The 571,400-nt window shown below is 45.0% G+C and overlaps 4 protein-coding genes and 1 long non-coding RNA gene across 6 annotated transcripts; 3 read left to right on the forward strand and 2 right to left on the reverse strand.

Annotated features, from left to right (window-relative positions):
- The first annotated feature begins 9,448 nt into the window (after positions 1-9,448).
- Positions 9,449-293,567, forward strand: LOC140201937 (bone morphogenetic protein 1-like). Its single transcript, XM_072266778.1, has 21 exons — positions 9,449-10,036; positions 96,626-96,736; positions 164,635-164,718; positions 166,929-167,090; positions 168,496-168,613; positions 188,852-189,030; positions 191,390-191,495; positions 222,457-222,581; positions 246,468-246,583; positions 249,996-250,098; positions 250,991-251,107; positions 258,930-259,075; positions 261,044-261,239; positions 265,051-265,176; positions 267,277-267,437; positions 269,108-269,288; positions 272,306-272,431; positions 276,106-276,233; positions 285,886-286,099; positions 289,907-290,157; positions 292,391-293,567. The coding sequence occupies exons 1-21, from the start codon at positions 9,895-9,897 to the stop codon at positions 292,523-292,525; spliced, it is 3,027 nt and encodes a 1,008-aa protein (XP_072122879.1). The 5' UTR covers positions 9,449-9,894; the 3' UTR covers positions 292,526-293,567.
- A 30,557-nt stretch (positions 293,568-324,124) lies between these two features.
- LOC140202103 (pyroglutamylated RF-amide peptide receptor-like) lies at positions 324,125-383,884 on the forward strand. Its single transcript, XM_072266961.1, has 6 exons — positions 324,125-324,465; positions 346,857-347,015; positions 354,415-354,476; positions 356,670-356,902; positions 380,035-380,228; positions 383,529-383,884. The coding sequence occupies exons 1-6, from the start codon at positions 324,138-324,140 to the stop codon at positions 383,882-383,884; spliced, it is 1,332 nt and encodes a 443-aa protein (XP_072123062.1). The 5' UTR covers positions 324,125-324,137.
- A 27,048-nt stretch (positions 383,885-410,932) lies between these two features.
- On the reverse strand, positions 410,933-424,839 carry LOC140202354 (phytanoyl-CoA hydroxylase-interacting protein-like). The gene is made up of 4 exons (XM_072267265.1): positions 424,675-424,839; positions 417,127-417,301; positions 413,623-413,740; positions 410,933-411,470 (listed from the first exon to the last, which is right to left on the reverse strand). Exons 1-4 carry the CDS (start codon positions 424,837-424,839, stop codon positions 410,933-410,935), a joined length of 996 nt encoding a protein of 331 aa, XP_072123366.1.
- Positions 424,840-508,107: 83,268 nt separating this feature from the next.
- Positions 508,108-525,391, reverse strand: LOC140201940 (uncharacterized). Of its 2 annotated transcripts, none has more exons than XR_011886995.1 (3): positions 525,247-525,391; positions 514,773-514,882; positions 508,108-508,604 (listed from the first exon to the last, which is right to left on the reverse strand). It is a non-coding gene; the product is annotated as an uncharacterized lncRNA (long non-coding RNA). The 2 variants fall into 2 exon arrangements; XR_011886994.1 differs by lacking the exon at positions 525,247-525,391 and adding an exon at positions 521,567-521,688.
- On the forward strand, positions 516,020-552,272 carry polr3d (polymerase (RNA) III (DNA directed) polypeptide D). The gene is made up of 9 exons (XM_072266779.1): positions 516,020-516,186; positions 520,563-520,741; positions 530,040-530,083; positions 531,934-532,088; positions 535,708-535,832; positions 537,274-537,439; positions 539,417-539,682; positions 541,489-541,641; positions 545,612-552,272. Exons 2-9 carry the CDS (start codon positions 520,577-520,579, stop codon positions 545,729-545,731), a joined length of 1,194 nt encoding a protein of 397 aa, XP_072122880.1. The 5' UTR covers positions 516,020-516,186; positions 520,563-520,576; the 3' UTR covers positions 545,732-552,272.
- The last annotated feature ends 19,128 nt before the right edge of the window (positions 552,273-571,400 follow it).

The raw sequence follows: 571,400 nt of genomic DNA on the forward strand, positions 1-571,400 counted from the left end.
ACAAAGGCAGACATATTGTGCAAGTACTAAAAGAAACAAGTAATAATAATATTAAATAAATAATACTGAGAACAAGTGTTGTAGAACCCTTGAAAATGAGTCGAGAGGTTTGGAGATTTTTCAATGATCATTTCAGTGTTGTGGTGAGTGAAGTTATCCATGCTGGTTTAGGAGGCTTACAGTCAAACGGTGACAACTGTTCCCTCCTGTCTACTTTGAATAGTTCTCCTAGACCCTTTAAAATCTACTTGGATCTTATTAACCTGTTTAAAGAAAACTAACTGAAGGAATGGATTGGATGTATGAGAGTTCAGACTTTTGTGATACAGAATGATCTGTTTATAGAACATTAGAACACTACAGTACAGTTTTCTCAAAAGTTTAAGTTTTTTGAAAAGGTGATAAAGAAGATTGATGAGGGCGGGACAGTACAGCACAGTACAGGCCCTTCGGCCCATGATGTTGTGCTGACTTTTTAACCTAGTCTAAGATCAATCTAACCCTTCCCTCCCACATAGCTCTCAATTTTTCTATCTAAGAGTCTCTTCAATGTCCTTAATGTATCTGCCTCTACCATCATCCCTAATCAGAATCAGGTTTAAATTAAATAAGTAGTGCAAAATAGAAATAAAAATGTATTAAGGTAGTGTTCATGGGTTCAAGGTCCATTCAGAAATCTGACGGCAAAAGGGAAGGAGCTGTTCCTGAATCATTGTGTGTGTGCCTTGAGGCTCCTGTACCTCCTCCCTGGTGGTAGCAATGAGAAGATGGCATGTCCTGGGTGACGGGGCCTTTAATGATAGATACCGCCTTTCTGAGGCAACGCTCCCTGAAGATGTCCGAGACTCCATGGAGACCAGTGCCCATGATGGAGCTGAGTAAGTTTACAATCCTCTGCAGCTTATTTCGATCCTGTGCAGTGACCCCAACCCCAGACCAGATAGTGATGGATCCAGTCAGAATACTCTCCACCGTACATCAGTAGAAATTTGTGAGTGTTTTTGGTGACATACCAAATCTTCTCAAACTCCTGAGGAAATCTAGCTGCTGTTGTGCCTTCTTTGTAGCTGCATCAATATGTTGGGTCCAGGATAGATCCTCAGAGATATTGATGTCCAGGAACTTGAAATTGCTCACTCTGCGTGGCTTCTATGCACCCACTACTCTCTGTATAAAAAACTTACCTTTGACATCTCCCCTAAACTTTCTTCCAATCACCTTAAAATGATGACCCCCTCATATTAGCTCTTTCTGCCCCGGCACGAAGTTGCTGAACTCTTACCTTTAAATTAGTGATCAAACACAGTATGGTGTTAATGGGTTGCTGCTTTTTTAAGGAAAAATGTGCCAAAGGCTGTGTGTTTAAGGCTTTGACTTAAACAATAACAGATCCATAGCTGTATTCAAGCAAGGCACAGAGAGTAAACGTACCAATTAGAGTTGGCTACACATGAATATGATCCTCTAATCCACTGTCCTCCATTTCCTTGTCTAGTTCAGCCAGTTTCCTGTTACTACTTAGGTGTGCCTGAGGGGTCTTGGCACTTCAGTAATGATGGATCATACGCATTAAAATTTCAGCTGGACAGAGAAACATGGTTTGTGATGAATCAGGACATTCAGACAATAACAAACACTAAAAACTTTAATTAAATGTCATTGAGTTTTAGGCAGTCTTACTCAATTCCATTTTTGACACAATGCTTACTTTCTAATAAACGATTGCTGGATAGAATCACAAGTGAAAATCTAGATGAAAATTTTCCTCAACTTAAAATTATTATGTATTTTTGAAATCTGCTGACAGTGTTGCTTCTATAACAATCTTCATAAGACCATAACTCATCCAGACTGCTTTGCCATTCCATTATGGCTGGTTTCAATACTCAAGATTCAAAGATTCAAATTACATTTATTATCAAAGAATGTATAAATTATACAAAACTTGAGATTTGTCTGCTTACAGGCAACCATAAAACAAGAAACCCGAAAGAACCCTGTTAAAAAAAAACCCACCAACTCCCAATGTGCAGAGAGAGAGAGAGAAGAAAAAACACAGATAATGTGAACAATAAAAGCAAGCAACAGCCCTCAGAACCAGATTGAGTCCGTAGACCTGGAGCCGGGAGCAGGCCCATCACCTCGGTCTCAGGTCATCACACAACCGGGACAGATCACTGCGGAACCCGCTGACCCGAAGTGCTCAGCAGCTGGAGCAATCTCACAGCCCCAGCGCCGTGGACAGAGGAATAAACATTGTGGAAGAGCAAGTGGAAAGTGCTGGACCCTCACCTCCAGTCCCGGAACCCCGCCTTTTCAGCCTATCTAGGCCAGTGTTTATACCGTCCCCCGCACTACACACGGCAATACACACTGGGCCTGTACCCCGCCAACCCCATTATCCCTCTCATCCCCATTCTTCTGTCATCTCCCCACAACCTTTGGTGCCCTGACTAATATAGAACCTATCCTCAGCTTTAAATGACTTGGCCTCCATAGCCATCTGTGGCAATAAATTGCAGAGATTCACCAAAGATTCAATGATTCAAAGTGCATTTATTATCAAAGAATGTATACATACACAACCCTCAGATTCGTCTTCCCGCAGACAGCCACAAAACCAAGAAACACCATGGAATCTGTTCAAAAAAAAGTCAAACGTCCAACGTGCAAAAAAAAACAATCATGCAAACAGCAAAAACCAAGTGACTAACACAAAGTAGATTAAATTTCAAACCACAGAGTCCTTCAGATGGTCTAGGAGTATTCAGTTTAGTTCAGTTCAGTTCAATTCATCACCCCCTGGCTAAAGAAATTCCTCCTCACCTCTGTACCAAAGGGGCGGCTTTCTATTCTGAGGCTATGCCCTCTGGTCTCAGACTCCTTACTACAGAATACCTCAATCAGGGTAGAAGTAGGAATAATAAGATTTACTTGGAGAGAGAGTCAGCTGTTGACTCACCTGGAAAGACCCTTCACACTGAGTGGTGATGCGGAAGGAGGTTTTGGGGCAGGTGTGGCCCTTGTCTCACTTGCATGGGTCAGTGCCATGAGGGAGGTTAGTGGGGAGGGATGAATGGAGAAAGGAGTCACATAGAGACGATCCTTGTGGAAATCAGTGGTGGGAGGGAAGGTGGGAAAAATATGCTAGTGCTAGGATTCTTGCAATCTGATTTATTTATTTATTGAGATATGGCATGGAGTAGGGCCTTCTGGACCTTTGAGCACGTCACCCAACAATCCCTGATTTAACCTTATCCTAATCACGGGCCAATTTACAATGACCAATTAACCTACCAACCGGTACGCCTTTGGAGTGTGGGAGGAAACTGGAGCACCTGGAGGAAACCCACATGATCACGGGGAGAATGTACAAAGTCCTTACAGGCAGTGGCAGGCATACTGGATAAATCCATAATAAAAACAATGAAAGACCGCACCAAATGGGGTGTTTAACCAGTGTGTAACACCATGACACAGTCAGGGACCCAGGTTCAATTCTCACTGCTGTCTGTCAGGAGTATGTCTGTGCTCCCCATGACTGGGTTTCTTCCAGAAGCTCCAGTTTGCAACCTCAGATGGTTATGAGGTTAATTGGGCACAATGGTGTAACTGGCAGTGAGGGCACATTGGGCAGGAAGGTCCTGTTACTGAGATGTATCTCCAAAAATCAATGTAACACAGACTCAATGGGCCAACGTGGTCTCCTTCCACCCCATCGAGGTTCCGTGATCCCACTGTCCTCTGCAACGTGCACACAGTCATCTCTGACTTGTCTGTGGTGCCACAAAGTGTGAAAATACAATCAGAAAACAGAAGTGCCTTGGGGCAGAGCCAAGGCTCGGAGCTGTAGACTGCCAGCTCTCAATCTGACACACACCAGCATCTTGACAGTCTCCCCAGAACATTTCCAAGTATCTCAGAGGCGTCATGTTCACTGTGCCATAACAATCCAACAGAGCAAACCTACAGTATTGATTGAGATACGATGCAGGCCCTGCTGACCCTTTGAACCGCACTGCCCAGCAACCTCCGACTTAATCCTACAATGACCATTAACCTACCAACAGGTACATCTTTGGAATGTGGGAGGACACCAGGACACCCAGAGAAGCCCAAGGAAAACGTACAAACTCCTTACAGACTCTGCCATAGTTGGATGCCTCAACAAGGGAGATGAGGCTGAGTACAGGGCTACTGTAGGAACCTTTGTCACATGGTGTGAGCAGAATTATCTGCAGCTTAATGTGAAAAAGACTAAGGAGCTGGTGGTAGACCTGAGGGGAGCTAAGGTACCGGTGACCCCTGTTTCCATCCAGGGGGTCAGTGTGGACATGGTGGAGGATTACAAATACCTGGGGATACGAATTGACAATAAACTGGACTGGTCAAAGAACACTGAGGCTGTCTACAAGAGGGGTCAGAGCCGTCTCTATTTCCTGAGGAGACTGAGGTCCTTTAACATCTGCCGGACGATGCTGAGGATGTTCTACGAGACTGTGGTGGCCAGTGCTATCATGTTTGCTGTCATGTGCTGGGGCAGCAGGCTGAGGGTGGCAGACACCACAGAATCAACAAACTCATTTGTAAGGCCAGTGATGTTGTGGGGATGGAACTGGACTCTCTGTCGGTGGTGTCTGAAAAGAGGATGCTGTCCAAGTTGCATGCCATCTTGGTCAATGTCTCCCGTCCACTACATAATGTACTGGTTGGGCACAGGAGTACATTCAGCCAGAGACTCATTCCACCGAGATGCAACACAGAGCGTCATTGAAGTCATTCCTGCCTGTGGCCATTAAACTTTACAACTCCTCCCTTGGAGTGTCAGACACCCTGAGCCAATAGGCTAGTCCTGGACCAATTTCCTGGCATAATTTACATATTACTATTTAATTATTTATGGTTTTATTACTATTTAATTATTTATGGTGCAACTGTAACGAAAACCAATTTCCCCCGGGATCAATAAAGTATGACTATGACTATGACAGAATATGCAGAGGAACTCACCCAGAGGAAAACATGCAAGCTCCTTACAGACAACAATGGGAATCGAACCTGGGTCGCTGGTATTGTAATGCCATTGTGCTAACCACTACGCTACCGTGCCACCCATGTCCCAACTCCTTCCAGGCAGTGGTGGGAATCGAACTCAGGTCACTGGTGCTGATTGCTCTTCTCATCATCTCTGCTCAGATTCTAACACTCAGCCGCACACAAAGACTCATTTATAGTTGCTGATTAACCTGCCAGTCCGCTTGGACTTTGATTGTGGGAGGGACGAGTGGACAAGGAAGTCACTTAGAGAAGTCCTTACAGAAAGTGGAGGGGGAAAGGAGGGAAAGATGTTCTCTTCTCCTTTGTCCCTTAACTCCCAGTGGAGCATAGGCCATCGATTTGTTATTGAATGTGGGAGGAAACGCAAGCATCTAAAAAAAGCCCATACTGTCATGCAAACTCCACACAGACAGCAACATGGGCTGGGAATAGGACCCAGGTCCCTGGAGTTGGCGGCTCTACTTGCTGCACCATAATAATGTGCTGAAGAAGTCTGTAGTTGATAAAACACTTTTGAAATGTCACCGTGCACTAGAGTCTCCCAAATACGCCAAACCCACAATATCTGTTTTAGTGATGATTTGAAGGCTAAGAAACACACAGCAGATGGACTGTAAATCATTTGGGGTAATGACAATGTAATTTTTCTGACCTTTAACATTGAAACGTTCTCACCAAGAAACAATTAAACACAGTGCTAGATGACACTCCAAACAACATCCAACAGGGTACTTCCTTTGACTTCTATTGTGGACGTTTAGTGAGTAAGTTATGTGACGCTACTCTGTCTAATGATGTTAGAGTTTATATTTTATGCAAGCTTCCATGGTTGAATGTGTTTAGTAAACAGTGGAATGATTTAATGCAAACTTCCCCTCTGGGACTAAAAGTTGGGAAAGCTGGAGATTTTCTATGTTTCAAAGCACACCAGATGGTTTGTGGAAGCAACTGCTGATGAGAAGGAATCCTTTCACCCCCCCTCTCTCACTTGATCCCAATCCCCCTTTTCACTCCTCTTTCTCTCACCCTGCTCCCAATCCCCCTCTCTCTCTGTCTCTTCTCCTTTCTCTTCCCCTCTTTCACCCTGCTCTCTCCTCCTCTCTCTCCCACCACTCTCTCCCCCCTGAGTGGATGATGTTCCTTTAGCGGGGGAGTCTAGGACCAGAGGGCACAACCTCAGAACAGAGAGACGTCCATTTATAACCGAGATGAGAGGAATATCTCTAGCGAGAGGGTGGTGAATCTGTGGAATTCATTGCCACAGGCGGCTGTGGAGGCCGGGTCACTGGGTGTATTTAAAGTGGAGGTTGATAGGTTGTTGATTAGGAAGGGTGTCAAAGGTTACGAGGGGAGAAGGCAGGAGAATGGGGTTGAGAGGGATAGTAAATCAGCCACGCTGGAATGGCTGAACAGACTCAATGTGCTGAATCTAATTCTGCTCCTGTATCTTATGGTCTCCCCCCTCCCTATATATTTACAAATCTCTTCCACCTCTCAATCTTCATGTCACTGAAATGTCCACTATAGTTCATCTCCTATCACTTGCCTTCTGAGTATAACCAAGAAAAATATATTCTGCCTTGTTACCGACAACTATGGCATTGCATGGATTTATAAATGAGATTTGATCTTTCCCGTTGGAAGGATAAGCCTTATAAATCTGTCACATCTTGAGAATGAAGGTCGTTTTATTGTATGAAAAGCTCCTTTGAGCACAAAATCCGATTTGATTTAAGCACTCATGGAAAGATTCCTCTGTGCCGGGCTGTTCTCCAGGTAAGCTCCCCCACTTCATTACTGTACAAAACAATATTTCTCCCGCGCCAAAGATGAGCACTCTGCTCACAGTGATTACTCCTGCTGAATACTGGAGAGTATTGAAGAACCACCCTGTAAATCTTGTCTCCTTCAAAACAAAGCCTTCTGATGTTAGTGATGTTACAGTCATAGAGCACTACCGCACAGGAACAGGCCCTTTGGCTCATTTAGTCCATGCCAAACCCTAGCTCACTCCTGAACCTTAGCCCTTCCATCCATGTGCCTATCCAAACTCCTCTTAAATGTTTGCAATCAAACCCACATCCATCACTTCCTCTGGCAGCTCATTCCACACTTGCACCCCGCCCCCCATGTTCTCCTTAAATATTTAACCTTTTACCCTTAACCTATGACCTCTAGTTCTAGTCTCACTCAACCTCAGTGGAAAAAGCCTTCTTGTATTTACCCTGTCTATATCCCTCATAATTTTGTATAACCCTATCAAATCTCCTCTCAATCTTCTACCCTTCAGGGAATAGAATGTCCCAACTATACATCCTTTCACGATAACTCAAATCCTGGTTACATCCTTGTAAATGTTCTCTGTACTCTTTCAATCTTATTTACATCTTTCCTGTAAGAAGGTGACCAGAACTACACACAGTACTCCAAATTAGTCCTCATAATGTCTTATACAACTTCAATATAACCTGCACTCCATACTCTGATTTATGAAGGCCAATGTGCCTTATCTACCTGAGATGCCACTTTCAAGGTGTTATGGAATTGTATTCCCAGATCGTTTTGTTACACTGCACTCCTCAATGCCCTTCCATTCTCTGTGTAAATCTTACCCTGATTGTCTTCCCAAAGTGCATACCTCTCACTTGTCTGCATTAATTTCCATCAGCCAGCTTTCAGCCCATTTTTCCAGTTGGTCCAGATCCTACTGTAAGTCTTCCTCACTTTCCACTAGACTCCTAGTCTTGGTGTCTTCCGCAAATTTGCTGATGCAGTTAATCACATCATTATCCAGATCATTAATATAGATGACAGACAACAATGGACTCTGCACTAATCCCTGTGGCACATCACTCATCACATTCCTCTAACTGGAGAGGCAACTATCTACTATCTCTCTCTGGCTTCTTCCTCTAAACCAGGGGTTCCCAACCTTTTTTATACCGTGGACCCTTACCATTAACTGACATGTCCGTGGACCTCAGGTTGGAAACCCCTGCTCCACGCCAAAGTTGAATCCAATTTACTACCTCATCTGAATGCCAAACAAATGAACCTTCTTGACCAACCTCCTGTGCTGGCCTTTGCTAATGTTAGCGCAAACTTTGTCAAGGGTCTTGCGGGTGTCGGTGAAGCCAGCTAAAGGACAGTTGGACAGCTACATGGTTCAGAAAGATTTAGAAGGATAAGGACCAAACATTGGCAAATGGGATTAGCTTGGTTAGTATGGACCAGCTGGGCCACAGAGCTTGTCTCTGTGCCGTACGTCTTTCTGACTTCGTGAGCACACGGCAGTCCAGTTGAACACGCAGCCTATCTCCATTTTGGCTGTGATTAGACCACGTTGGGCCGAAAGGCATTAATTATGGTGAAAGGCAGATGGGGACATGACTGCTACCAGAGGTAAGGTCTGGTTAGAGTCAAATTATCTCATTGTTTTGAGTTCCTGACATGTAGTCACACGTCTGATTCTACCCACAGTCTCCTGCACATATATAACTTATCCCATGGCCATTCCCAACACCATTGTTCTGCCCTCTTCAAACTTGCTTCTCAGTCGCTATCTGTCTCCTCCTTCTCTCCCCCTTCCTCTCTGACACCCATCCCCCCCCCCCAGCCTATCTCTGGCTCAGCAATCCTCACCTGCTCTGTTCCACCCACCTCTCCCTACACTCTATTCTCCCTCGCCCTGCTGTCCTCTTCCCATTCCCCCTTCTCCCTCTCACAGCCTCCCCCTCTCCTCTTCCTCCCCCTTGCCCCTCTCCTCTTCCTCCCCTACTCACTCCCTCTTTTCCACCCCTCCTCCTTGGTCCCTCCTCAGACTTCTCCCTCACCACTCCCCTCCATCTCTCCCTTCCCCTCCATTGCACCCACCTGCACTCCTCTCCCTAAGCCCCAAATTCTGTTCCCCATATCCTGGTCGTCTTCACCCCATCCCTCTTCTTCCCCCACCTCCCCTATCCCCTTCCACCTCCCCTTCCCTCTTTCCCACCCCTACCGCACCCGTCTTTTCTAGCCCCCTCTCACCCTTCCCTCCAACTCCCTAAGCCCCGTTTCCCTCTCTCGCCCCATTCCCAATTCATCTCTCCCTCTTCCACCAACTCCCTCCTACTGTCCAAGTCCCCTCTTCTCCCCAGCCGGCACAGGGGTCTACACAGTGCGGGAGAGATCGAGCCAGCTCCGAGGCTTCGGGACTGACCTCGGTCTTTGCCGCGAAACAATTTGAGTCGCGCCATCTTATTTATTTGCCAAATAGCCAGGATTTTGTAAAAAAGGACATGCAGCTCTAAGGAATGTTTGAACTTGAGCACGGGAGACGAGCTTGCTAAACTAATCACCCCGTGGAAGAGCAGGAAATGATGCCATCTGCAAATATATTCTTCTTTCGGGTGGACTGAGGATTGATTTACTCGGTGCTGAGGTTCCCTCAGCCGGGTTGTATAAGCAGCGGTTTACGGGTTACAGAGATCCTCTCCCTCCCCCCCCAGCACCACCTCCACAGGAGGAGGGATTGTCCCGTGTGTAAAATATCTGCTTATCGGCAGCCCCGAGGTTCTCGGCGTCTGGAGCGACACGTTTACGGCTGCCCAGTTGGACTTTTCGCTGTGAATTGGCCGGCAGCCCAGCCGCCCAGCCGCCCGCTCGCCGCTGATTGATGGCAGCCGGCCTCTGAGCCTCGGGAAAAGGGGGCTGAGCTTCTACTGACCCACCTCCTGGACTTTAACCTCCTCCCTCCATCAATCTCAGGGTCCTTCCTACCCCCTTCCCTCCTATTGCCCCGTTATTCTTGGACGGCAGCCCCCCTCTCGCTCCATTTCGCTCCCTCCTCCGGTGCTGATGGCTCTCCGCCGCCTCGCTTTCCTGCTCCTGGCTCTCCAGCGCCCGGTGCTCGGCTTCGATTACGGAGACAACCTCTACGAGTATTTCCCGGACCAAGAGGACCCGGCAGAAGTGGACTATAAAGACCCCTGCAAAGCCGGTGAGCTAAAAGCGGGGACGGGAGATGGAAACAGATTGCGGGTTAGAAGAAAGTGAGATTCGCCAACTGGATGTGGGTCGCCGGGGAGTTGGGGGAGGCGGTGGGCGGTTGTAGCTGGATGCAAACTTGAGGAAAGTTTTTAAAAAAAACTGGACGGGGAGCCGAGGGCGGCGGGGGGAAATGTTCCTGACTGTTTGGACATGGATGTTCCGTCCCGATTTGAAGTGCGAGCGATAAGCCGGGAGGATCACCGACCCGCCGGGCTCGGGGTTCCCCGCGGAAGTGTCACTTTCCTCCGGAGCGCGCAAACTTTCCGCCGCACTTGGGACTGGTTGTGTTCGCGGGGAGTGGAGGCAGAAGACGCGGGAATTGGGAGCGGGGAGCGGAGGGAGAGAGACAGGCAGCCGGATAGAAGGGAAAGGCGGCGGGCTGGACAGGAAATAAAGGGCTCCAGGGAGGAGAGAGAGAGAGTGACAGGAGTGAGGGGAATAGGGTGGGCGAGTGAGGAGGGAGGACAGGGGTGGGGAAGGGAGTGACAGGAAGAAGGGGGAGTCACAGGGGAGAGGAGTGAACAGAGGGCGAGTGAGGAGGGGGGTGCCGGAGAGAAGGGACGAGAAGAGAGTGGGTAGAGAGAGAGAGAAAGGAGAGTGACAGGAGAAAGAGAGTGAGGAGAGGGGGCAGATTGTGAGGGAATGAGGAGAGAAGGGGCAGAGAGGGAGAGACGGGAGAAAGTGAAACCCACAGAGGAGGGGAAAGCGGATGGAGAGTATGACAAGAGGGAGGGAGGGGACACGGGAACTGGAAAAGAGGGAGAGAAGGCAGGGTTAGAAAGAGAATGGAGAATGTGAAGGGTGGGAGAAATGGGAGTTAAGTGGAAGGGGTTGATGGTGATAGAAACATAGAAGACATGGAATGCAAGAGGGGGAATAGAGAGAGAACGGGAGGGAGGGTGGGGACTACAAACCTGAGATGGACAGAAGCAACAGCAAGGAAGAAGACACTGGAGATGGAAACAGAAGGAGGAGAGAGATAATTCGTGGGAAAGTGTGACAAGGGAGAGAGAGAAAATGACAGGAGAGGGAAAGATGTGCCAAATCTACACAAACTTCCAAGAAAGTGACAGTGAAGAAGCAACATGTTGGCAGGGCATATTAAGTATTGTTGGAGCTGGACTGATTTGCATCGAACACATCTCTGACTTGTGCCCTCTCCATCGATAGGCTTGAGTTGTACTGAGTTTGAGCAAGCTGCCTCACCTTTGCTTTGTTGTTGTGGCTACCGTGTTCATGTCCTGAGCTCCTTGAGTTTGTGTTGGGGGAAGGTAAAGATATTTAAGGTCAGTGTTTCCAGTTTCTGGTGTTGGAAATGTTCCTGTCTCATGCTTGTGCAGTCCACTAGTATTTCTCATGATGGCAGTGTAGATCACAACACGATGGAAGGTGCTGTCAGTGTCACCCCATTGTAGGAGAGACGGGAACACGGGAGAGGCAGGGGGACAGGGTCAGGTAAGATGGAAATGGAGAGAGGGAGAATGTTCCTGTCCTCCCCATCTCTCTCCCTTTCTCTGTTCCTGTCTCTCCTCTCTCCCTCTCTATGTTCCTATCTCACCTCTCTCTGTCCCTCTCTCTGTTCCTGTCTACCCCGTGCTCTCTCCCTTTCTCTGATCCCATCTCCCTGTCTCGCTTCCTCTCCATTTCTATCTCTCCTGTCACTTTCCCCAAATCTGTTCCCGTTCTCATCTCCACTGTCACTCTCCTCTCTCCATTCCCTTCTCCCCTGTCTCACTTTCACTCTCCATTACCATCTCCCCGTCACTCTCCCTCTGTCCATTCCCAACCCCCCGTCACTCTCCCTCTGTCCGTTCCCATCCCCCCGTCACTCTCCCTCTGTCCGTTCCCTTCCCCGTCACTCTCCCTCTGTCCGTTCCCTCCCCCCCGTCGCTCTCCCTCTGTCCGTTCCCTCCCCCCCGTCGCTCTCCCTCTGTCCGTTCCCGTCCCCCCCGTCGCTCTCCCTCTGTCCGTTCCCGTCCCCCCCGTCGCTCCCCCTCTGTCCGTTCCCGTCCCCCCCGTCGCTCCCCCTCTGTCCGTTCCCGTCCCCCCCGTCGCTCTCCCTCTGTCCGTTCCCGTCCCCCCCGTCGCTCTCCCTCTGTCCGTTCCCGTCCCCCCCGTCGCTCTCCCTCTGTCCGTTCCCGTCCCCCCGTCGCTCTCCCTCTGTCCGTTCCCGTCCCTCCGTCACTCTCCCTCTGTCCGTTCCCGACCCCCGTCACTCTCCCTCTGTCTGTTCCCGTCCCCCCGTCACTCTCCCTCTGTCCATTCCCTGTCAGAGTTAGTGAGTGATGGGGAGATGGGAATGGAGAGAAGGAGGAGAATGAGAATTGAAAGAATGAAGGAATAAAGAGAGAGAGTATGAAGGTATAAATAGGGAGACAGGGCAGCCAAGGGTAGTTGGATGACAGAAAATTAAGAAATTGTAAATATACCCGGGAATAGAAGAAGTTGGACAAATAAATGGATGTGACAAAAAGCGAGTGATTTGCGGAGTGGGAAGATAGGAATGGAGGTCAAAACAGTTTGCTCGTGATGGAGTCCGCAGGCTCCAAAAGTGTCAACAGTAATCTGCACACTGAGTCAACTACATCTGCCAGTGGAAAACAGGACAGCAGTCAGCATCTGTCTGCGTGCATCCCTTCTCGCCCCAGCCAAGTATTTTATGTGCACCATTTCTGATCTTGCTTTAGGGTTCTATTATTTAGTCATAAAATTACCAAGCAACTATTAAAATGTTTTTTCTGAGTGCTAGGTTGTAAGGAAAAGGGTGAGGAATGCGTTCTAGATCTGTTTAGTGCCCTGAAACAGTTCTCTGCTCAGAATAGTGATATTCCTATCATCTCATAAGTTACTAAGTGCAGTAGTTCTATAGGTGTTAGATTGATTTTAGTTGCTGCTCATTATGCCACTGGCGTTTAGGGTAGCAATGAAGGTCCTCCATTTCTCTCTGTCCTTGACCATATACTGTCACACGTAGATATAGAAGTATTCTTCATTGCTGTATCTGTAACAATTTTATTCGACCAGTCAGGATTGTTAGTTCTGAGCTGAACACCCAAACCAGGAGCTCCATCGGACGGCGCTTAGTCTGGCCTCTAACCTCTGTCTTGTTTGGCATGGGTGCCCTGACCAATAGTCAGAGCGTAAAGCCCTGATTCCAGCCAACATCGCTCTCCGGGTCATTGAGGCACGCAAGCCTCCAAACCCGATGACAAGGTTGTGGTTCTTTTGGAGGTAGATTGATCTTGCAGCACTCGGCACAACATAGTGGAACCTTGGTCCCAAGCCCAGCGGCAAAAGGAGGAGAGTTGGACATGGGGCTAGCAACCCCATCACATAAAAACCCAGAGCTACAGAAGCTCCAAAGACCTCGTCCTTGGGAGAGGAAGGACCTTCAATTAGAAGGCATATAGATAGGCTACACTTGGATTTGGAAGACTGTCTGAGGTCAGAGGACTCCGGAATGCTGCTGTTGGTGGCCTATGTCCCAGTAGTGGATACGAATTTGAGGGGAAGAAGAACGTAGTGGGATAAGGGCCAGTACTGTTCTGTGGTGTTCCATGTAACCGACAATGAATGAGAATACTGGACAACCAATGTTTTTTTCAAAAGTGTTGCTTCCTCGGACTTTTTTTTGTTAATGATAGACCGCTTGAAGCTGAACACAAATATAAATTCAGACTACTTGAATCACGTAGGAATTTGGAGAAACAAGAAATTAACTGTTATTGAGTATAGATTATGAGGACACGCAGTCCTCTTTTATTGTCATTTAGTAATGCATGCATTAAGAAATGATACAATGTTTTTCCAGAATGATATCACAGAAACACAAGACAAACCAAGACTAAAAAAACTGACAAAAACCACATAATTATAACATTATAGTTACAACAGTGCAAAGCAATACCGTAATTGATAAGAACAGATCATGGGCACGGTAAAAGTCTCAAAGTCTCTCGAAAGTCCCATCATCTCACGCAGACGGTGAACCTCCAGCGCCGCAAACTTGCCGATGCAGCATCCTGGAAGCATCCGACCACAGTCCAACTCCGAGTCCGTCCGAAAACTCCGAGCCTCTGACCAGCTCTCCGACACCGAGCACCGAGCATCATCTCTGCCGAGCACTTCGACCCCAGCCCCGGCAACAGGCAATAGGCAAAGCCGAGGATTTGGGGCCTTCCCCTCCGGAGATTCTCAATCACACAGTAGCAGCGGCCGCGAAGCGGGCATTTCAGAAGTTACTCCAGATGTTCCTCTGCACTTCTCACGGCTGTCTCCATCAAATCAGGATTGTGCACGGCCTCTAGTTAACACATACGATATTCATTCGGAATGGCCGCACGCACTGCAATATAATACATTTAATTGCATAATGATGCTGATGCTTTGCGATAGTTCAACTAAAAATGTTTCTTTTGTATTCAGTGTCTAAGGCCCCTCGCCTAAGTGTCCAACAATAACCAGCCAGATTTGATAGATTCCAGTTGACTTTCGCCATGACTGCAATGTCCTGGTGAAACCTTTCACTGGGTTCGTTGCTGACGCGCCAAGATTTGCAGGGAAATGGGAGTGCTGAAAATGAATCTTTAGTGACATGTTGCACTTCATGGTTTTGTATGCTTGAAGCATGGGCTAAACTAGGTGAGGGTAGCTGGAGGGTCTCACACCCCCGTGAGACAGGGACCTGCCTGTCCTAGCATGCAGTCAGCTTCGACGGACTGGGCGAACGAGATCTACAGGGAGATCCACGGCCTGCAAGGCTCGGTGGAAAGGGAAGGAGATGACAAGGCACAGAAGATGTCATGGTCATCCAGTACAACCAAGGAAGACCCCAGTTTGTGACGCTCGTTCATATCACTACTGGACCGGGACTTCCGAGGTTAAGAGAGTGGAACTGCCCAGAGTAACGGCTTTTCCACTTTAAGAACTCTGCCGCACAGGTTTCCAGTCATCGTTGGATACAATGGGGTAGAAACTGTTTTTCAAAAGTAAAGTGTGTGTCTTCAGGTTCCTGGAGCCCCTCCTTGATGGTAGTAATAAGAGAGCACATCCTGGTTGATAGGGGGTTGGGTGTCCTTAATGAGAGATGCTGCTTTTTTGACGCATTGCCTTTGAAGATGTCCTTGATGGTGCGGAGGCTGGTGCCCAAGATGGAGTGGCTGAGTTTGCAAGTCTCTGCAGCTTTTTCCAATCCCATGAGTTGGCCTCTCCATACCAGACAGTGATGCAACCAGGTAGAATGCATTCCAAGGTACATCTGTAGAAACTTGCAGGTCTTTGGTGACATAAGATTGGAATATGTAGAATTCATGGTGGGAAGAGTTAAGAAACTGCAAGGGGTAAAAAGACCCTGGTGGGAGTTGTATATGGGCCTTTTAACAGTAGTCAGCAAGTGGGATATAAATTTCTGCAGGTAATAGAAAAAGAATATAGTAAGAGCAATGTTACGATAGTCATGGGGGGTTTCAATATGCAGGTCAATTGGGGAAAATCAGGTTGGTGCTGGATCCCAAGAGAGGGGATTGTAGAATGCCTATGAGATGGCATTTTAGAGCAGCTTTTGGTTGAGCCCGTTCGGGAAAGGCAGTCCTGGATTGGGTGTTGTGTAATGAACTGGATTTGATTAGAGAGCTATCAAATCGCTGGCAGGTGGTAAGTGTGGGCTCCCTCACCTCTGCCTCTCTGCCCCTCAACACAGGGCTGTGTCCTAAGCCCCCTCCTTTACTCTCTGTATACCCATGACTATGTTGCCACCCACAGCTCCAATTTGCTGATCAAATTTGCCTACACTGATTGGCCTTATCTCAAATAATAATGAGGCAGCCTACAGAGAAGTCATCACCCTGACACAGTGATGTCAAGAAAATAACCTTTCTCTCAATGTCACAAAAACAAAAGAGCTGGTTGTGGACTACAGGAGGGATCGAGACAGGATAACCCCTATTGACATCAACGGATCTGGGGTTGAGACGGTAAACAGCTTTAAGTTCCTCGGCATAAACATCACCAAGTATCTCACGTGGGCGGTACATTCCAGCTGTGTGGTGGAAAAAGCACGATAGTGCCTCTTTCACCTCAGACAGTTGAAGAAGTTTGGTATGGGCCCCCAAATCCTAAGGACTTTCTACAGGGGCACAATTGAGAGCATCTTGCCTGGCTGTATCACTGCCTGGTATGGGAACTGTACCTCCCTCAATTGCAGGACTCTGCAGAGAGTGGTGCGGACAGCCCAGTACATCTGTAGATGTGAACTTCCCACTATTCAGGACATTTACAGAGACAGGTGTGTAAAAAGGGCCTGAAGGATCATTGGGGACCCAAGTCACCACAAACTATTCCAGCTGCTACCATCTGGGAAAAGGTACAGCAGCATAAAAGCCAGGACCAACAGGCTCCAGGACAGCTTCTTCCACCAGGCCATCAGACTGATTAATTCATGCTGACACAAATGTATTTCTATGTTATATTGACTGTCCTGTTGTACATACTATTTATTATAAATTACTATAAATTGCAAATTGCACATTTAGACGGAGATGTAACATAAAAACTTTTACTCATGTATATGAAGGATGTAAGTAACAAAGTCGAATTCAATTAAATTAAGGTAAAGGAACCCTTGGGAGGCTGTGATACAATAGAATTCACGCTGCAGTTTGAAAGGGAGAAGTTATAATCAGATGTATCAGTATTACAGTGGAGTAAATCTGGGCCGTACCCTCCAAATATCCGGACCTGCCTCTCGGTTTTTTTGCACTACCTTACTTTCCCTTTTCTATTTTCTATTTATGATTTATAATTTAAGTTTTTAATATTTACTATCGATTTGTACTCCAGGGAGCGCGAAGCACAGAATAAAATATCGTTGTGATGATTGTACGCTCTAGTACCAATTGTTTGGCGACAATAAAGTAAAGTAAGTAAATGGAATGACAGAGCATGAGAGAGGAGCTGGCCAGAGCTGAGTGGGAAGGAACACCAGCAGGGATGACGACAGAACACCAATGGCTGAAGTTTCTGTGGCAATACAGAAGGTGCAGAATAGATACATCCCAAAGATGAAGAAGTCGCCAAAAGGGAGGATGAGGCAACTGTGGCTGGCAAGGGAAGTCAAAGGCAGCATAAAGGGAAATGAGGGGGGATATAATAGAGTTAGGGGATTGGAAGCTTTTAAGAACCAACAGAAGACAACTTTTTAAAAAAAAAGAGAGAGAAGAAATATGAAGGTGGGGCACTGACCCACTAAGTTCATCCAGCACTTTGTGTGCATTGCTCTGAATTTTCCAGCATCTGCAGAATCGCTTGTGTTTAAAGTTTAATGGAGAACTGTTGACTGTAAATACTAATTTGTTATTTGTTTTGATATTATGTCTACCTGAAAATCGACACTATCTAATCGTTTAAGTGTACGATTCTGACGTTGGTATGTCTGCAAGATACTTTGTCTACAGAAAATATAAAGTTCTTTTCCTGAGGGAGTTAACATACAGTCGACATGCAAGACATCTGGCCTATTCTTGCTCTGTCTTGTTCTTTGATTCTGAAGGCAATACCTTGAAGTACATTTGTGTGTGAATGTGAATGGCTGAATCATCGGTCTTCTGCGTCTGGGTACAAGTGGGGGGAGGGAAGCTTTAAGAACAGAAGGGAGCTTTTATTTTCATTGCATGGGATAAATTATTTTAAAATTAGCTAAGGTTTGTTCTGAATCTTGGATTTTAAGTGGTTTGGTATAGTATGAGCATTAGGAATAGCTTCCAAATCCATCTCTTGAGAATCTTGCCTGATGGCATCAATTACTCGAACTTCTGGTCATCTCCTCCCTCTCCCTTCTCTCTTTTCCCATTCTGGTTCCCCACTCACCCTTTCTCTTCTCACCCATCCTTCACCTCCCTCTGGTTCCCCTTCTCCGTCCCTTTCGCCCATGGTCCACAGACCTCTCCTATCAGATCGCTCGTCCTTCAGCCTCCCTTCCTGTACTCCCTCCCTTCCGGCCCTTAGAGAATCCACCAGCTTAGCCCCTAGCCAGGATTACTTACAATGTCCAATGAACCTACCAACTGGTACATCTTGGACTGTGGGAGGAAACTGGGGCACCCGGAGGAGACCCACACTGTCATGGGGAGAATGTACAAATTCTTTTCAAGGCAGCGGTGTGAATTGAACCTGGTTCGCTGGTAGCGTAAAGCGTTGTGATAACCAGTATGCTACCATGCTGCATTGTGACTTGTAGTTTAGAGAGGGAAGTGTTACAGTGCACCCAGCACAAGATTGTATAGTATTAAATATGTAGTAGGGTAATTTTAGATAACACCTGTTCTAGACTGAAGGGTCATTCTTAGACTAATAATACTGTGGCATTGAGGGAATGAGTGAGTGAAGCAGAGGAGAGTCAGTTTTGGGGTCTGTGCACCTAAACCGCGAGTGGGGTTTGATCAACCCAAGCGCTGGGCTGATTTGGAAAGGTTGGGTACGGGCTGAGCCATGGCTGTGGTGTCCAGGCCCAGAGCGTATCGATGCGATGGGGCTCGGGTCCTAGTGTGAGCAACGATCTGACGATTTAAACGCCAGACCAGATGAAAAGGCCAGGTGCTGGGACTGGAGGTGGTATACTCAATAAATCTATAGAACAATAACCATACCAGAGTCAATGAATAATCATAGTCATAGTCATACTTTATTGATCCCAGGGGAATTTGGTTTTCGTTACAGTTGCACCATAAATAATTAAATAGTAATAAAATCATAAATATTTAAATAGTAATACGTAAATTATGTCAGGAAATAAGTCCAGGACCAGCCTATTGGCTCAGGGTGTCTGACCCTCCAAGGGAGGAGTCGTAAAGTTTGATGGCCACAGGCAGGAATGACTTCCTATGATGCTCTGTGTTGCATCTCGGTAGAATGAGTCTCTGACTGAGTGTACTCCTGTGTCCACCATTATGTAGTGGATGGGAGACATTGACCAAGATGGCATGCAACTTGGACAACATCCTCTTTTCAGACACCTCCGTCAGAGAGTCCAGTTCCATCCCCACAACATCACTGGCCTTACAAATGAGTTTGTTGCTTCTGTTGGTGTCTGCTACCCTCAGCCTGCTGCCCCAGCGCACAACAGCAAACATGATCGCACTGGCCACCACAGACTCGTAGAACATCCTCAGTATTATCCGGCAGATGTTAAAGGACCTCAGTCTCCTCAGGAAATAGAGACAGCTCTGACCCTTCTTGTAGAGAGCCTCAGTGTTCTTTGACCAGTCCAGTTTATTGTCAATTCGTATCCCCAGGTATTTGTAATCCTCCACCATGTCCACACTATGACTGCCCAACTAGTACATTCAACATGAGTACAGAAGACAATAAACTGCAAATACAATAAAAAAGAAAGAAAATAATAAATAAATAAATAAATAGATAAGCAATAGTGAAGTTGAGTGAAGTTATCCCCTTTGGTTCAAGGGGCCTAATGGTTGTAGGGTAATAACTGTTCCTGAACCTGGTGCTGTGGGACCTGATGGTTGAGGGGTAATAACTGTTCCTGAACCTGGTGGTGTGGGACCTGATGGTTGAGGGGTAATAACTGTTCCTGAACCTGGTGGTGTGGGACCTGATGGTTGAGAGGTAATAACTGTTCCTGAACCTGGTGGTGTGGGACCTGATGGTTGTATGGTAATAACTGTTCCTGAACCTGGTGGTGTGGGACCTGATGGTTGAGGGGTAATAGCTGTTCCTGAACCTGGTGGTGTGGGACCTGATGGTTGAGGGGTAATAACTGTTCCTGAGCCTGGTGATGTGGGACCTGATGGTTGAAGGGTAATAACTGTTCCTGAACCTGGTGGTGTGGGACCTGATGGTTGAGGGGTAATAACTGTTCCTGAACCTGGTGGTGTGGGACCTGATGGTTGAGGGGTAATAACTGTTCCTGAACCTGGTGGTGTGGGACCTGATGGTTGAGGGGTAATAACTGTTCCTGAACCTGGTGGTGTGGGACCTGATGGTTGTATGGTAATAACTGTTCCTGAACCTGGTGGTGGGGGACCTGATGGTTGAGGGGTAATAACTGTTCCTGAACCTGGTGGTGTGGGACCTGATGGTTGATGAGTAATAACTGTTCCTGAACCTGGTGGTGGAGGTCCTGAGGCTCCTGTACCACCTTCTTCCAGAGGACAGCAGCAAGAAGAATTTCTATGCAACTGGGAATAAGCATGTCAATCTGATTTGCAAAGCTGTCAAATACCTTCATCGATGACACCTTGTGTTCACTGTTAACATCATCAACTTCCTGTAATCTTTCCTCATGAGTGCTTGAGGCATCCTTCCTCTCTGCTGGTTGTCAAACACCTCTCATCTTTGATTCAATTTCCAATTCAGAAACCTTGTCATATATTGAAGATTGACGTTCAATGTGGCAATCTCTCACCGTCACAGGTTAGATGTCTCAGTTAGATGTCTCAGGGTAGATCTAAAAGATGTTCTGGTGCTGTTCCAAAGTTCAAAAGGTTCAAAGTACATTGATTATCAAAGTATGTATACATTATACAACCTTGAGATTTGTCTGCTTACAGGCAGCCACAAAACAAAGAAACCCAAAAAAAATTTAAAAAAAGACTGTCAAACACCCAATGTGCAGAGAGAAAGAAAAGCAATTTCTGCAAAAAATAAAAGTAAGCAATTAACATTCAGAACTGAAGTGAGTCCGCGGACACGAAGCCTGGAGTAGGCTACAGTCTTGGCCTCAGTTCGGTGCAGAGCCGAGTAAATATCGCCGAGTAAACATCGCCGAGCCCTCAGACGTGGAGCCTAGAGCAGGCTACAGACTCGGTCTCAGTTGAGCACAGAGTGAAGTAAACATTGTGGAACAATGAGTAGAAATTGCCTCTGGTCCTGACACTCTGTCTATTTGGGGGAAGACCAAGATGAATCCTTCTAATTCGTCAGGTGAGTCAGCATCTATAGAGAGGAATATACAAGCAATGTTTTGGGTCATCATCGTTTATCCTTCTCTGTAGATGCTGCCTGACTGCTGAGTGTTCTGTGCATGTGTTGCTCTGGATTTCCAGCATCTGCAGAAGCAAGTGCCTGTAGCATTTTGCTGTAGTCTGTGGGAATGATTTACAAGCCGGGTGAAACCAGCCATTATAAATACTCTTCAGAGATTGTCTGCCTGGCGTCACTGGTCACATAACCAGGACGTGATATGCACCAGCTGCTCATACGACCATCCACCACCTGCTCCCATGGCTTTGGGGGGGCTAAGCAGATGCTACACCTTGCCCAAGGGTGACCGGCTAGCTAGTAGAGGGAAGGAGAGCCTTACACCTCCTTTGGTAGAAACACATCTCCACCCTGCCACCCCAAATTAAATCATTACCACTGTGAGTTTCAGCGGCATTGGATTAATTCTGGTTCACTGAGTGATTTGTATCCCAGTCTTGTCTGCTTTTACTTAAGTATGGGGTGGGGAAGGTACATTGAATACCTTGGTGAAAACAAAAGTTGAGAACAAAGTTCTGAATTTCGGTATTCGTCATAAAACAAATTTGTAAAGGATTGGATGCAAGTCTGTGTGGTCCCCATCTGGAAGAGAAACAGTAGATTTCCAAACCCACAGGAGTGGATAACATAAGACATGGGAGCAGAGCCAGGCCATTCAGCCCATTGACTGCTTGCCCATTCCATCATGGCTGATTTATTTTCCCTCTCAACCCCATTCTCCTGCCTTTTTCCCCGTAACCTTTGACGTTTTCACTAATAATCTATCGACCTCACTTTGAATATACCCAATGACTTAGCCTCTGCAGCTGTCTGTGGCGATGAACTCGACTGATTTACCACCCTCTGACTAAAGAAATTCCTCCTCATCCCCGTTCTAATGAGGCATCCTTTGATTATGAGCCCTGTGACTTTTCAGAGCCTCCGTTTCTGCACGACTGCTCAACCACAGTATCATCACCACCTGTTGGCACCTCCGGCTTTCGGCACACTGGCCTTCATCAGTGAGGGCATGGAGCGTAACGGGAGATCATGATACAATCGTTCAGGACTGCACGTGGAATAGTGTGTTCAGTTTTCCTCATCCTGCCATTAGAAAGATGTTATTAAACTAGAAAAAGTGCAGAAAAGATGTACAAGAATACGGCCAGGCCTTGAGGGACTGAGTTATAGGGAGAGGTTGGGCAGGCTAGGACTTTACTCCTTGCAGTGTAGGAGACTGAGATCTGTGGGATCTTGCTGTGTCTGCCATGCCTTCAAGACCATAATAGCAGAATTAGGCCATTTGGCCCACTAAGTCTGCTGCACCATTCAATCATCACTGATGTATTTTCCCTCTCAAATGGGTTATAGAGTCATAGAGTACAGCACAGAAACAGGCCTTTTGGCCCATCTAGTCCATGCTGAACGTATTTAAACCTCCTCCTCCCATCCACCTGCACCAGGACCATAGCTCCCCATGCTCCTACTATCCAAGTACCTACTCCTTTCTTAAGAAGGGTTCTTCTGCCTCCTCCCCGTGAACTTTGATCCCCTTCCTACCTACCTCCTTTTTAAAACTGGCCAGTCGGATGGATCACACCTGAAAACGTTGCCGTTGACATCAGAGGACATGGGGAATTGTGTGCTTGATAGCGTTATACCGGCCACTACGCTTTACTCCAATGACCGTAGGTGGGTGTTTAATTCCTGACGTTGTCTGTAGGGACTTTGTACATTCTTACTGTGACCATATGGATTTCCTCTTCCCTCCCACGTTCCAGACGCGGACAGGCTGCAGCAAGAGAATCGTTGATGTGCTTTGTTGGCAGCAGAAGCTTGGCGACACTTCTGGGCTGCCTAGCGGATTTAATTTGACGCAGGCTACACATTTCACCGTATGTTTCTATGTGACGAGGCTAATCTGTCGATAGATCTAAATTCAGGCTTAGATGAAAATCCTCTTGTGTCTGCACAGGACAGAAGTGCTGACACAATCCCAAACACACTCCAGATGAGACTTTTACCCCAGCTGCATTCGAACCAAGTTCCAGACATTACTGACCCCCATGCCACGCAGGCTCAGTGCACAGCAGTGTGTTTTAAACCCGGTTTCTCCTTTAAGTTATTGTGTGCAGTTTAGGTCAGCTACTTACAGGAAAGATGTAAATAAGTTTGAAGGAGTACAGAGAAAATTTACAAGGATGTTGCTGGGTGTAGAGTATCTGAGTTATAAGGAAATATTGATTAGGTTTGGACTTTATTCCTTGGAACATCGAAGATTGAGGAGAGATTTGACAGAGGTATACAAAATTATGAGGGGATGGATAGAGTAAATGCAAGCAGGCTTTTTCCCACTGAGGTTGGGTGAGACTACAACCAGAGGTCATGTGTTAAGTGTGAAAGGTGAAAAGTTTAAAAAGGGAACAGGAGGGGAAACTTCTTCACTCAGAGGGTGGTGAGAGGGTGGAATTTGCCAGTGCAAGTGGTGCATCTGAGCTGGATTTCAACATTTAAGAGAAGCTTGGATAAGTACATGGATGATAGGGGTGTGGAGGGCTATGGTCCTGGTGCAGGTCAATGGGAGTAGGCAGTTTAAGTGGCTCAGTTTGAACTAGATGGGCTGAAGGGCCTGGTTCTGTACTGTACTTCTCTATGACTCTATAAGTTTTTAAATTTGAAACAAAGCTCAGATAGTGGTAACATTACAGACCAAAAGTGCTGCCCCTTCTTTTAACCACACCTGTTCGATGGGTATCATCTTCAGTTTATATCACAATCAGGTTTAATATCACGGTGTATTTCGTGTGTGGATGGCAGGGTGGATTATGTCTCTACCAAAGGAGGTGTAAGGTGCTCCTCCCTCCGCTAGCCTGCAATGTACCATTTTCCCCACCCCCACCCCATACTTATGTAAAGGCAGACAAGGCTGGGATACCAAATCACTCAGTGAACCAAAATTAATCCAATGCAGCTCAAAATCAGAATGATAATGATTTAATTTGGGGTGGCGGGGTGGAGATGCGTTTCTACCAAAGGAGGTGTAAGTCTCTCCTTCCCTCCACTAGCCTGCAGGTGACCCTTGGGGAAGGTGTAGCACCTGCTTAGCCCCCGATCAGGGTCATGTGAAGCCATGGGAGCAGGTGGTGGATGGTCGTATGAGCAGCTGGTGCAGATCACAAGTCCTGGTTATGTGACCACTGACGCCAGGCAGACAATCTCTGAGCAACACACATCAAAGTTGCTGGTGAACGCAGCAGGCCAGGCAGCATCTCTAGGAAGAGGTGCAGTCGACGTTTCAGGCCGAGACCCTTCGTCAGGACTAACTGAAGGAAGAGTATTGATAATGGCTGGGGTCACCCGTCTTGTAAAGACACTACAATGGGAAACCACTTCTGTAGAAAAACGTCAAAAACAGTCATGGTGGTGGATAGATCATGATCACCCACGTCATATGACACGGCGCATGATGATGTATGTCAGGAAATCTGTTATGTAGCAACAGTACAGTGTAATCCATACAAAGGTACTGTAAATTTCAATAAGAAATATATACAGGTATGCTATATATTAAAATTAAATAGTGCAATAAGAGCAAAAAATAGTGAGGTAGCATTCATCATCTCAAACATGAGAAAATCCGCAGGAGCTGGAAATCCAAAGCACCACACACAACACACAAGAGGAACTCTGCAGGTCAGGCAGCACCCATGGAAAAGATGAAACGGTTGACATTTTGGGCTAGATGCTGCCTGGCCTGCTGAGCTCCTCCAGCATTTCGTGTGTGTTGCTTGAGGTTCGTGGTCTGTTCAGAAGCCTGATGACAGAGGGGATGGCTATTCCTAAAACGTGTGTGTGTGTGTGTGTTGTTGTTCTCAGGCTCCCGTCCCTCCTCCCTGATGTTCACAGTAAGAGCAGGGTATAACGATGGATGCCACATTTTTTTTGAAGCGTCGTCTTTTGAGGATATCCCCGATGGTGGGGAAGACGGTGGCTGTGTAGCACCAGCGTCCTGGAGGAACGTTGTTTCGTTTTTACTGTGAACTGTACCAGCAGCTTATGGTCGAAATGACAATAAACTTGACGACTTGACAGAGCTGGACCAGTTTGCAACCCTGTGCTGCTTTTTTCCCCCTGATCCTGTGCGTTAATAACACCATTGTCGCCTGCTTTTGGCAAGCTGATGGATGGAGGTGAAGACTGAATGGTGTTTACACTTCCTCATTTGCTGTTGCCACATTAAGTAGCTTATTGATGAGCCTATTGAAGAGGATTTGAATTCACCAGCAGGGAATCTCATTGTCTGTGCCACAGGTTTGGTAAATATTGACTGAACTTGATTTTAGTCAGTTCACTGGTAGGTGTTTACCTTTACAGAACAGTTAATGATTGTCAGCTTTGTGGAAAATCTGGGACAATTGAATTGGCATCATTAGAAGCAAACTCTTTTGTTAAATTTTCTTTGTCTCAGAAGGTACTTTGAACCCCTTCATCTGCTTCATTTATTTTGAATGAATAAATCGTATGGTCTGACACCAGTAGAGAAGTGGTTATTGGTGAACTCACAGTCCCCTGGGAAGACACATCGATGAAGCCCGTGAGCACGTTAACCAAGTATGCAGAATTAAGATCAGAGTGCAGAGACAGAGGGTGGAAGGTCTCATGCTATCCATTCCAAGTAGGCTGCCGTGGGTTTATTGTGTTCACTTTCCAGAAGTGGCTGCGTGACCTTGGCTTTGCTAGAAGAGAGATCAAGTCAACCAGCAGGGCTGTAGCTGAGGCAGCAGAGACAGGATCAGCGTGGGTGTGGACCAAGTATGTCCAGAGGGGCAGATCGTCAGACAGTGTATACACATCTTGCAAACCATTCAGTAGTTGCATAGGCACCTGAAGAACAGACTATCTGTTGGATAGAAGTGACCAACAACTCTGATAGAGGCAGATGCCAAATTTTTAAGCTCACCAGTGGGAGGTGGTGCTTTAGCACTGCTGGCCCACCACCTCGAGGGAGTCTTGATCATAAGTGGGCCGAAACTCCTGAAGACAGGTGGCAGATCAACCGATGATCCCACTGATGATAGCACAGGACAGTTAACATCTTAGTCCACGTGTATTTTTTTTAACTCTTTGGCACCACCTTCTGCACTTCATCCCCTGCACACAGCATCTGATATTTTCAGGAGCTTCCATACCATTGTACAAGCACCAGAGGACACAATGTGCATCTGCCATGTCCCATTCCGACACGTTGGTCCATGGCCACCTCTACTGCTACGAAAAGGCAACGCTCAGGTCGGACGAGCAACAACTTGTATATCTGATGGCATTAACATCGATTTGTCAAACTTCCACTAACTGCCCCCCCTTCACCATTCCCTATTCCTTTTCCCTCTCTTACTGTAGCTCGTTACTTGCCCATCATCTCCCTCTGGCGCTCCTCACCCTTCCTTTCCCTTCAATGGCTTTCTGTCCCATCTTGTACGACTTCCTCCCTCCCCCCATCCCAACCTTCTTACTCTGAATCCTGTGCTTCCTTTCTAGTCCTGAAGAAGAGTCTCGGCCCGAAACATCGAACGTTCACTCTTTTCCATAGATGCTGCCTGCCCTGCTGAGTTCCTCCAGCACTTTGTGCGTGTTGCTTTGGAATTCTAGTATCTGCGGGCTTTCTCGTGTTTGTGATAGGTTCGATAGCCGCCAGAGTTTCTCCAGATGCTGGGAACCTTGAGCAACAGACTCAAAATGCTGGAGAAACTCAGCAGGTTGGGCAGCATCGATGGAATAAACAGGGAATAAACAGGGACTGAGTCCCTACTGGAAGGGAAGGGCATAACAAGAAATTTGACAACATACAGGTGTGTCGAAGATACTAAACAGGATTCTGATTCTGAAAGGAAGCCACAATGAGTAGTGGGGGGAGGGCCGTACGAGCTGGGTGAAACCAGGTGAGGGGGGAAAGTCGGTGAGGGATGAAATGTGAAGCGAGGAGGTGACAGGCTGAAGAAGTAGGAATCTGATCAGAGAGGAGATTGAACTATGGGTGAAAGGGAAGGAGGAGGGGCACCAGCTTCTTAATGGATTGTGGGATCAGAGCAATGCACACAAAGTGCTGGAGCCAGCTGGATGGCAGTGTGAAATGTGAGGAGAATGTTATGAGAATGCAGGGTGACTTGGACAGGCTGGGTGAGTGGGCAGATGCATGGCAGATGCAGTTTAGTGTGGATAAATGTGAGGTTATCCACTTTGGCGATAAGAACGGGGAAGGCAGATTATTATCTAAATGGAGTCAAGTTAGGAAAAGGGGAAGCACAACGAGATCTAGGTGTTCTTGTACATCAGTCACTGAAAGCAAGCATACAAGTACAGCAGGCAGTGAAGGAAGCTAATGGCATGCTGGCCTTCATAACAAGGGGAATTGAGTATAAGAGCAAAGAGGTCCTTCTGCAGCTGTACGGGGTCCTGGTGAGACCACACCTGGAGTATTGTGTGCAGTTTTGGTCTCCAAATTTGAGGAAGGACATTCTTGCTATTGAGGGAGTGCAGCGTAGGTTCACAAGGTTAATTCCGGGGATGGTGGGACTGTCATATGTTGAAGATTGGAGCGACTGGGCTTGTATACTCTGGAATTTAAAGGCTGAGAGGGGATGTTATTGAAACATATAAGATTATTAAGGGATTGGACACGCTGCAGGCAGGAAGCATGTTCCCGCTGATGGGTGAGTCCAGAACCAGATGCCACAGTTTAAGAATAAGGGGTAGGCCATTTAGAACGGAGTTGAGGAAAAACTTTCACCCAGAGAGTGGTGGATATATGGAATGCTCTGCCCCAGAAGGCTGTGGAGGCCAAGTCTGGATGCTTTCAAGAAAGAGATGGATAGAGCTCTTAAAGATAGCGGAATCGAAGGTTATGGGGATAAGGCAGGAACTGGATACTGATAGTGGATGATCAGCCATGATCACAGTGAATAGCGGTGCTGGCTCGAAGGGTCGAATGGCCTACTCCTGCACCTATTGTCTATTGTCTAACTCAGCAGGTCAGGCAGCATCCATGGAGAGGAGATCAGCATGGTGAAGTGTCTCGGCCTGAATCGCTGACTATTTATTTCCCTCCATAGATGCTGTCTCCTTTAACCGTTGGCTTGTCATATTTCATGTAGAATCGTTTAACATTTCTAACTTGTTGGTGAACTACCCACACCTTCCCTGTCACGCTCTATATTTTTTCCATCGACAGCAGGATCTCTGTTTATTTTCAGCTGCCGTAGAAATGTTCCCACTCTCACCAGTTTCAGCACATTGTGATGGTTAAAGAATCGTGCTGCACAGTATCAGGCCCTTCAGCCCATCTTGTACATACTGGCTCTCAAACAGCCGTCTGTACTAATCCCTCTCGTCTGAAATCTGCTCTGCCCCGGTAATCAAATTAAATGTTGCAAAACAAAATGCAAATGTTGCAAAACAACAAATTTCATGACGTATGTACGCAGCCCACAGAACATCACCGTGTTCACCAGCGCCATCTTAGAAAACTCAACTCAACTTCACTCATCCCATCACTGAACTGTTCCCTCAACCGATGAACTCTTCATCTCCTGTTCTTGATATTTATTGCTTTGCTTTTATTACTATTTCTTTTTTCTTTTGTATTTGCACAGTTTTGTATCTGCCAGCTTGTCGGGCGCGGTCTTCCATTGATTCTATTGTGTTTCTTGTGTGTCCGCAAGAAAATGAATCTTGGGGTTGTCTCTGGTGACATATATGTTCTTTGATGATGAATTTACTTTGAACTTTTGAACTTTGCTACGTCCGTGATAATAAACCTGATTCTGATTGTGATTCTGACCAGTGTCTCGGCAGTGTTTTCTAGACTTCAATCAAGCTCTGGGTGAAAAGAAGTCTTCCTCAGACCCCCTCTAAGCCTCTTAATCCTCATCTTAAACCTATCCCCTTTGGGGTTAGATGCCTCTGCCATCGGGAGAAGTGTTTCCTATCGAGCTTGAAGATGCCTCTCATGATTTTATATATATACAGTTTATATAGCTAAACTGTATGAGATAAAAACTCTTGCCTTTTCAGTCCCACAACTTTCACATCTACCATCTAATAAGACCATCCACTACAGGAGCAGAATTAAGCCATTGGGCGCATTGGGTTTGTTCTGCCATTCCATCATGGCTGATTTATTATCCCACTCAACCTCATTCTCCTGCCTCCTCCCCGTAACCTTTGATGTCCTGTCTAATTAAGAACCTTTCAAACTCCAGTTTAAATATCCTCAATGACTTGGCCTCCCCAGCTGCCTGTAGCAATAAATTCCACAGGGTCACCGCCCCCGGCTGAAGAAATTCCTCTCTGCTGTAAAGGTACATCCTTCTGTTATGAAGCTGTGGCCTCTGTCTTAGACTCCCCCACTAAAGGAAACATGCTCCCTATGTTCACTCTATCCAGGCTGTACAATATTCAGAATCAGGTTTAAAATCACTGGCATATGTCAGACCTTTTTTCCATGGTCTTCTATCAACTGTCAGATACCCCTTTTCCAAACCTTTATCTCTTTCACCAAACAACTTCACAGCTCTTTATCAAAGTTGCTGGTGAACGCAGCAGGCCAGGCAGCATCTCTAGGAAGAGGTACAGTCGACGTTTCGGGCCGAGACCCTTCGTCAGGACTAACTGAAGGAAGAGCTAGTAAGAGATTTGAAAGTGGGAGGGGGAGGGCGAGATCCAAAATGATAGGAGAAGACAGGAGGGGGAGGGATGGAGCCAAGAGCTGGACAGACATATCAGAATTGGAATGGTACGTGGAATTAAAATGTGTGGCCACTGGGAGATCCTGCTTTCTCTGGCGGTCAGAGCGCAGGGGTTCAGCGAAATGATCTCCCAGTCTGCGTTGGGTCTCGCCAATATGTAGAAGGCCACATCAGGAGCACCGGACGCAGTATATCATCCCAGCCAACTCACAGGTGAAGTGCCCCCTCACCTGCAAGGCCCGTCTGGGGCCCTGAATGGTGGTAAGGGAGGAAGTGTAAGGGCATGTGTAGCACTTGTTCCGCTTACAAGGATAAGTGCCAGGAGGGAGACACATTTTAATTCCACGTCCCATTCCCATTCTGATATGTCTATCCATGGCCTCCTCTACTGTAAAGATGAAGCCACACTCAGGTTGGAGGAACAACTTCTATTCCATCTGGGTAGCCTCCAACTTGATGGCATGAACATTGACTTCTCAAACTTCTGCTAATGCCCCACCTCCCCCTCGTACCCCATCCGTTATTTATTTATATACACACATTCTTTCTCTCTCCTTCTTGTCCCTCTGTCCCTCTGACTATACCCCTTGCCCATCCTCTGGGGTTTCCCCCCCTCCCCCTTTCTCCCTCAGCCTCCTGTCCCATGATCCTCTCATATCCCTTTTGCCAATCACCTGTCCAGCTCTTGGCTCCATTCCTCCCCCTCCTGTCTTCTCCTATCATTTTGGATCTCCCCCTCCTCCTCCACCTTCAAATCTCTTACTAGCTCTTCTTTCAGTTAGTCCTGACAAAGGGTCTCGGCCCGAAACGTCGACTGTACCTCTTCCTAGAGATGCTGCCTGGCCTGCTGCATTCACCAGCAACTTCAATGTGTGTTGCTTGAATTTCCAGCATCTGCAGAATTCCTCGTGTTCACAGCTCTTTACTTCATCCCTCTGCCTTCCCACTTCCACCTGTCACCTACCAGCTGTAATCTTCCACCCCTGTCCCCACCTTCTTACTGTGACTTCTCTTAATTTCCAGTTCTGAAGAAGTGTCTCGGCCCGAAACGTCGTCTGTCCTCTTTTCCATAGATGCTGCCTGGCCTGCTGAGTTCCTCCAGCATTTTGTGTGTGTTGCCTTGGACCTCCAGCATCTGCGAGCTTTCTCTTGCCTGTGTTGAAGCGGTGCTGGGTTGTTATCTCGTTCTTGGGTATGCCTGATGTTGCTCCCAACATGCCTTTTCAAACAACACGCATAAAAGTTGCTGGTGAACGCAGCAGGCCAGGCAGCATCTATAGGAAGAGGTACAGTCGACGTTTCAGGCAGGACTGACGAAGGGTCTTGGCCCGAAACGTCGACAGTACCTCTTCCTATAGATGCTGCCTGGCCTGCTGCGTTCACCAGCAACTTTTATGTTTGTTGCTTGAAATTCCAGCATCTGCAGATTTCCTCGTGTTTGCCTTTTCAAACTCCTGCCTGAGCCAGAGTTTATTCCTGCCTTGTTGAATGACAGACTGAGGGATGTGTTGGGCCGGGAGGTTACTGATTACTGCGGTGTACTGTCGATAGTTAATACTGGCACCCAAAAACCTCACACAACATTTTAGTGTTCCAAGGCCTTTTAACTTCCCAAGATCAATCTTTCCCTATTGAAAAGTTTGAAATTAAGCATCTTATTCAGACAGAAATTTGAAAGAAATCTATTTCAACAATGTGAATCTTTTGCACTTCACACACAGTGAGTGAAAGAGCAGAGACTGATCATCCTCCTGCTTCAGAATGTAATTTTCAAATGGCACAGCACAGCCCCATTTATTCCCCAGTACCGTGCTTTGTGTATCTACCATTATCTGCAACTAGAGACAATGTAAATCAGATTGTATCTTTTAGCTGTTAGATGCCATGTTCAGATTGGATCGCTGCTACACAGATTATTCCAGCTTTGATTTATATCTTGGGTTGCAACTTCTGTTCAGCTTTGAACTACCAGTCTGCAAGTAAAGGTCAGTTTGGTTCACATTGACTATGACATTGCAAGATCAAACTAACTTTCCAGTACTAGTAAACACAAATCCATGAAGTGCACCTAGTTGTACGTTAAGTGCTTACTTCCTGACTCAGTCTTTTAAGACCATAAGACATAGGAGCAGAATTAGGCCATTCAGTCCATCGAGTCTGCTCCATCATTCCATCATGGCTAATTTATTATCCCTCTCAGCCTCATTCTGCTTTCAGTGGTGTGTGGCAATGAATTCAAAGGTTATGTGGAGAATAGAATTGAGAGGGATAATAAATCAGCATTGTTGGAATGTTGGGGTAGACTCGATGGGCCATGGTGGCCTGATTCTGCTCCTGTGTCTTATGGTCTTATCAGTGTCATTGATTAATGGTCCAGTGAGGAACTTCTTTACTGATGAATCTCAGAATCCAAGGGCGCCCCTTTAGAGCAGAAATGAGAGGAATTTCTTTAGCCAGGAGGTGGTGAATCCGAGGAATTCATTGTTACGGACGACCGTGGAGGCCAAGTCATTGGGTAAGTTTAAAGTGGAGGTTGATAGGCTGATGATTAGTAAGTGTCAGAGGCAGAAGAATGGGGTTGAGGGAGAGAACAGATTGGTGGAGCATACTTGATGGGCCGAATGGCCTAACTATTGTCTTCTGGATAAAGTGGTGGTGGTGGGGGGGGTGGTGGATTAACAGGTGGAGGTGTGACGGCTTGGGGAAGTAAACATTTTTTGATAACTACTCATCTATTGAGATGTTCCCACAACCAATGATCTCACTTTAAGGACTCTTTATATCAATATCTCATGTTCTTGTTATTTATTGCTATTTATTTATATTTGCATTTGCACAGTTTGGTCTCTTCTGCACTCTGGTTGATCTTTCAATGATCCTGTTATAGTTACTATTCTATAGATTTGCTGAGTACGTCCACAGGAAAATGGATCTCAGGGTTGTTTATGGTGACGTAAACGTACTTTGATAATAAAATTAACTTTGTCTAAGTGTAACGATGGGTCAGGGATGATTAAGCAGGTTCTGCTTTTTGAAAGGTTGAAATTTATGCTGTTGTGTTCACATCATCAAGATTTATTGTTTGAACAGCTGAGAAAACTCCCTTGGAATACCTTGTCCAAAGGGAGCTTGGGGTGTAACATGCTGGTGTCAGTTACAGCCCTGAGCAGTACATTGGATGGGAGAGGCAGCTTCTTTTTAAGTGGATTTCTCTATTTTTGCGTGACTGGAGCTGGGACATAATTGGGTGTTATTTTTGCCTGTGAGAAGTCTCGAAAGCAGAGGAGAGAGTAAAGGCCACCCCATCTGGCTGAACACAGTGTTGCACTGTGAAGGACATTTGTTGAATCTGTGTGCTCTCCACCCTAATTGCCAGAGTGTTTTTGGCTGAATTAACACCCTGTGGCTGAGGTGCTGATACTTGTAATGTCTGACTGGAAGTACTTGTCACAGTGGAACAGACAAATGGCAGAGACTCGCCTGGCTGAAGGAACAGGCTTGTGTTGAGGTCTGCTCAGGAAAGAAACGTGTTTTGCCTTTGAGCCAAAAGAGGGAAAAAAAATTCTTGAGTTCAAGTTTAAACAGGCATCAGGCGTAGTTTTGTAATTTGCATCAATGTCATCTGTCACTTTTCTTGAGGAGGCATCATTCCTGGGATTACTAGCAGAATATAAAGACAAGAGTTGACAGTGTAAGGGATAGAAACCCAGGTGTATAGACCTTGGTGAGAAATAAAATGGTATTGTGTTAAATAGAACATAGAACGTAGATCATTACAGCACAGTGTACGCCCTTTGGTGTACAGTTACTGCCGACCTTATAACCTACTATAAGATCAATCTCATTCTTCCCTCCCTCCATCTCTCTATCACCCATCTGCCTATCTAAGAGTATCTTAAATGTCCCTAATGTAGCTGCCTCTAGCACCAACCCTGGCAGGATGTTCCACGCACCCACCACGTTCTGTACCCCACCCCCTATACTTCCCACCATTTCAGATTTCCTTAAAATTATTTTAATCATTCATTCATCATGTTCTGCGTCGTATGACGTGGACGATCGTCGTCTTATGACCATGATTGTTCTTGGCAAATTTTCCTACAGAAGTGGTTTGCCATTGTCTTCTTCTGGGCAGTGTCTTTACAAGACGGGTGACCCCAGCCATTATCAATACTCTACAGAGATCATCTGCCTGGCGTCAGTGGTCACATAACCAGGACTCGTGATCTGCACCAGCTGCTCGTACGACCATCCACCATCCGCTCCCATGGCTTCAGGTGACCCTGGTCGGGGGCTAAGCAGGTGTTACTCCTTACCCAAGGGTGACCTGCAGGCTAGCGGAGGGAAGGAGCACCTTACAAGTAGCAACTTATCTCCACCTTGCCACCCTACTTAAAATTATGTCCTCTCGTGTTAACCATTTCCACCCTGGGGGAAGAAGTCTCTGGCTATCCACGCGATCTATGCCTCTTATCCCCTGGCATACCTCTATGAAGTCACCTCTCATCCTCCTTCATGACGGATGCCACCTGTTTGTAACCTGGGCTTTTGAAGATGCCGTGGAAGCTAGTGCCCGTGATGGAGCTGGAGATTGCGACCCTCTGCAGCTTTTTCCGATCCTGTGCAGGGGCCCCTTCACGCCAGACCGCAGCGTAACCAGTCAGAATGTCCTCAAGTGTACATCTGTAGAAACTTGCTGGTGTCTTCGGTGGCTCAACAGCTTGTGTCGCATCTGTGGAGGGGGCAGGTGTGTAGACATTTTTAATGTCTCAGTTTGAAAACCCGTCAGGAGAACCAGTCACCAGTCCGATGAAGGGCCTTTCACCGGCTGCAATCTGACCCAAAGAGTGTTTTCCGCCTTTTTGGTTTCCATTTCAGATTTCCTATGTCTGCAGTTGTCTGAATTTCAATGATTTTGTAGGTGAACCATGAAAGACATGAATTTCTGCAATCCCATTAACAACCTGGGGATATTAGAAGAAGAGCATCATCTAGGACCAATGTGATCATCCTTAGGAAGGAGAACCATTGTAATGTTGAAACATCGTAGTTAGTTTGTACAAAAGACCATAAAACATAGGAGCAGAACTGGCCCATTTGGCCCATCGAGTCTGCTCCACAGTTCCATCCGATTTATTTTCCCTCTCAATCCCGTTCTCCTTTTTGCTGGTTGAGATGGCACTGAGCTGTAGTTTCTGCCAAGATCCTGGCTCACAGCGAGCTGTTCTCTGAAATTCATTAGGATGGTTTTGGGGACAGAGAGCGAGTTGAGGGCTGGGCCAGGTTTAGATTAGATTAGATTATGAGGACACGCAGTCCTCTTTTATTGTCATTTAGTAATGCATGCATTAAGAAATGATACAATGTTTCTCCAGAATGATATCACAGAAACACAAGACAAACCAAGACTAAAAAAACTGACAAAAACCACATAATTATAACATATAGTTACAACAGTGCAAAGCAATACCATAATTTGATAAGGAACAGACCATGGGCATGGTTTAAAAAAAGTCTCAAAGTCTCTTGAAAGTCCCATCATCTCACGCAGACGGTAGAAGGAAGAGAAACTCTCTTCCTGCCATGAACCTCCAGCGCCGCAAACTTGCCGATGCAGCACCCTGGAAGCACCCGACCACAACCGACTCTTGAGTCCGTCTGAAAACTTCGAGCCTCTGACCAGCCCTCCGACACTGAGCACCGAGCACCATCTCTGCCAAGCGCTTCGACCCCGACCACGGCAACGGGCAATAGGCAAAGCCGAGGATTTGGGGCCTCCCCCTCCCGAGATTCTCGATCGCACAGTAGCAGCAGCAGTGAAGCAGGCATTTCAGAAGTTTCTCCAGATGTTCCTCTGTACTTCTCACGTCTGTCTCCATCAAATCAGGATTGTGCACGGTACCTACTTAACAAATACGATATCATTTCGGAAGATGCCGCGTCGCCATCTTCTCCTCCCCCACCGAATTTAGAAGTGAGAGGGATTTAGCCGATATCAGAGGTTAGGTTACAGTTTCGAGATCGTGATGTGGAGGAGTTAAAGGTCAGGTCGGAGTCTAAGTCTCTCCTCTGTGTTCGATGACATTTAAAGTGCTGCTCAGTTTTCAGGTCGTGTAAAAATTTCCTGTTCAGAGTGATCGTTGGTCTGCGCGGCTGTGTATAAATCAATAAATAAATAGAGGGAGCAATGTGATGGCCTCTACTGTATTGTGTCACCTCTACTGGTACTTGCTGCTAGGACTGCTAGTAAGTGCTAAAACTTCACACACACTCCTGAGATCTCATTGTCTCTTGTCCTTGCTGGATATGATTCTGTGACGAGCCCGGTGTTAATGAGCAGTTAGTCTCCGAAGAAGATTGTGGGTTTTTTCTGCTGACATGATGACAAGTGTATCTTTGCACCTTTCCACAATTAAACATGATTCTGTCACCCCTGTCTCTTCGCCGGTGAAGGTAAATAAACCCAAGTATCAGACGTGGGCAGTCTGTCCATCAGTTCCTGATAGGAGAAAAGCATTTGGACGTGGGAATTGAGGCCTTGTCAGATCGCTTTTTGACATGTATATGATTCTTAAAAACTAACAGCTGCTTTAAGAGAAAATTAAAATAAAAAGTATTTGCCCAATGATAAAAATATAAACTATTTTATAAATATAGTGGATTCCAGTTAATTGGGACACATCGGGACCAGTACATTTTGGCCCAATTATGCAGCTGTCCCAAATAGCTGAAGTTTCATGGAAATAATTAAAAAGATATTAAAAAAAAAGACAAACTACTGTTTAACTGAGTAATAAATTATGTATTTAGATGAAATACAGAACATTTAGAACACTACCAATACTAAACAAGCCCACCATTATGTTTCATGTTGTATGACGTGGGTGATCACGGCCCATGGACATGATTGTCCTTGTCAAATTTATAGAAGTGGTTTGCCTTCGCCGCCAGCTTCATCCACCACCTGCTCACTCCCTTGGCTTCATGTGGCCCTGATCAGGGGATTTAAACAAGTGCTACACCTTGCCCGAGGGTCATGTGCAGCCTAGCAGAGGGAAGGAGGGCCTTACACCTCCTTTGCTGGAGATGCATCTCCGCTCCACCACCCTGACATGTATGTACTTTGATAATAAATTTACTTTGAAAATTGAACCTGGTGGAGTGGGACCTAAGGCTCAACTTGCAACCTTGCTGCGTCAGATTTAGTTCTGAAAAAACATTTGTAAGGATCACAATCAGGAAATATTTAGGGAAACAGTTAAAACATGACCAAGTTTGCAGAGTGAAATTTGGGTTCAAAAGAGTGTAGAGAATTAAGGCATTACTTAAGCCAGGAAGTTGTTAGAATTAATTGGACACTACAACTTGTATATACAGTACTGTGCAAAAGTCTTACGTACATACCTATATCTAGGGTGCCTAAGACTTTTGCACAGTACTGTAGTAATTTTATGTATTGCACTGTACTGCTGCCTCAAAAAATGTCAAATTTCATGACGTGTGAGTGATGATAAACCTGATTCTGATATGGGTTTTTATTGTGGACTGAGAGGGGGACGGGGGTGGGGGGAGGGGGAAGCACGGAAGCAAGACATTCTGTAAAGATCTCTGAAGAGTATTGATAATTATGCTAGTTAGAATCTATGTGGCAACAGTCTCTTGTCCCAATTAAGTGGCACAGCGTCACAAATAAATGAGTGGAATCCCAGCTATTTTCTTAATTAGTTTTTATTCTTTAAATGTTGTCCCAAATAAACAGCTGCCCTGATTAACTGATGGACCAATTAACCAGCATCCACTGTATTATGTATTATAGTGCAAAAACAGGAATAATAAAAGTGAGATAGTATTCATGGGCTCAGTGTCCTTTCGGGAATCGGATGGCAGAGGGGAAGAAGCTGTTCCTGAATCACTGAGTGAGTGCCTTCAGACTTCTGTATCTCCTTCCTGATGATAGCACTGAGAAGAGGGCATGTCCTGGGTGGTGGGGGGTGGGGTCCTTAATAATAGACGTCGACTTTCTGAGACACCGCTCCTTGAAGATGTCTTGGATACTAGAGAGGCTGGTACCCAAGATGGAGATGACTAATTTTACAACTTTCTGTAGCTTCTTTTGGTTCTGTATGTTATTTATTACAATATATTAGTCTAAAAATATGTGCCCAAATGTGACCAATTTGCTAATTAACTCATGCGTCTTTGGAATGTGGGAGGAAGCATACATAGTCACAGGGACAATACAAACTCCTAGGACAGCAGTAATTGAACGCGGGTCACTGGTGCTGTTGAACATTACACTTACTGCTATGCTACTGTTTTGAGATTTTGGGAATCTGAAATAAAAACAGAAAATGTTGTAAAAACACTACAGTTCAGGCAACTTCTTTGGATAAATAATCCATTGCTATTTTGTCCTGTGCTCTTCATTAGGTCCCCTGCTTGATTCAACATTCGATAGGTTTTAGAAACATAGAAAACCTTCAGCACAATACAGGCCCTTCAGCCCACAAATCTGTGCTGAACATGTCCGTACCTATAGCCCTCTACTTTTCTGAGAATTATTCCAGGACTGAAACGGTTAATATATGAGGAGGGTTTGATGGCTCTGGGCCTGTACTCACTGGAGTTTAGAAGAATGAAGGAAGATCTCTTTAATTAACCATTTTATTCCTGGAATAATTCTCCTGAACCTCCTCTGGACCCTCTCCAGTGCCGGTACATCCTTTCTTCGATCAGGGGCCCATAACTGCTCACGAGTGCGGTCTGACCAGGCAAAGGTCTGAGCTCACATCCCACCGTAGCAGCTGAAGATTTAAATTCAATTAATATACTTGAATTTAAAAATAATTACTGATAACAAATGTAAAACCAGCAAATTGTGGTTTAGGAACACCGTTTGGTTAAATCTGTCAAGAGTGAAGATTCTTGAATGTTGAACTGTAAATGTCAGTGGTAGATGAACCAACTCTCTCTCCTGTCAGCACCTGACAATTTTGTTGCACAAGACTTGCATGCACAAACCTTTTTCCTTAAGCCTTGCTATTGTCAATTCCTTGTCACCAACATCCTGAGGCCACCAGTGTTCAGAAACTCGACTGAACCAGCTGTGTAACTCCTCCCATTGTACAGCTGTTCTCTAACCAACAGCAGGGAGATGGAACCTTGACAGATCCATTAGTTGACCATGATTGCATAAGAGCAATTCTTATACATTTATATTTTAAATTATGGGTTCTTGGAATCCTTGCTGAATTAGAGCCATCGTCTATGAATTTATCCACCTTCCTGTGAAAACTGAAAGCCCAATAACCTTGGACAATAAGGTTTCTTTTTGACGAAGACTGAGGATTTTAATAATGGCTCCATTTACACAACGACACTTGAGATGCTGGGTACAATCCAGGACAAAGCACTGCAATTCATTGGAAAGGCTTCCATTGCTCTAAACTTTCACTCCCTGTAATACTGGCATACAGTGGCTGCATTGTGTGACATCTAAAGCACTTACTTGCCCATGGTTCCAACAGTAACGTTCCTCCTTAGTCCAGAAGAGGGACAGGGCAGTTGGCACAGGAGCCCATGACCCTTTGCATTTGCCTCTTGCAGATCCTGACGTGGAAAAATGCCATTCCTATTCTGATGTTTTGGAGTCATGTCAGGTCATGTCAGGTTGGAGAAGCAACACTTCATATTCCATCTAGGTAGCCTCCAACCTGATGGCTTGAACATCGATTTATCTAACTTCTGGTAATTGACCCCCTCCCCCTTCTCTCTTTTTCCATTGCCCATTCTGGCTCTTTGAAGAAACCTGAAAATAATAAAACATAAATACAACAAATATACAAAGAATTTTAGTTTAAAATATACATAAAACATTAAATAAGTTCAAAGTACATTTATAATCAAAGTACGTATGTATACATTATACACCCTTGAGATCCACCTTCTTACAGGCAGCCACAAAATAAAGAAACCCAATAGACCCATTAAAAAAACAAGACCATCAAACACCCAACATGCAGAAAAAACAAATCGTGCAAACAATGGCCAGGGCTCAGTCTTCACTTCCACTGTCATCTGTGTGGAACTTTCAATTAACCCAGCAAACTGTTGGACCTTCCATAAATCAAGCAATTGCTAGTTTAATTGGATACTACAATTTGTGTATATATAGTACTGTGCAAAGATCTCGGGCACATCTCAGGTCTGGGTGTGTCTGCATCCGTGCCACCCCTCCCTCCCCTGCCCCTGGCACACCTTCTCTGCCACCTGTCCCACACCCCTCCAATATCCTTGGAGGGGTCCACCTTCGCCACTCCCCTCCCCCGCCCCGACACTCCTTCTCTGCCACCTGTCCCACACCCCTCCCGCAGCGCTCCACCCTCGCCATCCCCAACATCCTTTGCTCCTGCTAGATGTACAAACTGGCTCTGCTTCACGTTGACAAATAACAGTACTGTACATAAGTGGAAGAACCTGTGTGCTGTGTGGAAATTAAAGTGGGACTATTGCTGGATGAGTGGGAAGGGGAGTTTGATGCTTGGCACAGACAAGGTACCTTCCACTGTGTCAATCTGTTGTTATACAGTTGTATGTGTGATGTGGGGAGGAAGGCTTTGGGGATTCATTGTTTCTATCATTCTGTAGGGTTTCTTTGTTTTGTGGATGTCTATGCTGAGGACAAATTTCAAGTTGTATACTGTATAAATACTCTGATAATAAATGTACTTTGAAACTTGTATGCTCGAATGCCTTACTGCCAAGGAATTACAATTGAACTGTAGTCAGTCTTGCAGTAGCAATGCAAACATTCGCTCGTCGTGTACCGTGATGTTGGTGATCACGGTCCTTCCATGACCATCATTGTTTTTGGCAAATTTTTCTACAGAAGTGGTTTGCCATTGCCACCTTCTGGGTAGTGGCTTTACAAGACGGGTGAACCCAACCGTTAGCAATACTCCTCAGAGATTGTCTGCCTGGTGTCAGTGGTCACATAACCAGGTCTTGTGATATGCACCAGCTGCTCATATGACTGTCCACCACCAGCTCCCATGGCTTCACATGACCCTGATCAGGGGGCTAAGCAGGTGCCACACTTTGCCTAAGGGTGACCTGCAGGCTGTCGGACAGATGGAACACCTTGCATCACCTTTGGTAGAGATGACATCCCTCAAAATGACTCTTCTATCTCATCTATGTTTCTGTCTGATTCCTGCACACCTTCTCTTTGATGGTTCCCAAACTAGTATTAATTAAAGCTTTAATTATTCAGTACCTCTTTGTGGAAGATTCCAAAGGTTCGTAAGCACAAGAAATTCTGCAGATGCTGGAAATCCAGAGTAGCACACACAAAATGCTGGCGGAGCTCAGACCGGGCAGTATCTATGGCAAGGAACAAAGAGCCAATGTTTTGGGTTGAGACCCTTCATCAGGGTGAATTGATAATGGGTCTCGGCCCGAAATTGTTGTTGGGCTGTTAGCTCCCAATAGAGCGTAGGCCATCAATGACGTCTCGTGTCCATCATCCTCTTTTCTGAGCCCGTTTCTCTAGGGTGTCTCTATCATCTCACTCAATGATCTCACAAAGTCGATGGTGTGGATGGATTTAATCAATGTTTCTGTAATCCATTTTATCCACCATACAGGCGATTGGCCTATTCAGCTTCACCAGTGCCCTGTTGGCTGACCATTCCCATTTCCATCTCTCACCAAGGGGATGTAGGGTTGAACTTTGTGAAGTCTTAGCCCAAATTGTTGGCTCTTTATTCCTCTATAGATGCTGCTTGACCTCCAGCATTTCGAGTATGTTACTCGAAAGATTTATGACCTCTGTGTCCTAAATACAAAAGTTTGGACACCCTGGTCAAAATTTCTGTTACTGTGAATAGCTAAGCGAGTAAAAGATGACCTGATTTCCAAAAGGCATAATGTTAAAGATGACTCATTTCTTTAATATTTTAAGCAAGATTTTTTTATTTCCATCTTTTACAGTTTCAAAATAACAAAAAAGGAAAAGGGCCCAAAGCAAAAGTTTGGGCACCCTGCATGGTCAGTATCCCCTTTGGGCAAGTATCACAGCTTGTAAATGCTTTCTGTAGCCAGCTAAGAGTCTTTCAATTCTTATTTGGGGGATTTTCACCCATTCTTCCTTGCAAAAGGCTTCTAGTTCTGTGAGATTCTTGGGCCGTCTTGCATGCACTGCTCTTTTGAGGTCTATCCACAGATTTTCGATGATGTTTAGGTAGGGGTCTGTGAGGGCCAAGGCAAAACCTTCAGCTTGGACCTCTTGACGTAGCCCATTGTGGATTTTGAAGTGTGTTTAGGGTCATTATCCTGTTGTAGAAGCCATCCTCTTTTCATCTTCAGCTTTTTTTTTACAGACGGTGTGATATTTGCTTCCAGAATTTGCTGGTATTTAATTGAATTCATTCTTCCCTCTACCAGTGAAATGTTCCCCGTGCCACTGGCTGCAACACAAGCCCAAAGCATGTTCGATCCACCCCCGTGCTTAACAGTTGGAGAAGTGTTCTTTTCATGAAATACTGTACCCTCTTTTCTCCAAACATACCTTTGCTCATCGTGGCCAAAAAGTTCTATTTAAACTTCATCAGTCCACAGAACTTGTTTCCAAAATGCATCAGGCTTGTTTGGATGTTCCTTTGCAAACTTCTGACGCTGAGTTTTGTGGTGAGGACGCAGGAAAGGTTTTCTTCTGATGACTCTTCCATGAAGGTCATATTTGTGCAGGTGTCGCTGCACAGTAGAACAGTGCACCACCACTCCAGAGTCTGTTAAATCTTCCTGAAGGTTTTTTGCAGTCAAACGGGGGTTTTGATTTGCCTTTCTAGCGATCCTATGAGCAGTTCTCTTGGAAAATTTTCTTGGTCTTCCAGACCTCAACTTGACTTCCACCATTTCCGTTAACTGCCATTTCTTAACTACATTACGAGCTGAGGAAACAGCTACCTGAAATCGCTTTGCTATCTTCTTATAGCTTTCTCTGCTTTGTGGGCATCATTTATTTTAATTTTCAGAGTCCTAGGCAGCTGCTTAGAGGAGCCCATGGCTGCTGATTGTTGGGACAAGGTTTGAGGAGTCAGGGTATTTATAAAGCTTTGAAATTTGCATCACCTGGCCTTTCCTAACGATGACTGTGAACAATCCATAGCCCTAACAAGCTAATTAGGGTCTGAGACCTCGGTAAAAGTTATCTGAGAACTCAAAGCTCTTGGGGTACCTAAACTTCTGCATGGTGCTCCTTTCCTTTTCTTCCACTCTAAAATTGTACAAAACAAAAATAATACTCTAATCTTGCTTAAAATGTCGAAAAGAATGTTTCATCTTTAACTTTATGACTTTCGGAGATCAGTTCATCTTCTACTCACTTAACTATTCTTAGTAACAGAAATTTTGACTGGGTGTGCTCAAACTTTTGCATGCCACTGTATATGATCCTTTTCATTGAGTAATCTAGTTCTGAGAGTTGGCGATCATTATAGAAAAATGTTGTCCAAAATACGAATTTACAAAATACTGAATTTTGTGAAAGAAAATTGAAATTTTGTTGGCACAGATCTGAACAATCCTAATTGAATCTTCAAGGCTGATAGGTTTTCAGTTTTGACAGGAAGATAGATGGCCTGAATTCAGCAAGAAAGAATCCAAGAATCCAAATCTTGTTTGAAAATAAGAATTTCTCTTTATGCAATCACTGACAAGTATTAAATCTGCCAAGTTTCCATCTTCTTGTTGCTGGTTAGAGGACTGCTCCAGAGTTCCAGGAGATTTTCCTGGGTGGGAGTTAGGGTTGCAAATGTTGCATCACCAGTATTGGGGAAGAGTGTGAGTTTACGTGCAGTAATCCCAGATTCACTGAAATACACACACAAAATGCTGGAGGAACTCAGCAGGTCAGCAGCATCTATGGAGAGGAATAAACTTTAACATTTCAGGCTGAGACCCTTTATTGAGATTAAAGGAAGAGGGAAGAAGCCAGATAACTGATGCATGGAAAGTTTTTTTTTAAATTTTTCTAAAAAAAGGCAGGTTGTATTTATACAGAAATAACAGCATCTCACTCCAAGTATGAAAGTCTGGATGGATTTTGGGTCACCAAAAAAAGTTTCCTTTCGATGGGGAATCTGTGTCACTGTTTGTTTTGTGGTTCACAGAGTACTGAGATTAAAACCAAGATTAAACCACTTGGTTCCTGTGGAGGCAACACTGCGTGCTTGTCCTGAGCTAACAGGTCATTTGATGTTGTACCTTGATACTTGTTGTATCTCTTCATTCACCACTCTTCCTTGTACAGCTGCTGATTCTTAATGGCTTCCACAGACGTTTTAATGGAATAAGTAGGTCTCTTGGAGAACTTCCCTACACACCACCCAGCCTGTGATTTATCTTTGTTTCACCCTGCTTAAAGTAACTCGATCTGAGCATTTCAAGATACTGTGACTATGAATAGTTCAGACTGAAGCCCCCAGCTTTATCCTCATCCTAAAATGCCCCATTTACTAAAATCTGGTGATCCCACTTTTCCCCCAGCAGTGACAGTTTGTGAGGACTCTGTCAGGTGTGGAGAAAACTTAAGGCATCCTAGAGATCTGAGTAAGACATCCTAGAACTCTGAGTAAGACGTCCTAGGGATCTGAGTAAGACATCCTAGAACTCAGTAAAGTTTTGGTCTCCATTCCAATCTGGAGAATGTACAAGGTGGCTTGCTGCACAAGACATCCTAGAGATGTGCTTGGAACTCTGAGTAAAGTTTTTATGATGCCAGAACTGAGAATGTTAACCATCGGTCTGAGACTTTCTTTAAAAAAAGGAGTGATGAGATCGATATTTTTAGTCATAGTCATAGTCATACTTTATTGATCCCGAGGGAAAATGGTTTTCATTACAGTTGCAACAACCGAGAATAGACTATAAATAAAGCAATATAAAACCATAAATAATTAAATTGTAATATGTAAATGCCAGGAAATAAGTCCAGGACCAGCCTATTGGCTCAGGGTGTCTGACCCTCCAAGGGAGGAGTTGTAAAGTTTGATGGCCACAGGCAGGAAGATTTTAAAGATTAAAGAAGGATTAACTTTGGGTTGAGTTGATCTCTGATCTTGGCAGTTTACTCGCAAATGTTTCGTCACCACGCGAGGATTCATCATCAGTGCGCTGTTGATTGTGTGTCCTCCGAAAGCTTGACCTTTATTTACTTATCAACCAGCTGATTGGTCATCATTACAGAAACTCATTTGCGATGTGGGGTGGAAGTCTTATCGCCGATTGACTGTGTGGCCAACATCATGCATTGTCATCTGGAATTTTGCCCTTTTTGGCTTGTAGATAGGATCATTAACTGGCTGTCGAACTGCATGAGCAGCTGTCCAAGGTCTGTACCAATGGAGGTCGAGAGGGACACAAATTCGACCGGGCTTCAGTGTAAGTGAACACGTGGCACGCAAGAGAATTCCTAGAAGCGTGGTTTTCCGCGAACAATTCTGTAAACAGACACATAGACCTTGATCCTATTTATGAGCTGAAGCTGGCAAAATTCCAGACCACATCACACAAAGTTCACCACACAACCAATCAGCGACAAAACTTCCTCCCCACATCACAGCTGAGTTTTCGAAACGATGTCCAATCAGCTGATTGAGAAGTATGTAAAAGCCAAGCATTCGGAGGACTCGTCACAATCAACAGCGCACTGGCAACGTCTCTTCGCATGGTGACAACGTTTGCAAGTAAACTGCCAAGATCGGAGAACAACTCAACCCAACCATTGACCACCCAAGTTACAGAACTTCTGAATTGTTTCCAAAGACGAGCATTATTTGTTTAATTTGCATTAAAACATACAGTGAAATATATTGATGATGTTTAGAGGACTGTCTACAAGTTTTGTCGTGCTTCCAGTGCCACGTAGCATGTCTGCAACACTCCAACTCCGAACCATTTATCTCTGGATTGTGGGGGGTGGGGATCTAGAGCATCTGGAGAAAGTCCACACCGAAACAGGGAGAACATACAAAGTCTTTTTCGACAGCTGTAGGATTAACCCCCGATCAATTGGCACTGTAGAGTGTCATGCTAACCACTGTACTACCATACTTAGAGGTACGGCCAGATCTACCAATGGGGAGGTCCCGGGCAGAATGTTATAAACCAGCCAATCACGTGTAAGGAATTCCGGACACATAGCAACTCTTCACCCAGAACGGTTGGATTGTGGAACTCACTATCAGAAGGGGAGTTGTGATAAAGGGAAGTAGCGTTATTTCAGTGAGAATAATACACAACATAGGTGGAACCAAAAAGAAGAGAAAAGACTTTCTGGTGAGGGGACAATAGTGAGACAGAGAGAGAGGTGTGAACTGAATTGTGGATGGTGGATTGTTAAAGTTCAAAGTACATTTGTAATAAATGTAATTTGAACTTTAACACTAATTGTCAAAATATGAATACTCTAGATCTGTCTCCTTATTGGCAGCCACAAAACAATCAACCCTTACAGGCAACCCAAAAGAACCCATTTAAAAACAAAAGTGGACCATCAAACACCCAATGTGTAGGGGAAAAAAAACAAATTGTGCAAATCACAAAAACAAACTAACACCTGAAATTCACGGAATGAGTTCACAGCCGTAAAGCCAGTCATCGTGCATTGTGAAGATTACGTGTCTGGAATACCAGTTATCATGGATTGTGAAGATTACGTGACTGGAATACTTCATTGCTCTATTCTGAAGAGTTATTGTAGCGTTTATGGGGAGAGATTTACTTGTGTTTATGGGTTAGATCGGGGGTTCCCAAACTGGGGTCCACAGACCCCTTGCATAATGGTGTTGGTCCATGGCATAAAAAGGTTTGGGAACCCCTGGATTAGATGATTACAAATGATAAAAACATCAGAGACATGAGCAATGGAAGATTGTATGGTCCATTGAATATTATTTGCTATTCAATAATACCATCGCAGGACTTCTATATGAACTCTTCCTTGTAACAGGCTGAAGCCTGGGTGCTGGAGTTGGAGGACTGTCTGTATGTGTATGTGTGTGTGTGGGTGGGTGGGTGGGAGGGAGGAAAGGAGCTTGTTTTGCTGTTGTTTTGTTGTGTTCTGAGCATTGTGGGCAGACTATGTTGACACCAGAATGTGTGGCAACACTTGTGGGCTGCCTCCAGCACATCCTGGGTTGTGCTGGTTGTTAACCCAAACAATGCATTTCACTTTGTTTTGATGTACACGTGTCGTGGTTTGTGGACTGGATTCTGTAGTTCATGTGTTTCTGGTTTCTGATTACTCCTTTTTTGTTGTTGCTACTTTGTGTGATTTTGATCGGGGCGAACTGACCCTGCGGCCTGCAGTCACTAATGAGCGACACAGCGCTAAACTGTACCGAGCTGAACATTCCCGGACTGTCCCAATGACTTTGTGGTTTGTTGTTTGATATTCAGTGTTTTTCACTCAGTTGTGTCATTTGTTCCTCATTTTTGCTCATTGGGTGTTTGATGTTTATCTTTGAACAGGTTCCATGCCGTTTCTTTGTTTCGTGGCTGTCTGTAGGACAACAAGTCTTAGGCTTGTACACACACACATGCTTTGATAATAAATTTACTTCTGAATCTTTGAATAAATCTGAATCGAATTCTGAAGATAAGTGGAAGCATAGCCATCATTAAAAACCTGTGGGGGGGGGAACAATCTGATTTTAGACTGTAAATTCTCTGTACAGAGATGTAGTTCTGTTTACTTAAGTTTCCCTGTTTGCTCACGGCGCTCTTAAATATTTCTTCCTCCATTTCCTGTTTATTTACCCATTTTTTTCACCCTAACTCTCCTGCTACCCTTCACAGCAATTACTGGAATTAGAATCCCAATAATCTTGCAGTATTATGTTCAGTTTGTTATAGGAAGGACGTGGAAGCAGAGGAGATTTACCAGAATACTGTCTGGACAAAAGAGCATGTCTTATGAAGAAAGATTGAGCAAACTAGTGCTTTTCTCTTTGGAGCAAAGGAGGATGAGAGGTGTACAAGATGATAAGAGGCACAGATAGAATGGCCAGCCAAAGACTTTTTTTTCCCTAGGGCGGAAATAGCGATTACGAGAGAGAATAACTTTAAGGTGATTGGAGGAAAGTACAGGGGGGAATGTCAGAGATTTTTTTTTATACAGAGAGTGGAGAGTGCAAGGAACGTGATGCCGAGGTGGTGGGAAAGCAGATGGATTAGGGACATTTAAGAGACTTAGGTGGGTACAGGGATGATAAAAAAAAAATGGAGGGCCATGTGGAAGGGAAGGGTTAGACTGTTCAAAGGTTCATATATTTCTTGGAATAGATTCAAGGTCCTCAGAACATCATAGGTCAAAGGGCCTGTACCATGCTGTAATAATCTGTGATCTCTGCACACAAACCTACTGAGACTCAAAATAAATTCAAATGCTTTTCAAGAACCCGAGTGCACGTTGGAGAATCAGAACCAGGTTTAATATCGCTGACATAAGTTGTGAAATTTGTTATGTGACATTCCAATACATAACAAAAACTGTAAATTACAGTAAGAAATATGTATTTAAGTAGGGCAAAAAGGAAAAAAAGCAACTAGTGAGGTAGTGTTCATGGGTTCGATGTCCATTCAGAAATCGGATGGCAGAGGGGAAGAAGCTGTTCGAGAATCGTTGTCATAGAATCATTGAGAAGTACTGGAACAAAACAGGCCCTTCGGCCCATCTAGCCCATACAGAAACAATTTAATCTGCTTACTCCCATTCATTCCCTACTCCATATGTGAGTGCCTCCAGACTTCTGTACCTCCTTCCTGATGGTAGTGATGAGGAGAGTGCTTGTCCTGGGTGATGGGGGACCTAAATGCTGGATTACACCTTGTTGAGGCATCACTAGTCATGGTCATAGTCATACTTTATTGATCCCGGGGGAAATTGGCTTCCGTTACAGTTGCACCAATAATAATTAAATAGTAATAAAACCATAACTAGTTAAATAGTAATATGTAAATTATGCCAGGAAATAAGTCCAGGACCAGCCTATTGGCTCAGGTGTCTGACCCTCCAAGGGAGGAGTTGTAAAGTTTGATGGCCACAGGCAGGAATGACTTCCTATGACCCTCTGTGTTGCATCTCGGTGGAATGAGTCTCTGGCTGAATGTAATCCTGTGTCCACCCAGTACATTATATAGTGGATGGGAGACATTGTCCAAGATGGCATGCAACTTGGACAGCATCCTCTTTTCAGACACCACAGTCAGAGAGTCCAGTTCCATCCCCACAACATCACTGGCCTTGCGAATGAGTTTGTTGATTCTGTTGGTGTCTGCTACCCTCAGCCTGCTGCCCCAGCACACAACAGCAAACATGATAGCACTGGCCACCACAGACTCGTAGAACATCCTCAGCATCGTCCGGCAGATGTTAAAGGACCTTAGTCTGTTTGAAGATGTCCTGGATACTACAGAGACTAGTGCCCACGATGGAGCTGACTGAGTTCACAACTTTTCTGCAGCTTATTTTGATTCTGTGCAGTAGTGCCCCCCACCCCCACCCCCATCCCATAGCAGACGGTGATGCAACCAGTTACAATGCTCTCCACAGTGCATCTGTAGAAATCTGTGAGTGGTTTTGGTGACTGCTTCAAATTATCCACCATTGTTCCCCTAGCCAAAAAGTCCAAGGAAACACATCTGAAAGACTGGCATCCTGTTACACTCACCTCAACAATAGCAAAAGCTTTGAGAGGCTGGTCAAGGGCTACATCTGCAACATGCTACCACCCAAACTGGACCCCCTACGATTCACCTACTGACACAATTGATCAACAGATGACGCAATAGCCACTGCTCTACGCACCGTCCTTACACACCTGAAGAAGAAGGAGGCTTATGTGAGAATGCTGTTCTTGGACTACAGTTCAGCATTCAACACCACAAGTCCCTCCAGACTTGACAAGAAGCATAAACACTTTGGCCTTCACCCTGCCTTTTGTAGTTGGATCCTGGACTTCCTGTCAGATTGCCGGCAGGTGGTAAGAGTGGGCTCCTTCACCTCCATCCCTCTGACTCTCAACACAGGAGCCCCTCAGGGCTGTGTACTGAGTCCCCTCCTTTACTCTCTGTATACCCATGACTATGTCGCCACTCACAGCTCCAATCTGCTAATTAAATCTGCTGACGGCACCACACTGATTGGCCCAATCTCAAATAATAATGAGGCAGCCTACAGAGAAGAAGTCATCACCCTGACATAGTGGTGTCAAGAAAACAACCCCTCCCTCAGTGTCGCAAAACAAAAGAGCTGGTTGTGGACTACAGGAATAATGGAGACAGGCTAACCCCTATTGACATCAATGGATCTGGGGTTGAGAGGGTGAAACAGCTTTAAGTTCCTCAGCAAAAAATCACAAAGGATCTCACGTGGTCTGTACATACCGGCTGAGTGGTGAAAAAGGGCACAACAGCGCCTCCTTCATCTCAGATGGCTGAGGAAGTTTGGTATTGACCCCCAAATCCCAAGAACTTTCTACAGGGGCACAATTGAGAGCATCCTGACTGGCTACATCACTGCCTGGTATGGGAACTGTACTTCCCTCAATCGCAGGACCCTGCAGAGAGTGGTGCAGACAGCCCAGCACATCTGTAGATATGAACTTCCCACTATTCAGGACATTGACAAAGACAGGTGTGTAAAAAGGGCCCGAAGGATCATTGGGGACCCGAGCTGCCGCAAACTGTTGCAGCTGCTACCATCCGGGAAATGGTACTACAGCATAAAAGCCAGGACCAACAGGCTCTGGGACAGCATCTTCCACCAGGCCATCAGACTGATTAACTCATGCTGACGCAACTGTATTTCTATGTTATATTGACTATCCTGTTGTTCATAATAACTGTTATAAATTACTATGATTGGACATTTAGACGGAAATGTAACGTAAAGATTTTTACTCCTCATGTATATGAATAAAGTCAATTCAATACATACCAAATGTGGAGGCAGCGTTTCAAAGCAGAAAGGAAAAACAGTTGGCACGGAAAGGTTTGAAGGGGATAGGAGAGAAAATGATAGGTAACCGTTATAACCAGTCAGCACAAGCTGAGGGGCCAACTGGCTAACTTCTCTTCTCTATCACTTCATGAGCGCCTCTCCGTGTTCTCAACAGGAATGGAGACAGAATAATTGGCTGGATAGGGAGGCCAGGAACAATAAAACCTCAGCTAACCTCTGATGCCAATTATTCAGGGTGATATTTGCAAGAAGGTGAATAAGCCCAGCGTTTTGTCTGAAAGGATTCTGTGTAACAGCTGCCAACTCAGAACGGTGAATCTCAATTGCTTTTGCAGAGAGAAGGTGCGAGAAGGGGGAAAGTTGGCAGGAGAAGGGAAAAGCTTGCTTATAGCTGATCCAAACAGCGTCAGAGTGACAGATCAGATCAGAATCAGGTACAACTGTACAGAATATATAAAATGTTTAATTAAACCACAGCAGAATGTTCTGAACCCACAGTGCAGAGAGGATGGTTTCAAAATCAAATCAGGTTTATTACCACTGACATACTGTACATTGTGAAATTTGTTGCTTTGTGACATCAGTACAGTGTGATACTCAAGATTATACTAAGAAATGCAGTAGACTCCGGTTAATTGGGACACATCGGGACCAGTACATTTTAGCCCAGTGAAACTGCAGCCCCAATTGGCAGAAATTTCATGCAAATTGTTAAAAAGGAATAAAAAAAGAGAAACTACCATTGAACTGAGTAACAAATTATGTATTTAGATAAACCACAACCAATTAGAACGCTGCCAATACTACTTCATTCATTATGTGCTGTTCTCATGATGTAGGCGATCATGACCATGATTGTTCTTGGCATATTTTTCTACCACAGTGATTTGCCATTGTTACCTTCTGGGCAGTGACTTTACTAGACAGGTGAACCCCAGCCATAATCAATACTCTTCAGAGATTGTCTGCCTGGTGTCAGTGGTCACATAACCAGGACTTGTGATCTGCACCAGCTGCTTGTACGACCATCCACCACCTGGTCCCGTGGCTTCACATGACCCTGATCGGGGGCTAAGCAGGTGCTACACCTTGCCCAAGGGTGACCTGCAGGCTAGCGGAGGGAAGGAGCAACTTACACCTCCTTTGGTAGAGACATACCCCACTCCACCACCCAACCAATGCTAGTAAAGAACTATAAAACTGTACCAATTACCTAATAGTTACCGACAAAAGAATTCGTCCGGTGTGTGCTGCCGTGTATGGGGTGTCCAGGGAGGAGCAGGCATTCTGGTGAAGGGGCTTTTCATGCCCATTCTGGGGTAGCTCTCTCAGTGTTGGTCCTCTCCCAAAACTCAGCTCTCAACTGTGGCTCCAAGTAGCTGTTTGCATGTGACAACCTGGCACACCGCTTCGACGGGTGGGCTAAACCAGGTGAGGGTAGCTGGTGGGCCTCATACCCCTAAGACAGGGACATGCCTGTCCTACCACGTGAAGTCAGCTCTGGCCGACTGGGTGGATGAGATCAACACTGAGATCCAATGGCTAAGAAGAATGTTGTGCGACAGTTTATGGCGAGCGAAGGGCGTGATGAGGCACAGAAGTCATCAGGGTCACCCACTGTGACCAAGGAAGACCAAGTTTTGTGGCAACTACTCGTGCTACTGGTCGAGAGAGTGGGACTGCTCCAGTGCAATGGGTTTTCCACTTTAAAAACTCTCCCGCACGGGTTTCTCTATATTAATTATCATGTATTTCATTGTACAGTTTGCAAATTTCATGACCTAATGCTGGTGATATTAATTCTGATCTGAGGATGTGCTGGGGCCAGCCTGCAAGTGTGGCCATGCTTTCTAGTACCAACAATGCATGCCCACGAAGTTCAGCAGAACACCACAAGCAACACCAACAAAACAACAACCCCTTTGCCATCCCAAACGGGGAGGTTCCACAGATGCTGGAAATCCGAGCAACGCGCACAAGATGCTGGAGGAGCTGAGAGCAGGGGAGGCAGCGTCTGTGGAAGAAAGTACAGTCGACGTTTCGGGCTGAAGCCCTCCTCCCACCTGCTCGCACCTACGGAGAGGCCTCCAACCCCAGGAGAAGCTGCATCCAGCCTGGGGTTGTCTATTGTACCTGGCGCCTCCAGTGAGGCCTCTTCGACACTGCTGAGATGCGTTGTAAGTCGTGGGACTGCTCTGTTGAGTACCTTCGCTCCATCCGCCAAAAGCAGGATTTCCTCGCAGATGAACGTTTTGATTACAGTTCTCGTTCCAGTTCTGACATGTTGATCCATGGCCTCCTTTTTTTTTTCTAAGATGAGGCTACCCTCAGGGTGGAGGAGCAACACCTCATATTCCGTTTGGGTAGCCTCCAATCTGATGGCATGAACATCGATTTCTCCTTGCTCAGATTTCTCCTTTTGGTATTTTTTCCTTCTCCCTTTCCTCTCCTCTATTCTTCACTCTGGCCTTTAACCTCATCTGCTTATCAACACCTCCTGGTGCCTCCCTCCTCCTTCCTTCCACCCCCACCCATGCTCAACTCTTCTCCCCCGTCAGATTCCTCCTTCTCCAGTCCTTTATCTTTTCTACCCACCTGGTTGCACCTTTCCTGTTGTGGCTGTCCTCCTTTCCCTCTCCCCACCATTTTATTGTGATGTCTTCCCCCTTCCTTTCCTGCCCTGAATTGTCAACTGTTTATTCCTCTCCATAGATGCTGCCTGACCTGCTGAGTTCCTCCGGCATGTTGTGTGTGTTGCTCTGGACTTCCAGCATCTGCAGAAATTCTTGAGTTTAGGCCGTTACCTCAATGCTGTATTTTTAGGCCTTAGAGTCACTGAGAAGTACAGCACAGAAACAGGCCACTCGGCCCATCTTGTCCATGCTAAACTGGTATTCTGCCTGCTCCCATCAGCTCTCACCTGGACCATGGCCCTCTGTACTCTCCAATCCATGTACTTATGCAAACCTCTTGCGTAAATATTGAAAGCAAACTTGCATCTACCTCTGCTGCTGGCAGCTTGTTCTGCACTCACATCACATGATCATACTGAATGGCGGCGCAGGCTCGAAGGGCCGAATGGCCTACTCCTGCACCTATTTTCTATGTTTCTGTTTCTATTATCCTCTGAGTGAAGAAGTTTCCACTCAGGTTCCTCTTTAATATTTCACCTTTTACCTTTAACGCATGACGTTTAGTTCCAGTCTCACCCAACCTTAGGAGAAAAAGCCTGCTTGGATTTACCCTATCTGTACCCCTCCATAATTTTGTATGCCTCTATCACCACAAATAAGTCGATGAAATATAATTCAAAATGCTTGTGAAATGTGCAGCACAGGGAAACAGCCCGCTGTCGTAGTGATGAGACCTCTCTGGTGGCAGGGTATTCATTAGTCTCTCAGCCCGAGGGAAGAGCCATCACCCAGTCTGGCAGCCCTAGTCCTGATGATCCTGTTCCTCCTTCCTGATGGTAGTGGGCGAAAGAGATCGTGGGATGCGTGGTGGGAATCCTCCAGCCCTTCGGATTTAACGCTCCCGGTGAATGTCACAAATAGGGGCGAGGGGGACCCCACTGATCCTCCTGGCGGTTTTTATTAACCTCCGTAGGGTCTTGCAGCTTCCGTATCTCGCAATGATGGCAGCCAGACAGGACACTCTTGATGGCGCTCCGGCAGGAAGTTGTTAGAATGGGGGCAGGGAGCAGGGAGCCTTGCACTCCTCAACCTGCTCAGAAGGTGCAGACGCTGCTGTGCCTTCTCCATTAACGAGGAGGTGTTGTGGGTCCATGTTGGATCGTTTGTTGCTTGAGGAACTTAGTGCTCTTCACCCTCTCCATGGCAGAGCCATTGATGTGGAATGGAGTGTCATCGAACTGCACCTTCCTGGAGTTCACCATCATCGTTTTGTTTTGTCTACATTGAGACTTAGAAAGTCCTAACTTATTGAATCAGGTCCTCGAGCCTTGGCAACATCCTTGCAGATTTTCTCTGCTCTCTTTCAATCTTATTGATATCTCTTCTACAGGTGGGTGACCAGAACTGCACATAACATTTGCCCTCACCAACGTCTTATAAACTTGAACATACCATCACAACTCCTGTACTCAGTGCTTTGGTTTATGAAGGCCAATGGTCCTAAAGCTTTCATTATGACCCTGTCTACCTGTGACGCCACTTTCAAAATATTATGGATCTGTATTCCCAGATCCCTCTGTTCTACCACAGTCCTCAGTGCCCAACTGTTCACTGTGTAGGTCTTGCCCTGGTTTGTCCTCCTAAAGTGCAGCTCCTCACACTTCTCTGTAATAAATTCTTGTCAATAGCAGTGGCACGGGAGTGCAGTGACTAGTGTAACAGATTACAGCACCAGTGACCCGGGTTCATTTCCCACCGCTGTCTGTCAGAGGTTTCCTCTGGGCGCTCTGATCTTCCGCCACGTTCCAAAGATGTCTGGGGTAGAGTTGCTGAGTTGTGGGCATGCTATGTTGGTGCCTGAAGCAAGGCGACACTTGCAGGCTGCCCCCCAGTACGTACTCAGACTGTGTTGGTCTTTGCATTTCACTGTATGTTCCAACGTACATGTGACAAGTAAAGCTAATGTAAGGGGTTTCTTCTTTTATGTTACTGCGTATGTTAATCAAAATGGCTTCTTCGTTACATTAATCTTTTATGTTACTGCGTATGTTAATCAAAATGGCTTCTTCGTTACATTAATCTTTTATGTTACTGCGTATGTTAATTAAAATGGCTTCTTTGTTATGTTAAGTGCTGATAAATTCACTAGCTAGCCCTTTGCTTGGGCTATATTATTGATAATAGGGCAAATGAACCAATGGGTGTCCATGTGATTCTTTCTTGGAGTGATATGCTGTCTCATATGGCTGGGAACCAGGGGGTTTTGGCGTGGAGTTGGGGGAGAGACAGTGAGGACGACGGACGTACTGGGAGTGCTGTGGTCAATCACTTCGGGTGGTTCTGGGCTGCGAGTTGAAGGGGTCAGAGTGGATTGCAGAGGGAAAGGTGGTCTCGAGCTCCAATGTGTGCACGAAGAAATTGAACCTTGATAAGTCTGGCGCCTTTTCCGTTCCTTTTTGTATTGCACCTCTATTAATCTCATAGACTTAGTAATATCTATAAAGTGTAATTGGTAAAACGTACATTGTGCGCTGGCTGATGATTGATGTTTGAAGCCGAATCAGGTGGCATTTGTACAGCAACCGACGTAACCCGGAGACAGGGTGGGCGGCAGATGGGGTTTCCCCGAGATAAATATGAGCCAATATAGCTGAGCGTTACACTAATCTTCATCTTTATTTAAAAAAAATTATTGAGATACGGTGCAGTTAGGCCCTTCCAGCCCTTTGAGACGCGCTGCCCAACAATCCTCTGATTTAACCCTAGCCTAACCACAGGACAATTCACAATGACTAATTAACCTACCAACAGGTACACCTTTGGACTGGAACACCCAGACGAAACCCATGCAGTCTCAGGGAGAACTACTGTGGGAATTGAACCTGGGTTGCCTGTACTGTAAAGCGTTGTGCTAACCACTATGCTACAGGACTGCTTCAATCTTCCAGCCAGTTTTCCGTTGTTCTGCCGAGGCAGGTAACCAAGTGTCTCGCAACAATCAGGGCTTTCTTGCAGCTCTCAGTGAATGAAGGCTTGGCGGCAGTACAAGGCTCAACATCGTGCTTTCTCCTTGCTCGATGTGATGGGAATTGAAGCAATTCTGTGGCCTCGCGTTTCGACCATTGAATGCGGAACCGTAATTGAAAGCAGCTGATCTTTTTGCTGTGAATGCTGTGTTACTTGGCAAGGTGAGGAGCCAGTGCTGATTCTGTGGCTGCAGTTACTCAGAATAACGAGCTGACGTTCGGCAGAAACTGATATGGCGCTGAGGTCTGCGCCCAAGCATTCCTCACGGGGGTGGGGGGAGGGGTCAGTTCAAAGTGGAATATTCTGCAAAAACCATCAATAAAAAAAAATTGCACATCTGAATAGTGTTAGAGAGGTTCAGTCCTTTACTAGGGATAGTAGTTGACGTGGATACGTTAGGGACATTCAAGAGACTCTTGGGTGCTTTTTCCCAAGGCAGAAATGGAAAATACGAGGGGGCATAATTTTAAGGTGATTGAAGGGGGATGTTAGGGGTAGGTTTTTTACACAAAGTGAGGACTGTGTGAAACACCCTGCCAGGGGGTGGTGGATGTGTGCATACATTAGGGATAATTGAGAAACTCTTAGATAGGAACATGGGTGAAGGCAAAATGGAGGGCTATAGAGGAGGGTTTAGGTTGACCCTGGGGTAGGTTAAAGGGTCAGCACAACATTGTGGGCCGAAGGGCCTGCACTGTGCTGTATTTCTATTTTCTTTGTTCTCTCAAACCTTATTTAAAATATCAGATGCTGTCTCTGGAATAAAACTGCTTTCCATTACAGGCACCTTTTTTTTTTGGCCGGGACAAACGTGCCATGGGTAGTTTTCTGTGCTGAGTTCTTTCCCTGCAGTGGGTTGGATACTAAGAATATTCCTCCAACGCTGTTTCATTAAAATATGACAAAGAAGGCATAGCAAGGTTTAGATGCAGAGCAAAGCACCTCCTGCAGCGACCCAACGAAGAATTCTAAAGGGGGTATATATGGCAAGGCTTGTTATTTTGGAGTAAGTTCTGCACTATATTGCTCTGCCCCTCACCTCCTCTCTCACTACCACTCAGGGGCCCCAAGCAGTCCTTCCAGGTGAGGCAACACCTTCACCTGCAAATCTGTTGGGGTCATCCGCTGTATCCAGTGCTCCCAGGGTGGCCTCCGGTATATTGGTGAGACCCGGCGTAGATTGGGAGACCGCTTCACCATGCACCTTTGCTCCGTCCACTACTTCCCGTTCCCATTCCGACATGTCAGTCCATAGCCTCCTCTACTGGTGGCCACACTCAGATTGGAGGAGCAACACCTTATATTCCACCTGGGTAGCCTCCAACCTGATGGCATGAACATTGATTTTTTTGAACTTCCGGTAATTCCACACCCCTCCCCCCCTTCAGCATTCATGTCATGGAAAGGCAAACATGAGGAATTCTGCAGATGCTGGAATTTCAAGCAACACACATCAAAGTTGCTGGTGAACACAGCAGGCCAGGCAGCATCTCTAGAAAGAGGTACAGTCGACGTTTCGGGCTGAGACCCTTCGTCAGGACTAACTGAAGGAAGAGCTAGTAAGAGATTTGAAAGTGGGAGGGGGAGGGGGAGATCCGAAATGATAGGAGAAGACAGGAGGGGGAGGGATGGAGCCAAGAACTGGACAGGTGATTGGCAAAAGGGATATGAGAGGATCAAGGGACAGGAGGTCCGGGGAGAAAGATGGGGGGGAGGGGGAGAAACAGAGGATGGGCAAGGGGTATAGTCAGAGGGACAGAGGGAGAAAAAGGAGAGAGAGAAAAAGAATGTGTGTATATAAATAAATAATGGATGGGGTACGAGGGGGAGGTGGGGTATAAATAAATAACGGATAGGAAGCCACACTCAGGTTGGAGGAACAACACCTTATATTCTGTCTGGGTAGCCTCCAATCTGATGGCATGAACGCTGACTTGTCTAACTTCCGCTAATGCCCCTCTGAACCACCCACCCTCCCTTTTTCCTTATCTGATTCCCCTCCCATTATTCCATGGCCCACTGCCCTCTCCTATCAAATCCACCTTCTAATCTTTGTCCCTTGCAGCTACCTCCTTACACCTTCTCACTTTATTCCCACTCCTCTCCTTCCCTCACTTGCCATCAACCACCTCCATCACTTGGATTCATTAACCTGTTGTCCTCCTGTTCTAGCTCCACCCTTTCCCCCTTCCCAACCATCACCCGTCTTTCTTTCCAGTCCTGATGAAAGGTCTGGACCTGAAACATTGATAGTCCATCCCCCCTCTCCTCCCCCCACAGGTGCTGCCTGACCTGCTGAGTTCCTCCAGCTCCTGTGTGTATTGCTCTGAATTTCCAGCATCTGCAGAATCTCGTGTATCTTAAAAGTTATTTTCCCGACTGTTTTGTTTCACCTTGTGTTTTACGTTTGTAACTCCAGATTGGAGCCTCAGCCCTTGATCTTGCTCCAGGTATTCCATTCTATACCAGGAGCCTGGCTGATACACATTTTTCCTCATTAAACTTGCTCTTGATGCCCCAAGGCCTGGCCCATGGTGGAGTTCTGGATCTCCCGAATCCCTCCCCATCATCAGACTGCGAATGCTCAGTTTCTCTGGCCCAATTTAACCCCATCCATCACGTGGTCTTGGGTGCCGCTGAAATGCAGATACAGTGGACTGTAAGGTCATTTTTGGCAGCTTACAGTTCTAGTCCCGTTTTTCCATCAGTCTGTCGATAGCAAGAGGAATTGGTGACTTCATCGCTGAGCCTCAAGGTTCAAAGTAAATTTACTATCATAATACAAATTTTACCATATACTACCTTGACATTCATTTTCTTGCAGGCATTTACAGGAAAAATGGAAATACAATAGAATTTTGATAGATAGATAGATAGACATACTCTATTGATCCAGAGGAAAATTAGGTTTCGTTACAGTTGCACCAACCAAGAACAGAGTACAAACATAGCAATACAAAACCACAAACAATCAAATAATAATATGTAAACCATGCCAGACGGAAATAAGTCCAGGACCAGCCCATTGGCCCAGGGTGTCCGACCCTCCAAGGGAGGAGCTGCAAAGTTTGATGGCCACAGGCAGGAATGACTTCCCATGACGCTCAGTGCTGCATCTCGGTGGAATGAGTCTCTGGCTGAATGTACTCCTGTGCCCAGTGGTGTAAATGATGTTACATGCCGACGTTGGGTTGGCAGAGGGAGGGATGTACACAACAACCACAAATGCATATGAGGTTTCCCTTGGCAAATAATATGGCCGGAGTCCAACAGCAAAAAGTTCAATATCCGGGCTACAAACACGTTCCTTCCAGAAATAAACTGTACAATAACAGACAAAGCCAAGCAACCAATGTGCAAAAGAAGTCAAAAATAACTCTGAGGACATGAGTTCTGGAAAGTGAGGCTGTACGTCGTAGAATGAGTTTAGAGTGGTATTGAATGAAGTTACTCCACTGGATCAGGAGCCTGATCGTTGCTGGGTAAATGACTGCTCCTGAATCTGGCTGTGTGGGACTTCAGGGTTTTTGTACTTACAGCCCAATGGTAGTAGTGAGAAGGGAGCATGGCCCGGATGGTGGGGGTCTTTAATGATGGACGCTGCTTTCTTGGGGTCAAAGCAACACTCACAACACGCCAGAGGAACTCAGCGGGTCGGGCAGCATCCGTGGAAACGATCAGTCAGCGTCGTTTCCACGGATGCTGCCCGACCTGCTGAGTTCCTCCAGCGCGTCATGGGTGTTGCTTTGACCCCAGCACCTGCAGAGTATTTTGTGTTTTTTTTCTTGGGGTGTGCTCCTTGTAGATGTGTTCAATGGTTGAGAGGTCCTTGCCTGGGTGGTATCCACCACCTAGTTTCTGTAGCCTTTTCCGTTCACGGGCATTGACATTTCCACACCACAGCCTGACACCAGCCTCACCAGCCGCCTGTACGAGATTGGCCTATTATTGTTACATCTTTATCATTGTTAATGCTTGCATACTGTTCATACAGATCAGATCATTGAGATAGAACAAGGTATCGCCGTAACAGAATGCAGAATAAAGTGTAACAGCTACAGAGAACATGCAGTAGAACTTAGTGTAAGTTGCCTAAGAAATTAATTGTGGACTTCAGGAAGGGGAGTTGAGAGAACATGCAGTAGTCTTCATGGAAAAGGTGAGCACTTTCAAATTCCTGGCTATCAGGATCTCCGAAGATCTACCCTGAGCAAAATTAATTGATGCAAGTACAAAGCAGGCACAGCAGTGGCTATATTCCATTAGGAGTTGGAAGAGATTTGGTATGTCACCAAAGGCTAGCAAATTTCTACAGCTGTACCGCGGACAGCATCCTGGTTGGTTGCATCACTGTTTGCTGAAGAGGGGCCACTGCGAAGGATCGGAATAAGCTGCAGGGGGGCTGTAGATTTGGCCGGCTCCTTCGTGGGCACCAGCCTCCCTAGCAACAAGGACAGCTTCAAAAGGCGACTCCTCGAGAAGGGGCCATGCATCAGGAAGGACACTTGCCATCCAGCACATGCCCTCTACTCATTGCTACCATGAGGGAGAGGTACAGGAGCCTGAACACATGCCCTCAATAGTTTAGGAACAGTTTCTTCCCCTCCTCCATAATTTTCTTGAGCAGACCATGAACCGATGACTCCTGCTGCTGTCTGACCCATGAACAGTTCCTCAATGGTTTTGCTCTCTTTGTGCACTACTTAATTACATTTTTAATGTTTTTATTGTGATTTATATATTTTTTTGTATTGCACTGTACTGCTGATGCAAAACAAGGAAAAACTTCATGACATCAGTGATATTAAACCTGATTCTGACCCTGAAGGAGTTTGTACAATCTCGCAGTGACCGCGTGGGTTTCCTCTGGGTGCTGTGATTTCCTCCCATGTTCCAACGACGTATCAGTTAGGGTTAAGTAAGTTGTGGGTATGCTATGTTGGCGATGGAAGTGTGGCGAATCTTACGGGCTTCCCAGCACAATCTTCACTCGTCTGATTTGGCGGATTTATCTGTATGTTTTGAAGCACACAGGCCAAATGAGGCTAATCTTTATTAGCTAGTTATTTAGTTTTCAACATTTCTTATTGTAACTTATAGTAATTATTTTATGCGCTGTGATGTACTGAATAACAAATTTCACGGCATGTCAGCCAGAATAAAGCTGATACTGTCCAGGAGAGTGCTGGTCAGGAATGGGTTAAGTATCAACATTACTCATCCTAAGTCCTGAGTTGCTGTGGTCAGTGAACCAGTAAGTGACCCTGATGTATGTGATTCCCTTTGATTTATGCCTTTGGGTGGTGAAGGACTGAAATGCACAAAGGACTCAGATAGATGGCACTGCCAAGTTCACTCGCCGGAGAATTCTGTGCTGGCCGAGTCTTGGATCAATCTTGCCAGTGTAACTGCTGCTGAATTAGTTCTCCCTATTCTTCTCCCCGTGCGCTGAGCATTGGCACAAAACCTCTGCCCCCCATCCACAGCCACGTTCTGTGTTTCCTTTCTCCGCCGAGCAGCTGACATTTAAGTTGGCAGACAATCCTTCCATTCTCTGCCCCGAGATCCACTCGCATCGCCAGGCAACCATGGATGCTGGTTGACGCGGGATGTGTGCTCAGCTGCCCCTCCCCCCCCGGACCAAAGAATGAGCTGTCGAGGTGGCGGAGAGCGCTGGCTTCGCCCTGCACCGCCTCCGCGGAGTGTTTGCTCTCAGACCCCTGCGGAGACACCAGTTAAAAACTCAGATGGACTATTACTGGAAGCTACGGAGCATCGGTGATTTTCCCGTGGCCCGTGACGATCACCCAGTTGAAGTATTCGTCAATTTTACAGCTGTCCGAGGATTTTTGTGTTTTTCGCATCTTTTAATTCCCTTTGAGGTGACTGCACTAGCTTGGAACTAATGCAACAGATGCTCAGCAGTCTAAAGTAACGTGACTGAAATATGGGACGAGAGGCGCAAGGGACAATCATTTTCCTGCCAGCACTTTCTATCACTGTATTAAGTTCAAAGTAAATTTATTATCAAAGTACATTCAGTATCTAGGTACCTCCTTTACGCGATAAAGTGGCCACTTTGAGTATGTTTGTGGTCTTCTGCTGCCGTAACCCATCCACTTCAGGGTCCGATGTGTTGTGCGTCTAGATGTTCTTTTTTCACACCACTGTTGTAACACGTTCATTATTCGATTCTCCTGTCAGCTGGCCATTCTCCTCTGACCTCTTTCATTAACAAGATGTTTTCACCCACAGAACTGCAGCTCACTGGATGTTTTTTGCTTTTGGCAACACTCTCTGTAAACTCTGTAGAGACTATTGTGCATGGAAATCCGAGGAGGTTTGAGATATTCAAACCACCCTGTCTGGCACCAACAATCATTCCACGGTCAAAGTCACTTAGATCACATTTCTTCCCCATTCTGATGTTTGGCCTGAACAACACCTGATCCTTGTAACCATGTCTGCATGTTTCGCTTCAGGGTACTTTCAACAGAACGTTTGTAGAAGTTTGTTAGGGTGTTCAATGGCGAACTGAACATCCTAAGAAAGTAAAGACACTGACGTGCTTTCCTCATGATTGTGTCTATGTGCTGGACCAAGGACAGGTCATCCCTGTCTGAGTTTTAAGCATGTCAATATCTCTGAAGTCCTATCCTGGGCCCAATGTATGGCTGCAGTTACAAAGGAGGCATGCCAGCACCTATATTTCATGAGGAGTTTTGAGGAGATTCGGTTTCCCATCAAAAACTCTATCAAATTTCTGCAGGTGTACCATGGAGAGCATTCTGATTGGTTGCTTCACCGTTTGGTATGGGGGGTGGGGTGGCTGCTGCACAGAATTGGAAAAAGCTGCAGGAAGTTGTGAACACAGCACTAGCCTCCCCGTCATCAAGGGCGCAGTTTCAGAAGGTGGTGATTCAATGAGGCAGCATTGATCATGAGCAATCCTCACTGCTCAGGACTTGCCCTTTTTCTCATTGCGACCATCAGGAAGGAGGTACAGAAGCCTGAACATGCAGACTTAATGTTTCAGGGACAGTTTCTTCCTCTGTGAAACATTTTGTTAAATGTCGCAACAGCAGAAAACCAACAAGACAGAGGAGCTGAGAGAACAAGGAAAAGAAAGCTCAAAGAAAGTTTATTATCAAAGTAAATATCTGTCACCATGCACTACCTAGAGATTCGTTTTCTTGCAGGCGTTCACAGTAGAACAAAGAAGTACAGTAGAATCGATGAAAAACCACACGCAAGACTGACAAGCAACCAGTGTGCAAAAGGAGTCAAATTGTGCAATTACATTAAAAATAAATAATACTGAGAACATGAGTGGTAGAAACATAGAAAACCTACAGCACAATACAGGCCCTTCGGCCCACAAATTTGAGCCCAACATGTCCCTGCCTTAGAAATTACTAGGCTTACCCATAGCCCTCTATTTTTCTAAGCTCCATGTACCTATCTAAAAGTCTCTTAAAAGACCCTGTCATATCCGCCTCCACCACCATTGCTGGCAGCCCATTCCACGCACTCACCACTCTCTGAGTAAAAACACTTACCCCTGACATCTCCTCTGTACCTACTCCCAAGCACCTTAAACCTGTGCCCTCTTGGGGCAGCCATTTCAGCCCTGGGAAAAAGCCTCTGACTATCCACATGATTAATGCCTCTCATCATCTTATACACCTCTATCAGGTCACCTCTCAACCTCCGTCGCTCCAAGGAGAAAAGGCCAAGTTCACTCAACCTGTTCTCATAAGGCATACTCCCCAATCCAGGCAACATCCTTGTAAATCTCCTCTGCACCCTTTCTATGGCTTCCACATCCTTCCTGTAGTGAGGCGACCAGAACTGAGCACAGTACTCCAAGTGGGGTCTGACCAGGGTCCTATATAGCTACAACATTACCTCTCGGCTCCTAAACTCAATCCCACGGTTGATGAAGGTCAATACACCGTACGCCTTCTTAACCACAGAGTTAACCTGTGCAGCTGCTTTGAGCATCCTATGGACTCGGACCCCAAGATCCCACTGATCCTCCATACTGCCAAGAGTCTCACCATTAGTACTATATTCTGCCATAATATTTGACCTACCAAACTGAGCCACTTCACACTTTTCTGGGTTGAACTCCATCTGCCACTTCTCAGCCCAGTTTTGCATCCGATCAATGTCCCAAATCCTTGAATGTGAGTCTATATTGTCGATAATGTTTCGTGAGCAGATAGTTGGGTAGTTCTGCTTCCATCTACTCCTGAACTTTCAATTATGGTTGCATCAAATTCCAAAACTGAAACTTTGTGTGGGCAGTTATCTACTTGGGCTTGAAGGATAGCCATGTGGAAAAGTTTCCCAAAGATCCAGAGAACAGCTGACGCTGGATATCTGGGATGAAGGGGAAATGCAGGTCAGGCAGCATCCAAGGGGAGGGAAGCGGTGTTCCTTCCCATGAGCTTGTGTGTTTGCTGAAAATACCGTGCTGCCGCGCTACCCTGCTGGTCAGAGAAGCAGAGAGGATGATTGGAGGAAAGTATAGGGGGATGTCAGAGGTAGTTTTTTACACAGAGTGGTGGGTGCTGCCGAGGTGGTGGTAGAGGCAGATACATTAGGAGCATTGAAGAGACTCTTAGAAAGGCACATGATGATGGGAAACTGGAAGGAAGGGATAGATTGATCTTAGAGTAGGTTAAAGGGTCAACACAGCATCGTGGGCTGAAGGGCCTGTACTGTGCTGCTATGTTCTATATTCTATGAAATTTCAAGACCAGAAGACCAATGTTGGTGAGTGTCCAAATGAGTTTCCAGCATTCCCGCCGTTGTCTGTATGTTCTCCCCGTGACTGCTTGGGTTTCCCCCAGGTGCTCCAGTTTTCTTTCACAGTCCAAAGATGTACCAGTTGCTAGGTTACTTGCCGGTACCTTGTAGATTGTCTCTTTGATTAAACTATGGTTAAATTGGGGGTTGCCGGCCAGCGTGGCTGGAAGGGTTGTAAGGGCCAGTCCTGCACTGTATCTCAATAAATAACATAAGTTTCCTCCATTAGATTGTTTTTGCACAATGAACATAACACCTGAGACACTTGGAAACATTGCAAGGTTGCAAACTTTGTTCCCTTGTTCAAGAAAGGGAGCAGAAATAACCCAGGAAGTTATAGACCAGTGAGTCTTACTTCAGTGGTGGACAAGTTGTTGGAGAAGATCCTGAGAGGCAGGATTTATGAGCATTTGGAGAGACATAATCTGATTAGGGATAGTCAGCATGGCCTTGCCAAGGGCAGATCATGCCTTACGAGCCTGATTGAATTCTTTGAGAATGTAACAAAACACATTGATCAAGGTAGAGCAGTGGATGTAGTGTATATGGATTTCAGTAAGGCATTTGACAAGGTTCCCCAATGCGAGGCTCATTCAGAAAGTAATGAGGCTTGGGATCCAAAGAGACAATAGACAATAGGTGCAGGAGTAGGCCATTTGGCCCTTCAAGCCAGCACCGCCATTCACTGTGATCATGGCTGATCATCCACAATCAGTACCCCATTCCTGCCTTCTCCCCATATCCCTTGACTCCGCTATCTTTAAGAGCTCTATCTAACTCGTTCTTGAAAGAATCCAGAGAATTGGCCTCCACTGCCTTCTGAGGCAGAGCATTCCACAGAACCACAACTCTCTGTGTGAAAAAGTTTTTCCTCAACCCCGTTCTAAATGGCCTACCCCTTATTCTTAAACTGTGGCCTCTGGTTCTGGACTCCCCCAACATCGGGAACATGTTTCCTGCCTCTAGCGTGTCCAATCCCTTAATAATCTTATATGTTTCAATCAGATTCCCTTTCATCCTTCTAAATCCCAGTGTATACAAGCCCAGTCGCTCCAATCTTTCAACATATGACAGTCCTGCCATCCTGGGAATTAACCTTGTGAACATACGCTGCACTCCCTCGATAGCAAGAATGTGCTTCCTCAAATTTGGAGACCAAAACTGTACACAATACCCCAGGTGTGATCTCACCAGGGCTCTGTACAAGTGTAGAAGGACCTCTTTGCTCCTATACTCAACTCCCTTTGTTATGAAGACTTTCTTCACTGCCTGCTGTATCTGCATGCTTACTTTCAGTGACTGATGAACAAGGACACCTAGATCTCGTTGTACTTCCCCTTTTCCTAACCTGACACCATTCAGATAGTAATCTGCCTTCCTGTTCTTGCCACCAAGGTGGATAACCTCACATTTATCCTTGCATGGTGGATCCAGAACTGGCTTGACCACAGAAGGCAAAGGGTGGTTATGGATGGTTCGTATTCTGCATGGAGGTCGGTGACCAGTGGTGTTCTGCAGGGATCTGTTCTGGGACCCCTCCTCTTTGTGATTTTTATAAATAACCTGGATGAGGAAGTAGAAGTGTGGGTTAGTAAGTTTGCTGATGATACAAAAGTTGGGGGTGTTGTGAATAGTCTGGAGGGTTGTCAGAAGTTACAGTGGGACATCGATAGGATGCAGAACTGGGCGGAGAAGTGGCAGATGGAGTTCAACACAGATAAGTGTGAAGTGGTTCATTGTGGTAGGTCAAGTTTGAAGGCACAATATAATATTAATGGTAAGACTCTTGGCCGTGTGGAGGATCAGAGAGATCTTGAGGTCCATGTCCATAGGACACTCAAAGCTGCAGAGCAGTTTGACAGTTGTTAAGAAGGTGTATGGTGTGCTGGCCTTCATCAACCATAGGATTGAGTTCAAGAGCTGTGAAGTAATGTTACAGCTACATAAGACCTTAGTTAGACCCCACTTGGAGTACTGTGTTCAGTTCTGATCACCTCACTACAGGAAGGATGTGGATACTATAGAGAGAGTGCAGAGGAGATTTACAAGGATGTTGACTGGATTGGAGAGCATGTCTTATGAGAATAGGTTGAGTAATCTTGGCCTTTTCTCCTTGGAGCAACGGAGGATGAGAGGTGACCTGATAGAGGTGTACCTGATAAAGGAAAACCAATTTCCCCCAGGATCAATGAAGTGTGACTAAGATGATAAGAGGCTTTTACCCCGGGCTGAAATGATTAACAGGAGGAGCATAGTTTTAAGATGCTTGGAACTAGGGTCAAGGGGATGTCAGAGGTAAGTTTTTCACACAGAGTGGTGGGTGTGTGGAATGCACTGCCAGTAGCAGTGATAGAGGTGGATACAACAGGGTCTTTTAAGAGACTCTTAGATAGGTACATGGAGCTTAGAAAAATAGAGGGCTATGCGGTAGGGAAATTCTAGGCAGTTTCAGAGTAGGTTACATGGTCGGCATAACATTGTGGGCCGAAGGGCCTGTGATGTGCTGTAAATTTCTATGCTCGATGCTTCTATGAAATGCTCTGGGGAGACTGTCAAGATGCTGGTGTGTGTCAGATTGAGAGCTGGCAGTCTACAGCTCCGAGCCTTGGCTCTGCCCCAAGGCACTTCTGTTTTCTGATTGTATTTTCACACTTTGTGGCACCACAGACAAGTCAGAGATGACTGTGTGCACATTGCAGAGGACAGTGGGATCACGGAAGCTCGATGGGGTGGAAGGAGACCACGTTGACCCATTGAGTCTGTGTTACATTGATTTTTGGAGATACATCTCAGTAACAGGACCTTCCTGCCCAATGTGCCCTCACTGCCAGTTACACCATTGTGCCCAATTAACCTCATAACCATCTGAGGTTGCAAACTGGAGCATCTGGAAGAAACCCAGTCATGGGGAGCACGGACATACTCCTGACAGACAGCAGTGAGAATTGAACCTGGGTCCCTGACTATGTCATGTTGTTACACTATCTGCCGTACTACTGTGCTGCCCACAGAGGAGAGTAACACAGGAGCAGGACGTTTTGATGTTTATGCTTCCCTCGACCTGCTAGAAAGTCTTTGACTACAAGTACCTTGGGTCAAGAATGATGAGTTCGGAGAAGGACATAAAGATACAGAAGGTGCTGGCGTGGAGGGCTATGAACAACATGAAGGAAATCTGGAAGTCGAACCTGACCAGAGGGCTTAAAAAGAGGATTTTCATAACAGTCGTAGAGTCCATTCTCATGTATGGATGCAAGACGTGGACACTCACCAAGACTATGCGAAAGTCTCTAGACGGTTGCTATACACGAATGCTCCGGATGGCTCTTGACGTGAGTTGGCAACAGCACATGATGAATGTCAAGCTCTATAACAACCTACCGATGCTCACCACTAAAATCGAGGCGAGAAGACTGCAACTAGCGGGGCACTGTCTACGCCACCCCGAGCTACCTGCCAGCCCAGTCACCATATGGGAGCCCAAGCACGGGAGGATGAACCTTGGCGCCCTCCCAAGACTATGGTCAACACGCTCCTAGAAGACAGCGGCGCGGCTAATGTAGATGAACTGAACACACTGATGAGGGAGAGGGAGAAGTGGAGGGTCCGTCATCGTGCCCGACGCCGGCCCCCTAGGCCTGAGTCGTAGTCGTAGTAGTAGACCTGCTAACATCTTTTCTCACATGAGTCCGTCTGTGTAATTTTCAGATTGCATGAATCGCTGCTATTCATTTAGACCATTTCCTATGGTACGGATATCAAAGATCAAAGTAAATTTATTATCAAAGTATGCTACTTATATACATCCGTATATACTATGGTGAGATTCATGTGCTTCCCAGTGTTCACCGCACAACAAAGAGATAACATAGAATCAATGCAAAACTGCAGAGACAGACGGACAGACAACCGATGTGCAAAAAAAGGCAAACTGCAAATACAAAAAACCCACATAATACACAGTATCATTAGTATCAGAGTCAGATTCAGGTTTATTATCACCGGCATGTGACGTGAAATTTGTTAACTTAGCAGCAGCAGTTCAATGCAATACATAATCTAGCAGAGAGAGAGAGAGAGAAAAACAATAATAAATAAACTTGTAAATCAATTATGTATATTGAATAGGTTTTAAAAAATGTGCAAAAACAGAAATACTGTATATTAAAAAAGTGAGGTAGTGTCCAAAGCTTCAACGTTCATTCAGGAATTGGGTGGCAGAGGGGAAGAAGTTGTTCCTGAATCGCTGAGTGTGTGCCTTCGGGCTTCTGTATCTCCTACTCAATGTTAACAGTGAGAAAAGGACATGCCCTGGGTGCTGGAGGTCCTTAATAATGTACGCTGCCTTTCTGAGACACCGCTCCTTGAAGATGTCCTGGGTACTTTGTAGGCTAATACCCAAGAAGGAGCTGACTAGATTTACAACGTTCTGCAGCTTCTTTCAGTCCTGTGCAGTAGCTCCTCCATACCAGACAGTGATGCAGCCTGTCAGAATACTCTCCATGGTACAACTATAGATGTTTTTGAGTGTATTTGCTGACATGCTAAATCTCTTAAAGCTTCTATAAAGTATAACCACTGCCTTGCCTTCTTTATAACTACATCAATATGTTGGGACCAGGTAAGATCCTCAGAGATCTTGACACTGAGGAACTTGACGCTGCTCACTCTCTCCACTTCTGATCCCTCTATGAGGATTGGTATGTGCTCCTTCGTCTTACCCTTCCTGAAGTCCACAATCAGCTCTTTCGTCTGACTGACGTTGAGTGCCAGGTTGTTGCTGTGGCACCACTCCACTAGTTGGCATATCTCACTCCTGTACACCCTCTCGTCACCATCTGAGATTCTCCCAACGATGGTTGTATCATCAGCAAATTTATAGATGGTGTTTGAGCTATACCTAGCCACACAGTCACGTGTACACAGAGAGCAGAGCAGTGGGCTAAGCACACACCCCTGAGGTGCACCAGTGTTGATAGTCAGCAAGGAGGAGATGTTATCACCAATCCGCATAGACTGTGGTCTTCCGGTTAAGAAGTCGAGGATCCAATTGTAGGCAGAGATACAGAGGCCCAGTTTCTGCAACTTCTCAATCAGAATTGTGTGAATGATGCTGTTAAATGCTGAGCTACAGTCGATGAGCAGCATCCCTGATGTCGGTGTTTGTGTTGTCTAGGTGGTATGTGAAAGTGTTGTGATCGGAGACGATGATCAGTGTGACATACAGTATCATTGGAATGTCACAATCTGGTAATTGGAGACGGTGATCAGTGTGACTTACAGTATCGGTGGTTTGTGCCAATGTGGTTATTGGAGACAGTGATCCGTGTGGTGTACATTGTCAGTTGTATGTGAAAATGAGGTGACATATCGTAGCAGTGGAATGTGACGATGTGGTTATCGGAGCCAGTGATCAGTGTCATGTACATTATCAGTGGTACGTGACGATATGGCGATCGGAGACGGTGGTCGGTGTGGTGTACAGTATATGGGATATGTGACACAGTACAGTATCAGTGGTTTCTGAGAATGTGGTAATTAGAGACAATGATCGGAGACGGTGATCAGTATGACATATCAGTGGTATGTGACAATGTGGAGATAGAGGTCAGTGATTGGTGTGATGTACAGTATCAGTTCTATGTGAAAACGAGGTGATCAGTGTCACATACTGTGGCAGTGGTTTGTGACAATGTGGTTATTGGAGATGGTGTTCAGTGTGGTGTACACTGTGGGATGTACATTCCACCGCAGGCTGATACTGACCTGGCTCTCAAGGAACTGTACGAGACCATCAACACGCTGGAGACTGCACACCCAGAGGCCACCTTCATCGTCGCCGGTGACTTTAATCGAGCGTTGCTGACGGAAGTCTGTCCGAAGTTTTGTCAACACGTCCAGCTGAGCACTGGTGAAGATAAGACACCTGACCAATGTTACACTCCCTTCCGCAATGCTTACAAAGCTCTCCCTTGCCCAGCTTTTAGAAAATCAGATCACTCTTCGATCCTGCTTTTGCCGACATACAGGCAGAAGCTGAAACAAGAGGCAGTCATAGTTAAAACCGTCCACTGTTGGTCCGACCAATCGGCCTCCATGCTGCAGGACTGCTTTGATGACGTCGACTGGATTGTCTTCCAGGATGAGAATGTCTCCAAGTTCATGGATGGAGTCATGTGTTTCATCTAGAAGTGCATCAATGATGTTGCCCCCCAGAAGCCAGTCAGGGTCTTCCTGAACCAGAAACCCTGGATCAATAGTTCTGTGTGAACAGCACTTACTGTGCGACATCGAGCTTACATTGCTGGCAATCAGCAGGAGCTCATGAAAAGCAGCTATGAACTGCGCAAAGCTATCAAGACTGCGAAACAACAATACAGGGACAAGATTGAGTCAAGATTCACAACAAATAGCATGCATGACTTGTCGCGAAGGTTGCATACCATGGCAGACTTCAAAGCCAACATCGTGGCCTCTGTCCCAGATGAGCTCCATTGCTTTTACGCTCGGTTCAGTGTCGCTAACTCCGAGCCTCCGAGGAAAGCCACTGTTACAACCTGCAACCTGGTCATCTCTGAGGCTGAGGTATGCAGATGTTTCCAACGAGTGGACAGTCGCAAGGCTGCGGAACCGGACGGCATCCCAGGGCGAGTACTCAGGATGTGCACAGCACAACTGGCAGGTGTGTTTACAGACATTTTTAATCTCTCCCTCTCCCAGTCTAGAGTGTCCTCCTGCTTCAAAACATCTGCCATTGTCCCTGTACCAAAAAAGACCAAGGTAACGTGCCTGAACAACTGGCATCCTGTTGCACTCACCTCAACAATACGCAAATGCTTTGAGAAGCTGGTCAAGGATTACATCTGCAGCTTGCTACCACCCAAACTGGACCCCTACAATTCACCTACCGACACAACCAATCGACAGGTGATGCAATAGCCACAGCTCTACACACTGTCCTTACACATCTGGAGAAGAAGGATGCTTGTGTGAGAATGCCGTTCCTGGACTACAGTTCAGCATTTAACACCATAATTCCATCCAGTCTCAACAAGAAGCTCAGAGACCTTGGCCTTGACCCTGCCTTGTGCAGCTGGATCCTGGACTTCCTGTCAGATCGCTGGCAGGTGGTAAGAGTGGGCTCCTTCACCTCCATCCCTCTGACTCTCAACACAGGAGCCCCTCAGGACTGTGTACTGAGTCCCCTCCTTTACTCCCTGTATACCCATGACTGTATCGCCACCCACAGCTCTAATCTGCTAATTAAATTTGCTGATGACACTACATTGATTGGCCTTATCTCAAACAGTACCAAGGTGGCCTACAGGAAAGAAATCATCTCTCTGACAGAAATCACCTCTCTGACACAGTGGTGTCGAGAAAACAACCTCTCCCTCAATGTCGCAAAAACAAAGGAGCTGGTTGTGGATTACAGGAGGAATGGAGACAGGCTAACCCCTATTGACATCAATGGATCTGGGGTTGAGAGGGTAAACAGCTTCAAGTTCCTCAGCATCCACATCACTGAGGACCCCGCGTGGTCTGTACACACCAGCTGTGTGGTGAAAAAGGCACGACAACGCCTCTTTCACCTCAGACAGTTGAAGAAGCCTGGTATGGGCCCCCAGATCCTAAGAACTTTCTACAGGGGCACAATTGAGAGCATCCTGACTGGCTTCTTCACTGCCTGGTATGGGAACTGTACTTCCCTCAATCGCAGGACTCTGCAGAGAGTGGTGCAGACAGCCCAGCGCATCTGTAGATGTGAACTTTCCATGATTCAGGACGTTTACAAAGACAGGTCTGAAAAAAGGGCCTGAAGGATCATTGGGGACCCGAGTTTCCCCAAAACCATGGTCCATTCCAGCTGCTGTCATCCAGGAAACGGTACCGCAACATGAAAAGCAGGAGCACCAGCCCATCAGACGGATTAACCCATGAGCTGCTGCCATCCAGGAAACAGTACCGCAGCATAAAAACCAGGAGCACTAGCCCATCAGACGGATTAACCCACGCTGATTTGAGTGTATTTCTATGTTACACTGACTGTTCTATTTCTTATAAATTATTATAAATTACTATGATTGCACATTTAGACAGAGATGTAATGTAAAGATTTTTACTCCTCATGTAAGAAATAAATTCAATTCAATGTGTCAATGCAGTGATCGGTGACAGTGATCAGCATGACGTACACTATCAGTGGTACGTGACAATATGGCGATCAGAGACGGTGATCTGTGTGATGTGCACTATCAGTGGAATGTGAGAACCTGTTGATTAGAAACTGATCAATGTGATGTACAGTATCAGTGGAATGTGACAATTATTATTACTTTATTGTTGCCAAACAATTAATACTAAAGCATACAATCATCACAGCGATATTTGATTCTGCTCTTTGTGCTCCCTGGAGTACAAATCGATAGTAAATATAATAAAAATTTAAATTATAAATCATAAATAGAAAATAGAAAAGGGAAAGTAAGGTAGTGCAAAAAAACCGAGAGGCAGGTCCGGATATTTGGAGGGTTACGGCCCAGATCCGGGTCAGGATCCATTCAGCAGTCTTATCACAGTTGGAAAGAAGCTGTCCCAAATCTGGCCCTACGAGTCTTCAAGCTCCTGAACCTTCTCCCGGAGGGAAGAGGGATGAAAAGTGTGTTGGCTGGGTGGGTCGTGTCCTTGATTATCCTGGCAGCACTGCTCCGACAGCGTGCGGTGTAAGGTGAGTCCAAGGACGGAAGATTGGTTTGTGTGATGTGCTGGGCTGTGTTCACGATCTTCTGCAGCTTCTTCCGGTCTTCCATACCAGGTTGTGATACCAATGTGGTGATCAGAGACAGTGATCAGTGTGGCATACATTATCAGTTGTATGTGAAAATGAAGTGATCGGATACAGGGACCAGAGTCACATATGGTATCAGTGGTTTGTGGTTATAGAATAGTTTCAGTGAATTTGGCCTTTTCTCCTTGGAGAGATGGAGGATGACAGGTGACCTGATAGAGGTGTATAAGATTATGAAGAGCATTGATTGTGTGGATAACCAGAGGCTTGTTCCCAGGGCTGAAATGGCTAATACAAAGGGGTAAATAGGTACCGAGGAGGTGTGAGGGGTAAGTTTCTCACACAGAGAGTGGTGGGTGCATGGAATGCACTGCTGGCGGTGGTGATGGAAGCGGATACAAAAAGGCTTTTAAGAGCCTCTTAGATAGGTACATGGAGCTTAGAAAGATAGAGAGTTATGCGCTAGGGAAATTCTAGGCATTCTCTAGAGTAGGTTACATGGTCGGCACAACATTGCGGGCCGAGTGGTCTGTAATATGCTGTAAATTTCTACGTTCATACATTGGAAATATGGAGATGTCCTTTTGATGTTTGGCACATTAAATATCAAGTCCCATGCTGGGCCAGCAGACCTTTTGACCAAAAGCATCTCCATATGATGCCTGCCGTACCTTGTTTTGTTGAATAAAGAAGCAGCTTTGTAGCTACCACTAATTTTCTCCAGTGACTTCACTCACATAACAACATTTGGTGTCAGGAGTGGGATACCTTCGTGACCCATCGTGTGGCCGGCGATCTTAACAGTCTAAGTGAGTGAGTATTTTCTAAAATCGCGCCCACACTTGGATCTGTTCGGGTTGGTGATACACGGGGACACGAGGTATCACGAACGTGGGAGCTGAACTGGGAGACATAAAGGTAGTGTGTGCATGTGTGTTTATGTAAGCGAGGAAACTATTGCTAATTTGCTGGGACAGAGCCACCAGTTGTGAAGGGTGGTTACCGACGTTTCGGAATGCCAGAGTGGGGTGTGTATACTTGTTCGGGAAGCTGCATTTCAGCGTGATGCAAAGGAATAGAGCAGGCATCATGAGTTCAGATGCTCAAAACTGACAGATCGCAGAGTACATGCTCTGTGGTTTTAAGTATGTGCTGTTTAACTAGTACCCATCATTTACATTTCACGTAGTGTGGGGATTAGTGTGGAGATATTTCACAGAGAGGCTTTACTCAGATATATCTGTTGGATGGCACCTATTGAGGTCAGGCCACGTCAGGTCAAGAAACCAGATGATCCAAGCCAGCCTGTGACTCTGATTACGACCATTCATAAGCCCCGGGGAGAAACAGGGCGTTTTGTCAGAGTTGCCCTCACTTAAAGTCGCATGTAGGAATTCAGAATTCTGGCACAAGCTCGAGGAAATGGTTGAAATTCACCAGATGCATCCGAAAGATATACACATGTTGGTAAAAGTGAAGTGCCCAAGGAATATGTGGGAGAGTATGGCCCAGGGGGTGCGGGATGGTACATGGACAACTACCGGGAGCGCCGGTAATGAAGAAAGATATTGCTCTTTTAAAGGGGAAGTGAGACAACGACTGGGGGGAGGCGAGAGTAACTGGGGAGCAATAATGGCAGTGATTCAAAAAGCTGATGAGACAGCCATGGATTATGCATAACGTAAATATCGAGCATATGAGGAGTATTCCGGGTTGGATAATCCAGGGAGGGATGACCAAGTCTTCCTGGTAATGATGAAGGAAGGCCTGACCTCAGCCCACCAGGAAGTTTTAGATTTAGGCATAATGGTGGGGTTGACCTACTCTGCGATAGTTTCGTGGGACAGTGAGATAGACCAAAGCAAGTGCAAGAGAGATCGTAAAGTGGCTATAATGGATGCAGCTGCTGTGATGTCCCAGAGAGTTTGTTCTGTATGCCGGTAGCCAGGGCTCGAAGCAAAGAATTGCTGGAATAGATGTGGGAAGGTAAAGGAGTTGATATGCTGCAGGTGCGGCCTGATGGGACATGGTTGGAGGCGGTGTCCAAAAAAAAGGAAAGAAATACAGGTGAGCGTCACAGCAGACACATGATCTCCCATCCCATCGATGCCCAGTCTGGCCAATCTGACTGTCAATCAGATCAAAGAGCGAGTAAAGACGGCTCCTAGGTCAGGAAAAGATGTGGCGGCGGGTCCCACTGCCAGTGCTGGTGACCCGCGGATGTACACAACAGCATTGTAGGGGTCGGCAATGCAACCTGTTAGTGGACACAGGGGCATCGGTATCGATAACAGACCTACCGTTGCCAATAACTGGACAGGTTATTTATATTCGGGGTGTAGGAGGGAAAGCAGTGAAAGCAGAAAGAAGCGAGTCGCAAAAACTCAAAATCGGGGGAGTGCAGCTTCCAGTGTATTTCTGGGGTCTGTCCAAATAATGAGGGCACGATCCTTGGAATAGACATCCTAAGGGAAGCAGAGGCCGTTATTGACTCAGGAAAGGGAGAAGTAATATGGACAAGTCAGGGGCAGTGAACATAAACAGCCAATAGAATACACAACCTGACTAGTATAGTTGCAGCTGCCTCGATCATTAGAGACTAGAACCAGCAGTTCCCAGCAGAGTTGGGTAGACACAGGCAAGATTGTGGTCGAGTAAAGATAAACCCAGTTTAGATAGAGGAGGATCGGTATAAACCTCATAAACAGTCCCCTTTAAAAACTGACGCACTGACCACTGTTCAGGGTAAAGTGAAGGAACTAAATCACCTGGGGCTACTCAGAGAGACTACAGCAACTACTAACTCGGTTATATGGCCAGTAAAGAAGCCCAGTGGATCATATCCATTAACAACAGGCGATACCGCCCGTGAGAACATGCCGAGGTTGCATCCCATAGTGGCGAGCCCTGCAGCAAACCTGAATGGCCTGTCTCCAGAACGTAAAGTTTTTCCAGTCCTGGATATCATTAATGGATTTTGGGGGCTCCCCTTAGCACCTGAGTCCATGATTGATTCGCCTTCACCTTGGGTGGGCAGAAAAATACATGGGCCTGATCTCCCCAGGGATTCCACAATGCCCAGTCATTATTCATAAAGTCGTGGCGCAGACTTTGGAAAGGCTGAATCGAACAGTCGACATGCTTACAATATGCAGATGATCTACTAATCGTCTCAGAAGATGAAGTAGGTAATTTATGGGCGATAGCCAGTGTTTTTCGAGACACTGCGAGACGAGGTGGCAGTAAGCAAACTAAAAGTTCACCCAGGAAGTGGAGAGTAAGGATCAGAAAGGCAATGAGTGGGCAGACATCACTGTGAAGAAAACAGCAGAGGAACAAGAGGCAATTGAAATTGCAAGTGCGCAGGAAGAAATGACTGAAGCCAGTTTAGTAAAATTATATGAAGGGGTGGAGGCAGAAGAGAAGGAGAAATGGTGAAGGAAGGAGGGACCAGATGGGAGCTGGACACATGGGGAGCAGGAAGTCGTGGCACCACCATGTATTAGGCAGGTACTGCTGAAGTGATATCATGGGGCAATTCATCAGGGGAGGCAGAATATATTCATGACCCTCCAGCAGGACTGGTAGTGGCCAGGGATGGGCTAGGAAGTTTTGAGAAATTCTGCCGCTGTTGTACCATTCGTGCCCAGCATAACCCTGGTAAGGACAGAAAGCTACAGCTGGCAGATCACCCACAGCCAAGGGGGCCCTGGGAAAATATCCAGATGGACTTCGCGGGGCTCCTACCCAAAATCAGGGGGGGAATGCTCCTGTCAAATAATTATAGATCACTTCACTGGATGGGTAGAGGCTTTCCCAACAAGGGACCACACCACCAGCACCACTGAACAGATTCTAGTTCAGAAAATCCTCCCAAGTCAGGGAACTGCAGTCTCAGGTGGACTCGGATCAGGGAGCACATTTCACAGGGAAGGTGATGAAGCAAATGTACCAACTGTTAGAAATTGGACGATGGTTCCAAGTACCCTACCACCCTCAGAGTTCAGGAATGGTAGAAAGGAGCAGCTGAACGATCAAGATTGCCTTCGCCAAAGCTATAGCTGAGACAGGAAAGATGAGGGTTGATGTATTACTAGGAACTCTGAGGAGATTACGAGTAACCCTAAATTGCACAGTGTCTCAGTCCCTACGAATTATTGATGGAGCGAGCAATGTGGCTCCCTTATGGGGTAACTACAAGTTGTGGGGAGCCTGGGGCTTATAGGGTGAGAATTGCAGAGTGTGTGAAAGGCCCTTGTAACTCATTTAAAGTGTTCAGGGACTGAGCAAAACAACATCAGTGCATTGCTGATCAGAGAGAGCTGGAGGAAAAGGAGTTAATTCTGCCACACCTGGGCATCCAGGTCACGGAGAGGGTGCTGCCTGAAAGGGCAGGGTTCACTCCCAGACGGACAGGGCCACGGATGGTACTTTTAACAAGTGACACACGTCTGTGTGCAGACTCGGCGAGGCAGCCAGTGGAAATTAAAACATACAACTCACTCTCTTGTTGCTCCCACAGACAGAGCGGGGGATCAAGTGTACCCAGTAACCATGTAATTACAGAGAACCTAAGAGACAAACACCAGCCGGCCGTACCAGACCTGACCACAGCTGACGAAAACGCACCCACAGGAAACGCGAAGGCAGAAGACACTGCGACAGTGTCAGAAACCCGTGAATAGCGTGCTGAAGTGTGTTGATGATGATGCTCTGTAATGAAGGCTGGTTGCTGAAGGTAGATGATTAGTTTAATAGCATGGAATAGAAAAGATATTGGCAAATAGACGGGAAGGGATTTAAGTTAAAGCAGAGACATCAAGCAAGTTCCACAACTTTAATGGCATTTCAGACTGAGAAACATTGTACGTGGCATTCTGAAGGCAGTTCCCCCAGTCTGAATGAGGAGTGAATACAAATGTGCTGGGCCATTTCAGCAGTCGGGCCAGTGATTGACTGGAGGTGCCACTGGGAAGAGGTCCTTGCAGTCATTCAAATAGAGACACCCCGACCCCCTCCTGTGCATTGATGAGAGGGCCTGTGAGCCTCATGCACCTACCTTTCCGGGACCCCTGGAAAGAGAGAGATAGCGACCAAAGAATAAAGGGGTGAAGACAAGAAACGTGATTAAGCTGTAATCGGCCAGCAGGGATATGAACAAACGAAGCTGCATTTCTAAGACTGTTGTTCAAATTTCTGGAGCAATCTCTTTACTTAGCATTTTGTAGGAAGCAATTAGAGATGATAAGGTAGATGTAGAGGCAACACAATAATTGGGGGGGGTGGAGAATTTTGAGGCAGGGCATTTTTGCTGTCCTATTTGAGTAGATCCTCCTAGGTTGGCCTTTCCTGGTACAAATTTATTTTTGTCCAGGAGGGCCAAGAGGAGTGACTGTTGAGCGATTTTTGGGTTTTGGACATATACATTCAGCAATTTGCTTTGGCTACCAGTCTTCACACCTGAAAAAGTATTGTGCATTTAATTTGGAGTGCAGCTTTGAACAATGGATTCCTAAAACCTGTGAATCCCAGAGCAGGCAATGCTGACTAAAATTCATTTGGGCTTTACTCTTTGGAGAGAAGGAAGGATGAGAGGAGACATGATAGAGGTGTACAAGATAATAAGAGGAATAGATGGAGTGGATAGCCAGTGCCTCTTCCCCAGGGCACCACTGCTCAATACAAGAGGACATGGCTTTAAGGTAAGGGGTGGGAAGTTCAAGGGGGATATTAGAGGAAGGTTTTTTACTCAAAGAGTGGTTGGTGCGTGGAATGCACTGCCTGAGTCAGTGGTGGAGGCAGATACACTTGTGAAGTTTAAGAGACTACTAAACAGGTATATGGAGGAATCTAAGGTGGGGGCTTATATGGGAGGCAGGGTTTGAGGGTCGGCACAACATTGTGGGCCGAAGGGCCTGTACTGTGCTGTACTATTCTATGTTCTATGTTCTATGTCCGTGGCGTGGATGTGAATCAGGAGGTGAGAAAGTTGTAAAGAAAGCATTGTCCATACTTTGTAAATTGGAGTTGTCCTTTGATGTTTGGCACATAAAATATTGAGCCCCACGTTGGGCCAGCAGACCTTTCCACCGAAAGCGTCTCCATATGACGCCTGCTGTACCTTGTTTTGGTGAATAAAGAAGCTGCTTTGTATCTACCAGTAATTTTCTCCAATGACTTCATTCATGCAACAACAATATGTGATAATGTTGTGACAGGAGACGGTGATCAGTGAGATGTACAGTGTTGGTAATATGTGACAATGTGGTGATCGGAGACAGTGATTGATGTGGCATACCTTTTCAGTTGTATCTGAAAATGAGGTGATTGGATACAGGGATCAGACTCACATATTGTATCAGTGTTTTGTGACAGTGTGGTGATCAGAGACGGTGATCAGTGTGACGTACAGTATCAGTGGTTTGCGACAATGTGATCGGAGGCAGTGATTTGTATGATGTACGATCTCAGTGGTGTGTGATAATGGTGTGATTGGAGACTATAATCAGAGACAGTGATCGGTGTGGTGTACAGTATCAGTTGAATGTGAAAATGTGGTGATCAGTGATAGGGATCAGCGTCACATATTATAAGTGGCATAATTTACATATTTTGAAAAATTATTTATGGTTTTATAATCACTATATTTATACTCTATTCTTGGTTGGTGCAACTGTAACAAAACCCAATTTTCCTCGGGATCAATAAAGTATGTCTATCTATCTACCTGTCAGGGATTTGTGACAATGTGGTGATTGGAGACAATGATCAGTGTGGTGTACAGTATCAATAATATGTGTCAATATGGTGATCGGAGACAGTTATCAGAGACGGTAACCAGTGTGTCTTACAGTATCACTGGTATGTGACAATCAGAATCAGGTTTATTATCACTGGCATGTGATGTGAAATTTGTTAACTTAGCAACAGCAGTTCAATGTAATACATAATATAGAAGAGAAAAAAATAATAGTAATAAAATTTAAAGAATAAATCAATTACATTGAATAGATTAAAAAACATACAAAAACAGAAATACTGTATATTTTTTAAAAAGTGAGGTAGTGTTCAAAGATTCAATGTCCATTTAGGAATTGGATGGCAGAGGAGAAGGAGTTGTTCCTGAATCGCTGAGCGTGTGCCTTCAGGATTCTGTACCTCCTACCTGATGGTAACAGTGAGAAAGGGGCATGCCCTGGGTGCTGGACGTCCTTAACAATGGATGCTGCCTTTCTGAGACACTGCTCCCTAAAGGTGTCCTGGGTACTTTGTAGGCTAGTGCCCAAGATGGAGCTGACTAGATTTACAACCTTCTGCAGCTTCTTTCGGTCCTGTGCAGTAGCCCCCCCCGCCCCCCACTCCATACCAGACAGTGATGCAGCCTGTCAGAATGCTCTCCATGGTACATCTATAGAAGTTTTTGAGTGTGATTGGTGATTTCTAATCTCCTTGCTTTTACCCAATGCACCATCAAATAGATTGATGGTGTACGTGTAAAAGGAGATTGTTTTAATTTCATGCCGGTGTTCATGAGACACTGGCAGGCAAGTAGACTAGGTGCACTTTATTCATCATACGTACATCGAAACATCGCTATTTGTAACATGCCCACAATTTTCTAATCCTCAGAAGCTCCCTCGAAAGGTACTTGTAAATCAGATTCAAAGTGTGAAAGTTCAAAGTAAATTCTACTATCAAAATACATACACGTCACCACATACAATTCTTAAGATTAATTTTCCTGTTGGCTTACTCAGCAAATCTATAGAATAGTAACTATAACAGGATCAATGAAAGGTCAACCAGAGTGCAGAAGACAGCAAGTTGTGCAAATGAAAACATAAATAAAAATCAATAAATAACGAGAACATGAGATAATGAGATAGAGTCCTTAAAGTTAGATCATTGGTTGTGGGATTATCCTAATAATGGGGCAAGTGAGTATATTTGTCCCCTTTCATTTAAGAGTCTGATGGTTGAGGGATAGTAACTGCTCTTGAACCCAGTGGTATGAGTCCTGAGGCTCTTGTAACTTCTACCTGATGGCAGCAGCTAGAAAAGAGCATGGACTGAGTAACGGGGATCTCTGATGGATGTTTCTTTCCTATGACAGCGTTTCAAGTAGATGTGCTCAGTGGTTGCGAGGGCTTTACCTGTGAAGTACTGGGCCGAATTTACTACCTTTGGTAGGATTTTCCTTTCAAGGGCATTGGCTGTGCTGCAGCCAGTTAATATACTCTTCATCACACATCTGCAGAAGTTTGTCAAATTTTTAGACATCTTGCCAAATCAGATGTGTTTTTGTAACAATCCATTTGTTTTGTGGTCCCAGCTCCGATTGGAGCCGTCTTGATTCTAGGTTTATTTGATTTGTAGATTTAAACACTGAATTTAATTCCCTGAGCTGGTGACCTCACGTCTGCTGGATCAACGGTCTTGATCTCCTCTAACCTAACCATGACCGCCACCCTACCCTCTGCAGGTCTGTTGTATCAGACGGTTGAGAATGGTGCCGGATTTCTGGCTGCTGGTTCCTGCCAAAAATAAAAATTGGCTTGTGACGTGCCTTCTCTCTTTTGAGTCATAATCATCTGGAAGGCTGTCAAGAAAAAATAAAGAACAGATTGGTAGCAGCAATCCTTCAAGTAGAGGCCCTACAATCCCTTTCACAGCAGGATGCTGTGTAATTAAAAAATGTTGAACTGCCAAGGGATTTTAAGAGAGAGAAAAAAGAAAAGGCAAAATTGTTCTTCTGAATAAGACCATCTCTTCATAATGAATTAACTCTGAACTGATTCCACAGCCCATGACTCACTCACTTTCAAAGACACTCATGTTCTCTGTGTTATTTATTTATCTACAGTACTATGCAAAAGTCCTAGGCTCCTATATATTGCTAGGGTTCCTAAGGCTTGTACACAGTACTGTATATGTCAATGTGGAGCGGAGACCGAGTTTGTAAATCTGGCGGGATCAGACGATGTTGGGAATGGCGAGGGTGGAGTGTCACTGGAGGGGTCTAGAGCAGGTGGCAGAGAAGGACTGACAGGTGATTTGAATCGAAGGTAATTTGAATCAAAGCAACTGGTTTATTGATCATTACAGAATGTCTCTCTGGTGCTTCCCACTCCCTCCCGCTCATCCCTTCCCCTTTTCCTAACCATGATTCCCCTCTCCCTGCCCTCTTCCCACTCTCAGTCCACAACAGAGACCCACATCAGAATCAGGATTATCATCACTCACATATGGCATGAAATTTTAATTTGCAGCAGTACAGTGCAATACATAAAATTACTACAGTGCTGTGCAAACATTTTGGATAAATATAGTACTGTATCTGTCAATTACACTTAGTGGTCATCTGCACACCACTGTGGTAACACGTGAGTTCCTGTTGTCTTCCTGTCAGCTTGAGCCAGATTGGCCATTCTCCTCTGACCTCTGTCATTTACAAGGCATTTTCACCCATAGAAATTCCACTCGCTCGTCAGAGCATCTCAGAAATGGCTCATCTCCTGTGATTTTCACACACACTTGTCTCTAGAGTTTGGCAGTTCTGTGGGCGAAAACAGCCTGTTAATGGGAGAGGTCAGAAGAGAATGGCCAGACTGGTTCAGGCTGACAGGAAAGCTGAACCTCAGGCAACCATATTACAACAGTGGGGTGCAGAATAGTTTCTATGAACCCACTGCTCGTCAAACCTTGAAGTGGATAGGTTACAGCAGCAGGTCACCACAAACATACAGTCAGTGGCCCCTTTATTAGGTAGAAGAATTACCAAATAAGATGGCTACTCTGTGTAGAAGTGTATGGACCAGGTGCTGGGAGATGGGAATAGCGCTTGAAGGGTCAGTATGAATGAGATGGGCCAAATGGCTTGCTTCCAAGCTGTACAGTTCCAGGATTCTATCAGTCTGTTATTTACTTTCCTTTATGTTATCTCAGTACTGAATGTCCTGATCTGTTTGCCAAGCCTTTGGAATCAGAATCAGGTTTATCTGTGACATACTGTATGCCATGAAATTTGTTGTATTGTGGCAGCAGTACAGTGCAACACATCAAAATCTATTTTTATTTCCAATTAGACATAAAAACAACCCAAGTATGCAAAAAGTGAGGTTATGTTCATGGGTCCGTTCAGAAATGTGATGGGGGGGAACGGAAGAAGGTTTTGGGAGTGTTGTCGGGCCCCTGGTACCCCCTTCCTGATGGTAGCAATGAGAAGAGGGCATGTGCTGGATTAGATGCTGAGAACCTTCAATGGCGGCTGTTGCTTTCGGGAGGCATCACCTTTTGCGCGTGTCCTCGGTGGTGAGGAGGCTGGTGTCCATGATGGAGCTGGTTGGGTTTACTACCCTCTGCAGCTTTTTCCGATCCTGTGCAGTGGCCCCTCCGTACTGGACAGTGATTTAGCCAGTCAGAATGTTCTCCACCGTGCATTTATAAACGTTTACCAGCGTCTTTGGTGACATACCAAATCTCCAACTCCTTCTCCACAATTGCTTCAATATTTTGATCCCAGGGTAGATCTTCAGAGATATTTATTTACCTTCAGAGATACAGTGTGGAACAGTCTCTTCCAGATCTTTGAGCCATGCTGCCCAGCAATCCCTCAATTTAATCCTAGCTTAATCACAGGACGATTTACAACGACCAGTTAACCTGCCAACTGGTACTGTACGTCTTTGGACTGTGGGAGGAAACCAGAGCACCCGGAGGAAGCCCATGTGGTCACGGGGAGAACGTACAAACCCCTTACAGACAGCAGTGGGAACTGAACTGGGCTGTGCAAAACGTTGTACTAACCACCACTCTACCACAGACAGCTAGGAACGTGAAGCTGCTCACCCCTCCCGCTGCTGACTTCTCCACTGGGACTGGTGCCTGTTCTCCTGGCTTCCCCATCAATCAGTTCCTTGGTCTTACCGGCACTGAGTACAAGGCAGTTGTTATGGCACCACTCAACCCGCTGATCTATTCCGTTTCTTTCTTCTTCCTAAAAATATAAATGGCCGCAGCAATTGTAAGCTTGAAGCTGCCAACATTTTTAATTTACTAATTTATTGTGGGGTGCTTCCACAGTTTTCTTGGGTAGGGAGCTCCAAGATGTAAGCCCCATGGCTACGTAGATTTATGATTCGCTTTATTTGTCACGAGTACGTACATCAAACATCGAAGCATACAATGAAATGTGTCGTTTGCTTCAGCGGCCAACGCAGTTCGACCTTGTGCTGGGGACAGCCGGCAACAGTGGCCACACTCTGCGGCCAGCGTAGCACGCAGATGGCTTGCGAACCTGTACGTCCCCAGAACGTGGGAAGAAACCCACGGGACCATGGCGAAGGGTGTACAAACTCCTCGCAGACAACAGGCAGGAACTGAACCAGGACTGCTGGTGCAGTAACCACTACCGTGCTGTCAGGATGGCGGCAAGTCTGCAGGCAGTGGAGTTTGCACACCCTGCCCCTGTCGGAAGAGGCTGCAGGGTTTGTGAGTTGCCCTGTGAGTAATTACACTGCATCTTGTAGATGGGATGAACTGCAGATGTGGTGTGAGGAGAGAATATTGAGGCTGATGTTTAGAACATCTGTCACATGTTGCTTCATTTGGGGTGTCGTCAACCTCAATGTCGGAATTCCCTCATCCTGGAAAGTGAAGGGTTATCACCTAAACTCCTGATCTGTGCCTTGAACTTTGAACATAGAACATAGAACACTATAGCGCTCTCCAGGCCCTTCAGTTCACAATGTTCTGCCACCCTTTTAACCTGCTCAAAGATCAATCTAACCCTTCCCTCCCACAGAACCCTCTATTTTTCTATCATCCATGTGTCTATCTAAGAGTCTCTTAAATGCCCCTAATGCATTTGCCTCTGCCACCACCCCTGGCAGGGCGTTCCACACACCCACCTGTCTCTAAAAAAAACCTACCTCGGACATCCCCTTGGGCTTCCCTCAAATTACCTTAAAATTATGCCCTTTTATATTAGCCATTTCCACCCTGGATGTCCACGCGATCTCTGCCTCTTATCATCTTGTACATCTCTGTCGAGTTACCTCTCATCCTCCTCCACTCCAAAGGGAAAAGCCCTGGCTCGCTCAGCCTTTCCTTATAAGACATGCTCTCTAATCCAGGGAGCATCCTGGTAAATCTCCTCTGCACCCTCTCTAAAGCTTCCACATCCTTCCTATCTTATGGTCTTATAATGAGGCAGCCAGAACACTCTACTCCAAGTGTGGTCTAACCAGGGTTTTATAGAGCTAAAAAATTACCTTGTGGCCCTTGAATTCAATCGCTCAACTAATGACGGTCGACACACCATATGCCATCTTAACAACCGTATCAACTTGCCCAGCTACTGTGAGGGGTCTATAGACATGGTCCCCAAGTTCCCTCTGTTCCTCCACACTTCTAAGAAGTACTCTGCCTTCAAATTCGACTTGCAAGGTTGCCCACTCCCCTACCCCAGAGGAGACGAGGGTGCCTCCAGGCCTTGTAGGGAGAAAGTAGATCAACGTATTTCAGGAATCAGGGTTACAATCTCCATTGACTTTGCTGAAAATCTACAATTGAGCCATTTGTAAGTTGTGTTAATATATGAATGCAAATGAGGACATACACACAGTGGTGACTTTATTAGGAACTTACTGTGCCTAATAAAGTGGCCACTGAGTGTATGTTCATGGTCTTCTGCTGCTGTAGCCCGTCCACTTCAAGGTTCGACATATTGCACATGCAGAGATGCTCTTCTATGTGCAACTGTTGAGACGTGGTTGTCTGAGTTACTGTCGCCTTCCTGTCAGTTTGAACCAGTCTGGTCATTCTCCTCTGTCCTCTCTCATTAACAAGGTGTTTTTGCCCACAGAACTATCGCTCACTGGATGTTTACATTTTTTACACCATTCTCTGTAAACTCTAGAGACAGTTGTGTGTGAAAATCCCAGGAGATCAGCAGTTTCTGAGATACTCAAACCACCCCGTCTGGCACCAACAATCATTCCACATTCAAAGTCACTTAGATCACATTTCTTCCCCATTCTGGTGTTTGGTCTGAACAACAACTGAATCTCTTGACCATGTCTGTATGCTTTTATGCATTGAGTTGCTGCCATATGATTGGCTGATTAGATATTTGCATTAACAAGCAGGTGTACAGATGTACCTAATGAAGTGGCCACTGAGTACAGTTCACACAGAGAGTATCTCCCTACCCCTTCTGTGACAAAATACAGAATTCTTGCTAAAAAGCACATGAAAAGTTCGATATAGTTTTTAATGGCCAGTACATTCTGTTTAATCCACAGTGCAGATTTGTGCTGGAGACCACAGCATGTACTCCCCTTTGATAAAGATCTTGGGTTCCTTTTGTATTTGCAGTATTACAGAGGAACAATTTAACAGTCTGCGGTATAGAGGTTTGAAAAGTATTCATTTTTTGTTGTTGCCTGCAGCAATCTGCAATGCACAGTCTCTGTTACATGGCCAAGTGATTATATGTTCTGATTTAATTTTCTTCATTTTCCTTAAAATGTGAGACTGAGTACATAAAGATTTAAAAAGTTAAACTCGTTCCACCTTGTGCAGGCTGAAGACTTCATCGAGTCTATTTTGCACACTGCAGTGGGTGTGACTGTTCGATATTTAGGCGCTGTCCTTGTGGGAGTTTGTCTTCCATAGATGCTGTGTCTGCAGTTGGTAAATGTCTTTGTCCTTGCTCCTTTTGTCATTTGTTCAGTGCTCAATGGTTCCATTTCATATCAGAGAATGTATACAGTATACAACCTGAAATCCTTCCGCTCCGCAGACATCCACCAAACAGAAGTAAAACCGCAAAGAATGAAAGGCAGATAGACGTTAGGGCCCCAGTGCCCCCCTCCCCCTCCCATGCGCAAGTAGCAGCAGTAGAATCAACCCTCCCCTCCCCCTCCCTCACCGGCATTCAGCCCCCCACCACCCGTTACGTAAAGAATGGCAAGCCCCTCAAAGACACCATGAACGAGTGTCCATCACAGGCCTCTGTTCACCCCAACAGTTTGAGGTGCCAGAGGCGGTCTTGCTCCCGAACGAGCCAGAGAGAGCTTTCGCTCCTGCCATGTGTATGGACACACATGCAGGTCTCTTCCCCTCTTCCCCCCTCTCCCCCTCTCCCCCTCTCCCCTACCCCCCATCCCCCCGTATGTAATTCTGATTTCTGATTCTGTATATGTGTGCTTTCCTCTGCAGATAGAAAATAGAACATTACAACAGAGTACAGGCCCTTCAGACCATGATGTAATGTCAACATTTTAGCCTACCCGATCTCCATTTTTCTATCATCCGTGTGCCTAAGAGTTTCTTAAACTCACCAGTGCAGGTGGAGAATGCCAGCTCGATTTCATCATTTGGATCATTACATGGATAGTGGGGGTATGGAGGGCTATGGTCCCAGTGCAGGTCGATGGGAGTAGGCAGTTTAAAAGGCTCAGTATGGACTAGATGGGCTGAAGGGCCTGTTTCTGTGCCATACTTTTCTGTGACTCTAAATGTCCTTAATACATCAGCCTCAATAGGGTTAAAGGAACACAAGCTTGATTTTGTATCACACACAAAATGCTGGAGGAACTCTGCAGGTCCGACAGCATCTATGGAGAGGAATAAACAGTCTTGCTTTTGTATTGTGTATAGGGAGCAGAGAAAGCTGTAAAAATACAAAAAAAGAGGCTGTTAGTTAAATCAGGCTTGGGTCATGTGAAACCTGTAACAGCGGCTTCCGAAGGTCTCCATATATCAAATGAACTGAAACCTTACTCTGTGGGAAAGGTGGGACAAGTTCCACACACCGACAACAATAATTCAGAGACCTAACAAGGGAAGAGAGCCCACTGTTTGTAGAGTTACTATCTGAGCTGTCCCTACAGAATCCACTGCTTGTTCTGTCCCAATGCAAAGAAGGGTACTGTCTCCCATCACTTTAGCCAAAGTAATCATTCCAGGTTGCCAGGATTTAACACTCTTCCCTCTTCTGCTACTGGATTAAAAAAAGATTACTGTCCATTACGCCGATGGCATTTAGGACAGCAATGAAGGTCCTCCAACTCTGGTGGCAGCTTCCTCTCGGAGCTACTGGGAAACAAAGAGTATAATTAGACATGGTGGCAATGCAAATATAAATTTTTCAAGGTAAATTACTTTCATAATAAACACTATTCCAGTCTCCGGCGAGTACTCAACCACATTATAGAACATAACAGCACTGTACGGGTCTTTCAGCCCCCAATGTTATGCGAACTTTTAACCTGCTCTGAGATCAATATAACATTTCCCTCCCAAATAGCTCACCATTTTTCATCAACCATGTGCATATCAGGAGTTCCTTAAGTGTCCCTAATGTATTACCGCTACAACCATCCACCCACCGCTCTTCTTCAAATTTTACCTCTGACATCCCCTCTCCCCCCATACTTCTCTCCAATCATCTTAAAATTATGCCCCCTCATATTAGTCATCTCTGACCTGGTAAAGGGTCTCTGGCTGCCCGTTTGATCATCTTGTACACCTCTGTCAAGTTACCTCTCATCCTCCTCCGCTCCAAAGGGAAAAGCCCGAGCAACACACACAAAACGCTGGAGGAACTCAGCAGGCCAGGCAGCATCTATGGAAAAAAGTACAGTCGATGTTTCAGCCTGCTGAGTTCCTCGGATTTCTGACATCCGCAGTTTTTCTCTTGTTTGTGGGAAGAGCCTGAGCTCGTTCAAACTATCCTTCCAAAACTTGCTCTCTAATCTCGGCAGCATCCTGGTAAATCTCCTCTGCACCACATTCTTCCTATAATGAGGCGACCAGATCTGAACACAATATTCCACGCGTGGTCTGACTAGAGCTTTAAAGAGCTGCAACATTATCTCGCGGCTCTTGAACTCAATCCCCCAACTAATGATGGCCAACACACCATACGCCTTCTGAAGAGCCCTATCAACTTGTGTGGATGCAAAACAACACATTTTGCTGTATGTTTCGAGGTTTTGATGTACAAGCGTACATGCAACAAACAAAACTAATCTTTAACTGGACATCCAGCGACAAACAGCCACTAATTATGATTTCTAAAGCACATCATAATGCCGAACTGAAGAGAAGACCATCTCTGTAACAATTTCCCGCTTCCTACTAAGTCCCATTGTTTCTTTGTGAGATTTAAATTATTCTGGAATTAGAATAGTTGATCTTGCACATTGGGCATTAGTTTCAGCTGCCTCCAATTCACTGCACACTTTTGTTCAGCAGTTTCATTCTATCTGGTCTGTTAATTGCACCACTTGCTCATGTATAACTTTTTCTCTCGAGTGGCCAGGAAGCTTCTATTGGTTTTTTGGGAGCACCTTGCCCGTTTCTCACCATCCGTCATGGCACTGTCTCAAAGATAAGCGATCAATTTTATTCACCATGTTCAGTACTGTGCAAAAATCCTAAGGCACGTGTATAGAGCTCGGGTGCCTAAGACTTTGCACAGTACTGTAGTAATCTTACTGTACTGCTGCAGCAAAAATAAACAAATTTCATGACATATGAGGGACGATAAGCCTGATTCTGATGTGGATCTCTGTTGTGGACTGAGAGTGGGAAGGGGGCAGGGAGAGGGGAACTTGTTGTTGAGCCTACTAGGGGATCGGCTGTACTGGATTGGGTATTGTGTAATGAACCGGAGGTGATTGGAGAGATTGAGGTGAAGGAACCCTTAGGAGACAGTGATCATAACATGATTGAGTTCACTGTGAAATTAGAAAAAGAGAAGCCGAAATCTGATGTGTCGGTATTTCAGTGGAGTAAAGGAAATTACAGTGGCATGAGAGAGGAACTGGCCAAAGTTGACTGGAAAGAGACACTGGCGGGAAAGACGGCAGAGCAGCAGTGGCTGGAGTTTATGTGAGAAATGAGGAATGTGCAAGACAGGTATATTCCAAAAAAGAAGAAATTTTCGAGTGGAAAAAGGATGCAACTGTGGTTGACAAGAGAAGTCAAAGCCAAAGTTAAAGCAAAGGAGAGGGCATACAAGGAAGCAAAAATTAGTGGGAAGAGAGAGGATTGGGAAGTTTTTAAAACCTTACAAAAGGAAACCAAGAAGGTTATTAAGAGAGAAAAGATTAACTATGAAAGGGAGTTAGCAAATAATATCGAAGAGGATACTAAAAACTTTTTCAAGTATATAAAGAGTAAAAGACAGGTGAGAGTAGATATAGGACCGATAGAAAATGATGCTGGAGAAATTGTTATGGGAGATGAGGAGATGGCAGAGGAACTGAACAAGTATTTTGCATCAGTCTTCACTGAGGAAGACAGCAGTATACCGGACACTCAAGGGTGGCAGGGAAGAGAAGTGTGCGCAGTCACAATTACAACAGAGAAAGTACTCAGGGAGCTGAATAGGCTAAAAGTAGATAAATCTCCTGGACCAGATGGAATGCACCCTCGTGTTCTGAAGGAAGTAGCTGTGGAGATTGCGGAGGCATTAGCGATGATCTTTCAAAAGTCGATAGATTCTGGCATGGTTCCGGAGGATTGGAAGATTGCAAATGTCACTCCGCTATTTAAGAAGGGGGCAAGGAAGCAAAAAGGAAATTATAGACCTGTTAGCTTGACATCCGTGGTTGGGAAGTTGTTGGAGTCGATTGTCAAGGATGAGGTTACAGAGTACCTGGAGGCATATGATAAGATAGGCAGAACTCAGCATGGATTCCTTAAAGGAAGATCCTGCCTGACAAACCTATTACAAATTTTTGAGGAAACTACCAGTAGGCTAGACAAGGGAGATGTAGTGGATGTTGTATATTTGGATTTTCAGAAGGTCTTTGACAAGGTGCCACACATGAGGCTACTTAGCAAGATAAGAGCCCATGGAATTACAGGAAAGTTATATACGTGGATAGAGCATTGGCTGATTGGCAGGAAACAGAGAGTGGGAATAAAGGGATCCTATTCTGGTTGGCTGCCGGTTACCAGTGGTGTTCCGCAGGGATCAGTGTTGGGGCCACTTCTTTTTACATTGTACATCAACGATTTAGATTATGGAATAGATGGCTTTGTGGCTAAGTTTGCTGACGATATGAAGATAGGTGGAGGGGCCAGTAGTGCTGAGGAAACGGAGAGTCTGCAGAGAGACTTGGATAGATTGGAAGAATGGGCAGAGAAGTGGCAAATGAAGTACAATGTTGGAAAGTGTATGGTTATGCACTTTGGCAGAAAAAATAAATGGGCAGACTATTATTTAAATGGGGAAAGAATTCAAAGTTCTGAGATGCAACGGGACTTGGGAGTCCTCGTACGGGATACCCTTAAAGTTAACCTCCAGGTTGAGTCAGTAGTGAAGAAGGCGAATGCAATGTTGGCATTCATTTCTAGAGGAATAGAGTATAGGAGCAGGGATGTGATGTTGAGGCTCTATAAGGCGCTGGTGAGACCTCACTTGGAGTACTGTGGGCAGTTTTGGTCTCCTTATTTAAGAAAAGATGTGCTGATGTTGGAGAGGGTACAGAGAAGATTCACTAGAATGATTCCGGGAATGAGAGGGTTAACATATGAGGAACGTTTGTCCGCTCTTGGACTGTATTCCTTGGAGTTTAGAAGAATGAGGGGAGACCTCATAGAAACATTTCGAATGTTAAAAGGCATGGACAGAGTGGATGTGGCAAAGTTGTTTCCCATGATGGGGGAGTCTAGTACGAGAGGGCATGACTTAAGGATTGAAGGGCGCCCTTTCAGAACAGAAATGCGAAGAAATTTTTTTAGTCAGAGGGTGGTGAATCTATGGAATTTGTTGCCATGGGCAGCAGTGGAGGCCAAGTCATTGGGTGTATTTAAGGCAGAGATTGATAGGAATCTGAGTAGCCAGGGCATCAAAGGTGAGAAGGTGGGGGAGTGGGACTAAATAGGAGAAAATGGATCAGCTCATGATAAAATGGTGGAGCAGACTCGATGGGCCGAATGGCCGACTTCTGCTCCTTTGTCTTATGGTCTTATGGAAACATTTGGGAAAAGGGGAGGGAGAGGGGAATGCCAGAGAGACATTCTGTAATGATCAATAAACCAATTGTTTGGAATGAAATGACCTTGCCTGGTGACTCAGGACTGGGTGTGTCTGCACCTACGCCACCCTCCACCTCTGGCACTCCTTCTCTGCCACGTGTCCACACCCCTCCCGCGGTGCTCCACCCTCACCATTCCCAACACCTTTGCTCCTGCAAGATTTACAAACTTGCTTTCTGCTCCATGTTGACAGCTACAGTACTGTGCAAAAGTCTCAGCCACCCACCTATATCTGTGCGTCAGAGAGTTTTGCACAGTACTCTGCCAGTGATATTAAACGTGACTCGGATTCTCATTCGAATTTCTTCATCTCAGACTGTGCAAAAATAAAAACACAGCACCAGTGCTCCAGTATTTACCCTTAATCAGAATTGTTGAACGTGGCTAAGAAATGTTGTCTCTGAAATAACTGGCAGCCTAAAGGGATCAGTCAAATAAAATTAGAGAAACTAGATGTTAAACTCTCCAGCATCTGTAAAATATTAGTAGTGGTTGGGGTAATACAAAACTTAAAGCTTTTCCAAACTTGTGAAGTGAGGTCCTGTGGTGGGAGTCAGAATTACAGCCACTAGCTCTTATCCACGCTTCAGAGTCCGGACGTGGCCATTCGGCCCCTTGGTCTTTCCTATCTCATTGGATCATGGTTGATCCGATCCACGACGGTTATCTTCCCGACTCCGCCTCGCTCTGATTAATCTATCATTCACAAGTTTTTCCCGGGACAAGGAGTTGTGAAGGGATATGGGAATTCCCGGTACTGCCTGTAAAGAATTTGTGCGTTCTCCCACATCGATAGAAGCTTGTCGAAGTTTTAGGTGTCATGCCGAACCTCTGCACCCTCCTGAAGAAGTAGAGGTGCTGCGGTGCTTCGTCTGCATTGCACTTACGTGCTGAGTCCAGGACAGGGTGTCTGAAATAGTAACTTCGAGGAATTTAAAGTTGCTAACCCCCTCCACTTTTGATCCTTTGATGAAGAATGGCTCATGGATCTCTGGTCTCTCTGTACTGAAGTTTGCAATCAGTTCCTTGGTTGTTCCTAATAGAACTAATGTAATATTGTAACATTATTTTCTTTCTCGTATTCCTACTGTTTATTCTGACTGTCAGTACTTTGCTTGCAGAGTGTATTGATTCTAAACTCACCTTGCTGACTTCCTCACATAACTGTATTTTCTGTCTCCAATAATCATTCTGCTAAATCCTGAACGTAGCCAATTCAATTATTGCTTCCAGATTGAGCTCTGCCTTCCTACAAAATTTCCACTCTTAACCTACAAAAAAAGACAGAGGCCCATCTTTGCAACTGGAAGTGAGTCAGGTTCGTGCAGGAGGTTCAGAGTAAATTTATTATCAAAGTACATACAGTCATCACACACAACCTTGAGGTTCATTTGCTTGTGGGTAAACTCATTAAAGCTATAGAATAATAACCATAACAGAATCAATGAAAGACCACCCAAGCAGGTCGTTCAACCAGTGTGCAAAAGATTACAAGCTGTGAGGTGGTCATTATGAGAACTTCTGAGAGAGAATTCCAAACCATAGGATTATGGTACACGGAGAGCATTCTAACTGGCTGAATCTCTGTCTAGTGTGGGGGTGGGCTACTGCACAGGATCGAAGAAAGCTGCTGAGAGTTGTAAACTTAGTCAGCTCCATCATGAGCACTCCTCTGTAGTATCCAGGACATCTTCAAGGAGAGTTGCCTCAGAAAGGATTGTGTCCATCATTAAAGACCCCCAGTACCCAGGATGTGCCCCCTTCTCATTGCTGCCATCAGGAAACGAGGTACAGGAGCCTGAAGGCACACCCTCAATAATTCAGAAACAGCTTCTTCCCATCTGCCATCTGATTTGTAAATGGACATTGAACCTGACTACGCAAACACGAGGAAATCTGCAGATGCTGGAAATTCAAGCAACACACATCAAATTTGCTGGTGAACACAGCAGGCCAGGCAGCATCTCTAGGAAGAGGTACAGTCGACATTTCAGGCCGAGACCCTTCGTCCTGACGAAGGGTCTCAGCCCGAAACGTGGACTGTGCCTCTTCCTAGAGATTGAACCTGCCTACTTTTTAAATTTAAAAACGCATCCTAGAGATGCTGCCTGGCCTGCTGCGTTCACCAGCAACTTTGATGTGTGTTACTTTTTTAATTTTTAGTTTTGCATTATTTATTTATTTTATCTATTTAGTATATATACTTACTGTAATTAAGTTTTTTTCTCTATTATTATGTATTGCACTGTACTGCTGCCACAAAACAACAAATTTCATGACATATGCTGGTGGAATTAAACCTGATTCTGATAATGATGGCGTATGGACAAGAGGTTCTTCCAGTTGATAAAACTCGGCAGAGAGTTTGACACAAGCTGCAAAGCTGAAAGGCATTGTGAAGTTTCAGAGTGAAAAAGTGATTTATAAGTAAGAATGAGGACCTGATTTGACCTCTGTTCACCTTCTACATTAATTGTACCTGAGCTGAGTGAAAGATGGCTGATACAATTACTGTATAGAGAATGTATTGGTTTATCATTGTCATATGTACCGAGGTACAACCACTCAGGACATGCTCTCTTCTCACGGCCTCAGGACCCACAAGAACCAGGTTCAGAAACAGTTACTACCCCCTCAGCCGCCAGGCTCTTGAACCAAGGGGGATAAACTTCACTTGCCTCATCATTGAAATGTTCCCACAACCTTGTTTTTTTCGAGGAGTATTCATCTCATGTTTTTGATATTTATCACTTATTTATTATTATTATTATTATTTTCTCCTTTCGTACTTGCAGTTTCTTGCCTTCTGCACTGTGAACGCCCTCGCTGGGTGGTCTTTTATTGATCCTGTTCAGGTTATTGTTCTCTAGATTTATTGAGTATGCCCACAAGAAAATGAGTCTCAGGGTTGTATATGTACTTTGAAACTACAGTGAACTGTATCTGTTCATACAGATCAAATAATTCAGGCAGCATGGTAACATAGAGGTCAACATGACATTAATACAGCACCTGTGACACCGGGTCATTTCCCGCCGCTGTAACGAGATCATACGCTCTTCCTGGGACACCAGGTCATTTCCCGCCGCCGTAGTGAGATCATATGCTCTTCCTGTGACACCGGGTCATTTCCTGCCGCTGTAACGAGATCATATGCTCTTCCTGTGACACTGGGTGCTGCAGAATTGGAGAAACAATGAACTCGCTCACTGAGTGTTGGGTCTGAAGGTTGTGACTGTATGGGTGGTGCGTGGCCCGCTGTTGGCTCAGCTTATGGTTGTACATGAGTAGATGATGCCAGGATCTGATGTAAGTACAAACTGAACATTTAGTTTGGCAAATGAATGTTAATGGCCTTGATCTTGTGATTTTTTTCCCCTCCAATGTGACTGTAAATGCAGTCCAACAGTCACACTAACTGTTGCCAGAGCCTTGCCTGCTCTAATGTAGTTTCCATTGTCCTTTCTCTTTGCAGCTGCCTTTCTTGGGGATATTGCACTGGATGAAGATGATCTGAAATCATTCAAGATCGACAGGATTGTAGATTTAAACAATCATAAAATCCAAACGCTTGGTCATTCCTCAGGTACCTTCCCCTCCATTTGAACTGTTGAAACCATTGGATGCTTGATTTTAATGTCAATACATGTACATGTCAATATCCAAAAAACACATGTGGTGTTGGTTTGCTGCTATTAAAAAGTGCATTCAGAGTTCAAATAAAATCTACACTCAATCACAGCTTTATTACGTACCTTCTGAAACTAGTAAAGTAACCACTGAGTATATGTTCATGGCAGTTTACTGCTGTAGCCCGACTCCTTCAAGGTTCGATGTGTTGTGTGTTCAGAGATGCTCTTCTGCACAGAGCTGTTGTAACGTGTGGTCATTTGAGTTACTGTCGTCCTCCTGTCAGCTTGAACCAGTCTGGCCATTCTCCTCTGACCTCTCTCATTAACAAGGTGTTTTCACCCATAGAAGTGTCACTCACTGGATTTTGTTTTGTCGTCGTTCACACCATTCTCTGTAAATTCTAGAGCAGGGGTTCCCAACCTTTTTTATGCCAATGAGCCTGACCATTAACTGAGGGGTCCGTGGACCCCGGGTTGGAAGCCAACTGCTCTAGAGGCTGTTGTGTGTGAAAACTCCAGGAGATCAGCAATTTCTGAGATGCGGAAACCACTCTATCTGACACCAACAATTATTCCAGAGTCAAAGTCACTTAGATCATATTTCTTCCCCATTCTGACATTTGGTTTGAACAGCAACTGAACCTCTTGACCCATGTCTGCATCCTTTTATTCTTTGAGTTGCTGCCATGTGATTGGCTGATTAGCTACTTGTATTAATGAGCAGGCATACAGGTGTGGCCACTGTTTGAACAAAATCCCTGTGTTGTTGGTTTGTCGCTGGTTGAAAATGCACTGAAAAAGTGTTAACCCTTTCATGCTTGGTAGGGTGAACGTAAGCTGCATGTACGTGCGTGTATGTGATGGTGATTTTCCTTCCTGCAGGTTTTTATGACTCAATGAAAGTCCAAGTCAAAGTAAATTTCTTTTCAAACTACATACAGGACTGTACAAAGGTCTAAGGTACACATGTATGGCTAGGGTGTCTAACACTTTTGCACATTCTTGTGTCGTCAACGTGTGTTTGTAAATTTGGTAGGAGCAAAGGATGCTGGGAATAGTGAGGGTGGTGTGCTGGGGGAGGGGTTTGGGACAGCTGAAAGAGAAGGAGTGCCAGGAGTGGGGGTTGGCATGGGTGCAGATACCCAGCCCTGGGACACCTAGCAAGGTCATTTGATTCCAAACAATTGGTTTATTAATCATTATAGAATGTCTCTCTGGTGTTTCCTGCTCCCTCCCCTCTTCCCAACCATGACTTCCCTCTCCCTGCCCCCTTCCCACTCTCAGTCCACAATAGAGACCCATATCAGAATCAGGTTTATCATCACTCACACGTCATGATTTTCTTTTGCAGCAGCTGTAGAATGCAATACATAAAATTATAGTACAGTGCAAAAGTCTTGGGCACCCTAGGTATAGATATGTGTGTGAGACTTTGCACAGTACTGTCTATGTCAGCATACTCTACCTTGAGATTCATTTTCTTGCAGGCTTCACAGGAAAATAAAGAAACTCAATAGAATTTATATAAACACTATACATAAACTAACAGACTGAGAAATAACCAATCTGCAAAAGATGACGCACAAATTTTGGAAATAAAGGGATTCCAAAATAACCCTGAGAACTTGAGTTGTCGAGTCCTTGAAAGTGAGTCTGTAGGTTGTGGACAACACACATCAAAGTTGCTGGTAAACGCAGCAGGCCAGGCAGCATCTATTGGAAGAGTTTCAGTCGACGTTTCAGGCTGAGACCCTTCGTCAGGACTAACTGAAGGAAGAGTTAGTAAGAGATTTGAAAGTTGGAGGGGGAGGGGGAGGGGGAGATCCAGAATGATAGGAGAAGACAGGAGGGGGAGGGATGGAGCCAAGAGCTGGACAGGTGATTGGCAAAGGGGATACGAGAGGATCATGGGACAGGAGGTCTGGGGAGAAAGATGGGGGGAAGAGGAGAAACAGAGGATGGGCAAGGGGTATAGTCAGAGGGACAGAGGGAGAAAAAGGAGAGTGAGAAAAAGAATGTGTGTATAAAAATAAATAACGGATGAGGTACTAGGGGGAGGTGGGGCACTAGCGGAAGTTAGAGAAGTCGATGTTCATGCCATCAGGTTGGAGGCTACCCAGACGGAATAGAAGGTGTTGTTCCTCCAACCTGAGTGTGGCTTCATCTTTACAGTAGAGGAGGCCGTGGATAGACACGTCAGAATCGGAATGGGATGTGGAATTAAAATGTGTGGCCACTGGGAGATCCTGCTTTCTCTGGCGGACAGAGCGTAGATGTTCAGCAAAGCGGTCTCCCAGTCTGCGTCGGGTCTCACCAATATATAGAAGGCCACATCGGGAGCACCGGACGCAGTATATCACCCCAGCCAACTCACAGGTGAAGTGTCGCCTCACCTAGAAGGACTGTTTGGGGCCCTGAATGGTGGTAAGGGAGGAAGTGTAAGGGCATGTGTAGCACTTGTTCCGCTTACAAGGATAAGTGCCAGGAGGGAGATCAGTGGGGAGGGATGGGGGGGACGAATGGACAAGGGAGTCGCGTAGGGAGCGATCCCTGCGGAATGCAGAGGGGGGGGGAGGGAAAGATGTGCTTAGTGGTGGGATCCCGTTGGAGGTGGCGGAAGTTGCGGAGAATAATATGTTGGTTGTGGAGTCAGTTCATCGTTGAGGTGGGTGAAGTTGTCCACACTGGTTCAGGAGCCTGATGGTTGAAGGTTAGTTAATGTCCTTGAGCCTCGTGGTGTGGGATGTAAGGTTCCTGTACCTTGTTCCCGATGGCAGTAGCGAGAGAAGAGCATGGCCTGGATGGGGGGTGTCATCCAGGTTGAGCGACAACCCTTCCATGCTTGGTTAGGTAAGCTCAATGGATGTGACACTGGTGCAAGTGATTTTCTTCTATAGCTTAGTGAACCACTTCAGGTTGCTGGATCTTTGGTGTACAAAGTGGACTTGTTACTGCGCAATAATCCATTCCATCTCCTCCCTCCCATTCTCATATACGGGCAGATGGTCGGGAGCAGAAACCCACGTTAATTTTTCTTGTCTCTTTTCCATGTTTGCAGCTCTGTGTGTTAGAGAATGAAGGATGACTTGTTTCTATCAGGGTTCAGTGGCTGTACCTTAATTGGTAAAGGGGTTAAGGGGGGTTGAGCCATAATTGAATGCAGGAGTAGACACCATGGGTTGAATGATTGAATTCCACTCTGATATTTATTATGTGATATATTAGGAACATTTAAGAGGCTATTAGATAGGCACATGAATGATAACAAAATAGAGGACTATGTAGGAGGGAAGGGTTATTGGATTGATCTTTGTTCGTTGGTTATGTGCCGTGTTGTATAACGTGGGCAATCACGGTCTTTCTGTGACCTCGATTGTTCTTGGCAAATGTTTCCACAGAAATGGTTTGCCATTGCCTTCTTCTGGGCAGTGTCTTTACAAGACGGGTGACCCCAGCCGTTATCAATACTCTGCAGAGATTGTCTGCTTGGCGTCAGTGGTCACATAACCAGGACTTGTGATCTGCACCGGCTGCTCATACGACCATCCACCACCTGCTCCCATGGCTTCACGTGACCCTGATCGGGGGGGGCTAAGCAGGTGCTACACCTTGCCCGAGGGTGACCTGCAGGCTTGCGGAGGTTCTACATTCCAAGTTCAGGGCACAAATCAGGAGTTTTGAGTACCCTGAACTTTCCAGGATAAGGGAATTCCAACAATGAGGTTGACAACACCCTGAATGAAGCAGCGCACGTGATGGATGTTCCAGATACCAGCCTAAACATTCTCTCCTCAGTACCAATACACCATAGCCACAGTTCATCCCATCTACAGAATACTCTTTGAATAGGATAGAGTAGAACTTTACTGTCATTGCTCAAGGCAACAAGATTGCGGTGTTACTCTAGTCTGTGCTAAACAGACATTTACAATGCATGAGGTACGGCTTAATTTAAAAAGAACGCATGGATGATAGAAAAGTGGAGGGCTATGTGGGAAAGAAGTGTTGGATTGATCTTAGAGTAGGCTAAAAGTTCGGCACAACATTGTGGGCCTGTACTGTACTGTTCCATGTTCTTTGTTGTTCTGTTGCTTACGTGGGACTTCTGTGTCCTCCTGATGCAGGAACTTGATGTTATTACCCTACAACTATTAGGCTCATGAACCAGTGTGGATAACTTCCACAAAGTACAGACTCACTTTCAAAACCTTTGCTCCTCTCAATAATACGAAAGATGTTTAATATGTTTTGGATGATTCCAGTATTGAGAGCACGAGACATTAACTCTTTGCTTCAACCATTCCAGGTAAATTTATTATCAAATAGAAATAGGTATATGTCACCATATACTACCTTGGGATTTGTTTCCTTGCAGGCATTTAAGGTGAAGACAGTAAACTGCAATTAGTTTACTTACATCGAAACATACAGTGAAATGTGTCATTTGCGTCAAATCAAATTGGAGAGTATCATGCTGTGGGCAGCCCGCAATGCCTCTGGTACCGACTGACTAATCCTAACCTGTACGACTTTGAAATGTGGGAAAAAACCAGAGCACCCAGAGGAAACCCACTCGGCGATGGGGAGAACGTACAAACTCTTTTCAGAAGGGGCAGGAATAGAACCTCATTCGCTGATTGCTGGGGTTGTAAGGAAATTGAGCTAACCTCCACGATACCATACCACCCCATACAGGGAAAAATACTGTAGAATTTATGAAAAACTATTCATAAACAAAGACTGACAAACAACCAATGGGCAAAAGACAAACAAAATAGAAACAATGCTGAGAATAGGAGTCATGAATATGAGACGTGAGGGGAATATGTGTCTGTAAGTAGTGGAATCAGTTCAGTGTTGAGGTGAGTGAAGTTACCCACACTGGTTCAGGAGCCTGATGATTCAGGGGTAATAACTGTTCGTGAAACTGGTGGTGTGGGACCTGATGGTTGAGGGGTAATAACTGTTCCTGAACCTGGTGGTGTGGGACCTGATGGTTGTAGGGTAATAACTGTTCCTGAACCTGGTGGTGTGGGACCTGATGGTTGAGGGGTAATAACTGTTCCTGAACCTGATGGTGTGGGACCTGATGGTTGAGGGGTAATAACTGTTCCTGAACCTGGTGGTGTGGGACCTGATGGTTGAGGGGTAATAACTGTTCTGAAACTGGTGGTGTGGGACCTGATGGTTGAGGGGTAATAACTGTTCCTGAACCTGGTGGTGTGGGACCTGATGGTTGTAGGGTAATAACTGTTCCTGAACCTGGTGGCGTGGGACCTAAGAGTCCTGCACCTTTTTCCCAATGGCAGTAGTAAAAAGAGGGCATAGTAATAGACCGGGGGGTTGGTAGTTTCTTTAACCTCTCCACATAAATGAAATCCCTCATCCCATCATGGGTGACATCTCTAACAAAGGAGGTGTAAGGTGCTCCTTCCCTCCGATAGCCTGCAGTTCACCCTTGGGCAAGGTGTAGCACCTGCTTACCCCCTCCCACCCCGATCAGGGTCACGTGAAGCCATGAGAGCAGGTGGTGGATGGTCGTACGAGCAGCTGGTGCAGATCACAAGTCCTGGTTATGCGACCACTGACACCAGGCAGACAATCTCTGAAGAGTATTGATAATGGGTGGGATCATTTGCCGAGAACAATCACAGTCATAGAAAGAGCATGATCGCCCATGTCATATGACATGGCACAAAATGAGCGAACATCCCTGCTAATGTTCTGGTAAACTCCTCTGCAACACCCCTCCCCCCCACCGCCCGTCTCACATCGAAGCTTTCAACTAACCAACAATAGTCAGTGTGGTGTTTTCATTGCAGCTGTGTGGATTTTAATTTAAATAAAATAAAAAGTATTTTTTGGCACATCAGAGGGTCGTCTGCTCTCAGAAAAGTTAGTTCTCTTATTTGCAAGGTTTACCCCAAGGATACAGATGTTATAAAAATTGATGACATACGTGAAGAATATTAAGTGCCCAGATAATGAGGGTTGACACATTGATTCCTCACCACAGTTGTATTACATATCTAGGGAAATCGGAGCATGAGCAAATTGGCACTTAGGGTAATTGGGATGCTAGTTCCCACCTGTTTTGGTAATTCTCCAAGTCTTTGAAATTTACAAAATTCTTCTGGAGTTTTGATAGGTTAAAGATTTAAGGATTAGATGCTAAACCTAAAAGATTAGATTTAAAGGTTAGGAGATGGTGTTTGAGAAGCTGAAATGTCTGAAGGTAAATAAGACAACTGGACCAGAGAGACTATACTCTGAGGTTCTGAAAGAGGTGGCTGAAGAGATTGTGGGTGCATTAGTAATGATCTCTCAAGAATCACTGGATTCTGGAATGGTTGCAGAGGACTGGAAAATCACAGATGTCACTCCACTCTTAAAGAAGGGAGGCAGAGACAGGAAAGGGAGGTAAAAGACAGGAAATTAGAGGCCAGGTAACCTGACCTCAGTGGTTGGGAAGGTGTTGGAGTCCACTATTAAGGATGAAGTTTTGGGAGATTTGGAGACACATGATAAAGTAGGAAATTAAAGGGAAAGGATATCCTGCCTGACAAACCTGTTGGAATTCTTTGAGGAAATAACAGGCAAACTAGACAAACGAGAAATGGACATTGTGTGCCTGGATTTTCAGAAGGTCTTTGACAAGATCCCATACATAAAGCTGTGTAGTAAGACAACAGGAAATATACTAGCATAGATATATTAGCTAACTGGCAGGAGGCAAAGAGAGGAAGTAAAGGGGGCTTTTCGGATTGGCTGCTGATGACTAGTGGTGTGCTGCAGGGGTTGTATTGGGAATGCATTTTATGTTATATGTCAATGATTTGGATGATGGAATTGATGGCTTTGTGGCCAAGTTTGCTGTTGAGGCAAAGATAGGTGGAGGGATAGATAGTCCTCGATGCTAAAGAAATTTGGCTTGTTGCTGTTGCCCATTATTGATTTTTATCGATGCACCATAGGAAACATTTTGTGCGGATGCATAATGGCTTGGTATGGCAACTGCTCGGCACACGACCACAAAATCCTGTCACAGAGAGTCACGGACACTGTTCCTCACATCACAGGAACAAGTCTCTGCCCCTCATCAATGGCCTCTGTCTATACTTTGTACTGCCTCAGTGAACAAGCCAGCTTAGTCAAAGACCCCACCCACCTCAGACATTCTCTCTTCTCCCCTCTCCCATCATGTTCTTTCATATGACATGACCATGATTGTCTCTGGCAAATTTTTCCACAGAAGTGGTTTGCCATTGCCTTCTTCTGGGCAGTGTCTTTACAAGACGGGTGACCCCAGCCATTATCAATACTCTTCAGAGATTGTCTGCCTGGTGTCAGAGGTCGCATAACCAGGACTTGTGATCTGCACCGGCTGCTCATACGACCATCCACCACCTGCTCCTGTGGCTTTACATGACCCTGATCGGGGGGCTAAGCAGGTGCTACACCTTGCCCAAGGGTGACCTGCAGGCTAGTGGAGGGAAGGAGCACCTTACACCTCCTTTGTTGTTGTTTGTTTCCTCACCTTGTGGCGCATCGGGCAGCAACCTTGCCTTTTTCTGTAGCATTTGTCCTTTTTAATGAGTCGAGTTGTTAGACTGGTACTCAACCCAGCACGGACGGAAAGTGTGGAAGGAACAGACTGGATTCGAATGCAGGACCACTGCCTCGAAGTCCGATGTGGATGCCACTACAGCACCAACCGGCATTTATGATTATGAAGACATGCAGTCCTCTTTTATTGTCATGTAGTAATGCATGCATTAAGAAATGATACATTATTTCCTCCAGTGTGGTATCACGAAACACAGGACAAACCAAGACTGAAAAAACTGATGAAACTACATAATTATAACATATAGTTGCAACAGTGCAACAATACCATAACTTGATGAAGAACTCCGTGAGCACAGTAAAGTTCAAAGTTTCTCAAATGTCCCACATCTCACTCAGATGGGAGAAGGAAGAAAAACTCTCCCTGCCATGCCGACCACAATCCGGCTCTGAGTCATCCGAAAACTTCGAGCTCTGATCAGCTCTCCGACACCGAGTACTGAGCGCCATCTCTGTACGAACGATTCGACATCCTTCTTGGTCGCCAAAAGCAGGCAAGGCCAGGGATTTTGAGGCCTACCCTCTGAAAGATTCCCGACCACACAGTAACGACAGCAGCGAACGGGCGTTTCAGAAATTTCTCCAGATGTTCCTCTGTGCTTTCACGTCCATTCTCCATCAAATCAGAATTGTCCACGGCCCCTATTTAACAGATACGATATCATTTTTCACCAGAGAGCTGCGCACACGCAGGCGCGCCGCCATCTTCTCCTCCTGTTTACACCTGCTTCGGTAGAGTCTTATAGCCACTCCGCCACCTTATCAGGCCGGAGATACAAAAACATGAAAGTACACACCACTAGACTCGAGGGCAGCTTCCACCCCACTCCCATTGCGTTGTCAGACTTGAATATACCTCTTGTATGATGAGATGGATGCTTGGCCTCACAATCTACCTTGTTGTGGTCTTGCACTTTCTTAATTACCTGCACTGCACTTTTTCGGTAGCTGTTACACTTTGTTCTGTGTTGTTATTGTTTTACCTTGTTCTAGCTCAATGCACTGTGTAATGATTTAATCTGTAGGAACTGTATGCAAGGCAAGCTTTTCACTGTGTCTCGGTAAACGTGACGATAATAAACCAATTCCTATACCAATACATTGAGCATTGAAATTGGTTGCATGTGGTCGTCGGAGTCCAGCCCATGTGGCTTTGAGGGAAAGGAAGTGACTGTGCAGCTTGTGTGATTTCTGTTACTAATGGAGATGCCATTGCTTCAGAGTGTCTTTCACTTCACAATAGGTCATAGAAAATTAAAGCACAGAAACAGCTCTTTGGCCCATCTAGTCTGTGCTGAACCATTTAAAATGCCTACTCCCATTGACCTGCACTGGGACTGTGGCCCTAAGTACCCCTACCATCCATATACCCTTTGAATCTTCTGTTAAACATTGAAATGGAGCTCACATGCATCACTTGCAGTGGCAGATCATGCCACACTCTCACAAACCTGAGAGTGAAGGAGTTCCTCCTCAGGTTCCCTTAAACCTTTCACCTTGCACCCTTAACACATGACCTCTAGCTATAGTCCCACCTAGTCTCAGTAGAAAAAGCCTGCTTGCACTTACCCTATCTATACTCCTCATAATTTTGTACACCTATCAGTTCTCCCCTCAATCTTCTACATTCTAAGGAAAAAAAAGTCCTAACCTATTCAGTATTTTCTTATAATTCAGATCCTCCAGTCCTGGCAACATCCTTGTAAGTTTTTTCTGTACACTTTCAAACTTACTTACTGCTTTCCTGTAGGTAGGTGACCAAAACTGCACCCAATACTCCAAATTCAGCCTCACCAACATCTTATACAACCTCAGCATAATATCCCATTGCCTATATTCAGTACTTTGATTTATGAAGGCCAATGTGCCAAAAGCTTTCTTTATGATTCTATCTACCTGTGACGCCACTCTCAATGAATTATTGACCTGTATTCCCAGATCCCTTTGTTCCACCACACTCCTCGGTGCCCTGCCGTTCACTGTGTAAGACCTACCTTGGTTGGTCCTACCAAAGTGCAATACCTCACACTTGTCTGCATTAGATGCTATCTGCCATTTTTCAGCCTATTTTCCCATCTGGTCCAGACCCCACTGCAAGCTTAAACAATCTTTCTTCCTGTCCACCCCCAATCTTGGTGTCATCTGCAAATTTGCTGACCCAGTTAGTCATATTATGATCCAGATCGTTGTTATAGCTGACAAGTAACAATGGACGCAGCACCGAATTCCAATTGCTTTGCAATCAAGTATATAGAGCGAAGCAGTTAGCACGATGCTATTGGAGCACAGGGTGTTCCTGTGTTCAGAGTTCAATTCCAGCGCAGTCTGTAAGCAGCTTGTACGTTCTTCCACACTGTTTACAGGGTTTCCTCCCACGTTCCAAAGATGTACGGATTAGCTGGTTAACTGGTCACTGTAAATTGTCCTGTGATATGGCTAGGGTGCAGCCCAAGGCCTGTTATGCGCTGTGTCTCTAAATAATAATTTAGTTTCTGCTGTAATGCAGAGAGTTTGTGCGCACAAATGTTATAGACGCATTCCATGTACATGACTCTACGACAAAGAGTACTGAGCCAGACTTTTCAGTGACGTTATTTTTGGCAAAGTTATCATTTAAGACACTGGGCAAATTCCTCTGCAAGTGGTGCTGAGAGATATTTTAAGCAGATCTGATGAGACGGATGGTATCTTGGTTTAACATCTCACATTTCAAGTATTTGAAATGTTTTGCGGCAAACTGCTGGTGCTACATCAGCCTAGATTACCCACTCGCTGGAGTAATGATTGAGAGAGGGGTTGAGTGTTAGTGCTGGGTCAGGGGAAATGCTGAGAATATAGAACATTACAGCACAGAACATACCCTTCGGCCCACAACTTTGTGCCAACCTTTTAATCAACTCCATCTTTGCCCTCGCTGGCTGGTGGCGTAGTGGCATCAGCGCCAGACTTCAGAGCAAAGGCTCCCGCGTTCGAATCCAGCCGGCTCCCTTGTACGCTTTCCATCCGTGCTGGGTTGAGCGTCGAGCTAGCAACTCGGCCTCGTAAAAATAAGAAAGCCTTCTAAAAAGACGCCATCATGGTGGCGTTCCGATGACTCCACTCGGAGTTAAGAGCTTTCTTCTTCTTCTATCTTTGCCCTCACCTGTTCACATCATCTGGTATGTAGGGGCCAAAGCACAGGATTGGAAAAAGCTGCAGAGATTTAGTCATAGTCGTAGTCATAATCATAGTCATACTTTATTGATCCCGGGGGAAATTGGTTTTCGTTACAGTTGCACCATAAATAATAAATAGTAATAAAACCATAAATAGTTAAATAATAATATGTAAATTATGCCAGGAAATAAGTCCAGGACCAGCCTATTGGCTCAGAGTGTCTGAACCTCCAAGGGAGGAGTTGTAAAGTTTGATGGCCACAGGCAAGAATGACTTCCTATGACGCTCTGTGTTGCATCTCGGTGGAATGAGTCTCTGGCTGAATGTACTCCTGTGCCCAGCCAGTACATTATGTAGTGGATGGGAGACATTGTCCAAGATGGCATGCGACTTGGACAGCATCCTCTTTTCAGACACCACAGTCAGAGAGTCCAGTTCCATCCCCACAACATCACTGGCCTTACGAATGAGTTTGTTGATTCTGTTGGTGTCTGCTACCCTCAGCCTGCTGCCCCAACACACAACAGCAAACATGATAGCACTGGCCACCACAGACTCATAGAACATCCTCAGCATCGTCCGGCAGATGTTAAAGGACCTAAGTCTCCTCAGGAAATAGAGACGGCTCTGACCCTTCTTGTAGACAGCCTCAGCAGCCTCAGTACAGCCATGTAGACTCACCCAGCTCCATCATGGGCACGAGACTCCCACCATGAGTACATCTTCAAAAGGCGATGCCTCGAGAAGGTGGCATCCTTCATGAAGGACCCTCAGCACCCAGGACATGCCCTTTTCAATTGCTGCCATCGGGGAGCAGGTCCAGGAGCCTGAAGGCACACACTCAACATTTTAGGAATAGTTCTTCCCTTCTGCCACTAGATTTGTGAATGGACAATGAGTCCATGAACAGATGGACGCTACCTTTGCTCTCTTTCTGCACTACTTACTTAATTATATCGTGATTTATATCGGTGGTGGATCAGAGATGCATCCCTACTAAAAGAGGTGCAAGGTGCTCCTTCTCTCCACTAGCCTGCAGGTCACCCTTGGACAAGGTGTAGCACCTGCTTAGCCCCCGATCAGGGTCATGTGAACCCATGGGAGCAGGTGGTGGATGGTCGTATGAGCAGCCGGTGTAGATCACAAGTCCTGGTTATGCGACCACTGACGCCAGGCAGACAATCTCTGAAGAGTATTGATAATGGCTGGGGTCACCCGTCTTGTAAAGACACTGCCCCAGAAGAAGGCAATGGCAAACCACTTTGCCAAGAACAATCATGGTCGTGGAAAGAACGTGATTGCCTACATCAGATGTTACAGCACATATTGATGATGAAGTTTGTAATTTAAAGTATATTTTATGTATTGCATTGTACCTCTGCTGCGAAACATCAAATTTCACGATACATGTCAATGATAATAAACCTGATTCTGATTCCCTTCCCTCCCACAAATCCTCCGGTTTTCAATCATCTGTGCACCTATCTTAAATATCCCTAATGTATCTGCCTCTGTCACCACCCCTTACAGTACATTCCTTGCACTTAACACTCTCCATGTTTTTCAAAAAAAAAAACACTACCTCTGATATACTGGAGCAACACACACAAAATGGTGGAGGAACTCAGCAGGTCAGTCAGCATCTGTGGAGGGGAATAAACAATTGACGTTTCAGTTTGAGACCCTTCATCAGGACTGGAAAGAAAGGGGACAGAAGGCAGACATTTTCCCCATAATCTTTGACATTCCCCCACCCCACAGACACACATTCCCCCAATTACCTTAAAAGTGTGTTTTTTGTATTAGCCATTTCTGCCCTGAGGAAGGACCTGTCTGTGCCTCTTATCATCTTTTACATCTCTGTCAAGTCACCTCTCATCCTCCTTCACAGATGGTGGGAGAATGGGAGACAGCCCAAATAAAATCCCTACATTACATACCTTAACCTTAAAGATTATTGAGAGTATTCAAGATCTTGAAGATTAACGACATGGTGTTTCTTTGTTGCTGTGGCTGCCTGTGGGAGGACGAATTTCAGAGTTGTATTCTGTATACATACTTTGATAATAAATGTACTTTGAATTTGTTACATATACATTGAAATATCAGAAAATACAGTGAAATGCATCCTTTGTGTCAAAGACCAACACAGTCTGAATATGTGTTTGGGGGGGGGCAGCCTGCGAGTTTCACCATGCTTCTGGTGACAACGTAGCATGCCCACAGCTTACTGCATGTCTTTGAAATGTAGGAGGAAACCAGAGGACCCGGAGGAAACCCACATGGTTGTGGGAAGAACTTACCAACTCCTCACAGACAATGGTGGGAATTGAACCCCAATCACTGGCGCAGTAAAGTTTCATGGTAGCCACTACACTACTGTGCTGCCCCAGCTGTTAGCTCCTCTAGCGCACGTTCCAGTGCCTGGCTGCACATTTTTCCCCTTTGATTCTTGAAGAAAAGCTGCAGCTTGCCTGATTCCACCTATCAGTGGAAGTGCCGCGAATTTGACAGTCACAGAATACTGGACAGCAACCCTCCCAATCTCAGCTTTCAGTTATTTTTATGTTTATTTAGAGATAAAATTATTTAGTGGGTTCAAAGAAGATTTGTGAAAATGATTCCAGGATTGAACAGCTTGTCATATAAGGAGCATTTGATGGCTGTAGAATTGTTGAAACTTATGGAATGTTGAAAGGTCTCGATAGAGCGGTCGTGGACAGGATGTTTCCTATGGTGGGAGAGTCTAGGACCAGAATAGAGAGACAACATTTAGAATGGAGATGAGGAGGAATTGCTTTAGCCAGAGAGTGGCAAATCTGTAGAATTCGTTGCCACGGGCCGCTGTGGAGGCAAAGTCATTCTCATCTGCCATCCGATTCCTGAATGGACATTGAACCGATGAGCACTACCTCACTATTTTTAAAATTTCTGTTTCTGCACTATTGCACTACTTATTTAATTAAACTTTTATTTATATATAGATAGATCTTACTGTAATTCATAATTTTTTCTCGATTATTATTTATTGCATTGTACTGCTGCCACAAAGGCAAGTTTCACGATGTGATATTAAACCTGATTCTGATTCTGACGTTGGTGGGTAATGAACTCGGATTGATGCCACTGTAATAGCAATTGCTAATCGCTATGCTACCACGCCATCCCAACCTGATTAACCCAGCAGCATAAGTAATTGAATGCAACACACACACACACACACACACACACACACAGAAAATTACTGGTTATTCTAACAGCAAATTTTAATCTCAATTTTTCAACACCGACCTATACTGCAGAGTGTCACCTTTATCTCACAGGCACTGAGCTGCCAGACTACAGATCCCTTAGGATATTTAAGCACAGGTCAGATTATTAAATTCTGACTCAGCTGAAAATTGTCCCAGCGTGGTAGTAAGGTTTTTGCGAGGAATGTGTCGGCTACAAACAACTGTAGCATTGTATCGGGTAATCTGTTTACAATGTGTCACGCAACTTGGAGAATCCAAAACAGAGGCAAGAAGAATAGTTCCTGCTTCCCTGCCAGAACAGAGGCGTGGAGAATAGCTCTCAGTGCTCTTTCTTCTCTGCTCTACAAATGTATATGGGGGCTGGCAGCCCTCCAGTCCCCCAACCAGATGGTCAGTCTTTCTTGTGCGAACCTTGACAGACGTTTCAATAGGCTCTTCAGCACCAGACATCATGGTTCATTTACCACGTCAGCAGAATACTAGAGGCCTATGGAGCGTAGAACAGGCCATTCAGCCCACGATATTGTGCTGACCTCTAACCTATCCAAGATCAATCTAAAACTTCCACCCACCCAACACTCCTAGTGTAGTTAACATGCCTCTGACATACCTGCTATATTTTCCAAAAATCACCTTGAAATTATAGGACGTAGAACAGTTCAAAATTCAAAGAAAATTTCATTATCAGAGTACATATATGACACCATATACAACCCTAAGGTTCACCTTCCTGTGGGCATTCTGAGCAGATCTATAGAATAGTAAGTGTAGCAGGATCTATGGAAGATCAACCAGAGCGTGGAAGACGACAAGCTGTACAAATGCCAGTATAAATAAAAAGCAATAAACAACGAGAGCATGAAATAACAAGGTAAAGAGTCCTTAAAGTGAGATCATTGGTTGTGGGAACATTTTAATGATGGGTCAAGAGAGTGTATATCCCCTTTTGTTCAGGAGTCTGATGGTTGAGGGGTAGTAACTGCTCTTGAACCTGGTGGTGCGAGTCCTGAGGCTCTTGTACCTTCTACTGATGGCAGCAGCGAGAAGAGAGCATGACCTGGGTGGTGGGGATCTCTGATGATGGATGCTGTTTTCAGCCGACCTTTCAACCTACTCGAAGGTCAATCTAACCCTTTTCTCCCACACAGCCCTGCATTTTTCGATCATCCATGTTCTTATTTCTCAGAAATACCCTAGTGTTTCTGCATCTTACCACCACCCCGGTAGCATGTTCCATATGCCCTTACCCCCACCACCATCATCGTCTTTTTGTACGTGTTGTATGACGTGGGCAATCATAGTCTTTCCAACCATGAAGGTTCTTGGCAAATTTTTCTGGCAAAGTGGTTTGCCATTGTCTTCTTCTGGGCAGTGTCTTTACAAGACGGGTGACCCCAGCCATTGTGAATACTCTTCAGAGATTGTCTGCCTGGGGTCATTGGTTGCATAACCAGGACTTGTGATTTGCACCGGCTGCTCATACGACCATCCACCACCTGCTCCAGTGACTTCATGTGACCTTGATCGAGGGGCTAAGCAGGTGCTACACCTTGCCCAAGGGTGACCTGCAGACTAGCGGAGGGAAGGAGTGCCTTACACCTCCTACGCTAGAGACATATGTCCACCCCACCTCCCTACTTACCACCAGTCTTTAAAAAAAACTACCTCTGACATCCCCCATCCCTTACACTTTCCTCCAATCACCTTATAGTTATGCCCTCTTGTGTTAGCCATTTCCACCCTGGAGAAAAGTCTGTCTGTCAACTCTATCTAACCACCTCTTATCATCTTATACGTCTCTGTCAAGTCACCTGTCATCCTTCTTCACACCAAAGAGAAAGCTCCCAGCTCACTCAACCTATCTTCATATTACATGCGGTCTAATCTGGGTAGCACCCTGGTAAATCTCCTCAGCACCCTCTCTAATCAAGGTGAAAGAGTACGGAGAAAATTTACAAGGATGTTGCTGGGTCTGGAGGATTCAGACCCAGGGAAGATTGAATTGGTTAGGACTTTATTTCTTGAATCATAGAAAATTAAGAGGAAATTTGAAAAAGGTATACAAAATTATGAGGGGTATAGATAGGGTAAATGCAAGTAGGCTTTTTCCACTGAGGTTAGGTGGGGCTACAACCAGAGGTCATGTGCTAAGGGTGAAATGAGGAACATGAGGTGGTGAGAGTGTGGAACGAGCTGGTGCGAGCTTGATTCCAATGTTTAAGCGAAGCTTGGATAAGTACATGGATAGGAGGGGTATGGAGAGCGATGGTCCCGGTGCAGGTTGATGTGAATGAGAAATTTAAATGGTTTGGCATTGACTAGATGGACAGAAGGGCCTGTATCTGTGCTGTAGTTTTCTAGGACCGTGACTCTAAGTGATCTGATGATCTGCAGGTCTGACTTTAAGTTGGCCGAGAACATCTGTAATAAACAATGCTGGCTTCGGTAACAGTGACCGTGAATTTATCGGTTTGTTTTTGAAGAAAGCCTATCTGCTTCATTGTGTCCTTTAGGGAAGGATATTTGCTGTCTTTCCGTGAGTCTGGCTGATACGTGGTTGCAGACACAGCACTCTTCCCTTCACCGTTGGTTTTCTGGAATCGAAGATGATTTTCCAGTTCAGTCAGTTCTGAGTTGGCCAATGAAACCAGTGTGAGGGAAAAGACCCCTTCATAAGACCATAAGACATAGGCATAGAATTAGACTATTCGGCCCATCGAGTCTGCTCCGTCATTCAATCATAGCTGATTTATTTTGGTGAATTCCACAGATTCACCACCCTCTGGCTAAAAGAAAAATCCTTCTCATCTCTGATCAGGCACACTCCTCTATTCTGAGGCCATGCCCTCTGATCCTCTATTCCCTCACTAGAGGAAACATACTTTCCCCCTCCACACTATCTGAGCCTCTCCATATTTCTAATGAAGGAGCTTGACCCGAAACTTCGACTGTTTACTCTCTTCCATAGATGCCGCCTGGTCTGCTGAGTTGCTCTGGATTTCCAGCATCTGCAGATTTCCTCATGGCTCCCTTTCTGTATTTGATAGGTTTCATTTGAGATCCCCCCCTCATTCTTCAAAACTCTGGTGAGTACAGGCACAGAGCCATCAAATGCTCCTCATATAGCTAAGGTATCGGTGACCCCTGTTCCCATCCAGAGGGTCAGTGTGCACATGGTGGAGGATTACAAATACCTGGGGATACAAATTGACAATAAACTGGACTGGTCAAAGAACACTGAGGCTGTCTCTATTTCCTGAGGAGACTGAGGTCCTTTAACATCTGCCGGACGATGCTGAGGATGTTCTACGAGTCTGTGGTGGCCAGTGCTACCATGTTTGCTGTTGTGTGCTGGGGCAGCAGGCTGAGGGTAGCAGACACCAACGGAATCAACAAACTCATTCGTAAGGCCAGTGATGTTGTGGGGATGGAACTGGTCTCTCTGACGGTGGTGTCTGAAAAGAGAATGCTGTCTAAGTTGCATGCCATCTTGGACAATGTCTCCCATCCACTACATAATGTACTGGCTGGGCACAGGAGTACATTCAGCCAGAGACTCATTCCACCGAGATGCAACACAGAGCATCATAGGAAGTCATTCCTGCCTGTGGCCATCAAACTTTACAACTCCTCCCTTGGAGGGTCGGACACCCTGCGCCAATACGCTGGTCCTGGACTTATTTCCTGGCATAATTTACATATTTACATATTACTATTTAACTATTTATGGCTTTATTACTATTTATTATTTATGGTGCAACTGTAATGAAAACCAATTTCCCCCGGGATCAATAAAGTATGACTATGACTATGACTATGTTAAGTTAACCCCTTCATCGACAGGATCATTGTTGGGAACCTCCTGGACGTTCTTCAATGCCAGTACATCCTTTCTTAGAAAAGGGTCCTGAAGCTGCTCACGGTGTTGCAAGTGCTGAGTAGACTGATAGAGGACTACAGCACAGAAACAGCCCCTTTCACCCATGTAGTCCATGCTGAGGTTGGAGAGAACGTACATCTGGTGTGACTGAACTGGTTAAGATAGGGTTAGGAACTATGTTCCCTTTAAGCTTTGCACGTGGGTGCGCGCACACACGTTTTTCAACCAGCGCACAAAGAAAATTAACATGCGCACAAAAGGTTAGTTACCCAAAATAATGTAGTAATTAATAATTATACTTATTGAAAATAATCTTTTAGCTAAATGTTTCTGTTAACTAGTTAGTCAGTTTTTCAAATATCACAATGCACGTCACTAATTTACGTCACCTCACCTTTCCTGTTCTGGTTTGTACAGCTGCATCACGGCGGCAGCCATCTTTGGCGGACAGTGTTCATATCGTAAAGTTTACAAAGATCTGTTTCAAATCCCGTAGATAGCTTACCAAGTTTTTATTGAAAAAGATCAGTCAAATGACCCTGCGGCTAAATATTGTCACAAGAAATTGATAAATATCTCATACAAAGTAGCTTTACAGGTTTGAAGTGATGTCTTTGATGAACTGGCTGCACTGTGCAAGATTCTGCAAAAGAGTGGCCTGACACCAATTGATTCATTTTGCGCGAGGCAAAATTAACAAGATAAGAAAGCAGTATCTGGGAGACAATGTTTCATGGAGTGACAAAGTTAAAGTTTTGCTAAGCCAACAACGTGAAGAAAACGTCACAGTAGATACAAGTTCGCTGTTGACTTTTATAAATAGTCTTTGTGTTCATTTAGAAGGAAGGTTTCCTGAAGATGAGGTACAAGAATGGTCAGCTTTTGATTTCTCTGCAATTGCAGATTGTGACTTCACATTTGACGATGAACAAGTTAATGCCTTATGTCTAAAATATCATGATTTTCTAGCTGAAAATACTGTAATAGTTAGACAGTTTAATGATCTCAAATTTTCCGTGCAAGAAAAAAATTAAATCCAAACTGATTTCAAACTTTGCTCAAATGGTGGCATTTGTACTTCAAAATGAACAGTTTTGCGACCTTGCACAGTTGGTGGACATTGGGGGAACCTTTCTTGTATCTAGTGCGGACTGTGAGCGAGGTTTTAGCCTAATGAATCAACTCAAAGACAAGCTGAGAAACCGTTTAGGTGAATGTCATTGGGTTATGTTAATGAGAATCAAAAGCTATCAATTAGATGGAAGTTCTATTGGTCTAGATAGAGTTTACAAAGAATAAGTAAATGCCAAAGACAGGAGAGAGAAAAAATAACTGAGTGACTTAAATATGTATGTTATTTTGCTGTTTTTCTGTGCAGTTTTATGTCAAGTATTTTATAAACCTACATAAACTGTGCCATGTGTGAATTCATTTTTCCTTTTGTCACAGGAAAAAAATTTGCACAGCGTAAGATTTTTGCACACACTGACTAAAAATTAGAGGGAACATTGGTTGGGAATGGATATATTTGAAACTTATGGAGTTAGCACACAGATTAGCCATGATCTCATTGAATGGTGGAATGGGCTTTGTGGGATGTAAGTGTCGTGGTGTAGGTGATGTATGTGAATCCTGTCAATTGGTCTTGTTGGAGTCGGAGGTGCTTTTAACGCCCAGGTAGCTGAGAGAGCATAGGATTGCAATATGGAGATGCAAGAGGCTGCAGACCCTAGAATCTAGATGCTGGAGGAACTCAGTGGGGTAGGCAACAGCTGTGAGACAGAAGAATTGTCAACATTCTGAATGGACTTCAAACCCATTACTACCTCACTACTTTTTTATTTCTATTTTTGTGCTGGTTGGAATCAGACCAGACACAAAGGAAGATGGTTGTGATGGTTGGAGTTAATTCATCTCATCCTCAGGACCTCACTGCAGGAGTTCTTCAGGGAAGTGTCCTAGGACCAACCATCCAGGACAATATCCAGGCTTGGGCTGACAAGTGGCAAGTAACATTCAAGCCACACAAGTGCCAGGCAATGATCATCTCCAACAAGAGAGGCTCTAACCATCATCCCTTGACATTCAGTGGCATCACCATCATTGGATCCCCTACTTTCAACATCCTGGGGGTTACCATTGACAGGAAACTGAACTGGTCTCGCCATATAACACTGTGCCTACCAGAGCAGGTCAAAGGCTAGAAATCGTGTGGCATGTAACTCAACTCCTGACTTCCCAAAGTCTGTCCACCATCTACAAGGCTCAGGTCAGGAGCGTTGTATACTTGGATTTCCAGAAGGCGTTCGATAAGGTGCCGCACAAGAGACTTATAAATAAGACATGGATGCATGGAGTTGGAGGAAGCGTATTGGTATGGATAGTGGATTGGTTAATTAATAGAAGGCAGAGAGTTGGTATAAATGGGTGTTTCTCCGGTTGGCAGTCAGTGGTGAGTGGGGTGCCGCAGGGGTTGGTGCTGGGCCCACAGCTGTTTACCATTTACATTGATGATTTGGAAGGGGGGACTGAGTGTAGCGTAGCAAAATTTGCTGATGACACTAAACTGAGTGGAAAAGCAAATTGTACAGAGGATGTGGAGAGTCCGCAGAGGGATATAGATAGGTTAAGTGAGTGGGCCAAGAACTTGCAGATGGAATACAACGTTGGTAAATGCGAGATCATCCACTTTGAAAGGAATAATAGAAGAGCAGATTATTATTTAAATGGTGAAAGATTGCAGCATGCTGTTGTGCAGAGGGACTTGGGCAGCATCTGTGGAAAGAAGAGTTCTGATGAATGGTCTCAGCCCAAAATGTTGGCTCTTTATTCCTCTCCACAGAAGCCGCCTGACCTGCTGAGTTCCTCTGCCATTTTGCGTCTGTTGCCATGGTTTATGATCATCTGCTGTACTCTGTACTCAATAGCTTTGGTGGGACCTGGATTGTGGCAGGAACAGGGAGTTAAGCCTTGTGGGACCAGGACAGGTCTGGGAATCATCAATACTTTCAAGGATTCTGGTGAAGAAATGTGGGTTGGAGATGGGGAGGTAATTTACAGAAATGGAGGGACTGAGTTTTTAATGAAAGGCTTGGTGGCTGATTTGAAGGAGAGAGGGGAAAAAGTCTGAAGTGGGAGGATCATTAATGTGTGAATTAGAGCGTTAAGTCGAGCAGGTCGTATTTTCATTACATTGTAGAGATTTTGATACAGACTAAGGCTATTCGGCCCATTTAATCCACGCTGGTTAAGAAATTAAGGTGTGCTACCCAAGCCATTTTGTCTACCTGTCCTACTACCTTTGGGGAACATTGAACAACTAGTAAATGTTCAACACCAAATGAAGCCATTTCCCAACTCCTGGCCCACAGTTCTACAGGTGATGGTTCATCCCATGTTCATCTGGACCCTGTTTAAATGAGGCCATTTGTCAGCTCTTGGTCCATGGCTCTACAAATGATGGTTTTTCCAATGTTCATCCTAGACTCTGTTCCAATGTGGTCATGGTTTCTTGCTCCACTAACTAGAGGTTTAGATTATAACCAATGCTGAGTATTGCTGTTTTTTCAATGCTCCTCAAATCCATCCATCACATACCATCTGTCCCTAGTGAGGAAAATAGGTACTTTCTCTTTAACATTATCTCTTCATCATCACCGTTATGCGCCACGTTATATTACATGAGCGATCACGGTCTTCCATCTGTCTTTAATCTGCTTATTCTTTTCTCTATCCATGACCATGATTGTTCTTGGCAAATTTTTCTAGAGAACTGGTTTGCCATTGTCTTCTTCTGGGCAGTGTCTTTACAAGGTGGGTGACCCCAGCCATTATCAATTGTCTTCAGCGATTGTCTGCCTGGCGTCAGTGGTCACATAACCAGGACTTGTGATCTGCACCGGCTGCTCGTACGACCATCCACCACCTGCTCCCGTGGCTTCACCTGACCCTGATTTGGTGGGGGGGGGGGGTTAAGCAGGTGCGACACCTTGCCCAAGGGTGACCTGCAGGCTAGCAGAGGGAAGGAGTGCTTTACATCTTCTTTGGTAGAGATATATCTCCACCCCACCACCTCTAACGTTATCTAGGCTTCTCATTATGATACGTATCTTAATTAATACTGGCTGCAGACTATTACTTCAAAGGAAATTACCCCAGCTGAGTTGCCCTTTGTTTATAATTATTATTTTCCAGCTCTGTAGAAACCATTTAATATATATCACCTGACAAAAATGCATCATTGGAATTGCAACCTCTTGCCTCCACAGATGATGCTTAACCTGCCGATTTCTTCCAGCATTCTGCATTTCTTTCAGAATTCCAGGCTCTCTTGTCTTCAGCATCTTCCCTCATACTCTCACGCCCCAGTGGATGTGGAGAGGATGCTTCCTATAGTGGGAGAGTCCATGACCAGAGGGCACAGCCTCAGAATACGAGGACGTCCATTTAGAACAGAGAGATGGGAAGAATTTCTTTAGCCAGAGAGGGGTGAATCTGTGGAATTCATTGCCATAAGCAGCTGTGGAGGCCAAGTCATTGGGTATGTTTAAAGCAGAGGTTGATAGGTTCTTGGTTAGTCAGGGCATCAAAGGTTATCAAAGGGAGGAGAGTGGGGTTGAGAAAGAATGGTGTCATGATGGAATGGCAGAATAGAATTGATGGGCCAAATGGCTCAATTCTGCTCCTATGTCTCATGGGCTTATGGTCCTTCCTGTTACGTGCTTTCCAGAACATTCTGTTTATGGCGTAACTAATGTTTTATACACTCAGTGGCCACTTTGTTAGGAACACCTGTACACTGGCTCATTAATGTAAATATCCAATCAGCCAATCGTGTGGCAGCAACCCTGTCCTTAAAAACACGCAGGCATCGTCGAGAAGCTCAGTTGTTGTTCAGACCAAACATCAGAATGAGGGAAGAAATGTGATCCAAGTGACTTTGACCGTGGAATGATTGTTGGTGCCAGACAGCGTGGTTTAAATATCTCAGAAATTGCTGATCATCTGGGATTTTCACACAGAACAGTCTGTAAAGTTTACAGGGAATGGAGCAAAAATCACAACAAAAATCCAGTGAGTGACAGTTCTGTGAGCGAAAACACCTTGTTAATGAGAGAGGTCAGAGGAGAATGGCCAGACTGGTTCAAGCTGACAGGAAGGTGACAGTAACTCAAATAACCATATGTCACAACGGTGGTGTGCAGAAGAGCATCTCTGAATGCAAGGCAGGTCAAAATTTTAAGTGGATGGGCTACAGCAGCAGAAGATCATGAACACACACTAACTGGGACATTATTAGATACTGGAGGTTCCTAATAAAGTGGCCATTGTGTGTTTATAGAGAGATTTCTGTCTCTCCAGCTATCTCAAATACCGTAGTTTCTTCCTGTTCTTGAGTGTATGTCCACAGAACGCTGGCATGACATATTGGCCTAGTTTCTAAGATTACACTATCCAATGCAGCACTTATTGGACAGAGTTTACATAGGCAGGGGCACTGGGTGTAGGCCAGGAAGGTGATTGGGGTCAGGATTTTACACATTCCTCAATGATGCATTCATCACACACTGAGAAATGTTTTGGGTCATTCATGAGGCCTCGTACAAACAGTGCAACAGCTAGACCATGCCTGAACTGGTCTAGAATGTTGTTGCTGAGTTCCAATCTCACTAGTGATGAAGGTATTGGATCTGTTGGGGTTTTCTATTGTATCCAGTGTTCCCGGTGTGGCCTTGTCTACATCGGTGAGAACTGACATAGATCGTGGGACCACTTCATCGAGCACCTTCGCTCCCTCCGCGGCAAAAGGCATTTCAATTTGATTTCCCATTCCCATTCTGACATGTCCACTGTGGCCTCTTCTACTGCTGTGATGAGGCCAAACTCAGGTTGGGAGAGTGACACCTCATATTCTGTCTGGGTAGAGTCCAACCTGATGGCATGAACATTAATTTGTCAAACATCTTGTAATTTCTCCCCCATTCCCCTTATCTCCTTTTTCTATTCCCTATTCTGGTTCCCCTCTCACCCCTTCTCTTCTCTTTGCCTGCCATCACCTCCCGCTAGTGTTGCTACTCCTTCCCTTTCTCCCATGGTCCATTCTCCTCTCCTGTCAGATTCCTTGCTCTTCATCCCTTTCTCTCTCCCACCTATCACCTTCACCTTCCACCTATCACCTTCCAGTTTCTCAGTTCTTGTCCCCTCCCCACCCTTCTTCCCCCTCACCCACTCACCTTCCCCCTCACCCACCCTCCTTCCCCCTCACCCACTCACCTCCCCCCTCACCCACCCTCCTTCCCCCTCACCCACTCACCTTCCCCCTCACCCACCCTCCTTCCCCCTCACCAACTCATCTTTCCCCTCACCCACCCTCTTTCCCCCTCACTCACCCACCCTCCTTCCCCCTCACTCACCCTCCTTCCCCCTCGCCCACTCACCCCCCTCACCCACTCACCTTGCCCCTCACCCACCCTCCTTCCCCCTCACCCACTCACCTTCCCCCTCACCCACTCACCTTGCCCCTCACCCACCCTCCTTCCCCCTCACCCACTCACCTTCCCCCTCACCCACCCTCCTTCCCCCTCACCCACTCACCTTCCCCCTCACCCACTCACCTTCGCCCTCACCCACCCTCCTTCCCCCTCACTCACTCACTCACTCACCTTCCCCCTCACTCACCCATCCTCCTTCCCCCTCACCCACCCTCTTTCCCCCTCACCCACCCTCCTTCCCCCTCACTCACCCACCCTCCTTCCCCCTCACTCATTCACCTTCCTCCCTCACCCACCCTCCTTCCCCCTCACTCACCCACCCTCCTTCCCCCTCACCCACTCACCTTCCCCCTTACCCACCCTCTTTCCCCCTCACCCACCCTCCTTCCCCTCACTCACTCACCTTCCCCCCTCACCCACCCTCCTTCCTCCTCACCCACTCTCCTTCCCCCTCACCCACCCTCCTTCCCCCTCACTCATTCACCTTCCCCCTCACCCACCCTCCTTCCCCCTCACTCACCACCAGCCAGCTTATTTTCCATCCTCTCTCCCCCTCTTCTTATTCAGGCTTCGCCCCTGCCCCCCTCCTTTTCAGTCTCAGGGTGTCACTGGCTAATACGAGAAAACACGCTTTGAGAGTAATTGGAGGAAAGTAGAAGGGCGTGTCAGAGTTTCAAAGGGGGATGTTAGGCTTCTGCAGCTTTCTTTCCAATCGTGGTCAAGGCTCATGGCATGAAATGTCTATTCGCCTTCATGGATGCTGCCTGACTTGTTGAGTTCCTCCAGCATTTCAAAGTTCAAAATAAATTTTGTTCTAAAAGTACTTATATGCCTCCATGTATAGCTCTGAGGTTTGTTTTCCTGCGGGCATGCTCAGTAAATCTATAGATAACAGGATCAATGAAAGATCGAGTAGAGCAGAGAAGACAACAAACTGTGCAAATGAAAATATAAGGAAACAGCAATAAATAACAAGAGCATGAAATAACAAGACAAAAAGTCCATAAAGGTAGATCATTGGTTGTGGGATCATCTCAATAGATGAGCACAGTTATCCCCTTTTGTTCGAGAGCCTAATGGTTGAGGGTTAGTAGCTGTTCTTGAACCTGGTGGTGTGAGGCCTGAGTCACTTCTACCTTCTACCTGATGGCAGCGGTGAGAAAAGAGCCTGGCCTGGGTGGTGACGATCTGTGACGATGGATGCTGCTTTCCTATGGCAGTGTTTCATGTAGATGTGCTCAATGGTTGGGAGGGCTTTACCCATGATGTACTGGGCCAAATCCATTACTTTTTTTAGGATTTTCCGCTCAAAGGCATCAGTGTTCCCATACCAGGATGTGAAGCAGCCAGTCAGCACACTCTCCACTACACATCTATTGAAGTTTTTAGCCCATAAGACCATAAGATAAAGGAGCAGAAGTCAGCCATTCGGCCCATCGAGTCTGCTCCGCCATTTTATCATGAGCTGATCCATTCTCCCATTTAGACCCACTCCCCCACCTTCTCACCATAACCTTTGATGCCCTAGCTACTCAGATACCTATCAATCTCAGCCTTAAATACACCCAATGACTTGGCCTCCACTGCTGCCCGTGGCAACAAATTCCATAGATTCACCACCCTCTGACTAAAAAAATTTCTTCGCATCTCTGTTCTGAATGGGCGCCCTTCAATCCTTAAGTCATGCCCTCTCGTACTAGACTCCCCCATCATGGGAAACAACTTTGCCACATCCACTCTGTCCATGCCTTTCAACATTCGAAATGTTTCTATGAGGTCTCCACTCATTCTTCTAAACTCCAAAGAATACAGTCCAAGAGCAGACAAACATTCCACATATGTTAACCCTCTCATTCCTGGAATCATTCTAGTGAATCTTCTCTGTACCCTCTCCAACGTCAACACATCCTTTCTTGAATAAGGAGACCAAAACTGCCCACAGTACTCCAAGTGAGGTCTCACCAGCGCCTTATAGAGCCTCAACATCACATCCCTGCTCCTATACTCTATTCCTCTAGAAATGAATGCCAACATTGCATTTGCCTTCTTCACTACTGACTCAACCTGGAGGTTAACCTTAAGGGTATCCTGTACGAGGACTCCCAAGTCCCGTTGCATCTCAGAACTTTGAATTCTTTCCCCATTTAAAGAATAGTCTGCCCATTTACTTCTTCTGCCAAAGTGCAGAACCATACACTTTCCGATATTGTATTTCATTTTTGATGTTATTCTGAATCTCCTAAGGAGGTAGAGGTGCATATTGTGCTTTTCTCACAATTACATTACATGATGGGTCCAGGACAGGTCTTCTGAATTAGTGACACCCAAGAATTTAAAGTTACTGACGCTCTCCACCTCTGATCCTACAATGAGGATGGGTTCATGTGTGCATTGCTCAAGATTTTCAGTGTCTGCAGAATTTTTTGTGTTTCTGATGTGCTGTGCTCGGTTTTGAAAGGCAGCCTGGTGGGAGTCGTTAGGGATAACATCACGTAGCACAGCCTGAGAACAAAACACAACGTCTCTTCAGTTTGTTATTCTGGTGGGCGATACGGTAATGTTAAGATGGCTGACTCGTCACGGCAGAGAGAGTGAGGTTTGCAGGATTCACCTGTTAAAGGGAACGGCGGCTGAAGGATAGAATGACATTATCTCATATCGCGAATGGAAAGGAGACGAGTGAGTTAAGGGCCGTTGCGGAGGAATGGTTGCAAAGCGCTGGCACCCAGGGTTCAATTCCCATCACTGTTGAAAGTCAACATCAAAGTAAAATGATATTCAAAGTACATTGTGATTTATTTTCTTCCAGGCTTTTACATGAACAATAAAGAAACAATATCAAATTTATGGAAAAACTATGCATAAAAACCTACAAAGAACCAAGTTGCAAAAGTAGACAATCTGTGCAGATACAAATAAATAAATAAATAATGCTGAGAACGTGAATTGTAGAGTCCTTGAAAGAGATCCCAGTGGTTGTGGGGTCAGTTCAGGGTTGAGGTGAGTGAAGTTATCCACACCGGTTCAGGAGCCTGATGGTTGTAGGGTGGGACCTGAGGCTCGGGTACCTCCTGCCCAATGGCAGCAATGAGAAGAGAGCATGGCCGGATGATGGGAGCCCTTGAGGATGGATGCTGCTTTCTTGTGGTGGTGTTCCTCGTGGATGTGCTCAGTGTTGGCGAGGACTTCGCCTGCGATGAACCGGGCTCTCCACCATCTTCTGCGGACTTTTCTGCTCCTGGGTATTGGTATTTCCTTACCCAGAATCAAAAGAAAGTCTAGAGAGAGTGGTGGATACCCTGTTCGTGAGAAGTTTGTGCATCCTCCCTCTGACTGCATGGGTCTCCTCCCATATTCCAAGGGTGTACAGGTTGATAAATTAATTGGTCCAGATGGATGTAATTGGGCTCATTTGCCCAGAAGGGTCTGTTACCGTAACTCTCTCTCAATAAATGTTCTGTGGCGTTCTCGGAGGGAACTTGACATTACGTATAATAATTCTGTCAAATTCCATCAAAGAGTCTTTAGGTATCAGAACGTAATGTAGATTGAGAAGAAAGAGACGGTTTTAGTAGCTCAGGTTGGCTGCCTGTTTGTAGGGTTGTTTGTTGAGCCTGGAGGTTAAGTAGCAAACCTCCGAGTGCTCGGCAGGAGCAACACTCAACTACGCACTGAAGATGTCACCTTGACTGGTGATGAAACATTTGCAACCTCGCCCCCAGGCTCGGCAAACAACCCTACAAACAAGTAACGTAGCCTAAAGTCCAGCTAATAACTAGTTCATGCTTTGTTGGAATCAGTGAAATAGGCCGAACTGTTCGTGGCCTCCAGCAAGATTAAGCTTCTTAAGTCGGATCGTTAGAAGAGCTTCATGCTGAGCTGTAGATTCTTTTCCATCCCTTGAACTTTTAATATTTGCTCAAACCTTGTGTTGATTAGAATGAGATAAAATCCCTCTAGTAAGGCTCCAGAGAGGAGTCCACACCCCCCAACCCCCACCACCATTGTAAAATCTCTAAGTTAAACGTGTGAGCTGAAGCTTTCTCCTCTGGGAGCAAAACAAGAAATACTCAGCTGCAGCTTGAGTGCAATGTCGTAGTTCGTGCTCCATTGATGAGAAGAATTCTCAGGATTCTCAGGATTCTTAGAGGTTTTCGTTGATTTGGCATGTAACCCGCAATTTTGTCAAACCTCTATGGATGCATAATACAGAGTATCCTAACTGATTGCATCTCGGCTTGGTATTAGAAACACCAACGCCCAAGAACAGAAAAATCTGCATCGTGGTGGATACAGCCAGTGTTCCCTCTAATTTGTAATGACCACTGTGCCAAAAATCTTGTGCTGTGCAACTTTTTGCCCAGTGACAACATGTGCGCACTGAATAATTTCTTCAATAAAAACAGTATAAGTAAATCAGTTCTAAAATCTGCAGACAAATCATCAGAAGATCCAAGTTGTCAACACCGTTTGCATCAGAAATTGGAAAAGGAAGTGTGATTGTGCACAATGGTGAAATATACTTAACATGCCAACGAGGTAGTGGTTGACAACCTCTTATGCGAAGTTTAAATTCCTTTGTGCGTTAGTAACAAAAGATGTGAGCGTGCATACCTTAGAGGGATCATTGGATATGGCACAGTCCATCACAGACAATGCCCTCCCCAGCATTGAGCACATTTGCAAGGAGCACTGCCATGAAAAAGCAGCATCAAGGAACCTTACCATCCATCCCACGCTCTCTTCTCACTACCACCTTCGGTCTCACACCACCAAGTTCAGGAACAGTACAACCATCGGGTCTCACACCACCAGGTTCAGGAACAGTTGTTATCCTACAAAAATCAGGTCCCACACCACCAGGTTCAGGAATAGTTATTACCCCTCGACCATCAGGTCCCACGCCACCAGGTTCAGGAACAGTTATTACCCTACAACCATCAGGTCCCACACCACCAGGTGTAGGAACGGTTATTACCCCTCAACCATCAGGTCCCACACCACCAGGTTCAGGAACAGTTATTACTCCTCAACCATCAGGTCCCACACCACCAGGTTCAGGAACAGTTATTACCCCTCAACCATCAGGTCCCACACCACCAGGTTCAGGAACAGTTGTTATCCTTCAACCATCAGGTTCCACACCATCGGGTTCAGGAACAGTTATTACTCCTCAACCATCAGGTCCCACACCACCGGGTTCAGGAACAGTTATTACCCCTCAACCATCAGGTCCCACACCATCGGATTCAGGAACAGTTATTACCCCTCAACCATCAGGTCCCACACCACCAGGTTCAGGAACAGTTATTACCCCTCGACCATCAGGTCCCACGCCACCAGGTTCAGGAACAGTTATTACCCTACAACCATCAGGTCCCACACCACCAGGTTCAGGAACAGTTATTACCCCTCAACCATCAGGTCCCACACCACCAGGTTCAGGAACAGTTATTACCCCTCAACCATCAGGTCCCACACCACCAGGTTCAGGAACAGTTATTACCCCTCAACCATCAGGTCCCACACCACCAGGTTCAGGAACAGTTATTACCTCTCAACCATCAGGTCCCACGCCACCAGGTTCAGGAACAGTTATTACCCCTCAACCATCAGATCCCACGCCACCAGGTTCAGGAACAGTTATTACCCTACAACCATCAGGTCCCACACCACCAGGTTCAGGAACAGTTATTACCCTACAACCATCAGGTCCCACACCACCAGTTTCAGAACAGTTATTACCCCTCAACCATCAGGTCCCACACCACCAGGTTCAGGAACAGCTATTACCCATCAACCACCAGGTCCCACACCACCAGGTTCAGGAACAGTTATTACCCCTCAACCATCAGGTCCCACACCACCAGGTTCAGGAACAGTTATTACCCCTCAACCATCAGGTCCCACACCACCAGGTTCAGGAACAGTTATTACCCCTCAACCATCAGGTCCCACACCACCAGGTTCAGGAACAGTTATTACCTCTCAACCATCAGGTCCCACGCCACCAGGTTCAGGAACAGTTATTACCCCTCAACCATCAGATCCCACGCCACCAGGTTCAGGAACAGTTATTACCCTACAACCATCAGGTCCCACACCACCAGGTTCAGGAACAGTTATTACCCTACAACCATCAGGTCCCACACCACCAGTTTCAGAACAGTTATTACCCCTCAACCATCAGGTCCCACACCACCAGGTTCAGGAACAGCTATTACCCATCAACCACCAGGTCCCACACCACCAGGTTCAGGAACAGTTATTACCCCTCAACCATCACGTCCCACACCACCAGGTTCAGGAACAGTTATTACCCCTCAACCATCAGGTCCCATACCATCGGGTTCAGGAACAGTTATTACCCCTCAATCATCAGGTCCCACACCACCAGGTTTAGGAACAGTTATTATCCTACAACCATCAGGTCCCACACCACCAGGTTCAGGAACAGTTATTACCCTACAACCATCAGGTCCCACACCACCAAGTTCAGGAACAGTTATTACCCCTCAACCATCAGGTCCCACACCAGCAGGTTCAGGAACAGTTATTACCCCTCAATCATCAGGTCCCACACCACCAGGTTCAGGAACAGTTATTACCCTACAACCATCAGGTCCCACACCACCAAGTTCAGGAACAGTTATTACCCCTCAACCATCAGGGTCCACACCACCAGGTTCAGGAACAGTTATTACCCTACAACCATCAGGTCCCACACCACCAAGTTCAGGAACAGTTATTACCCTACAACCATCAGGTCCCACACCACCAGGTTCAGGAACAGTTATTACCTCTCAACCATCAGGTCCCACACCACCAGGATCAGGAACAGTTATTACCCTTCAATTATTAGGCTTTTGAATCGGCGTGGATAGCTTCACTCACCTCAGCACTGAACTGATTCCACAACCTACAGACTCACTTTCGAGGGTGCCGCAACTCACATTTCCAGTTTTGTTCATTTATTTTATGAACACTGTTTGTCTTCTTTTGCACATTAGGTTTTGTTGATCTTTGGTTATGTATAGAAATGTATTGTTATTATATTTATTTTCTTGTAGATGCCTGTAAGAAAATTAATCTCAAAGTACATATCGTGACATATCACTTGACTCAATTTCACTTGCCTCATCATTGAAATCTTCTCACAACCAATGGACTCGCTTTTAAGGACTCTTCATCTCATGTTCCTGATACTTACTTCTTATTAATTTATTATTATTATTTTTTTTGTATTTGCAGTGTTTGTTGTCTTCTGCACTTTGGATGAATGCCCAAGTTGGGCGGTCTTTCATCGATTCTATCATGGTTATTATTCTATGGATTTATTGAGTTTGACCACAAGAAAATCAATCTCAGGGTTGTATCTGGCAACATCTAGGTATTTTGATAATAAATTTATTTTGTCTCTGATATGTTCATGGAGTTCTTGGAGGTCACATTCATGGATTACAGAGAAGGTGATGGGGAATCATGGCAAAGAATGTGAGGGTGATGGACGGGTTGTGAGGCGGGGAGAGGGGAAAGGAAAGGGGTAACAGGGCCACAGGGAAAAGAGAAAACGTTCACGCTTTATAGAGAGGTGGAGCTGCATCGTTGGAAAGGCTGAAGAACTGATAGCAATGAGGGTCTTGATGTAGTGTTTTCACCCACATTGTGGACAATATCTTCCTCTCCCTATCCCAGCCCCAACACGTACACAGATTTTGTTCGGCTCACTGAGTTCCTCCAGTAGGCGGATCGCTATTCTGAATTCCAGCACCTGAGGTCTTTTGTGTCTCTGGTACAGAGAGGGAGTGATACCGGTGAATGGTTGGCACTGAGGGAGTGCCGCGGGTGAGGAAGGTGGAGTGAGGATCAGACTCAGGTTCTGACCCTGGGTCACTGACATACTGTATGTCATGAAATATGTTGTTTTTGGGCAGCGGTACCGTGCAGGCAGAACAATAAAAATATAACAATCTACAATAAATATTGTAGAGTGCAAATGAGGAGTTATGAGGTGAGGTTCATGCACTGGTGGTCTATTCAGAAATCTGATGGTAGAGGGGAAGACGCTGTTCCTGAAACATTGGTTATGTTTGATGTTGTGGTGTTTGCTGAGCTTGGCAATATGCCGGCAGACGTTTCGTTACCAGTCGAGGTGATGTCCTCTGTGTCGGTGTTTCTCTCTGGGAGTGCTCGTGCTTATATAGCTCACCTTTGAACTCTATTGGCTCGCATTTCTTTGGCTGTTAGGGGTTCATATTTGGCATCTATTTCGATATGTTTGTTTACAGAGTTATCAGAAGAGAACCACACTTCTAAAGATTCTCATGCATGTCTTCAGGCTCCTGTACCTGTTCTCTGATGGTAGCAATGAGAAGAGGGCATGTTCTGGGTGATGGGGGTCCTTAATGATGGATGCTGCCTCTTTGAGGCATTGCCTTTTGAACTGGAGAAATGCACACTCACACTCACACTCACACTCTCACACTCTCACATACACAGTGCCAGAGGGATACAACAGGTCAGGTAGCATCTGTGGAGGGAAATGGACGACTGATGTTTTCGGCCAAGATCCTTTATCAGGACACCAGGTGCCCCAATGAAGAGTCTCACACCTGAAAGGTCAGCTGTTCATTCCCCACCACAGATTCTGCCTGACCTGCTGAGCTCTTCCAGCATTTTGTGTGTGTGTTCCTCTATTTGAGGAACAGGTTTGATTACTCAGTTCTCCTACACGGTCATTCAAACGTCGGAGGCTATGTAAATAAGCCACCTGCAGAATATACATAATCATGAGTATGCAAATTACAAATGAGTAGAACCCTTGGCCCCTCAAGCTTCTTCGACCAGTAGACCTCCATGGATCAAAGTCAACCATGAGTGTTGCATCCTGGCTGTCTAGATATGCCAAGCCTGCCAGTACAATATGGAGAGCAACCTCCCTCTCTCCATGCAGCTGATGAACTCAAAGGAACGGCAGACACTGGCACAATTTGGTACCTGCAGCATTGCAGGAGCTGCCAGTCACATTGAACTTAACGTAGGACTGCCTGAGGGATTCCAGCTCCAGATTTTTCCTCGTGGTTTATCCAGAAGCCTTCCCCATGAGTGGGTTTAGCTGCAAGGCAGCAGCGGTTTAAGATCAGAGTTTTTTTCTCCTAGATGAGCTGCCAACCATGGCTGATGAACTCCATTTGCCTGAAGTAACTGGTTTTAAGGTGCCAGCAACCCGCTTTTGCCCTCTCTCCTGTCAGCAGGAACATTTCCGTCGGGTTTAGTAGCTAAGCCGGATGTGAAGGCCAGGAGCTGAACTTGGTTGTCAGAGGCTATTTGATGCTTACACCATTGGAAGCATTTAATAGATGGTGGGAGCTTATCCCTATACCAACCCCCGGTGTAACAACCTTAAGGAAGCAAGTTAACAAATTGACAAATTTCCTAATTCACGTTTAGATTAGCTAGATAATAATCTTTTAAGTTAATTTTAATTAAAGTAATTAAGGTTTCTACAGCAATCTTCATCCATCTATGAACCAAGAGTCTGTCTATCTCTGCCGTTAAAGTCCATTTCCTTTCAGAGTAAGACCATGAAACTTAGGAGCAGAATTAGACCATTCAGCCCATCAAGTCTAAGGGAGTGCCACACTGCCAGCGGGTGAGGACGGTGTCGTGAGGATCAGAATCAGGTTTATTGTAATTCCATTGTGGCTGATTTATTATTCTTCTTAACCCTATGATCCTGCCCCTGATCATAGAACATAGAATATAGAATAGTACAGCACAGTACAGGCCCTTCGGCCCACAATGTTGTGCCGACCTGCAAACCCTGCCTCCCATATAAGCCCCCACCTTAGATTCCTCCATATACCTGTCTAGTAGTCTCTTAAACTTCACTAGTGTATCTGCCTCCACCACTGACTCAGGCAGTGCATTCCACGCACCAACCACTCTCTGAGTAAAAAACCTTCCTCTAATATCCCCCTTGAACTTCCCACCCCTTACCTTAAAGCTATGTCCTCTTGTATTGAGCAGTGGTGCCCTGGGGAAGAGGCGCTGGCTATCCACTCTATCTATTCCTCTTAATATCTTGTACACCTCTATCATGTCTCCTCTCACCCTCCTTTTCTCCAAAGAGTAAAGCCCTAGCTCCCTTAATCTCTGATCATAATCCATACTTTCTAAACCAGGCAGCATCCTGGTAAATCTCCCCTGTACCCTTTCCAATGCTTCCACGTCCTTCCTATAGTGAGGTGACCAGAAATGGACACAATACTCCAAGTGTGGCCTAACCAGAGATTTATAGAGCTGCATCATTACATCGCGACTCTTAAACTCTATCCCTCGACTTATGAAAGCTAACACCCCATAAACTTTCTTAACTACCCTATCCACCTGTGAGGCAACTTTCAGGGATCTGTGGACATGTACCCTGAGATCCCTCTGCTCCTCCACACTACCAAGTATCCTGCCATTTACTTTGTACTCTGCCTTGGAGTTTGTCCTTCCAAAGTGTACCACCTCACACTTCTCCGGGTTGAACTCCATCTGCCACTTCTCAGCCCACTTCTGCATCCTATCAATGTCTCTCTGCAATCTTTGACAATCCTCTACACTATCTACACCACCACCAACCTTTGTGTCGTCTGCAAACTTGCCAACCCACCCTTCTACCCCCACATCCAGGTCGTTAATAAAAATCACGAAAAGTAGAGGTCCCAGAACAGATCCTTGTGAGACACCACTAGTCACAATCCTCCAATCTGAATGTACTCCCTCCACCACCACCCTCTGCCTTCTGCAGGCAAGCCAATTCTGAATCCACCTGGCCAAACCTCCCTGGATCCCATGCCTTCTAACTTTCTGAATAAGCCTACTGTGTGGAACCTTGTCAAATGCCTTACTAAAATCCATATAGATCACATCCACTGCACTACCCTCATCTACATGCCTGATCACCTCCTCAAAGAACTCTATCAGGCTTGTTAGACACGATCTGCCCTTCACAAAGCCATGCTGACTGTCCCTGATCAGACCATAGATCCTATCTCTAAGAATCTTTTCCAACAGCTTTCCCACCACAGATGTAAGGCTCACTGGTCTATAATTACCTGGACTATCCCTACTACCTTTTTTGAACAAGGAGACAACATTCGCCTCCCTCTAATCCTCCGGTACCATTCCCGTGGACAACGAGGACATAAAGATCCTAGCCAGAGGCTCAGCAATCTCTTCTCTCGCCTCGTGGAGCAGCCTGGGGAATATTCCGTCACGCCCCGGGGACTTATCTGTCCTAATGTATTTTAACAACTCCAACACCTCCTCTCCCTTAATATCAGCATGCTCCAGAACATCAACCTCACTCATATTGTCCTCACCATCATCAAGTTCCCTCTCATTGGTGAATACCGAAGAGAAGCATTAATTGAGGACCTCGCTCACTTCCACAGCCTCCAGGCACATCTTCCCACCTTTATCTCTAATCGGTCCTACCTTCACTCCTGTCATCCTTTTTTTCTTCACATAATTGAAGAATGCCTTGGGGTTTTCCTTTACCTACTCGCCAAGGCCTTCTCATGCCCCCTTCTTGCTCTTCTCAGCCCCTTCTTAAGCTCCTTTCTTGCTTCCCTATATTCCTCAATAGACCCATCTGATCCTTGCTTCCTAAACCTCATGTATGCTGCCTTCTTCCTACTGACTAGATTTTCCACCTCACTTGTCACCCATGGTTCCTTCACCCTACCATTCTTTATCTTCCTCACCGGGACAAAGTTATCCCTTACATCCCGCAAGAGATCTCTAAACATCGACCACATGTCCATAGTACATTTCCCTGCAAAAACATCATCCCAATTCACACCCGCAAGTTCTAGCCTTATAGCCTCATAATTTGCCTTTCCCCAATTAAAAATCTGTTATCCCATGACCCCAGCTCTAGACTCTACCACAGGGGAAACAGGCTCTCTATGTCCAAGCAGACCAATTCCCCTCTGCATCATGGCTGTTTCAGTCAGATCGAGAAAAGAATAAACAGTTGACCTTTTGGGCTGAGACCCTTCATCAGGAAGGCAAGGGGGAGAAAGCAGGATTCTGGAGCTTCCCCCATCTTTTCCTGAAGGAGGGTCTCGGCCTGGAATGTTGACTATTTATTCCCCTCCATAGATGCTGCCTGACCTGCTGAGTTTCTCAAGCAATTTCTGTGTGTGTTACTCCAGATTTCCAGTATCTGCAGAAACTCTTGTGGTTATTAAATTGTTAGATCTTCTCTGAAATGCCAGCAGATGAATACTGTACACATGCACTGGCTGTGAACTCGCCAAGGTCCTTCATGTCTAAAGCATTATGTCCTTTCTTCTTGTATTCAGTCCTCCAACAATAAATGAGAACAGTCTGTTGTTGTTTTCCAAATCGATCACTGTACTGTCATACACATAGTTTGTCAACCATGCATTAGAGTCTGAATCACAATCAGGTTTAATATCACCGGCATATGCCATGAAATTTGATGTCTTTGTGACAGCAGTACAATGCAGTATACAATCATATTAAAAAGAACTGTAAGTATATATCTATTAAGTAGTGTAAAAAAGGTAGTGAGATAGTGTTCATAGGCTCAATGTCCATTCAGAAATCTCATGGCAGAGGGGAAGAAGCTGTTCCGGAACAGTTGAGTGCGTGCCTTCAGGCTTTTGTACCTCCTCCCTGATGGTAACAATGAGAACAAATCATGACCTGGGTGGTGGGATGCCACATTTTTAAGGCATTGCTCTGTGAAGATGCCCTGGATACTACGGAGGCTAGTGCCCATGATGGGACTGACTGAGTTTACAAGTCTCTGCAGGTTATTTCGACTCTGTGCAGTAGTGACCCCCACCCCCACCAATCCATATCAGATGGTGATGCAGCCAGTTAGAGTGCTCTGCACCATACATCTGTAGAAATTTGCAAGTCTCTTTGGTAACGTACCAGATCTCCTCAAACTCCTCGTGAGATGTAGCCGCTGTCAGCAAATTGATAGATGGCATTTGGCATTAGGATCTGTGCACTGGCTTCATCACTGCAACAAGCACAAAATACTGGAGGAACTCAGCAGGTCAGCCTGCATCTGTGGAGAGGAATAAACAGTCAACGCTTCATCAAGACTGGAAGGGAAGGATGTAGAAGCCAGAATAAGGATGTGTGGGTGGGGGTGATGAGGAAGGGGTGCAAGCTAGCAGGTGATTGGTGAGACCAGGTGAAGGGGAGGGTGGGTGGGTGGGGGGTATGAAGTAAGTCTTTCCTTTGGTAGAGACATCTATCCACTCCGTCACCACGAACATTAGAAGCGATAAAGGGCTGTAGAGAAAGAGTCCGATAGGAGAGGACAGTGGATCATGGAAGAAAGAGGTGGAGGAGGGGAACCAGAGAATGCCGCCTTCTTATTCACACTACTGTCCCCTCCCTTTCCAGTCCTGATGAAGGGTCTCGGCCCAAAATGTCGACTGTTTACTCTTCTCTATAGATGCTGCCTGACCCGCTGAGCTCCTCCAGCATTTTGTGTGTGTGTGTGTTGCTCCGGATTTCCAGCGTCTGCAAAAGCTTTTGCACTTATTATTGTAGCAGAGAACTGTTCAATAGTCTGGTAGCAGCAGATCTGAGGCTGTGCTTGAGCCTGGTGGTACATGCTGCCAGACTTGTGTGTCCTCTGCTGGATGGGTGGGAGGAGGATGTCTGGGGTAGGTGGGTCTTTGATTGTTCTGGCTGTGTTACCAAGGCAGTGAGAAAAATAGGCAGACTCCATCGAGGGGAGTCTTATGGACATTTAAAAAAGTGGTTTCAGAAATAAATGCAAGCAATGCATACTGATGGAGAAGGATCTTATAGTATACTTTTTCACTCCACTATAGGAAGGGCATTGAGGCTTTGGGGAGGGTGCAAGAGAGATTTACCAGGATGCTGCCTGATTTAGAGGGCGTGTGCTACCATGAGAGGCAGAATAAATTTGGGTTGTTTTCTCTGGGGCAGTGGAGGCTGAGGGAAGATCTGACAGAGGTTTATAAGATTATGAGAAGCACAGCTGGAGTGGACAGGGAATATCTGTTTCCCAGGTTTGAAATGTCTAATGCCAAAGGGGTTGCATTGAGGGTGAGGGGGGGTAGGTTCAAGGGGGATGTGAGGGGTAAGTTTTTTTACTCAGAGAGTGGTGGATTCCTGGGATGTGTTTCCTGGTATGGTGGTAGAGGCAAATAAATTAAAGGCTTTTAAGAGGTGTTTGAGTAGGCTCATGGATGTGAGGAAGGTGGAAGGATATGAACATGGTGTAGGTAGGAGAGATTAGAGTTTGGGTGTTTTTGATTTGCTGTTTTGCTGGGTCAGCACAACATTGTGGGCCGAATGGCCTGTTCCTGTGCCGTACTGTTCGATGTTTTTAATCTGGTTAAACATTGTAAGATGAGATTTAATTTTGCAAAGCATTCAGTGAACTAAACGTTGAAGAATTTTTGGTTTGAGTCAGCAAATCAAATGTAAATTTTGCACTTTTGCCAAGAAGTATTTCACACAAAATTTGGGTCAAGCCCTGGAAGCGAATGAGTTAAGGATCAGTTGGGCAGGCTGTCAGGTGGCCTTCGACGATGGGCCAATGACCTCCCATGCACGAGTTTAACTTCTGAACACTTGCTTGAAGAATGGCTTCGTGGGAAAAATACTGTGGGAGCCATAGAAACACACCGCGGATGAGTTATTGCCTCCGGCACTGGAAGGCAGCAAGCTTGCCAAAAAAACAAAAGATCTCTTTCTGATATCTAGAAGAAATGCTGGGACACAAGCAGGCGGCTTTTAATAGTTTTCCCATTGTCATCTGTCCACTGTTTGTCTGTTTGAGTTTGCTACAGGGGACAGGAAGTAGAACCAGAGTCAGTTGTGGGCTGCATTCGGATCTTCGGTCGTCTCTATCATCTGATCCCATTAATCGCACGTTGGGGGTTCCATTCTCTTCCACTCCACAGGGTCCTGTTGTTCCCTAGTGGGGGCCTGTTTCCCTCCTTACACTGACATTCAAGCAGTCTGTGTAATGCACAGCAGGCCTGCAATTATTCAACAAGCCAACAGTTCTGCAATTAGACTCTTATCCAAATAAGAAAAGAACGCACTAGCCCCCTTGGAGAAAGGCTTGCCTGTGTGATTGATATTACATATAACGTGCACGTGTATTTGATTAAAACCAGCATGGATGTTACTTGAGTGAAGGAATTGGCAACCAGTTATTACCACAGAGATGCAGTGCTATAAAGTTCTTTTCGCATTCCTGTTCTCTAATCCATGCAACTTCCTGGACATCTATAGAAATGTTTGCGGGGTCGTTTGGCGAGCCTGAAGGTTAGGTCTCAATGACCTCAACACCAGTCGAGGTGGTATCATCAGTGTGCAATTGAGTGCTGTTTCTGCTGAGTGCTCGTGTAAGTATTGGTCTGACTCGTTCTGATTGGTTGGCTGTCGCACTGGCTGCTGGTCTCTGCTGGGTCCCGGCCAACTGGACAGCTGACTTGCAGCCAGTGTGACAGCCAACCAACCAGAACAATGAGTTGGCCAATATAAACGCAAACATTCAGTTGCGCACTCATGAAGTCATCTTGTCTGGTGACGAAACCCCTCAAACAAGCAGCCAACCCGAGCTACCAATTCTCCCTTTCATTTCAAATCTATAGAAACCTTCAATGTCTTTGGTGACATCCTCAAGAGAAGTAGAGCTGGAGATGTGACTTCCTGGTGCCTGCATCAATGTATTGATTCCAGGGATAGACCCCCTGAGATGTGGACAATTACAATCCCATTCAGAACACCGGATTGCATCTGAGCAAGCTGAACTATGGGCGTGTGTTACATTCACTGGGTTTGCATCTTTGGATATTGAAGAGGAGGAGATGGTCAACAGGCCTGAGTAGATTCAGGGTCATATCAGAAACCGTTTAGGGTATAAAAGTATTGACCACATTGATGGGTGAGGAGTCACGTGTAGGGCAAAAGATGGTCAATTTCTCACCGGTAAGCCTCTGGGGATTTTTTATGACATTCTGGTAGTCTTCCGGTAAGACTTTCTTTGGTCATCATTATACTTCCGATTGAATATTACAATCGGATGGTGTTCAGCACCGTCTACCAGCCTCTCACTCACTGTTGCCAGAGGAAGGTGCCTGTACATGATGGTCTCTCTCTCGCTCGTTGCTGTCAGAGGATGGTGCCAGAGCTCTGAGTCTTGGGCAAGGTTTAATCGCCGTGGTTTGTGGTTGGACTCTGTAGTTCATGTTACGATGTGTTTCTGGTTTCTGGCCGCTCCTTTTTTTGTTGCTAGTTTGGGTGATTTTGAATCGGGACGCCCTGTGGATAGTGAACACTGAGCTGAACTGAATACGCCCGGAGTCTTTCAATTTTGTGCTTTACATTCTGTGTTTTTTCCAACTCTTTTTTTGTTGTTGTTTGTGCAATTTTTCTTTATGTGTCGAAGGGTTGGCGGAGGGAGGTGATTTTCCTTGAACAGGTTTCACGTTGTTTCTTTGTTTCGTGGCTGTCTGTGGGAGATGGATCTCAGGGTTGTGTACTGCACACGTACCTTGTTAATAAATATACATTGAAACTTGGTAATCTTTGAGATCTTCGACCATTGGACATAGAACAGTGCAGCTCACGGACAGGCCCTTCGGTCCACAAAGTTGTGCTGAACCAAATATATTTATAATCAAATAGCCAACCAAACTAAACTAGTCCTTATACCTTACACAGTCCTAAGGTCTAAAAACCACATCTTCACACGATAGCAGTCGATATCTGGACATCTTTACCTGCATCTCCACCTTCCTACCAGAGCAGCAAGTGAAAATGACAATATTGAGAGTGTTGGGTATTCATTAAGGGGGGGGGGTTGGTGATAAGGGGTTTGAAAGTAAGGTCATGGGGGAGGTGGAGATGTTGATCGGCTATGAAGTAAGTAAATGTCAGAATAGATTCTAAAGGCCAACAGCCTTTCTCCTGATCCAATGCCTGGCGTCACAGCAGTAGGCATATTGTTGCGGGAATAATCTCTGGCGGATCAGTGGGGAGTTGCCTTTTGCTGCGGTTCTGCTGCTGGTCTGTCATTGCACAACTGAAATGCATACTTCATGCAGTTCAGCTCCACGCATTTCACCCAAAGCAGCCTGGTCTTGTCATCGAACCAGGATCAGCCACAAGGGCCAGTGGAGTTATCATCATCATCGTTGTGTGCCGTGTCGTATGACGTGGGCAATCATGGTCTCACGAGCATGATTGTTCTTGGCAAATTTTTCAGCAGATGTGGTTTGTCATTGCCTTCTTCTGGGCAGTGTCTTTACAAGACAGGTGAGCCCAGCCATTATCAATACTCGTCAGAGGTTGTCTGCCTGGCGTCAGTGGTCACATAACCAGGACTTGTGATCTGCACCAGCAGCTCGTACGACCATCCACCACCTGCTCCCATGGCTTCACTTGACCCTAATGGGGGTGGTGGGGGCGAAGCTAGGCAGGGGCTACACCCTGCCCATGGGTGACCTGTAGACTAGTAGAGGGGAGGAGTGCCTCACACCTCCTTTGGTAGAGACGTATCTCCACCCTGCCACCCACAGTGGAGTTAGCAACACCTGAAACAAGAAAAGGTGTTTACTGTAGTGATGTTCTGAAACTCCAGCCCATTCTTTCTCCTCTCCAGGGATGCACTGACCTTCCATACATTTCTGCTGCATTGCGTCCTGTGCAGAAATGTGGTCCTTTGCCATTCTTTTCCTGTGTTTCCAATCCAAAGCCTTCCGTAGTCGGGGTTGACCATGGTGTTGCGTGCCAGCTGTCAATGTGACACATCGGCGAGCCAGAGCAGTATGATATGGAGAACAAGCCATGCCCATGAAGCAACTGACGAATCCAAAGGAACGGCAGAGACCGCTACAGTTTGGCACCAGCCGCATCGCACGAGTTGCAGTCGACATTGAACTCAACCTTGGGGACTCCAGCCCTGAATTTTTCCCTCACGGTTTACTCATGAAGCCTTCCCCATGAGTGTGTATAGCTGCAAGGCAGCGGAGGTTTGAGATCAGAACTTCCCTTCTCGATGAGCTGCCAACCCCCATCTGCCCAAAGTGAGCGGTTTTGCGGCCCCGGTTACCCAACTTTGCCCCTTCTCCTGTCAGTAGAAGTGGCCCTGCCAGGCTCAGTAGCTAAGTTGCGTGAAGGCCGGGAGTCGAACTTGGTTGTCAGGGACTATTTGAAGTGCATGCCCTTGGTAGCATTTAATAGATAGTGGGAGCTTAACCCCACTACCTCCTCCATCTACAACAGCCTCGAGGAACCATATTGCTAATCAGGGCTGCTTTAACTGTAGGGATGAAACGTGGCAGTGGCTGATTTTGGGCATGCTGAGCAGTTAAATCATGCTAATGGCAGAGAGTTTTTTTCCCTCTCTGGGCCAGGACAGTTATGAGTGAGTGAGATATAATCTCACATATTGCTTGATTAACACTGCAAAGAGTTTACTGGAGTTGGACTTGATAGATGTGACTTTGTGATGACTTGTGGCTCTCTCCCCACTCTATCAGACATCTGACCAACGGTTTACTTCCACAAGTTGGGATTAGACAAATTGCTAATATTTGGATGACCCCTGCATGAAATCTCTTTGAAGTCTAGAATCCATTCCTAAAGTTTTTCCACTTGCTATGTTAGCCAATAGTCCAGATCCCACTGGGAACTGTGAGCGAATGACATTTGATGCTTTGTAGCTACTGACAGTAGAATCTCGACAGAGCAGAGCCATTATTTCAAGGATTTAAGGATCAACTTTATTCACCATATGCATTTACATAAGTTAGGAATTTGCTGTGATGTTTTGGTCAGGGAACGGCATGCAACAAAAAATGCTGAACAATTCTAAGAATGAAGAATTATATAAAAATAGACTTAGATGTTAAAGGACAGATATGGGATGAAATGTGCATACATGCACAGCACTGGCATGTATTTACACTGTAAAGAGCATTATAATAGAGGGGTACGGGAGGACTAACTGGATTGGTTGATCAGATTAACTGCCTGGGGGAAGAAACTTTTAAGATGTTGTGAAGGTTCCGTTTTAATAGCCCAACAGCACTTTCCAGAAGGGATCTTCTAGAAATGTATGTATCTATGTATTGATTGATTGAGATACAGCACAGAATAGACCCTCCCAGCCCTTTGAGCCATGCTGCCCAGTAATACCCTAGCCTTAAAATGGGACAATTTACAATGATCAATTAGCCTACTAACCAGCATGTCTTTGGACTGTGGGAGGAAACCAGAGCAGCCAGAGGAAATCCACGCAGTCACGGGGAGAACTCCTTACAGGCAGGGGCGGGAATTGAACCCAGGTTGCTGGTACTGTTAAGAATTGTACTAACCACTAGGTTACCGTGCGGCCCCAGTATCTTGTAAAATTCTGCATATCACAGACAATTATTAATATGTGTAAATGTGTGTAGCAAATGAAGTTGATCCTTGATTCTTATTTCATCGAAAAATTGTTACATGATGCTTATTGGAATGATTCAACAAGGCACTAGATGGACTGCACGTACTACAATAACAACCATATTAACTTATGACCTTATAACCCGATGACCTAGGTTCAGTCCTGACCGGTAATGCCTGGGTGGAGTAAGAATGTTCTCTTTGTGACTTCATGGGTTCTCACTGTGTGCTCCTGTTTTCTCCCACATCCCATTGGTTGGGTGACTGGGATACTGTAAATCACCCCCCTAGGTCAGGGGTTCCCACCCCTTTTTATACCATGGACCCACGTCATTACCTTAGGGGGTCTGTGGATGCCAGGTAGGGGACCGCTGCCCTGGGTGGATGTTGAAAGAATTTGGACTGGGTTTGATGGGCACATGGGGCAGAATGGGTTACAGGGAAAAGAGCGGGATTGATGGGATTGCTCAGAGGGCTGTCATTGACTTGATGGGTTGAATAGCCTAATATATTGTAAGGAAATACTCCAATATAAGATGGCACCAGTGAACTGTGCTGACGTTCTGAGGTCTACGTACACAATATTTTTAAATATACCTCTTCTAAGTGACTCGCATTGCAATTTGCAGCATGTAATTTCCCTCCAAGCAGTGTTCTCTTAAATCAACCTAATGATCTGCAGATTTCACAATCATCTGAAGGATCCCTCACTTCATCTTTGAACTGTTCCCACAACTTATGGATTCACTTTCAAGGACTCTTCATCTCATGTTCTCGATATTTATTGCTTATTTATTATGATTCTCATTTCTTTCTTTTTTGTTTGCACAGTTTGAGTCTTTTGCACACTGGTTCAAGGCCCAAGTTGGTGTAATCTTTCATTATCATCATTGTGTGTTGTGTCGTATGACGTGGGCGATCACGGTCTCATGATCATTATTGTTTGGGCAGATTTTTCGACCGAAGTGGTTTGCCATTGCCTTCTTCTGGGCAGTGTCTTTACAAGATGGGTGACCCCAGCCATTATCAATACTCTTCAGAGATTGACTGCCTGGCGTCAGTGGTCACGTAACCAGGACTTGTGATCTACACTGGCTGCTCATACGACCATCCACCACCTGCTCCCATGGCTTCACGTGACCCTGATTGGGGCTAAGCAGATGCTACATGTTGCCCAAGAGTGACCTGCAGGCTAGCGGAGAGAAAGTGCCTTACACCTCCTTGGGGTAGAGACGTATCTCAACTCTGCTACCCATGGTCTTACAATGATTCTGTTATGGTTATAATTCTATTACTGATTTACTGATAATGCCTGCAAGAAAATGAATCTCAGGGTTGTATATGGCGACGGCACAGTAGCATATTGGTTAGCACCACGCTTTACAGTCCCAACGACCCCGGGTTCAATTCCCGCCACTGCCTGTAAGGAGTTTGTACCCTGTGACTTCGTGGGTTTCTCCAGGTGCTCTGGTTTCCTCCCACAGTCCAAAGGTGCACTGGTTGGTAGGTTAATTGGTCATTGTAAATTGCCTCATGATTGGGCTAGGGTTAAATCGGGGGTCGCTGGGCAGTGTGGCTCGAAGGGCTGGAAGGGCCAGTTCCACACTATGTTTCAATAAATAAATTATCAGCAAATAATAAACATATATGTACTTTGATAATAAATTTACTTACAACTTTGAATGCACTCTCTTACCTATTCAATGCAGCGTGGCTTTGTTACCCTGGGCCAGAAACTGCACGGATCAATCACCTCACTGACGCCACCTTCTCCCCTCATTCCAACTCGATCTTCCCCTTTTCCAGGTGAAGCATCTTAACTGGTGCCTGATCCCCCACTATTTGCTTCCTTCTTGCATTGTATTTTCCTCTCCCCTGTGCAGAAAATAAGCCAGAATTATGTGCATACCACTAATATCTATAATTGCCACTTATCAATGCATGAGAAAGACCATGCACGAGGGAAGGAACATCTCCATCCATTTGGGGAGTAAATTATTGATCAATGGACATTCAACCAATTTCAAGGATAAAGGAGAACTGAGTGGTCAAATTAGACCCATTAAAATCATTTTACAAGAAGGTTGATGGCTGTTGAAGTGAAATATAGCATTAAACAGCCTGATTCGGGTTTGTATAACATTAACCTATCATCATATCTTAATGACGATTGCAGAATTACAGGCTGCAGTAAGGTCTGTTCTATATAATTTGTACTGTAAAGTTTCCATTTTTAGCTGGCAGGGATTGTAGTTGTAAGTGCATTGTAAATTTTTACTGCTTGACTCAGGGTTCCAGTCCACCTCTGAAATTCTCCTTGCAGACTCTGCTTAGCTTTGACTAATCTCCATACAAGTAGAGCGGGTTCCTCAAATTGCCCATCGTTTAAGGAGGCTCCTCTGGTGGTAGGTGTCTTTGGGACCAGGGCCCTGTGCTAATACAGAGCTGGGAGGGATTTGCTCCAAATGTGAGCTGCATTGTGGCCAGTCTGAGAATGTGTCACGTTATAACCATATAACAAGATAACAATTCCAGCACGGAAACAGGCCATCTCGGCCCTTCTATTCCGTGCCGAACTCTTACTCTCACCTAGTCCCACCATAACCCTCCATTCCTTTCCTGTCCATATATCTATCCAATTTCACTTTAAATGACAACATAGAACCTGCCTCAACCACTTCTGCTGGAAGCTCGTTCCACACAGCTACCACTCTCTGAGTAAAGAAGTTCCCCCTCATGTTACCCCTAAACTTTTGCCCTTTAACTCTCAACTCATGTCCTCTTGTTTGAATCTTCCCCACTCTCAATGGAAAAAGCCTATCCACATCAATTCTATCAATCTCCTTCATAATTTTAAACACCTCTGTCAAGTCCCCCCTCAACCTTCTACGCTCCAAAGAATAAAGACCCAACTTGTTCAACCTTTCTCTGTAACTTAGGAGATGAAACCCAGGCAACATTTTAGTAAACCTCCTCTGAACTCTCTCAATTTTATTGACATCTTTCCTATAATTCGGTGACCAGAACTGTACACAATCCAATTGTAGCCCCCCTGGCCAGCCTCAGGGTCGCTCGGCTCGCTGTCGTCTAGGGAAACAGCCTTCGGCCCTGCCAAACTGGGTAATTAGTTTGTATGGATGCTGTGTGATGTACCCCACCCCGCCCAAATAACAGACAATGCACTGGATACTATTAAATGATTTACAGTTTATAGATATTACTGGAACTATATAATTAATAGAGAATAAAATATAAAAGGAAAACAAAAGGCGCCACACTTATCAAAGTTCAATCTCTTCGTGCACAAACAGTTGGAGATCTAGATCCTTCTTCTTCACCCTGCGACCCCTCGGACCACCTCGACCAGCCGCCTGGAACCAACAATGGTTGTTGACCAGACGCTCCACACGAGTCCGTCCCCGTCTCCTCTCCTCGCCGAATGCCCTCCTCGGGGTCCGACCCAGTTAGCGGACTCACAGCACCTGGTCCATCCTCTGTCCCTCTCTCCCGCCTTCTGCCTCAAAACCCCACGCATACAAATCTTCCAGATACACCAAAGTCATAACAACTATCCCACTTGGTTCGTAACATCCTCTTATCACCCCCTAACCCACAACAAGCTGCTAGCGCAAAGCTTTCCCAGCGTTTAACATAACAAAGAAGCATTCCCGATTATAACATAACAAAGAAGCCATTTTAATTAGCCTCCGCAGTAACATAAAAGACGAAACCCCCTTACACTTTCCCCCCACCAAATAAAGTCATGCCCTCATGACTTCTAAATAACTTGCCAACCGGTCCTGCAGGCACACAACACACACACATACACAGATACACACAGTGACAGTTCTCCCCAAACAGTGGACCTTACACCCGTCCCACGGGCGCTACATAGGGCAACCTACCTGGGAGCTTCCTAATCCTCCGAGACCTCCGTACCCCTCACCTAAACCCTAAAGGCTCAGACACTACTAGGGATACCTTGGAGGATTAGGAAGCTCCCCCTTACACAATGTTGATATCAAGAAAAAAAGTGGAGTGTCTTCATTAGACTCAGACTCAATCAGGTTTATTATCATTGACATATTGTAAAATCTGTTGTTGATTAGTCAGTGCATGAAGGGATATGGGGAGAAGGCAGGAGATTAGGACTGAGCAGGAAAATGGATCAGCCACGGTGAAGTGGCAGAGTAGACCTGATGGTCCAAATATAGGCAAGATGCAGGCAGGGGCAGCACACACTGAACAGCACATCAAGTTGCAGGAATTGTGTACAGGAACATCTGCGCTGAGTATGGATTGGACACATCCAAGTCCTAATGGGAAACACCCAAGAAGGTAGTGGAGAACGACAGAGCTAAGATCCTGTGGGATTTCCCAATACAGACTGATAAGCAGGTACTGGCCAACCAATCAGAAATAGTAATACTGGACAACGAATAGAAGAAAGCGATAGAAATAAATGTGGCAATCCCAAATGACAGTAACATCAGGAAGAAAGAATATGAGAAGCTGGAGAAATACCAGGGCTTGAAAGAGCAGATAGAAAGGATGTGGAAGGTTAAAGCTGGAGTAATCCCGGTGGTGATAGGAGCATTTGGAGCTGTGACACCTGGATTGGGAGAGTGGCTCCAACAAATCCCGGGAACGATACCTGAGATCTTGGTCCAGAAGAGTGCACTACTAGGAACAGCAAGGATACTTCACCGAACCTCAGGCTCCTAGGCCTCTGGTAGAGGACCCGAGATGGAGAGAGATAAGGGGTGAGAAAAAGAGTTATATAGTGTACTCTTAGTAATTACCCTTTGGTTAATTGGTGGCACCCTCTTATTTCGAACTCAGCCGGCTGGTAGTGTAGTGGCATCAGCGCCAGACTTTGGAGCGAAGGCTCCCGAGTTCGAATCCAGCTGGCTCCCTTGCACGCTTTCCATCCATGCTGGGTTGAGCATCGAGCTAGCAACTTGGCTTCTTAAAAATAAGAAAGCCTGCTAAAAAAACGCCGTCATGACGGTGTCCCGATGACTCCACCCAGAGTTAAGGGCTTTCTTCTTCTTCTTCTTCTTATTTGGAACAGCTTTTAAAGAACAACAAATTGAAGAAATAGCTGGGATTCACTTTGTTGATTTGGGACACTGTGCTGCTTAATTGGGGAAGGGGACTGTTGCTGAACATTCTCTAGCCAATGTCAGTCGGGCGCATATTGTATGACCCGTTAGAAGCTACAGAATGCTTTTTGCGAACTGTTTCTAAAAAGGATCATTTGCGGGTTTGTGTTCAAAAAGCAGTGATTTTTGTCACTGATAGTTGACGAATAATAAACAGCAAGACAATTCAGAAACTGATTTGCTCATTCTGTTTTCCAGCGTTCAGGCTTGGAGATGCCAGAAATGGCTGGGAGTGAAAATGAAACAATTTCACTACCTTAACAAGTTAGGAACTATGAAGAATTTGAAGGTATTGACAATCATTTTGAATGTGATAAAGAAAATCAAGATTTGGAGGATGTAATTTTCGAAAGCACTGTATGAAGGCAGTCCGTGAGCTGCACTAGGTGTCTGTGCTGATTTTGTTTTGTCTCGTTTTTACTGTGTACTGTACCAGCAGTTATGGTTGAAATGACAGTAAAAAGTGACTTGACTTGACTTGACTTGAAGAACACATCAGCGTGCACTGAATAAATTCTTCAGTCAATAACTATTTTATATCACTGTAGTAGTTTCATAGTGTTCTAATTTGTTCTGTATTTCATTTAAACACCTAATTTGTTACTCAGTTAAACAGCAATTTGTCTTCTTTATACTTTTTTTTAACTATTTCCATGAAACTTCGGCTAATTGGGACATCCGGTGAATTGTACTAAAATGTACTGGTCCTGATGTGTCTCTGTTAACAGGAATCAGCTGTATTTCTCATTGTAATCTCCTGTATTACACTGTACCGCTGCCACAGAACAATAAATTTCACAACATAGTCAATGATAATAAACCTGATTCTAATTCTGAAACCTCCTCTCTGTACTGTGGGTTTCAGAACATTCTGCTGTGGTTTAATGAACTATCTTATACCGTTCTAACAGATTCTGATGTGATGCATACATACAGTACTATGCAAAAATGTCAAGCACATACAGCAAGTGTGCCTAAGATTTCTGCACAGTACTGTATTTGTCAATGTGGAGCGCAGAGGAAGTTTATAGATCTGGCAGGAGCAAAGGATGTTGGGAATGGTGAGGTGGGACGCCGCGGGAGGGGTGTGGGACAACTGGCAGAGAAGGAGTGCCAGGCATGGGTGCAGACACACCCAGCCCTGAGACACTGGGCAAGGTCATTTGGTTCCAAACAATTGGTTTATTGATCATTACAGAATGTCTCTCTGGTGCTTCCCACTTCCTCTCCTCTCCCTTCCCCTTTTCCCAACCATGACTCCCCTCTCCCTGCCCCCTTCCCACTCTCAGTCCACAGCCGAGACCCATATCAGAATCAGGTTTATCATCACTCACATATACCAAGAAATTTGTTTTTTTCTTATTGCAGCATGAGTACAGTGCAAACATAAAATTACTATAGTACTGTGCAAAAGTCTTAGGCTCCCCAGCTGTATATATGTGCCTAAGGCTTTTGCACAATACTGAATGTGGTCCGTTCAGAAATCTGATGGTGGAGGGGAAGAAGCTGTTTCCTGAAAGATTGAGTGTGTGTCTTCAGTCTCCTGTATCTTCTCCCTAGCGGTAGCAATGAGAAGCGGGCATATCCTGGGGGTTATGGTTATTTGCACAAGTACGTCATTTCTTGGCCCTCTGATTGTAAATGATCGGGAAGAGGGGCAGAGTTTCCAAGTTTGCCAATGACACAAAAATAGGTGTGAGGTCATGCTGTGATAAGAGCATTTGCACTCTTTAGCAGACTACAGATGAAGCAAGCGAGTGGGCGAAGACTTGGCAACATTAACTGGCAGGTTGTTGCATGCAGTTTGGAAGGTAAATGGTGCATTAGCCCGTATGATAAAGAGTTTGGAGTTTAGAAGAATAAAGATCAGGAAATATTATTGTAGCTACTATATGCAAGGTACTGTTGAGACTACATATGGAGCAGTGTTCAGGGTTGTTGCCCCTCATAGTTCAAAGTAAATTTATTATCAAAGTACATACATATCTGTCACCATCTACAACACTGGCATTCATTTTCATGCGGGCATACTCAACAAATCTACAGAATAGTAACTATAACAAGATCGTTGAAAGATCAGACAGAATGCAGAAGACGACAAACTGTGCAAATACAAATATAAATAAATAGCAATAAACAATAAGAACATGAAATAACAAGATAATGAGTCTTAAAAGTGAGATCATTGGTTGTGGGAACATCTCAATGGATGGGCAAGTGAGTGTGGTTATCCCCATCAAGAGCCTGATGGTTGAGGTGTAGTAACTGATCTTGAACCTGGTGATGTGAGTCCTAATGTTCTTGTACCTTTTACCTGATGGCAGCAATGAGAAGAGAGCATGGCCTGGATGGTGGGGATCTTTGATGATGGATGCTGCTTTCCTACGACAGCATTTTATGTAGATATGCTCAATGACTAGGAGGGGTTTACCCATGATGTACTGAGCCAAATTCATTACCTTTTGTAGGATTTTCCATTCAAAGGCATTGGTGTTTCCATACCAGGCTGTACTGCAGCCAGTCAATACACTCTCCACTACACATCGTTAGAAGTTTCTCAAAGTTTTACATGTCACGCTGAATCTCTGCAGACTCCTGAGGAAGTAGAGGCCATGTTGTGCCGTGCATAGTTCATAGTTTAAATTTAATTGTCACTAAACCATACATGAAAACCCATAAATACAGCCAGATGAAACAGCGTTACTGCAGGGCCAAGGTGCAAAGCACAGTAGCAACAGTCACACACAGCACAAAGCACGTATAGCCCAGCTAAGATAGCAAGTACGTATCACTGGGGGGGTTGTCCATCGTGTCCAATGATGACAGGAAACCTGTGTGGAAGAGTTTTTAAAGTGGAAAAGCCATTGTACTGGGGCAGTTCCACTCTTTGTTTTTGGTGTGTGCCTGCGTGCGTGTAAGTCTGTGCATGTGCGTCTGCGTGTCCGTGCGTGCATCTGTGATGATGTCTTTTTCATGGCTTTTTATGGCTGAGTGAGAGAGAGACTGTGTGGTCAGCCACTCCTCATACAGACGTTTTCGCAGTATTTTCCCTTTATTTTTAAGAAGTCGAGTTGCGATCTCGACACTCAACCCGGCACGGATGGAAAGCGTACTCGGGAGCGGACCCAACTGGGTTTGAACCTGGGAAGCTCCGCTCCCGGGTCCGGCGCCGATGTCGTTGCGCCACCAGCCGGCCCTCAAGTTCCACTCTCTCAACCTCAGAGGTCCGGGTCCAGTGGTACAAAGAAGTATCACAAACTGGAGTCTTCCCTGGTTGCAGTGGATGACTCTGACATCGTCTGTGCCTTGTTCTGCTCTTCACTCTCCACGCAGCATTGCAAAGCTGCCTTCCTAGCTGTTGGACCTCACTGCAGGTATCATTCCCCCAGTCCGCCAGAACTGACTTTGCTTACTGGGACGGGCGTGTCCTTATGTCAATGGGGTACGAGGCTGGAGGCTACTCTCAACTGGTTTAGCCCACCTGTTGCTGCGGTGTACTGCGGTGTGGCCACTGTCACATGCAAACAGCTACTTGGAGCCGCAGGTGAGAGCTGAGTGTCTGGTGGAGACCAAACATGAGTGAACCGCCCCAAAATGGTCATGACAAGCCCCTTCACCAAAGGTGCTAGCCCTCCCTGGACACCCCATACACCTTTGAAATACATATAAGATATCACATACAAAAAAAGCCCTTATTTAAGAAAGTATAGCTTTGTATCGATAATGGATGAGGTCATCTGTCTTGTAAAGATACTGCCCAGAAGATGGCAGTGGCAAACCTCTTCTCTAGAAAATATTGCCAAGAACAATCATGCACATTTAGATGGAGACGTAACGTTAAGAATTTTACTTCTCATGTATATGAAGGATGTAAGTAATACAGTCAATTCAGTTCAATGGTGGCTCTCCAGAAGAGGTTCACCAAACTAATTCTTGGATGAAGGAGTTATCTTTATCACCAGTGGCTAAAGAGGTCAGATCTGTGCTCTTTGGAGCTTGGAAGAGATGAAGGGTTCATGGCTCAGACTTAGATTTTCAGGTTTGTAGGGATAGTTATTGGGGACAGTGAGGGAAGTTGGGGGTTATGTTCAGTGCGGACAAGGGGTTAGTGGAGGTCAGGGCAGTAAATGAAGAGATCGTTGAAAGATGGGTGGTGGGGTGGAGATATGCATCTAGCAAAGGAGCTGTAACTCGCTCCTTCACTCCGCTAGCCTGCAGGTCACCCTCGGGCGAGGTGTATCAGCTAGTTGGGCCCCGCCCCCCCCCCCCCCCACCAATCAGGTCATGTGAAGCCATGGGAGCAGGTGGTGGATGGTCGTATGAGCAACTGGTGCATGTCACAAGTCCTGGTTATGTGACCACTAACGCCAGGCAGACAATCTCTGAAGAGTAACGATAATGGCTAGGTCACCCATCCTATAAAGGCACTGCCCAGAAGAGGGCAATGGTAAGCCAGCCTGGCAGAAAAATTTACCAATATCAGTGACGGAGGCTGTGATCGTCTGCATCATATGGTACGGCACATCGCAAATGAGCGAGTGGAAAGAGCTGAAGATCAGAGTTCAAGTTGGAGCTCTTCAAGTCAGAGTTCAGCAGTCCTGGAGGGAGCAGACTGAAGGTCAAGGCCCCGGGTTCAGTGAGTTCGCGGGTCAGAAGCCCAGTGTCCCAGAGTCTGGCAAGAAAGGGTTTTGTAGATCACTCCCTACTCTGTACACAGTTTCCTTCTTTCGATTGTTCTGTCTTTCCTCTCCTTTCTGTAAGTGTATACCTCAGATAAATATTATGTGGCGATTAGTGACAAATATGATTATATGATATATATGTACAGTATCTGAAATACATCTTATGGAAATATTTGTTTGATGATGAAATTCAATAAAAATAAATTACAAAAAAAAGAGAAAAGGTTTTGTTTTGTTGTTGCTTGTTGCATGTCGGCTGCATGTTGTTCTGCTGAACAGAGTGGACATGCGATCGTGGTGCTGGAATGTGTGGAAACACTTGCGGGCTGCTCCCAGCACATCCGTAGAGTAGGTTAAAAGATTAAAAGGACTCCATTACATTGCGGGCCAAAAGGCCTGCATTGCGTAGTAATTCTCCAAGTTTCTGACCAGGTGTATCAAGTCTTCACATAGAACAGGGGTTCCCAGTCGTTTTTATGCCATGGACCTCTTGCCATTAACGGAGAGTCCGTGGGCCCCAGGTTGGGAACCTCTGACATTGAGGTCTAGATTGTGCTAGGGAGGAAGTGGGAAGATGTTGCATTTTTCGGAAGTATTAAAGACAGCGGAGTGAAGAGTGCTTGATGACCAGGGAGTGTACAGAGCGTTGAGAAAGCAGCAGCCCCTTTCTAATACTAGAAGGTGCTGGTTGGTGGGGGAGGAATCTAATGTGATATCAGAGGAAGATCTGCGCAGGAGATGAGGGTAATTCTAAACTGCAGCCTAATAATTAGCTAGTGTCGAGTCATGCTCCGCAGTTCCAGGGTTGGAACATCAGTCTCTGCAAGGTAGGGCCTGATTTATTGAGCAGGAACACAGGTCAGAGGTTAATGAGGTGGATCATGCCTGCCACCCACACACATCCACCCCCAGTGCTTTGCTCATGGGATCAGCCAACCTACAAGCATCAATATGACAACCATCTCACAATGGGCTATCTGTGATCACTAAGCCTCAGCTGGCCCAGGCATGTATAAAAACGTTCAAGTAGATTTGTCACCAAAAACACTTACAAATTTCTGCAGGGGTACCGTGGAGAGCATTCTGACTGTCTGTATCAGCTTCTGGTATCGGGGTGGGGGGGAGCGGGGGGCTCCTACAAAGGATTGAAGTAAGCTGCAGAGCGTTGTAAACTCAGTCAGTTTCAACACGGGCATTAGCCTCCATCGTATCCAGGACATCTTCAAGGAGTGGTACTTCAAAAAGTCTGTGTCCATCATTAAGAGCCTCTATCAACCAGGACATGCCCTTTTCTCATTGCTACCATCTGGAAGGTAGGACAGAAGCCTGAAGGCACACACTCAATGATTAACGAACAGTTTCTTCCCCTCTGCCATCCGGTTTCTGAATGGACATTGAAATCATGAACACTTCCTCACTAATAAACTCTTTTTAGGCTTCCAGCCAGGTGCAGGTATTGATTTTAACTGATGTCTCAATGTCAGACTCTGCCATCTTCATCAGGGATGATGCCTGGGCATGCCTAGTCCAGTGGTATTTATTCTCTCGTTGTTCATCCCTCCTGATTGATTAGTCCTCATCCAGTCAGGTTTCCAATGTCCTACCATTGGATCCAGAAAGGATTGTCATTAATCAAACTGGGCAGTGAGGTGACTAGATCAGTCCTCACCAAGGGGTTAAAGTTCACTCCAATCACCAGAACAATACCTTGTTGGGACTACAATGGTGAAGTAGAGCAAGCAGTCCAAAAACTACCACCAGATACCATGGAGGAGGTAGGATAGGGGTCTGCATAGTCACTAAAACGGCTGTTTTGCCAAAAACGAACATTACAAAAGGAGAACAAGTGGCCCTCCAGGCACGACGGCAAAACCCAGCCATCATGATTTTACCAGTGACAAAGGAAATGTAACGGTCTTGATGTCCTTGGAGGAATACCATAGGAAAATCCAACAGATCCTGCCTACAGATTTCTACAGCAGGATACCACAGATTCGATTGTGATGATGACCTGTGCTTTACTGAAGAAATCCGGACTGCCAGCAGTCATATGCAAGAGACTCCTGCCTCAGATGCTGATACCACTAAGACTTTACAGGCTCTCTAAGGTACTCAAGGAGGTCTATCATCAGAGGAATAGACTCTCCATCTTACTACCTTGCTAAGCATTTAACGACCATGCTGTCTTCCTTTGTTGTGGGCTGTGAGCATCACATTACGAATTTGACTGACTTTGTAAAAACGATGACCACCATCCAGCTGAACCTGGAGGGAGATAATGGTCGGTTTCAACCTGGTGTCCCTGTTCTCTTGAACAGGGTTTGAGTTCCCATCAAGGACAGCTTGGTCCTCCTGCGGTCGGGGTTTGATAAGGGTACCATTGACCTTTTTGAACACACTCTTAGATCAATGTACTTCCTCTATAAGGGGAACTACTGTGAACAAACAGACAAGTGGCCATGTGTTCAACCTTGTTGCTGCCTACTGGTAATTTCTACATGGAGGACTTTGAGGAGAGGGCTCTGAGTTCGTTGCTCATACGCCCCAAGTGCTTTTTCAGATATGTCAATGACACCTTGGCAGTGTGGCCTCATGGACTCCAGGCACTCCAACAGTTCCACGACCATCTGAATAGTATACATGCAAACATTCAATTTATGTGGCAGATGGAGGAAAATGGTTGCTTCCTGTTCCTGAATATTCTAATACGACAGAAACCGGACGTAAACCTCGGACATGGCATCTGTCAGAAACAACACGTACACAACCTTGAACCTTAATAATAACAGTCACCACTATCAAGCCTCCCAATGTAGAGTGGTTCTTTTTTATTTTGATTAACCATGTGAAATCTATTTCAAACCCAGAGACTCCCCATGAGGAAATAAGACGATTATGCATGCTGTTCCTACAGAATGTCTACAAGGTGAAGGAAATCAATCGGGCCCTTAAAAGGGCCGACAGGAAAACCAGGAAACTGAACACCGAAGAGGAACCTGTTGCTACCTGTCTTCCCTATATTTCCATGGTTTCTGGAAAGATCACCAGGATTCTGAAGAAATACCAGATTAATACCATCCGCAAACCCGTAAGGAAGCTCAAATCACAGCTTATACGGGTCAAAGATGACCTGGGATTCAGGAGGGCTGGTGTTTACAGGATTTCCTGTGAACGCCGAGCAGCGTATATCAGCTAGATGGGATGCACGGTGGAAACCTACATCAAGGAGCACAGGAGGTGTATCTGTTTAGGTTACCCGTAGAAATCAGTGGTAGCAGAACATTGCATTTGCAATGGCCATAGGATTGTCTTCGATGCCTCAAAACTACTATCCCATGCCAATGGCTTTTGGGACCGCTTGGTAGAGGAAGCTATTGAAATAAAACTAGAGGAAAATAATTTTAAGAAATATGAAGACTTGCTCTAAGCAAGAACTGGAATTCGATTGCAAACAAGGTGGGAGAGCGGAAACCTGATTGGATGAGGACTAACCAATCAGGAGGGATGGATGACAGGGGTATGAACACCACCGGACTAGACATGCCCAGGCACCGTCCCTGAAGAAGATGGCAGAGTTTGTCATCGAAATGTCAGTTAAAATCGATACCTGCATCTAGCTGGAAGCCCGAGAAGAGTTTGTTCATCACATACAGCGGGAAAGGCCTAGATCCTGTGGCATGACAATAATCAGTCCAGAATATAGTGGTAGAGTTACAGAGAAAGTACAGTGCATGCAGATAAGGGGATAAATACCTTTAAAGATTAAAGTTTAGCTTTATTTGTCACCTGTATGTTGAAACATAGAAAAAAAACAGTGAAATCTGTTGTTTTCTTCAATGACCAAACAAGGATGTGCTGGGGGCAACCTGCAAGTGTCACCATGCTTCTGGCGCCAGTGTACCATGCCCTCGACTTACTAACCCAAAGCCTGTGCCACTGGAATGTGGGAGGAAACCGGAGCACCCAGAGAAAACCCTTGTGAACGTACAACTCCTTATGTAAGTGGCGGGAATCGAACCTGGATCACTGGTACTAGTAGTAAGCTGCAAGAGCTGTGACAAGGTAGACAGAGAGATTAAGCGCACATCTTTATTGTAGAAGAGCTTTGTTCAAGAGCCTGATAACATTGGCATAGAAACTGTCCTTGAGCAAGGTGGTACGTGCTTTCAGGCATTTGTATCTTCTGCCTATTGGCACTCGGAAGAAGAGAGTACGCCCAGAAAGGGATAATGTTGATAACATTGGCTGCTTTCTGAAGCAGGAAGTGTAAATGGTGTGATGGGGAGCACTCAGTAAATGCACTTCCAACACACACACGCGCACACACACACACACACACACACACACACACACACACACACACACACACACACACACACACAGTCATTCTGCTGTCACTGTGCTTAGTGTATACACTTCAATGTCTTCCCCGGTATATTTTCTCATAACGGGTCCTATGGGTTTATGGTGCCTTTCCCGCCACACGCAGTGAAATATTCCTTTTCTTTAGTAATAGGATGTGTAAATATTGTCTGTATACTGTATTTTTGTTTATTTTGTAATATGATTGTAACTACATTGTGGGGGGCATCATACTCCAATTCATGTACAGTCTAAGTTAACTTTACTGGCGATTTAAGATGGTACTTCCTGGTGCCTAAACAAAAGGGAGCTCTTTGGCCTCAGTAGGAGAGAGAGATCGGGGCTATCAGGAGTTCACACTGGACAAAAATAGTACTGAGCCACTATTGTGTTTTCTGGTAGATTTCTTTTTGTAAATATGGGAGTCTCGTTACGCGATTTTTGTTTATTTTTTGTAAGTATGATTTTTGATGCACCTAATAAACTCCTTCACTAAGGTGCTAAGCAACTCCACCCATATTTTTCTTTGGTCATAACCCACGTCTCTGACACATGGAGTATGTGGAGGGGAGGCTGTTTTGTGTGATGGACGAGGCAATGGTCACAACTCTCTGCAATTCCTTGCCACCTCCGGCAGAGCGCCTGCCATGCCGAGCTGTGATGAATTGGGATGGGATGCTACCTGAAGAAAACATCCAGATAAATTGAAACCAGGAATTTTGCACTCCATTCAAGGATCACCTTTATTCACCATATACATTCAGTTGTATCAGGAACTTGCTGTGGTGTGTTGGTCAGGTGCAACATGCAAAAGAAAACAACATACAGCAATTATAAAGCGTAAAGGATTATAAAAAGTAAGTTAGAAATATGGACATTGATAAATATGTAAATGCAAACACGTATTTATATTCTAAACAGCATTATAAATGGTGCGTTTACAATGGAGTGTAGTGACTGAGGTAATGGGGGGTGGTGTGGGGGCGAACTAGAATGCTTGATCAGATTAACTGCCTGGGGAAGAAACTTTTAAGATGGCATGAAGTTTTTGTTTTAATACCTCCAATAGAGAACATTTGGAAAAGACAGTTTGCTAGGTGGGTAATGTCCATAATGGCTTTTTTCCTGCTGGCTTCTTTGTCCTGGACACAAACACGGCTGACCTGACAGTTCGCTGTAGTCTCTGTGTATTGTGTATTGAGGATGCTGCACCAAACCAGGCAGTAATGGCTGAGGTGAGGATGCTCTCTATGAAAGATACACTATTTTAAAAGCACCCTGTTCCCTTTTTGTGTGGGCAGCTCACGACTATAATGAATAGAATAGAATAGAATTTTATTGTCTTTGCTCAAGATTGCAGTGTTACTCCAGTCCGTGCAAAACAGATATTTCACCACGAGAGAGAGAGAGAGAGAGAGAGAGAGAGAGAGAGAGAAAGCGGGAGAGAGAGAGCGTGCGTGCGCACGAGAGAGAGAGCATGAGAGAGAATGAGAGAGAGCAAGCAAGCGAGAGCGTGTGAGAGAGAGAGAGCGTGTGTGTGCGAGAGAGAGAGAGAGAGAGAGTGTGTGTGTGTGTGTGTGTGTGTGTGAGAGGGAGAGAGAGAGAGAGAGAAAGAACACGCCATGGCAGAGTGTTCCAAAAAAAGGAAATATAAAACGTACGTCTCCCCAGACTACCCTAAAGTGTACCCCTGCCTAATAGGGGTCAAAAATAATGACTGTGTTGCTCGCTGCACTGTTTGCAACAGTGACTTTTCTATTGTCCATGGTGGGTTAAGACTGTAAAAGGCATGTTGAGGTGAGTTTAACAGGTGTCATTCGTTCATTAGCATAGCTAACGTTATTTAAACTAGCTGGCCAGCTGCTAAGGAGCTACTCTATTGCAGACATCCCACCTCTCTCGGAAGTTCCGGGAGTCTCCCGCAAATTGATGGTGCTACCTCCCTGAAATGAGTTTTTGCAGGGTGGGATGTCTGACATGCATGCGGTACGGCTTAATTAAAGAACACAATTCCCATATTTACATGCAACAAGTGACTTTGATAGTCCATAACACTGAATGGTCATCGGCAAGCCGAGGTGTAGCGTTACTCAGCCGCACAACAGCCCTCGGGAGGAAGCTGTTGTTCAATCTCACTGCCTTGGCTAAGATGTTTCTGAATCTCGTACCAGATGGCAGGAAGTTGAACAGACAGTACTGGATGGGATTGGTTAGTGATATTACAAGTGTGCTGCAGGCATAGAGGATTATAGATTGTCTCCAGGTCTGGTAGTTGAGTACCAACAATGTGCTGAGCCATCCAAAACACCCGTTGATGTGCTAGAATACAACACTGTCTTTTCGTATGTCAGTGTGCTTTCTATTACACAATGATAAACGTTGGCAGATTAGCTCTCCAGAAACATCTCAGGTAGGATAGTCACTATCGTGCCTCCCCTACTACCAAAGTTATGTTTTTATTATGTAAAAATGAGGGGTTTTATTATGTTTCAGGACACTCCAGGCTGTTTCCAATGTACATACATCAGGACGCTGTCATGATGGCATTTTTTAGTAGGCTTTCTTATTTTTACGAGGCTGAGTTGCTAGCTTGATGCTCAACCCAGCACAGAGTGTGCAAGGGAGCTGGCTGGATTCGAACTCGGGAGCCTTCACTCGGAAGTCCAGTGCTGATGCCACTACGCCACCAGCAAGCTTATATACCAGTAGTGAAAAGGGTGTTTGCTTACCCTGGACATGGCCCTAATCTCATTTGAATATAGATCCAGGTTTCCTCTTCCAGGTTAATGGAAACTTGCTTTTGAAAATAAATGGAAAATGCTGCAGAACCCAAATTAGATCTGTCTTCTTCTCTTCATTCTCTGCAATTTTTTAAACCCAAATTTCACGCTCCAAACTTGATGATATTTTAACCTTTTCCTTAAATATTTTCTGATTGTGGTCCTTACAATCAAAAGTTTTTCAGAACTAAATCTGATGCGGCAAGGTTGCAAGTTGAGCCTTAGATCCCGTGCCCAAATTCAAAGAACAAAGTAAATTTATTATCAAAGTACTTACAGTACATGTCTGGGTGGCTGGGAGGAGATATGTCCCTAGCAAAGGAGATGTAAGGTTCTCCTCCCTGGCTAACCTGCAGGTCACCCTTGGGGAAGGTGTAGCACCTGCTTAGCCCCCGATCAGGGTCACGTGAACCATGGGAGCAGATGGTGGATGGTCGTATGAGCAGTTGGTGCATATCACAAGCAGTGGAGCAGTGCTAGCTGGAGCGCGTCGGGCACATCTTTAAGAAAAAAGCTGAAATAAACAAGCTAATTAATTTAGGTGCCGCCCTGGGTGATTTGAGTATCTCAGAAACTGCTGATCCCCCGGGATTTTTAAGCACAACAGACTCTGGGGTTTACAGAGAATGGTGCCAAAAACAAAAAAAAAATCCAGCGAGTGGATTTAACAAGATGTTTTTGCTCACAGAACAGTCGTGTGACTATACATAGATGATGTATATGTCAGCATATGCAGATTGAGATTCATTTTCTTGCAGATATTCACAATAGAACACAGAAATACAATAGCATCAACTAAAAACTAAGCACACATACTGACAGGCAACCTGAAGAAGGGTCTTGGTCTGAAACTTTAACTGTTTATTCATTTCCATAGATGCTGCCTGACCTGCCGAGTTCCTCCAGCACTTTGTGTGTGTTATTCTGGACTTCCAGCATCTGCAGAATCTTTTATGTTTCTGACAAAAGGTGAATGTGCAAAAGAAGACAAACTGTGGAAATAAACTAAAATAAGTATGTAAATAAATAATACTGAGAACATGAGTTGTAGAGTTCTTTGGTTGAACCTGGTGAATCAAGGACTTCCCCCATATAGGCCATACTCTCTTCTCACTACTGCCATCATGCAGGAGGTACAGAAACCTTAGGTCCCACACCACCAGGTTCAGGAACAGTTATTACCCTACAACCATCAGGTCCCACACCACCAGGTTCAGGAATGGTTATTACCCTACAACCATCAGGTCCCACACCACCAGGTTCAGGAACGGTTATTACCCCTCAACCATCAGGTACCACACCACCAGGTTCAGGAACAGTTATTACCCCTCAACCATCAGGTCCCACACCACCAGGTTCAGGAACAGTTATTACCCCTCAAACATCAGGTCCCACACCACCAGGTTCAGGAACAGTTATTACCCCTCAAACATCAGGTCCCACACCACCAGGTTCAGGAACAGTTATTACCCCTCAACCATCAGGTCCCACACCACCAGGTTCAGAAACAGTTATTACCCCTCAAACATCAGGTCCCACACCACCAGATTCAGGAACAGTTATTACCCCTCAACCATCAGGTCCCACACCACCAGGTTCAGGAACAGTTATTACCCCTCAACCATCAGGTCCCACACCACCAGGTTCAGGAACAGTTATTACCCCTCAACCATCAGGTCCCACACCACCAGGTTCAGGAACAGTTATTACCCCTCAACCATCAGGTCCCACACCACCAGGTTCAGAAACAGTTATTACCCCTCAAACATCAGGTCCCACACCACCAGGTTCAGGAACACTTATTACCCCTCAACCATCAGGTCCCACACCACCAGGTTCAGGAACAGTTATTACCCCTCAACCATCAGGTCCCACACCACCAGGTTCAGGAACAGTTATTACCCCTCAACTATCAGGCTACTGAACCGGAGTGGATAACTTCACTCTCTTCAACCCTGAACTGATTGCACAACCTATGGACTCACTTTCTAGGACTCAACAACTCATGTTCTCAGTGTTATGTATTTACTTATTTTAATTCTTTTCCTTGCACAATGTTTCTTCTTTTGCTCATTAGTAGTTTATTTGTCTTTGTTATTTATAGATTTTCATAAACCTGCAAGAAAATGAAGCTCTTATATAGTGACGTACACATGCTTAAATGATAAATTTACTTTGAACTTAGATCTCTTATTTAACTGGGCCCTGTCACAAACAGCAGTAAGAACAGATTAGTAACTTTGTGATGGAGTGGTATCTCAGTCGAGGGCAAGTATCCCTACACCTCCGAGGTTACTGTGATAACCCAAACGTCATTAACAGATTGAACGTGCTGCCAGTGTTTACAGTGATTCCTTTCTGAAAAGTTCTGCTGTAAAGTTAAAACATCAAGCCATCTTTGCATAGTCTATAATTTGTGCTTTATGATTTAAGCTGTGGTCTGGTGTACCGCATCTTTCTGGCTTTCCGCATTTCCCCTTCCTGCCGTTTGGAAGGTACTGTAATCATCATTAGGCATAGCTTCAAAAGTCCCACTTTCTCTTGCATTCTTCATCTGAGACCCTCGGTGGTGAGTGAAATTCAAAATACTGCAGCCACAGGAAATCTGACACATAAACAGACAATGAATGAAGCGCTTAGCAGGTCAGGCAACATCTATGGAGAGAGAAAGAGAATTTATTATTTCAGGTTGACAAACTAGGAAAGAGAAAAGAAGATAAAGTTGTTGGATGGGTGGAGGAGGATTTCGGTTGTTGATTGTTGAGTTCTGCCAAGCACTGTGGGAATGCTATATTGATGCCACAGTTGTAATGACACTTGCGGGTTCCTGTACGTAATAAAGTGGTCACTGAGTGTATGCTCGTGGTCTTCCACCGTAGTCCATTCACCTCATGGGTTGACATGTGTGTTCAGGGTGTTCTTCTGCATGCCACTGCTTTAATGCATGGTAATCTGAGTTCCGTGCATCTTGGCTGAAAAGTTGACTGTTTAATCGTTTCCATAGATGCTGCCTGACCTGCTGAGCTCCTCCAGCATATTGTGTGTGTTATCTGAGTTACCGTTGCCTTCTTGTCAGCTTGAACCAGTCTGGCTTTTCTCCTCTGACCTCCCTCATTAACAAGACATTTTCAGCCCCAGAACTACTGCTCACTACATGTTTTTTTTTGTTTCTCGCACCATTCTCTGTGAACTCTAGAGAACGTTGTGTGTGAAAATCCCACCCTGTCTGGCACCAACAAACATTCCACAGTCAAAATCACTTAGACCACAAAGCTTCCCCATTCTGATATTTGGGCCGAACAACAAGTGAGCCTCTGCATGCTTTTATGTATTAAGTTGCTGCCACACGACTGGCTGATAATATATTTGCATTAGCGAGCAGGAGTATCAGTGTACAGTTGTGCAGGTGTGCCTAATAATGTGGCCACTGGGTGCATATCGAACCATACAGTGAAATCAAATCAGCAAGGATTCAGCTGGGCCGACTGCAAGTGTCGGAATGCTTCTGGCGTCAACAGAGCAAGCCCACAACTCACTAACCCGAATCTGTGTGTTTTTGGAAGGTGGGAGGAAACCCACGCAGTCACGGGGAGGACATACAAACTCCTTACAAGGAGCAGAGGCAATTGAAGCTCAATTTTACGGCAGGCGTGGTAATAGCATTATGCCAAGTGCTACCGTATGCCCATTCAGACATCATGGCCAGTTCTGACACAAACTGAAAGTATAAGGGGGAGCACAGGGGTAGGATGTTTACACAGAGAGTGGTGATTGTGTGGGATGCACCACCAGCACCACCAGCACTACACATTATCTCCAAAGCTTCTTTCCTGTAGCTGTCTAGCTTCTCAACAAAACTCACTGGGGTGTAATACCCTGACTGTCCCTGCACAACACCATTAAATGGTCTTTCCTGCTCTCCTTGTTCTGTTGATAGTTATTGAGTCTGTTCATTTATTTAAGTTTGATTATTGACGTTCGCGCATGTGACCATTCTGCTAAATGCTGATTGCTCATGGCTGGTTGCACTGTTGTCTTGTAACTTGTTGTCTATTGCCCTGTGTTTTATGCTTGGCACCAAACCATTATCAATCCTGGCATGTTTTACATACTGGCAATAGAGTGATTCTGAGTGGTAGTGGTAGAGGTAGAGGCAGATGCATTAGGGGCATTTAAGAAACTCTTAGATACCTCATCAATGAGTTGCTCATAGGCAGAAAAGCTGAAGGAGCCAGACTTGGTGCAGATCAACCTGTCGCTTGCGTCAGAGAAGCTTTGGAGGAATTGGTGTGTGAAGGCGGTGTGCAGTCGAACAGTGAGTGATTGGCTTAGTCACTTTTCTTGTGTTTGCAAGACCCTTTTGGACATTAGCAATGTGGAATGCTACAAGTCTGATTCACTGATTTATTGGCGGACGGCGAGGGAGCTGCATAGCCTCAGTCCCAGTGTGGACTAAGCTTCAAGCCGAGGTGTGGTCTGTTTCCAACCACCAGGAGAGAGGCATTGAAGTTGTTGCACTCCACTGGAGACAGTGTGGTGTGGCGTCCAGGCTGGATTCAGTGCTGCTCCCTCAGCAAAAGACAAGCTATAATGTGGTTGACTGCAGATTTCTGAACCATCCATGGACACAGGGTCTGGACTGTATTTTTTTGTGTGACTGTTTTTTGCTGCTATCATGTTTGTGCTATATGGGCTTTGTGCTGTGTATGACTGTTGGTTCTGTGTTTTGCACCTTGGCCCTGGAGTAACACTGTCTCGTTTGGCTGCATTCATGGGTATTCATGTATGGTTGAACGATGGCACCTGCATACAACACTCCTCTGGTCAACAACTTCTGGATAGATCATGAAACCATATATTTCACTTCTTTTATGTCCTTTACATTTGTTTTTCTTCTTGGATGTGATTCTGTGTGTGCTAGAGTCTATGATTTGCTGTTTGGAGACTGTTTGGGTATTCCAGTGTTCTACAGTCTCCAAGAGGATTCCGGGAGATAGAGGCACCGTGTGTGAACCTCGTGGCGGGCAGGCTGTGAGCCGGCGTTCGACTCCGTTTTGCCCATTAAAAGCTTCCATTGTTTGCCAGTTAAAGTGACGAGGGAAATTGAAGCATTGAGGTGAATGCAGAAGCTTGGAGATCATTTGGGGGCTTGAGCACTCTGTAGTCTCCGAGGGAATTCTGGGAGACAGAGGCAAATCTCATGGCGAGAAGGTTGTGGCACAGTTGTGTGGTGCAAGCCAATGTTCGACCCCTTTTTTCCCACCAAAGCTTCCACTGTTTGCCGAGGGAGATTGGAGTATTAAGGCAAGTGTGGAGGGTGAGTGCTGGCTGCCTGTCTTTTGACTGAACTGCTACAGAGAGGGAAAGGCTTGCTCTGCCACTGTGCCTGGAGAATGTTACCCAGGTTTTCTGCGTTTTGGATATGGACTTGGACTGTAGACTTCTTGTTGTTGTTTTTTTTTCACCCAACCTTTCTTGGCTTTTTTTTTGGTGCAGGGATGGGGATTTGGGTGTCGATGTGCTTGTTCATTTTGTTTGCTTTTTTGTGCGTGAGGAGGGGTTTGGGGGTCAATGTGCCTGTTTGTTTTGTTCATTTTTTCTGTGCGGGGAGGGGCAGGGGGTTTCTGAAGATTGTGCCGTTTTTCCTTCTTGGTTTCATGGCTACACGGAGAAGAAGAATTTCACGTTGTTCACTTTGATAATAAATGAACCTTCGAATTGAATTAAATTGAACTGAGATAGGCTGATGGATGATAGAAAAGTGGACGACTATTTAGGAGGGAAGGGTTAGATTGATCTTATAGTAGGTTAAAAGGTCAGCAGAACATCATGGGCCGAAGGGCCTGTACTGTGCTTTATTGTCCAGAATCTATGTATGTTCATTTCACAAAATATATGAAGCATTCTAAGGTAGATAGAGATAGCAACCCAGAATCTGAATCAGGTTTGATATTACAGACAAGCAAAGGCATCCGTTAGTCTTGCGAGACCATGGATCTGCGCCTGGAAAGTCTTCACTCTCCAGGGCGCAGGCCTGGGCAAGGTTGTATGGAAGACCAGCAGTTGCCCATGCTGCAAGTCTCCCCTCTCCATGACACCAATGTTGTCCAAGGAAAGGGCATTAGGACCCATACAGCTTGGCAGCAGTGTCGTCGCAGATATTACTGACACTTGTGAAATTTGTTGTTTTGTGGCAGCAGTATAGTGCAATATGTAATGGTAAAAAGTGAAGGTAAAGTTCCTTACCGCACCTTGTTTGGTACATCTGTGGCAACCTTGCTGTTTCTTTTAGCGCTTGTCTGTTTCCTGAGGCTGGGTTGCCAGCTGAACGCTCAAACCAGCACGGATGGAAAGCGCACAAGGAGCCGTCCGGATTCGAAGCCGGGACGTCTTGTTCTGAAGTCTGGGTGCGGATACCACCGTACCACTGGCACAGACAAATACATAAAACATACTATAAATTACAATAATAAATATACAGTATGTATTAAAATTAAATTAAATAAGCAATGCAAAGAGAGTAAAAAATAGTGAGGTAGTGTTCATGAGTTGGTTCATTGTCTGTTCAGAAATCTGATGGCAGAGGGGGAAGAAGCTGTTCCTAAAACATTGAGCGTGTGTCTTTAGGCTCCTGTAGCTCCTCCCTGATGGTGGCAATGAGAGGTGGGCATGTCTGGGTGACGGGCTCCTTAATGGTGGATACTACCTTTTAGTGGCATTGTGCTGTGAAGATGCCCTCGATGCTGGGGAGGTTGGTACCCATGGTGGAACAGGCTGAGTTTGCAACCCTCTGCCGCTTTTTCCAATCCTGTGCACTGGTCCTTCCATACCAGACAGTGATGCAGCCAGTTAAAATGCTCTCCACGGCACACCCGTACAAATTTGCTAGAGTCTTTGGTGACATACCAAATCTTCCCAAACTCCTAAATCTCCTTAGAGCTAAAGTATCACATAAACTGTGTCCTCTTTATCCGCAGGTCGAGAAACTGGTCTGCACTGGAATGGAACAAACTTCCCGAAAAATGGACAAGCTGGCTCTTCAGGTGGCAGCCCCTGGAGAGGTACGACATCCATTTCATTTAAAGGCCTGGGAGAAGGAAATCACTGTTACCTCTGACAAAGGGCTGGAGGAACTCAACAGGACTATGGATAGGGATAAACAGTTTCAGGCTGAGACCCTTCTCATCTCTAGATGCTGGGTGATATGTTGAATTCCTCAGCACTTTGTGTGCGTTCCTCAAGATTTCCAGCATCTGCAGAATCTCTTGCCTCTTCCCTGTTACAGTCCTGTGCAAAAGTTTTAGGCCCATACTGTATACACAGCTAGGGTGGCCAAGATCTTTGAACAGTACTGTATTTGTCAACGTGGAGTGGAGAGCGAGTTTGCAAATCTGGTGGGAGCAAGAGGATGTTGGGAATGGCGAGAGTGGGGTGCCGTGGGGGAGGTCTGGGATGGGTGGCAGAGAAGGAGTACCAGGTGCAGGGGATGGCGTGTGGGTGCAGACATACCCAGCCCTGTGCAAAAATCTTAGGCACCTGAGCTACATGTACTGTATATGTGTGTAAGACTTTTGCACAGTACTGTACCTCTTGTCTCTTGTCCGATTTCTTCTAAGGAAAAGTCACACTTTTGCCACACACCCCTCTCTATTAATACACACACCCTCTCTGTTAATACACACACCCTCTCCGTTAATACACACGCCCTCTCCGTTAATACACATCCCTCTCTATCAATACGCACATCCTCTCCGTTAATACACACATCCTCTCCGTTAATACACACCCCTCTATTAATACACACACCTCTCTATTAATACACACACCCTCTCCATTAATACACACACTCTTTCCATTAATACACACATCCTCTCTGTTAATACACACGCTCTTTCCATTAATACACACACCCTCTCCGTTAATGCACACACTCTTTCCGTTAATACACACGTCCTCTCCGTTAATACACACACCCTCTCCGTTAATACACACACCCTCTCCGTTAATACACACGCCCTCTCTGTTAATACACGCACCCTCTCCATTATTACACACACCCTCTCCGTTAATACACACGTCCTCTCTGTTAATACACGCACCCTCTCCGTTATTACACACGCCCTCTCTGTTAATACACACGCCCTCTCCGTTAATACACACACTCTTTCCATTAATACACACACCCTCTCCGTTAATGCACACACTCTTTCCGTTAATACACACGTCCTCTCCGTTAATACACACACCCTCTCCGTTAATACACACACCCTCTCCGTTAATACACGCACCCTCTCCGTTAATGCACACACTCTTTCCGTCAATACACGTGCCCTCTCCGTTGACTGTAGAGCCTGTGCTGAGTTAGCTGAGTGGGAGGAAAGAGACGGATGTTCACTTCTCATCACTGTCTTGAGACTCCTTTGGAAAGTGAGTGCTACAGCAGGAAAGGGGAGATGGTGGGAACTGAAACTTTTATGCAAAGTTTATTTTATTGAAAAGGCTCCCATATCCTCTCAAAAGTCTAGTGTTGCATTGACATCAGGAAAAAAAAATCTTAATGAATCAGTTTAGGGTCTGGGAACATAGTTATTATGTTACAGGGACAATTAAGCCAGAGGCCTGAACTAATGACTTGAATCCAAATTCCACTGTAGCAGCTGGACTGTTTAAGCACAGTTAATAAAATATACTTTATATTAAATTGCTGGTTATGGTTAATGATAACTATGAAATTACCATATTGTTGTTGAAAATCCATCTGGTTGGGAAAGGATCTCTCATCCTTAACTAACCTAAAAGTGACTTTAAATGCACAGTTTGTCTTCTTTTGCACATTGGTTGTTTGTTAGCCTTTGTTTATAGACTCATAGAGCACTACAGCACAAGCCATTCGGCCCGTCTAGGTCCATGCAGAACCACTATTCTACCTAACTCCCATCGACCTGCACCCGGACCATAGCCCTCCCATCCATGTACTTATCCAAACTTCTCTTAAATGGGGCAACTAAATCTCATCCACCACTTCCACATGGAGCTCGTTCCACTTTCACACCACCCACTGCGTGAAGACGTTTCCCCCTCAGGTTCCCCTTAGATAATTCACCTTTCACCCTTGACCCATGACCTCTAGCTGTAGTCTCACCCAACCTCAGTGTATAATGCCTGCTTGCATCTACCCTCTCTATACCCAAAACTATTTCCTGCACGGATTACTTATGACGGAAGAATTGAGCAGGTGGAAGATTGGAGACCCTTCTCTCCTTGTGTACAGGTAACCGAGCCCGGAAGGGCAACAGGAAGGGTCTTCGGCGGAGGGGCAGGAAGTCCCGGAAGAATGAAACTCGGAGTCGAGTACGACGAGCCTCCACTTCCCGGCCTGAGCGAGTCTGGCCGGAAGGGGTGATTCCTTACGTGATTGGTGGAAACTTTACTGGTGAGTTACATTTCTGACTCAGTCAGTCAGTTCTTCACAGAGTCAAGGTCATAATGTTGTATATTTAATATTTCAGTTATATTTGAGTAATCTTATATATATATATTGGTCAATTAAGCATTTTTGCTCATTTAAATAACCCATTACGGGTTTAAATATGTGAACTGCATATGTCATCACGCTACCACGTGATACGTGCGTACCTCGCTTACAGTAAACACGAAGATAGACCTGCATTCCTGGAATTTGTTTAATATTTTAACGATACAAAACATAACACGTAGGTAATTTCACAATTAAAGATTAGCTTTATTTGTCACATATACATTGAAACTTTCAGTGAAATGCGTTGTTTTGTGTCAACGACCAGCTCTGAGGATTTGCTGAGGGCTGCCCGCTAGTGCCGCCGTGCGTCTGGCGCCAACATGGTATGCCCACGACGTACTAATCTTAAACCTAGCCGTACGCCTTTGGACTGTGGGAGGAAAGCCGAGCACCCGGAGGAAACCCACACAATCACAGGGAGAACATACAAACTCCTCACATGTAGCGGGGTGAACTGAACGCTGACTGCAGTTGCTGTAAGGTGTTGCACTAACTGCTACATTACTGTGCTGCCCAGTTGCACATGTATCCACCAAACTTATGCTCCCAAGCTTTAGAAAAGGTGCATATTCCCCGGGACTGACAGCTGAAATGAGAGAGAGTGTCATTAAGCAGAGACTGACTGGGTTATTTTTCTCTAGGACAGAAGGATAGCCAAGACCCTCAGCACTGCCAGGGAGTCTGAACCTTGGGGGCTATAAATGTGAGGTTGTTGCTGACTGTTCCAAAAGGGAATCCATTGGGAACCTTTCCATTCAGTCCAAACAGAGAATGGGGACTGCTGTTCCTCAGGGTGTAGTGGAGATGAGTTACACGTGTATATTAATCCAGTGTATGTAAGTATATGCTTGCTATTAAGCATATATTCATATTCAGATTCATTTATTTATCACATGCACATTGAAACATACAGTGAAACGTATTAACAAGCAACACAACCAAAGGATGTGCTGGGGGCAGCTCGCAAGTGTGTCCACACAATCTGGCGCCCACAACAGAACAATACAAGCAACAACAACAACAACAAAACAAAAGCAGCAACAAAACAACAACAGCAGCAAAACATGCCCACTTCCTCCCTCCCACTCACCCACATGGACAGGCCACACACACACACACACACACACACACACAGTGACCCTTACATCCTTTGGTTGTGTTGGTTGTTAACGCAGATGAGGTATTTCATCGTATAAATGATACCGAGATTAATCTGGATCTGTATAATAACTCGGTGCCCACAGCAACAGCTCTGCTTTCTCTGGTTGAAGTAGTGAGTTGCACTGGTACTCTTTTTCAGGAAGTCAAAGAGCTATCTTCAGGCAAGCAATGAGGCATTGGGAGAAGCATACCTGTGTCACTTTCCTGGAGCGCACAGATGAGGAGAGCTACATTGTTTTTACTTACAGGCCCTGTGGGTAAGTAACCGTGATTGTTGAAGTCCTGATGAAGGACCTCGGACTGACTTATTCCTCCTGACTTGCTGAGTTCCTCCAGCATTACGTGTGTGTTTTAGGTACATGGGTTATGACCAAAGAAAAAGATGGCTGGGGTCGCTTAGCATTTTAACACAAGGCTATTTATTAGGTGCATCAAAAATCAAACTGACAAAAATGAGTGAAAATAGCAGAAAGAAAGCTGCCAATATTTAGAAAAACATATCGACCAGGAAACACAATAATAGCACTGTACTATTTTTAATCATGAGAAAGTCTGCTTGTGCTGGAAATCCAAAGCAACACATCTCTTTCCCCTTCCTTCTCAGTCCTGAAGAAGGTTTTTGTCTGGAAACATGAGCTGCTGAGTCCCTGCAGCATCTTGTGTGTGTTACCTTACTATTTTTGTTGAGTGTGAATTCCTGGCAGCCCACGTCTCTCTTTCATTGAGGGTGATGAACTTCTGTCATTCAGCACCAGAACATATCTTCTTTAATTACCAACAAAGCTAACTTAAGACCACACATGAATCAGAATAGGATGTACCCCACAATGTACTTACAATTAATTTACAAAATAAACAGAAGCATCAACTTTAAATACAATATAGAAACAACATACAGTATACACATTTACACACCCCCATTACTAAAGACAAGTAATGTTTCAATGTGTATGGTGGGGAGGGCACCATAAAACCGAGCCGAGCACACCAGTTCAGTTTAGCACCCATCACCGGGGAAGGCATTGACGTTCGTACATTCAGCACAACAGCAGTAGAATGACAAGGCAGTGTTTGTGTGTGTGTAACTGCGCACGTGTGAGGAGTGTGTTTACTGAGTGCTTCCGTCACAGTGTGGTACCGTGGATTTTCAGTATCTGCAGTTTATGACGCCAAACAGCTTGTCTTGTTTTGCACGTTGGTTGTTCGTCAGTCTTTGTGTAACCCCCCCCCCCCCCACCGAACTCGTATGGCAGCTTGGCTTGTTAGCCGGCTCTGCTAGCAGCCATGTGACCCGGCAGTGCGAAGGGCACCCTTCATAAACGATGTACATCTGAGGTTGGTATGAACTGGGGTTCAGCCAAACAGGAAAGTTGGGATGTTTTGATTAACTGACCTTGATTTGAGTGAATGCTGTGTAAATACTGCCCGTACACAATTATCAGTCGGCAAGAAATAACAGATTGCACACCGCATAAAATTATAAAGCAAGTGTATTTACTGATTTCAGCTTTATCGAACAGTTATTAAGAGAAAGAAGAATGAAGAGAAAAAATTAAAAGGGCCCATTATAGTTAAGCCAATCTAAATGTGCACATGGCATTGGAGCTCGTATTGTCCAAAAGCTGGGTATGACCGTTACTCACAGCGCTGAATTCTCATCACTAATCGCTGGTAGAGCTTCCCATCTTGAACTCCTTCGTCTCACGAAGGACTCCTTGCAAATGCATCTTCCCGTCGAATCTGACCCTCTGACCGTCTCTCCTGATCTTCTCTTCTCTGCATGTCCCACCAAAAGACCACGAACCCTACTAGTGTCCTTCACAAATCTCTCTCCACCCAGCTCTCTTTAGAACCTTCTCCCAATTCCACCATCCTGACAACATTCCTAAATTGAACATCATAGCCCCTTTAGCGAAACCAAAAGATATTCTACCAGCAGGTCACACTGCTTTTACAGAGAGCTACTGAATGAAAAACCCTGCAGCATGAGGAGTAAAAATCTTAACCAGGGTATTACATAAGTTTATTATATTTCTATTTTTCTTGCTGTAAATGCCTGCAAGAAAATAAATCTCAAGGTGACGTATACGTACTTTGATAATACACTTACTTGGAACTGGGCACATGGCCAAGTGGTTAAGGCATTGGACTAGCGACCTGAAGGTCCTGAGTTCGAGCCCCAACCGAGGCAGCGTGTTGTGTAATTGAGCAAGGAACTTAACCACACATTGCTCTGCGACAACACTGGTGCCAAGCTGTATGGGTCCTAATGCCCTTCCCTTGGACAACATTGGTGTCATGGAGAGGGGAGGCTTGCAGCATGGGCAACTGCAACCAAGGTTCCATACAACCTTGCCCAGGTCTGTGTCCTGGAGAGTGAAGACCAACGGATGCCTTCACTGAACATGACAATACAACCAGGAGGTCTTCAAGACAGTCATGGGACTTTCTAATGCTATGGTGTGAGATTGTGGAGGAAGACACAACCACAGAAACCTGTATTGGGAAATAGAGCAGGAATGAGAGTTGAAAATTAGAGAAGTGATTTTGTGCAGATTAAGAAGGGAGTCAGACCGACGTATTCAACAGGGAAAATTCTAAGAGAAATTAGCAGTACTCCAGGCATGATAATTGGTGGATACAATTTGAACAACCTACGATACACGGACAACACAGTGCTGATAGCTACTTCTAAAGAGAAGCTCCAAGAAATACTCGATAAAGTCATCGAAGAAAGTGCAAGGAGAGGACTGACCACAACTGCAAGAGGACCCAGTAAAGATTAAATTGTTCTAAGGGAAAACTAATCCAATCATGGAACATCAATGTCTCTAACTTCTGGTAATTTCTCCTGCTGCCCCCTTCCTTCTTTTTCCGGTCCTCAATCTGTCTCCCCTCTTACCCCATCTCTTTTTCTCACCTGTCCATCACCTCCCTTTGGTCCTCTCCTCCTTCCATTTCTCCCATTGTCCACTCTCCTCTCCCATCAGATTCTCCTAGAACACCTTTCCCTCTTCAGCCTGTCCCCTCCCAGCTTTTCAAAGATTCAAAGTACTGTCCGCTTATTAACAAGGCATGTGTACAGAACAGAACTCTGAGATTCGTCTTCTTGCAGGCAGCCACGAAACAGAGAAACATCATGGAACCCCGTTCAAGAAAGCATCGATCACCCAACATGCAAACAAAGTACAAATTGTGCACTTCATTCCCTCCACCTCCATCCCTCTTCTAACACCTTCCCCCAACCTGTCACCTACCAGCTCATACTTCTCCTCTCCCCCACCTCCTTATCCTAGCCTTCCCTCCCTTCTTTTCCAGCCCTGGAATATTCTTAGCCCAAAACATGGGCAGTTCATTCCCCTCCATAGATGCAGCCCTACCAGCTGAGTTCCTCCAGCATTTTGCGCCTGCGTTCACAGTGCCGCACCCATGTTTGGAATCGCACTTCTGCAAATCCTTCACGTCATTATCCATCTCTATGTTCCTGGGTGTAAAACAATCTGTTGCAGCTGCTCGCTGCCTTGGTCACAATGGTGGGTCCAGAATGCTAAAGCTGATTCAAGTGTCATGACATTGCATGAGTCATGTTGTATCCCAGGGGTGCAGCTCAAATGCTGCTGGCTATAAGCCAGGAGTAAATCAACTGGGGTCTATCAGGTTAACACGTTCTTCCTGCTGCCGGTGTGAAAGAATCTGGGGCTCTCACTTGACATTGGTAAACTAGTGAGGAGGGGGCTGTAGTAATGTGTCACCGTTAGTGCCCTACCTGCCTCCACTGGGGGTAACAGTGCCTGTAAGATGCCAGCCTAAAGGTGTCAAACGATGTCATGCCATACTTGGTCAAAGTCAAAGTTCAAAGTACCTTTATTGTCAATGTTTGTACCTGATATACGACCTTGAGATTCGTCTCCTTACAGGCAGCCACGAAACAAAGAAACCCAACAGAGCCCATTAAAAAGAGACCGTCAGACAACAAATGTGCAAAAAAGTCATGCAAACAATAAAAGTAGCAAGTAGCATTAAGAACTGAAGTTCACAAAAGTGAGTCCACAGCCGATTCAGGAGCCCATTAGTTGCAGGCCAGAGCCTCAGTTCTACGCAGAGATGAGTAAACGTCTCGGAGCAGCGAGCTGAACACCTGTCTGTCCCTCGCCCCCAGCTCCAACACCCTGACATTTTCAATCCAGCCTGTGCTTCAATCATCCAAGCCTCAAGTCATTTCTTGCTATCAGACCGGGCCCTACTCCCAGGCCCAGACCCTGCCTCCTCAATCATAAACACAAAATGGTTTCCCCAAAGGATTCGGCTGTGAGATAAATGCCTTTTCATAAGCAGTAGATGTGGCCTGTCGTGTGGAAGTCAGCAGTGCTTCATGGTTTGTCATCGTTCCCCAAGACGAAGAGTTAATACACTCCCTCCTTCCCTCTGCTAGCCTGCAGGTCACCCTTGGGCAAGGTGTAGCACCTGCTTAGCCTCCGATCAGGGTCACATGAACCCATGGGAGCAGGTGGTGGATGATCGTACGAGCAGCTGGTGCAGATCACAAGTCCTGGTTATGTGACCACTGACGCCAGACAGACAATCTCTGAAGGGTATTGATAATGGCTGGGGTCACCCATCTTGTAAAGACACTGCCCAGAAGAAGGCAATGGCAAACCACTTGTGTAGAAAAACATCAAGAACAATCATGGTCACGGAAAACCATGACTGCCATTGTCATACAACACAGCACATACGGATGAAAGAACATTGTAAAATCTTAGGGATCTCTGCAAGACTTGCTTGTTAACTCATCCCTCCGCACTGATCTCCGTTTTGGCACTTATTCCTGCAAGTGTGACAAGTACTACCCCTGTACCTCCCCCTCACCACCATTCAGGGCCCCAAATAGTCCATCCGCGGCAGATGGCACTTCAGCTGCTAGTCTGTCGGGGTCATTGGGATCATCTGCATTCCAGTGGTGTCCTCCACTACATTGGTGAGACCTAACACAGATTGGGAACCACTTCGTTGAGCACCTTTGCTCTGTTCACTTCAGAAGGCAGGCTTTCCATAAGACCATAAGACATAGGAGCAGAATTAGGCCATCTGGCCCATCGAGTCTGCTCCGCCATTCAGTCATGGCTGATCCATTTTTTAAAATCTCCTCCTCAACCCCAGTTCCCGTCTTTTCCCCGAAACCTTTGATACCATGTCCAATCAAGAACCTATCAATCTCTGCCTTAAATATGCCCAACGACCTGGTCTCTCCAGCTGCATGTGGCAACAAATTCCACAAATTCACCACCCTTTGGCTAAAGAAATTTCTCTGTATCTCTGTTTTGAAAAAGCACCCTATCCTGAGGCTGTGCCCTCTTGTCCTAGACTCTCCCACCATGGGAAACATCCTTTCCACATCTACTCTGTCTAGGTCTTTCAACGTTTGAAAGGTTTCAGTGAGATCCCCTCTCATCCTTCTGAATTCCAGCAAGTACGGATCCAGAGCCATCAAATGTTCCTCGTATGATAACCCTTTCATTCCTGGGATCATCCTTGTGAAGCTCCTCTGGACTCTCTCCAATGCCAGCACATCTTTTCTAAGATGAGGGGCCCAAAACAGTTCACAGTACTCAAGGTGAGGCCTCACCAGTGCCTTATAAAGCTTCAGCATCACATCCCTGCTCTTGTATTCTCAACCTTTTGAAATGAATGCTAACATGGCATTTGTCTTCCTCACCACTGACTTGACCTGCAAATTCACCTTCAGGGTGTCCTGCACAAAGACTCCCAGGTCCCTCTGCATCTCAGATTCCTGGATTTTCTCCGTGTTTAGAAAATAGTCCGAGTATTTATTTCTACTACCAAAGTGCATGACCATGCGCTTTCAAGCATTGTATTTCATTTGCCACATTCTTGCCCGTTCTCCTAATCTGTCTTAAGTCCTTCTGCATCCTACCTGTTTCCTCAACACTACCTGCCCTTCCACCAATCTTCACATCATCTGCAACTTGGCAATAAAACCATCTGTACAATCATCTAAATCATCAATCATCAAGAGGGAGGAGAAGATGGTGATGCGACGCAGCACGCGTGGCCGTTCCGAATGATATCGTATGTGTTAACTAGGGGGCTGTGCACAATCCGGATTTGATGGGGACAGCCGTGAGAAGCATGGAGGAACACCTGGAGAAACTTCTGAAATGCCCGCTTCACTGCCGCTGCTACTGTGTGATCCAGAATCTCCGGAGGGGAAGACCCCAAATCCTCGGCTTTGCCTATTGCCTGTTGCCAGGGCCGGGGTCGAAGTGCTCGGCAGAGATGGTGCTTGGTGCTCGGTGTCGGAGAGCTGGTCGGAGGCTTGGAGTTTTCAGACGGACTCGGAGTCGGACTCTGGTCGGATGCTTCCAGGATGCTGCATTGGCAAGTTTGCAGCGCTGGAGGTTCACCGTCTGCGTGAGATGATGGGACTTTCGAGAGACTTTGAGACTTTTACCGTGCCCATGGTCTGTTCTTATCAAATTATGGTATTGCTTTGCACTGTTGTAACTATATGTTATAATTATGTGGTTTTTGTTAGTTTTTAAGTCGGTTTGTCATGTGTTTCTGTGATATTATTCTGGAAAAACATTGTATCATTTCTTAGTGTATGCATTACTAAATGACAATAAAAGAGGACTGTGTGTCCTCATAATCTAAAAGAAACGTTTATATTCACGATAAAAAGAAGTGGTCCGAACACCAACCCCCGTGGAACACCACTAGTCACTGGCAGCCAACCAGAAAAGAATATTTTTATTCCCACTCACTGCCTCCTACCAATCAGCCAGTGCTCTAACCATGTTAGTAGCTTTCCTGTAATAGCATTGGCTCTTAACTTGGTAAGCAGCCTCATGTGTGGCACCTTGTCAAAAGCCTTCTGAAAGTCCAAATATACAACATCCACTACATCCTTTTTATCTATCCTATTTGTAGTCTCCTCAAAGAATTCCAACAGGGAAACCATGCTGACCTTGCACTATCTTGTCCTGTGTCACCAAGTACTCCATCACCTCATCCCTAACAACTGACTCTACCATCTTCCCAACCACTGAGGTCAGGCTAACTGGTCTATAATTTCCTTCCTGCTACCTTTCTTCTTTATGTAAGAGTGGAGTGACATTTGAAATTTTCCAGTCCTCTGGCATCATGCCAGAGTCCAATGATGTTTGAAAGATCATTTCTCATTAAACCACAATCTCTTACGCTACCTCTTTCAGAACCCTAGAGTGCAGTTCCTCTGGTCCGGGTGACTTAAATACCTTTAGGACTTTCAGCTTTTTGAGCACCTTCTCTCTTGTAACAGTAACTGCACCCACTTCTCTCCCTTCACACACTATAACATCAGGCGTACTGCTCGTGTCTTCCACAGTGAAGCCTGATGCAAAATACTCATTTAGTTCATCTGCCATCTCCTTGTTCCCTGTTATTATTGTTCCTGCCTCATTTTCTGCTTGTCCTATATCCACTCTTATTTCTCTTTTACTTTTAACATACTTGAAAAACTTTTACTATCCACTTTGATATTATTTATAATTTACTTTCATATTTCTTGTGATATTTTTAGTTTCTCTCTGTAGGTTTTTAAAAACTTCCCAATCCTCTGATTTTTGCTTTGTTGTATGGCTTTTCTTTTGCTTTTACAGTAGCTTTGACTTCCCTTGTCAGCCACAGTTGTACTATTTTACCATTTGAATATTTCTTTATTTTTGGAATAGACATGACCTGCACCTTCCTCGTTTTTCCCAGAAATGCACGCTTTTGCTGCTCTGCTGACATCCCTGCCAGCATCTCCTTCCAATTTACTTTGGCCAACTCCTCTCTCATTCCACTGTAATTTCCCTTACTGCACTGAAATACTGCTATATCAGACTTTACTTTCTCCCTATCAAATTTCAGATTGAACACAATCAGGTTGAACCAGTGATCACTGATCCCTAAGAGTTCTTTTACCTTAAGCTCCCTAATTGCCTCCCTAACACCCAATCCCAGTATAGCTGATCCCCTAGTAGGCTCAACGATAAACTGCTTAAAAAGCTATCTCTTAGGCATTCAACCAACTCACTCTGTTGAGATCCATTACCAACCTGATTTTCCTGGTGACCACCCATTTAAATTTCTACTTCTTATTCCCATTCTGACATTTCGATCCGTTGCCTCCTGTAGCAACACCTCATACTGTGTCTGTCCTCAGATTTGAAGGCACGGATATTAACTTCTCTAACTTCTGGTAATTTATATCCCCCCCACTTCGCTCTATTTCCATTCCTCATGCTAGCTCCCTTCACACCTCACCTGCCCACCACCGCCCTCTGGTGCCCCTCCTTCCCCTTCCCCTTCTCCCACGGTCCACTGTCCTCTCCTATCTGATTCTTTCTTCTTCAGCTCTTTACCTTGTCCACCTATCACCTCTCAGCTTCTTATTTCAGCCCCTCCCCCAGCCACCCAGCTTCCCCTCACCTGTCAGCTTGTATTACTTCGCCTTCCTCCACCTTCTCATTCTGGCCTCTTCCCTTTTCCTTTCCAGTTCTGATGAGGGGCCTTGGCCTGAGATATCAACTGGTTATTCTCTTCTCACCTTGGCCATGTCACATGAATAGAAGACATTCAACCATTTGGCCTGTTGGGTTCAACTCAGATAACACAGACAACACCTTAACTCAACCACCGGCTGGTGGCGCAGTGAGATCAGCGCCGGGCTCGAGAACGGAGGTTCCCGAGTTCGATCCAGTGACAGACCGCTCCCGGGCGCGCTCTCCATCCGTGCCGGGTTGATGTCGAGCTCGCAACTCGACCTCGTGAAAAAAAAACACTGCCACCTCCAGTCTAAATTCCCACGCGGAATATTGTGGAGGATCAAATGCCCAAATACCCAAACTGTTCCTTATTTCAACAGAGTCATAGAGCAATGAAACAGGCCCTTCAGCCCAATCAGTCCATGCTGACCAAGAGTCCTGTTTGGCCCACATCCCTCTGAACCAGGAGTATGGAGAGGATGGCGCCAGTGGACAACGCAACCAACGGCAACGTCTTTCAGACAGTTCATGAAACTAATTCTTTTACTACTTCTTCTTCTTCTTCTTTCAAAAATGATTCTGCTACTGTTGGAGCTTGTGATTTACATTTCGATGGTGTGTTAGCCATCTGGTGCTTTGCTATCTCCGAGAGAGTTCGGTGAGGTTTGGAGTAGAGTGTGCAGCCTGGAGGCCAGGAGACAAGCGCAAGCCCACGATCGACTCCAGTTTTAGCCAATCTCGCTGATTAAAGTGTCGAGTAAGATTGAAATCAGTGAGGGAGAAGTAGCGGGCAAGCAGGGGTTCTGCGTCTGACTGGTCTCTCTCTCTCTCTCTCTCAGGGCTGCTGGAGAAAAGTGCCCGCATTTGATAATTCTCTCTCTCTTCCTCTCGCTCTGCTGCCAGCCGATGATTCCAGAGCCTTGGGTCTTGGGCAAGATTTAATAGACACGTGTGTAGATTGGGCTCTGTAGTTCATGTTGTGACGTGTTTCTGGATTCTGGTTGCTCCTTTTTTCGTTGTTATTTTGTACGATTTTCATCGGGTCAGATTGGCTCTGTGGTCTGCAGTCAACAAACGACATGGTGCTAGATTAGACTGATCTAAACTAAGTTAAACATTCTCTGCCCAGGGAAGCAGTTGAGGCTTCCTCACTAAATATATTTAAGAAACAGTTAGACAGGTTTTTACATAGTAAGGGAATTAAGGGTTATGGGGAAAAGGCAGGTAGGTGGAGCTGAGTTTACGGACAGATCAGCCATGATCTTATTGAATGGCGGGTCAGGCTCGATGGACTGGATGGCCTACTCCTGCTCCCATTTCTTATGTTCTTATGTAGTTTTAATGACTCATTTTTTTTGCCACTTGTACTATTTGTTTTTGCGTGTTGAATGTTTGATGTTTTCTTTGAATGGGTTCCATGGTGTTTTTTTATTTCATGGTGGTCTGTGGGAAGATTGTATACTGTACCCTCTGGGTGGAAAAAGTTGTCTCCTAGGTTACTAAATCTCTCCCTTCTCACCAGTCGGGCTTTAGTTCCCGCCATTGCTTATAATGAATTTTTACATTCTCTCCAAGACTGCATGGTTTCCTCTGGGTGCAGCCATTTCGTCCCACATTAAAAAGACGTACAGGTTAGGGTTACTAAGCTGTGGGCATGTGATGTTAGTGCTGGAAGCGTGGTGACACTTGCGGTCTGTCTCCAGTACATAGAACAGCCCACAATATTATAAGACCATAAGACCATAAGCAGAAGTAGGCCATTCAGCCCATCGAGTCTACTCCGTCATTCAATCATAGCTGATCCAATTCTTCCAGTCATTTCTACTCCCCTGCCTTCTCCCCATACCCTTTGATGCCCTGGCTAATCAAGAATCTATCTATCTCTGCCTTACTCACAACACGCTGGAGGAATTCAGCAGGCCAGGCAGCATCTGTGGAAAAGATCGGTTGACATTTTGGGCCGGAACCCTTCGTCAGGACTGTAGGGAGATGGGGCAGAGGCCCTATAAAGAAGGAGGGGGGAGGGTGGAAAGGAGAAGGCTGGTAGGTACCAGGTGAAAAACCAGTAACGGGAAAGATCAAGGGGTGGGGGAGGGGAAGCAGGGAGGTGATAGGCAGGAAAGGTGAAGAAGGAATAGGGGAAAACACAATGGGTAGTAGAAGGAGGCGGAACCATGAGGGAGGTGATAGGCAGCTGGGGGAGGGGTAGAGTGACATAGGGATAGGGGAAGGGAGAGGGAGGGAATTACTGGAAGTTGGAGAATTCTATGTTCATACCAAGGGGCTGGAGACTACCTAGATGGTATATGAGGTGTTGCTCCTCCAACCTGAGTTTAGCCTCATCATGGCAGTAGAGGAGGCCATGTATGGACATACTTGAATGGGAGTGGGAAGCAGGGTTGAAGTGGGTGGCTACTGGGAGATCCTGTCTGTTTTGGCGGACGGAGCAGAGGTGCTCGACAAAGCTGTCCCCCAATCTGCGTTGGGTTTCACCAATGTAGAGGAGGCCGCACCAGGAGCACCGAATGCAATAGATGACCCCAACAGACTCACAAGTGAAGTGTTGCCTCACCTGGAAGTACTGTTTGGGGCCCTGAATGATGACAAGAGAGGAGGTGTAGGGACAGGTGTAGCACTTACGCTTACAGGGATAAGTGCCGGGTGGGAGATCCGTGGGGAGGGACGTGTGGACCTGGAGTCGCGGAGGAACCGATCCCTGCGGAAGGCGGAGAGGGAAAGATGTGCTTAGTGGTGGGGTCCTGTTGAAGGTGGCGGAAGCTGCTGAGGATAATGTGCTGGATCCGGAGGCTGGTGGGGTGGTAGGTGAGGACAAGGGGGAACTCTGTCCCTGTTGTGGTGGCGGGAGGATTGGGTGAGAGCCGAAGTGCGGGAAATGGAGGAGATGCAGGTGAGGGCATCATTGATGACAGCCAGATGATCTCTGCCTTAAATGCACCCAATGACTTGGCCTCTACAGCCTCTCGTGTCAACAAATTCCACAGATTTACCACCCTCCCACTAAAGTAATTTCTCCTTATCTCTGTTCTAAATGGACGTCCTTCAATCCTGAAGTCGTGCCCTCTTGTCATAGACTCCCCCACCATGGGAAATAAGGAGACCAAAACTGCTCACAATACTCCAAGTGCGGTCTCACGAGTGCTTTATAGAGCCTCAACATCACATCCCTGCTCTTATATTCTACACCTCTAGAAATGAATGCCAACATTGCATTCGACTTCTTCACCACCGACTCAACCTGGAGGTTAACCTTTAGGGTATCCTGCACAAGGACTCCCAAGTCCCTTTGCAACGCTGCATTTTGAATTCTCTCTCCGTCTAAATGATAGTCTGCCCATTTATTTCTTTCACCAAGGTGCATGACCATACACTTTCCAAAATTGTATTTCATTTTCTACTTCTCTGCCCATTCCTCTAAACTATCTAAGTCTCTCTGCAGGCTCTCTGTTTCCTCAACACTCTTCCACCTATTTTTGTATCATCGGCAAATTTAGCCACAAATCCATTAATCCCATAGTTTAAATCATTGACATACATCATAAAAAGCAGCGGTCCCAACACTGACCCCTGTGGAACTCCAGTGGTAACCGGCAGCCAGCCAGAATAGGGTTCCTTTATTCCCACTCTCTGCTTTCTGCTGATCAGTCGATGCTCCACCCATGCTAGTAACTTCCCTGTAATTCCATGGGCTCTTATCTTGCTAAGCAGCCTCATGTGCAGCACGTTGTCAAAGGCCTTCTGAAAATCCAAGTACACCACATCCACTGCATCTCCTTTGTCTACCCTGCAGTAGGTTAGTCAGGCAGGATTTTCCTTTCAGAAAATTGCAGTAGGTTAGTCAGGCAGGATTTTCCTTTCAGGAAACCATGCTGACTTTGGCCTATCTTGTCATGTGCCTCCAGGTACTCTGTAATATCATCCCTAACAATCGATTCCAACAACTTCCCAACCACTGATGTCAAGCTAACAGGTCTATAGTTTCCTTTCTGCTGCCTCCCACCCTTCTTAAATAGCGGAGTAACATTTGCAATTTTCCAGTCATTCGGTACAATGCCAGGATCTATTGATTCTTGAAAGATCATTGTTAATGCCTCTGCAATCTCTCCAGCTACTTCCTTCAGAACCTAAGGTTGTATTCCATCACATCCAGGAGATTTATCCACCGTCAGACCATTAAGCTTCTTGAGCACCTTCTCAGTTGTAATTTTCACTGCACATTCTTCACTTTGCTAACACTCTCGAATGTCCGGTATACTGTAGATGTCTTCCACTGTGAAGACTGATGCAAAATATGCATTCAGTTCCTCTGCCATCTCTGTGTCTCTCATTACAATATCTCCGGCGTCATTTTCTATTAGTCTTATATCTACCCTCAACTCCCTTTTACTCTTTACGTACTTGAAAAAGCTTTTGGTATCTTCTTTGATATTAGTTGCTAGCTTCCTTTTATAATTCATCTTTTCCTTCCTAATGACCTTCTTAGTTTCCTTCTGCAAGTTTTTCAAAGCTCCCCACTATCTTCTCACTAGCTCTGGCTTCATTGTATGCCCTCTCTTTTGCTTTTACTTTGGCTCTGACTTGTCAGCCACGGTAGTGTCCTTCTTCCATTCGAAAATTTCTTCTTATTTGGAATATATCTGTCTTGCACTTCCCTCATTTTTCACAGAATCTCCAGCCATTACTGCTCTGCTGTCCTTCCTGATCATCTCCCTTCCCAGTCAATCTAGCTAGTTCCCCTCTCATACCATCGTAATTTCCTTTATTCCACCAAAATACCGGCACATTGGAATTATAGTTTAGTTTATTGCACCTTTCCTAAGATCAATCTAACCCTCCCCTCCAGCATTGCCCTCCATTTTCCTCTCATCCATGTCCCTATCTAAGAATTTCTTAAATGCCCCAATGCATCTGCCTCTACCACCACCCTTAGCAGGACATACCGCCAGCCCAGCACTCTCTGCGTAACTACCCCATTTCTAACTCCCGTGCCCCTGACATGCTTTCCTCAAATCTGCTTAAAATTATGGCCAGTTGTATTTCTGACCTGGAAAAAAGTGTCTGACTACACATTCAATCTATGTCTCTTATCATCTTGTTGTTATTGTTTGCATGATTTGCATTTTTATTCCTCTTTCTCTGCTCATTGGTCTTTCTTGTTTGATTGGGCTGCCTGTAAGCAAGGTTGTATAATTTATACATACTTTGATGATAAATGAACTGTGAGCTATAAATGTTATACACTTCTATCCAGTCGCCTCTCATCCTTCGCTCCAAAGAAAGAAGTATTAGCTTGCTCAACCTGTCCTCATAAGACGTGCTCTCTAATCCAGGCAGCATCCTGGTAAATCTCCTCTGTGCCCTCTCTAAAGCTTTCATACCTTTCCTATAATGAGCAACCAGAACTGAATGCAATGTAGTCCAGCTAGAGTTTTATAGAGCTGCAACATTACCTTGCAGCACTTGAACTTAATTTTTATCACTAAGGAAGGCCAATGGACCAAAAGCCTTCTTAACTACTCTTTAACCTGCACAAGACATTTTCCTTTTTCTTGATCGTTAGCTCGCAGTGGAGCATAGGCCATTGATGACCTCCCATCTCCATTGTCCTCTGTCCTGAGCCAGTTTCTCGAGGGTGGACCAGGAGTGCCCCATTGTTTGATTTCGGCCTCGACGTTTCTCCTCCATGTGTTCTTTGGGCATCCCTTTTTCCCTCTTTCCTTGGAGATTCCACTTTAAGGCCTGCCTGCTGATGGTATTGGTTGGCTTCCTCAAGGTGTGGCCAGTCCTGCTCCATTTCCATTTGCGTATTGGATCTCTGTGGACTCCTGGTTGGTGTTTTCCCCACAGTGTCTGTTTGATTACTCTGTCTGCCCATCTGATGTTTAGGATCCTTCTCAGGCACTGGTTGATGGAAACCTGCAGTTTTTATAGTGTAATCTTTGTTCTCCAGGTTTCTAAATGGAGAGAAACTTCAAAAAAGTGAGGTGCAAAGGGACTTAGGAGTCCTTGTGCAGGATTCCCTGAAACTTCATTTGCAGGTTGAATGAATTAGCACTCATTTCAGCGGACTAGAATATAAAAGCAAGGATGTAATGCTGAGACTTCACAAAGCACTGGAGAGGCCTCACTTGGAGTATTGCGAGCAGGTTTGGGTCCCTTATCTTAGAAAAGATATGCTGAAACTGGAGAGGGTTCAAAGGAGGTTCACAAAAATGATTCCAGGTTTGAATGCCTTGTCATATGAAGAGCATTTGATGGTTCTAGGCAACACTCACAACATGCTGGATGGTTCTAGGCCTGTGTGCACCAGAATTCAGAAGAATGAGAGGTGATCTAATTGAAGCCTATCAAATGATGAAAGGCTTGATAGTGGATGTGGAGAGGATGTTTCCTATGGTGGGAGAGTCTAGGACCCGAGGACGCAGCCTCGGAATAGAGGGGTGACCTTGTAGAATGGGGATGAGGTGGAATTTCTTTAGCCAGAGAATGCTAAATCTGTGAAATTTGTTTCTATAAGTGGCGGAGTTTGATCGATTCTTGATTGGTAATGGCATTACGGGATACGAGGAGAAGGCAGGAGATTAGGGTTGAGAGGAAAATTGGATCCGCCATGATGAAAGGGTGGAGCAGACTCGATGGGCCAAATGGCCTAATTCTGCTCCTATATCCTATGGTCCTATAGTTCCAGAGCCTGCAGTTTACACAGAATTGCAGAGAGCTAAATGTTGGCCTGAATCCTCTCACTTTGTGATTTAACCCAGTAGAGTTGTGGGATCTGCAGCAGTAGTTGTTATACTGGGCTAATGATCAGAGATATCTTCTGATATCTAGAAATGGTCATATCTCAGTGCAGCAGCTGTGGAAATCAGTTAATTACCAAATCCAAATAAATGCAACTGTTCGCATGAGGACCATGACATTTTGGGATTATCAGTGGAAAACAGCTGCTTTAGTACGAGATCCATTGGGGAAGGGAATGAACTGGCTGCATCGCCATCTGCTATGGAGGGGCCACTGCTCAGGATCGGAAAAAGCTGCAGAGGGTTTTAGATTCTGGCCAGCTCCGTCATGGGAATGAGACTCCCCACCATCGAGGGGGTTTTCAAAAAGTGATGCCTCAAGAAAGTGCCACCCATCATTGAGGACCCCCACCCCCCAGGACAGGCCCCCTTCTCATTGCTACCATCAGGGAGAGGCACAGGAGCCTGAAGTGAAGGCACACACTCAGTAATTCAGGAACAGCTTCTTCTCTTCCGTGTAACAAGCTCTATGGAAAGGAATAAACAGTCAGCGTTTATACCAAATGCCTCAGCCCAAAATGTCGACTGTTTATTTAGTTCCATAGATGGTGCCTGACCATCTGAGTTCCTCCAGCATTTGGTGTGTGTTGCTCTGGATTTCCAGCATCGGCAGAATCTCTTGTGTTTATCCTTCTCTCTGCCACCACACACACTCACACGCACAGACACACACACACAACACACACACACAACACACACACGCACACATGCACGCGCACACACACACGCACACATACACGCGCGCACACACACGCACACACACACACAACACACACACGCACAGACACACACACACACAGACACACACACGCGCACACACACACAGACACACACACATGCACGCACACACGCACACACAGACGCGCACACACACACACACGCACACACACACATGCGCGCACACACGCACACACACACGCGCGCACACACACACAACACACACACGCACGCGCACACACACACGCACAGACACACACACATGCGCGCACACACACACATGCACACACACACGCGCACACACACGCACACACACACACAACACACACACACACACAACACACACACGTGCGCGCAAACACACGCGCACACACACATGCATGCGCGCGCACACACACACACACACGCACAGACAGACACACACACACGCACACACACACAGACAGACAGACACACACACGCACACACAGACACACACGCGCGTACGCACACACACGCGCACACACACACACACAGACACACACACACACGCATGTGCACACACACACGCGTGCACACACAGACAGACAGACACACACATGCACACACACACACACACACACACACACACACACACACACACACACACACGATTTGGCCGATATGTGGCTCCAGACCCACAGTGATGAGAGTAACTCTCCACCGCAAGTTCCTTCGTTCAAAGGGATGAAGGGATGGTCAAAATGAGTAAAATATATCATTCCATTTCATATTCTGATAAATAGTGAATTTTCTGATGCCTTTTCTGTTGTATGATATAGTTGAACAAGATATTGATAAGGTATGAGATTAAGTTGGACAGGGTGGTTCAAATACAGTCTGAGTAACTGCACTGAGCAGCCGGGTCAATTGCTTCTCTGCTGTAAATTCCATGTGATAATTGTAATAGGATCATCTCTCTCTCTTTCCCTCTTTCCTCTCCCTCTCACACAGTTATCTCCCCTCCTCCTCTCACTCACCTTTCCCTCTCCCTCTGTCCCCCCTTGCTCACCTCTCCACTCTTGCTCCACTCTCCCTGTCTCACTCCCCTTGTCCCCTATATTCCTCTCCCCTCCCCTCCCTCACTCCCCTCTATCCCCTCTTGTTCCCCTCTCCTCCACAACTTTTCCCCTCCCCTATTGCTCACCTCTCTCCTCTCTCCCCTCCCCTCTTCCCCCTCTCCCCTTTCCCCCTCTCCCCTCTCCCCTCTTGCTCACCTCTCCCTCTCCTCTCCCCTTCCCCTCTCCCTCTCCTCTCCTCCCCTCCTCTCTCCCACCCCCTTTCTCCAACCCCCTTTCCCTTACCCCCTCTCCCTTTACCTCTCCTCTCTCGCTAAACTCTCTCTCTTTTTCTCCCCCACTTTCTCTGTCTCTCTCATGCTTTCTCCTCCCCCTCTCCCTCCCTCTCTCTCTTCCACCTACTTAAGCCAGAAACTATCCTAATTTAAAAATAACAAAATATTAGTTGACTCTTTATGGCAGGGACTTTGTTCTATGTAATCATGTTTGGAGTTTGTACATTTTGAAGATACTAAAGAGGTAAAGGACTGGGGAGGAAGGTATCTGATATGAGGTAACAGGGGAGGAGAAGGGGTGAGAGGGTAACCAGAATGGGGAATGGAAAAAGACAGAAGGGAGGAGAGATTCCCCTCCCCTGCCATCACTTCCCTTTAGTGCCACTCCTCCTTCCCTTTCTCCCATGGACTACTGTCCTCTCCTATCAGATTCCTTCTTCTTCAGTCCTTTATCTCTTCCACCTATCACTCCCCAGCTTCTTAAAACATCCCCCCATCTCTGACCCATCCATCTTTCCCCTCTCCTGATCTCACCTATCACCTGCCAACTTGTACCCTTCCTTCTCCTCACCTTCTTAATCTGGCTTCTTCCCCCTTCCTTTCCAGTCCTAATGAAGGGTCTCAGCCTGAAATGTTGACTGTTTATTCCTCTGCATAGGTACCACCTGACCTGCTGAGTTCCTCTAGCATTTCGTGTGTGCATGGGTCAGGATTTTCAATATCTGCAGATTCTCTCGTGATGGAGTCTCTTCTGAAATGTTACCAGGGAGACAGAGAGTAAATTGGATGAAGGAGAAAATTGGAGGAATTTTTATGATGCTGTTCTTTGAACTAAATAATTGCAAAAATTGGGCAAAATTGATCAGGCCGCCTGCTGTTTTCCTTCTCTATTGTTACTGCAGTCAGTTGATGAGGGAAGATATGTCACAAGTGGCTGCATCAACCATAGACACGAGATTCTGCTGAGGCTAGAAATCCAGAGCAACACACCCAAAATGCTGGAGAAACTCAGCAGGTCAGGCAGCATCTATAGAGGGGAATAATCAGTCAATATTTTGGGTTAATACCCTCCATCAGGATATACAGTACTGTGCAAAAGTCTTAGACACATAAATATGTAATACTCAGGTTCGGTGGGCTGCGCAGGTCTGGGGAAGACAATCTCTAGCCCTGCCAAATAGTGAGATTGAGGTGTAAACTCACCCGAAACCCCCTGTTTGTATGGATGCTGCGTGATTTGTACCCCTTGTTGGGGAGGGGAGCAGGGTTAACGGCATTAATGGTCTTATCTGAGGTATCATAATAGCCCATTCTTCTTTTTTTTCTTAGTTTTGTTTAGTTTTCTTTTAGCTGGGTTAGATTTTTTTTTTGGAGTATAATTTTTTTTCATGATATTTTTATATTTTCACTTTATATTTTCCTATATTATATTTGTACTTCCTGAGATTTTGGGAGGCTCATTATGTGTCAATTGAGCTCATACTTGTATAAACTGTTTATAATAATGTAATCCCAATTTCTCTGTATCTATTTTCTGTAATGTTTATGATGCTGAAATTAATAAAAAGATTGAAAAAGAAAAAGATTTGTTACCCTGTTACAACTCAGTACCACAAAATAACAGATAGTACACCATATACAATTAAACGATTTAGCTTTATAATTCTTAATTTGACTGAAGGGTTAGCAAAGGAAAAGCAAAAAAAGGGCCCATTTTAATGAAACAATCTAATGTGCACAAATTGGAGCTCATGGTTTCCCCTTCGCCGATCCGCCTTCAATCTCCCTGGTCTTCGTCGGATCATGGCTCCGTTCCGGGTCGAGTCCTACGACCGCTTTTCTCTCCATCTCCCGCCGAACAAAAGACCCAGATCACCCCGGTGTCAGGCACACGGTACGAAAACACACTCCCGTCATTGGATGGCTCACATTCCAAAGCACCCGTTATCTCTAAACATAACCCAAACACTGCTTCTACAGAAGGACCTTTCTCCACTGAAACCTTTCCCAGGGTGTTACAAATATAACCAGGGCACCTAAGACTTTTGCACAGTCCTGTATATTGGTTAAAATAGGAAGGTGGTTGGGAAACAGAAATAAGTATTTAGCTTTGTATTCGCTCAGTGGTATTCAGTGTTAAATGATAACTGAAAAGATATAATATACAGTATTGTGCAAAAGTTTTATCTAGATATATGTGCCTAAGCTTTTTCTGCAGTATTGTGTATAGGACGCGGTCCAGGTGAAGGGTCTCAGCCCGAAACATTGACTATTTGTTCCTCTCCATAGGTACTGACTGACTTGCTGAGTTCCTCCAGTACATTGTGTGTTGTTCTGGATCAATCATCCATTTTACTCTCTCTTGGTAGATAAGTGACTCACTTGTACACCCCTATCGGTCACTTCTAATCCTCCTCCTCTCTGAAGTGAAAAGCACTGTCTCACTCAACCTATTCTTGTAAGACGTGCTCTTTAATCCAGGCAGGATCCTGGTAAATTTGCTGCGGACACAATGCTTCAAGTTCAAAGTACATTTATTATCGAAGTATGTATATGCTATATAACCTTGAGATTCATTTGCTTCCAGGATGCCACAAGACAAAGAAAGTGAGTCATTCATCACTGCGGCCAATTCAGCAGCCTATTAGATAGAGGCTACAGCCTCAGTTCAGTGGACAGATGAGTAAACCTCGAGGAGCAGTGAACTGAACCATCCCATCCCTTGCCTCTAGCCCTTGACACCCTGATCTTTTCAGTCTGGCCCAGCGTTTAAGTTGTCCAAGCCTCGGTTGTTCTTTGCTCTCTGTTGAAATCTTTGATATGATCTCGGGCCTGAACCCCACCTCCTCGATGTGGCCCGCAGAGCCCCGCTGCCTAGATTCAGCTCGTATTTCCAATTCATCTTGGTGCCTAAACTGATAAAACCTTGGGTCCTTCCTCACTCTCAGGTCCAGGCTCTGCCTCAACTGACTTTGCCTTGGTTCTGCTACAACGAATTGCCTTCAAGTCCGCTCCAGCAGTCTCCATACATTGGCTCACCAGGGTCTAGGCAGAGTTTTATAGAGCTGCAACATTACCTCGCTTTAATGAAAACCCTTCCATTCCTTCTGTGTCCAGCTGTTGCTCATATGTTGGCCGAAGAGGAGGAGGACCACAGGCTATCTCCATTGGTAAGAACTGCGATAAATTTGGGATTGTCGTCCATGAACTGGGCCACGTCATTGGATTCTGGCACGAGCACACACGGCCTGACCGAGATGATCATGTCACCATTGTGAGGGAGAACATACAGCCAGGTGAGATTGGCCGGTGTTAGCGAAACCTTCCCACCATTAACTTTCTGTAACTAATTTTCAAGGACTCTATAGCTTATGTTTTCAGTATTCTTTCTCTTCAGTCTTTTACACGTTGTTGTTTGTCAGTCTTTTTTTACGTGCTGTTTTCCACAACTCTGTTGTATTTCTTTATTTTCCCAGTAAATGTCTACAAGAAAATGGATCGCAAGGTAGTATATTGTGACATATACATACCTTGATAATAAATTACTTTGAACTGTGAACTTTAACTAAAGTTTGGCTTTTGTGTTCAACAAAATCATTGACCATCTCCGCTCCTTTGTTGTAATAATTCCTTTCTCTGGGTCTCTGAGGTCAGAACTAAAAGCATGTTTGAGCTTGTTTTATGAAATAATTTAGCTGCTGAGTAAACTTGTGGCACTTAAGTTATTGATATTTTAGAGCTGTGGGTCCCAACCTGCCCCTTCAGTTAATGGTAGGGGGTCTATGGAATAAAAAGCATTGGAAACCCCTGTTTTAGATTCTCTCTCTCTCACTTTCATTCATTTGCTTGTTGGAAGCATTTGTTAAACTCGATCATTGCAAGCCGTTGGAAGTTTCAACTTCAAACTATTTTTTTTTGGATGAATAAAATACAAAGTCATCTCTTCATGAAATATAGGAATCACCAGTTGTAAGCAAGCCACGTCCCGTCTAGTTTGCCACCTCACTTCCTGATGGGGTTGCATTAGTCAATTATCATGGAGATGCCTCAGTAATGATAGCAATAAGTCAGCCTAAAAACAACGTGAGAAAATCTCCTTGGGAAATCTCCCTGCTGTCTCAGTGGTTAGAGAGCGACACAGTCTGGTTTTGTTAATATTCCCGTTATGTGTAATCACTGATATGTCATAACCTCACCTTAGTCTTAAGCATATTAAAAAAGTTAGAAACACAAAGAGCTTCTCTCTTTGCTTCATGGTTGGCCTATATACCCACACTTACACACACCTGGCTCTTCCAGGTATTAATCAGCCCTTGGGGCCAAAGAATTAATACGTCTTGGGAACAGCTCTTCGGCCAGCCAAAGTAAATTTATGATCAAATAATATATTTACTTTGAGTAAATTTTATTAGTATTTGATAATTCACTAGCTAGACCTATTTGTCAGCAATTTGGCTCATATCCCTCTAAACCAGAGGCCCCAAACTTTTTTATGCCATGGACCCACAACCATTAACTGAGGGGTCTGTGGACCCCAAGTTGGGAACCCGTGTCCTAAACCCTTCCTTTCCATGTAGTTGCTGTCCGTGCATCACTGGCATTTAGGGCACCATGTAGGCCTGTCTGTCCTTGGCCATCTTGGTCTTGGTCTTAGTGGTGTTCAGGGTTTCCTTCATCGCATGAGAAGTTTTCTCTTGGTTTTCACTACTTTCACTCATACAAGTCTTAGATAGAGCCTCAGGAATACCATCACACTCAGATGTAAAAAGATACTTCACTGATGTTTCCATAACAGCTTTGTTTGACCAGTCAGGATTGTTAGTCCTGAGCTGAATCCCTGAACCCGGAGGACCGGTGATCCACTCTTAGTCTACCCTCTAACCTCTGACTTGTTTGGGATGGGTGACCCTACCAAGAGCCAAGGCCCAAAGCCCTGACTCCAGCCAACATAGCTGTCTGGGTCACTGAGGCACGCAAGCCTCCAATCCCTTCCACAAGGTTGTGGTCCTCTTGGAGGCTTCCTTCCATGCACTTATCTAGTTGTCTTCTGAGTGATGTTATTGTGCCTGCCTCACCCACTTTCTCTGTCAGCTTATTCCATCTTTGCACCACAAAGCTGCCCCTCAAGTTCTTTTTTAATCTTCCACCTCTCACCGTAAACCTATACTGTCTAGTTTATAGCCCCCCTCTCTGGGAAAATGACTGTGTGCGTTCACCCTCTCCGTATCCATCATGACTTTATACACCTCTGTAGGTCGTCCCTCATTCTCTTATGTCCTGATGAGTAAAGTCCTAGCCTATCCAACCTCTCCCAATAATTCAGTCCCTTGAATTCTGGCAGCATCCTTGTAAATCTTCTCTTCACTCTTTCCTGTTTAGTGATGCCTTTCCTATAACAGAGTGACCAAGACTATACACAATATTCCAAAGTGTAGTTGCACCAGTGTCTTGTAGACAACATAATGTCCCAAATCCTGTACTCGGCACCCTGAATGAGGAAGGCCCACATGTCGACTGTTCAAACTGCCATCACACAGCCTCCACCGCCGTATGAACAATCTTCTTTGAAAGCCTAGTCTCAAGTGTTTCCCACTGTATAACACCTGTGTTTTTTTTCCCTCTCTCTATTGGGGCACTCACCAAAACGCTTTGCAGGGCAAGAGTACAACTTTCTAAAGATGGAACCGGAAGAAGTGGACTCACTCGGTGAAACATACGACTTTGACAGCATCATGCACTATGCCAGGAACACGTTCTCAAGGTTTGAAACAAGTCTCTGACCCTCCTGTTACCCTTGTATTAACCAGCAAGTCTTTGTCTTCCTTGCATTCGTGTTTTCCTTTTGTGACAGGCTCTAAGATCTGATATGACTTTATTCTTTAGCCAGTGATAGTTCAACATTGAGGTCTGTGAAGAGGGTCACACTGACTTTGCTTCTGACTGGCTTGTAGCTGTAATGGTGGCTGGAGGCATTAGTACAAGGTGTGACAATTTACAATGACCAGTTAATCTACTAACTGGTGTGCCTTTGGACTCTGGGAGGAAACGTGTGGTAGGATCATGAGGAGAATGTACAAACTCCTTACAGACAGCGGTGGGAATTGAACCTGGGTCGCTGGTACTGTAAAGAGTTGTGCTAACCACTATGCTAACGTACTGCCCTGACTGCGAGCTGCCCCCAGGTTGTGTTGGATATTAATGCAAACGATGTATTTCACTGTACGTTTCCATGCACATGTGATAAATAAATCTGAATCTAACTCCCTGGACAAGATAGCAAAGGTCAGGGTGTCGGGGCTGGAGGCGAGGGGCGAGTGATAGGCTGGTTCAGCTCACTGCTCTGTGCGGTTTATTCGTCTCTGTGCTGAACTGAGGCTGTGGCCTGCAACCAACGGGCTCCTGGATCGGCCGCAGTGATGACTGGCTTTGTGGCTGTGGACTGACTTTCGGGAACTTCGGTTCTGAATGTTGTTCACTTACTTTTATTGTTTGCATGGTTTTGTTTTTTTTCTGCACATTGGGTGCTGAATGGTCTCCTTTTTAATGGGCTCTATTGGGTTTCTTTTGTTTTGTAAAGAGACGAATCTCAAGGTTGTATATCGTATAAATACTTCGGTGACGTCCTTTGGGCTTTGAATTAACATAAGGTTGGTGTAAATGGAGGGCTGAAGGTTGGCATGGATTCGATGGTCAGCAGAGCCTGTCTTTCTCTATAACTCTCCTAAGGTTGGCTGAGTTCCATGATGTTGCCATTAATCGCAATCATAAGATCTATTCAGTACACTGAGTGGGATGCTTTTGTTCTCTGCCTACTGTGTTACTTAGCTCCTCTGCTGGCTCCCAACGTGCATCAGGTTGGACAATCGATTCTGAGCTCGCAGTAACAAGGGAGGTGACTCGGAAAACAATCGAAGCAACCTTACTGTGGATTCTAATGAAGCGAGCATCTTGAGAGCCAGGCAGTTTATTAGCGCCTGGAAATTTATTACCTTGTTGAATTCACACAGGGATGTTGACCAACACTTACGAAGCAATGGGGTCACATCGATTACCCCTCATCAGTCGTGAATGATTACTCAAGCATTGCAGGTGTGGGATTTTTTTTGTGTGTGTGTGCACTTTTGGCTGTAAGTGCCAAAACGCAATTGAACAGCATCTCTGATAACATCGAAAGGGGAACAAAGCATACCCCAGAGAACTGTAAACACTTTTCACATCCCTGCTGTACCCTCCCATGGAGACCATTTGTCAGTACGTGGCTCTGCTCAAGCCTGGCACCTAATACACTCCCAGAGATTTAGGTGAATTCATGATCCATAGTGCAAGCACATTGTAGTTTGTTGGCAGGCACCCTATGTTATCATTTTATGACCATCTTTGACTGATTAAAGAGTATTGAACGATTGTTTGTGTGCTGATAGCAATTATTGAATGCTGTTATCAAAACGTCTCTCACCATCTTTTCATCTTCCTCTGTTAACTGGCTGGGGTCAGTTTCATCTTGAATTTGCTGACGATACAACCATTGTTGGCAGAATTTTAGATGACGATGAGAGGATGTACAGGTGTGAAATATGTCAGCTAGTTTAGAGGTGAGAGCAAAGAACTGATTGTGGACTTCAGCAAGGGGAAGACGTGGGAACATAGACTAGTCCTCATAGAGGGATCCAAAGTGGAAAGATTGACCAATTTCAAATTCCTCGGTGCCAGTATATCTGATGATCAAACTCGAATCCAACATATTGATGCAGCTACAAAGAAGGCACTTCAGGGGCAAAGGCAGCATTTCATTAGGAATTTGAGGAGAATTGGTGTGTCATTTAAAACACTCACAAATTTCTACAGATATATTGTGGAGAGCATTCTGACTGGCTGCATCATTGTTTGGTATGGGGGTGTGTGGCTACTGCACAGGATCAAAATAAATTGCACAAAACTGTAAAATAACTCAGCTTCATTCTGGACAGTGGTCTCCATAATAACCAGGAAATCTTCAAGGAATGATGCCTCAAAAAGGCAGCATCCATCAATAAGGACCCTCATCTCCCAGGACAGGCTGGCTGGTGGTGTAGTGGCATCAGCACTGGACTTTGGGGCAGAAAGTCCGGAGTTCAAATCCAGCCGGCTCCCCCGGCACGCTTTCCATCCGTGCTGGGTTGAGTGTCGAGCTAGGAACTCGACCTCATAAAAAAGAAATTGCCTGCTACAGAAACATCAACAGCAAAAAGTTGATGGCCTATGCTCTCTCGTGAGTTGAAAGGCAATTTCTCATCTCCCAGTCATTGAAAGTGGGCATGCAGGTACAGCAGGCAGTATGCTGGTATTCATAGCAAGAGGATTTGAGTGCAGTTTTGGTCCCCTGATCTGAAGGAAGACATCCTTGCCATAGAGGGAGTACAAAGAAGGTTCACCAGATTGATTCCTGGGATGGCAGGACTTTCATATGATGAAAGACTGGATCGGCTAGGCTTATACTCATTGGAATTTAGAAGATTGAGGGGGGATCTGATTGAAACGTATAAAATCCTAAAGGGATTGGACAGGCTAGATGCAGGAAGATTGTTCCCGATGTTGGGGAAGTCCAGAACGAGGGGTCACAGTTTGAGGATAAAGGGGAAGCCTTTTAGGACCGTGATTAGGAAAAACTTCTTCACACAGAGAGTGGTGAATCTGTGGAATTCTCTGCCACAGGAAACAGTTGAGGCCAGTTCATTGGCTATATTTAAGAGGGAGTTAGATATGGCCCTTGTGGCTAAAGGGATCGGGGGTATGGAGAGAAGGCAGGTACAGAGGTCTGAGTTGGATGATCAGCCATGATCATACTGTCATAAGGTGGTGGCTTGGAACGGACCCAAGTGCAAGACACAGACACTCAAGTACTAGGGACAAGACTAGAATACAGTGTGAGGGCAAGGACATGGACACGAAAACTGGGAACCCGGAACAGGACTGGACAAGAGCGCTAGGAGCCCGGGCTTGGACTCCGAGCCAGAGACTGGACAAGGACCCAGTACCTGGGTCTTGCCTCTGGCTCAGACCCCAGAACTAGGCAAGGACAAGGCTTGGCTGGCAGGCAGGATGAGGCTGGAGTCTTAAGGCTTGAGGCTAGAGGCCAGAGGCAAGGCTTGGTGGGAGGCAGGAGGCTAGAGGCTTGGCTTCAGACAAGGCAAGGCAGGGCTTGGTACTCCTGGGCAGGGTGCAGATCACCACCCAACAGAGGCAAGGGACAGGAAGGGACAGAACCAACCAGAGGTAATGGCAAGACGGCCTGGCTTACCTGGGCGGAGGCAAGGGACAGGAAGGGAGCTAGGTACAGGGTGGCTCCAGGACAAGACTGCAGGCGAGAGTTACCAGCAAGATAAGGCAAGGTTTCAGGCAAGGAAACAGAATGCAGAGGAAGGGATACAAGGAGTAAGGACAAGAACAATCCAGCACCCATGCCCTGCATCTGAAGGTATTTATGCAGCCAGCCCCAATGAGCATCAGCTGCCTTAATTAGAGCTCAACAAGAACAGAAACAGGGTAGATAGGAAAACACGGAGCAAGGGTCGATGGACCGGACCGTGAACCAGAATACGGACTTCACGGACTGGACCATGACACATACTGAATGGCAGTGCAGGCTCAAAGGGCCGAATGGCCTACTCCTGCACCTATTTTCTATTTTTCTATGTTTCTATGTTTCGAGGACGTGCTCTCTTTTCATTGCTACCATCAGGGAGAAAATACAGAAGCCTGAAGACACACACTCAATGATTCAGGAACAGCTTCTTCCCCTCTGCCCTCTGATTGAACCTATAAACACTTTCTCACTACTTTTTTAATTTCTGTTTTTGCACTACATGTTCAATTTAACTATTTTATATATGCTGCGGAGGCCTCAGTCGGTCAGAATTGACGATGGATATTTCATCCTAGCTGTCTAGATACAGAAGCCTGGGCAGTACGATATGGAGAGCGAGCTGTTGCCCATGTGGCAAGCTCCCCTTCTCCACACAACTAGTGAACCCAGAGGAATGGCAGAGACCAATACAATTTGGTACCAGCAGCGTTGTAGGAGTTGCCTAGGACTCCCTTAGGGACTCCAGATCCAGATTTTCCCTTGTGGTTTACTCCCGAAGCCTTCCCCATGAGTGGGCAGCAGAGATTCCAGATCAGAGTTTTTCTTCCCCTAGATGAGCTGCCAAGCACAGCTGACGAGCCCCATCTGCCTGGAGTGACTGGTGTTAAGGTGTCAGTAACCTGCCTTTACCCCTCCTTCTGTCAGTAGAAACTGTTCTGCTGGGCTTAGCAGCTAAGACACATGTGAAGGCCAGGAGCTGGACTTGGTTATCAGAGGCTAATTGAGGAGCACGCCTTTGGGAGCATTTGGTAGGTAGTGGGAGCTTGTCCCCATTATCACCCTTAAGGTGATAATGGTACCTTAAGGAACCATTTTATATATTTATATATGTAATTCACAATTTTTTCCTATAATTATTATGTATTGCATTGTACTGCTGTCACTAATCTAACAAATTTCATGACATATGCTGGTGATATTAAACCTGATTCTAATTCTGATTGCTTGCGTGCTGATGGCCGATATTGAATGCTGTTATTGAAATCTCTCTCACCATCTATTCATTTTTTACTACTTACTGGCTGACGCCAGAGTAATTCTTTTACATCGAAAAGAGGGTTTATTGTCATGCGCACAAGTCCATTTGTGCACAGGTGCAATGAAAAATTCACTTGTAGCAGCATCACAGGCTCAGAGCATCAGATAAACAGCATTCACAAGAAAAACATCAGTTTATTGTAAATCAGGCTATTTTTACAAGAAAACACAATTAGAACAAAAGAAGAGCCCAGTCTCACTCAAGCTGAGGGGGAGAAAACCTGCAAGTATTTACTTGATCTGTACTCAGCTCTGACAATCAGAGCTATATTCAACATTGCAAGTGCAGTCTGACCAACGTCCAACTGGAACATGACACCATAAGTTTATGCTTAATGCCTTGGCCCATGAGAGCAAGCATGCCAAATGCACTTTTACTATCTAATCCACTCTCTCTTAAATTCATCTGTTTCTCTGCATGGGGAATAATTACTGCAGATGACAGATACTCTGGATTAGCATTGGGTCTAGGTCAGGGTCTTCTGACACTGAGATGATGAACGACTTTCAGATCAGAATCAGGTTTGTTTTGACTGGTTGTGTCGTGAAATTTGTTGTTTTGCCCCAACAGTACAGAGCAAAACATAAAACTTACTCTAAAGACTATATAAGACTTAAATTACCATAAGAATATATAAAAGTAAATAAATAATGCAAAAAAGACCAAAATAGTGAGGTAGTTGTCATAGTCAGTTCAGAAATCTGATGGCGGAGGGAAGGAAACTGTTGCTAAAATGTTGAGTGTGTCTTCAGGCTCCTGTACCTCCTCCCTGATGGTAGCAGTGAGAAGAGGGCATGTCCTGGATGCGGCGGGGGGGGGGGGGGGGTGTAGGAATCCTTAACAATGGACATTTCCTTGTTGAGGCATTGCCGTTTCAAAATATCCTCGATGGTGGGCAGGCTAGTGCCCATGATGGGGTTGGCTGAGTTTACAACTTCCTGCAGCTTTTTCCGACCCCTGTGCAGGGCCCCTCGGCACCAGATGGAGATGGAACTGTACATCTGTAGAAATTTGTGAGTGTTTGGTGACATACCACATCTCCTCAAACTCCTGATGAAATGCTGGGACCAGGATAGATCCTCAGACAAGCTGGCACCCAGGAACTTGAAGCTGCTTATGCTTTCTACTGCTGATCCCTCGATGAAGGATGACTGTCTTCAGATTCACATTCACATTCATTTATTTGACACATGTACATTGAAACACACAGTGAAGTGCATCGTTTGCGTTAACAACCAACACACTCGAGGATGTTCTGGGGGCACCACACATTCCGGTGCCAACATAGCATGCCCGCATTGTTCTACAGAACAACACAGAACACAACAAGCACCAAAACAACAGTAAAACAAGTCCCATTCCTCCCTCCCACCCATCCGTGCACACGTACTGTCCTCCAAGCCCATGTCAGGCCTCTTCATTCTCCAGCTTCCGGTGGATTGTGGATTTGCAGACACTAGGCTGTGACTCCCCCAGTGACTCACATAGATTCACCATTGGGCTTTGACTCCTGGATCTCCGATTGACCCTCCAGTTTCAACCTGATCGACCTAGGGTTTTCATCTCTGACCTCTCCTCATTTCCCTTTCGCAATCCAGATCAGGGGACACATTTAGAAGAATCCTAACCATCAGCCAAACCTGGGCTGAGATCCAGTCCATCTGCCTCATGCTCCTGGGATGTTTCTATGTTATAGCAGTTGTCATTAGAGAAATATAATGACAACTGCTATAACATTATATCCTTCCAATATAATGATCATTATGTGCCGTGTCATATGACATCATCATTATGTGCCGTGTCATATGATGTGGCGGACAAGATCCCATGGCCATGACTGTTCTTAAAAATTTTTTCTACAGAAGAGGTTTGCCATTGCCTTCTTCCTTGCAGTGTCTTTATTCCTTCCCTCTGCTAGCCTGCAGGTCACCCTTGGGCAAGGAGTAGCACTTGCTTAGCCCCCAGTCAGGGTCACCTGAAGCCACAGGAGCAAGTGGTGAATGGTCGTACGAGCAGCCGGTGCAGATCACAAGTCCTGGTTATGTGACCACTGACACCAGGCAGACAATCTCTGAAGTATTGATAATGGCTGGGGTCACCCGTCTTGTAAAGACACTGTCCAGAAGAAGACAATGACAAACCAGTTCTCTAGAAAAATTTGCTAAGAACAATCACAGTCATGGAAAGAGCATGATTGCCCACGTCATTCGACACAGCACTAATTAATGAATGAATACTAAATTATGAGGGGTATAGATAGGATTAATGCTTTTTCCACTGAGGTTGTGTGAGACTAAAGCTAGAAGTCATAGGTTAAGTTTGAAAAGTGAAAATTTAGGGGGAACTTCAGAGGGAACTTCTTCACTCGAGGGTGGAAGTGGTGAATGGGGTTCAATTTCAACTTTTAAGAGGTTTGGGTAAGTACATGGATGGGAGGGATATGGAGGACGAAGGTCAGGTGCAGGTCGATGGACTAGTAGAATAACAATTCAGCATGAACTAAATGGGCTGAAGGGTCTGGTTCTGTGTTGCAGTGCACTGTGACTTTATCAATTGATGTCTTATATTCCTTGTTTCTTGCTTGTTTTTACGGTTTGCCGATTTGTCACGTTGGGAGATTGTGTGGAACGGGTTCCATAGTTTTCTTTGTATTGTTGTTGTCTGTGGGAAGACAAATCTCAGGGTTGTACACTGCATACATACTTTGAGAATAAATGTACCTTAAATCTTTACTCTGCTTCTTCCCTCTTGACTATGTTGAAATAGTCATTCATCCTCTGGATTTTTTTAAATCGAGGAATTCGCCTTCCTTTGCAGATTTCTATTTCCACACCAGTAAACTTTTGATCACCTTAACCATTTTCTTCAGACAGCAGTGAGGCTGGCCCACACTCTGGGCCTTGGGACTTTGCTGACATTTTTACCACACTGACATTTGAACAAACAAACACTGGGGCTCCTTTGTAGAACACTTTGAGTCTGTATTTACATACACAATCCCTCCCCTGGGCTCAATTCTCACCTCTCTGCCATTTTGCCTCTGCAGTTAAATAGTACGTATCAACACATATTATGCACAGTTTTGGAAAGGCATATTGAACATAAAATAGATGAAGCAATTTGATGAAGAACATGATATCTCCAAGGAGCTTTTGGTTAACGTTCTTTCTTAAGGGGTGTGGGAACCATGTATCTATTTTCTGTCCGTATTGTATTTTGTGTTGCATGTTTATTATGGGTTACGCTAATTTGTCAAGCAGGTTGGGGTGTGGTAGATGCAAATGAATACAATCACGTGTTCGCCCTTTGTGCCATGATGTTCCCTTGAATCTACTGCAAGATCAGTTTAACCCTTCCCTCCCACATTGTCCTCCAGTTTTCTATCATCCATAAGCCTATCTAACAATCTCTTAAATGTCCCTAATGAACCTGCCTCTGCCAGCACCCCAGCAACGTGGTTTCATGCACCCACCACTCTCTGTATAAAATGCCTTCCACTGATAACCACCCCCATTTTTTCCTCCAAACACCTTAAATTAGGTGAGATTAGTTTAATTTGATCAGATGGCCTGGGCTGTACTGCCCCATGTTCTGTGTTTGGACTGTAAGTGACGATTAGATTGTGTCTGGGCAAATTTCCATATTGTGCCTGTAGCAATTTGGCCACAGTGAAATAAATGTACCCGATAGTCGGTTCTGGATGTTGAGCCTTTGGTACTACTGTTGGATTGTTGTTGGGTCCCGGAGCCTCATTTTTATCTACATTTTGGTGGTGCGTTTTTGGGCTGATTGAGCGATCTGGCGCTGTTGCGATGGGAAGTTAACAGGGTTATGCACTAAGCATGCGGCCTCGAGGCCAAGAAGTCTGGAGACGGGGTTCAAGCCCATTTCTTGCCAATCTTGCCGATTAAAGCATTGTGGAAGATTGAAAATGATCGAGGACGAGGGTGGAAGGGTGGAAGGCTTGCAGGTGTTCAGTGCCGTCTACCTGCACATGTGTCCAGTCTCTTGTCTCTCGCCTGCTGGTCCCTGCATCAAATGGTCTCTCTCTCTCTCCCTCTCACTCAGCGTTGCCAGAGTACTGGATCTTGGGCAAGATTTAATTGATAAGGTTTGTGGATTGGACTCTGTAGGTCATGTTGTATTGGTCTCTAGTTGCTCCTTTTTTTGTTGCTATTTTTGGGCGTTTTTGATTGGGGTGGACTGACCCAGCAGCGTAAAGTTACTTACGACACAGCACTAGATTGAAGTGAACTGAGCCAAACTGAATATGCCTGGGCCCTTTCAAAAACTTTGTAGGTTAACATTCTGTATTCTGTATTTTTCACTCATTTCTTAGCCGTTTGTGCGATTTGTTTACTTTCTTGTTGGGGGTTCGAACTTCGTCTTTGAACAGGCCCCGTGGTTTTCTTTGTTTTGTGGCTGTCTGTGGGAAGATGAATCAGAGTGTTGTATACTGCATAAATACTTCGATAATAAATGTACTTTGAATCTTGATTTTTTTGCCGTCAGCTGCTTGATGGCACGTAGTGTGAATGAAGCTGGCTGAAGACTGGCTTCTGTGAGAGTGGGAATTTCCGGAGGGAGTCGAGATGGATCTTCCCCTTAGGAGTTATGGCTGAATGTTGTTGCAAATGTTTCAGCCTTGCATTCTGCTTTCTGGCAGAGCTGCAGAGGGATGCAACCTCATCCAGCTCTATCACGAGTACAAGCCACCTCACCAGCTTCAAAAGCCAATGCCTTAAGAGGATGGCATCCATCATTAAGGACCCTCCTGTCTAACTGCCTCTTAAAAGATGCTCTGGTACCTGTATCCAGCACCCCGTCAGCAAGTTCTGGGCACCCACCTCTCCCGGTGCATAACACTAGACAACAAAAATTTTGCTTCCTGAATACTTTTGGGAATGCTTTTTCCGATGGCCCAGTCAACGGCAGGAGCAGGCCACAGCCACGAGGTTTCTCGCAGGTCGGGGACGCTTGTTTAAAAGTACAGAAGGGGCAGGCGGGGCAGCCGTGGTTGGGAGTAGGCCCGTGGTGAGAGTTGGAGTGTCAGGCTTCAGCTCGAAAGAGGCGTGGGCTCTGGGTAAGCTTCTGTTAAGGTTCCATTTATTTTTCTCTCTTACTGTATCTGGTGTAGTAAGTGGTTGTTGTGTGTTCTTCATGATGGACGTTGGGGTCCTTGGAGACCCAGAGTCTCAGGGAACTACATCTGCGTGAAGTGCATCTGGCTGCAGCTCCTTGAAGACCGTGTTAAGGATCTGGAGCAGCAGCTGGATGACCGTTGGCTTGTACGGGAGAGTGAGGAGATAATCGGTCAGGGTTACAGGGAAGTAGTCGCCCCGAAGTTGCAGGAGGCGAGTAGCTGAGTGACTGTCAGGGGAAATGGAAATGGGAAAGGGCAGTTAGCACAGAGCACCCCTGTGGTCATTCTCCTCAATAATATGTATACCGCTTTGGATACTGTTGTGGAAGATGAGATCCTAAGGGAATGCCACTGAGACTGGGTTACTGGCATTGAGCATGGGTCCATTGAGAAGGGAAGCAGGGAGAAATAGTAACAGGGGACTCAATAGTCAGGGGAACAGACAGGACATTCTGTGGATGTGAATGGGACACCCGAATGCTATGTTGTCTCCCTGGTGCCAGGGTCAGGGATGTCTCAGATCATGTTCTTAGCATTTTGGAGAGGGAGGGAGAGCAGCCAGATGTCTTGGTACATATTGGTACCAATGACACAGGAAGGAAAAGCAAAGAGGTCCGGCAAAGAGAATTTGGAGATCTGGGTAGAAGGCTGAGAAAGAGGACCTCAGGGTGTAGTAATTTCTGGATTGTTGCCTGTGCCACACACCAGTGAGGATAGAAACAGGATGATTTGGCAGATTAACATGTGACTGAGAAGCTGGTGCAGGGGGCAAGGTTCTTGGGTCATTGGGATCTCTTCTGGGGGAGGTAGGACTGGTTCAAAGTGATGGGTTGTACCTGAACCTGAGGGGGACCAATATTCTCGTGGGCAGGTTTGTTAGAGCTGTTGGGGAGGGTTTAAGCTAATTTGGCAAGGGGGTTGAGAACTAGAGTGAAGGGACTCAGGATAGGACAGATTGTAAAAGAGCAAAGATAGCGTGCATTCAGACTGAGAGGAAGGGCAGCAAATGATTAGGACAAAATTGCATCCAGCAGGGTGAGTATCAGTGCATTGGGGATGCAGAATCAAAAACGGTAGCAAATACAGTACTCAAAGTGTTATATCTCAATATACGGTGTATAAGAAATAAGGTGGGTGATCTAGTAGCACTATTACAGATTGTCAGGTATGAAGTTGTGCTCATCACTGAATTGTGGCTGAAGGGTGGTTGTAGTTGGGAGCTGAATGTCCAAGGTCACAGTTGTTTTATCGGAGGGATAGGAGGGGGTAGGAAGGTAGGAAGGTGGCGTGGCTCTGCTGGTAAAGAATGGCATCAGATCAGTAGAAAGTTGTGACTTGGGATCAAAAGATGTTGAATCCTTGTGGCTTTAGTTAAGAAACTGCAAAGGTAAAAGGACATGCAGGTTGATTGGAAGTGAGGCCAGAAAAATAATAACAGGGGCCAAAGAGATGGCAGATGAACTAAATGAGTATTTTGTATCAGTATTCACTGTGGAAGACACTAGCGGTGTGCCAGATGTTGAAGGGTGTGAGGGAAGAGAAGTGGGTGCAGTTACTGTTACAAGGGAGAAGGTGCTCAAAAAGCTGAAAGACCTAAGGCTACATAAGTAACCCGGGCCAGATAAATTGCACCCTTGGGTTCTGAAAGAGGTAGCGGTAGAGATTGTGGAGGCATTTGTAATGATCTTCCAAAAATTATTGGACTCTGACATGGTGCCAGAGGACTAGAAAATTGCAAATGTCACTCCAGTCTTTAAAAAAGGAGGAAGGCAGCAGAAAGGAAATTATAGACCAGTTAGCCTGACCTCTGTGGTTGGGAAGATGTTGGAGTCAATTTTTAAGGTTGAGGTTATGGAGTACTTGGTGACACAGGACAAGATAGTTCAAAGTCAGCATGGTTTCCTTAAGTGAATATCTTGCCTGACAAATCTGTTGGAATTCTTTGAGGAGATTACAAGTAGGATAGATAAAGAGGATGTAGTGAATGTTGTATATTTGGACTTTCAGAAGGCCTTTGACAAGGTGCCACACGTGAGGCTGCTTAACAAGTTAAGAGCCCATGGTATTACAGGAAAGTACTAACATGGTTAGAGCATTGTCTGATTGGTAGGAGGCAGTGAGTGGGAATAAAAGGATCCTTTTTTGGTTGCCTGCCAGTGATGAGTGGTGTTCCGCAGGGGTTGGTGTTGGGACCACTTCTTTTTATGCTGTATATAAGTGATTTAGATGACGGAATAGATGGCTTTGTTGCCAAGTTTGCAGATGATACGAAGATTGGTGGAGGGGCAGGTAGAGTTGAGGAAGCAGGTAGGTTGCAGAAGGACTTAGACAGATTAGGAGAATGGGCAAGAAATTGGCAAATGAAATACAATGTTGGAAATGCATGGTCATGCATTTTGGTAGAAGTAATAAATGTGCAGACTATTTTGTAAATGGGGAGAAAATCCAAAAATCTGAGATGCAAAGGGGCTTGGGAGTTTTTGTGTAGAACACTCTAAAGGTTAACTTGCAGGTAGAGTCGTTGGGGGGAAGGCAAATGCAATGTTAGCATTCATTTCAAGAGTTCTAGAATACAAGAACAGGAATGTGATGCTGAGGCTTTATAAGGCACTGGTGAGACATCACCTTGAGTATTGTGAACAGTTTTGGGCTCCTTTTCTTAGAAAAGATGTGCTGACATTGGAGAGGGTTCAGAGGAGGTTCACAAGGATGATTCCAGGAATGAAAGGGTTATCATACGAGGAACATTTGATGGCTCTGGGTCTGTACTTGCTGGAATTTAGAAGGATAAGGGAGGATCTCATTGGAACCTTCCGAAAGTTGATAGACCTGGTAGATGTCGTAAGGATGTTTCCATGGTGGGGGAGTCTAGGAGAAATTTCTTTAGCCAGAGGGTGGTGAACTTGTGGAATTTATTACCATAGACAGCTGTGGAGGCCAGGTCGTTGTTGTGTATTTATGGCAGGGCTTGATAGGTTCTTGATTGGACGCGGCATCAAAGGTTACTGGGAGAAGGCCGGAGAGTGGGGCTGAGGGGGGAGAAAAGGATCATCTACAATTGAATGGCGGAGCAGACCCGATGGGCCAAATGGTCTAATTTTGCTCCTATGTCTTATGTTCTTATGGATGTACCTTTTGGATTTTAGGCTGCTGATCATGAAAGTCACCATGAAATTTCCCCAGCACACACCTTTTTTTAAAAAAATTGCCAATATTTATTATTTCAATTCATAATTCAAGTCAGAATAACCGATGTCAAGATTAAAGAAGGCAGTTTTGTTGGTCCACAAATCAAACAGGTCATCAATGACAGGCAATTAGAACTTCTAATGGGACCGGAGAAAATCACATGGAAGATATTCAAGGATGTCGTAATTTTTTTTGCAACTACAGAGCACAGAACTACGTGCGGCTGGTTGACAACATGCTTCAAGCATACAAAACCATGAAGTGCAGCATGCATTCACTTAGACATCTTCCCTGCAAATCTTGGTGCTGTCAATCACGAGTATGCTGAAAGGTTTCACCAGGACATTGTGGTCATGGAGAAACGGTATCAGGGCAAGTAGGATCCATCAATGCCGGCAGATTATTGTTGGACACTTAAATGAGAAGCCTCAGACACAGAGTACAAATGAAAATCATCAACAAAGCATTTTTAGCTTAGTTGTGCTATTACAAAGCATCGGCACGGTAACGCATTATATTCAATAAAAATTAATTTCTTGTTTCTCCAAATTCCTACATGATGCAAGTAGTCTGAAATTATATTTGTAATCAGCTTCAAGCGGTCTATCATAAACAAAAGGAATTTCTGAGGAAGCAACATTTTCGAAAAAATTAGTTGTCCAGTGTAATTGAGATCATTAAAGCAGCCAAAGAGTCTCAAACTTGAATCAATAACTGTTTCTCTTTCTACTAATGCTGCCCAACATGCTGACTCTTTTATTTTCTGAACTTACTTCATTTAAGCAGTTAAATTTTTCTTTATCATCTTCTGTGATGTGCAGAAATTGCCTGCCACATTTCATACATTATCATTGGCATCACACTGGTGTTTAAGTGGTTATGCACCGAGATTATGAACTGTGCTCTCTAAGAGATCAATCCTGGGCCCAACATATTGATGCAATTGCTGAGAAGGCATGCCAGTGTCTATGCTACAAAGATTCGAAGATTCAAGATTCAAAGTACATTTATTATTGAAGTATGTATGCAGTCTACAATTCATCTTCTCACAGACAGCCACGAAACAAGGAAAACCATGGAACTCGTTCAAAGAAAAACCCCCAAAGCAAAAAAAAAGAGAAAATCATGCAAACGACAAAAAAGAGCAAAAAGTATTCAACATAAGACATCAACTATAAAGTCAATGAAACAATCCGGGAATGCTCAGTTTCAGCTCAGTTCAATCAAGTGCTGTGTTGTTTGTTGACTGCATGAGGAGATTTTGAGTGAGCCTCCCCACAAGCAAAATGCAGTGTCTCAAGGAGCAGGCATCCACCACTAAGAGTCCTCACCATCCAAGACATGCCTCTTCTCATTGGTACCATCAAGGAGGAGGTACAGGAGCCTTAAGACACACACTCAACATTTTAGGAACAGCTACTTCCCCATAGCCATCAGATTTCTGAGCAGACTTTGAAAACTACCTCGCTCTGTTTTGAGCAACACACATCAAAGTTGCTGGTGAACGCAGCAGGCCAGGCAGCATCTCTAGGAAGAGGTACAGTTGACGTTTCGGGCTGAGACCCTTCGTCAGGGCTTGGCCCGAAACGTCGACTGTACCTCTTCCTAGAGATGCTGCCTGGCCTGCTGCGTTCACCAGCAACTTTGATGTGTGTTGCTTGAATTTCCAGCATCTGTAGAATTCCTCGTGTTTTCACTCTGTTTTGCTGTCTTTTGCATTATATATTTATTTTTATATCTTCTTATTGTACTTTAAGTCTTATATTTCTTATGGTCTTTATGGTAAGTTTTACGTTTTGCACTGTAGAGACAAAACAACAAACAAATTTCACAAAACAATCAGTCATAATAGAGCTGATTCTGATTGTGAAAGTCATTCATCGTCCCAGTGTGAGAATGACCCTGAGCTAGACCCAGCGCTAGATTCGGCGTTAGGACAGTGCTGATGCAGAGTATTTGTCATCTGCAAGAATTATTCTCCAAGCTATGCCAGTCACATGTAGACCATGAACACTAACTCACTTTTTGCTCTGTTTTTGAACTAATTATTTATTTCTTATACATTTTTCTTTTTGTAACTTATAGTAATTTTCTGTGTACTGCACTGTACCACAAAACTCCAATTTTCATGGTATACGTCAGTGATAATATACCTGATTTGTGATTTTGATTCAATGTTACCAGGTCTGGCAGATGAGAGATTGCTGATCTACAAGGGTGTAGCTAGCTCCCCACCGCAAACCCTTCAGTCTAAAAGGGACCTACTAATCTCAACGTGTTTTGGAGGGAGAGAGAGTGTTAAAATAAATGCAGCGAAACGACAGATTTCCTGACATGTGTCAGTGCTACTAAACCTGATTCTGCGGAGTCAGAAGATGAGAATGTGGAGTATCAGAAAGACCTGGAAGAAGGTCGGTCAGTCTTTCCTCTGTCATGAGATCAACACAGAACTTGGCCCTTTCAGTCAACCTCTGCTGACCCCTGATGCCTGTCGACATTAATTCTACTTTTCTGCATTAGGCCCATAGTAATAATAAACCTGATTTTGAGCCTTAGGTCCCACGCCACCAGGTTCAGAATTACCCTCCAACCCTCAGTCTCTTGAACCAGTGTGGATAACTTCACTCAGCGCAACACTGAACTGATTCCACAACCTACAGACTCAATTTCAAGGACTCCACAACTCATAATCTCAGTATTATTTATCTATTATTATTAATGCCTTCTTCTCATCGTTACCATTGGGAAGGAGTACAGAAGCCTGAAGACACACACTCAGCTTCTTCCTCTCTGCCAACTGATTCCTAAATGGCCATTGAACCCATAAACACTACCTCACTACTTTTTTTATTTCTATTTTTTTTGTAACTACTTATTTTAACTTTTTAATAGACCTATATATGCTGACTGTAATTCAGTTTTTTTCCTTTACTTATTTATCACATATTGCATTGTACTGGTGCCGCAATGTTAACAAATTTCACGACATATGCCGACGATATTAAACCTGACTCTGATATTTAAAGTTTTTGTATTTGCACATTTTATCTTCTTTTTCCCATTGGCTGTCCATCTGCCTTTGTTTGTGTGTAATTTTTCATTGATGCTATTGTGTTTCTTTGTACCTACTGTGAAAACGAAAAGTATCGGATCTCAGTGATTTCCTGATGCCCGGGTTCTTTTAGGAGCCCAGGACTGGGAGGGAACTTATTCTTCAACCATCGTTTATTTTAAAAGTTTAAACAAAGGAACAGATATGAACATGTGAACTAAAGGAACAGACAGAAAACGAAGAAAAAAGGGGCCATGAGAAGGCCTTGGCAAGCAGGATTAAGGAAAACCTCAAGGCATTCTATAAGTGTGTGAAGAGCAAGAGGGTAAGACGTGAGAGAATAGGACCAATCAAGTGTGACAGTGGAAAAGTGTGTAAGGAATAGGAGGAGGTAGCAGAGGTACTTAATGAATACTTTGCTTCGGTATTCACTACAGAAAAGGACCTGGGTGATTGTAGGGATGACTTTCAGCGGACTGAAAAACTTGAGCATATCATCATCATCTTCATCATCAGGTGCCACGTCCAGTTTGAGCTTTGACTGCCATGGCCCACATGCTCCTGCTTCGGGTCAAGTGGATCAATTCATTGGTATTCATTTCCAGTTCTCTGGCTGCTGTCTCCATCATCATTTGTCTTTGCCTTCCTCTTGCTTTCTTCCCTTCAATCTTTCCCATAATTAACGTGCATTCTAACTCCTCTTTCCTAATCACATGTCCAATGAAGTTACGTTGCCTTTTCATGATCTCATACATTATTTCTCTTTTTGTGTTTGCTCTGTTCATGACATCCTTGTTAGATATTCGTTTCATCCATGTTATTCTTTGCATCCTCCTCAAAAACCACATCTCTGCTGCTTCAATTTGTTTCCTCATGTTACTAGATATTGTCCAACATTTTGAGCCATATAACATAACTGGATAAATGTAACATTTCAGTACTCTGAGACGGGTTGTCATGCCTAGTTTATTATTGGTCAGTATACTCTTCGTTCTCATAAAGGTGTCTTTTGCCATCCCTGTTCTTCTTTCGCTGTCCATGTCACACCTGCCATCTGGTGTCACCCAGCTTCCTAAGTAGCAAAAGTTCTGTACTTGTTTTATGTCTTCCCCGTTTATTCTCAGCCTGCAGATAGGATCCTCCTCCTTTTTGGAAATCACCATACATTCTGTCTTTTAGCAGTTGATAGATAGACCCATTTTTGCACTTTCTTCAACAATTACATCAACAAAGTTTTGTAGTTCTTCCTCCGTACTTGCAATTAACACAGTGTCATCTGCATATCTGAAATTATTGATGCTTTCACCGCCAACTTTGATTCCCAAGATGTCTCTTATTTTTTGTAATATTATTTCACTGTACACATTAAATAAATCAGGGGAGAAAACATCAATAACTAAGAGGAATAGATAGAATGGATAGCCAGCGCCTCTTCCCCAGGGTACCACTGCTCAATACAAGAGGACATGGCTTTAAGGTAAGGGGTGGGAAGTTCAAGGGGGATATTAGAGGAAGGTTTTTTACTCAGAGAGTGGTTGGTGCGTGGAATGCACTGCCTGAGTCAGTAGTGGAGGCAGATACACTAGTGAAGTTTAAGAGACTACTAGACAGGTATATGGAGGAATTTAAGGTAGGGGGTTATATTGGAGGTAGGGTTTAAGGGCCGAAGGGCCTGTACTTTGCTGTACTATTCTCTGTTCTATGTTCTATGAAAACACGCCCTTGTCTAACGCCTCTCTTGATTTTCGTAAACTGACTCACTTCTCCATCAATTCTTACAGCGGCAGTTTTTTCCCAGTGCAGATTTCTGATTAGGTGGAGGTCTTTCGAATCTAGATCTAGAGTTTTCTATAATATTTCAAATAACTTACTGTGCTTCACTTTATCAAATGCTTTTGTGTAGTTGACAGAACAAACAAACAAATCTTTTTGCACTTGAATAGCTCATTCTGATAGTATCCTTAACATCAATATTGTGTTTCTTGTACCTTTGTCTTTCACAAAACCACAGTGTTCTTTAGCTATTTCAGCTTGTATCTTACTTTTAGCTCTTGTCATCAAAATTCTTAGAAGTATCTTGGTGATATGACTCATTCAACTTATGGTCCGATGTAATTCACATTCTATTGCTCCAGGTTTCTTAGGAGGAGTGATAAATACTGATTTTTTCATCTCTTCTGGTATTATTCCAGTCTCATAAATGTCATTGATTAAATCCAGTAAGTTTTTCAATTCCATAATCTTCAAGGGCGATAATTTGTTCTATTACTAATTCATCAGAACCTGCTGCCTTTCCTTTTTTCATTTTATTTATTGCATTACGAACTTCAGATTTTAAAATACTTGGACCTTCAATGTTTTTCTTAATTTCTGGTTTTTTGCCTCGATCATCTTCAAACAATTCCTGAATATACTCAGTCCATCTGTTCATAATCTCATCTTTTTCATGATAATGGTACTGTCCTTTGCTTTCAAACATCCACCTGAAGAACAGAGGAGCTTTTTACCGATGATATTCTTGATATGTTGATGTAACCTTTTTGGATCAGTAATAGGGATTATTTCTATTTGCCCACATTCCTGGTTTAACCATTCTTCTTTGGCTTTTTGACATAAGCTTTTAACTTTTTTATCTGAGGACTTATATTCTATAGGATGTGCTTTCTTCTGTCTCCTTTCTTCCATTAGATTTTTGATTTCATCTGTCATCCATTTATTCTTTGAGCTTTTTTGTTTTTTTAGGAATCACTGACTTTGCTGATTCTACCAAGGCATCCTTCAGAGAGTTAAACTTCATTTCTACATGATTGCTATCATCTTCAACAGATTCTATTTCTAGACTTTGAAATCTATTCCTTAATTCAATTGTAAATTTTTGTCTTAAGTTTTCTTCTTTAATTAATTGCAAGTAGTCAAGGGATTGTTCAGGTTTTTGCATCTTTAGTTTTTTAAGTTTTACTTTTACATGACATACGACTGGGTTATGGTCTCTATTACAGTCTGCACCTGGATATATTTTGCATTAAGTCACTGAGTTTCTAAATCTTTGGTTTATAGTAATAAAGTCAATTTGATTTCTAGTGTTATCACCTGGACTTTTCCAGGTCCACAAGCGCCTTGGATGGTTTTTAAAGTAGGTACTGAGCATATAGACGTGAAGAAAGAGAATGTGCTGGAGCTTTTGGAAAGCATCAATTTGGATTGGTCACTGGGGCCAGACAAGATATACCCCAGGCTACTGCGGGAAGCGAGGGAGGAGATTGCTGAGCTTCTGGCAATGATATTTGCATCATCAATGAGGATGGGAGAGGTTCCAGAGGATTGGAATGTTGCAATTATTCAAGAAAGGGAGTAGAGAGAGCCCAGGAAATTATAGACCAGTGAGTCTTACTTCAGTGGTTGGTAAGTTGATGGAGAAGATCCTGACTTATGAATATTCCTAATATTATTAGGAATAGTCAACATGGCTTTGTCAAAGGCAGGTAGTCCCTTACGAGCCTGATTGAATTTTTTGAGGATGTGATTAACACATTGATGATGATAGAGCAGTAGCTGTAGTGTATATGGATGTCAGCAAGGCATTTGATAAGGTACCCCATGCAAGGCTTATTGAGAAAGTAAGGAGGCATGGGATCTAAGGGGACCTTGTTTTGTGGATCCAGAACTGGCTTGCCCACAGAAGGCAAAGAGTGGGTGTAGATGGGTCATATTCTGCATGGAGGCCGGTGACTAGTGGTGTGCCTCAGGGATCTGTTCTGAGATCCTTTCTCTTCGTGATTTTTGAAAATGACCTGGATGAGGAAGTGGAGGGATGGGTTAGTAAATTTGCTGATGACACAAAGGTTGGGGGTGTTGTGGGTAGTGTGGAGGGCTATCAGAGGTTACAGCGGGACATTGATAGGATGCAAAGCTGGGCAGAGAAGTGGCAGATGGAGTTCAACCCAGATAAGTGTGAGGTGGTTCATTTTGGTAGGTCACATATGATGGCAGAATATAGTATTAATGGTAAGACTGTTGGGAGTGTGGAGGATCAGAGGGATCTTGGAGTCCGAGTCCATAGGACACTCAAAGCTGCTGCGCAGGTTGACTGTATGGCTAAGAAGGCATATCAACCATGGGGTTGAGTTTAAGAGCCGAGAAGTAATATTGCAGCTATATAGGACCCTGATCAGATCCCACTTGGAGTACTGTGCTCAATTCTGATCTCCTCACTACAGGAAGGATGTGGAAACTATAGAAAGGGTGCAGGGGAGATTTACAAGGATGTTGCCTGGATTAGAGAGTGTGCCTTAAGAGAATAGGTTGAGTGAACTCGGCCTTTCCTCCTTGGAGCGACGGAGGATGAGTGGTGACCTGATAGAGGTGTATAAGATGATGAGAGGCATTGATCGTGTGGATAGTCAGAGGCTTTTTCCCAGGGCTGAAATGATTAACACGAGAGGGTGCAGTTTTAAGGTGCTTGGAAGTAGGTGCAGAGGAGATGTCAGGGGTAAGTTTTTTATGCAGAGAGTGGTGAGTGCGTGGAATGGGCTGCTGGCAATGGTGGTGGAGGCAGATATGATAGGGTCTTTTAAGAGACTCCTGGATGGGTACATGGAGCTTAGAAAATTAGGGGGCTATGGGTAACCTGAGACAATTTCTAAAGTAAGTACATGTTCGGCTCAGCATTGTGGGCTGAAAGGCCTGTATTGTGCTGTAGGCTTTCTATGTTTCTATAGTTTAGATAAGACAAGTGCCTTAGATAAGGAAAAACAATCACGGTTACACAATGACAGCTCGTGTATAATCTGCTAACACTTAGCCAATTAAAAATAAAAAAGTGGCAAACTGTTATGTAACTGTTATACCACGTTTCAGCCTGTAAGTGGGGGAAAATGTCAGATATTGTGACTGAGAGGTACTTTGATAATACATTTATTTTGAACTTAGAGCTTTGGAACTTTCATTCCACTCCCCGCCTTGTGCCTGTGCAAGGAGTTGTACCTGGACCCAATATTTAAATAATGTGCCAAACGCTGCAGTTTCTTTGCAGTCGGAGGTGAGTTTATGTTTAAGCGATTTGAAGGATAATACATATTCCCCAGGACCTGCCTCCTACCATCTGTGACACACGTCACTTCGCTGCCTAGCACACACACTGCATCTGGCTGATGAAGTCTCTCTCATTTATTTACTTATACCAAACAAACTCTATCATCTCAGTAATTGGTCTTTCTCTTTCAGTAATCTAACTCTGGATTCAAGATTCAAGGTACACGTATTGACAAAGTATGTATGCGGTACACAATCCTGAAATCCATCTTCCCTGCAGGGAGCTACAAAACAAAGAAAAGCTATGAAATCCATTCAAAGAAAAACATCACCCCCACCCCCACATGTGCAAAAAAAAAGGAGAAATTGCGCAAATGGCAAAAAATGAGTGAAAAACGCAGAATATGAAACATCAAACCACCAAGTCATCAAAACATTCCAGGAATGTTCAGTTCAGTTCAGTCCAGTTTAGCGCTGTGCCATTCATTGGCTCAGGCCGCACAGCCAGTGAGCCCGATCAAAGTCGCACAAAATAGCAATAAAAAAAGGAGTATTGTAACCAGAAACTGGAATCCCATCATCACATGAACTACAGAGTCCAATCCACACACTACTTTGATTAAAACTCGCCCAAGACCAAGAGTCTGGCGGTACTGAGCGAGAGACTGATCAGACGTAGGCACCTCCTTCCACCAGCGGTGAGCAAGAATGAGAGAGAGACACCCCGTCACACAGGAAGATGGCGCTAAACACCTGCCTGCCTTCCGCTCTCGTCCTCTTTGACTTCAATTTTCCTCGAGACTTTAATTGACGGGACCGGCAAGAAATGGAGTCAATCACGGGCTCACGCTCTGTCTCCAGGCCACACTCTTCACTCCAAACCTCACCGAACTCCATCAGAGGCAGCAAAGCACCAGGTCGCTCAGTTGGCCGGAAAGCACGCCATCGAACAGGCTCCAACGGTAGCAGAATCATTTTTGAAAGGAGTAGAAGTAAAAGAAGTAGTTCTGAAGGACGTCACCATTGGTTCCATTGTTCACTGGCACCACCGTCCAAGATTAGCTTTATTTTAAACATGAGATTCTGCAGATGCTGGAAATCCAGAGCAACGCACACAAAATGCCGGAGGAACTCAGCAGGTCAGGCAGCATCTATGGAGGGGAATAAACAGTTGATGTTTAGGGCTGAGACACTTCATCAGGATTTACAGGAACCATCCTGATGAAGGGTCTTGGCCTGAAAAGTCAGCTTCTTATTCCTCAAAGTTGCTGGTGAACGCAGCAGGCCAGGCCTGCAAAGTTGCACTAGCAACTTTGATGTGCGTTGCTTGAATTTCCAGCATCTGCAGAATTCCTGTTGTTTGAGTTCTTTATTCTTTTCCATTGATACTGCCTGACCTGCTGAGTTCCTCCAACATTTTGTGTGCGTTGCTCTGGATTTCCAGCGCCTGCAGAGTCTCTTGTGCTTATGAAACGCCATGCTCACAGTACTGATTGAAATGAAACATTGTAGTTCATTCCAGGAGGCTGTAATTAAACCCAAAGGGTTGTGGTTGAATTATAATTTTTATATGAGATTTGTTACCTATGTGAATGAGAGTCATCATTCGTAGACTGGGGAGGATAAGCAGTTCTTATTGCCCACATGAAATAATTTGGATGACTTGAGTTACTAACACAGCAAACAACTCTGTGCAGTGTTTTCATGTGCCAAGACTTTAACCATCTTCAGGAAGAATCTGGATCAGAATCAGGTTTAATATCACCGGCACGTCATGAAATTTGTTAACTTTGTGGCAGCAGTACAATGCAATACATAATGATAGAAAGAGAAAAAGCTGAACTACAGTAAATATAGATGCATATTAAATAGGTAGTGCATTAGAAAAAGTATTTTTCACGGGTTCAATGTCCATTCAGAAACCGGATGGCAGAGGGGCAGAAGCTGTTCCTGAATCATTGTGTGTGTCTCTTCAGGATTCTGTATCTCCTTCCTGCTGGTAGCAATGAGAAGAGGGCATGTCCTGGGTGTTGGGGTCCTTAATGATGGACGCTGCCTTCTTGAGGCATCGCTCCTTGAAGATGTCCTGGATACTATGGAGGCTGGTGCCCAGGATGGAGCTGACCGAGTTTACAACTCTCTGCAGCTTACCTCAATGCTGTGCGGTATCTCACCCACCCCCACCCTCTGTCGTACCAGACAGTGATGCAGCCAGTTAGCATGCTCTCCACCGTAGCTCTGTAGAGAAATGCAGTCTGTGGAGTAAGTGTTTTAGGTGACTTACGAAATCTCCTTAAAACACTTACCGAACTATAGCTGCTGTTGTGCCTTCTTTGTAGCTTCTCTGAGATGTTAATAAGGATGATAATAAGTATGAATTTACATTTATAGGTCACATTTCAGAGCATTGAAAAGCCAGCGTGATCACGTTCATAAAGTAGAAAATGTGGAACATGAAATATTAGGTTAGCTTTTTTTGATACATATACATTCAAACATGGAGTGAAGTGCGTTGTATGTGCCAGCTACCAGCACGGTTCGAGGATCTGCTGGGGTCAGCCTGCAAGTGGCACCATGCTTCAGGCGCCAACATAACATGCCCACAGCTTTAAACCGAACCCGTACATCTTTGGAAATTAGGAGGAAACTAGAGCACCCGAAGGAAACCCACGCAGTCATGGGGAGAACGTACAAGTACCTTACAGAGAGTTGTGGGAATTCAGCCCCTGTTGCAAGCGCTGTAAAGCACTTCCGCGAACTGCTACGCTACTGTGTCTCCCTTATAAATAAAAGGAAAGGTGATCACCCGAGGACGTGGATGGCAGGTTGATCAAGAGCACATGCAAGGCTTTCATCTGGGTGGCGGGGTAGTGAAGTGACTAACGTAACTCTATTACAGCGCCCCTGAAAAATCGAGGTTGGACTCCCACCAATGTGTGTATGTTGTCCCCGTGATTGCTCAGGTTTCCTCTGGGTATTCCGGTTTCCTCCCATAGTTCAAAGACGTAGGATTAGGGTTAGTGTGCTGTGGGTATACTATATTGGAAACATTTGTCCAGCACAATTCTTGCTGATGCAGACAACACATTTCTCCATATGTTTCAAGTACGTTTGATGAATAAATTGAATCCTTGATCCTTGGATGGTCACCAACATCCATCCTTAATACTGTGGAATGAACTGTGTGCGTCTGCTGATCTGACATCTAACGTCTCTCCTTTCGATGGTTATTGTGGGAAGGCTGGTGTGGCCCCTGCTCTAACTTGCTGCCAGCTGCAGATGCCCCTGTGAGGACCTAGTCTTCTCAAACATAGCCCCCTTCCAATAGTTACAGTGAAGAGTTTCTCAAGGTGGGAGGCACCACGTTGTTTGTAAAGAGTACATTGATGGGTAAGGGTGGCACTATGGTGCAGCGGGTAGTGCCACTGTCTCACTGCTCTGGAGACATGAGTTCAGTCCTGACCTCGGGCGCTGTCTGTGTGGAGTTTGTACGTTCCCCCTGTGTGTCATGGTGTGGGCTCACAGGACTGGACCAAGGCACAGAGGAAAGGTGGACTGTCTCTGTCACGGTGGTCACTGGCACCAGCTCAGCCCAGGAGTGGCAGACAGCAGGCTCACAACTCAGTACAGGGGCAGAAGCACAGCAGAATCTCCATGAAGAGATGGAAACAAGAGGTTCAGCGTAGGAATACCAACAGAGCGTCAGAGAGACGACACCGTGAGAACAATCATTATCTACAACACAGTAGCACTCCGCTAAAGAGCTAATCAGAGACCCTTTTAAAGAATCATAAGAATGCGGCCAACACATGCCAGTCACCATTAACTTGACACAAATAAACTGAAAACACAAGGGCTTAATTGCTGTAGTTAATATAACAGTTAGTAAATACCAATGCTTGAGAAATCTAGATGATCAACACTCTATGGCAAACAAAGCTGCAGAGGCCCACAGGGCTCATGACACTGTGACTGTCTGGGCTTTCTCAAGCACCTCTAGTTTCCTCCCAAATCCCGAACAAAGACTAGCGATTAACGCCTCCCTTTCGGAATGGCAGGCGGTGACCAGTCGGGTACTGCAGGGTTCAGTGCTGGGACCGCAGCTGTTTACAATATATATTAATAATTTAGATGAGGGAATTAAAAGTAACATTAGCAAATTTGCCGATGACACAAAGCTGGGTGGCAGTGTGAAATGTGAGGAGGATGTTATGAGAATGCAGGGTGACTTGGACAGGTTGGGTGAGTGGGCAGATGCATGGCAGATGCGGTTTAATGTGGATAAATGTGAGGTTATCCACTTTATTGGTAAACACAGGAAGGCAGATTATTATCTAAGTGGAGTCAAGTTAGGAAAAGGGGAAGTACAACGAGATCTAGGTGTTCTTGTACACTGAAAGCAAGCATGCAAGTACAGCAGGCAGGGAAGAAAGCTAATGGCATGCTGGCCTTCATGACAAGGGGAATTGAGTATAAGAGCAAAGGGGTCCTTCTGCAGCTGTACAGGGCCCTGGTGAGACCACACCTGGAGTACTGTGTGCAGTTTTGGTCTCCAAATTTCAGGAAGGACATTCTTGCTATTGAGGGAGTGCAGCGTAGGTTCACAAGGTTAATTCCCGGGATGGCAGGACAGTCATATGTCGAAAGATTGGAGTGACTGGGCTTGTATACTGTGGAATTTAGAAGACTGAGAGGGGATCTTATTGAAACATATAAGATTATTAAGGGATTGGACACACTGGAGGCAGGAAGCATGTTCCCACTGATGGGTGAGTCCAGGACCAGAGGCCACAGTTTAAGAATTAGGGGTAGGCCATTTAGAACGGAGTTGAGGAAAAACTTTTTCACTCAGAGAGTGGTGGATATATGGAATGCTCTGCCCCAGAAGGCTGTGGAGGCCAAGTCTCTGGATGCTTTCAAGAAAGAGATGGATAGAGCTCTTAAAGATAGCGGAATCAAAGGTTATGGGGATAAGGCAGGAACTGGATACTGATTGTGGATGATCAGCCATGATCACAGTGAATGGCGGTGCTGGCTCGAAGGACCGAATGGCCTACTCCTGCAACTATCGTCTATTGAGTGGCGGATATGGGCCCGATTGCAACATTTGCAGGAAGCTTGGATGCACCACAATGTGTGTAAAGGATACACGGGTGGGTAAGGGTGGTGTGTGTGGGAGCAGACCAGAGCACACGGAGGAAGCCCATATGGTCACAGGAAGAACGTAAAAAAATCTTTACAGGCAGCAATGGGAATTGAACCCTGATCTTATTAGTGCAGTAAACCATCACACTAACTTTTACAGTCCCAGTCCACCTTTGCCTTCGTGCTGCCCTAACTTGAAGGAGAGCCCTAGCTACACGGTAGCATAGTGGTCAGCACGACAGTTTACTGTACCAGTGAACTGGGTTCAATTCCCGCCACTGCCTGTAAGGAGTTTGTACGTTCTCCCCTGTGACTGTGTGGGTTTCCTCCAGGTGCTCTGGTTTCCTCCCACAGTCCAAAGACGTACCGGTTGGTAGGTTAATTGGTCACCGCAGTTGTCCCGCGATTACTTACTGCCCATTATGCTGTTGGTGTTCAGGACAGCAATGAAGGTCCTCCATCTCTGGCAGTGTTCAGCACTTCCTTTATCATGTCAGTAGCTTAGGCCAAGATTAAGTCGGGGTTGCTGGGTGGTGTGGCCTTTGAGGGGCTGGAAAAGCCCATTCCCCACCGCACCTCAATAAATAAAGTACCGCTCAGACTAGAAGGTAAACCTGGAATTTTGACTCAGCCCCACAGACTGTGAGTTTCAGGACTGAGATTCTTTAGTGAAATTGTATTCCGTGTTGCAATCAATAACTGACACGTGGGGACCTGGCAGTCGACATTTCACATCTGAGGCTTTTCAGCTTGTGGTTTTATCACTGTTCACTCCGTTTGATCTTTTGAAACAACATTAGTCGGTGATTCCTACAGATGCAGAGGGAATTTAATCATTTTGAGGAATTAGTTTCCTCTTTTGTGCCTCCTTTGACAGCTGAGCTGCTGCGCAGATTCCTTATTGAATGTGTAAGCTGTTTTAGGAGTCCGAGGCTGTCTGTTGGTTAGGGTCGACTATGAATGTTGCTTCTTAGCTCTTGACGTGATACACAAGCCAGGGCAGCCTGATATGGAGAGCAAGCTGTTCCCATGTGGCAGGCTCCCCTTCTTCGCACAGCTGATGAACCCAAAGGAACGGCAGAGACCAATACAGTTTGGCACCAGCGGCGTTGCAGGAGTTGCCAAAATAGCCTTAAGGACTCCAGCTCTGGATTTTTCCTCGAGGTGCACTCCCAAGGCCTTCCCCATGAGTGGGTATGGCTGCAAGGCAGCAGAGGTCTTAGATTAGAGTATTTCTTCTGGATGAGCTGTCAACCACAGCTGACGAGCTCCATCTCCCCAAAGGGACTGGGTTTAAGGTGCCAGTAAGCCATCTTTGCCAATTCTCCTGTCAGTAGAAACTGTTCCTCCGGGCTTAAACCACACAGGAAGATCAGGAGCTGGACTTGGTTGTCAGAAGCAAAAGAAAATCTGCAGATGCTGGAAATCTGAGCAACACACACAAAATGCTGGAGGAACACAGCAGGCCGGGCAGCATCAAGGAAAAGAGTACTGCCAAAGGATTTCATAACCATATAACAATTACAGCATGGAAACGGGCCATCTTGGCCCTTCTAGTCCGTGCCGAACGCTACTCTCACCTAGTCCCATCGACCTGCACTCAGCCCATAACCCTCATTCCTTTCCTGTCCATATAGCTATCCAATTTAACTTTAAATGACAACATCGAACCTGCCTCAACCACTTCTGCTGGAAGCTTGTTCCACACAGCTACCACTCTCTGAGTAAAGAAGTTCCCCCTCATGTTACCCCTAAACTTTTGCCCTTTAACTCTCAACTCATGTCCTTTTGTTTGAATCTCCCCAACTCTCAATGGAAAAAGCCTATCCACGTCAACTCTATCGATCTCCCTCATAATTTTAAATACCTCTATCAAGTCCCCCCTCAACCTTCTACGCTCCATAGAATAAAGACCCAACTGGTTTAACCTTTCTCTGTAATTTAGGAGATGAAACCCAGGTAACATTCTAGTAAATCTTTTCTGTACTCTCTCAATTTTGTTGACATCTTTCCTATAATTCAGTGACCAGAACTGTACACAATTTTGCCCGGAAACTTCAACTAACTCTTTTCCCGGATGCTGCCTGGCCTGCTGAGTTCCTCCAGCATTTTGTGTGTTGCCCGGTTGTCAGAGGCTATTTGAGGTGTATGCCACTGGGAGCATTTAATAGGTAGTGGGAGCTCTTCCCACTGTCACCCCCAGCTACAACAACCTTGAGGAGTTTGGGGAATATTTGCTTAGAAACACGTTGACCCAGTTACCTTCAGAGAACATTGGGAACAAGGGAGCTTAGAGTCGATAAGACCAAAAGACGTAGGAAAAGGACTAGGGCCATTCAGCTTATCGAGTCTGCTTTGCTTCTTCCATCATTGCTGATTTATTAACCCTCTCACCTCCAAACCCCATTGCCCTCCCTGTGAGTCACAGAGCACTATAGCACAGAAGCACTGAGTCCATGCCGAACTATTCGGCCCAGTCCCATTGAGCTGCACCTAGACCATAGCCCTCCATGTCTTTCTTTTCCAAATTTTCCTTCAATCTCGCAATCCAACCTGCATTTCTCTGGCAGCTCGTGCCTCACTCGCACCACCCACCGAGTGAAGAAGTTCACCCTCAGGTTCTCATCACCTTTCACCCTTGACCTTTAGTTCTAGTCTTGCCCAATCTCAGTGAAAAAAGCTGCTTACATTTACTCTATCTCTGCTCTTCATAATTTTGTATACCTCTGTCAAATCGCCCCTTGTTCTCCTGTGCTCCGGGTAACAAAGTCCGAACCTGTTCAACATTTCTTTGTAACTCGGGTCCTCAAGTCTCAGCAACATCCTTGTAAATTTTCTCCGCACTCATTCAAATTTATTGATATCTTTCCTGTAGGTCAGCGACCAGAACTACAAACAGTACTCCAAATTACGCCACTGCAATGTCTTATAGATCTTCAACATAACATCCCAACCTCTGAACTTAATACCTTGATTTATGAAGGCCAAGGTGCCCAATGCTCTCTTTATGACTATCTACATGTAATGGTACTTTTGAATTATGTCTCTGTGTTCCCGAATCCCCCTATTCTGCTCTACTCCTCAGCGCCCTGTCTGTTGTGTATTTAATATTTCAGTAATATTTGAGTAATCTTGTATTATATATATGTTTATTTAGCATTCTTGTTTGTTTAAATAATCCATATGCACGTATATGTATAGTACATGAAATGCATACGTCTTCACGCTACCTCAATACATGTGCGCCTCGCCTGAAGTAAAACTCAAAGTTAGACCTGCGTTTAAACTCCTGAATTAGTTTAATATTCTGAAGTTACAAAACATAACACTACCATTCACTGTGTAAGTCCTGTCCTCCCAAAGTGCAACACCTCTCTTTCCACTAATCAGTCTCTGTCCCTTCAATCCTCTTTCCACAAGCATCTTTAATCTCTCCTAATGGCACTCATCTATCATTGACAAACACCCATCATTCAGCCCTCTCCCGCCAACTCCCATTTGTTAAAGGTTAGCTTTATTTGTCACGTGTGCATCGAAACACACAGTGAAGTGTGTCATTTGTGTTAACAACCAACACAGTCCAAGGCTGTGCTGGGGACAGCTGGCAAGTGTCACCATGATTCCGGCGCCGACAGAGCAAGCCTACAATTTTTTAACCTGTACGTCTTTGGAACGTGGGAGCATTCCACTGCTTCCTGTAGGAGTTTGCATGTTCTCCCCGTGACCGGGGGGGGGGGGGGTTTCCTCCGGGTGTTCTGGTTTCCTCCCACAGTCCAAAGACACACCAATTGGTAGGTTACTTGGTCATTGTAAACTGTCCTGTGATTAGGCTAGGGTTAGATCAGGGGATTGTTGGACAGCACGGCTCGAAGGCCCGGAAGGGTCTAATCTACATTGTATCTTAATAAGTAAATATATACATATTTACTGAAATGGCTATCGTGAGAGGGCACAGTTTTAAGGCGCTTGGAAGTAGGTACAGAGGAGATAACAGGGGTAAGTTTTTTATGCAGAGAGTGGTGAGTGCGTGGAATGGGCTGCCGGCAACGGTGGTAGAGTTGGATATGATAGGATACAAGAGGCTCCTGGATAGGTACATGGAGCTTAGAGAAATAGAGGGCTATGGGTAACCCTAGGTGATTTCTAAAGTAAGTACATGTTCGGCACAGCATTGTGGGCTGAAGGGCCTGTATTATGCTATGTTCTATGTTTTATGTTCATACTGGAGCACCCAGAGGAAACCCACGTGTTCATGGGGAGAATGTACAGACTGCTTACAGACGGTGGCGGGAATTGAACCTGGGTCCATGGCGTAATAGCGTTATGCTACTGTGCCATCCCTGTGCAAGTTCAATCCAACAGTCTCACTCTCCCATTCCCATTACATCCTATCAGTGATCAATGGTCTGATTAAACTGGCCTGGCTCAGTATCAAGAGCCATTTGTGCTAAATCCGGAGGAATAAGGTTTTAAGCTGACTGACAATTGCTTTCCTGTTTAGGGGAATATTCCTGGACACCATCCTCCCCCGGTATGACGAGAACGGCGTCCGTCCCCCGATTGGTCAGCGCACACGACTGAGCAAGGGAGACATCAGCCAGGCTCGGAAGCTGTACAGGTGTCCAGGTAAGATGGGCCAGTGGGTATTTTTCTCCAAGGTGGCACCGAGCTTCTGTCTCTGTCGAGATCGTGGCTCAGACAGAGTAGTTTTAAGTTGGTAGGGATGGTTTGGGGGTCAGGGAGGAGAGTTAGAGGTCAGGTTAGGGTCTAGGGACAAGGATGTGGAGGTCACGCTTCCACTCTGCGTTTGAAGTCCGGCGACGTGAATGGGTGATGAAGGACATCCACAGTCCAGGCATGGTCATTGTCCAGTCCAGTCCAGGTTGCTTTGATGTATATGTGATAAATCTGAATGTGGATGGCTAGAAAGCACGTCAGGCAGAAGTGCCCTGGTGACAAGCAGAGTCCTTTAAAGAAGAACTGGACAACAGTTTGTGAAGATGAATCATTGAAAAGGGTGAAAAGCATGCTGAAAATACCAGCCACTGATACTCTATAAAACCTAGTGCAGACTTACTGGGTCAAAAATGGTGGCTACACCCACTCCATCACAGGAAAAGCCCTTCCCACATCTAAAAGAGGCACTGCTGCAAGAAAGTAGGACCCCCACCATCCAGGCCATGCTGTTGTCCACTGCTGCCCGTTGGAAGGAGGTACAGGAGCTTTAGGTCCTCACCCTCAGGTTTGGGAACCCCTGCCCTACAACCATTAGGCTCCAGAACCAGTGTGGCTAACTTTACTCAACTCAACATGGACCTGAATCCATAACTTCACTTTCTACAACTCACGTTCACAGTATTATTTATTAATTTACCATTTACTATTAGTATTATTGTTGTTCTTTTTGTATTTGCTACATTATGTCTTCTTTTACCCATTGGTTGCTTTTATCATCTTTCTGTGTAGTGTTTCGTTGACTCTGTTGTATTTCTTTGTATTGTCTGTGAAGGCCCACAAGAAAATGAATCTCAGGGAAGTACATGGTGACATTCACATACTTTGATAATAAATTTTGGATGGTGGAGTGGAGATATGTCCATACCAAAAGAGGTGTAAGGCACTTCTTCCCTCCGCTAGCCTGCGTAGCCCTTGGGCAAGGTGTAGCACCTGCTTAGCCCCCGATCAGTGTCATGTGAAGTCACGGGAGCAGGTGGTGGACGTGTGTGAGCAGCAGGTGTATATCACCAGTCCCGGTTATGCGACCAATGACGCCAGGCAGACAATCTCTGAAGAGTATTGATAATGGCTGGGGTCACCCGTCTTGTAAAGACTCTGCCCGGGTTTTGGGCTGAAACGTTGACTGTACATTTTTCCATAAACGCTGCCTGGTCCGCTGAGTTCCTCCAGCATTTTGTGTGTGTTGCTCGGATTTCCAGCATCTGCAGATTTTCTCTTGTTTATGCCCAGAGAAGGCAATGGCAAACCACTTCTGTGGAAAAATTTGCCAAGAACAATCATGGTCATAAGACCATGATCACCCATGTCATACAATACGGCACATAATGATAATGATAGTAAATTTACTTTGAACTTCGAACAAATGAATCGCCTGCAAGGCTGGAATAAATGCGAGTGAGACTCATTGCTTTCAGTGGAGCCCCGCTGAAGAGCCAGCATCTTCAGCAGGAGCTGAGTGTTGGCTGGTATAGACGACTGCTTTCGAAGGCTGAGATGGAAGATGAGCCAGTGGGCTGCACTGCTTTTAGCATTTTCACAACAGCTTTCTGCAAAGCATCAGTAACACAAACCCCTCTCACCGAGGTACTAAACTAGCCGAAGCCTTCACTGCCGCAGTAAATCACACATCAGCTAACAGGCTGAAAAGAATGATCACAGCTCTGGTATGCTGACATCCTGTACAACGCTTGTGGTGCCAAACACTGGAAGATTTAAAGAGAAATATAAACTATTTTCATTCCCTTCACCTGCTATTAATCATGTTTGTTGGCCGTCCTCCACTGAAGCCACAGGATGCCACAAGTGCTGGCTCTTCCTCCCCACATTTCACTGCCTATTCCTTAGTATGGAAGAAAATCTGACACAAAGATTCATTTAAAGTGGATCACATTCTACTCTGTCTCGAACTTCGCTCACACCAGCAGGAACCCCACAGGAAGGTGGTTGGCTGTGTGAACCACCCACTTCCCCCCACCACACTGAGCATAAGACCACGAGGCATAGGAACAGAATTAGGCCACTCGGCCCATTGAGTCTGCTCCGCTGTTTGATCAGGTCTGATGCAGGGCATTGTGCTTGTCAGTGAGCCCGATCTGGGATTGTACCACTGGGTTGTGACACAGAAGTTATGCTAAGATCATAAACCATTCAGCCCATCGAGTCTGCTGATTTATTATCCATCTCAAATCCATCCTCCTGCCTTCTTCCCATAACCTTTGATGCCTTTACTAATCAAGAACCTATCAACCACAGCTTCAGATATACCCAATGACATGGCCACCCCAGTGATCCATGGCAATGAATTCCACAGATTTACCACCCCCTGGCTAAAGAAATACCCCCTCACCTCTGTTCTAAAAGAATGTCCTTGTATTCTGAGGCTGTGCCCTCCGATCCTGGACTCCCTCACCATTGGATACATTAAAATGAAAGATGTAATTCACTCAAAAAGGTAAACAAATGATCAGGACATTGCAGTACATCTTGTGAAGTCAACGTACATGATTTTATCTTCTTGCTACTGGTTTTACGATGGTCTTTTGTTTACAGGGTACATATTATCTTGGAACAACAAATTGTTCTTATCAGCCACCATTAATAAAGTCAAAGTCGAGGTTATCGTCCTGTGCACAAGTCCATGTGTGCACAGGTGCAATGAAAATCTTACTTGCAGCAGCATCACAGGTGCAGAGGGTCAATATAGGCAGATTTCACAAGAAGTGATTAGCTTAACACTTTACAGTATGATGAACCCAGGTTCAATTCCTGCTGCTGCATGTAACGAGTTTGTATGTTCTCCCTGTGGCTGCATGGGTTTCCCCTGAGTGCTCCGATTTCCTCCACAGTCCCAAGATGCATTGGTTGATAGATTAATTGGACATTGTAAATTGCCCCGTGATTAGGCTCGGGTTAAATCAGGAATTGCTGGGCAGCGTGGCTTGAAGGTCCAGGGAGGTCTGTGCTTTATCTCAAAAAAATGAATACAAAAGACCATTTTAGTGCAAAGTGATTGAGGTGGTCAGAATGTTGCTAAACTGTAGTGAGCGTTGGAATTAGTTATTATTATTGATACTAATAAACCAACAACTGAAAATGCCTCGTTAATGAGAGAGGTCAGAGGAGAATAGGCAGACTGGTCCAAGCTGACAGGAAGGTGACAGTAACTCAGATAACCACACATTATAACAGTGGTGTGCAGAGGAGCATCTCTGAATGCACAACATGTTGAACGTTGAAATGGATGGGCTGCAGGAGCAGAAGACCATGAACACACACTCAGTGGCCACTTTATTAGCTACAGGAGGTTCCTAATAAAGCAAGTACTGAGTGTAGGTGTAATGTCAAATTTCTTCAGGCTGATGTTGACGTTATCTTTGAAGTATTTCTTTTGCCCATAGTTATTCCAGACCTTTTTCAATATGTGTTCTAAATCTGACGATACTTTGATCTCCTGATGAGGCACGTTCTATCTTCTCTGCTTCAGTTCTCAGCCACAGATCAAATAAGTTCTCCTAAAACAAGGGATTCTGTAGATACAAGAAATCCAGAGCAACACACACACAAAATGCAGGAGGAACTCAGCAGGTCAGGTAGCATCTGTGGAGGGGAAAGAACAGTTGATGTTTTGGGCCAAGTTCCTTCATCAGGTTTGGAAGAGAAGGGGGCAGAAGCCAGAATAAGATGGTGGAGGATAGGGAGTAAAACAAGCTGGCAGCTGATAGGTGAGAACAGGCAAGGGGAAGTGGCTGATACCAGGGGCATAATTTCAACGTGATTGGAGGAAAGTGTAGGGGGGTGTCAGAGGTAGGAGTTTGCACAGAGAGTGGTGGGTGCATTGGAATGCCCCACCAGGGGTGGTCGTAGAGACAAACACATTAGGGGCATTTAAGAAGATCTTAAGCAGGCTCATGAATGATAGAAAAATGTGGGGCTATGTAGGAGAGAAGGGTTAAAAGGCCAGCATAGTTCCGTGGACTGAAGAGCCTGTGCTGCATTGGAATGTTCAGTGTCCTATGAGGTATTAGTGGCAGGCAATGAACCCTCTGACTATTTTTGCAGTTATGCGGGCCAACCATTGCTCTGAGCTGGAAATTTTTACACAACCTAAAAACTGAGCAGCACTTAAAAGGTTTTTTTCGAAATATGCGTTGGTATTCAGTAAGCCAACCGTTTATTAACAATGAGCTACCAACTTCCATTCTGTGTTTATTGTTACAATTTCTCATAGTGTTATAACATGAAACACTCACAATGTAAATACATCGAAGTTCTAAAATGTTTCAAAATGAAGATTGTGGTATGTTTATCGTATAGAAAATTTATAGATTATGGTAATTAAAATATAATTACAGGGTAATTCAATTATATTAGCATAGATTTCAAAACTATATTAACATAATTTCAAACATATCAACATATATAAAAGAAAGCTCCAGCCACGTGGCAACAAAGACTATGTGTTTGAGAGCATTAGAGTGACTGCACTGCCATGCACCCGTGCATCTTAGAGGAAGCAGTGGTAGTGGGTGTCTCTCAGTGCACTCTCAGGAGGCAATTGATTGTCTCACAGAGGTTCTCAATGAGCAGGCTACAAACATCCATCATGTATATTTGGCAGCATGAATCCATCAGCTTAAGTTGTATGCCACTCCACCATGGGCACTGTTCTCCCCGCCATCCAGGACATGCCCACTTCTCCTTACTATCATCAGAGAGGAAGTGCGGGAGCCTGAAAACATACACTCAATGATTTAGGAAGAGCTTCTTCCTCTTTGTCATCAGAATTCTGAATGGTGCATGAATCCATCAACACTAACTCATTACTTTTGCTCTTTTAAGACCATTAGCCAGGAGCAGAATCAGGAATCAGGATACTGGCTGCTCCTGGGTTAAAATGGCCGACTTACGGACACCTCCATATTGAAATGAGTTCCCATAGTATTCCTTGTCGTCACTACATACCATGTTGTATGACGTGGGTGATCATGGTCTTTCCATGACTATGGTTGTTTTTGGCAAAATTTTTTCTTCAGAAGTGGTTTGCCATTGCCTTCTTCTGGGCAGTGTCTTTGCAAAATGGATGACCCCAGCCATTATCAATACTCTTCAGCAACTGCCTGGTGTCAGTGTTCACATAACCAGGACTTGTGATATGGACTAGTTGCTTGTACGACCATTCACCACCTGCTCCCGTGGCTTCACGTGGCCCTGATCTGGGCGGGGGGGGGGGGGGGGGGCTAACAAGGGTGGCCTGCTGGTCAGCGGAGGGAAGGAGTGCCTTTCACCTCCTTTGGTAGAGATGTATCTACACCTGGCATCCGTATTATCGGTTATCATATTAAATATTTTCCAGATTGTGGACAAATTCCCATTAAGGATGTCTGTCAAAAGAGAGCTTGTTTCTTACCTGAGGCAGCCTCTGCAAGGAACCCCAGTATGGCCGAAATATCTGCTCTGAGGCTGCAGTGCTGAGCATCAATAGGATTTCTCTTTCCTGATGACACGCATTCAACATCTTAGGAACAGCCTCTTCCCCTCTGCCTTCAGATTTCTGAATTGTCCATACAGTGGTTAATGTATGAGGAGCTTTTGATGGCTCTTGGTCTGTACTGGCTGGAATTTAGAAAATGGGGGGGAATCTAGTTGAAACCTATCGAATATTGAATGACCTAGACAGAGTAGATGTGGAGAGAATGTTTCCTGTCACGGGAGGGTGGCGGAGGGGAGTCTGGGACCAGAGGGCACAGCTTCAAAATAAAGGGGCGTTCATTTAGAACGGAGGGGAGGGGGGTGGGAACGTCGACTCAGACCATGAGAGGCCTGCGTCAGGCATTTTCATGCCTTACAAGGCGCAGATTGGAAGTCTGTGTGGGGCGCCACTCCTCACACAGACACTAGAGCAATGTGTGATTAAGTGCCTTGCTCAAGGACACAAACACGCTGCCACAGCTGAGGCTCAAACTAGCGACCTTGAGATCACTAGACGAACGCCTTAACTACTTGGCCACGTGCCCAACACTTAGAACGGAGATGAGGAGGAATTTCTTTCGTCAGAGAGTGGTGAATCTGTGGAGGCCAAATCATTGGGTATATTTAAAGTGGACGATGATAGATTCTTGATTAGTCAGGGTGTCAAGAGTTACAGGGAGAAGGCAGGAGAATGGGGTTGAGAGGGATAATAAATCAGCCATGATAGAATGCCGAAGCAGAATTGATGGGCTGAATGGCCTAATTCGGCTGCTTTATCTTATGGTCTTATGGTCTGATATTTTCCTATTAGCGTTTGTAGCACCTTATGTATTGCAATGTACCACTGTACCACTACCACCTCAATTCAGGACGAGTCAGTGATAACAAGCCTGATGAAGGGTCTTGGCCCAAAATGTCGACTGTTCACTCTTTTCCATAGATGTTGTTTGAGCTGCTAAGTTCCTCCAGCATTTTGTGTGTGTTGCTCTGGATTTCCAGTATCTGCAGATTTTCATGTGCTTATAATAAACCTGATTCAGAATTGGTGGGATCTGGAGTACTGCAAGTGTATCACCCTGTCATTGGAACCATTGGCTTATCTGTAAAATGAAAGCATCAGAAATTCTGCGGACTGGGTTTTCTTTGTATAAGGCACACTGAGCGACATGCGGTTGGAATTAAGTGAGCTTGTGCATTGATTGCCGTCCAGTATACTTTGTAACAAATCAACGTTGCAAATTAAAGAGCTGATGATAAGCAGCCAGGAAGAGACTGTTCCAAGTTCTTCGTGTTTCAGCTCTTCACAGTTTCTGTGTTAGCAACGCCTGATGACTATATTAATCACAGAAAACACAACTGGTGCAGGGTGGCATTGTAACACAGTGGGTAGTGTAACCTTATACAGTGCCAGTGATGACGGTTCGATTCCCGTTGTTTTCCCTAAGGAGTGTGTCTGCTTTCCCCCCACAAATGACACCACGCTTCTGGCGTCCAACATAGCAAGCCCACAACTCACTAAACTTCACCTGTACACCTTTGGAATTTGGGAGACATCTGGAGCACGCGGTCATGGGGAGAATGGACAAACTCCTTACAGACCGCGGCGCAATTTCACCTCGATCACTGGCTCTGTAAAGCATTACACGTACTGCGACGCTACAGTGTGTGTAACTGATTTTACTAATAGGTGTAACAAGACATTCTGCAGTTGCTGAACATCCAGAGCTACACTCCCAGAATGCTGGAGGAACTCAGCAGGTCAGGCAGCATCTCTGGAGAGGAATAAACAGGCAATGTTTTGGGCCAAGACCCTTCACCAGGACTCCGCTCCACAGGAGCTGCCTGACTTGCTGAGTTCCTCCAGTGTATTGTGTGTGATGCTCAGAACAGAATCTCCTGTGTTTGTAGAGTACATGTGATTTTTAAAAAATAAAGACATTGAATTGCTGTGACACCTTGGCTGCAAAGGAAGGTGGAAGCAGACCGAAGAAGAGTACAGGCTATTCAGCCCATCAAGCTATGCCAAACTTTTAGATTACTCTAAGATCAGTCTAACCCGTCCCTCCTACATCACGCTCCATTTTTCTATTATCCATGTGCCTGTTGAAGAGTCTCTTAAATGTCCCTAATGTATCTGCCTTCACCAGGGTGTTCCATGCATCCACCACTCCCTGTGTAAAAATCTGTCTCTGACATCCCCCTGTACTTTCTCTGATCGCCTTAAAATTATGCCCCTCTAGTATTAGCCATTTCTTCCTTGGGAATAAAGGTCTGACTATTCACTCTATCTATGCCTCTTATGACCTTGTACACCTCTATCAAGTCACCTCTCATCCTCCTTTGCTCGAAAGGGAAAAGCCCTCACTCACCTAGCCTATCCTTATAAGACATGTTCTAATCCAGGCAGCGTCCTGGTAAATCTACCCTGCACCCTTGCGTGAAAATGGGAAAAATGCATCCTACTCAGCTGTGCAGGTGCACGGCCGCGCAGTAACTTAAGTGCTTCCATGCACATAGCCTTCGTTGCCACGCAATGGGAATAAAGTCTAATGAGAAAAAGTTCAGGAAATGGGAAGGATTTTCTTTTGTTTTACTGAGTTCATTACACCCTTCAATTAATAAATAAAACTCAGAAGTATGTAATTTTCCAATTTTCATTCTGAATATTCATTGTGTGCACATTACAAAAAAAAACACATTTAAAGTGCCGCATAGTTTTATGGCCGTGTAAAAATATCCTGCACAGAGCAATAGTTGGTGGGCACAGCTGTAAAAAAAAAATAGAGGGAGCATTGATCTCCTGTTCCTCCTTCCCAACAGCAGCAGCGAGAAGAGAGCATGGCCTGGGTGGTGGGAGTCTTGGATGTTGGACAAGTACAATCTCCCCACAAAATAAATAAATAATACTTAGAATGTGAGTTGAAGAGTCCTTGAAAGTGAGTCCAAAGGTTTATATCTTGCAACACGTATGCTGATGGATATAAACCTATTTTCCTCCTACTCCCTCTTCCTCTATTCCCCACTCTGGCTTTTTACCTCTTCTCCCATGCCTATCACTTCCCCTGGGCTCCTCTCCTCCTTTCTTTTCTCCTGTGGTCCACTCACCTCTCCCATCAGATTCCTTTCTCTCTAGCCCTTTACCTTTCCTAACCACCCGGCTTCACCTGTCACCTTCCAGCTAGCCTCTTCCCTCCTTACCCTCTTCCTATTCTGGCATCTTCCCCCTTCCTTTCCAGTCCTGATGAAGGGCCTCGGCTCAAAACATTGACTGTTCTCTCATTTTTATAGATGCTGCCTGAGCTGCTGAGTTCCTCCAGCATTTTGTGTGTGTGCACGTATGCTACATGTGCTTCCTGCCACTCTGTAACAAGACCCTGTGAGGGTCAGGGTCACTGACTGGAAGCCTTGTTTTGTATTCCCAATATGTTTTTCATTACCTTATCCCATTCAGCCAAGTCGGCAACATATGTCCCCTGGCAGCTGTGGTTGACATTGACCTAGTTTTCTTTTTGGGATTGTTTGTTTAGTGAGAGGTTAATGAGCAACAAATCCCCCCCCGCCCACCTTGCAAAATTACTCTTCATTAGGTTCATAACTTCTGCACAAAGTTACAGGGTGAGCCATGTGCCAAGGGGCATGAACAAAGGGCAGGTTCCAAAACTCTTCCTCCCAGTTAGATGCACGTTGCTCCAAATGAGTTCAGACAGCAGCTGATTGTCCAAATTAAGTGGTGTCCATGGTCAATGTAAGTGCAAATCGTTCAGCAGCACAACGTGCACTTTGTCCTCTGGTTTTACAAGATCTTATCTGTGGGAATCAGAATCCGGTTTATTATCACTGAAACAACAGGAATTCTGCAGATGCTGGAAATTCAAGCAACACACATCAAAGTTGCTGGTGAACGCAGCAGGCCAGGCAGCATCTTGCATCAGTGTGTTGCTTATTATCACTGATATATGTTGTGAAATTTGTTGTTTTGTGGCAGTGGTACAGTGCAATGCATAAAAAAAATTACTCTAAGTTACAATAAGAAATGTAAAAAGATAAATAAGTATTGCAAAAATGGGAGATGTGCAAGGGTTCACACTCTTAAAAGATGTTCTGACGTTGGCCTCGCAGGGTCACCGGATGCTGCCGGGATTCCAACAGGTATAGCTTTATTCTCCCATTCAGAGTGCACATAAAAGGCATACAGCTCATCAGGGAGGGAAGCGTTTTAGTCATTGACGACATCAGGTTGTGCTTTGTCCGAAGTAATGTCCTGCAAACCCTGCCATAGCTTTTGAGCATCCGATTCTATCTCTAACTTCACTCAGATTTGTTTTTTTTCACTCTCAAGGTAACCTCTGTACGTCATTATTTTTGGTTATGTGCCATGTCGTATGATGTGGATGATTATGGTCTTTCCATGACCATGATTGTTCTTGGCAAATTTTTCTACTGGCGTGGTTTGCTCTTGCCTTCTTCTGGCCAGTGTCTTTATAAGATGAGTGACCCTAGCCATTATCAATACTCTTCAGAGATTGTCTGCCTGGTGTCAGTGGTCACATAACCAGGACTTGTGACCTGCACTGGCTGCTCGTACGACCATCCACCACCTGCTCCCATGGCTTCACGTGACCCTGATTGGGGGCTAAGCAGGTGCTACAGACGGGGGGCTATCGCTCAGGGAAAGATCTCACTCAGTCACATGCAGACAGGCAGGTGATTATTACACCGGTTACAGGCAGGGTGACCCACAAACACACATTTTGAATAACTGCATAAACCAAACTGAAATGTAACAGTAAATGAACATCCACAGCCTAAACCCAGGAAAGCATTTGAACATAAGAAAAATAAATAGTACTGGTCATTAGGAATGCTGGGGCAGGCTGTCACCATGCCCCCTCACCACACCCTTCCCAGAGAGCCACACTGCCCCCGCCTGAGTCGTCAGCCCATCCCGGCAACCCCAGTGTCCACCACAAAGTCCAAACTTGCTGGTGGTGGTCAACGCTGCCACTTGGTGGACTGTGGGGCTTCTGGAACCCACCCAGGGGAGGCACTGTTTGGTGAGGCAAGAGACAGGGCCCCCGGAGTGCCACCTTCTTCCTTCAGCCTCTCTGGGTCTGTGGTAGCCAAGGGCCCGGTGCAGCCTTTCACTGCTCAGGCAACCACACCTGATGTACCACATCAGAGGTGCAGTCGAACACCTCTCCTGGCCCCTTCCAGTGGCTTCCCAGTTTGGGGGATAGTCTCTTCTCCCTAGAGGGGCAGCAGACCCATACTGGGGCCCCCTCCATGTTACGCTATATTGGCACCCTAGCCAGACGGCCCAGCCCCTTTTGGGACGTGCAAGCGTCACAGCAGTGCACGAGCAGCTCCACGCCCAGCCTGTACACAGGCCCGTAGAGCGATTGCGCAGTTTTCCCAAAGGCTTTGCAACCTTGAAATGGCCAGTCCCCACCAGCCTGTGCACCGACCACTGCACCATGGCGTGGAGCCCCCAGGGGACCAGCAGTTTCAGGAGATGTCTGTCGCTGTCGGAAAACTGCCACTGCCGGAACAGCAACCTGTCGTGCGGCTCCACCATTCCCCACGGTAAGTATAGGGCTCCAGTCTCTGTATTGAGGGAGGAAACCTCTGCCCAGTCCGGCCGCTGTCCCACGCTCAGCCATTCACTCACCCGGGCCAGCACGGGATCGCTCACCTCCTGGTCAATGGTGGAGAGGCACAGAATTGCCCTCACCTGCTGGTCAATGGTGGAGAGGTACGGGATCACTCACCGGCTGGTCAATAGTGAAGAGGTACGGGATCACTCACCGGCTGGTCAATAGTGAAGAGGTACGGGATCAGTCACCGGCTGGTCAATAGTGAAGAGGTACGGGATCACTCACCGGCTGGTCAATAGTGAAGAGGTACGGGATCAGTCACCGGCTGGTCAATAGTGAAGAGGTACGGGATCAGTCACCGGCTGGTCAATAGTGAAGAGGTACAGGATCACTCACTGGCTGGTTAATAGTGAAGAGGTACGGGATCACTCACCGGCTGGTCAGTGGTGGAGAGGCACGGGATCACTCACCGGCTGGTCAATAGTGAAGAGGTACGGGATCACTCACCTGCTGGTCAATGGTGGGGAGATCTACCTTGCCGCCAGTTGCCACCTGATGTGCCACCACGGCCGCTTGCCCCTGGTTCCGCTGGGTTGTGTTGGGCCTCTGCAGGCTGCGCTGCACTGCGGCGGGCCGCTATGAGACGGGTGGTGGTTGTTGCTGTGGTCGCCTGGCCCCTCTTCCTGGAGCTGCCCTGCCGGAGAGCCAACAGCTTCAGCGCTGAGGTAGAGTGTTGCCCCTGGAACATCCACACGGGACAGCAAGCGCAGCCCAAGAACATGGGACTCCCAGGTGTCAGTGAGCCACACCTTGTGCTCCACTGTGCTTTTCCCCACTGCGATGCGCAGCCTTCTCCTCCCTCTCATCGTCGCCGGTGACCGTAGCCATCTGGGCCGCTGTCGTTGTCCACCCAGGCGGGGATGGCTGGCCCATGTTGGGGAAGACACCAGGATGGACGATAGTGATGGTTGACTCCGTGTCCACAACGCACGGCATCTGATGCCCTCCACCACGCGGTCCGCGTATAAGCCTCGTTCTGCACCCCAAGCAGCCCACCCGGAGGGGCGACAACAGAGGGATTCTGCTGGAGGTCTCCGGCGGTGTTGCCCGCTGGGCATTCCCCGATGGCTGTGCTGGGCTGTGGTGTGGTGTTGGTGTGGGGCAGTCCCAGACCACTTGGCCTGCCTTGCCCCACCAGTAGCAGAGATTGCTCCGAGGCACGTGGTGGGGCCAGCCTTGGGGACTAAAATTTCTTCTGCCCTCTGCGACTCAGCCAGCGCTTCGTCTAGCGACAATGGTGATGTCAGGCGAACATGCTGCGGAAGGTGCTCTGGTGTCAGCGCCTTTACGAGGGAGTGGAGGGCAAGCTCTCCCTGGGCTGCGGGAAGGAACTGGGTGTAGCCATGCCGAGCACGTGGTGGAGATCTGCTGCGAATGCCCCCGGACTTCCTCCCACACGGCACCGTCTGCTGCCCAGTTCTTCCCTCATCGCTTCCGTCAACAGCCTCTGCTCGAAACGCCACTCCATTGCTGCTACGAGGGCGCTGTAGTCATGCTGCTCATCCAGTGTTAGGTCGAGGAGGACCCACAGGGCTTCCCCCTCCAGCGCCAGAGCAAGGTGCACCGCTGTCTCGGTGGGGCTCCACCCGTCGTGCCATGCGGCAAGTTTGACTTGTGCCAGGTATGGCTCCAAGTGGCTGGTACCGTTTGGGGAGCTACAGAGTGGACGTTGTGGCATGAATCGCTGAGGCCTGTTGGTCTTCCCCTTGCTCTGGCTGTGTCGGTGGAGCCGGCCATGGCTGCAGCACCTGGGCTTTCCCTGGTGCGGGCCACGAGGGAGGTGGGTGATGCGCTCCGCCGTGTCCCCCGGGTTGGGGAGCCTGGGTGCGCTCGCCCAATCACGGTTCCCTGGGAAGGTACAATGCATGGTTGCCTGGTCCTGCCTTCTTGAGCCCAGCCCAGGAGTGTGGAGGAAGCGTACTGCTCAGTCCCTCGACTTATTCCCTGGGTCTTAGGGTGCTCTGTCTGATATCGTAGCTCTTCCATCTCGCCGTCAATTTCGCATCCCACTCCTGACACCAATATGGCGAACATCGGTCCACGATGACAGATGACAAAAGCTCATTTAATTCAACAGCCGTTTTTATTACAAAAAAGCCCAAAAGCAGACCAGAGAGAGAGCCCACTGTCACATACCAGACAGGGAGGTGATTATCACACACCCCGGTTACAGTCAGGGTGACCCTCAAGCACACATGCGAATAACCGTATAACCCAAGCTGAAATGTAACAATAAATTCGTAAGGCCGGTGATGCTGTGGGGATGGAACTGGACTCTCTCACGGTGGTGTCTGAAAAGAGGATGCTGTCCAAGTTGCATGCTATCTTGGTCAATGTCTCCCATCCACTACATAATGTGCTGGGTGGGCACAGGAGTACATTCAGCCAGAGACTCATTCCATCGAGATGTAGCACAGAGCATCATAGGAAGTCATTCCTGCCTGTGGCCATCAAACTTTACAACTCCTCCCTTGGAGGGTCAGACACCCTGAGCCGATAGGCTGGTCCTGGATTTATTTCATAATTTACTGGCATAATTTACATATTACTATTTAACTATTTATGGTTCTATTACTATTTATTATTTATGGTGCAACTGTAACGAAAACCAATTTCCCCCGGGATCAATAAAGTATGACTATGACTATAATAAATGAACTTTAAAATCCACACCATAATTCCAGGAAAGCATTTTAACAGAAGAACAATAAACGGCACTAGTCATTAGGAATTCTGGGGCGGGCTGTCGACCACGACCACCCCCCCCCCCCCCGAGTGCCAAAGTACTTTGAATCTTGAATTTACTTTGATATGTCCTTGATGGTGCTGCTGGTGCGTTAGGCGGTTTTAACTACCCACTGTAAGGCAGGTTCTGGTTGAAGTTCGGTCGTAACGGGAAGGTGTTGTGCTCAAATCCAGACACAGTTCTGAGGAAAGGTCATTGCCCTGAAAAATTAGGTCTTTTTCTATCACCGCAGATGCAGCCTGACCTGCAGAGTATTCCCAGCCATCTTCGTTTTCATATCATATGCAAATACCCCATCTCATTTCGCACCTGAGATGAAAATCTCTTCTGACCTCTGGTAAAGGGGCCAATATGAAGTGAGCTTGGGATTTTTAAATCCACTTCTCTGTAAGAAAGTCAAAATATCACCAAGAATTCAGTGTTGCCAATGAATGACAGAGTGGCTTAGTGTCTCAGTATTTATTGTAATAAGCTGCCGATGAACAAAGTTGTGACACAGTGGTGTTACAGTGCCAGCAACCCTGGTCCAAGTCCCAATGCTGAGTATAAACGGTTTGTATGTGCTCCCTGTGACCGCGCGGGTTCCCTCCAAGTGCCCTACGTTCCAAAGACGCATGAATTAGTAGGTTAATAGGATCATGGGTATAACTGGGCAGCACACGGCCGTTGGGCCAGAGGAGCCTGTTACCACACTGAATCTCTAAGTAAGTAAATATAAATACAAAAAAAAAGAGCAGCATTCTGCATGATGGAAACACCAGAGACTGCAGGTGCTGAATCCATAACTGAGCCTACAAGATCCTGGAGGAACCAGGAGGTCAGTCAGCATCTATGGAGGAAAGTGGACAGTTGACATTTTGGGTAAAATTCAACCCACCCATATGGATCAGCGCTGGGCCTTTGACTTGTGTAGGTGACTCTAATAAAGATATGGTTTGCTGGTGACACTGGATAGGTAGGTAGCTCAACTTTGTAGAGGACATAAGTTCAAAGTAAATTTATTATTGAAGTACATTTATGTCACCTGAGGTTTGTTTTCTTGTGGGCATACTCAATAAATCCAAGAACCATAATGGAATCAATGAAAGATCGTCCCCAACAGGATGGACAAACAATCCATGTGCAAAAGACGACAAACTGTGCAAATATGAAAGAAATAAATAAAAAATAAAAATAAATAAGCAATAAATATCATGAAAATGAGATGAAGAGTCCTTGAAAGAGAGTACATAGGTTGTAGGAACAATTCAGTAATGCCTTGAATTCCGGTTTACGACGGCACTAACGAAGATGTGTGACAGCTTACTGGTAAATCGTAACGCAAGAAATTCGACTAGAAACATTACTTTCATGAAGCAAATTGTGGTGAACGATTGCTGAAGACAGTGAAGGCTGGTCAGAGGGATGAGCTGTGCTGGGGCATTGTGAGGCACAACGTGTTTGGGCTGCTGGAGTTGTTGGTATCACTGCTAGAGATGGAGTGAGCATTTTGGGGAAGAGTCAACGCGGAAGAGTTTTGATGTCCGTGCACCTAGCCTGGGTGTGAGGTCAATCTCTCCAAGCACCGAGCCAATTGGTGAGATCAAGAGGGGCTTCAGGTTTGGTGGCTCAGGCGTGGCACTACTCACTGATTGAACAATTTAAACATTGGTGCAGATAGTTTGGAAGCCCGAGTGTTGGGTTCGAAGATGAGGGTTGGGCTGATTTAGCTCGCGAATGTTCATTCCTTTCTCTGTGACACTGAGGCTATGAACTGATCTGTCTGCTGTGTGTTTCTGCCCTGCTAGTGTGAAAACTGGGGACCAAGGCTTGGCTTGGGCCTACACCGACTGCTCCAGGAACGGATCTGGAACTCAGTCTGGTTGGGGATGTTGCTGGCTTGCTTCTATTGTTTGCACCATGTGTGTGTTTTACCCTTTCTCTCTGTGCAGAGTTTTTAAAAATTTATTTTTGACTGGATTATTTGAGTTTCTTTCTTTGTAACTACCTATAAACTTCAAGGTAAGTAATTTATCCATTCTTTGATAATAAATATGCTTTGAATCTCTAATCTTTGAATCTTGATGGGGTGAGTGAATTTGTCCCCACTCATTCAGGAGCCTGATAGTTGGGGGTAATTCATAGGCATACAAAGAATAGATTAGGTCAATAGACAAGTAGGGCAATGAGTGTTTTGTGGAATAATTGATGAAGAATATATTATTGTCGCTCCTACCGAGATGCAGCTTTGTTTGGACGCCATCCAGACAGATCTTTGCATTCAAAACTTATCACGTGTATATCAAAACATACAGTATAATGCACTGAGGCTGGTTGACGTGATAGACCTGGCTGTGATAACAGCTTCCTACAAGGTGAACTTGCCCTTTTTTGAATGAAAACTATTAACCCTAAGACCATAATGCATAAGGGCAGAATTTGACCTGTCGGCCCATTGAGTCTGATCTACTATTCGATCATGGCGGATACTGTATATCAACGTAGGGTAAAAACAAAACATTAACAGAATGCAGAATATGGTGTAATGGTTAGAGAGGAAATGCAGTGCAGGTAGCTAATAAAGGTTAAAGACCATAATGGGGTAGATTGGGAGATCAGAAGTTCTTTGTCATACAACAGGTCTGTTCAAGAGTCTTCTAAGCTCAAAATAGAAGATGTCCTTGAGTTTGGTGGTTGTCCGTGGGAGGGGAGGAAGTGAGGGCTTTGAGCTTCTGATGTTCCTGCCATTCATTCTTTGAGTTTTCTTCTTTTGTGGATGTCTGTGAAGAGTAAGAATTTCAGGTTGTATACTGTCTACATTCTCCGACATTAAATTGAAACATTAGAACCATTTCTGCCTGATGGAAGGGTGGGGAAGAGGGAATGTCCAGGCTGAGTGGGGTCATTGTGCTGGCTACATTCACGAGGGAGCAGGAGGTGTACATAGGGTCATTGGAGGTGAGGCTGGGTTTCTTGATAGACCTGTCTACTTTCACAGCTCTCTGCAATGTGAAATTACCCATTTTTGGAGTCAAAAATTGTAACCATAAGACACAGGATTAGAATCAGGCCATTCAGCCCATCGAATCTGTTCTGCTATTTGATCATGGCTCACTTATTTTCTCTCACAAACCCATTCTCCTGCCTTCTCCCTGTAACATTAGACCCCGTTGCTAATCAAGAACCTATCGACCTCCACCTTAAATATACCCAGTGACTTGGCCTCCATAACCACCTCTGGCAATGAACTCCACAGATTCACCACCCTCTGGCTAAAGAAATTCTTCCTCATCTCTGCTCTAAAGGGACGTCCTTGTATTCTGAGGCTGTGCCCTCTGGAGCGATCATCATCTTCATCATCAGGTGCCACGCCCAGTTTGAACTTTGACTGCCATGGCCCACACACTCCTGTTTCGGGTCAAGTGGATCAATTCATTGGTATTCATTTCCAGTTCTCTGGCTGCTGTTTCCATCATCATTTGTCTTTGTCTTCCTCTTGCTTTCTTCCCTTCAATCTTTCCCAAAGTTACCATGCATTCTAACTCCTCTTTCCTAATCACATGTCCAGTGAAGTTATGTTGCATTTTCATGATCTCATACATTATTTCTCTTTTTGTGCTTGCTCTGTTCATGACATCCTCGTTAGATATTCGTTTTGTCCATGATATCCTTTGCATCCTCCTTAAAAACCACATCTCTGCTGCTACAATTCGTTTCCTCATGTTACTAGATATTGTCCAACATTCTGAGCCATATAACATAACTGGATAAACGTAACATTCCAGTACTCTGAGGTGGGTTGTCATGCCTAGTTTAGTGTTGGTCAGTATACTCTTCATTCTCATAAAGCTGTCTTTTGCCATCCCTATTCTACTTTTGATGTCCATGTCACACCTGCCATCTGATGTCACCCAGCTTCCTAAGTAGCAAAAGTTCTGACCTTGTTTTATGGAGCTATACTGCCCCACTATTAGAAATATTCTCTGCATGTTCACACTATCTGGGCCTTTGAATATTCAGTAGGTTAAGGAAGTTTGCTATGTGAGGAGTAAGAAACCACAGCATTCTGAGATGCAGAGAGTTTTGGAAGAGATTTGGTTCACAGTTTGCAGGTGCTGTGTATCATTAGGAAAGCTGACAGACTGTTGCCATTTGTTGCTTAGGGAATTGGACTCGGTGGTTTGGAGGAAGTTGTATAGGCCACTGGTGAGGTCACATCTGAGATACTAGACACACTAATGACTTTTCTTATTTAAGGAACTCTGTCACTGAAGTTCAGAGAAGATTTGCTAGATTAATTTATGGAACTGTGGGGGGGGGTTATGAAACATAGAAAATAGAACAGTACAACACAGTACAGGCCCTTCAGCCCACGATGTTGTGCTGACCCTATAATGAGGTGATCAGAACTGATCACAATATTCCAGGTGTGGTCTCACCAAGGTTTTATAGAATTGCAACTTTTCCTCATGACTCTTAAACTCAACCCCTGACTAATGAAGGCCAACACACCATATGCCTTCTTAACCAGTCTATCAACTTCACACACAAGATGCTGGAGAAACTCAGCAGGACAGGCAGCATCTATTGTTCATGTTCAGGCCGAGACCCTTCAGCAGGACTGCTGTCAACTTGCGTTCTCCTATTCTGAACTCTCTGCATCTCAACTCTGTCTGGACCTTTCAATATCCAAAAGGTTTCATTGAGATCGTTCCTCATTCTTCTAAACTCCAGTGAGTACAGGCCCACAGCCATCAAACGCTCCACATATGTTAACCCTTTCATTCCTGGGATTATTCTCGTGAACCTCCTCTGGATCCTCTCCATTGCCAGCACGCCTTTTCTTAGATAAGGAACTCAAAACTGTCTGCAAGTCTCCAAATACGGACTGACCAATCCTTTATTTTAACAGCAACAGCATTGTACACATCGGACGTGATGAACATAAATTTACATAAATCAACATCAATTAGACGTAACTTTCCAACCTTGACCCACCTCAGTGCTGACCTCCACCCAAAGGCCCACTCTACCAGACCCTTTGCACCCACTGATCCCAGTGACTCTTGCTGTGTGCCTAAAGCAGTGTGCATCCCGCGCATTGCAGTATCACTCCCAACAAGATTCAGCCATCTGGGTAGGAGAAAACTTACCAATTAAAAAAATATTTGATACATTTCTCACATTTTTTTGTTTCTATTGAAGATTTTGTACATTTTTCTCTCTCCATTAAACATATCAGAACTCCTGCCACGAACTGTGACAGTACAAATTCCCGAAACAGAATCATGATTTTGATCTATTATGTATGGTTCTGCTTACTCAATACCGCGCTAAATCCCCACGTTATATTCCTCAGTGCACAGGACTGGAGTCCGGAATTCTGAATCCCGGCAGCTGTGCCTGTTTTCCCAGATGTTATCCAGATTTCTCATTCAGTACGCTGGGCAGATTCTGTCGGATGTCAGAAATTTGGCCGTTGCTACCTCCTCCAGAGAGAGCAGAACTCCATGGAAACGACACTCAGAACACTTACACCACTGGTTTTAATTTATTCAGTCTCCTTCCGCCGGTCCATTGCATGCACAGGCTCAGAGTATTGTTTTCTTAGGTTGAATAATACCCACCAACACTTGGCTCTGTCGACGGTACTTGTGGCAACGGTGCTCGGGTCACTGTAACTTTCTGCACTTGTCCAAGTCCACGTTAAAGGGAAGGCCCTTAAAGGAGAGGATTCCTCTGGCAATATGCACTCAGTGGCCACTTTATTAGGTACACCTGTACACCTGCTCGTTAATTCCTGCTTAGCCCCTCACCCTGATCAGGGTCATGTGAAGCCATGGGAGCTGGTGGTGTATGGTCGTATGAGCAGTTTTGTAAAGACACTGCCCAGAAGAAGGCAATGGCAAACCACTGCTGTAGAAAAATTTGCCAAGAACAATCATGGTCAAAGACCATAATCGTCCATATCATACAACATGCACGTAATGATGACGATGAGAACTCACTTGTACTTGGAGGTGTCCATTACAAGGCCGTTTTTAACCCAGGAGCAGCCAGTATCCCCAAAATGGTGAAAATATAATGGTGGTAAAATGGATTGAAAATGCTTGCAATAAACCATTCAAGCAAAGGTTACTCTAGTGTAAAGTGTGTTCCTTCGATTCTTGTGCGCACACTTTTAGTGAAGACATTCTTTAGGTTCTTTAGGCTGAATAACATTTGATTGTAATCGACATCCTCTGAAGTCCACTCTAACTTATGCATTTGGATAATGTCTGTAGGAGATGTACATATAGTCAATTTAAATATGATGTTTAAGTTTCTTGTGCAAAGTATAATAAGTGTTATCTAGTCTGACCAGTGGAAAACTGGTCAGTGGGAGACCAGTAGGAGAGGAGCTACCCATAAAAACATTTTACAGTCAAAAGTTCAAAGTAAATTCAAAGTTCAAAATAAAATTATTATCAAAGTGCAAATATATTACCAAAACAACACACATCAAAGTTGCTGGTGAACGCAGCAGGCCAGGCAGCATCTGTAGGAAGAGGTGCAGTCGACGTTTCAGGCCGAGACCCTTCGTCAGGACTAACTGAAGGAAGAGTTAGTAAGAGATTTGAAAGTTGGAGGGGGAGGGGGAGATCCAAAATGATAGGAGAAGACAGGAGGGGGAGGGATGGAGCCAAGAGCTGGACAGTTGATAGGCAAAAGGGATATGAGAGGATCATGGGACAGGAGGTCCGGGAAGAAAGACAAGGGGGTGAGGGGGAAACCAGAGGATGGGCAAGGGGTATAGTCAGAGGGACAGAGGGAGAAAAAGGAGAGTGAGAGAAAGAATGTGTGTATAAAAATAAGTAACAGATGGGGTACGAGGGGGAGGTGGGGCATTAGCGGAAGTTAGAGAAGTCGATGTTCATGCCATCAGGTTGGAGGCTACCCAGACGGAATATAAGGTGTTGTTCCTCCAACCTGAGTGTGGCTTCATCTTTACAGTAGAGGAGGCCGTGGATAGACATGTCAGAATGGGAATGGGATGTGGAATTAAAATGTGTGGCCACTGGGAGATCCTGCTTTCTCTGGCGGACAGAGTGTAGGTGTTCAGCAAAGCGGTCTCCCAGTCTGCGTCGGGTCTCGCCAATATATAAAAGGCCACATCGGGAGCACCGGACGCAGTATATCACCCCAGTCGACTCACAGGTGAAGTGTTGCCTCACTTGGAAGGACTGTTTGGGGCCCTGAATGGTGGTAAGGGAGGAAGTGTAAGGGCATGTGTAGCAATTGTTCCGCTTACACGGGTAAATGCCAGGAGGGAGATCAGTGGGGAGGGATCGGGGGGACGAATGGACAAGGGAGTCGCGTAGGGAACGATCCCTGCGGAATGCAGGGGGGCGGGGGGGGGGGGAAAGATGTGCTTAGTGGTGGGATCCCGTTGGAGGTGGCGGAAGTTACAGAGAATAATATGTTGGACCCGGAGGCTGGTGGGGTGGTAGGTGAGGACCAGGGGAACCCTATTCCTAGTGGGGTGGCAGGAGGATGGAGTGAGAGCAGATGTACGTGAAATGGGGGAGATGCATTTAAGAGCAGAGTTGATAGTGGAGGAAGGGAAGCCCCTTTCTTTAAAAAAGGAAGACATCTCCCTCGTCCTAGAATGAAAAGCCTCATCCTGAGAACAGATGCGGCGGAGACGAAGGAATTGCGAGAAGGGGATGGCGTTTTTGCAAGAGACAGGGTGAGAAGAGGAATAGTCCAGATAGCTGTGAGAGTCAGTAGGCTTATAGTAGACATCAGTGGATAAGCTGTCTCCAGAGACAGAGACAGAAAGATCTAGAAAGGGGAGGGAGGTGTCGGAAATGGACCAGGTAAACTTGAGGGCAGTGGAACAATCTATGTTCCGTGCCTATTCTGGTATCTGTCCCCCACTTTTCCTTCGCCACATCGACGACTGCATTGGCGCTGCTTCCTGCACGCATGCAGAGCTCGTTGATTTTATTAACTTTGCCTCCAACTTTCACCCTGCCCTCAAGTTTACCTGGTCCATTTCCGACACCTCCCTCCCCTTTCTAGATTTTTCTGTCTCTGTCTCTGGAGACAGCTTATCCACTGATGTCTACTATAAGCCTACTGACTCTCACAGCTATCTGGACTATTCCTCTTCTCACCTTGTCTCTTGCAAAAACGCCATCCCCTTCTCGCAATTCCTTCGTCTCCGCTGCATCTGCTCTCAGGATGAGGCTTTTCATTCTAGGATGAGGGAGATGTCTTCCTTTTTTAAAGAAAGGGGCTTCCCTTCCTCCACTATCAACTCTGCTCTTAAACGCATCTCCCCCATTTCACGTACATCTGCTCTCACTCCATCCTCCTGCCACCCCACTAGGAATAGGGTTCCCCTGGTCCTCACCTACCACCCCACCAGCCTCCGGGTCCAACATATTATTCTCCGTAACTTCCACCACCTCCAACGGGATCCCACCACTAAGCACGTCTTTCCCTCCCCCCCCCCCTGCATTCTGCAGGGATTGCTCCCTATGCGACTCCCTTGTCCATTCGTCCCCCCGATCCCTCCCCACTGATCTCCCTCCTGGCACTTATCCGTGTAAGCGGAACAAATGCTACACATGCCCTTACACTTCCTCCCTTACCACCATTCAGGGCCCCAAACAGTCCTTCCAGGTGAGGTGACACTTCACCTGTGAGTCGGCTGGGTGATATACTGCGTCCGGTGCTCCCGATGTGGCCTTTTATATATTGGCAAGACCCGACGCAGACTGGGAGACCGCTTTGCTGAACACCTACGCTCTGTCCGCCAGAGAAAGCAGGATCTCCCAGTGGCCACACATTTTAATTCCACATCCCATTCCCATTCTGACATGTCTATCCACGGCCTCCTCTACTGTAAAGATGAAGCCACACTCAGGTTGGAGGAACAACACCTTATATTCCATCTGGGTAGCCTCCAACCTGATGGCATGAACATCAGCTTCTCTAACTTCCGCTAATGCCCCACCTCCCCCTCGTACCCCATCTGTTACTTACTTTTATACACACATTCTTTCTCTCACTCTCCTTTTTCTCCCTCTGTCCCTCTGACTATACCCCTTGCCCATCCTCTGGGTCCCCTCCACCCCTCCTTGTCTTTCTTCCCGGACCTCCTGTCCCATGATCCTCTCATATCCCCTTTGCCAATCACCTGTCCAGCTCTTGGCTCCATCCCTCTCCCTCCTGTCTTCTCCTATCATTTTGGATCTCCCCCTCCCCCTCCAACTTTCAAATCCCTTACTAACTCTTCCTTCAGTTAGTCCTGACGAAGGGTCTCGGCCTGAAACGTCGACTGCACCTCTTCCTACAGATGCTGCCTGGCCTGCTGCATTCACCAGCAACTTTTATGTGTGTTGCTTGAATTTCCAGCATCTGCAGAATTCCTGTTGTTTGCATATATTACCAAAATCTCATTTTCTTGCAGGCATTCACAGTAGAGCGAAGAAATACAATAGAACCAATGAAAACCTTCGCACAAAGTCAAAGAAACAAACAATGTGCAAAGAACACAAACTGCACAAATACAAACAAACAAACAAACAAACAATACTGAAAACAAGAGTTGTAAAGTCCTTGAAACTACATCCCTGGGTTGTGGAATCAGTTCAGAGTTCAGGTTATCCAGGCTGATTCAGAAGCCTGATTATTTAAGGGTAATAACTGTTCCTGAAGCCAGTGGTGTGGGATCTAAGGTTCCTGTACTTCTTCCTCAATGGTAATAGCGAGAAGAGAGTATGGCCTGGATGATGATCCATCAATCATTCTGCCATTACGTGGAAGACATTCCTGCTTGGACCTGGTGTTCCCTTATTGTAATGACATAGTCTGACAGAAAGGATGTTTGTTCCAAACTAAGGAATGATAGAAGGATCTTCTGTTGTATTCCAACAGCTTGTGGAGATACCCTTCAGGACTCGATGGGAAACTTTTCTTCTCCTGGTTTTCCGAATGGGTATTCATCTTTTACGCACTGTGTGTGGAGAATATCAGTCACTCCTGGAGAGAAGGTAAGAGTCTTCAGTCTTTGCTTTGGTGACCAATGGACAGCCTCATGGGGCTACAGTAACCCCCCAAAACCCCAGGCTAGGAGCTTTGGAACCTTGGAACCTACAATGGTTAGTGCAATCACTTTACAATGCCAGCAATAACTGATCAGCGTTTTGAGTCCCGACGCAGTCTATATGGAGATTTTAAGTTCTCCCCGTGGCCACAAGGGTTTCCTCCAGGTGCTCCAGTTTCCCCCTACATTCCAAAGACTTACAGTACTGAGCAAAAGTCTTAGACTGTGTTTTGAAATTTGTTTTTTTTTGCAGCAGTACAGTGCAATACATAAAATTACAGTACTGAGCAAAAGTCTTAGGCACCCTAGCTATATACTGTATATGTTCCTAAGACTTTTGCACAGTAATGTATGGGTTTGGTTTAGTGAGTTGTGGGCATGCTATGCTGGTGCCAGAAGAGTGGTGACACTTGCTGGCACACCTTTGGACTGTGTTTGGAGAAGCAAAGCAGAAATTTGTAACATCGGAACAGTAAGCTGCTGGTCTCCACTCTAGGTTAGCAGGAGCGGTTTTTCACTCCCTTGCTGCTGAGAGAGAGCCTCTCTGAGATACCAAAGTGCTGGTGTATGCATTGAAATGTATAATGGGCTCTAGATCGAGGTCTCTTTGGGGGCTTTTGCTATTGCTTGTGTGTTGCGGGTGGGATGGAGGATCAGTGCATCAGCTGGGGGAGTGGAAGGGTTAATGCTAGCTCTTCTTTCAGTTAGTCCTGACCAAGGGTCTCGGCCCAAAACGTCGACGGTACCTCTTCCTAGAGATGCAGCTTGGCCTGCTGCGTTCACCAGCAACTTTGATGTGTGTTGCTTGAATTTCCAGCGTCTGCAGAATTCCTTGTGTGTAGGGTTAATGCCTGTGCTGCTTCTTGTGTGCGGGAGGTGGAGGGGGGGCTTTGGGGTTCTGATTTTACTATCATTCATTCTTTGGGATTTCGTGTTTCTTGGATGCCTGGGAAGAGTGAGAATTTAAGGTTGTATACTGTACACATTAGATTAGATTACGAGAACACTCAGTCCTCGTTTATTGTCATTTAGAAATGCATGCATTAAAAAATGGTACAATGTTCCTCCAGAATGATACCACAAGAAACACAGGACGAACCAAGACTAAAACTGACAAAACCACATAATTATAACATATAGTTATAACAGTGCAAAGCAATACCATAATTTGATGAAGAGCAGAGCATGGGCACAGTAAAAAAAAGTCTCAAAGTCCCGATAGACTCATCATCTCACGCAGGCGGCAGAAGGGAGGAACTCTCCCTGCCATGAACCTACAAGCGCCGCCAACTTGCCGATGCAGTACTATTGGAAGCATCCGACCGCAGCCGACTCTGAGTCCGTCCAAAAACTTCGAGCCTCCAACCAGCCCTCCAACACAGCCTCTCCGAGCACCATCCTCTGCCGAGTGCTTTGACCCCGCCCCGGCCGCCGAGCAACAAGCAAAGCCGAGGACTCGGGGCCTTCCCCTCCGGAGATTCTGGACCACACAGTAGCAGCAGCAGTGAAGCAGGCATTTCAGAAGTTTCACCAGATGTTCCTCTGTGCTCTCACGTCTGCCTCCATCAAATCAGGATTGTGTATGGCACCTTACTTGACAAATAACAGACACCATCACCAGAGTGGCTGCTGCGAGCTGCGTTGCGCTGCCATCTTCTCCTTCCTCGGATATTAAATCAAACCATTTGAAATGTTTGATGCAAAGGATGCATTTCACACTATGTTTCGACAAACAATTCAAAGGAGATAAAAGCTAATCTTTAAAAAGCTATCACGGACACTAGATCAGCAACTGCAAAAATGACTCCAATATCTCTCTCCTCATATCGCTCACACAGTCCGTTCCTCTACACTTGAGTCAAAGTTAACCTCTTACTCATTTGTGCAATGGCTTTGAGTCTCTTTGGGAAATTGAGTTTAAGTGTTTTCCCACTCACCCTGTGAAAATCCACCCCAGTGAGTCATGCGTGGTTTTCTCCTGAGATGGGATTGGGAGAGCACAGTCATTCATGAAATCATCTGTGGGAAACTTTCCTCCATACTTTCTGGCTCATTCCACAATCTGTGGGGTAAAGGCTGCTGACAAAGATGGAAGAAATGCAGATTAGTGCGTGTAAAGGGAAACCACGTCGTTGTCTTACTCCTGGAATCTTGACCCTGCCACTGACCTGACTGTTACTCTGACTGCTCACTGCGTCATGAAGGATCTCCCTACCTAATCTACAATGTGATATGATTGGGTACCTGGGGCAGGACAAATTCAAGTTCAAAGCAACACACACAAAATGGTGAGGAACTTGGCAGGTTATGCAGTATCTATGGAAATGAATAAACAGTTGAAGTTTTGGGCCAAGACCTTTCTTCGGAGCAGGAAAGGAAGGGGGGAGATGCCAGAATAAAAAGGTGGGGGCAGGGGAAGGAGGATAGCTAGAAAGTGATAGATGAAACCAGGTGGGTGGGAAAGGTCAAGGGCTGGAGAGGAAGGAATCTGATAGGAGAGGAGAGTGGACCTTAGGAGAAAGGGAAGGGGGCAGGGACTCAGGGGGAGGTGATAGGTAGGTGAGAAGAGGCAAGAGGCCAGAGTAGGGAACAGAAGATGTTGGGGGGGGGGGCGGATTTTTTAAACTGGAAGGAGAGATTGATATTCATGCTATCAGGTTGGAGGCTACCCAGACGGAATATAAGGATTTGCTCCTGTACCCTGAGGTTGGCCACATTTTGGCACAAGAGGAGGCCATGGGCCAACATGTTGGAACGGGAATGGAAATCGGGAAAAAACCTCTCCTATCAGATGCTGAAAATCCGAGCAACATACGCAAAGTGTTGGAGGAACTCAGCAGGCCAGGCAACATCTATAGAAAAAAGTACAGTCGATCTTTCAGGCTGAAATCTTTCGGCACTCAGTCCTGCCAAAGGGATTTGGCTTGAAACATCAACTGTACTCTTTTCCGTAGACGCTGTCTGGCTTGCTGAGTTCCTCCAGCATTTTGCATGTGTTTCTCCTATCAGATTCCTTCCTCTCCAGCCCTTTACCTTCCCCACCCATCTGATTTCACCTATCACCTTCTAGCCATCCTCTTTATCCTCCTGCCCCACTTTTTTCACTCTGGTGTCTTTCCCCCTCCTTTCCAGTCCTGTTGAACTGTCTCAGCCCGAAACGTCGACTGTTTATTCATTTCCTTAGATGCTGCTTGACGTGCTGAGTTCATCCAACATTTTGTATGCGTTGCTTTGGATTTCCAGCGTCTGCAGGATCTCCCGCGTTTGTTATTGTTCAAGTTCAAGTTTATTGTCATTTATCCGTACACACGCATTCCACCTTGGTGTCACTGGCATCTTGACTCTTGATTCTCTTTCAGATTATTTTAAATTTCACTGCCATGGACACATTCAGGAGCCGCCTGTGCTGGTATGATTACGTGGAAGTACGGGACGGATACTGGAGGAAAGCCCCACTGCGTGGTATGAAAGCATAAACTCTTGACTTGGACCATAAGGCAGAGGAGCAGAATTAGGCCATTCAGCCTGTTGAGTCTGCTGTGCCATTCCATCATCCCTCTCAACCCCACTCTCCTGCCTTCTCCCCAGTAACCTTTGACGCCCTGACTAATCAAGAACCTATCAACATGCGCTTTAAGTATACTCAATGAATTGGCCTCCACAGCCGTCTGTGGCAACGAATTCCACAGATTCACCGCTATCTGGCCACAGAAATTCTTCCTCATCTCTGTTCTAAAGGGATATCCTTCTATTCTGGAGCTGCCTCCAGACTCTCCCAGTTCTATTCCCTCTGGTACGAGACCCCTCCACTACTGGAACCACCCTCTCCACATCCACTCCATCTAGGCCTTCCAATATTTAGTGGGTTTCAATGAGATCACCATTGTTTTAAATACCAGAATGTACAGGCCATCAAAAGCTTCTCCTATCTTAACCTTTACATTCCCGCCATCGTTCTCGTGAACTTCCTCTCGATGTTCTCCAACGTCAGCACATCCTTTCTTAGATAAGGGCTCACCATATTCCAGATGTGGTCGAAACAATGCCTTAGAAAGCCTCAGCTTTCTAACACTGCATCTAATTGCATGTTTCAATGTACATTTATAAATAAATCTGAATCTGACAAATGGTGACAGATCCAGCACCAGTCCCTGTGGCGCACCACTGGTCACGTTTCTGGATACTATGGAAGTGAAGTGATATGGGAAAGGTGTGGGGAAATTGCACTGAGGGCGGAGGTCAGCTGTGATCTAGATGAAGAGCAGAGCAGGGTCAGGCTCATTTCCCTTTATGTTTGCGCATTCACTGTCTACTCTCTGGTTAACTTTGTCTCCAATCTGCTTTACTTTTCCAGGCAGGTTCTGCGGTGATAAGATTCCACCGTCTCTCATCTCGACCGACAGCCGACTATGGATTGAATTCCGAAGCAGCAGTACTTGGGTCGGCAAAGGGTTCTCAGCTGTCTATGAAGGTAATTGCAGTAAAGATGCTATTTCAGGTCACGATGTTGTTTTAAAATCATGCATCAAGGAGGTTCCTGGGCCTGTACTCACTGAAATTTAAAAGATTGAGAAATGACAGGGTTTTATTGAAATCTGCCAAATATTGGAAGGCCTAGATCAGGAATTCCCAACCTAGGGTCCTCAGGGGAAGGAGCTACAACAGCCTTAGTTCCCACACCACCAGGTTCAGGAACAATTATTACCCCTCAACCATCAGGTCCCACACCATGAGGTTCAGGAACAGTTATTACCCCTCAACCATCAGGTCCCACACCACCAGGTTCAGGAACAGTTATTACCCCTCAACCATCAGGTCCCACGCCACCAGGTTCAGGAACAGTTATTACCCCTCAACCATCAGGTCCCACACCACCAGGTTCAGGAACAGTTATTACCACTCAACCACCAGGTCCCACACCACCAGGTTCAGGAACAGTTATTACCCCTCAACCATCAGGTCCCACACCACCAGGTTCAGGAACAGTTATTACCCTACAACCATCAGGTCCCACACCACCAGGTTCAGGAACAGTTATTACCCCTCAACCATCAGGTCCCACACCACCAGGTTCAGGAACAGTTATTACCCCTCAGACATCAGGTCCCACACCACCAGGTTCAGGAACAGTTATTACCCCTCAACCATCAGGTCCCACACCACCAGGTTCAGGAACAGTTATTACCCTACAACCATCAGGTCCCACACCACCAGGTTCAGGAACAGTTATTACCCCCCAACCATCAGGTCCCACACCACCAGGTTCAGGAACAGTTATTACCCCTCAACCATCAGGTCCCACACCACCAGGTTCAGGAACAGTAATTACCCTACAACCATCAGGTCCCACACTACCAAGTTCAGGAACAGTTATTACCCCTCAACCATCAGGTCCCACACCACCAGGTTCAGGAACAGTTATTACCCCTCAACCATCAGGCTGGATAATCCACCAGAGTAGATAACTTCACTCACCTCAATAATGAACTTCTTCCACAACCTATAGACCCTCTTTCAAAGGCTCTACAACTTATGTTCTGAGTATTATATACACATTTTTTATTTGCTCAGTTTGTCGTCTTTTGCATATTGGTTGTTTGTCAGTCTTTGTTTGTGTGTTGTTTCCCATTGATTCTGTTGTATTTCTTTGTTCTACTGTGAATGCCTGTAAGAATATGAATCTCAGGGTAGAATATGGTGACATGTACGTACTTTGATTATAAATTACTTTGAACCTTAAACTTTGAACCCCCCCCCCCCCCCCGGTATGCCTTGAGTGTTCCTGCTGATTCCAGGAACAGAACATACTCCAGCCGCTGCCTTAGTTCCACTGTGCTGGTCATCGGAAAAGGGCGTGGGCTCCTGCAGGATACTCCCCACCCGAGACCAGATGTCAGTTGTGAAGTCACAGCTGGACGGGGATTCACAGAATCCTCTGAGTTCCCAGGCTACTGCTGTTGATGAAGCAAAAACAAGGGAAGTGACAGAGAGACCTCAGAGGAGTCACTAGAGTCCTAAAGGCAGAATAACTGGTGAGCACCTGTCAAAGTTCAAAGAAAAGTCAAATTTATTATTAAAGTATGTATATGTTAATACCAGAGGGCATAATTTTAATGTGATTGGAGGAAGGTATAAGGAGGTTATCAGAGGTAGGTTTTTTACACAGAGAGAGCTGGGTGCATTGAAGGGGCTGCCAAGGGTGGTGGTAGAGTCAGACACATGAAGGACTTTTATGAGATAGGCACATGGGTGAAGGAAGGCTGGAGGTTTATGTGGGAAGGAAACATTAGAATGATCTGAGAGCACATACATAGAACATAACAGCACAGTACAGGCCCTTCGGCCCGCAATGTTGTGCCGACCATTTAACCCACTCTAAGAGTTAAGTTAAAAGCTTGGCACAACATTGTGGGCTGAAGGGCCTGTGCTCAGTGCTGAGTGTTCCATGTTACCGTATACTCAGAATCAGAATGAGGTTTAATACCACTGACAAATGCCATGAAATCTGTTGTTTTGTGGCAGCAGTGCAGAGCAATGCATAACAATTCTGTAAATTCCAATGAGTGATATAGATATATAAATTGCGTGTCAGGGTGGAGATATGTCTCTGCCAAAGGAAGTGTAGGGCACTCCTTCCCTCCGCTAGCCTGCAGGTCACCCTTGGACAAGGTGTAGCATCTGCTTAGCCCCCGATCAGGGTCACCGGAAGCCATGGGAGAAGGTGGTGGATGGTCGTATGAGCAGCTGGGGCATATCACAAGTCCTGGTTATGTGACCACTGACGCCAGGCAGACAATCACTGTAGAGTATGGATAACGGCTGGGGTCACCAGTCTTGTAAAGACACTGCCCAGAAGAAGGCAATGACAAACCATTTCTGTAGAAACTTCTGCCAAGAGCAGTCATGGTCATGGAAAGACCGTACTGCCCACATCATACCACACGGCGCGTAATGATGATGATGATGGTGTCTAAGCAGGCAGATAGCATTTCTATTAGAGTGCACCGTATGTCTACACATACTTCGTCTAGTACACGTCAATGATGGTGATCTAGTCAGAACATAAAAAAGTCACGGACACAGCCTGGTACAGCTCTCCACAACATTCAGCATATCGACAAGGATCACTACCACAAGAAAGCAGCATCCATCATCAAGGGCCCCACCACCATCAGGCCAGGCTCTCTTCTCACTACTACCATCAGTCAGAAGGTACAGGAGCCTTAGGTCCCACACCTCCAGGTTCAGGAACAGTTATTACCCCTCAACCATCAGGTCTCACACCACCAGGTTCAGGAACAGTTATTACCCCTCAACCATCAGGTCCCACACCACCAGCTTCAGGAACAGTTATTACCCCTCAACCATCAGGTCCCACACCTCCAGGTTCAGGAACAGTTATTACCCCTCAACCATCAGGTCTCACACCACCAGGTTCAGGAACAGTTATTACCCCTCAACCATCAGGTCCCACACCACCAGGTTCAGGAACAGATATTACCCCTCAACCATCAGGTCCCACACCACCAGGTTCAGGAACAGTTATTACCCCTCAACCATCAGGTCCCACACCACCAGGTTCAGGAACAGATATTACCCCTCAACCATCAGGTCCCACACCACCAGGTTCAGGAACAGTTATTACCCCTCAACCATCAGGTCCCACACCTCCAGGTTCAGGAACAGTTATTACCCCTCAACCATCAGGTCTCACACCACCAGGTTCAGGAACAGTTATTAACCCTCAACCATCAGGTCCCACACCACCAGGTTCAGGAACAGATATTACCCCTCAACCATCAGGTCCCACACCACCAGGTTCAGGAACAGTTATTACCCCTCAACCATCAGGTCCCACACCACCAGGTTCAGAAACAGTTATTACCCTCAACCATCAGGTCCCACACCAACAGGTTCAGGAACAGTTATTACCCCTCAACCATCAGGTTTCTGAACCAATGAGGATAACATCACTCACCTCAACTCTGAACTGATCGCTGTGACTCACTCAATCTATGGACTCAAATTCAAGGACTTTTGAACTCAGTTTATCAGTATTACTTATGTATTTATTTGTTATTAAAATAACTGCATTTGCACAGACTGTGTTTTGCTTATTGATTGTTTGTTGGTCTGTGTGTAGTTAATAATTGCTGCTCTTGTACTGTGTATGCCTACCAGAAAAAGAATCTCAAGGTAGTATATGGTGACATATAGATTCTTTGGTAATAAATTTACTTTGAATTTTGAACTTCATGGAGTGCCTCCAGAGCTAGAAAACAGGATGGGGGAGGAGGTGGAGGAAAGAATCCAGGGGTATCTCATTTCAAAAGCCTTTCCATGTGAAGTGGTTCATTCAGAGCAGAGAGGGAGCATTGTTTGTGTTTGCTCATATACTCACCTTGGCTACTGAGGGATAATTATGCCACATGAGGGCTCATCGTCTCCCTCTGCTGGTCAAAGCCACTTAGTACTGCTGGGTTCTGCTTTGAAATTTAAATCAACTAGTTGGAATAAAGGATCAAATGATCGATGAATTTTATTCGCCATATACATTCACATGTATTAGGAATTTGCTGTGGGGTATTCGCTTGACATGCAACAAAAAACAGCAAAGTTGTAAAGAATAAAGAATTACATAAAAATAATGTTAGAGGTCAAAGTATGGATATGGAATATAATGTGCATAAATACATAAATACCAGCACTTGAACAGAATTATCAAAAGTGGTTAAAAGTTTTTACAGTGCAGTGTAGTAGCTGGGGGTGGGGGTGGTGTAAGTTGGAGGGGGCTAGAATACAAGACACAGCAGCAGAATGAGGCCATTTGGGTCATCGAGTCTGCCCCACGGGCCTAGCTAGAAAGGTTAGATTAACTGCCTAGGTGAAGAAACTTTTAAGATGCAATGTGTTATTTTAGTTGCTCTTTAGCAGCAAATTCTAACCAAATCAAATTGCCGCTGCTGGCGGCCCCCACAGATTTGCTATACTTGCATGATGCGCACACAGCCTCAATAATGGTTGTTCCAGAAGTCGAAGATATGTTTTCACTCCATTATTAGCAATTGGCAAATGTACAATCGTGAAGCAATAAAACAGAACGTGTACCCAAGTGCAGGTCAAGGGTAATTAAGCGTAATTGAGTGGTCAACAAAAGCTGCACCATCCGTCGGTCCCCAGCTGCAATCTGACCAGAACAAATCATGAATACATAACTTGTTCCAGTTGCTTTGCCATGCCCCTACTCATGTGACTAATTATCATCATAACTGTGCAAGACAGAATGCAACAGAGGTAGGGAACAGATCATTGCTCCTCCCAAGCCCTACCGCATTTTCCAGAAAGGAGCTTTTGGAAGAAGTAGTTTGCTGGTTGGGTAGTGTCCACTATGATTTTTCTGTTCACTTCTTTGTCCTGGGCTCAAACAAGTCCTGCACTGATGGTAGACTGCAACTAATGACCTTTCCAGCTGCCCTGATAGTTTGCTGTAGTTTCATACATTGTGAGAGGCTGCTGCACCAGACCACACAGCAATGGCTGATGTGAGACAATGAGACCATAAGATATTGAAGCAGAACTAGACTATATAGCCCTTCGAGTCTGCTCTGCCATTTCATCATGGCTGATCCATCTTCCCTCAGTCCCAATCTCCTGCCTTCTCCCTGTATCCCTTCATGCCCTGACTAATCAGAGCCCACTGCGGTCGAGTGCTTCCAATGGTGCTGCATCGGCAAGTTGGAGGCACTTGGAAGTTCATGGCAGGGAGAGTTTCTCCCTTCTGCCACCTGCGTGAGGAGATGAGTCTATCAGGACTTTGACTTTTTTTACTGTGCCCATGGTCGGCTCTTTATCAAATGATGGTATTGCTTTGCACTGTTGTAACTATATGTTATAATTATGTGGTTTTTGTCAGTTTTAGTCTTGGTTTGTCCTGTGTTTTCTTGTGATATCATTCTGGAGGAACGTTGTATCATTTTTTAATGCATGCATTTCTAAATGACAATAAATGAGGACTGATTGTCCTCATAATCTAATCTAATCTAATCAAGAATCTGCCTCCACAGTCACCTGTGCCAAAGAATGGACAAGTGTAGTTATCCCCTTTTGTTCAAGAGCCTGATGGTTGTGCTAGATGGGCTGATTTGCTTGTATCTGTGCTGTGGTGTTCTTTGACTCTATGACTCTCAATGGCCATCACAACATTGTGGGCCGAAGGGCCTGTTCTCTACTGCAATGTTCTAACTTCTATATTTTAAAATGTGTCATCGATCCCCATTCATGGTCCTTAATGTGCTGAAATGGTATTTGACATTAACCTGAGCTTTTATCTGTTTCTATTTTGATCCAACACTCCAATTTCTCTACATAACTTATAAAATTCTTAAATCCATTTAATCTTCTGCACTCAAGGGAATATAAATTCAGACAGTATAATCCTCCTCAGTGTAAATAATTTAACATTTTACTGTGAACCTGCGCTGTGTCCTTTCTAAGATATTTACTCAGGGAACATTTCACAAGTCATCACTGTGGACTTCTGTAAATAAAATATCAGAGAGTGTTTGGTCGATGAAGTCTGTGCGTGGGGGTTAGTTTAAAGGAGATGTTCATGGTAAGTTGTTTTACATACAGAGTGCTGGGCGATTGAAACACACTGCCAGAAAAAGCAGCCTCACAATACAGGAGTTAAAAAGTCAGTTTGGCAGGCAGATGTAGCGTGGTGGTTAGCGCAACACCCTACAGTACTGGTGACCTGGGTTCAATTCCCGCCACTGCCTGTAAGGAGTTTGTACCTTCTCTCCCTGACTGCCTGGGTTTCCTCCGGGTGCCCAGTTCTCTCCCACAGTCTAAAGACACCAGTGGTTGGGTTAATTTGACGTTGTAACTTGTACCATGATTAGGCAAGGGTTAAGTCGGGGGGTTGCTGGGTCGCACAGCTTGAAGGGAATGAAGAGCCTATTGCACACTGTATCTCAATCAATCAATCAATAAATTAACTCACAAACAACCAGACACCAGGGGATCCAGACCATGTTTTGACAGGACTAGAATTTATTTATTTATTGGGATGCAATACAGAATGGGCCCTTCTGGCCCTTCAAACCATGTCAGCCAGCAACCCTTGATTTAATCCTAGCCTAACCACAGGACACTCTACAATGACCAGTTAACCTGCCAATCATCTGTCTTTGGTCTATGGGAGGAAACCAGAGCACCCAGAGGAAACCCACGCAGTCACAGGGAGAACGTACAGACTCCTTACAGGCAGCGGTGGGAATCGAACCTGGGCTGCTGGTACCATAGAGTGATGTGCTGCCGTCCTGCTCCAAATATAAAAGTAAGGATGTGAGGCTGAGGCTTTGTAAGGCACTGGTCAGACTGCACTTGGCATTGTGAGCAGCTTTGGGCCTTTTACCTAAGAAAGAATGTACTGCCTTTGGAGAGGGTACAGAGGAGGTTTACGAGAATGAGTGCAGGAATGAAGGGGTTAATGTATGAGCAGCATTTGATGGCTCTGGGCCTCTACTCACTGGAGTTTAGAAAAATGAAGGGGGAATCTGATTGTAACCTACCAAAAATTGAAAGGGTTAGACAGAGTGGACGTGGAGAGAATGTTACCTATAACAGGGGAATCGAGGGTCAGAGGGTACTGCCTCAAAACAGAGGGATATCCTTTTAGAATAGAGATGAGGGGGGAATTTCTTTAGCTTGAAAGTGGTTAATTTGTGGAATTTATTGCCAGTAATGGCTGTGGAGGCCAAGGTGTTAGGTATATTTAAAACAGAGATGGGCCCTTAATTAGTAAAGGTGTCAAAGGTTACAGGGAGAAGACAGGAGAATGGGGTTGAGAAGGAAAATATGTCAGCCATGATGGAATAGTAGAGAAGACTTGATGGGCTGAATGGTCTCATTCTGCTCCTGTGTTGTCTGGCCTGATGGTTTTATAATACGGACAATACATGCATTTGCCTACAGACACAAGCAGCAGACCCAACACCAACCCCTGTGGAATACTACTAGTCACTGGCAGCTAACCAGATAATCATAACTAAATCCGATCTCCATCCAGTGGTTCGTGTTGCATGGTACGGGAGCTTTGGGATAAATGGGAATTCCAGTTGACTACACCGGCACCCAGTCTTCAGTCAAAGTTTCACCCTTCACTGCTTGGAGCTGTCACTGGTTACATTTTACCTGTGTGGGTCTGAACACCCTTAACAATTGGTTTCAGTGATTGGAAACCTCACCAGAATCTTCCAGATAATTCCATTTCTTTTCTTTCAAACCCTTAGCCATCTGCGGAGGAGATATCAGCAAGGATCTGGGGCAGATTCAATCGCCCAACTACCCTGATGACTACCGTCCGTCGAAAGTCTGCATATGGAGGATAAGAGTGTCCGACACTTTCCACGTGGGACTGGCCTTTCAGTCCTTTGAGGTAACTTTCAAAGTTAAAAGGGAAACAAAGCAGGGCAAATTGCTGGAGTTTAGAAATATGAGTAGGGATCTCGTTGAATTTTGAAAGGCCGAGACAGATTGGATGTGGAGAGGATGTTTCCTATAGCGAGAGAGTCTAGGACCAGAGGACACAGCCTCAGAATAGTGGGGTGTCCTTTTAGAACGGAGATGAGGAAGGATATCTTCAGCCACAGAATGGTGAATCTGTGGAATTCATTGCCACAGGTGGCTGTGGAGGCCAAGTCATTGGGTATATTTAAAGCAGAAGTTAATGGGTTCTTTATTAGTCAGGGCTTCAAAGGTTAAGGGGAGAAGGCAGGAGAATGGGGTTGAGAGGGAATATAAATCAGCCATTATCAAGATGAGTCCCTACTAAAGGACACTCTGTCAGTGGTTGCATAACCAGGACCTGTGATATGCACCAGCAGTTCTTACAACCATTCACCACCTGCTCCCACAGCTTCACCTGGCCCTGATCAGGGAAGAGGGGGGTTAAGCAGGTGCTACACCTTGCTCGAGGGTAACCTGCAATCTAGCAGAGGGAAGGAACACCTTTCACCTCCTTTGGTAGAGACGTATCTCCACCCTGCCACCCCTCCATTTCCTTTGACTCACTATCAAACATCTGACAATGTTCTACCTTTCTTACTAGTTTTTTGTCTTAACTTTCTGTATTAATTTCTGCACTTTCAGTTCCCAGGCTCACTACTATTTCTGGTAACTTTTCATTTAATTTAGCCTTTGGATTCTGTATTCAAACACACGAGTAGCTTTTTTTCATTTTGGGATTTTGTACCTGAGAGAATTCTTTTTCCTGGTAACATTATCTTTTGAAACGCTAGAAGGCCATTTTCAATTTAGTTCATGCCTTTCAATTTAGTTCTCCCAGTCAAGCAATGACCAACTCTATGCCCATACGATAGTTTATTCTTTTAGAAAACAAACCTTTGAACTACCTGACTTTACAATTCAATATAAAATTTCATCTCATTATTGTCACTCTCCCCCAAACGCCTGTTGAAAACCAATTTATCAATTGACCCATTCTTATTGCATGAAACAAGACCCAAATTAGCTGATAATGCATGATAATTTAGAAGGCATGTGCTATCGTGAGAGGCTGGAAAAACTTGGGCTGTTTTCTTTGGAGTGGCGGACACTGAGGGGAGATCTGATAGAGGTTTATAAGATTCTGAGAGGCATTGATAGAGGGGACAGGGACTATCTTTGTCTCAGGGCTGAAATGTCTAATACTAGAGGGCGTACATTGAAAGTGAGAGAGGGTAGTTTCAAAGGGGATGTGAGGGGTAAGTTTTTCACTCAGAGTGGTGGATGCCTGGAATGTGCTGCCTGGTGTGGTGGTAGAGACAAATACATTAGAGGCTTTTAAGAGATGTTTGCATAGGCACATGGGTGTGAGGAAGATGGAGGGATATGGACAATGGTGTAGGTAGAGACCCATATCAGAATCATGTTTATCATCACTCACATAGATCATGAAGTTTGTTTATTTTTGGCAACAGCAATACCGTGCAATACATAAAATTATTACAGTGCTGTACAAAAGTAGTAGGCACCCAAGCTATATACATATGTGCCCAAGATTTTTGCACGGGACAGTATATGTTACCATATATAACCCTGAGATTTATTTTCTTGTGGGCTTTCACAGTAAATACAAAAATCAATAGAAACAATGAAAGATCACACCCAACGGGACGGACAAACAACCCGTGTGCAAAAGACAACAAACTGAGCAAATGCAAAAAAAATAGTAATAATAAAAATTAATAAATTAAGTATTGAGAACCTTTGATGAAGAGTCCTTGAAAGTGAATCCATAGGTTGTGGGAACAGTTCGGTGATGGGGTGAGTGAAGTTGAATGAACCATCAAACCAGACAGTAATGGCTGATATGAAGACCTGAAATCTATCTTTTTCACTGCAGATCGAGAGACACGATAGCTGTGCTTATGATTATCTGGAGGTCCGAGATGGAAGCACAGAAGACAGCCCTCTAATTGGGCGTTACTGTGGCTACGATAAACCTGATGACATCAAGTCGAGCTCCAATAAACTGTGGATGAAGTTTGTATCTGATGGCTCCATCAACAAAGCTGGGTTCTCTGCAAACTTCTTCAAAGGTGAGGACTGCTCAGCAGATAAGTTCATTGTTCACTGATCATTGAAAAGACATCGGGGGTATGGGTATTAGTCAGGAATGTGGTACTGAGGTGGAGGTTCAACCAATGGAGGATCGGGCAGAGCCACTCAAAAGTGCCTACTCCTGCTGCTCCAATGATTTTATGATTATTAAGGCTTCAAGAAAAAAAGTGGAAGATCGTGGTTCCCAATTCCATGTTCAATCTTTAAGGCATTGGGGTGATGGGGTGGAGATGTGTCTCTACCAAAGGAGGTGTGAGGCACTCCTTCCCTCTGCTAGCCTACAGGTCACCCTTGGGCAAGGTGTAGCACCTGCTTAACCCCTGTCATGTGAAGCCACGGGAGCAGGTGGTGGATGGTCGTATGAGCAGCCGGTGTATATCACAAGTCCTGGTTATGTGACCACTGACGCCAGGCAGACAATCTCTGACGAGTATTGATAATGGCTGGGGTCACCTGTCTTGTAAAGACACTGCCCAGAAAAAGACAATGGCAGACCTCTTCATGGAAAGACCATGATCGCCCACGTCATATGAGATGGCACAAAATGAACAAATGAACGCGGTTTAAGGCCCTTCAGCCCCCAGTGTTATGCCAACCCTTTAATCTGCTCTAAGATCAATCTAACCCTTCTTTCCATACAGTCCTCCATTCTTCTATCATACACGGACCTATCTAGAAGTTTCTTAAATGCCCCTAATGTATCAGTCTCTACCCCAACACCTCCCCCTCCCCCGCAGGGTGTTCCACGCACCCACCTGTTCCTTGTGTAAAGAACTTACCTCTGGCAATCCCCCCTCCAAACACCTTAATATTATGCCCCTTTATATTAACCATTTCTGCCCTGGGAAATATTTTCAGGCTGTCCACTTGATCTATGCCTCTTATCATCTTGTACACCTCTATCAAGTCACCTCTCATTCTCCTTCACTACAAAAAGAAAAGTCCCAGCTTGTTCCACCTATCCTCATGGACATGTTTGGTTGGGAATTATGTTCCTTTTAGGCCAAAGTCAGCATGGTTTCTTTAAGGGAAAATCTTGCTTGCCAAATTTGTTAGAACCCTTTGAGGAAATAACAAGCTGGATAGATAAAGGAGACGGTGGATATTGTATACTTGGATTTTCAGAAGGTCTTTGACAAGGTGTTGCACAGGAAGCTGTTTTACAAGATAAGAGCCGTGGTATTACAGGAAAGATATTAGCATGGATAGAGGATTGGCTGAGTGGCAGGAGGCAAAGAGTGGCAATAAATGAGGCCTTTTCTGGTTGGGCACCAGGTGACTAGTGGTGTTCCGTAAGGGTTGGTGTGGGACCACTTCTCTTTATGTTATATGTCAATGATTTGGATGATGGAATTGATGGCTTTGTGGCCAAGTTTGCAGATGAAACAAGGATAGGTGGAGGGGCAGGTATTGTAAAGAAGCAGGGAGACTGCAGAAAGTCTTAGACTAGGAGGATGGTCAAAGAGGAGGGAAATGGAATACAGTGTCAGGAAGCGTATAGTCACACCTTTTGGTAGACAGTACAAAAGTGTAGACTGTTCTCTAAAGGGGAAGAAAATTCAAAAATCTGAGGTGCAAAGGGACTTGGGAGTCCTTCTGCAGGATTCCCTAAAGGTTAATTTGCAGGTTGAGTCTGTGGTGAGGAAGGCAAATGCAATGTTAACATTCATTTCAATAGGACTAGAATATAAACTCAAGGATGTGATGCTGAGGCTTTTTAAGGCACTGGTGAGGCCTCACTCAGAGTACTGTGAGCAGATTTGGGCTCCTTATCTATGACAGGATGTGCTGATATTAGAGAAGGTTTAGAGGAGACTCACAAGAATGATTCTGAGAATGAAAGGTTTATCATATGAGGTATGTTTGTTGGGTTTGGACCTGTTCTCAAGGGAATTTAGAAGAATGGCCGGGGGGAGGATCATATTGAAACCTATTGAATATTGAAAGACTGAGATCGAATGGATATGGAGTAGGTGTTTCCTACAGTGGGGGAGTCTAGGACCAGAGGGCACAGCCTCAGAATTCAAGAATTCTCTTCAGTACAGAGATGAGGGATTTCTTTAGCCAGAGGGTGGTGAATCTGTGGAATTCATTGCCACAGACACCTGTAGAAGCCAAGTCATTAGGTATATTTAAAGCAGATGTTGATAGGTTCTTGATTAGTCAAGGCGTCAAAGATTACAGGGAGAAGGCAGGAGGTTGGGGTTGACAGGGAAAGTAAGTCAGCCATGATCAAGTGGCCTAATTCCCTCCTTTGTCTTATGGACCTATGGTCTTGTATGAGAGTATCACGTATTGAGCTCGATTCTCCTCGTATGTGAGTCTCCTCACTAGGAGCTGATGGAGTTCTTTGTAAAACTGTTAGACTTGGCTGTAATCACTGTCTGGCTGTCTGACTCATTTGGATAGACAGCTCTGAATTGATTTGCCAATCCTCATTTGGTTTTGGCCAAAGATGCTCTTGGCTGAGGTAATACAGATCCGTGCGGAGCAGAGACTGTGTGTCTACAGTGAGAGGGAGTTCAGATAGAAGAGCCTGCGACTTGAGATACTCTCAGTGTGAGCGAGTCCACTGGTAATGTGTGAATCATGGTCTTCTGAATCTTTGATTTAGAACTAACCCAGAGTATTGGAATGACATTGAAATGGAATGCTCACAGTCATCCTTAGCAACCCCTCAGCTTGATCTTTAGAATAAGCAGTGTGTTCAGGTTGAAAGGTCTGTTGGGAATGTCTGTATGGTGCATACACTAAGGCTGTGGTTCACCAGAAAGGAAAATCCACCGGAATGGAAATTCCCTGTGGGTTGGTAGCATGGAGATTTCACCACAACATTCCACAGATAGTTGGGAAGCTGGGAAGCTTCTGTCATGATGGTTATAAACACCAGCATGCCCGATGTGACCCGTTTGCTGGCCTGCATCAGCAAATCCCAAACGAGGGAGAGATCTTGAGCGCACCTGGAACATCGGCCAGGACCGAGGAAGGGAATCCGCGTTCAGATGGCGGTCTTTGTAAATCAGACCTGACTTAACTCAGGGATGTCCGTTTAGAACGGGGATGAGGAGCAATTCCTTCAGGTAGAGAGTGGTGAATCTGTGGAATTTGTTCCCACAGGCAGCTGTGGATGCCAGGTTGTTGAGTGTATTTAAAGCAGGGGCTGAGAGATTTTTGATACAACAGGGTGTGAAAGGTTACGTGAAGAAGGCAGGAGAATTGGGTTGAGAGGAAAGTGAGTCAGCCATGATCAAATGGTGTAGCAGACTCGATGGTCCATGGCATAAAAACGTTAGAAGCCTTGAAAAAATACTGTAATTTACAGGAAGAAATAAATACGTAGTGCAAAACGAGAGTAAAATGGAGAGGTAGTGTTCATGGGCTCGTGGACAGTTCAGAAATCTGATGGTGGAAAGGAAGAAGGTGTTCTGAAAGCATTGAGTGTGTGTCTTCAGGCCTCTACTGTAAAGTTGGGGTTGGAATCTGTAAGGAGCTTGTACATTAGTTCTCCCCGTGACCTCGAGTGCTCTGGCTTCTTCCCACCTTCTGCCGGTGTACGGGTTAGGGTTAGTAAGCTGTGGTCATGCTACGTTGGCGCCGGTAGCCTGGCGACACTTGCAGTCTTGTGTTGCGCGTGTTCATCCATACGTTTGCGTCGACTGCATGGAGGTGTGGCTATGTGTGTTTGGCGTATGGCTGTGTTTGTACTTGGTCTTGTCGGGGAGTCCCTGTGCGAACAGTCGGGGTCTCTGCTCATTAATAGGTTCTGATTCCTTTCCCTCCCTCTTACAGAGGTGGATGAGTGCTCGCGGCCTGACAACGGGGGATGTGAGCAGCGCTGTGTTAACACCCTGGGCAGCTACAAGTGTGCCTGCGATCCTGGGTATGAACTCGCCAATGACAAAAGGAGCTGTGAGGGTAAGAGGATCTGTTGAAATCCAGAGCAACACACAAAACATGCTGGAGGTACTCAGCAGGTCAGGCAACATCTATGGAAGGGGATGAACACTGATGTTTTGGGCTGAGACCCTTCATCTCCAGATGAAGGAATGTACGGTTTAACATGTGAGGAGTGTTTGATGTCACTGGGCCTGTACTCTTTGGGAGTATAGGCCTACTGTGGGGATCTCATTGAAAGATATCGGTTACTGAAAGGAATGGATAGAGTGGACATGGAGAACATGCTTCCATTAGTAGGAGAGACTGCAGCCTCAGAATACCATTGACATGAGGAGGAATTTCTGCAGCCAGAGGGTGTTGAATCTTTGGAATTCTTTGCTGTGAAGGCCAAGACATTGGTACATTTGAGGCAGAGATCGATAGTGTCTAAACGCCTGGACATGGCCCAAGTACGGAGAGTCAGAGACACTGAAGAAGGGGTGACGTTCACTGACTTTATTGAGAAGTGCTCTAGAATTTAATGGAAAAGAAAAACAAAATAGGGTTGTTAGCTAAAACTCTCAAACTGAAAGTTACGTATCAACACTGTGGCTGGAAGCAATAACTAATACTAAATGAGTACTACCCCTTGACAGTGTCAGTCGAAATGGTAGTCCTATATCCTGGACAAGGACGCAGGTAAGTAGGGAGCGTAAATGTTCTGTGCTTTTGGTCAAGTCTCGACAAGACTAGAATGAAAAGAAGGGAGTTAAATACCACCATAATAAGACAGTAATTAGCTGGAACGTGCATACTTATGAGCACAATCGTCGAACCTGTTATGCAGCCCGCCCATGTACGTAGAACCTGCAGCAGAGTCCAAGGATCTGACAGATAGGTTCTTGATTGTTAAGGGAGTGGGGGTGTTTAAGGATTACAGGTGGGAGAATGGGGATGAAAAAAATCAGACTCAATGAACTGAATGGCCAAATTCTGCTCCTATGTCTTGCACTCATACAAGAAAAGTAGGAAAGAATGATTAAAGATGGGAAATAAAATAAAAACATAAAAACTATGCAGAATGTTTGAGTGATCAGTGAAGATCTCCCAGTGCTGTATGATTGGACGACACCTGACCATCTGGACCAACGTTCCCTCAAATGTTTTTTACAGCTGCACGGACCAACCATTGCTCTGAGCAGGAAATTTTTACATGGCCTGACAACTGTCATTTAAGTGTGATTTTTTTGGAATATGAGTTGGTGTTCAGCAGGCTGACTGTTTATTAACACTGAGCTACTGAATCCCATTCTGTGTTTATTGTTACAATTTGTAATAGTGTTGTAACTAAGACACTGACAATGGAAATACATTGAAGTTCTAAAATGTTTCAAAGTAAAGGTTGTTGTATGTTTATTATTTTGAAAATGTATGGATTATATTCATTAACACATAATTATAGGTTATATCACAATTATATTAACATAGATTTTACATTTGTATTAGTATAATTTAAAAATTACAGTGCTGTACAAAAGCCTTAGGCACGTGTAAAAGAACTTGGTCAAACGAAGATGCTTTCAAAAATAATGAAATGAGAAATTTCTAAACACCAAAAATTACTACAAAGAGTTGGGAACAGTAAACAAGTAAATCAAATCAATATTTGGTTTGACCACTCTTTACCTTTAAACTACATCAATTCTCTTAAGTACACTAATGTGCAGTTTTTTTTTTAGAAATGCAACTGGTATGTTGTTCCAACATCTTGGAGAACTTGCCACAGTTCTTCTGCAGACTTTGGCTGTCTCACTTCTGTCTCTCCGGGTAATCCCAGGCAGCCTTGATGATCTTGAGATCAGGGCTCTGTGGAGGCCATACCATCTGAAACTATTTAAAAAATCTCGAGAGCCTAAGATTTTTGCACAACACTGTATATTAACATAATTTCAAAATGATATTAGCATTATATAAAAGAAAATTCCAGCTGCGTGGCAACAAAGGCTATGTGCACGGGAGCATTTCAGTTACTGTGTGGCCGTGCAGCCCCGCAGCTTAGAGGGACAGTGAGCTGGAGGTTTGTTCCTTCCAAGACACAACTGTGAGCGTAATTTCCAATCTGTGTTTTGCCGACTACAGCTGCATGCGGTGGTTTTCTTACCAAGCTCAACGGCTCAATAACCAGCCCCGGGTGGCCCAAAGAATATCCACCCAACAAGAACTGCGTCTGGCAGGTGGTGGCACCGACTCAGTACCGTATTTCCCTGCAGTTTGAGTTCTTCGAGATTGAGGGCAACGACGTGAGTCTATATTATTGTGTGACTGTCCATGCTGTTGTAACTATGTGTGCTCTGTGCGCTTTCGTTTAGCTGTTTGCACGTGTATGGTTGAATGACAATTAATTTGGCATGAACTTGAACCTGACTATGCTGGGGGCGGTGTGAGATCGTGCATCAGTGGGAGGGGGAGGAATACACTCAGTCTTTTTCCTGGGGATTGGGGAATTGAGAACTAGAGGGCACAGGTTTAAGGTGAGAGATTTAATAGGAATCTGAGAGGTGACTTCTTTTAGACACAGCATGGTATGTATGTGGAATGTGCACGAGGAGGAATTTCAATGGGAATACAACCTCTACTCTCACAGCCTCATCGTATTGTAAACCCACAGTTGTAATCAAGGTCTCTGCAGCTAGTATGTTCAAGGCCTCGGTGGTAGTGATGAAGATATTCGACAAGCGCAAAGATGAACCCTTTACAATTCCATGCTCACACATGAGGAATTCTGCAGATGCTGGAAATTCAAGCAACACACATCAAAGTTGCTGGTCAACGCAACAGGCCAGGCAGCATCTCTAGGAAGAGGTAAAGTCGACGTTTCGGGCCGAGACCCTTCGTCTCACCTTAAACCTTCGTCTCACCTTAAACCTTCGTCCTGACGAAGGGTTTCGGCCCAAAACGTCGACTGTACCTCTTCCTAGAGATGCTGCCTGGCCTGCTGCGTTCACCAGCAACTTTGATGTGTGTTGCTATTTGGTGCCAGAAGCATAGCGATACTTGCGGGCTGCCCCCAGCACGTCCTCAGAGTGTGTTGGTTGTTAACACAAGATACACATTTCACTGTATGTTTCAATATACATGTGATAAGTAAAGCTAATCTCCCATGTAATGCTGATCCCTTTTATGCCACTGATGGGAATCTGGCATTAACAGCTCTGCAGTAGCACACACACAAAGTGCTGAAGGAACTCAGCAGGTCAGGCAGCGTCTATGGAGAGGGATAAGCAGTAGATGTTTCAGGCCAAGACCCTTCATCGCAATTGGAAAAGTAAGGGGAAGAAGGGGAGGAGGGGAAGGAGTACAGGCTGAAAGGTGATAAGTGAGACAAGGTGGGGAGGAAAAGTGGGACGAAGTAAGAAGAGGGAGATGAGAGGTGGAGGATGTAAGGGGCTGAAGTAGGGAGGAATCTGATGGAAGTGTCAAGAGGACCATGGGAGAAAAGGAAGGAGGAGGGGTACTGGAGGGGGGTGTTTAATAGGCAGCTGAGAAGAGAAGAGGTATGAAGGGAACCAGAGAGGGGAATAGAAGAAGAGAAAATTACTGTAGGTTAGAGAAATCAACGATCATGCCATTAGGTTGAAGGTTACCCACTCCTATTCTGGCATATCAGTCCATGGCCTCCTCTGCTGCAACGATGAGGTCATTCTCAGGTTGGAGGAGCAACACCTCATATTCAGTCACGTGATCTCATGGAAACGGGGTTAGGGCAGGGATTCCCAACCTGGGATCTGTGAATCCCTTGCTGAATGGTATTGGTCCATGGCTTAATAAAGATCGGGAGCCCCTGCCCTGGAGCGGGGTACAAATACTTTAGGTGTTGTGCTCTGCTTGCCGTGTCCTCGTGTACTGATGTGGTGTGTGCTACATTCCTCTGACTTGAGTGATCTCACCATTGGCAACCGTTGGTGTCCAGGTCTGTAAGTACGATTACGTGGAAGTGCGCAGTGGCCTCTCTGCTGACTCGAAGCTACACGGAAAGTTCTGTGGAGCAGAGAAACCTGAAGTGATTACATCCCAGTACAACAACATGCGGATAGAGTTTAAATCCGACAACACCGTTTCCAAGAAAGGTTTCAAGGCCCACTTCTTCTCTGGTATGTAATGTTAACATTAAACCTCCCTCCGTTGTGCTTGCCTTTCTTTCCCCTGGCACCTGCCTTAAAGATCAGAAGGGCACCTGAGGACCAACTTTTACACTCAATGGGTAGTGAGTAGACAGAACGAGCTGCGTTCTTGTGGAAGTAGTTGAGGCAGATACATTCATCATCATCATTATGTGCTGTGTCGTACGACGTGGGCGATCATGATCTTATTCATGACAATGATTGTTCTTGGCAAATTTTTCTACAGAAGTGGTTTGCCATTGTCTTCTTCTGAGCAGTGTTTTTACCAGACGGGTGACCCCAGCCACTATCAATACTCTTCAGAGATTGTCTGCCTGGTGTCAGTGGTCACATAACCAGGACTTGTGATCTGCACCAGCAGCTCATACGACCATCCACCACCTGCTCTCATGGCTTCACCTGACCCTGATCGGGGTCTAAGCAGGTGCTACACCTTGCCCAAGGGTCACCTGCAGGCTAGTGGAGGGAAGGAGCACCTTATACCTCCTTTGGTAGAGACATATCTCCACCCTGCCACCCTCCAGTACATTAGTATCATTTAAGAAGCACTTGGACGGGTGGGACTTAGGTGGTTATGGACTAAGCGCGGGAAGTTGGGACCAGCTGGGTGGGCACCATTATCGGAATGGACTGTTTGGGCTGAAGGGCGTCTATCTGTGCGGTATTGCTCTGTGACTCTAATGCCTGCCGTAAAACATGAACATAGAACTGTACAGCACCATACAGGCCCTTTGGCCCACAATGTTGTGCCGATCTTTTAGCCTACACTAAGAGCAATCTAACCCTTTCCTCATTTTAAACGTAGAGCACAAAATGATACAGTACTCTACAGGCCCTTCAGCCCACAATGTTAACCTACTCCCAAATCAGTTGTACCCTGGAGTTCCCAACCTTGATAATGCCATAGACCTCTCTCATTAACTGTTGGGAGCTCCTGATCTAACCCTTTCCACTTTCATTTTTCTGTCATTCAGGAGGGTAGCTAAGAATCTTGATTTCTTAATGTAACCTTTTTGGATCACTGATCAACAAATCAAGAATATCGCTGGTAAAAAGCTCCTCTGTTCTTCAGGTGGATGTTTGAAAGTAAAGGACAATACCATTATCATGGAAAAAAATGAGATTATGAACAGATGGACTGAGTATACTCAGGAATTGTTTGAAGACGATCGAGGCGAAAAACCAGAAATTAAGCAAAACATTGAAGGTCCAAGTATTTTAAAATCTGAAGTTCACAATACAACAAATAAGATGAAGAAAGGAAAGGCAGCAGGTCCTGATGAATTAGTAATAGAACAAGTTATCACCCTTGAAGATTATGGAATCGAAAAACTTACTGATTTAATCAATGACATTTATGAGACTGGAATAATACCAGAAGAGATGAAAAAATCAGTATTTATCACTCTTCCTAAGAAAGCTGGAGCAATAGAATGTGAATTACATAGGACCATAAGTTTAATGAGTCATATCACCAAGATACTTCTAAGAATTTTGATGGCAAGAGCTAAAAGTAAGTTACAAGCTGAAATAGGTAAAGAACAATGTGGTTTTGTGAAAGACAAAGGTAAAGAAACGCAATATTGATCTTATGGATACTATCAGAACGAGCTATTCAAGTGCAAGAAGATTTCTTTGTTTTATCGACTACACAAAAGCATTTGATAAAGTGAAGCACAATAAGTTATTTGAAATATTACAAAAAACTCTAGATCTAGATTTGTAAGACCTCCACCTAATCAGAAATCTGTACAGGGACAAACTGCCGCTGTAAGAATAGATGGAGAAGTGAGTCAGTTTACGAAAATCAAGAGAGGCGTTAGACGAGGGTGTGTTTTCTCCCCTGATTTATTTAATGTGTACAGTGAAACAATATTACAAAAAATAAGAGACATCTTCGGAATCAAAGTTGGCAGTGAAAACATCAATAATTTCAGATATGCAGATGACACTGTGTTAATTGCAAGTACCGAGGAAGAACTACGAAACTTAATTGATATAATTGTTGAAGAAAGTGCAAAAATGGGTTTACCTATCAATTGCAAAAAGACAGAATGTATGGTGATATCCAAAAAGAAGGAGAATCCTATCTGCAGGCTGAGAATAAACGGGGAAGACATAAAACAAGTACAGAACTTTTGCTACTTAGGAAGCTGGGTGACATCAGATGGCAGGTGCGACTTGGACATCAAAGAAGAATAAGGATGGCAAAAGACACCTTTATGAGAATGAAGAGTATACTGACCAACACTAAACTAGACATGACAACCCGCCTCAGAGTACTGAAATGTTACGTTTATCCAGTTATATTATATGGCTCAGAATGTTGGACAATATCTAGTAACATGAGGAAACGAATTGAAGCAGCAGAGATATGGTTTTTGAGGAGGATGCAAAGAATATCATGGACGAAATGAATATCTAATGAGGATGGCATGAACAGAGAAAGCACAAAAAGAGAAATGAAATCATGAGATCATGAAAAGGCAATGTAACTTCATTGGACATGTGATTAGGAAAGAGGAGTTAGAATGCACGGTAATTATAGGAAAGATTGAAGGGAAGAAAGCAAGAGGAAGACAAAGACAAATGATGATGGAGACAGCAGCCAGAGAACTGGAAATGAATACCAATGAATTGATCCACTTGACCCGAAACAGGAGTGTGTGGGCCATGGCAGTCAAAGCTCAAACTGGGCGTGGCACCTGATGATGATGATGATGATGATGATCTAAGAATCTCTTCAGTATCCTTAATGTACCTGCTTCTACAACCACTGCGAGAAGTGTGTCTCATGCTCCTATCACTTATTGTGTAACAAAACTTATCTCTGACATTCACCCCTCCACAAACTTTCCTCCAATCATCTTTAAATTATGCCCACTCATAGTAGCCATAACCACCCTGGGCAACAGCTGATAACTTGTGCTGAGACTGTGGTTTTACTGGACGGTGACTTTCATTTTCTTTTTGCTCCTATCCCTCAGACAAAGATGAGTGTTCAAAGGATAATGGCGGATGTCAGCATGAGTGTGTGAACACCTTTGGGAGTTACTCCTGTCAGTGCCGCAGCGGCTTCGTGCTGCATGAAAACAAGCATGACTGCAAGGAAGGTGGGTGATACTGTCAACAGCTCTGAGCCTCTGTGCTGTGCAAGGTGGGTTATACTGTCCACGATGCCAAGCCTCTGTACGGTGCAAGGAAGGTGGCTGATATTGTCGAGCAGCTCTGAGCCTTCGTTATTGACCTTGCATATGATGGTACCCATTTCACCAGCGATTTCTGAATGACAGTTGCTGTGTTCACTTTAATCTGTTCACTTATGCACCATAAACTTTGTACTGGACACTTCTAGTCTAGAACAAAGAAGTGAACAGGAAAATAATCATTGTGGACACTAGCCAGCCTGAAAATTGCCTTTCCCAAAAGCTCTGTTCTGGAAAGCTCTACAGGGCTATTAAAACAAACATTTCATGCCACCTTAAAAGTTCCTTCCCCCAGACAGTTAATCTGATCAACCATTCTAGTTAGCCCCCACCACCCACTCTGTCTATTACCCCTGTCGCTGCAATGTGAGTACTTTAAACCACTTATTACAATTCTATTTACATTGTAATTATATGTTGGCATTTATGTATTTACATACATTTTATTGCATATCTGTATATCTATTTTATATAATTCTTTATAATTATTGAATGTTGCTGTTTTTGTTGCATGTCTCACCAACACACCACAGCAATTTCTAATATATGCATATGCAGTCGCTAGAATGCCCAAGACTTTTGCACAGCACTGTATTTGTCAATGTGGGGCAGAGAGTGAGTTTGTAAATCTGACAGGTGGTGCATCGTGGGGGAGGGGTGTGGGACAGGTGGCAGAGAAGGAGTGCCAGGGGCGAGGATGGCACACCTAGCCCTAAGAAACCAGGTAAGGTCATTCGATACCCAACAATTGGTTTATTGATTCTTACAGAATGTCTCTCTGGTGCTTCCCTCTCCATCCTTTCTCCCTTCCCCCTTTCCCAACCATGATTCCTCTCTCCCTGCCCCTTTCCCACTCTCAGTCTACAATAGAGACCCATATCAGGATCAGGTTTACCATCACTCACATATGGCATGAAATTTGTTTTTTTTTTGTGAAAGGTGTTGATATTTCAGTGGAATAAAGGAAATGACAATGGCATGAAAGGGGAACTGGCCAAAGTTGACTGGAAAGTGACACTAGCAGGAAGGACAGCAGAGCAGAAAAGGCTGGAGTTTCTGTGAAAAATGAGGGAAGTGCAAGACAGATATATTCTAAATAAGAAGAAATTTTCAAGTGGAAGAAGGACACTATTGTGGCTGACAAATGAAGTCAGAGCCAAAGTAAAAGCAAAAGAGAGAGTATACAAGGAAGCTAAAGCTACTGGCAAGATAGAGGATTGTAAAGCTTTTAAAAAATTGCAGAAGGAAACTAAGAAGGTCATTAGGAAGGAAAAGATGAATTATGAAAAGAAGCTGGTGACTAATATCAAAAATTTTTAAAAAGTATATAAAGGGTAAAAGAGAGTTGAGGGTAGATATAGGACCAATAGAAAATGACACTGGAGATATTGTAATGAGAGACGCAGAGATGGCAGAGGAACTGAATACTTATCTTGCATCAGTCTTCACAGTGGAAGACATCTGCAGTATACCGGACATTCGAGAGTGTCAGGGAAGTGAAGTATGTGTAGTGAAAATTACAACTGAGAAGGTGCTCAGAAAGCTTAATGGTCTGATGGTGGATAAATCTCCTGGACCTGATGGAATGCACCCTTGGGTTCTGAAGGAAGTAACTGGAGAGATTGCAGAGGCATTAACATTGATCTTTCAAGAATCAATAGATTCTGGCATTGTACCAGATGACTGGAAAACTGCAAATGTTACTCCCCTATTTAAGAAGGGTGGAAGGCAGCAGAAAGGAAACTATACACCTGTTAGCTTGACATCAGTGGTTGGGAAGTTGTTGGAATCGATTGTTAGGGATGATATTACAGAGTATCTGGAGACACATGACAAGATAGGCCAAAGTCAGCATGGTTTCCTGAAAGGAAAATCCTGCCTGACTAACCTACTGCAATTTTTTGAGGAAATTACAAGCAGGGTAGACAAAGGAGATGCAGTGGATGTGGTGTACTGGGATTCTCAGAAGGTCTTTGATAAAATGCCGCGCATGAGGCTGCTTAGCAAGATAACGGCCCATGGAATTACAGGGAAGTTACTAGCATGGGTGAAGCATTGACTGATCAGCAGAAAACAGAGTGTGGGAATAAAAGGATCCTATTTTGGCTGGCTACTGGTTACCAGTGGAGTTCCATAGGGGTTGGTGTTAGGACCACTGCTCTTTACCATGTATGTCAATGATTTGGACTATGGGATTAATGGATTTGTGGCTAAGTTTGCCAATGATACAAAGATAGGTGGAGGAGCGGAAAGTGTTGAAGAAACAGAGAGCTTGCGTAGACTTAGATAGTTTAGGGGAATGGGCAAAGAAGTGGCAAATGAAATACAATGTTGGAAAGTGTATGGTCATGCACCTTGGTGGAAGAAATAAACAGGCAGACTATTACTTAGATGGGGAGAGAATTCAAAATGCAGAGATGCAAAGGGACTTGGGAGTCCTAGTGCAGGATACCCTAAAGGTTAACCTCCAGGTTGTGTCAGTGGTGAAGAAGGCAAATGCAATGTTGGCATTCATTTGTAGAGATATAGAATGTAAGAGCAGGGATCTGATGTTGAGGCTCTATAAGGCACTCGTGAGATCACACTTGGAGACTTGGAGTATTGTGTGCAGTTTTGGCTCCTTATTTTAGAAGGATATACTAACATTGGAGAGGGTTCAGAGAAGATTCACAAAAATGATTCCAGGAATAAAAGGGTTATCGTATGAGGAACGTCTGGCAGCTCTTGGGCTGTATTCCTTGGAGAATGAGGGGGGATCTCATAGAAACATTCTGAATGTTAAAGGGCCCAAACAGATTAGGTATGGCAAAGTTATTTCCCATGGCAGGGGAGTACAGGATAAGAGGGCACGACTTCAGGATTGAAGGACGACCATTTAGAACAGAGATGCAGAGAAATTTCTTTAGTCAGAGGGTGGTAAATCTGTGGCATTTTTTGCCACGAGAGGCTGTAGAGGCCAAGTCATTGGGTGCATTTAAGGCAGAGATAGATAGGTTCTTGATTAGCCAAGACATCAAAGGCTTCTTCTGGGAGTCAGGAATGATGAGCAGTCTTAATTCCAAGATTTCAGTTTATTTTAGCGTTAAAAAAAAACAAATACTACGCAAACTAAATGAAGAGCTGAGAAATGATGCTTAGAAGGAATTATTGCTAAAGGGTGTAATACAAAGGAACAAAAGATGGAGTTTCTGAAAAATCTATCACTTTTCTAGATAAGAGAAATTCCTTAGATGGAAATAAATTAGTTATTAGGCTACATAATTAAAACAATTACATCATGTGGGTACCATGCTAATACTTAGCCAATGAAAAGAGAGAAATGTGACAAACCATTAGTTTAGCTGCTATACCACTTTCTGCCTGTGAGTACGAAAAATGCATGTTTGCTAAAAAGTACAAATCTTATAAAAAGTATTGTTTCAAAAAACAGTGGTTTTCAACAGCTCCCTCAGTTAATTCTTTATACTCTGTAGATGTTGCTCTTGAGTAAGTGATAGGTTGGATGCATCTTATACACAGAGGGGATTGCAAGGACTAACTCAGTGGTGGGAACTGACATGTTATTGTGTGATTGCTTGCAGCCGGATGTGAGCACAAAATCAACAGTGTTTCTGGGATCATCACCAGCCCTAACTGGCCTGACAAGTACACCAGCCGCAAGGAGTGTACCTGGGAGATTGTAACCACACCTGGGCATCGTGTGAAACTGGTAAGAAATGAGCTTGGCCAATATGCAAACAGTGACCACTTTATTGTGTACCTCCTGTACCTAATAAACTGGCCATTGAGTGTCTTTCTGTCAGTTCTTGTTTTCTGCTGCTGTAACCCATCCATTTCAAGTTTTGACATTCAGAGATGCTCTTCTACACACCACTGTTGTAACGTATGGTTATTTGCATTATTGCCACCTTCCTGTCATTATAAACCAGTCTAGCCATTCTCCTCTGACCTCTCTCATTAACAAGACGTTTTCACCCACAGAACTGCTGTTCACTGGATGCTTTTTGTTTTCACACCTTTCTCTGCAAACTCTACAGACTGCTGTGTGTGAAAATCCCAGGAGATCAGCAGTTTCCGAGGTACTCGAAGCACCCATTTTGGCAGTGTGGAGGATCAGAGGGATCCAGGGGTCAGAGTCCATAGGACGTTCAAAGCAGCTGTGCAGGTTGACTTTATGGTTAAGAAGGCGTAAGGTGTATTGGCCTTCATCAATCGTGGAAATGAATTTAGGAGCCGAGAGGTAATGTTGCAGCTATATAGGACCCTGGTCAGACCCCACTTGGAGTACTGTGCTCAGTTCTGGTCACCTCACTACAGGAAGGATGTGGAAGCCATAGAAATGGTGCAGAGGAGATTTACAAGGATGTTGCCTGGATTGGGGAGGATGCCTTATGAGAACAGGTTGAGTGAACTCGGCCTTTTCTCCTTGGAGCAACGGAGGATGAGAGGTGACTTGATAGAGGTGTATAAGATGATGAGAGGCATTGATCATGTGGATAGTCAGAGACTTTTTCCCAGGGCTGAAATGGTTGCCACGAGAACACAGGTTTAAGGTGCGGGGGCGTAGGGACAGAGGAGATGTCAGGGTTAAGTTTTTTACTTAGAGAGTGGTGAGTGCATGGAATGGGCTTCCGACAACAGTAGTGGAGGCGGATACGATAGGGTCTTTTAAGAGACTTTTGGATAGGTACATGGAGCTTAGAAAAATAGAAGGCTGCAGGTAAGCCTAGTAATTTCTAAGGTGGAGACATGTTCGGCACGACTTTGTGGGCTGAAGGGCCTGTATTGTGCTGTAGGTTTTCTGTGTTTCTATATTTCATCCTGTCTGGCACCAACAATCATTCCGTGGTCACTTAGATCATGTTTCTTCCCCATTTTGATGTTTGGTGTTCATCAGGTTGTTGACTTTGCACATTGGTTGTTTGTCTGTCCTGTTGGGTGTAGTCTTTCATTGATTCATGTGTTTCTTGGATTTACTGTATATGCCCGCAAAAAATGAATCTGAGTTGTATATGGTGACATATATGTACTTTGATAATAAATTTACTTTGAACTTTCACCACGTCTGCATGCTTTCATGCGTTGAGTTGCTGCCACATGATTGGCTGATTAGATGTTTGCAATAATAAGTAAGTGTACAGGTGTACCTAATAGTGTGACCACTGAGTGTACAAAGGGGTTAATAAGGGTTCAGAATCAGAGTGAGGCTTGGATGATGAGTTTTTCTCTGTACCACCAGTCTGTTGACATCCATCATTTTTAATGGTTGCAATGAAATTGAAGGAAGACGGAGTCAAAAGAGACAGGGTCTCCAGGTTCAATCCTATCCTTGGGTACAGTCTCTATCAGGTTTGCACATTCTACACGCTGTCTTCTCACGACCATCATCGGGTAGGGGAAACAGGAGTATTAGGTCCCACACCACCAGGTTCAGGAACAGTTATTACCCTACAGCCATCAGGTCCCACACCACCAGGTTCAAGAACAGTTATTACCCGTCAACCATCAGCTCCCACACCACCAGGTTCAGGAACAGTTATTACCCCTCAACCATCAGGTCTCAGGCCACCAGGTTCAGGAACAGTTATTACCCTACAACTATCAGGTCCCACACCACCAGGTTCAGGAACAGTTATTACCGTACAACCATCAGGTCCCACACCACCAGGTTCAGGAACAGTTATTACCGTACAACCATCAGGTCCCACACCACCAGGTCCCACACCACCAGGTTCAGGAACAGTTATTACCCCTCAACCATCAGGTCCCACACCACCAGGTTCAGGAACAGTTATACCCTACAACCATCAGGTCCCACACCACCAGGTTCAGGAACAGTTATTACCCCTCAGCCATCAGGTCCCACACCACCAGGTTCAGGAACAGTTATTACCCCTCAATCATCAGGTCCCACACCACCAGGTTCAGGAACAGTTATTACCCTTCAACCATCAGGTCCCACACCACCAGGTTCAGGAACAGTTATTACCCCTCAATCATCAGGTCCCACACCACCAGGTTCAGGAACAGTTATTACCCTTCAACCATTAGGTCCCACACCACCAGGTTCAGGAACAGTTATTACCCCTCAACCATCAGGTCCCACACCACCAGGTTCAGGAACAGTTATTACCCCTCAACCATCAGGTCCCACACCACCAGGTTCAGGAACAGTTATTACCCTTCAACCATCAGGTCCCACACCACCAGGTTCAGGAACAGTTATTACCCTACAACCATCAGGTCCCACACCACCAGGTTCAGGAACAGTTATTACCCCTCAACCATCAGGTCTCAGGCCACCAGGTTCAGGAACAGTTATTACCGTACAACCATCAGGTCCCACACCACCAGGTTCAGGAACAGTTATTACCGTACAACCATCAGGTCCCACACCACCAGGTTCAGGAACAGTTATTACCCCTCAGCCATCAGGTCCCACACCACCAGGTTCAGGAACAGTTATTACCCCTCAATCATCAGGTCCCACACCACCAGGTTCAGGAACAGTTATTACCCTTCAACCATCAGGTCCCACACCACCAGGTTCAGGAACAGTTATTACCCCTCAACCATCAGGTCCCACACCACCAGGTTCAGGAACAGTTATTACCCTTCAACCATCAGGTCCCACACCACCAGGTTCAGGAACAGTTATTACCCCTCAACCATCAGGTCCCACACCAGGTTCAGGAACAGTTATTACCCCTCAACCATCAGGTCCCACACCACCAGGTTCAGGAACAGTTATTACCCCTCAACCATCAGGTCTCAGGCCACCAGGTTCAGGAACAGTTATTACCGTACAACCATCAGGTCCCACACCACCAGGTTCAGGAACAGTTATTACCGTACAGCCATCAGGTCCCACACCACCAGGTTCAGGAACAGTTATTACCCCTCAACCATCAGGTCCCACACCACCTTGTTCAGGAACAGTTATTACCCTACAACTATCAGGTCCCACACTACCAGGTTCAGGAACAGTTATCACCCCTCAACCATCAGGTCCCACACCACCAGGTTCAGGAACAGTTATACCCTACAACCATCAGGTCCCACACCACCAGGTTCAGGAACAGTTATTACCCCTCAGCCATCAGGTCCCACACCACCAGGTTCAGGAACAGTTATTACCCCTCAATCATCAGGTCCCACACCACCAGGTTCAGGAACAGTTATTACCCTTCAACCATCAGGTCCCACACCACCAGGTTCAGGAACAGTTATTACCCTTCAACCATCAGGTCCCACACCACCAGGTTCAGGAACAGTTATTACCCCTCAACCATCAGGTCCCACACCACCAGGTTCAGGAACAGTTATTACCCCTCAACCATCAGGTCCCACACCACCAGGTTCAGGGACAGTTATTACCCCTCAACCATCAGGTCCCACACCACCAGGTTCAGGAACAGTTATTACCCTTCAACCATTAGGTCCCACACCACCTTGTTCAGGAACAGTTATTACCCCTCAACCATCAGGTCCCACACCACCAGGTTCAGGAACAGTTATTACCCCTCAATCATCAGGTCCCACACCACCAGGTTCAGGAACAGTTATTACCCTTCAACCATCAGGTCCCACACCACCAGGTTCAGGAACAGTTATTACCCTTCAACCATCAGGTCCCACACCACCAGGTTCAGGAACAGTTATTACCCCTCAACCATCAGGTCCCACACCACCAGGTTCAGGAACAGTTATTACCCCTCAACCATCAGGTCCCACACCACCAGGTTCAGGGACAGTTATTACCCCTCAACCATCAGGTCCCACACCACCAGGTTCAGGAACAGTTATTACCCTTCAACCATTAGGTCCCACACCACCTTGTTCAGGAACAGTTATTACCCCTCAACCATCAGGTCCCACACCACCAGGTTCAGGAACAGTTATTACCCCTCAACCATCAGGTCCCACACTACCAGGTTCAGGAACAGTTATCACCCCTCAACCATCAGGTCCCACACCACCAGGTTCAGGAACAGTTATACCCTACAACCATCAGGTCCCACACCACCAGGTTCAGGAACAGTTATTACCCTTCAACCATCAGGTCCCACACCACCAGGTTCAGGAACAGTTATTACCCCTCAACCATCAGGTCCCACACCACCAGGTTCAGGAACAGTTATTACCCCTCAACCATCAGGTCCCACACCACCAGGTTCAGGAGCAGTTATTACCCTACAACCATCAGGTCCCACACCACCAGGTTCAGGAACAGTTATTACCCTTCAACCATCAGGTCCCACACCACCAGGTTCAGGAACAGTTATTACCCCTCAACCATCAGGTCCCACACCACCAGGTTCAGGAACAGTTATTACCCCTCAACCATCAGGTCCCACACCACCAGGTTCAGGAGCAGTTATTACCCTACAACCATCAGGCTCCTGAATCGGCTTGAATAACTTCACTCACCTGAGCTCTGACCTGATTCCATAACCTAGAGACTCACTTTCAAAGACTCTACAACTCATATTCTCAGTTATTTCATAGCTTAACTTCTTTTTGCACATCAGTTGTTTGTCAGTCTTTGCTTATATGCTTTTTTTCATAGATTTTATTGTACTTCTTTGTTTTTCTTGTGAGTGCCCACAGGAAAATGTATCTCAGTCGTAAATGGTGACATATACAGTATGTGATTTTACAATAAAATTACTTTGAACTTTAAACTTTGATTTTTTTTTTGTTTTGATAATGAAGTGTGGGCAACAGTTCAATCCTTAATACCTAAGGGGTGAGAGGGAAGATAAATCAAAGCTCCAAGTTCAAAATCAATTTACTATCCAAGTATGTATATATCACCATTTACTCCCTGAGATTTTCACCGTAGAACAAAAAATGCAATGATCAATCAGCTATGAAGGGATGGCGGAGTAGACTTGATTGGCTGAATGGCCTAATTCTCTTCCAATATCTATTAACGGGTTTCCACTGTGCGACAGTATGCGCTACTTAAAAGGGACGATGGAAAAACCAGGAAACTTAACAATGAGGAGGCACCTGTTGCTACCGCCCGTCTTCCCTATATTTCCATGGTTTAGACCATAAGACCATAAGACATAGGAGCAGAAATAGGCCATTCAGCCCATCGAGTCTTCTCCACCCTTTCAACATGGCTGATCCTGGATCCCACTCAACCCCATACACCTGCCAATTCGCCATTTCCAATGATGCCCTGACCGATCAGGAAACTATCAACTTCCGCTTTAAATATACCAACAGACTTGGGCTTTACCACAGTCTGTGGCAGAGCATTCCACAGATTCACTACTCTCCGGCTATAAAAATTCCTCCTATCCTCTGTTCTAAAAGGGCACCCCTTAATTTTGAGGCTGTGCACTCTATTTCTGAATACCACCTCCATAGGAAACCTCCTGCCCACATTCACCCTATCTAGTCCTTTCAACATTTGGGAGATTTCAATGAGACCTCCTCCCACCCCCCCCCCCGCATTCTTCTAAATTCCAGTGAGTACAGACCAAAAGCTGCCAAATGTTCCTCATATGTTAACCCCTTCTTTCCCAGAATCATCCTCATGTGAACCTCCTCTGGACTCTCTCCAATGACAACCCAGCCTTTTTGAGATATGGGACTCAAAACTGTTGACAATACTTTAAGTGTGGCCTGACTAGTGTCTAATAAAGGGTCAGCATTTTCTCCTTGCTTTCATATTCTATTCCCATTGAAATAAATGTCAACACTGTATTTGCCTTCTTTACCACAGACTCAGCCTGTAAATTAACCTTCTGGAAGTCTTGCACGAGGACTCCCAACTCCCTTTGCACCTCTGATGTTTGAATTTTCTGCCCTTTTAGATAATATTCCCCACTATTGTTCCTTTTACCAAAATGCATTATCGTGCATTTCCCAATGCTGCATTCCAGCTGCCACTTTTTCAACCATTCTTCCAATTTGTTGAAGTCCTGCAATCCCACTGCACTACCTACCCCTCCACCTATCTTCGTATCATCCGCAAACTTTGACACAGAGCCATTAACTCTCACCTCTCGTTTATTCTTTATATAACTAAAAAAAACTTCTAGTATCCTGCTTTATATTTTTGGCTAGTTTACCCTCATATTTTATCTTTTCCCTTCTTACAGCTTTTTTAGTTGCCTTTTGTTAGATTTTAACAGCTTCCCGATCATCCAACTTCCCACTCACTTTTGCTACCTTATATGCCCTTTCCTTGGCTTTTATGCAGTCCTTAACTTCTTTTTTCTGCCATGGTTGCCTACCCCTGCTATCTGAGAACTTCTTCCTCTATGGGACATGTCTATCCTGTGCCTTGTGAACCATTCCCTGAAATTTCAGCCATCTTTGCTCTGCTGTCATCCCCACCAGAATCATCCTCCAATCCACCTAGGCAAGCTCCTCTCTCGTGCCTCTGTAATTCCCTTTATTCCACTGTGTTACTGATACATCTGATTTATGCTTCACCCTCTGAAATTGCAGTATGAATTCAATCGTATTATGATCACTGTCTCCTGAAGGTTCCTTTACATTAAGCTCCCTAATAAAATTTGGGTTATTACACAATACCCAATCGAATCCAACCTGCACCTTGTAAGGCATGAAAATGCCCAACACGGGCCTCTCAAGGTCTGAGTCGACGTTCCCCCCCAATCAAAGATATCCTGTCCCCGAGTAGGCTCGAGCACAAGCTGCTCTAAAAAGCCATCTTGTAGGCATTCAACAAATTCCCTCTCATGCAAACCAGCACCAAACTGTTTTTCCCAATCTCTTTGCATTTTGAAGTCCCCATTACAATTGTCTCATTACCCTTATTACAAGCCTTTCCCAGCTCCCTTCGCAATCTCAGCCCCACATCTTGGCTTCATTTGGAGGCCTATACATGATTCCCATCATGGTTTTTTTCACCCTTGCAGTCTCTTAACTTCATCCACAAATATTTGACATTCTTTGATCCTATGTCACCTTTTTCTAAAGGTGTAATTCCATCTCTTACCAACAGAGCGACACCATAGCTTATGCCTTCCTGCCTGTCCTTTGGATACAAAGTATATCCTTTAATGTTAAACTCCCCACTATGGCCTTCTTTCAGCCACGACGCAGTGATGCCCACAACGTCATACCGACTGATCTCTAATTGCATCATGAGTTCGTCCACCTTATTCCGAATGCTACATGAATTTAAGCACAGCACCTTCAGTCCTGCATTCTTTGCCTTTGGAGTGTTGCCTCTGTGGTACAACTTAGTTCTTTGCTCTGTCTGTATTTGTATCCAGTCATTGGCTTGTCCTTCTTTACATTCACGTTACTCCCATCATGTACGTGTAAACCTGCTGGCTCATCCTCAGCTCTATCATACTGATTCCCATCCCCCTGTCATGTTAGTTTAAACCACTCCCAAAGACTATAGTAAACCTGCCTACAAGAATATTGGCCCCTCTCAGATTGAAGTGCAACCCGTCCTTTTTGTACAGGTCTCACCCGCCCCAGAAGAGGTCCCAATTATCCAGGTATCTGAATCCCTGTCCCCTGCTCCAATCCCTCAGCCACACATTTATTCCCCACCTCATTCTATTCCCATCCTCACTGTCACATGGCACAGGCAGAAATCCCGAGATTACTACCCTTGAGGTCCTGCTTCTCAGCTTCCTTCCTAACTCCCTGTATTCTTCTGGAAGGATTGTTAGGATTCTGAAGAAATACCGGATTAATACCATCCACAACCCCATAAGGAAGTTCAAATCCCAGTTTATGCGAGTCAAAAATGACCTGGAACTCAGGACAGCTGGCGTTCATGATATTCCCTGTGAATGCAGAGCAGCGTATATTGGCCATTCTGTGGAAACCCACATCAAAGAGCACAGGAGCTGTATCCATTTGGGTTACCCGGAGAAATCGGTGGTAGCAGAACTTTGCATTAGCAAAGGTCATGGGATTGACTTTGACGGCACAAAATACTGTGCCTTGCCAATGGCTTTTGGGACTGCCTGGTGAAGGAAGCCATTAAAATAAGACTGGAGAATAAGAAGTTTAACAAAGACGAAGGTCTTGCTCTAACTAAGAACTGGAATTTGATTATAAACAAGGTGGGACAGCGGAAACCTGATTGGTTGAGGACTAACCAATCAGGAGGGACAGACGATGGGGGTATATATACCACGGAACTAGATGTGCCTAGGCATCATCCCTGATGAAGATGGTGGAGTTTGTCATTGAAACGTCAGTTAAAATTGAAACCCGTACCCAGCTGGAACCCCGAGAAGAGTATATTCATCAGAGACGCTGGGAAAGCACTAGATCCTTTTTAAATTTAGTTGTGTAAATACCCGTTTTGTACATTGATATGCAATGTGGTTGGGCAGTGGCTACGATGCATTTCCAAGGCTGGCAGATTGAGTTAACCCACACATAACCATATATGGATGTTCTGTGACACAGGCAGGCAGGACAGTTGGGCTGTAGCGGATGAGCGGTGGTTCAGCAGAGAAATTTAATATCTGACCATACTGAGAATCTGTGCTGGCACAAAAAGGAAGGAGAGGTTACGGTTGCCAAGACAATAGGATATGATTTGGGAGTTGGCCGTGCCTTTGGGGAAAAAAGACATGGTAAATTGTCAAAGGCAATGCCTCAAAAAGGTAGCATCCATCTTTAAGGAATCCCACCACCCAAAACATGCCCTCTGCTCATTACTACCATCAGGAATGAGGTACAGGAGTTTGAATACACACACTCCGCCTTTTAGGAGCAGCTTCTCAAAGTTCAAAATACATTTATTACCAAAATTTGTATACATTATACAACCTTGAGATTTGGCTCCTAACAGGCAGCCATGAAACAAAGGAACCCAAAAGAGCCCATTTAAAAAAAAGAAGACTGTCAAATTCCCAATGTGCAGAGAACAAAAAAAACAAAGCATGCAAACAATAAACACAAGCAAATAGCTTTACCTCTTCCTAGAGATGCTGCCTGGCCTGCTGCGTTCACCAGCAACTTTGATGTGTGTTGCTCAAATAGCTTTCTGAACTGGTTCACAGAAAGAGTCAGTCCCCAGACCCTTAGTTCAGTACAGAGTGGAGCAGCAAGCTGAACTGACCTGACCCCCGCTTTGGGCCCTGACACCCTGACCTTTTCAATCTGATTTGCCGTCCAATCATTGGGTTCAGTCGCTTCGATGTATACTGGGGCCTGGACCCCACTGCCTCGATTCGGCCTGTACCCGACCTTTCCAATTCAGCCCTGTGCTTAAACCGTCATCCTAACATCGTGTTCTATCGCTTCGATACGCCGCTTCACCGCAGGAAAGATTTCATGATGTATGTCAGTGGCAATAAACCAGATTCTGATTCTGATTGGTTCTGTTTGGTTTGAAGGCATTCAATGAGCTGGATATTGAACAGCACCAAGAATGTGCATACGATCACTTGGAGCTTTATGATGGCAAAGACGCCAAGGCCAAGGTCATTGGGCGGTTCTGTGGGAGTAAGAAACCGGAACCCCAGATCTCCACCTTGAACAGGATGTTTATCAAGTTCTTCTCTGACAACTCTGTGCAGAAGAAAGGCTTTGAGGCTACTCACAGCTCTGGTAAGCAGCCTTCAACCTTACGTAACATGTAATTATATATATATATATATAGGCATCCGTTAGTGTCGTGAGACCATGGATTTGCCCCTTGGAAGGTTTCCAGGGCGCAGGCCTGGGCAAGGTTGTATGGAAGACCAGCAGTTGCCCATGCTGCAAGTCTCCCCTCTCCATGCCACAGATGTTGTCCAAGGGAAGGGCATTAGGACCCATACAGCTCGGCATCGGTGTCGTCGCAGAGCAATGTGTGGTTAAGTGCCTTGCTCAAGGACACACATGCTGACTCAGCCAAGGCTCGAACTAGCGATCTTCAGATCACTAGACAAACGCCTTAACCACTTGGCCACGTACTAACATGTAATTACACTTGGCTGAATCATACTAGGAATGAACAAATTCAGTTGTTCATTTGTAATAGAATCAGGTTAATATCACTGGCATGTTTGTTGTTTTGTGCCAGCAGTACAAAGCAATACATAAAAAAGCTGTAGATTATAATAAGAAATATATACAAGAAAAAATTAAGTTAAATAATTAGTGCAAAAAGAGGGAAAATAATGAGGTAGTGTCCATGGGTTCATTGTCCATTCAGAAATCTGATGGCGGAGGAGAAGAAGCTCCTAAAACACTGAATGCGTGTCTTCGAGCTTTTGTGCCTCTTCTGTAATGGTAGACATGAGAAGAGGGTACGTCCTGGGTAGCGGGGGTCCTTAATGTCAGATGTCGGCTTCATGAGGCATCGCCTTTGAAGATGTCCTCGAAATTGGGGAAGCAGGTTAGAATGCTTAGAAATTGTTTTTGTAAATATTTTAATGCTGAAAATGGTACTTGTGTAATATTATGATTTGTTTGCCAATTTCATATAGTTCTCAGAATGGACATGAATTCTTGTTTGAAGGTTCAGGTGCTCTACATGGGAAACTGAAATTCATTGTATTGAAAAGCCTCAGCTCTTCACTTGACAGTGTTTACTTTCACTGAATGCACGTTAACTAACTCTTGAAACAGAGCAGACTGACTCATCACGAGCAGCACAAGGGATGTAAAAATCTGTATAAATGTGGAATGTTAAGCTTCCTTTAGACTTGCAAATTTGGGATGCCAAAACTGAAGCAAAAAGTCAAGCGAGCTTTCAGGTTCATCTCCAGTCTGTGCTCCATTAGCAAAGAGAATTCACAGAATAGGCCAGTAAAGCCGACCAAGTCAGGGTGCTCTGAGAAGGTTGGCTGAGGTCAAAGCTTCAAAGTACCTTTATTATCAAAGTATGAATTCATCTTCCCACAGACAGGCACGCAACAAAGAAAGCCATAGGATCTATTCAGAAGAAAAGATCAAACACTCAAATCACAAAATGCAAAAAAAAGAACAAATCGCTCAAACAACGAAAAACACAGAATATAAAACATCTATCCAGAAAGTCATCGAAACAGCCAGGAATGTTCAGTTCAGTTCTGTTCAATCCAACCCACAAGCCTCATCGATTAACCCTTGCCCAATTCCCAAGGCTTTGGCAGCATTGAGTGAGAAGGTGAGAGAGACCGGTCAAACGCAGGCACCTTTCTCTGGGAGCAGTGCGTGAGGGCAAGAGAGAAACTGGTCACTCGCAGGCTGACGGTGCTGATCGCCTTTCGCTCTTGACATTGTTGATTTCAATCTTGCTCGACACTTTAATCATCAAGGCCAGCGAGAAATGGATTTGATCTTGGACTTGTGCCCCGCCTCCTGGCTTCTTGGCCCCTAGGCCGCACACTTTGCTCGAAACCTTGCCAAACTCCCTCAGAGGCAGCAAAGCACCAGATCGCCCAATTGGCCTGAAGGCGCACCATTGGAATGTAAATCACAGGCTCCAATAGCAGCAGAATCATATTTGAAAGGACAAGAAGAAGTAAAAGAAGTCGTTCCATGAACTGTCTGAAGGACGGCACCTTTGGTTGCATTGTTTGCTGGCATCATCTTCAATTGAATTCAATGAGATTGGCCCTGTAACTCAGTAAACTGCCAACATTATAGACATAGGCAACATGGGGACTGTCAGTCTGAATGTACTGGTGCACCTGCCTCTTCTGCAAAGGTGAGAAGGTCCTACAGAGGCAGAGGCAGGGAATATGGTGGTCAACATAACACAAGACATAGAAGCTGGATTAGGCCAGCTATTGAGCCTACTCCACCATTCAACCATGGCTGGTTCTTTTCTTCAACCCCATTCTCCGGTCTTCTTCCCGTAAGTCTTAACATCCTTAACAATCAATAATTTATCAATCTCTGCCTCTTGGCCCCAGCAGGGGCCTGTGGCAACAAATTCCACGGATTCACCACCCTCTGGGTGACCTTCCCCATTTCAGTTTTAAGGGGATGTCCCATTATTCTGAGGCAGTGTGCTTGGATCCCGGACACTCTCACCGATGGAAACATCCTCTCAACATCCATGATTTCTCCAACTTTCAGTAATTTTCTTCTAATTCCCCCTATCCTTTTCTTCAACTCTGCACTCTGGCTCCTCTCTTACTTCATCTCCCCACATGTCTATCACCCCCCTTAGGTGCCCCTCCTCCTTCCCTTTCTCCACTCTCCCCTCCTATCAAATTCCTTCTATTTCTGCCCTTCACCTTTTCCACCTATCACCTCCCAGCTTCTTACTTCATCCTCCTCCCTCACCCATCTGGCTTGATCTATCACCTTCCAGCTTGTACTCCTTTCTCTCTCCCCCACCTTCTTATTCTGGCATCATTCCCCTTCCTTTCCAGTCTTGATGAGGGGTCTTGGCCCGAAATGTCCACTGGTAGTTCATTACCATAGATGCTGCCTGACCTGCGGAGTTCCTCCATTTTGTAGTAACTTATGAATCCATATGTCTCTGGATTGTGGGAGGAAAGCAGAGCAGCCAGAGGAAGCCTATGCGATCACGGGGAGGACATACAAGTTGCTTACAGATAGTAGCAGGAATTGAACCTGGGTTGTAGGAGCTGTAATAGTGTTATGCTACCAAGCCGCCCTAAATTGAGCAGTCCCTTCAGGCAAGAAAAGGGTGTAACCACATTAGAAATGATTCCTAGAAGTAGGAATGAAGGATCTGAAGTCCAGGCCTCTGCTTTTCACTTGAAGGCTAGCGACGTTGATGGATGATGAAGAACGTCTGTGGGTGTCAGGCTGTCCCAGAATCAGATCTCCAGGTGAGCAGGAGGCACAAGGGTCGGTCAGTCAGCGAGCTTGAGTTCGAGCCTGGAGCTAGGGGTTACGGCATCAAATAGTCCTGGGGTCAATACCAAAGACCGAATTGGTTGTTAAAGCTGTTGAATCCAATTGTTAAATTGTTATTTTGTCTGCAACTTAACAATTAAATATCTGCTGGTTAGTATGTTCCCTAGTGGTCACAGTCTGTATACGCAGCTGGTTAGTATGTCCTCTGGTGGTTACAGTTCTATAATTCTGAAAAACTCTTCGAGCTCCTCTGGTGCTGCATTGTTTGAATAGGGGCTTTCTGATTGTCTGGCTCTTATGTGTTGAATGGAATTTTTCTTTCCTATGTAGTGTGTCAGAAAAGATGACCGCATAGCGACACCATCTTTTGGTTCTATGTCCCTTCACTTGGTAAAGCTCTATCACAGTCCATTTTCAATATTCCTTGTTCTATCCATGCTTGACAGTGAAGGAACAAGTTTGTGCCTCTTTCCTGAAGTCTGAAAACACCTTGGATTAATTGAACAATGCAAACTGACTCATTTCACTGTCTTTCTACGTACCTATGATAATTGAACCTGAATCTGATATGACTGGTAGTCCAGTCTTACACGTGCATGTTTTGTCTTGTAGAGTGCGGAGGCAAGCTGAAGGCTGAAGTGAAAACCAAGGATCTGTATTCCCACTCCCAGTTTGGAGACAATAATTATCCCGGGGGAGCGGACTGTCAGTGGGTGGTCCAAGCAGAAGAAGGGTATGGGGTGGAGCTGATCTTCCAGACCTTCGAGATCGAGGAGGAAGCCGACTGCGGCTACGATTACATGGAGCTGTTCGATGGGTCAGACGATACTGCTCCAAGGCTGGGCAGGTTCTGTGGCTCTGGGGTAAGAACTCACTATCTTACTTTGTAGCTTTTCCTGTAAATACTGCCATGCTACAAAACTCAGAACAGACGAGTTGTACCTTTCCTAGATGGGGCCTGTGGGGAGGAATATGGTGTGGTCGTTGGGTGATCACCTCAATCCCAAAACATTGATGCTGGAGTTTTTTGGCAATGACCCAAGTCTGTTCATCTTAGCTCCTTTCAGAATCCGAATCACTCTATTGCCAATATGTAAAACACACCAGAATTGATTGTGGTTTGATGCCAAGCATAAAACGCAGGGCAATGCCATCACAGACAATACAAATGCAACCAGCAATTTACAAGACAATAGTGCAATCAGCCATAAGCAATCTATAATTAGCAGCATGGCCACATGTGCGTACGTCAATAATCAAACTCAACTAAATGAACAGACTCAATAACTATCAACAGAACAAGGAGAGCAGGAAAGACCGTTTAACGACGTTGTGCAGGGACAGTCAGGGTTTTGTTGAGAAGCTGGTAGCCTTAGGAAAGAAGCTTCAGAGATGATGTGTCATCGTGGTGATGATGGACTTATAGCGTCTCCCTGGTGGTAATTTGGTGAATAGGCGACTGTTAAGGTTGTGGTCAGCGGTAATTTTCCCAGCAACACACATCAAAGTTGCTGGTGAACGCAGCAGGACAGGCAGCATCTCTAGGAAGAGGTACCGTCGACGTTTCAGGCCGAGACCCTTCGTCAGGACTAACTGAAGGAAGAGCTAGTAAGAGATTTGAAAGTGGGAGGGGGAGGGGGAGATCCGAAAGTGGGAGATCCCACTTTCAAATCTCTTACTAGCTCTTCCTTCAGTTAGTCCTGACGAAGGGTCTCGGCCCGAAACGTCGACTGTACCTCTTCCTAGAGATGCTGCCTGGCCTGCTACGTTCACCAGCAACTTTGATGTGTGTTGCTAGAATTTCCAACATCTGCAGAATTCCTTGTGTTTAAGTAATTTTCCCAGCTCGTTTCTTTGCTCTGGCCATGAACAGATCCTTTAATGTTGGTAGCTGACAGCCAATGATCTTCTGTGCTGAGTGGATCACTCACTGCTATCTGAACTTGGAGAAGGGGGAGGCGGGGGGAAACCAAATGGTGATCGAGGTTGTCACAGTGATGGCTGAGTAAAAATTCATCAGGATACGCACTGAGGTGTTAAGGTTCCTAAGCTGGCATAGGAAGGACAGTCACTGCTGGCTTTCCGAATGATGAGTCCAACATGCTTGCCCCGCTTCAGCATATTGGTGATGGTAGAGCCAACTGACATGGAAAAGAATTAGGGATGATACTGATGATTACACTATTTAAAGTTCCTTTTTGTGGCTTCTCAAAAACCAGACCTGTAAAACATTTAGCTTGATGATGAATAAGGAGGAGCATGCGTACCACACAGGTGCCAGGTCAGAAAATGCCGGAGGAACTCAGCAGGTCAGGCAGTTTCTATGGAGATTAATAAAGAGTCGATGTTCCAGGCTGAGACCTTTCTTCAGCACTGAGAAGGGAGGAGGAAGAAGCCAGAATGAAAAAGTGGGGGGAGCGGATGGACATTAATTAGAAGGTGATAGGTGAAGCCAAGAGGGTGGGAAAGGTTAAGGGCTGGAGAGAAGGAATCTGATCGGAGAGGAGAGCAGACTATGGCAGAAAGGGAAGGAGGAGGGCACCCAGGGGGAGGTAATAGACAGGTGAGGAGAGGGAAGAGGGCAGAGTGGGGAATAGAAGAAGAGGGGAGGGGGAGGGAATTTCTTTTTACTAGAAGGAGAAATCAATATTCATGCCATCAGGTTGGAGGCTACCCAGACGGAATATAAGATGTTGCTTCACCACCCTGGGAGTAGCCTCATCTTGGCACAAGAGGAGGCCATGGACCGACATGTTGGAATGGGAACGGGAGATGGAATTAGAATGTTTGGCCACTGGGAAGGTCTGCTTTTGGCGAATGGGAGCGGAGGTGGTTGATGCAGCGGCCCCTCCGACATACAAAAGGTCTCACCATTGTAGGGGTGGCCGTGTCGGGCGCGCCGGACGCAAGAGACAAGCCCAGCAGGTTTGCAGGTGAAGTGGTGCCTCACCTGCAAGGACTGTTTGGGGCCATGATTGGAGATGAGAATCCGTCGCCCTGCTGTGCTGAAGTGATCTGTACTGGTGTCATGCAAAGCACTTGTTTTTCACAGTACACGCACCGATAATTTACCAACTGAAATGTTTTCCGTTGCAGCCTCCAGAGGAGATTTACTCAGCCGGGGACTCGATCATGATTCGGTTTCACACAGACGACACCATTAACAAGAAGGGATTCCATGCACGCTACACCAGCACAAAGTTCCAGGACACTCTTCACCTGAAGAAATAATCCAACTCTGTAGAGCTGGGGAACTGGAATTTGCAACTTTTTTGTTAACCGTACTGTAAATTCTGACTCGAGGAATATAGCCATTTCTGGGTTTCAGCGTTTTACCAAGCTGAACTGACTCAAGTGTATTATGATATGTGATGCAGCCTATGACTGGGGACCATCGCGGGTCCCAGTTTTGCAGTGTTCTCAAAAAAAAAGGACTAAGTGTTGTGAGAGATGGCATTTCCTTAGGGAACGTGATCTAAAGCTGTTGTATGGATCCCTTTTAGAAGGCATATGCCGCTTTCTTTCAGACACAAATGAACTGGGTCCCTTCAGTAGCCTCTGTAATGACCGCTGGACTTCTGTGAAACCTCTCTCCCTCCCTCGCGGAGTCTGTTACTGTCGAAGTCACAAGCGGTGATCATGAGCCGTGAAGTTGCTGGCCGTCAGGTACTGGTTTTGGCTGGACTGTCAGGGGAGCTGTTGAGCTGAAATTGGGCATGTCTAGAGCCCTCCCTGAGACAGTGCAGCCTATTCTTGCACATCGATTGGCTCCATGCCTGACCACTGTTGGCCGTGGATAAGGAGCCACTTTACTGCTCCCTCCACGGAGCAATGATGTTCGGCACAGGAGACCTCTCAATGTAAAAGGGTAAACACACAAACTACCTGTCTAATAAAACGTGGTAGCATGTAAACAGTCCCTTCAGCCTCAAGTTCAAGTCTCCATAGATTTATGCTGGGCCTTCTTTATCCTACACTTGGTCTCTGCAGATTGCAAAGCAAAAAATCTCCGTGGTGCAAATGCTGGATAACTTGACTTGCAGATTTAACAGTTCGACTAGATTTGGTATCCTGGGGTCACTTTGAAGTTCATCTCCTGTCTCATCGAACAACTGATCAGAAATGACTTCCTCTATTGCGTAACGCAGCCGGAGACTCGTTGGCAGGAAGTTGTGGTTCGACCTGGCTGTGAAAGAACTACATGACATTCTGTAGTTTGTGACTGCTAACTTTTGAAGCTCATTCTCTGAAGCCCAATAAAAGACATACTGCAGCTTTTGTTCCAGATCTTTCATTGTCCCTTTTTAGACTTCGTCTGTTCTAACCTGATGGAAGATTTGCATTCATATAGCCTCTTCCACATCCTTCTGAGAAACAATTTAAGATTCTTTATTGTTTATTGTCATTCTTCATACACAAGTGTAAAGGAGAACAAAATGATTGTTACTCTGGATCTGATGCAGCATAAAAATGCATAATAAACACAATAAATATCAATACATCAGATTAGCTTATATACATACACTCAGTGGCCAATTTATTAGGTACACCCCTACACTTGCTCGTTAATGCAAATATCTAATCAGCCAATCACGAGGCAGCAATTCAATGTATAAGATTATGCAGCCATGGTCAAGAGGTTCAGTTGTTGTTCAGACCAAACATCAGAAGGGGGAAGAAATGTGATTTTAGTGAGTTTGACTGTTGATTGTTGGTGCCAGACAGGGTGGTTTGAGTATCTCAGAAGTTGCTGACTTCCTGGGATTTTCATGCACAACAGTAGCTAGAGTTTACAGAGAATGGTGAGAAAAAAAACAACAACAAAAAGAAAATATCCAGTGAATGGCAGTTTTGTGGGTGAAAACCCCTCGTTAATGAGAGAAGTCAGAGGAGAATGGCCAGACTGGTTCAAGCTGACAGGAAGACAACAGTACCTTAAATAACTACACGTTACAACAGAATCTCTGAATACACAACATATTGAACCTTGAAGTGAATGGGCTATAGCAGCAGAAGACTGTAAACATACACTGAGTGTAAAGATCATAAAATGTTGGTGTTGAATTAAGCCATGCAGCCCATTGAGTCTGTTCTGCCATTTCATCATGGCTGATCCATTTTCCCTCTCAACCCTATTCTCCTGACACTTCCCCATAACCTTCCATGGCTTGACTAATCAAGAACATAACAACCTCTGCTTTAAATATACCCAATGACCTGGCCTTCACAGCTGCCTTGTGGCAATGAATTCCACAGACTCACCACCCTCTGGCTAAAGAAATTCCTCCTCATCTCTGTTCCAAATGGACGTCCCTCTATTCTGAGGCTCTGCTCTCTGATCCTAGACTCTCCCACTATAGGTAACAATAGACAATAGACAATAGGTGCAGGAGTAGGCCATTCAACCCTTCGAGCCAACATCACCATTCACTGTGATCATGGCTGATCATCCACAATCAGTACCTTTTTCCTGCCTTCTCCCTATATCCCTTCACTCTGCTATCTTTAAGCGCTCTATCTAAGTCTTTTTTGAAAGAATCCAAAGAACTGGCCTCCACTGCCTTCTGAGGCAGAGCATTCCACAGAACCACAACCCTCTGTGTGAAAAAGTTTTTCCTCAACTTCGTTCTAAATGGCCTACCCCTTATTCTTAAACTGTGGCCTCTGGTTCTGGACTCCCCCAACATCAGGAACATGTTTCCTGCCTCCAGTGTGTCCAATCCCTTAATAATCTTATATGTTTCAATAAGATCCCCTCTCATCCTTCTAAATTCCAGTGTATACAAGCCCAGTCGCTCCAATCTTTCAACATATGACAGTCCCTCCATTCCGGGAATTAACCTCTTGAACCTAACGTTTTCTCCACATTCACTCTATCTACAACTTTCAACATTCGATAGGTTTCATTGAGGTTCTCCTCATTTTTTTAAGTTCCAGTGAGTATAGGCCCAAAACCATCAAACGTTCCTCATACAATAAGCCTTTTATTACTGGGATCATTCTTGTGAAACTCCTCTGAACCCTCTCCAATACCAGCACATCCTTTCTAAGATAAGGGGTGCATAACTGCTCACAATAATCCAAGTGAGGCTTCATCAGTGCCTTATAAAGCCAACATTACGTCCTTGCTTTTATATTCTAGTTCTCTCAAAATTAATGCAAACGTTGCATTTGCCTTCTTCACCACCAACTCAGCCTGCAAGTTAACCTATAGGGAATCCTGCACAAGGACTCCCAAGTCTCTTTGCACCTTAGATTTTTGAATTTTCCGCCCATTTAGTAAACATTGTATGCCTTCATTCCTTCTACCAAAGTGCATAACCGTACACTTCCTTTCACTGTATTCCTTCTGGGACTTCTTTGTCAATTCTCCTAATCTGTCTAAGTTCTTCTGTAGCCTCTCTACTTCCTCAACACTACCTGCCCCCACCTATCTTCAGATCATCTGCAAACTTGGCAACAAAACCATCAATTTTGTCATCCAATCAGTGACATATAATGTAAAAAAGAGTGGTCCTAACACAGACCCTGTGGAACATCACTAGTCATGGGCAGCCTACCAGAAAAGGTTCCCTTTCTCCCTCCTGGCATTTATCCTTGTAAGCGGAACAAGTGCTACACATGCCCTTACACTTCCTCCCTTACCACCATTCAGGGCCCCAAACAGTCCTTCCAGGTGAGGCGACACTTCACCTGTGAGTCAGCTGGGGTGATATACTGCGTCCGGTGCTCCCGATGTGGCCTTCTATATATTGGTGAGACCCGATGCAGACTGGGAGATCGTTTCGCTGAATACCTACGCTCTGTCTGCCAGAGAAAGCAGGATCTCCCAGTAGCCACACATTTTAATTCCACATCGCATTCCCATTCTGATATGTCTATCCACAGCCTCCTCTACTGTAAAGATGAAGCCACACTCAGGTTGGAGGAACAACACCTTCTATTCCGTCTGGGTAGCCTCCAACCTGATGGCATGAACATTGACTTCTCAAACTTCCGCTAATGCCCCACTTCCCCCTTGTACCCCATCCGTTATTTATTTATTTATTTATTTATACACATTCTTTTTCTCTCTCCCCTTTCTCCCTCTGTCCCTCTGACTATACCCCTTGCCCATCCTCTGGGTTTCCCCCTCCCCCTTTTCCTTCTCCCTGGGCCTCCTGTCCCATGATCCTCTCGTATCCCCTTTTGCCAATCACCTGTCCAGCTCTTGGCTCCATCCCTCCCCCTCCTGTCTTCTATCATTTTGGATTTCCCTCTCCCCGTCCCACTTTCAAATCTCTTACTAACTCTTCTTTCAGTTAGTCCTGACGAAGGGTCTCGGCCCGAAACGTCGACTGCACCTCTTCCTAGAGATGTTGCCTGGCCTGCTGTGTTCACCAGCAACTTTGATGTGTGTTGCTTGAAATTCCAGCATCTGCAGATTTCCTCATGTTTGCCCGTTATTCCCACTCTTTGTCTCTACCAGCTTGCTAATGCTTTATCCATGCTAGTATCTTTCCTGCAATACCATGGTGTCTAAGCTTGTTAATCAGCCTCAGGTGGCACCGTGTCAAAAGCCTCATGAAAATACAAGCACAGAACATCCACCAATTATCCTTTGTCTATCCTGCTTATTATTTCCTCAAAGAATTCCAACATATTCGTCAGGCAAGATATTCTCTTAAGGAAACCATGCTGATTTTGGCCTATTTTATCATGTGCCTCCAAGTACCCTGTGACCTCATCCTTGATAATCAACTCAAACATCTTCCCAATCACTGAGATCAGGCTAACTGGCCTATAATTTCCTTTGTTCTGCCTCCGTCCCTCTTGAAGAGTGGAGTAATATTTGCAATTTTTGAGTCCTTTGGAACTATGTCAGAATGTATTGATTCTTGAAAGATTATTACCAATGCCTCCACAATCTCTTCAGCCACCTCTTTCAGAATCGTCGGGTGCACACCATCCGGTTCAGATCTAACCTCAGACCTTTCAGTTTCCCAAACACCTTCTCCTTAGTTATAGCAACTAGAATCATTCCTGTCCTCTGACACTCTTGAACTTCTGGAATACTGCTAGTGTCTTCCACAGTGAAGACTGATGGCCCAAAACTTCAACTGTACTCTTTTCCATAGATGCTACCTGGCCTGTTGAGTTCGTCCAGCATTTTGTGTGTGTTGCTCTGGATTTCCAGCATCTGCAGATTTTCCCTTGTTTACTTATTTAGTTTGTCCACCTTTCCCTTGTCCCCATTATTACTTCTCCAACGTCACTTTCCAGTCATCTGATATCTATTCCCAACTCTCTTTTACTCTATATCTGAAAAAAAACCTCTGGTATCCTCTCTTATATTATTGGTTAGCTGATTTTCATATTTCCTTTTCCCTCCTTATGGCTTTTGTAGTTGCCTTCTGTTGGTTTTTAAAAGCTTCCCAATCCTCTAATTTCCATGAATTTTTGCTCTATTATATGCCCTCTCTTGAACTTTACGTTGTTTTTGACTTCCCTTGTGAGCCATGGTTGTGCCATTCTGTCTTTAGAATACTACTTCTTTGGGATGCATCTATCCTGTGCCTTCTGAATTGCTCCTAGAAACTCCAGCCTTTGCTGTTCTGCCATCATCCCTGCTAGTGTTCCCTTCAAATCAATTTTGGCCAGTTCCTCTGTGATTCCCTTTGCTTCACTGTAATACTGATACAGCTTCCTCTTAACTTGCAGGGTGAAGTCTATCATATTATGATTACTTACTCCTAAGGGTTCCTTTACCTTAAGCTCCCTAATCAAATCCAGCTCATTAAACAACACCTAATCCTTTCCCCTAGTGGGCTGAACCACAAGCTGCGCTAAAAAGCCATATCGCAGACATTCTACAAATTCTCCCTCTTTGGATCTAGCACCAGTCCGATTTTCCCAATCTACCTGCATATTGAAATTTCCCATGTCTATCATAACATTGCCCTTTTGACATTCACTTTCTTTTTCCTGTTGTAATTTGTAGCCCACATCTTGGTTACTGAGCGTAGGCTGATTGTATGTACATAAGATGACGCTAAATACAGGAGTATCTGTATGTAAGGGGACTGACAGGAAATGATAAAGCAGTGGTGTGGGGAGTGTGGTGGGGTGAGTCAATGGGTGAAGATGCTGATCAACCTGATGGCTTGGGGGAAGAAACTGTTTTTGAATCTGGTGGTCTGGGTGTAGATGTTACATTGCCTCTTCCCTGATGGGAGTGGAGCAAGCAGTCCAAGAGCAAAGTGGGTGGGATCCTGGAACTGGAGAGAGTCCAAAGGAGGTTCATGAGAATGATCTCAGGAATGAAAGGGTTAACGTACAAGGAGCATTTAGTGGCAGTGGGCCTGTAGCCACTGGTGTTTAGAAGAATGAAGGGGGATCTCATTGAAACCTGGCGAATAGTGAAAAGGCTAGATGGAGTGGATGTGGAGAGGACGTTTCCTATAGTGGGGGAGTCTACCACCAGAGGGCACAGCCTCAGAATAGAGGGCTGTCCATTTAGAACAGAGATGAGGAGGAATTTCTTCAGCCAGAGAGTGGTGAATCCGGGGAACTGGTTGCCACAGGCGGCTGTGGAGGCCAAGGTATTGCATATCTTTAAAATGAAGGTTGTTGATTTATGGCATCAAAGATTACAAGGAGAAGACAGGAGAATGGGATTGAGAGATGATGATAGAGCAGACTCAATGAACTAAATAGCTCATTCTGTTTCTATGACATGGTCTCATGGTCTTTGCTCAAATGAAGTGCGTTCACCAATAATACAAAAAATAATGGAAAGACAAGTTGTTATTAAAAAACAGTGACTGTGCAATGGCATATAGACAGATCGAGCGAGCGGACGTTAGACACACAAGCAGAATTTAATGTGAGAGGGTTGAGGTCATGCACTTCACTAAAATAAATCAAAGGCAGATTATTATCTAAATGGAAAGACTGCAAGTCAGTGATGCTCATAATTATTGAAATGCATTTAAATTGTAGCTGCTGCTACATTTTGATATTAGAATCAGTTTTAATATCCCCGGCATATGTCGTGAAACTTCTTGTCTTCATGGCAGCAGTAATTTGCAATACATGATAATAGGAAAGAAAACATGAATTACAGTAAGTATATATATAATAGCTAAATTTAAAAAGTACTGCCAAAATAGAAACAAAAAGTAGCAAGGTAGTGTTCATGGGTTAAATGTCCATTCAGAAATTGGATGGCAGAGGGGAAGAAGATGTTCCTGAAACACTGAGTGTTTGTCATCAGGCTCCTGTTCCTCTTCCTAGTGGTAGCAATGAGAAGAGGGCATGTCCTGGGTGATGAGTGCCACCTTTCTGAGGTATTGCTTCTTGAAGATGTATGTGGATACTATGAAGGCTAATACCCATGATGAAGCTGACTAAGTTTACAATACTCTGCAGCTTATTTTAGTAGCCCTCCCCTACCGCACATTTCAGATGGTGATACAGCCAGTTAGAATGCTCTCTACAGTACACCTGTAGTAATTTGTCACTGTTTTTGGTGACATATCAAATCTCCTTAAACTCCTAATGAAATATAGCTGCTGTGGTGCCTTCTTCGTAGCTGCATCGATAGGTTGGGTCCAAGATAAATCCTCAGAGATGTTGACACCCAAGAACTTGAAATTGCTCGCTCTTTCCACTCTGATCCCTCTATGAAGACTGGTGTGGGTTCCCTCGTCTTACTCTTTCTGAAGTCTACAGTCAATTCTTTGGTCTTACTGATGTTGAGTGCAAGGTTGTAGCTGCGACACCACTACACTAACTGATATATTTTGCTCCTGTACGCCTTCTATTTATTATTTATTTTTACATATCCAGCTCTTGTCCATAGCCTTTTACTGCAAAACATTTCAAAAACTCAAGTAATTCTTAAATGATCTGATGACACCAAGTCAAGTCAAGTTAAAGTCAAATGAACTTATTATCAAAGTGCATCCATATGTGATGTGGACAATCACAGTCTTTCCATGACCATGATTGTTCCTGGCAAATTTCTCTACAGAAGTGGTTTGCCATTGCCTTCTTCTGGCCAGTGTCTTTACAAGACAGGTGACCCCAGCCATTACCAATACTCTTCAGAGATTGTCTGCCTGGCGTCAGTGGTCACATAACCAGGACTTGTGGTACACACCAGCTGCTCATACGACCATCCACCACCTGATTGTATGGCTTCACGTGACCCTGATTGGGGGAGAGGACTGGTCAGGTGCTACACCTTGCCCAAGGATGACCTGCAGGCTAGTGGAGGGAAGGAGTGTCTTACACCTCCTTTGGTAGAGATGAATCTCCACTTTACCATCCCAGTTTAGCCAATGGGGCTATTCAAAGTTGATAGGTTCTTGATTCACAAAGATGTCAAGGGTCACAGGGAGAAGGTGGGAGAATGGGTTGAGAGGGATAATAAAAAAATGGCCTAATTCTATTCCTATGTCTTATGGTCTTGTGTCACCATATAGTACCATGAAATTCATTTCCTTGAAGATATTCACAGAAAAATAAACTGTACAATATGCACAAAAATAAATTGTTCATAAATGTGTGGCTGAGGGATTGGAGCAGGGGGCAGGGATTCCGATTTACGGATCATTGGGACCTCTTTTGGGGCAGGAGTGACCTGTACAAAAAGGACGGGTTGCACTTGAATCCCAGGGGGACCAATATCCTGGTGCGGATGTTTGCTAAGGCTACTGGGGAGAGTTTAAACCAGGATTGCTGGGGGGTGGGAACCAAACTAAAGAGACGGTTGGCTCACAAATAGAGAAAGCTTGGAGACCGATGGTCTGAGATGTGTCTATTTGAATGCAAGGATATTATGAACAAGGTGGATGAGCTTAGGGCGTGGATCAGTACTTGGAGCTATGATGGTGTGGCCGTTACAGAGACTTGGATGGCTCAGGGGCAGGAATAGTTACTTTGAGTGCCAGGCTTTAGATGTTTCAGAAAGGACAGAGAGGGAGGCAAAAGAGGTGGGAGCATGGCACTGTTGATCAGAGATAGTGACATGGCTGCAGAAAAGGAGGAAGACATGGAGGGATTGTCTACGGAGTCTCTGTGGGTGGAAGTTAGTAACAGGAAGGGATCACTAACTCTACTGGGTGTATTTTATAGATCACCCAATAGTAACAGGGATATCGAGGAGCAGGTAAGGAGACAGATTCTGGAAAGATGTAATAATAACAGGTTTGTTCTGGTGGGAGATTTTAATTTCCCAGATATCAATTGGCATGTCCTTAGAGCGAGGGGTTTAGATGGGGTAGAGTTTGTTAGGTGTGTTCAAGAAGGTTTCTTGACACCATATGTAGATAAGCCTACAAGAGGAGAGGCTGTACTTTATTGGGTATTGAGAAATGAACCTGGTCAGGTATCAGATCTCTCAGTGGGAGAGCATTTTGGAGATAGTGATCACAATTCTATCTCCTTTACCATATCATTGGAGAGGGATAGGAACAGACAAGTTAGGAAAGCATTTAATTGGAGTAAGGGGAAATATGAGGGCATCAAGCAGGAACTTGGAAGCATAAATTGGAAACAGATGTTCTCAGGGAAATGTACAGAAGAAATGTGGCAAATGTTCAGGGGTATTTGCATGGAGTTCTGCATAGGTAGGTTCCAATGAGACAGGGAAAGGATGATTGGGTACAGGAACCGTGGTATAGTCAAGAAGAAAAGAAGAGCTTATGAAAGGTTCAAAAAACTAGGTAATGGTAGAGATCTAGAAGATTATAAGGCTAGCAGGAAGGAGCTTAAGAAAGAAATTAGGAGAGACAGAAGGGGCCATGAGAAGGCTTTGGCGGACAGGATTAAGGAAAGCCCCAAGGTATTCTACAAGTATGTGAAGAGCAAGAGGATAAGACGTGAAAGAATCGGACCCATCAAGTGTGACAATGGAACAGTGTGTATGGAACCGGAGGAGATGGCAGAGGTACTTAATGAGCATTTTGCTACGGAAAAGGATCTTGGCGATCGTAGGGATGACTTACAGCGGACTGAAAAGCTTGAGCATGTAGATATTAAGAAAGAGGATGTGCTGGAGCTTTTGGAAAGCATCAAGTTGTATAAGTCACTTGAGATGTACCCCAGGCTACTGTGGGAGGCGAGGGAGGAGATTGCTGAGCCTCTGGCAATGATCTTTGCATCATCAATGGGGATGGGAGAGGTTCCAGAGGATTGGAGGGTTGCGGATGTTGTTCCTTTATTCAAGAAAGGGAGTAGAGATAGCCAGGCAAATATAGACCAGTGAGTCTTACTTCAGTGGTTGGTAAGTTGATGGAGAAGATCCTGAGAGGCAGGATTTATGAACATTTGGAGAGATCTAATATGATTAGGAATAGTCAGCATGGCTTTGTGAAAGGAAGCCCGTGTCTTATGAGCCTGATTGAATTTTTTGAGGATGTGATTAAACACATTGATGAAGGTAGAGCAGTAGATGGATTTCAGCAAGGCATTTGACAAGGTACCTTATGCAAGGCTTATTGAGAAAGTAAGGAGGCATGGGATCTAAGGGGACCTTGCTTTGTGGATCCAGAACTGGTTTGCCTACAGAAGGCAAAGTGTGGTTGTAGATGGGTCATATTCTGCATGGAGGTCAGTCACCAGTGGTGTGCCTCAGGGATCTGTCCTGGGACCCCTGCTCTTCGTGATTTTTATAAATGACCTGGATGAGGAAATGAAGAGATGGGTTAGTAAGTTTTCCGATGATACAAAGGTTGAGGGTATTGTGGATAGTGTGGAGGGCTGTCAGAGGTTACAACGGGACATCGATAAGATGCAAAACTGGGCTGAGAAGTGGTAGATGGAGTTCAACCCAGAGAAGTGTGAGGCAGTTCATTTTGGTAGGTCAAATATGATGGCAGAATATAGTATTAATAGTAAGACTCTTGGCAGTGTGGAGGATCAGAGGGATCTTGGGGTCCGAGTCCATAGGACACTCAAAACTGCTGTGCAAGTTGACTCTGTGGTTAAGAAAGCATACAGTGCATTGGCCTTCATCAATCGTGGAACTGAGTTTAGGAGCTGAGAGGTAATGTTGCAGCTATATAGGACCCTGGTCAGACCCCACTTGGAGTACTGTGCTCAGTTCTGATCGCCTCACTATAGGAAGGATGTGGAAACCATAGAAAGGGTGCAGAGGAGATTTACAAGGATGTTGCCTGGATTAGGGAGCATGCCTTATGAGAATAGGGTGAGTGAACTCAGCCTTTTTTCCTTGGAGCGACAGAGGATGAGAGGTGACTTGATAGAGGTGTATAAGATGATGAGAGGCATTGATCATGTGGATAGTCAGAGACTTTTTCTCAGGGCTGGAATGGCTAGCACCAGAGGGCACAGTTTTAATGTGCTTGGAAGTAGGTGCAGAAGAGATGTCAGGGGTAAGCTTTTTATGCAGAGAGTGGTGAGTGTGTGGAATGGGCTGCTGCAGTGGTGGTGGAGGTGGAAACGATAGGGTCTTTTAAGAGACTCCTGGACAGGTACATGGAGCTCAGAAAAATAAAGGGCTATGGGTAACCCTGGTTAATTTCTAAGGTAAGGACATGTTCGGTACAGCTTTGTGGGCCGTAGGGCCTGTATTGTGCTGTAGGTTTTCTATGTTTAACACTTCTATCTTTACAATAGAATTTATGAGAAAGGAAAAACATACATAATCAAAGACTGACCAGCAACCAATGTGAAAAGCAAGACAAATTTTGCAAATAAATTAAATAAATAATACTGAGAATGTGTGTTGCAGAACCTATGAAATGGAGTCTGGTTTGTAGGTTTTGAATTGAGGTGAGTGAAGTTATCCACTCCGGTTCAACCATTGATAGTTGAGGACACTTACCTCAACCCAGAATCGGAATCAGGTTTATTATCACTGACATACATACAGCACGTCATAAATTTGTGGATCATTCAGAAACCTGATGAAGGATGGGAAGTTGCCATTCCTAAAACATTGCCTTCAGGCTCCAGAGGTTCCTCCCTGATGGTGGAAATGAGAAAAGGGCAAGTCCTCATTGGTGAAGCCCTTAATGACGGGTGCTGCCTTAGGATCCACTTAGTCAGTGTGTTTCAGATTTCAACCACCCGATGATTTTCAAGACCCAGCTAAGCTAACTACTGCCTTACCCTAAGCAAATGCTGTTTAGTTTTAAATAACTTTGCTAAGGGGGAACATTTCCACAATTACTGTTCCACATAACGTGTACTTCTATTAGGTCTCCCCTCCACATCCTCTAATGAAAACCAAGCCAGCGCATTCTCAATGCATCCCAGACAATATCACGGTGAGCTTCCTCCAGTGCAATCTCACCTGTCCAGCAGTGTGCGGGCCAGAAGTGAGGCCTGATCAATGTTTGATGAGCTTCTACCATTCTGTGCCCTGACCCATGAAGTGGGCAGGAACTGAACACAGTACGCTAGCTGAAGCTTCAGCAATATTTCATGAGCTTCTACCATTCTGTGCCCTGGCCAATGAAGGCAAGCATCATGAATGTCTTAACGATATTGTTTGCTACCTTTCAGAGATCCTCAAAGTTTAAAGTTAATTTATTATCCAAGTACGTAGATGTCACCATATACTCAAAAGTTCAAAGCACAATAGTGTGCAAAAGTCTTAGACATATACACAGCTTGGGTTCATAAGACCTTTGTTCAGTATTGTAGTAATTTTATGTATTTCATTGACTCTCTGTGACATTCCAAGGTAATTCTGAGCAGGGATTATTATTGAAAAATGAATTGGCAACAATAATTATGAACTTTTTAAGGTAAAGAATAAGTGCTATTGTTTATTTAAGTGTACTCACAGCTTCACTATTAATAAAACCAGAACAGAGACTAAAAAGCTGTTCAAAATGTAATGTTAATTTTTTTAAAGATAATTGAATAATAAATTATCTACAAGTAGCCTTGCTATTGTAACTGTTTACTATCTAAATAGAACACAGAAGAGTACAACACAGTACAGGCTCTTTGGCCCATAATGTATTGCCAATCTTTTAACCCACTCCAAGATCAGTCTAATATTTCCCTCGCCATATCCCTCCATTTCTCTTTCATGCTAAAGGCACTAGATCTTCAAAAGGAATCATTCATTGTCTCTGCTCAAAGTTTCTATGGCATGCCACAGGATGCTTTTTCAGGGGCCACAGTTAGCACGACACTATTACAGGTCAGGGTGTTATGGAGTTCAGAGTTCAATTCAAACTCCATTCTGTAGGGAGTCTGTGTATGGAAAGCATGGGTTTGCTCCAGGTCCTCTGGTTTCCTCTCACAATCTAAAGACGTACTCGCTAGGTTAATTGGTTACTGTAAATTGTCCCGTGATTAGGTTAAGGTTAACTTGGCTTGTCAAGGGTTGCTGGGGCAGCATAGCTCAAATGGTCAGAAGAGCCTACTCTGTGCTGTATTGTTAAATAAGTAAAATTAATTAAAGTTTTTCACCAATTTGGGCACATGCTCTCAGAAAGGATCACTATTTCTGCTACAGGCAATCTTTAATCACAATTTCCCTTGTGAATTCTTTCTTGTTACATGAGAACATCACGTGTTCTTGCAACTATCCAGCGAGCCTGCATGAGATGTTTCCTGTGAAAATGTCTCAGTGATCTGGGGTTGTAAAAAATCATTCCCTGCCTCATTTGGCAGTAAAGGTAATCATTATGCATCTTTTTTTTTATTATGGATGGGGTTTGAAGCATTAAAACCGCATGCCAACAAGGTTTTATGGGTGCCATCTTGGGCATGCATGCCATGGGTTCGCCCTCCCAGGTAAGTTAGTAATAGAATTCCATTCAACACACATCAAAGTTACTGGTGAACGCAGCAGGCCAGGCAGCATCTCTAGGAAGAGGTACAGTCGACGTTTCAGGCCAAGACCCTTCGTCAGGACGAACCATAACATTAGTCCTGACCAAGGGTCTTGGCCTGAAACGTCGACTGTACCTCTTCCTAGAGATGCTGCCTGGCCTGCTGCATTCACCAGCAACTTTGATGTGTGTTGCTTGAATTTCCAGCATCTGCAGAATTCCTGTTGTTTGTGTAATAGAATTCCAATTGTAGTTTGACGATGAACATCATAGGTCCATAATCAGTGTCTTCATTTTAAATACAGATATTTATGGTAGTGTGAGGAAGGCGCTAGCTAAGATTGATGAAGTAAGCAAGTTAAGAATTGGAATTGAAACTGGTTTTTTATTGCCACTTGTAGAGAAAAACTTGTCTTGCACACTGTTCACACAGTTCATATCATTACACAAGGCAGTACAAGATAAAACTATAACAATCTAGAAAAGATGTAACAGCTACAGAGAAAGTGCAGTGCAGGTAAACAACAGGTGTAAGATCTTAACGAGGCAGGTTGTGAGGTCAAGAGTCCATCTTGTCATTCTGGATGGACAGTCTGATAACAATGGGGTAGAAGTGCACATAAACTTCTACACTCCCATTAGGAGTGCTCATAAAAAACATGTTTCTTCAATTCTTGAGGGAGAGCATCCTAAGGATTTTTGGAGATATGTGAAATCCAGACGGACAGACAACACTGGTGTCCAGATGCTAAAGGTGAACAACTGTCCGATCACTGAGGACCAGGAGAAAGCAGAAGCTCTTGCAAACCAATTTCAAAATGTTTTTACTCAGGAAGATATGGAACCTTCGCCTTTTCCTGATCTACTGCCCAGCCTGTATGCTGATAGGCCTCCTATCGAAATTGAGGTTGAAGGTGTCAAAAAGTTACTACTCAACATCAATACAACAAAAGCTATTGGGCCAGACTGGATTCAGAGTCAAGCCTTTAAGATCGCAGCTGAAGAACTAGCTCCTGTTCTGCATTTTATCTTCCAGCAGTCGCTCAACTCAGGTGATCTTCCCCTGGATTGGAGAAAGGTAAACATCACTCCTCTCTTTAAGAAGGGTCCAACCACCAACCCAGCAAATTATCATCCTATTTCTTTAACAAGCACTTGCTGTAAACTCTTGGAGCATATAATTGATAGCAATCTGATGAAGTACCTTAGCAGACACAATATTCTTGCTGACAACCAGCATGCTTTTAGGAAGCATAGATTATGCGAGTCTCAGCTTATCCTGACAGTAAGTGACCTGGCCAAGAATTTTGATAACAATGTCATCAATGATTTAGTAGTGCTCAACTTCTCCAAAGCACTTGATGTTATTCCCCACCAAAGATTACTTAGGAATTTCGACATCTATGGTGTTCACTCCAATACTAAAAGATGGATTTCCAGTTTCTTGACAAAACGTCTTCAACGTGTGTGCGTGAATGGAAAAAGTTCTTAATGGCATCCAGTGTTAAGTGGTACACCCCAGGGTACAGTGCTGGGCCCACATTTGTTTTTACTTTACATTAATGACATCCACGAAAAAGTCACAAGAACCACCAGACTTTTTGCTGATGATTGTTTGATATATTGGCCAATTAAGTCAGCTGATGATGAAGATGTTCTCCAAAAACATCTTGATAGTATGGTTGAGTGGCCTCAACAATGGGGCATACAGTTCAATCCTTTCAAATGTGAAACCATGCGTGTCACCAGGAAGAGAAAACCAGGTAAAACATCATATAAAATCTTAGGTGTCACCCTTGAAGAAACCAAACATACAGTATCAAGTATCTTGGTATTAAAATCCGGAATGATTTGCACTGGGATAGTCAGACGCATCACGCAACAGGAGTCCTAAACTTTCTGAGATGCAATTTTCATCATTGTTCAGCTTCAGTTAAGGAGAAGTTGTACCTCACCCTTGTTAGGCCACATTTGGAATATGCAGTTGCTGCATGGGACCCATACACAAACAAAAACACTACTTCCATCGACAGGCAGCCCGATTTGTCACAAATACCTACGAGAGAGAAGTGAGTGTTACTCAACTTTTAAATTCATTAAAGTGGAACTCTCTCCAAGATAGACGTGAAACACACCGCCTGAACTGTTTTTACAAAATGTTAAATGGTCAGCTCGACATAGACTACCAATCCCACATCAAACCCAAACCTATTAGGAGCAGACGAGGGCACTCAATTCAATTTGAAATACTGACTACCAAGTCAGATGTGTACAGCAATTCATTTTCCCCACGCACAATTAAAGCATGGAATAATCTTCATCCTACCACAGTCACACAACCAAACCCATTTAAATTTAAGGCAGCTTTTCTTCTTCAAAACTCTCCTTCTTAAGCCCACCCTCCACCACCTCCAGTTTAAATTCCATGCGGAATATTTTGGAGGATCAAGAACCAAGAACCAAGAAGCTGTCTTTGAGCCTGGTGTACGTGCTTTTAGGCTTTTGAATCTTCTGCCTGATGGAAGAGAGGAGAAGAGAGAATGTCCAGGCCAGCAGTTCCCAACCAGGGGTCTATAGACCCCTTGGTTAATGGTGGGGTCCACGGCATAAAAAAGGTTGAAAGCTCCTGGTTCAGTGTGAGTGAGGTCTTTGATTACATGGGCTGATTTACTGAGGCAGCGGGAACTATACACAAAGTCCAAAGAAGGGAAGATGGTCATCATGAGGTGCTGAGCCGTGTCAACAACTCTCTGCAGTTTCTTGCGATCACAGGCAGATCAATTGGCATACCAAGCCATCATATGTCCAAATAGGATGCTTTCTACTGAGCAATGATAAAAATTGGTAAGCGTTGATGGGAACCTGCCAAATTTCTTGAACCTCCTGCTGAAGTGAAGGCATTAGTCAGCTTTCTAGGCCGCGGTCTCATTCCAAATAACCTGAAGCTCTGAACACTTTCAACCTCAACAACACTGGTGTAGTCAGGAGTACATGCCATGGATTTCCAGAATCTGCCAATTTGCTTGCGTTTTTGAGATACAAACAGTTAAAGGCTGCGCAGGTCTGCACTGGTTTCCTCCAGACACTCTGGTTTCCTCCCACATTCCAAAGACGTACAGTTAGTAGCTGAACTGGTCACGGGAGTGTAATTGAGCAGGATGGGCTTGTTGGGCAAAGAGGCAGAGGAGCGAAACAGTCTTGCTGGGTACTGTGCCATGACTCTGGGAGGGGCTTTCCAGCAGCCCTTCATCCATGTGCCCGTTGGTAGCGTAGAGCTTAGTGCATCATTCTACAGCATGGTTCAATACCCACTGTCACCTGTGAGGACTTAGTACATTCTCCCCATGACTGCGTGCATTTCCCCTGGGGGCTCCTGTTTTCTCGCACAGCGAGTTGTTGACATGCTGTCTTGGTGCTGACACTTACAGCTGCCCCAAGTATATCCTTGCTGAAGTAAAGTGATGCAGATGACAGCCACTTTATTAGGTACACCTGCACACCTGCTTGCTAACACATACTAATTGACTGGACTGGTCGAAGAACACTGAGGCTGCCTACAAGAAGGGTCAGAGCCGTCTCTACTTCCTGAGGAAACTGAGGTCCTTTAACATCTGCCGGACGATGCTGAGGATGTTCTACGAGTCTGTGGTGGCCAGTGCGATCATGTTTGCTGTTGTGTGCTGGGGCAGCAGGCTGAGGGTAGCAGACACCAACAGAATCAACAAACTCATTCGTAAGGCCAGTGACGTTGTTTGGATGGAACTGGACTCTCTGACTGTGGTGTCTGAAAAGAGGATGCTGTCTAAGTTGCATGCCATCTTGGACAATGTCTCCCATCCACTACATAATGTACTGGTTGGGCACAGGAGTACATTCAGCCAGAGACTCGTTCCACCGAGATACAACACAGAGCATCATAGGGAGTCATTCCTGCCTGTGGCTATCAAACTTTACAACCCCTCCCTTGGAGGGTCAGACACGCAGAGCCAATAAGCTGGTCCTGGACTTATTTCCTGGCATAATTTACATATTACTATTTAATTATTTATGGTTTTATTACTATTTAATTATTTATGGTGCAACTGTAATGAAAACCAATTTCCCCCGGGATCAATAAAGTATGACTATGACTACTACTACTACTATCTAATCAGCCAATCATGTGGCAGCAACTCAATGCATAAAAGCACGCAGACCTGGTCAAGAATTTCAGTGGCTCTTCAGACCAAACAGCAGAATGGAGAAGGAATGGGAGCTGAGTGACTTTGAATGTGGAATAATTGTTGGCACCATACTGGGTGGTTTGAGCATTTCACAAACTGCTGATCTCTTATGATTTTCACGTACAACAGTCTCTAGAGTTTACAGAGAATGGTGCAAGAAACAGAAAGAAAACATTCAATGAGCAGCAGTTATGTGGGCGAAAACTCCCAGTTAATGAGAGAGGTCAGAGGAAAATGGCCAGACTGGTTCAAGATGACAGGGAAGTGACGGAACGCAAATAAGCAGGCAGTACAGTACAACAAGTGGTGTGCAGAGTAGCATCTCTAGATGCACAGCATCTTGAACCCTGAAGAAGATGGACGACAGCTGTGGAAAACCATGAACATAAAGTCACTAGGTTCAAGAGGTAGCTAATAATGTGGTATACTTTGATGTACATGTGACCAATAAAGCCAATCTTTAAAAAATATACTTATTTGATGTGTCTCTGGCATTTTCTTTTTTACTCTCTGAGTTGCTGGTGCAGTCGGATGAACTTGAAAAATTCTGCTTCGGAATTGTGCAGTTTTCCAAGGTCGGTCAATGCTCAGAGGAAAGTTTTTCATTTTTTTTTCAGAAGCTGAACCTAATTAGTGTTCTGTCTGACATTCGGTCGCGTATGGCGTCCCTGCTCCTCATTAACGGTGATTTTATCTGTTCATCCAGAAGCAAAATACCATTGATGTTGAAAATCTAAAAAAAATGGTACTGAGCATACGCAGAAAGTCAGGTACGTTTGTCGAGAAAGAGAGAGAGAAAATAGAGTAATAAGAACTCAAATTCAGATTTATTTACCACATGTACATTGAAACATAGAGTGAAATGTGTTGTTTGTGCTAACAATGTAAATAAGATGTAAATAAAGCCGAAAGAGTTCAGTACAGAGAAAATTTACAGGGATGTTGCCAGGACTGGAGGATCTTAGTTATAAGGAAAGGTTAAATAAGCCTACATTGCTCAGCAGAACAACAGAGATCACCAACAAACAACAAGACAACAACAAAACAAGCCCCTGATCCACCCACACACACTGTCTTTCAACCCGATCCTGGGGCAATGGTCCCAGGGTGGCATGTTAATACCAGAGAACATCCTTTTAAGGTGAGTGGAGAAAGGTTTAGGGAAGATGGGAAAGGCAGGTATTTTACACAGAGAGTGGTCCAAGCCCCCTGTGGACTCGGACCACTCTGTGTCTGAAATACCTACCTTTACCATCTCCCCTAAACCTTTCTCCACTCACCTTAAGTATTAGCCATTGCCACCCCGGGGTCAAGTGCTGACTATCCACTCCATTTATGCCTCTCTTAATCTAATAGACCACCATCAAGTTATCTCTTGTCCATCTTCGCTCCTGAGAGAAAATCCCTAGCTTGGCCAATCTTTCCTCAGAAGAAATGCTCTCTCATCCAAGCAGCATTCTGGTAAATCTGCTCTGCACCCTCTCCAAAGCTCCGAGTTCCAATGTTAGTTCCCCAGCTCTGCCTACTGATCAGAGCACCACATGAACCAGCAACCAAACAGCCAGGAGTGACCAGTGGCACTGCTTAGAGATTATAGCCTTGGGCCAAGTGTGCTGATGATACAAGGACAGGTGAAGGACAAATAGTATTGAGGAAGCAGAGAATCTACAGAAGGATTCAGACCAGAGGCTCCCAACCTTTTTTATTTCATGGGCCAATACCATTAAGCAAGGAGTCTGTGGACACCAGGTTGGGAACCCCTGATCTAGACAGATTAGGGAATGGCCAAGGAAGTCTCTGATGGAATTCAATTAAGGAAGTGTATGGTCAAGCACTTTGGTAGAAGGAATAAAGTCAAAAATTATTTTCTAAACAGGGGAGAAAATTCAGAAAGCAAAGGTGCAAAGGGAGTCCTTTTGCAGTATAAGAGTTAACTTGTAGGCTGAGCCAGCAGTAAAGAAAGCAAATGCAATGTTAGTACTCATTTTGGGAGGACCAGAATATAAACACAAGGACGTGATGCTGAAGCTTTATAAAACGTTTGGAGTATTGTAAGAAGCTTTGGGCCTCATATCTAAGATTGGAGAGGGTCCAGAGGAGGTTTACGAGAATGAAGGGGCTAATTAATGAGGAGTGTTTGATGAATCAGGGCCTGTACTTGCTGGAGTTTAGAAGAACGGTGGCGGGGCGGGGGGAAGGAACCTCACTGAAACCTACCAAATATTGAACAACCTAGATAGAGTTGACCTGCAGAGGAAACTTTCCAATAGTGGGGCTGGGGGGAGGTCTAGGACCAGAGGGAACAGCCTCTGAATACAAGGACGTCTCTTTAGAACAGAGACGAGGAGGAATTTCTTTAGCCAGAGGGTGGTGAATCTGTAGAATTCATTGCTACAGGTGGCTCTAGAGGCCAAGACATTGTGGTATATTTAAAGCAGAGGTTTCTTTGTTTGTAAGGGCGTGAAAGACTATGGGGAAAAGGGGTTGAGAGGGATAATCAATCAGCCATGATCAAATGGTGGACAGACTCGATGGGCTGAATGGCCTAATTCTGCTCCTGTGTCTCATGGTCTTATACTGGAACATCTTGGTGTGATGCTTCATCACAGTAGGTTACACAGCAGAATGTGCAGTGTCTCTGTCAATGGAAATGATTAACGAAAATGAGAAATGAATCCGTGAGAAGGACTATTGACAATAAAGGGATTAAATATTAAAGTAGTGGCTACAATTTACAAACAAAAGCTCGCAATTGGGTGATTTTTCACAGGACAGGAATAGTTATCAGAGAGAACGAGAGAATCTTTTTATATATGGTTCTGTTACTGTTGGAGCCTGTGATCTACACTCAATGGTGTGCTTTCGGGCTGATTGATCTGGTGCTTTGCTGTCTCCCAGGTGGTTCCAAGAGGTCAGCAGACTCGAGGCCAAGAAGCTTGGAGATGGGGCGCGACGTCACGATGAACGCCATTTCTCACTCATCTTGCCGAATAAGGCATCGAGGAAGATCGAAAACATTGAGGCAGGTACCGAAGACAAGTGAGTTTTCAGCTCCGTCTCCCAGCACCTCGCTCACTGCAGCTGGAGGCAACTGTCTCTCTCTCCCTCTCACTCACTGCTCCCAGGGGAAGGCCCCTGCATTTGAATGATCTCTCTCTCCTTGATGCTGTCAGAGGATGGTGCCGAAGCAAGCTTTAATTGACGCGGTTTATGGATTGGACTACAGTTCATATTGTGGAGTGTTTTCTGATATATGGTCGGTCCTTTCTCTATTCCTATTTTTGGGCAGCTTTGAATGAGGTGGCCTGCAGACAATGAACACTGAGCTCAACTGAATATGGACTCTTCGTTTTAGTATTTTCTATTCTGTGTTTTCACTCCTTCTTTCTTGTTGCCGCTTGTGCGATTTGTTATTTTGCGTGGGGGGGAGTTGATATTTTTTCTTTGAGGGGCTTTCATGGTTTTCTCTCTTGTTTCTTTGTTTCCTGACAGTCCGTTGGGAAGACAGATATCAGGGCTGTGTACTGTGCACATATTTTGATCAATGTACTTTAAATTTTGAATGTGTGTAGCGGGGTAACTGGCTCTTCCAGCCCATTGAGACCATGCCACCAATTACACTGCAAACAGGAGAAAATCTGCAGATGCTGGAAATCCAAGCAACACAGACAAAATGCTGGAGGAACTCAGCAGGCCAGGCAGCATCTGTGGAAATGAGCACAGTCAACACTTCAGGCCGAGTCCTGCCATAGGGTCTTCATCTGAAACATTGACTGTACTCCTCTCCATAGATGCTGCCTGGCCTGCTGAGTTCCTTCAGCATTGTGTGTGTGCCACACCCAATTACACCTATGAGACTAATTATTCTACTAGCCTGTATGGCTTTGTTAAGTGGGATGAAACTGGTACGCCTGGGGAAAACACTTGTGGTCACTATCATGAGCCCTACGGCCATAGTGCATTGTCTCCGAGTTTTCTGGATCACCTGTATTTGTTAATTGTTGTCTTAACTAGAGTTGTTAAACCCTTGCGCTTTCTCTTTAATCTTGTCAAGTTGATCTTGACTCTGGGTTTTCCATGAGCAGTGATTTTTTAAAGTGAACTCCTGACTAGCACTTATTACGGGGTCCTTGTTTTGAGAAAGATTTCCCTTGAGGTTTCGCTCGGTCGAGCCACCGACATTCTGTTGGAATTCTTATATATAAACTCCTGTTTCCATCTCTACATGGGAGTCTGCTGTTCCTCCACACCTGGGTTCAGTCGTTGCCTGTGCACACTGTGACAGTCATAGGGAGAATGTAGAAACTCCTTACAGGTTGCGCAGGAATTGAACCTGGGTTGCAAGTGTTGTGAAAGTGTTACTCTAACCATTATGCTACTGTGATGCCTCAGAATGTAAAAGAGGTCCCCACTGATGTCTGGAAGGGAGTTTGCACCGAATGACCATGTGGTTTCCCCTCACAGTCAAAAGATGTATGGGTTAGTAGGTTCACTGGTCATTGTAGATTCTCCTGTGATTAGGGTCAGATTAAATCGGGGGAGTGCTGGGAGAGCCTATTCTGAGTTGTATCCCAATAAATAAAAACAAATAATAAATTCTCATAGCTGCGAAGGGAGAGCGTGAGGGAGTTCCCACTGATTCCAGATCGATACGAGTCCCTCTGACTGTGCCGACTGGCTGCTTGCTTTTGTGTCTGAGGTGGGCCGTCGTGGGTTTGGTGGCTGGTCTGCGTGTCTGAGTGGGTGAGAAAGAGGCTTGTTTTTGCTGGTTTGTTGTCGTATGTTGGCTGTGTCCTGTTCTGCCGAGTATCATGGGAATGCCACGTAGGTGCCGGAATGCATGGCTTGGAAGAAGTGCGCCATTGGGATATAGCCCCGAGGACCACTTGATTCTTCACCAGTGTCGCAGGAGAATGAAATATCAAGACACTGGCTGCAGCTGTCGGAGACCCCTGCTTTCCAGTGACCTCTCTCTCTCGATAGTGATCTTGAGTCAGGGGAACTCAAATACGTGATGCTACAGACTGTAACATAGAAACAGCGAGCTTTTGGTCTCCCCTCTTTCTGTTGCAGGGGCGATATCTTTCCCTTGTTAGTGAGCGAGAGGACCTGCTGAGATGTTTGAGTGTTGGGAGGAGGGGGAGGGGGGAAGAGTTGATGCTTTGCTGCTGCGTGTTCACGGGAGGGGGAAAGAGGGCTTTGGGATTCTAATGTTTTCCTGTCATTCATTCTTTGGGGGAGGCGGAGTTTCTCTCTGTTTTTGGATGTCTGTGAAGAGTAAGAATTTCAGGTTGTATACTGTATACATTCTCTGATATCAAATGGAACCATTGAACCATTGAACCATTGACACTTATGGGCTGCCTCCAGTACGTTCTTCAGTTGTGTTAGTTGTTAATGCAAATGCCACATTTCACTATTTTTCGCTGTACATGCGATAAATAAATGAATCTGAATCTGAAGCCCTTTAAGGCGTGCTGATTTCATACAGAGATCTTCTTTCGCAGATTTTTTTTTGTTTTTTGTGGTCCCTTTATAATCTATTTCATAGTTTGCAAAATCATATCTGCTAGTCTTGCCAAACTTATGCTCCTCCCCCTCCTGCCACTTTCTTGGTGACACTTTCTGGCTGCCCAGCGTGATCTGTGCTGATATGGTTTGAAAATGCACAACGATGCATTTTGCTGTATGTTTTGATACTTTGATGTATATGTGACTAATCTTTTCTCTTATTTGCAGTGCAGCAGCAAGACATAGACACAGGAGGTTCTGCAGATGAGAGGAAACATCTTCACTCAGAGGGTGGTGAGAGTATGGAATAAGCCACCAGCGCAAGTGGTGCATGTGAGCTCGATTTCAACATTTAAGAGAAGTTTAGATAGATACGTGGATGGTGGAGGTATTGAGGGCTATGATCCCTTTGCTGGTCGATGGGGCTAGGCAGCGTAAATGGCTTGCATGGACTGGATGGGCCAAAGGGCCTGTTTCTGTGCTGAACTTTTCTATGACTCTACGACTATATCTAGATCCCTACAAAGGATTGCGAGGACTGCTGAGAGCATCATCGGGGTCTCTCTTCCACCCATCAGAGGTATTTATCAGGACTGTTGAGTTCACAGGGTTCTTGGCATTGTCAATGATGCTTCCCATCTGTCCAATAATCTCTTTGACCCCCTACCATCAGGCAAGAGGTACCATAACATTAGGACAAGAACTCTCTGGATGGGAAACAACTTCCTCCCCCAGGCCATAAGACTATCTAACTCCCTGACACCACCAGGATAACATCACATGTGCAGCGCCTGTAATGTTATATTGTTTACTTTTAACTTGTGTCATAAATTATTTTATTACTTGCTAATTTGTTTATCGTGGTATTACTTTATGTGTGGTGTGTGTGAGTTGTATGTACTGTGTCGTACACTTTGGTCCAAAGGAATGTTCTTTCATTTGGTGGTGTGCATGTGTACGGTTGAATGACAATGAACTGAATTTGAACTTGAACTTCATTACAACGTTTAAGAGAAATTTTGGATAGGTACATGGATGGGACGGGTATGGAGGGCGATAGCCTAGGTGCAGGTCAGTGGGACTAGGCAGATTAATAGATTAGCCCAGATTAGATGGGCCGAAGAGCTGTGGTGTTCTATGAAGTCTATGAATTCTGTTTAGGTTTGGGATCAGATACCAGCTTTCAAGTCTCTGAACCACTGTCTGAAACGACATGGCAGCATACTGGACAGCGCAACGTTTTATAGTACAGGTGATCGGGGCTTTGTTCCTGCCACTGCCTGCTAGGAGTTTGTACCTTCTCCCCATGACCGTGTGGGTTTCCTCCCACAGTCCAAAGACGGACCAGTTGGTAGATGAATTGGTCATTATAAATTGTCCCGTGATTAGGATCAGATTAAATTGGGGGACTGCTGGGAGGTGTGGCTCGAAAGGCCAGAAGGACCCATTTCGCTGTGTATTTCATAAATAAATAAATGATAATTGTGTTATGAAGCTCTGAGAAAAAAGAAGATAATGCATTTTGAGTTGACCTGGTTTAAGAACCTGATCGTAAAGATTTCAATTCAATTCTTTATTTTGCAGTGCTTTTTCTGTAATATTTAGTCCTTTATTTGGCTTCAAAGGAGTGAACGATAATAATCTTATTTATTACACAGTTGGCACAAAGCAACTCAGCTGGATTAAAGATAATGTCTCAGAGAACTGCACATTTTCATATGTTACGTACCCCGTAACTGGGTTGCCAAACCAGCAGAAATGGATCACTCAGTTGGAGTCTGGATTACTAGAACTAAGAAAGTTTTATCAAAGAAACAAGCAACACAGTACTCTAATCAAAAGGATAATGAATGCAACAGTTCAGCAATGATAAACACACATGTACACAGAATTAAGATAACAGGATCAATCAAGCTCTATCGTTGCCTAGGGGTAAATGACCAGTTTCAAAGTGACGCAGAGTTCAGTTCAATTTAGTTCAGTTCAGTTCACAGTAATCGCTGCCGTGGTGATGGACAGTGGGGGGAAGGAGAGAGAGAGCAAAAACAAATGAATATTCAAAACGGCTTCCACACAGACCTTCGCAGTCAGCTTTCAGGCGAGCCCTTTGTGATGTCATCTGAGGTCACCGACCGTGACCCCTCCGTTTCCAGATACGATCGTTTCCCTGCGGTGAACCCGGCACCCAGGCAAGGGTGGACACACACCAGGTTCCCACCGATCGTGCCTTTCCACCCTGAGCGTCTATGGCTTGATCCCGTGACCAGCCGTCCAAAAGCTTCCCACCGACTTGTGAGAGGCGCACTGCTTCCAGGGTCTCGTTACCTCGGGTGTCGTGTGTGTCGCCTTAGCGAATCTGTCCTTTTTTATCCCCCTGCTGGGGTATCGCCTGTCCATCACTTCAAACAGTTCGAGGTTCAAAGGGGGAGCCGATCTTGACAGCTCTCCTTCCCCTTCATTAACATCTCCAAATGCTGCTCCATTGTTTTCCTTATCTCTCTCTCTCCTGAAGACAGGTGGCAGACCAACTGCTGATCCCACTGGTGCCAGCACAGGCCAGCTAACATCTTAATCTATGTGTATTCTCGTCACACATATAACACAGGATCTCAAGGTTGAAGATGCAACAAATAACAAGACGAATCAGGGAACCACAAATGAGAAAACACTGGAAACATTGAACAGGTCACAAAACAGCAGCAGAGTTTTGAACTGGGGTTAACATCTAGCTGAAGAGAGGACAAAGAAGGTAGGTAAGACAAAGCGGACACTGAACCCACTATTTTTGTTTGTTCTCTTTTTGCACGACTTATTTGATTTAATTTTTAATATATATTTCTTATTGTAATTTATAGCTTTTTAGATTTTGTACTGCAATGTGGCAGGGTGGAGATACGTCTCTACCAAAGGAGGTGTGATGCGCTCCTTCCCTCCGCTAGCCTACAGGTCACCCTTGGGCAAGGTGTAGCACCTGCTTAGCCCCCGATCAGGGTCATGTGAAACCATGGGAGCAGGTGGCGGATGGTCGTGTGAGCAGCCGGTGCAGATCACAAGTCCTGGTTATGTGACCACTGACAGCAGGCAGACAGTCTCTGAAGGGTATTGATAACGGCTGGGGTCACCCGTCTTGTAAAGACACTGCCCAGAAGGAAAAAATGAAGGCAATGGCAAACTAATTCTGTAGGAAAATTTGTCAAGAACAATCATGATCATGGATAGAGAAAAGAATTAGAGGAGAAAGAAAATGGAAGACCATGATCTCGCACATCATACAACATGATACATAATGATGATGATGATGAGTAGGTACAGGAGTGATCTTCTGCTGCTGTACCATCCTCTTTAAGGTTCAACATGTTGATATGTAGAGGAATGCAGAGTGATCTTACAGAGGTGTACAATTATGAGGAGCGTAGACAGGATGAATACACCTTGTCTGTTGGGGAATGCAGAACCGGGGGCACAGGTGTAAAGTGAGAGGGGAGGAATTTAATAGGAACCCAAGGGGTAACTTTCTTTCACCTGGAGAGTGCTCATTATATGGTAAGAGTTGCCAGAGGAAGTGGTTGAGGCAGGTACATTCACAACATTGAAAAGGGACTTGGACAGGTACAAGGTCTAGTGGGATATGAGCTAAATACAGGTTAATTGGACTAGCTTAATCTAATCTTGGAATCTAGTTTAATATGATTGGGAATCACGTTGTATGACTCTAGTCGATAGTAGTGAGATCACTTGAGTTGAGTATGCTCTTCTCCTAAGGGGTTGTCTATTGGTGGGTCCTCAGGTGTCTGTAGAGGCCGAGCCATTCCACATACAGTATTCTGGTACCTTGTTGGTAAAAGTAAGTGGTGACTGTGGTTAGCGGGTGGGTCTTTTGGTTGTTCAGTTTCTCCTCTCACAGCTGCCTAGAAAAATGCTGCAGAAGCGTGCTGCACCCATAAGCCAGAGGTTGATGGGTCAAAACCACCCTCTGTGGGTAACAGCAAGTTTCCACAAGTGTATGACTCCATTGACACTCCAACACGACGAGTCTCCACATTCCTTGTAATTGTCACACTTTCACACTATGAGTGAATGTGTATGTATATATTCACACAGTGTTCCCCTTAGGAGCCTCACATTCCTTGCAATGTTCAAGTTACCCACTGCAGGTTCTGACAGAGCTCTCTCAGGACCTTGCTGTCAGCAGCCTGGGGTCGGACTGCACAGTTTCCCATCACAGAGGATGTACTGTGAGCCCACGCATTTACACACACCCTGTCAGTGCATGCATGCATATGTATGTGCAGCCAGGTGTGAATTGGATAGGAATTGAATTGTGAATCAGTCACCATCATTCATAATAATTGGAAGTAGGAACTGGAGGGAAAATACACTCTGGCCACATTATTAGTTACCTCTTTTACCTAATAAAGTGGCCACTGAGTGTACGTTAGTCTTCTGCAGCTGTAGCCCGTCCACTTCAAGGTTTGACATGTTGTGTGCTCAGAGATGTTCACTGTTGTAACATGTGGTTATTTGAAATACTGTCACCTTCCTGTCAGCTTGAACCAGTTTGGCCATTCTCCTCTGACCTCTTTCATTAACAAGGCATTTTTGCCCACAGAACTAGCACTCAGAGATTTTTTTTTTTCATTTGCACAATTTTCTGTAAACTCTAGACACTGTTGTGCATGGAAATCATGGGAGATCAGCAGTTTCTGAGATGCTCAAACCACCCTGTTTGACACCAACAGTCATTCCATGGTCAAAGTCACTTCAATCAGATTTCTTCCCCATTCTGATGTTTGGTCTGAACAACAACTGAACCTCTTGACCGTGTCTGTATGCTTTTATGCATTGAGTTGCTGCCACAAGATTGGCTAATTAGATATTTGCATTAACGAGCAGGTGTATGTAATAAAGTGACCTCTCAGTGTAACAGAGTCCTGAAGAAGGGTTTTGGCCTGAGTCTTCAATCGCTTATTCATCTCCATAGATGCTGCCTGACCTTCTCAGTTCCTCCAGAATTTTATGTTCTTGGCAAATTTTTCTACAGAAGTGGTTTGCCATTGCTTTCTTCTGGGCAGTGTCTCTACAAAACGGGTGACCCCAGCCATTATCAATACTCTTCAGAGGTTGTCTGCCTGGTGTCAGTGGCCACATAACCAGGACTTGTGATCTGCACCAGCTGCTCGTACGACCATCCACCACCTGCTCCCAAGTACTACATCTTGCCCAAAGGTGACTCGCAGGCTAGCAGAGAGAAGGAGAATCTTACACCTCCTTTGGTAGGGATGTACCTCCATCCTGCCAATAAAGCATGCCCGATACAGAGATGATATGGAAGCTTTGGAGAGGATGCAGAGGAGATTTACCAGGATGCTGCCTGAATGAGAGAGCAAGTCTTATGAGGGCAGGTTGAGTGAACTAGAGCTTTTCCCTTTGGGGTGAAGATGGATGAGAGGAGATTTGATAGAGCTGTACAAGATGATAAGAGGCAGAGATCACATGGACAGCCTGAGACTTTTTCCAGGGTGTGAATAGTTAATACAAATGGGCATATTGTAATTTTAAGGTGATCAGCACAGTACAGCACAGGAACAGGCCTTTCAGCCTTCAATGTTATGCCGAACTACCTAAAAAGTAAACCAACCCCCACCTCCAGAAACTAATCTCTCCTACCTACACGATGTGTTGCATGGAATGGGGCAAACCCAAACACAAGACACTGGCACGGAGACTGAGTTAGGATGCAGACGAGGGTGTGAGAGTGGCTGCAGCTGAACGGCAAACAGGAGGGTGAACAGGAAAGCAGGAGGCAGGCAGAACTTATCTTGATACGGAGCGTAGAAAGGCAAGCCGTAGACAATACTTCTCTTGACACGGAGAGACGGAGTTACACAGGTAAACCTCGGCACTGAAGTAAAACTTAGAATGGACAATCCCTAAGCAGCCAGGAATGTTAATCACCACACTGGCTAGAACAACAATCTGGCAATGAGTGGATGGAAAGCCGGGGTTTTTATGCTGCAGGTCTTGATGAGAACCAGGTGTGTCGCCATCTAAGGGAATCAGGAGAAAATGGGGAATTAACGGTCGGGACCATGACACAATCAAAGTGAATTAGGAGAAAATGGGGAATTAACAGTCGGGACTGTGACACATTGTCCATATCCCTCCATCTCCCTCACATTCATTTGCCTACATCTCTTAAGAGTCTGTCTTATGTATTTGCCTCTACCTCTGTACCAGATGGCGCATTCCAAGCATCCACCACTCTTTGAGTAAAATATTTACCCCTCAGATCCCTTTTGAACCTTCCCCATTTCACCTCTGGTATTAGATATCTCTACCCTAGGAAAAAAGATACTCCCTGTCTACTCTGTCTGTGCCTCTCATAATCTTACAAAGCTCTATCAGCCTCCACCGCTCCAGAGAAAACAACCCAACTTTGTCCAACCTATTGTGATAGCACATGCCCTCAAGACCAGGCAGCAACCTGGTGAACTTCCTCTGTGCCCTGTCCAAAGTCTCAGCAGCCTGCCTATAGTGGGATGACCAAGGCTGTGTGCGTTACTGTAGATATGGCCTAACCAAAGTGTTCAGAGGAAGGTATATGAGGGTTGTCAGAGGTAAGTTCTTTACACAGACAGTGGTGCGTGTCTGGAACGCTCTGCCAGATACATTAGGGGCATTTAAGAATCTATTAGAGAGGCACATGGCTGATAGAAAAATGGAGGGCAATAAGCGGGAAGGGTTAGGTTAATCTTAGAGTAGGTTAAAAGATCGCCACAACATTGAGGGCCGAAGGGCCTGTATTGCCTCATAATGTTCTATAGTTTATGCAAAGCCATCTTGTCCTCACCACTGAATGTGGTGGTTCTTTACTAAAACAGAGGAATCTTCACTTGCTGGCTGCACCCTGCACAGGTGTGTTGTTTGTAAACACAAACCATAAGATACAGGAGCAGAATTAAGCCATTTGACCCATGGAGTCTGCCCCGCCATTTCCCTCTCAGCCCCAATCTCCCGCCCTTCCCCCGTATCCATTCATTCCCTGACCAATCAAGAACCTATCAGCCTCTGCCTTCAATGTACCCAATGACTTGGCCATTGACGCATTTCACTGAATTTTTCGATACACATGAGGTAAATAAATCAGGATATGAATCTGAATCCAGCCGCTGGAGCTGGGCATTGTCTGTTGATCTGGATTCCAGGGCCCACCGTCTCTTGCCTCTCCTGAATCCTCTCTGAAGTTGGTACCTTCTCAAGCATCATGGCCAGAAAAAGTCTCCCCAACCCCCACTGCCCGCCAGCTTTTATCTGTTTTTCAACCCAAGTTGTTGGGAAAACAGTGAAGTGCCCAGTCTGGGATCTTCATCGTTTTTTATCAACGCCCTAAAGAGCCGATGTTAAGCTCGAGAGCGGGAGGAAGCTCTCTTCGATCGCTGGCTGGAAGCCGAGATCGAAGCAATTAGTTAGGAAAAGTATTTGAAACATACTGGGATTTAATTGAACTCGAACAGTATTAAGAGTGGCTGTCGTAACCATATCGGAGACTGACTTTTGCGGTGAAATTTAACCTATTCTTGCAGGAAAATTGGACAATTGTCAGCAATTTCATCTTGTGGGAGACCGTGTCTCTGAATGCTGTACTGTCAGTAGTCATTGGAGGTGGGGCGGGGGCAAAGCACCGCCTTCCACAGCAGGCTCAGGGCACGGAATGAATTCGGGAGGCAGTGCGGGGACTGGCGTTATATATAAAAGGAGGAGATTGATGCATCGAGTTGCGCCGACAGGAGTGAGGAGCTGTATTGCAGCCGTGTCCGCGCGTTGCGGAGACCTCACGGGTGCCGGGGAAAGTTGGCTTTGGGTGCTTGGGGGAAGAGGGCTTCCCTTCGCATCGCAGCCGCGGGACCTGCACCGTTCGAGGCAGTTTGGAGTGAGCGCTGCAGAAGGTGCAGGTAACTCTAGGATTTGCACAGCTGGCTGAGGAAGCCGCACATCTGTCCCCTTCTTGCCAGAGCGAGCGACCGGGCCACCGCACCGATCGCCGGACACCATTCAGTTGAGTTTCTCAATCTCGATCGCATTTTGCGGCTCAATCTGGGCACGGAACAGCTTGGCTCCCCGGTATTGGGAGAGAGGTGCATACTTTGGGTGAAAGGCACTAGAGCACGCTAGACTTTATTTTTCGACATACCCACGACCTTTGGTGCTTCGTGTACAATTTCTTGCCCGCCAGTGCCAAAGTTCACAAGGTCGGGTATCAGGCGAAACTTCTGGAATTCACCTGCGCTCTTCCGCCGTTAGTCCGAAATGAATATCACTCCAGAAGTACTCCAGCACTGGCTGAAAGCTTGGAACCTGTCTCGGAGAGAGTTCATAGAGACCTTTAACTTACAGCCGTTGGTTTACGTGCCGGAGCTACCGCTCAGCCTGAAGGTCCTTTTCTCCGCCCTTTACCTGCTGATCTTCATCTTGGCTCTTCTTGGCAACTGCCTGGTCATCCACAAGAACGTGAAGGTTCCCGCCAAAACCTCCAGCTCTGTCTTCATCGCCTCACTGGCCGTCAGCGATTTGCTCATCTCCGTCTTCTGTGTCCCGTTCACCCTTCTCCAGCACCTGTCAGCCAACTGGATCGCTGGTGAGTATTCTAACTCCTCTCCATTTCCCTGGAATCTAGTCAAGCCATCTTTACTGTCATTTAATTATATGCATGGACGCCGCCAAGTGAGACAATGTTTCTTGGGACCGGGGTGTTAAGCTCAGTAACACTCATATAACAAAAATAAAATCACTTGATTGTGCTGGGGCAGAGGAATATGTCAGAATCATTAATATACAGTCCACCCAGTGGCCACTTAATTAGGTACAGCTGCACACCGGCTCGTTAATGCAAATATCTAATCAGTCAATCACATGGCAGCAACTCAATGCATAAAAGCATGCAGACATGGTCAAGAGGTTCAGTTGTTGTTCAGACCAAACATCAGAATGGGAAAGAAATGTGACCTAAGTGACTTTGACTGTGGAATGACTGTTGGTGCTGAACTGGGTGGTTTGAGTATCTAAGAAGTTGCTGTCTCCTGGGATTTTCATGCACAGCAGTCTCTGGAGTTTACAGAGAATGGTGCGAGAAACAAAAAAAAATCCAGTGAGTGGCAGTTCTGTGGGCAAAGATGCCTTGTTAAAGTGAGAGAGGTCAGGGGAGAATGGCCAGACTGGTACAAGCTGACAGGAAGGTGACAGTAGCTCAAATAACCGCACGTTACAACAGTGGTGTGCAGAAGAGCATCTCTGAACTCACAATATGCCGATCCTTGAAGTGAATGAACTACAGCTGCAGAAGACCAGGAACATTCACTCAGTGGCCACTTTATTAGATACTTTCTGTACCTAATAAAGTGGACACTGAATTTGTTTTTTTGTGTGGCAGCAGTACAACACAATAAAATAACTATAAACTGTAGTACTGTATATACAGAAAATTTGGTAAGGCCAAATTTGGAGTATTGTGTACAGTTTTGGTCACCAAATTATAGGAAAGATATCAACAAAATTGAGAGAGTACAGAGAAGGTTTACTAGAATGTTACCTGGGTTTCATCTAAGTTACAGAGAAAGGTTGAACAAGTTGGGTCTTGATTCATTGGAACGTAGAAGGTTGAGGGGGGACTTGATAGAGGTATTTAAAATTATGAGGGGGATAGATAGAGTTGACGTGAATAGGCTTTTTCCATTGAGAGTGGGGGAGATTCAAACAAGAGGACATGAGTTGAGAGTTAAAGGGCAAAAGTTTAGGGGTAACACGAGGGGGAACTTCTTTACTCAGAGAGTGGTAGCTGTGTGGAACGAACTTCCAGCAGAAGTGGTTGAGGCAGGTTCGATGTTGTCGTTTAAAGTTAAACTGGACAGCTATATGGACAGGAAAGGAATGGTTATGGGCTGAGTGCAGGTCGGTGGGTCTAGGTGAGAGTAGGAGTTCGGCACGAACTAGAAGGGCCGAGATGGCCTGTTTCCATGCTGTAATTGTTATGTCGTTATATGGTTAAAACAGATAAGCAGAGTAAAAAGAGAGCAAACCTGGTCCAGGTCAATGAGGGTCCTTAGTGATAGATGTCACATTCCTGAGGCATTGCCCCTTGAGGATGTCCTGCATGCTGGGGAGGCCGGTGCCCATGATGGAGTGGCTGAATTTACTTCCCTCTGCGGCTTTCTCCAGTCCTGTGCTTTGGAATCTCCGTACCAGAGGGAGATGCAACCAGTTAGTATGCCATTCTGGATACAGTTATACCGCTGTTGACCACGTGATGGTGGAAAGTATCGGAAAACTTCAAAAGATTGGCTTTAGTTGCCACCTGTATATCTAAACATCGAAACAGACAGTGAAATGCATCATTTGCCTCAATGAACAGCATAGTCCAAGAATAGTCTGGGGGCAGCCCGCAAGCGTCGTCATGCTTCCGAGACCAACGTAGCATGCGTGCGGCTCACTAACCCCAACCCACACATCTTTGGAATGTGGGGGAAACTGGAGAATGCAGCATAAGAAATAAAATTGATGATCTTGAGATTCAGCTATGGATTGGCAAATATGACATTGTGGCCATCTCTGAAACTTGGCTAAAGGATGGCTGCCATTGGGAGCTGAACGTCCAAGGATATACAGTGTATCAGAAAGATAGGTTAGTAGGCAGAGGGGGTGGAGTGTTCCTGTGTATAAGAAATAATATTAAATCATTACAAAGGGATTACACATGATTGGAAGGTGTAGAGTCTCTATGGGTTAAGTTAAGAAATGGCAAGGGTAAAAGGACCCTAATGGCAGTTGTATACAGGCCTCCACACAGCAGCCAGGATGTGGATTACAAATTACAGCAGGAGTTAGAAAAGGCGCGTCAGAAAGGCAATATTATGATAATCGTTGGGGATTTTAACATGAAAGTGGATTGGGAAAACTAGGTCAGTATTGGACCTCAAGAGAGAGAATTTGTAGAATGTCTACTCTAAGGGATGGCTTTTTAGAACAGTTTGTTGTTGAGCCCACTAGGGAATCAGTTGTGCTGGATTGGGTGTTCTGCAATGATTTGGAGGTGATAAGAGAGCTTAAGGTTAAGGAACCCTTGGGGAAGAGTGATCACAATATGATGAGTTCACTTTGAAATTTGGGAAGGAGAAACTAAATTCCAATGTGTCAGTATTTCAGTGGAATAAAGGAAATTACAATGGCATGAGAAGGGAAATGGCCAAAATTGACTGGAAAGAGACACTAGCAGGAAGGATAGCAGAGCAGCAATGGCCAGAGTTTCTGTGAAAAATAAGGAAAGTGCAAGACAGATACATTCCAAATAAGAAGAAATTTTTGAATGGCAGAAGGACACTACCGCGACTGACAAGCGAAGTCAGAGCTAAAGTAAAAGCAAAAGAGAGGCCATACAAGGAACCCAAAGCTAATGGGAAGATAGAGGATTGGGAAGCTTTTAAAAACTTGCAGAAGGAAACAAAGAAGGTCATTAGGAAAGAAAAGATGAATTATGAAAGGAAACTGGTGACTAATATCAAATAAGTTACTAGAACTTTTTTAAGTATATAAAGGGTAAAAGAGATTGAGGGTTGATATGGGACCAATAGAAAATGATGCTGGAGATATTGTAATGAGAGACGCAGAGATGGCAGAGGAACTGAATGCATATTTTGCATCAGTCTCCACAGTGGAAGACATCTGCAGTATACTGGACATTCAAGGGTATCAGGGAAGTGAAGTAAGTGCAGTGAAAATTGACTGACAAGGTGCTCAGGAAGCTTAATGGCCTGAGGGTGGATAAATCTCCTGGACCTGATGGAATGCACCCTCAGGTTCTGAAGGAAGTAGCTGGAGAGATTGCGGATGCATTAACAATGATCTTTCAAGAATTGGTAGATTCTGGTATTGTTTCGGATGACTGGAAAATTGCAAATGTTACTCCTCTATTTAAGAAGGGTGGGAGGCAGCAGAAAGGAAACTATAGACCTGTTAGCCTGACGTCAGTGGTTGGGAAGTTGTTGGAATCGATTGTTAGGGATGATATTACAGAGTACCTGGAGGCACATGACAAGTTAGGCCAAAGCCAGCATGGTTTCCTGAAAGGAAAATCCTGCCTGACAAACCTACTGCAATTTTTTGAGGAAATTACAAGCAGGGTAGACAAAGGAGATGCAGTAGATGTGGTGTAGTTGGATCTTCAGAAGGCCTTTGACAAGGTGACGCACATGAGGCTACTTAGCAAGATAAGAGCCCACGGAATTACAGGGAAGTTACTATCATGGGTGGAGCATTGGCTGATTGGCAGAAAACAAAGTGGGAATAAAGAGGTCGGTGTTGGGACTGCTGCTTTTTACGATATATGTCAATGACTTGAACTATGGGATTAATGGATTTGTGGCTAAATTTGCCAATGATACAAAGATAGGTGGAGGAGTGGGTAGATTCTGGAATGGGTCTGGAAGACCGAAAAATTGCAAATGCACTTCACTCTTCAAGAAGGGAGAGAGGCAGAAGAAAGGAAACTATAGGCCAGTTAGACTGACCTCAGCGATCGGGAAGGATTTGGAGTCAATTATTAAGAATGAGGTCTCAGGGTACTTGGAGCCACATGATAATATAGGCCATAGTCAGCATGGTTTCCTCAAGGGAAAATCTTGTCTGAGAAAACTTTTGGAATTCTTTGAAGAAACGATAATCAGGACAGACAAAGGAGAATTACTTGATGTTGTGTACTCGAATTTCCAGAAGGCCTTTGACAAGGTGTCTCACATGAGGCTGCTTAACAGGCTATGAGCCCATGGTATTACAGGAAAGATTCTAGCAGGGATAAAACAGTGGCTGATTAACAGGAGGCAAACAGTGGCAATAAAGGGAGCCTTTTCTAGCTGGCTGCCAGTGACTACTGGTGTTCCACAAGGGTCTGTGTTGGGACCAATTCATTTTATATTACATGTCAATGATTTGGATGATGGAATTGATAGTTTTGTTGCAGTTTGCAGAAAATATGAATATAGGTGGATGGACAGGTAGCTTTGTGGAAGTAGAGAGGCTGCAGAAGGACTTAGGCAAGTTAGGAGAATGGGCAAAAGTATGGCAAATAGAATACAGTGCTGGGAAGTGTATGGTCATGCACTTTGGTAGAAAAAGAGAAAGGGTTAGCTATTTTCTTAATGGAGAGAAAATACAAAAAAAACTGAGGTGAAATGAGACTTGGGCATGATTCCCTAAACATTAATTTGCAGGTTGAGTCTGTGGTGATGAAAGGTCTTGGCCTGAAATGTAGACTGTTAATTAGCCTCCATAAATGCTGTCTGACCCACTGAGTTCCTCAAGCATTTTGTATGTGGTACTCTAGATTTGGGGTGGTGAGTGGAGGTATGTCTGTACCTAAGGAGGTGCAAAGTGTTCCTTCCTTCTGCTAGCCTGCAGATCACCCTTGGGCAAAGTGTAGCATCTGCTTAACCCCCCCACTCAGGGTCACATGAAGCCATGGGACCAAGTGGTGAATAGTCGTATGGGCAGCTAGTGCATATCACAAATCCTGGCTATGTGACCACTGACGCCAGGCAGACAGTCTCTGAAGGGTATTGATAATGGCTGGGGTCACCCATCTTGTAAAGACACTGCCCAGAAGAAGGCAATGGCAAACCACTTCTACAGAAAAATTTGCCAAGAAAATCATGGTCATGGAGAGACCACGATCGCCCACATTATGCAACACAATATATAATGATGATGATAGCTCTAGAATTCCAACATCTGCGGAAACTCTTGTGTTTATGAAACCAAAGCCTTTGTTTTCAAGTTCTATCCTTGTGATTCACATTCCCCTTGTAATCAATTTGCACTTGATTAAAAATTGTACACCAATTAGCTATTTTCAATACACAGACTATGTATATGTCACCTTAACTCAGTGACAAGTTATGTAAAAATGCTGTCAAATTAGGGATACGTGACGATTCTAACTACTGATGTATTCTTATTAGAGTAGGATTGAAATTTATTCTTCAAATGCAAGTTTCATAAATTAGAATGGCTTTGACAATATTATGTCATGTTCTCCAATTACCTTGAACACAAACTGAGAATACTGGGTACATTTAGTATGGGAGGAAGGATATTGATAAAGTTATATTAAAGGGATTAATCAAAGCAAGTGTTTGAAGAACTAATTAAAAGCAGGATGCTAGATGAACTCAACTGGTCAGGCATCGTCTATGGAGCACAGTCCTGATGAAGGGACTCAGCCTGAAATATCGACTGTTTATTCCTCTCCATAGATCTTGCCTGACTTTCTTAGGAGTTTGCAGAGATTTGGTATGACGTCTAAAACTTTGACAAGCTTCTATAGATGTGTAGTTGAGAGCGTATTGACTGGCTGCTCCACAGCCTAGTATAGAAACACCAATGCCCCTGAAAGGAAAATTCTACAAAAGGTAGTGACCCAGAGCATCACGTGTAAAGCCCTCCCAGCTATTGGACACATCTACATACAAAACTGCTGCAGGAAAGCAGCATTCATTATCAGGGGCCCCCACCACCCAGAGTATGCTCTCTTCTCACTGCTGCCATCAGGAAGAAAATACAGGAGCCTCAGGACTCACACTATCAGGTTTAGGAACAGTTATTACCCCTCAACATTCAGTCACTTGAACCAAAGGGGTAACTTCACTCAACTTCACCTGCCCCATCATTGAAATGTTTTCACAACCTATGGACTCTTCATCTTATGTTCTCTATATTTGTTGTTTATTACTTATTAACCCAGATAAGTGTGAAGTGGTTGATTTCGGTAGGTCAAATATGATGGCAAAGTATAGTATTAATGGTAAGACTCTTGGCAGTGTGGAGCTTCAGAGGGATCTTGGGGTCCGAGTCCATAGGACGCTCAAAGCAGCTGTGCAGGTTGACTCTGTGGTTAAGAAAGCATACGGTGCATTGGCCTTCAGCAACCGTGGGATTGAATTTAGCAGCCGAGAGGTAATGTTGCAGCTATATAGGACCCTGGTCAGACCCCACTTGGAGTACTGTGTTCAGTTCTGGTCACCTCACTACAGGAAGGATGTGGAAGCCATAGAAAGGGTGCAGAGGGGATTTACAAGGATGTTGCCTGGATTGGGGAGCATGCCTTATGAGAATAGGTTGAGTGAACTCGGCTTTTTCTCCTTGGAGCAACAAAGGATGAGAGGCGACCTGATAGAGGTGTACAAGATGATGAGAGGCATTGATCGTGTGGATAGTCAGAGGCTTTTTCCCAGGGCTGAAATGGTTGCCACAAGAGGTGCTGGGGAGTAGGTACAGAGGAGATGTCAACTCAGAGAGTGGTGAGTGCATGGAATGGGCTGCCGGCAACAGTAGTGGAGGCGGATACGATAGGGTCTTTTAAGAGACTTTTAGATAGGTACATGGAGCTTAGAAAAATAGAGGGCTATGGGTAAGTTGAGTAATTTCTAAGGTAGGGACATGTTCGGCACAGCTTTGTGGGCCGAAGGGCCTGTATTGTGCTGTAGCTTTTCTATGTTTTTATGTTTCTATTTATTTATTTTTGCCTTTGCACAGTTTTTGTCTTCTGCATTCTAGATGAATGCCCAAGTTAGGTGGTCTTTTTTTTATAGACCCCCCAGTAGTAACAGAAATATTGAGGAGCAGATAGGGAGGCAGATTCTGGAATGGTGCAAGGTTTTTGATAAGGTTCCCCATGCGAGGCTCATTCGTAAGGTCATGAGGTGTGGGATCCAAGGAGACCTTGCTTTGTGGATCCAGAATTGGCTTGACCACAGGAAACAAAGGGTGGTTGTAGATGGTTCGTATTCTACATGGAGGTCGGTGTCCAGTGGTGTTCTGCAGGGATCTGTTCTGGGACCCCTACTCTTTGTGATATTTGTAAGTGACCTGGATGAAGGTGGGTTAGTAAGTTTGCTGATGGCACAAAAGTTGGAGGTGTTGTGGATAGTCTGGAGAGATGACAGAGGTTACAGTGACGTCGATAGGATGCAGAACTGGGCTGAGAAGTGGCAAATGGAATTCAACCCAGATAAGTGTGAAGTGGTTCATTTTGATAGGTCAAATTTGAAGACAGAATATAATATTAATGGTAAGACTCCTGGCAGTGTGGAGGATCAGTGAGGTATGGTCGTCCGTGTCCATCGGACATTCAAAGCTGCTTCGCAGGTTGACAGTATTGTTACAAAGATGTATGGTGTGTTGGCCTTCATCAACTATGGGATTGAATTCAAGAGCCGTGAGATAATGTTACAGCTACATAAGACCTTAGCTAGACCCCACTTGGAGTACTGTGTTCAGTTCTGGTCACCTCATTACAGGAAGGAAGTGGATACTATAGAGAGAGTGTAGAAGAGATTTACAAGGATGTTGGCTGGATTGGAGAGCAGGCCTTATGAGAATAGGTTGAGTGAACTTGGCCTTTTCTCCTTGGAGCGACGGAGGATGAGAGTTGACCTGATGGAGGTGCATAAGATGATGAGAGGCATTGATGGTGCGGATCACCAGAGGATTTTCCCAGGGTTGAAATGGCTAATGTGAGAGGGCATACTTTAAAGATGCTTGGAAGTAGGTATAAGGGAGATGTCAGAGGCAAGTTTTTTACACAGAGAGTGATGGGTGCATGGAATGTCAGCAAAGGTGGTGGAGGTGGATACAATAGGGTCTTTTAAGAGACTGTTAGATAGGTAGACAGAGGGCTATGTGGTAGGGAAATTGTAGGCAGTTTCTACAGTAGGTTACATGGTCAGCACAACAATATGCTCCGAAGGGCCTGTAATGTGCTGTAAGCATCTATGTTTCTTTCATTGATTCTGTTATGGTTGTTATTCTATAGATTTATTGAGTATGCTCACAGGAAAATGAATCTCAGGATTGTATATGTTCCTATACATGTACTTTGCCTCACAGGTGGATAGGATAGTTAAGAAAGCTTATGGGGTGTTAGCTTTCATAAGTCGAGGGATAGAGTTTAAGAGTCGCGATGTAATGATGCAGCTCTATAAAACTCTGGTTAGGCCACACTTGGAGTACTGTGTCCAGTTCTGGTCGCCTCACTATAGGAAGGATGTGGAAGCATTGGAAAGGGTACAGAGGAGACTTAACAGGATGCTGCCTGGTTTAGAGAGTATGCATTATGATCAGAGATTAAGGGAGTTAGGGCTTTACTCTTTGGAGAGAAGGAGGATGAGAGGAGATATGATAGAGTTGTACAAGATAATAAGAGGAATAGATAGAATGGATAGCCAGCGCCTCTTCACCAGGGCACCACTGCTCAATACAAGAGGTCATGGCTTTAAGGTAAGGGGTGGGAAGTTCAAGGGGGATATTAGAGGAAGGTTTTTTACTCAGAGAGTGGTTGGTGTGTGGAATGCACTGCCTGAGTCAGTGGTGGAGGCAGATACACTAGTGAAGTTTAAGAGACTACTAGACAGGTATATGGAGGAATTTAAGGTGGGGGCTTATATGGGAGGCAGGGTTTGAGGGTCGGCACAACATTATGGACCGAAGGGCCTGTACTGTGCTGTACTATTCTATGTTCTATAGTAAATTTACTTCAAACTTCGTTGATTTCCTCCAGCATTATATGTGACTTACTTCACCAGATCGTTTGCTATAGTGTCAGAGTCATGGAAATCTACATTAAACTATCTACTCCCATTGTCCTGCACCTGGACCATAACCCTCCATATCCTTTCATCCATGTAATTATCCAAACTTCTCTTACACGTTGAAATCAAGCCCACATCCACCACTTGCACTGGCAAGTTCCACACTCTCACCACCCTCTGAGTGAAGAAGTTCCCCCTCATCTTCCCCTCAAATATTTCACCTTTCACTCTTAACCTGTGACCTCTAGTTGTATTCTCACTCAACCTTGATAGAAAAATACCTGCTTGCATTTACCCTATCCATACCCCTATTAATTTTGTATACCTCGATCACATATTCCATCAACCGTCTATGTTCTTGGGAATAAGGTTGTAACCTATTCAACCTTTCCCTATAACTCCTGTCCTCAAGTCCCGACAACATTCCTGTAAATTTTCTTCGCGCTCTTTCAACCTTGTTTACATCTTTCCTGTAGGTAGGTGACCAAAATGGGCAGACCTCAGTATGTGCAGCTTCAGATCTGTGTGTCAGACACGGCCATAGGCAGCACCAGGGCCCCACAGAGGACTGTATTGGCTCCCTTCCTGTTTACCCTGTATACTTCGGACTTTAGGTACAACACTGAATCATGTCAAGAGGATTCGAGTACAGGAGCAGGGAGGTACTACTGCTGTTGTACAAGGCCTTGGTGAGACCACACCTGGAGTATTGTGTGCAGTTTTGGTCCCCTAATCTGAGGAAAGACATTCTTGCCATAGAGGGAGTACAAAGAAGGTTCACCAGATTGATTCCTGGGATGGCAGAATTTTCATATGATGAAAGATTGGATCGATTAGGCTTATAGTCTCTGGAATTTAGAAGATTGAGGGGGGATCTAATTGAAACGTATAAAATTCTAAAGGGATTGGACAGGCTAGATGCAGGAAGATTGTTCCCGATGTTGGGGAAGTCCAGAATGAGAGGTCATAGTTTGAGGATAAAGGGGAAGCCTTTTAGGACCGAGATGAGGAAAAACTTCTTCATACAGAGAGTGGTGAATCTATGGAATTCTCTGCCACAGGAAACAGTTGAGGCCAGTTCATTGGCTATATTTAAGAGGGAGTTAGATATGGCCCTTGTGGCTAAAGGGATCAGGGGGTATGGAGAGAAGGCAGGTACAGGGTTCTGAGTTGGATGATCGGCCATGATCGTACTGAATGGCGGTGCAGGCTTGAAGGGCCGCATGGCCTATTCCTGCACCTATTTTCTATGTTTCTATGTTTCTATGTCATTTGCAGAAATTCTCTGATGACTCAGCAATAGTTGGGTATAAAGGAAGGACGGGAGGATGAATATCGGGCCCTGGTGGAGCACTTTGTCAAATGGCGCAAGCTGAGTTACCTGCAACACAACATCAGTAAGACAAAGGAGATGGTGATGGACTTTAGGAAGAGCTAAGCCTGCACTGCTCCCTGTTACTATTGATGGTGAGGACGTGGATATGGTGAGGTCCTACAGGTACCTGGGGGTGCACCTGGATGACAGACTTGAGTGGAGCATCAACACAGAGGCTTTGTACAAGAAGGGCCAGAGTCGCCTCTACTTCCTGAGGAGGCTGAGGGCCGTTGGAGTGTGCAGGCCTCTCCCTCGCACGTTCTACCAGTCTGTTGTCACCAGTACAATCTTCTATGCGATGTTGTGCTGGGGCAATGGCATCAACATGGGTGATGCCAACAGGTTGAATAAACTGATTGGAAAGGCTGGCTCTGTTGTAGGAGTCAAACTGGACACACTGGAGGCGATGGCAGAACAAAGGAAAATCCTGGCAATTCTGGACAATGTTTCCCACCCTCTGCATGTCACCTTGGCTGAACAGAGGAGCAGTTTTAGTAACAGACTAGGACAACTGAATTACTCCAAAGAGCGCTATATGAGGTCATTCTTACCCTAGGCTGTTAGGCTCTATAATAAGTCAACCTATAGCTAAGGAAGTAATGACCCCCTCCTGTTAGACTGTTTGTGGTAACTTATTTATTCTTTCTGCTTCTCTTCTAATATTTATATCTGTGTACTTGTAATGCTACTGTGACACTGCAATTTTCTCTGGGATCAATAAAGTATCTATCTATCTACCTCCATTCTAGTCCTCCTGGTTTTACCACATACAAGCCCAATGTGTCTTTCTGGTTGTATTCCACTATTACGAATGTCATTCACACAGGACTTGTTTTTTCCTGTAGTATAAATCCTTAGTTGGATACCTGCAGGTTTCAGTTCATTATCTTTAAAATTCCATTCAAACACATTTTATGGAATATCTGAAACAGTTGCACCAGTGTCTAATTCCATTTTAATTAATTTGCTGTCCATTTATGCTGTAAGCCATATTGCTTATCTTTTGTTAGATTTTACATTATAAACCTCAAGGCTATACAGGCTTGTGTCACTCTCATCATTATCAGATTTTTCATCAACAGCATGCAGATTAATGCTGTTTTTGAAACTGTAAATTGACTTTCTATCTTTTTCTCTCCCCTCTGCAGTCCATTTATTTTTGTCTGTGTGACATGCTCTTTGTGTGTCTTACATTGTTGCATTTTCTACAATTTCACTTTTAAACCTGGTGTTTGTGAGCCCCTTCCACACTGGTAACGCAATTTGTTCGGCCAGGCCGGTTTACGTTTAGAAGTTGCATTTTTGTTTAAGTTCACTTTCATTCCTGACTGCAACTCAATTGCACCTCTGGTTGTGGTTTCTATTGATACAGTGATTTCAACTGCTCTTTTAAATGTTGAGTTGTGCTTCAGTTAGGAGCTGTTTTTGAATGTTTTCTTGTAAGATTCCACAAACTAAACAATCTCTCAAGCCCATCACTGAATTGACAATGCTCAGACAATCTCTTCCTTTTGATTCTGCTTATGAAACAAAAGTGTTCTGCATTCAACAATGGTACAGTTCTAAATGTCCTGCATTACTTTCACAATATCAGCAAAGCTCATTTCAGTTGGTTTAGTTGGAACAGTTAAACTTCTAAGCACTTCTTGTATGATTTTCCACCCAATGCACTCAGCAAAATTTCCATTCATTTCTCATTGGCTATTTCACTTGTTTCAAAATACTGCTCAAATCTCTCAGTATACAATATAGTTATCTCTTGTGCAATCGAATGCATCTATCTTTTCCTATGTAGCTCGCCATTTTTACATTTTAAAAATTTATAATTATTATCACCCAGTACTTACTGTTTATGAACGCCTGAATTTGACCATTTTCTGTCTTTTTAAAAAATTGACCATCTTCTCCTCTTGCAAAGACAGCACGCCATGGATTTAAAAAAAACGTCTTGCTGCACTTCAACAGGTAGGTAGTCATCTCGGTTCCTTTTAAAGATGCCTCATTATCACTGGTATGTTTGGTAAGTCCAAACTTTTGGTACTGATGTGGACCATGATCTCTGGTTGCTCACTCTCCCACTTGGGCTGAATGCTGTGGACTCAATCCATGTTTGTTGCTGTAGATTCAGATCTGCCATCTGATGCACATTAGCACTAGAGGTGAAAGTGGCTTCAATTTCCTGGCAGCAGAAGGTGAATTCTGACTATGTCACCTTTACTCATTTTTATTGTTGGTGTCAGACATTCTGGTGGCCAGAAGGAACTACAGTCTACAAATCAGTGGATCTGGATGAATCAAGGGCAGTGGAAGTAGACAAACCAATTGTCCATGTGCTGGAAGGAGATGGAGATGGACATTTTGTGAGATTTTGTCCTTGCAGTCCCTCCCATTTTGTGTACTCTGAAATGATTCTTGCTCTGGGATAATCTAATCAGAACAATTGAATGTGGGCACAAGGAGATTCAGGTACTGACCTGCTAAACCTGAGACCATTCTCAAATAAGTAACTGTTTATTATACAAAGTGGCAGGCTAGCAGGAGAAGCAATCTGTAATCTTATTAGAGTCAGCATCTGAGTCACCTGATTTAACTGGCTTGAACCAGTCAGAATCGAAAAAATCAAAGACAAATGGTGGAGGGCAAAGACTATAAATCAATGTTCATTGTAGTCCTGACTATAGCCAATAAGAAGCTGACTGAAGTAGGTCAGGTCACCTTGAGCCAATGGAATGGAGATACATCATTTGAACTGATAAGGAACACTATAAGAGTCAGGAGCTCCAAATACATTACAGTGATCACTCTTCAGAGCCCAACCGTTGTGGATGAGGACGATCCCACTGACACATGGAGTTTGGGATCACGAGGAACTCCTGGCCAGTGAAGACTCCTTTCCTGGGTAATAGACCATAGACCATAGAAAGACATAGCAACAGAATTAGGCCATCTGGGCCATCGAGTCTGCTCCACCATTCAGTCATGGCTAATCCTTTTTTTCTATCTCTTCCTCAACCCCTGTTCCCAGCCTTCTCCCCATAACCTTTGATGCCATGTCCAATCAAGAACCTATCAATCTCTGCCTTAAATACACCCAATTACCTGGCCTCCACAGCTGCATATGGCAACAGATTCCACAAATTCACCACCCTTTGGCTAAAGAAATTTCTCCGCATCTCTGTTTTGAAACTACACCCCTCTATCCTGAGGCTGTGCCCTCTTGTCCTGGACTCTCCCACGATGGGAAATATCCTTTCCACATCTACTCTGTCTAGGCCTTTCAACATTCGAAAGGTTTCAATGAGATCCCCTCTCATCCTTCTGAATTCCAGCGACTACAGACCCAGAGCCATCAAATGTTCTTCGTATGATAACCCTTTCATTCCTGGAATCATCCTTGTGAACCTCCTCTGGACCCTCTCCAATGACAGCATATCTCTTCTAAGATAAGGGGCCCAAAACTGTTCACAATACTCAAGGCGATGCCTCACCAGTGCCTTATAAAGTTTCAGCATCACACCCTTGCTCTTGTATTCTAGATGTCTTGAAATGAATGCTAACATGACATTTACTGTCCTCACCATCAACTCAACCTGCAAGTTAACCTTCAGGGTGTTCTGCACAAGGACTCCCAGGTCCCTCCGATTCCCGTATTTTCTCCCCATTTAGAAAATAGTCTGCACAATGCTACCTCTTTCAGAACCCTAGGGTGCAGTTCCTCTGGTCTGGGTGACTTAAGTACCTTTAGGTCTTTCAGCTTTTTGAGCATCTTCTCTCTTGTAACAGTAACTGTACCCACTTCTCTTCCTTCACACACTACCGAAGTTCATGACCATGCATTTTGCAACATTGCATTTCATTTGCCACTTTCTCACCCATTCTACTAATCTGTCTAAGTCTTTCTGCATCCTACCTGTTTCCTCAACACTACGTGTCCCTCCACCAATCTTCATATCATCTGCAAACTTGGCAACAAAGCCATTTATTCCATCATCTAAATCATTTATATACAGCATAGAAAAAAGCGGTCCCAACACTGACCCCTGCGGAACACCACTAGTCATTGGTAGCCAACTAGAAAAGGATCTTTTTATTCCCACTGGCTGCCTCCTACCAATCAGCCAATGCTCTAACCATGCCAGTAACTTTCCTGTAATACCATAGGGAGGAGAAGATGGCGGCATGACGCAGTGCGCGTGGCCGCTCTGGAATGATATCGTATTTGTTAAGTAGGTACCGTGCACAATCCTGATTCGATGGAGACAGACATGAGAAGCACGGAGGAACATCTGGAGAAACTTCTGAAATGCCCACTTCGCCGCCGCTGCTACTGTGCGATCGAGAATCTCCCGAGAGGAAGGCCCCAAAATCCTCGGCTTCGCCTATTGCTTGGCGGCCGGGGTCAGGGTCGAAGCGCTTGGCAGAAATGGTGCTCGGTGCTCGGTGTCAGAGGACTGGTTGGAGGCTCGAAGTTTTCGGACGGACTCAAGAGTCGGCTGTGGTCGGGTGCTTCCAGGATGCTGCATCGGCAAGTTTGCAGCGCTGGAGGTTCATGGCAGGGAGAAAGTTTCTCTTCCTTCTACCATCTGCGTGAGATGACGGGACTTCAAAGAGACTTTGAGACTTTTTTTTACCGTGCCCATGATCTGTTCTTTATCAAATTACGGTATTGCTTTGCACTGTTGTAACTATATGTTATAATTATGTGGTTTTTGTCAGTTTTTCATTCTTGGTTTGTCTTGTGTTTCTGTGATATCATACTGGAGGAACATTGTATCATTTCTTAATGCATGCATTACTAAATGACAATAAAAGAGGACTGTGTGTCCTCATAATCTAATCTAATCTTTACTTGGTAAGCAGCCTCATGTGTGGCAACTTGTCAAAGGCCTTCTGAAAGTCCAAATATACAACATCCACTGTATCCCTTTTATCTATCCTACTTGTAATCTCCTCAAAGAATTCCAATAGTTTGTCAGGCAGGGATTTTCCCTGAAGGAAACTATGCTGACTTTGTACTATCTTGTCCTGCGTCACCAAATGCTCCATCACCTCATCCTTAACAATTGACTCTAACATCTTCCCAACCACTGAGGTCAGGCTAACTGGTCTATAATTTTCTTTCTGTTGCCTTCCTCCTTTCTTAAAGAGTGGAGTAACATTTGCAATTTTCCAGTCCTCTGGCACCATGCCAGAGTCCAATGATTTTTGAAAGATCATTTCTAATGCCATCACAATCTCTAATGCTGCCTCTCTCAGAACCTAGGGTGCAGTTCCCCTGGTCCGGATGAGTTATGTACCTTTAGATCTTTCAGCTTTTTGAGCACCTTCTCTCTTGTAACAGTAACTGCACCCACTTCTCTTCCTTCACACACTACAACATCAGGCATACTGCTAGTGTCTTCCACAGTGAAGCCTGATGCAAAATACTCATTAACTTCATCAGTCACGTCCTTGTTCCTCGTTATTATTTTTCCTGCCACTCTAACTAGCGGTAATACCTTTCCTCTTCATTGACTCTTCATGGAGCTCAAGGAATTCTAGTGAGTGCACACATGTAGTTCGTTTGTGAACCCACATGCTCTTTACTTGAGACAATAGTGGTTACTTGTTGGTAAATACAGATTCTCCCTGTGGCTCTCTGATTATTATTACTAAAGGCTAGATCCTTACCACAATTTTCCTACAGGTATACAGTACTTCACTGTCACATACTTTCACCCCTGGGTGTCAGTGTGTGGTTAGACCTCTTTTGTTAACGCAAGAGATTCTGCACATGCTGAAAATCCAGAACAACACACAGCGAAGTGAATAAATAAAGTGCTGGAGGAGGCAGCATCTGTGGAGGGGAATGAACAGTTGCCATTTTGGGCCAGGACCCTTCATCTGGACTGGAAAGGATGGGAGCAGAAGTCAGAATGAGAAGGTGGGGGAGGGAGAGAGGAGAGACCAGGTGAGGTGGAAGTAAAGAGCTGCAAAGGGATAGGTGAAGAATTTAAAGAGGTGACGAAGAAGGAATCTGATAGGAGACGCCAGTGGACCATGGAAGAAAGGGAAGGAGGGGCACCTTTTCATTCGGCATCTCGCCTCCTTCCTTTTTAGTCCTGAAGCGCCAAAAGCATCGACTGTTTATTCATTTCCATGGATGTTGCCTGAACTGCTGAGTTCCTCCGGCATTTTTTCTGTGTTGCTTTGGGTTTCCAGCATCTGCAGAATCTCTTGTGTTTACCAGAGAGAGGAGATAGGCGGGTGAGGAGAAGAGAAAGGGTGGGGCGGAGGGGAACCCGAAGGGGGAATGGAAAAAGAGAGAAGGGGGAGGAGAAAAGACCAGAATTTTGAGAAATCAATGTTTGTTCTAGATGTTCTGGAGAGGTGAATGCTTATTTTTCCCAGTGGAAGTGTCAATGTTGTAACTCTAGAGAGATGTTCTAAGAGAATCTCTGAGTCTCTTTTTCTGGCCATCATGTGACTGTTTGTCCTCAGTCCGTAAGTGCATCAGACACAGGAGCAGAATCAGGCCGTTTGACCCATCGAGTCTGCTGTCCCATTCCATCATGGCTGAGTTATTATCCCTCTCAACCCCATCTTGATAATTGATGTACTTTGAACTTTGAACTTTGAAGTCAAAGTCAGGTTTATTGTCATCTGCACAAGTACATACATTTATGCACAGGTGCAATGAAAAATTTACCTGTAGCGGCATCACAGGCACAGAGCATCAGGTAAGCAGTATGCTCAGGAAAAACACAGAAGGCTAGTGGTGTTCTGGCATCAGCACCTGCCTTTGAGGCACGTGGTCCTGAGTTCAAATCCAGCTGGGTCTTAAACATTTTCCAGCCATACTGGGTTGAGTGTCAAGTTAGCAACTTGGCTTTGTAAAAAAAATAGTCAAGTACTACAGAAATGGCAAAAATGACCCCTCGCATGCCACAAGGTGTGAAAAAGAACAATAAGAAAAACATAAATTATATGCAATTTTTACAAGAGGGAACAGAAATAGAACAAAAAAGAGTTAATTTTAGTACAAAGTGATCAAATTGGACATAGTGGTGCTAAACTGCAGTGATTCAGGTTGCCCTGATTGTTGTGTATTTAATATCTCAGTTATAATTGAGTAATCTTGCATATATAAAGGTTGATTAAGCACTCTTATTCATTTAAATAATTCATTCTGGTTTACGTATATAAATATGTGAACTGCATACATTATCACGCTTAAAGTAAAATTGACCTAAGACTCATGTCCCTTGGCTTTCTTGTTTTCCATTGAATTAGTTTAATGTTCTGAAGTTACAAAACATAATATCGGTTGGTTCAAGAACCAAATGGTTGAAGGGAAGTAGCTGTTCCTGAACCCGCTGGTGTGGGACTCCAGGCTTCTGTACCTCCTGACCGATGGTGGCAGCAACAAGATGGTATGGCCTGGATGGAGGGAGTCCTTGGTGATGGATGTTGCCTTCCTGATGCAGTGCCTCCTGAAGATGCTATTGACGGTGAGGAGGGAGGTGTCAGTGATGGATTGGGCTCTCTGCAGCTTCTTACGTTCTTGGACATTCTAATTGCCATAAAAGACAGTGTTGCAGATCACAAAAGGTTGTTTGGTTCTGTGTATGACGTTCTTGGTGCAGGTTCAAGTGGTTCAATATAATATCAGAGAACATATACAATGTACATGTGGGCACGTGGCCAAGTGGTTAAGGCATTGGACTAGTGACCTGAAGGTCGTGAGTTCGAGCCCCAGCTGAGGCAATGTGTTGTGTCCTTGAGCAAGGCACTTAACCACACATTGCTCTGCGATGACACTGGTGCCAAGCTGTATGGGCCCTAGTGCCCTTCCCTTGGACAACATTGGTGTCGTGGAGAGGGGAGACTTGCAGCATAGGCAACTGCGAGTCTTCCATACAACCTTGCCCAGGCCTGCGCCCTGGAGAGTGAAGACTTTCCAGGCACAGATCCATGGACTAACGAATGCCTTATATACAATATACAACCTAAACTTCATACTCTTCACAGACATCCACAAAACAGGAACCCCACAGAATGAATGACAGAATCAGTGAAGCCCCGAAGCTTCTCTTCCCCCCCGTCTCACACCATCAGACACCAATGACCGTCCCACCTGCCACCGTGCAAGCAAAAGCAAAAGCCCTCTAAAGAGACATTGACCTAGAGTCCATCTAAACTACAGTGCATCACCCAGCACCTCAGTATCTCAGACAGGCTCTCTCTCACCAGCGAGAGAGAGAGGGGTCAGTCCTGCAGCCACAAGAGCGGAGAGCAGCAACTAGCTGTTCCCATGGTACGATCTTCCTCGTCGCTTCTCTGAGTCCCACCATCTCGGGAACTGACAAGCACTCACTCTCCATCGAGACAGAGAGATATAGGGGGAATCGCTCAAATAGGGGGGCCGCCTTCTGACAGCAGACACACTGCCTGTTGTCTCCCGTGATGTTTCAGTTTTGTGGAATTGGGTTGTTCATGGGGCCACTCCTCAAGGGTGAGTGTCTTCCAGGCTGCTCCTGGAGACAGTGAAGCGCCAGGCCACACAGTCGGTCTGAAAGCACACCGCTTGTAAAGAACCACAGTTTGAACTGTAGATCTGTTTCCAGTTTGGATAAGAATGTGTCACAACGTGCACTGGCAAATGACTGAAACCAAGTGTGGAGGAACAACAAACTCCCATGTTGGGACTGAAACAAGAGTTTGCTCCTGAGAAATCCAAACAATCTTCCTTGGCTCGATCAAGCAACTCCGCAAGATGAATCATTCTCGAAACGCACACAAGGACCCCACAAAAAACGCTAATTAGGAGTCCACTTTAAATAATCACTGTAGGCTGAAACCCCGTGCCAGTCAAAATAAACTTGACAAGGTTAACCAGAAAGCACAAGAGCTTAACAGCTCAAGATAAGATGACAATTAACAAATACAGTATGAACCAGCTCAGTAACAGCTTGATGATGATGATAAGAAACAATAACAACTAACAGCTACTTGGAGAAGCATGGACCAATAAAAATATTCAGTGCTGACTTGTAAAGGGAAGATCATGTATGCCTGATGTAAACTGCCTTTTCCAAAAGCTCTCTTCTTGAAAGTGCTATAGGGCTATTAAAACAAAAACTTAATGCCTTCTTAGAAATTTCTTCTCTCAGGCAATTAATCTGATCAACCATTCTAGTTAGCCCCCCAAACACCCCTCTATCTAATACCTCAATCACTGCACTATGTGAAAATCCCAGGAGATCAGCAGTTTCTGAGCTATTCAAACCACCCCAATAGCCATTCCACTGTCAGAATCACTTAGGTTACATTTCTTCCCCATTCTGATGTTTGGTCTGAACAACTGAACCTCTTGACCATGTCTGCCTGCTTTTATGCATTGGATTGTTGCCACGTGATTGGCTGATTAGATATATTTGCATTAATGAGCAGGTGTACAGGTGTACCAAACAAATGAGGGTACATTTACATGTATTACAACTTGGTTGTGGTGTGTTGGTCATACAACAAAAACACATTCATCAATTATAAAGTATAAATAATTACATAGAAATAAAGTTGGAGGTTAAAGTACGGATATCGGAATCAGAATCTGGTTTAAGATCATCAAATCAAGTCAAGTTTATTGTCATTTAGCTATATACATGTATAGCGTCAAACAAGTCAAAGTTTCTCTGGATCAGGGTGTAAAGTACATTGGTACACGTAACACGCATATAACCCACAGTAACTTAGGAAAGTAAGAATAAAATCTACAAATAAATTATGCATAAGTATGCATAAATAAACAAAGTGCATAAATTAAATATTATTGGCATATGTCATGAAATTTGTTTCATGACAGCAGTACAATGCAATGCATAATAAAAACTATAAATTACAAAATAAATATATTTTAAAAATTAAATTAAACAAGTAGTACAAAGAGAGAGGATAAAACGAGGCAATGTACAGGGACTCATTTTCCATTCAGAAATCTGATGGCTGTGGGGAGGAAACTGTTCCTAAAGCATTGAGCGTGGTATTGAGGCTCCTGTATCTCCCCCCCGCCATGACATGGAATAAAATGTGTATAAATACATAAATACCAGCAATTTACACTCTAAGTTGCAAATAATCAGTGTCCAAGAACTGATCCTTGGGGCACTTCACTAGTTATATGATTGCAGATGAAAGAGATCGGTTTATAGCAGCTCTCTGTTGCTTTGAGATAGGCACTGTCCATTTCATAGTAACACACTTCTCCCAGTCATACTGTGACACAGGAGACAACAGATGCTGGAAATCTGGAGCACCACACAAAAGAGATGGAGCAACTCAGAGGTTCCTCTGAGGCTTCATGAAGAATTGCCTGAATAGTTTCCTGTTACCTTGAACGCAAGTTTTTTATTGTGCCAATTTTATATACTGGAAATCAATTTAAGCATTTTGAATTTCATCCTTCAAAACCTTGAAGGCTTGAAAGATGAATAAGTTCTAAACATTAATGTAAAATGAGTACTTCTGGCCTTCGTAAATAAAGGAAAGCAGGCAAATCAGGAACTTCAGATAGACTATTATACAACAGCAGTTCTACATACATGAAATGTTCTGCCTAATTCTAAGTTTTAGAAGGATGTGAAACTTCTGGAGAGAGTAAAAAAGAGTTACATTGGGAAATTTCCATGTTTGAAGCTTAAATTGGTGATCAGAGAAGATAATGCCAAGGTGAGTTATTTATTTATTTATTTTATTTAGCGATACAGGACAGAGTAGGCCCTTCAAACCATGTCACCCTAGCGACCCCCAACAAACCCTATTACCCCTAACCTAATCATGTGACAATTTACAATGACTAATTAACCTACCGGGCACGTCTTTGGGCCGTGGGACAAAGGAGGAAAATGCATGCATTCCACGGTGAGGCTGTACAAGCTCCTTACAGAAGCCGCTGGAATTGAACTCCAAACTCTGGAAATCCCCGAGTTGTAATAGCGAAGTGCCAACTGCTAATTGAAGAGTTTAATTGTGGACATAGCACACCTCAGCCCAGTACAGGACCTTCAGGTCCCAGTGTCTTACAGACTTTTTAACCTACTCTAAGATCAATCTAATCCGTCCCTCCTACATAACCCTCCATTTTTCTATCATCCACGTGTTTCCTTAATGTCCCTAGTGTATCCACAGTCTGCCTTGTTATGGCCGAGCACCTTACTGACTGCTTTTTCCCTGTAGCTGTTACACTTTGTTGTTTATTCTGAATTTATTTTTACTTAGAGATGTAACTCGGTAACAGACCCTTCTGGCCCAATGAGCCTGCACTGCCTAATTACACCCATGTGACCAAATAACCTATTAACCCTTATGTCTTTGGATTGTGGGAGGAAACTTGAGCATCCTGAGGAAACCCACATGGTCAAGGAGAAAACATACGAACTTCTTACACATGTAAGCTTTGTACTCTCAAGATTTCACTTCCGAGTCCCAGTCAGTCACTCACTATAACAACGTTATCTTTCTTGAAAGGGTCTGTGAATTCTCTACGGATTTGTTCCTCTATAATACTGCATGTTATTGTTGGCCTGCGCTGTTCTCTTTTGAAAACTAATCCCATCTGCCTGTATGTGGTCCATATCCCTCCAGTCCCCGGCTGTTCATGTGCCTAACTACATCTCATTCTGTTTTTTCTCATCTGCTTTCACCATCTTCCCTGGAAGCACATTTCAGGATGTTCAGCCCTGCTCTGAAATTCCCAATGGAACTTCTCTCCGGCTCTGGTTTCCTGTCATCGTCCAACATGATGGACAAACACCACATTATTAGTTTATACACATAAAACATAACTTGGACAGGGACATAGATAAGGGAGGTTAAGAGGGATGAAGGTTGGAATGGGAGCAGCTTGGATGCGAACTTTGGTCAGCACTGACCAGTTGGGCCAAAGGGCCTGTTCCTGTGCAGTATGACTACGAAACTGATTAAAAATGAACAAAATTCATTGAATTGTGCTGGCCAATTGAAAAGATGTGACTTTGTTGGCAGGTGAGTTCCTGTGCAAGATGGTGTCATTTGTCCAAACCATGGCTGTCTCCACGGGGATTCTGACCATGGTGTGCATCGCAGTAGAGCGCTTCCAGGGTGTCCTTTACCCGCTGCGGCCCCGAAGCACCAGTGCATCCTTGCAGGGAAAGAAGCTGATAGGTATGTGTTACTGAAGTACTGGACAACGAGGAGATCATCCCTGACACCTCTGGTCAACCAGAAACAGAGTAAAAGCATCACATCAACCACAGTTAAATTTTGAGGCTCTGGGATTCATGAAAGAGTTAGAGGGTTTCATAGTTGAACTTCTATAAATGCACAGTGGGGTGCATCCTGACTGTTTGCATCATGGCCTGGTATGGAAACACCAATGCCCAGGAATGGAGAAGTCTAGAGAAAGTAGTGGATAAGCCCCGTCCGTCACAGCAAAGCCCTCCTCACAACTGAGCACATTTACATGGAGTGCTGCCACAAGAAAGTAGCACCCACCACTAAAATCTCCCACTATCCAGACCATGCTCACTCCTAGTTGTGGCCATCAGGCAGGTGGTATACACCACCAGGTTCAGGAACAGTTATTACCCTACAACCATCAGGTCCCACACCACCAGGTTCAGGAACAGTTATTACCCCTCAACCATCAGGTCTCACACCACCAGGTTCAGGAACAGTTATTACCCCTCAACCATCAGGTCCCACACCACCAGGTTCAGGAACAGTTATTACCCTACGACCATCAGGTCCCACACCACCAGGTTCAGGAACAGCTATTACCCTTCAACCATCAGGTCCCACACCACCAGGTTCAGGAACAGTTATTACCCTACAACCATCAGGTCCCACACCACCAGGTTCAGGAATAGTTATTACCCCTCAACCATCAGGTCCCACACCACCAGGTTCAGGAACAGTTATTACCCCTCAACCATCAGGTCCCACACCACCAGGTTCAGGAACAGTTATTACCCCTGAACCATCAGGTCCCACACCACCAGGTTCAGGAACAGTTATTACTCCTCAACCATCAGGTCCTACGCCACCAGGTTCAGGAACAATTATTACCCTACAACCATCAGGCTCCTGAGCCAGTGTGGATAACTTCAATCACAATTATTATAAGCTGATTCTATGACCTACAGACTCACTTTCAAAGACTCTTTACAGCCCATGTTCTCAGTATTAATTATTTGCTCAGTTTATCTTCTTTTGCAGATTGATTGCTTGTCAGCTTCGTCTCTTTATGTATAGTTTTTTTTGGAAATCCTTTGTATTTCCTTTTTCTCCCTGTATGTGCCTGCAAAGAAATGAATCCTCAGGTAGTATACTGAAAAGTTCGAAGTAAAATTTATTATCAAAGTACATACATGCCACCACATACCGAGATTCCTATTCCTGCGGGCATACTCAGCAGTTCTGTAGAACAGCAACTGTAAGCAGGATGAATGAACAACAAACTGTGCAAATTAAAATACAAATGAATAGCAATAAATAACAAGATAAAGAGTCCTTAAAGTGAGATAATTGGTTGTGGGAACACCAGAAATAGAATGAGTGTAGTTATCCTCTTTTGTACAAGATGCCTGATGGTCGAGCGGTAGTAACTGTTCTTGAAGCTGGAAGTGTGAGTCTTTGTGGGTGAAGCTAAGAAACTGCAAGGGTAAAAAATCATTATGGGAATCATATATAGGCCTGCAAATAATAGCCAAGATGTGGGGTTGAGATTGCAAAGGGAGCTGGAAAAGGCATGCAACAAAGGTAATGACTCAATTGCAATGGGGACTTTAATATGCAAAGGGACTGGGGGAATCAGGTTGGTGCTGGTTCGCATGATAGCCTACAAGATAGCTTTTTAGAGTGGCTTGTACTTCAGCTTACTTGGGGAAAGACTTTATTAGATTGGGTGTTGTGTAATAACCCAGATCTTATTAGGGAGCTTAATGTAAAGGAACCCTTAGGAGACAGTGATCATAATACGATTGAATTCATACTGCACATTGAGAGGGAGAAGCATAACTCACATGTATCAATATCACAATGGATTAAAGGGAATTACAGAGGCGTGAGAGAACAGCTTGCCCAGGTGGATTTGAAGGAGATAGTGGTAGGCATGATGGCCGAGCAGACATGGCTGAAATTCCTGAGAATAGTTCACAAGGCGCACGGTAGATATGTCCCACAGAAGAAGAAGCTTTCAGGTGGCAGAGGTAGGCAACCATGGCAGACAAGAGAAGCTAAGAACTGGATAAAAGCCAAGGAAAGGCATGTAAGGTAGCAGAAGTGAGTGGGAAGTTGGATGATTGGGAAGGTTTTGAAATCCGACAAAAGGCAAATAACAAAGCTATAAGAAGAGAAAAGGTGAAATATGAGGGCAAACTAGCCAATAATATAAAGCAGGATACTAGAAGTTTTTCTCAGTTATATAAAGTGTAAAACGGAGGTGATGCTGGCGAAGTATTAATGAGGGCAAAGAAATGGCAGATTAACTTAATGGGTTCAGTCTTCACTATGGAAGACACTAGCAGTGTGCCAGTGGTCTGGAGCAACTTAGCAGGTCGGGCAGCATCCATGGAAACGGATGCTGCCTGACCTACTGAGTTCCTCCAGTGTGTTGTGAGTGTTGCTTTGACCCCAATATCTGCAGAGTATTTTGTGTGCCAGTGGTCTGTGAGTGTCAGGGAGCAGTAGTGAGTGCCATTGCTATTACAAAGGGAAAAGTGCTAGGCAAACTCAAAAGTCTTAAGATGGACTATATCGCAGAGTCCTGAGAGAGGTTGCTGAAGAGATAACAGATGCATTGGTCATGATCTTTCAAGAATCACTTGATTCTGACATGATCCTGGAGGTCTGGAAGGCTGCACATGCCATTCCACTCTTTAACAAGGGAGGAAGACAAAAAAAAATGATAGGCCAATTAGCCTGACCTCAGTGGTTGGGAAATTGTTGGAGTCCATTATTAAGGATGAAGTTTCGGGGTACTTGGACACTAATGATAAAATAAGTCAAAGTCAGCGTGGTTTCTGTGAAGGGAAATCTTGCCTGACAAATCTGTTATAGTTCTTTGAGGAAGTAACAAGCAAGTTCGACAAAGGAGAGGCAGTGGATGTCATTTGCTTGGATTTTCAGAAAGCATTTGATAAGGTGCCACACATGAGGCTGCTTAGAAACCATAGCAAAACTACAGCACAGCAACAGGCCTTTTGGTCCCTCTTGGCTGTGCCGAACCATTTTCTGCCTAGTCCCACTGACCTGCACACGGACCATGTCCCTCCATACCCCTCCCATCCATGTATCTGTCCAATTTATTCTTAAACGTTAAAAAAGAACCCACATTTACCACCTCATCTGGCAGCTCTTTCCACACTCCCACCTCTCTGTGTGTGAAGAAGCCCCCCCTAATGTTCCCTTTAAACTTTTCCCCCCTCACCCTTAACCCATGTCCTCTGGTTTTTTTCTCCCCTTGCCTCAGTGGAAAAAGCCTGCTTGCATTCACTCTATCTATACTCATCATAATTTTATATACCTCTATCAAATCTCCCCTCATTCTTCTACGCTCCAGGGAATAAAGTCCTAAACTATTCAATCTTTCTCTGTAACTGAGTTTCTCAAGTCCTGGCAACATCCTTGTAAACCTTCTTTGCACTCTTTCAACCTTATTAATATCCTTCCTGTAATTTGGTGACCAAAACTGAACACAATACTCCAGATTCGGCCTCACCAATGCCTTATACAACCTCATCATAACATTCCAGCTCTTATACACAATACTTTGATTAATAAAGGCCAATGTACCAAAAGCTCTCTTTACGACCCTATCTACCTGTGACGCCACTTTTAGGGAATTTTGTATCTGTATTCCCAGATCCCTCTGTTCTACTGCACTCCTCAGTGCCTTACCATTAACCCTGTATGTTCTACCTTGGTTTGTCCTTCCAAAGTGCAATACCTCACACTTGTCAGTATTAAACTCCATCTGCCATTTTTCAGCCCATTTTTCCAGCTGGTCCAAATCCCTCTGCAAGCTTTGAAAACCTTCCTCACCGTCCATTACACCTCCAGTCTTTGTATCATCAGCAAATTTGCTGATCCATCTTGCTTAACAAGATAAAATCCTACGGTGTTATAGGGAAGTACCGGCATGGATAAAAGAATGGCTGACAGGCAGAAGGCAGTGAGTGGGAATAAAAGAAGCTTTTTCTGGTTGGCTGCCAGTGACTAGTGGTGTTTCTCAGGAGTCAATATTGGGACCGTTACTTTTCACATCATTTGTTAATGATTTGGATAATGAAATTGATGGCTTTGTGACAAAGTTTGCAGATCATAGGAAGATAGGTGGAGGGGTAGGCAGAACTGAGGAAGCAATGTGATTGCAGCAGGATTTAGGTAAATTGGAAAAATGGGTAAAAAGTGGCAAATGGAATACAGTGTTGGGAAATGAATGATAATGCATTTTGGTAAAAGGAACAATAGTGTGAGCTATTATCTAAATAGGGAGAAGGTTCAAACATTAGAGGAGCAGAGGGACTTAGGAGTCCACGTGCAAGATTCCCAGAAGGTTAATTTACTGGTTGAGTCTGTGATAAAGAAGGCAAATGCAATGTTGTTATTTATTTCAAAGGGAATAGAATATAAAAGCAAGGAGATAATGTTGAGGCTTTATAAGACTCTAGTCAGGCCACACTTGGAATATCGTCAACAGTTTTGGGCCCTGTATCTCAGAAAGGATGTGTTATCTTTGGAGGGAGTCCAGAGGAGGTTCATGAGAATGATTCAGGGAATGAAGGGATTAACAAATGAAGCACATTTGGCAGCTTTAGGCCTGTACTCACTGGAATTTAGAAGAATGTGGGGGAATCTTATTGAAACCTACTGAATGTTGAAAGGACTAGATAGGGTGGATGTGGAGAGGATGTTTCCTGTGTGGTATCCAGATCTAGAGGGCACAGCCTCAAGATTGAGGGATGACCTTTTAGAACAGAGTTAAAGAGGATTTTTTTAGCCAGAGAGCAGTAAATCTGTAGAATACGCTGCCACAGAGCACAATGGAGGCCAGGTCCGTGGGTATATTTAAGGCGGAAGTTGATTATTTCCTGATCGGTCAGGGCATCAAAGGCTATGGCAGGAAGGCAGGTGTATGCGGTTGAGTGGGATCCAGGATCAGCCATGATGGAATGACAGAGCAGACTCGATGGACTGAATGGCCTAATTTAGCTCCTATGTCTTATGGTCTTATGATTATGGAGTCCTGAGGCACTTGTACCTTCTACCTGATGGCAGCAGCAGGAAAAGAGCATGGCCTGAGTGGTGAGGATCTTTGACGATGGATCCTGCTTTTCTATGGCAAAGTTTTATGTAGATGTGCTCAGTGCTTGGGGGGCTTTACCCGTGATGTAGCATCCTCCAAGAGGACCACAACCTTGTCGTGGGGTTTGGAGGCTTGCATACCTCAATGACCTGGAGAACTATGCTGGCTGGATCCAGATCTTTATGCTTTGGCTCTTGGTAGGGTCACCCATGCCAGTTAGGTCAAAGGGTAAAGAGGTCCACCAGACCTTAGTTAGGCCAGACTAGGAGAGGTCCACCAGACCTCCAAGTTTGGGGGATTCAGGTCAGGGCCACCAACCCTGAATATTCATAAAAAATTCTCACGGGAACAGCAATGAAGAACCCTTCTATATCTGTGTGTGTGACTTATGGCACCTATAAAAAGTATTCACCCCCCCTTGGAAGTTTTCATGTTGTATTGTTTTACAAACAAAAGAAAACCTGTAGGTACTAGAAATCCAAGCAACACGCACAAAATGCCAGAGGAACTCAGCAGGCCAGGCAGCGTCAATGGAAAAGAGCACAGTCGATGTTTTGGGCTGAGACCCTTCCTCAGGATTGGAGAAAGGTAGATGAGGAGTGAGAGTTAGAGGGTGGAGGGGGAGGGGTGAAGTAAGGAGCTGGGAAGTCGATTAGTGAAAGAGATACAGGCTGCAGAAGGGTGAGTCTAACAGAAGGCCATGGAAGAAAGGAAACGGGGCAGAGCACCAGAGAGTGCAGGAAAAGAAATAAGCTGAGAGAGGGAAAGGGGGATGGGTAATGGTGAAGGGAGGGTATGGTCATTACCAGAAGTTTGAGAAATTGACGTACATTCCGTCAGGTTGGTGGCTACCCAGATGGAATATAAGGTGTTGTTCCTCCAACCTGCATGTGAGTGTAGAGGAGGCCATGGACTGACATGTTGGAATGGGAATGGAAGTGGAATTGAAATGGTAGCCACAGGGAGATCCTGTTTTTCCTGGCAGATGGAGCATAGGTGCTCAACTCAGCGGTCTCCCAATCTATGTTGGGTCTCACCAACATACAGGAGGCCACACCGGGAGACTGGATACAGTCGATGACCCCCCCCCCCCCCAATAGACTCACAGGTGAAGCGTTGCCTCACCTGGAAGGACTGTTTAGGGACCTGAATGGTCATGAGGGATTTGGTTAAAAAGTAAACAGTATAACACTAATGGCTCTTTATGTGATGAGACCTGGGTGGTGGCAGGGAGTTCAGTTGTCTCACAGCCTGGTGAAAGAAGCTGTTTCCCCTCCTAACGTCCTAATGTTACGGTACCTCCTGCCTGATGGTGGGAACTTACAGGCAGAGGCGGATTTAAACCAATCAGTGAAAGCTGACGTGGTAACACATTACATAGAACGTAGAACATGCCATTCGGCTAACAGTGTTGTGCTGAACTAGCTAAAAAGTAAACCAAAAGCATTCAAACACTAATCCCTCCTACCTATACCCCGACCATATCCCTCCATCTTCCTTACAGTCATGATGCCTATTCAAATGTCTCTTAAAAGCTTCTAATGTATTTGTCTCCAGCACTATACCAGGCAGCCACCACTCTCTGAGTAAAAAATTACCCCTCAGATCCGCTTTGAATCTACCCCCTCTCAACCTCAATGCATGTCCTTTGATATTAGAAATTTCAATGCTGGGAAACAGATCTACACTAGCTATGCCTCTCATGAACTTATAAAACGCCATCAGATCTCCCCTCAGCCTCCAATGCCCCAGAGAAAACCCAAGTTTGTCCAGCCTCTCATGAAAGCACATGCCCTCTAAACTAGGCAGCACCCTGGTAAACCTCTTCTGCACCCTCTCCAAAGCCTCAAATTCCTTCTTTTAGTGGGGGGAGGGGGCGACTAGAACTGTATGCTATACTCCAGATGTGGCCCGATCAGAGTTTTATAAAGTTGCCACATATCCACTTGACTTTTAAACTTGATGCTAAACATTATGTTGTGATGCTGCCCCAATACATGTGATTTGTTCCGAAGTCTCATGGAGACAGCTGCACACTGAGAGCAAAGTAGATCCAGTCTATGATCTACACTATGTCACCCGTCATTGCCATAATGAGACGTTCCTCACTTGTTTTACCTGGTAGAGCAGATTTGACGGGCCAAATGGCCTAACTCTGCTCCTATGTCTCACGGTCTTATGGTCTTTGAGGCTTTTCACTGTGGAAGCTGCCTTTAAAATGCATCGCTGTCTGATTGGCTGTTTTCTGGTTTGCAGTAGCGGTCTGGCTGTCCGCGATGGCTATCGCTTCACCGCTGTGGTATGCACAGAAGATTGAGGTACAACCAGCTTCTTCTCTACCCTCGCAGCGCACTATTCCAATAATACAAGCTGAAAGCTAATTGGAACAGCACTCCAATAATAAGCACTTATGAAACTTGCTGCCTATTACCTTCACATGAGCAGTGTGTTCAACCCTGTGCTGTTTCTTGCCTCACGTGCCCGTGAAAGGTCTAGTTTGGGGGTTCCCAACCCTTTTTATGCCATGGACCCCTACCATTAACTGGGGGGTTGGTGGGCCCCAGGTTGGGAAGCCCCTGGCCTAGGAGAGTGCATGTGGAGAGGATGTTTTCAATAGTGAGGGAGTCTAGGATCAGGGAGCACAGTTTCAGTATAGACGGCTGTCCCTTTAGAACAGGGGTGAGGAGAAATTTCTATATCCTGAAGGTGATGAATCTGTAAGAATTGATTGCCATGGGCGGCTGTGAAAGCCAAGTCATTAGGTATATTTAAAGCCGATGTTGATAGTTTCTTGATAAGTCAAAGGTTAGGGGAGAAGGCAGGAGTTACAGGATTAAGAGAGCTAATAAATCAGCCATGATGGAATAGTGGAGCAGGCTCGATGGGTTGAATGGCCTAATTCTGTTCCTATCTCTTATAGTCTTATGGTCTTCGTATGTGGGTGAAGCTCCTCTCCACTTTGAAGGGTATCAGATTCAGTAGCAGAACATGATCATTCTTGTTTGTTTAAATAATTAATTAGTGGTTATATGTAAAAATACATTAAATGCATACATCTTCACACTACCATCTGATACATGCGCACCTGCTTAAAGTAAACGTAAAGTTCGACCCGCATTTTTGGACTCCTATGCCTTCCTTCGAATTAGTTTAATGTTTTGAAGTTACAAATCATAACACAAGACATGCCCGCTTCTCATTGCTACCATCAGGGAGGAGCCTGAAATCACACACTCAACGATTTAGGAACAGCTTCTTCCCCCTCTGCTATCTGATTTCTGAATTGACATTGACCCCTCACTGCTTTTTCCTCTCTTTTTGCAATACTTACTAGTTTAACTTTACAATGTAATTTACAGTTCTTTATTTTTATTCTTAAAGTACTGCTGCTGCATAACAGATTTCACAGGACACATGTAAAATCCTGGAGGAACTCAGCAGGTCAGGCAGCATCTATGGAAAAATGTACAATTGACGTTTCAGGCTGGACTCATGCCGGCGATATCAACCCCGATTCTGATTCAGATTCGGATTCAAGTTTATTGATCACATGTACATTGAAGCATGCAATGGCCTGAGCCGTTTATTTTAACATCCAATACAACCTATGGGTATGCAAGGGCAGCCCGCAAGTGTTGGCTCACATTCCACCATTAACATTGCCGCAATTCAGCAGAACAGCACAGGCAGCAGCAACAACAAAGCAAACCGCGGTCCCTCCCTCACCGCGTGTTTGATATGATGAATCACGCTGTGTTGCGATGTACAACACAGTTCTGTTTACTTTTCCTCCATTCTACTTCTTGTAAATACTTCATTGCAATTCTTCCATTTCCACATCATCGGTCTTGAGATATCATCTTTACTGTTATACGACTATTGAACAGTCTCCTACTATGATAAAATGGACTCCTAACCTCGCAGACTATATTATTATGTCTTGCACGTTGCTGTCTGCACGGACTGTGCCTTCTCTGTAACTGTACCACAGGGCTTCCTCCAGGTGTTCACAGGTTTTAATTTACAGAGATAGTGCAGAACAGGCCCTTCCAACCCTTCGAGCTGCGCCGCCAACCAATCCCCTGATTCTAATCCCAACCTAATCACGCTACAATTTACAATGACCAATTAGCCGAACAACCGGTACGTCTTTGGACTGTGGGTGGAAACCCACGTGGTCACGAAGAGAACATGCAAACTCCTTACGGCCAGCGGTAGGAATGTGGCATTTCTTCCCACTTTCCAAAGACGTTCTGCGAGTAGGTTAACTTGTCATACGCATGTAATTAGGTGGAATGGTGGGTCAGGTTTGAGGGGCCGAATGGCCTCCTCCTTATGTTCTTAAGTTTACCTTCCTCCTGCAGGCCCCACATTTAAGAACTGTCAGTGCCTGTCGACACAACGCCGGACTGTCCCCCACATATATTCCTGCCCGCTACTTGTGTGTGGACGAACGGGATCAGGTGACTTCCTTGTTGGCCGTCTGACATTGCTGTGTGATTGTCGCACAGGTACAGCACGATTTCCTCTTCGAGGTGCACTACACCTGCTGTCAGGAGATCTGGCACCAGCCACAGCAGAGGAGGGCCTACACCACCGTCATCCTGATTCTGGTGTTCCTTGTCCCGCTGCTCACGCTGGCCGGCATCTACGGAAAGGTGGCACATGAGCTGTGGTACAAGCATCGTGTTTACGACTCCGTCTTTCAAGCCCTGTCTGGAGCTGAGATGAGCAAGCGAACAAGGTAAATTTCAGGAAATTAATTGTGACTGCAAACTCCATGTTTACCAGCTGCATCTCTGCGCTGTCTGTCAGGATCAATATTTTCTTGGAAGTATTATTGACTGAAGGTGAGAGTATCTTGTGTTTAAGTTTAATTTGGCTTGAAATGGGATGATGATCCTGGAGACTATCTTTTATTTATTTCCCTCCAGAGGAGATACTGTATATCACAAATCCTGGTTATGCAACTACTGACACCAGGCAGACAATCTGTGAGGATTTTGCTTCCTGAATACTTTTGGGTGTATCTTATGGATTTTGGGCTGCTGATGATGAAAATAACCACAAAGTTACCCTATCACGCACTTTTTTAAAAAATCACCTATATTTGTTATTTCAATTTCTTTATTCAAGTCAATTAAAATGTTGCCCATGATGTAAGCTGAAAGGTTTTCTATCTTGTCGAGGCATGCTTTGGCAGGGCAGGTTTTAGAGAGGCTAGGAAAGTATCACATACCACTGTTCTATGTATTGTGTTTACATGTATATCGATTGGCAATCATGTTGACGTGCAGGCTCCATGTACATAACAGATTGTGTGTACTCATTACAATTAAAGTAATTGTATTTTCAGGAGTATTTGTGATAGCAAAATCTTTCTCCAAATTCCTATGTAATACACATAGTCTGAAATTATTATTTGTTTTCAGCTTTCTGTAGTCTATTATAAACACAAAAAATTTCTGAGATAGCAAGACGGTTGAAAAAGATTTTCTATCCTGTGTATTGGCTAGGGTCACAAGTCTTATACCATAGGACATAGGAGCAGAATAAGGCCATTTGGCCCATCGAGTCTGCTCCGCCATTTCATCATGTTTCATCATGTCTGGTCCAATTTTCCTGTCAGCCCCAATCTCCGTCCTTTGCCCAGTATCCCTTCATGCCCTGACCAATCAAGAACCTATCATCCTTTACTTTAAATATACGTAAAGATTTGCTCTCAACAGCTGCCTGTTGCAAAAAATCCCACAGATTCACCACTCTCTAGCTAAAGAAATTCCTCCTTGTCTACATTCCAAAAGAACGCCCCTCTATTCTGAGGCAATGTCCTCTGGTATTACACTCCCCCACCATAGGAAACATCCTCTTGTCACGTACCTCATGACGAGTTAAAGAACCAGCAGAAATGGAAAACACTTTGGAGTCCCGTATTACTATTCACTAATATTATTTATTAGTAACTACGCAATACGGTAATATAAATACAGATATATCAAACAGGTTGGCAATGATAATATATATATGTAAGTGTAGAAATATAGAAACTAAGCTTCTTCAAGCCTTGGGGTAAATGGATACAGTCTTACAGTGATGAGTAAAGTTCAGTTCAGTTCATGGTATTGAGTTGAGTAGTGATGGAGAGAGAGAGGTATTTGGTTCTTCAGGTGACCTGATGCCGTCAATCTTCCCGTTGTCCTCCGAAACTTCCAAGTTAGCCAAACTTGACCAACTTAAGAGCACGGTCTTCGAGTGATAGTCTACCAACTCAGGCGAGGGTTAGGCACACTAATAGACTCCACAGGGTCGCTCTTTCACGCACTAATAATCACAGATCGATACCTGATAATGGATCCGCAGCCCCACACTCGTGGGCACCTAAACGGGATAGTGGGAACTTCACCACACCCTGCCTGTCCCATGTCCTGTGAAACAAGCAATTATGCTGGTTTAAATACTGTTGTGCTGAACACCAGCTGTCCATCAAGTAGCTCCTCCCTTCTCTCTCTGTAGGAACTTAGAAGCTGCCAGTGTCCTTGCAGATTTGAACCTGGTCCACGTAGCACCAACAGGCTCTGGGGCAGCTTCTTCCACCAGGCCATCAGACTGGTGAACTCACTCTGATTTGAGTGTACTCTATATTACATCGACTGTTCTATTTATTATAAATTATTATAAATTACTATGATTGCACATTGCACATTTAGTTGAAGACGTAACGTAAAGATTTTTACTCCTCATGTATGTTAAGGATGTAAGTAAAAATAAAGTCAATTCAATTCAAGTTCTGGCCTCACTAGCTGTGTCTTGTAAAGACACTGCTCAGAAGAAAGCAATGGCAAGCCGCTTCTGTAGAAAAATTAGCCAAGAACAAATTTGGAAAGACCCCCAATGATCGCCCACGTCATACAACACTGCTCGTAATGATGACGATGAAAGAAGGCAGGTTCACTTTCATGCCAGGAATTAATTTCATTCATCTGTTTTGAGCACTGTAACAGGTCCTTCCAACCCAATAAGCTCATACTGCTCAGTTATTCCCATATGAGCTCATACTGCCCAGTTATTCCCATATGACCAATTAATCCACACATCTTTGGAATGTGGGAGAAAACCAGAACACCTGGAGGAAACCAACACAGTCATGGGGAGAGCAAACAAATTCCTTACAGACAATGGCAGAACTGAATCTGGGTGGTTGGCACTGTAATAGTGTTAAGGTAACCGTAACGCCCCAAATGATTTTGAGAAAGAAATTCTATAAATAAGTTTTCTGTTCAAATTTGCTATTCACTCTAAATGGCTGGAGGAAGCTTCCAACGCACTATGTACAAACATGCAAACTACCGAGTAATACCTCCAGAGATGTTGTCTGTAAACTTGGATTGGATCCAGCTTTTGCTAATTGTTTCACTAAACTGTTCCCAGTAAATGCTTCTCATTAATTATTCTCCTACTAAAAGATATTGAATGAAAGAGGCTCTTTCTGAATGAGGGCTTTGGGAAAAGATACAATCAATAGCCATCTTTGTAAGCGGTTCTTTCACGGAAAGAGACTCTCGGCAAGTAATATTTAGAGATGAGTCTTATAATTGACACTTTGTTCTAAAGGGTAACTTCAGCAAATGATATACTTGGTAAATGATGCTCACTCTAAATTAATATGCTATGGATCCTGAGATTTTTACACACTACAACCTCTAGAGTTTACAGAGAATGCTGTGAAAAACAAAAAAAAATTCCAGCCAGGGGCAGTTCTGTGGGTGAAAGTGCCTTGTTACTGAAGGAGGTCAGAAGAGGATAGATAGATAGATAGATAGATATCCTTTATTAATCCCGAGGGAAATTTGGTTTCGTTACAGCCGCACCAACCAAGAACAGAGCGTAAATATAGCAATACAGAACCACCAACAATCAAACAACAAAATGCAAACTATGCCAGATGGAAAATAAATCCAGGACCAGTCTATTGGCTCAGAGTGTCTGACCCTCCACGGGAGGAGCTGCATGTTCGATGACCACAGGCAGGAACGACGTCCCGTGCCGCCAAGTGTTGTATCACAGTAGAATGTGGCCGAAGTCCAACAGTAAAAAGTTCAATATCCAGTCTGCAAACACGTTCCTTAATCGTAATATGCCCCGGATTGCACCGTCTGTTGTTAACCAGATCAGTAAGCACCCAACTCCTTTACGCTTACCGCTCTCAGTGCACTTCCGGTCAGCCGGAATGGTATTACCCACCGAACTCCTCTTCTCCATAAGTCTCTGTTGTCTCGACCCGGTCCTCCCTCCTCGACTTTGGGATCCCCCTCTGCATCCTCTGTGTGTTTTCCTCTGGATTTCAGCGGGGTGTCCGCCGCTCTGCCCGTTAAACCGGCCGGCATTGACTGGTCCCTGGAATACACAATGCGACCTTGCTTCTGTCCCGCGTGTCAGGATGTAACCATTTCCAGCGCTAAAGAAAACCCAAATAAAACTCTCTCTACCAGCATGTTAGAGAGGGTGCAGCTTCGACGTGTTACCAGACTGGTTCAAGGCTATAGGACGTAGGAGCAGAATCAGGCCATAGTCAATGTCAGTAAGTGTTACTCTCAGTAACTCTGACCCTCAGTGTGAGCCACTCACAGTGAATAATGCTCTCAGTAAATGTTCTCAGTGACAGATAGTTTACAGTTAAATTTCTCCGCTAATTGTCAGTCTCAATTCATAATACTTTCAGGTCTGGCAGTGAGAGAGGTCCCCAGTGAAGGTCTCTATATGCAGGGGTCCTTTCCCTGTGCTTTGGGGATTGGGGTGGAGGGTATTTCATAGAGCAGTACTGAGCAAAAGATTTCTGAGTTTACTGGCTGTTCATCCTCTGAAGGAGCTGCTTCTCAACTTCTGGCTGCACTTCGGCCCCACGCTCTACGCTCCTGATCGACAGTCATCCAGTACGGAGGGGAGAGGGTTGCTCAGGGGATGTACTGGTTGGTTTTCCCTTGGTCCTGGTCAATTTGTCCATTCAGGGGTCTGGGCTGAAGGCAGTCAAGGGTCCTGCCGAGCTGACTGCCTGCCCCTCTTCTGCAGTTACTTTCATGCCCGGGTGACCTCGGAGAAGGAACACACAATATCCATGGGCCTGGTCAAGCTGGCCATTCACAGGTCCAGGTGGCGAGAAGCTGAGGGTTCTGCCTAAGCTGACTGTTTGCCCCTCTTCCAGGGTTGCATTCATGCCCAGGTGACCTTGGAGAAGGAGCACATGATGCCCATGGGCACAATGATATGCAAAGGATGTTTCCTACAGTGGGGGAGTCTAGAACCAGAGTCCTCAGAATACAAGGAGGTCCCTTTATCACAGAGATAAGGAGGAATTTCTTTAGCCAGATGGTGGTGAATTTATGAAATGAATTACCACAGATGACTGTAGAGGCCAAGTCATTGGGTATACTTAAAGCAGAGGCTGATAGGTTCTTGATTAATGAGGGCATCAAAGACTACGGGGAGAAGGCAGGAGAATGGGGTTGAGAGGATAATATATCAGCCATGATGGGATGCTGCAGCAGACTCAACAGGCCAAAATGTCCTACTACCACTCCTATGTCTTTTGATCTTATTTCTGAAACTGGTGGGCTGCTTTGGGTCTTGAATATATTGTAGATGGAAATAATGGTATCTTAATTTGAAACTGCAAAACATTTATTGTATGGTGTTTTGCTGTTTGAATAAACTTTTCTGAAAAAATAATACTTTCTTGAAAATATTGCTCATAATAGACAGAGCAGTGATAGAGGTAGTGGAACTTCGGTCTTACAATTCCAGTGACCCAGGTTCAAAACTTTTCCCCCTGTGACTGAGTGGGCTTCCCCAGATGTTCCAGTTCCCTCCCCACATCCCAGAAGCCATGCTGGTTGCTAGGTAACTTGGCCGCTGTCAGTTGCTCCTGCTGTGTGTCTGAGTGGTGAAAATGGGGAGGAGTTCATGGAAATATGGGAAGAACATCTCATGGGAAGATAAGATGACTGTAAGTGGGTGCATGGATCTGGTTGGTCTAATGGGGCACTTCCCACACCATGATATTCTGCGTGTGACGGCCACACTCGCTGCTCCCGGAGGAAGGTCCCCATGTTCAAATGGTCTCTCTCCCTGGATGCTGTCTGAAAAAGGTGCCAGAGTCCTGGGTCTTGAGCAAGGTTTAATTGACACTGTTGTGGCTTGGAGTCTAATTCATGTTATGATGTGTTTCTGGTTTCTGTTCATTCCTTTTTTTGTTGCTGCCTTGTGTGATTCTGATAGGGGCGGCCATAATAATGTATGACACAGCGCTAGATTGAGCTGGAAACGAATTTGCCTGGACCCTTTCGATGACTTTGGTGGGTTGGTGTTTTATGTCCTGGGTTCTTCACTCATTATTTTTTCCCGTTTGCATGGTTATCTTTTTTTTTTGCACACAGGGGGAGGGGGAGGTGGGCCTGGTGTGTTTGTCTGAACAGGATCCATGGTTTTTCTTTGTTTTGTGGTTGTCTGTGGGAAGATGAATTTCAGGGTTGTAATATACATACACACTTCAACAATAAATGTTATTGGAACTTTGAACTTTGATATTCGATAATAGTTCATCCTGAGTGAATAAGGCTCTGTATGTATCGTCAATGAATAATGTACAATTACAATCACTTGTACATCTTCTCAATGGTGTGGGTTCTTATTAAGTCAATTCAAAGTAAATTTATTATCAAAGTATATATATGTCACCATATACAACCCTTTCTGTTACTAATTTTTTATTGCAAAACCAACAAATTACATTCAATACAACCAGTTGCCAATCACATTTTGACTGTTTAACCCAGCCACCCTCCAACCTTCATCACCATCCCCCCTCCACCCCTCTCTTCCCCCCCATCCCTCTCCCCTCCACCAACCAACTGAATAGTAGTGCATACACAGACAAAGCATTCCTATTTTAACAAAAGATCTTTTAAGTTAGATATCAAATTTGTCCACATTAAGATTGTGTTTGGTCATGCATCATTTACTCTTGCTGATGAAAGTTCGATCTAAGAAACGTCCAAAAAGCTCTGAAGCCAGTGAGTATTTGAAATATCATGGGGAGGTTTCCAACGCTGGACTACAATCTTCTTAGTTGCAGTCAGGCCTGCCAGCCAGACTTTGCATGTTTTTTCCGTAAGGGAAAGGTGGGAGTCATCATTTAGAAGATGTACGGCGGGGTCCATTGGTAATTGTACCCCAGTTAGTTCTGTAAAAATACTGATAACCCTTCCCCACAAAACAAAAACCCCTGGACATTCCCAAACAACATGTATAAAAGAGCCAATCACTCCGTGGGGGCAAAATGGGCAATATGGGTCAGGAACCAGTCCCATTTGATGTCTAATTCTCGGTGTTAAATATGCTCTATGACAAAATTTCAAGTGTATATACCGATGATTTGAGTTTTTCGAAGCACCGGCAGCGTTATCCCAAATCGCATCCCAGTCTAAGTCTTTTCCCAATTCAGAAATGTCCCTATCCCAGGCTTTCATTCCTGATGTGGACATATATTTCTGGGAGGTTAATTTATCATAGATATATGACACTATCTGTCCTGGAGCACTCTGTATCCAACTTAAAATGGGATCGTCCTTTAAATCTGACCCCCCAGGGAGCGCCGTGGGCTTTACAAGCTGATCTTACTCTAAAGTAGAAGAAAAGAGAGTGTTTATCAATATTATATCGAGATATCAGTTCTTGAAAGCTAAGGATAGTATTTGCCCCATTAATATCTTGAAGAGTAATAATACCTTTATCCTCCCAAGTTCTGTTAGTGAATGGTTTCCCCCCAGATAGAAAATGATTATTGTTCCTTAATGGAGATGATTTGCACCATATGCTTTAAAATTTTCACCATATACAACCCTGAGATTAATTTTCTTATGGGCATACTCAATAAAGCCAAAATAGATTAATAACCATAATAGAATCAATGAAAGGCCACCCCAGCTTGGGTGTTCAACCAGGGTGTAAAGGACAACAAGCTGTAAATACAAAAAGAAAGAAATAATCATTAGAAATAAGTAAATATAGAGAATATGAAATGAAGAGTCCTTGAAAGTGAGTCTATTGGTTGTGGGAACAATTCAATGAAGAGGCAAGTGAAGTTGAGTGAAGTTATCACCTTTGGTTCAAGAGCCTGATGGTTGAGGGGTAATAACCGTTCCTGAACCTGGTGGTGTGAGTCCTGAGGCTCATGTACCGTCTTCCTGATGGCAGCAGTGAGAAGAGACCATGTCCTGGGTGGTGGGGGTCCCTGATGATGGTTACTGCTTTCCTGTGATGACATTTCGTGTAGACGTGCTCAATGGTGGAGTGCGCATTAACTGCAATGGACTCTGCCGTAGCAACTACTTTTTGTAGGATTTTTTGTTCAAGAGCATTGCAGGCTGTGATGCAACTAGTCAATATACCCTCCACCATAAATTTATAGAAGTTTGTCAAAGTTTTATATGTCACGCTGAATCTTTGCAAATTCCGAAAGTAGAGGAATGTGAAAAAGACTAAGGAGCTGGTGGTAGACCTGAGGAGAGCTAAGGTACCGGTGACCCCTGTTTCCATCCAGGGGGTCAGTGTGGACATGGTGGAGGATTACAAATACCTGGGGATACGAATTGACAATAAACTGGACTGGTCAAAGAACACTGAGGCTGTCTACAAGAAGGGTCAGAGCTGTCTCTATTTCCTGAGGAGACTGAGGTCCTTTAACATCTGCCGGACGATGCTGAGGATGTTCTACGAGTCTGTGGTGGCCAGTGCGATCATGTTTGCTGTTGTGTGCGGGGCAGCAGGCTGAGGGTAGCAGACACCAACAGAATCAACAAACTCATTAGTAAGGCCAGTGATGTTGTGGGGATGGAACTGGACTCTCTGACGGTGGTGTCTGAAAAAAGGATGCTGTCCAAGTTGCATGCCATCTTGAACAATGTCTCCCATCCACTACATAATGTACTGGGTGGGCACAGGAGTACATTCAGCCAGAGACTCATTCCACCGAGATGCAACACAGAGCGTCATAGGAAGTAATTCCTGCCTGCGGCCATCAAACTTTACAACTCCTCCCTTGGCGGGTCAGACACCCTGAGCCAATAGGCTGGTCCTAGACTTATTTCCTGGTATAATTTACATATTACTATTTAACTATTTATGGTTTTATTACTATTTAATTACTTATGGTGCAACTGTAACGAAAACCAATTTCCCCTGGGATCAATAAAGTATGACTATGACTATTACTCTGACTAGAGGTACTGCTGCTGTATTTGCTTTGTAATTGCACTTATGTGCTGCCCCAAGACATGTCCTCTGAAATAGTAACACCTGGGAATTTAAGTTGCTGATCCTTGAGTGAGGACTGGTTCAAGAACCTCTGGTTTCCTTCTCCTGAAGTCCAAATCAGCTCCTTGGTCTTGCTGACATTGAGTTAGAGATTGTTGTTGTGGCACCACTCAGTCAGATTTTCAGGATTAGTTAATAATGTTTCCAGTGAATTAAGTCTCTTTAAATGTAACTTTCAGTGAGTGACACTTATTGCACATCACCCTTGCGGCTGTACCCACTCTTGGGGAAGGCTTCAGGAGGAAACCACGAGGAAAGTATCCAGAGCTGGAGTCGTACGTTGAGTTCAACATCGATTGGTAACTTCTGCAACGCTGCTGGTACCAAACTGTACCAGTCTCTGCCGTTCCTCTGAACCCATCTGCTGCATAGAGAGGGGGAGCTGCACGACCCTCCGTGTTGTACTGCCCTGGCTTGCACGTCACGGTCACTGCTCGAACACAATATCCACTGGTGTCTCTGACCAACACAAGGCTTCCAAATGTTACTCCCAGTAAGTGCCACATTCAGTATGAAGTTCAAGTTTAATTGCCGTTCAGCCAGTCACATGTTTACAGCTTCTAACAATCCCCATTAAGGATTTGGAGCTGGAACTGGATGAAGTCCGGATCATTTGAGAGGCTGAGGGGGTGATAGATAGGGCATGTAGAAAGGTAGTTCCATGTAATGTGCAGGGCACAGGAAACTGGGTGACAGTCAGGAAGGAGAAAGGGGTTAAGGAGCCAGTGCAGAGTACTCCTATGGTCATCCCCCTCAACAACAGGTACATCACTTTGGGTACTGTGGTGGGGTGGGGTGGAGGTTGACCTAACAGAGGAGACCACAGTGGTGAGGTCTCTGGATGCTGAGTCTGCCTCTGTGACTCAGCAGGGAAAGGGGGAGAAGAAGCATGCTGTGGTGATGGGGTATTCCTTAGGCAGGTAAATGGACAGGAGGTTCTGTGGGTGAGAGCAAGATTTCCAAATGGTATGTTCCTTCCCGGGTGCCAGGGTCCGGGATATCTTGGATCGAGTCCTCAAGTCCTCAGCATTCATAAATGGGAGGACAAACAACTGGAAGTCATGGTCCGAGTAGGTAGCAATGACATGGGTAGAATGAGTGATGAGGTCCTGCATAGGGAGTTCAGGGAGTTAGGTGCTAAGTTAAAGGGCAGGACCTCCAGCGTTGTAATCTCAGGATTGCTACCCGTGCCACGTGCTAGAGAGACCAGAACTAGGAAGATTATCCAGTTTAATATATGGCTAAAGAGTTGGTGTAGGAGGGAGGGCATAAGATTTTTGGATCATTGGGCTCTCTTCCAGGGAAGGTGGGATGTTTACAGAAGGGATGGCTTTCCCCTGAACTGGTAGGGGACTAATATCCTAGTGGAAAGACTTGTCAATGCTTCATGGTGGGGTTTAAACTAGAGTTGCAGGGGGTGGGAACCAGAGTGCCAGAACACTTAGTGGAGTGGTTGTGGAGGCAGATGTTGGTAAGACCTTAGTCTAAGCTTGGAATCAAAAAGTTGAGCATGGCGCGACTAGTGTCCTGAGCTGCGTATATTTCAATGCAAGAAGTATCGTAGGAAGGGCAGGTGATGAGGTAGATGGTTACAAACAGAGGCAATGAGTAGTGAGGAGAAGCTCTTGAGAGGGCAAAATTGCAGTCAACAGGATGAGTTGCAATGTAAAAGGTGGACAAAATTGTAAAAGGCGAATACAGGACTGAAGGTGTGGTATTTGAATGCGAGCGGTACACAGCATAAGCAGATGAATTTGCAGCACGGTTGCAGATTGGCATGCATGATGTCGTAGGCATCACTGAGCCAGGACTGAAAGGTTACAGCTGGGAGCTGAATGTCCAGGGACACACATTGTATCGAAAGGAGAGGCAGGAAGGCAGAGGGGACAGCCTTGCTCTGTTGGTGAAAAATGGAATCAAATCATTAGAAAGAGGTGACATAGGTCTGGAAGTTGTTGAATCATTGTGGATAGAGCTAAGGAAGAGCAAGGGTAAAAAGACTTTCATAGGAGTTGTATACAGACCCCTAAATAGTACAGTGGGAGATAGAAAATGCATGCCAAAAGGGCAATGTTACAACAGTCGTGAGGGAGTTCAATATGCAGGTAGATTGGGAAAGTCAGGTTGCTGCTGGATTACTGGTGGGGGGGGGGGGGTGTTCCAGAGTGTCTATGAGGTGGCTTTTGGAGCAGTTCATGGTTAAGCCCCCTAGAGGATCAACTGTTCTGGACTGGGTGTTGTGCAATGAACCAGAAATGATCAGAGAGCTTAAGGTAAAAGAACCCTTAGGGGCAGGTGATCATAATATGATCAAAATCACCCTGAATTTTGAGAAGGTGAAGCTAAAGTCAGATGTATCAGTATTAGAATAGAGAAAAGGGAATTCCAGAGGCATGAGATAGGAGTTGGCCAGATTTGATTGAAAAAGAACTCTGGCAGGGATGACGGCAGAATGGCTGGAATTTCAGAAAGCAATTTGGAAGGCACAAGATATATACTTCCCAAAGAGGAAGAAGTATTCTAAAGGAAAGATGATACTTGTGACTAACAAGAGAAGTCAAAGCTAGCATAAAAGCCAAACAGAGGGCATTTAATAGAGCAAAGATTAGTGGGATGTTAGAGGATTGGAGAGCTTTTAAAAACCAACAGAAGGCAACTAAAAAGTAATTAAAAAGGTGAAGAAGGAATACAAAAGTTAACTAGCCAGTAATATTAAAGAGGATACCAAAAGTTTCTTCAGATACATAAAGTGTAAAAGAGAGGCAAGAGTGGATATTAGACCATTGGAAAATGGCACTAGAGAGGTAGTAATGGAGGACAAGGAAATGGCAGACAAATTGAACCAGTATTTTGCATCAGTCTTCACTGGTAGAGGACACTAGCAGTATGGTGGAAGTTCCAGGTGTCAGTGGTCATGAAGTGTGCGAAGTTACCATTACTAGGGAGAAGGTTCGAAGGTCTGAAGGTAGGTAAGTCACCTGGACCAGATGGTGTACACCTCAGATTCTGAAAGAGGTGGCTGAAGAGAATATAGAGGCATTAGTAATGATCTTTGAAGAATCACTAGGTTCTGAAATGGTTCTGGAAGACTGGAAAATTGCAAATGTCATTCAATTGCAAATGAGGGAGGCAGAAGAAAGGAAACTATAGTCCAGATAGTCTGATAGTGTTTGGGAAGATGTTGGAGTCAATTATTGAGGATGAGGTCTCAGGGTACTTGGAGGCACATGATAAAATAGGCCGTAGTCAGCATGGTTTCCCCAAGGGAAAATCTGTTGCAAAGTTTGCAGACGATATGAAGATAGGTGGAGGGGCAGGTAGTTTTGAGGAAATGGTGAGGCTATAGAAGGACTTAAACAGATTAGGAGAATTGGCAAAGAAATGGCAAATAGAATACAGTGTTGGAAAATGTGTGGTCATGCACTTTAATAGAAGGAATAAAGGCATAGATTGTTTACTAAACGGGCAGAAAACTCAAAGATCCGAGGTGAAAAGGGAATCGAGAGTCATTAGGCAGGATTCTCTAAAGGTTAATTTGCAGGCTGATTCTGTGGTGAAGAAAGCAAATGCGATGATTTATTTCAAGAGAACTAGAATATAAAAACGAGGAAGTAGCATTAAAACTTTATAAAGCTCTAGTAAGGCCTCACTTGGAGTATTGTGAGAAGTTTTGGGCCCCTTATTATAGAAAGGATGTGCTGAAACTGGAGAGGGTTTAAAGGAGGTTCATAAAAATGATTCCAGGATTGGCTTGTCATGTGAAGAGGCATTTAATGGCTCTGGGCCTGTACGCACTAGAATTCAGAAGAATGAGGGATGACCTCATTGAAACTTATTGAATGGTGAAAGGCCATGATAGAGTGGACGTGGAGAGAATGCTTACTATGGTGGGAGAGTCTAAGACCAGAGGACACAGCCTCAGAATAGAGGGGCATCCTTGGAGATGAGGAGGAATTTCTTTAGCCAGAGTGCTGTGAATCTGTGGAATTCATTGCCACTGGCAGCTGTGGAGGTCAAATCTTCATGTATATTTGAGGTGGAGGTTTATCGATTCTAGATTGGAAAGGGCATGAAGGGATACGGGGAGAAGGCAGAATTTTGGGGCTGAGAGGAAAATTGGATCATCCCTGATGAAGTAACGAAGCAGAATCGATGGGCCAAATGGCCTAATTTTGCTCCGATACCGTATGGTCTTATGTTCTAAATGAAACTGCATTCCTTTGGGGCAAAGGTACAAAACACAGTCCATACAGTCATACACAATTATGATGACATATCCAGGCACAAAAAATAATGTTAGCACACTGTAGGTCCCTCAGTGTCATGGCCTGAGCATTGATGGTGCTTGGGAAGTTGTGCTGGAGCCATGTTTCCGCAAGGAAAAGTACGCTGCAGTTCCTCATCTCATGCAAGGCAAGACAGCTTGTCTCGCACTGGGTCAGAGTCAGGCATTCCAGCCAGTGGTCATTAGAACAAACACTGGAGAGCCGCAGCGACAGGAGAATTGACCTACAGGGGCCAGCCTCCAACCCAGCGAGCCCAGTGCACCCCTCTTCTCGCCCACATCGCCTCTGGCGCCTCCTCCTGAGAGGCTGTAACGGACGACGCTGTGGCACGAGAGCCTGGTCCGCTCAACTGGAGCCACGCAGCTCCCCTGCCGTCGGTCTCACCAGTGATCCAGACTTCCCGTATTTTATATTACCAGCACCCAACAGGCCCTTGCAATCACAAGAAAAACATTTTGTGCACATATTTGCACCATTTTTTTGGACTTGAATTGGCCGCTGTGACAAAACTCGCTACAATCTTACTGGAAGCCGATCTACCACTCAGTAAAAGACTGTATCAGTAAGTGCATATCTGAGTAAATACCGCTCTTAGGAATTCGTCATTGTGGATAAATACAGAACTCAATAACTATCCCTCAGGGCATTAGCCTTCTGAACTCCCTGCCACATTGTATTTGAAGTGTCACTGGTTAATCTGTTCTATACCTTACAGTATTTAATTGATGCACTTTTGTTCATTATTTATGCGTGGTTTACCTATAAGTTTTATCCTTACCCACATAAGTTATTGTGTGTTGCGTACTATTGTGCTTTACACCCTGGTTCGGAGAAATGTTCTCCTGTTTCTATATGCATTATATAATTATACACATTATATGCATGTATATAGCTAAATGACAATAAACTTGACTTGACTTAACTGTATTTTGGTGAATGTCACACTCATGAAGTTTCATGCCAAGAAAATGTCGCTTTCAGCAGGCGTTGTTTTCAGTAAATGTCGCTCCTTGTTAGACGCTATTCTCAGTAAACGTTGCTCTCTATAAATGCCTGTTTCAGACATTCTTCGTCCTGTTAAATGTCACAGGTAGTGAATGTCCATCTCAGGAAATGGAAACACTTAGTTACCGTCATCCTCCGTGTATCTCTGTATTAACAGCAGTCAATTGCTATAACCATTGTGTCAGTAAATGTCACTCTTAGTAGATGTCTCCAACTTTCTGTCAATAATGTTTTCAGTAAAATGTTGCTCTCAATAGCATCTAACTTGATGGCATGATCATTGATTTCTCCTACTTCTGGTATTTTTCCTCCTCCCCCTTCCCTCTTCTTCAATTCCCTACTCTGCCCACCCCTTTACATCTTCTCTTCAATTGCCTATCACCTCCTCCTGGGCCTCCTCTTCTTTCCCTTTCTCCCATGGTCTACCCTCCTCTCCTATCAGATTCCTTCTTCTTCAGCCCTTTACCTTTTCCACCTATCATCTTCCAGCTTTTTACGTCAACACCCCCACTCTCCCAGCCACCTGGCTTCACCTCTCACTTTATAGCTCGTACCCCTTCTTCTGTCTCCCACCTTCTCATTCTGGCATCTTCCCCCTTCCTTTACAGCACTGATGAAGGGTCTCAGCCTGAAACATCGACTGTTTATGCATTTCCATAGACCCTGCCAGTGTTCCTCTTGCATTTTGTGTGTTCATTTTAGTAGGTTGCTCACATATTAAGGAAAGAATAATGTGCAGTTATTCTTCAATAATGTGCATTCAATATCACTTTTAGTAACTGTTGTACTCCATAAATGTCTATTTTGTTCCATCTTAATCTTACTAAATATGACAATCAATAAATGACATGATGAGAAAAAGTCACAGTCAGTAAACATCCTCCTTAGAGGCTGTTGCACAAGATCAAAGTAAGCCACAGAAAGCTGTAAACTTAGTCAGCTCCATCATGGGTACTAGCCTCTGTAGTATTCAGGACAGCTTTAAGGAATGATGCCTCAAAAAGATGGCATCCATCATTAACGGCATCCTCTTCTGTACTCTTTCACCTGTGACTGCATTCCTGTACATGGTTCTAACCTCATAATCAAGTTCGCAGATGACACTACGGTGGTTGGCCTGATCAGAGGGGATGACGAGACGGCCTACAGGGACGAGGTCCAGCACCTGGCCGCGTGGTGTGCCGACAACAACCTGGCCCTTAACACCCAGAAGACCAAGGAGATCATTGTGGACTTCAGGCATGCTAGGAGCCACACTCACGTCCCCACCTACATCAACGGAGCTGTGGTGGAGCATGTATCAAGCTTCAAGTTCCTTGGTGTCGACATTTCCGAGGATCTCCCCTGGTCCCTGGACTCCTCCATCCTGATCAAAAAGGAGCAACAGCGCCTTTATTTCCTGCAGAGCATCAAGAAAGCTCACCTCTGTCCCAGGATATTGACGGACTTTTACTGCTGTACCATTGAGAGCATACTCACCGACTGCACCTCAGTGTGGTATGTCAATTGCCCCATATCGGACCGCAAAACACTCCAGCGTGTGCTGAAAACTGCCCAGCAGATTATCGGCACCCAATTGCCCACCATTGAGAACATCTACCATAAACGCTGCCTGGGCAGGGTGAAAAGCATTATCAATGCATCTCACCCTAACCATGGACTTCTTACTCTCCTCCCATCCAGTAGAGGCTACAGGAGCCTCCGCTCCCGCACCAGCAGGCATAGGAAGAGCTTGTTCCCTGAGGCTGTGACCCTGCTGAACCTCACATCACAGCGCTAAGCAGTATTGCACCCATATTGTACTGTCTCAGTACTTTTATATTTGTGTGCTGTAGCACTTACTTTTTATTCATAGTTATTTTGTAAATAACACTATTCTTTGCATTTCTGGTCAGATACTAACTGCTTTTCATTGGCTTTGTATCAGTACTCGGCACAATGACAATAAAGTTGAATCTAATCTAATCTGATCCAAGAACTCACACCATGCAGGACATACTCTCTTCTCATTGCTACCATCCGGAAGGAGGTACAGGAGCCTGAAGGCACACACTCAATGATTCAGGAACAGCTTCTTCAATTATGCCATCCAATTTCTTAATGGACATTGAACCAATGAAAACTACCTCATTTACTTTTTTTATTTCCATTTTTACACTACTGGTTTAATTATATATATATTAATTATTTTTTACACAAAATAATTGATTGCATAAGTATTTACCCCACCCCCCCTTTAATAGGACACACCAAATCATCACTGGTGCAGCCAACTAGTTTCAAAAGTCACATAATTTGTAAAATGGAGATCACCTGTGTGCGGTCAAGGTGTTTCAACTGATTGTGGTGGAAAATACACCTGTATCTGGTAGAAACTACACCATGAAGACAAAAGAACACTCCAAGCAACTTTGCGAAAAGGCTATTGAAAAGCACAAGTCAGGAGATGGAGACAAGAAAATTTCCATGTCACTGAATATCCCTTGGAGTACAGTTAAGTCAATCAGCAAGAAATAGAAAGAGTATGGCACAGCTATAGATCTGCCTAGAACAAGCCATCCTCAAAATCTGAGTGACCTTGTGAGATGGGAACTAGTGAGGGAGGCCACCAAGAGATCTGTGACAATTCTGGAGGAATTACAAGCTTCAGTGGCTGAGATGGGAGAGACTGTGCATACAACAACTGTTGCCGAGGTACTTCACCAGTCACAGCTTTATGGGAGAGTGGCAAAGAGAAAGCCACTGTTGATAAAAACTCACACAAAATCTCAGCTAGAGTTTGCCAGAAGGCATGTGGGAGATAAAGAAGTTTAAAAACACACTCTCTATGAAAGATAGATACTGCCTAGCGGAGCAGTCATTGTGGGAGCGGTCATTGTTGGAGTAGTCTGAGGCAGAGTAGTAAGGCTTTGGCTCAACAGGACTTCGGTGAGAACAGGTGGAGGCAAGGTAAGTAGGTAAGATCGTTCCTTATTTCTTATTCTGAACTAACTCTTGTGAGAGTGTAGGTGGTGTGTCAACAGAGCCAGTGTTCTGTTCTGGGTGTCAGATGTGCAATTTCTGGAAGATTACCTCCCCAACGGCCATACCTACACCAAGTGCATCGAGATTCAGCTCCTTGGGGACTGTGTTAAGGAACTGGAGCTGCAGGTCGATGACCTTTGGCTTGTTAGGGAAAGTGAAGCAGTGATAGACAGGAGCTACAGGAAGGTCGTCACCCCCAAGGCTGCAGGAGATAGAGAAATTGGTGACTGTCAGGAGAAGGAGAAGAGAACATCAAATAGTGGAGAGCTCCCCTGTGGCCGTCCCCCTCAACAATAACTACTCCTTCTGAGTACTGTTGGGGGGGATGTGGAAGGACCTACCTGGGGGGAAGCAACAGTGGCTCAGAAGGGTAGGGAACGGAAGAGGATGGCAGCAGTCATAGGGAACTTTATAGTCGGGGACAGATGGGTGATTCTACAGGCGCAAAAGGAAACATGGAGGGTAGTTTGCCTCCCAGGTGCTAAGGTCTGTGATGTTTCTGAACACATCCACAATATCCTGAAGAGGGAGGGTGAGCAGCCAGAAGTCGTGGTACATATTGGTACCAATGACATGGGTAGAAAAAGGGAGGAAGTCCTGAAAGCAGAATACAGGGAGTTAGGACGGAAGCTGAGAAGCAGAACCTCAAAGGTAGTCATCTCAGGATTGCTGCCTGTGCCATGCAACAGTGAGGATAGGAGCAGAATGAGGTGGCGGATAAATGTGTGGCTGAAGAATTGGAGCAGGGAGCAGGGATTCAGATTTCTGGATAATTGGGGCCTCTTCTGAGGCAGTTGTGACCTGTACAAAAAAAACATTTGCACTCCAATTTCAACCTGAGGGGGACCAATATTCTTGAGGGCAGGTTGCTGGAGCTGTTGGGAGTGGTTTAAACAGTAGCATTTGAATAAGGTGGACAAACTCATGGCACAATTTGGGATTGGTTGCTATGTGGTGGGCATCACTGAGACATGGCTGAAAGGTCTTAGCTGGGAGCTTAACATCACAGGATATGCTTTGTATCAAAAGTGAAGGCAGGAAGGCATTGGCAGTGAAGTGGTTCTGTTGGTAAGAGATGGAATTACATCTTTAGAAAGAGGTGATATAGGGTCAGAGAATGTTGAATCTTTGTAGGTGGAGTTAAGAAACTGCAAGGTTGGAGAAAAAACATTATGGGAATCATACATAGGCCTCCAAATAGTAGCCAAGATGCAAGGTTGAGATTACAAAGGGAGCTGGAAAAGGCATGTAATATGGGTAATGAGACCATTGTAATGGGGGACTTCAATATGCAAGGGAATTGGGAAAATCAGATTGGTGTCAGATTGCAAGAGGAAATTTGTTGAATGCCTATGAGATGGCTTTTTAGAGCAGCTTGTGCTTGAGCCTACTCGGGAAAAGGCTATCTTAGACTGGGTGTTGTGTAATAACCCAGGTCTTATTAGGCAGCAAATGTAAAGGAACTGTTGGGAGGCAGTGCTCATGATATCATTGAATTGATACTGTAATTTGAGAGGGAGAAGCATAGGTCACATGGCTCAGTATCGAAATGGAATAAAGTGAATTACAGAGACATGAGAGAGGGGCTTGCCCTGGTGGATTGGAGGAGGATACTGGTGGCGATGATGGCAGAACAGAGACAGCTGAAGTTTCTGAGAATAGTTCACAATGCACAGGATAGATATGTTCCACGGACGAAGTACTTCTCAAATGGCAGGGATAGGCACTGTGGCTGACAAAGGAAGTTAAAAGCCAAGGAAAGGGCATATAAGGTAGCAAAAGTGAGTGGGAAGATGGATGATTGGGAAGCTTTTAAAATCCAACAAAAGGCAACTAAAAAGACCATAAAGGGAAAAAAATGAAATTTCAGGACCAACTAGCCAATAATGTAAAGTGGGATGCTAAAAGTTTTTCCAGTTATATGGAGTAAAAGGGAAGTGAGAGTTGATATGATGCTGGTGAAGTAGCAACGGGGGACAAAGAACTTAAAGGAGGCAGATGAACTTAATCGGTACTTTGCATCTGTCTTCACTGTGAAGGACATTAGCAGTGTGCCAGAGGTCTGTGAGTGTCAGGGAGCAGGAGTGAGTGCCATTACTATTACAAAGGGAGAAAATATTCAAACTCAAAGGTCTGAAGGTGGATAAGTCCTCTGGACCAGATGGACTACATCCCTGAGTTCTAACAGAGCTTGCTGAAATGATAATGGATGCATTGGTCATGATCTTTCAAGAATCACCTGATTTTGGCATGGTCCTGGAGGACTGGAAAATTGAAAATGTTCAATTTTTTTAAGAAGGGAGGAAGGCAAAAGAAAGGAAATTATAGGCCAGTTAGCCTAACTTCAGTGACTGGGACAGTGTTGAAGTCTATTATTAAGGATGAGGTTTTGGAATACTTGGAGACTAAAGTAAGTTAAAGTCAGTATGGTTTCTGTGAAGGGAAATCTTGCCTTTAGAGATCTTTGAGGAAGTAACAAGCAGAGTGGACAAAGGAGAAGCAGAGGATGTCATTTAATTGGTTTTCAGAAGGCATTTGATAAGGTGCAACACGAGGCTGCTTAACAGGATAAAATCAGCAAAGGTGGCATGGATAGAGGAATGGCTGACAGGCAGGAAGCAGCGAGTGGGAATAAAAGGGGCCTTTTCTGGTTGGCTGCCAGTGACTAGTGGTGTTCCTCAGGGGTCTGTAATGGGTCCACTGCTTTCGTCAATAACTTGGATGATGGAAGATACCAGCCTAAAACCTGCCTGTCTACAACGTGGAAGCACCTATCAGGCATCATAGCCAGCAAGCTGAAGGAATGTGTGTAAATTCCTGAGCCCTGCTCAGAGGGGGATTGGTGATGGAATCAGAGGCTCCAAGCACCAACTACTGATTGACAAAGCAGTCATGTGAGACTCCAAGACCAGGCAAACCAACTTAAGCACAGCCTGGAACAACTACCAGAAAGCATTGAACTCAATGCCCCACACATGGATCCTGGAATGCCTGTTGCTGTACAAGGTCAACAAGACACTAAGGACCTTCATCAAGAACTCAGTGGGCCATTGGAGTACAATGCTAGAAGTTAACTCAAAGCCAATAGCACAAATATCCATCAGATATGGAATATACCAGAATCATGCACTATCCCCACTACTGTTCTGCATAGGCTGAACCCCCTCAGCCAGATCATCTCAGAGTGGAGATGGGTACAGGTTTAAGAGTGGACTGACCATCAGCCACCTCCTGTACATGGATGAGATCAAGCTGTATTCCAGAAATGAAAGAGACATTGACTCACTAATCCACCTGACAATGGTGTACAGCAGAGACACTGGGATGTCATTTGGACTGGAAAAGTGCAGCCGGATGGTGGAGAAAAGAAGCAAACTCATCAAGACTGAGGGAGTTGAGTTATTTGAAGCCAACATACCAGATGTCCAGGACAGCCAAAAATACCTGGGGGTCCTGCAGGTGTATGGGAGTCATGATGAGGACACAAGGAAGGCTGCAACATTCAAGTACCTCTAAAGAGTGAGACAGGTCCAAAAAACCAGCTGAGTGGGAAGAACAAGATCAGTACATTCGCCCTATTAGTCATCAGATACCCAGCTGCAATATTGTGCTGGTCAAGGAATGAACTGGGAGCCGCTGATATCAAGAACCGAAAACTACTAACAATACATGGAGGATTCCATCCAAAGTTCAACGGTGAGTGACTGTACACCTGCTGGAATAAAGGTGGATGGGGACTTGGAAGTGTCAAGGCCACAGTCCTGGAAGAAATGCGAAACATCCATGAGTACATCAGGAAGATGGCCCCTGAGGATGACCTGCTAGAGAATACCTCAGGCAGCAGGCAGGGGACATGGAGAGGCAGAGCCAGAGGCCATGGCAGGACAGGCCACTGTATGAGATGTACTATCGCCAGGTGGTTGCCGTAACAGTCTTACCAATGGCTGAAATGGCAGGGCTGAGGGACAGCACAGAGCTGCTGCACAAGAACCAGGTGCTGAGCTCAAGAGCAATAGAGGCAGGGGCCTGTCCCACCAGGCAAGACCCAAGATGCAGACCGTGCAAGGAATCTGCTGAAACCATCCAGCACATAGTAGCAGGGTGCAAGATGCAGACAGGGACAGCACAACCAAGTTGCAGGAACTGTGTACTGGAACACCTGTGTTGAGTGTGGATTGGGCACTCCCAAGTCCTAATGGAAAACACCTGAGAAGGTAGTGCAAAATGACAGAGCTAAGATCCTGTGGGATTTCCCAATACAGACTGATAAGCAGGTACTGGCCAACCAACCAAGCATAGCAATACTGGACAAGGAACAGAAGAAAGCGATAGAAATAAATGTGGCAATCCAGAATGACAGTAACATCAGGAAGAAAGAACATGAGAAGCTGGAGAAATACGGGGCTTGAAAGAGCAGATAGAAAGGATGTGGAAGGTTAAAGTCGGAGTAATCCTGGTGGTGATAGAAGCATTTGGAGCTGTGACACCTGGATTGGGAGAGTGGCTCCAACAAATCCCGGGAACAATGCCTGAAATCTCAGTCCAGAAGAGTGCACTACTAGGAACAGCAGGGAAACTGCACCGAACCTCAAGCACGCAGGCCTCAGGTAGAGGACCCGAGATTGAGGCAAAAATACTCATACACACCACCTATAAGGGGTGAGAGAAAAATATAGCTAGGGTGCCTAGGTCATTTGTAGGGTACCGTGTTTGTCAGTGTGGAGCGGACAGCAGGTTTATCAATACACACCACTCATAAGAGGTGAGAAAAAATATTTTGTGTATATATACATTTACCGTAATTCAGTTTTGTTCTACTATTACGTATTGCTGCGAAGTCAACAAATTTCATGACGTATGCCAATGACATGAAACCTGATTCTGATTCTGAGAAACAGCAAGGTAACAGGTCCTTCTGGCCCAATGAGTCCACTCTGTCCAACTGATCTACTACCTGAATGTCTTTGGGATGTGGGAGGAAACTGGAACACCTGGTTACAGTGTCAAACCCACATGGTCACGAGGAGAACATGTAAGCTACTTGCAGCCAGCAGCAGGAATTGAACCCAGGTCACTGACACTGTAATAGTGTAACGCTAACTGCTACACTGTTGTGCCACCCCATATAGGTTTGAAAATTAATATGTACAATTTTTGGAACCATTCAGCCAACAACGGTGTGCTGACAATAGACAATAGGTGCAGCAGTAGGCCATTCAGCCCTTCGAGCCAGCACCACCATTCACTGTGATCATGGCTGATCATCCACAATCAGTACCCCGTTCCTGCCTCCTCCCCATATCCCTTCACTCCACCATCGTTAAAAGCTCTTTTTTGAAAGAATCCAGAGAATTGGCCTCCACTGCCTTCTGAAGCAGAGCATTCCACAGATCGACAACCCCCTGTGTGAAAAAGTTTTTCCTCAACTCCGTTCTAAATTGTCTTCCCCTTATTCTTAAACTGTGGCCTCTAGTTCTGGACTCCCCCAACATCGGGAACATGTTTCCTGCCTCTAGCGTGTCCAATCCCTTAATAATCTTATGTTTCAATCAGATCCCCTCTTATCCTTCTAAATTCCAGAGTATACAACCCCACTGACCTTTTAACCTACTCAGTATACCCCTTCCCTCTCATATTGCTTTTCATTTTGAGGGGGAATCCTTCACTACATTTAATGCCCTTTAATTGTCATGGACCTCCAAGCAGACCACAACCTTGACTTCTTGTGTTCCTCAATGACCTGGAGAGCTACGCTGGCTGGAGTCAGAGCTTTATGCTTTGGCTCTTGGTAGGGTTGCCCGTGCCAAACAGGTCAAAGGGTAGAAACCAGACTAAGAGTGGTCCACCGGTCCTCCAGGTTCAGGGGTTCAGCTCAGGGCTAGCAACCCTGAATGGTCAAACAAAACGGTTATGGAAACAGCAATGAAGATTCCTTCTGCATCTGAGTGCGACGGTAATCCTGAGCCTCCACCCAGGACTTGCATGGCTAACAGTGGTGAAGCAATGATAAAGCCCTGAACACAGCCAAGACCAAGAGGTCAGACAGTGATGGAGGCAGAAAGGGCAGTAAGTAATTATCATGAAACAGAAAACACTGGGATTACTTAGCCAGTCAGGCAGCGTCTGTGCGGAGAGGAATAGAGTCAATGTCTCAGGTTATTGAGCTGTGAAAGTTGTTTATTGTTGTCCACAGAAGGAAGAAGCATGCAGTGAAGAAGATGGTGGCTGTGGTGATTGTGTTTGCTGTTTGCTGGGCTCCATTCCACCTCGTCGTCATGCTCTCGGATTACGGTAATATGTTCAAGAGGTGGCAAGTTCTCTTTGGTGGCTTTGGGTGGCAAAGGCTTCGAAATGGTGCCATGGAAGAGTCAGATAGTGGAGTGATCTGTAAGTGTCATCAGAGAAACATTCCTGGATGTCTTTGTAGATTTGTGTTTCTAGATCATCAAGTCAAGGATCTTTAAAAGAAAGCTCTTGCATTAATTTTGTTATATAAAATGTTGGTGAGGCTTAATTTGGAGTATTGTGTGCAGTAATGGTCACCTGCTTACAGGAAAGATATCAATAAGATTGAAAGAGTGCAAAGAATATTTACGAGGATGTTGCCAGGACTTGAGGATCTAAGTTATAGGAAACATTGAATAGGTTAGGTCTTTATTCCCTGGAGCGAAGGAGAACGAGGGGGAACTTGATAGAGGTATACAAAATTATTAGGGCAACATTATGCAAACAGGCTTTTTCCACTGATGTCAGGTAAGACTAGAACTAGAGGTCATAGATTAAAGGAAAACGATGAAATATTTAGGGGGAACATCTCTGAGGGTGGTGACAGTGTGGAACAAGCTGTCAGTGGAAATGGTGGATGCATGTTTGATTGCAACATTTAAGAGAAGCATAGGTACAGCGCTTATAGAAAAAGGATTCAACCCCCTTGGAAGTCTTAAATTTTTAATTGTTTTACAACACTGAATCACAGTAGATTTAATTTGGCTTTTTTGACACTAATCAACAGAGAAAGACACTTTAATGTCAAGGTGAAAACAGATCTCTACAAAGTGATCTAAAGTAATCACAAATATAAAACACAAAATCATTGTATAAGTATTCATCCCCTTCAAATCAGTATTTAGTAGATGCACCTTTTGCAGCAATTACAGCCATACCTACGGCGTAGATTCGATGCAGAAGTATAAATTGGCCTTGAGTCTGTGTGGATATGTCTCTATCAGCTTTGCACATCTGGACACTGCAATTCTTTTCCCCATTCTTCTTTACAAAACTGCTCAAGTTCTGTCAGATCATAAGTGAACAGCCCTTTTCAAGTCCAGCAACAAATTCTCAATTTGATTGATGTCTGGACTCTGATTTGCCCACTCCAGGACACTATCTTTGTTGTTTTTAAGCTGTTCCTGTGTAGCTTTGGCTTTATGCTTAGGGTCATTGTCTTGCTGGAAAACAAATCTCCCAAGTTGCAGTTCTCTTGCAGACAGTATCAGGTTTACCTCCAGGATTTCCCTGTATTTTGCTGCATTCATTTTACCCTCTACCTTCACAAGCCTTCCAGGGCCTGCTGCAGTGAAGTATCTCCACAGCATGGTGCAGCCACCACCTTGCTTCACAGTAAAGATGGCGTGTTTTTGATGTGCAGCATTTGACTTGTGCCAAACATGGTATTTAATCAGATGGCCAAAATTCTCAATTTTGGTTTCATTAGAACATAGAACCTTCCAACTGACTTCAGAGTCTCCCACATGCCTTCTGGCAAATTCTAGCTGAGATTTCATGTGAGTTCTTTTTTCCAACAGTGGCTTTCTCTTTGCCACTCTCCCATAAAGTTATGACCTGTCAAGCACCCAGGCAACAGTTGTTGTATGTGCAGACTCTCCCAACTCAGCCACTGAAGCTTGTAACTTCTGCAGAGGTGGCCTCCATCACTCGACCCCTTCTTGCACGGTCACTCAGTTTGTGAGGACGGCCTGCTCTAGGCAGATTAACAGCTGTGCCATATTCTTTCCACTTGATGATTGACTTAACTGTACTCCAAGTGATACTCAGTGACTTGGAAATTTTCTTGTATCCATCTCCCGACTTGTGCTTTTCATAACCTTCTCGCAGAGTTCCTTGATGCGTTCTTTTGTCTTCATGGTGTAGTTTTTACTAGGATACTGACTCACCAGCAGTTGGACCTTCCAGATACAGGTGTATTTTTACTACAATCAATTGAAACACCTTGACTGCACACAAGTGATCTCCATTTAACTAATTCTGTGACTTCTAAAACCAATTGGCTGCACCAGTGATGATTTGGTGTGTCATATTAAAGGGGGTGAAGACTTGAGCAATCAATTATTTTGTCTTTTACATGTGTAATCAATTTAGATTACTTTGTAGAGATCTGTTTTCACTTTGACATGAAAGTCTTTTTCTGTTGATCACTGTCCAAAAAGCCAAGTTAAATCCATTGTGATTCAATGTTGTAAAACAATAAAATATGAAAACTTCCAAGGGAGGGGTGAATACTTTTTATCAGCACTGAAAGTAGATGGGAAAGGTGTGGAGGGCTATGGTCCCAGTGCAGGCCGATGAGACTAGCTCAAATGGACTATAAACAGAAGAGATTCTGCAGATACTGGAAATTCAGAGTAACATATACAAAATTCTGGAGGAAATCAGCCCAATGAAGGGTCTCAACCCAAAACAACGACTATAGAAGCTGTCTGACCTGCTGAGTTCCTCCTGCTTTTTTTGTGTGTTACTCTGGCTTAGATGGGAATCTTGGTCAGAATGGATCAGTTGGGCTGAAGGGCCTGTTTCTATGCAGCATGGGTCTATAACTATGATCCAAAACAACTTCTTTGGCTATCAGCCCTTCCGAGTTAGTTCAGCATCAGTTTTGTATAATGTAGCCCCGAAATAGTGCTCTGGGACACATTGCTACATTTTAACCTATAACTGCAGCTTTCTAGCATTTATGTGTTTAGTCGGTAGTGTTGGCAATCAGTCAGTAAAGAATGGTTTGACTATATTCAGTGTCTACCTTATTAGATACAGTTCTACACCTTTTTAATGTAAATATCTAATCAGCCAATCATGTGGCAGCAACTCCATGCATAAAGGCACGCAGACATGGTCCAGAGGTTTCGTTTTTGTTCAGACCAAACATCAGAATGGGGGATGAAGTGTGATCTAAGTGACTTTGACTGCGGGATGATTGTTGGTGCCAGATGGGGTGATTTGATTATCTCAGAAACTGCTGACCTTCTGGGGTTTTCACACAGTACGGTCTCTAGGGTTTAAAGAGAATGGTGCAGAAATTTTTCGTTTAAAATTCCAGTGAGCAGCAGCTGTGAGAGGAAATGCCTTGTAAATGAGAGAAGTCAGAGATGAATGGCCAGACTGGTTCAAGCTGACAGGAAGGTGACAGTAACTCAAATAACCATGTGTCACAACAGTGGTGTGCAGAAGAGCATCTCTGAATGCACAACATGTCAAAGCTTGAAGTGGATGGGCTACAGCAGCAGAAGACCATGAATATACACTGTGGTGATGTTATAAGGTATAGGAGGTAACTAATAAAGTGGCTGCTGAGTGCAATTCTCTCTTTAAAGGAAGTGGTTACATGCATTTGGCGGGGTTTGTGAGAAGCATTCGATCCACTACGTAGTCTAAACAATCTTCTCCTTTCAGGTAAGCTGCAGCTGGACGCAGAGAAGGAGACCATTCTGTTCGCCTCAGTGCAGCTCCTGGGTTTCAGTAACTCAACCTGCAACCCCATCATCTACATGGCCCTGAAGGAAAACGTGAAGGGTTTCTGTAGGACCCTGCGCTGCCAGAGGATGAGGAGGAGACGGAGAACCTCAGGCGAGAGGGCAGAGCAAAATGCCCCCCGGTCCCGCATTGACACTCTGCCCTTACAGCCACGCCCAGCGTGGGCGAGCAAGTCAGGCCCAGGTGACCACTTCTCACAGGTTCACCTGCTCAAGGCCTCAGAGCAGCCCAAGAGCATTCTCGCACTGACTGTCATGGATCCCATCAACCCTTGATTCCCTCAGGCTGAACAAGGTCGCCCTGCCAAAACAAGTCGTGCACAGGCTGCCTTGTGGGATGTGTTTTCATTGCCACTACAAGGCAGGGCTCTGCTCTCACCTTGTTGTGGGAGAGTGCCGACTACCTGTCATTTTCCATCTATTATTCACTGTGCACCTGAAGGAGATCTGCTACATTCAGAGGGTGGAGTGGGTATGGAATGAGTTGTCAGTAGCGGTGTGGATGCAGGTTTGATTTCAACATGTAAGAGAATTTTGGATAGGTAACTGGATGGAAGGCTATGGTCCAGGTGTGGGTTAGACTGTAAGACCATAAGATTTAGGAGCAGAATTAGGCCATTCGGCCCATTGAGTCTGCTCCGCCATTCAGTCATGGGCTTCATTCACTTCATCCACTCATCCTCACTCCCCTGCTTTCAGCCCATACCCTTTGATGTCCTGGCATGATGGGAATAGGCAGATATGGAGAGGATGTTTCCTGTGGTGGGAGAGTCTAAGACCAGAGGACACAGCCTCAGAACAGAGGGACGTCCTTTTTGAACTGAGGTGATGGGGAACTCCTTTAGCCAGAGAGTTTGAATCGTGGAATTTGTTGCCACAAGTGCTGTAGAGGCCAAGTCATTGGGTATGTTTAAAGCAGAGGGTGATGGGTTCTTGATTGGTTCGGGCAGGAAAGGTTACGGGGAGAAGACAGGAGACTGGACTGAGAAAGAAAGTGGAACAGCCATGAGGAAATGGTGGAGCAGACTCAGTCAGAATCAGGTTTAATTACAGTCAGCATATATATATTTACATTAAATAAGTTGTGCATAAAATAGAAATGGAAAATATAGTGAAATACTTCAGAAATCTGATAGCAGAGGGGAAGACATTGCCTGAATTGTTGAGTGTGCCTTGAGGCTTCTGTACCTCCTTCCTGATGGTAACAATGAGAAGAGGGCATGTCCTGGGTGATGGGGGGTCCTTAATGATGAATATTGCCTTTTTGAAGCACTGCTCCTTGAAAATGTCCTGGATACTATGGAGACTGGTGCCCACGATACAGGACACTACTTTTACAACTCTCTGCAGCTTACTTCCCTCCTGTGCAGTAGCCCTTCCACCCATACTGGACAGTGATGCTCTCCATGGTACAGCTGCAGAAATGGCTAATTCTGCTCCAATATCTTACGGTCTTATAACAGTAGATGAGCTGAGGTCTGCTTTTGTGTTATGGTGTTCTATAACTCTAATGTTCTCGCATGATTCATTCATATGTAACTTCAAAAATAATAGTGCGGCGAGAGGGGAAAGGACTCTGGCAATTTCCATAACTTCTCCCCATTCTAAGATTTGATATTTCTTCACTTATTCATTATGTGCCATGACATATGACGTGGCTGATCATGATCTTCCATCTGTCTTTAATCTGAGAGTTTCAACTAACCTCTTTAAAACTCTTGCCTGTCCATCCCTTGATGTAAATTATGAATGTCATGCACTGTCAACCGCGACCTTTTCTTCCATCAATTTTTTTCCCGTCACTGCAAGATGTTTGAACTTCTCTTTTCTCAGTGCATGTCCCAGAAATTCCAGTTGCCATTTCCTGATTGATGATATCAGCTCTCCTCTTATTCTGGCTTTTCACAACAATTCCTCATTTGCTTTTCTGCCCTTCAACAATATTTTCATCATTCTCCTCAAAAACCACATTTCTGCAGCTGCGAGTCTTCCTTCACTTTGCTTTGATAGTGTCCAACATTCACTTCCATATGTTAGTGTGGAATGAACGTAGCACTGCAATACTGAGTTTCGTACCCGTAGAAATTGTTATTCTTTAGTATCTTGCGCAAATGTTCAAGCATGAATTTAGCAATCCCAATCCTTTTTCTAATTTCAATGTCAGCCCTGCTGTCAGATGATATCATGCTCCCAATGTAATTGAACTTCCACATTTGTTCGATTGTTTCGTTGCCCACTTTCAGTTCGCTTTTCTGTATTTCTTTCTTCCTTGTGACAACCATACATTCGGTCCTCTTGCGGTTGTGGTCAATCCTTTTTGCAATTTCTTCAATGGCTATCTAGTATTTCTTCATTGTTTGCAATTGACTCCTTTGCAGAAAGCCTTAGGCACCCTAGATTTCTTACATGGTTTCGGATGGTATGGCCTTCACAGAGCCCCTGATTAGTGCTCTATATCAGCAGTCCCCAACCCAACCACCGGGCCGCAGAGCATGTGCTACCGGGCTGTGAGGAAACGATATGAGTCAGCTGCACCTTTCCTCATTCCCTGTCACACACTGTTGAACTTGAACATAGGGTTGAACATTGGGCTAAATTGGTTTGTCCCATACGGGACCGCTCTTCTCCCCTATTTCCCCCGCTAAGGTAGAGCGTTCATATGAAACCTTTCGTGCTGAAATGGCGTAAAGCACAGAAGCAATTACCATTAAATTATATGGGAAATATTTTTGAGCATTCCCAGACCCAAAAAAAACCTACCAAATCATACCAAATAACACTAACATATAGTAAAAGCAGGAATGATATGATAAATACACAGCCTATATAAAGTAGAAGTAATGTATGTACAGTGTAGTTGGGAAGATTAAGCCAAAATCAATGTGCGGGGGGGGGGAAAAATCGGCACGTATGCACATGCGCACATCACATATCCGTATGTCACTCACGCATGCTCACACAGGTGCCTGTGCAAGGCTTCATGGTCATGGTAGTCTTTCCTGGGGTAAACACAAGTGTCCCAGGATTTGACTGTTACTTTTGTCCCTTATTTGGGAGTGAGAAAGTTGGCAACCCTAACTGTAAAAGACATGTTGAGGTGAGTCTAACCCTACTTGAACATCCCCCCGCCGCCCACCGGGTCGGCCGGTCCGCAAGAATATTGTCATGATTAAACCGGTCCGTGGTGCAAAAAAGGTTGAGGACCCCTGCTCTATATAGTAAATTTTTGGTATTTAGAAACTTTTCAATTCATTATTTTGAAAGTATCTTGGCTTTACAGAATTTCTTTACATGTGCCTAAGTCTTTTGCACAGTTCTGTATTCTGTCAGAAATGTGCCACAAAAGAGTGCCACTGTAGCACGGCAGATAGCACAACGGTTTCCAGCACCAGCAACCCAAGTTCAATTCCCGACACTGTCTGTAAGGAGTTTGTATGTATCCCATGACCGTGTGGGTTTTCTCCCACTTCCAAAGACAGAGGGGATAGGAGGTTAATTGGTCACAAGGGTGTAATTGGGCACTGCAGGCTCATTGGGCCGGAAAGGTCCATCACCGTGCTGGATTTTAACAATAATGAAATATAGAGAAAGAAACCAAAATTAAATCTAGGCCATTTATATAACGTGTCACACACGTTCTGTAACCCACTTACCCTGACACATTTCTGTTTTGTTTTTGTGAAGCTATTAATATTTTTAAATTGATGGTACAAACCCAAAGCGAAGCATTGATCTCATAATGCAACATAGCAGGCACCAAAAATCTGAAATAAAAGCAGGGGATTGCTGAAAGTGCGCAGTATCAAAGGAGTAAGTTGCCAGAAACTTGTTTCAGTATAGCTACAGCAAGCAGTTCATTGAGATTTGTTGATGAAAGAGTTCCTCATCGGACCGTAAGCTAATGACACTGATAAGACTGTAAGACATAGGAGCAGAATTAGGCCATTTGGCCCATCCAGTCTGTTCCATCATGGCTGATTTATTATTCCTCTTAACCCCATTCTGCTGTCGCTCCCCGTGGCCTGAGGTGCCCTTATTGATCAGGAATTAAATACACTCAATGACTTAGCCTCACAGTCATCTGTGGCAATGAATTCCACAGATCCACCACCCTCTGACTAACAACATTCCTCTTCATCTCTGTTCTAAATGTGCTTCTAAATGGACGAAAGTTCAACATGTTTAAAGATACATTTTCAATAAATGTGTTGGGCACGTGACCAAGTGATTAAGGTGTTTGTCTGGTGATCTCAAGGTCGCTAGTTCGAGCCTCAGCTGTGTTTGTGTCCTTGAGCAAGGCACTTAATCACACATTGCTCTAGTGTCTGTGCGAGGAGTGGCGCCCCGCACAGACTTCCAATCTGCACCTTGTAAGGCATAAAAATGCCTGACGCAGCCCTCTCATGGTCTGAGTCGACGTTCCGCTTCAATAAAACTAACCCCAATTTCTCATGCCCAAAGTACAGTTTAGACCTTAAGATCATAAGACATAGGAGCAGAATTAGGCCATTTGGCCCATTGAGTCTGTTCTGTCATTTCATCATGCCTGCATTATTATCCCTTCTGAAAGCTTTGATGAATCAAAACCCTACCAACCTCCACTTTAAATACAGTATACCCAATGACCTGGCCTCCACAGCCATCTCCGGCAATGAATTCTACAGATTCATCACTCTCTGGCCAAAGAAATTCCTCCTCATCTCTGTTCTAAAGAGATAATCTTATATTCTGAGACAATAATGGAAGAATGAGTTTTAATGGACTAATGTCACCCAGAGTGTTATATATTTCCATAGCTTCTTGGCTCAATTAACATATAAATTATTCATAGCTTCTCCACATCTAGTGCAGTGAGCTAGACTAACAAGGACCCATGAACAATGATAAGCTGATGAAATTTTAGAGATGCCAGATTTGTTCAGTTTTAAGTTTAATTGTCATTCAACCATCCATGAATACAACCAAACAAAACAGCATTACTTCAAGGTGCAAAACACATTACCAACACTCACGCACAACACAATGCACATTTAGCACATGTAGACAGCAGTAAAATACAGTCACACACAAAAAAATATAGTCCAAGTCCCAGAGTCCATGAATGTTGTAGCAGTCTATAATCGAACACGATACATCTTGTCTTCTGCCAAGTGAACACTGGAGGGCAGCAGCAACTGCAGCATAGATGGCGCATCGCACTGCCCCTGGCCTTCCGGTGGAGTGCACCGACGCTGATGCCTCTCTGCTGGGCAGTTGCAAACAGGTGACATTGTGGTTTGAGGCCATATAGATGCCCTGCCACTCACCAATAAAACAGTGAATTGGACATGCAGCATCCCACATTACCAATGTCCAACAGGGTCTTGCGATCACAAGAAAAGCAACTAATAAAATCACTTGCTGTTAGACTGCACACCATCTTTGTGCACTGAGGTCTCTGACGCAGCAGCAGCAAGACCTGCACCACGTCCAGCTCGTTCAATTGTTCCACCAACAAACAACACACTGATGGGGTGAACTGCAGTACTTAAAGTTAATAATGACCAGCAAGTTCATGCGATCTTAAAAATATACATTTTAAAAAAGACAAAAACATCTTTGATTGGCCCCATAGAAATGCTTGCGTCCAAACGCGTTGCCATTTTACCGGAAGCAGGAGGGACGAATGTGCTGTAAAAATTATTATAGCCTTTAGAAGTGCATGAAGACATCGAAGAAAAGAGAGAATGATGAGAATAATTAGCTTTATTTGTCTAATGCACATTGAAATATCAAAACATGCAGTGAAATGTATCATTTGCATCAAGTCAAATCTGTGACGATTGTACTGGGGGCAGCCCGCATGCTTCTGGTGCATACATAGCATGCTTGCAAATTACTAACCATAAGCATATGTTTGGGATGTTGGCAGAAACTGGTTGCCCTGATTATATTTATTGCTTATTTAGTTATTACTATCACTTCATTTCTTCGGTAGTATTTGCAAAGTTTATCTTTTGCACACTGGTTTTCCGCATTATTTGGTGTGGAATTTCATTGATTCTATTATGGTTATTTGAGTTATTGTTCAAAGTAAATTTATTATCAAAGTACATACGGTATATGTCACCATGTACAACCCAGGGATTCATTTTCTTGTGGGCATACTCAGCAAATCCATAGAATAATAACCACAACCGAATCGATGAAAGACCGCCCAACTTGGACATTCAACCAGTGTGCAGAAGACAACAAACACTGCAAATACAAAAAGAAAGAAATAATAATGATAAATAAATGAGTCATAAATATGGAGAATATGAAATTAAGAGTGCTTGAAAGTGAGTTCATTGATTGTGGGAACATTCAATGACTGGGCAAGTGAAGTTGAGTGAAGTTATCCCTTTGGTTTAAGAGCCTGATGGTTGAGGGGTAATAACTGTTCCTGAACCTGGTGGTGTGGGACCTGATGGTTGAGGGGTAATAACTGTCCCTGAACCTGGTGGTGTGGGATCTGATGGTTGAGGGGTAATAACTGTTCCTGAACCTGGTGGTGTGGGACCTGATGGTTGAGGAGTAATAACTGTTCCTGAACCTGGTGGTGTGAATCTGGAGGCTTCTACAGCTTCTTCCTGATGGCTGCAGAGAATGGGTGGTGGGATGATGGATGCTGCTTTCCTGCGACAGCGTTTCACGGAGATGTGCTCCATGTTGGGGAGGACTTTACCCGTGATGGACTGGACTGAATCCACTTCTTTTTGTAGGATTTTCCATACAAGGACATTGGTGTTTGGTGTTTCCATACCAGGCTGTAATGCAGCCACATTGTCCAATCACCTTTAAACATCCCTATTTGAGATTGAAGAGAGGGAAAGTCAATGATGGGGTTGTAAATCTAGTCAGCTCCATCTTGGGCACTAGCCTACAAAGTACTCAGGAGATCTTCAAGGAGCGGTGTCTCAGAAAGGCAGTGTCCATTATTAAGGACATCCAGCACCCAGGGCATGACCTTTTCTCACTGTTACCATCAGGTAGGAGGTACAGAAACCTGAAGGCACACACTCTGCTTCAAAATACTCAGGCACACACTCAGCTTCTGCCATCCGATTCCTGAATAGACATTGAATCTTTGGACACTACCTCACTTTTTTAATATACAGTATTTCTGTTTTTTGCCAGTTTTTTAATCTATTCAATATATGAATACTGTAATTGATTTAATTATTATTATTTTGATTTTATTTTATTCCTTTTCTAGATTATGTATTGCATTGAACTACTGCTGCTAAGTTAACAAATTTCATGTCACATGCCAGTGATAATAAACCTGATTCTGATTCTGATCCTGACTTAGGTGCTCGGCCAGGGATACAATCCTGAGGGACGTCTGAATCAAAGGCATTCAACTGCTTGGTGCCTATCAAAGTTGCATTTTAGGTCACTTTTTTGCAGGTAACTTTAATAGACACATACAGTCAACTTTTGAGGTTAACTTTTATTGGACTGAGTCAAAGCATCCCAACAGAAAAACCGGTAATGAGATGGGAGGACTGACGAGGCAGTGAGAATTTTCTTTTCTCTTCCATTCCTGAATAGTCCAATCAGAGCATTACATTCACAAGGACGTGTATGGTAGGGTTGACCTCCTTGGCAGAATTTAACTTGCAAAAATTAATTACTCCTCTACTCTAGATCCCGTGAGAGACCAGAACAAGAGAATGCATTTCCCGGTACCTCCATTGTTTCTAACCCCATTTGGTTAACTTTGAACACTTATCTCATAGACGTTTTGACCTACTCTTTTTCAGTTGCAAGATGGACTACCATCATTGTTCTGATGACTTTTATGCCCCAACTTTTGAATTATTGGGGTATCACAGTGGTTAGTGCAACATTATTACAGCTTGGGGCATTGGAGTTTAGAGTTCAATAAGGAGTTTGTACATTCTCTCTGCGACCGTGCGGATTTTCTCCAGGTGCTCCGGTTTCCTCCTGCAGTCCAAAGACATGCAAGTTTGAAGGTTAATTGGTCATTGTAAATTCTCCTGTGTTTAGGCTAGTACTAAATAGGATGGTTTCTGGGCGGCATAGCTCAATGGGCCTGAAGGGCCTGTTCCATGCCGTATATTCTAAATAAAATCCATAAGACAATCAGATATAGGAGCAGAATTAGGCCATTTGTCCCCTCGAGTCTGCTCTGTCATTTCATCATAGCTGATTCAATTTTCCTCTCAGCCACAGTCTCCTGGCTTCTCCCCATATCCCTTCATGCCCGGACCAATCAAGAATTCATCAACCTCTGCCTTTAATATACATAAAGCTGCCATAGCTGCCTGTGGCAAAGAATTCCACAGATTCACCACTCTCTGGCTAAAGAAATTCCTCCTCATCTCCCTTCTAAATGGACGTCCCTCTATTCTGAGACTCTCCCACCCTAGGAAACATCCATTCCGCATCCACTTGTGACAAGAATACACATAGATGTTAGCTGTCCTGTGTGATCAGCAGTTGGTCTGCCACCTGTCTTCAGGAGAGAGAGAGAGATAAGGAAGACAATGGAGCAGCATTTGGAGATGTGTAATGAAGGGACGGAGAGAGAGCTGTCTAGAGCGGCTCCCCCTTTGAACCCTGAACTGTTTGAAGTGATGGACAGGCGATACCCCAGCAGGGGGATAAAAAGGGACAGGTTCGCTAAGGCAGGACACACACGACACCACAAGGTAACGAGACCCTGGAAGCGGTCCCCCCCCCCCCCGCAAGTCGGCGGGAGTCATTTTGGAAGGCTGGTTGCGGAACCAAGCCATAGACGCACAGGGTGGAAAGGTATGATCAGCGGGAACCCGGTGTGTGTCCACCCTTGCTTGGGTGCCAGGTTCACTGCAGAGGATCGACCACATCTGGAGGAGGGGTCACAGTCGGTGACCTCAGGTGACATCACAAAGGACTCGCCCGAAAGCTGCTTGTGAGCAATATCGCAGGTCTGTGTGTGGAAGCCGTTTTGAATGATCATTCGTTCTTGTTCTCTCTCTCCTTCCCCCCACATTGTCCATCGCCATGGCAACGATTACTGCGAACTGTACTAAATTGAACTGGACTTTGTGTCACTTTGAAATTGGTCATTTGCCCCTAGACAACGATAGAGCTTGATTGATCCTGTTATCTTAGTCCCGTGCACATGTGTGTTTATCATTGCTGAACTGTTGCATTTATTATCCTTTTGATTACTGTGTTGCTTGTTTCTTTAATAAAACTTTCTTAGATCTAGTAATCCAGACTCCAACTGAGTGACCCATTTCTGCTGGTTTGGCAACCCAGTTAGGGGGTACGTAACATACTCTATCAAGGCCTTTCACTATTCAATAGGTTTCATTGAGGTCACCCTCATTCTTCTGAATTCTAGTGAATACAGGCCCAGGCCCATTAAACGCTCTTCATATGACAAGCCATTCAATCCTGGAATCATTTTTGTGAACCTCCTTTGAACCCTCTCCAGTTTCAGCACATCCTTTCTAAAATAAGGGGACCAAAACTGCTCACAATACTCCTAGCAACACACTTCAAACTTTGAAGTGTGTTGAATTTCCAGCATCTGCAGAATTCCTTGTGTTTGCACAATACTCCTAGTGAGGCTTGACCAGTGCTTTATAAAGTCTCAACATTACACCCTTGCTTTCATATTCTAATCCTCTTGAAATGAATGCTAATATTGCATTTGCCTTCCTCAACACAGACTCAACATACAAATTAGCCTTTAGGGAATCCTGTACAAGAACTCTCAAGTCCATTTGCACCTCAGTTTTTTTGTATTTTCTCTCCATTTAGAAAATAGTTAACCCTTTCATTTCTTCTACCAAAGTGCATGACCATACACTTCCTGACACTGTATTCCATCTGCCATTTCTTTGCCCATTCTCCTAATCTAAGTCCCTCTGTAGCCTCTCTGCTTCCTCAAAACTACCTGCCTCTCCATCTGTCTTTACATCATCTGCAAACTTTGTCAGAAAGCCATCAATTCCATCATCCAAATCATTCACATGTAATGTAAAAAGAATCAGTCCCAACCCAGACCCCAGTGCAACACCACTAGTCACTGGCAGCAGCCAGAAAAGGCTCCCTTTATTCCCATTCTTTGCCTCCTGCCAATCAACCTCTGTTTGTCCATGCTAGAATCTTTCCAGCAGTGCCATGGGCTTGTAGTTTGTTAAGCAGCCTCATGTGCGGCTCCTTGTCAAAGGAGTTCTGAAAATCTCAACATCAACTGACTCTCCTTTGTCTATCCTGCTTGTTATTTCCTCAAAGAATTCTGACAGATTTGTCAGACAAGATTTTCCCTTGAGGAAAGCATGCCGACTACGGTCTATTTTGTCATGTGCCTCCAAGTACCCTGAGACCTCATTCTTAATAATTGAGTCCAACATCTTCCCAACCACTGAGGTCAGACTAACTGGCCTATAATTTCCTTTCTTCTGCCTCTCTTCCTTCTTGAAGAATGGAGTGACATTTGCAATTTTCCAGTCTTCTGGAACCATTACCTAATGCCTCTATGATCTCCTCAGCCACCTCTTTCAGAAGTCTGGGGTGTACACTAGCTGGTCCAGGTGACGTGTACCTTCAGACCTTTGTTTCCCAAGAACCTTCTCTCTGTAATGGTAACTTCACACACTTCATGACCCCTGACATCTGGAACTTCCACCATACTGCTAGTGTCTTCCACAGTGAAAACTGATGGAAAATACTTATTCAGTTCATCCACTATTTCATTGTCCCCCATTACGACCTCACTAGCATCATTTTCCGGAGGTCCAATATCCACTCTCACCTCTCTTTTACACTTCATGTTTCTGAAGAAACTTTTGGTATCTGCTTTAATATTATTGGCTGGCTTGCTTTCAAAGTCCATCTTTACCTTCTTAGTGACTTTTTAGTTGCTTTCTGTTAGTATTTAAAAGCTTCCCAATTCTGTAACTTCCAAGTAATTTTGCTCTACTAAATGTCCTCTCTTTGGCCTTTATGTTGGCTTTGTCTCATCTTGTTAGTCATGGTTCTGTCACCTTTCCTTAGAATACTACTTCCCCTTTGGGATTTATATATCCTGTGCCTTTCGAATTGCTTCCAGAAATTCCAGCCATTGCTGCTTTGCCGTCATCCCTGCCAGAGTCATTTTCCGGTCATTTCTGACCAACTTCTCTCTCATGCCTCTGTAATTCCCTTTACTGCACTGCAATACTGATACATCTGATTTTAGCTTCTCCTTCTCAAATTTCAGGGTGAATTCAATCATATTATGATCACTTCCCTAAGGGTTCTTTTACCTTAAACTGTCTAATTAATTCTGGTTCATTGTCCCCTTCCAATCAACTGTTGTCTCGTGCCTCTGTAATTCCCTTTAATCCACCGTAATACTGATACTTTAGATTTTAGCTTCTCCCTCTCAAACTCCAGGGTGAATTCTATCTAAAGATTCTAAAGATTCCTTCATCTTAAACTCCCTAATCAAATCCATTTCATTACACAGCACCTAATCCAGAATGGCTAATCCCCTAGTGGCTCGACCACAGACTGCCCTGAAAAGCCATCTCATAGGCACTGTAGAAATTCCCCCTCCTGTTATTCAGCACCAACCTGATTTTCCCAATCTACCTGCATATTGAAGTCCCCCCACCCCCCCCATGATTATTGTAACATTGCCCTTTTGGCATGCATTTTCTATCTCCCATTGTAACTTGTAGGCCACATCTTTACTACTGTTGCCTGGATTGGGGAGCATGCCTTATGAGAATAGGTTGAATGAACTCGGCCTTTTCTCCTTGGAGCGACGGAGGATGAGAGGTGACTTGATAGAGGTGTATAAAATGATGAGAGGCATTGATCGTGTGGATGGTCAGAGGTTTTTCCCAGGGCTGAAATGGCTAGCATGAGAGGGCATAGTTTTAAGGTGCTTGGAAGTAGCTACGGACGAGATGTCGGGGTAAGTTTCTTACGCAGAGGGTGGTGAGTGCGTGGAATGAGCTGCCGGAGGCAGTGGTAGAGGCAGAAGTGATAGGGTCTTTTAAGAAACTCCTGGATAAATACATGGAGCTTAGTAAAATAGAGGGCTATGGGTAAAGCCTAGGTAGTTCTAAGGTAGGGACAAGTTTGGCACAGTTTTGTGGGCCGAAGGGCCTGTATTGTGCTGTATATTTTCTATGTTTCTATGTTTCTACTGTTTGGAGGTCTATATATAACTCCCATTAGGGTCTTTTTAACCCTTACAGTTCCTTAGCTCTCTCCACAATGATTCAAAGCCTTCTGAGCCTATATCTCCTCTTTCTAAGATGGATTGTCTTGTGAAAATTATGGCTCTTTCAGTAAACCAGATTGGACCTTTTTTTAAATTGGTAAATTAAATTGACAAATTTGTTTATTTTGTGGTGAGGTATAATGGAGGAACTTGTCTTGCATACCGTTCATACAGGTCAGTTCGTTACAGCCGTGCATTGAGGTAGTACAAGGGCAAACAATAACAGAATAAAGTGTTACGGTTACAAGAAAGTGTCTTATAGGCGGACAATAAGGTGCAAGGTCATATTGAGGGAGACTGTGAGGCCAAGAGCCTATCTTATCATACCAGAGGACCGTTCTGTAATCTTACAACAGTGAGATGGTAGTTACTTGATCTTGGTGGTACATGCTTTCTGACTCTTGTATCTTCTGTCCGATGGGAGAGGAGAGAAGGAAGAATGTCCAAGGTGGGTGGGATATCTTCCTTTTTGGTGAACAACAGTCTGCTTTCACACTGGAGATGTATTGACCACTTCATGGGCAGGGTTCGGAGGGTGCGGTTCTGATTTATCCTGTAGAGAACATTCCTTGTTTGAGGACAGAGTTTTCATATGAAAGCCTGGATTTGTTATCTATTTCCCCATTTTACCGTCTTTGTGGTGGGGTGGAGATACATCGCTACCAAAGGAGGTGTGAGGGGTTCCTCCCCACCCGCCCCCCCCCCCCAGCCTGCAGATCATGCTTGGGCAAGGTGTAGCATTTCTTTGCCCCCCCCCCCCCAAAATCAGGATCACATGAAGCCATGGGAGCAGGTGATGGATTATCGTAAAGACACTGCCCAGAAGAAGGCAATGGCAAACCACTTCTGTAGAAAAATTTGCCAAGAGCAATCATGGCCATGAGAACATGATCAGCCACGTCATACAGCACGGTGCATAATGACAACGATTGTGACTGTAAAATAGTCATCCAAATTTTTGCTACCAAGCCATTTTGAAGTAGCAAGTGAGAGAGTGATATCGTTACAGGGTGGGAGACATTTGAAACCAGCAAGTCTCATCAGGAGTGAGTCATTCTTCCCTATGTAAGAACAGGTAAGTTTTTCTTTTGTCTTTAAATGCTTAGTCCTAAATTCATTGTAGGCAGGATGAGTTAAGGTTGGAGATTGTTCCTCCTGTAAGATGTGGGATTTCAGGGTACCTAAGTAAATCTGCACGAAGAGTGCCCGACATTAGCTCCTGACTGAAGTTGGGGTTGGATGTACTCGGGACCATCTGGGAGGATGAAAGCCTCATAGATGAAACTTTTACTGAGGTGATCACACCCAGAGCGCAGGCTTCAAAGAGTAGACGGGTGATCACCAGAAGAAGTAAGGGGAGTGAGTGGTCAGTGCAGGGTCTCCTGAGGTCTTTCCCCTCAGCAACAAGCATATCCCTTTGGAGACTGCAGGGGGGAGGGGTGATAACCTATTAGGGCATGGCGGCAGCCATCAGGCCAGTGGCTGTGAGGCTCAGCAGGGCAGAGGAAAGCTAGGCAGAGCGATAGTGATAGGAGTCTCAGTGGGGGAAAAGATAGGAATGTCTGTGTTGGCAAAAGAGATGCCAGGATGGTGTGTTGTCTCCCAGGTGCTAGGGTCTAGGATCCCTCTGAGCAGCCACAGAATATTCTCAGGGGGGTGAGCAGCCAGAGGTCATGGTGCACATTGGCACCAATGACATGAGTAGAAAGGGAGAAGGGATCCTGCACAGTGAGTATAGGGAGATCGGGAAAAACCTCCAAGATAGTAATCTCTAGATTACTTCCAGTGCCACATACTAGCCAGAGCAGGAGTAGGATGATAGTACAGATGAATGAGCAGCTGAGGAACTGGAGTAGGGGGCAGGGTTTCAGATTCTTGGACAAATGGAACCTTTTCTGGGGCAGGGGTGACCTGCACAAGAGGGACAGGTTGTAGGTGAACAGGAGGGGAACTAATATCCTGGTGGGAAGTTGACTAGTGCTGCTAGTTTGGCAGGGGAACGGGAACCAGAACACCAAGTCTGAAATTTGAGGGATGGAGAGGAAGGTAGATGCCAGGGCCTGTAAAAACAGACAGGAGCAATGTAACAGATAAAACTGGACAGATAGTTTGATGTGTGTGTATTTTAATGCTAGGAGATTTACGGGTAAAGATGATGAAAAATGGTGTGCAGTGAGAGACACTCATTTCCATTCAACTTTCAATTGGAGAGAGTCCAGATGAGGTTCACAAGAATGATCCTGGAAATGAAGGGGTTAACACGAGAAGAGTTTGGTGGCTTTGGGCGAATACTCGCTGGAGTTTAGAAGAACGAGGGAGGATTTAATTGAAACCTATTAATTATTGAAAGGCCTAGATAAAGTAGTCATAGAGAGGATGATTCCAGTGCCAGGGGAGTCCAGGTCCAGAGGGCAAAGCATCATAATGCAAAGCCATCCTTTTAGCCAGTAGAGGGGGTAAATCTGTGGAATTCATTTCCACAGGTACCTGTGGAGGCCAAGTCATTGTGTGTATTTAAAATGGGGGTTGATAGGTTCTTGATCAGTGAGTAGGTCAAAGGTTACAGGCAGAGGGCAGCAGAATGGAGTTGAAGGGGATAATAAATCAGCCATGATGGAATAATGGAGCAGACTCGATGGGCTGAAAGGCCTAATTCTACTATGGCTTATGTTCTTACAGTTCCCTGAACTTTCCATTCCTACTCTGACATGTCAGTCCATGGCCTCCTCTACTACCATGATAAGGCCACATTCAGGTTGGAGGAGCAACACCTCATAATCCATCTGGGAACCCTCCAATCAGGTGGCATGAACATCGATTTCTCTAACTTCCAGTAACTCCTCCCCTCTTATTTTCCATTCCATATTATGCTTACCCTCTCTCTCCCCTTCTCTTCTTTTCATCTGCCCATCACCTCCCTCTGGTGCCCCTCTTCCTTCCCTTTCTCCCATGGTCCACTGTCCTCTTCGATTAGATTACTTCTTCTTCACTACTTTACCTCTTCCACTTATCCCCTCCCAGCTTCTTCATCCCTCCTTCCCCACCCACCCACCTTCCCCCTCACTTGGTTTCACCTATCACCTGCCAGCCTGTACTCCTTCCCATCCCCCGCCTTCTTATTCTGGCTTCTTCCCACTTCCTTTCCAGTCCTGATGAGGGGTCTCAGCTCAATTCATCGATTCCCACTATTGCAGCACTGGGGTTCCACAGGGGACTGTCTTGTCTCCCTTTCTCTTCACCATTTACACCTCAGACTTCAACTAATGCACAGAGTCTTGTCATCTTCAGAAGTTTTCTGATGACTCTGCCATAGTTGGATGCATCAGCAAGGGAGATGAGGCTGAGCACAGGGCTACGGTAGGAAACTTTGTCACATGGTGTGAGCAGAATTATCTGCAGCTTAATGTGAAAAAGACTAAGGAGCTGGTGGTAGACCTGAGGGGAGCTAAGGTACCGGTGACCCCTGTTTCCATCCAGGGGGTCAGTGTGGACATGGTGGAGGATTACAAATACCTAGGGATATGAATTGACAATAAACTGGACTGGTCTAAGAACACTGAGGCTGTCTACAAGAAGGGTCAGAGCCGTCTATTTCCTGAGGAGACTGAGGTCCTTTAACATCTGCCGGACAATGCTGAGGATGTTCTATGAGTCTGTGGTGACCAGTGCTATCATGTTTGCTGTTGTGTGCTGGGGCAGCAGGCTGAGGGTGGCAGACACCAACAGAATCAACAAACTCATTCGTAAGGCCAGTGATGTTGTGGGGATGGAACTGGACTCTCTCATGGTGGTGTCTGAAAAGAAGATGCTGTCTAAGTTGGTCAATGTCTCCCATCCACTACATAATGTACTGGGTGGGCACAGAAGTACATTCAGCCAGAGACTCATCCCACCGAGATGCAGCACAGAGCGTCATAGGAAGTCATTCCTCCCTGTGGCCATCAAACTTTACAACTCCTCCCTTGGAGGGTCAGACATCCTGAGCCAATAGGCTGGTCCTGGACTTATTTCATAATTTACTGGCATAATTTACATATTACTATTTAACTATTTATGGTTCTATTACTATTTATTGTTCATGGAGCAACTGTAACGAAAACCAATTTCCCCCGGGATTAATAAAGTATGACTATGACTATGATAGAGAGAACAGGAAGCACATTTTTCCCCAGGGCAGAAATGGCTAATACAAGAGCACGTAATTTTAAGGTGATTGGAGGAAAGTATGGGGGGGATTTCAGAGGTAGATTTTTTTTTGACGCAGAGAGTGGGAGGTGCATGGTATGTACTTACCAGGGATGGTGGTAGAGACAGATGTATTAGAGACATTTTAGATGGGCACATGGATGAAAGAAGAATGGAGAGTTATCTGGGAGGTAAGGATTAGATTGACCTCCCACCCTGGGAAAAAGGCTCTGGATTTATGACTCTTATCATCCTTTGCACCTCTATCAAGTCAGATCTCATCCTCCTTCGACATGTTCTCTAAACCAGGTGGCGTCCTGGTAAATCTCCTCTGCACCCTGTTAGTGTGGTGTCTTAGCCAGCACACTAGCATCCACCACACAGCATACCGTGCAAAGAGGTCAGCCCTTTTGAGTTCAGATATGCAGGGATCACAGCTTTCGATGCCGGATGACACTTCTGATCCATATCAAAGCTTCTTCTCCATCTTAATGTGGAGGGAGTGTGAGGGGCTGTTACCAGGGAGACTTCCTGCATGGACGTGAGTGGTTGGATGGTGGGCCTTGGGCTGAATGCCCCTCCGTCACCCTGTCCTCCACTCTGTGCAATCTCTCCAATTGCCCTGTTGAAGTTGTCTGCCCTGATGGCATAGTACCATCTGCCTCTCAGATTGGGGATTTATTAACTGGGGATTGTGACACTGATCAATAGTCCCACTCACCTGCCACACCGGATCCCAGAACAGAGCAACATCGCAGCTGTTGCCATGGTAACGGTGCGCCGTGTTCAAACTGCTGGTCTGCTTCCTTGTGCTCGCCTCTCCGAATGAAGAATGTCCGTGACCTACAGGCCTTGCGTGTGATCGGGGCAGGCGTTGCTGAATCGTGTCTGTACCAGTATGGATCCCTCAGTCCAAAATCACTTCCCACTCTCGGTGACACAGAAGATTCTGCAGATGCTGGAAATCCAGAGCAACACACACAAAATGCTGGAGGAACTCAACAGGTCAGGCAGCACTTACAGAAATGAATCAGCAGTCAACGTTTTGGGCCAAGACCCTTCATCTTCATGGGCCCCAGTGAAGAAGGGTCTCGGTCGGAAATGTTGAGTGTTTCTATCCTTCCATAGATGCTGCCTGGCCTTCTGAGTTCCTGAAGCGTTTGATGTGTGTTACTTACAGTTAGTGGGCACTGATGGAATGAATCCTGTGGGATATTCTCAGAGCCCTGGCACCCTTGGGATGGCATAGTATCATAGCAGTTATAGCCAGTGATTGGGGATCAGTTTCTACTGCTGTTTGTGAGAAATATGTGCATGCTTCCTATGAACACGGAGGTTTCCTCCCACATTCTAAAGACGCATGGGGTTAGTAAGTTGTGGACGTGCTATGTCGGTCCTTGGACTGTGTTGGTCGTTGACACAACTGACACATTCCACTGTATGTTTCGATGTTTCAATGTACAGTGCGTGTGACAAATAAAGCTGATCTTTCTTTTAATCTCTAGTGCAGCTAACATGACCAAGAATTAATTGTGTGTGCGCGCATGCACACGTGTCAGTATATGTCTGAGAATGTATGTGTGCGTGTGTGTGTATGTGGGTGTATGTGTGAGAATGTGTTTATGTGTGTGTATGTGTGCATGCTGGTGTGTATGTGTGTGCGTGTGTGTGTGTCTATGTCGGTGTGTATGTGTGTGTGCATGTTTTCCATGGGTTCCCGACCTTTTCTCTGCCATTAACCCTTACCTTACCATCAAGTGAGGGATCTGCGGACCCCAGGTTGGGAACTCCTGAAACATCCTGACTTTCACAGAAGCTAATAGCTGGGCTCCAGCACGAACTGTCAGTATTGAGTGGATTAAACTCCCACTGAACGGATTTTATTTCCTTGCAGATACTGAAGAACCTTGTGCCCATTCCCTGCACTTAAACCATAAAGAAAGGAATTTAAATCTGCCCTTGGGGATTTAAAGTTGTGCTTTCTAAATTATTAACTACCAACAGAATCGGAAGCTGTGGATCTGCACACACTGGGAAGTCACTCCGATTTGAGCAGCCTGGTGGAAAGTTACTGAGGAGTGTCAGAGAAACATCCTCTTTGGAGAGTTGGAAGCGAAACTGTTTGGTTAAGATTAAGTTCAGTTGAAGTTTGAGGAATCATTAGACACCCCAACAAGTGGGACAATAGACAATAAGTGCAGGAGTAGGCCATTCGGCCCTTTGAGCCAGCACCACCATTCACTGTGATCATGGCTGATCATCCACAATCAGTATCCAGTTCCTGTCTTATCCCCATTATCTTTGATTCCGCTATCTTTAAGCACTCTATCCATCTCTTTCTTGAAAGCATCCAGAGACTTGGCCTCCACAGCCTTCTGGGGCAGAGCATTCCATATATCCACCACTCTCTGGGTGAAAAAGTTTTTCCTCAACTCCGTTCTAAATGGCCTACCCCTTATTCTTAAACTGTGGCCTCTGGTTCTGGACTCACCCATCAGCAGGAACATGCTTCCTGCCTGCAGCGTGTCCAATCCCTTAATAATCTTATATGTTTCAATAAGATCCCCTCTCATCCTTCTAAATTTCAGAGTATACAAGCCCAGTTGCTCCAATCTTTCGACATATGACAGTCCCACCATCCCAGGAATTAACCTTGTGAACCTATGCTGCACTCCCTCAATACAGGTCCCCTCAGTTAATAGTAGGTCTTCACGGCATAAAAAAGATTGGGAACGTCTGCTCTAGTCTCTCTTTCTCTGCCATTTGATGCAGTACTCTCTCCTTTTCCACATTTCTCTCTCCTGCCATCATTCCCCCCTTCTGTTCTTCCATCACCTCTCTTCCCTCTCTCCAGCAATCATTGTTGGCTGTTGACTAAGAAAAATTCTGTTATAGGGTCATAGAAAAGTACAGGCCCTTCGGTCCATCTAGTCCATGCTAAACTATTGAAACTGCCTACTCCCAATGACCTGCACTGGGACCACAGGCCTCCATATCCCTACCATTCATGTACCTGTCCAAACTTCTTTTAAACGTTGAAATCGAGCTTGCATGCGCCACTTGTGCTGGCAACTCATTCCACACTCTCGCCACCACCACTCTCCCCTCTCTAGGCCAATCTCTCTATCTCCCCTTCTCCAAATCTTTCTTTCTGGTCATCATTGTCCCTCCTCTCTCCCCTCCCTCTGCCAGTCTCTCTCTCTCTCTTTCTCTATCTGTCTATCATTTTCTCTCTCATTTCCCCTGGCTTCACTTTCACACTCCCCGTCTCTCTCTCTCTCTCTGTCTCCCCACGACAGTGGTGGGGAAGTTTCTCCAGAGTTCCTGGGGAAGTCACACACGGATCTGGTGAATAATCTGACCAAAGTCACAGACGCCAAACTATTGCTGAAGCGTTTTATTGTTTTCTCATACGTGCAGCAAAAGCGTTGCTCCACTCTGTAACATTAGCTCGCAGAGAAACACGGACACCAATTGCAACTGCAGACAAAATTCACCCGAACACGGCTTTGAATATCTTTTTTTCATGCATGGGCAGAAATGCTGAGTCTGCAGTATTAGACTGAGCGCGTAAAGCGAAACATTTTGCAAATTTGTGACAGCTGTCTGCCTCAACATGGCACGGCGACGCTGGCGCCAGAAGAGCCATCTCACCCCCCGTCATTTACCGTCGCACATCGTGAACGTCCCAGACACTCAGAGCCAGAATACAGCGGCTACATTCAGGTTTTGGTGTGAGGGATTCACAGGTAAAAAGTTGTTCACTGATGTTTGACACTTGTGCGTGAGTTCCGGCCACGGATAGGACCCAGCTCCATCACCGACCTCTCGTTGTAAACACGAGAGATTCTGCAGATGCTGGAAACGCTGCGAAACTCTAACTTGGAAGTGATCCACACTGAACCCTTCACAATTCAGACACGACACCCATTCACCTCTGAGGAGTGAGGGCAGACTTGGAAAAGTGTCGACACTTGAATTTAGCAAAGAGAAACCAGGAGAATTGAAACAGTCAGCTGCTGTGGACGGACAATCTGAGTAAGAAAACCCCTAAAGCGAGGATAAAAATCACAGATAGTCTCTTGAAACCAGCGGAGTAAGAGAGGGAGCAACAAACAGAACACTGAAGGAACTCAGCATCTGCAGAGGGAAATGGACAGTCGGCATTTTGGGTTAATCTGCACTGATAGAGGGACAGGGATTGCGAGGAGGTGATAATTGACGGCAGCAACACTTGTACACACGTAAACACAAGGGATTCTGCAGATGCTGGAAATACAGAGTAAAATACACAAAATGCTGGAGGAACTCAGCAGGCCAGGCAGTATCTATGGAGGGGAATAAACAGCTGTCGTTTCAGGTCTAGACCCTTCTTCAAGATTGGAAAGGAAGGGGAAGAAGCCAGAATAAAATGGAGAGGTGAGGGAAAAGAGTACAAGCTAAATGGTGATAGGTGAAGCCTGGTGGGTGGAGGGCTGGGAGCTGAAGTAAGAAGCTGGGAGATGATAGGTGGGAAAGGTAAAGGGCTGAAAAAGAAGGAATCTGATAGGAGAGGAGAGTGGACCATGGGAGAAGGGGAAGGAGGAGAGATACCAGAGGGAGGTGAGGAGAAGAGAGCAGCCAGAATAGAGAATGGAAAACGAGAGAAGGGGAAGGATGAGACATAACAGATGAAAGCAACATGAAGAAAGAGATGGAATGACCTGTGGGCAGAAATGAAGGTGTCTTAGACAGACAGGGTGGTGAAGAAGGCTTGTAACATACTGTTAAAATGCTCACTTGGGGAGTTGGGACATTATGCAGCACCTGTACAAGACTCTGGCTATCATGTACACCTTTAGTCACCCCATTATAGCAGCAATGTCATGAAGATGGAAAGAGTGCAAAGAGGATTCGTGAGATGTTGCCAGGACTCAAGGACCTGAAACGTTGGTCAAAAGGAGACTGAAAGGTGACCTTATAGAGGTGTATAAGATCACGAGGGGCTTAGACAGAGTGAATGCACACTAGCCTTTTTTGCCAAGGAAAGGGGAATAAAAACTAGGGGGCATAGGTTGAAGATGAGTGGGACAAAACCGAAAAGCAATTTGAGGACAATTGTGTTGGGTACATGAATCGAGCTGCCAGAGAAGGATTGTTGAGACAGGTTCAAGATCAAGAGGATAATTAGGGAGAGAGTAGGACCACTCATGGAGAAAGGGGGGATTATTTGCTTAGATGTGGAGAACGTGAGTACTAAATGAGTACTATGCTTCAGTATTTACCAAGGAAAATGACACGGAGGACCAGCAGATCAGTGCTTTGTGTATAAATACTTTAGGACATTTAGAGGTCAAGAAGGAGGAAGTGTTGGGTCTCCAATTGCCTATAAAGGTGATAAGTCCCCAGGTCCTGATGGGATTTACCCCTGGTTATTGAAGTAGGCAAGAGATGAGATTGCTGTGGCCTTGACCGGTATCTTTATGTCCTCTCTGGGTACAGACGAGATCCAGAGGACTGGTGAGTGGCTGAGTATTTCCACTATTTACGGAGTGAACAAGAAAAAAATTGGTAACCGTAGACCAGTGAGTCTCGCGTCAGTTGTAGAGAAACTACTGGAGAAAGTTTATAGGGATAGGATATATGAGCATTTGGATAATCAAGTGGATAGGAAAGGTTTAAAGCAGGGGTTCCCAGCCTGGTGTTCACGGATAATGGTTGAGGTCCATGGCATAAGAAAGGTTGGGAACACCTAGTTTAAAGTGACATGGGTCAAACATGGGCAAATGGAACTGGCTTAGGAGGGCATCTTGGATGAGTTGGGCTGAATGACCTGTTTCTGCACTCTATTAGTCTACAGAAGAGAATTAATCAAACTATGATGGTCGTTGATGAGATGCTGGATGATGTAGATCATTTTCCAAACCTCAGAGGGTGGTGCGAGTGTAGAACGAGCTGACAGCAGAAGTGGTGGATGTAGGTTCAGTTGCAACATTTAGGAGAAGTTTGGATAGATACATGGGTGGGAGGGTTATGGAGAACTATGGTCCAGGTTCAAGCTGTTGGGACTAGGGTAGAATAGTAGTTTTGCATGAACTAGATAGGCTGAATGGCTGTACTGTGCTGTAGTACTCTATGAGTCAGGAATAAATGAGGCATTTTATTTAGGTGCTATGATCAGAGAGTTGCTGCAGGGATGGGCGCTGGAAGTGTAGCTGTTCATACTCTATATCTGTGGTGTGGATGAACGAGCCAAGTATTGTTCATTCATTCTGCACCGTGTTATATGACGTCATCATTATGTGCCGTGTTGTATGACATGGACCAATCATGGTCTTCCCATGACCAAGGTTGTTCTAGGCAAACTTTTCCAAAGAATTGGTTTGCTATTGTCTTTCTCCAGGCAGTGTCTTTACACGAAGGGTGACCCCAGCCATTATCAATACTCTTCAGAGATTATCTGTCTGGCATCAGTGGTCGCATAACCAAGACTTGTGATCTGCACCAGCTGCTCATACGACCATCCACTACCTGCACCCAGGGCTTCACATGACCCTGATCGGGGGCTAAGCAGGTGCTACACCTTGCCCAAGGGCAACCTGCAGGCTAGTGGAAGGAAGGAGCACCTTACACCTCCTTTGGCAGGGACGCATCTCCACCCCACCACCCAAGGCAAGAATAATACATCCAAGTCTGCTGATTATACAAAGCTGGGCAGCAGTGTGTGGGGTGTAAGGAGAAACCTCAGGAGACAGAGAAACAGTAAGTGAACATGATGGAGGGAATATGAGTGGAAGGTCATCACCTTGTCAGTGAAATATGGACAGGCTGTATACATTGCAAATAGTGAGGGAATGAAAAGTGAACTTGAGGGTTCTGTGCACAGAACACTGAAGATTATCATGCACAGTGAACTTGTATGTTCGTCCCTTTTGTAAAAGGATTGGAGCAGAGCTGACCCCTCCGATTATAGAGCACTGTGCTGAGGGGTCATCTGGACATCTGTACAGCAGGTAAGTGGTTATCACGATGTATTTACAGCTCAGGGTGTTCCAGAGTTCCGAGTTCAATTCCCGCTGCTGTCTGTAAGGAGTTTGCATGTTCTCCCCATGACTGCATGGGTTTTCTCCCACAGTCCAAAGACATACTGGTTAGTAGGTTAATTGGTCATTGTAAATTGCCCTGTGATTAGACTAGGGTTAAATAGGTGGACAGCGTGTCTCATTGGGCCAGAATAGCCTGTTCTGCAATGTATCTCTAATAAATAAATAAAACTGTTTACAGATCTGGTTACCCTAGTTACGGAGAGATTTGGTGGTCATACTGTCTCTGGGATGGCAGTTTGTCATTGAAGACAGATTAGGTCGACTGCATTTTGTTGTGCAGAATACAGGAGTGTCCCGTTGAGATACACACTGTTCTTGCAGGTTAATGTGCATCAGGTGGGGCTTTAAGTAGGTGACGTAGGTGGGATGGAACAAGGCTTGTTTCCCTGTTGTTGTTTTGAGACTTGTGTTGTTCTGCTGATCATGGTGGGTATGCTGTGTTGGCACTGGACTGCGGCAACCTAACGAGTCCTTAGATTGTTTAGGCTGTTCACACAAGTGATACATTTCACTGTATGCTTCCATGTGTGTGTGATATATGAATTAATTTGAATCTTCGTCTAGATCTTTCCCTTGCTGAAGCACTTGGAGCCAAGTCTCACAGTTTCTGGGCAAGGGCCAGACCATTTTGGAATAAAATGTAAAGAACTAGCTTCACCAGAGGATAGTGAATCATTCGAATTCACTGCCCAAGAGAGGTGAGGAGGCTCCATAAATGAATGTATTCCAGACAGGAGTTTTACACTCAGTGCTCACTTTGTTACGTACATCTGTATGCCTGCTCATTCGTAGATTTTTGCATAGTAGGGGAATTAAGGGTTATGGGGGAAAGGCAGGTAAGTGGAGGTGAGTCCATGGCTAAATCAGCCACGATCTTATTGAATGGTGGAGCAGGCTCGAATGGCCAGATGGCCGACTCCTGCTCCTATTTCTTATGTTCTTATGTTAATAAAAATATCTAATCAGCCAGACATGTGGCAGCAACTCAATGCATAAAACCATGCAGACATGGTCAAGAGGTTCAATTGTTATTCAGGCCAAACATCAGAATGGGGAAGAAATGTGATCTAAGTGACTTCAGCCATGGAATGAGGGAGGGAGGGTTAGAAAGAATAGCAGTTAGAGTTACATAGCTGGGGGTGAGCTTCCTCTGAGCTACAGCCATTATTATAGCTCAGAATGCTGACACAGGGTGGCAATGTCTGAGTGTCAGCACAGGAACAGGAAACAGCCGGTACCAAATAAAGTGGCCACTGAGTGTAATTTCCCTCCAGTTCCTACTTCCAATTATTATGAATGATGGTGACTAATTCACAATTCAATTCCTATCCAATTCACACCTGGCTGCACGTATATATGCATGCATGCACTGACAGGGTGTGTGTAAATGCGTGGGCTCACAGTACATCCTCTGTGATGGGAAACTGTGGTGTCCGACCCCAGGTGGCTGACAGCAAGGTCCTGAGAGAGCTCTGTCAGAACATGCAGTGGGTAACTTGAACATTGCAAGGAATGTGAGGCTCCTAAGGGGAACACTGTGTGAATATATACATACACATTCACTCATAGTGTGAAAGTGTGACCATTACAAGGAATGTGGAGACTCGTCGTGTTGGAGTGTCAATGGAGTCATACACTTGCGGAAACTTGCTGTTACCCACAGAGGGTGGTTTTGACCCATCAACCTCTGGCTTATGGGTGCAGCACGCTTCTGCAGCATTTTTCTAGGCAGCTGTGAGAGGAGAAACTGAACAACCAAAAGACCCACCCGCTAACCACAGTCACCACTTACTTTTACCAACAAGGTACCAGAATACTGTATGTGGAATGGCTCGGCCTCTACAGACACCTGAGGACCCACCAATAGACAACCCCTTAGGAGAACAGCATACTCAACTCAAGTGATCTCACTACTATCGACTAGAGTCATACAATGTTGATTCCCAATCATATTAAATTAGATTCCAGTCTAAGCTACCTGTGTTTGACTCATATCCCACTACAGCTTTGCTACCTATGTACCTGTCCAAGTGCCTTTTCAATGTTGTAAATGTACCTGCCTCAACCACTTCCTCTGGGAGGTCTTTCTACATTCTGAGCACTCTCTAGGTGAAGAAAGTTGCCCCTCAGGTTCCTATTAAATCCCTCCCCTCTCACTTTACCCCTGTGCCCTTTGGTTCTTGGCTCCCCAACCCTGGGAAACAGATAGGGTGCACTCACCCTTTCTATGCTCCTCATAATCGTACACCTCTGTTAGATCACTCCTCATCCTCCTATGCTCCAATGAAGAAGTCCCAAGCTGTTTAATCTCTCTCCATAACTCATTCTTTCGAATCCCGGCAATACCCCCATAAATCTCATCTGTACTCTTTCCAGCTTAACGGCATCTGATCACAGCTGAGAAGAGAACCCAACTGCCAATGTTCCTGATTTTCTAGGAATCCTACATTAACCTAGCTCGCAATTATGATGACTTCCACAAATTGTTTGAAGTGGTGTTCATATTGGGCATCAAACATGGGGCGGAGGGTGTACAAAAGAGCTCCTTGACTAAGGGGAGAGGTGGAAGATCGGTGGAGAATGCACCTGGTCAGGATTAGCAGCCTCTTGAGCAGGGTTTCCCAGCCCTTTTTTTAATGCCACGGAGCCTTACCATTAACCCGGGGATCCTTGGACCCCTGCTCTGCAAGAAGGTGGATGGAAGTCACATGGGTTCTTCATCAGTACCTGCTGGTGTCAGGCATGGTCTAGGCTGGACCTCATTCACACAGAGAGATGGATCGACAAGGAAGTACTTTTTAAAGGGCCTCACATTTGTGGTGTTGTTTTGGTCACGTTATTCTGTGTTAATTCTGGTCAAACCAGTTGTGCTCTTTGTCCTCACCGAGGCCCAATCACAGAGTATTCGAAAGGTGGAGCAGTCCAGGTAAAACTGAATTTTCGCAATTGGCGGCTAAGAAAATCACCAGCCAGTCCTAGTCCCACAGACTGTTGGTTCCTACTGTTGTCGATTTGTGGTGATCACAGAATATTCGAGAAGTGGAGCATGTAAGACGGATTTTCGGCAAACAGGGGCAAAGAAAACTCACCCACCCATTCAGGCCCCTCAGACCGCTGGTTCTCGTTAGGTTGTTGTCGATTTGCAGAGTGGCGAATAACAATTGATTTAAGAAACAGTCAAATATATTGTGCTTCCGTTGGGAAAGTGTGGGAAGTGGGATAGACAAAGATTTTTTGCTGGAATTTCTTTTCTGCTCACAAGGTTCGGTATATCAGCGACTGAGAGTTCTTCTGCTGGGGTTTGCCATGACGAAAAGAGCAGGAAGGAAGGATACATTGAAGTAAAGAGAGACAACCATTCAGCAGCTGGGGGCCGAACGAGCTTCCTCCGTGTGGGAATCACCTTGCTCGGACAATTACTTTAAGGACGGTCGGAGATATGTAGAGCGGAGACAGATCCCGGATCGTAGTGCGTCCAGGTCCATTGATTGTGTCATGTTAGCACCTCTTGTAGACAGAAACTTCTTCAGCTCCTCCATCACTGTTGGCGCTTTGCGTAATTGCCCACCCCTTGTTTCCACATCTGGTTCAACATTAAATGAAGTATATTTAGGAGAACCCTCCAGCTAAACCTCTTTGCCCAATCCCTACGGTGTCTTGAAGGCTGTGTGCTCACAGTGTATCTGAACGTTGGCTTTGACTGCCCCAATTCCAACCCACCCCCCCGTATCCAGACCCTACCCCACCCCTCGCTACCCCCCTCCCAACCTCACCTCCACCTGCCCGACCTCCCTCCTAACGCCCCACGCTGATGTTACAGGTCTTGCAGCTCGGGTCCTTCTTGGCGTCGGCGGTGGAGAGGCTCATGAGCTGGTGGCCTCCGATCTCGCCAAGGGTGCCCAGGGTCAGGCTCACCGGCTGGGTGTAGATCAGTTCCAAGATGAGGTCCTGAGCGTGGTGGTAGACCAGCTGGCCGTCCGGCCCCTCCGCGCAGGTCAGGAAGCGGTTGTGGGCGCTGTCCAACAGCGGCAGCCGCTCCCGGCAGAAGAGGTCCCCAGCGGAGCCCTTGGGGGCCAGCACCAGGACGACGTAGTGGTAGGCGGTGTACATGCAGTAGAAGTCGGCGAAGTACAGGTTGGTGTTGCGGTTGAAGAGATGCTCAGCGTCCACCTGCAAGCGCAGCCGGCCGTAGGGGGAGTCCATCGGCGGCTCCCCTGTGTTGAACTCGGTATTGCAGCTGAAGAAGATGCCGTCCAGCGTGCCGTTGACCGGCGAGCCGTGGCTGCCGCTGCTGTCTTTCGGGTAGGGCTGCATCAGACCGCTGTGGTGCGTCCTGCAACAGGCAACGGCTCAGAGTGAGTCGGCAACAGACCCCGAATGCCCCTCCACGCAGTAGCTACCGTGTGCTCTCTCCCCACCCCACCCCACCCACCCCCAACCACCGCATACACAGTCCCATCAAACACCCCTTCCGGGATTGTTCAATATCGGCCAGGCACACCACCATACACAGTCATATCAGAACTCCCCTGGAAGGGTTCAGTATGGGTTAGATATAACCCCCACCCCCCACCCTCATTCCCAAGCCTATGCACCGCATCTGGACGGGTTCAGTGTGGGTTAGATATAACCCCCACCCCCCACCCTCATTCCCAAGCCTATGCACCGCATCTGGAAGGGTTCAGTATGGGTTAGATATAACCCCCACCCCCCACCCTCATTCCCAAGCCTATGCACCGCATCTGGAAGGGTTCAGTATGGGTTAGATATAACCCCCACCCCCCACCCTCATTCCCAAGCCTATGCACCGCATCTGGAAGGGTTCAGTATGGGTTAGATATAACCCCCACCCCCCACCCTCATTCCCAAGCCTATGCACCGCATCTGGAAGGGTTCAGTATGGGTTAGATATAACCCCCACCCCCCACCCTCATTCCCAAGCCTATGCACCGCATCTGGAAGGGTTCAGTATGGGTTAGATATAACCCCCACCCCCCACCCTCATTCCCAAGCCTATGCACCGCATCTGGAAGGGTTCAGTATGGGTTAGATATAACCCCCACCCCCCACCCTCATTCCCAAGCCTATGCACCGCATCTGGAAGGGTTCAGTATGGGTTAGATATAACCCCCACCCCCCACCCTCATTCCCAAGCCTATGCACCGCATCTGGAAGGGTTCAGTATGGGTTAGATATAACCCCCACCCCCCACCCTCATTCCCAAGCCTATGCACCGCATCTGGAAGGGTTCAGTGTCATCACACAAAAAGCCGAATACCTCCATATCACTGCACCCCCTCCCCCAGGGTTCAGTATGGGTTCGTTATGCATTTTCTTTGAGACACACCATGGATAGGTTCAGTAAGGGTTAGATATAACCTCCCCTTTCTCTGTCCCATCACAAACACCATGGAAAGGATGAGAATGGGTTAGATATAAACCTTCTTCCACACTATCCCTTCCAATGCTTCCATGCCAGGTTCAGCAAGGGTTGAATATAAAATTCTCTCCACTCTATCCCATCTATCTCACCCACAGACATAAAAACTTTAGAGTATTATATAGACATTTGGTTAATTTACAAGACAGAAGATGTTATTAAGCTTTAAAGAATGCCGAGATGAGAACAATGCCAGGCCCGAGGGACTGAGTCACAGGAAGACAGAGGACAGGCTTGGACTTTATTCCTCCGAGAGCGGGTCACTGAGGGGTGACCTTATGGAGGTGTATAAAATTACGAGGGGCATAAATAGGCTGAAGGCACTGTCTTTTTCCCAGGGAAAACTGGGACATGACACTGTGGAGATGCTGGAAAGCTTGAGGAACACCCATAAAATGCTGGAGGAACTCGGCAGCGTCTATGGAGGAGAATGAACAGTCAACATTTCTGACCGAGACACTTCAGCAGGACTGAGAATGAAAGGGTTATAAAAGGCAGGATTATAAAGTGGGTGTAGGGGAAGGATTACAAGTGGGCAGGTGATAGGTGAGACCAGGTGAGGAGGGTGGGGGTTGGGGAATGAAGTAATAAGCCGGGAGGTGAAGTAGGCGGAATCTGACAGGGGAGGGGAGGTGACTGGACCTTGGGGTAAAAGGAAGGAGGAGGGGCACTGGGGGGGGTGATGGGTGGGAGAGAAGTGGTGAGAGGAGAACCGGAATGAGGAATGGAGAAAGAAGGAAGGGGGAGTGGGGAGAAAGTACCGGAAGTTAGAGAAATCAATGTTCATGGCATCATGTTGGAGGCTACCTAGATGGAATATGTCCTTCTCTGGACGGAATGTTGCAGTATGGATACGATGCTGTTCTGAGGTGGAATGTAGGCAGCAGTTTCAACAAGCTCGGGGCTGGACATTATTGGTCCATTCTGGAGCTCGGGCGACCAGCAGCAAAGAGCTGAAGGAGGGATGGGAATGGGACACAAAACGGAGACGTGAGGTTTGTACTTGATTCTGGGTCAAATCATGAGTGGGTAGTAAATATAATACCTTATGTAATCAAAGTATTCCTCGTGATGGTTCCGGTAGAAGACGGAGAACCTCAGCATACGCCCTGCAATTACTTCCGCCTTCTCCAGTAGCTGCTTCAAGTGGGCAGTGGAGTAATCTGCATGGGACACGTGCAGAGAGTTACGTATGTTCCATTCTCCCCTCTCTTCCTATCTCGACGTTAATCTCCATCCATCTCCATCCCTGTCAGTTACCGTAGTGCTACTGAGCTGGTTAGACCTGGACTCACCCCTTGCATGAGACTTACACTTCTGTTTCAAGTCATGATGTTGGGGATAAGGGATTTTCTCAGGAGTTCCTGGGATGCTGAATGTTTGCACAGGTGGGAGTTCCCCAGCGCCCAGAGCATAGAACAGTACAGGCTCTTCGGCCCATGATGCTATGCTGAACTTTTAACCGATTTCAAGATCCGTTTAACCCTTCCCTCCCACATAGCTCTCCATTTTTCTATCATCCATGTGCCCATCTAAAAGTCCCTTAAATATCACTAATGTAATTGTCTCTACCACCACCCCTGGCAGCGTGTTCCACATACCCACCACGCTTTATAAAAAATCTACTCCAACATCCCTCCTTTATCTTCCTCCAATCACCTTAAAATTATTTACCCACCCCCCACCCTCATTTAGTCATTTCCACCCTGGGAAAAAAGTCTTTGGCTGTCCACTCTATCCCTCTTTTCATCTCGTACACCTCTATCATCCTCCTTCTCTCCAAAGGGAAAAGCCCTATCTCACTCAACCTCTCCTCATTAGACATGCTCTCTAATCCAGGTAGCAACCTGGTGAATCTCCTCTGCACCCTCTCTAAAGTATGTGGGTGTATGTATATGTACAGTGTGTGTATATATATGTGTGTGTGACTGAATTTATGCCCCAACAGTCACTAATAGTGATTATAGTGATTTTTAAAAATACTCTTTCTGGGGTTTTATGTCAACAATGCACTTTAGCAGCAGTGCTCCGCAAATTGACGGTGAGAAAATAGAACTTGACAAATGCTGTCACAGTTGCTAGGTTTTAATATCTGCAGATTCCAGAGTCTTTTTGAATATTGACAGTCTGCAGTAAGACTGAGTTAACCTCATCATAACCAGGGTCATCAGGAATTGTCTCATTAGGGTACAGTCAGCTATAGTCACGGTTTACAACAAAAATCAAAGGTAAAGATTCAAATCAGAATCAATATCAGGTTTACTATCACTGACATTGTTATGGTGCATTCTGGATTTATGCAATATCATCATCTTCATCATCAGGTGCCATGCCTGGTTTGAGCTTTGACTGACATGACCTACATACTCCTGTTTCGGGTCAAGTGAATCATTCATTGTTATTCATTTCCAGTTCTCTGGCTGCTATCCCCATCGTCATTTGTTTTTGTCTTCCTCTTGCTTTCTTCCCTTCAATCTTTCCTATAATTACCGTGCATTCTAACTCCTCTTTCCTAATCACATGTCCAATGAAGTTACGTTGCCTTTTCATGATCTCATACATTATTTCTCTTTTTGTGCTTGCTCTGTTCATGACATCCTCATTACATATTCGTTTTGTCCATGATATTCTTTGCATTCTCCTCAAAAACCACATCTCTGCTGCTTCAATTTGTTTCCTCATGCTACTAGATATTGTCCAACATTCTGTGCCATATAACATAACTGGATAAACGTAACATTTCAGTGCTCTGAGGCGGGTTGTCATGCCTAGTTTACTGTTGGTTAGTATACTCTTCATTCTCATAAAGGTGTATTTTGCCATCCCTGTTCTTCTTTTGATGTCCATGTCGCATCTGCCATCTGATGTCACCAAGCTTCCTAAGTAGCAAAAGTAATATAGCAAACAATAATTTCAACAGGTGCCAGTCTTCAGATCTGAATGTGGATTGGAGACTGAATTTTAAATGCAACTCAGAACAATGATCTTCCTGGAGCTGCAAACTGGGGTTGAATGCAAACCAGGAAACACCCCATTCACCTGAGATGTCTGTATATGCATGAATGCAGCTCAGAGGCAGAGGTGGTTAACACTTATTTTGGGTGAGTTGGTGTGAAGATCTAGATGTTTGAAATTATGTGCAACTCAAAGAAAGCACTATGAATGCATTGTAATTATAGACATTGTCCTGTTGTTACCTTTGTTCTTTATCATATAAAAATGTGATGTAATGTTGGGTCAGGAGGCCTCATTTTTCAAAGGTGTCTCCAGAATGATCCCTGCTTGTTTGTGCTGAATAAAATTCTTGATTGGTCAGGGCATGAATGGATACAGGTAGAAGGCAGGAGATTGCTGCTGAGAGGAAAATTGGATCAGCCACAATGAAATAGCGGAGCAGACTTAATGGGCCAAAATGGCTTAATTCTGCTCCTATATCTTATGGTCTTATACAGTATTGTATATCCACCAGTTTCAGTGTCTCTCCAGTGACTTTGATCACAGTCACAACAGGCATACGTCATGAAATTTGGTGCTTTGCAGCAGCAGTACATTACAATACATAATAACAATAAAAACCTATAAATTACAACAAGAAGTCTATATAAAAATAAATTAAATAAGTAGTGCAAAAAGAGTGAAAAAATAGTAAGGCAGTGTTCATAGGTTCAATGTCCATTCAGAAATCTGTTGGCACAGGAGAGGATCCTCAATTGTTGAATGTGTGGCTTCGGGCTTCAAGATTAGCTTTATTTGTCCCATGTACGTATATCAAAGCACAGAGTGAAATGTGTTGTTTGTGTCAATGACAGTTACTGCTATTAACTGTACCTAAGATATAATCATTTATCATAAACTAATGTCATAGGTTCTAATAATAAAGGATCTGGTTGGTAACTCAGACTTTATCAGTTATGGTCACTGAGGTAACATTGCTCTGGTCAGGCCCTGTCACTGGGTGTAACTGAAATCTGGTTAGCCAGCAAAGCTGTTCTAAAATCATCGGGACACAAGAAACGGGCATAACAGGCCACTCGGCCCTGGTGACTGTTCTACCATTCATTGGGATTACTGTCGATCTTTTACCTGAAGGCCAGTTACCTGCACTAACCTAGATCCCTCATGTCCCGATATCCAAATATCTATCTGTAATCTAGTGAAAGGGTATAGAGCATAGGACAGAAAGGCGTAGTACGGGCCCTTTGGCCCGCGATGTTGTGCTGACCTATCACCACCCTGCCACCTGCCCTCTTGTATTAGTCATATTAATCTAGATCAATAACTAGGATCTAGTGAACTATCACTGCTGTAACAAGGATCAGGCCAGGTGTCACCACTGCTATAATCAGTAACTATCATTGAACCTAACTAGGAAGTGTCATGGTTAGAGACTGAGAACCATGAGAAAATGTCACCAGATATAACCAAGATCAGTTTGTTTACAAGACTGTGATCTGATTGATTATTGTCACTGGCTGTATCTGGGATTTCAACCCAAATGCTTTGGGTGTTTTCTGGTGTGCTTTGATGTACCCTGACCCACCCTGCTCACCTCCTGTGCAGAACTCCACCACTTCACTCCAGTCAGACACCAGGTACTCCCCGTCGCTCTGCTTGATGGCGACCTGTACGGCGACGCTGTACTCTGTGCGGGGGCTCAGGAACCAGTGGCCCCTCACTGTCATCGGCAGCGCCACAGCCTTTGCCACCAGTTTCGTGGGAACGTCCTGCAGGGGCAAGAGCATCAGGGTGAGTTTACGTGACCTTGGGTCATAGAAACATAGAAAACCTACAGCACAGTACAGGCCCTTCGGCCCACAAAGTTGTGCCTACCTTAGAAATTACCAGACTTACCCATAGCCCTCTATTTTCCTAAGCTCCATGTACCTATCCAAAAGTCTCTTAAAAGACCCTATCATATCCGCTTCCACCACCGTTGCCGGCAGCCCATTCCACACACTCACCACTGTCTGAGTAAAAAACTTACCCCTGACATCTCCTCTGTACCTACTCCCAAGCACCTTAAACCTGTGTCCTCTTGTGGCAACCATTTCAGCCCTGGAAAAAAGACCCTGACTATCCACACGATCAATGCCTCTCATCATCTTATACACCTCTATCAGGTCACCTCTCATCCTCAGTCGCTCCAAGGAGAAAAGGCCGAGTTCACTCAACCTGTTTTCATAAGGCATGCTCCCCAATTCAGCCAACATCCTTGTAAATCTCCTCTACACCCTTTCTATGGCTTCCACATCCTTCCTGTAGTGAGGCGACCAGAACTGAGCACAGTACTCCAAGTGGGGTCTGACCAGGGTCCGAGATAACTGCAACATTACCTCAGCTCCTAAATTCAATTCCATGATTGATGAAGGCCAATACACCGTATGCTTTCTTAACCACAAGGTGGTTACAGGTGGGTTGTTCGAGGTAGGTGTGTGGGACTGGGGCAGGGCTGACTACCCTTTGACCAAACACATGTATTAAATCACAAACACAAGAAAATCTGCATTTGCTGGAAATCCAAGGCAACACACACAAAATGCTGGAGTAACTCCACAGTTCATCTGTGGAAAGGATGAAGGGTCTTGACCTGAAACATTGACTGTTTATTCCTTTCCATAAATGCAGTCTGACCTGCTGAGTTCCTCCAGCATTTTGTGTGTGTTGAGATGTATTAAATCATCATTCTGCCAGAATTTTCAAAGCCTTGATGGAATTTAAGAAGCAGAACTGTGGAGGCTTGGAGACTATCTCTCAGTTGTACACATTCAGGTTAAGTCCCATCTGGAGATCAGACACCTTGTGCCAAGAGGGCTTAGCCTTCGAGCAGATACCTCAGGACAATACTGCAAATTTCAAACCTCAAAGTACAGTTTTACCAAAGTCTGGAAATGTCACCATAAATTTCTTGCAGACATTTACAGGAAAATAAAGTACAGCAGAATTTATGAAAAACTATACACAAAGAAATTCTGACAAGCAACTAACGTGCAAAAGAAGAAAAATTGTGCAAATACAAAACAAAACTGAGAACATGAGTTGTAGAATCCTTAAAAGTAAGTCAGGGAGCTTTGGATTTGGATCCCAAGATTAAGGGCCTTGCCATTAACAGTGTACTATTCCTTTACATTTGATATCTCAAAGTGTGACGCCTCACATTGGGCCAGATTTAGCCAGATTAAACTCCATCTGCCATTTCTCCATCCATATGTGCAACTAATCTATGCCCTGCTGTATCCTTTGGCAATCTTCTACACTATCTACAACGCCGCCAATCTTTGTATCAACCGCAGGCCTGCTAAAGATAGCCAAGTGGTTTGCGTAACAATATAACAGTGCCAGCAATCAGCGACTGGGGTTCAATTCCCACCGCTGTGAGAAGTTTGTATGTTCTCCCTAAGGTGGTGTGGGTTTCCTGCGGGTGCTCTGGTTTCCTCCCACATTCCAAGGATGCACAAGTTAGGGTTAGTAAGTTGTGGGCATGCTCTTTCTTCCCTCTCCCTCCCTCCTCCTCTCCTCCTCACTCTCTCCCTCTGTCTCTCTCTTTCTCTGTCTCCCTCACTCTCTCCCTCTCCCTCACGCTCCGTCTCTGACTTTCCCTGTTTCTCTTCCTCTTTCTCCCTCTCCCCCTCACTCTGTCTCTCTTCCTCTGTGTCTCTTTCTTCCCCTCACACTCTCTCTATCTCTTTCTTTCTCTCCCTTCCTCACCCTCTTTCTCTCCCCCACTCACTCCTGCTCTTAATCTCTTTCTCTCTTTATCTCTCCCTCTTTTTGTATATCCTCTCTCTTTCACTCTATATCTCTGTCTGTCTGTCACTTTTCTCTCCCCATCTTCGATCTCTGACTAACTATCTCTGTGTGTCTCTTTTGGCCTTTTGTATTCTCTCCCTTTCTGTCACTCTGTGCTTGTGTTAAAACCCAGTACCTCCCGAGCTCTGGAAGCAGAGGATGTCTTCGGCGGTGATCGACAGTGAAGTATCAGATCTCTTGGTACCTTGCACTTGCAATAAAAACTGAAGCGAAATTCTTCCACAAATTCAGATGTAGTTTCCAAGGCAACACTTGTTCATAGTGCAATTTATTATTTAGTTTGAATACGGGTTAAGCCAAGAGGGAGAAATATATTAGCAGTTCACAAATGCAAGCACCCTCATATCCCTTAATACCCTGTTATGTGGATTCTTCGCAAGTCACGACATTAAAACAGCAGGAATACTGACCTTTCAAATGTTTGAAGAATCAGTGAGTCAGGATTGAAATGTGTCTCAATGCACAGGACCATCTTAGATCTGGTCTTGTACAACGAAACAGGTAAAATACATTCATAGAAACATAGAAAATAGGTGCAGGAGTAGGCCATTCGGCCCTTGGAGCCTGCACTGCCATTCAGTATGATCATGGCTGATCATCCAACTCGGAACCCTGTACCAGCCTTCCCTCCATACCTCCTGATCCCTTTAGCCACAAGGGCCATATCTAACTCCCTCTTAAATATAGCCAATGAACTGGCCTCAACTGTTTCCTGTGGCAGAGAATTCCACAGATTCACCACTCTCTGTGTGAAGAAGCTTTTTCTAATCTCGGTCCTAAAAGGCTTCCCCTTTATCCTCAAACTGTGACCCCTCATTCTGGACTTCCCCAACATCGGGAACAATTTTCCTGCATCTAGCCTGTCCAATCCCTTTAGGATTTTATACGTTTCAATAAGATCCCCCCTTAATCTTCTAAATTCCAGAGAGTATAAGCCTAGTTGATCCAGTCTTTCATCATACGAAAGTCCTGCCATCTCAGGAATCAATCTGGTGAACATTCTTTGTACTCCCTCTATGGCAAGATGCAGGAAATCCAAAGCAACACACACAAAATGCTGGAGGAACTCAGTAGGTCAGGCAGCATCTATGGAGGGGAATAAACGGTCAACATTTTGGGCCGAGACCCTTCATCAGAAGTCTGTTACTCTCGATGGCCTCTTTATAAGTAATACATGTACGCCTGCTCGTTAATGCAAGTATCTAATCAGACAATCATGTGGGAGCAACTCCACGAATAAAGGCATGCAAATATGGTCAAAAGGTTCAGTTATTCAAACCAAATCAGAATGGAGGAGAAAAGTGACTTTGACTGTGGAATGATTATTGGTGCCAGATGGGGTGACTTGAGTATCTCAGAAAATGGGATTTTATTTATTGATTTATTTATTGACATACAGTGTGGAATAGGCACCTCCGGCCCTTTGACCCACACTGCTCACCAATCCCTCGATCTAATCACGAGACAATTTGCAATATCAAATGGTAGGTCTTTAGAATGTAGGAGGAAACTGGAGCACCCGGAGGAAACCCATGGCGGCCACAGGGAGAACGTACAAACTCCTTACAGGCAGTGGTGGGAATTGAACCTGGGTCACCCGCACTGTAAAGCATTGTGCTAACCACTACGCCACTGTGCCTTCCCACCATCTCATCCCACATTGTCCATGCACAACAGTCTCTAGAGTTAGAGGGAGTGATACGAGAAACAAAAAAAAAAAATCCAGTATCGGCTGTTCTGTGGGCGTAAGATGCCTCGTTAATGAGAGATTCCAACTGAAGGGTCTCAGCCTGAAATATCAACTGTTTATTCCCTCCATAGATGCTGCCTGACCTGCTGAGTTCCTCCAGCATTTTGTGTGCGTTGCTTAGGTGAAATTAACAATCTTCGAGTTAGGGATCCTCTTGGAAAGATTGATTAAAGATTCAAGATTGTTTATTGCTGTTCTTCAGTATACAAGTGTGAAGGAGAACAAAATGATTCAGATCTGATGCAGCATTAAAAACCCCTATAAGCATAAAGAATACAATAAAAACACAATAAATGTAAATATAAAAGTGATCCTATAAAACAGAATGTTATTACTGATTGTATGTTCAGTACATAAAGTGGTAGCAGAGTGGAGGTACATCTCTACCAAATGAGGTGTAAGGCGCTCCTTCCCTCCGCTAGCCTGCAGGTCACCCTTGGGCAAGGTGTAGCACCTGCTTAGCCCCCTGATCAGGGTCATGTGAAACCATGGGAGCAGGTGGTGGATGGTCGTACGAATAGCCGGTACATATCACAAGTCCTGGCTATGTGACCACTGACACCAGGCAGATAATCTCTGAAGAGTATTGATAATGGCTGGGGTCACCTGTCTTGTAAAGACACTGCCCAGAAGAAGGCAATGGCAAACCACTTCAGTAGAAAAGTTTGTCAAGAACAACCATGGTCATGGAAAGACCATGATCAGCCATGTCATATGACAAGGCACATAATGAATGAACAAAAACATATAAAGTGACAATATGTGATGTGTATGTAGTGGTGGAGGGGAGAGTTAACAGGTGGAGGTGTTAATTAGCTTGTCGCCTTGGGGGAAGTATTTTTGAGTCTCATATGGAGGCTCTGTAGTCTCATTCCCGATGGGAGTGGGACAAACAGTTCCTGAGCAGGGTGGGTGGGATCCTTCATGATATCACTGGCCTTTCCCAGGCACCTTTCTGTATATGTGTCCTTGACAGCAGGTAGGCTGGTGCCAGTGATGGGCTGGGCATGTGTAAAGATCTGATCACAGTATGATTGAATTTCTCATGCAGATAGAGGGTTTGATAGTTTGATCTAAAGCAGGGGGTTCCCAACCTTTTGTGTGCCATGGACCAATGCCAGTAAGCAAGGTGTCTGTGGTCCCCAGATTGGGAAGCCCTGATCTAAAGAGATAAGCGAATGTAGGGTAACGTGTAGAATGTGGCTCTGCTGCTATTAATGAGGATCCTGTCCATTGATAAGATATCTGGAAAGGAGTTGTGAGCTTGAATCTAATCAGGGATCAGAGTAGATCAGAATCAGGTTTCATATCACCGGCAAATGTGTGAAATTTGTTAACTTTGTAACAGCAGTACTATGCAATACTTGATAATGCAGAAAAAAACTGTAAATTACAGTGAGTATGACTGTAGAGCGGCAGGCACCGGTTATGTTGCAGTTCATTATTTGCACGGAGATTTTTTAAAAATCCCACATGAATCGCTCCATTAGACAACAAATGAATGCGGCGTGATGGTGTTAGATGTAAAGTGGGAGATGTCAGATAGGAAAGCATTACATAATTAAGGTGCATTGTCCCAGTGAGTTGATTGAACGATTTGCTACCCGCACTCCGCAACAGGGGATGGGGGCGGGGGCGGGGGCGGACTGCAATCAGGTTTCTAGTTCAAAACCAAGACCCAGACCTACACCCGAGTTCCGCGCCCTTGCTGCGGTCGAGTGCTGTAGGGCAACGCCGGTTCCTTCCCTCTCTGCCGGCCAGATGGTCTGTTAGAGCTGATCACACTCACACATTCACACACACTCACACTTGTACACACACACACACACACACACACACACCATCGCACGCCCGCACTCTCTCACACTCACACACACACACACACACATACACAATCTCTCACACACACAATCTCCCTCTCTCTCTCTCACACACACACACACACACACACACACACACACACACAGCTCTGCACCTGTCCCAGTGTGACAGCCAGCTCGTCTCCCCGCCGGCAGCTCTCCGTCCATCTGTAGCCTCTATAACTGGCCATCCCTCCCGCATCGCCCAGCCCTGATGCTGGCAGTGCCGCGGAGGAAACGCAGCCAGAGCCAGCGCGAACCCACACCCTCCGCGGGGAGAACGTGGTGGGCGGGCATCCGGAGAGAGTCCAGGCTCCCCCGGCGACCTGCAACCCGCCGGGTCCGAATGCCACATTCACCGAGCTGATCCCTCACTAACAAGGCTCGTTAGACAGCCTGACTGACCGGCGCTGTCTTGTGCCACCTCTCTGCCTTATTCTCTCTCACTCACACACACGATGGAACTTCTGCGCAAATGGGTTGACATTTCCATTAGTACCTTTACTCTGAAGGATTTCAAAGACTTCTTGTGACAATCACCGAGAAGGTGTCATCTAAAATGCAAACCTGTTATTTTCTCCTGCCTTAGCATTTCTAAACCTGCCTCTGTTAATCTGTCTCTCCCGCTGTGTACCTAGGTTCTCGTTCTCTCTCTCTCTCTCTCTCACTCTCTCTCTCTCTCTCTCTCTCTCTCACTCACTCTCTCACTCTCTCTCACACTCTGCCATTTCTCTATTGCTGACCTGCTTATCTTCTCTTTCTCACACACCCTGCTTTGCTCCCCCCCTCTGACCCTCTCGATCTGTCTCCCTCTCTCTCTCTCTCTCTCTCTCTCTCTCACTTTCAGCTTTGCTCCCCTCTCTCTCTGATGCACTCTAATTCAGTGACCCGGGTTCAATTCCCGCTGCTGCCTGTAAGGAGTTTGTACGTTCTCCCCGTGAGCGCGTTGGTTTCCTCCGGGTGCTCCAGTTTCCCCCCACAGTCCAAAGCTCTACCAGTTGCTAGGTTACTTGGTGATTGTAAATTGTCCCATGATTAGACCAGGATTAAATTGGGTGATTGCTGGACAGCAAGGTTTGAAGGGCCAGATCTCAATAAATAAATTAAAAATGATTATATGTCACTTCTGTGCTATAATAGCTGTATCATAGTTTAATTAATAAATAAAGATGATGAAGTGTATATCAGTAATCGGAGTGCTATGGTAGGGTAGTGGTAAACACAACCGCTCGACAGTACCAGCGGCCCAGGTTAACCCGCCACTGTCTGCAAGGAGTTTGTACATTCACCCCGTGACCACATGGGCTTCCCCTAGGTGCTCTGGTTTCCTCGTTTAGACCAAAGACACAGCAGTTGGTAAGTTAACTGGTCATTGCAGATTGTCCCGTGATTAAGCTAGGGTTAAATCGGACATTGCTGGGCAGTGTGTCTCGAAGGGCCAGAAGAGCCTATTCCGTGCTGTATCTCAATAAATTAAACAGAAATGAATAATATAATTAATAATGGGGACCATTAATGAATTAAGATTAAAGACAGAAAATAGATTTTAATGCCTTAATAGTTAATAAATAAGGATTTAGAAGTGTATATCTGTAAGGGGGACTGTGAAAGTTCTGGGTTGTGTTTCATAGCAATTAGCCCATGTTCTTCTGGGGAACAGGATTCCAACCGGTAACCTTACCCGGTGTTTGAACTTGTTGGAGTCTTTGTTTTCCTTCTTGTTGAGGTCCACAAAGTAATGTGTGATGCGTTCCCTGTCCTTCACATCCGTCTCCCAGCAGATCTTGAAGGAATCGCAGGTGATGTTGGTGATCTTGATGTTGCGGGGAGTGGACAGAAGCTCCATGTTGTGTTTTCTCTCTGTGCTGCTGGTGGAGGGCAGAGAAAATGTCAGTTATAATATTCAGCATTGTAGCTCCCAAACCCCTCCACTCTGATTAGGGAGATGTGCAAAGTAAAATGACTCTTAATGATTCACGTTGAGCGGCAAACAAGTTCTGGACGTTTGCTACATTAATGCATCCCAACATCCCACAGTGTTGAGTCAATGTTAGAAGTCCACCTTCATGGTCAGAGGATGCAGGGTGACACAGTAGTGTAGCAGTTAGAACAATCGCTGTACAGAACCGGCGGTCACCAGCTGGGGTTCAATTCCCTCGGCTGTCTGTAAGGACCTTGTATGTTCTCCCCGTGACCGCGTGGGTTTCCTCCGGGGGCTCCGGTTTCCTCCCACAGCCCGAAAAAGGTACAAGTTAAGCCTGGTAAATTGTGGGCATGCCATGTTGGCGCCAGAGGTGTGGTGACATTCGCGGGCTGCCCCCAGCACAGTCCTTGCTGCTGATTTGACACAAACAACACATTTCACTGAATGTATGCTTCAATGGACATGTGGTCATTAAAGCAAATCTTTAAATATCTGTCATCTTTAGACCTTTAGAATTTGAGCCAGCCTGCTGTGCCTTCACCAAACCCGTACTGCCAGTGAAGTTGGCCGGCACCAGAGGAAGTCTGGAGCTTCCAGAGCCATCTGGGGATGGACAGCCAGGGATCTGCAGTGGCTTCTTGTATAATGGCTACTCAGCGCCCTTTTCATCAGCCGCTGGAAGACGCTGGGCCAAGTTGTTTCCATAGGGAGTGGAGTGTTATGGACCACGTACAGGCAGAAGAGATTTCGTTCAATTCAGCATTGGCTTTTTGGGCAGAAGGGCCTGTTTCTGTGCTGTACTGTTCCTTATTGGGTACTCCTGTACACCTAACGCAAATCACACATGATGTAATGCACACATTAATGCAAATATCTAACTTGCCAATCATTTGGTGTAGTGTTTCAGGGGAACATGAGGAGGAACATCTTCGCTCAGAGGGTGGTGAAAGTGTGCAATGAGCTGGCAGTGCAACTGGTGGATGCGGGGTTGATTTCAACATTTAAGAGAAATTTAGTTAGGTAAATGGATGGGATGGGTATGGTTCAAGTACAATAGGAGTAGGCAGATTAATGGTTTGGCATGGATTAGATGGGCTGAAGGGCCTGTTTCTGTGCTGTAGTTTTCTATGACTATAACTAATCATGTTGCAGTGACTCAGTGCATAAAAGCACACAGACATGGTCAAGAGGTTCAGTTGCTGTTCAGTCCAAACAGAATGGGGACGAAATGGGGTGGAACTGTAGCGTGGCTGTTGGTGTATTGGAGTTCAGAGTTCAAATCCTCTGTAAGCAAGTCTGTACGTTCCTTTCTGTGTGCGCATGGGTTTCCTCTGGTTTCTGATGTTTTGCTCCACAGTCCGAATACGCACAGGTTAGTGGATTAACTGGTCATTACAAAGTGGTTGGTTGCTCGGTGACACGGCTCGAAGGGCTGGAAGGGCCTGTTCTGTGCTGTATCTCTAAATAAATAAATAAATGTGATCTAAATTCCTTTGACAGTGGAATAATGGTTGGTGCCAGATGGGGTGGTTTGAGTATCTCAGAAACTGCTGACCTCCTGGGATTTTCACACACAACAGCCTGTAGGGTTTACAGGGAATGGTGCAAAAAAAAAAATCAAAAAAAATCCAGTGAGCAGCAGTTCTGTGGGTGAAAGCACCTTGTTAATGAGAGAGGTCAGAGGAGAATGGCCAGACTGGTTCACGCTGACAGGAAGGCGACAGTAACTCAAATAATCACATGTTACAACAGTGGTGTGCAGAAGAGCATCTCTGAACACGCAACACACTGAACCTTGAAGCGGACGGGCTACAGCAGCAGATGACCACAAACCTAACACTCAGTGCTCACTTTATTGAGTCCAGGAGGTACCTAATTAAATGGACACTGAGTGCAAGTTCTGCATAAGTGGAGATTTGAAGGGGAAGGGATAGAGCAGGGAGATCGTGAGGAGTTAAGGAGAACTTAGAGCCATGAAGGCAGCCAGTTGTGGGCTGTGACCCTTCAGCGATACACCCTGAGTTATCATCTCCTGAATATGACATTTGCATGACCCTGGTTGTAGGGTTAGCCTTAATCGGGGTACTTAAAATCTGAACTGACACATGGCATGCTAATCTAATCCTATCAATTTCCTTCTGTGATATTATTGTCAGCTATTGGCCTTTAATTAGAAAGTACAGAAGTACGGTTCCATCTTAAAAATATTGATCATGGTATATTTGAACTCATGCTGACCCAGTGGTATTGGCCATTTTTTTTAATGTAATGTAATCACGGAGGGAACTTAATTAATGACCTGGCGTGGTGTACTGATACCAAAGCCTCTGGGCGGTATAATTACTAATAATGGGTTCAAGGACAATAGTTAATCTTCCAAACAGAAACCATCAGGGTGGCTCGTAACTTTTTTGGAACATGTCCATTAAGTGATGTTGCACTCAGTGGAAGAATGCATAATTATTCAGCCATTTACAATTACTGTTTTCACATGAAGTTGCAATTATATGCCAGTAATGTGGAATTATTAATCAAGATAATGAAGTAAAGAATCTGGGTGGCTGATGGAGAGAGTTTATTAATTAGGAAATCAGATTATTAAAGGAAGGTAGTGGGGACGGGGTGCATTTGAGGTGGCATGGTAATGTAATGCTATTACAGTACCAGAGACCCGTAATGCAATTACAGTACCAGAGACCTGTAACACTATTACAGTACCAGAGACACTATTAAAGTACCAGAGACCCGTAATGCAATTACAGTACCAGAGACCCGTGTTCAACTCCTGCCGCTATCTGTAAGGTGTTTGTACTTTCTCCCCATGACCACATGGCAATTCCTCCCACATTCCAAAGACGTACTGGTTAGGGGTAGTGAATTGTGGACATTCAATGTTGGTGCTGGAAATGGGGCACATGCCAAATTCCTGAGCCTTCTGAGGAAGTAGAGATGAGACTGAGCTTTCTTAGGCATGGTGTCTACACATGGTTGGGCCAGGAAAAGTCAGCAGTGGTAAGATTTACTCCTAGGAGGTTGAAGCTCTCAACAATCCGTACCCAAGGCGAGTGAGGCTTCAGAGTCAGAGGTGGAGTGACCTCAGGGACAGCTTCTATCCCACTGGGGGGAGCCTGAGCAGAAGTGTGAGAGACGTTAAGATATTGGGCGGCAGGGTGAGAGATGGTGGGTTGATAGTGGAGGGCTTGCAGTGAGTGAGGGACAAGGGTGAGATTGTTGGCTTCAGAGGGTGAGTATTAAGGGAGGGGATAGGCGGACTCAAAGGCATAGAGATCTCAGGTGTGGTGGGGGACTGGCGGCTGGCAACTCCAGGAGTGATTGGGACGTGTGAGTGAGAGGTAGTGTCTGGGGGATGTGTGGAAAGAGTGGCTCAGTAGATGAGAAGGTAGGGGAAGGTGCTGGGGTGTGAAGAGGATCTGTTTGTCTCCTGTCATTCGTGACCCCCTCGATGATCTTAATCTGAATGTATGCAGGATTCAAACATTAAAACAAATGTTTGGAAACTAAAATACTTCATCTCTTGTTGCCATGGCGATGATAAATCTCTCAGAAGAGGAATGCTGATTATAAAGAAATATCTCACACAGGTTCAGCCTCTCAGTGTTTGAACCTTTACTCATTAATTCTTTTCCACGTTTTATGGCAAACACCTTTAAGATGCCTCATGTTGCTCGTGTTCCATCTTTTAAGATCAGATTCTTTTGTTTATCACACGTACATCAGCACGCAGTGAAGTGCGCCATTTGTGTTAACAACCAAAACAACCTAAGGATGTGCTGGGGGCAGCCCGCAAGGGTTTCCCCATGTTCTGGCACCAACAAAGCATGCCCACAATATTCAGTAGAACAACAACCCCTTTCATCACGCACACACCCCACCCATACACACACTCTCACGCTCTTCCAACCCTGGGCTCGGATGCCTCCAGGCTTCCAGCCTCCACTGGGCTCTTGGACTCGCAAATATCTGGCCTATGACTCCCCCAGTGGGCTCTCGACTCACCATCAGTTCTCAACTTCCAGACTTCCAATCAACCTTCGAGCTTCAATGGGATTTAATTTACCAACTTTATGCTCCAAGTTCACTTCCCTAATACTACTGATCACACTGTTGACTTGCTTCCTTGCTGGAAGTTTTCATCTCACTACCCATCCATCATCGAACATTCAGGTGGTTCCCTCTCTCCCAAATTGCCCTGTGAGGGTATAGTCTGTGAATTATGAGGACGCAGAACTGGTTTGAACCTGAAATTCTGCTTCTCTCTCTCCACAGATGCTGCCTTACCCGCTGAGTGCTTCCACCATTTACAGTTTTATTTCAGATTTCTAGCCTCTTTAGTCTAAGTTTTGATTTTTAAGATTTAAGGTTCATTTAATATCTGTGAATTTCAGTATACAACCTGAAATTTGTACTCTCCACAGACAGCCACAAAAACAAGAAACCCCATAGAATGAATGATAGAAACATTGAAGCCCCAAAACCCCCCCATCCCTCCCATCGCACAAACAAACGCAAAAGCCCCTAAAGAGACCCTGATCTTGAGTTCAACAAAACTACAGTCCATAACCCAGCTGTTCAGTATCTCAGGCTCCCTCTCACCAGTGAGGGAGAGAGATGTCACTTCTGCAACAGAGAGGGTGGGACACCAGCAACTCGCAGTTTTTGATTCTGATTTCTTATTGCTTGAAGAAGCTCTATTAATACCAGCCTTTGGCACCAATGAGTCCACCTACCCCCTCACTTAGTCCCCTCCCTCCCTCTATCCCACCCTCTCCCCCTCTCATATCCATCAGCTCTCCACACTCAGTCACTGATTAAATTGAATCACGGAGTGAAATGGCATGAAAGCAGACCCTTCAGCCCAGTGAATATGTGCTGGTCGTCAAGGACCCATTTCTGCTGGTCCCAGTTTCCATTCCTGTCAACCATCCTTAGATTCTACAGTTAAGGACTACTATACCCATATACCTGTACCTTAAGTGATAGCATTGTAGTGTAGTGGTTAGCACAACATTACTACAGCACCAGAAACCCAGGTTCAATTCCCACCGTGGTCTTTAAGGAGTTTGTACGTTTTCCCCATGATGACGTGGGTTTCCTCTGGGTGCTCCAGTTTCCTCCCATAGTCCAAAGACATATAGATAGGTTAAAAGGATCTAGTGCTTTCCCAGTGTTTATGACGAGTAAATTCTTCTCGGGCTTCCAGCTGGGTACAGGTATCGATTATAACTGATGTTTCAATGACAAACTCTGCCATTTTCATCAGGGATGATGCCTGGGCATGTCTAGTCCAGTGGTATTTATACCCCCGTCAACTGCCCCTCCTGATTGGTTAGTCCTCATCCAACCAGGTTTCTGCTCTCTCATCTTGTTTACAATCGAGTTCCAGTTCTTACTTTGTTAACATTTTTAATGAAAACGGTGCAGAGAGTCTCCCTGAGGAAATATCAGGAAAGTTGAGGAGAAATGTAAAAAAGTAATAAATGTGATGAGATGTTTGACTGGTAGGGAATGGGGAGCAAGTTGTTCAGCTTTGAAGAGAATGTATGTGGCTTTAGTAAGATCTGTAATGGATTATGGAAATATAGTATATGGATCAGCAGCTAGGTCTCTTATAAAGAAACTGGATGTGATTCAGGCTCAGGCCTTGAGAGTGTGTAGTGGGGCTTTTAAAACGTCACCAGTGTCAGCACTACAGGTAGAAATGGGAATAATGCCTTTGGAACTAAGAAGGATGCAACTGATGGCAAACTACTGGGCTAACTTGCAGGGGCACAATGATTCTCACCCTACTAAAGGAGTGTTGCAGGAATGCTGGGAAAATGGGAGGTTTCAGAGGGATACCTTTAGTCGGGTAGGGAATGATATCGCGAAAGAATGTGGAGTGTTTGATCTGAGGATAAGTCCTTCAGTAGTTTATCCGGTTGTAGCTCCATGGAAGCTTGTATGGCCTGACATAGACTGGCATTTGTTAGAGGTAAAAAGGAAAGAAAGATATAAAACAGATTTGGTAAATGCATTTAACTGTCATGTGATGGAAAAGTATAGTGATTATACTCACATTTATACGGATGGTGCGAAGGCACCTGAAACAGGAGTGACAGGGTTTGGGGTGGTAATACTAGCAAAAGAAATTGGAATCAGCAGAAGAACATCTAATAAGTTAGGGGTGTTTACAGTGGAGATGCTGGCAGTGTTGGTTGCGTTGCAATGGGTGCAGAAAGCCAGACAAGTCAAAGCATTGATATGTTCAGATTCATCCTCAGTTCCAGCAAGTATAAGGTCTTTTCACACAAACAGTCGGCAAGATGTACTTTATGAAGTCCTTCAGTTAGTTACAAGGATTGCAAATCAGGGAGGTCAGGTAAAATTTCTATGGGTTCCAGCACATGTAGGGGTGAAGGGGAATGAGAGGGTGGATGAGTTGGCAAAGAGGGTGTTAAAGAAAGAAAATGTGGAAATGCACATTAGTATCAGTAAAGCAGAGGTTAAGTGTGTAATCTGGGAAAAAGTCAACCGAATGTGGCAAGAGAGATGGGACAGGGAGGGGAAAGGGAGGCATTTATATCAAATACAAAAGAGTGTTGCAGTTACTAGGGTAGGTAATGGAAACAGAAGAGAGGAAATTGTGTGGACTAGGTTAAGGCTGGGGCATTGTGCATTAAACAAAACATTGAAAATGATAGGGAAACACCAGACAGGATTGTGTGAGGAATGTCAGGAAGAGGAGTCAGTAGAACATGTAGTTCTGAGTTGCAGGAAGTATGGGATACAGAGAGAGATGATGAGAAATAAATTAAGGGAGTTGGGGATGCAGGATTTCACATTAAAAGGGTTGCTGGGCATGGGTGACGGAGCACAAGTCCGGGTATTTTTAGCGTTTTTAAGGGGTACAGGGGTTTTTTATAGAATATGATGAATAAACAGGAATAGGATACTAGGATGGTCAAAGATGGGAGGGTGAAGTGTGTGTGTGTGTGTGTGTGTGTGTGTGTGTGTGTGTGTGTGTGTGTGTGTGTGTGATTGGGTGAAGGGATTTAGAATGTATGTCTAGTGCACATTCCGGAGCAGAGGGTGGCGGTAATACACCATTAAGCTGGATGCCAACCGCCGTAAAACAAGATACAGACAGACAGACAGAATAAATGCAATAGAGTTTTACAAAAAAACATACATATAGAGACTTAGACTGATAACCACCAATGTGGAGGAAACAGGGGCACGCAGGAAGTCACAGAGGGATCATGCAAACTCCACATAGAGTTTGGAGGTGAGGTCAATAGAGCTCTGAGGTAGTGGCTGTACTAGATGAATCACTGTGTCAATAGACAATAGGTGCAGGAGTAGGCCATTCAGCCCTTTGAGCCAGCACCGCCATTCACTGTGATCATGGCTGATCATCCACAATAAGTACCGTTTTCCTGCCTTCTCCCCACATCCCTTCATTCCGCTATCTTTAAGAGCTCTATCTAACTCTTTCTTGAAAGAATCCAGAGAATTGGCCTCCACTGCCTTCTGAGGCAGAGCATTCCACAGAACCACAAACCCCTGTGTGAAAAAGTTTTTCCTCAACTCCGTTCTAAATTGTCTACCCCTTATTATTAAACAGTGGCCTTTGGTTCTGGACTCCCCCAACATCGGGAACATGTTTCCTGCCTCTAGTGTGTCCAATCCCTTAATAATCTTATATGTTTCAATCAGATCCCCTCTCATCCTTCTAAATTCCAGTGTATACAATCCCAGTCGCTCCAATCTTTCAACATATGACAGTCCCACCGTCCCAGGAATTAACCTTGTGAACCTACGCTACACTCCCTCAATAGCTAGAATGTCCTTCCTCAAATTTGGAGACCAAAACTGTACACAATACTCCAGGTGTGGTCTCACTAGGGCCCTGTACAGCTGCAGAAGGACCTCTTTGCTCCTATACTCAATTCCCCTTGTTATGAAGGCCAGCATGCCATTAGCTTTCTTCACTGCCTGCTGTACTTGCATGCTTGCTTTCAGTGACTGATGAACAAAGACACCTAGATCTCGTTGTACTTCCCCTTTTCCTAATTTGACACCATTCAGATAGTAATCTGCCTTCCTGTTCTTGCCACCAGAGTGGATAACCTCACATTTATCCACACTAAACTGCATCTGCCCACTCACCCAGCCTGTCCAAGTCACCCTGCATTCTCATAACATCCTCCTCACATTTCACACTGCCACCCAGCTTTATGTCATCTGCAAATTTGCTAATATTACTTTTAATCCCTTCATCTAAATCATTAATGTATATTGTAAATAGCTGCGGTCCCAGCACCGAGCCTTGCGGTACCCCACTAGTCACTGCCTGCCATTCTGAAAAGGACCCATTAATCCCTACTCTTTGTTTCCTGTCTGCCAACCAATTTTCTATCCATGTCAGTACCCTACCCCCAATTACCATTTGCTCTAATTTTTCCCACTAACCTCCTATGTGGGACCTTATCAAAGGCTTTCATGCAGGCGATTTTCTGATGGCTATGAAATTGCCCATCTGTGGATCTGCATATTTGGAGATGTCATGGTTTGGGAGTTTATTTCGAGAGAGCTGTTGCCAACTTAGCAAATCCAATATGAAAAACTAATTGCTTTAATACTTTTCCCATTATGACCGTGTCCGGAGATGAAAGAGGGTAAAGAGTGAAGCCAACATGAGCTACACTGATCTCTTCAGCAACACACACACAAAGTGCTGGAGGAAATCAGCAGGTCGGGCAGCATCTATGGAGGGGAGTGAACAGTTGATGCTTTGGGCTGAGGCCCTTCATCAGGGGTGGAAACGAAGGGAGCAGCATCCAGAAGAAGAAGGTGGGGAGAGAGGGAAAGAATACAAACCGGCAGGTGATTGGTGAGACCAGGTGAGGGGGAAGCTGGGCGGCTGGGGGAGGGAGGGTGAAGTAAGAAGCTGGGAAGTGATAGGTGGAAGAGGTAAAGGGCTGGAGAAGAAGGAATCCTATTGAAGAGGGGAGTGGAGCATGGGGCACCAGAGGGAGGTGATGGGCAGATTAGAAATCCAGAGTAACACACACAAAATTTTGGAGGAACTCAGCAGGTCATCTATGGAGGGGAATAAACTGCTGATGCTTTGGGCTGAGACCCTTTGTCAGGATTGGGAAGGAAAGGGGTAGAAGCCACAATAAGAAGATTGGGGGGAGGGGTAGGATTACAAGATGGCGCCTGATAGGTGAGGAAAAACTCGGTTTAAGATAAGAGGAAATAAACAGGATCTGAGGGGCAGGTTCATCAGGACCAGAAAAGAAGGGAGCCACTTCTGGCTTCTGCCCCCTTCCTTTTCAGTCGTGATGAATGGTCTTGACCTGAACTGTCAACTGCTTATTCCCCTGCCTGACCTGCTGAGTTCTCAAAGGAAAGAAGGTGAGATTTAGTTGTAAATCTGAACAGAAACATACAGTGAAATGCATTTTTGTTACCATCGTTTTTGTGATGTGCTGGGGGCAGCCTGCAAGTGTCACCATGCTTCTAGCACCAACATAGCCTGCCCACAACTCACTAACCCTCATGGTACGTATTTGGAATGCAAGAGGAAACCCTCCTCCTTCTCTTTCTCCTCTGGTCCATTATCCTCTCCTATCAGACTCCTTCCTCTCCAACCCTTTACCTTTCTACACACCTGGCTTCACCTATCACCTTCTAGCAATCCTCCTTCCCCTCCTCCCATCTTTTTATTATGAAATCTTCCCTCTTCCTTTCCAGTCCTGAGGAAGGGTCTCAGCCTGAAATGTCGACTGTTTATTCCCCTCTGTAGATGCTGCCTGACCTGCTGAGTTCCTCCAGTGTTTTGTGTGTGTTGCTCCGGATTTCCAGCATCTGCAGAATCTTTTGTGTCTTTGATCTCTTCAACCTGTTCAGTGTGGACACTGACTCAAATATCAGTGAACACAAGCAGCAGCAGGAAAGAAGGTCAGGACCTTGTACTAATAGAGGAATATAATAGTGGGATAGTTACTGGAGAAGGCCAGTGAGACAGGCGTGGTGCCTGGGGTCAGCAGCCAATGACAAAGAGGCAGGATTGAGGACAGAAGGAGAGGTATTACTGGACTCAAGTGCTTGGGAGAGGAATGGAGTCATAGAGCACTGCAGCACAGAAACAGGCCTTTCGGCCCATCTTGTCCATGCCAGACTAAAATCCTGGCTAGTCGCATTGACCTGCACCTGGACCACTGCCTTCCAACCCCTCCCATCCATGTACCCCTAAACATTGAAATCAAACCTGTATCCACTACTTCAGCTGGCAGCTCGTTCCACACTCTCACAGCACTCTGAGAGAAGAAGGTCCCCCTCATGGTCCCCTAAGTATTACACCTTTCACCCTTCATCTCCAGTCAGTGTCCACTTTATTAGGTACACCTGTACACCTGCTCGTTAATGCAAATTTCTAATCAGCCAATCATGCGGCAGCATCTCAATGCATAAAAGCATGCAGACGTGGTCAAGAGGCTCAGTTGTTGTTCAGACCAAACATCAGAATGGGGAAGAAATGTGACCTAAGTGACTTTGGCCATGGAATGATTGTTGCTGTCAGATGAGGTGGTTCCAATATCTTAGAAACTGCTGATCTCTTGAGATTTTCACACACAACAGTCTCTGGAGTTTATAGAGAATGGTATAAGAAGGAAAAAATATCAGTGATCAGCAGACCTGAGGGTGAAAACACCCCATTAACGAGAAAGGTCAGAGGAGAATAGCCAGACTGGTTCAAGCTGACAGGAAGTTGACAGTAATTCAAATAGCCACATGCTACAACAATGGGCACGTGGCCAAGTGGTTAAGGCATTGGACTAGCTACCTGAAGGTCATGAGTTCTAGTGATTTGAAGGTCGCTAGTTCGAGCCTTGACTGAGGCAGCGTGTTGTGTTCTTGAGCAAGGCACTTAATCACACAGTGCTCTGCGACGACACGGGAGCCAAGCTGTATGGGTCTTAATGCCCTTCCCTTGGACAACATCGGTGGCGTGGAGAGGGGAGACTTGCAGCATGGGCAACTGCTGGTCTTCCATACAACCTTGCCCAGGCCTGCACCCTGGAGAGTGAAGACTTTCCAGGCACAGATCCATGGTCTCACAAGACTAACGGATGCCTTTACTTTACAACAGCGATGTGCAGAATAGCATCTCTGAATGCACAACACGTTGGACATTGAAGTGGATGGGCTACAGCAGCAGAAGACACAAACACACGCTCAGTGGCCATTTCGTAAGGTACAGGAAGATCTGGTCTCACCTAACCTCAGTGGAAAAAGGCTGCTTGAATTGATCTTGTCTATCAACATCATCATCAACATCATGTGCTGTGTCATATGACAATGACCGTGGTAGTTGTTGGCAAATTTGTCTAAAGAAAGTGGTTTTCCATTGCCTTCTTCTGGGTGGTGTCTTTACAAGTCGGGTGACCCCAGCCATTGTGAATACCCTTCAGAGATTGTCTGCCTGGCGTCAGTGGTCACATAACCAGGACTTGTGATACGTACCAGCTGCTCGTACGACCATCCACCACCTGCTCCCATGGCTTCACATGACCCTGATCGGGGGCTAAGCAGGTGCTACACCTTGCCCAAGGGTGACCTGCAGGCTAGCGGAGGGAAGGAGCACCTTACTCCTCTTTTGGTGGAGATGTATCTCTTCCCTACTACTCAATCCTATCTTTATCCTTCATAATTTTGTATACCTCTTTTAAATCTTCCCTCATTCTATTATGCTCCAAGAAATAAAGCCCTGACTTACTCAATTTTTCCCTATAAGTCTAGTCCAATATGGAAGAGTGGTGGTTTCATGGGCTTGGGATGTTGGAACTGAGGTCCACTTTGAGAAGGTAGACATGGGGTAAGTGGCCAGATAGGACTGAGGAGTGCAGAGATAAATATGCAGATTGGCTTGGCCTCTTCCTATTCAAAGGAGCAGAGATGCTTGTGGAGGTTAAAATCTAATTGGACACTGTGATGCATAAATTGTAGTTCCTGTGAGCTGGCAAATTGGTAAAACAGTCATGTTTCACCTCTGATTTTCCCTTCTGTTTATAAAATAATAAAGTAAAAGATACGTTATGGTAATAATGAATTTATATTCAAGGGGCATCTACAATGCAACAAATTTCTACAGATGTACCATGGAGAGGATTCTAACTGGCTACATCGCTGTCTGACATGGGGGTGGCAATGCACAGGATCAGAAAAATCTGCAAAGCATTGAAAACTCAGCCAGCCCCATCACGGGCACTCGCCTCCCCAGCCTCAAACGGCATCCATCATTCAGCACCCCCGCCACCCAGGACATGTCCCCTTCTCACTGCCACCCCTCGGGAAGGAGGTACAGAAGCCCGAAGACACACATTCAGCAATTCCGGGAAAGCTTCTTTCCCTCTGCCATTTGATTTCTGAATGGACACTGAATCCATGGACACCACCTCACTATTTTTGCACGACTTATTTAATCATATACACACACACATTCTTACTGTAATTCACAGGTTTATTATTTACTTATTTATTGAGATACAGTGTGGAATAGCCTCTTCAGGCCCTTTGCGAGCACTGCCCAGCAATCCCTTATTTAATCCTAGCCTGGTCATAGGACAATTTCTGATGATCAATTAACGTACCAACCTCTAAGTGTTTGGACTGTGGGAGGAAACCAGAGCACCTGGAGGAAACCCATGTATTCACAGGGAGAACATACAAGCTCCTTACAAGCAGCAGCAGGACGCATTACAACGTACTGCTGCCACAAATCAGCAAATGTCATGACACATGCCAGTGATATTTAACCCTGATTCTGATTCTGGTTCTAATACAGTGTACGTTTCCTCTGGTAACCTGGACGAGTACTGCAGTGGATGGATGCTTTGTAAACTGTGTGGTGCTCAGGTCGACAGCTGAAATACTTATCGCCCGTTTACCGTCAGACCCTCCTAATGCACCAACATTAAGAGCCGGCCTGTAGAAGGGAAGGGGAAGACGACAGAATAAAAAGTTTGGGCCGGGTGGGGAGGGAGGATAGCTGGGAGGTGGTAGGTGAAGCCAGATGGTAGGAAAGGTAAAAGGCTGGAGAGGAAGGAATCTGGTCGGAGAGGAGAGTGGACCATAGGAGAAAGGGAAAGAAGAGGAGACCCAAAGTGAGGTGAGCAGAACGGGTAAGGGGCCAGAGTGGGGAAATAGAGGAAGAGGACAGTGGGAGGGATGTTTTTTTTTTACCAGAAGGAGAAATCGATATTCGTGTCATAGGTCGAAGGTTACCCAGGCAGAATACAAGGTGCTGCTCCCCCACCCTGAGGGTGGCCTCATTGTGGCACACGAGGAGGCCACGGACCAACATATGGAATGGGAATGGGAATTGGAGTTGGAGTTAACATGCTTGGCCACCAGAAAGTTCCACTTTGGGCAGACAGAGCAGAGGTACTCGATGAAGTGGCTCCCCAGTTTATGATGGGTCTCACCAATGTGCATTGTCCATTAAATGCAGAGTGTAGATTCTCCAGCCCTTTATCTTTCCAACCCCCTCCTGACTTCACCTATCACCTTCCAGCTCGTCCTCTTTCCCCTTCCCTGACCTTCTTATTCTGTCATCTTCCCCCTTCCTTCCCCGGCCTGAAGAAGGGTCTCGGCCTGAAACGTCAACTGTTTGATATCAAACGTTGACTGTTTATTTCCTTCCTTAGATGCTGCCTGACCTGCCAAATTCCTCCAGTATTGTGTGTGTGTGTGTGTGCTCGTGCTCCTCTGGATTTCCAGGGTCTGTAGAATCCCTTGTGTTTGCATCTTAAAGTACTTTTTATGTATTGCACTGTACTGCTTCTGCGAAACAACAAACTTCATGACATGATAACAAATTTCTGGGGCGGCACCGTAGCGTAGTGATTAGTACCAGTGACCCTGGTTCCATTCCTACTGCTGTCGTAAAGAGTTACAGAGAATGGTGTGAAAAACAAAAAAACATCCAGTGGGCAGCAGTTCTGTGAGCGAAAACACCTTGCTAATGAGAGAGGTCAGAGGAGAATGACCAGACTGGTTCAAGCTGACAGGAAGGTGACAGTAACTCAAATAACCACACGTTACAACAGTGGTGTGCAGAAGAGCATCTCTGAACTCACAACACATCGAACCTTGAAGTGGACGGGCTAAAGCAGCAGAAGACCATGAACATTCACTCACCGGCTACTTTATTAGAGACATGAAATATCTGATAACGTAGCCACTGAGGGTATGTGAATGATAATAAACCTCATTTTGATTCTGATTTTCTAATACTGCACCAGACGTAGGCAGCTCCATCACGGACACAGCAATCTCCACCACTGAGGACAGCTTGAAAAGGCAGTGGCTCAAGAAGGCAGCATCCATCATTAATGATCCTCACCATCTGGGCAAAGAGCCGAGCACATGGGCACTGATTTTGTGACTTACAGTTTTTTGTACTCCTCCCCCTCCTACTGTGTGGCGAAATGGTTAGCACAACACTTTACAGTGCCAGCGACCCAGGTTCAATTCCCGCCACTGCCTGTAAGGACTTTGTACGTTCTCCCCATGACTGCATGGGTTTCCTTCAATGTGCTACGGTTGGTCGGTTAATTGGTCATTGTAAACTGTCCTGTGATTAGGCTGGGTGGCACGGCTCAAAGCACCAGGAGGACCTATTCCACACTGTATGTCAATTTTTTATAGGCATCCGTTAGTCTCGTGAGACCATGGATTTACGCCTTGGAAAGTTTCCAGGGCGCAGGCCTGGGCAAGGTTGTATGGAAGACCAGCAGTTGCCCACACCACAAGTCTCCCCTCTCCACGCCACCGATGTTGTCCAAGGGAAGGGCAATAGGGCCAATACAGCTTGGCACCAGTGTCGCCACAGAGCAATGTGTGGTTAAGTGCCTTGCTCAAGGACACGACACGTTGCCTCGGTTGAGGCTCAAACTAGCGACCTTCAGATCACTAGACCAGCACCTTAACCACTTGGCCACGCATCAACACCTTATGTCAATAAGTAACTAAATTCTCTCTTTCTCTTTCCCCATTCTGATTGCCCCCTCAACCCTTCTCTTCTCCTCACCTGCCCATCATCTCCCTCTGGTTCCCCTCCTCCTTCCCTTTCTCCCACAGGCCAGTGTCCTCTCCCATGAGAATCATTCTTCTTCAGCCCTCTACGTTTTCCACCTATCACCCTCCAGCTTCTTACTTCATTCCCCCCTCCTACACCTCCCACCTTCCCCCTCACCTGCCCGCTTGTACTACCCCCTCCCACCACTGTTTATTCTGGCTTTTGCCCCCTTCCCTTCTCATCCTAAAGAGGGGCCTTGGCCTGAAACATCGACTGCCTATTCCTCTCCATAGTTGCTGCCTGACCTGCTGAGTTCCTCCAGCGTTTTGTGTGTGTTCAATATTAAAAACACTGGTTCAGTATCTTGCTGGCATTGCATTCGAGGGGATGATATCACTCAGTCAGAGCCAGGCACTATTTCCATCCAGTACATTTGATACAATTAAACAGAGAATATTAAAAATAATTGAAACCTCTGGAGATCAAAAGGTGTCAAGTCAGCTGTGTGATCACTAATGCAACGACATTGAACAAGTTGCCATTTTAAGTGAATACTTAACCTAACAATAATAGATGTAATATCTTGCATTTATAAAGTGCTAATAGTCCCACAGCACTTTCAGGAACATTCTCATGATTAGAAGACCATTAGACCATAAGATATAGAAACAGAGTTAGGCCATTTGGCCCATTGAGTCTGCTCCGCCATTTCATCATGACTGATCCATTTCCCTCTCGGCCCCAGTCTCCTGCCTTCTCCCTGTATCCCTTCATGCCCTGACCGATCAAGAATCTATCAACCTCTGCTTAAATACACCCAATACCATGGCCTCCACAGCTGCCTGTGACATCAAATTCTATGGAATCACCAAGCCATAAGGCTGATCAACACCTGTCCCCACTAACCCACCCCTCCACACCCCCAACCACCACTACTTTGTCATTTCCTGTCAGTCACCTTACGTACAGACACTCCTGCACCTAGTGTCACTTTATGGACATACAATCAGTCTACTGACAGTATATATGAAATAATTCTATGTGTCTTGTGTTGGGCACGTAGCCAAGTGGTTAAGGCATTCTTCTACTGACCTCAAGGTCTCTAGTTCGAGCCTCAGCTGTGGCAGCGTGTTTGTGCCCTTGAGCAAGGCACTTAATCACACATAGCTCTAGTCTGTGCGAGGAGTGGCGCCCCACACAGCCTTTCAATCTGCGCCTTGTAATGCCCGACGCAGGACCCTCATGGTCTGAGTCGACGTTCCCGCCCTTATGTATTTATATTTACTGCATTTTTTGTGGTTATTGTGTTTGTTTTTGGTCTGCATTGCATCTGGAGCAACAATTATTTTGTTCTCCCTTACACTTGTGTACTGGAAATGACATTAAACAATGGTGACGCTGACATAGTATCCTAACTGATTACATCACAGTTTGGCAGGGCAGTTACAACATATAGAGGTTGCAAAGAGTGGTGGGCACAGCCCAGTCCATCGTGGGCACTGCCCTCCCCACCACACACAGCCTCTACAGGAGTTGCTGCCTTGAGAAGGCCACACCTACAGTCTTCAAGGATTCTCCCCCCCCCCACCCCCAGCTAGACCATACCCTCTTCTGGCTGTCAGCACCGGACATGAGGTACAGAAGCCCGATATCCCACACCATCAGGTTCAGGAACAGGTGCTTTCCTTCTACCATCAGGTTCTTGAACCAACCAGCACAGCCCCAACTCAACCTTAGCGACCAAACCTGGAGACCCCGCCTCATTTGTTGCAGGAGCAACCCCTCTCTCTCCCTCGCTGGTGAGAGAGAGCCTGTCTGAGATACCAAAGTATTTGGGTTACGGACCATAGTTTTTGATGCACTCTAGATCGAGGGCTCTTTGGAAGCTTTGCTGTTGCTTGCTTGGTGGGGGGAAGAGGTGCTGCTCTGCTGGAGCAAGTTGGGGAGGGTTGATACGTTTCCTGCTATTTGAGAGAAGGTGTTTTTGAGGTTCTGCCATTTCTGTCATTCATTCTTTGGGTTTTTCTGTTTTGTGGATGTGTGAGGAGAGTAAGAATTTCAGGTTGTATACTCTATACATTGTCTGAAGTTAAACTGAACCATTGAAACATGGAACCACTTGCTCTATCATGGACTTGTCTGCAATTATTTATAGGCACTCATGTCGTTTTCTGTAAACTTTCTTTTTCCCTTCGTTGTCTTGTATAATTTCTGTATAATTTATGTTTCGTGCATTGTCCGCATCTGTGATGTTGTTGAGCCGGTCTAAGGTGATCTAGCAAAACATACTCAGGTTTTGTCATGGTCCGGATCGGGTTCCCTTTAAATTTACTTTGTTTGTGTTACAATCCAGACCGTTGTCTCCCTGTTTCCCTTTGGTTCCCTGTTTTCCCATGTCCCTTGGGCTTGGTGATTGGAGGCAATTTACTCTCGGCTGAACCGGCAGTTTATAGTTTCCGGCTTTTAGCCGTTCGGCGCGACAGTGTTAACGAAGTCACCGAAGGTAGTTGTGAGCCAATGTCATCTGGCCTGAGCAAGCCTAGTCTCCTCCCGAAGCAAGTGCCAGCAAGCCGCCTTCCCTTGTCAGTACGGGTCAGTCAAAGTTAACCCGCTGTGGTGAGTCAAGAGCTCGCCGCGGCTTGGAGCATACTTGAGCCCAGTTATAGTTCTGTCCATTGTTGTGTGGTCTCCGTATCCATGTCCTGCGTCTAAAAAGGGTTTCCAGCCCTGTACCCTGGAAGGGTCCTGACCCCGTGTCGGGAAGAGTCCCGACTCCGTCCTGTGTCTAGGGAGGAACCCGGCTCAGTGTTTTATGTCCTGTGCCTGAGTCTGTCCTGTGAATAAGAAGAGTCCTGTCTCCAGCGGCTCCAAGTATCAAGTCCTGGCCCCGGCAGTCCGTGATTCCGAGTCCTAGCCCAGACTCTTAGGCCCAGCCTAGTCCAAGGCCTGAGTCCTTGTCCAGTTCGCTATTCCTGCTTCTGCTTTGCTCTCCTTGTAACAAACAATAAACTTAATTTAACCTCACAAGATGTGTCTTGCATTTGCGTCCACCCTTGCTCCCAGCACCCCCTTTGTGACAGGTTTACCCCTCTTATCTATTAAAAAAGTATTTTTCTCCCCGTTCCAAAACATGGAGCAGGCCATCGTAAGGGGTCCTAAGGGGATGCTGGTCTGCGTCATGGCAGATAAAAACAAACGAGGCGGAATGTAGATCAACAGGAGCCCAAGAGCATGGTACACCATGATGAGAGGTAGGAGTAGGTGAAAAGGAATTGAATTTACTGAGGAGAGTGGAACTCTGTTGAGAGGCCAAGCAGGCAGTCGTGTTGTCCAGAATGAAATCACCTGGCACTCATAACAGCTGCCCGTGTACTGACTCAGCCGCAGATGACCGTAGGTTCTCTTTTGGAGTAGTTCTGAGCCCCAGCAGGACCCATGGGAGCCAATCATGCCAACACTCATCAGTCAGGAAAGCCCTCACGACTTTAAGGAGTAGTGGAACCACCAGCTTAGACCATTGAGATGTAGCCTAATGTTCAGGTTCTGGCCCAGCACAACCCAGAAGTCTGAAGTTCACTGGGGACCACGGTCAGAGGAAATACCAGCTGGGGTGCCAAACCGAGCAACCCAGATGCTGATGAATGCCCCCGCCACGTCTGTGGTTGTCATCAATGCTAGAGGAATGCCCTCTGGCCACCTGGTGGTATGGTCCATCATGGTAAGGAGGTGCATGAAACCAAGGGGATGGGGTGGGGGGAGAGAGAAATGATAAGGTCCACATTGACATGGTCAAACCATTGCTCGGGGACCTCAAAAGGTGCCAATGGCAACTGAACATGACAGTTCATTTTTGCCCACTGGCATTCCACACAAGCTTCAGACCAATCATGCGAGTCCTTTCTGAGGCTGCGCCAGACAGACTTAAGTGCAACCAGTTTCTGTGAGGCCTTCTGGCCCATATGAAGTCGAAAACAGTCCCTCTCCAGTTTGCAGGCACGATGGGGCGAGGGCAACCGGCTGAGAGGTCGCACAGGAGAGAACCCCCAGCTTCCCCGAACTTAATGTCAGCCAATGGCAGGCCTGTGACTGCTGCTCGGTAAGCCTGGGCCTCTAGGTCAGTGACTTGGTCAGCTGCCATGCCGACAGAGTCAACCCCTATGTGTGTGGCCTCAATGGCTGGCCGTGAGAGGCGTTATTTCTCCCTTGATGAGTTGCATATTCATTGTGAACTCTGACTTGTAGGCCAAGTGGTGTTGCTGCCGTGCAGACCAACGGTCTGACATTTTGGCTATCGCACGCACGAGGGGTTTGTAGTCAGCGAGCACTGTGAAATGGCAGCCCTCTAGAAGAAAACGTAAATGACCGACAGCCAGATAGAGACTGAGAAGCTCATGGTCAACTGTACATCCTTTCAGGGGACGGAGTGCCGGCTGAAGGAGGCAAGCGACTGCACACACCTCCGACCAGCTGTACATGCACAGCACCCACAGCATCGTCTGAAGCATTGATAGTAATGGCTATGGGTGCACTGGGGAGCGGGTCTGTCAGGAGGGTCGCGTTAGAAAGAGCTCGTTTGGTCCGCTGACCAGTTAACCACTTGATTAGGGGTATTCTCTTTAAACGCACTCTACTGGGGGGCGTAAGTTCAGCAGCTCGCAGAATGAAGTGGTGATAGAAATTCACCACGCCTAAAGACGCCTGTCATTTTCGGTAGTGCGGGGCGGTGGGAAACCCATCACAGTGGCTACCTTTGACGGGAGGAGTTTCACACTTTCTGCAGAGATGTGATGGCCGAGAAAGTCACTGGTTCACAACCTGAAATGGCACTTAGCAAGGTGGAGATGAGATACATGTTCCGATCTGGACGCACTGACGACAAGCATGTCATCCAGGTAAACAAAACCTTTTAATACAGAGTCCATCGGCCGTTGGAAAGTCTGTGCTGCAATTTTTAGCCCAAACGGCATGCGCAGAAACTCAAAGAGGCCAAACAGGGCTACCACAGCTGTTTTGGAAATGTCCTCCAAGCACACCGGCACCTGATAGTAGCCCTGAACTAGATCAACTTTGGAAAAAAACTAATTTTCAAAGTTCAAAGTAAAACTTATTATCAGAGTACATACATGTCACCACATACAACCCTGAGATTTTTTTTCTGCGGGCATACTTAGTAAATGTATAGAACAGTAACTGTAAACACGGGGAACTATAAACTGTAAACAAACTGCAAATGCAGATATAAATAAATAATAACCATGAAATAACAATGTAACATAGTCCTCAAATAGGTGTAGTTATCCCCTTTTGTTCAAGAGCCTGATGGTAGTAACTGTTCTTGAACCTGGTGGTGCCAGTCCTGAGGCTCCTGCTGGCAGCAGCAAGAGCATGGCCTGGGTAGTGAGGATCTCTGATGATGGATGCTGCTGTCCTACGACAGTGTTTCACCTAGATGTGCTCAATGGTGGGAAGGCTTTACTGGACTGAATTCACTACCTTTTGTAGGATTTTTCACTCAAAGGCATTGGATGTTCCCATACCAGGCTGTAACACAGCCAGTCAGCACACTTTCCCCCACACATTACAGAAGTTTGCTAAGGTTTTCAATGACATGCTAAACCTCTGCAGACTCCTGAGGAAGCAGAGGCATTGTCTTGCTTCTTTGCAATAATATTTCCATGATGTGTCCGGGACAGCTCCTCTGAGATGGTGACACACAGGAACTTAAAGTTACTGACCCTCTCCTCCTCTGAGTACTGGCTCATGGACCTCTGGTTTCCCTCTCCTGAGGCTACAATCAGTTCCTTTCAGATCTTGTTGACACTGAGTGAGAGGTTGTTGTTATTACATCACCCAGCCAAGTTTTCAATCTCCCTTCTGTGTGCTGGTTCATCACCACCTTTGACACGGCCCACAACAGTGGTGTCATCTGCAAACTTGTATATGGTGTTGGAGCTGTACTTAGCCACACACTCAAACGTGTAGAGCAAGTAGGGCAGGGGACTAAGTACACATCCCTGCAGTGCCCTGAAAGGGTGTCCATAATGAGACCATCAGACAAAGGAGCAGAAGTTGGCCATTTGGCCCATCGAGTCTGCTCTACCATTTTATCATGAGCTGATCCATTCTCCCAGTTAGTCCCACTCCCCCGCCTTCTCACCATAACCTTTGATGCCCTGGCTACTCAGACACCTATCAATCTCTGCCTTAAATACACGCAATGACTTGGCCTCCACTGCCGCCCATGGCAACAAAATTGCATAGATTCACCACCCTCTGACTAAAAACTTTCTTTGCGTCTCTGTTCTGGATGGGCGCCCTTCAATCCTTAAGTCATGCCCTCTCGTACTAGAAGCAGTAGACATTCCTGGCAGCTGGAGCCCATGGTGTTCACAGACTTCTGATGCCCTGATAAGCTTGCACTGTTGATGCTCTGAAGCCGTTGGCACTTCCTGGTCTCTGTGCCGAGGCAAGCATGGCAAAAACAGAAGCCCAGCATCGTCTGTTTCACATCCACGGGCTTCCTTCTGCTGAGGGCCTTGCTGACCAAGTTTATCGAGTAGAGAAAGGAGGAGGAATGCTGCACCGCTGCCTAGCTGAGTGTAGACTATCAGTCATTGTCCCTATCATCCCTATCGTCCTTCACAGGTGCATTAGCGAGGGCTACGTGAACTTAATCAGGCACTTGCTGCATGAAGAGTTCTTTAAAAATAAAACAAGGATGGTGATTTCTCAGGAGGGACAGCATGTGGCCCATTAGCTCTGATGGCCTAGCATCACCGAGGCTGGGTAAGGACAGCAACTGTTTGGTTGTGTCACACTTTGATAATCCAAAAGTCTGTAATAGGTGTGTTTTCAGCGATCGATATTTATCATGTTCAGGTGGGTGTTCAAGCAGACTCACCACTCCCGCAGCCGTGGAATTGCTGGGCAACACTTCCACGTAGCTAAAATTAGGTGCCGTCAGCGGAGATTTCTTGCAGAGCAAACTAGGTCTCAAGCCAAGCGACGGCATTTTGCTCCCAAAACTCTGGCAGTTTCAAAGCAACTGTGTTGGCTGACATGTTCAATAACTCTGTAATCATCCTAGAGCACTGGGGTCACCAATGTAGGTTTACGCAAATAAAACAAAGTGAGGCGTTTTATGTTTCATGAAACCCGTAACACATTTTATTGAACTCCAAAACCTAAACACAAAAGTGCACTAAAAATCATCCCGTACATTACCCTACACGTCTGAACATCAGCAGTGTGACGGGCAGTAAATAAGTATATCGAAACAGGGAACCCCTCACATTTAGTGAAACGTGTCATTTGCGTTAACAACCATCACAACCCAGCAATGTGCTGGGGGCAGCCCGCAAGTGTTGCCACACACTCTGGCGCCAACATAGCATGTCCGCAATGCTCAGCAGAAGAACACAGAACACAACAAGCAACAAACAACATCAGCAAAACTAGCCCCGTTACATCTTGAACAACCTACGATACACGGACAACACAGCACTGATAGCTACTTCTAAAGAGAAGCTCCAGGAAATACTCGATAAAGTCATCGAAGAAAGTGCAAGGAGAGGATGGACCACAACTGCAAGAAGACCGAATGTGTGGTTGTCACAGAGGAGAAAGAAATACAGAAAAGCGAACTGAAAGTGGACGATGAAACAATTGAACAAACCTGGAAGTTCAATTACTTATAGCACATGATAACACCTGACATGGACGATTGGGATTGCAAAGTGCGTGTTCGAATGTTTGCACAAGATACTAAAGAATAACACAATTTCGATGGGTATGAAATTCAGAGTGTTGCGGTGCCACGTTCATTCCACACTAACATATGGAAGTGAACATTGGACAACATCAAAGCAAAGTGAGGGAAGACTCGCAGCTGCAGAAGTGTGTTTTTGAGAAGAATGGTGAAAATATCGTGAAAGGACAGAGTAACAAATGAGGAGTGTTGTGAAAAGCCAGAATAAGAAGAGAGCTGATATCATCAATAAGGAAATGGCAGCTGGAATTTCTGGAATATATGCTGAACAAAGAGGAGCTCGAACATCTTGCAATCATGGGAAAAATTGATGGAAGAAAAAGTTGCGATCGACTGCATGACGTTGATGAGTTACATCGAGGGATGGACAGACAAAAGTTTTGTAGAGCTTATTAGAACTTCTCAGATGGAAGACCATGATTGCCCACATCATAAAACACGGCTCATAATGACAGCCACTCAGTACATGCCCTCGTCTCAACATTAGCATCAGGGAGGAGGTACAGAAGCCTGAAGACATACACTCACCGTTTTAGGAATATATTCTTCCCTTCTGCCATCTGATTTCTGAATGGTTCATGGACCAACCTGTGAATACTACCTCACGATTTTTATTCTCGTTTTGCACTACTTAATTAATTTAAATTTTTTTCTTATTGTATTTTTTATATTGCATTGTATGGTATATCAATGATATTGAACCTAATTTTCATATTTCTTCTGAATTATTAATCAAGGCTATTGTATCTGCTTACTTTATGGCTTCTGCTAATGTTCTTCTCCACAAGGAACATACTTTCTCGATAAAAACATTCCATAATTTTAAAGACCTCAATTTAGTCACCCTCACCTTGTCCAAGTTTTTATCTACCCATCTCCTCCCGTGGTGGGTAACCACCCCTCACTCCCCACTCTTTGCTGTCTGAACAGAATGCAACCACAATCAAAGACCCCTGTGATCTCATTCATTGATCGATTATGAAGAACCTTGTTAATGCCCTACTGAGAAAATGGGTATATTCCATCTCTTCTCTAGATAGAGTAGATTGTAGTGTAGAGAGAGTAGATAGCAAGAAATCTTTTCCCACGGCAGGAGTGTTTAAGAATAAAAGATGTACACTCACTGGCCACTTTATTAAGCACCTCCTGTAGTAATAAAGTGGCCACTGAGTGAATGTTCATGGTCTTCTGCTGCTGTAGCCCATCCACTTCAAGGTTCTATGTGTTGTGCATTCAGAGATGCTCTTCTGCACACCACTGTTGTAACGTGCGGTTATTTGAGTTACTGTCACCTTCCTGTCAGCTTGTACCAGTCTGACCCTTCCCCTCTGACCTCTCTCATTAACAAGCCATTCACTGGATTTTTTTTTTTGCTTTTTAGTTTTTCAGTCTTAATGTTTTTTTTAGTTTCTTGCACCATTCTCTGTAAACTCTAGAGTCTGTTGTGCGTGAAACTCCAAGAAGATCAGCATCTTCTGAAATACTCAAACCACCCTGTCTGGCACCAACAATCATTCCATGGTCAGAGTCACTGAGATCACATTTCTTCCCCATTCTGATGTTTGGTCTGAACAATAACTGAAACTCTTGACCATGTCTGCATGCTTTTATGCATTAATTGCTGCTACATGACTGGGTAATCAGGTGTACCTAATGGAGTGGCTACTGAGTATATCTTCAAGTGGGGAGTAAGCGATTTAAAGGGAACTGACAGAGATTTTTCTCCCACAGAGGAGGGTTGCAATCAGAAACTCACTGCCTGAGTGAGTGGTGGAGGCACACACTCTCAAAACTGTTAAGAATCATCTGTAAACAACTGATTCATCACAGAGTGATAAGCTATGGAGCAAGTGCTGGTAAATGAGAATAGATGGTTATTTGATGGTGAGCATAGATGTAGTAGGCCGAAAGCCTGTTTCTGTACCACATGGACATGGTAGGCCGAAAGCCTGTTTCTGTACCACATGGACATGGTAGGCCGAAAGCCTGTTTCTGTACCACATGGACATGGTAGGCCGAAGGTCTATTTCTGTACGACATGAATCAATTCTCTCCATTTTTTCATCCATTATGTGCCATGTCATATGACGTGGACAATCATCGTCATTGACCATAACTGTTCATGGCAAATTTTTCCACAGAAGTGGTTTGCCATTGCCTTTCTCTGGGCAGTACCTTTAGAAGACAGGTGGCCCCAGCCATTATCAATACTCTTCAGAAATTGTTTGCCTGGTGTCAGTGGTCGCATAACCAGGTCTTGTGATATGCACCATCTGCTCATACGACCGTCCACCACCTGCTCCCATGGCTTCACCTGACCCTGATTGGGGGCTAAGCAGGTGCTACACCTTGCCCAAGGGCGACCTGCAGGTTAACGGAAGAAAGAGGCATTTCACACCCCCTTTGTTAGAGATGTATCTGCACGCTACCACCCATCTCTCTATAACATTCTCAAAAAACATGGTAAGGCTTATAGGTTTAGCAAGATATTCATCTTTCAGACTTACTTAACTATTCAATATTACTTTTGGGTTTTTTTCCCCTTCCTATATTTTCTTATATTCCCTTCCACAATGTTAAGACAACTGGTGCAGTTCCCAAGAAATTCCCAGTAAGGTCCCAGGACTTATTGGATGGCACGATAGCAGAGTGGTTAACATTACAATGTTACAGTACCAGCGATCCAAGTTTAATTCCACCACAGTCTTAAGGAATTTGTGACCACGTGGGTTTCCTCCAGGTGCTCCAGTTTCCTCCCACATTCCAAAGAGTATGCGGGATAATAGGGTAATTGGTCACATGGGAGTAATTGGGCAGAATAGGCTCATTGGGCTGGAAGGGCTGTTACCATGTTGTATCTCTTAAATAGATAAAACAAAAAATATTCAATTCCCATCTTAAATATATTCCCAACCTGAGATAGTGATTCTTTTAAGGAATGGGTGAGTTATCCCTGGTTGTCTCCATCATTACAGCTTCCTTGATCAATCATTTTCCCTAGTGACACAGCACGGTAACAGGTCCTTCTGACACAATGAGCTCACACCCATGTGACTAATCAATCCTTTAGAATATGGGAGGAAACCAGAGCACCCGGAGGAAAACCATGCAGTCACGGGGAGAGTGTACAAATTCCTTACAGAGTGGTCACAGGCAGTCTTCATCGCCTCAGCACCATGGAGATGACCATCGCAGAGAATGAGAGAAATCGGCCCTCGCCCCAAACGACTCCTTATCTGGGCCGGAGTTTAAATTGACCAAACAATGGAAGTCCTGTGACTTCCAGTTAAGATGGTGCTACAACTGTGTGTGACAGCTTCCTGGTAGTCAAAAAGCTAAGGAATCCAACCAAATACATCATTAAAATACCTTTTCTGAGGTAAAATAGTGTTAGAATTTAGCATATTGCGTTCAGTTCATGTTGACAGCTTGGTCTCTGAAGCAGATTATACAGAGCCAGGGTTATTCACTCACTGTGAGGTTTTTGCCGAGGTGCAGATTTATTAATATTGGTCCCCATTGTCTTGTTCAACAACCTAGGCTCTTTGCTGGTGCTAAATTCTGAATTCACTCTTTGAGAAAGTGAGGTTTTCCAAGGGATATCGTTAGCATTCACAGATGGGAGGAAATGTGTCAAGTTGTGCCTCTGACTTGGGGCCAAGACTCAAAGCCAGCTGTTGGCAAAGCAGCCTCTTTCAGTCAAAGCCTCAACAGCTCTCGGACAAGAGGATGAGTCTTGGGCGAAAGCTAATCATTGTGTAAAAAAAGAAGTGTTTATCTTTTGAGATTCTATAATTGGCTCACAACTAGAATTTGATTGTACTTAAGAGATTCCCCATTGTGTTAAGGGACAGGCGAACCTGCCAATCTGTTGAGTCTCTTCCAGGAGAGTTACAACAACTCTTTGCTGTCTGCTGTATAAGGGACTTACAGTTTAACATAGGCACCAATTGGTTTGAGGTAAATGGCCTCGAAGCATCTGCCGTCCAGCCTAGCCCCAAAGCTCTCACATGGGGAGTGATATGTCCGTCTCAGAACCAGGTTTGTTATCACTAACACATGAAGGCAACATTTGCTCCATACTCTTTACTGAGAGTGCCATTTGCTAAGTAACAAACAATGTTCTGGAGAAACTCAGCGGGTCGAGCAGCATCTGTGGGGGAGCAGTAAGAATTGTCAATGTTTCAGGTCGCCACTTAACACCCCTTCCCCGGATCAGGGTCACGTGAAGCCATGGGAACAGGTGGTGGATTGTCGTATGAGCAGCCGGTGCACATCACAAGTCCTGGTTATGTGACCACTGACGCCAGGCAGACAATCTCTGAAGGGTATTGATAATGGCTGGGGTCACTCGTCTTGTAAAGACACTGCCTAGACGAAGGCAATGGCAAACCCAAAATTTGACAAGAACGATCATGGTCAACAGACGGAAGACCGTGATAACTCACATCATATGACAAGGCACATAATGATGATGATGATGAGGATGATATTTACAATGAGTGACATTACTTGCCACTGAGCGACTCGGTTATTGAGTGCAAGTTACCCAATGTGACATTTATTGAGCATTTATTATACTACCTTTTTGAGGTATCACCTGTTGAAGGTGGGCAGGGTAACACAGGTTAGGATGCTCTCCATGGTACTATACATCGGTAGAAACTTGCTACTGTGGAATCTGTAGGAATCTCAGGCATTGGTTGAATGAGTGCGTACCTAGTATCTGCCATCAAGGCAACTCTTTGCCTCCAATACCCTCTCTGGAAAGGTCCTTGCTTGCTGTTTTAGTTTAGGGTAAGTTTAAGTTGGCAAAATAACCCAAGAGTAAAGTTTACCACAAGATTCGATGTCCAGAGCTTCTTAAAGTCACCCACAACTGTCCAGATCGTCCCTGCCATGTGTTTGGGAGCTCCATACATCCTGTAGTAACACATACAAAATGCTGGGAGAACTCTGCAGATCAAGCAGCGTCTATGGAGAGGAATAAACAGTCAACAGTCGATGTTTTGGGCTGAGACCCTTCATATTGTAGTGTAGTCATAGGGAAATGTCTGGCTGGAGAGCAAGAATAAGGAAGCAAGAACAGTTTTTCAAATGGATGGTATATGCCAAGGGCCAAGTGGCCCTTTATTTTATTAGTGATTCTACAAAACTGGCTCCAAGACTGTGCACCTGAGTGAAGCATTATTTGACAGATACACGTGGAATGAGATTAAAAATCTCATTTTAGAGATGTACGGTAGAGACCATTCTGACTTGTTACATGATCGTATGGTAGGAAATGCCAATGCATAGGATCACTAGGGGCTGCAGTGGGGTGTAGACACGGCCAGTTCCATCACGAGCACAACCCCATTTGCCATAAGGAATCTTCAAAAGGCAGTGCTTTAAGGACCTCATCACCCGAGTGTAGGGCCGATGGCATAAACATCAATTTCTCTAACTTCCAGTAATTCCTTCCCCTTCCCTCTTCTCTCTTTTTGCATTCCCCATTTTGACTCATCCCTTCGCTTCTCCTCATCTGCCTGTCACCTCCCTCTAGTTCCCCTCTTCCTTCCCTTTCTCCATGGTCCACTGTTCTTTCTTCTTCAGCCCTTTACCTCTTCCTCTAATCACCTCCCAGCTCCCCCTCCGCACCCTCACCTGGGTGCACCTGTCAACTTGTGCTCCCCCCCCCCCACACCTCCTTATTCTGGCTTATGACCCCTTCATTTTCAGTCCTGATGAAGTGTCTCAGCCTGAAACGTCGACTGTTTATTCCCCTCCATAGATGTTGCCTGAGTTCCTCCAGCATTTTCTGGGTGTTGCTCAAGATTTCAAACATCTGCAGAACCTCTTGTGTTGAAGCTTTACTTAAAGCTTCTCTTTTTTTAAACAGGAGTCCATACTGTGCTGTCAATCATTCTCTAAATACATTTACTCTCACGGTGAGTAACTCCTCAATCCCAGCCCACACACTGACTCACTGCAGCAATCTCTTATCAAAGGACAATTCATCCAAGCCATGAACAAGTAGGTGCCATTTTAGGGCTGGTCTCAGTGCTGTTCAGGTAAAATTACCCCAGCCGGTGAAGGAATTAACCAGATTTAAATTGCTGACGAAACAGGGCAAACAGACACTCTGTGTCTGAGCAGAGCTCCACTCAGAAACAGATGTTCTGTGTTACAAAGTCATACAGCACTAAAGCACAGAAACAGGCCCATCAGCCCATCAATCATTTATTGATCCACTCCTGGACCATCGCCCTCGATACCCCTCCCATCCATGTACTTGTCCAAACTTCTCTGAAATATTGCAGTCGAACCCGCATCCACCACTTTCGCTGGCTGCTTGTTCCACGCTCTCACCATCCTTTGAGTGAAGAAATTCCTTCTCAGGGTCCCCATTAATATTTTATCTTTCACCCTTAACCTTTGACCTCTAGTTCTAGTCTCACCCAACCTCAGCCGAAAAAGCCTGCTTGCATTTGCTGTTATCTAAACCCTCATAATTTGGTGTACCTCCATAAAATCTCCCCTCATTTTCCTACGCTCCTGGGAATAATAGTCCTAATCTATTCAACCTCTCCCTATAAACAGTTCCTCAAGTCTTGGCAACACAGAAACATAGAAAAGTAGAAAACCTACAGCACAATACAGGCCCTTCAGCCCACAATGCTGTGCTGAACATGTACTTACTTTAGAAATCTACCTAGGGTTACCCATCGCCCTCTATTTATCTAAGCTCCATGTACCTACCCAGGAGTCTCCTAAAAGACCCTATCATATCTGCCTCCACCACCGTCACCAGCAGCCCAGTCCACACACTCACCACTCTCTGCGTAAAAAACTTACCCCTGACATCTCCTCTGTACCTACTTCCAAGCACCTTAAAATTGTGCCCTCTCGTGTTAGCCAATTCAGCCCTGGGAAAAAGCCTCTGACTATCCACACGATCAATGCCTCTCATCATCTTGTACACCTCTATCAGGTCACCTCTCATTCTACATCGCTCCAAGGAGAAAAGACTGAATTCGCTCAACCTATTCTCATAAGGCATGCTCCCCAATCCAGGCAACATCCTTGTAAATCTCCTCTGCACCCTTTCTATGGTTTCCATATCCTTCCTGTAGTGAGGCGACCAGAACTGAGCACAGTACTCCAAGTGGGGTCTGACCAGGGTCCTATATAACTGTAACATTACCTCTCGGCTCTTAAACTCAATCCCACGGTTGATGAAGGCCAATGCACCGTATGCCTTCTGAACCACAGAGTCAACCTGCACAGCAGCTTCCTTGTGAGCTTTGTCTATACTCTTTCTAGTGGGGTAGAGATCCATCTCCACCGAAGGAGGCATGAGGCACTCCATTCACTCCGCTGTGCATCTATAGAAATTTGTCTAAGTTTTAGATGACGTGCTGAACCTACGCAAATTTCTAAGAAAGTAGAAAGGCACCGATCTGCTGGTCATGGGATGGGTCACTTCTGGCCAGCAAATCCTTGACCCAAACCTCACCAAAAATGTCCATCTCTGCCCTTCATCTCAGAGACCAGGTTCAAGCGACCAAATTGCAGAAATCAGTTTCTTTGCACCTCTGGTATGTCATGCATTTATGCATCTTTGACAGGGCTTGTTCTTCAGATTGAATACTGCTCAGTACTGGCTGCTCCATAAGGCAACGTGCCTATGTTAACCCAGTTCACCATCTGTAATCACTTCTCATCTTTCTATTTTGTCTTCTCCCTTGGGCCACAAAGTGAGGGCTGTGGGCTGGCCGTCTGCCAGCTACCTCCCATTAAGTGTGAGTGATCGCTGTTCTAGGAGCTGGCCTGAGCCTCTCAGGTCATTCACTGCCAGACTCAGCTTCCTTTCCTCATGATCTGCTGTATCGAGTTTGTGCGTCCATGCTCATTTGTGTTAATTACAGTCACCCCGTCCCTTTAAGACAGTGTGAGGCTGACATTCATGTGGATATTGTGAAGCATCGGTGGTGTGATGGAGATATGTCTCTACCAAAGGAGGTGTAAGACACTCCTTCCCTCCGTTAGCCTGCAGGCCACCCTTGGGCAAGGTGTAGCACCTGCTTAGCTCCTCGACCAGGGTCACATGAAGCCATAGGAGCAGGTGGCGGATGGTCATATGAGCTGCTGGTGTATATTACAAGTAACACACATCAAATTTGCTGGTGAACGCAGCAGGCCGGGCAGCATCTCTAGGTGGAGGTACAGTCGAAGTTTTGGGCCGAGACCCCTCGTCAGGACTAACTGAAGGAAGAGCTAGTAAGAGATTTGAAAGTGGGAGGGGGAGGGGGAGATCCAAAATGATAGGAGAAGACAGGAGGGGGAGGGATGGAGCCAAGAGCTGGACAGATGATTGGCAAAAGGGATATGAGAGGATCATAGGACAGGAGGTCTGGGGAGAAGGAAAAGTGGGAGGGGGGAAAAAACCCAGAGGTTGGGCAAGGGGTATAATCAGAGGGACAGAGGGAGAAAAAGGAGAGAGAGAGAGAGAGAGAGAGAGAGAGATGCTGCCTGGCCTGCTGCGTTCACCAGCAAATTTGATGTGTGTTGCTTGAATTCCCAGCATCTGCAGAGTTCCTCGTGTTTACATATATTACAAGTCCTGGTTATGTGATCACTAACACCAGGCAGACAATCTCTGAAGAATATTGATAATGGCTGGGGTCACTCATCTTGTAAAGACACTGCCCAGAAGAAGACAATGGCAAACTAGTTCTGTGGAAAAATTTGCCAAGAACAATCATGCTCATGGATAGACCATGATCGCCCACATCACACGACATGGCACATAATGAACGATACCCCCTATACTTTCCTCCAATCACTTTAAAATTATGCCCACTTGTATTAGTCATTTCTTTCCTGAGAAAAAGTCTGGACTCTGGCTGTCCACTCGATCTGAGCCACTTATTATCTTGTACACCTCTATCACTCATCTCTCATACTCCTTCACTCTTTCTCACTGAACCTCTCCTCATAAGGCATGCTCTCCAATCCAGGCACCATCCAGGTAAATCTCCTCTTTACCCTCTCTAAAGCTTCTACATCCTTCCCATAATGAGAGGACATTAGGATGGGCAATAATTGCTGGCCTTCACCTCCTCCAAGTGACTGTAGGAACTGCAGCTGCAATCAGCTAATACATCGCAACAGGGACCCTGGGCTCTTGCTGTGCAGTTGGCAAAGATTCCCGCAACTCTTAGCTTGTTTACCAATGCAGGGGTGGAACAGAACAGAGTGAACAAGTCCCTGAAAGCTGATTACATTATCACTCCTATAAGGTGTGACTACTCAGCAGGAGAGACATTGCAGGCGCAAATTCACAGCAAGCTTGCTATGGCACAGAGTGTTCACGAGGCAGTATTCACTGCCGTTCAATAGGACCACATTGTTCATGAGTCCCAGAAATGAAAGAATACAGATTCTGGAAATCCGGAAGAAAATCTAGTGACTGGTGGAAATACTCAATGGGCTGGGCAGCATCTGTAGGGAAAGAGAAACAGTTAACCTTTCAATTATTGTCTCTATACAGATGCTACCCAACAATGCTAGCATTTTCTGATTTGAAAGATTCTCTTTATTTGTCACATCACAATTTCAAAACATACCGTGAAATTCGTCATTTGTGTCAATGACCAACACAGTCTAAGAATGTGCTGTGGGCAGCCCATGTGTGTCGCTATGCTTCCAATGCCAACATCGCATGCTCACAACTTATTAATTCGTACATTTTTGGAATGTGGGAGGAATCTGAAACATATGGAGAAAGACCACATGGCCACAGGAAGAATGTACAAACTCCTTGCACACAGCGGAGTGTATTGAACCATATCACTGATTACTGGCACAATGAAGTATGGAGCTAACTGCAGTAGCACTGTGTCACCCAAAAGGTAGATCCTCCCACAGCTGGCAGGAACCTTCTGGACAAGTAGTTAAAGAGTTATAACTTGGTTAACATGGACACATTTGGCTAAAGAATCTGCTTCCCTGCTCTTAGAAGGGAAAGGAGTGGGGAGCATGGAGAGAATAGCGAGGGAGTAAGAGGAGGAGGGGGCAGGAGCAAGTGAGGAAAGAGCAGGGTATACAGTAGAGTGTGGAGGGAACAGTGAGGGTGTCGATGTGGGAATCTTCAAAAGGCGACATCCCAAAAGGGGGGCATTCACCATTAAAGGCCCCAGCCACCCAGGTAATGCCCTTGTCTCATTATTACCATCAGGGAGGAGGTATGTGAGCCTGAAGACCCACACTCAACATTTTAGGAACAGCTTCTTCCTCTCTGCCATCAGATTTCTAAAACCAGAACACTACTGTTATGTTTTGTAACTTCAAAACATTAAACTAGTTCAAAGGAACACACAGGAGTCCAAAATGCAGGTCTATCTTCACCTTTACTTTAAGAAAGGCGTGCATGCATCACATGGTAGTGTGGTGATGTATGCAATTAACATATTTTATATACTACCCTTGATTAATTATTTAAACAAACAAGAATACTTAATCTTAATACACAATTAAGAATATATATATATATATATACACACACACATAGGTTACTCAAATATTATAGAGATTAAGTACACCACTACCTCACTATTTTTGCACTACCAATTTAATTTTTAAAATATACTTCTTATAATTTATAGTATAGTTTATTGCAATGTATTACTGACACAAGACAATTTTCACGACATAGGTCAAGTGATAATAAACCTGATTCTGATGAAGAAAGAGGGAAAGAGGAGGTGTAAAGAACAGGAAGGAATGAGAAAATAACGAGGGTTGGAAAACAGGACAGGGTACAAGGTGAGAGCAGAGGCGGGGCAAGTTGTAGGGTGCAGAACAGAGCAGGGAGGCTCATGGGGAGAAAGGAGATAGAAATGAGGAAGGTGGGGATGGGAAGGGAATGGGATAAGGCGGCAGAGAGTGGGAGATATCAAAGGGAAAGGATGAAAAGGCAAGAAACTGCAAATAGGGACCGGAGAGTGGGAAGTGGTGGGAGGGAATGGGGAGGAAAGAGGGGCAATGGGAGAGGTTGGAGAAAAGAGAGAGTAGGAATTGGGGGGAGGTGTTGTTGGAATGAGAAAGTGTGCGGTGTTTGCAGAGATTACAGTCACCACATTAATAACCCAATTACTTACAACAATCCTAATTAAACATCTCTCTGGTCTAGCAGGGACTAATACATTTTTAATTTAAACTCAGCAATAAGTGAACCACTTTGGGACCCTGATGATTAATTTCACAGGCACTCACTGGTCCCCAGATAGTGCTCGCCAAGTTGAGAAATGGCAGTGGAGATATCACATGGATTCCGGTTTTACACATAGTTTGTGTGTGTATAGAGATCGATAGATAGAGAGAGAGAGAATCTCTATCTCCATCTCCATCTCCATACATTCACACACTTAGATATATGTACACACATGTAAAGATACATATATACACACACACACACACGATAGAAACACATACACACACCCACCCACACCAGACTTCAAGGTGAGTGGTCCTGGGTTTGAATGGCCAGTTCCTTGCACCCTTTCCATCCGTGTTGGGTGGATTGAGCATCAAGCTAGCCTCATAAAAACAGACAAAGTGCTAAAGACACTGCAATATATATATACACATACATCCTATATATGCCTAGTGGTCCAGTCTCATCCAAGATGCAGACTGTGCAAGGAATCTGCTGAAACCATCCAGCAGGGTGCAAGATGCAGGCAGGGACAACACACACTGAACAGCACAACCAAGTTGCAGGAACTGTGTACAGGAACACCTGTGTTGAGTGTGGATTGAGCACTCCCAAGTCCTAATGGAAAACACCCGAGAAGGTAGTGGGGAATGACAGAGCCAAGATCCTGTGATGAGCAGGTACTGGCCTACCAACCAGACAGAGCAATACTGGACAAATGGAGATCACCATGTGCAGTCAAGATGTTTCAATTTCTTGTAGTAAAAATACACCGGTATCTGGAAGGTCCAACTGCTAGTGAGTCAGTATCCTGGCAAAAACTACACCATGAAAACAAAAGAACACTTCAAACAACTTCATGAAAAGGTTGTTGAAAAGCACAAGTCAGGAGATGGGTACAAGAAAATTTCCAAGTCACTGAGTATCCCTTAGAGTAAAGTCAATCATCAAGAAATTGAAAGAATATGGCACAGCTAAATCTGCCTGGAGCAGGCCATCCTGAAAAACGTGCAAGAAGGGGTCGAGTGATGGAGGCCACCTCTGGAGGAGTTACAAGCTTCAGTGATTGAGATGGGAGAGGTTGCGCATACAACAACTGTTGCCCGGGTGCTTCACCAGTCACAGCTTTATGGGAGAGGGGCAAAGAGAAAGCCACTGTTGAAAAAAACTCAAATGAAATCTTGGCTAGAGTTAGCCAGAAGGCATGTGGGAGACTTTGAAGTCAGCTGGAAGAATGTTCTATGGTCTGATGAAACCAAAATTGAGATTTTTGGCCATCAGACTAAACACTATGTTTGACATAATGGCTGAGGCATGGTGGTGGCTGCATCATGCTGTGGGGATGCTTCACTGCAGCAGGTCCTGGAAGGCTTGTGAAGGTAGAGGGTAAAATGAATGCAGCAAAATACAGGGAAATCCTGGAGGAAAACTTGATGCAGTCTGCAAGAGAACTGTGACCGGGGAGAAGATTTGTTTTCCAGCAAGACAATGACCCCAAGCAGAAAGCCAAAGCTACACAGGAATAGCTTAAAAACAACAAAGTTAATGTCCTGGAGTGGCCAAGTCAGAGTCCAGACCTCAATCCAATTGAGAATCTGTGGCTGGACTTGAAAAGGGCTGTTCACTCATGATCCCCATGCAATCTGACAGAGCTTGAGCAGTTTTGTAAAGAAGAATGCAGAAAAATTGCAGTGTCCAAATGTGCAAAGCTGATAGAGACCTATCCACACAGACTCAAAGCTGTAATTGCTGCCAAAGGTGCATCTACTAAATACTGACTTGAAGGGGATGAGTAATTATGAAATCTATTATTTTGAATTTTATATTTGTAATTAATTTAGATCACATTGTAGATATCTGTTTTTACTTTGACATGAAAGAGTCTTTTTCCGTTGATCAGTGTCAAAAAAATCCATTATGATTTAGTGTTGTAAAACAATAAAACATGAAAACTTCTAAGGGGGTGGGGTGAATACATTTTATAGGCACTATATATTTGTATAAGGTTGACATTTAGAGATTTATTGTCATTTCATTGATCCAGGGTCCCACAAATAGTACTTGTACTCTGTCTCCCCACCACTCCTTGGTCCTGAACACTCCCTGTATTTGTCTCACTCAGTAGGGCAGCAGGGAAACAGAGCTTTCAGCCCAATTTGTCCATGTTGGTCAAGGTGCCCGTTTGACCTGTTCCCTTTAAACCTTCTGTATCCTTGTGCCCATCCAAGAATCGTTTGAATATCGTACCTTCCTCAGCCACTTCCTCTGGTGGCTTGTTCCATATTCACTCTACCCTCTGCCTGAAGACCTCACCCCTCAGGTCTCTTTAAATCTTTCCCCTCTCAACTTAAACCTGTGCCAAATAGCTGATTCTCTTTTCCTGTATGAATTCATCATACCTACGTCCCTCATGACTTTGTACACCTCTATAGGGTCACTAGGGTGGCAGAATGGAGATACGTCTCTACCAAAGGAGGTGTAAGGCACTTCATCCCTCTGCTAGCCTGCAGGTCACCCTTGGGCGAGGTGTAGCACCTGCTTAGCCCCCGATCAGGGTCATGTGAAGCCATGGGAGCAGGTGGTGGATGGTCGTATGAGCAGCCGGTGCAGATCACAAGTCCTGGTTATGTGACCACTGACGCCAGGCAGACAATCTCTGCAGAGTATTGATAACGGCTGGGTTCACCCATCTTGTAAAGACACTGCCCAGAAGAAGGCAATGGCAAACCACTTCTGTAGAAACATTTGCCTAGAACAATCATAGTCATGGAAAGGCCACGATCGCCCACGTCATACGACAGAGCACATAATGATGATGATAGGATCACCCCTCAGTCTCCTACACTCCATGCAATACAGTCCTAGCCTACCCAACCTCTCCTTGTAACTTAGGCCCCTTGAGTTCTGGTGACTTTCCTTTAAATCTTCCCAGAGAGGGGACATTGTGCAGGATATTGGTGCAGTTATAAGTCCATGGGATGTTTACCTTCCAACTCAGCAGGCAGACAGATCTTGATTTTATGTTTTATCTGAAGGATAAATCATATGTGTTTAATTGGGTATTGTGATCAGCGCAGCCATGATGAGCTGAAGGGCCTGCACTACTGTTGTGTTCTGTGTAGAGCCTCTATCATGGTGAGCCTCCCTCAGCAATGCACTGAAATGACTAGAATATAAAAGCAAGAATGTAATGCTGAGGCTTCATAAGGCATTGGAGAGGCCTCACTTGGAGTATTGTGAGCAGTGTTGGGTCCCCTATCAAAGAAAGGATGTACTGGCACTGGAGACGGTCCAGAGGAGATTCACAAGGATGATCCCGGAAATGAAAGTGTTAACCTATGATGAGTGATTGATGACTCTGGTCTTGTACTCACTGGAATTCAGAAGAATGGGAGGAGATCTCATTGAAACCTATCAAAAGTTGAAAGGCCTTGATAGAGTGGATGTGGAGAGGATTTTTCCAATGGTGGGGGAGTCCAGGACCAGAAGCCACAGTCTCAGATGAAGGGATGTCCATTTGGAATGAAGATGAAGAGGAATTTATTTTTAGCCAGAAATTGGTGAATCTGTGGAATTTGTTGCCACAGATGGTTGTGGAGGCCAAGTCATTGGGTGTATTTATCATTTTCATTGGGTTATTAGATTCCAGATTAGTCAGGAAATGAAGGGATACAGGGAGAAGGCAGGAGATTGGGCTGAGAGGGAAATGGATCAGCCATGATGAAATGGTGGAACAGACTTGATGGGCCAAATGGCCTAATTCTGCTCCTCTATCTTTTGGTCACAGGGTCTAAATGTGTATGTTTCAGTCCTGGAGGGGGTTTTGAACCAGGAGTTTCTGACTCTCGGAGACGAAGGGAGCCACTATGGGTAATTAAAAATTAAAAGATATTAGAGATTAAAGATTACAGATTAGCTTTGTCACATATACATTGTAACATACAGTGAAATATGTCATCTGCATCAAATCAAATCAGTGAGGATTGTGCTGGGCAATCTGCAAATGTCACTGCAATTCCGATGCCAGCTTAGCATGTCCACAACTCACCAACCCAGGGGTTAGCATATCCACAACTCACCAACCCAGGGGTTAGCATGTCCACAACTCACCAACCCAGGGGTTAGCATATCCACAACTCACCAACCCAGGGGTTCCCATCCTTTTTATGCTATGGACCCCTACCATTACCCGAGGGGGTCCACGGACCCCAGTCTGGGAACCTCTGCTCTAACCCTAACCCATACATCATTAGAATATGGGAGGAAACCGGAGCACCCAGAAAAATCCCACACAGTCACAGGGAGAACATGAGAACATATGTCAGTGGTGGTAATTGAACCCCAGTTGGTGGTCACTGGCACTGTATAGTGATTGCACTAACCACTACGCTACTGTCTTGCCCTGTAGAATGATGAGAGGAGCACTATTTCTAATTCAGCTTGTTAGCACCAAGCACTCCCAGGTCACACATTCCACATGGCAGCATCAGCTTCTCAGCCATCATATTGTTCTTTGATGAACATTCCACCCACACGATTGCAATTTGTATCATTCTACTCCCACTTAGTCAAATTACTAATTCGTGGTCAATATATGACTCGTGTCGATTGCACACGAGGTGTAACCCAGCTCAGCTTGTACAGGCATCTCCATTGCCAAGGTGGGAAGCTATTGGGTCTCATTGCTCATTGCCAGATTTCCCTCTACTCCATGTTTATTGTAGAAAGCAAAGAGGGCACCTTTCCTTTGCCGCACCCCAAGATCTATGCTGAGTTTATTGTCATGTGCACAAGTACATGTTTTGTGTATCATCATCATCTTTATGTGCCATGTCGTATGACATGGGCAATCACAGTCTTTCCATGACCATGATTGTTCTTGGCAAATTTTTCTGCAGAAGTGGTTTGCCATTGCCGCCTTCTGGGCAGTGTCTTTACAAGACGGGTGACTCCAGCCATTACTAATACTCTTCAGAGATTGTCTGCCTGGTGTCGGTGGTCACATAACCAGGACTTGTGATATGCACCAGCTGCTCATACAACCATCCGCCACCTGCTCCCATGGCTTCGTATGACCCTGAGTTTGGAGGTGGGGGTGCTGATCAAACTTTCCCTTGCCCAAGGGCAGCCTGCAGGCTAGTGGGGGGAAAGAGATAAAACTCCACCCAGCCACCCACAGAATGTACCGGTGCAATGAAAAACTTACTTGCTGCTGCATCGCAGGCACAGAGCATCAGATAAGCAGCATTCACAGGAAAAGTATTAAACTGTACTGAATGTTTACAAGAAAATATAATTATAATGAAAGAAAAGCCAGGTCCGTTTTAGTGCAAAGTGATCAAAGTGGTCACAGTATCGCTGTACTGAGGTAGTGATTGGGGCTGTGCTGGTTAGTTCAAGAACTGAATGGTTGAAGGGAAGTAGCTGTTCCTGAACCTGGTGGCGTGGGACTTCAGGCTTCTGTGCCTCCTGCCCGATGGGAGCTGTGAGAAGATGACGTGGCCTGGATGGTGGAGATCTCTGATAATGGTGTTGTCTTGAGGCAGCATGCCCTGTAGATACTACCAACGATGGGGGTGGATGTGCCTGTGTTGGATTGGGCAGGGTACACTGCTCAGTGCAGTTTCTTACATTCTTGAGCATTTGAATTGCTGTATCAGACCTCTCCTCGCTGCTGCCATCAGGAAGAAGGTACAAGAGCCCACATGATTTTCACCTCCAGGTTCAGGAACAGATATTACTCTTCAACCATCAGGCTCTTGAACCAAAGGGGTTAACTTCACTCACCCCATCATTGAAATGTCCCCACAGCCAATGGACTCATTTTCAAGAACACTTCATCTCATGTTCCCGTTATTTATTGCTATTTTTTATATTTGTATTTGCACAGTTTGTTGCCTTCTGCACTCTGGTTGAACGCCCTAGTTGGGCAGTCTTTCATTGATTCCATTATTGTTGCTGTTCCATAGATTTCTTGAGTCTGCCCCCAAGAAAATGAATGTCAGGGTTGTATATGGTGATTCATATACTTTAAAAATAAACCTACTTTGAAGTTTTTGTATTTTGATGCAACCAGTGCAAAAAGAGAACAAAAATAGTGAGATAATGTTCATGGGTTCATTGTCTGTTTAGAAATCTGATGGTGTAAAGGAAGAAGCTATTTGTAAAATGTTGAGTGTGCATCTTCAGGCTCCTGTACCTCCTTGCTAATGGTAGTAATGAGAACTACCCACCCCACTTCTCCCACTCCTCCATACAGTGGGACTGTATGCACTTGTTCCTCTCTCTTCATTCCCCTCAAATGAAAATAGACACCTCAGCCAAAACAGGGGACAGAGAAAGTGTGGGAAGGAATAGTACAGCTTTAGAGATCTAGGAGAACACGGATCAGATGCTGGGACTTTAGGAGCAAATCATTTACATTCTAGAGTTGTGCAAGGGATTTACTCAAAGATCACATGGGCAGGAGGAATGGGCGCCAATGTTTGGAGTATGGAGGAGTCACTCACTATGATACTGGTCTGGCAGTCAGCCGGTGGTGTGCTTTAGTAGAAGAACGGGAAGAGAATTAACACATGGAACCAAGGCAATAAAAAGAAATAGTAAATAGCTAAAGGGAAAATACTGCTTAAATGGGAATTCTCCTTGGAATGGTGGCAATGCTGAATGATATTGCTCTGCACTGCTTATAGAACATGACGGGGAGTTTCAATACCTGACAAGGAATATCATACATGACAAATGGCTACAGTACCTGGGTGTGGGGTCACAGTACACGACAAAAACAAGCAGGAAACTTGTCCGGCCTTTCCTCTATTGTTTAATTATGGACTTTGTTCATCAGGTAGAAGGTACAAGAGCCTCACGTTCAAGGACTGTTACTACCCCTCCACCATCAGGCTCTTGAATAAAAGAGGACAGAGCATAAAACAGAAATTTACAGCACATTACAGGCCCTTCGGCCACAATGCTGTGCTGACCATGTAACCTACTCTACAAACTGCCTAGAATTTCCCCAGCGCATAGCCCTCCATCTTTCTAGCTCCACATACCTGTCTAGGGGGCTCTTAAAAGACCCTATTGTATCCGCTTCCATCACCACTGCTGACAGTGCATTCCACGCACCCACCACTCTCTCTGTGAAAAACCTACCCCGACATCCCCTCGGTACCTATTTCCAAGCACCTTAAAACTATGCCCCCTCGTGTTAGCCATTTCACCACCGGGATAGCCTCTGACTATCCACACGATCAATGCCCCTCATCATCTTGTACACCTCTATCAGGTCACCTCTCATCCTCTGTCACTCCAAGGAGAAAAGGCCAAATTCACTACAACCTATTCTCATAAGGTATGCACTCCAAAACAGGCAACATCCTTGTAAGTCTCCTCTGCACTCTCTCTATAGTATCCACATCCTTCCTGTAGTGAGGTGACCAGAACTGAGTACAGTACTCCAAGTGGGGTCTGACCAAGGTCCTATATAGCTGCAGCATTACCCCTCGGCTCTTAAACTCAATCCCACGGTTGATGAATGCCCGCACACCATACGCCTTCTGAACAACACTGTCAACTTGTGCAGCAGCTTTGAGCGTCTTATGGACACGGACCCCAAGATCTCTCAGATCCTCCATACTGCCAAGAGTCTTACCATTAATTCTATATTCTGTAACTACACTCATTCTGTTCCTAGCGTTCCCACACCAATAATCTCACTTTAAGGACTCTATCTTGTTATTTCATGTTCTCGTTATTTATTGCTATTTATTTATATTTGCATTTGCACAGTTTCTTGATTATTGATCTTTTTTACAGTTACTGTTCTATACATTTACTAAGTATGCCCACAGAAAATCTCAGTGTTGTATGTGGTGACATGTACATATTCTGATAATAAATTTTACTTTGTACTTTGAAAACATCTCTTACTAGCTCTTCCTTCAGTTAGTCCTGACGAAGGGTCTTGGCCTGAAACGTCGACTGTACCTCTTCCTACAGATGCTGCCTGGCCTGCTGCATTCACCAGCAACTTTGATGTGTGTTCCCTAAAGGAAAGTTCTGTTCTTGTGTTCTTCCTCCACCCATCTCATTCATTGATAAAAACCTCAAAGCCAACTTGTACATTCCAGTACCTGCATCCTCAGCTTGCAGATTTTCTTGTTGTATGTCACCGTAAGGGAAATTTCCCAAACAGGAGTCAAACTCGTGCCACTGGGTTGAAAGTCCAGCACTCCACCACTGTCCCACTGGATTGTGAGTGAGCCCAAATGCAGAAACCACGATGCTGACAGGAGTTGTATACACTGGAATTTAGAAGGATGAGAGGGGATCTGATTGAAACATATAAGATTATTAAGGGATTGGACACGCTAGAGGCAGGAAATATGTTCCCGATGTTGGGGGAGTCCAGAACCAGAGGCCACAGTTTAAGAATAAGGGGTAGACAATTTAGAACGGTGTTAAGGAAAAACTTTTTCACACAGAGGGTTGTGGTTCTGTGGAATGCTCTGCCTCAGAAGGCAGTGGAGGCCAATTCTCTGGATTCTTTCAAAAAAGAGTTAGATAGAGCTCTTAAAGATAGCGGTGAAGGGATATGGGGAGAAGGCATGAACAGGGTACTGATTGTGGATGATCAGCCATGATCACAGTGAATGGCGGTGCTGGCTCGAAGGGCTGAATGGCCTACTCCTGCACCTATTGTCTATTGTCTATTGAGTTAATGTGCAGAGTCAAAAGCAAGTTTTACTCTTTTTCTTAAGCCAAGATGGGCAAAAAACAGGCAACCAGTCTGACTCAAAAATGCAATAATCCAATCACAAATTCAGTCGTCTAAGCTCTTGATGCACAAATAAGATCCTGAATGGCAGACATAAAAAAACACACAGAAAAGAATATAATAAAAATATATTCCAGGGACTCTTGCTACTTACAAGATCACACTTTAAGACTGAACAAAGTAAGGTACAGGAAGCAGGATTTAAAAACACAGATGTTAATTGAGAATTTGTGCCATCAATGATCAATAACAAGAGTCCAATCAGCTCTGAAAAATCCTTCGGGAACTATGGCAGCCTCAGCTGGCCAACGCCGGAATAGGCCGTCACCACATTCAATCACTTGATAAGCTGCCTGATCGGTTCCCTCTGTCCCATTTCCTCCACTAAGCTGGTTGCCTCGAAAGGATTTTATTGGCACGTGGATGTAAGGACAATGGAGGGGTGTGTTAGATTGATCTTGGAGCAGCTAAAAAGGTTGACACAACCCTGCAAGCCAAAGGGCCCATACTGTGCTATATTGTTCAATGTTCTATGAACATTGACTTCTCCGACTTCCAGAAGCTTCTCCCCCTCCCTTTCTCTTTTTCCAGTTCCCATTCAGATCCCCTCTTACTCCTTTCCTTATCCTCACCTGCCTATCACCTCCCTCTGGTGCCCTTCCTCCTTCTCTTTCTCCCACGGTCCACTCTCCTCTCCTATTAGAACTCTTCTTCTTCTTCGTCTTCAGCCCTTTACCTTTCCCCCAGCCACCTCCCAGCTTCTCACTGCATCCCACCCACCTTCGCCCTCACCTGGTCCCACCTATCACCTGCCAGCTTGTACTCCTCCCACCTTTTTATTCTGGCTTCTTCCCCCTTCCTTTCCAGTCCTGATGAAGGATCTACGCCTGAAACGTTGACAGCATATTCTCCTCCATGAGTCTTTCCAGCATTTTGCGTGCGTTTCAAAGTTTTAAAGGTCATTTGTTAGCAAAGTATGTATACATTATACAGCCTTGAGATTCATCTACTAATAGGCAGCCACAAAGAAAGAAATCCAAAGGAACCCATTAAAAAAAGACCATCAAACACCCGATGTGCAGAGAAGAAAACAAATCATGCAAACAATAATCAAGTAGATAACATTCTGAACTGGTCCACAAGAAGAGTCCATCCCAGGCCTCTAGTTCAGTACAGAGAGGAGCAGCAAGCTGAATTGGCTCTCACCTCAGGCCCCAACACCCTGACCTTTTCAATCTGGCCCAGCGCCTAAATCATCATCCAGACATTGGGCTCTGTCACTTCGATACGCTCTGGGGCCTAGACCTCAGATTTGGCCTGGACACAATCTTAACGATCAGCCCACGTTACTCTATGGTCTATGATCTCAATGATCTGAACCCCTTTCAGAAATACTGAGTTCAAGGTCAGAGTGGTGACAAGGCAGCTTCCTTCTTTCCTTCAATGCTCTCTGTTCTTTATGATCAATTAAGGACTTTTCGAAGATGCCCTCACCCCCTCACTCCCCTACCTCCATCCAGCGCCTCCCCACCCACATACTCATCCAATGGTGAGATAAGTGCTTTTGAAGTGTGTTTTGCCTTGCCTGTAACACCACCTCCTTGGCCATCAATCAGAAATCTGCACTCTTCTCTATCAGCATGCACCGATACATGTTACCCACTGGAGGTGAAAGTGGCTTAAACTTCTTAGCAGCAGAAGATATATCTCTAACCATGTCACCTTATGGTAAACCATATATATATATATATATATATGTTGTAACTGGGTTACCTGTCTGGACACGGCCCTCTGCTGACTGCTGCTGTGGCTCCTCCCACAGATCCCTGAATAAAGGCGACTGTGCCATTGCTCCTGCTCTCAGTCCAGGGCCAGATACTCAGCATGGTGGAGGTCACATTTTACAGCTAATAAAAGCCTTTCAGTATTTACTCTACTTCCAGTCTTTTGGAGTTATTGATGGTGCATCACACCTTTACTCTTTTTATCATTGGTGTTAGATATTTTCCTAGTATGTGCATGGTCACATATTTTCACCCCTGGCTGACTGTGAGTGGTTAGAGCGCTTCTGTTAACACAAAGGAAAGATTGAATAGGTTAGGACTTTATTCCTTGAAACATGAAAGATTGAGAGGAAATTTGATGGAGGTATACAAAATTGTGAGGGGTATCGATAGGGTAAATGCAAGAAAGTTTTGTCCACTCAGATTGGGTGGGACTGCAACCAGAGGTCATGGGTTAAGGGTGAAAGGAGAAAAGTTTAAGGGGAACATGAGGGGAAACTTCTTCACTCAGAGGGTGGTGAGAGTGTGGAACAAACCGCCAGCACAATTGATTTCAAAGCTTGATTTCAGCATTTAAGAGAGGTTTGGATAGGTACACCAATGGTAGGGGTATGGAGGGCTATGGTCCTGGTGCAGGTCAATGGGAGTAGGCCGCTTAAATGGTTCGGCACAGACTAGATGGGTTGAAGGGCCTGTTTCTGTGCTGTTCTTTTCCATGACTCTATGAGAGATTCTGCAGATGCTGGAAATCTAGAGCAACACACACAAAATGCTGGAGACACTCAGCAAGTCAGGCAGGGAGGGGAACAAACAGTCAGCACTTCAGGCTGTTCAGGCTTCATCAGGACTCATGGGGACCACCCTGAAGAAGGGTCTCAGCCCACAACATCGACTGTTTATTCCCCTCCATAGATGCTGCCTGACCTCTCCTGTTCCCCATTTGTTAGGAGAGTAGAATATAAGAACAAGGAAGTTGTATATAGTCGTATACTGTATATAGCAGGCATGCATTCTGTGCGGTGTGTTTATCACAGTAACTAGTCACATGAGCGGGGGGCATGGTAAAAGCAAAGGGAATAAGTTTCATATTCTTGCTTATTTTGTGACAGTGTTTAGCTTGAGATCGCGGAGGTCATATCTTTGCTGACCACTTAATATTGCTTCAAGGTTGTGTGTTTGCTAATTGCTAATCAAGGATCAAATAAAGGATTCCAGTCCTTGGAACAATCATTTCATTGGAGCCGAGGGTGTGTCATGCAAATATAACAACCTCATCTGAGATCGCAGGCAGGCGGAAATTGCTTTGTCTGAGCGTTGCCGCTACGTTGTGTAAAGATACCTCAGCCACAGCAGGAGCACAGAGCGGGGTTCTGGTCACTGCACTAAAGATAAAATGTTTAAGGCACTGCAGAGATTAAAGATTAGCTTTATTTGACACATGTACATTGAAACATACAGAGAAATGCAGCATTTGCGTCAAATCAGTGAGGATTGTGCTGCGGGCAGACCACACGTGTCACCACGCTTCTAGGGCCAATATAGCATGCCCTCATCTCACTAACCATAACCTTTGGAAGGTGAGAGGAAACTGGAGCACACCGGCAAGAAAGCAGAGAAAATATACAAAGGTGTAGAGATTTGTTCTGATGAGAGGGAGATTGTTTGGGCTGGGGATAGAGCAACCGAGAGAGAGTAAAATGGGCTGTGTCATGAGGGTGAAATAGAATAGACTGGAAAAACTTATTTCCCTGGGCTGAGAGCTTGATAACTGGGAGAGATTTGGAAGGAGGTGGAGATTTGTTTTCAGTTAGACAGTGCTAGGAATCTGGAGCTCATCGCCTGGAAGGCTGGCGGGAGCAGAAATCCTCAATGCATCTGAAATGTACTTTATGTGATGTGTGAGAGCAGTTGCCATGACTACCCATTTCCTCCCACCCTGCTTCCTGTTAGGACTACACTCCTTTCTTGCATGCCATCGCGTCTGCTTTGCAGATGCCAATAATAATTTCCAATAGCCTCCACCCTATCACACCCCCCCCCAAGACACTGTCACTGTTTTACTCTTTCCCTTGCCTGTCACCCTTTCTCACCTGGATCCACCAAACTCTTGCTCTACTTTTCCCCTCACCTCGTTCTCTATCTCCCCTCTATCTTTCAGTCTTGATGAAGGGTCTCTACCCAAAACATTGACTGTCCAAATCCCTATTTCAGGTACTATCTGAGAGGTGCCGAGTTCCTCCAGCCGTTTGTTGGCTGTTCCAGATTCCAGCACCTAGAGTCTCTTGCATATTCTATCTTTCCTGAACCACAGACAGGGTCCTGGACTGTGTACAGCACATTTCCTACACCTTTACACTCAAACCAGCCCAGAATAAGATTCCCTAAAAAGAATTCACACACTCAGTGTTTTAGGAACATCTTCTCCTCCTCTACCATCAGATTTCTGAACGGTCCATGACACTACCTCACAATTTTTGCACTACTTATTTATTTTATATTATTTGTGTGTGTGTGTATTATTTATCTCTTTATTTATTTAACTTATTTATCTATTTTATTTATTTATTTGTCTATTTGTTGTTTGTTGAGATACAACAAGGAACAGGCCCTTCCAGCCCTTTAAGACACGCAGCCCAATCCCACATTTTAATCCAAGCCTAGTCACGGAATCGCGGGACAATGGGACAACTTACAATGACCAGCTAACCTACCATCTGGTACCGTGGGAGGAAATCAGAACATCCGGGGGAAACCCACACAGTTATGGGGAGAACGTACAAGCTCTTTAAAGAGCGGTGGCAGGAATTGAACCTGGGTCGCTGGTACTGTAAAGTGTTGTGCTAACCACTGCACTACAGTGCCACCCTTTCAGCTTATAGTATATTTCAGGTACTGCAAAACAAATTTCATGATCTACGTCAGTGATAATAAACTTGATTCTGAGTTTGTTTATTGTAATCCTATGATTCTGTGATTGAAAAATATCGAGAAAGAAAAAGGTTGAGAAATGCGTTTTCTTGCAGGAAGGGAGCAAGATGTTCCTTTGCACTTGTCCTTGGTAACGTGTCTGTGGGAACTTTCACTGAAGTAAGCAGTGTGCATGGCCATGGCATTAATTATCATTAATCACTCACCTGGAAGCAACGTGATCACCCGCAGCTCATCAAGAGAGTCAGCTGCTTGTGACTTCCAGTGTCGACTCACAGTGGCAATTCTTTGGTCAAATTACATTTTACACCACTGATGAAGCAAATGCTTAAGGCATCATGTCAATGACCTGTGGCTCATTCCTTTTCCAGGAACAGAAAAGCCGACAGAGTGGTGGTGGATAATGCCCGGCCCATCGCAGGCAAAGCTCTCCCCACCAATGAGCACATTGACAAGGAGTGCCGCCAAGCGAAAGCATCATCCATCCTCAAGGCCCCCGCCATCCAGACACGCACTTGCCTCGCTACTAACATCGGGCAGGAGGTGTAGGAGCTTTAGGTCCAACACCACCAAATTTAGGAATAGTTATTACCCCTCAACCAGCTTGAGCTCACCTCAGCTCTGAACTTGCTCCACAACCTACAGGCTCACTTTCAATGGAACACACACAAGATACTGGTGGAAGTCAGCATCTGTGGAAATGAATAAACAGTCAACGTTTCGGGCCGAAACCCTTCCTCAGGACGGGAAGGAAGAGGGGAAGACGCAAGAGTAAAAAGGTGGGTGGGGGGGAGGAGAAAGAGGATAGCTAGGAGGTGATAGGTGAAGCCAGGTGGGTGGGAAAGGTAAAGAGCTGGAACTGTCGACCCACAGATGCTGCCTGAGCTGCTGACTTCCTCCAGCACTTTGTGTGTGTTGCTCTGGATTTCCAGCATCTGCAGAATCTCTCTTGTTTATCATTTTCAATGTCTCATCAGTTCATGTTCTCTGCATTTCTTTTATTTGCACAATTCATCAGGATGAAAGGGTGGGGAAGGCTTGAAGGTATAGACGGATATTTTAAAATCGCAGCTTTTCAGGGAGTTAATGTAGCTTAGAGGACACACAAATGAGAAGCTAATGAACACTGCAGCTAGGTTAATGTGATCTATTATTCATCTACCATTCTATGAAGTACCTCACACTGGTGACTTTTACATCCTGAAGGGTCTCTGCCTATAATATGGACTGTTATTCCCCTCCACAGACGCTACCTGACCCGCTGTGTACCTCCAGAATTTTGTGTGTGTTGCTCAGGATTTCCAGCACCAGCAGAATTTCTAGTGTTTATAACTTCCATTAAGCCAAAAATTCAGGATGTAAAATAATAATAACAACAACAACTTTATATAGCACCTTTCATATGTTAAGATGCAGGCTCAAAGTGTTTTACATAGATTGTAGAGACTGGGGCTCCACAGGGGACTGTCTTGTCTCCCTTTCTCTTCACCATTTACCCCTCGGACTTCAACTACTGCACAGAGTCTTGTCGTCTTCAGAAGTTTTCGGATGACTCTGCCATAGTTGGATGCATCAGCAAGGTTGAGTACAGGGCTACGGTAGGAAACTTTGTCACATGGTGTGAGCAGAATTATCTGCAGCTTAATGTGAAAAAGACTAAGGAGCTGGTGGTAGACCTGAGGAGAGCTAAGGTACCAGTGACTCCTGTTTCCATCCAGGGGGTCAGTGTGGACATGGTGGAGGATTACAAATACTTGGGGATACAAATTGACGATAAACTGGACTGGTCTAAGAACACTGAGGCTGTCTACAAGAAGGGTCAGAACCGTCTCTATTTCCTGAGGAGACTGAGGTCCTTTAACATCTGCCGGACGATGCTGAGGATGTTCTACGAGTCTGTGGTGGCCAGTGCTATCATGTTTGCTGTTGTGTGCTGGGGCAGCAGGCTGAGGGTAGCAGACACCAACAGAATCAGCAAACTCATTCGTAAGGCCAGTGACGTTGTGGGGATGGAACTGGACTCTCTCACGGTGGTGTCTGAAAAGAGGATGCTGTCCAAGTTGCATGCCATCTTGGTCAATGTCTCCCATCCTCTACATAATGTACTGGGTGGGCACAGGAGTACATTCAGCCAGAGACTCATTCCACCGAGATGCAACACAGAGCGTCATAAGAAGTCATTCCTGCCTGTGGCCATCAAACTTTACAACTCCTCCCTTGGAGGGTCAGACACCCTGAGCCGATAGGCTGGTCCTGGACTTATTTCATAATTTACTGGCATAATTTACATATTACTATTTAACTATTTATGGTTCTATTACTATTTATTATTTATGGTGCAACTGTAATGAAAACTAATTTCCCCCGGGAACAATAAAGTATGACTGTGACTATGACTACATCAATATAGTCATTAAAATATGAGACAAAATTAAAAATCATAAGAGAACTATTATATAGAATAAAATGTAATTGAATATATCACATTATTCAAAGATTCAGTGTACATTTCTTATCAAAGTATGAAGGCAGTATACAACTCTGAGATTTGTCTTCCCACCGACAGCCAAGAAACTAAGCAAACCATGGAACCTGTTCAAAGAAAAACATCAAACTTCCCCCCACCCCCATGTGCAAAGAAACCTCAAAACATTATATAAATATAATTAACATCGACGTAATCATATAAGTAGGCCAGATTTAAAAGGTAGATTTTCAGAAGTGGTTTGACACGTTCCATAGTACCAGGCTGGCATATCTCTGTTGGTTGAGTATTCTGGATTTTTGGAGCACGAGCAAAGGCCACATTGCCAGTTCCGTTGTGCTTGGCTCTAGTAACACTAAGCCAACTAGTATTCACGGATCTAAGATTACGATTGGGGATGTAAGGGGGTGGACACTCCAAAGGCAGGTCAGTGGTTTAGGAGTTTGAGGAGATTTGGTACGTCACCGAAGACTCTCGCAAATTTCCACAGATGTACGGTGGAGAGTATTCTGACTGGTTGTATCACAGCCTGGCATGGAGGCTCCAATGTCCAGGATGACAAGAGGCTGCAGAGGGCTGGAGAGTCAGCCAGCTCCATCATGGCACAGTCAAGGACAGCATCAAGTGGTGGAGCCTCGAGAAGGTGGCATCCTTGATAAAGGACTCCCACCACCCAGGACATGCCCTCTTCTGAATCCTATTGGGGAGCAGGTACAGGATTCAAAGTACATTTATTTTCGAAGTATGCATACAGTGTCCAACCCTGGGATTTGTCTTCCTGCGGGCAGCCACGAAACCAAGAAAGATCATGGAATCTGATCAAGCACAACATCAAGCAGCCAACACATGAAAAAAAGAACAAATTGTGCAAACGACAGAAGAGGAGTGAATAACACAGAATATTAAGCATCAAGTCACTGAGAACTCAAAATAGTCCAGGAATGTTCAGTTCAATTTAGCGCTGTGTTGTTTGCTGACTGCAACTGCAGAGCCAGACCTTGCCAAAGCACCCGGATCAAAATCCCGGAAAATAATTTAAAAAAAAGAGAAGCCAGAAGCTCATATAACATGATCGTCTGGATCGTCAGATGCTTTTTCCCCAGGGCTGAAATGGCTAACATGAGTTGGAAGCAGGTACAGAGGAGATATCGGCGGTACGTTTTTCACACAGAGATTGGTGAGTGCGTGGAATGGGCTGCCGGTGACGGTGGTGGAGGCGGATATGATAGGAACTTTTAAGAGACTCCTGGATAGGTACATGGAGCTTAGAAAAATAGAGGGCTATGAGTAACCCTAGGTAATTTCTCAAGTAAGGACATGTTCAGCACAGAGGGTCTCGGCCTGAAACGTCGACTGCACCTCTTCCCAGAGATGCTGCCTGGCCTGCTGCGTTCACCAGCAACTCTTATGTGTGTTGCTTGAATTTCCAGCATCTGCAGAATTCCTGTTGTTTGTGGATCATAATGTGCCTGTGTTCTGGTGTCACCTTTTCCTTTGTCTTTTGGAAAGTCAACTCACACTGCTTTGTCCATTGCCATTTCATCCCTATCTGTAGTGATGAGCTCAAGGGGAGCAGCACAGTGGCCAGGTTTGGCAGGAACCTGTTATAGTCATCCAGAAATCCTAAAAATGACCACAAACGTGACACATCCTATGACCTTGAATCATTCACCACTGCTCATCACGCTTGTGTAATACTTGTGCGTCAGTGGTATGACCACAGTAAGTGATGTGTGGTTTAAAGGATTCACACTTCTATGTCTTGCTCTGAGCCCATAATCTTCTAACCTTTTTAACACTGACTTGAGGTTTTTGAGATGTTCCTTGCCATCCTCACCAGTATCAATGATCTAATCCGGGTAACACTGAGTGCCTGGGCAGCCTTGCAGCACCAGTCCCATAGCTTTCTGCCAGAGTACAGATGCAGATGCTGCTCCAAAAATAAGCCTATATAGTGATAAAGCCCTTATGGTGTTTATGGTGAGAAACGCTTCTATCTTCTTCCATCTCCATCCCCAGGGAGGGCTCAGCTAAGTCCACTTTGCTGAAGGGTTTCCTTCCAGAAAGGTTTGCAAAGATACCCTCTATCTTGGCAGATGGTACTGATCAATTTTTACTACTGGGTAGGTGGTGATCTTAAAATTACCATTGTTCCTGACAGACCCATTCTTCTTGGCTACTGGGACCACTGGTGTTGCCCATAGGCTCCACTCAACCTTGGAAAGAATTCCTTCAGCCTCCATGTGATCTAGCTCACTGGCTACTTCATCACAGATGGTCTAAAGAACCAGGCAGGCTTTGTAAAACTTGGATGTGGCATTTTCATTTAACACTGTTTTCCCCTTGATGTGTTTGAATTTTCTAATGCCATACTTGGACACTGCTGTGGCATCATGCATTATCTTTCTTCATTCGCTTCCAGTTGACTCTTTTGCAGGTGATGAGGCATGCAAATGGTGGATGGATCTCCAATCAGGTTGTAGTTGTTTTAGCCACTCATGTCCCCATAATGCTGGCCATCCTGGTTTTACCAAATACAAGTCCAACATGGCTTGTTGGTTGTTGTATTTCACTGTTATGAACATTATTCCCACAGGAGTTATTTTCACTCCAGTGTAAGTTCGTAGTTGGATTTCTGCAGGCTTCAGTTCAGTACCTTTGAAATGCCATTCAAAATTTTGTGAAATAACTGAAACAGCAGAGCCGATGTCCAATACCATTTTAATTAAGTTGCCATTCACCCTGGTTTGCCATTTTGCTTATCTCTTGTTAGTTTCTACGTTGTAAAATTCAAGGCTACCCAGTCCACGTCACTCTCATCATTATCAGATTTTTCAGATTACTGCTCACTTTGAAGTTGCAACTTGACTTTTTATTTTCCCTGTGCAGTACGTTTATTTTTGTCTGCCCAACATGCTCTTTCTATGTGTCCTACTTTGTTGCATTTTCTGCAAGTTTTGCCTTAAAACCAGCATTGATCTGGTGTATGTGAGCCCCTGCCACAATAGTAACATAATTTGTTCAGCCAGGCCATTTTTTGTTTTGATGTTGCATTCACTTTCATTCCTGACTGCAACTCAATTGTATCTCTATTTGCTGTTTCCATTGATACAGCAATTTCAACTGTTCTTTTAAATGTGAGCAGGGCTTCAGTTAGGGGCCATGTTTGAGTGCTTTTTTGTAAGATTCCACAAACTAAATGATCTCTCAGTGTGTCATTAAGCTCACCACTGAATTTATAATGCTCCCAACAATCTCTTCAGTTCAGCCACTTCCTTTTGATTCCACTTATGAAACATAAAGCATTCTGCAATCAATAATGGTTTTGGTTCTAAATGTTCCTGCATCACTTTCATGATATCAGCAAAGCTCATTTCAGCTGGTTGGTTGGAGAAATCAAACTTCTTAGCAAACTGTATGCATTTCCACTTATTGCATCCAGTAACACCAATTTATATATATAATTTAATGTCATTAATTTAGTTTCCAGTATCTGCAGATGTTTTTTTTTAAATTTTCATTTTGTAATATTCTGACTGATTACATCCACTCAATCACCTGCTGATGAAAAGTGCCACATCCCCTTCAGATATACATCACAAGGAAAGGCTCGCAGAGTGGCAAGAGAACATCTTTTATTCATAGCTTATATGTATTATGTATAAGTAGTGTAAATATATATATGGTTCTTTTTATAATTTGTAACATATTTTATGTACAATATTGCACTGTACTGCTGCTGCAAAATTCACCACATATCTGACCATAAGACCACAAGACACAGGAGCAGAATTCGGCTATTCAGCCCATCGAGTCTGCTCCACCATTACATCATGACTGATTTACTATCCCTCTCAACCCTACTCTCCTACCTTCTTCTTTAAGCCTATAATCCCCTTACTAATCAACAACCTTTCAACATCCACTTTAAATATACCCAATGATTTGTCCACCACAGCCGTCTGTGGCAATGAATTCCACAGATTCACCACTCTCTGGCTGAAGAAATTCCTCCCCATTTCCGTTCTAAAGGGAATTCTTTCCATCCTGTGGCTGTGTCGGTGTTAATAAACCTGATTCTGATACTTGTGTGAAGCAGCCAGGGCTCACACACCCCATGAAAACATTACTTAAATCTGACAGATTTTCGGAGATATAATCACAGAATTAGCAGACAATGCTTAGTGCTCCCTGGAGCCTCACAATTAAAAAGACAGAGTAAAATTTAAATCTTTTTCAATTGTTTCTCTAATAATCACCCAACAACAAACATCTCTGAAGCAGTTCACTGTGTTCTTATGGAAACCGGACAGAAACTAAACTAGGCTAAATACAAGTCAAAACGGAGGGAATATGAAATAAACATCTTTTTTTTTATTTTGGTGTACTATTAAGGATGTGGATGGGACAGTGTGTTTTTATATATAGCAATCCCCAATATATATGAATTGTTCAGTGAATTTTCCTCCAACTATCATACAGTTGCTTTTGTATTTTTCTGGAAGCTCTGTAGAAGGCTTCGCACCATTTGAATCTGGCTATGTTAAAGGTTAATCATTATCACTGGAATTTTGTTTTCTCTGCTCTAGTAAGTGAGTGGCTGTGTGGAGATACGTCTCTACCAAAGCAGGTGGAAAGCACTCCGTCCCTCCGCTAGCCTGCAGGTCATCATCGGGCAAAGTGTAGAACCTGCTCAGCCCCCGATCAGGGTCACGTGAGGCCATGGGAGCAGGTGGTGGCTGGCCTATGAGCTGCTGGTGCATACCACAAGTCCTGGTTATGTGACCACTGTCTCCAGGCAGACAATCTCTGAAGAGTATTGATAATGGCTGTGGTGACCTGTCTTGTAAAGACACTGCCCAGAAGAAGGCAATGGCAAACCACTTCTGCAGAAAATTTGCCCAGAACAATCATGGTCATGGAAAGACTGTGATCACCTACGTCATACAACACGGTGCGTAATGAACAAATGAGTTTAGTAGGGGATGAGCATGACTATGTTTTTCCTTTGTCTTTCACTCGTTTTCTCAGCTCCTCTTTCTTGTTCATTTTCCGCTCTGAATAAAAAGGCGATAAGCAACAATTCTTGACTTTCAAGAACATTTGGATCTCAAAAGTGTCTGGATACAACACCTCTGTGCCCACATCAGTGAGCCAACATGGTGGAATGGGAGAAGGTCTACTGACCTGAGGCCTGTGACGGTGTCTTCCCACTGCTCGAGGACAGTCCTTCCTGGGATGGCTTGTGAGTGTTGAAAAGCAGGGGGTGAAGAGAACAGAGGGTAGGCCACCTGACCCTTCAATCCAGTATTCAGCATAGTCAGGGTTGAGGGTGTTAGGCAGCATGGCAGCATAGCAATCATGCACCAACGATAGGAAGATCGGGGTTCAAATTCTACAATTGTCTGTCAGGAGATTGTACCTTCTCCCCATGACTGTGTGCCTTGGTTTCCTCCCGCATTCCAAAACATACAGGTTTGGATCAGTAAGCTGTGGACACACTATGTTGGCACCAGAACTGTGGTGAAGCATGGTAACACTTGTGGGCAGCCCCCAGCACATTCTTGGACTCTGTTAGTCATTGACACAAAACAACCTATTTCACTGTATGTTTCGATGTACAGGAAGATGTGACAAATAAGACTAATCTAGCCAAAACACACAAAATGCTGGAGGAACTCAGCAACTCAGGCAGCATCTAGAGAGGGGAATGAAGAGTCGAGGTTTCAGGCCGAGGCCCTTCTCCAGGACTGGAAAGGAAGGTGGAAGAAGCCAGAATAAGAACATGTGGGGAGGGGAAGGAGTACAAGGTGACAGGTGATAGGTGAGACCAGGTGATGGGGAAGGTGGAAGAGAGGGAGAAATACAAACTGGCAGGTTATAGGTGAGACCAGGTGAGGGAGAAAGTAGGGGAGAGGGAGGAATACAAGCTGGCAGGTGATAGGTGAGACCTGGTGATGGGGAAGGTGGAAGAGAGGGAGAAATACAAACTGGCAGGTGATAGGTGAGACCAGGTGAGGGAGAAAGTAGGGGAGAGGGAGGAATACAAGCTGGCAGGTGATAGGTGAGACCTGGTGATGGGGAAGGTGGAAGAGAGGGAGAAATACAAACTGGCAGGTGATAGGTGAGACCTGGTGATGGGGAAGGTGGAAGAGAGGGAGAAATACAAACTGGCAGGTAATAGGTGAGACCAGGTGAGGGAGAAAGTAGGGGAGAGGGAGGAATACAAGCTGGCAGGTGATAGGTGAGACCTGGTGATGGGGAAGGTGGAAGAGAGGGAGAAATACAAACTGGCAGGTGATAGGTGAGACCTGGTGATGGGGAAGGTGGAAGAGAGGGAGAAATACAAACTGGCAGGTGATAGGTGAGACCTGGTGATGGGGAAGGTGGAAGAGAGGGAGAAATACAAACTGGCAGGTGATAGGTGAGACCAGGTGAGGGAGAAGGTGGGTGGGGTGGATGAAGTGAGAAGCTGGGAAGTGATAGGTGGAAGAGGTGAAAGGCTGAAGAATAAACAATTTGATAAGAGAGGAGAGTGGAACAAAAAGAAGGATGTTAAGAACCAATGTGGGGGGGGGACGCGGTAATGCATTGTTCAAGATTTCCTGCATCTACAGAATCTTTGTTATTGCTGCTCTACCCTCATGTTGAAACTCCCTTTCTGTGTCAGTTTCACATAAATTAAAGATTAAAGATTAGCTTTATTTGTCACATGTACATTGAAACATCAAAGCATGCCATGAAATGTGTTGTTTGCGTCAACAACCAAAACAGTGCAAGGATTGTATTTATTTTATTTAGAGATACAGCGCAAAATAGGCCCTCCTGTCCCATGATCCTCTCATATCCCTTTTGCCAATCACCTGTCCAGCTCTTGGCTCCATCCCTCCCCCTCCTGTCTTCTCCTATCCTCTCCTTCCCCCTCCCACTTTCAAATCTCTTACTAACTCTTCCTTCAGTTAGTCCTGACGAAGGGTCTCGGCCCGAAACGTCGACTGTACCTCTTCCTAGAGATGCTGCCTGGCCTGCTGCGTTCACCAGCAACTTTTATGTGTGTTGCTTGAATTTCCAGCATCTGCAGAATTCCTCGTGTTTGCAAAATAGGCCCTGCTGATTTAACTCTAGCCTAATCACCAGACAATTTACAGTGACCAATTAACCTAGTAACCAGTACATCTTTTGAATGTAGGAGGAATCCAGCGAATTTGGAGAAAACCCATGCACTCACAGAAAGAGCGTACAGACTTCTTATGGACATCATCGGAATGGAACTCCAAACTCCCGAGCTGTAATAGCATCACGCTAGCTGCTCTGCTACTGTGGCACCAGCCACAGTGATGTGTTAGGGCAGCCCGCAAGTGTTGTCATGCTTCTGCCGCTAATATAGTATGCCCACAACTTACTAACCCTTACCCCGTACATTCTTGGAGTATGGGAGGAAACTGGAGCTCCTGGAGGAAACACACATGGTCTGTACAAACTCCTTACAGATGGCAATGGGGACTGGACACCTATCACTGATCGCTGGTGCCTTAAAGCATTACACTAACCATGCCACCTGTGTCCAATTGCTCATTTTTTTTAGGCATCCGTTAGTCTTGCGAGACCATGGATCTGCGCCTGGAAAGTCTTCACTCTCCAGGGCGCAGGCCTGGGCAAGGTTGTGTGGAACAGCAGCAGTTGCCCATGCTGCAAGTCTCCCCTCTCCACGACACCGATGTTGTCCAAGTGAAGGGCATTAGGACCCATACAGCTTGGCACCAGTGTCGTCGCAGAGCAATGTGTGATTAAGTGCCTTGCTCAAAGACACAACACGTTGCCTTGGCTGGGGCTCAAACTCACGACCTTTAGGTAGGTAGTCCAATGCCTTAACCACTTGGGCAATTGCTCAACCTTTCACCAATCTACCTGCCTCCTCTGTGAACCCCTCTTGATCTACCCTCAACAACCATCTAGGACGGAGAATTCTAGAACTGCACTGCTCTCAGTGAGCAGAAGCTCCTCAGATTTATATGATCGCCACAGGTGCTAACTTCATCTTCATTCCTCTGTTTGTTAAACTCTCACCTTCAGTAGAGCCTTGGGATATCATCGCATTGGAGCTACCAGGAACACTTCACTGGTTGTGCTTCCAGCCGCAATAATATTGATGGGGTAGAACAGAGGGACTGAGTGGTCTGTTCCTGCTCCAATTTTCAAATGCTGTCATGGAGAATACATCTTTAAATGTCCAGACAATCTAGAAACCTGTTTATTCCTGGCACGATATGCTATTTATGAGTTCCACAACTCACACTGCCGTTCCCACGGTAACAGAAAAACCGCACCAGGCAGGAGAGAATTCTCGGCCATTATTTGCCAGTTAATGGAGAGGCTGGAGAGGTGCGAGGGGTGGAGGCAAAGGGAGAGGGAGAAAAGGGAGGGAGGGAGAGGAGGGAGCAAATGTGGGAAGGTGGGAGGGAGGGAGAGAGGGAAGGGAGAGAGAAGGAGGGAGTGATGAGGGATAGAGAGAGAGAGATAAGGGAGGGAGAAAGGAGAGAGAAAGATAAGGGAGGGAAAGAAGGTGGGAGGGAAAGGCCAGAGAGGGTGGGGAGAAGGGAGAGATGGAGGGAGAGAGAGGAAGAGAGAAAAGGGTAGGAAGACAAAGGGAGGGAGGGAGAAGGGCAGAGGAAGGAAGAGAGAGGGAAACAAATGGAATAAGAAAGAAGAGATGGAAAGAAGTAAGAAGGAGAGATGGGAAGAGAGAGAGAAGGGAGGGTTCACTGATGGAGGGGGAGAGAGAGGGGCGGAGGTGGAGGAGGAGGAGAGGAGGGTGAGGTACAGATAGAGATGGGGTGGAGACAGCATTTAGTGACAGAGCCAGATCTGTGTGTGTGTGTGTGCCTGCGCATGCACATGTCTGTGTGTATGTGTGTCTGTGCGTGCATGTATATGCATGTGTGTCTCTGTGTGCGTGCGCGTCTGTGTGCATATGCATGTGTGTGCGTGCATGTGTCTGTGTGTGTGTCTATGTGTGTGTGCGTGTCTGTGCATGCATGTGTGTGCACATGTGTGCATGTGTCTGTACGTGTGTGTGTGTGTGTGTGTGTGTGTGTGTGTGTGATGTGTGTGTGATATGCACACACACGTAGCCTCTCAATAAGCAAAGTTCACTGTGAGACATGGGAAAATGTGGACAGTTTTGTGACATGTGAGCACAGTCCTTGACCACACAAGGGTACTTGAAGGTCAACCCCTCAAGCCTGGTTTAAAACTCATGGTCGCTCAGACAACAGTGACCCCTGCCCTTCGGTACACTTTAGAGATTTGTACCACCTCAGAGCCATCCCTGCACAATCCTCCAGGAGAAATAAACCAAAGTCAGTGTCCTCCTCAAGGCTAATAACATCAGCATCACTCAGCCAGTTCCAGTGGGACCACTATGTGATCCACATGACCAAGATCAGGAATCCACTCCAAGTTCATCACACTCCTGGACAGCATCCAGGAGAACAGAGAAAACGCACTGCCTTGGAAAAATGCAACACCCCCAACAACTCATGGGAGTCTCAAAATGCCGAAGGAGCATTCAACAATGGCAATCTATCAGCTTGAGTCAGCAGAGGCCCAGTGCAAATGGTGAGAGGAGCATAACAATCCACCTCCTGTGCACCTCCTACGCACCTGTATCAGTGTCCATGCCCCCCGACCAGGCTACAGTCACTTCAGAACCCACCATACCTGGGTGGAAACAAGCCAGCCCCAAACCTAAAGAATCACTTAAGAAACACCCCAGAACAGGGCTCCCAACCTGCGGTTCACAGACCCCGCAGTCCATGGGATAGGGTGGGGATCCATGGCATTAAAAAGTTTGGGAACTTCTATGCTAGAACATAATGAGTTCTATTGTGCACTCTGATGTTGGAGAGTTTTTGCCCTAGACAGATGAAATGTGTCAGCATCAGACTGTGCTAGTGGGTGTGGGCACACATTCATGTACACGGATTAGTGATTTTGTTTTGTGTATGGGTGGGTCAGTGTTACATATCAGGGTGTCAGCAGCTAAGTGCATATCTATGGGTGACTGATATGATTTGAATCTCAAAGCATTCCAAGTTATAATCATAGGGCAAAACAGAACACAATCAGGCCATTCGGCCCAACACATCCATGCTGGATAAAATGCACATCTAAACTAATCTGATTGACCTGTGTTTGACCTGTGCGCCTCTAAACCAGGAGTCACCAACCTTTTTTATGCCATGGACCGATACCATCAAGTAAGGGTTTCATGGACCCCAGTTTGGAAACCCCTGCTCTATACATTTCCAATCTACAATCAGAGGGCACTTTATTAAGAACACCTGTACACCTGCTCATTAGTGCAAACATCTAATCAGCAACTCAATACATAAAAGGATGCAGACTTGGTCAAGAGATTCAGTTGTTGTTCAGAACAAATATCAGAATGGGGAAGAAGGTGATCTAAGCGACTTTGATACTGGAATGATTGTTAGTGTCAGATAGGGTTCCCCAAGCAAGGCTTATTGAGAAAGTCAGGAGGCATGGGATCCAAGGGGACATTGCTTTGTGGATCCAGAACTGGCTTGCCCACAGAAGGCAAAGAGTGGTTGCAGCTGGGTCATATTCTGCATGGAGGTCGGTGACCAGTGGTGTGCCTCAGGGATCTGTTCTGGGACCCCTACTCTTTGTAATTTTTATAAATGACCTGGATGAGGAAGTGGAGGGATGTGTTAGTAAGTCTGCTGATGACACAAAGGTTAGGGTGTTGTGGACAGTGTGGAGGGCTGTCAGAGGTTACAGTGGGACATTGATAGGATGCAAAACTGGGCTGAGAAGTGGCAGATGGAGTTCAACCCAGATAAGTGTGAGGTGGTTCATTTTGGTAGGTCAAATGTGATGGCAGAATATAGTATTAATGGTAAGACTCTTGGCAGTGTGGAGGATCAGAGGGATCTTGGGGTCTGAGTCATTAAGAACCTGCTATGCAGGTTGACTCTGTGATTAAGAAGACATATGGTGCATTGGCCTTCATCAATCGTGGGCTGCCGGCAGCGGTGGTGGAGGCGGAAATGACAGGGTCTTTTAAGAGGCTCCTAGGTGGCTACGTGGAGCTTAGAAAAATAGAGGGCTATGGGTAAAGCCTAGGTAGTTCTAAGGTAGGGACATGTACAGCACAGCTTTGTGGGCCGAAGGGCCTGTATTGTGCTGTATGTTTTCTATGTTTCTATGTTTCTCAGTCAAACAACCACATCTCTAAACATGCAACACATTGAATCTTGAAGTGGATGGGGTACAGCAGTAGATGACCACAAACGTACACCCAGTGGCCACTATATTAGGTACCTCCTGATTATATGTACTTGTCCAAATGCCTTTTAGATGTCTTGGCCACTTCCTCTGCCAGCTTGTTCCATGCACGAACCACCTTCTGTGTGAAAAAGTTGCCCCTCCGGTCTCTTATAAATCATTTTTCCCAGCTTTTCATTAGATTTTTGGCTCACTTTCTCTGGGGACAAAGACTGGACACTCACCCTGTTAATACCCCTCATGATTTTATATACTGTATTTGATCACCCCTCAGACTCCTAAGCTCCAAGGAATAAAGTTCTATCCTGCCCAGCCTCTCCTGGCAACATTAGTCATAGAGTCATAAGGCACTACAGCACAGAAAGAGACCCTTCAGCCAAGCTAATTCATGCTGTCCTATTATTCAGCCTAGTCCTGTTGACTTGCACTCGGACCAGAGTCCTCCATACTCCTCTCATCCATGTATCTATCCAAACTTCTCTTAAATGTTGAAATTTAACCCCCATCCACCACTTCCACTGGCAGCTCGTTCCACACTCCCACCACCCTCTGACTGAGGAAGTTCCCCCTCAGACTTGCCCGAAACACTTCACCTTTCACCCTTAACCTACGACCTCTAGTTCCAGTTTCATCCAACCTCAGTGGGCAAAAGCCTGCTTACATTAACCCTATCTATACCCCTCATAATTTTGTATACGTCTATCAAATCTCCCCTCGTTCTCTTTCACTCCAGGGAATAAAGTCCTTTCCTATTCAACTTCTACTTATTACTCATGTCCTCAAGTCCCAGACATATCTTTGACTTTTCTCCGTACTCTTTCAACTTTATTGATCTTCCCTGTAGGTAGAAAAAATCTTGTAAAATTCTATGTTTTTGAACACAAATTAGTCCCTCAGTCACAGTATTATATATGGTCCTGTGGAGTGGCCTGTTCTGTCCTACCCTCTAACCATAAGACATATGAGCAGAATTATACTATTCGGCCCATCGAGTCTGCTCCGCCATTGAATTATGGCTTATTTATTAACCCTCTCAACACCATTCCCCTGCCTTACCCCGTAACCTTTGATGCCCTCACTAATCAATAACCTATCAACCTCCACTTTCAATACGGCCAATGACCTGGTCTCCACAGCCATCTGTGGCAATGAATTCCACAGATTCGCTTCTTTCTGGCTAAAGAAATACCTCTTCATCTCTGTTCTAAAGGGACATCCCTCTATTCTGAGGCTGTGACCTCTGGTCTTGGACTCCCCACTGTAGGAATCATCTCCTCCATGTCCATTGTATCTAGGCCTCACAATATGTGATAGCTTTCAATGAGATTCCCTCCTCATTCTTCTAAGTTCCAGCAATAGAGGCCCAGAGCCATCAAACGCTCCTTATACATTAACCCTTCATTCCCAAGGTTAACTCTTTAATTCTCAGAATCATTGTTGTGTACCTCCTTTGGACACTCTCCAATATTGGCACAAACTTTCTAAGATAAGGAGCCCAAACTTTCTAACTGCCCAGATGTGGTGTCACTGGAAGACTTCACCTAGCAGGTGATCCTCATCATTCTGAGTTAAGTTAGCCCAGGGTAATTTATTCCAATCATCTTCCAACACTCACTAGGCATGTTACTGGGCAAGACTTTTGGCACTGCCTATCACAGGAGTCCTGAGGTTATCTCTTCTATCCCTTAGCTCTTAATCTTAGCTGCCAAATTGCTTAGTGGTATGTTCTGGACAGCAGCTTATGGTCCTTACGTCAAAATGTTAAGTGAATACCGCAAGACCATAAGATATAGGAGAAGAATTAGGCCACTCGGCCCATCGAGTCTGCTCCACCATTCCATCATGACTGATCCATTATCTCTCTCAGCCCCATTTTCCAGCCTTCTCCCCGTAACCTTTCACGCCCTGATCAATCAAGAGCTTATTAATCTCCGCCTCAAATCTACTCAATGACTTAGCCTCCACAGTCGCCCGTGGCAATGAATTTCACAGATTCACCATTCTCTGGCTAAAGAAATTCCTCCTCATTACTACCTTCCACGTTCCACTCTGGTGAAAGGGTCACGCTGATATCCCCTCCGGGCAAGATCAGCCCCTGTATAAAGTTCCTGAGAGGACCATCTCCGCCGGCTACGGAGTCTACAGCGACTCGGCTTGTGAATGGTGCCGTCGCTGCAACCGAGAGAGGCTGGTGTGTGAGGATCGGGGGATTGGGGCGGGGGGAGAGACGCCAGGTTGGTGCAGAGGGGGAAACGATGGCTTTCACTGAGCGAAGTGTGTGGGGGAGTGTTGCTTGCTACCGAATATGACATTCCCTACGCAGCTACGCCCACCTACAAGAAGTGCGAAAGTGGTCATAGAAATAAAATAAGGGAAAATAGGATTAAAACAAAATCAGCGTGATTAATGAATTTGATTAATTCCAGATAGACTTCTTGCTTGGAAGCCAGTCGGCCACTCCTGGCTCGTGGGTGAGATTGAACGATCCGGTCCGTGGGGCGAGGTTTGTCATCGCCGGTGTGTACAGCCTCTGTCCATGGTCCTGAAGTAGGAGCTGCCCATGGGACACGGCGAACAGACGCTGCCTCCCGCTTGTTTTCCTTGGTGCAGTTACTGGAGGCACCATGTGTGCGCGGATTTGCCCTACGTGCCATCTGTTCCTCGGTTGTAACACCAGAGTGTGAGAAACGGTCCCTGCCGCCGTGTCGTGGATTCCTCACACTTCTCTCAGCTCCTAAAGAATGTGGCGAGTGTTGAATTGCAGAAAAGCCCCGGCCAGCCACTTCCCCTCCTAACCTGGAATGAATTCCTCCGATCAAGCGACGGTAAAGGAAACCCCTCATTGCACCTACCTCTGTCTGCCGTTTCCCAACTCTTCAGCGGAAGCGACCAGTAAAACCACGGAGCGTGACGATCAACTGTGCGAGCGTCTGTTTTTTTCTCTCTCTCTCTTTAATTTAGGAAGGGGCAAGGGGTTGCGGTGACTGAATTCATTCCAGCTGCACCTTCTCCCTCCGCCTTAGACACTGGTCTGTTCTCGTTGGATCTGCCTCCCAGCAACAGCTGATCCTACGTCACATCGCTGCATAACCCACACTCAGGGGGGAGGCTACGCTGCTCCCGATCCTCAGACCCGTCCAACGAAACATTCCCCGATTCGCCCTCCCTCTGCGCAGGCAGCCTGCGGGGGATGAACCGAGAGCCCACTACCCGATTGAAACGCTGCCATCACACTTTCCACTATTACAGAGAGGTACAAGAACATACTTTATTTCTAAATTGCTGGGCCTTTTTTGCTCTATCAGATCTCTGCAGTCGTTAGTCTAATGGGCAATTATATAAACTCAGTGGCCACTTTATTAGGTACGCCTGTACACTTGCTCGTTAATACGAATATCTAATCGGCCAATCATGTGGCAGCAACTCAATGCATAAAAGCATGCAGACATGGTCAAGAGGTTCAGTTCTTGTTCAAACCAAACATCAGAATGGGGGAAGAAATGTGATCTAAGTCTGTGGAATGCTTGTTGGTGCCAGACGGGGTGGTTTGAGTATTTCAGAAACTGCCAATCTCCTATGAGTTTCTTGCACAGCCCTCTTCAGAGTTTACAGAGAATGCTACAAAAATCCAGTGAGCAGCAGTTCTGTGGGTGAAAACGCCTTGTTAATGGGAGAGGTCAGAGGAGAATGGCCAGACTGGTTCAAGCTGACAGGAAGGTGACAGTAATTCAAATAACCACACAACAGTGATGTGCAGAAGAGCGTCTGTGAACACCAACACATTGAACCTTGAAGTGGATGGGCTACTCTCACGTGGCTAAGCAGGGCAGCACTGTGAGGATCATGTTTTTTGGTTTCTCAAGTGCCTTCAATATCATACAATGCGCATTGCTGGGTGAAATCTCCATTCAATGCAGGTGGCACTTCCATTGTATCCTGGATAATGGACTACCTGACTGGCAGACCACAGTTTGTGCGGCTTCAGAGCTGTGTGTCAGACATGGCTACACGCAGCACTGGGGCCCCAAAGGAGACTGTGTTGGCTCCCTTCCTGTTTACCCTGTATATCTTGGGCTTTGGATACAACACTAAGTTACGTCATCTGCAGAAATTTCCTGATAATTCAGCAATAGTTGGGTGTATAAAGGGAGGACAGGAGGATGAATACAGGGCCCTGGAGGAGAACTTTGTCAAAGGGTGCAAGTTGAATCATCTGCAGCGCAACATTAGTAAGACAAAGGAGATGGTGAAAGACTTTAGGAAGACTAAGCCTGCACTGCTCCCTTTTATATTGATGGTGAGGACATGGATGTGGTGAGGACCTACAAGTACCTGGGGGTGCACCTGAATGACAGACTTGAATGCAGCATCAACATAGAGGCTGTATCCAAGAAGGGCCAAAGCTCCTACTTCCAAAGGAGACTGAGGTCTTTTGGAGTATGCAGGCCTACCAGACTGTTATCACCTGTACAATCTTCTACCTGGTGGTGTGCCGGGGCAATTGCATCAACACTGGTGATGTCAACAGGCTCAATAAACTGAGTAGAAAGGCTGGCTCTGTTGTAACCCAGACACACTGGAGGCTGTGACAGAAAAAAGGACCTCATGGAAAATCCTGGCAATTCTGGACTATGTTTCTCACCCTCTACATGCCACCTTGGCTGAACAGATGAGCACTTTTAGTAATAGACTAAGACAACTGCACTGCTCTAAAGAGCGCCATATGAGGTCATCCTTACCACGAGACATAGGAGCAGATTTAGGCCATTTGGTCCATCGAGTCTGTTCCACCATTGAATTATGGCTGATCCATTTTTTCCCTCATCAGCCCCACTCCCCAGCATTCTCCCCATAACTTATGATACCATCTCCAGTCAAGAACCTAACAGCTCTGCCTTAAATATACCGAATGACCTGGCCTCCACGGCTGCCTGTGGTAATAAATTCCACAAATTCACTACCCTCTGGCAAAAGAAATTTCTCCCCATCTCTGTTTTAGGAAGATTGTTCCCGATGTTGGGGAGGTCCAGAACGAGGGGTCACAGTTTGAGGATAGAGGGGAAGCCTTTTAGGACCGAGATTAGGAAAAACTTCTTCACACAGAGAGTGGTGAATCTGTGGAATTCTCTGCCACAGGAAATAGTTGAGGCCAGTTCATTGGCTATATTTAAGAGGGAGTTAGATATGGCCCTTGTGGCTACGGGGGTCAGGGGGTATGGAGGGAAGGCTGGTGCAGGGTTCTGAGTTGGATGATCAGCCATGATCATAATAAATGGCGGTGCAGGCTCGAGGGGCCGAATGGCCTACTCCTGCACCTATTTTCTATGTTTCTATGTTTCTAAATGGATACCCCTCCAACTGGAGGCTGTGCGCTTTTATCCTAGACTCCCCCACCATAGGAAACAGCCTTTCCACATCTACCATGTCTAGGCCTTTCAACATTCAGAAGGTTCCAATGAGATCCCCCTTATCCTTCTAAATTCCAATGAGTACAGACCTGGAGCTATCAAACATTCCTCGTATCATTCCAGAAACATCCTTGTGAACCTCCTCTGAACCCTCTCCAATGCCAGCACATCGTTTCTTAGATGAGGAGCCCAAAACTGTTCACAATACTCAAGGTGAAGCCTCACTAATGCCTTATAAAGCCTCAGCATCACACCTCTGCTCTTGTATTCTAGACCTCTTGAAACAAATGCTAACATTCCTTTTGTCTTCCTCACCACCGACTCAACCTGCAAGTTAACCTTTAGGGTGTTCTGTACAAGGACTTCCAAGTCCCTTTGCATCTCAAATTTGTGGATTTTCCCCCCATTTAGAAAGTAGTCTGCACTTTTATTTCTTCTACCGAAGTTCATGACCATGCATTTTCCAACATTGCATTTCATTTGCCACTTTCTTGCCCATTCTCCTAATCTGTCTAAGTCCTTCTGCAACCTACCTGTTTCCTCAACACTACCTGCCCCTCCACCAATCTTCATATCGTCTGCAAACTTCTCAACAAAATCATCTAAATCATTTAGATACAGCGTAAAATTAAGCCGTCCCAACACAGACCCCTGTGGAACACCACTAGTCATTGGCAGCCAACCAGAAAAGGATCCTTTTATTCCCACTCACTGCCTCCTACCAATCAGCCAATGCTCTAACCATGTTAGTAACTTTACTGTAATACCATGGGCTCTTAACTTGATATGCAGGCTTATGTGTGGCATCTTATCAAAGGCCTTCTGAAAGTCCAAATATACAACATCCACTACACCCCCTTTATCTATCCTATGTGTAATCTCCTCAAAGAATTCCAAAACATTCATCAGGCAAGATTTTCCCTTAAGGAAACCATGTTAACTTTGTCCTATCCTGTCCCATGTCTCCAAATACTCCATAACTTCATCCTTAACAATTGACTCCAACATCTTCCCAACCACTGAGGTCAGGCTAACTGGTCTATAATTTCCTTTCTCCTCCTTTCTTAAAGAGTGGAGTGACATTTGCAATTTTCCAGTCCTCTGGCACCATGCCAGAATCCAATGATTTTTTTGAATCATTTCTAATTGCTGCCACAATCTGTACTGCTACCTCTTTCAGAACCCGAGGGTGCAGTTCATCAGGCCCAGGTGACTTATGTACCCTTAGGTCTTTCAGCTTTTTGAGCACCTTCTCCCTTGTAATAGTAACTGTACCCACTTCTCTTCCCTCACACCCTTCAACATCTGGCACACCGCTGGTGTTTTCCACAGTGAATACTGATGCAAAATACTCATTTAGTTCATCTGCTAGCTCCTTGTCCCCCATTATTATTTCCTGGCCTCATTATCTAGCGGTCCTATATTCATTCTCATCCCTCTTTTATTTTTTACAAACTTGAAAAAGTTAAACTATCCACTTCGATATTGTTTGCTAGCTTGCTTTCATATTTCATCTTTTCCCTCCTAATGACTCTTTTAGTTGCTCTATGTAGGCTTTGAAAAGCTTCCCAATACTCTGTGTCCCCACTAATTTTTGCTTTGTCTTGTGCCCTCTCTTTTGCTTTTACATTAGCTTTGACTTGCTCTGTCAGCCACAGTTGTACTATTTTGCTGTTTGAGTATTTCTTTGTTAACCTTGGCATTGGGCTCTATAATGTCAACCTATAGCCAAGGAAGTGATGACCCCTCCTGTTAGACTGTTTGAGGTAACTCTCTTGCTTCTCTTCCAATATTTCTATATTTGTATATCTGTGCACTTATAATGCTACTATGACACTACAATTTCATTTGAGATCAATAAAGTATCCACCTACCTATCTATCCATCTATCTACAGCAGCAGAAGACCATGAACATACACTCAGTGGCCACTTTATTAGGTATAGATACACCGGTCACTGTGTAGGCTGGAGGTCCCTGGCCTGGGAAGACAAGGAGGAGAGCTGATAGAGGTCTTTAATGTCATGGAGGGTTTAGTGTCAGAGTTAAACATCTTGGTACCAGGTGTTTCAGCCCAACTTGTTCATGCCCACCAAGGTGAGGGTTCCACTGCATGACTCTGGAGGACTGTTCCATCTGGGGTGAGTCCTAAGACAGGGGCACAAATAGGACATGACCACTAACAGAGCTAATGAAGGCAGTTATGATGTGCTTTTAACTGCATTATGATCTTGTTCTTTATTGTTTACCTGCATTGCACTTTCTCAGTAGCTATTAAATTTTCTTCTGCATTGTTATTGTTTTACCGTGTCCTACCTCAATGCACTCTGTAATGACGTTACTGATTGATTGATTGATTGATTGATTGAGATACAGCATGGAACAGGCCCTTCCAGCCCTTCAAGCTGTGCCACCTAGCAAACCCCAATTTAACCCAAGCCTAATCACGGGACAATTTATAATAATCAATTAACCTGCCAACCGGCAGGCCTTTGAACAGTGGGAGGAAACCGCAGTGTCCAGAGGAAAGCCAGGGGGAGAACGTACAGACTCCTTACAGACAGTGGCAGGAATTGAACCCTGGTCACCAGTATCGTAAAGCGTTGTGCTAAACACTACACTATCCTGATCTGTATGAGGAGTATGCAGGAAAGTGTTGCACTGTATCTTGGTAAATGGGACAATAATAAAATAATGATCATACTTGTAGAAGATCTCAACTGGCGTACTGCTTCCAGTTCTCATCAACAGGCTTTAATCCTGGAGAGGGTGCAGAAAAGATTTACTGGGAAGGTTCCTATCCATGAGGAATTTCAACTAAAAAGTAAGACAAGGTAGGAAATGTCATTGGCTGGGGAGAAGTAAAGAGACATCTCTTGATACAGCATTAATACAAGAACATTCCCACTCTGTTCATGGACTGTTTATCCCACTCCCATCAGGATGGAGGCTACGTAGCATCCACAACAGGACCTCCAGACTCAAAAACCGTTACTTTCCCTGATCAACACTGCCCCCCCCCCCACTAATCCATCCCTCCACACCCCCAACCACCACCACTTTATCATTTCCTGTCAGAGTCACCTTATGTATAGACACCCCTGAGCCCAAGTTTACTTTATGGACATTCTAGGGACAGTCTATGTACGTAAGTTAATCTTAAGTGTTTGTATTTAAATTTATTGTGTTCTTTTTGCTAATTGTGCTTCTTAATGCTGCATCGGATCCAGAGTAACAATCATTCTGCTCTCCTGTACACATGTGTACTTACATATGACAATAAACAATTTCGAATCTTGATCTAGAATCGTAAAGGAACATCCTACGTGAATGAAAGGTGCTACATAAGCCGTCCAGACTATTGGGCTCTTTACTGCTTGGAATGTGTCAGTCCCCCAATCTCCCCAGAAAGCTGGCTGCATATTGAGAAGTGTTCACTGGGCACACACAGTGTTTGACTTCACCTACCATTGCCATTCTCCCTAGTTTAGTGCAGACACTCACCAGCAAAGCCGGAACATATTGCTCTTCATTTCCAAAAGTGTACTTTCAAACAGTGGGATTGTGAATGCATGGAAACTATGTCCACAATCCGTCCCTAAGACCATGAAACATAGGAGCAGGATTAGGCCATAGGGCTCATCAAGTCGGCTCCACCATCCCATTATGGCTCAAATGCCATCTATACATTTGGTGATGATACAACCATTGTTGGCAGAATTTCACATAGTGACGAAAGGGCATGCAGGAGCGAGATATACCAGCTAGTCAAGTGGAGTCGCGGCAACAACCTGGCACTCAACATCAGCAAGACCAAAGAGCTGATTGTGGACTTCAGGAAGGGTAAGACGAGGGAACATACTCCAATCATCACAGAGCAATCAGAAGTGGAGAGAGTGAGTAATTTCAAGTTCCTGGGTGTCAGTATCTCTAAGGACCTAACATGGACACAACATATTGACACAGCTATAAAGAAGGCAAGACAGTGGCTATGTTTCGTTCAGAGTTTGAGAAAATTTGGTTTGTCAACTAAAACACTCAAATGTACCGTGGAGAGCATTCTGACTGGCTGCATCACTGTCTGATATGGTGGGGGGGGGGGGGGGTGCGAGGGTGCTACTGCACAAGATCAAAGCAAGTTGCAGAAACTTATAAAATTAGTCAGCTCCATCATGGGTATTAGCCTTCGTAGTATCCAAGACATCATAAAAAAGAACCCATAAAAAGACCATCAAACTCCCAATATACACTGAAAAAAAAATTATGCTAACAGTAACTGCAAGCAAAATAGCGTTTCTGCAAGTCAACAAGTGAGCCCCATTGTTCAGTGCAGAGCCGAATAAACAGCGATCCGAACCAGCCTGTACCTCAACCTAGGCATTAACACCTTGACCTTTTCAATCTGTCCCGCCGCTTAACTCTCTGTCCGAACAATGGGTTCTGCCGCTTGGATATGCCAGACTTTGCCGTCTTGATTCGGCCTGTAAACCTCTGTCTACGCATCATGTCTGCGGTCTAGATCCTGCAGCTTTGATTCAACTGTTGCCCATGTAGCAATCTCTCCCTCTGCACACAGATGAATTCAAAGTAATGGCAGAGTCTGTTTTAGTTTGGCAACAGTAGCATCACAGGAGTTGGCAGTCAGCATTGAGCTCAATGTAGGACTGCCTTAGGGACTCCAGTGATGGATCTTTCCTCAGTGTTTATACCTGAAGCCTTCTCCAAGAACGGGGATACCTGCAAGGCAGTGGAGGTTTGACATCAGAGTTTTCCTTCTCCTAGATGAGATACCAATCTCCTGACCAAAGTGACTGGTTTTAAGGTGCCAGTAACCTGACTTTACCCCTTCTCCTGTCAGTAGAAATGGTTCCCCTGGGCTTAGTAACTATAATATTAAGTCTTAGTAGAAATAATATTATGTCATTAGAAAGAGATGACATAGGATCAGAAGGTGTAGAGTCTCTATGGGTTAAGTTAAGAAATGGCAGGGGTAAAAGGACCCTAATGGCAGTTGTATACAGGCCTCCAAACAGCAGCTAGATGTGGGTTACAAATTACAACAGGAGATAGAAAAGGCACACCAGAAGGGCAATGTCATGATAATCATTGGGGATTTTAACATGAAAGTGAATTGAGAAAACCAGGTCAGTACTGGACCTCAAGAGAGAGGATTTGTAGAATGTCTAAAGGATGACTTGTTGTTGAGCCCACTAGGGATCAGCTGTGCTGGATTGGATATTGTGCAAAGATCCAGAGGTAATAAGAGAACTTACGGTTAAGGAACCCTTAGGGAACAGTGATCAAGTGCACTTTGAAATTTGAGAAGGAGAAATTAAAATCTACTGTGTCGGTATTTCAGTGGAATAAAGGAAATTACAATGACATGAGAGGGGAACTGGCCAAAGTTGACTGGAAAGGGACACTAGCAGGAAGGACAACAGAGCAGCAATGGCTTGAGTTTCTGTGAAAAATGAATGAAGTGCAAGACTGATATATTCCAAATAAGAAGAAATTTTTGAATGGAAGAAGGACACTACTGTGGCTGACAAGTGAAGTCAGAGCCAAAGTAAAAGCAAAAGAGAGGGCATAGAAGGAAGCCAAAGCTAGTGGGAAGATAGAGGATTGGGAAGCTTTTAAAAACTTACAGAAGGGAACTAAGAAGGTCATTAGGAAGGAAAAGATGAATTATGAAATGAAGCTGTTGACTAATATCAAAGAAGATACTAAAAGCTTTTTAAAGTATATAAAGTCAAGGGTAGATATTGGACCAATAGAAAATGACACTGAAGATATTGTAATGAGGGATGCAGAGATGGCAGAGGAACTGAATGCGTATTTTGCATCAGCCTTCACAATGGAAGACATCTGCAGTATACCGAACATTCAAGAGTGTCAGGGAAGTGAAGTATGTGCAGTGAAAATTACAGCTGAGAAGGTGCTCAGGAAGCTTAATGGTCTCAGGATGGATAAATCTCCTGGAACTGATGGAATACACCCTTGGGTTCTGAAGGAAGTAGCTGGAGAGATTGCCGAGGCATTAACAATGATCTTTCAAGAATCAATAGATTCTGGCTTTGTACCGGATGACTGGAAAATTTCAAATATTACTCCACTGTTTAAGAAGGGTGGGAGGCAGAAAGGAAACTGCAGACCTGTTAGCCTGACATCAGTGGTTGGGAAGTTGTTGGAATCGATTGTTAGGGATGAGATTACAGAATACCTGGAGGCACATGACAAGATAGGTCAAAGCCAGCATTGTTTCCTGAAAGGAAAATCAAGCCTGAAAAACCTGCCGCAATTTTTTGAGGAAATTACAAGCAGAGTAGGTAGACAAAGGAGATGCGGTAGATGTGGTGTACTTGGATTTTCAGAAGGCCTTTGACAAGGTGCCGCACATGAGGCTGCTTAGCAAGATAAGAGCCCACGGAATTACAGGGAAGTTACTAGCATGGGTGGGGCATTGGCTGATGGGCAGAAAACAGAGAGTGGGAATAAAGGGATCCTATTCTGGCTGGCTGCCGGTTACCAGTGGAGTTCCACAGGGGTTGGTGATGGGTCCGCTGCTTTTTACGATGAACGTCAATGATTTGGACTATTGGATTAATGGATTTGTGGCTAAATTTGCAGATGATACAAAGGTAGGTGGATGAGTGGGTAATGTTGAGGAAATAGAGAACCTGCAGAGAGACTTAGATAGCTTAGGGGAATGGGTAAAGAAGTGGCAAATAAAATACAATGTTAGAAAGTGTTTGTATATGGACATGCACTTAGGTGGAGGAAATAAATGGGCAGACTATTATTTAGATGGGGAGAGAATTCAAAATGCAGAAATATAAAGGGACTTGGGAGTCCTTGTGCAGGATACCCTGAAGGTTAACTGCCAGGTTGAGTTGGTTGTGAAGAAGGTGAATACAATGTTGGCATTCATTTCTAGAGGTATAGAATACTGTATAAGAGCAGGGATGTGATGTTGAGGCTCTATAAGGCACTCGTGAGACCACACTTAGAGTATTGTGTGCAGTTTTGGCCTTCTTATTTTAGAAAGGATATACTGACATTGGAGAGGGTTCAGCGAAGATTCACAAAAATGATTCCAGGAATGAAAGGGTTACCATATGAGTAACGTCTGACAGCTCTTGGGCTGTATTCCCTAGAGTTCAGGAGAATGAGGGGGACTCATAGAAACATTCCGAATGTTAAAAAGCCTGAACGGATTAGATATGGCAAAGTTATTTCCCATGGTAGGGGATTCTAGAACAAGAGGGCATGACTTCAGGATTGGAGGACGTCCATTTAGAACAGAGATGTGGAGAAATTACTTTAGTCAGAGGGTGGTAAATCTGTGGAATTTGTTGCCATGAGAGGCTGTGGAGGCCAAATCAATGAGTGCATTTAAGGCAGAGATAAATAGGTTCCTGATTAGCCAGGGCATCAAAGGGTATGGGGATAAGGCATGGGAGTGGGGATGACTGGAAGAATTGGATCAGCCCATGATTGAATGGCAGAGCAGACTTGATGGGCCGAATGGTCTACTTCTGCTCCTATATCTTATGGTCTTATGGTCATATGTGAAGGAGAGGAGCTGGATTCATTGTCAGAGGCTATTTGAGATGCACACCACTGGAAGAATGTAATAGGTAGTGTGAGCTTGTCCCCTCTATTACCCTGGTTATAACAACCTTAAGGAACTCTAGCCTAATCACAGGACAATTTACAACGACCAATTAACCTACTAACCAGTACGTCTTTGGACTGTGTGAGGAATCCGGAGCACCCAGAGGAAACACGTGCAGTTACGGGAAGGATATACTAACTTCTTACACATGGTGTCAGAATTAAATCATGAACTGTGATGTTCCAAGCTGTAACAGTATTGTGCTAACTGCAACGTTACTGTGGCACCCATTACTGGAAACTATGTTTCATGGCACCAGAGACAAGGGTCCAATGCCACCCTCTGATGCTGTACGTGTGTTGTGACCTTGTGGGTCACCAGAGACAAGGGTCCAATCTTTACCCTCTGATGCTGAACATGTGGGTCACCGAAACCAAGGATCCAATCTTTACCCTCTGACGCTGTACGTCTGTTTGTGCATCTCATTTTCCTCTGGGCATCTGGTTTCACCCTCCATCCCAAAGACATATGGGTAAGTAAAGAGATTTAATGGAAGAGAGAGAGATGTGCAGGTACACTGAAGCATCGGAACATACAGTGAAATGCATCAACGGCCAACACAGTGTGATACGTGCTGGGGGCAGCTGGCAAGTGTCACCGTGCTTCCAGTGCCAACAGAGCATACCCCACAACTTACTAACCCTTCCTAATCTTAGCCTAATCCCCCTGGGAATGTGAGAAGAACCGAGCACCCAGAAGAAACCCACATGGTCACAGGCAGAACGTACAAACTCCTTACAAATAGCAGCGAAATTAAACCTTCGGGTGCTCCGGTTTCCTCCCACAATCCAAAGATGTACCAGCTGGAAGGTTTACACGAGGAATTCTGCAGGTGCTGGAAATTCAAGCAACACACATCAAAGTTTCTGGTGAACGATACTGCGTCCGGTGCTCCCGATGTGGTCTCCTATATATTGGCGAGACCCGACGCAGACTGGGAGATCGTTTTGCTGAACACCCTCGCTCTGTCCGCCAGAGAAAGCAGGATCTCCCAATGGCCACACATTTTAATTCCACATCCCATCCCCATTCTGATATGTCTATCCACGGCCTCCTCTACTGTAAAGATGAAGCCACACTCAGGTTGGAGGAACAACACCTTATATTCCGTCTGGGTAGCCTCCAACCTGATGGCATGAACATTGACTTCTCTAACTTCCGCTAATGCCCCACCTCCTCCTCGTACCTTATCCGTTATTTATTTATATACACACATTCTTTCTCTCTCTCTCCTTTTTCTCCCTCTGTCCCTTTGACTATACCCCTTGCCCATCCTCTGGGTTTTCCCCCCCTCCCCCTTTTCCTTCTCCCTGGGCCTCCTGTCCCATGATCCTCTCATATCCCCTTTGCCAATCACCTGTCCAGCTCTTGGCTCCATCCCTCCCCCTCCTGTCTTCTCCTATCATTTTGGATCTCCCCCTCCCCCTCCCACTTTCAAATCTCTTACTAACTCTTCCTTCAGTTAGTCCTGACGAAGGGTCTCGGCCCGAAACGTCGACTGTACCTCTTCCTAGAGATGCTGCCTGGCCTGCTGCGTTCACCAGCAACTTTGATGTGTGCCAGTTGGAAGGTTAATTGGTCATTGTAACTTGTCCCGTAATTAAGCTAGGATTAAATCGGGGGATTTCTGGGCAGCGTGGCTTGAAGGGGTGGAAGAGCTTGTTCCATGCTAAATCTAAATCTAAGTCAATCAATCAATCAATAAATAAGAAAGATGACTCAAACCCTTCCCACCAACATAACCCTCAATGTTTCTATCATCCATGTGCCCACCGAGGAGTCTCTTAAATGTGTCTAATGTATTTGTTGCTACCGTCACCCCGGCAGTGTATTCCATGTAGCATCCACTCTCCATGTAAAAACCTACTTCCGACATCCTCCACCCCCCCACACTTCCCTCCGAACACCTCTCATAGTTGCCATTTCCATTCTCGGAAAAAGTCTCTGCTGTACACTCAATCTATGCCTCCCGTCATCTTGTACACCTCCATCAAGTCACCTCTCATCTTCCTTCTTTCCAAAGAGAAAAGCCCTTGTTTGTTCAACCTCATAAGACATGCTCACTAATCCAGGCAGCATCCTGGTAAATCTCCTCTGCACCCTCCCTAAAGCTTCCACATCCATCCTTTTATGAAATTTTGCTTTCTACGTTCAAAGAGGCTGCAGTATAAAAGTTCTATATTATAATGACTTGAAGTCATGAAAGGCATTTCAATCTTCCTCTTAGTGCAAAGCCCACATCACCAAAAATATTACGTTTAAAGTTCAAAGTAAATTTATTATCAAAGTACATATATGTCACCATATACATATATCCCTTAGGTTCAAGTGCCTGATGGTTGAGGAGTAATTATTGTTCCTTAACCTGGTGATGGAAGTCCTGAGTCTCCTTTATCTTCTTCCTGATTGCAGCAGTGAGAAGAAAGCATGTCTATGGTGCTGAGAGTCCCTGATGAAAACAAAGGACTTACAACCTAAGGATTGTAGTGGGAAAGTCTTGGATCACAGACCACAGCCTCAGAATATAGGGATGTCCCTTTGGACAGAAATGAGGAAGAATTTTTCCAGGCAGAAGGTGGTGAATTTGTGGAATTCATTGCCACAGAGGGTTGTGGGGGCCAAATCATTGGATATACTTAAGACAGAGATCATGATTGGTATATGAGATTAAGGCTTATGTGCTACGATGTGTGCTGACGATGTTGGAACCCAAGTGCAGAGGAAAAACAGACTCCGATGCAGAGACAGCAGCCAGAGTTTATTTATGAGAATTCCAACAGAACATCAGTGGCTCAGCAGAGCGACACTGTGAGAAGTAACTTTCTCAAAATTAGGACCTTGCGATTAGCGCTAACCAGGCGTCTGCTTAAATAGTGCAAGTAACATGTAATCGCTGAGCCTATCCAAATAAACTTTACAAGTATAAACAAGAAGCACCAGGAGAGCACTTTAGAAAGAGCAAGTCGCTCGAGCAAAACACAAGGGACTCTAAACGATTAAAGACTCTCATTAAACAACAATTACCCAATTCAGGTGCTATAAAAACCACAGAACCCAACACTCTCTGGCGCCCCACACCGTCACAACCACAGACTCTGCTGCGGGGTCCATGTGCCCACAAAGGCGAGCTGCGCAACAGGTTCAGCAATTGTGCCTGTGAGCATGCACATTCCAGCTAATTACAGTTTCATTACAGTATAGTGGTGTTTAACTCTCTTCTCCACGTTGTCGCCTTGGCAAGACTTGACCAAAAGCACAGCAACATTTACGCTCTCTGCTTGCCCTCATCCTTGTCCAGGAAAAAAGACTCCTGCTTTGTTTGACGCTATAAAGGAATAGTATTCACTTAGTATTCAGTTACTGCTTCCAGCTGCAGTGTTGGCATTAACTTTCAGTTTGAGAGTTTAGTTAATGGACCTGTTTGTCTAGCATTTATTTGTTTTCTTTCCCTTTAATTTCTGCAACAGTTTGCATTAAACTCAGTGAACTACCGACCTGTTTCAGCATCTTTCCCTCTGTACTTGGGCCATATCCAAACGTTCTTACACACAGGCCCGAAGAGCTCATTACGTAATGGGGAGAAGACGCAGTGGAGCAGACTCGATGGGCTGAATGGCTGGTCATGCTTCTGTATCTTGTGGTCTTCATTCTGTATATTTGTTCATGTTCTCCTCATTGCACGTCCTTCAGCAAGTCAAAGTCCAGTGGATGAGTACTGGAGGCTGGAAGTGTGGAGGCCGGTCCTGTGGTCAGGGGACTGTCCGAGTGGGTGGGTGAGAGGGAGGGAGGAAAGGGGCTTGTTTCGCTATTGCTTGTTGTGTTCTGTTGCTGTTGCTTGCGCAGTTCTGCCAAGCATTGTGGGTAAGTTGGGAGTTGACACTGGGATGTGCGGCGACCTTGGGGGCTAGCCCCCAGCACATCCTTGTGTTGTGTTGGTTGTTAACACAAGCTGTATGTTTTGATGAGCATGTGATGAATAAATATGAATCTGAATTTTAATCTGTTTTTTTCTCAGCCTGACCCATGTGTCTAGCCTTTCCTGTATTATTTAATATTTCCAGCTGCTGCTGAATAGAACTTGGGAGTCTACCTGACCTGAATTGCTCAGCAGTGCATAATATGCTTCAGCTAGCTTATAGGAAGAGCAGTGGAGCATCTTTTCAAGGACTGATGAGTACAAGCTGTTGCAGAGAGAGGAATGCTGATGAACCCGAAGTTGTGTTTATTTATGTATTCAGAGATGCAATGCGGTAACAGGCCCTTCCGGGCTAACAAGCCTGTGATGCCCAGTTGCACCCATGTGACCAACTAACCTACGAGCCCGTACGTCCTTGTAATGTGGGAGGAAACCGGCACAGTCATGGGGAGAACATACAAACCCCTTACAGACATAGCTGGGAACTGAACCTCGGTCTCTGCCGCTAACCGCTAGCTACCGTGCCACCCCAAATGTGACTCAGTAGCATATAGTGCAGTTCTGCAATTCTAATATATCACTCGCCTCTGTGTCTCCATTGCTCCTCATTTGGAAAATGAGGACATCACCTTGGTGTCCAATTTATTTCCAAGTAAACTCTACTTACTTCTGCATTCTGCCTCTAAGTCTCTTCCTTGCCACCTGAGATTCGACTTCCTAGAACAAACAGAAGTCTCTGCAAAGTTACATTTCTCCCTAGTCGTTTATTAATCCAAAATGATGATCCATTTGATACACATTTCGAATGAATGAACACACTATATCTGCCCAGAAAGCCGAAGAGATAGTCCAACTGTAGACTGTCAGCTACTGGAATAGGGCGCACCCTAGTGTTGTATGAAAGAAATGCAGGGGAAGTGTACGCACGGATTCAGGATCAGGTTTAATATCACCGGCATATGCTATGAAATTTGGTGTCTTTGTGGCAGCAGTACAATGCAATACATAATAATAGAAAAACATAAACTAATATATATATATTAGTTAAATTAAATAAGTAGTGCAAAAATGGAAGTAAAAGTAGTGAGGTAATGTTCATGGGTTCAGTGTCCGTAAGAAATCGGATGGCAATCTTTGAGTGTGTGCCTCCTTCCTGATGGTAGCGATGAGAACAAGACATGACCAGGGTGATGGAGGCCCTTAATGATGGACGCTGCCTTTTTGAGACATCGCTCCTTGAAGATGTCCTGGATACTGACTAATTTAGCAACTCTCAGCAGCTTACTTCGATCCCGTGCAATAGCCGAGCCCCACCCCAATCCCGGGGGCGGGGGGATCATTGGGCAGCAAGCAGCTGATTCCGCAGCTTTCTATAGTTAATAAATCTTCCTGACGTGAATCGCTTAGCAGTGTATAAGACGGTTCAGCTTCCATGTAGGAAGAGCCGTGACCCATCTTGTCACTGAAGGGTGAAGACTACAAGCTGTTGTAGTGAGTGGAATGCTAATAGATCAAATAGAAACATAGAAAACGTACAGCACAATACAGGCCCTTCGGCCCACAAAGCTGTGCCGAACATGTCCCTACCTTAGATCTACCTAGGCTTTACCCATAGCCCTCTATTTTTCTAAGCTCCATGTAGCCATCCAGGAATCTCTTAAAAGACCCTATCGTTTCTGCCTCCACCACCGTTGCCGGCAGCCCATTCCACACACTCACCACCCTCTGCGTAAAAAACGGACCCCTGACATGACCCCCTCCCCCCGATGCCGAGGATGTTCTCCGAGTCTGTGGTGGCCAGTGCGATCATGTTTGTTGTTGTGCGCTGGGGCAGCAGGCTGAGGGTAGCAAACACCAACAGAATCAACAAACTTATTCGTAAGGCCAGTGACGTTGTGGGAATGGAACTGGACTCTCTGACGGTGCTGTCTGAAAAGAGGATGCTGTCTAAGTTGCATGCCATCTTGGTCAATGTCAAGGGCACAGGAGTACATTCAGCCAGAGACTCATTCCACCGAGATGCAACACAAAGCGTCATAGGAAGTCATTCCTGCCTGTGGCCATCAAACTTTACAACTCCTCCCTTGGAGGGTCAGACAGCCTGAGCCAATAGGCTGGTCCTGGACTTCTTTCATAATTTACTGGCATAAATTACATATTACTATTTAACTATTTATGGTTCTATTACTATTTATTATTTATGGTGCAACTGTAACGAAAACCAATTTCCCCCGGGATCAATAAAGTATGACTATGACTATGACTATGACATCTCCTCTGTAACTACTTCCAAGCAGCTTAAAACTATGCCCTCTCATGCTAGCCATTTCAGCCCTGAGAAAAAAGCCTCTGGCTATCCACGGGGATCAATGTCTCTCGTCATCTTATACACCTCTATCAAGTCACCTCTCATCCTCCGTCGCTCCAAGGAGAAAAGACTGAGTTCACTCAACCTATTCTCATAAGGCATGCTCCCCAATCCAGGCAACATCCTTGTAAATCTCCTCTGCACCCTTTCTATGGTTTCCACATCCTTCCTGTAGTGAGGCGACCAGAACTGAGCACAGTACTCCAAGTGTGGTCTGACCAGGGTCCTGTATAGCTGCAACATTACCTCTCGGCTCCTAAATCCCACGATTAAGGCTAAAGCACCGTATGCTTTCTTAATCACAGAGTCAACCTGCGTAGCATGATTTATATTATTTTAAGTTTTATTTATTTTTAAATGTATGTAAAGATAGAGTACGGTATTATAATCTGGTTGTTCGCTGAGCCTGGAGGTTAGGTTAAAAACGTTTCCACCCAGTCGACACTGCTTTATCAGTGCGCCATTGAGCGTGGTTTCTGCTGAGTGATCGCGTTTATATTGGACCGGCTGGTTGTTCAGTTTGGTCAGCTGTCGTGCTGGCCGCCAGTCTCCGCTGGGTCCCGGCCAATTGGACAGCGGAGTGATCTCCGCTGGGTCATGTCCCCGGTTATCGGTGGTTGCGAGCGCTGGTGTCCGCAGTTCTCACCCTGGCCCCAGCCCCGAAAAACCACGGGTTCACAAATCGCGCCCTGTTCAACACGCTTGTCCGCTGAGAACCAAGCTTCTAAGAATTGTCAAGATCTCTTGTTTTGTGCTTCTGCCAGGATTTCAGAATCAGAATCAGGTGCTTACATGACTGTGTGGCTAGACACAGCTCAAATGTCATCTATAAATTTGCTGATGATACAAGCATTGTTGGCAGAATTTCAAATGGCGACGAAACGACGTGCATGAGCGAGAAATACCAGTCAGTGGAGCGGTATCGCAGCAGCAACCTCGCACTCAGGTCAGCAAGACCACGAGCTGATGGTGGGCTCCGGAAAGAGTAAGACAAGGATACACGCCAACCTTCACAGAGGGATCAGGAGTGGAGAGAGTGAACAACTTCAAGATCCTGGGTGTCAATACCTCTGAGGATCTAACCCCGAGGCAACATATCGATCTAGCTATAAAGAAGGCAAGACAGCGGCTATATTTCATTAGGAGTTTGAGGAGCATTTGTTTGTCAACTAAAATACTCGTGAACTTCTACAAATGTACTGTAGAGAGCATTCTGACTGGCTGCATCACCATCTGGTATTGGGGGAGCGTGCTTCTGTACAAGATAGAAGTTAGTTGCAGAAACTTGTAAAATTAGTCAGCTCCGTCATGGTACCAGCCCCATAGTATAGTCATAGTCACAGTCATACTTTATTAAACCCCGGGGGAAATTGGTTTTCATTACAGTTGCTCCATAAATAATAAATAGTAATAGAACCATAAATTAGTAGTATGTAAATTATGCCAGTAAATTATGAAATAAGTCCAGGACCAGCTTACAGGCTCAAGGTGTCTGACCCTCCAAGGGAGGAGTTGTAAAGTTTGATGGCCACAGGCAGGAATGACTTCCTATGACGCTCTGTGTTGCATCTCGGAGGAATGAGTCTCTGGCCGAATGTACTCCTGTGCCCACCCAGTACATTATGTAGTGGATGGGAGACATTGTCCAAGATGGCATGCAACTTGGACAGCATCCTCTTTTCAGACACCACCGTCAGAGAGTCCAGTTCCATCCCCACAACATCACTGGCCTTACGAATGAGTGTGTTGATTCTGTTGGTGTCTGCTCCCCTCAGCCTTCTGCCCCAGTATCCAGGACATCCTCGAGGAGCGGTGCCTTAGGAAGGTGGCATCCATCATTAAGGACCCCCACCACCCAGGATATGCCCTCTTCTCATTGTTGCCGTCGGGAAGGAGGTACAGAAACCTGTAGACACACACACAGCAATTCAGGAACAGCTTCTTCCCCTTCGCCATCCAATTTCTGAGTGGACACTGAACCCATGATCACTACCTCACTACTTTTTATTTCTGTTTATTTTTGCACTACTTATATCAACCTAACTATTTAATAGACATCTACATACTGTAATTCAGTTTGTTCTCTATATGTATTAACCGTGTATTTCATTGTACTGCTGTCGTAAAGTTAACATATTTCACGACATATGCGAGCACTATTTCCCTGATGAACTTGAGTCCTTCTTGGTCTTCATGTCCTGAGGTAAGGACAGAGGATCGTGTTTCTTTACGGTGAGCTGATGTTCATGCAGTCTCATGGATAGTTTTCTTTCCATCTATCCTACAGAGCGTTTGGGGCAGCCCCCACATCGGATATGGATATTATGTTTGTGGGCTGTTGGATCTTTGGGTCTGGAGACGAATGTTCTGTTAGTTGTTCTGGGTCTGTGTGCTACCATTATTCTGCGTGGATGGAGCAGTCTTGTATATGTACAGTATACATTATAATAAATTTATTATAAACTTCAATAGGTGTACAGTGGAGTGCATTGCAGCCTAATGTAGAGGTGGCAGTGAACATCTTCAAGTGCTGCTGCCTGGACATTCATCATGAGGGACACTTGGCACCTGGGACATGCCCTCTTCTCATCAGGGATGAGGTACGGGAGCCTGAAGACCCACACACACTCAGTGATTCCGAAACAGCTCCTGCCCATCCGCCATCAGGTTTCTGAGTGGCCCATGAATATTACATTGTTAGTCCTTTTATTTTGTAATATTTATTGTTGACATTTATAATAATCTTATGGGTGGCGGGGTGGAGATACATCTCTACCAAAGGAGGTGTAAGGCGTTCCTTCCCTCCGCTAGCCTGCAGGTCACCCTTGGGCAAGGTGTAGCACCTGCTTAGCCCCCCGATCAGGGTCATGTGAAGCCATGGGAGCAGGTGGTGGATGGTCGTGTGAGCAGCTGGTGCAGATCACAAGTCCTGGTTATGTGACCACTGATTTCTGGAGATGCGATTCTTCTCACTGAACATTTCTAGTGACGGATAAAGATTGAAGATTAGCTTTCATTTGTCTTGTGTATATCGAAACATACAGTGAAATGTGTCATTTATGTTAATAACCAAAACTACCCAAGGATGTGCTGGGGGCAAGTGCTGCCATGCTTCTGGCGCCCACATAGCATGCCCACAAATCACTAACCCACATAGCATGCCCACAACTCACTAACCCACGTAGCATGCCCACAAATCACTAATCCACGTAGCATGCCCACAACTCAGTAACCCACATAGCATGCCCACAACTCACTAACCCACGTAGCATGCCCACAACTCACTAACCCACGCAGCATGCCCTCAATTCACTAACCCACATAGCATGCCCACAACTCACTAACCCACATAGCATGCCCACAAATCACTAACCCACATAGCATGCCCTCGACTCACTAAACCACATAGCATGCCCTCAATTCACTAACCCACATAGCATGCCCACAACTCACTAACCCACGTAGCATGCCCACAACTCACTAACCCACGTAGCATGCCCACAACTCAGTAACCCACATAGCATGCCCACAACTCACTAACCCACGTAGCATGCCCACAAATCACTAACCCACATAGCATGCCCTCAATTCACTAACCCACATAGCATGCCCACAACTCACTAACCCACATAGCACGCCCACAACTCACTAACCCACGTAGCATGCCCACAACTCAGTAACCCACATAGCATGCCCACAACTCACTAACCCACGTAGCATGCCCACAACTCAGTAACCCACATAGCATGCCCACAAATCACTAACCCCAACCTGTACGTGTTTCGAATCTGAGAGGAAACAGGACCAGCTAGAGGAGTCCCGTGCAGTGGGCAAAAGCTCCTTACAGACAGCGACAGGAATTGAACCATTGAATGTGAGGTCAATTTAAATATAATGAGGTATATAGCTAAATATAATCGATAGAGAGAAGGGCAGTTCACTGGACACCACAATGGACGCCGTAAAGCCCTGGCAATGATAGGAAGCTCACTCTCAATTTCTCATCCCTATTGGTCACAAGGGTGTAATCGGGCAGCACGGCTGCATTGGGCTGGAAGGGCCTGTTACTGAGCTGTATCTCCAAATAAATAAATAAAAATAGTGAAAGTGGCTAAATTTCAGTTATAAGTCATTGTGCCACATTCCAAAGACTTTCAGGTCGGGTTAGTAAGCTGTGGGACATTGCCTCAAGATTCAGGGGAGTAGATTTAGGTCAGAGATGAGGAGGAACAGCTTTTCCCAGAGAGTGGTGAATCTGTGGAATTCTCTGCCCAATGAAGCAGTGGAGGCTACCTCACTCAATATATTTAAGACAAGGTTGGATAGATTTTTGCATAGTAGGGGAATTAAGGGTTCTGGGGAAAAGGCAGGTAGGTGGAGATGAGTCCATGGCCAGATCAGCCATGATCTTATTGAATGGTGGAGCAGGCTTGACGGGCCAGATGGCCGACTCCTGCTCCTCTTTCTTATGTTCTTATGCTACATTGGCACCGGAAGATGGCGACCCTTGCGGGCTGCCCCCAGCACATACTTGGGCTGTGTTGGTCATTGATGCAAAACGACACATTTCAATGTATGTTTTGATGTACGTGTGACAAATAAACGGAATCTTTAATCCTTAAATCTTTCATGTTTCTGCTAAAAGTTGCCCCCGCTGAAGATCTTTCTCCTTGCCCCTGTCCTGTGACCTGGACTGTTAGTGAGCAGTGCACCTGAGCTGCTGAATGGAGCTGAAATCAAGCTGTGCCTTGGCCCAGGAACTCCTGATTTATGGACTGTGTGAGGCGTTGAGTAAAAGGGAAATACTTACCAAATAGTCCAATGATTAAGAGGATGTATTACAAGAAAATTACCAACAGAAGACAGATTGTGGGAGCCATTGGAAGCATTGCCACACTGAGCAAACAGTCTCACTGATAGATACAATTATAAGGTGATCCAAATAGTGATAGCGAGGAGTAATATTGAATTGGACAATAACAACACTACAGACAGAGATAAATTATGTGGCTGCTTTTTGTAGATCTAGTCTAGAAATTTTAAAGTGTATGAGATTGCACTCTTATATAATTCTCTACTCTTTATAATTGTTAAATTCTGTTGATTCGTTTTGGAATGTCACACCTTGACCAACACACCACGGCACACTCCTGATGCACTCAGTGGCCAATTTATTAGGTACCTCCTGTAGTTCTTGGTTTTCTGCTGTAGCCTGTCTACCTCAGTCTCGATATGTTGTGTGCTCAGAGATGCTCGTCTGCCCACCACTGTTTATCGCAGAGTTACTTAGTTACTGTGGCCTTCCTATCAAGGCAGTCTTAAATGGAAGAGACGGACAATGGTAAAGGTGGGAAGAGGTAAAAAAACAGCATGTCAGGGCATTGAGTATAAAAGTTGGGATGTCACGTTGTATCTTATAAAACTGCATTGGAGTGATGTGTTCAGTTCTGGTCACCACATCATAGGAAGGACGTGGAGGCTTTGGAAAGGGTGCAGATTAAGTTCACCAGAATGTTACCTGGATTAAACTGTATTAGATATTAAAAAAGAGGATGGGCAAATATGCATTTTTTCCCTAGAGCACTGGAGAATAACGAAGTATGTAAAACATATAAAATTATGTGAGGTATGCACTCAATGGCCACATTATTAGGCACCTCCTGTAGCTAATAAAGTGACCATTGAAAGTGTCCACGGGTTTAATCCTGTTTGTTCAGATGATTACAGAAGATTTTATACACCTAATTTAAGCAGACAGGTTTAATTATTGATATAATTTATACTGCAATATTGATTTTCCAATCAATGTTAGTTACACAAGCTGCTTGAACATTATCATGTTGTTTAATGTTTACCTGTACTGCACACTACATGCATTTTGAATTATATTTTATTAACTTAATTATGGTAATATTTTTGGTTTATGTGTTGTGATATCTGTTTTGTAGGTGCACTGTGATCCAGAGGAACGTTGTTTCATTTAGTTGTATGGTTGTCTATACGGTGGGGGGGGGGTGAGGGGGGATGTGTAGCACCTCTGTTGAAGGGGCTTGCCATGGCTATTCTGGGGCAACTTGCTCACATTTGGCCCTCACCGGACATTCAGCTCTCATTTGCGGCTCCAAGTAGCCGTTTGCATGCAACAGCGGCCACAGCCTGCTACACCGCTCCGACAAGCGGGCTATACCAGTGAGGGGAGCTGAAGGCTTCATCCCCTGGTGAGATAGGGACATGCCTGTCCTAGCGTGCAAAGTCAGTTCCAACAGACTGGACAGATAAGATCTACAGTGAGATCCAACGGCCAGGAAGACCATACTGCAACGCTCCATGGAGAGCAAAGGACATGACAAGACACAGGAGGAGTCATGGTCATCCACTGCACCAAGGAAGACCCCAGTTTGTGACGCTTGTTCGTACCACTGGACACGGACTTCCAAGGTTGAGAGAGAAGAACTGCTCCACTGCAATGGCTTTTCCACTTTAAAAACTCTCCCACACAGGTTTCTTGTCATCGTCAGACACAATGGACAACCACTACCGTATTATGTGCAGTCAGATGACAATAAATTTGAACTTGAACTTGACGATTATGCGAGTAGGCTGTGCATGGGTTTCTTTCCATGGTTCCTAACATTATGACAAAAGGAACAAGGGTAAAATGATTCATTGGGTGTAAGGTGTGTTGATGTTTTCTGAAGCTATGCAAAATTTCTATAAGATCCAAGCTTTTGTTCAGAGAACTGTGTCCTAACCAACTGCTAATGCATTATGTTGTGAGCACATGTGTGCAATCTTGCTAATACTGCAAAACTCTAAGAGACTACCTTACTTAAAGAATCTCATTCAGAACTGCAGTCACTGCAAAAGCAAGCTACAGAAGAAAACTATCTTTAAGGTGCTCTGGATACCTTCCAAAGTACTTTTTAAGGTAAAGAGGCACGGTTAGCATAACAGCTTGTCTAAAGCTTTACAGCACCAACAATTGAGGTTGAATTCTGCTGCTGTCAGTAAGGTGTTTGTACGTTCTCCCTGTGACCACATGAGTTTCCTCCCACATTCCAAAGATGAACAGGTTCGGGTTAGTAAATTGTGGGCATTCTATGTTGATGACAGAAGCAAGGCGACACTTACGGGCAACCCCCAGCACATCCTTGGACTGTGTTAGTCGTTGATGCAAATGACACATTTCCCTTTGTGTTCAATGTACATGTTACAAATAAAGCTAATCTTTAATATTTATCTTTACTTTCTACACAGGAACAGGTTTGAAGAGTCTGCAGGCCCCCCTTCCCATTCATGCTTAATGCCTAGTCTAATACAGTACTAGATATTGTAGCTCGGTGCATCCACTGCAAAGCCTCTGTGGGAAAGGACTACAGTCTAAGATGCGAGGATCAGACTTGCTACTGGCATCTTTTGCATCTGTCTTCATCTTAGGATCTGGCCCTGACTGGTGGTGAGAGAGGAGGTGCAGAGGCAGATGTTTCACTTCCCCTTTCTTTTCCAGTCCCACTACAAAATGTTGACTGTTTATTCCCTCTGTAGATGCTGCCTGACCTGCTGAGTTCCTCCAGCATTTTGTGTGTGTTGCCCTGGATTTCCAGAACCTGCAGAATCTCTTCTGTTTAATGCTTGGTGGCTCTTCTGAGGAAGAGGAAACCAGCTGAAACATTAACTGTTTCTCTCTCCACAGATGCTGCCTGATTTGCTGAGTTCCTCCAGCATTTTGTTTGTGTTGCCCTGGATTTCCAGCATCTGCAGAATCTCGTGTTACAGATGGCCCCCTAACATCTTAGTCTTCTCAATGAGGCCCTAAGGTCCTGGCATCACTAGTCCTGAGTTGGACAATCCTCACCAGGGCTGCATGAAAAGAATTACTTTTTAATCAGGGTAGAAGTCGAGAGTTCAAAGGCAGAGCTGTGTTTGAATGTGGGAAGTCTGGGAGGCTTCTTGTCTCCCAGATAAACACATCTGCACCAGGTGCACTGAGGTGCAGTTCCTGGGAGAACTTACTAAGAACCTGGAGCTGCAGCTTGATGACCTTGGACTCATACGGGAGAATGAGGAGGTGATAGACAGGGGCTGCAGGGGGGTAGTCACCCCTAGATTGCAGGAATCTGGAAAATGGGTGACTGTCAGGAGGAAGTGAACCTGGAGCAGATGTTTCCTATGGTGGGAGAGTCTAAGACCAGAGGACCCAGCCTCAGCATAGAGGGGCATCCTTTAAGGACGGAGATTAGGAGGAATTTCTTTAGCCAAAGAGTGGTGAATCTGTGAATTTGTTGCCAAATGCAGCTGTGGAGACCAAGTCATTGGGTATATTTAAGGCAGAGGTTGATAGATCCTTGATTGGTCAGGACATGAAGGGATACAGGAAGAAGGCAGGAGACTGGGGCTGAGAGGAAAAAATGGATCAACCATGATGAAATGGCGGAGGAACCTCAAAGGACCAAATGGCCTAATTCTGCTCCTATGTCTTATAGTCATTGGACTGAGGGTCTGTGTTCTGTGCAACAGACTCCCAGATACTTCATGGGTGTATTGCTTCAAGAGAGAACTTGAGCTGTGCTGATGTATTGTAAATAGGATGTACCAGCTGGATGCTTCTCCAGGGTTTGTCGCCTTGACATGGTGGGGAGGCTTCCAAGTCTCTGAAACCCTGAGAATGATGCTGCCTCCTGGTAGATGTCACTTGCAGTAGTAAGGTTAAGGTGTGGGGGTGGGGGGATCCAGACTAGGATTGATCCAACCAAGACCTCAGTGGTGGAGACAGCGGAATTTGATGGCACATCGCTGTCGCAGTGAAGGCGGAGGAGGGCTGCAACAGAGAGAAGTCCCCCGTGAAAAAATCCACTGGACCCTGACCCCGATCTGCCCCGGGGCATTAGCCTCACCATGTTAAATAAAGCTGCACACAGGCATTCTCTATTAGGAGATTTCACCCTAACACCTCAGCTATGTGGACCCCTGGTAGGCCTCTACAGTCACCTGAGGACCCATTAATAGAATGTCCCTTAGGAGACATCATAACTGATTCAGACCACCGTACTCCTGGTTGGATGCCACGATGAATGTAAGGAAACATGTTGACTGATTGTATACAAGAAATTCAATATATTTCTATGAATAAAGTATATTTTTAAAATTTACATCACTCTGAGAGACATCATCATCATTATGTGTCGTGTTGAATGATGAGGACGGTCACGGTCTTTGCATCACCATGATTGTTCTTGGCACATTTTTCTACAGAAGGGCAGCTAAGCAAAAAAAAAAATCAATATTGACAAATGAACATTGACTTCTCTAACTTCCGTTAATGCCCCACCTCCCCTTCGTACCCCATCTGTTATTTATTTATTATTATTATTATATATTTTTTTCTCTCTCCTTTTTCTCCCTCTGTCCCTCTCACTATACTCCTTGCCCATTCTCTGGGCTTCCCCCCTTCCCCTTTCTTTCTCCCTGGGCCTCCTGTCCCATGATCCTCTCATATCCTTTTTGCCAATCACCTGTCCAGCTCTTGGCTCCATCCCTCCCCCTCCTGTCTTCTCCTATCATTTCAGATCACCCTCCTCCCCCTCCCACTTTCAAATCTCTTACTATCTCTTCTTTCAGTTAGTCCTGACGAAGGGTCTCGGCATGAAACGTCGACTGTACCTCTTCCTATAGATGCTGTCTGGCCTGCTGCATTCACCAGCAATTTTTATGTGTGTTGCTTGAAATTCTAGCACCTGCAGATTTCCTCGGATTTGCATTTTTAAATTGACAAATGAAGAGGATCTTGATGAATTTCCTATTTGATTACGTCTAATTTTACACCTAATCTGTTGTGTTTGGGACGTGATTTATAACTAATTAATTTATAACTAATCAATTATAACTAATCTATTAAAAGAAGGATCTACATTTGATTCAAAGGGAGAAAGACTCAGGTTTATTATATAGAATATAGGGAATGCAATTCTTTTCCCTTCTCCTGTTTATCCAACGATCCACACTCCAGTCTAGCAGGTGGCGGTAATGCACCTAAAAGCTGGTTTGCCAACCGCCATAAAACAACACAAGAAGAAGATTCAAAGGGATATGGAGCCAAATTTGTGGAAGGCATCAGGAGGCCAGATTAAACGTTAACAATTTCTTCACTAACGATACGCACAAAATGCTGGAGGAACTCAGAGAGCAGATAGGATTTAGGAAAAGAATATAGTCGATGTTTCCGGCCGAAACCCCTCATCCTGTATGTATTGCTTGGATTTCCAGCATCTGCAGATTTTCTCGTGTTTGCAATTTCTTCACTACCTCCGCTCCACTTTCAGCGCCATGTCAGTGCGGGGCAATGCTGACTGGTCCGTCGCGCATGCTCACTTGTAGGGAGGTAGCAATTTGCCCCGCAGTAAGATGGTTGTGGAGAGGAGCCGGCAGTGATCGGTGTCACTGGAGAGACTGAGCGGTCTGGAAGGGGAGGCGGGAATTCTGCAGTGTGTAAGAGTCTGAGGAGAGGGAGAAGAAGAGAGAGCGAGAGCGGCACAGCGGGACAGGGGATCAACACGTGTGTGTGCAGGTAACTGAGGCCTAATGCTGTGGGTGCCCCGGGTACCGCGTGCTTTGGCTTCTCACCTTCAAAGCCCCCCCCACCCTGTTTCTCCCAACTCCATCCTCATCACCTTCCCCCACCCCATTCTCGCCCCTCCCCCACCCCATTCTCGCCCCTTCCCCTCCCCCCAGCTCCTCGCCCCTTCCCCCCCCCCAGTCCACCCCCGGCTCCTCGCCCCTCCCCCAGTCCCCCCTCTACTCGCCAGTTTCCCCCCTCCACCCCCGGCTCATCGTCTCTCCTCCCTCCTCCCTGTTCCCCCGTCTGGTATCCCCCCACCCCCGGCTTCTCACCCTCACTCTGCCCACCATGCCCCTCAGCTCCCGACCTATCAATTTTGATTTCAGGAAACTTACTAAACATGCCACCGATATGGATCATAAGACAGAGGCGCAGAATTAGATAATTCGTCCCGTTGTTCTGTTTCACCAAACGATTATGGCTGATTTATTTTCCTTCTCGGCTGCATTCTCCAACATTAACATTCCCCCCATAGCATTTTCCCTCACACGAAGCCCCGCTCAGAATCTTTCAAAATAGCTATAAGTCTTGTCCCCCACATTCACTGCCAATAACTTTTCTACTAATGTACGACTCTCATTCTTGGTGTATCCCCACTGCCTTAAAGGTACAACATTAGCATTCCTCTTGCCTTTTGGTACTTCACCTGTGGCTAACCGAGAGACAAGCATTTCTGCAAGGACCTCCTTGTTCCCTGACTATTCCCTATGCACCTTACACATTTGTGCTTAGCCCACTGTTCTGCTCTGTCTACCCTCATGTCTGTGTGGCTAAACACAACTCAAATACCCACTATAACTTTGCTGATGAAACCAACATTGATGGTAGAATGAGAAGGCATAGAGGAGTGAGATAAAATAAATCAGCTGGTTGAGAGATGTCACAACAACAACCTTGCGCTCAAGACCAGGGAATTGCCTTGACTTCAGGAAGGAGAAGTTTGGAGAACATACACTACACTAATCGTCAATAAGAAGTGTGAAAGTGTGAGCAGCTTCAAGTTCCTGGCATCGACATCTCAGAGGATCTATCCTGGCCTCTACATATTTTTGCAATCACAAGGAAGGTGACCAGTGACTATATTTCATTAGGAGTTTCACTGGTATGTCACCAGAGCAACATACAAGCTTCTAGAGATGATATGGGTGATTCTGGCATTGTAGCATTCATCACAGCCTGGTGTGGAGACGCCAAAGCACAGGAATGCAAGAGGCCACGGTGTGTTCGAGACTCAGCCGGCTCCATCACGAGCATAATCTTCCACACCATTGAGGCATCTTCAAGAGGCAGTGCCTCAACAAGGAGGCATCATTAAGGGCCCTCACTCTCCAGGACATGCCTTTCCTCATTACTACCATCGGAGGAGGTACAGGAGTCTGACGATGCATACTGAATGATTGAGGAGCAACCTCATCCCCTCTGCCATGAGATTTATGAACAGTCTATAAACACTGCCTCGTTTTTAAAAACTTTTTTTTTGTCGTTTATAGATTTTTAGGTCCTTGCACTGTACTGCTTTGGATGGTGGGGTGGAGATGCGTCTCTACCAAAGGAGGTGTAAGGTGCTCCTTCCCTCTGTTAGCCTGCGGGTCACCCTTGGGCGAGGTGTAGCACCTGCTTAGCCCCTGATCAGGGTCACGTGAAGCCATGGGAGCAGGTGGTGGATGCTTATGTGAGCAGCTGGTGCATATCTTGAGTCCTGGTTATGTGACCACTGACATGAGGCAGACAATCTCTGAAGAGTATTGATAATGGCTGGGGTCACCCGTCTTGTAAAAACACTGCCCAGAAGAAGGCAATGGCAAATCACTTCTGTAGAAAAAATTGCCAAGAATAATCATGGTCATGGAAAGACCATGGTAGTTCACATCATAAGAATGGGCACGTATCAAACAACCTGTACTGCTGCTGCAAAGCAAATTTCACTTCATGTCTGAGTGATTATAAGCCTGATTCTGATTCAGAATCTCTTCCCTTGTTAACCAATAACATGTTAGTTTGCACCTGGTCCGGCCCCATCGATTTATCCAAATTCATTCATTTCAAAGCCTCTATCTTTGTGATGTTGATAGGAAGTGAGATTGTTTTGCAGCAGCCTTAGCATATCACTGTTCCCTCCCTGGAACTCAGTACTTCCCATGCCCTCCTTCATAAGCAGTAATAACAAGTATTGATTTATTTTTGGATTGGACTGCCCATTGTGCTGCTAGTCTTTAGGGGAGCAATGAAGAGCCTGCTCCATCTCTGACAGTGCTGAAGGCTTCCTCTCGGTTTTCACCACTGTCAGCGATGTAAGTCGCGGGTGGAGACTCAGGAATAGCACCACACTCAGATGAAGGAGGATTCTTTATTGCTGCTTCCGTAAAAATGTTTTACAGGTCAGGGTTGTTAGCCCTGAGCTGAACCCGGAGCACCACTGAACTGCTTTTAGTATGGCCTCTACCCTTTTACCTGACTGACATGGGTGACCCTACCAAGAGCCAAAGCACAAGGTGCTGACTCCAGCCACACAGCTCTGAGTCATTGAGGCACGCAAGCCTGTAAACCCAAGGACAAGGTTGTGGTCCTCTTGGAGGAAGGATTCATTTAAGACCCCAATAATTTCCCATGGCTCTGCTGTGATTCTTAAGGAGACCTACTCTCTTCCTACCCTACTTACCTTTTTATTCTTAACATATTTATAGAATTATTTTTCACCATTCTCCTTTGTTTTATCTGCCATGGCTCCACTTTGCCCTCTTAGCATACTCCTACATCCTCTATACAATGTACTCTCTTGATCTCCAAATTCATAAATTATGATAATTGTCCCATGAAGGAACTGGTCGTGGACCTCAGAGAGGGGAAGACTGGAGAACCAGGTTTGAATCTCATTCATGGCAGTGTAGCTGTTAGCATAACGCTATTACTGCGTCACCAATCATCGATTGGGTTTCAATTCCCTGTATGGAGTTTGTATGTTCTCCCTGTGACCATGTGAAGGTTCCTTCAGGCATTCCAGTTACTCCCTATTATTCCGAAGATGTATGGTTAGAGTTATTAAGTTATGGCAGTGCTATGTTTGTGCTGGAAGCATGGCAATACTTGCGCGCATCCCCCAGCACAATCCTCGCTGATTTGATTTGATACAAATTACGCATTTGGAAGTGCTGTTAACAACAAGGCTACAGTCCTGGAACTGGAAAGTGGTTTGAGGTGAAAGCTAATCTTTAAAAATCTCTTTCTGTCCCATTGCAGGAGCAGGCCATTTGGCCCATTGGATCCATTCTGGTATCTATCCCATTAGTTCCATTCCTGTCTCGTTATCTCCCTGTATCCTTGTGGCTTTCTCACATGCTGTACCTGCCCAGCAACTCCCCTTTGATTCTCTTTTGCCATTAACTTCCAATAAGGGATCATTAGAAGTAAATATTTGAGATGTGGGAGGAATACGCTTAAGCAAGTCCCATTTGCCGATGTTTGGTTTGTGTTCCTCCTTTCCCCCATGGAGTGAAGATGCAACCTCTTCACAGACAACCTGGGTCCCTGGAATTATGGGAAAGCAGAACTGTGCTATTTTTATCCCTGGAAATTTCCTGGCTTTTTAAGGAGAGCTGATTTTGGCAGCATCCATCATTAAGGACCTCCACCACCCACAACATTCCCTCTTCTCATTGTTACCATCAGGAAGGAGGTACAGGAGCCTGAAGGCACACACTCAATGATTCAGGTACAGCTTCTTCCCCTCTGCCATCCGAATTCTGATTAGATATTGGACCCATGGAACGTGACCTCACTACTTTTTAGTTCCTTTTTTTTTGTGAAAAGTTAATAAATTTCATGATATATGCCAGTGTTATTAAACTTGATTCTGAATCTGAAATGCTAAAACTGCTGTGGATGTGTAGTTCTTTTAGATTTAGATTAGATTCACTTTATTTATGAATTGCATCATTTGCATCAACCAACACTGTCCAAGGGTGTGCTGGAGGCAGCCTACAAGTGTCGCCATGTTTCCGGTGCAAACGTAGTATGCCCACTGCTCACTAACCCTAACCTGGACGTCCATGGAATATAGAAGAAAACCAGAGTACCGAAAGGAAACTCACAGGGAGACCATACAAACACCTTTCAGACAGTGGTGGGAGTTTAACCCCGATCGATGATCGCTGGCACTGAAAAGCATTATGCTAACTACCTCGCTACCGTGCCAAACAACTCGGGCTCTAGGCTTTGCATAGACTGTACTGCTTGGTTGACTTGGTGGGGAAGAGCCTTTGTAAAGTCATGGCTAAAATGTCTCTCTATATACGTAGTTGTTTGAAACTACTTGTTCTATTCCACAGAGTAGCAAGCTACGATGTCTGACAGGGGCCCCAGCGGAGATGCTGGCAACCCCAGTGGGATCAGACCCGCCATTACGGTGGGCAGGGGCCTGCCGGGCCGCCGGAATTCAGCCACCGTCACACCAGGCCGCCTGCCTTCCATCCGTTCACGAGACCTGACCCTGGGAGGAATGAGAAAGGTTAGTGGCTTTGGTTGGAGATACAGCTGAACTTTATTTGTCACAAGTACACCGATACATACAGTGAAGTGTGCTGTTTGCCTCAACTGAAATCGGTGAGCATTGTACTGGGGGCAGCCTGCAAGTGTCGTCACACTTCCAGCACCAATATAGCATGCTCATTAACCCTAACTGTACATCTTTGAACTGTGGGAGGACACCGGGGTTCCTGGAGGAAACCCACACGGTCACAGGGAGAACATACAACTCCTTGTAACAGCAGCAGGAATTCAACTCTGATCAGTTATTGTTGGCAGCCTAATGACATTATGCTAACCACTGCGCCGTCATAAAGCCTGTCCATTTGCTTTTCCGGTTCCCAGAACCTGGCAGAGATAAAAGGAGAGATCCTTATTTCTGGAAGTCTGGAATGAAAGTAGAGCTATAAAGGCCAGTAAAGCTTTGATGTTGTGTTCCTCCCTCTGGGCTGTTATCCTTTCTGTGTGTGTGCCAGTGTAATTTCTCATTCCTGGTTTCCTGTTCCCACAGTCAGGTTTTATTATTGCAACTTGCTGACGCTTACCGAGCGCAGTTTCAAACATGCGGCAGGGTTTTGATGGAGTGGTGTTGACGAAGAACATGTCAGTAAACCAAAGCTTGTCGGAAACTTCAACATATGATCTGAGTTGACATTAGTGCGGTTCTGAGAGTTGGGCTGTCGATGATAAGACTATAAGACATAGGATTCGAACTGGGTCATTTAGCCCAGTGCATCTTCTGCGCCATTCAATCATGGCTGATTTATTATCCCTCTCAAATCTTATTCTTGTGCCTTCTCCCCATTACCTTTGAAGCGCTTGCTGTCTCAACCTCCTTTTTAGATATACCAATGACCTGGCCTCCATCCACAACCGTCTTGCAATGAGTTCCACAGGTTCGCCATCCTTTTGGACATAGAACACAGAACACTACAGTACAGCACGGGTCCTTTAGCCCATGATCTTGTAAATTACTCCAAGATCAATTATCCCTTCCCTCCCACAAAGCCCCTTTATTTTTAATCATTGATGTGCTTTTTAAATGTTGCTAATGTATCTGCCTTTACCGCCATCCTGGCAGCATGTTTCATGTACCCAACTCTGTATGTGTGTTTTTTTTTGAAAAACTACCTCTAACATTCCCCCCCCCGTACTTTTCTCCCAATTAGCTTAAAATTGTGTCTGATTTTAAGAGTCTCTTAAATATCCCTAATGTATCTGTCTCTACCACACAGTCACCGTAAAATTATGCCCTTTTGTTTTTGCCATTTCCACCCCAGGAAAACGTACTGACTGTCCACTATCAATACCTCTTATCATCTTGTACACCTCTATCAAGTCACCTCTCATCCATCTTCGCTTTAAAGAGAAAGGCGCTAGCTTACTCAGCCTGTCCTCATAAGACATGCTCTCTAATCCAGGCAGCTTCCTGGTAAATCTACTTCGCACCCTTTCTAAAGCTTCCACATCCTTCCTATAATGAGGTGACCAGAACTGAACAAAATACTTAAGTGTGGTCGAACCAGACTTCTATGGAGCTACAACATTATCTCGCACCTCTTGGTGGAGATGTCAAACAAAATCTATATTACTCCTGTTGTGGACATAAAATATTCAAAACAGCGGTTAGAAAGAGTTCAGTTGATGGTTCTGAGCTGTATTGTTCGGTAAAATGACATCACTAAAACTGGTCCTTTATTGCTGCTTGTGGGAGATTGTTGCGCATTGATTCAGTGTACTTCAGATTTAAACAGACAGAAATTGTTTCTATAGTGCCTTAATACATTGTCAAACAAAGATTGTGGATGTGATGTTGGCAGGTCCACAGGACTGATCTCTGATTCTGTCACCTTGTCCATAAGACATAGGATCAGAACTGGGCTATTTGACTCTGAGTCTGCTCTGCCATTCCATTATAGCTGATTTCTAAGTTCAAAGTGCAATTATTATCATAGTACATGTATCTCACCATATACAACCCTGAGATTCACTTTCTTGCGGGCATACACAGTAAAACCAAGAAACATAGTGGAATCAATGAAAGACTGTACCAACAGGATGGACAAACAATTTATTATTCCTCTCAACCCCAGTCTCCTGCCTACACCCCCTAACCCTTTGACACTCTTACTTATCAAGAACATATCAACTTCCACGTTAAATATACTCAATAGCTTGGCTTCTGCAGCCACCTGTGGCAATGAATTTCACAGATTCACCACCCTCTGGCTAAAGAAATTCCTCCTCATCTCAAAAGCAAAAAGAAAACTGGACACCTTAATCGCCTTTCCCAACTTGCCTGAACAATTGTCTACTGTTTCCACAAAGTGCGTACGTGCCCTTTTTGGAATCAATGATGTTTCAGTCTGTGGCAATGAATACCACAGATTCGCCACCCTCTAGTGAAGGAAATTCCAACTCAACTCTGTTCTAAAATATTGTTTTGTAACTCCAAAACATTACACTAATTCAATGGAGAACAAGAGAGGTGAGAGATGCAAGTCTTTAATTCGTGTTTACTTTTAAGTGAGGCATGTACATATCTTGTGGTAGCATCTTGTATGTAATTCAATTATTTTTGCATGCAATCCATAATGAATTATTTAAGTCAACAAGAATGCTTAAACAATAAATTTACAATATTACCCAAATACTTGGGTGGCAGTGTGGAAATACGTCTCTATCAAAGGAGATGTAAGGTGCTCCTTCCCTCCGCTAACCTGCAGGTCACCCTTGGGCAAGGTGTAGCACCTGCTTAGCCACCCCCCCCCCCCCACCACCAATCAGGGTCATGGAAAGCCATGGGAGCAGGTGGTGGATGGTCGTATGAGCAACTGGTGTATATCACAAGTCCTGGTTATGTGACCACTGACACCATGCAAACAATCTCTAAAGAGTATTGATAATTGCTGAGGGTCACCTGTCTTGTAAGGACACTGCCCAGAAGAATGCAATGGCAAATCGTTTCTGTAGAAAAATTTCCCAAGAACAATCATGGTCATGAAAAGACCATGATTGCCCATATCATACGACATGGCACATAACAAACGAAATCAAACACTACTGAAATATTAAATACACTACAGAAAAGGAATTCCTTATATACTGAAACAACAGGAATTCTGCAGATGCTGGAAATTCAAGCAACACACATCAAAGTTGCTGGTGAACGCAGCAGGCCAGGCAGCATCTGTAGGAAGAGGTGCAGTCGACGTTTCAGGCCGAGACCCTTCGTCAGGACTAACTGAAGGAAGAGTGAGTAAGGGATTTGAAAGTTGGAGGGGGAGGGGGAGATCCAAAATGATAGGAGAGGACAGGAGGGGGAGGGATGGAGCCAAGAGCTGGACAGGTGATAGGCAAAAGGGGATACGAGAGATCATGGGACAGGAGGTCCGGGAAGAAAGACAAGGGTGGGGGGGGGACCCAGAGGATGGGCAAGAGGTATATTCAGAGGGACAGAGGGAGAAAAAGGAGAGTGAGAGAAAGAATGTGTGCATAAAAATAAGTAACAGATGGGGTACGAGGGGGAGGTGGGGCCTTAGCGGAAGTTAGAGAAGTCGATGTTCATGCCATCAGGTTGGAGGCTACCCGGACGGAATATAAGGTGTTGTTCCTCCAACCTGAGTGTGGCTTCATCTTTACAGTAGAGGAGGCCGTGGATAGACATGTCAGAATGGGATGTGGAATTAAAATGTGTGGCCACTGGGAGATCCTGCTTTCTCTGGCGGACAGAGCGTAGATGTTCAGCAAAGCGGTCTCCCAGTCTGCGTCGGGTCTCGCCACTATATAAAAGGCCACATCGGGAGCACCGGACGCAGTATATCACCCCATTCGACTCACAGGTGAAGTGTTGCCTCACCTGGAAGGACTGTTTGGGGCCCTGAATGGTGGTAAGGGAGGAAGTGTAAGGGCATGTGTAGCACTTGTTCCGCTTACACGGATAAGTGCCAGGAGGGAGATCAGTGGGGAGGGATGAGGGGGACGAATGGACAAGGGAGTTGCGTAGGGAGCGATCCCTGCGGAATGCAGAGGGGGGGGGAGGGAAAGATGTGCTTAGTGGTGGGATCCCGTTGGAGGTGGCGGAAGTTACGGAGAATAATATGTTGGACCTGGAGGCTGGTGGGGTGGTAGGTGAGGACTATTCCTAGTGGGGGGGGGGGCAGGAGGATGGAGTGAGAGCAGATGTACGTGAAATGGGGCAGATGCGTTTAAGAGCAGAGTTGATAGTGGAGGAAGGGAAGCCCCTTTCTTTAAAAAAGCAAGACATCTCCCTCGTCCTAGAATGAAAAGCCTCATCCAGAGAGCAGATGCGGCGGAGACGGAGGAATTGCGAGAACTTCCCGGACCTCCTGTCCCATGATCCTCTCGTATCCCCTTTTGCCTATCACCTGTCCAGCTCTTGGCTCCATCCCTCCCCCTCCTGTCTTCTCCTATCATTTTGGATCTCCCCCTCCCCCTCCCCCTCCAACTTTCAAATCCCTTACTCACTCTTCCTTCAGTTAGTCCTGACGAAGGGTCTCGGCCTGAAACGTCGACTGCACCTCTTCCTACAGATGCTGCCTGGCCTGCTGCGTTCACCAGCAACTTTGATGTGTATTCCTTATATACTGAGGTTGTGTCCTCTGATCCTAGACTTGTGTACTTACAGGAAGCATCCTTTCCACGTCAACAAGTTTTATAATAGAATGTGACATAGAATGTACCATGTGCAACTTTCTGCAGTTAGCCACACTGTTTGTTCCCCCCCCCCCACCCCCACATTTCCTAATGTGACTCTGGTGATATTTCCCGTGACCTGTCATATTTCCTGTTTACTGTTCTGGTATGGAATGACATCATCCAATACAAGTTGGCAGGCTAAAGCTGACAGTTCTGACGCTGGTAACCAACTGATGTGCAAAATTTATACAAAAATAAATTTCTTGGAATTGGCACCCCATTTGCTGCTTCTACATTTTCTGTCTTGCCTTGTCATTTGGAAAATTTAAACTCTACTAATTGGGTAAGTGTGGAGTATAGAGCTAATGTTAGCGATGGCCACCTGGTTCACCAACCTGCCTCTAAACGAAACCTGTTTTTTTTGGCTGGTGTCTGTTACTACAGACCCACACCCACGGTAGCATAGCAGTTAACACGTCGCTATTACAGCTCGGGACGTTGGAGTTCAATTCTGGTGCCATCTGTAAGGAGCTTGTACGTTCTCCCCGTTACTACGTGGGTTTCCTCCGGGTGCTCTGGTTTCCTCCCACAGTCCAAAGGTGTATGGGTTAGTAGGTTAATTAGTTTAACTTAGTTTTAGAGTAAAAAGGTGAACTATTTAAAGGAAATCTGATGGGGAACTTCTTCACTCAAGGTGGTGCAAGTGTGGAACGAGCTGCCAGTGGAAATGGTAGATGCAGATTAAATTGTAACATTTAAGATAAGTTTGGATAGGTAGAGTTGCAAGAAAAAAGTTTGTGAACCATATGCAATCACCTGGTTTTCTGCATTAACTACTCACAAAAGTGGTCTGATCTTCATCCTCATACTTTCCAGCGTCCCCATAGTGTAAAAACATATCTACCGTATGCTGACATGAAAAAAATTATTCTGCTTTAAAATTTTATTTGTCTTTAAACCAAGCTTACCTAGTACTTGTGTATTGTACAACAGCTTCGATATCAATGTGATCCTTGAGTTTGATGGTTTTTGGCAAGAGTTGGAATATCCAGTTCAAGTTGTGACAGCAAAAGCCTTAAGTTCCCATGCACAACAACGTCCAAGCGGTTTCTTTTTTTATGGGTATATGGGGTTCACTGTGCTGAAGCCTCTTTCAACAAGGTAGGAGGATGGAAATGTAATGAAGAGCAGTTTCACTGTTCTCCAAAGATTGGGAAACTTTGTATGGCAGTATAGCCACCTACCACAAAAGCGGACACTTTTGAAAAGCATTTTTGCCTCTTTATCGTTCTGAATTTTGATAATTTCTTCTTACAAGTTCTCTTCCTTTTCTTTCACCTTGCAAAGAAATTGGTTAATTATCCAGTCTGGAATTTCCAAATCACTCAAATTCTTGAATCGATTCTGAAAATCCTTCTTCAATGACTGCAGGTGTAAGCAGTACTCATACAAATCACTGTCTATGAAAGAGAGTGCCAAACTTTCCATGCAGGGAAACTGAGAACATTCTTCTCTCAATGTTTTGCTTATATATTTCCAATTTTCCAGTAAAAGTGGACATTGCACTTTTTGCCTGGATTAAATTTAAATTCTCACCTTGCGATTTCATATTTAGAATCTTCATTTTGTCATACAGATCGGCTAGGTTTGCTATATCTCCACATAGAGGTTCGACCTTGTTTCCCAAGCTCCTGTGGACTTTCAGCAAAAATTCAACCACAGTGTCAAAAAGATCAAAGAAAAAAGCAGCCTTTTGACAGCCAACACACTTAAGTATAAAGAAGCAAGTGTTCAAACTCATAAATGTTATCTTAGTATAATTGGTGAAATATTCTGCTACTTAATGGACAAGCTTTAATTTTGTTGATAGCAGATATTCCAAGAGTCGTGCTTGGGGAAAAAAGGTTGCTGGCTGAGGTTTTTGGCTGCAATATGTTGACAATGAATTACACAATGGATTGCAAACAGACTTGGAATCTCTTTTTTCATAAATGCCAGTAAACCAACATGGTGACTTGTTATATATGGTGCTTCCTCTGTTGCACAAGAAATCATATTCCTAATTGGAATACCTTCATCCTCAATATACATTTTGAGCTTGTCATAGATTGATTCTCCATTGATATTTGTTTTTAACTTTTTTCAAAAGAGAATCTCTTCATAAACACTTCCATTTTTGGTAAACCATACATATGCTATTAGCAATGCCTCGTCTCGCACATTTGACTCATCCAGTTGTATCTCAGATTCTGTTTTTTGTAGCTTTGTGCCTAGTTGATACTCAGTGTCTTCACTCATTTTGTCAATACGATGAACCACAGAGTTATTACTCAGATGAATTGATTTTAAGATACTGGTATCCACTTTGAGAACAGTGGTGAGCACTTCTGATATAGCAGGCATTATTAATCTTTCACCAATTGTATGAGATTTTCCACACTTTGCTTTCATTTAGGATAGGTTCAATATGTACATTTAATGTCAGAGGAATGTATACAATATACATCCTGAAATTCTTTTTCTTTGCAAACATCCACAGAAACAGAGGAGTGCCCCAAAGACTGAATGACAGTTAAATGTTAGAACCACAAAGCCCCCCCCCAACTCCCCCCTCCAACGAATAAGCAGCAGCAAAGCAACGACCACCCTTCCCCCACCAGCAAAAAGTATTGGCACCCCCATCAAGTACTCAAGCATGTAGCAAAGCATCAATAAAGACACAGACTTGCAGTACCCCAAAGACTACTCGTTCACTTGGTAATTCAACATACAACAGGCTCTTTCTCTCTCCCTAATAAAGGAAAAAGAGGTGTCCCTGTTTCGCAGTGAGAGGGGAGAAATAATGAACAATTTACTGATTTATGGTGTTATAAGTCAGTTGCGTCACCTTTTTCTGAGCTCTGTGCCCAAAGAACTCGAGTCTCTGGACACACAGCCAGCTCACTGCTTTCGATCTTTCGTGTACTCCCACAACACGTCAGGTGGCGACACCGGCCTTGAATCCGCCCACCTCCAGAGCCACGAAAATCCAGCACCCTGAAGGTGCGCTAGTCTTCCAGGCCGCATCCTTAGCATATCGAAAAGTGGCCGGTCGTGAGGCCCCGAGAGCAGGTCCCATTTCCACAGAGAACCGAAGTCAGCGTGTAACTTCAGGGTCTTCAAAGGAACCTTGAAAGGGAAAAAAAAAAAGAGATATCAAAGATAGAAATAGAGCTGTTTCCGAAGATGCAAGCAGAGGAGTTGTCGTTAGGCGTCATCCTCCTCCTAAGCTCCTTATAAGAAGCAATGAGACCACTATCAAAGTCATTTTTAGCTTTCTTGGCAAAAGACTCCAGTATGCAATGCTTTTCAAATTCTTCTTTCATCTTCTAGAACTGAGTAATACCATAAGTAGCCTTCTCACGGTGTCTTTTACGGAAGTGTTCCTGCAATCTTGATGGTTTCATGGTTTCATTAGTACAGTATTACAGATAAGATACATGGAGCATTGCTGATCTGACAAGAACAGAATAAAACCGTACTCCAGGTATGTAACATTGTATCGACACACTTTCTGTAGTTTCTGGATTAGAATTCAAGGCTTCACCGCCTTCAGACTCATTGAGATCACACCTTATGTCTTTATCCATCATTACCAGTGTTAAATTAAAATAAAAAATCAATAAAAACTGGGAGTGCCTATCGGATATTGACAACGGCAGCGAGTTGACGCGGGTGGAACGATGATAGCGGCATCCAAAGGAACGGCGAGGCAAAGACGAAGATGATCACAACAGCAAAAATTACGTTGACAAGGATTGAGATTGGAATCTGTACGTTAGTCAGGATAGAGCTACTGTTTGGCAAGCTACCTTTGACCAATCACGTAAGGTCTGATAATCCCCAAAGGTGGTTCTTGACTGCACGTATGAAGCCGAGGTCACTTTGAACGCCTCAAGAGGAATTGTCAGGGTCGGTAGGTGCACTGATTGGCTTTATTTCACCGTTTGGTTCCGGCCAGTGCTGTATTGTTATGCAGCCTACTTTCCGAAGATCTGTAGAAAAAGTTGAGAGGGTGTACTTGACTTGTTAACTGTTAAATTGCATGAACTTGTTTTGTGCTGCGAGTCAAGGGGAACTGTTGGGCACCTTGGGTTGCTAATTTATGCATCCCGAATAATGTCTGTTTGGTTGGTGAGGTAGAATGAGATTGCCGAGTTTCAGACATGGTGTGACGACAAGTGCTCACCATCTGCGGAGTTGTTATTCTTCCTGTGTTCCAGTGCCTCATCCCTTTTTTTGGAAGTACCTGCTATACTAACTGTTGGTCAGGTCAGTGCCTCAAGTTAGAGTGACCCTTGCACCACCACCCTCACCCCAAAAATTTTGAGTGTCTCCCAGTGACTTCTATTTCCCCTAATGTCCCCTCAGGACATGTGACTGCCCCCTTGCAGGGTGCTCCCCTCCCACCCCCCCCATCTGTTGGGAATCACTGCCCTATGGCTTGTGGCACCATGCTGTACAGCTGAGAAGTGGGTCTATGAGCCTTCAGATTCCATTAAGTCAATTAGTGGCATGGGATAACTGTGAGGCTAATTCTATAGTCATTTGCTGATGTTAACTGTGAATCTCCTCTCTTACAGAAAACATTCACTCCAAACATCATCAGCAGGAAAGTTAAGGAAGAGTAAGTATTCATTTAGAATGAAGAATATGTGGTTGTTTTTATTTTGTAGTAACTACAGAAGGTTAACTGGATGAGCCGTTGGGGAAAAAATAGTGCAGTTGGGTGCTGAGAGGAGGTCAGTGTAAGGAAAATATTTTAAAATTTGTTCCTTATTCTTCTCTGATTCAGTAGCAAGGGGTATCTGCAAACAAAGGAGGCACTGTATACCTGTTAAAGATTAGAAATTACTTTGTTAGAGTTATATAATGAAAATACAGAAAAGAAAACAGGTTAATAAAAGTAGTTAAAGGGACAAATTAATGTTTATCAACCAGTCAGTAAGCCATGGCACACAGTATACTCCTGAGAAAACTACAGTTTCCCAACAACTCTCCCCCTATCCCGCCGCTCCCTTCCCCATCAGATAGCTTTTCTGGTTATATTATGCCTGTAAGCTCAGGTTCTGAGAATTTCTGCTTACTCATCTTTCAGCTTTTACAAGAAGTTCTGTGTTTCTTTGGGTAAAATGAGTACCTCTCCACAAATTTAGTTCCATCTGCCACCTTTTTGCCTTGAGTGGCTCGAAGTTCCTTTATTCACAAATGTTCATGATGGGCATCGTGTCCACATGATGACGAGATATAAAAGAAGGAAAAATTGCTTCTTTATGGGTAAAGGTATCATTCTGATTCAGTTACTAGGTGATGGAGAACTTAATAGCACCATGTAAAGACATACTTGCAGCACATTCTTACCTTTCAATGGGTGAGGTCTTTTTTTTAATTGCCGAAGCAGAGAAGAATGTCAGTTGGCAATAACATTGCCAATTACAAAATAGTCATTTTGAGTTTGAATTAGACCATGAGATATAGGAGCAGAATTAGGCCATTTGGCCCATTGAGTCTGCTCCGTCATCATTTCATCATGGCTGATCCATTGGGCCCTTCATGCCCTGACTAATCACAAATCTATCTGTCTTAAATATACCCAGTGACTTAGCCTCTGCAGCCACCTGGGGCAACGAATTCCACAGATTCACCACTCTCTGGCTAAAGAAATTCCTACTCATCTCCATTCTAAATAGTTGCCCCTCTACTCTGAGGCAGTGTCCTCCGGTCTTGGACTCCCTCACCATAGGAAACATTCTTTCCACGTCACTCTGTCGAGGCCTTTCAACATTTGATTGGTTTCAATGAGATCTCTTCCCCCACCCATATTCTTTTGAATTCTGGTGAGCACAGGCCCAGAGCCATCAAACACTCCTCATATTGTAAGTCTTTCAATCCCCAGAAGTATTTTCATGAACCTCCTTTGAACTCTCTCCAATGTCAGCACATTCTTTCTTAGGTAAGGGGCCCAAAACTGCTTACAGTACTCCAAATGAGACCTTACCAGTGCTTTATGAAGCCTCAAGTATTCCTTCAGTTAAAATGAGTCGCACTGCAAGAACTTAGAATCTTGTAGCCTTTTACTCAATATTACCTGGGCAATGGACTGAAGTAGTCAGGCATGTAATCTAATCTGTCCTGGGGTGAAGTCTAAAGTTGGAGTCGCAATGTCTGTCATTTGAGAATCCAGGGCTAAGGACTGGAAGCCCAGAAGTGGCCTCTCCTAGGATTGGAAGGCCTGTCAGTGTGTGTCAGTGGGTAGGAGGGATGGGAAGGGGGATTGTTCTGCTGTTTTTGGTGTGTTGTTCTGCTGAACATTGTGGACATGCAATTGTTGGTGTTGGAATGTGCCAACACTTGTGGGCTGCCCCCAGCATGACCTCGAGTGTGCTGGTTGTTAAATTAAGTGATAAATTTCACTGTATGTTTTGATGTACATGTGGAAATCTGAATCTGAAGTGTGATTTTTTTTTCTCACTGTAGACCTAAGGAAGACGATGCATCACAGAGGAAAGAGAAAAAGGAGCGAGAAAGAGATCGGCAAAGAGATGGTCGAGGCCGAGGGAGGGGCAGACCCGAGACCATTCAGTCCCATTCCATCTTCGAGCAGGGTCCTGCTGAAATGATGAAGAAAAGAGGTGAGAGCTGAGAATTGTTAGTGGTCTCTTTGAGTCCTGCGATCTATAGCTCTTCTATTTACGTTGTGGAACCCAACAGAGCAGAGGAATTAAGATGCCCTATGTCAAATCTTAGGTTAGAGCAACACCCCTCATCTCTGGTAGCTTTCTCAAATGGCAGACTAGTTGATCTTCAAGACCTCCTAATTACTCTGTCATCTCAAATCCAGACTAGTTAGTGGAGCTAGTTAATCCTACTTCCCTTCTCTTTTCACCTGAGAATCTGTTGGGGTTGTATGTCGTACCCGTGCCCCTGATGCAGCCTCCCCTACATTGGTGAGACCCGTTGTAAATTGGGAGACCGCTTTGTTGAGGACCTCAGTTCCATCTGCCAAAAGCAGAACTTCCTGGTGGCCAAACATTTTAATTCCAATTCCCTTTCCCATTCTGACATGTCAGTCCATGGCCTCCTTTTGTGCCAAGATGAGGTCATCCTCAGGGTGGAGTAGCAACGCCTCATATTCCATCTGGGTAGCCTCCAACCTGATGTATGAATATCGATTTCTCCTTCCTGTTTAAAAAAAATCATGCAATGCCTCCCTCTATTCCCCACTCTGACCTTTCACCTCTTCTCACCTGCCTAACACCTCTCCCTGGATCTCCTCCCTTTTCCCACCCACCTGGCTTCACCTATCACCTCTAGCTATCCTCCTTCCCCTCCCCCCACCTTTTTATTCTGGCGTCTACTCCCTTTCCAGTTCTTGACCCGAAACATCAACTGTTTATTCATTTCCATAGATGCTGCCTGACTTGCTGAGTTCCTCCAGCATTCTGAGCATGTCCCTTCTCTTTTTCCTGTTTCTTTTAGGTATTGGTCCAGTTCCTGATTGAAAAGTATTCTTAATTTTTTTTCTATCACCGTGTTGGACTGGGTCTTCCCAATCATAACCACTCATTAAAGTTTACATAATGCCACTTCTGATTGCTGTGCCATTTACCTTAAATCTACGGCCTTTCTGGTTATTGACCTTTCAGTCAATGGGAGGAGTTTCTCTTTATTTCCTCCCTCCTGAAGTCTAAATCAAAAGAGTACCATTACTCCTTTGTTTTTTTTTTGCATTATACCAGACAGTAAATTGTAATGTAGTAGAGAGACCAGTGATTAACCCAGTGGAACTCTGTTAGATGTAATATCTAATTTCTCTGTATGTGAATCTGCTAGAATAGTATCAAGTTAAGCATCCCTTGCAGATGCTGTATACCCTTTCTCTTCTCACCTTCCCACTAGTTCCCCCTGGTGCCCCTCTTCCTTCCCTTTCTCTGATGGTCCACGCTCCTCGCCTATCAAATTCTTTCATCTCTTTATCTGTTCCAGCATCACCTACACATGCGTTCTCTCCTCCCCTCCTCTCCCCTCCCGCAACTTATTCTCCTTCCCTTCCCCCACCTTCTTATTCTGACTTCTGCCCCTTTCTTTTCCAGTCCTAATGAAAGGTCTTGGTCCGAAACGTTGACTGTTCAGTTCCCTATACAGATGCTGCCTGACCTGCTGATCTATTATTTACTTATTATTATTTCTTTCTTTCGTATTTGCACAGTTTGTTGTCTTCCGCACTCTGATTGACCCCCTAGTTGGGCGATCTTTCATTGATTCTGTTATGGTTATTATTCTATAGATTTACTGAGTATGCCCATGAGAAAATGAATCTCAGGGTTGTATATGGTGACATATATGTACTTTGAATATTTACTCTGAACTTCCTCCAGCATTTTGTGCGTGTTGCTTTGGATTTCCAGCATCTTCAGGATCTTTTGTGTTTATGAGGTACTGCATGATCCTTTTCATACCAGTGAATAACTTTGAAGGTTGGGTACTGAACATGACCTGTATTTAATGATACAACTGCTGACCAGATTCACAGGGTGGATTTTAATCATACTTTTGAATTCTTTTGCTGGGTCAAGATTGTTTTACAATACCTCCGTGCACAGCTCTCGGGTGTCCTGTGCTGTGGCCACACCTTTTCTTCGCTTTCATCCAGGAAATGCTGCCTTGGCTTAGAGTTTACAGAAAGCCCTGGCTCTCGGAGTTGAGTGGGTCAGGAGGGTATCTTATTGGCAACAATGCTGAATATAAAGATTAAACTGTTGGCTCCATACGCCAGTTTGCCCATTAAATGAAACAGGTCAGATTGATAGCCTGGAGATGGGGCGTGAGCCCATGATCGGTTCCATTGTTTCTTTCCAATTGAAGCATCAGGCAAGATTGTAGATGGCGAGTACGGGAGCGGAGGACGGTCTTCCGTTCGGCACTGCCTGCCTGCGTTTGACCGGTCTTCCTCTCCCTCTCACTAGCTGCTGTTGGAGTCTTGGGATCCATGTTGCCAGGACTGAGCGGCAAGGCTGTGGACTTGTTTTGGGGGACTTTGAGGTCCTATTTCTGCATGCTTTTTTTTTGGCTTTTTGAGTGTTTTGATCAGGGCCATTCAGTGAAAAGTGGCTCTGTGGCCAGCATTGGCTTGCAGTGCAGTGTTGAACTGAACTGAATACTCCTGGTTTGGTGTTTGATATTCTGTGTTGTTTGCTCATTTTTTGCTGTTTGTGCAATTTGTTCCTTTTTTTTTGGATGTTGGGTGTTTGATGTTTTCCTGAATGGGTTGCATGGTGTTTCTTTGTTTCATGGCTGCCTGTAGAGTTGTATTCTGTTTACGTACTCTGCATCTATGACTTGTGGTTTGAAGGCAGAAACAGACTTAACATTGATCTTTGGCAAAGATTCTTCTAAAGCAGGGATTCCCAACTTTTTAATGCCACGGGCCAATGCCATTAACGGAGGGTTCCGTGGACCCCAGGTTGGGAACCCCTGTGAGCATCACCCCAACACTGAAAGACTGAATCTTTGGAGCTTTGGAAATATCCTACCTCAACCATAACAATTGGGAATAAAAATAAAGGTTGGACGGAATGCTTGTACAGTGTTGAGAGATTGATAAGTGTTAGTGCTGACAGGCACCAGGATTTCTTCTGAGAAATTAGTGTGAATACAGCAATCGGTTAAAAAGCACGTAGTACGTGGTCTAGAGGGAGTACGTACACCAGTATCAAAACTAATCAGTTATATCCTCAAACTTATTGTTTACACAATAAAAATACTAGCATTTTTGTAGGGTATTTAACCTTACTCACTTGCTCCTGGTTATCAATGATCCAATTCTTCTAATATCATCAGGAAGGAGTTACTGGAGACTCGGGACTCTCACCACCAGGTTTAGGAACAGTTAATTAGCCCACAACCATCGACCTCTTGGTCCAGAGGGGATAACTTCACTCAACTTCAACTGTCCCATCACTGAACTGTTCCCACAACCAATGGACTCACTTTCGAGGACTCTTCATCTCATGTTCTCAATATTTATTTACTATTGTTATTTCTGTCTCTTTGTATTTGCACTGTTTGTTGTTTTCTGCACTCTACCTGAACACCCAAGTTGGGTGGTCTTTCATTGATTATGTTATGATTATTGAGTATGCCCACAAGAAAGTGTATCTTTGGTTTGCAGATGGTGACATGTATGTACTTCGATAATAAATTTACTTTGAACTTTCTAACTTTACTTTCTTTGTTTCCTGTGCTTGACAGCTGGTTGGGATTCCTCCATGGACATGAAAGAGTTTGGAACGTCCCCCATTATTAACATTAAGAAGGAAAAGCGGGAATCAGAGGAGGAAACCAAGCAAATTCTCCGCATGCTGGATCGGGATGATGTAAGTGAACTGTTAATGGATTATTTGCGGGAATTGGCAAGTGTGCAGGCAGCTGATTGATCGCGCAGTGAATTGATTGGGCCTCCTATGTGCATGGGCGTGACTCGATCCCACACTAAGTTGCCCAGTGTGTACAGTTACTAACGTGACTCAGCAGAAATGTTTAGTCATATTAAATTATTGTCATTTTTGCTCTGCGCATACGTAATAATAGGCAGTAAGATTGGGAAGGCTGTAAAGAGAAGTTAAACAAATTCCTTGTTGGTAGTAAACACCAATGTTGCTTCTCCATCTTTGCTGTCCTTGGGAAATCGCAGTCTTGATGCCCCAGGATTGGAAGGAGAGCAGGTTAAGACAGTGATCTGGTGACCTCCAACCTGTCAGACGAGGATGAATAATGAGGGATGGGATAGGGCTCCCCTCTGATGCCCCTTTGACTGAATACCTGCTGACACTCACAATTGAGGTCTAATCTAGATGACGCCGAAAGAGGCACCAAAGAAACATCAGGGACCACTTTTTCATGCAAGAGGATAGTCCATATATGGAATGAGCTGCCAGAAATAATGGTTGAGGCAGGCTCATTAGCAACTTTTAAAAGCCATCCAGATAATTACGTGGAAGCCACTATAGTGTAAAGGTTCACGCAATGCCATTACAGTCAGAGTTCAGAATTCAATCCTGGCATCCTCTAAGGAGTTTGTACTTTCTCCTGCGACTGCATGGGTTTTCTTCGGGTACTTCAGTTTCCTTCAACAGTCCAAAGATGTGGTGAATTGATCATTGTAAATTGTCCTGTTAGAGTTAGGGTTAAATCGGGGTTGCTAGGAGGTGTGGCTCATTGGGTAGGAAGGGTCTATTCTGAACTATATTCTCACTAAATAAGCAAATTGGAGAGGTTTGGAGGGTTATCAGCCAAACATAGGCAGCTGGGACTAGCTTGCTGGGCAACTAGTCGGCATGGACGATCTGGGACAACAGGCCTGTTTCTATCCTATAACACCCAGTAAGTTGTGTCCTTGGGAACACACTATAGGAAGGATCCCTGCCTTTCACAGAGGACCATCTGGTGTTCCGTTGCTGTGGATGGGGACAAGATTTTAGATTCAGACATACAATGAAACCTACAGTGAAAAGCGTCATTTGTGTTAACAACCAACTCAACTCAAGGATGTGCTGGGGGCAGCCGGCAAGTGTTACCACACTTGTGGGCTCTGTGACTCTGATGAATTTGCAACAGTAATTTACAGAAGTTCAAATCAAACTGGTCACAATTGTATAAATTATGAAATTGAGATGAGGCCAGACAAGAAATCGAGAAGGGCTTTATACTGAGTTGTAATTGTGAATACATTTTATAATTGAGCTGTTAGCTGCCTTTTTATTTGTCAAACTGTATCCATTGTACCAAATACTTTATTTTGTACTTGGTTGTGTATAGTTTATTGATGACCCTGGTCTGAAAAACGATGCCCGCAACATGCCAGTGCAGCTTCCACTAGCCCAGTCAGGGTGGCTGTTCAAGGAGGAGATGGAGGAAGAGGAGGTGAAGCCCGAGCTGACCACCAAAGAGGAAAAGATGGAGATAGATATCCCTTCTGTGAAAGGTGTGTGTGTGTGTCTGGGACTGAACTGACGGATTTGTTAGGTACCATCAGTAAAGCATAATCAGTTTGATTTTGTGCAGACAGTTGACCACTCTCCCCACATCATGGCATTTTCCCCTGCGGCCGTAGGAGGTGTAACCTCTACCCCTTCACCTCCTTCCCGCACTACCATCCAGGGACCTAAACGGCCCTTCCAGGTGAGGCAGAGATTCACCTGCAGCTCTTCCAACCTGGTGGGCTGTATTGCGATGTGCCTGTTCTATACAAGTGAAACCAAGCAGAGACTAGACAACTTTGTTCAGAGATGTAGCATGGTAAAATGAGCCCACGCTGCCGAATCATACACATCAAATAACCTACTAACCCATACGACTTTGGAATGCGGTTGGAGAACATCAGGAATTGAATCCGGGTACTGCAATAGCTTTGCGCTACTGTGCCACACTGCTATAGAGTCATAGAAAAGTGCAGCACAGAAACAAGCCATTCAGCCCATCTAGTCTGTGCCAAACCATTTAAATTGCCTAGTCCCATTGACCTGCATCGGGACCATAGTCCTGCATACCAATCCCATCCATGTACCTCTCCAGACTTCTCCTAAAAGCTGAAATTGCACTCATATACACCAATTGCTCTGGGGGCTCATTCCATGCTCTCACAACCCTCTGAGTGAAGAAAGTTCCCCTTAAACTTTTCACTTTTCTTCCTTAATCCATGACTTCTAGTTGAAGACCCACCCAGCCTCTGTGGGAAAAAGCCTGCTTGCATTTACCCTATCTATACTGCTCATAAAGATCTTCCTCAATCTTGTACATTCCAAGGAATAAAGTCCTAACCTATTCTATCTTTTCTTATAACTCAGGTCCTCCAAACCCAGCAACATCCTTGTAAATTTTCTTTGTACTCTTTAACTCTTTCAATCTTATTTACATCTTTCCTGTACGTAGGTGACCAAAACTGCACACAATACTCCAAATTAGGCCTCACTAATATTTTCTACAACTTCAACATAGCATCCCATCTCCTGTACTGAATATTTTGATTAATGAAGGCCAATGTACCATAAGCTTTCTTTACGACCCTACCTGTGACGTCATTTTCAAAGAATTATGAACCTGTATTCTCAGATCCTTTTGTTCTACCACACTCCTCAGTGCCCTACCACTCACTGTAAGACAAACCCTAGCTGGCCCTACTGAAGTGCAACACTTGTTTGCATTAAATTCCAGCTGATGCAGCTCTAATCTAAATAAAGTTGCCTAGTCTCTACTTGGTTTCACCTGTAACGATGCAAGCCATGATAGCCTTTCTCAATGTCCGTTACACCCCCAATCTTGGTGTTATTGGCAATGATTTATGATTTAATGGAACCTATTCTTAAGATCAATCTATCCCTTCCCTCCTACATAGCCTTCCATCTTAGAGCATAAGGCCATAGGAGCATTTGGCGCATCGATTCTGCCATTCTATCATGGCTGACTTATTATCCCTCTCAACCCCATTATCCTGCCTTCTTTTCATAATCTTTGACGCCCTGACTAATCAAAAACCTATCAACCTCCAACTTGGCCTCCACAGCCGCCTACGGCAATGAATTCCACAGATTAAACACTGGGTAAAGAAATTCCTCTCATCTCTCTTCTAAAGGGTCTTCCTCCTATTCTGGATTGTCTTTTTAACCATCCATGTGCCTATCTAAGAGTCTGTTAAGTGTCCCTCGTGTCTGCCTCTACCACCATCCCTAACAGGGCGTTCCACGCACCCACCACTCTTTGTATAAAGCCTACCCTTGACATCTCCCCACCCCCGCCCCCCATATTTTCCTCCAAGCAGCTTAATATTATGCCCCTGGCATGATACAAACTGTGATACTGTGCCTCTAATGATTAAGAAGGAGCCTCATCTGAGAGGCCACTGTTCTGAAGGAAGGACATGTTAACTGCATTAAGTATTTGTGTTTTTTTACTGCCCTGTCAGTAAAGCACGAGCCTGGTGATGAAGATGCTGCAAAGGACGTTGCAGAGAAACCGAGCTTGGCGAGGAAGGCTCCGTCCGTGCCGAAGAACGTTTCTGTCGCTGAGCTACTCCGGGAGCTCAGTTTGTGCAATGACGACGAGCTGCTGTTCCTTCAGCTCCCTGACACATTACCGGGCCAGGCTCCCACCCATGAAGAGAAGCCAATCAAAGCTGAGGTTCAAAGCGAGGACGGGCAGACCATGTTAGTGAAACAGGAAAAGAATCAGGTCTGTGGTGGACAATTCCTGGTTTCACTGTAGGGGTCTTTCAGGTTATCTTCACTGGGCAGGTTTTCCCAAACTTGGATAGTTAGTCTTTGGCCCATCTAGTCCGTGCCGAACTATTAATCTACCTACTCCCATTGAACTGCACTTGGATTGTAAACATCAAAAGAAAAAAAAACTGAATACTAAACCCAAAAAAAAGCAAACAGAACAAAACAGGGCTAGACCAATATCTTGAATCAGACACGTTCAGTAATGTCATCAACTCTGCTCCTCTATGCATATATTTTAAGTTAATAAAGAAGATTCGGAAAGGTCAAATTACATCATATGAAAATGTTGCATAAAAGGTTTCCAAGTTCCTTCAAATTTAACCAAAGGATCAAAAATATCACTTCTAATTTTTTCTAAATTTAAACAATATAGTTTGGGAAAACCATTGGAATGTAGTAGGGGGATTGGTTTCCTTCCAGTTCAATAAAATAGATCTTCTGACCATTAAGGTAACAAATGCTATCATCCGACAGGCTTTCAATCTTGTTTTGATTGAAAGAGCAGGTTTTACTCTTTCAACCTTTTCTGTAGGTAGGCGACCAGAACTGCACACAATATTCCAAATTAGGCCTCACCACCATCTTGTACAACTTCAACTATCAGCCCCTGTACTCATATATTGATTTACGAAGGCCAATGTGCCGAAAGCTCTCTTTATGACATGCTCGTGAGAGATTTAGAAATTTACCAACTGTTGTTCTATTATGTGTTAAAGGTAGTTTTGGCTTAGTCAGAAAAGAGTTCCATTTGGAATATAATCAAAGTATTGCGATGTAGTCTCTAGAAAACCAATCTCAGGAATGAATTACTGGCTAGAATCTAATTGTGGTGTTCACATAGAATACACTGTAACTGGTTTATATTTAGAGTAATTAGAAGCTTAGTGGTTAGGTGATATCTAGGAATTTATGAATCTTGGAATATAAAGTAATATTGAAATATACAGAACACAGAACATAGAAACAGAAAGAGAGACAGGCTGTGTGGCTCACAATGTTGTGCCTGTAAATAAATTAGGCAATCAAATGGCCAACTAATCTAATCCCCTCTGCATACACAATGTCCATGTCTTTCTATTTTCCTCACATCCATGTGCCTATCTAAATGTCTCTCAAGTCTTTAATGTATCTGTCTGTACCACTACCACAGGCAGCCACCACTCTGTGTATAAAACCTGTCCCTCACATCTGCTTTGAAATTGCCCCGTCTCACTTTAAATCAGGGGTTCCCAACCTGGGGCCCACAGACCACTTATTTCGTGGTATTGGTCCATGGCATAAAGAAGGTTGGAAACTCCTGCCTTCAATGCATGCCCTCTGGTATTAGACATTTCAACCCCGAGGAAAAGATACTGTCTCTACTCTACCTGTGCCTTTGATAATCTTATAAACCTCTATCAGATCTCCCCTCAGCCTCCACTGCCCCAGAGAAAACATCTCAAGTTTGTCCTACCTCTCGTTATAGCATATGCCCTCTAATCCAGGCAGCATCTCTTCTGCACCCTTTCTGAAGCCTCAATATCCTTCCTATAATGGAATTTTGAAATAGAAGGGAATACTGGATAGAAAGAAACATTTCATTATGTTATAATCCAGTGAGTTTCACTGTTTTCCATCCCATAATTTTTGTGGTATAGAAATGCAAATACTCTCTACATGGTCCGGTGATCGTGGAAACTGCTCTTGGCCTGTGCAGATGATTACATGTGTTTGGTTAATGAAATTCTTCATCAGTCTGTGTGTGTTTGTGCTGCAGGAACTTAAACAAGCTGAAAATACTTGCTCACTGATGGATTTAACAGAGGGTCAGATTGGGAAACTACTGATCAGGAAGTCGGGGCGGGTGCAGCTTGTTCTGGGGCAAGTCACCTTGGATGTTACCATGGGAACAGCCTGTTCATTTCTCCAGGTATGTACCCCATCATGATTTTTGCATTTCAGTAGTGGCTTGCTTTAACAGCTCGTCGGAGTGTTACGGAGTGATTCCGTGCTGAAACGGACAGTTGCTCGACTTGTTCCAATCATTTGGATGATTCGGGAAACCTCAAGTTTTCCGTTGATTGTAAACAGGCATTCCCAACCTGGGGTTCGCGCACCCCGAGTTAATGGTGAGGCTCCATGGCATAAAAGAGGTTGGTTACCCCTGCTGTGAAGTGGTCAGTTCATTTGTTCAAGCATGTTCACTGCTTGTCAGGGAAAATGCAATTAAGTCAAAGTTAAAGTATATTTTATTATCAAAATACATATATGTCACCACATACAACCCTGAGCATCGCTCTCGGGGTCTCAGGACTACACAAGCCTCTCCGTGGATTGTGTGGTCCTGTGATCCCGAGAGCAATGCCGTCTGGAGCTATGCTCCTGCTAGGGTCACCCATGGCGGTAAGGTCGAGGGTGAGGTCTCTGACAAAGAACAATCCAACCAAGACCTCAACGGTGGAACAGGCAGACGAAGTTACTTCGAACCTAACGGCTGTGAAGGCGGATGAAGGCTGCAACAAATCCATCAGCTCCAATTGTCGTGGTTTCCATGCCACTGGAATCAGTTGGTTGATTTGTGAAGTATCGTGTGCTTCTTGGAGTGCAACATCAAGTACACGTTAAACAAATATACGCACAGGCGTCTTCGCTCTGTACGGAACGAAGACCATCATCTTTGTCCTCGAGGGATAGCCACGACGACGACAGCTCTGAGATTCATTTTCCTGTAGGCGTACTCAGAAAACCTATCGAATAGTAACTATAACCACATCAATGAAAGATCAACCTGAGTACAGAGGACAAACTGTAAATGCAAATATAAGTAAATAGCAATAAGTAATGAGAACATGAGATAACAAGATAGAGTCTTTAAATTGAGATCATTGGTTATGGGAACAGCTCAATGACAGGGTCAGCGAGTGTAGTTACCCCTTTGGTTCAAGAGCCTGATGTTTGAGGGGTAGGAACTGTTCATCAACCTGGTGAGTCCTAAGGCTCCTGTCCATACTACTTTTGATTTTTTAAAATTTTGATAGCTGGTGGCTTCTTACCACCTTGGTGAAGTAGCCAATGCAGTCAAAGACCCTACCCATCCCAGATGTTCCCTCATCTCCCTCCTCCCACTGGGCAGAAGATACAAAAGCCTGAAAGCACAAAACACCAGGCTCAAGGACAGCTTTTACTCCACTGTTATAATTCAGTTGAATGGTCCCCTAGTATAAGATGAACCTTGACCTCACATTCTACCTTGTTATGGCCTTGCTCCTTATTACTGCCTGCACTGCACTTTCTTTGTAGCTGAGATTCTGTTATTCTGCATTCTGTTATAGTTTTTCCATGTATTACCTTGATGTAGTGATGTGATGAAATGATCTGGATGGCCTGCAGAACAAAGTTTTTTTTTACTGAACCTTGGTGCATGTGACAATAACAAGTTAATTTACTATTTGATGGGAATAGTTCAGCATGAACTTGATGGGCTGAATGGCCTGTATCTGTGCTGTACTTTTCTATAACTACAAGTTGATGTGTTGATGATGAGTATGCTACTGTGAACTGTACTTAATACTGAGAGATATAGAGGCTGCTTTGTCATTCAATCATAGCTGATTTTTTTTTAAGCCCCATTCTCCAGCTTTGCCCCTGTAACTCATAACCTCATTACCAATCAGGAACCTATCAATATTTGTCTTAAGTTCACCCAATGGCTTGGCCTCCATTGCCCTCTGTAGAGCAACGAATTTCACAGATTCACCACCTGATTGGCTGAGGAAATTACTTCTCATCTCTATTTTGAATGGACATTCCATTATTCTGAGGCTGGCAGATTGGCTCTTGGCACATTACTTAATTAAGCCCAACTGGGATATAGGCCACCAACAGTAGCTCACCAGAGTCCTCTGTCCTGGGTCAGTCTTTCACGTTGTCTCCAGGGGTAGCCCATCTTCTTGGTGTATCCTTCCTCTCCCAGGGATGAGGTCTTTGGAGCTTCTGTTGGCGTTTCTGTGGCACTGGGCTTTTACGGAATGGGTTTTCTAACCCCATACCCAACCTTCTTTGCACAGCTGGGCTTGGCACCATTCATAGCAATTTCTTGGCACTGTGGCCTTCATAGATCAGAGTATTGAGTATAGGAATTGGGATGTTAAGTTGAGGTTATATAGGATGTTGTTGGGGAGTGCAGAGGAAATCCACAAGAATGTTGCCGAGACATGAAGACCTGAGTTATGGGGAAATATGCAGGATTATAGGGCTTTGTTCGCTGGAGTTCAGGAGAATGAGAGGAGATTTGATGGAGGTATACAAACTTATGAAGAGTATAGATAGTGGAAGAAGCCTGCTTGCACTTATCCTGAGGTTGGGTGGGTCTAGAAGATCTAGAGTTTAAGGGTAAAAGTTGAAATATCTAAGGGAGAACCTGAGGGGGAGCTTCAGTCCGAGGGTGGTGAGAGTGGGGAGCGAGCTGCCAGTGAAAGTTGTGGATATGAGTTTGATTATAGCATTTAAGGGAAATGATTGGTTAAGTACATGGATTTGGGGGGGGGGGGGGGGTAGGTGGAGGGCTGTGGTCCAGGTGCGTGTCGATGGGACTAGGCAGAAAAATCAATTCGGCATGGACTAGATGGGCCAAAGGGACTCTTCTGATCGAGACTGGACGCTTCCAGGCTGTGAGCTGAGCTGCAGTGATCAGTAATTGAACGGTCCACTAGTTCATATGGGAGGAATGGCGGCTTGACCTTGGCTATGGGAGAACTGTTGAGCCGGCATCCAGTAGGTAGCGTACTGCCCCGAGTCGGGAGGTTATGTGCTTGAATATCACTCCCGAGCAGGCATCTGGGCTGAAGTGTCTGGGCAAGGGTGCATCCTTCACATAAGACACTGAACACCTGTAGTTGAAGATTTAAGGTCAATATCTGAGCAGGAGAGAAGAAATTTGCCCTGGTGCCTTAGACAATATTTATACTTAAAACAGTACACTTCCTGTTCATTCTGATTTTTCTGTTTGTGAAGAGTTTGTTTTGTCATATTCACCGTTGTAACAGTAACCACCCAGTAAAAGTTTTCCACCAGCTGTGTAACACATTGGGACATCCTGTGGTCTTTATCTTTAAAGATAAAGATTAAATTTGTTTGTCACATGTATATCGAAACATACAATGAAAAACAATATCAACGACCAAACACAGTCCAAGTATATGCTGAGGGGCAGCCTGCAAGTGTCACCACGCTTCTGGCACCAACATAGCATGCCCCCAACTCACTAACTCTTAACCTGTACACACAGTCCTGGGGAGAATGTACAAATTCCTTACAGACAGCAGTGCAATTGAACCCAGGTTGCTAGCACTGTCCTCCAAGAGGACCACGACCTTGCCGTGCTTTGGAGGCTTGCGTGCCTCAATGACCCGGAGAGCTACGTTGGCTGGAGTCAGGTCTTTATGCTTTGGCTCTTGGTAGGGTCACCCATACCAAACAGGTCAAAGGGTAGAGGCCAGACTAAGAGTGGTCCACCAGTCCTCCAGGTTTGGGGGTCTAGCTCACAATTAACAACCCTGACTGGTCAAAAAAATATTGTCACGGAAACAGCAATGAAAAATCCTTCTACATCTGAGTGTGACAGTATTCCTGACTCTGCACCCGGGACTTGCATGACTGATTGTAGTGAAAATCGAGAGGAAGCTACTGACATGATGTAGGAAGCCCTGAACACCACCAGAGATGGAAGACCTTCATTGCTGCCTTAAACGCCAGTGGCATAATGGGCAGAAAGTAAAGTAAGCTAGCACTGTAACATGTTTATGCTAGTGTGTGCTGTTGTTGTAACACAAGGTCTCATTTGTTTTTGTCCTTAAAAGTATGAAATCCTCCTCCTGACTGTTCTATTTCTGCCTTTTCAGGAGCTGGTTTCTATTGGAATTGGAGAGAACAGGACAGGAGAAATGACGGTGCTGGGACACATCAAACACAAGTTGGTCTGTTCCCCTGATTTTGAAACTCTCCTTAAGCAAAGACAGTAGCTGGGAATCCTAAGATCCAAATATTGAAGATCTTGCAAAGGAAAGCCAGCTTGAGGTCCAGCTGGAGGATGTCAGGAGGCTTGGCAGAGGAACGAAAGGACAGTTCTCAGAAAAGACAAGAGTAAATGTTTCTCTTGGATTGTAATGTGACATGATGAGAATTAGTCCGGGTTCGTTCTCCTGCATACAACGGCTGATGTCACTGCAGGTGTGACTGTGTAAGTGATTTCAGGTAGTTACATCTTTGGTCATTCAGAGGAAGTGAGAGTCTAAGCTCACTGGGGTTATACCAGCCACAAGGTGAGGAGTCCCTCGGAGTCCAGGCTCTGTGTTTACATTCGCACTGTATCACTTTCTTTGTGTTGATGATCGCAAGACCTTGCCTTGTTCCTCAGCCGGTGGTTGGGACGGGAGATGTCTTAGTGCCCCTGACACAATACAACAGTCAGCACTGATGTTGACTATTGCTCAGAGGTGGTATGTTCCCTTTTCTGCTGAATGTTTTGCAAATGTATGAATTATTTAAATATGCTTTAAAATATTTTAATAGAAGGTGTAACTTGTTTCCAAGAGCTGAATATACTTGAGTATTCTAACACAGCAACTGGACTTCTTATTCATAGCAAACTATAGCACAGAAACAGGCTCTTCGGCCCATCTCTATGCTGAACTGTTATTGTGCCTAGTCCCATGGACCTAGACCTGGACCATCACCGTCCATACCCCCTCCCATCCATGTACACATTCAAACTTCTCTTAAATGGTACTACTGAACCTGCAACCACCAGCTCTGCTGGCAGCTCATTCTACACTCTCCCTCAGGCTCTCTTTAACCATTTCACCTTCTCCTTTAACCTGTAATCTCTAGTTCTAGTCTCCCCCAACCTCAGTGGGAAAAGCCTGCTATATCCCTCATAATTTTGTAAACCTCTATCAACTCTCCCCTCATTCTCCTACACACCAGGGATTAAAGTCCGAGTTCATTCAGCCTTTCTTTATAAACTGATATCAAATCCCCACAACATTCTTGTAAATTTTCTCAGTACTCTTTCAATCTTATTGATGTCCTTCCTGTGATCAGAACTCCAGACAATTATTCTTGTGATTATTTTAAAGAACATAATCATTTTATATAATCCAGGAATTGCAATATTAACAAAAATCAGTGAATCTGCAAGGGTTGTAAATGGTGCTTTATATTTTACCAGCAACACTTAACCCCCGGTTTTACCACTCATGCCTGTAGAGACAGGATCATAGCCCATGGCAGTTCACCTTGCTTTAACACAGTTTAAAGCATGCTCTCCAAACAGCAGGCAATGTCAAATGTGATGGAAATCAGAATCAGGTTTATTATCACAGGCACATCATGAAATTTGTTGTTTTGCAGCAGCAGTACAATGCAATACATTAAAAAAAACTATAAATTGCAATAAGAAATCTTTTTAAAAAGTAGTTTAAGGAAGAGCAGAATAGTGAAGTAGTGTTCATTTGCATTCAGAACTCTGGCAGAGGAGAAGAAGCTGTTCCAAAACCATTGAGTGTGGGTCTTCAGGCACCTGTACATCTTCCTGATGGTAGCAATGAGAAGAGGGCATGTCCTGGGTGATACCAGTGATCGATGCCACCTTCTTGAGGCCTGATGGAGCTGACTTGAGTTTACAACCCTCTGCAGCTTTTTCCAATCCTGTGCATTGGCCCCAGCCAAAATGCTCTCCTTGGTACCTCTGTAGGAACTTGCTAGAGTCTTTGGTGACATACCAAATCTCCTCAAACTCCTAATTAAATGTAGTCACTGTTTATAATCTCATCAATATGTTGGGCCCAGGATAGATCTTCAGAGATGTTAACACCCAGAAAGCTACTCACCCTTTCCACTGCTGACCCCTTGATGAGGACTGCTGTGTGCTCTTGGTCACAGGGAGAACGTGCAAACTCCTTACAGACAGTGGTGGATTGAACCCAATCACTTGCACTGTAATAGTGTTATGATAACCACCACATTAGTGTACTGCCTAGATGTGGGTCCCATATCTAAGGAATGTTGGGCTGGCATTAGGGAGGGCCAGACTAGGTTTACAAGAATGTTCCTGAAAATGAAAAGGTTATGAGGATCATTTGATGGCTCTGTGCTGTATTTACAGGAGTTTAAAAATATGAAGGAGAATCTCATTGAAACCTACCAAATATTAAAAAGCCTAGATAGGTTGGATATGGGAGGATGTTTCAAATGAATCTAGGACCAGAGGGAACAGCCGCAGAATAGAAGGATATCCCATTGGAACAGAGAAAAGGAGGAATTTCTTTAACCAAGGGTGGTGAATCTGTGGAATTCGTTGTCACAGACGGCTGTGGAGGACAAGTCATTGAGTATATTTAAAGTGGAGGTTGATAGGTTCTTGATTAGTAAGGGCATCAAAGGTTACGAGGAGAAGGCAGAAGAATGAAGTTGAGAGGGAAAATAAATCAGCCATGATGGAATGGTGGAGTAGACTTGATGGGCTGAATGGCCTAATTCTGTTCCTATGTCTAATGGACTTCCCTGTCCTGAAGTTCAATATGCCTTGGTCTTACTGTCATTGAGCACAAGGTTGTTGCAACACCATTCAACCGGCCAATCTGTCTCATTCCTGTATGCCATCTGCTTGCAATCAGAGGTTCTGCCAATAGCAGTTGGCAGAATGCCAATTCTGATGCCAAAGGTGCAAGTGACTCCCTATTACTCAACGTAAGCAGTTATATGGGTCAAAAATAATTGCGGCAGACGTGGAGGGATTTTCTGTAACGGAACAAAGGCACTGTGTGATCTGGGATTTAATAGGCAGAATTCCGAGGCAGTAAAAAAAGCATCCTTGATTCAGCGTCAAGTCTTTGTTTCAAAAGACACAATGTGAAATTACAGAATGTTACTGTGAAGGTGTACTGAGTCCCATTGTAGTTAGAGGGTAAATTCTAGTACATCTTATTGGTATCAGGGGCGTTCCCTGTGGTTCAAATGGCAGGGTGGAGATGTGTCTCTACCAGAGGAGGTATAAGGCAATAATCCTTCCCTCTGCAGGTCGCAGGTCACCCTTGGGCAAGGTGTTGCACCTGCTTAACATCTCCCCACACCGCCCCCCGATCAGGGTGACGTGAAGCCATGGGAGCAGGTGGCGGATGGTTGTATGAGCAGCTGGTGCATATCACAAGTCCTGGTTATGTGACCACTTATGCCAGGCAGAAAATCTCTGAAGAGTATTGATAATGGCTGGGTTCACCTGTCTGTTAAAGACACTGCCCAGAAGGCAGTGACAAATCACCTCTGTAGAAAAATTTGCCAAGGACAATCATGATCATGGATAGACCTCCATTGCCCTCGTCACATGACATGGCACAAAATGATGATGACCATGTGCTGGCTCTGTGAAAAGGCTTTCATGAACAGTTCTACCCATAGAGAAATATAAACTTGCAGAAGAAAATAGGTCCCTTGGTCCATTTTAACCCCAAATCACTTTCCAGCCCCAGGACTGTAGCCTTGTTGATTATAGCCCTCCAGATGCACATGCAAGTTTTTTTTATTAAGATAGATTAGTTTTATCTGTCACATCGATACATAACAGTAAATTGCATCCTTTGCGTCCAATCAAATCACTGAGTACTGTGCTGGGGGGCAGCCCTCAAGTATTGCCACACTTCTGCCACCAACACAGCACGTCCACCATTGCTAATCCAAACCCATACGTCTTTAGAATGTGGAAGGAAACCAGGGCACCTAGAGGAAACCCAGTAGTCACAGGGAAAACATACAAACTCCTTGCTGACAGTGGTGGTAATTGAACCCCAGCTGGCATGGTATATACACAGTGGATTCTGGTTAATTGGGGTGGCTGCTTTATTTGGGACCATTATGCTATTTAATTGGGACAGGAGATTGCTGCTGAACGGGTTCTAACTAGCGTCAGTTGCATGTGTTACTGTTCAATGAGCAATAAGACAATTTAGAACTGTTTTGCTCACTGCAGTTTCAAATACTCAGGCTTGGAGATGCCAGAAATGGCCAGGAGTGAAAATGAAACTATTTCACTACTTCAACAAATTAGGAACTATCAAGATTTTGAAGGTATTGACAATCATCTTGAATGTCACAATGAAAATAAAGGATACAATGTAAAGCATTGTATGAAGGCTATCTATTATATGCACTAGGTGTATGTGCTGATTTTGCTCATTTACGGTCAATCAAAACAATATGGCAGCATACTCTGGATCAATGACTATTAGGAACTATTACAGTTTTATTATAGTACTGTTGTAGTTTTAGTTCTAATTTGTTTGGTATTTCATTTAAATACATAATTTGTTACTCAGTTGAACTTTACTTTGTCTTTTTAAATTTTTTTTCCATAAAACTGTGGATAATTGAGGCAGCCACTTATTTGGCCCAAAATATACTGGATCTGACCAATGTGTCCTAATTAACTGGAATTGTGTGTGTGTGGTGCAAAAAGAGGAAAAATAGTGAGGTAGTGTTCATGATTTTAAATGTACGTCATGGGTGTGTTTTTATTGAAATTCATTGCAGTTGGGAAGCGATTAATTGGTTAACTGGAAGTTTAAAGTAAATTTTTTTTATCAAAGTACATTTATGTCACATATACTGCCTTTTATTTTCTTGCGAGAAGCAATCAACAGATGCAGCACATCTGAGGGATCGACCTGTCTGTAATGCAGAGTAAGCTCCGTAGAGCTGCAAACAATCAAAATCTGAAACAATCTCAAAAAGCTAGAAGTACTCAGCAGGCCAGGCAACACCTTCCAAAGGAAGGAATGGGAGTGATTAGCGTAATGCTTTTACAGCGCCAGCACCCCAGGTTCAATCTGCCAGTGTCTGTAAGGAACATTTTACACTATAGTATAGTGCATGATGTTATGTCAACCTTTTAACCTCATCTATGATCAATCTAAGTCTTCCCACTTACACGGCCTCTCCATTTTTCTATCATCCATGTGCCTAACTCAGTCTCTTAAATGTCGTTACCACTACCACCACATCTGGCAGGGTGTTCCACATGCCCAACACACTCTGTGTTAAAAAAAAAACAACAACTTACCTTTGACATCCTCCCTGAACATTCCTCCAGCCACCCCTCGTATCAGCTGTTTCAATCCTTATCTTCTGAAGAGAATCACACACAGCAAAGCATCTAATATTTTGAACTTTATTGGAGAAGCATGGTTAATGCTTCTGTTCTATTCAATATTGTAAACTCTTCTGCATTTTAAGGGCAGAACATGCAGATTGTTAAGAGAAGTATATTTTTAAATCTACTTAATGTCAGGAACATGAGCCCCTACAAAGATAGGCAGCACAGAGGGCTGGACGCACAATTAGCAGTTTGGGGCTGTTTGTGAGAAGACTTCAAAAGCTCTGGAGATAAAAATCATCTGTATCCTTGGAATTTTCTAGACGTAACTCCAGTAAATGGAATGCTTTTTCTCCTTCTAACAGCCGGACTTTCTAATGTAGTTAGCCATCTGAAATGCCTTTTTATTCAGTATTCCTCCATGGACACCCCTCTTTCCCATAATCATGATGAAGATTTTCTTTGACCTGGCAATGGCTATGCTATAGCAAGGATTGTTACCGTCCCATCTCTTCATCCTGATGTCCATGGTGTGATCCCCGTCCAGTTGGAAGTTATCACGGATGACAAAGCACCTCTTGCCGCCAACAGTGAGTCCCTTGGTTAGGAAGGTCTTCCGCTCATTGCCGGTGATGTTTTTGATTTCCTTCAAGCTCATCTGCTTAAACAGCCCATCCTCCTTGGCAGCCAGCAGCCTGGGACATGAACATGCCAATACAGCCGCATCTTGGCACAACCCATCTGCAAGTAAACTCCTCACATACTCCTCCCAGCCCAGCATTCTGTGATTCGGGAGTTAGGGGCATGAACAAAGGCTCTCTACAGGCTGTTAGGCTGAATTTGTCACTTAGAGATTGGTCTGAATGGTAGCTGCTGTGTGGTAACCAACAAAGGAGAGAGCAAAGAGCTCAGGTCCACAAGATCAAGCTCAAAAACTTGAAAAAGGCTAATCTTTGCATGTCACAAACAGTGGGCAGTGACATCCCAGGTCATTTATGATGTCATAATAAAGTTTGACATCTTTAATGTTTATCGTTTAGCATGTTTCTACAGATGTTTTATCAAGTTGTCTTCAACAGCTGCTACATGTCACTCAACTCATTGAAGGCTTGCACAATCTTCCCCCACAAACCTCTCGTCCTCAAATCCTTTAAGGTCCCAAATCTCCTCCACTTTCATCATTGACAACCAACATCCAAAAATCAGCTACTGAATTCCTCTCGAAAGCCTCTCTTCCCTGTTTATCTCCTTTAAGATTCCTACCTCTTTGCAGTTCATTGGCAAATATCGTTGATATTGCTACTGTCAAACATTTTGGGATGTAATTTTTATGTGCTATTTTCAGAATCAGGTTTAACATCACTTGCTATGTCATGAATTTTGTTATGTGGCAGCAGTACTTTGCAATACATAATAAAAATTAAATTACAGTAGATGGAGATAATACTTTATTGATCCCAAAGGAAATTACCGTGTCACTGTAGCATTACAAGTGCACAGATATACAAATATTAGAAGAAAAGTAAGAATAAATGATGTTACCTCAAAACAGTCTAACAGGAGGGGAGTCATCACTGCCCCGGCTATAGGTTGATTCATTACAGAGCCTCATGGTCGAGGTAAGTATATATTTTAAGAAGTTAAATAAGTAATGCAAAAAAAAGGGGGGGGGGTGCGGAGTAGTAAGGTAACATGGGTTCAATGTCCATTCAGAAACTGGATGGCAAAGGGAAGGAGCTATTCCTGAATTGTTGTGTGTGCCTCCTCCCTGATGGTAGCAATGAGAAGAGGGCATGTCCTTGATAATGGATGCTGTCTTTTTGATGCATCACTCCTTGAAGATGTCCTGGATGCTAGAGAGGCTAATGCCATGATGGAGCTGACTGAGTTCACAACTTCTGCAGCTTATTTCGATCCTGCGCAGTGTCCCTCCCCCCCCCGCCCCCATACCTGGCGGTGATACAACCAGTTCGTATGCTGCCTGCGGCGCATCTGTAGAAATTTGCGAGTGTCTTTGGTGGCATACGAAATCTCAAACTCATGAAATATAGCCACTTCTTTGTAACTGCATCAATAGATCCTCAGAGATGTTGACACACAGGAACTTTAAGTTGCTCACTGTTGATGTTAGCGGTAGAATCATAGAATATAGAGCAGCCTCTTCAGCCCATCATGTCCAGCAACTGTTAGGCCCCCATTTTTATTTCCCACTCTAACCTGGTTTCCCATATTTCTATAAGTCACCACCCCTCCTCCCCAAATTTACTACACCCCTACTCAGAGTAGGGTTTGTCACTTGTTCTGCTGAATGTTGTGGCTGTGCTACGCTGGCACTCCAATGTGTGACGACTCCACTCAGTGTGTTGGTTGTTGATGCAAATGACGCATTTCACTGTACGCATCAATGTACATAAGATAAATCATCTTTACTTACCAGTGGCTAACTATCCCACCAATCTTCACATTTCTTGGGGATGTGGCTGAGGTCAGAATCAAACCCAGGTCTCCTAGCCACTGTGCCACTATGCTGGCTGATTGTTGGAGAGCCTCATAGGCAAGTCTCGTGCTCGTCTTCATCGTGTGCTGCAATTAGACAGATCATTTACCATGGACAACTCTACCACACCACTTAGTGAACAGAAATCTGTGTCAGTGGCCTCCACCTTGTCACAGACATTCCCATGCTCTTCCCATCTATCCTCCCAAATTAAAACAATGTTCTACTGAAACTTCATATTAACCCTGTTTCTCTCTCCTCCGATGCTGCCTAACCACCTGAATATTTCTGATGTACTGGATTTCAGATTTGTGCACAGCTTTGTTTGGCTTTCTGGGGATATAGCCAAGGGATTCTAAACTCTGGGGTCCACAGACCTTTAAGTTAATGGGAGGGATCCATGGCATAACAAAGTTTGGGAAACCCTGGTCTAGACTGTTCCGTTACATTAGAGATTAAAGATTAGCTTTGTCATGTCTATCAAACCATACTGTGAAATGTGTCATTTGTGTCACCAATCAACACAGTCTGAGGATGCCCTGGGGCAGTCTGCAAGTGTCACCATGCTTCCGATGCCAACATAGCATGCCCACAACTTACTAACCCTAGCCTCTACTTCTTTGGAATGTGGGATGAAACCGCAACACCCAGAGGAATCTCACACTGTCACAGAGAGAACGTACAAATTCCTTACAGTGGGCAGTGGGAATTGAACCCAGGTCACTGGCCCTGTAATAATGTAACACTAACCTTTACACTGCTGTGCCATCCTAGGGGAAAAAAAAAAATCAGGGTTTAAGTTTCTAATAATCTCCTCCCTTGTTTATTAAGCATTCTTTCTCAAAATGCTGGAGGAACTCAGCAGGTCAGGCAACATCAATGGAAAGGAATAAAAAGTCAAAATTTCAGGCCAAGACCTTTCCTTGAGACAGAAATGTCAACATTTTTCCTTTCCATAGAAGCTGCCTGACCTGCTGAGTTCCTCCAGATCTACAGAATAGTCAGGAAAGTTTAGCACAGAAACAGGCCCTTTGGTCTATCTAGTCTGTGCAAAACAATTCAAATTGCCTAGTCCTATTGACTAGCACCTGGTACATAGCCCTCCATGCCCCTACCACCCATGTACCTGAATCAAACTTCTCAAACATTTAAATCGAGCTTGCAAGCACAACTTGCGCTGGCAGCTCGTATTACACTCTCATGACACACTTAGATTAGATTATGATGGTTCGATGTTGTCGTTTAAAGTTAAATTGAATAGATATATGGACAGGAAGGGAATGGAGGGTTATGGGCTGAGTGCAGGTCGGTGGGACAAGGTGAGAGTAAGAGTTCGGCATGGACTAGAAGGGCCGAGATGGCCGGTTTCTGTGCTGTAATTGTTATATGGTTATATGACAGACCAAAGACTAACACTGACAAGACCACACAATTATAACATATAATTACAGCAGTGCAAAGCAATACCATAATTTGATAAACAGCAGACCATGGGCACAGTTTAAAAAAAAGTCTCAAAGTTCCGATCTAGTCCCGATAGCAGGTGGCAGAAGGGAGAAACTCTCCCTGCCATAAACCTCCAGATGCCGACAACTGCCGATGCATTGGAAGCACCCGGCCACAGCCGACTCTGAGTCCGGCCGAAAACTTCAAGCCTCTGACCAGCCCCTCCAATACAGCCTCCCGAGCACCATCCTCTGCCAAGCGCTTCGACCCCGCCCTGGCCACTGAGCAACAAGCAAAGCCGAGGACTCGGGGCCTTCTCCTCTGGAGATTCTGGATCACACAGTAGCAGCAGCAGCAAAGAAGGCATTTCAGAAGTTTCTCCAGATGTTCCTCCATGCTCTCCATCAAATCAGGATTGTGCACAGCACCCTACTTGACAGATCACAGATATCACTCACCGGAGTGGCCACTGCGTGCTGCGTCGCATCGCCATCTTCTCCTCCTCCTTGAGTGAAGTTTCCCCTCATGTTCCCCTTAAACACTTGGCCTTTCACCCTGAACCATGATATCTTGTTCTAGTCCCACTCTAACTATACTCCTCATAATTTTGTGTACTTCTATTAAATCTCCCCTCAATCTTCTCTGTTCCAAGAAATAAAGTCCTAACCTATTCAATCTTTTCTTATAACTCTCTTTTATTAACTGTTCCTAATTACATTAGCCCAACCTTCTCCAGACTGATCAGGTTTCCGTTCAACTTATTAATATGTTAATATCTTCCTGGTTTCTGCTTTCTTCCCAATTTAAGCTCATGGGGACTTATTGCATCATCTATCAACTTAATTGCTCCTTCAATATTTTAAGTCCATCTACTAATGTAAACAAAGAACCAAGTCAGGAACTCCACTGTCAATGCCAATCAGATAGTGAACAAGATTTGCATCCATCATTAAGGATACCCCACCCTGACATCTCCCAGGACATGCCCTCTTCTCATTGTCACCATCAGGGAGGAGGTGCAAAAGCCTGAAGGCATACACTCAACACTGGAACAAGATCATAAGACAAAGGAGCAGAATGAGGCTATTCAGCCCATTGAGCATGATCGCCATTCCATCATGGCTGATCCTGGATCCCACTCAACCCCTTACACCTGCCTTCTTGTCATATCCTTTGATGCCCTGATCGATTGGGAAACAATCAACTTCCACCTTAAATGTACGCATGGACTTGGCCTCCACTGCGGCCTCTGGCAGAGCATTCCACATATTTACTACTCTCCGGCTAAAAAAAAAATCTTCCTTACCTCTGTTCTAAAGGGTCGCTCCTCAATTTTGAGGCTGTACCCTCTCATTCTGGATACCCCCACCATAGAAAACATCCTTTCTATCTAGTCCTTTCAACATTCGGTAAGATTCAATGAGAACCCCCTGCATTCTTCTAAATTTCAGTGAGTACAGGCCTAAAGCTGCCAAACACTCCTCATATGTTAATTCCTTCATTCCTGGAATCATCCTCATGAACCTCCTCAGGACCCTGTCTGGGGCCCTGAATGGTAGTGAGGGAGGAAGTGTAAAGGCATGTGTAGCACTTGTTCCGCTTAGTAGGAATAGGGTTCCCCTTGTCCTCACCTACCACCTACCAGCCTCCAGGTCCAACATATAATTCTCCGTAACTTCCGCCACCTCCAACAGGATCCCACCACTAAGCACATCTTTCCCTCCCCCGCTCTCTCTGCTTTCCACAGGGTTCGCTCCCTACGCAACTCCCTTGTCCATTTGTCCCCCCCCCCATCCCTCCCCACCGATCTCCCTCCTGGCACTTATCCTTGTAAGCGGAACAAGTGCTACACATGCCCTTACACTTCCTCCCCTACTACCATTCAGGGCCCCAGACAGTCCTTCCAGGTGAGGCAACACTTCACCTGTGAGTTGGCTGGGGTGATATACTGTGTCCAGTGCTCCCAATGTGGCCTTCTATATATTGGCGAGACCCGACGCAGACTGGGAGATCGTTTCGCTGAACACCTACGCTCTGTCTGCCAGAGAAAGCAGGATCTTCCAGTGGCCGCACATTTTAATTCCACATCCCATTCCCATTCTGATATGTCTATCCATGGCCTCCTCTACTGTAAAGATGAAGCCACACTCAGGTTGGAGGAACAACACCTTATATTCCGTTCGGGTAGCCTCCAACCTAATGGCATGAACATTGACTTCTCAAACTTCCGCTAATGCCCCACCTCCCCCTCGTACCCCCATCCATTATTTATTTATATACACACATTCTTTTTCTTTCTCTCCTTTTTCTCCCTCTGTCCCTCTCACTATACCCTTTGCCCATCCTCTGGTTTCTCCCCCTCCCCCTTTTCTTTCTCCCTGGGCCTCCTGTCCCATGATCCTCTCATAACCCTTTTGCCTATCACCTGTCCAGCTCTTGGCTCCATCCCTCCCCCTCCTGTCTTCTCCTATCATTTCGGATCTCCACCTCCCCCTCCCCCTTTCAAATCTCTTACTAGCTCTTCCTTCAGTTAGTCCTGACGAAGGGTCTCGGCCCGACATGTCGACTGTACCTCTTCCTAGAGATGCTGCCTGGCCTGCTGCATTCACCAGCAACTTTGATGTGTGTTGCTTAGCATTATCTCCTTGCTTTTATATTCTATTCCCCTTGAAATAAACGCTAACATTGCATTTGCCTTCTTTACCACAGACTCAACTTGTAAATTAATCTTTTGGGAGTCTTGCATGAGGACTCCCAAGTCCCGCTGCGCCTCTGTTTGAACCTTCCCTCCATTAAGATAATAGTCTGCCCTAGTTTGGTTCCTTTTACCAAAATGCATTATCATACATTTCCATCTGCCACTTTTTTGCCAATTCTTCCAATTTTCTAAGTCCTTCTGCAATCACATTGCTTCCCCAGCACTACCTACCCCTTCTTATCATCACACTTTCCCAGCCACTGAGGTTAGGCTAACTGGTCTATAATTTCCTTTCTTTTGCCTTCCTCCCTTCTTGGAGTGGAGTGGCATTTGCAATCTCCCAGTACTCCTGGGCCATGCCAAAATCAAGCGATTCTTGAAAGTTCATGACCAATGCATCCTTTAACTCTTCTGCAGCCACTCTCAGGACTCTTGAGATGTAGTCCACCTGATCCAGGTGACTGACCCACCTTAAGAACTTTGAGTTTGCCTAGTATTAGTATTCCTTTGTATTGGCAATGACACTCACTCCTGCTTCCTGACATTCACAGACCCCTGGCACACTGCTAGTGTTTTTCACAGTGAAGACAGATGCAAAGTACCCATTAGGGTTCATCTGCCATTTCTTCGTCCCCCATTACTACCTCAGCAGCATCATTTTTCAGTGGTCCAATATCAACTCTCACCTCCCTTTTACTCTTTATATAACAGAAAAAAAATAGTATCCTGCTTTATATTACTGGCTTTCCTTCGTGTAGCTTTTTCAGTCGCCTTTTGTTGAAATTTAAAAGCTTCCCAATCATCTAACTTCCCACTCACTTTTGTTACCTTATATGCCCTTTCCTTGGCTTTTATGCAGTTGTTAACTTCCTTTGTCAGCGACAAGAAGAAACAGCTTCTTCAACTCCGCCATCAGATTTTTGAACAGACATTGAACCCATGAACATTCCATCACCATTTCTGTTTTGCACTACTTACCAGAACCCAGGGTATACGGTGTGTCCAGGGAGGGGTAGCACCTCTGGTGAGCGGACTTGTCGTGTTCAATCTGGGGCATCTCGTTTACCTGATGCTCAGCTCTCACCTGTGGCTCCAACAAGCTGTTTGCAAGCACAGCAGCCACACCCCAGTACACTGATTTGACAGGCAGGCTAAACCAGCTGAGGGTAGCTGGTGGCCTCATACCCCGGTGAGATAGGGGCTTGTCTGTCCTAGCCTGCAAAGTCAGCTCCAGCAGACTGAGATCTACAGTGAGATCCAATGGCCGGGAAGGTGGTACTGCAATGGTCTATGGAGAGCAAAGGGCATGACAAGACACAGACGATGGTCAACCACTGCAAACAAGGAAGACCCCAGTTTATGACACTTGTTCATACCACTGGGCCCGGACTTCTGAGGTTGGGAGAGTGGAACTGCCCCGGTGCCCCACTTTAAAAACTCTCCCACACAGGTTTCCTGTTATCGTCAGACACGATGGACAACAACCACCACCACCAGAACTCAGAGCATTACACATTGCTTCCTGGCACAGCCAATTCTGAATCCATTTAACCTCTTCTATTGAATCTCATGGGCCTTTACATTCTTGAACAGCTTCATCAAACACTTGTTTCAATCCGTCCAGGCGATATGAAATATGCCAGTTTCCTTGTTATCTCTTTATAAAGACAGTCAAATTGGAGACTGCCTTTGATTAATCTGTGCTTCTCTTAAAATAATCTTGATATGGGAATTATTAATGGCAACTCAAGCAGAGAGTGGAAATCAAAGAAGCCTTAGGGTATGGTAATCAGAGTCCCAAGTTACCCGAGAGACAGGAAGAGGCAAGAGCATGAATCATCACCGGTATGCCTGTTGCATTCAAAGCAATGAGGGTGCAGCCGGGTAAGTGGATCTGGATGGATTATTCAGTGAAACTTTAGCACAGAAGCGCAATTGATTTAAAGGGATAATATTGAACATACAGGTTATCTGTCTTTGTACAGTCAACAGCTTGGCATAAACTGATTGGATGAAGAATTAATAGGAAAACCAGGCTGAAATCAACCTGATGGCATGAACATCGACTTCTCTAACTTCCGCTAAGGCCCCACCTCCCCCTCGTATCCCATCTGTTACTCATTTTTATGCACACATTCTTTCTCTCACTCTCCTTTTTCTCCCTCTGTCCCTCTGAATATACCTCTTGCCCATCCTCTAGGTCCCCCCCCCCCTTTTCTTTCTTCCCAGACCTCCTGTCCCATGATCCTCTCATATCCCCTTTTGCCTATCACCTGTCCAGCTCTTGGCTCCATCCCTCCCCCTCCTGTCTTCTCCTATCATTTTGGATCTCCCCTTCCCCCTCCAACTTTCAAATCCCTTACTCACTCTTCCTTCAGTTAGTCCTGACGAATGGTCTCGGCCTGAAACGTCGACTGCACCTCTTCCTACAGATGCTGCCTGGCCTGCTGCGTTCACCAGCAACTTTGATGTGTGTTGCTGAAATCAACAAATTGCAAAATATGTTCAACAGAAATATAAACACAAGATTCTGCTGTTCTGGAAATCCAGTGCACCACACACAAAATGTTGAAGGAACTCAGGTCAGGAAGCATCTACAGAGAGGAATAACCAGTTAACGTTTCGGGCCGAGATCCTTCACTGGGACTGGAAGGGAAGGCAGCAGAAGCTGGAATAAGGTGGGGGTAGGGTATGGAGTACAAGCTGGCAGGTGATAGGCATAAACTCATGGTTGGTTTTGTTGTGTAGCCAAATTCTGTGTGAATTAACTTAAAAGCTCTCCATGGCCCTAGTTAATTCTCCAGCGTAAATTTTGATCTCAGTCTGTAACACAGCAACGTTGAAGTATCCTGAACTCCCTTCTGCTCCATTTCACCAGTAAGATCACATCCTGTTCCATACTGTGATTCCAATAAAGTACATTCCTTACAGACTGGTGGAATTGAACCTGGTCAGTGGTGATGTAGATTGATCTTGGAGTGGGTGGCTCGTTAGCCTAGTGGTTAGCACAATGCTTTACAGCACAGGGAACCTGGGTTCAGTTCACACCATTGCCTGTAAGGAGTTTGCATGTTCTCCCCGTGACCACATAGGTTTTCTCCGGGTGTTCCTGTTTCCTTCCACAAACTTCTGCTGCCTTGCGTCTATACCCCCTCACGGGGAAGGCTTCAGGAGTGAACCCCAAGGAAAAATTTGGAGTTGCAGTCCGACATTGCACTCAACACTGACTGACAACTCCTGCGATGCTGCTGGTGGCAAACTGTATCAGTCTCTGACAAGAGTCGAGAGGAGGAGAAAATGGTGGCGTGACACAGCACGCATGGCCGCTCCGAAATGATATCGTATTTGTAAGTAGGTACTGTGCACAATCCTGATTTGATGGAGTCAGACATGAGAAGAACAGAGGAACATCTGGAGAAACTTCTGAAAAGCCTGCTTCGCTACCGCTGCTACTGTGCGATCGAGAATCTCGGGAGGGGAAGGCCCCAAATCCTCGGCTTTGCTTATTACATGTTGCCGGGGCCAGGGTCAAAACGTTCAGCAACGGTGGTGCTCGGTGTCGCAGGGCTGGTCAGAGGCTCGAAGTTTTCAGACGGACTCAAGAGTTGGCTGTGTTCGGAGGCTTCCAGGGTGCTGCATCAGCAAGTTTGCGGCACTGGAGGTTCAAGGCAGGGAGAGTTTTTCTTCCTTCTACCGTCTGTGTGAGATGATGGGACTTTCGAGAGACCTTGAGACTTTTTTTTACCGTGCCCATGGTATGTTCTTTATCAAATTACAGTATTGCTTTGCACTGTGTTATAGTTATGTGGTTTTTGTCATTTTGCAGTCTTGGTTTGTCCTGTATTTCTGTGATATCATTCTGCAGGAACATTGTATCATTTCTTAATGCATGCATTACTAAATGACAATAAAAGAGGACTGCGTGTCCTCATAATCTAATCTAATCCTTGGGGTTCATCAGCTGCATGGAGATGGGGAGCCTGCTACATGGGCAACAGCTTGCTCTCCATGTCGTACTGCCATGGCTTGTGTATCTGAACAGCTAGGATGCAATATCCATGGTCAACCGAACCAACAGAAGCCTCAGACCAGTCAGGACAGAACATTGGCTGCCTAGCAGAAGGCAAAGAAATGGAAGTAAAGGGGGCCTTTTCTGGGGTTGGCTGCCAGTGACTAATGGTGTTCTTCAGGGGTCAGTGTTGGCTCTTCTACTTTTTGTTGTATGTCTATGATTTGGATGATGAAATTGATGGCTTTGTAGCCAAGTTTTTGGATGTTACAAAAATAGGTGGAAATATTGTAATGAGAGATGCAGAGATGGCAGAGGAACAGAATGTGTATTTTACATCAATCTTCACAATGGAAGACATCTGCAGTATACTGGACATTCAGGAGTGTCAGGGAAGTGAAGTATATGCAGTGAAAATTACGACTGGTGAAGTATTCAGAAAGCTTAATGGTCTCAGGGTGGATAAATCTCCTGGACCTGATGGAATGCACCCTTGGGTTCTGAAGGAAGTAGCTGGAGAGATTGCCGAGGCATTAACAATGATCTTTCAAGAATCAATAGATTCTGGCATTGTACCGGATGACTAGAAAACTGCAAATGTTACTCCACTATTTAAGAAGGGTGGGAGGCAGCAGAAAGGAAACTATACACCTGTTAGCCTGATATCAGTGGTTGGGAAGTTGTTGGAATCAATTGTTAGGGATGAAATTACAGAGTACCTCAAGCCACATAACAAGATAGGCCAAAGTCAGCATGGTTTCCTGAAAGGAAAGTCCTGCCTGATAAACCTACTGCAACTTTTGAGGAAATTACAAGCAGGGAGACAAAGGAGATGCAGTAGATGTGGTGTACTTGGATTTTCAGAAGGCCTTTGACAAGGTGCCACACGAGGCTGCTTAGCAAGATAACGGCCCTTGGAATTACAGGGAAGTTACTAGCATGGGTGGAGCATTGACTGATCAACAGAAAATAGAGAGTGGGGATAAAGGGATCCTATTCTGGCTGGCTGCCGGTTACCAGTGGAGTTCCACAGGATCGGTGGTGAGACTGCTGCTTTTTACAATGTATGTCAATGATTTGGACTGTGGGGTTAATGGATTTGTGGCTAAATTTGCCAATGATACAAAGACAGGTGGAGGAGCAGGTAGCGTTGAGGAAACAGCCTGCAGAGAGACTTAGATAATTTAGAGGAATGGGCAGAGAAGTAGCAAATAAAATACAATGTTGGAAAAAGTGTATGGTCATGCACTTTGGTGAAAGAAATAAACGGGCAGACTATTATTTAGACGGGGAGAGAATTCAAAATGCAGAGATGCAAAGGGACTTGGGAGTCCTTGCGCAAGATACCCTAAAGGTTAACCTCCAGGTTGAGTCGGTGGTGAAAAAGGCGAACGCTATGTTGGCATTCATTTCTAGAGGTATAGAATATAACAGCAGAGATGTGATGTTGAGGCTCTATAAGGCACTCGTGAGACCACAGTTGGGAGTATTGAATGCAGTTTTGGGCTCCTTATTTTAGAAAGGATATACTGACATTGTGGCACATGAGCTACAGTTTGCTGGTGACTGCCCACTCTCTCAAAGACATACAGATCACCAGTCGCTCTGCCAGTGCAGCCAAAAGCTTCAGACTGACAATCGGCCTGAAAAAGACAGAAGTTTTGTACCAACCGGCTCCTGGCTCAAGCTACGAAGAACCATCTGTCCTCATTGATGACACTCATCTCAATGCTGTCAACAAGTTTTGCTACCTGGGCAGCATAATAACATCTTCAGCTTCTCTGGATGCAGAGATTGAGTCAAGAACCAGAAAAGCCTGCTTTGCCTTTGGTCAGCTGAGAGATCGAGTTTGATCACAGAACGTCAGGTTGGCCACCAAGTGCAAGGTATACAGGGCTGTTGTCATATTAACCTTGTTAACAGATGTGAGACATGGTGCCCATATCAGAGACACTTACGCCAGCTTGACCAACTGCAGTAGTGTCACCGATGTTCTCTGATGAAGATCACCTGGCCAGACAAGGTCTCCAATACCAAGGTCCTCTCTCGAGCCGGAATGCCAGCAGTTTCAACCTTGGTGATGTCAGCCCAACTGCACTGGGCAGGACATGTTGTCAGAATGCCTGATGGAAGACTGCACAAGGACATCTTGTACAGCCAACTGTCCAGTGGTGCCAAAAAATGAGGAGGCCAGCGACTACGGTACAAGGATGTTCTGCACAGGAGCCTCAAGAAAGCTGACATTGCCCCATCAACATGGGAAGATCTGGCTCAAGATCGCTCACAGTGGAGGGAGGCCATCAGAAAAGGTGTGGACGCTGCTGAGAACAAGCTCAACGAGGCAACAGAGGAAAGGCACAGGAAGCGCCACAACAGAACTTCTGCCCCTGCTCCCCCTCCAGGCCTCACCTGCCAAGTATGTGGCAAGCAGTGTCTGTCAAGGATCGGCTTTACAGCCACTCCAGGACGCACATATCAAACCCCACTAACTGACTGAAAGGAACGGACAGACGGATGGATGGATGGACGGAGGGACAGATGGAGAGAGACTGACATTGGAGAGGGCTTAGAGAAGATTCACGAGAATGATTCCAGGAATGAAAAGGTTGCCATATGAGGAATGTCTGGCAGCTCTTGGGCTGTATTCCCTGGAGGGGAATGGGTGGGGTGGATCTCATAGAAACATTCTGAATATTAAAAAGTCTGAACAGATTAGATATGGCAAAGTTATTTCCCATGGTAGGGGAGTCTAGGACAAGAGGGCACGACTTCAGGATTGAAGGACATCCATTTAGAACAGAGATGCAGAGAAATTACTTTAGTCAGAGGATGGTTAATCTGTGGGATTTGTTGCTACGAGCGACTGTGAAGTATAGAGGATGTTTCCAATAGTGGGTGAATCTTAAGACCAGAGGGCACAACCTCAGAATAGAAGACTGACCCTTTAGAACAGATGAGAAGAAATTTCATTAGCCAGTGAATCAGTGGAATTTATTGTCATTGGCTATACATAATTAAAGCAAAGGTTCATAGATTCTTGATTGGTCAGGGTGTCAAAGGTTACAGGGAGAAGGCAGGAGAATGGGGCTGAGAGGGAAAATAAATCAGCCATGATGAAAGGCAGAGCAGACTTGATGGGCCAAATGGCCAGATTCAGCTCCAAGTTCCATCTCTGCTGATTCTCTCCCAACTCATCAATATCATTTTGCACAAGGCTGCAGCTTCATAATCTGTTATCTGCAATTTGGTGGAAGAAATAAATGGGCACACTACAATTCAATGGGGCCTCATTATCTGTTACCTTACTGATCATATCACCTGTAACCTGAGCTAGATTTTTTAGAATAAAGCAATGTTCCCAACACAGATTCTGGCTCCAGACCACTGGCTGCAAGGCTTCCAATCATGAAAACAAACTCTCAGCCATTACACAAGTGGGATATGGAAGCTCAAGTCATTATTCATTCAAAACACAAAATACTCTGCAGATGCTGAGTTCCTCCAGCGTGTTGTGAGCATTATTCATTCAAAACAAGTCAATAGTTTTGCAAACATTGTGGGAATGGAATTTGTGCAAGAAAGTGGCAGAGAGATGAAAAAAAAAAGTGATTTTGGTGAAAGATTGAGTAGTTTGAAGGGGCAGATATGTATCCACCTGCATTTTTATTGCGTTCACCCACTGAAGCTGTGCCTTGTTCCTTTGCAGTGAGCTCAGACTAAATGGACTCCTGTTTTTATCTCAGACACTCGAGGCTGCTTTGACATGACTTTCCAAATTACCTCCATCACACACAGAAGTCGTCAGACTCTCATACTGAACGAGGTTATGACCTGAAATTCAAAATCTGAATTCAGAATCAGGTTTATCATCACCAGCATGTGACGTGAAATTTATTAACTTAGCAGCAGCAGTTCAATGTAATACATATATAGAAGAGGAAAAAAATAAATCAATTACAGTATACAATGGGGAAAAAAACTACAAAGACTGATGAACAACCAATGTGCAAAAGGCAAACTGTGCAAATACAAAAAAAAACAAATAAACAAACATACAAATAAATACATGCTAATCAGAACACGAGTTGAAAAGTCCTGAAAGTGAGTTTATAGGTTGTCGAATCCATTCAGTGTTGAGGTGAGTGAAGTTATTCAAGCTGGTTCTGGAACCTGACAGTTGAGGGGTAATAACTGTTCCTGAACCTGGTGCTGTGGGACCCAAGGCTCCTATACTTCCTTCCCGATGGCAGTAGCAAGAAGAGAGCAGGGTATGGATGGTGGGGTACTTGTTCATGGATGCTGCTTTCTTGAAGCAGCACTCCTTGTAGATGTGAGGACAAAACGGTCTCCAGATTAGCTCCAAGTATTCCTGAATCTCAAAGCAGAACAGTTCCACAGCCAGGGTTAGGAACTTCTTTCCAGCTTGATTTTTTTTGGCATTGAAGTTGTAGTACCATCAGTGTTTAACCTGCTTTTCTGACCAATTTTTGTGTGCCACACTCTCCTCCCTCATGCTGAGAATAGGTGTGTAGTTATGAAGATATGACTGACACAACTACTACTAGAAAAAAAATCCTTATTCATTGTTGTCGAGCTTACCTCCCAGATGGAACAGGTAGTAACATTCTTCCTTCTCGGTTCTAATCGTCCGTTCAATCTCACTGTGGATGGTGAAGTGGCTCGCTCTATACCACAATACTCATTTTTATACTAGGCAAGACTACAACTAGCGGAGACAGGTTTCGTATGAAGTATGAAATATTTAAGGAGAATCTGAGGGAGAACTTCTTCACTCAGAGGGTGGAGTGAGCTGACCATGGAACTGGTAAACCACAGAAGTTCAATTGTAACATTTAAGAGAAATTTTGCACGGGTACATGATAATAATAATGTGGTTAACTGGATCAGCAAATTTGCAGATAACACCAAGATTGGGGATGTAGTGGACAGCGAGGAAGACTATCAAAGCTTGCAGCAGGATCTGGATCAGCTGGAAAAATTGTTTATAAATTATGGCACAGGGAATATAGAACATAGAATAGTACAGCACAGTACAGGCCCTTCAGCCCACAATGTTGTGCCGATCCTCAAACCCTGCCTCCCATAAAATGCAGACAAGTGTGAGGTGTACACTTTGGGAGGATCATCCAGGGTAGGCCTTACACAGTGAGCTGTAGAACAAAGGGATCTGGGACAACAAGTCCATAATTCATTGAAAGTGGCGTCACAAGTAGACAGGATCATTAAGAAAGCTTTTGGCACATTGGCCTTCATAAATCAAAGTACTGACTACAGGAGCTGGCATGTTATGTTGAAGTTGTATTTTTCCCGCTGTAGTTGTGTGAGACTACAACTAAAGGACATGGGTTAAGGGTAAAAGGGGAAATGTTTAAGAGGAACATAAGAGGAAACTTCTTTACAAGAGCATGGTGAGTGTGAAACAAGCTGCTAGTGCAAGTGGTGGATGTGATTTTGATTTCAACATTCAAGGGAACCTTGGATAGGTATATGGAGCTGGCATCCAGGGTTGTGAAAGAATAGTACCATTGCTCTGGCAGTTCTGTGGGCACCATACAGAATAAGGGGTCAGCTATTTAGTCCAAGGAAGGGTTGTGAGGTTTGGGAATGTGTAAGCCCAGAGTAGACCACAAGACATAAGAACAGAATTAGCAGAATCCCACATGGGTGATTTATTATCCCTCTCAACCCCAATCTCTTGCCTTCTCCCCAAAATCCTTTGACACCCTTACTAATAAAGAACCTATCACCCTCTGCTTTATATGTAGCCAATGACTTGGTCTCCACAGCCAACTGTGGCAATGACTTCCAGATTCACCACCCTCTGGCTATAGAAATTCCTCATCTGTTCATCCAATACTGAAATGGAATTGATATTGTGTTATTTATCCCATAATCAGGGATGGGAGCATAGCAGTTAGCATACAGCTCTGGTTCAATTCCTGCTGCCGTCTTTAAAGAGCTTCTATATTCTCCAGGTGCTCTGCTTTCCTTCCACATTCTAGTGATGTTCAGAATAGCAGATTAATTGGTCTTGGGCGCAGGCTCACTGGATCAGAATGCATCAAGATAAGGGAGTGTGTCGATCAGCATTATCGCTTTACAGTGTCAATAATCACTGATTTGAATGGGGTTTGAATGCCAATGATGTCTGAAAGGAGTTTGGAATGTGGGAGGAAAGCCATGTGATCACAGAGAGGATGTACAAAAACGTATGGGTTAATTGGTTGCATGGGTGTAATTGGGCACCGCGGGCTTGTTGAGCCGGAAAGGGGTCAGTCATCGTGCAGTATCTCTAAGTAAATAAACATCACACCTTAAACTGCATTCTGATGGGTCTCAGGATAACTTGCATCCAAAATCAGACAGATAGATCTGCTTGTCATCAAATCCTAATGTGCCAGAAATAATTCATTCATGATCTTAAGTAGCAGCAAGGGAACAATTTTCATTTATTCTTTTTATATATGTATATATATAAAAAAGACTTCAGCACTGTAATTCAGAGTACAATGAAATCACACCATAGAACATGCATCTTCTATCAATGTCCCTATCAAATTACAAAATTAAAATGTTCATATTAAAAAGGCATCAAAATATAACAGTACTCTGAGATTGCAAAAAAACCAAATGATCTCCCTCAAAATAATACTCAAAAGGACAGCCAATTCTTTACATTAAAAAACACCAAGGAAATTGTTCAATTGCCCGTTTCGATGCACTGCCTCAGCTCAGTGCTTATGGCCGATACATTCCATTTTCCACTTTACTCAGATGGGAATGCATAGAACCTTGAAGTTACTACTGTCCCTTACATCCTACTGTCGAATTCTTTACTCACAGGATCCTTTACAATCAGGTTACTTTCCCCTTAATAACATGGCCACTATGTGCTATTTCTCCCATATGAGCAGCCTTTACTGTTGGAAATAATTCAGGCAACCTTGATACTTCTATTATATCTCTCATCTGTATAAACAGCCATTTAAAGGCCTTGACATATTTTATTGCTCAAAACTAAATTTTTAAGAAGCTATTCAAATCCACAGATCACAAACTTATTAAGTTTGCTCCATTTGGGTTTATTTAAACTTTCACGTGTACCCTTTCAGTCTATACTCAGTGGCCACTTTATTAGGTATGAGGGAAACCCAGTGCAGATGGCTACTGCTGTAGCTCATCCACTTCAAGGTCCAGCATTATGTGTTCCGGGATGCTCTATTGTACACCACTGTTGTGACACATGGTTTCTTGAGTTCCTGTTGCCTTCCTGTCAGCTTGAACTAGTCTGGCCATTTTCCTCTGACCTCTCTCATTAACAAGGCACTTTTGCCCACAGAAAGCATCCAGTGAATGGCAGTTATGCCATTCTGATGTTTGGTCTGAACAACAACTGAACCTCTTGACCATGTCTGCATGCTTTTATGCATTGAGTTGCTGCCACATGATTGGCTGATTCGATATTTGCATTAATAAGGTGTACAGGTGTACCTAATAGTGACCAGAGTGATATTGTTTCAAATAATTTACCAAATTAAATCACTAGGTGGCTCATGATCTGCATCGATATGGTGGACCTGTCTCCCCACTGTAAAGTGCTGAGTCTTCAATTACTCTCATTGCTAGTCATTGGCAGTCCGTTTTCAGAAGCTACTTTCTCTCCAGCACCTCAGATTTATGACAAGGTGTTATGCAAAAGACAGAAGAAGAGGGCAATTTCTGCATTTACTTTGCCTTCTCATTGATTTAAAAATTATTATGGCTGAATGTCATTTGCAAATGTCGCACATACTATTTAGCTAACCATTATGACATCAGTAATTTATTACCGAGTTCAGAATGATCACAGAAAGATATGTCCACTCTTCTTGTTCATTGTGATCAATCAAGACCGAGTTTGGAAATTTGTTATAAATTCTTACTGTTCTTAATGCCTGCTGGCTTTCTTTCTTTGAAAAAGGCATTCCAGTTGCTTGTATGGCACCAATTATGATCATGCCCTTCACTGAGATTTTATAAAAAGTCTAGGTAACAAAACAATAATCCTTGTGCATATATTGTTTATATTAATAGACTTCTGTAATTCCATTTTCTTACTTTTTGTAGTGTTTGTTTAGAATATTTTCAATGAAGTTCACAAGACTGATGCTTTTCTCTAGTTTAAGATGGAAAGGAGGGAGCACAAAGAGGAGTACAGGTCTGGCAGGGGCAACAGGGAAGAGTACAAATGGCGGCTATCACCCGAATCAGATTTATTGTCACTAACATCCTGTGAAATTTGTTGTTTTTCGGCAGCAGTACAGTGCAATACATAAAGAACACAAGCTACTAAAATAAATAAATAGTGCAAAAGAAGAATAACGAGGTAGTGTTCAGGGACCATTCAGAGGGGAGGAAAAGCTGTTCCTAAACAGAGTGTGGGGCTTCAGGCTCCCTGATGATAGTAATAAGAGGGCATGTTCCGGATGGCAAGTGTCTTTAATGATGGATGCTGCCTTTTGAAGAGTTTTCCATGGAGAGAGTTGTGCCTGTGATGGAGCTGACCAAATCTACAAGCCTCTGCAGCCTTGCATGATCCTATACAATGGAGCTTCCACACCGGGCAGTAAGGCAACCAGTTAGAACACTCTCCTCCTTAGTGGCATAGATATTGCCTCAAACTCCTTAAGACATAGAGCCACTGGTGTGCCTTCTTCACGATTGCATCAACGTGTGGGACCCAAGATATACTGTGAGATGTTGTCAGAGATGTTTTTACCTATTTGTACTAGCTGTAGTCTCCCAATGAGGAAATAAAGGATCCCATTTCTGAGGGAGGTAGAAGGGCTGGGTTGAGTTGCTGTCCAATCTTGGCAGTTTACTTGCAAACATTGTCACCATGCAAACAGACAATGTCAGTGTGATGCCCTCTGAATGCTTGGCCTCTACATACTTCTCAATCAGCTGATTGGACATCATTTCAGAAACTCAATCATGATGTGGGGCATTGACTCATAAATAGGATCCGGGTCTATGTGTTTGTTTACCTTGATCCTAATTTACGCATTCAGAGGACAGAACCACAATCAACATCACACTGACAATGACTCCTCACATGGTGATCAAATATTTGCAAGTAAACTTCCAAGATTGGAGAACAACTCAACCCAACAAGCTACACATCTTTTGGAAGTAGAAAGGCCCAGGTTTTGGTCAGTACTGAGGAGACGATGGTATTGAACACCAAGCTGTAATTGATTAACAGCTGGCTGTTGTACATCTTGTTGTTTTCTAGGTGCTTCAAAACCAAGTGAAAGGCCTGTAAGGTTGCATCTGCTGTAGACCTGTTGTGGCAGTAGACAAATTGTAAGGTTTCCAGGGCCTTGCTCAAGCAGGAGTCAATTCTAGCCATGACTGACCTCTCAAAGCACTTCACAGTCGATGTTCTATCAGGCGATAATTGATGAGGCAACTCACCCTGATCTTGTGCACTAGTATGAATGATGCCCTTCTGAAGCAGTTGGGAGCGTCTGACTGTAGCAATGGGAGGTTAAAGATCTCCTTGAACACTCCCGCCAGTCAGATGGCACAGGTTATTAATACCCAACCAGGTACAACATCGGAGTCTGATGCCTTGAGGGTTCACCCTCTTGAAGAATGCCCTGATGCTGGCCTCTGAAACACATATCATAGGGTTGCCAGATGCTGCAGGGATGCACACAAATGTAGTTTTCTTCTCCCTTTCAAAACACGCATTAAAGGTGTGGAGCTCACCGGTAAGTGAAGTTGGGTTTCATCTGGTAGGAAGTAATGGCATACAAATCCTGCCATTACTGTTGCATATCTAACTGAGTCTCTAATTTCACACAAAATTGTCTGTTTGCATTCACGCC

The sequence above is a fragment of the Mobula birostris genome, chromosome 8 (assembly GCF_030028105.1).
Source record: "Mobula birostris isolate sMobBir1 chromosome 8, sMobBir1.hap1, whole genome shotgun sequence".
Taxonomy (NCBI): domain Eukaryota; kingdom Metazoa; phylum Chordata; class Chondrichthyes; order Myliobatiformes; family Myliobatidae; genus Mobula; species Mobula birostris.

Coding starts and splice junctions, on each gene's coding strand:
- LOC140201937 (XM_072266778.1), top strand. CDS start 9,895: ATGGCTCTCCGCCGCCTCGCTTTCCTGCTCCTGGCTCTCCAGCGCCCG. Junction 269,289..272,305: donor CAAGGCCCACTTCTTCTCTG/GTATGTAATGTT, acceptor CCTATCCCTCAG/ACAAAGATGAGTGTTCAAAG. Junction 286,100..289,906: donor TGAGGCTACTCACAGCTCTG/GTAAGCAGCCTT, acceptor TTTGTCTTGTAG/AGTGCGGAGGCAAGCTGAAG.
- LOC140202103 (XM_072266961.1), top strand. CDS start 324,138: ATGAATATCACTCCAGAAGTACTCCAGCACTGGCTGAAAGCTTGGAAC. Junction 324,466..346,856: donor GTCAGCCAACTGGATCGCTG/GTGAGTATTCTA, acceptor CTTTGTTGGCAG/GTGAGTTCCTGTGCAAGATG. Junction 356,903..380,034: donor GAGATGAGCAAGCGAACAAG/GTAAATTTCAGG, acceptor TGTTGTCCACAG/AAGGAAGAAGCATGCAGTGA.
- LOC140202354 (XM_072267265.1), bottom strand. CDS start 424,839: ATGGAGCTTCTGTCCACTCCCCGCAACATCAAGATCACCAACATCACC. Junction 417,302..424,674: donor CCAACAAGTTCAAACACCGG/GTAAGGTTACCG, acceptor TTGCCCCTGCAG/GACGTTCCCACGAAACTGGT. Junction 413,741..417,126: donor GGTGGAGTTCTGCACAGGAG/GTGAGCAGGGTG, acceptor TGTCCCATGCAG/ATTACTCCACTGCCCACTTG.
- polr3d (XM_072266779.1), top strand. CDS start 520,577: ATGTCTGACAGGGGCCCCAGCGGAGATGCTGGCAACCCCAGTGGGATC. Junction 535,833..537,273: donor GCATGCTGGATCGGGATGAT/GTAAGTGAACTG, acceptor GGTTGTGTATAG/TTTATTGATGACCCTGGTCT. Junction 537,440..539,416: donor AGATATCCCTTCTGTGAAAG/GTGTGTGTGTGT, acceptor CTGCCCTGTCAG/TAAAGCACGAGCCTGGTGAT.